The following is a 576,716-nucleotide window of genomic DNA, read 5'->3' as shown; positions in this document are numbered from 1 at the left end:
TATTGTTGACTGGTCTTCGACTTTTCCACGCCCACGTGGTGTAGAAAGATTAGTTGAGTGTTATCTTTCTTAAATCTTATTTGGTTGTTCGTAATTGTAGAGCAAGAAGACCGATCCAGACCGTAGCACAGAACAGTCCAGAATTCCATCCGTTCCTGTTACCCGTTGGACATCATAAACCCTCGTTGAGGTAAAGTTCAGATTTAATTAGTCCTTCTTTATTATCTTCATTAACTCCTACACGTTGTGCTAGTCCTTGTTCTATAATTGAGGCTCTTTTCTAAGACAACCAACATTATTTAGGGTTTTTATGTTCATCATTTGAAACACCTTCCATGCATCTGTATCTCTGCTGACATCGATGGGCTCCAGGGACATCACATTGAGCTGCTGTACACCGTCGTAGCCACCTATAGCTATACACCGTAGCTCAGCCGGAGGAACTTCCGAGTAATTTCAAGACTTAGAGTAAGACTGTTTAGATTTAGTTTGATATTTGTAATCTACCCAGGATTTTGTACTTAGTTTAAGTAAGGGGGATTATGACGTCATACTTTTAGTTTTATTGACTTAAATTTCATTTCACTTTACATCTATTTTCATTTACCTTCAATTACATTTCATTCATTTCTTTTCTTTATATAATAACTTTTTATATATCCTATTTAACTTTTTAATATTTCAATATATTGCTTTAATATTTTAAGTAGTATTATTTACAGTCTAGTCTCATAGTTAAGTTAGAGTCACTTAAGTACAAGTAATTATAGTATATTTGAAGTTCATGGTAGTTACACTCAACAGTTCGAGGTTAGTGTTGAAGTCTACTTAATAGTAACATCTTTTATGCCGAGTTCATAGAGTATAATCTCGTGGCGCCCTTTTATTAATATCTTTGAACCCCGACCACCCAGCTGTTAAAATTAAAAAGCTAGTGGCCTCTATGTAACTCATTCTGCTTTAAGTAAACTTTGTGTTTTATTGAACTTCAAATTAGAAAGGGCGTGGCAATGAAGTGTAATCGTGGCGGCGTAAAATACATACTGATAATTTCTGATTTCTGCCGTTGAAGCGCTGCGTTAAAAGTAAAAAATAATAAGTAAAAAAGCATAAGTAAAAAATCTAATCGTGTTATTTTATTTTAAAAAAACGGTGTGTTAATGCAAAACAAGCAAGGGTGTATTTTGAACAAAACACAACATACCAAAAAAAAATATAAAAAGAACTAGTTCTTACTTTCAGGCTTCAAGAAACTTCCAGCATTTATTATTATATATACATATGAATATGTTATATATAAATATATTTTTATATTGCACGTTCAGTTTAAGCAATGCTTTGAACTTTGTCTTTGATGCAAAAAATTAGAATCATTATCATTATCAAAGGGTCCAGTAATTCTATACTAAATCTTTATGAAGCAATTCAGTTTTTGTATCTCTTCTCAAATAACCCATTTAATCCTACGGCTATTATGTAAATTTCTTTGGCACACTAGTGCTGAGTTAATTAATTCAAGCTATTAAATGGTCCAGCGGCTGATAAGGCTTATTCAAAATTTCTTTCTTCGCCCTTTATGGAGATATTTTATCTTTTCTATTTCACTATACAAAGTTTATATGATAAAATGAAATAAAATTGCATGTAGAAATAGTAGGAGAAGGCCGATTCTGTATCAGAGGAGGAAGTGGTAATAATTTAAATCAATTAAAACAAACGCAAAAAGCGTTGATGCACAAGAAAAACAGCTATAAACAAGAAAAGAAAAGCTAAAAAACAGAAATAAGCGCAAAACATAGTCTAAAAATAAAATTAATATCAAAGATTTTTTTTTGTTTTTGGCGGTTTTTCCTTTATTGGTTATTTTTGTTATTTCTTTCTTGTTTATTAGTGGTTTTTACTCGTTTAATGTTTTACGTAATTGATAATAAGAATGATAAAGAAACAGTAGTGCTTCTGATCTAGCAGTTCCTCTTAAATCTGCGTTATTTTTAAAAATTAGCTATGATTCTTTATTTTTTTATTACATAAACCGCATAAAGTATAGCCTTCTTAAGAACACGCTCCGGGAACGTGATTCCGGCCTGTTAATTTGTTACTAAAATAAAAATTCTGTTTTTCGTTGAAAACTAAAATGATGGGCAATTATTTCTTCCCAAAAAATGTATCTAAATATTTAAAAATTTACCCACTTCACTCCGTGAGTACATAAATCTGGCAGTTGGGGAACTAGACCTCAAACAAGCTATTAATCGCTTCATCATTTATTTTGAGCATTCACTAACTTTATGAGTGTTCTAATAATAGAACTAGAATTTTACCGAGGTGTATTCATACACACACAGGGCCGGCTCATACACAATTACCGCCCGGGTACAACTCAAAATTCTTGAGTTCTTCACAGATGTTAATCCTTACTACCCGCTTAATTATATAACTTACTACCCGCTTTTATTGAGGCACAACTAGAGATGGGTATTATGATTCTTTCTAGTGAATAATGAATCAACTCATCGGTATATTGCGATGCGTTTATTTGAACAAACTACAAACACATTCCTTGTATATCCATGATGTTTGTTTAAGGCTTTTTGCTCGAGTCTATTGATGCCTTGCTACATAAATATGCATTCTCCATAATTCTGAGGACGGGATTAAATTATAGTTTATTTTATTACTAATATACACAAAATATACACAAAGCTATTATTTACAGCAACACTAGAAGAAATCTTACGTCAACTCGACTGGACCAACAAAGGATTAAGTATAGATGGAGAATAACTTAACCAACTAAGATTCACTGATGACATTGTCCTAATTGCCAATAGTCCTGAACAAGAAGAACAAATTAACCAACTAAATACAGCCAGCAATAAATTATGTGTTAAAATGAATTCAGAAAAAACTAAAGTAACGTACAACGAACTGGTAGACAGAGAAGACATTCTAGTAAATAAGACAACACTGGAAACAGTAGAAAAAAATATATATTAAAGGCAACTAGTACACTGCTCGGGATCTCTACTACCAGAAATTAGCAGAAGAATTAAGTTAGCATGGAGTACTTACAGAAGAAACTCGATCATACTCAAATCTAGAATGCCACTTTATCTAAAAAAGACAACATTCGACCAATGTCCATGACCTATGCATGCGAAAACTAAACACTTAAAACGGACATTATAAGGTAACTAACTGCAGGTCGCACAACGCTCAATAACGAAATATGCTGGGAATAACCAAGAGGGACCGCCAAAGAATAGAGTGGATACGACAAAAGACCCAGGTATTAGATGTAATCCACAGAATAAAATTCCTTAAGTGGCATGATATTATGAAATTAACACAGATAACTTGGTACCGCATAGCCAACAATAGACAACAATTAGCCCAATTATAAAGAGAATATCTAAATATGCGAAGGAGGCTACACCATAATTGTAAATGGTGGAATAAGCTAAAAATGATGATGATGATGATGATGATGATGATGATATACCTAAAATTGGTATAATAGATCATAAAATTTTATTACCAAGATAATAATTACTTATCTATATTTATATCATTGTCATTATCTACAGGATGAGTTTCCTACGATGTTCTCTATCTCCTGAGAGAACATCCTATACGATGTTCTCTCTATCTCAGAAACTACTGGAGATAGAGAGTCGGTTAAATGGGGAAAGAATTGCAGTTTTGTGGGGTCATAAATGTGCGCCTTTCAGATTTTTGAAAAATTTCATGGCTTACTAGATATTTCGAAAAAAACAAATTTTGGCTATTTTAAAAATTGCCCATAATTCCATTATAATCTATTTTAGACAAAAAGTTTTCAGATAAAAGTTGTAGATAATCACATCCCTAATGAGATTGTGTTCTCCGACTTTTTCTAAAACCTGTTATTTTTGACATATGACACAAACATATGTTTTATTAAATGGAAACCACAGTTGGCCATGACCTCATAAAAAGCGCCATTTTTTAAGCTTTTCAGCGATATAAGCTATAATATGTTTCTTTCGCAAAATTACTGAGTTATAGCCAATTCTTATCTTTCTTGACTAATTTCACTTAGTTAGCCATGGAAACAAGTTCAATCGTCGTTGCTCTCAGAAATATGAAATTGTCACATCCAATCTTTGTAAATTAAAATAAAAAAAAATTGTAAATAAGAGTTTTTCAAATGAATAAAAGCGTGTAGGATTATTGGTTCAACTTTTCTTGGCCATACAGTTTCGAAGATACGTTGGCCGTTGACCGGTGAACTTACTTACGTTTTTTAGAGAACGGTTTTGAAGACATGTTAGAAAAAGTTAAATTTTACTATCAGCGCATTAATAGAGGGTTCAAACACTTTCATCATGACCAAACCCCCCCACAATGAAAGAAATGTTAAAAATTATTTATATCATAATTATGTAGACTCAGGGATAGAAAGAGGTGGACCAATTGCATGGGTCTCCTCGGTTACTTGACCTATCCATTTTAGATTTTTTTTATGCGGTATGGGTAACAACAAGGTTTACAAAAGAACTTATGAATTGAGAGAAGCACTCGAAGAGGCGAAACAGAAGAAGTTTAATTAGGTCGACCGGTCGTTCTGAGAGAATAGCTAGAAATTCAGTTTTAAAAAGATGCATTTATGTACTCAAAACAATTGCGGATTTTTTGAAAATTTTCTAAAATAACTTACAGTGATATTATTTTTTTAAGTTTTAGTTTGTGTAATGCAAATTGTAAAGAGCCGTTTAATAATATATTTTGTCTTTTTATAAGTTATAAATCACAACAAAATTAGAACACTATTGAAAACCGTTCTCTAAAAAACGTAAGTAACTTTCACCGGTCAACGTATCCTCGAAACTATTATGGTAGTATGGCCAAGAAAATTTGAACCAATAATAATCCTACACGCTTTTCTTCATTTGAAAAATTTTTATTTACAATTTTTGTTTATTTTAATTTACAAAGATCGGATGTGACAATTTCACATTTCTGAGAGCAACGACGATTCAACTTGTTTCCATGGCTAAGTGAAATTAATCAAGAAAGATAAGAATTGGTTATAACTCAGTAATTTTGTGAAAGAAACATATTATAGCTATTTTTTTTTCGAAATATCTAGTAAGCCATAAACTTTTCCAAAAATCTGAAAAGCGCATTTTTATGACCCCACAAAACTGCAATTCTTTCCCCATTTAATCGACTCTCTATCTCCAGTAGTTTCCGAGATGCCCATAGAGAACATCGTAGGAAACTCACCCTGTATATTACCAACGATTGGGTACCTAAGCTCATAGTATATAAGTCTAATATTCATTTTTAAATGAACCGTGTTGTAAGCAATGAATCAATTTTCACGATTTTTTGAATGAACGAGTCGCATTGTGTTTCAATTCAATCCTTACAGCTCTATTCTACGACTCGTTCATTCACATTTTATGGATTCTTGCTGGCCACTATTCAATTGAACGAAATGTATTGTAAGCAATAAATCAATACTCACGACTCTTTGAACGAATGAGCCGTAGAAATGAACGAGTCATTGTGATCCGATTCAATTCTTACGACTCTTTTTTTTTTACTCTTTCGTTCAAATTTGATGGACCCGTGTGTAGATTGGGAATTGTATTGCTGGATTGGAGATGGGAAACAATTGGGGATGTATTGCTGGCTGCATTTTGAGTATATTTTAACAGTTTATTAAATTTAGCGTTTACTCCTGGTTTATTCACAATCCGAATCTCTGTGTTCTGAAGAATAATGCAACACCGTGATGGCCACGATTCAATTGAACGAATCGTATTCTAAGCCTTGAATCGAATCTCACGACTCATTCAAATGAACTACTCGTTCAATCTTTGCCCACCTCTGCTTCGAACCCGCCGCACCAGGGGCAAGCCGGCCCTGCACACATACATACGGACATTATACAATCACATGGTGCAACGGTGTAAATCGAACCGACCGTTGAAATTATGTTGTAAATTGATTATGTTTTATTCTCTTTCTGGATATTTATATCGATCTGCACTTTGAAACGTCACGTCACGTCAAATCGACGTATCGAACGAAACGTATTGTTTTAATATACTTTTTAATTACTTTTCGTTTTCGATTAAATTTAGATTCGAGCGCTTTTCAGCAATTTCGGAATAAATAGCTAAATGGTGGCGATAACGTAAATATTTACATTTCAGGCACTACAATGTCATAAACTGAATTCTAAAACCCGGTCTACACATAACGTTTTATCTGTTGGATAAGATGGATTAAAAACTAGCATATACCATAGACTATTGTCATGTACGAGTAGTAGAGAGAGATGGGACACTGATACAAAACAAATCCGTCATTTAGAGCCATCTGGTGATCCGGAAGACACTAATGAAGAGTTTTGGCATAACATAATTTTAGCGTCCCGTTACTTATTAACGCTAAAATATTAAGCTTATTAAATAAAATGGTAACGTTATTTCAGTGCAAAATTATTTCTTGTAAAATACAAAATAATTAATATGGACTTTTTACTGCATTTTATGTTTTATTAGATCATTAGAAGTGGCATATAGGCTTGGTGCATTTCAGTTGATTTCAACGAATTCCGACCGCAGTACTTCAACGGTAAAAATCAAAAAATATCAGTACCTATTTCACTCCGCCACCCGTCATGTTGATCGCATTAAAATAATATTGAAATTGTAATTTTGTCATAATATTTAAGTATTTTATTTTTTTGCTAGTACAACAACACTCAGGAGGTTTGTGTAATGTAGCGCTGTTTCGGGTAGTTAAAAATAAGTGAAAAAGAATTCCAACTAGGCGTTGTGTTGTGTTGTGACTATTTCAAATGTTAATAAAATTGCCAAAAAAATGTTAACGCGTAAAGGAGAGCGTAATTAGGGCGTTGTTGGGTGATAACATTGCTCCCAACACCAACCATGTTGTTTGGTTACATATGAAAAGTTTTTTCAACGGGAATAATAAATTATAATACAAGTTAGTATTTGTAAGTACTAGTTGTTTACGATGTTCTCCGATGGTGGCAGCACCGGCGGAAAATGCACCAAGCCTGTAGATAATTTTCTTTCAGTTTACATTTTCTTTACTTTATTTATTAACTCTAAAAGATTGAAATAGTTTTAATTAGGAAATTATTTAAAACCGCGTAACAAATAAGCCCTAAATAGGACTGCAGAACACTCGAAATTATTTACGAGAACTTTATAATTTCAAGAGGTATTTCGTCGTTACATTTTAGCTTTCGGTGAGAGAGAAGCTCCTCTATCAATGAAGGAGTTACGGGTCGATGGCATAAGTAATTTAATTTCCAGAGATAGTCTAATAAATAGCGGAGCCTCGGGGATGAACTAAGTCAAAATAGGAACTCCTCGAGGTATATAAACGAGAAGATTAGTCTAATATACTGACGAGACATCTGTTTATTGAAGAGGGCTCCTTTCCTGGAATTATTAAAACACATTTCAGTAATTTTAACCAGAAACATTTTTCATTAACGAATATGTGTTTTAATATAACTTCTACGTACAGAAAAAGAATGATTTTCTTCAAAAGTATTGATTCGAATTTGATATTGATATTTTGATAAAAAATTCTTTACCATACAAGGCGTAAATGACCAAATGTGAGAAAAATTGGAAATATAACTTTCCAGCTTTTTTAATATAAAATTTTAGTAAGTTGCTTACACAGGTTGAATCAAAATCGCTGTAAACCTATGAATCTATTCTTGGATTTATTTGCTGTTTTTTGGAAAAGAAATCGAAAGCCAAATGTAATTTACAGGAATACCTCGTTTTATGCGGGGATTACATTTATAGAAAATGCCGCGTAAATAGAAGCCTCGTATATTGAAGCAAAAAAATATTTTATTACATAAACTACATATATATTTTTAAATTTGACATCAAACCACAGTATAAGTGTAAAAAAAGGTGTTGTAAAAAGTTTATATGATGGGCAAAAACAATATGTTAAGGCAATAATTCACTACACAAAGATATAAACCACTACAAAAAGGCATTAATAAAAAAAGAATATCCACTATATGTAATTGACAAAACAATTAAACGAAACATAAACCCCAAACCATAGGCGAATATACACAATGTTAACAATACACAATATACAGGGTGGTCCGAACTGTATTTCGGAAACTTCGGCAGCATATTGTGCAGATAAAAATAAATGAAAAAGTTTGTATAAATGTATGTCCTAAATTGGGGGGCTTAGTTTCGGAGATACAGGGTGTATCTCGTTTCATTTTTATTTCGATTTTTTCCAAATAATTTCTGAAGTAACGTTAATATATGGATAAAAATTGGTGCCAGGGAGTTTTTTGATATGAGAAATTTGATTTTGATGTCAATTTGACTCTTATTTGTGGGGGGCGCCACCTACATGTGTTTTAACTGTTTTAAAGAGTAATAACTTTTCGTCCGTACCTGTATAAAACTGATGGATGAAAAAATATACATTTCCGTGATTTTTAACGTAAAAAATGATTCTTGGTAAAAATCGCTACGAGTAACCGTTCTCAAGATATTTAGAATGGAAATAGTCAATACATGTCATTATTAACAAACAATAAACATGTTGAATAAATAGTTCTTCTTCCTTCTTCATTCTAGGCGAATCGCCGGTTTGGTTTCGTCGTCTCTACCGGTTAGACTGACAAGTTGTCGCTCCATCGCTTTCGTGGACGTCCTAAGCTTCTGCGACCTAGCGGTGATTTGTCGCGTGCAACTCTCACTATCCTTCTGTTGTCCATTCTGTTGATATGCTCGTTCCATTCTTCCTTTCTGCTGAGTACCCACTCATTTACATTTTCCACCTTGCACGCTCTTCTTATGCTTTCATTTCTCTTCCTGTCCAGAAGCGTCTTTCCAGCTATTCTGCGTAGTACTCTCATTTCGGTTGTTTCTAGTAGTTGTTTAGTTTTCGCTGTATCAGGTCGAGTTTCTGCATTGTATGTCATTATTGGTTGTACCGTTGCCTTGTAAATTCTCGCTTTAGTCTCCACCTCAATGTTTTTATTTCGCCATATTGTATCATTCAGGCATCCTGCTATTCTTGTTGCCTTCGTTGTCCGTTCTCGCACCTCCGCTTCTACATCAACATATCCTGAGATTTCTATGCCTAGATACTTAAATTTCATCTCTTGCTGAATAACATTGCCCTCGACTTCCAGTTTGCATCTTAGTGGTACTTTTGATGTCGTCATGCATTTAGTTTTCTGGGTCGATATTATCATATTAAGTGATTTGGCAGTGCAATTAAATCGATGTAATAAGCGCTGTAGATCGTTCTCATTTTCAGCTACCAATACGGCGTCATCGGCATAGCATAGAATAGTAATTTCCTGGTCGCCCATACTGCATCCCTTCAGTAAACGTACATTTCCTATTATTTCGTCCATAATGATGTTGAAAAGAAGAGGGCTCAAGGAGTCACCTTGTCGGATACCACAGCCTACATTTATTGGTTCGGTCAGGACCCCGTTAATTTTAGCTTGAATTTGGTTCGCTTCATATATGTTTTCAATGGTTTTAACGAGGTTGTGTGGGATTTGTTTATTGTAAAGAAGGTGTACAACGTCTCTGAGCTGCACACGGTCGAACGCTTTTTCTAATTCATTCAAAATCATTAGATATGTTTCTGAGCATCTGAAATGGAATTATAAGGATATCGTTATGGTATCGTAGTTGTATTTTTTTATAACGAAAAAACGTCAGTAATCGCGGTAATTTAAAAATTTAACTTTTTAACACATAACACGCCATAACTCAAGAAACACTTTAGAAAGTTTTTTTTATTTTGAAGATCGGATCTTTTACAATATGTTTAAATAAGACAAAAGTTACTTCAGAAACTATTTGGAAAAAATCGAAATAAAATTGAAACTTCTACACTATCTCCGAGACTAAGCACTTTAGGACATACATTTATACGAACTCCTTTATTTATTTTTATGTGCAGAATATGCTGCCGAAGTTTCCGGAATACAGTTCGGACCACCCTGTATAATTGACAAAACAATTAAATACAATATATACAGCTTACAATTCCATACAAACGAGGCGTTTCAGAAAAAATAAGAAGGATAGGAAAACAATATAACATACGAATGTATCCTTCAATACACTTAGGTCCATTTTAACACACACTAAACCAATGAATACAGGACAACAAACAAAAAAATGTAGTATACGAAACACCATGTGATAAATTTTATATTGATGAAACATATAGACCATTTGTGTTCGCATTAAAGAACATAAAATAATACAGCGTTAAACGAATGATTGTTGTATTACTAAAGTCCTAAATAATGACGGAACACATTGACATGTAACACCATTTGTCTGCGAATTAAAATAACAGACTCAACTGTCACTGTCATGTATCCTCCAGTTACACAGAGTGGAGGATAGATACGTGACAGTATCTTCCAGTTAATTGAAGTTATAAATGACGACAGAGGACTACTGCGTTTTTTTACGAATTAAGTGTGCACAGTACATGTTCATAATTTAATTTGTATTAAACGATTTGAGAAATATAAATAATTCAAAATATAAAAAATGTATTTTTCCTATTGACATTCGTTTTTAATAGTTCAATTTCGTTCATAAAAAAGTCTGGCGCACAACAAACATTTTTGTTTGATAAAAATGTCGAAAAATACAGTAACAATGTTTCAAGCGGGATTACTTCATTATTCGGTTGAATTTAACATTTTTTTAAAGAGGCTCCAAGGGCTTTGTGAATTATAGCGTTATTAATCAACTTAATGTTTTAAATCAAAACCCTCTGTGCTGCATCGAAAATATGAGCGTTTGAAATAAATTTTCGAGTTTTTAACGACTTTTATTTGTATTACAATATTCAGTATAAAAGCAAAATAAAATTCGTCCAACGAATAATTTCGATTTTTGCTTGCAAAATATCTTAGCTTGACGTTTAATTTTGTAATATTGTACTTATTTTACTTCTTTAAAAAACCCTTATATACTCGTCAAAAAATCGAATTTGATTTGAAATTTTAATAAACTGTTTAAAAGCTATTACGAAGAAAGTAACAAACAACTACTAGAATAACCCTCAACTCAAATTATAAATTATAAGTATTGTATCCAACATAATATGCGGTTGCCATTGTTCTAATAAAAGACTTTTATTTACTATCCACAGTCTGTTTATTTATTTACAGAACTTTTTTTATCTTGGAGATAAAAAACTTTTGGCCATAACAATTCCATTTACTTCGAAGTTTAAAAGGGAAAATCGCCTTCTTAACCTTGAGGAAACTTTCTATTACGCTTTTAGTATTAAGGTAGTTCTATCAAAGTTTCTGATGCCCTATATGTTTTTTTCTCAAGCTCATATGAATACAGTTTATATATTACAAGGTAAAAATTGAATTTTTGAAATCAAATTTTATAAAAGTTATTCTAAGATAATATTGGATTTCACAGATAATAACAAACAATACCGAATGATCGGAAAAAACGGCGCCACCTTGGTCTGAAATTCATTCAACATATAATTTTATATACAGACAACTTTCATTACCGAGACAACTCGACGCCGTTTTTTTGAATGATGTTATTTTATTTGCCACTGAAACTCTTTAAGATCTGTTGCTTTTTAGAAAAAAATGTGCAGGCAACAAACTCTTAAAAATAAAAAGTATAATCTTTTAAATTAAAAAGTTTCTTGGTTGAAAAATTAGGGAGAAAAAGTTTTACTCGCAAAGAAAGATGTCTAACTAACTAAAATTTCTTAGCGTTTTAAAATATAAATTCATTTCTCTCATTGTCAGAAATAACCGGTAAATGGGGAAAACAAAATATAATTAAAAAAAATGATAACTAATTTCAATAATAACTTTATCTCTCAACTCAAAGTGACATTTTATTTATACAAAAAAATAATTACTCGAAATTACTCTAAAATTATTTACTTTTATATTGGAACTGGATTTAGAGTTATTTCTTTATCATCATTAGAGAATGTTTGGGCGGATATTTTTAGTTAAACCGATGTTTTTTAATTTAGTATATCAGACACCTTTCATCCAAATAATTTTTCTTAGTAATTTATGTAAAATTGATTTTATCATCGACAATAATTTCACATGGATCGACTGGCTCATTAAAAATATATATTTTTGAAATTTTAAAAACTATCTTTAAAAATTATCCTAAACACTCCAAGTCCCAATAAAGCATATTATGAAAGATTCAGTATATATGAGACGATATGTACACAGAATAGAGTGGATATGACAAAAGACCCAGGTAATAGATTTCATCCACAGAATCAAATCCCTTAAGTGTCAATGGACAGGGCACATGGCAAGAAGAACGGACAACAGATGGACCACAAAAATTAACTTGTTTAACTTCTAGCCGTCCGACCGGAAAAGCAAGCGCTAAATACACGAACGTAGACGAAGAAATTCGCGCACGATTCTGAATTCGATAAGTCATTATCTTCGAGGAATCGTCGGATAGTTTAGATGAGTTTTTTTAAATACATTTGTTACCATAGTCCCAAAGACTTTAATACTCGACTCCAAAGACATAAACTCCACCAAATAATCAACCTTACGCAATCAACCCCACCAAATAACCATCTTAACCAACGCAACTAACTCCACCAAATAATCAATCTAACCCCACCAAAAAAAGTGAAACCAACGCAATCCGTATTTTGGTTGCTATTTAATATTTACAGCTTTTTTTTAAATAAAAACAGTTTATGGTCCGGCGTGAGATTTGAACCACGGACCTCTCGTTCACGAAGCAATGGCCTCAGCCACGGAGACACAGCTACTCTTGCAACATAAACTATAGCCAGGCGTTACTTTCTGCTGCAAGCATTATTCGTGACACGGCAACACTGCAGTTCCATTCGGCTATTGAAGGTTGCTCCTCCGGTCGGACGACTAGACCATAGCTTAAGTAAAAAACAGCTCGGACAGTGTAGCGTGCCGCTTTGATCTTTTTACGCTTGGATTTGCGATTCGAAAGAGGGAGAACACTAGAGCGGCGAGCTCTCTCGCCACAACCAATAGCCGCGTAAGCGGCAGTCAGCCCAGAGATGTATTAAAAAAAAATTTACACGTGACGTAAAAAATTATTCGACTGGTGCTAGAACATAATTTAGATACTCGTTTTTTAAATTGTTGACTTGAAATAAATATCCATTCTCAAAGAAAAACATTTAAAAAACAAATTAATTAATTTATTTCTAGAAATAACAGCAAAATGAAATAGGTACATTGATTACTTATAGTTATTTACGAATGTTTCCAAATTAGGATCTTTCGGTTTTTGTTTGCTACATTTAAGTTCTTATTAATATTCTTTAAGGTATTAATAAATTAACTTTTGCGTATAATTTTAACAAAAAATACATTATAGGAAAATTTTGACAAGGATGGTTGAATTTAATTGTCTGAAATAATTTAACGAATTTACATAATATATTTTCATTTAAGGAAAGTTCTTCAAAATTGTTCTGATAAATTTTATAAAAAAAACTTTTTTAAAAACCAGTTTTTATTTAAATACACTAAAAAGAATAAAATAAACTTTTCCTTTAAAACTTTTATTATGAACTTATAACGTCATTACACAATTTTAATATTAATATATAAAAGCTTGCCGCGAGATTTGAGTGTACAGTTGAACTCATAAAAATCTGGTACGACAACTTTATCTTGTAATTCCTGGTCTAGTGGTCTATCATAACACAAACTTTGAAAATGAGACAGGGTAGACACAGGTTTTAGTTAATTTACTTGTTTATCGATGTAGAGAAATCTCGCGACAAGCTTTTATATAATATTAAAATTGTGTAATGGCGTTATAAGTTCATAATAAAAGTTTTAAAGAAAAAGTTTATTTTATTCTTTTTAGTGTATTTAAATTTAAATAAAAGCTTGTTTTTAAAAAAGTTTTTTTTGTAAAATTTATTTTCTACTTTTTAGTTATGCTGGTTTCTCAGTGCCACACATTTAAACTCAATTTTTTTCTTAAATAACTTTCTATGGGCACCCTAATAATATGTATATCGATTTTCATTAAAAAAGGAGAACTTAAAAAAAACGACAGCTGTCAAATTTGACAGTTCAAATATGAGACAAATAAAATGAAAACCGACTATGGGGTAGGGGGCATCCAATATATCGATTTTTATCAAAATCGGTTGACTTTGAAATTTTGACATGTCATTAAACTGTCATTTTTTCAAGATGGCCGTCCATATATTTTTTTCATATGTATATACCCACAATATACCTATATATATAATTTTAGCCCGATCCATGCATAAATAGAATTTTAAAAAATCAAAAACCCCAAAAATGCCGCCATTTTGACAGCTGTCAAAAATTCGGGTCATGCCTTGCAAAAAATGTATTGTCATCGGGTCTGAACCTACATGCCAAATTTCAATCTCCTACAATAAAAGGAAGTGGTTCTAATTTAGCTTACAAGATTTGCCCCGCAAAAACATACATACATAGATAGTTACATACAAAGCTTATAAAAATAGCCTCCAATGAGGACACTAAATAAAAAAATGGTCACTTGGCATTAGCAAGCCTCCAAAATAAGTGGTCTTTATCGTTTTGAAAAGCTCTAAAGTGTGAATACTTTTGAATTGAACATTAATTTTGAATTGAATTGAAAATTAAACAGACTATATTTTGAATTATTTCCATAATTATTTGTGTAATCAGCAGCCGCACATCCCGGAAAACCTTTTCCCATTCCAATAATAAAAATAAAATTGAAATAAAAGCACAAATACCTATGGTTAAATATAAGAAAAAATCGAATTAAGATCTTCCTTAATACGGCCCTACTCGTCACCGGTGGAGGTTATGCATCGACTGAATAAGGCTGACTGTCGCTCGCTTAATTCAGTTAAGCATCGTCGGAGTGGGGCGTTTTAAATTCGAGCGTGGGAAAAATTGGCGAGTGTCCAAGCTATATTATTCTGTAAGCTGTGACTAGACTAAAGACAAAAATTACCACATGGTACCCACGAGGAATTAAGAGAACTAGAAGAAGACCGAACCTGGGACCATGATATTAGGAAATTAGCAGGGATAACTTGGGCCCACATAGCCAAAAATAGACACCAATGGATCCAGCTACAAAGAGTGGTATCAAAAACATGTGAGGGAGGCTACACCATAAGTGGAAATGGTTGAATAAGCTGAAAATGATGATGATGATGTTGCACACAGACGTGTACATTTCTTAATTTATAAAATATAATTATAATAATTATTTATAATATAATAATTCAAAAAAAACTTGAACTTCGTTTGGAAAATTTACAATAACTGACGCACGTGTAAGACAAGAAAAGTTCAAATTATCGTAGTATCCCGCTAACTTTACTACTGTTGTATCGTTGAATATTTGTAGACAAGAAGTACTTCTGTTAAGTTGAAGGTTTTTTTTGATAACTATTTCAAAAACTTATGTTTGCGATAATGTTTTCTAGCTATAATAATTGTATACTAAAGGTTAGCAAAGGTTAGTCTTGGGTCGAGATTTCCGTATGTAGGAAGAGTACAATGCGTTTATAACGTACTGAACAAAGAGAGAACAGTAAACACGTTGCCAAACGCTTGAAATAAACCGAGAAACTGTACACATTGCTAAGAGACGTAAAAGGGGATATAGCAGATTTGTCGCAGTTGACCGGTCGACCCAATCAGTACCTCTGTCAGTACCTTCAAGTTCTAGGGAAAGGTGTAGACCATGTGTTCAGCTTCACGATTTAATTACGTCTCGTGATATTTTATTTGTTTATTTATTAATGAGTCGTTGTAATTTTCCCTATAGCTTAAAAAAATTTAAGTGCAAGTTAGAAACACTTGCATTTTTGGTAAAAATAAGTGGAATTGAGTTAGTGTTCGACGGTGATTGCGCTATTAGAACTCTGAAGTCAAAAATCAATATCTCGAAATCCATTAGAAATAATTGATTGCAGTTTTTTCAAAAACTTTCTTAATATTTCTGCTATATTTTCTTCACAGACAATATGTGAAGATCTTTATAAATAAAAAAGTTACACGATTGCTGAAAATTGCTATGCACTAAAAGTAAATGGATGGGTTATTTAAAATTTTTGAATGGAAAAGAGCAACCTTGTCAATTTTTTCTTATTTAAACATATTGTAAAAGATCCGATCTTCAAAATAAAAAAAGTTTCTAAAGTGATTCTTAAGTTATGGCATGTTATGTGTTAAAAAGTTAAGTTTTTAAATTATCGCGATTACTGACGTTTTTTCGTTATAAAAAAAAATTCAACTACGATACCATAACGATATCCTTATAATTCCATTTCAGATGCTCAGAAACATATCTAATGATTTTATCTAGTTATATTTTCGAAAAAAAAGTCTTTTAAAAATAAGCGGTTTGTGATCGTTTCTTACTTTGTGATCGATTTTACTTTACTTGATGGGGAAAGGCATACCGGCAAAGCCGCAACAGCACACCGTCACATTTCTCTCACTCCGACTTAATAAGATCCCTATGCGATTTACTTCCACACATGTAAGTACCGGCCAAAAGTAACAGTTGCCAGCACGCTATACTCGTATAATATTATTTATATTTAGTATACCTGACTGGTATTCTAATATTATATTGAGCAGCAAAGTTCTCTTTTTATTTTAATCTATATCTTTTCCAGTATCTTCTAAAATAATATTAAAATATAAACTTAGTAATCAGGATACGGGAAGGGAAATTCACCATACATTATTTTATACCATGGAAAGGTAACACCAATGCACTATTTTTAAATAAAGGCTATTTTCTTTTTTTTCTCCAAAAAAAGTTGTTTATGGCCCTCTATACTTTCCAATAAAAGCCTACTAAATCGATTCATTCATGTCACATATTTACCCGGACACACAGACAAATAAAGTTTAAAAACTGTTTCGTTTTTTGTAACACTCTACTAAACACATGGGTTTAATAAAGACCTATGATATTTTATTTAGAAATTATTTTATTAGAAAAATCAATCAAATATAACAAACCAGCGTATATGTATTTTATTGATTTAGAAAAAGCGTTCAACCGTGTGCAGCTCAGAGACGTTGTACACCTTTTTTACAATAAACAAATCCCACACAACCTCGTTAAAACCATTGAAAACATATATGAAGCGAACCAAATCCAAGCCAAAAGTAATGGGGTTCTGACCGAACCACTAAATGTAGGCCGTGGTATCCGACAAGGTGATTCCCTGAGCCCTCTTCTTTTCAACATCATTATGGACGAAATAATATGAAATTTACGTTTAATGAAGAGATACAATATGGGCGACCAGGAAATTACTAATCTGAGCTATGCCGACGACATCGTATTGGTAGCTGAAAATGAGGACGATCTACAGCGTATATTACATCGATTTAACTGCTCTGCCAAATCACTTAATATGACAATATCGACTCAGAAAACGAAATGCATGACGACATCAAAAGTACCACTAAGATGCAAACTGGAAGTCGAGGGCAATGTTATCCAGCAAGAAATGAAGTTTAAGTATCTAGGCATAGAAATCTCAGGATATGGTGATGTAGAGGCAGAGGTGTGAAAACGGACAACGAAGGCAACCAGAATAGCAGGATGCCTGAATGACACAATATGGCGAAATAAAAACATTGCGGTGGAAACTAAAGCAAGAATTTACAAGCCAACTGTACGACCAATAATGACATACACTGCAGAAACTCGACCCGATACAGCGAAAACTAAACAACTACTAGAGACAACCGAAATGAGAGTACTACGCAGAATAGCTGGAAAGACGCTTCTGGACAGGGAGAGAAATGAAAGCATAAGAAGAGCATGCAAGGTGGAAAATGTAAATGAGTTGGTACTCAGCAGAAAGAAAGAATTGAACGAGCATATCAGCAGAATAGACAACAGAAGGATAATGAGAGTTGCACGCGACAAATCACCGCTAGGTCGCAGAAGCTTAGGACGTCCACAAAAACGATGGAGCGACAACTTGTCAGTCTGACCGGTACAGATGACGAAACACGAAACCAAACAGGCGATTCGCCTAGTATAAAGAAGGAAGAAGAAGATATTTTATTTATACGAACAGATGACTTCAAATATTAAAGTTATAGTTTTTTTTATCGTCCACATAAAACTAATATTATAACTGAATAAAATTTAAAGACCAATTCTTTATTCCCTGTCTATAAAATACGACTACGTTTATTATATTCAACTTTATATCATTGGGCGCCAACGCGGCATAATACCCTATGATCGAGAAAAAACGGCGTCAACGATGGCTATGAAATGAAGATCGCTGTCATTTTATATGTAAATTTATATGGGAAATGTCATCGATCGTCATTTCCCAGCCAACTGGACGCCACTTTTTTTCGATCATACGGTATAAACACTTCTTTAGTATTTTTTTATAACTTGAAATAACCTAAAAAAGATGTGGACATTAAAGTAATGGAATAATTTTTTCTGGAGGTATCATTTAGGTATATAGATCATCATTAAAAAGGTATAAACGATGTTAGACTTTAGTTCTGATAGTTTAGATGTCGTATAAAATTTATTCAGTATATAGTCAAAAAGCTAATGAAATCTCTTTTTTGCGTAGATTAAAAAAAATTAATTCACAAGTGATGAAATCGCGAGTGAATTAATTTCGTGAGACGATAATGCAATTTTATCGTCGCGTCGTGTATAAAACAATATTTTTTCCATAGCGAGTTACGTTTTAAAAAATATTCAGAAATTATTATTTCAAGGAATTTATTACGAGTAGAAAAAATATTGTGCTGGGTTGGCGTTGGTTTCTATGTAATTTGACAAATAAATAAAGCTGTCGCTTTAGTTGTCAGTTTTGAGTCAATATTTTTTTAACTCTCTTTCGTGTTGATTGCTGATTGTATTGGAGCCAGAAATGGCTCAAAACGAAATAAGTAAATTACCAACAGATATTCAGGCTGAGGCGACAAACGCCATATCCAAACTACTTCCATTTAAATCCCGAATAACTTATGAAAAGGAATACAAAAATTTTCAAAAATGGAAGCAATTAAAAAACGTGCGAGAAGAAATAAAGTTTTTACCCTATCCTCGCTGTTGAAGTATCATTTAATCTACCCTTGCGGTTAAAGTACTATTTTTGATAAATATAAGGCAATTTTAACAGTTGATATGGAAAAAATATACTAAGTTCCAAACGAAGGCTAGCTTGTAAGTCGCATTTTACTTGTAAAATATGTTTGCCTTTTGTTTTACAATCGATAGAAATACTTAATAATGTCTGCAACAAAATATAAATTTAGAGTTAATCTATCAATTATTCAGAAATGCTCTAGCATGACGTGGATTAAACTACATGTATGTTATTACCTCAAATGTGTTGTAATAATTTTAGATGTTCATTCTAAAACTATATGAAACTAATAGGTTTCAAATAATAGTCTACTAATTTCTAAGAAATAATTTCTAAAGAATAAATTATAAGAAATAAAAATATATTTACGTATATAAATATACGGATGTCCCAATATTTGGTGGACATAGTACTACTACGTATTTTTGGAATTAAAATAAGTTTATTGGACACATATTGACTCTACAGAAAAGTGCTTGGTTTGTCTGCAAAGAAGGCATGAAACTTGAAACATGAAAAAAAAATGAACATATTTTTTCAGATATTTTAAAACCGTTATTCCGATTTGAATAAGATTTTTGGTGTCTATTATTTACTAAGTGTTTAACATTTGACTTTCACAAAAATCAAAAAAGTACGGGAAGGGCATCCTTATATAAATTTCAGTATAAATATTTTCCAACTCCACCAACGACAGATTTTCTTTTCATAAAATGGTCCTTCTAGTATTTACAACATTTTTTGTCTCTTATAAAAAAAAACAACAATCGTATAGTTTCAAAAAAAAAAAATTGGGGAGTTTATTTTTCCAAAGCAGACCTCTACAAAATATACAGATATTATATATATATTCCGTGAACATAGAACGAATACGAATTTTTTTAATCAAAATAACTTATTTGCACATAATTTATCTTTATACAACAGTACGTCGTTTTTGTTAGAGAACATCAATCAAAAATAAACTGAAAACAAAAAAATGCTTAATGTTTCGGGAAGTCTATCTCTTTCCGTTGCTGGAAGCAAAAAAAAATCCCAAGAAAATTGAAAAAAAAATATTGAAAAATGACTCCAAAAAATCATATATGGGTTTTTCGCCACTGCAAGAAAATCTACAAAATAAAATAGTTATTTTATGTAAACGCTTCTGCGTTAATCCCAAACGGAAACTACTTGTCAGAAGATAGGTTTAAAGATATACAAATTTGCCTAACGAACAAAAAAATGCTTAACGTTTCGGAAAATTTATCTCTTATGGTCGTCGGAAGCAAAAAAATACAAAGAATAAAGAAAAAAACTATTTAAAATATTTAAATTGAACTATTCGAGAACACTTTAGTTTTGTAAAACAGATACGTCTACAAAAACCGTTGACGTTCTGTTAAAATGACATTATATCAAGGTAAACTTCAAAATTAACAAGTACTACCTGATAACAATAATAAAATTACTTAATAAGGTAAAACCATCAAGCCCAAACTTTCTGTATGATTATTTTTAATTTTTACGTATGTTATGTTTATTTATGTTATGTTCTTTAAAATCAAAAAAACGATTACCATACATTACTAACATCTACAGATGCATGAGCAATACATTTATTTGTATTAGATTGTATTAAATATTATTATTATTTTCCGACGACGGAAAGAGATAAACTTTCCGAAACGTTAAGCAGTTTTTTGTTCGTTAGGCAAATTTGTATATCTTTAAACCTAACTTATGACAAGTAGGTAGTTTCCGTTTGGGATTAACGCAGAAGTGTTTACATAAAATAACTATTTTATTTTGTAGATTTTCTTGCAGTGGCGAAAAACCCATAGAGGATTTTTTTGGAGAGATGAATCCGCCACATTGGTATAGACATTATTTAAAAATTACTTTTTTATTTTTTTTTTGTCGTGACAGAAGTACGTATCCGGCTATCCCAATCGATTTAAGTTATTCCTGTTAATTTCCTAATATCATGGTCTCATCTCAGTAGTTTGGTCTTCTTCTTTTCTCGTGGTACCATGTTAATTTTTGTGGTTCATCTGTTGTCCGTCCTTCTTGCCAGATGTCCTGCCCATTGCCACTTGAGGGATTGGATTCTGTGGATGACATGTTTGTCGTATCCACTCTATAATTTTACGGTCTTTCTTGGTTACTCCCAGCATATTCTATTCTATTAAGCATTGTGCGACCTGCAGTTTCCTTTTAATGCCCGTTTTAGGTGTCCAAGTTTCGCATGCATAGGTCATGACTGGTAGTACAGATTCGTCGAATATTTTCTTCTTTAGATAAAGAGGAATTCTAGACTTGAATAATTAATAATTACTGAAGTATATTTAATTAATTCATATAATATGTTCCAATACTTGGACCTGCATCACATGAATTAATAGCATTAATGAAACTAAATCCCAGATTGCAATGATTCTTCAAAATAGCTCAATTTAAATATAGTGTAAGAAATTACATCGGAGCGCCCGTTGTGAACTGAGTTGATCAGTATTATCGAATATTTCCATATCGCGAACGGATGTACAAAAATAACATTTCGGTAATGTCGAATGTACACGCGTGCAACAGCGATCGTCGGCCATGCTGTTTGTTTGTTTATCTTCGGTCATGTTCGTATGTTAACGGTCCGTCGTAAATTCACTGATTGAAATGTCGAACGAACGGAATCCAGCCGTTTCGGCAGTGCATACCTACGGCCGAATGCAATGAAAACTGGAACATGGCGTGACCTTAAAATCAGCTCCAGACAGGTTTATTTTCTTCGTGGTCCGTGACATACACAAACGCGCGTATAATTGGTTCACGGCACGTATTACGTAATTACAAAAATTAATCATGAATTAATCTCAGAAAGTCACATCTGTCGCTGAAGCTGACTATATTATATCTTACAACGTGAGAACGCAAGATAAATATACAGGGTGAGTCTTAAATAGTGCAAATATTTTCAGGGGTGGTATATTTCGACCCCAGAAACATGTCTATGAGTTTTTTTTTCGGTTATTTTGGACTAATATATTTCTTTTATCGAGATCTACCAGCCCTGAAAATATTTGCACTTATTTAAGACTCACCCTGTATATTGGAGAGTCAGAGCTCCAAGCTCACAGAAATCTTAACGTCTTCTTTTATTTAAATCACTTTAATGTCTTCAGTCATATATTTTATTTTTAGTCATTTTTCAAAAGCTGACTTAAGGCTTAAAATTTAAGTCTTCTTCAAAATGATTTGTTATTTAACTCACGATAAAGAGAAAATATGTTTCTTTTATCGAGATCTACCATCCCTTAAAATATTTGCACTTATTTCTGGGACACCCTGTATAACAAAAAATTATATTAATATTACAAAATAGGTACTTAAATTGAATTTTGGTTGTCTTTATTCGACGGTAATTATTTTGATTTAAGTCGTTTTACCGACTTAACTTGCACATCATCATTATTTAAATCAAAAAAATAAACGTCACATTGAAAATTATTAGAAAATATGAACAACTTGCTACAAATGCTTGCATCACCAAAATTATCAAAAAAGATTCATTATGGATATGTGTTGTACAAAAGAGCGGAATGTATACAATGCTCAAAAAAATCTGCATTGATTATAAAGTTTAGGTCTCGTGTAGCACTTCTGAAACACTGATGACACACATCACAAGTACATGTGAGAGGTCGCCAAGGCTCTATATAGACCAAAGGTACTAAAAAGGATCTACACATAGGCTCATTTTGTAGATACCAAATAATATAGTGCCCAGTGCCCAAGTAAAATGACAAGTTAGGGGACTCAAGTCATTTCTTTATAATTTAGAAAAAATAATCATAAATTAACTCAAAGTCACATAACTAGATCTTGGCTTCAGCTAGCAAACTGTCCTAGCCTCTTCGACCTGTCCAGATATCTTTTCCAGACTAATCTTTACAAAATGACATTATAGTTTTGATAAAGGTAGTGTCTAAAAAGAAGTGTCTTAAAGAAATGTACCCAACTAGAAGATGTATTTTGCAATAATTAATAATAATTGCGATATATACCGATCTGGTCATCGTAACTGCGTGATCCGGATTTTAACGTGTAAGGTTAAGTCAGTGATGTAGATGAAAAATCAAATGTAATAAAAAGAGATAAAAGTTGGGTTCATACTTTTCTTCTATGCGGTATTGCCGGATTTTGCATCAAAATTTCAAACCGCACAAGTAGACGTTTACGAAAATGTTGCATCTAGAGTTGGAACTTTACAGTTCACAATTAGTTATTTATTTTCCTACAGCTGCAATAGATTATATTTAGCTTAGATATAATATCTTCATTTTACTAGTATACATTAAAGTTTTTAAAATCATTTATATTTTTTTCTACGCACATAAAAACAGGAAACACTGTATGCGGCTTTTTATAACAAAATAAATTAAAATACAAACCGCGCAGATGTCCAGGATAGTATAATATACACTTAGGCTCATTATTTACATGAGATCTAAGAATATAGATAGTCCAGCAAATGGCATGTTTAAAAGTGCTTTAAGTCATAGCACTTTAGATTAAAAACATATTTAATTTGTTAGCTTGTCTTTGAACTGATGGATTTTCCAGTAAGTGAAGATTCCCAATTACGAATTTCCTCCTTGGTATATCATCTAGTAATGCTAATGGCAGATTCAGATTTGGAGAAAAATATATTGGCGCTCTTATTTAAAGTGTGATTCAATGTATTGTGAGTGACTAGTAATTTACAATTGTGGTATACAAGTCAATATTATATTTTATTTTGATTGTCCAGGTTTTTTAGGAACTTGGATTGATTGGCTGCCTCTTTGGAGACTTAGTATTAAGATTTTGGCTTATTAGATTCTTCATATAGATGAAGGCCAATAGGAAAATGAAATAGCATGTAATTGTTTTCTCAGCTAGCTAATAAGACAAAAGAATATGTAGTCAAAACAAATTATAATTGTCTAATGTGATATAGATAAACATATAGATTGAATAACAAAAGTCACTGAAGACTTAATAATAAATTTATAAATTGAAGGTAATATCATCCTACCATCTATTTATTTCTAATGGAAACTGTTTACTACTATTCATATATCAAAATTCGTATTCCGGGATGCTTCAATAAAACATCAAACGTTCGACGAGCTGCAACAACAACGAAACTATTAGGCTTTGCTGTGTCGCCATCATCAGCAAACGAGGCGTTTTCCCGAAAGCGGCTTTTCCAATTCGCAAGTCGTTCCGTCTAAGCGAACTCATTAGTTCTGGCCGTGGAAAATAAATCCCCAATCCCGGCTGATTAAGATCGTGCCCCCGTGTCGGTTCTCGTTGCAATCGCTGCTGGTTGAACGAAACGAGACACTTGGTACGGTCTATTCCATACTTATTTTACAACGCATGTTTGGTTTTAATCCTGGTATTAAGAACAAAAGGATGTTAGTGCATTAGAATGTCAGTACATTAAAGTTTAGCGTAAGATTAGTGGAATTATTATAGTTGTTGAGAATCAAGTAATTCTATCAATCATTATTTAGTGAAAATTAACAGTGATAAATGAGGGGTTCAGAAGAGAAAGATAATAATGAAGTTAAAATTTTTTAAGGTTACTTAATTAAAATTAAACAAGCTGGAGAAGAAAATTTGACACAGTGCTTTATTATATTTTAAATTGTATAATTGCAAACTTAAGTAACCCAAAATACAACTGCGTGATCATTTTTAAGAATGTGTGTTTATACTTTTTTTGGACTTGAACCGTTTTATCTCTGAAAATATTTGAAATTTTAGATATAAATTGGTTCATCGGTACATTCTTCTTTGTCATTAATTTGTTGACTTCACATTGTCTATTAATAGTGTTTTCTTTGATTTTTATAAAACTTATATACCGGGATACAGGGAAGAAAATCTTTCATGTGTTGCCTTTTAGAGTGTGTTACGTTACGTCTATATGAAATGATAAAATGTTTCTTCCTCTTGTTTTATTCAGATCAACATGTCAGATATATAAGTATTTGTAAGAGAAGCAGCATAACTTATTGATGTAGTAATAGTGACAATAACGATAAATCAAACTATAGTTTCAGAATCAATAGAATCAGACCTTTCAGATGGCTGATAATTTGATTCACTTAGTGCAAATGGTTCAGACATTTTGTAAAAAAAAACATTTTTGAGCTTTAGCACGTGTGTTGGTTTGGTTAAATCTCGATAAGATCCAGTTCACTTCTGAAAGGAATCAACAGAATATTCAGAAACCAAACAGAAACAGGCTATAGCTGCTTATTGCGTGAAGGATGAGTTGATTCATTTCTCTACCGAAAAAAAAACAATATTTTATAAACGTATAAAGACGATTGTTTTAAAATAGTAGGGAATTGGACTTGATCCATTTTAATTCTGACCACTCCAAATACAAATTATTTTCTTTGATAACCTATTAAAGATTCTAATAAAACTGCTATTTAAATTTTCCTGGATATAAAAGGCTGCCCTCGGTTGGAAACACTGCGACCTAAAAGGCCTATTGTGTTTACCCCCTTTCTATGTCTGCACCCAGGTCTTTGCGCAGGTTTGTGCAGGTCCTTGATCGGATGGGAGCTGGGAGCATAGTTCCTTCGGTTCTAGCCTTGATTTTCCAAATGCAAAGTGTCGCTTGCGATCCAGAACCTCGCAGTGACATATTATGTGCTCCGCTGTTTCAGGATCTTTATCGCAGAGTCTGCTGCAAAGATTTCCTTGTTGTCTGTTTCTCCTGTGGGCTGTTTGATTTTCCCTGATACAGATTTTTATGGCAAGACACTGCCACTCATTGTCTTATTTTTTATAACTACCCCAGGTTTTCATTTAATACCGTGAGAATTGAATATGAGAAAATCTATCTATAAAATCTGTTAGTTGTCTTTTTAACTAATATATTAAGCACTGCATTCAGATTAAAATAGAGCTTAACTCATTAGTCTAAACTGAAAATCAAACCAGGAAGGGCATGTCTCATAGATACGTTATAGAGACCGAAATTTTTAATTCCAATTTTATCAAAATTGCAAAATAAAACACTAATTTACCACAATACACCAAAACACTTTTATTCTTGCACTGAACGCGCCTTTCGCTAACTTAGTTAGCATCATCAGCAGGTGATTAAAACTGTATTGATGATTAAAACTGTACTATTAGAAATACTAATAATAAAATTAATACCTATAATTTGATATATATTGAAAAAATACCACCACACGCACTATTCAATAAAAAATAGCTAGTTTAAATTTCTTAGTTCATAGATTAGTTAGTTTTCCACTTACCAATGAGATATATGAAATAGAAAGAAATTACATTAGGAATGTAGCTGAATGTAATGAATATTCTCCTTCATTAGTTGATAAAATAATTAGAAAACGTAGGTATAAGTTTGCGATTTCTGCAAATTCGACTTTTCAAGTGGAGAAAGATACGTCAGTTTTTTTTTCAATACCGTTTGATAGAGAGTTATCTCGTGGTTTAAAATAATTTTTAAGAATGTCATTTATAAACTTGTGTAAATTCTAATAGTAAATTAAAACAATCATTAGGTAATCCTAAAGATAAAACACCTCCACTGGAAAGGTCGGGTATTTATTATTTTATATTAATCAGAAATATGTTTGGTAAACTAGAAGATCCTATCAATATTGACTAGATTTAAAGGACATATGGCTCAGTTAAGATATGGTAGACCGGATAAATCTTGCGTTGTTCAACATATTTTTGATAATGAACATTGTATTGATATTAATAATTTAAAATTAATTACACAAATTTTAAATTACAGGCAATTAGATGCATATGAGAGAGTCAAAATTAATAAATGTAAAAGATAGTATGAACAAAACAATGATCCAATTCCTTGTACTCTGTTCCTATTGCTCTAGTTTCGGTAATTGAGTTTTAATCATCTGCTGATGATGCTAATATGGTTAGCGAAATGCGCGTCCAGTGCAAAAATAAAAGTGTTTTGGTGTATTGTCGTGAATTAGTGTTTTATTTTGCTGTTGTTACACACCAAAGGTTACAACCCCTCAACTGTAATATATGAAAATTATCATAAAAGATTCTTTAAAAAATATTTATATTAATCGTTGACCTTATGATAATATCTAGCCTTTAATTTGAGTTTCGAGAAAATTAATTAATAATTGAATAACAGGGATATATTATAACTAAACTTACAAAATAAGAATAAATAAGAAAATAGGAGAAACAATTAGAGTATTAAGCCTACCAAGAAAAAATGTTTGTTAAAAGTATTGTTATACTATGAAGTTATCATGGAACATAATAAAAATAAAATAAAAGTAAAAGGATTACATGTGAATACATCATTTTTAACTAATAATTATTGCTAGGTGTATAAATATCGACACAAAAATAGAAAATTGATACATCGATCCAAATTTATTGGAAGTTTATATATTCTTTATTGCTTCCCAAGATTTACAACACTGCTATCACCGAAAAGACCCCAGTATTACAGTTAGAAGTTTGTTAATACAATCCTAACTGCGATTTACTTCCTGTGGGAATTCTAAGCACCATGTAATAAATATTTATGGAGCTTTTTCGGTTTCTTCTTATAAAAAATATTCTCTCGAGAATAAAAGTTATGTTTTAAGTTAAGGCTTATTTTTGACACTGAACTGAAAAATGTTTCGACAAATCTGTGATAAAAAGTTGAAAAAACATCTGCTACTTTTATAGTGTCCTGTACAGGGTGTCCCATTTTGCATGTTCAACCTGTGTTCACCTGTGTTCAACCTGTGTTCAAACCACATTGTCAAACAGGTCGTTTGTAATTATCTTAAATAACATTATATTTTTATTTGAATTTGCTGTATGTTGGATTAATAGTAAGTAATAGTAATAGTAATAGCAGTAATATTTAATAATAAATTAGATAGAATAAGTAATTTATTAATTTAATTTTTATATTAATTTTATTAATTATGATTAATAAAATTGCGTACTATATCTCATGAAGGTAACCGAAATCGACAAAATACCAAAATACAACTTTTAATTGGCATTAAACTCATTGACACATGACAATTGGCACATTGTCAAAGGGAAAATGCTGTAAACAAAGTTTTCATAACTCTCTTCTTTTTTTTTGCAGTTTGGGACACCCCCGTATTTCTGTTATTGTAAAAGGTATCGAGAGTGTGAAAACTGTTTCTTGTAGAATTTTTTACGTAGAATAAAGTGGCCTAGTGAGTTATTCTACGAAAAGAATATTTTTGAAAATATGCACTAAAGTTTTGCATCATATGATCCAGCTTGCCCTATGAGCTTCTTGAAAATATATAATACTCAATAATACTCTATATAGGATATAGGATCCTATATCTCCTACGCGAAGCAAAGGGCTTCAGTGAAAGCTCTCCATCGGGTTCTGTTTTTGGCAGTTGTTTTTGCTTCCTTCTATGTTGACCCTACTTGTTGAAGCTCATCCAGTATGGAACGTCTCCATGTTTGAGCAGGTCGTCCTTGCTTTCTTTTTCCTTAAGGATTCCACTCCAACGCTGATCTCGCTATATTACTATCAGGTTTCCGCAAAGTGTGACCTATCCAACCCCATTTTCTTTTGCGGATTTCAATGCCTACTTCTTGTTGGTTTGTAAGATGAAGCAGGTCGGTGTTACGTATAGTGTCTAGCCAAAAGATTTTAAGTATTTTCCGCAAGCAGCGATCGATAAACACCTGTGGACGGTTGATGGATATTTTTGTCGCTCTCCATGTCTCGCAGCCATAAAATAAAACTGGTATGACGTTGGAATTGAATATTCTTAATTGTGTTTGTATGGAGAGTTGACGGGAGGTCCAAACTGATTTTAGTTGGCCAAAGGCTCGCTGCGCCTTCCTGATCCTGCTGACAATATCCGCGTCTGCGCCACCGTTTGCTGTTACAATACTTCCCAGGTAAGTAAACTCTGTTACATTCTCGACATGTTTGATTCCTACATTGAATGGAGTGTTGTTGTTTGTGTTAATGCGCATTGACTTTGTTTTGTCGATGTTTATGCTTAATCCTACTTTGTCTGCTTCTGTTTTTAGACGTCTGAGCATCACTTCCATGTTTTTGAAGGATTGCGTTGTGAGACAGATATCATCAGCATAATCAAGATCCGTCAGATGCTATGTCAGAGTCCATTGTACTCCCCTAATGTTTGCTGTGGCTTTAGTCAAAACGCTGTCGAGCACGATATTAAATAAAAGCGGCGATAATGTGCAACCCTGCTTTACTCCTGTCCCTAAGTTAAAACTGTCGCTGGTTCTACCGTTGTGCAGCATATTGCATTCTGTGTTTCTGTAGAGTTCCTTGATTATATTAATTAGTTTTTCCGGAACACCTTTTTCTTTTAGAGTTATCCATACCATCGTATGGGGGATACTGTCAAAAGCTTTGACGAAATCTATGAATAATAAGAATAAAGGTGACCTAAATTCTATTGACTGCTCTATGATAATGCGCAATGTGTTAATATGGTCAATGCACGAGTGGTTCGATCGGAAACCAGCTTGGTTCTCTCTCAGAGTAGGCTCTATATAAGAGTTTAACCTTAAATGAACTATAGAGGATATTATCTTGTGAATGGTGTTTAACAAAACAATACCTCTCCAGTTGTCACAGTTAGTGGTATCTCCTTTTTTACTCCTATAATATTCTATATTATATAATATATAGATACTCTAATAATATATTAATTTTCACTATTTGATAAATATAAATACTACTTCATATGCTTATAGAAACGACCAATTAAGATATAAACAACCAGTTAAGGTAACCTATTTAAGGTTTCAAGAATTTTTCCATCTTTTATTATTGTTTTCTAGATTTGTTTTTTTTTTGGGTGTTTTGGTCGATTAAACTGTTTGGCCATGGTGCGTGTTATGAATTATTAATGCCAAATTTGCCTACGTTTGAATTTATCAATAACTAAGGCTTTACTGTAAGAGACACCCTTTAAGTAATTGAGTTTTCCAGTCAATTTGTTGAGGTTTACTCTATTATACGGTGCTTTTATTTTAACTCTAAACATAGGGCTTAGTATAGTGCAATGCTATTCTGCTATGTTGATTTTTAAAGTGCAACACTCATGTATTGGATTTGTTTGAAATTGTATTGATATTTATTCATTTTAGGTGAAAAAACTGGTATTGCCTGTCAATGGATGATAAAAGTTTAGTTATGGCATTGACAACAAGGTGTGATTACAAATTACAATAATTAACCCCTATGTTCACAGTTAGAATAAAAGCAGTGTAGAAAATTATTGAGTTATACAGGGTGGTCCGAACTGTATTCCGAAAACTTCTGCAGCATATTCTGCACCTAAAAATATATAAAAAAAATCGTATAAGTTTATGTCCTAAAATACTTCGTTTCGGAGATACAGGGTGTAGAATTTTTTTAGATTTTCATTTCGATTTTTTCCTAATAATTTCTGAACTAAATGCTGTATTTAGATGAAAATTAGTATCTGGGTTTTTTTTAACATGAGAAATTTGATTTCGATGTATATGACTCCTACTCGCAGGGGGCGCCACCAACATATTTTTAACTGATTTGAAGAATAATAACTTTGTGTACGTATCTGTATAAAACTACTGAGTAACAAATTATAAATATCCGTATTTTTTTACGTAAAAACTATCTCTTGGTAAAAATCGCTGCGAGCCACCGTTTTCAAGATATTTGGAATGGAAATAGTCAATACATTATTGAGAAAAAATACACATATGCGTTGACTAGATAGTTTTTCGATTGAAATGATAAATTTGGGAACTTTTTATTATAAACGGTAATTAAAAATGAATTTCTCTAGAAAAAATAGGATTCAAAACAGTTTCTGTTAAATCTTTGACGCAAAAATATTTGAAATTTATTATTTCAGACTAATAACTATCCAGTTAATATGTTTAATTTTTGTCATTGATGGCATGTATTGATTATTAAGAATCCAAATATTTCGAGAACGGTTGCTGAACGCAATGATTTTTATCAAGAGATATTTTTTACGTAGAAAAAGGCACAAATGTATATTTTTTCACTCAGCAGTGTAATACAGAAACGGACAAAAAGTTATTACTACTCAAAGCAGTTAAAAAAGATGTAGGTGGCGCCCCTTAATAGGAGTCATATTGACATCGAAATCAAATTTTTCATATTAAAGCTCGCTTTACTAATTTTCATCCAAATACCAAATTTAGTTCAAAAATTATTAGGAAAAAATCAAAATAAAAATGAAACTTCTACACACTGTATCTCCGAAACGAAGCATTTTAGGACATAAGTTTATACGAACTTTTCTACTTATTTTTATGTGCAGAATTTGCTGCCGAAGTTTTCAGAATACAGTTCGGACCACCGTGTATTCTCAGTTAATAGTTGGTTATTTTTTTTTAATAATTTTACTCCTTAAATACATTTTTTTTTTGGCAGGTAGCGAGTTAAACTATGACTACACGAAAAAGAAAAAATTCCGTTTGTGAAACAATGATGGCATACATTTTAAGGAACAAGGTCACATTAGCTGCATTGGAAGCATAATATGGAAGTGAAGCCTGGGTTATCACATAACAACAAAAACTAATAACATCGAAGGAAAGACCGAATAAGAACTGAACTAAAAAACAAAATACAACCAATAGAAGACAAAGTAAAGATATACAAAAGCAAATGAAAGGAACACGTTGAAAGAATAACAGATAATAAAACTTCACAAAAATACTACGATTTCAACCTCCAGGAAGGGGAGATATTAGAACCCAACAAATATACATTTTTTCGGTATTCTATTTTGGTTATTCCTATTTTAGTATTTTAGTTTAGTACGTTATAAAAGTTTAAAAATATTAACAAAAAGTCAGCAATTTTTGCTATGCAGAAATATGCAGAAATACAACTATTAGTTTTAATATAATAAAAAAAATCACGATGCTAAATAGCCATTGATTCTGATGCAGCTTCAACCTAAAATTAATCTTCTTCTTAATAAAAATTATAGGACGTAACGTAAGTAAGTATCCAGATGTACCTCAATTTTAATAATTACTGTAGCTACTTTCTATCATATCCGCCTTGAATAATTTCCGAATCAAAGCTTATCTAGATACTACCAACTAGTTTTATTTCAATAAAAATCTTTACCCAGACGTATTTCACTTTTTTCCTAAATATTACTTCCTTTCAGACCATTTTCTGATTTCATTTCATCCACAATAACTGGAAAATTAATTCCCAGCCTATCTGGAACTATTTTATCGTATTTTCATCTCGCCGGAGGAAGTCTTTGCGAGCTTTTCTGGGAATTCAGCCGACGGCCTTTCAGAAAACCTCTCGCCCGATTTATAAACAGCTTAGGCTTTAAAATTGTACCATTTTGCTCGAAAACTGACCCAGTTTTGTTATGTGGAGAGGGTAAAAAACAGTAAACTAGGTTGCGAGGTTTATATCAGCGACATTGTTGCTGCCCGTTGTACGTCGAAGTTAAAACCAGGTTTAAATGTCGCGTTTAATTTAGGAATTAAAATAGTTACATTTTGATGAAAATTATTTATAAAAAACGTATAACAAAAACTTTTCAGTAAATTCAGTATCATTCAGGATAATCGGGTTCTCACTTGTAGTAGTAGTCTCACAGTATTTTTTATTGAATCAGTTGGACTGTATCATCATCATCAGCATCATCATCATCATTTTCAGCTTATTCAACCATTTCCAATTATGGTGTAGCCTCATCATATTTAGATACTCTCTTCGTAGTTGGGCTATTATTGTCTATTGATGGCTATGCGGACCCACGTTATCCCTGCTAAGTTCCTAACATTATGGTCGCATCTCAGGTTTGGTCTCCTTCTAGGTCTCTTAATTTCTTGTGGGTACCATGCTGTAATTTTTGAGTTCCATCTTGTGTTACCGGTTCTTCTTGCCAGGTGTCCTATCCATTGCCATTAGAGGGATTTGACTCTGTGGATGACATCTATTACCTGGGTCTTTTGTCGTATCTACTCTACACACATGGCCAAAATTATTGCATATATCGTTTAAAAATACATATACGGAAAGGAATTTAAAGAATCTTTTTTATACACAGCTTTGATAATCTGTAATAAACATTTTTTTGTTAAAATGGATATGGTAAATAATGTTTATCGTTCGACATTTTTTTAGTTTACATTTCGATTTGTGGTCTCTTGGGTATTAGAAGAAATTTGACCATTGTTTTGACCTTAAAATGCCTAGAAACATTATTTCACAGTTTAATGGAGTCACAATAGTAACACTGTCTCAACAAGGCAAGTTGCAATAGCTGAAATTGTAGGAGTTAACCAAAGCGATGTTTCACGAATATCAAAATAATTCAAGGAGACAAACGAGGTTACAGACCGGCCTTGAAGAGGTAGAAAGAGAGTTATTACAGCTGTGCAAGACCGTCATATATTTTTTAAACGGGATTTAGTTTAAGTTTTTAATACGCCACACATCTCGATTTAGAGCGTCATCAACTTCTAGGTTACGAGCTTCCATTGCTTCCGTAACCGTTCCGTTCCAGGATTTTCTAGATCTACCTCTCTTTCTTCTGCCCTGGGGAGGCCATTGAAAAACTTTTTTTGGCCACCTGTTCTCCGGCATACGCAGAACATGTCCAAACCATTTTAAGCTAGATTTTTCGATTCGATCTAGTACTGTTTCCCCCGATGCATTCATCACACACCTGACCTCGATATTTGTATTTTTTTCCATCCTAGATATACCTACACTTCTTCTAAGGTAGTCCATTTCAACAACTTGGATTTTGCGCTTCGCATCTGCACTCAGAGTCCTTAGCTCTGAACCATAGCAAAGAACTGACTCCACCAATGTTCTCCCTCGTTGTTGATAGTAGTACCCAGGTATTTAAATTTGTCTACTTGTTGAATCTGGACGATATCATTAATGAAGACTTCAAAACAAGCATTGGAATTGACAGCTAAATATTCCGTCTTCTTTAGACTAACCTGAGAACCCATTTGTTGTATTCTTGATAAAGCCTCTTAGTCATGAACTCTAGATCGTATGAGTCCTGCACAATCGCGACCTGATCGTCAGCAAAGCTCAGGGTAAATAGTGTGTTGTCCCCAATAGATATTCCCATACCTTGACATTTCGCCTTCCATTCCCTAAGGGCTACTTCGACGTAAGCGTTGAAGATCAGAGGAGATAAGTTGCATCTCTGTCGCAACCCTTTTGTGGTGTTAATTGGATTAGATAGCCTGTGTCCTATCTTAACGTACGATTCATTTTCTTTATATAGCTCTTTTATTATATTAAGCAAGGGTCTATCTACTTCTAAGATATTCAAAACTTCCCATATCTTGCGGCGGGGAATAGAGTCGTACGCTTTCTCCAAATCAATAAACGCAAGATGGACTTCTTGACTGCTATCTTTTTTTCTATCACCTGCTGCAGGACAAAAAGATTATCTGTGCAAGATTTCCCCGGTGTGAATCCACTTTGGTCTTCCGAGATTTTGTCACCACTACTGTCTCGAGTCTAGCTTGTAGCACCTTTCGAAAAAGTCTGATGACCGAACTGTTAATGCTTAGGCCTCTATAACAAGCGGGGTCGTTAGGATTTCAATGCCGTCAAATATCCCTAGTTGCACGACACAGTCCCCTGCTTTCTAGCACTGCTATTAAAAATGAGTTAGTTCGCCTTGAAGGAGTAAATGTTTCAAGAAAGACTCCATGACAGAGGATTACATTTAAGGAGGCCTCTACGTGTCTCGAAGCTTAATTTACAGCACAAAATTACGTGACTAAAATGGGCTGAGGAAGAGAGGAACTGGACCTAATTGGAATTTCGTCATGTTTAGTGATGAAACAAGAATAGGCCTAGTGTCAGACTCGCGACGAACTTTGGTCTGGAGAGCATCCGGAAGACGAGCACGCTTGAATGCAGCTCAACCCTGTGTCCCGTTTCAAGGGGGAAGCATTATGGTATGGGCAGGTACAATGCACGGAGCTGGAACTCCTCTTGTTTTTATTGATGGCACAATGACAGGTGCTTCATATCTTAGAGACGTTTTAGAGCCTATTGTGCGTCCATTTCGAGGAGTAGTGGGGGATGAATTTGTTTACATGGACGATAATGCTCCTCCCCATCGAACTTTAGCGGTTCGCGAATTTTGTGAGGAAGAGGGTATAAGAAAACTGTGGTGGCCACCGATGTCTCCAGATATGAATGTGATCGAGCATGCTTGGGAAATGCTAAAACGCCATATTGCCAAAAGAAATTACCCCCCCCCCGTACCTTAAATGAATTGACAATTGCTGCGCGCGAAACATGGGAAGCCATTCCTCAACATCTTCTGGACAACTTAATTGAGAGCATGTCACGTCGTCTCACAGCTTGCATTGAGGCTCGAGGAGGCCATACAGACTATTAGTTGTAAGAAATAATTAAAATTGTTTTCAATATTTTCTGTTTAAAATTAAATTTGTTTTTGTTGATTTTCATTCATTATGAAATAAAATTATAATAACAGCCTAGTTGCACTTAACTTTTAATTTTATATTAGTTAGTCGTGTAGTAAGTCAATATGTCCAAAAATATAAAAAGAATCATATTAGGTCCAAAATAAAATAAAAATATCGGTATATGTAATAATTTTGGCCATATGTTTATTCTTTTACGGCCTCTCTTGGTGATTGTATAAGAAACCTATTATTGGTAAGAGGGTATTTTTTTCTGAAAAAAAACTCGATATTTCGGCACTGAAAAAGAAATCTACAACAATGCTTCTCAACATCGTATTCATGAATAGATTTTTTTGGGTTAAAGCTCCAAAAAAGTACATATTTTTTAGAACAATATGGTATAATATTATCGGGACGACATTTGCTGAATACAAAAATAGAAACATAAAAAATCTTGTGTAAACTGTAAAAGACCACATATAATGTAGGACACATCGTGGTTTCTCGAACAAATACCGTCAATGTCGTGTGCAACTGGAGAACAAAGCCCTTTAACCCCAGCTTACGTAAGCGCCGAATTTCTACAATTTATGCGATAAGGAATAACACACTTTCAGGGGCTAAATAAAATATTTTGAAAGTATTTTATTTACAAATTTACTTGTATAAGAGTTTTGATTTATTAAGGATTTATTGGGAAATATAATAATAGTGAGATCCTAATAGGAATGTTCAAAGATTGTGAGGATATGTGCCTTTTATTCCCTTATTGGAGGATATTCAGTATAATGTTACAACTATTACAGCTGGCCCGGCAAGCTTTGTATTGTCAGTATTTAAAATCATTTTTGACTTTATTTAAAATCGTTTTCTTTTTAATATGAATATTCAACGTATTTAACCAAAATAATTACTGCTATTTAGATTATTTTATTCTTTAAGAATTAACATTTCTGATATAGGACAAAATTCTGCATTCACCTGGATCGTGCCATGAAATTAAGAGATACAGTCACGCAATATCTAATCAGATTTCCTTTTATGGTAAATTGGCACGTCAATTTTGAATAGTAATGAAGAAGCTGTAGTGGAAAACTAAAAGAAATACATTTAGTATTATAATAACTTCTTTTACCTAGTGTCTTTGTCAGAAGAGTTTGTTCGCAATAAATATTTTATGGTAGGTACCTAGCATAATAATTTTATGATCTAAGAATGCTGATTTTATTATTCATAAATTATTATTGTTAAATGCTTTAAGTTGATGAATAAACTGTTGGATGGAACTACCGTTATTTTTGTAATAGAATTTATAGAAGTAACGACGTTTCGGATAGTTATAAAAAAAATAAAGAAGCTAAAGATCGGTTCTAATCTACGAGTCTGATTGATTCAGTGTTGCTGAAAGAATAATGAAGGCACTATCAATGAAATTGATCAGTATATTGATACTTTCAGTAAAAATGAAAGTAGATTTTTCAGGTTTTGCGGAGATATTAAAGATATATATAGAAAAGGTGACCTCGATGAAAATCGGTTATCGAATGGGACACAACAGAGTTAGCATGGTGTGTTTGGTTTGGTTGATGATGCAGCTATTATCGTGGAGACAGAGAACGATATGCAGAGACAGCTTCATAAATTCTATCAAGTAACCCGAGAATTAAATACAATTATCCCTACAGAAAAAAAAACTAAATGCTTAACTTTCTCTAAAGGGCCGGTAAGATGCAAACTGGTTCAGATTCAAAAGATCACAGTTCAGATACCTCGGAATAGATATGTCGCACTACCATGATCCAGAGAAAGATCTGAGAAGCCAGGTAAACAGAGCAAAGACCATGTCAGGGTGTCTGAGGCAAATAGTGTGGACAAACCCTTTCATGCGAACAGAGAGCAAAATTTAAATGTATAAGACCTGCATCAGAGCAATAATGACATATGGCATAGAAATCCGAGAGGAAACAAACAAGACCAAAAGCATGGTAAGAGTCGCTAAAATGAAAAACTTAAGAACCCTAATGGGGAAGACTAGAAGAGACAGAATTAGAAACACAAATATCCGACAACAATGTGGAATACAGGACGTAGTGAGATGGGGTAGGCAAAGAAAGACAATCGTTCGCACACGTAAGACGCATGGAAGGAAATAAGCTACCACAAGAGAGCCGGGAAGACTTCCAATAAGATGGAAAGACAGTTGGCAGTCCATCTCCCAAGAACTCCTACAGAGGCAACCTTAAAATTAACAGATCGACTAGATCTCAAAGTAGTAAAAGAAGAAGAAGAGGAGATATTGACAGAAATAGCTTCCAAAACTAATTATTTCAATATAATTTGTCAAACTATATAGCATCCCATTTATTTCTGCGTATTATTCACTGTCTGGTCCACCAACTATGACATTTTTTCATAAATATACTCTGTCCTCTCAGCAAAACATTTTGATTTCGTCTTTGTTGATATGGACCTTAATTGTTAGTAATAGGTCTTGCTAGCTTTAAAACCTCTCTTGACATTATTCTGTCTCCTGATATGACAAATTTTCTTGTACATATAATAAGGATAAATAAATAAATATTTCTTAACGGACATGCCAATTTAAAAAAATAAATAAATACTAATGACCTCAAAATAAAACACTAGTTTACTACAATACCCCAAAACATTTTAATTTTAACACCGAAAGAACTTTTCGCCAACCATTCTAGCATCATTAGAAAATAATTACAATTAAACTACGCTGTTTTAATCAACTGCTGATGATTCTAACGCATGATTAACGGGACGCGATATATTTTTTCTCATTCTATCTCTTAGTTTAAACTGAGCTTCAAAGTAGTTTATAAAATATAAAGCTTTTAATCAACAATCATATTTACAGATGTAGAAGAAAGCTTACGGTAAATAAGACACTGAGACTTAAGAGAAAATGTTAACGTGAGTCTTAAACAAGTGCAAATATTTTTACGAGTAGTATTGTCGACTTTCAACCTCAGAAACACGATTATAAGGTTTTTTCGCGAAAAAATTGAAAATTGGGAATTTTGGAAATTTTTTTTTAGTTTTTTAGTTAAAAAACATAATTTCTTTATAATATGGCAACACAAGTAGTAGATTAAATTAATAAGAAAGAAAATACAGAAAAAAATTCTGTGGTTGACAAAAATTAATTTAAGCAATTTTGGGGGACTTTCATAGTAAAATAACTCGGTTATTTTGGACTTATTCGAAAAACTGTAAAAAGAAAATATGTTTCTTTTATCGAGATCAACCAGCCCTGAAAATAATTGCACTTATTTAAGACTTACACTGTATAATGGTCTAAAACAAAAAGGTAATCTCCCAGATTATTTGTAAAATTCTAGTAAAATATATAATTTGTTTGGATATTTCATTTTCTTCTTAAAATTTAATTAGGAAAATTTCATATAAAATAAAGGATATAAAAAGGCATGGCTGTTGTACTGTATTTTGGTTTAGGGTCTACCCGAAATCTGTTTTCAATTTTATGCTTGGCATGATTCAATTTATTTAAGAGAACACAACGGCTCTGGCTAATTGAATGCCTTGTTTGTACAAATCATTGTTTGTTTACAGACATATGTCCATATGTAGATATCCCAGCACAAACACCCCGCAAAGCCGTTACACAATGTAAAGCCTCCCTATGTCTAGCAAACAAATACCATAAATGTTCCATGTAACGGCAGAAGCAAAGCCGAATGGAACAAAGCCTTCAGAACCGACGCCGGTTCCAGAAAACATCTTTTTACGAAATTTCTGTAATTTATAATTCAAGTGGCCATGAATAAATAGTATCTCGGTATAAAGGCTGGGCTGGACTGAGTCTTACAACAAACAGGATTAATTTATTATTTCGAATGAGAGTTTTTGTCGAGAAACTTGAAAGAACTTAAAATTACCTTTCATTCTTTTTCTTAATATTTTAAATGATTTATTTTAACTTTGACTGTTTTCGTAGTTATTTTTTATACAAGACGATAGAATGGTATTTTATCGTCGTGTATAAAACAATATTTTTTTCCATGGCGAGTTACGTTTAAAAAATATTCAGAAATTATTATTTCAAGGACTTTATTACGAGTGGAAAAAATTGGCGCCGGCCGCACGTATAGCCGCCCATACTAAAATATGTTAATATCTCGAAAATTGCGACTCTGACTGATTTTGATGTTATTACAAATTTTGTTGCAAATATTATTCCTAATCTTAATTCGAAAACCGCATTTTGCTAGCTACTGTAATTTTGGAGTTACGATTTTTTTTAATTTTTCACCCCCTCCCATACCCCCTTACCAACCCCCCACCCCCACCAAAAACTAATGGCCAGATTCTCGGGTGCCACAGTATTTTTGTGCCAAATTTGGTTAAAATCGGTTCAGTTACAGACGGCAGACGGACAGTCAGACAGACAGACACCATGAAAATATTTTGTATTTAGGTCATTTATGACGCAAATAACTCATTTTGAGTGAAATTAAAAAAACTTTTTTTTGTCGATCCTAATAGCCTACCATACCTATTGGTATGGTCGGCTAAAAATAATAGAAGTAATTTGACAAATAAATAAAGCTGTCTCTTTAGTTGTCAGTTTTGAGTCAAACTTTTTTAATTCTCTTTCGTGTCGATTGCTGATTGAATTGGAGCCAGAAATGGCTCAAAACGAAATAAGTAAATTACCAACAGATATTCAGGCTGAGGCGACAAACGCCATATCCAAACTACTTCCGTTTAAATCCTGAATAACTTATGAAAAGGAATACAAACATTTTCAAAAATGGAAGCAATTAAAAAACGTGCTAGAAAAAATAAAGTTTTTAGCTTATCCTCGCTGTTAAAGTATCATTTAGTCTATCTCTGCGGTTAAAGTACTATTTTATCTACTATTTTTGATAGATATAAGGCAATTTTAACAGTTGCTATGGAAAAATTATTAATGACATCAACTTAAAATTCCCCAGAGTAGATGAACGTATGATATTTAGGATGACCATAATTTTTTTGGAAAACAAATGTACAAAAAAGAAAATGCTAAAATGTGTAAAAAATAACATAGGTCCAAATAACAGAAAACAGAAATTGCATTCATCATTTCTTAAACGTAACTTTTAAAAAATAACATTTACCAAAATTCAGACTAATCTAATGTTAAAATCGTACAACTAACTTTCGAATAAAGCATTTAAAAGATAACTTTTTACTGTTTAAGAGAACTTTTGGTGTTACAATAGCGAAATAAAACAACTAATTCACCACAAAACACTTTATTTTTAACACTGGTCAACGTTAAATGTTTAAATAATAGTTTAGTTTTAATCATCTGCTGATGATGGTTAGCGAAACGCACGTCATGTGTTAAATATAAAGTGTTTTGATGTATTCTGGTGAATTAGTGTTTTATTTTACTATAATATAGTACATTAGGTATAATTACTCATCTTTTAAACCACTCGAAAGTTCATGGCGGATATCTGTCGAGTTGTTGTTCCACTCATTTCTTAAAAAATGTATGATTAATACTAATATTTACATTAGTATGTAAGATTAAAAACAATAGGGACAAGTACTGCTCTACCAAAATAAGTTACGTTAGGTCACCCTAATGATATTAATAATAAGTTATTTAAATACAGTTTAGTTTAGCAACCTATTTTTTTTTAAATTGCATGAAAATAATAGCTACTTTTAAATTTCTTGTCTAAAGATTCATATACATTTTAAACCACCTTTTCAAACTTTTCTTATACACTTTCACAATTTTCCTCATTGGATAATTTAAAATTAACAAAAAATAAGTTAACTCATTGATAGTAAAGGCGGCATCCCACGGCGTGTGTATCGGCGATCCTGGCTCATAGCTTGAGTTCGTCTAGGCTCGCCTAGGCTTGGCTCGTTAATCTGGGCTTGGCAAGTGGATGCGATCCCACGATGCGTGAAAGGTCGTGAAGAAGGCTCGTGTTGGTTTGGCAAATTTAGTTTTTAGTCGTGCCAGTGGTGTTGCAACATGAACGAAAAATCGACGAACACAAAATGCAGCTTGTGTTGCAGCCGCTTATTACATCATGTTGGGTAATTTTTTGAACCAACAAGAACGGCAAAAAAAAGTGTTGGTGGAGAGTGTCTTTGTATTAAAGCCGCAATATGTAAGTACTTTTATAGGTTGCCCCTTTAAATTCAATACAATTTGATATAGCATACTGGGGGAGGGGGTGAAAACTAGTCCTATTTATTTTTTTGTATCTGTCATTCTTCTGTATATAAAAAAGTGAAGAATTTTTAGAATTTTACGTATGAAAAATTTAAACAGTTCTTATTAACTTGTAGTTTTACAAATTACCTATTTGGTTGGTATGTTTTTAAAAGTTAAACGGTTTTATTGAAAATAAAGATAATATGGATGTAGATTATACTAAATCACTTTATATTGATATTATAGCGATTGACTTATTTATTGTCTATGTATCTTTAAGTCAAGACGACACTGATACTGAACCGCACCTCCGTACTCGTTTCGAGGATCGTTGGATCGGGTTGAACACAACACGAGCCGAGCTCGAAGAGGCTCGCCTTCCTTTGAGTATCGTCAAGTTTACCGACAGAAAGCGGGTATGTCCAAGCCGCGCCAAAAATGACGAGCTGCCCCATAGCTGCCCGGTCCCACGACTCGTGTATCGGCGAGTCTTGCTCGTGGCTTGCCGATACACGCGCCGTGGGATGCCGCCTTAATATATTCAACTTAAAGCCTTATGTCTAAACCCAACAAATAATTGAAAATAAATAAATGTTTTGGATTGTTGGCAGTATCGAATTAAAAATTTACATTTAATTTATAGCACTTTATTATTGATGCTACTCCGAACGAACTCTACTTTCAATCTGATTACTCTTTCCCTCTAGAGAAAAGTCCAATTTAAAAAATCACAACCCAGCGAAAAGTGTTTTAAATACATTTTTTTATTCATTGAGATATCTAAAATAAAAACATACTAAAAATTAACTGAACAAGGATAATTATGACTAAAATGTGTAAATTTAATTTTAGCAAACTTTCTATATAATAATATACAAATACATTGTAGTATTTTTGTGTGAGCAGTTTTTATGTTATGGAGTGTTTTATTCTGGTTTAGTTCAATAACACTTAAATTGGACAACTGGAATTTAAATTTTGTGCTGAAGATTCAAGTGGTAGCTCTGCTGTAAAAAACACAAATGTCACAATAGGTTGCGGTATTTATTTATTTAGTTCCTGGCATTGTCATTCGTTTTGACAGTTTAGTTTTGTATTACGAGTTTTTGTTTTAAATAAATATTGTTGTGGATACCTTAAGCTTAAAAATGTTTACTAGCAGACCTTTCAGTCGAACATTGTTCTTTTTAGAACCTCTTTAAATGCAAAGAATACAAGCTAGCTTAATAGCCGTAAAAAACTTATCGCAAGCGGTAGTGCTGTTAAGAAAGTGCGAAGAGAAACTTAAGTGCTGTTAAGAAGGTGAGTTTTATTGATGTGAAAAATAACTGTTTATATATTTATAATTAATTTATTTTTGTTTTTTTAAATATTTTGATTAAAAGAAAATATATAAAAGTGGGCAACGCTGTTTCGGTCAAGCTCAATCACGTGACCACAAGTTTATTTGGTATGAACTGTATGTCTGTTTTGTTGTATCTAGCCAGGAAATGGAGTTTCTCTAATAAAATAGAACAATTTCGACCACCCTGTACAGACAAATATTTTTATTAAAACTTTAAATTTATTTGTGTGTACTTATATATTTAACTTCATTTTTCCATTTACTACATACTTCCTCCATAAAAATTCGTAACAGATAAAATCAAGCACTAAATATGCCAAATTCCACGTCTGCCCTTCTTGGAAACTCCCAGACAAATTTCCTAGAAAGCCTTAAATATGACTGGCTGCATTTCCTATTTCATGCCAGCCAGTTTACCTCCGACTGCTCAGTCCGAGTGCCCTACCGAACTTTATATGATTTATAGAGGTTGTCGTACAAGGCTTCGATGGCCTTAATACGTTTTACGGGAATTAATGGAGAAATTCCGTATTTGACTCACCTCATTCGGATAACCGCTTTACGGATTAAATAGTAAGTTCCGCGCTACCAGGTTGTCTTTGCAAAGGATTGTTTGTGATCTTGCTTAAGTTATTACTAGTAATTTAAGAATATGATCGTTTCAGAGATGACAATTTTCAATGGTATTAACTAAATTACTGGATAATTTATTAATTAAGAAATAGAGGTAATAGAAATATCGTTGAGTGTAGCAACTAAATTACTTGATTTTTTTTATATAGGTAATTAATTTCTTCAAAAAATATTTCTGGATTTTTTGCCACTAGAAGAAAATTTAAAAAATAAAATAGTTATTTTTTGTAAACACCGCTGCGTTGATCCAACAGATACCAATTTGTCAGCGGTATTTTACTCATAAAACAAATAAATTTGCCTAACGGACAAAAAATAGTTAACATTTCAGAAGGCACCTATCCCTCCTCCCGTCTTCGAGAACACTGTTTTAGCAGATACGTCCAAATTTATTTAAATCAAAGAAGTGACAGTTATAAATGACTAACCTCTCATCCCTGAGTAATATAATTTTTTGTCCTTTAGCGAAATTTTGTCTTATTACTAAAATATTGACAAAGGGGTAACAGGGAGGCGCAATATCCCAAAAGCTGTTTACCGCAACACTAGAAGAAATCTTCCGTCAACTTGACTGGACCAACAAAGGATAAGGAATAGATGGAGAATGTTTTAATCATATCAGACTCGCCGATGCTGATGGCATAGTCCTAATTGCCAATAGTCCTGAAGAACTACAAGCAGGATTTAACGAACTAAATACAGCCACCCATAATGTAGGTCCCAAAATGAATTTAGCAAAAACTAAAGTAATGTACAACGAACTGGTAGACAGAAATGACATCCTAATAAATAACACAACATTGGAAATAGTAGAAGAATATTTGGGACAACTAATACACAGCTCGGATATTTACTACCTGAAATCAACAGAAGAATTAAGTTAGCATGGAGTACTTATGGAAGAAACTCAATCATATTCAAATCTAGAATGCCACTTTAACTAAAGAAGAAAACATTCGACCAATGTGTACTATCAGTTATGACCTATATGCATGAAAACCTGGACACTTAAAACGGACATTATAAGGAAACTGCAGGTCGCACAACACTTCATGGAACTAAATATACTGGGAATAACCAAGACAAACCGTAAAAGAATAAAGTGGATACGACAAAAGACCCAGGTAGTAGATGTCATCCACAGAATCAAATCCCTCAAGTGGCAATGAGCAGGACACCTGGCAAGATAGACGGACAACAGATGGACGACAAAAATTAGAGCATGGTACCCACGATGAATTTCAAATGACCTAGAAAAGAGAAGAGATCTAGAAGAAGATCAAACCTGAGATAGGACTATGATATTTAGAAATTAACAGTGAAAACTTGGGCCCGCAAGCCAACAATAGACAACAATGAGACCAACTACAAAGAGAGTATCTAAATATGTGAGGGAAGCTACATTATAATTGGAAATTGTTGAATAAGCTAAAAAAAATAATGATGATGATGATGAGTTGTGAGAAATACAAAAACTATAAAATAACAAAATAGATATTGTTAATATTAATACTCAAAATTATGATGCTGATAGAAGTTGAAAAATACAGATAGTCCGAAGTTCTAAAACATTACCTAACTTCATTTAGCACTACGTTTTAAGCAGTATGTTTTGCTAAAAAGATTGATTTATTTACATATATCCTTCGCCTTCGAAATGTATATTTACCGCCGTATATTAAGAATATCATGGGTCCAAAGAGTTTCAAATGTGGAGGTTCTTAATCGAATGAGAAAACAGAAAGAACTCATGCTTACCATCAAAGAAAGAAAAACACGCTACATAGGCCACATAATGAGGGGTAATGAACTTCTCAGATTAATAATTGAAGGCAAAGTCCAGGGCAAAAGATCTATCGGCAAACGCCAGAATTCCTGGCTAAAGGACATTCGTAGATGGTTTGGTTGCTCATCAATCGACATATTTCGTATGGCTGTATCTAGAATGACGTTAGCTATTTGGATCGCCAACCTTCGAAAGGAGACGGCGTCGTAAGAAGAACTTACATATACTTAGTTTCATTATCACGCACATCAAACACAGGTTATTAAAGTATTTGTTCTTAAAAATATATTAAATACGCTCATTTTGTCTCCAGCAATTATTGAACTTATTATAAAACCGCAAAATATGTTTATCAACGAATATCACCGAATATGCCTGAATACTGAATATATCACCCCAATGAGTCGTATATATAATTTATGAATATGTATAACTCATGTAAAATATAAATATTTACTATAAAAAAAATAATGTTAACTTACCTGTGCTTTATTTGAAGCCCTTCTTCATTCCATTTTGAAACAAAATTTTTGAAACACAAATTTTAAGTTACTATGAATATTTCTTCAGAAATTAAGATAAAAGTTTGATCTATATAAATTCTTAGAATGCTAATAGATCTTTTAGTATTATGATATAGCGTGATATTAATGTAAAATTTTAAGTGTATTTTAGTAAAATAGTATGTTATATTGTATAGAAAAAGGATATGGATTTGAAATGAGCGCCAAGCACCAACTCCTCGGTCTGGTGGTCTGGGACAGGTAACGCAATGCGATGGGGGCAATTCCAGGGTAAGGCAAGTTTGGATCCACGTCGATCCCTGGTTCCTCCGAGTCCGCCGAGCCCGATCCTGAAGCTTCCGATCCACCGGAAGCGGAAGCTGAACCGGATCCAGATTCGGACTCTGTAAAAGAAGAAACATCTTTTTAGTATAATATTAATAAAATAAAACTATAAAGCGATAAACAATGACTGAAATAATTGGCAATATATTGCTAGAAATACTAAAACCAATTATCGATCGAACAATTTCAACAACAATTATGTCAATTCATTGGCGTCAGTTCTTTTTACTTTTCTTTTTCTTCTAGCAAATTTTGACTTTCTGGTTTGTCAATTTGACAATTTTCCAGTGTAAAAAATTAGTAGTATTTTTCACTACAATTGTGAAAAGGAATACTTACACAACCATGGCTTATTTTTATCTCGGCTATATCTCGGCTTTATCTCGGTTATTTTTATCTCGGCTATATAAAGATAAGGAGATGGCGCTGCCGTAGCAAAGTTCTACATTTGAAAAAAGCGCCAAAATTTTTTAGAACTGTTCTGTTGTTCAGAACTACTGTGTCATTTGGTGAAGCCTTATTTTCCCTTTTAGATGCCTACTTTTTCCAAACCAAGTCCCATAAGAGATAACTCTCCTTACCTTCTCTGGTTTGTCAATTTTCTATAATCCTTGCATACAAAAAAAGTTTTGAATTTTATTAAACATTGAAAACGTATAGTTGGACGATTTCAAAATACCGTTACAAGAAACCAATAAATGAAGTTGGAATAATGTGATAAACTCATATAAAGGTACATTTTGTCTTTTAAAGTATTAAAAATATATAAAATTGTTATTAATAATTTCAAATGTTGTATATTGAACGCCTACAACAAACGTTTTTTTTTTAATTAAACTAGTGTATGATACCTTAATATTCGATTCACTTTCAAAATTTAATAAAAGCAGGCAACCTAACTTACACATTTATATTTATTTTAAGGTACTTATTAAACAATTAAATTAGAGCACCTAAAGGTGCTCGGTAACGTAGAGGTACAGGCTCTCGTCTACCAATCTCACGGTAGTGGGTTCAAATCCCACACTGGATATTTCATCAGCCGACTATTTTTATTAAAATAAAAATAGTTTGGGTACCTAGGTCAACTCAGTCTTAAATGAATACTTGGGATTCACAATCCTGAGGTAATAATAGGCGGTTGAAGCGTAGTGCTAGACACATTACTTTCCTTGTAATGACTAAGTATGGCAAGCTGTACCTTGCTACTCCCAAGGCGTTCAACGGTATATATGGGAGCTATTATTATTATTATTATTATTAGAACACCTTCACCTTAAATTTATTTGGTTCCCATCGTGTTTTGATTAGTCTTAAAATTATGGAAAACTAATTTAAATGTCATTAACAAAATAAACATATTTATTTTTGGTTTGTTTAACACTAGCGTTAAGAGTTGATAGATTAATGCCAAGCTAATAAGCAAATTCAAATATTTTACTCAATTTTTATATTACCTTGTATAATAGTTTTATTAAAATATGAATGAATGTATAACTAATCAACTAATACACAGCTCGGTATCTCTACTATCAGAAATCAACAGAAGAATTAAGTTAGCATGGAGTACTTAATCATAATGCATGGAGGAAACTCAATCATATTCAAATCTGAAGTGACACTCTATCTAAAGAAGAAAACATTCGACCAATGTGTACTACCAGTCACGACCTATGCATGCGAAACCTGGATATTTAAAACTAACATCATAAGAAAACTGCAGCTCGCAAGAGAAACCGTAAAAGAAAAGAGTGGATACGACAAAAAACCCAGGTAATAGATGTCATCCACAGAGTAAAATCCCTCAAATGGCACTAGGCAGGACACCTGGCAAGAAGAACGGACAACAGATGTGCCACAAAAATTTCAGTATGGTAACCACGAGCATTTAAGAGACCTAGAGGAAAACTTAACCTGAGATGGGACCATGATATTAGGAAATTAGCAAGGATAACTTAGGTCCGCATAACCCACAATGAGCCCAACTAGAAAGAGAATATGTGAGGGAGGCTACACCATAATTGAAAATGGTTGAATAAGCTGAAAATGATGATGATAACAATAACTAATAAAACGAATAATATTAGTTTTATATGATTAATATCAAATTCTCTTAAATATACATTGAAAATGTTTCTATTATCATTTGTGGAGTCATAAGCATGATATGGTTTCAAAAATTTTTGTAATTTTTTAATTTTTAAACGTTTGTAGAAAAATGGTGTTTAGTAAAAAACAAATATTTGTTACTTTATAATCAAACTTTTATATATAACTTTGTAATTTTTTAAAACTAGTTTTTGTAAAGCTTAAAATGTAGACTAGATACCTATTTTAAATATTTTAAGAAACGACAGATCTACCTAATTTAAAATCTTAGCTGTTTCCTAGCACCAGGTTTTGCAAAGCGAAAGCTTTACAGATTCTACGTAAATAATGCTAATTAAAGGAAACTTAAACAAAGTTCAACGGGTGCCTAGATAAATAAACAAGCTTCTTTAGTGCATTTCACGTGCAGGAATTTTTTCCGCTTTAAATGTTTTTCTCTGGAAATGTATGGTTAGAATAAAAAAATACGTTTTTTGAGACAATTCATATTTGCTTTTCAAATATAACATTTTATATCAGAATATTTAGTATTTTATTCATATACATTAATATAAATATCAGTAATATGTTCAGTTTTAAATGGTTATTCAATTAAATTAGTTTCTAAATTTCTTTAGATATGTTATGGAAAAAAAGAATGAAAAATGTATATTTATGTGCGACTAAAAAATCAAAGGTACATACTCGTAGATGTTATGGACGAAGGTGTAAAACCAGCGTTTCGTAATAATGAGTCAATATTGTATATGTAAGTATACCTACTTAAGTTGGACATGGTTGTTACTGACAAGGAATTAACGTAAAAATTCAAAGTATTTTAACAATATTGATAAGCTGCAAACTGCCGATTTAACGACTTGTTATTCTGTGCCTACCGGCTAGCATTTCAAGAGTGTAGCCGCTATCCGTAAGAGACTATCCCGTAGACATGAAGTTGAACCAATAAGTTTAAATTGCTTTCGCTTCAACCTTTTCTTTTAGGTTTTTTTTAATTTTTACACTTATTTGATTGGTTTGAATATCTTGTTTTTAAAACTGAATATCAAAGTTAAGGTTCAAAAAGTTGGAAATGGTTAACAGAGACATTGAGGAAATGTTAACTGTTATATGGTTGTTCTGCTCATAGTAGATATATATCAATATTGACCTTAATTGACAATATATGACCATATGACGATATTATCAGAAAAAAATTGATTACTTACGTTATCAACCGGATGTCATCGTAAATCCCCTGTATAGATTATTGTCCGTAACATACACATTTACATGCATTCTTTATTTTTTCCGAAATTTCTTTACTGATTTTATGTATATTTTTGCATTGTTTGCATGCATAAATTTTTTAATAGATTTTTCATCGTTTTAAACAATCTTTAACAACATTTTATCTCCAAATGAGCAATTTCGGACCTATTTTTGAAACTAAAATAACTACTTTATAATTACACTGTCATTATCAGATAAAATAAAGTGACTTTCCTTAAATTACACAGAGATAGAAAGAAGTTCAAAAAATAATAATACAAATACCAGATGATTGCGAGAAACTTCAGACTAAAAAAAATGTCTACATCACTATCGAAAAACCACATACTAGACGCATATACGCATAAAATCGACGAATCAGCACATATTGAGTAGGATGCTTTAGAGTCTTCGTTAGCGCAGTCATTTTGAAAAGTATTGGTAATATGCAGTCATTGTCTTTGAAATTATTTATTAAACGGTAATTTTTAAACCAAGGAAACTGAATGTTTAAGTAACTTTGTCTTCATCTAAAAGCTACAGGTTTGTTTTCGTAGATTTTAACTCAATTTTAGCTGATAAAGAACAGATGTTTCTGTTTCTAAGTATTTTACAAGCAATATTCTTAGAAGAATTAACTCCAGTGTTTATAACATTTCTGGTTTTCATTCCTTGATGGGTTTTATTGCATTCCAAATATTTACCTTTTGTTAGATAATAGACTGCATAGTATTAAAAAATTGGATCTCCCGTTTTTATTGTGAAACATTCCACAGCAACTTTTCAAAGACTACTATTTATTATTGATTCTAAAAATCGATGGTAGTCAATCAAGCAACAGTTTTATAAATAGTTTGAACATTCCGAAGTTTGTTGAAAAATTCTTTTCTTCTACTCAATGTTACTATCTGTGGCAGTATTACGGTGTTGGGATATATTGTGACAAATGGAAAATAACTAGTTTACTCTATAACAAACAGCACATTAAAATTTTATGTGACTAGTAAAAGGGTAATTAAATCTGGAAGATTATATGAAAACATCAGTAGCGGTTTAATAGTAGTTTAGTATCAACACTAGTTACTATCTAGTTACAAACATTATATCGGTTATGGTATTGAGTTTTACTTGCACTTAAATGTCAATGGTATCAGGTTATTAATATTTCATACTATTTTGACAAATGTCTTCTCAAACTTTATTGCCCATTATATTGATCACACGGACTCATTTTGAATGTTTTAATATACATTGATTTTTTCATCAATTTTAGGTGATATTTGACATTGGCGTCATTTTTTGCTTTCAAATCCATTTAAAATGAAATAATAAAATTTAACCTGTAGGGCTGAGGTCTCTAGTAGTTGTCATCATCATTCTTTTCAGCTTATTCAACCATTTCCAATTATGTTGTGGCTTTCCTCACATACTCTCTTTGTAGTTGGGCCCATTATTATCTATTGTTGGCTATGCGGGCTTAAGTTATCCCTGCTAATAGTGCTAATTTCCTAATATGGTCCAATCTCAGGTTTGGTTTTCTTCTAGGTCTCTTAATTCCTCGTGGGTACTATGTTGTAATTTTTGTTATCCATCTGTTGTCTGTCCTTCTTGCCAGGTGTCCCGCCCTTGCCACTTGAGGGATTCGACTCTGTGGATGGCATCTATTACCTGGGTTTTTTGTTGTATCTACTCTATTCTTTCACGGTCTCTCTTGGTTATTCCCAGCACATTTTGTTCCATTGAGCGTTGTGCGATCTGCAATTTCCTTATGATGTCCGTTTTAAGTGTCCAGATTTCGTATGCATTAGTCATCACTGGTAGTAGATACACATTGGTCGAATGTCCTCTTCTTTTGATAAAGTTGCATTCTAGAGTTGAATATGATTGTGTTTCTTCCAGAAATACTCCATGCTAACTTAATTCTTCTGTTGATTTCTGGTAGTAGAGATCCCGAGCTGTGTATTAGTTGTCCCAAATATATGTTTTCTTCTACTATTTGCAGTGTTAAGTTATTTATTCATCACTAGTTCGTTGTACATTACTTTAGTTTTTGCTAAGATCATTTTGAGATCCACTTTATTGTAGGCTGTATTTAGTTTATTAATTTGTGCTTGTACCTCTTAAGGCAAGCCCGCAATATAGACGAGTGGAGCTTGTCGGGTAGAGGGTAAATATACCTTGTACGCAGTAGTGGACCGAAAATTATTAAAACAATAACCAATCTAATCAAGTTCAGTTGCAAATTGTAGCTGCCGTGAGTGTCTTTAGTATCATGCCCCTTTCAAAATTTGCCAGAAGGCTTCTGCTCTGTGACAATTCTTATGTGAACTTTGTAAATATGGAAAATAAGAAGATGTGGGTGCATGAGTATAACTTGTATAGAGACCATGATGGAGAATTTTTGCGAGTTTAAAAGAAAATGCGAAATTACCCTAACAATTTTTTTAATTATGCACGTATGAGTGTAAAATCGTTTGATTTTCTACTTAATAAAGTTCAAGACAAATTAGAAAGGACGTCTACAAACATCAGAGAAGCAATTTCTGCAGAACAACGCTTGTGCATTACAATTTTTCTTCCATTTTTAGACCAAAACTCCTTTACGCCTGGCTGAAAATATCGAACACGACTGATCCTCAAGTGGGTCGCTTGGCGAGTTGCTTTGTGGCTTAAGTTGGTGGGGGATTGCACTGCGGCTTACACGGACATACCTCGAGGGTTACTTTGAGGGTCGATACCCACTACCCTCCAGGTAACTTGCTTGCACTGCGGCCTCAGCTTTAGGACTATGCTATCAGCGAATCTTAGATGGTTGAGATATTCTCCATCTATTTTTAATCCTTTGTTGGCCCAGTCCAGTCGACGGAAGATTTCTTCTAGTGTTACTGTAAACAGTTTTGGGGATATCGCGTCTCCTTGTCCTACTCCTTTGCCAATTGGGAACTATAGGGTTGTTTTATATATCATTACTCGATATCGATTGGCGAGAGTTTCTATATAAGGCCTGGCAATACCTTGTTTTCCTAGGGCTTCTATTATTAGGCCTTAGGATATATCGAGTCGAAAACCTTCTCAAAGTGTATAAAGGCTTCCTTGACTAGTGGAAGTTCGTATTCTCTTTTTCGGCTGATAATTTCTCTTAGTGTCTCTCTAAAGCCGATTATAAAGGCTGATTGTTCTCGTGGTTGTGCAGCGTCTAGCGTGTTTTGTATTCTTTTTTAGGGTTCCGTGTCCAAAGGGTAAAAACGGGAACCCTTTTACTAAGACTTCTCTGTCCGTCCGCCCGTCTGTCACAAAGGTCTATCTTATGAACCGTTATAGCTAGACAGTTGAAATTTTTACAGATAATGTATCTATGTTGCCGCTATAAGAACAAATACTAAAAACAGAATTAAATAAATGTTTATAAATAAAAAAGTACTTTCACTAAACATTATCTTTTAATTAAGAATTTTACATAAAATCTTTCAAGTCCTCGGTGGCCGCGTGGTTAAAGTGTTAGGAGTTTACGCTGCTATGACGTTGGAGCCGTAGTAAGGCAGGTTCGAATCCTAGTCAAGGTGACTTTTTTTAATCGTTTTTTTTTTTAATTTTTACATATTTATTTTTACTTTTTACATATTTATTAATACAATTTTTAGTAATGTGTTTCTTCATTTTTTTTAAATTACTTATACGCGCATTCAAAATTTTAGCTAAATCGGAAAAAGAGTTTATCATAATATAGTGTCTAATGTTGTATAGATAATGAATGGTACGGAACCCTTCGTGCGCGAGTCCGACTCGCACTTGACCAATTTTTTTATTATTTTTGTGAATATCTTGTATGTTACTGGTAGTATTATTGGCTTATTGATCTATTCTTTCTGATGAATATAATACAACGAATAATTACGTTTAATGAAAGTTTTAACTACAAAGATACAAATCGTGCACATTTATTTTTGAATTTTTTTTCTGTCTTTATCAATTATTATTAGGCATTGAAAGATAATTTGGGCCGCCACTGACATACCTTAATAACATTCACAGGCGAGACAAACTATAACCGGCTTTAGCCTTCGGAACTTTCGGGGGGTTATGAATTTTATAGTAAACCCATTATGAAGGAGTAGCGGCTTGTTAGAAAGTTTGACAAAACTAAAGTTAAACACAATAGCGCGGAGAAAGGGAAGATTTGGTATTGTTTTTAGAGATAAAGTACACTCGATGGGATACAGAGCAAATATACACAAAACTTGTTATTGTTTAATGATCTATTAGTATGAAACTTTAGTACTTTAAAATACTTTATAAAATATTTCATTCTTTTATAATTAAAAGTTTGATGAAATTTAGAATTTTGTACTTGTAAAGTTTAATACTTAAAAGTGTATTGAAATAATAATTTATTGAGTAGTATTTATATAATAAAAGATGAAGAATGAAAAGAAAATGAGAATTAATTAGTAATTAATTTTAATGGTAAATTAATTATTAATTTAGTCAACATATGTAATTTGTGTCAGTGATGACAGGTATTGATAATTTCGATTCCAAATATCTCGAGAACCATTACTCGTAGCGATATTTACCACAGACCTTTTTTAGGTAAAAAATGTCGTAAATGTATATTTTTTACTCGGTAGATTTATACAGGTACGGATGAAAAGTTATTACACTTCATACCAGTTAAACATATATAGGTGGCGCCTTCTACAAATAGATCATACTGACATCAAAATCAAATTTCTTCTGCCAAAAAACGTCCAGACACCAATTTTCATCCAAATATTGATGTTACTTCGGAAATTATTTGGAAGAAATGGAAATAAAAATAAAACTTCTACACCCTGTATCTCCGATTTTCGGAGACCTGTATCTCTCGTATCCTCACCCTGTATCTCTCGATGTCTTATTTTAGTACATACATTTATACGAACTTCTTTACTTATTTTTATCTGCAGAATATGCTGCCGTTTCCCGAATACAGTTCGGTCTACCCTGTGTAGACCAGTAATGTCCAGCGGAGGAATAATATGAAAATGGCAGTATCTACTGTTAGTTTTTCGTTTCTGTCCACTTTCATTCAAAAGTAAATTGATTCTGACCAATTTCTGAATGATGTCTCTAAAGGAGACTTTAGAGAATATGAGAATATTCTATCATCGAATATATAACTTACAAATACACGAAAATAGTATTACTGCTTCAGCACCATACAGGGTTGTTCACTACATACGACACGGAGTATTGTAGCTGAACGATGAAATTTTTACAAATTGTAAGTTTTGGGTTCGATGAAGGACTATTAGAGGTACAATTTAAAAATAATTTTACAAGATACAGAGTGTCCCAAATAAATAAAAAATATCAAAGTTGTATTTTTTAAATGGAACACCCTGTATATTATTACATTTTTAGTTTCTACGATTAAAACAAAGTTAAATTTGATTAAGGTTTATTACACTTAAACCTTACCGTTTTTGAAATATTTTCAATTTTGTGAAATTGCAGTAAAAATTTTAAGGCGTCATTTCTCCAAGGGTATCAATGTTTTTAATACTAAATACTTACTGAAGTTTATCTATTGATCAGTTATTGTGTTGCAATAATAAAAATAATACTACCTTATACAGAGTGTCTAAAAATTTATTTTAAATAATTATTAGCTTTCAACGGCAATAACTTCTTTAATTTAAATGAAACACCCTGTATATTTTATGAGAATCAGATGCACAAGTTAATTGTCTATCAAATTGTATTATGCTATTTTTTACCTATCTCTTTAACTTTCCATAGAAAATGAATTTTCTTGTAATTTAAAACTTATTTATCAATATACCCATGGAATACTGACATTTTAGATTATTTTTAAAGAGTACAGATACTAATATTGTCGATATAATTCGTTTATTTCATTAAAAAATAAAAAAAACTGATTAAATATTTGTTAAAGAGGACCAATTAATATGATTCCAGTATTCAAACTACATTAACTGCCTGTTTACGTTGATTAATATTAATTGCCTCAAATACTAAAAAACTGAGTTTTGTATGTGTATTAGACAGTGTGGTAAAAAGTAACACCTTAAAAATGATATTTTATTATTTAATAAATGCTTATTTATAACAACAGAGACGTTCATTTTCATAACTTATTATTATATTGATTTATGATTCAAATCCACATTTATTTAGAATAATTTTTTAACGAGCACAATTAAGTATGTAATTAATTAGTATTTGGGTGGAAATAATGGTGTTATATTTAATTAATGGTATACGCTTTTATAAATATTTAAATAGTTTTCTTTTTGCCTACAAATGGGCTAGTAATATTACCGTTTTGCTAAAAACAATAATATTACTAGCCCGTACATTTTGTACATTTGTTGTTTTAAAGACAATCTAAAATGTCAATATTCCATGGGTATATTCATAAATGAGGTCTAAATTATAAGAAAATGCATTTTCTACGAAAACTTGAAGGAATAGGTAAAAATGGTATAATACAATTTGATAAACAATTAAATTGTGCATCTGATTCTCCTAAAAGATACAGGGCGTTCCATTTAAATTAAAGAATTTATTAGCGTTTAGAGCTAGAAATTATTTAAAATAATTTTTTAGACACTCTGTATGAGGTAGTATTATTTTTATTATTGCAACACAATAACTGATCAATAAATAAACTTCAGTAAATATTTAGTATTAAAAACTTTGATACCCTTGGAGAAATGAAGCCTTAAAATGTTTACTGCAATTTCACAAAATTAAAAAAAATTCAAAAACGGTAAGGTTTAAGTGTAATAAACCTTAATCAAATTTACCTTTATTTTAATCGTAGAAACTTATATACAGGCTGTTCCATTTAAAAAAATAAAACTTTGATATTTTTTATTTATTTGGGACACTCTGTATCTTGTAAAAATATTTTTAAATTGTAGCTCTAATAGTTCTTCAACGAACCCAAAACTTATAATTTGTGAAAATATAATCGTTTAGCTACAATACTCCGTGTCGTATGTGGTGAACAACCCTGTATATTAAGAGCTGTCAAAGGTTAGTTTTGGGTCGAGATTTCCGTATGTAAGAAGAGTACAAAGCGTTTATAACGTACTGAACAAAGAGAGAACAGTAAAAATGTTGCCAAACATATGAAATAAACCGAGAAACTGTGCACATTGCTAAGGGACGTGGAAGGGGATATAGCTGATTCGTCGCGGTCAACCGGTCGATCCAATCGGTACCTATGATCAGTTCTTAAAATTCTGGAAGGAAAGTGTGTACATCATGCATTCAGCTTCACGATTTATTTTTTTATTTATTAACGAGTCGTAATTTTTCCTATAGCTTGTAAATTTTTAAGTGCAAGTTAAAAACACTTGCACTTTTGGCAAAAATAAGTCAAATTGACTTGGTGCTCGACAGTGGTCGCGCTATTATATTTGTATTGAGAAAATTACAATCAATTGTTTCTAATGGATATCTCGAAATCCATTAGAAACAATTGATTGTAATTTTCTCAAAAACTTTCTTAATACTTCCGCTATATTTTCTTCGCAGACAGTATGTGAAAATCTCTATAAATAAAAAAGTTACGCACTAAAAGTAAATGGATGGTTTTTTAAAATTTTTGAATGGAAAAAAAACAAGCCTATCGATTTTTTCTTATTTAAACATCTTGTAAAAGATCCTAAACTTCAAAATAAAGAAAAGATTTCAATATCTAAAGTGGTTCTTGAGTTATCGCGTGCTATGTATTATAAAGTTGAGTTTTTAAATTATCGCGATTACTGACGTTTTCTCGTTATAAAAAATGAACACCCTAACGATATCCTTATAATTCCATTTCAGATGCTCAGAAACATATCTAATGATTTTATCAACTTATATTAACGAAAAAAAATTTTTTTATAAAATTCAGCGGTTTGCGATCGTGATTTTACTTTACTTAATAGGGAAAGGCGTACCGGAGAAATGTGGCAACGCCGCAACAACACTCCGTCGCATTTATCTCACTCCCACTTAATAAGATCTCTATGCGATTTACTTCCACATATGTAAATACCGACCCAAAAGTAAGAGTTGCCAGCACGGTATTAGATTTGCTCATAATATAGTAATATTTATAAAAATATATTAAATTTAGATATAAATTCTTACAAAGAACGTTCAACTTTATCCTATCTATATCTAAAATTTGTATAAATTTTGCTTAATCAATACAACGTGTGTTGGTGGACAAGAACTAGCATGCACAAATCTCACGTTACTATTTCAGCAGGCCATAAATCCATGCAACGAGATTTAACAGCGTCGAATTCTGTTTTCAATCAGCTAATTCGTTGTTCTTGCAGTTTTTATGTTTAATTACAAAAGGCTTACACTCTAATCCTTTTAAAATATGCAATAGCAAAGAATGTATGTTGAAGTGTGTTGTGTAGGAATTAACAGGTTTAGAAACATTTGAATTTTATTTTATTTTTAGTGATTGATCAGACTGATATTATATAGAAAAATAAAACAATATAATTTAAGGTAATGAAAGTTACTAATGAAAATGTAATGTAGAAAGAAGTAATAAAAATTACAATAGCTAAAAAAATTAAATACATAAATGGAGACTATGTTACGAATTTTTAATTTCTAAAAGGAAAAAAAAAATATTATTGTTTAGATGTCCCCGTTCACCTTTTTCTGGATAAAGGTTGATTTTAACTATACCTTCCATATCAGCTCCCTTCCGTTTACATAAAATATTATATCATGTAAATGAATAGGACAATGCACACTATCCGTTCCGTTTCCCTTCCGTTCCATATCCTTTCCTTCTATACATTTTTTTGCGGATAGACTGAAGCGTATCGAAAGCAGCGTTGTCAAGTTCTTACATTTGTACCAGCTCTGTTAAAATTTTGACATATTGGCTGATATTTATTTATTCTTTCACTTCTTAATTAAATCTATTACCTTTTTCAAAAGATACAAATTTTTAAAATAAAATTCTCGTAATGATATAAATCGTACAATAAAAAGTATGGAACTGATACGGAACGGAAGCTTACGTATAGCGTCAATACAATAAAAAATACGGAACGGATATAAAATGGATGGAATGGAAACGGAAGGTATAGTGAGAATCAACCTTTATTAGTCATTAGTGAAACGTAAATAAAATGTAAAAACTATTGTTTTCCGTGGTCCAGTACACTAAATTTAGAGATGAACAGAAACACGTTGACGACGCAAGTGTCTATGAATGATTTAGGAGACTTAAAAAGCAATAAAGTCCAAAGTAGTTCGTACTAAGTACTAAAACTTTATAGCCGTCTTTAAATCTGAGGTTATTTTCATTATTGTTCAAAGTGTGCATTTATTTTAGTCATTATGATTTTATTTGTTCTACGTAATAGCTTACATCAAACCGTACGTTACAGGCCTATGTTGTTCTAATTCCATTATCATTTAATATAAATGTTTAGATGTTGCGGTATATCTCTCTCAATTGTTATGGATTGGTGAAGGGTAAGACAATATCAATTCTAAACTAAACTTTATTAAAGACATTAAATTAAAGAAAATGTGTACAAATTGTCGAAAATATGTGCCTTTGATTTTCTTTGTTTTCTAAACTTACAGTTTTTACAGTTGGGGGTTGGAACCTATGGTGTTACAACAGCAAAATAAATACACTAATTCACCAAAATACACCAAAACACTTTACTTTTGCACTAGTCGCCCGTTTCGCTACGCATCTGCTACCATCCTTGACAAAGGATTCTTTTTTCGCTTTGTGTAGGGACCATTATCGATTAAGTTGTTAACCTAATCGTAATACTCTTTTTAATATAATATAATAACATTATTTCCCTTGTCTGCTTTTAGGAAGAAACAGCCTTTGTTACCAACTATAAACAATCAAACCAACTCTTAACAACCTTGGGCTCTTTAGATTTTAATGATTTACGTTATTTACATATTGTTGATAAAAAAGCATTGTATAGATATTATTAACTTAAAAATAATTAAACAAGTCTCAAATTACAGGCAATTAGATGCATATGAGAGAGTCAAAATTAATAAATGCAAAGATCGTATGAACAGAAGACAATGGTCCAATTACTAATTCCAGGTCTCTGCTCCTATTGCTCTAGTTTCGATAATTAACTGTTAAGCTCGGTGGGTTTTGACTGGCTTGGCTAGCTTTTCCACACCTAGTCGGTACCAACCGAGCGCCTCTATAAAGGCTCAATTTGTAGATATTATTTTAGTTTTAATCATCTGCTGATGATGACATGGTTAGCTAAACGCGCGTACAGTGCAAAATTTGTTACAATTTTTACTTTTTCCTCGTCTGATTTAATGATTTTACCTTTTTTAACTTTTCTTTCTAATTATCAGTTATTGATTCTTTAATTTTTTTGATTAATAATATTATTACATCAAACCGTAATTCTGATCTAAGATTTATTCTGTATTGTAAATTATTCTCCTGACTCGACATATTTTTTTCTATATGTGGGTAGAAGTTTTCAAGAGATACAGTATATGTAAATAAATTTGAAACAGAGATTAGGTATATTTTTCCTCTCTTGTTTTTGCTTATACATATATTACCATTAACGAAAATATAACCTTTACAATATTAATTTTTAAGAATGGCATTTTCGTGTTTTGAAACATTACACCGCACATTGTTTATGATAACAAAGAAGCTACTCGCGATATGGCTGGCTCATTATAGAAAAAGCAGCAAAAAAAGCTATTATCTCCCACGCAAGACCTGAAGAATTCAACTATATAATTTTAGTCTTCTCTCTAAATGTATTCTTCGAAAAAATTAATGTATGCGGGATTACAAGATCCACTATTATGGTAATTATTTGTTCCTAAAAAGTTTCGTATAAAAGTAAAAAAAGTATTTTTGTTGAGTATATTTTTAAAGAAAATTAAGAAAATGTTTTAAGACTTATAATAATAGTCTACATCGTTATACAGGGTGGTCCGTACTGTAGTCCGGAAACTTCGGCAGCATATTCTGCAGATAAAAATAAGTAAAAAAGTTTGTATAAATGCATGTCCTAAAATGCTTAGTTTCGGAGAAGTTTCATTTTTATTTCGATTTTTTTCAATTAATTTCTAAAGTAATGCCAATATTTGGATGAAAATTGGTGTCTGGACGTTTTTTAAAATGAGAAATTAATATATATATATATATATATATTATAATAATATTTTATTAATGAGGTTTTATATTACAGTTATCGGAGACAACTCCATCCCAAGAAATTGTTGTGGTGAAGAAACTTAATAGATAAGATATTATTAGAAGTTATATGTACAGTTAAGAAGTAAGCTAATTAAACGTCATTATTCAAGTTTTTCAAGTAAGTTTTAGTTTTATTCCTAAAAATAAGCAAAATAAGTAAAATAAGTTACGGTGAAATTTTAAACCGTAACAGAGTGTTCACCCCTTTTTCTAGCTAGATTCTCTCGCTCTTCATAACCTTCTTTCGGTGGACTTGCACCCATAATAGGAGGACTTTATTTTCTTTGTCTAATTTGTTTAGTTCATCTATGCATTCTTTGATCAACTTCGAATTGATGGTTACTGAGTTGATTGCTTTTAGGGTTGCTTGACTATCGAATAAGATGGTTATTTCTTATTTCTAATAAATTTGCTAAATTTCTGCTTGGGGAGCAAAATCGTTCTAGTCCATTTAGTGAAGTGTTCTCTCCTTTTCTAGCTACAATCGTTTGCTTTTTCATTACCTTTTATCCCTTGGTGGGCTGGCACTCAGAGTAGGAGGACTTTATTTTCTTTGCGTAATTCTATCAGCAGATAATAAAAACTCCTAGTTTATAAGAATAAGTAATATTTTGTTCTGGAAATTTAATTAGCCCTTTATGGTTTTAACTCACACTCACAATTTCTTTATTTTGTTGTAAGACATACATTTTCAAGATTCGATTATTTAAGACACGTTATTCGATAAAAAAGAACTCTTTGGAAAAGGAAGGAAAAACGTACAATAATTCACTATCGTGTTTTCGTCGTTGGATATCGGAAATGGACTCGATTGAAACTGATTTCGCAAAAAATCTAATTTATCCCTATATCCTTGCCGGTGACAGACGAAAGCCGGACCCGATTTTATTATTTTCACCCCAATGAAATATTAATTATAACGACAGAAAATAGACGTGAAAGAAAGAATTCACATCTGGACGTTTAATACTGATTTAGATAGGTTATCGACAGAAAAAAGAAATAAATCATATTTTTTGGACAGTTGACAGTAACTGATTAGACATCGAATTATCATTGTCTAATCTTTGTCGCAATGTAATCTTATATGAAAATACAATTTCTTTTTATGACTAGAAGGTTTGGAAAACATTTAAAAATCCTTTACAACAAAATCTTAGAAACATCGGAAATACCTACGGAATGGCACAAAAGTATAACTATCCCTATATTCAAGAAAGGACAGAAGACGAACCCAGACAACTACAGAGGCATAACACTGCTGAACACAAGCATGAAACTCTTTACGGGTATTTTGAAGGAGACACTTGAAACACAAATAACAAACAAGGAAGAACAACAAGGCTTCAGACGAAACAGATCCACGACCGATGCCATATTCATTATCAAACAACTAAAAGAAAAGTCAATTGAATTTAATACACCAGCATACGTCTGCTTCATCGATCTCACCAAGGCATTTGATAGGGTGCGCCTTTACGACATCGTCAATATACTAATGGCGAGAGAGGCGCCAGACACCATTGTAAGAGCGATCCACAACCTAAACATGAACAACAGGACTAGAGTAAAGGCAGGAGACACTTATACGGAAGAGATACCGACACCAGGAGGCATCAGACAAGGTGACAGCCTTAGCCCATTTCTGTTCAATCTCTTAATGGACAGAATTATAGAGGAAGTATCATCACTAAATATAGGATACCGAATGGGACAGAAAAGAATCAGCATGGTATGCTACGCCGATGACGCAGCCATTTTCGCGGAAACGGAGGACGACCTGCAGAAACAGCTTCACAGATTCTACCAGGTCAGTCAAGCGATGAATATGACCATATCTACAGAAAAAACGAAAAGCATAACCTTTGCTAAAGAACCCGTGAGATGTAAGTTGGTAGTTCAGGACAAAATCATCGAGCAAGTCTCACAATTCAAATACCTGGGTATGGATCTGTCGAGCCACCATGATCCAGCGAAGGACTTAAGAAGCCAGATCAACAAAGCGACTGCCATGTCGGGCTGCTTAAGGCAAACAATATGGACGAACGAATACATGAGATGGGATAGCAAGGTAAAGATATACAAGACTTGTATCAGACCAATCATGACATACGGAATAGAAACCAGAGAGGAAACCAACAAAACGAAGAGCATGCTACGAGTAGCCGAGATGAAAACGCTCAGGACAATAATGGGAAAAACAAGAAGAGACCGAATTAAGAACACCGACATCAGGGAACAATGTGAGGTGCAAGACATAGTAAGGTGGGGCAGACAAAGAAAAAGAGGTTGGTACGCCCACGTGAGAAGAATGGATGAGAGAAGACTGCCACGAATTGCATTAGAAGGGAAACGAACAGGGAAAAGAGAACCTGGAAGACCACCTAAGAGATGGAAGGACAGCTGGCAGTCCACCTCCCAAGAACTGTTACAGAGGACCCATCAAAATTAACAGATCGCGAGATCTTAAAAATGAATAAGAAGAAGAAGAAGACTAGAAGGTCTTTACACATGAAAGTCCATTTGAAAGAAAAAAAAATAATCAAGTTTTTTGCATTTTTATTCTTCATTTTAAGTTTGTCATGTCATTTGTGGGGATAACCTTAGTAAAAAAAGACTTAAAAATTAAAATCTCTGTTTTATGCAAATGCAGCTAGGTGTACAATCCAGAGAGACCAATTTCACAAGATAACATTTTTTGAAACACCAAATTTGCCTTAACAGAAAAAATACTCTCAGATTTATCCCAAACCCTACCGTCGAAACAAAAAAAAAACGTATTTAGTTAAAATATTAATATCAGTTATTCTGAAACAATTTTTAACGGGTACGTCAGATTAATAACTAGCGAATAAAATATCTAATAAGGTTAAGCTTTTAAAATATCCACTTTATTATATATTATACGGGGCGAATCATAAATAAGTGCAAATATGCAGGGCTGGTAGATCTCGATAAAAGAAACATATTTTCTCTGTACAGTTTTTCAAATAAATCGTTAATAATCGAGTTATTTTACTTTGAAAATTACCAAAAAAAAATATTTTTTACTAAAATTTTGAGAACCACTGGATCTTTTCTGGATTTTCTTTCTTATAAAATTAATCTACTATCTATGTTGCCATATTATCAAGAAATTATGTGTGTATGGAAGAAATTTTCTGTGAAAAATTAAGGTAAACAAGGTACTCGAAAGAATGTAATAGTGCTTGTGTTTCATTTTTGTAATGTAATAAAGTCGTAGCAAAAGTTAAGCGTACCAGAAAAAAAGAAATTAAGGAACCTAGTTATAATGAACTTATTAAACGTTTTGATATACTCGAAGTAGCGGGTTTGAAAAGACGAATAACTCCCGTTCAAGGAAATTCCTGCATACTTTATTTTGTCCACGATGAAGAACTTTATTAAAAAAAAACCTTGTACCAATAAGTAATTTTATGTGCATGGATGTTTTTTTTTTAATTATTTTGTACGCTTTAAAACGTTTACTATGTTTTCCCTTTTAATAATAGATTATATCGTTATTTTCTATAATTTTTAATAAATATACTAAAGTAGTAAATTTTAATTTTAAGATATGTGGATTAGCTTGAATATTGAGGTGATCCAATATTCTTAAAAGTTTTATTTGTTCTAATTTTCACCAACATTCTTCCTCACCACACTCGCCCTGTACAATGGAATAACTTTTACTGGTAATCTGTAGTAAACGTTACTTTCACTAGTGAATGTTAGAAATTACTAGCAAAAAAGTCGACAAATCTCCTTAAAATGCCACATTCATTAGCCCAATGCGTAAATGCTAGCATTTCCTACTGAATGTTAACAATCACTGAATTTCCGACTTTCACTGTAACATATATATAATAAGTAGTAAAAAGGTACTTGACTTGTGACCATTATAACTAACAAAATATTTTCTATTATTCAAAAATGATACTAAAAAACATACCAGATTACTATGAAAACCAAAACCTACAATGATGCTAACATGTTTAACAAATCGCGCGGATAGTGTTTAAAACTAAGTTGTTTTGGAAAATTGTGATGAACTAATATTTTATTTTGCAGCTACTATTTTTTATTTATATATATAAAAAAATGATAAGTATTGATTATATACATACGAAATAGATATTAAAGCACTTAAGTGTATTGAATCACTCTGCTTGGTAAATTTATTTTTATTATTATGGCAAAATCTTGTTTCAGTTTTAAGCTTTCTCCAATATTTGCGATGAATGAATTGTAAACCGAAGATAGAAAGGCAATATTGATATTGGAAATGGGAATGTCTTTACTGTATTATCCAGAAGAATAACAATATAAAAATATCAACATCAGAATGGACATAAAATATTAATATTTTAAGGAATTAAAGTATAGTTTCTTATAGTATTCACATAATGCAATATGTACTATTCATAAATAAAACACAAAATCAAACTAAGAGTGTGAAGTAAGGAACTAATCAATGTGTGTAAATACATTTTTAGTTGTAGTCTTGTTACTAAAAAACTAAAAAATCTTCTTAAAGCTAAAAAGGTATCTCTTACGTCTCAGAGATATACGTATATCTTCTATATAAATATTTAATTTTATCAAAGGTGCCTTAAGTTATTTATGTTCCTTCATAAAACCTCATCTATTTGAAAGCAAAACAACTCTCAATTTTCATAAAAACATAAAAGCGAATCCATTTTTATCATATATTTCATTCCGAAAAAAAACTATGATTTTTTACCGAGTTTCGGAAAATAAATATGTTTTTTGCTTACTTTGTTTTCCATAATAACAAAATGGCCAATTCATATTTTCCATTTTGTTTTTATCGCAAACAAAAAAAGATCATATTCATTTTCGAATGGCCGTAAAGAAAAATTAGAATATATTTTGTTTTTGTCGAGCGGAGTTTATCCGTTATTTCAGCTTGAATTTATGCGTACGATATTGCTGGAATATAAATTTTAATAGGCGAAAGTTGTATGAAAATTTCATATAATTGTAGGTGGACGTTTTTATTTAACATGTAGTTTAATAACTCTTAATTAACACGTTAGGTTAATCTCAGCAAATAATTCTATGTTATAATTAAATAATTTATATATGTAATTCACAGCAACTTCACCTGGTCAATTTGAAAAAGTTTCATTAACATTCAGAATAGCAAATATCACTTGTTACTACCAATCTTATTGTAATGTTAATACTATTTTTAGTTAATGATAAATCAAAGTAACTTGATTTTTAATTTGCCAACTTTTATAAAATTACAGATGTATATAATCTGTAATAAATTCTTCTTTAATTTCTTTCGTTTTGATCTTCCTCAGATGCATTACATACTACTAAGGACGGGCAAAGGTTAGTCTTGGGTCGAGATTTCGGTATGTAAGAAGAGTACAATGCGTTTATAATGTACTGAACAAAGAGAGGACAGTTAACATGTTGCCAAAGGTATGAAATAAACCGAGAAACTGTGCACATCGCTAAGAGACGTGGAAGGGGATAAGCAGATTTGTCGCAGTTGACCGGTCGACCCAATCAATACCTCTGTCAGTACTTAAAGTTCTAGGAAAAGGTCATGCGTTCAGCTTCACGATTTAATTACGTCTCGTGATACTTAATTTGTTTATTTATTAACGAGTCGTTGTAATTTTCCCTATAGCTTGAATTTTTTTAAGTGCAAGCTAGAAACACTTGCATTTTTGGTAAAAATAAGTGGAATTGAGTGGGTGTTCGATAGTGGTCGCGCTATTGGAACTCTGAATTCAAAAAATTATATCTCGAAATCTATTAGAAATAATAGATTGTAGTTTTTTCAAGAACTTTGTTAATATTTCCGCTGTATTTTCTTTGTAGGCAGTATGTGAAAATCTTTATCAATAAAAAAATTACACGATTGCTGAAAATTGCTATGCTCTAAAAGTAAATAGATGGACTGTTTACAATTTTTGAATGGAAAAAACAACTTATCGAATTTTTCTTATGTAAACATATTGTAAAATATCCGATCTTGAAAATAAAAAAAGTTTCAATATCTAAAGTGGTTCTTGAGTTATGGCCTGTTATGTGTTAAAGAGTTTTTAAATTTTCGCGATTACTGACGTTTTCTCGTTATAAAAAAAATGACACCCTAACGATATCCTTATAATTTCATTTCAGATGCTCAGAAACATGTCTAATGATTTTATCTAGTTATCTCTTGATAAAAAGGTCTTTTAAAAATAAGCGGTTTGGGATCGTGATTTTACTTTACTTGATAGGGAAAGGCGTATCGGCAACGCCGCAACAGCACACCGTCGCGCGTCGCGTCAGTCGGTCGCATTTCTCTCACTCCAACTTAATAAGATCCCTATGCGATTTACTTCCACACATGTAAATACCGACCCAAAAGTAACAGTTGTCAGCACGGTATACTAATTCATTATAATAAAATTAACTAATATAAATATTGTAATTATATTCCTCCAGATTAAATGAAAAGTTTTGTTCTTACTCTACATATTATAAACGCGTGTTCAAATATTAATCTTGTGGAATATATATCAGCTTCCAATACTGAGATTGAAGTTATCGGTGGAAGTGATTCTTTGATGGCTTCCCGGAGGGCGTCGGCGGTATTGTTGTTTTCTAGACCCCGTACGTTCAATCTGGTCATGTTGTTTTGCTTTTTACAGCGTGGATGTTTGGGTTTTAACTGGATTTTCATTTTTGAAATTAAAAGTCAAAGTCAAAAATTGAACAAGACAACAGGAAACAACAAAAATAAATCCCCACGCCCTTCTCCGCAATTTCACGAGTAGTTTTCAGGCGCTTTTAAAAACAAACCGAAATAGGTCAAGACAACTGCAAATAAACCGAAATGAGACAAAGTTGGGCGACCTTGGCATGTTTCAATCTATTCTCTGCATAGTGTAGAGCGTGTTTTAGTAAATATTACTCTCACTAGCGACTGCTATCAGTTACTAGTAAAAAGCGACAAATTTCTAAAATACGACACTCACTGGTCAAATACAAAATAGATTTCTGGCTGTCACAGTAAGATACTTAATTTTTAAGAAAAATATGCTAAACGAAAAATAAAATAGTTGAATTTTATAACAAGTTAGAAGTATTAAAGCTACGGGGATTTGAGAATAGTATCACAGATCTATAACTAATAAGTAAAACAATTAGAAAATAATATTTTCTAATTGTTTTAGTTGAAAATTTTAGTAGTAATTTTCAGTTGAAAATAATTTCTAATTTTATACTCTTCACATCATTGTAAATTATACATTAACGAACATAGTTCCAAAAGCAAATTATAATAAGATTAGAAGGAAAATTGTTGAATAAGTGCCATTATCCTAAATTAACAGCATTAAAGCCACGAGGATATCGCAGACAAATTGGCTTTATTCTGGGCACGTTCTCGGTGCCATCTCACGGTGCAATGAAACTGGTCATGTTCCTATAAAGGCACTCAAGAAAACATAGAACAGGACTTGTAGCACGTTAGAACTAATACCTGTTGCGAAGGTCTTACGTGATTTGGGAAATATTAAATTAAAAATGTGGATAAAAGCAGCTGTAACATTAGAATTCTAAATCGAAAAATAGATATTGTAAGGACATTTCTAAACAAAAGGAAAATTGTTAAACGTATAAAACATTTCATGAAAATAGATGAGTTGGAAATACAGGGTGAGTCTTAAATAAGTGCAAATATTTTTAGGAGTAGTATATTTCGATCCCAGAAACACGACTACGAGTTTTTTTTCGCGAAAAAAAAATTGGATTTTTTTTAGTTTTTACTTAAAAAGCATAATTTGCTGATAATATGGCAACATAGGTAGTAGATTAAATTTACAAGAAAGAAAATCCAGAAAAGTGGTTCTCAAAATTTTAGCAAACATTTTTTTGGAAATTTTCAAAGTAAAATAACTCGGTTATTTTGGATTTATTTGAAAAACTGTGAAGAGAAAATATGTTTCTTTTATCGAGATCTACCAGCCCTGAAAATATTTGCACTTATTTAACTCACCCTGTATATACTTTTTTGGAAATAAATACTAGTTCAGAAATAACTATTCTTTTGTTTATTGGCAGTGTTTAAGGATACAAAATTTTAGGTGTTCATATCTGAAATGTATGACTTTATTTTTAAGCCTCATCGTAGAACGAACTTCATAATAAATAGTGATGGGCGGTTGGTAAATATCCAACGGGTATATAAATAAAATCTGGGATATATCCATTGAAGAATATTGTAGATACTTATATTCTTGGTATATACTGGTATATTACTGGTATTATCCGGGGTATTTACTATGTGGTCGTCTGGATATCCCCTTATAAATTTAATAAATTCACCTAAATTGCTTCGTCGACATTGTGTTGTCGTGTTTTTTATAAAAATTATTACCTATTGTGTACTCTTCTGTGCATTCATTTACTAACTAGTGGTTTTCTGACTATTTATTCTTAGATTTTTCTTTAATGTTAAATTTTACAACAGTTTTTTTTTAAATTAATACCTTATATTGACAAACTAAGTATACTTAGGTACGTACCGGGTATAATAGTATATACCCAAATTCAATATACCCTCTATTTACCTAATATACATTTTGGGTATATAGCGGGTAAAAGATCTTGGGTATTTCCCCAAATCATTGATAGTAAATGATTAAACATATTAATTGTTTAAATAAAGTACCAATTCCTAAAAACAGGCTATGTAAGCATACCGAAGAAAAGCTGACACTTACTTCTAGACCATGTTTATTTCTGCTTCTTTTTTAAGTTTAATGGATCCTCGAAGACTTGGAGTGTTTAAAAAACAAGAATGAAATGCATTATTTTTTTTAACTTTAGATTTTTCTTTCAACCCATTCATGTGTGCATCTTTATTTTAAAATAAAAGATATAATAAGAAAAATAACAAAACAATAATATAATAAAAAGAAAATGATCTGAATCAAATTTAATATTCTAAATAGTTTATGCATGCCTTTCGATTTAAGCGATTTAAGCCTTTTTTTAATTTGCCTTTTAATTTTTTTTTTTCATATAATTTTTAACGCTAGAAAACATATATTACGTGTTTTTATGTGTCATAAGGTGTCTACGATTTCACTAACTTGATACCATACGATCGAAAAAAACGGCGTCAAAACAGCTGGGGAATGACAATCGATAATAATTTTGGGGAAGTCAAGCTGTAGTCGTCATTTACTAAATATTGAAATAAAAATTAACACTAATTACAAAAAAATTAAAAAGGATAGAACGTTTACAGATACACAAATCTATTTTCAAAAAAAATATATTTTCTCGAATTTTAATTATTTAAAAATCATTTTTACTCAATATAAAAATAATTTACAATCGATCATACGGTATTTTGACAACTCTATTTGTTAGTGCTGTCCAAATTTCTTGACTTATTTATTGTCATTAATTTTTTTATACGCCATATCACAAAACTAAAATGTTAGGTTTAAAATGCACTTCCCCTAGGAGATGCAGGACCTTGCCGTTGGTGGGGAAGCTCCTGGTCAGGTGCTGGGGGAATCCCCCCTAGCACTTGGCTTGGTCTAAGAAGCATCTCACTCATCGTCTTGTCCCTGACTGTAGTGTCGTGGCCAGGGAATTGCACCAAGACATATAACGATACCGGGCGGGGCTAAGGACAGCCTCAACCTTGGGGCATCGGGAGGCACCCCATTCTATTTTACCCCTTACTTCTACATGCGAGGCTCTGTAGAAGTGGACCGACAGTCCCTAGCGACTTATGGGAACACTATGAGATCTGGTAATAATAGTAATAAAAACATCACCGGTGAAGCTGTGGGGAAACCCCCTAGCGACACTGGGAACAGTAACAATGAAAGTTTCAAGGGGCCAAACCCAAAGAGAACTACAGGAGAGGTGGCTGACACTTGCGTGAGACCATCCTCCGCAAGTGGCATACAAGTTACCATCTTCTCCAAGGGTCGGGAGCCTACCTCCTACCTCTAAACCCAACAGACGACACAAGCTACCGTTTCGTCTACCCGGCCTGGGTCGTAGCTCCTCGACTGTGAAGGACACGGGTCTCCGTAGGAAGTCCTGGGACTGTATGATGAGTTATAACTCAAGAAAGGGGGACACAATAGATCTCTAAGGTCACAGAGATTAACCCCCCTCCCACTTATTCTATTCTAGGTTTAAAATTAGTGTTTTTAGTAAAAAATCACTGAATCAACAATCTGGAGATCAACTGATAACAAATTACTAAGAAAGCAGTCGCGAGTGACGTCTATTTTCCGAGATATATATCCTATGTCACCAGCCTTGCCAAGGTAAATTCTCATCTTGTCTGGCGTATTTATTATGTTTGCGTTATCACAAGACAAGTTCAAATCTTGTTTACCCCGGCAGGATTAAACGGCACAGGAACGGAATATTTATCAAGAATAAAACCAAATGTGGCTTGGTTTAAGATTAACTCTCATTTGGAACGAAAATTTAGAGTCACGTTTACATTATTAGCTACATATTAATGCCCATTCAAGATACGTGTTATAAAACATGACTGCGAAAATAGGCCAAAATTTTATTTTATAGCTATATTTTTGTTAAATGTTCTTTTTCATCACTTGGTATTCATTGCCAGAAAGTGTATTGTACAATTTATGAGTTCATTTTAAATGTTTGAATGGATATACAATACATATGGTACAAACAATTATTTCTAAAAAAGACCAACAATATACAAAGTATCCAAAAAATCATGTCTTTAAAATTTAATAGTAAATTTCATTTCACCAAAGTTAAGAGCAAAAATTATTATTATTGCATATTATATATTTATTTTTATGTTACTCTTTTATTTTATATACAGGATGTACCAGTTCAAACAAAACAAGACAATTTAAAAAGGCATTTCTGGTGTGAAAAGGACAAAATGGTGAAACACGTCAACTTTATTTTCGAAGGGGAAATAAGATGCGACTATTTTTGAAGCCTCTAATTCAAAACCCACGTGGGGGTGACATCCACTCTTAAAATCTTAAATGTAATACGGGGTCGAGTAGCATATCATTTGAAAGGTTATTAAAGCCTCTTTTCAGCGCCATCTCATTTTTGTAGTTTTTTGGAATCGGGCTGAAAAATAAACTTTTCATAAATTGATTATGCTTTGATATTTAATTGTACAGGAATCGAAATGGTTAATGATATTAGAACAAATCAAGAAAATAAAAATATGACGTGTCTTAGCTTACTAGGCTTTAGTAAAGCATTTGATACTCTAGACCATTCATTGCTCCTAGCAAAATTAAAGTATTTTGGATTTTCAGACGGCTCTTTAGAATTGATTGAAAACCTTTTAAAAGATAGATCACATTGTGTTGTCATGAAGCGGGGAAGTTTAAAACAAAAATCTAGTTATATTCCTATGATTTCTGGGGTTCCTCAGGGATCTATTCTGGGGCCAATTTTATTTTCGTTATATGTAACTGATATGGATAAGGAATGACAGTTTTCTGAATTACAGCAATATGCAGATGATTCTCAAATTTATTGCAGAATAGATACTAATAATTTGGCACAATTTCAGTTAAATTTTAACGACGATCTTAATAAAATTAATAAATATGCTCTGGATCATAATCTAAAATTAAATGTCGGTAAATCTTGTGTTATAGTGTTTGGTAGTGATATAAACAAAATTACAAATAAGGCTGGTAACATGAATATCCATATAGATAATGTTGCGATACCCATTGTTACAGAGACTAAAAATCTTGGAGTTTATTTTGATGCGAAACTTTCATTTCAGGCACATATAACTACTAAATTAAAGGCTGCTTATATACGGTTGAAGAATTGTTCGTCTCTTAAGAAATATATACCATCAAAGACTAAGTATCAATTATGTGACACACTTATTTTATCTTTATTTGATTATGGCGATGTTGTTTATGGTACATCCATAAACGCTCGATTCTCTAGAAAAATCCAAATACTTCAAAACTCGTGTCTACGGTTTTCTTTTAACATTCCTTTTAGAGATCATATAACGCCACATCTTAAAAATTTATCTCTTTTATCCATGACTAACAGACGACAATTTCATTTAATGACATTCATTTATCGAATTTTAACTACAGAGCAGCCTCCCTATTTGTTCTCATTGTTTCACTACGTTGACCATGATCGTTCGACTAGACAAGTGCATTATTTTAAAATTCCTCAACACCGAACAGCTAACTTCCAAAAATCTTTCAGTTTCATAGCGCCACATTTGTGGAATAATATTTCTAATAACTTTAAATTTCAATCCTTTACAGATTATAAAAAACAAATTAAAAATCATTTACTAAATTCGTAAATATTATAATTTCTTCGACTGATTTGTGAGATCTTGTTCTTCTGATATGCCCGTCAGTGGTTGCTGTTCCGGTTTTGACACTTTTTCATTATGCCTCTCTGCTTATCTCCGCTCATCCCTGATAAAATTATATTTTCACTTTTTTTATATAATTTTAATTTTTTTAATTTTGTTTATTTCTATAATTTAATTTATTTCTATTTTGTATTTGGGGTCGCACCACTCTGGCACTTTGTGCCATTGTATCGGTTTTTTAATCGCGGTGCGATCCCTTTAGACACACATTTATTAATACTAATATTATTCTGTAAAACTTAATGGGGTCTAATAAAGAAATTTGAATTTGAATTTGAATATTTATTAGAAAGCCTTGCAGTTATATAGAACAATAGATGATGTTGAACAATTGCATTGTATCCCGCAGAAAATCCTGAAAAACTTGTTCTAAAAAAAGTCTCAATTCCTGAAGCACATAATAGGCATATTTTAGTTCGTATTTAATCTGTTACTCAAAACGATCTATACAAGAATATAATAGTCATTATTGTGGTAGTCCAAATACAATCGTATAAAAGCAAAACAAGATTTTTATTTTTAACTTTAAAAGATGATATTGCATTGTATACAGATAAGTTGCAAAACCAAACCTGGTATTAAGATATTAAACAAACAAAGCACCATTATATAATTATGTATAATACGTATATCAAAATGAAATTAGGAAGATCTAACGTAATATAGAACAAACTGGTATACAGAAAATACTTTCTAATAAATAACACAACACTGGAAATAGTATACAGTAAACAGATATATATTTCGAGCAACTAATACACCGTTCAAGATCTTTACTACCAGAAATCAACAGAAGAATTAAGTTAGCATGAAGTACATATATGGAATAGATGGAACTCAATCATGTTCAAATCTAGAACGTCACTTTATCTAAGGAAGAAAACATTCAATTAAAGTATACTACAAGTCATGACCTAAGCATGCGAAACTTGGACACTTAAAACAGACACTGTAAGTAAACTGCAGGTCGCACAACACTGTATGAAACAAAATATGCTGGGAATAACAAAGAAAGGTCGTAAAAGAATAGAGTGGATAAGACAAAAGACCCAGATAATAGAGGTCATCCACAGAATCAAATTAGTCAAGTAGCAATAGTCAGGACACCTGGCAAGAAGGACGGACAACAAATGGACCACAAAAATTACACCATGGTACCCTCAAAAAATTAAGAGACCTAGAAGAAGACCAAACGTAAATTGAGACCAATTTATTAGAAAATCAGCAAGAATAACTTTGACCAGCATAGCCAAAAATAGACAACAGTGGGCCCAGTGACAAAGAGATTATCTTAATATCTGAAGGAGGGTATACCATAATTGGAAATTGTTGAATAATGTTGAACTTATGATAATGATAATGTATTATATTGAATACTATAATTCAATATACTTAACTTTATGTATTTAACCCAAAATAGTTCAATAATCGTCTTACAGTATCATACTTTATAAAGATATAGTGTAGGCAACCTCTCGGATGTATTTGTGAATATTGTCATCAGTTTTTCACATATACACTGGACCAAATACTACCAAATCGCACTTCTAGTGAGGTTATGATAAGCAAATATAGTTATTGTGATTTTGGTATTGCTTTTCATAAAGTGGTGTCTTAATTTTTTCGTATTACTTAGAAAAATACATATATAACGTACCGACTAATGTTTAAACAGTTAGATACATCTGCCAATGCGTTAAGGCCGACTGAGTTAAAAAATGTCTTTAATTAATTGATCTAAGTATGCAAACTGCTAAAAATAAATCATCTTGTAATCTCTGTGAAACAACTGACAGTTTTATTAGAGAATTTAATTAATAATTTTTAAAAAAATTGTATGTAAAGAAAAAATATAAAGAAAAATCATATGTTTGAAATATTTCCATTCATATATTTCAAATCTCATTAATTTCTTTACATATTTTCCAATTTCCTCGAGTCATCGGTTATTAGCATAATTTCGGTGGATACGATTCTATTATCTTCATTTCTATTTATGCTACACGTGTTTTATCGTTGTGAAAGGCGCCGCGAATCCGGCGCTCGGAAAGAACTGATAAAAACTGGCAGAAAGCCACATTAGGTATAAGCCCCTTCGACTTAACGAGACCGTCATTATAATCCCGATACAGGGAGAAAATCTGGAACCGTCGAAAATCAAATCGAACATCATTACGAGGAAGATCTTGTATCTATAATGAATACAATATCGCTAAGCCCATTTGATAAAAGTAATTAAGAATTATATTTTCTTGGATATTTGAATATTGCGAAGTAATTTTCATGGTTCTTGAATTAAATTTCAATGAAACAGTAATTTATTAATAAAATTTATTGAAATTTAATATAATACGCTTAAAGAAAATATTAAAGCCATATAGTAAACAACTATACTCTCCCAGTTATCACATCTTATGTTATCTATGTTTTCTATTATCCTCGCCTTGATAAAATAAGCGCCAATAAATTACAGAAAATTTAAAACTCTTTTTGGTGGCAAAAATGGTTTTTGCCCACTTTTATTTATCGTTTATTTGCTCAGAACCAGTCACAGTATTTAATAATCAAGTTAATATCGCGAAGTTTAATAGTACAAAGACCTATCAGATTTTTAAACAAATTCACAATGCCAAAGCTTTAAGACAATGCTGTGGAATTATATAAAACATTACCTGACAAATTTAAAAATCTGTCCTTCAGATAAAATATATAACGATATTTCCTAACCTCGAACACATAATGAATCTGTAGAGTAATCTATGCATACAGGGATTGTTATCTTTGTTTTCATTTTCAACATCATGTTGGATGATTATTTATTTAAGTTATTTTTGATTATTGTATATTGTAAATATACAGTATATCCCGAATTGTCTTTACAAGTGGAAAAACTTTTTTATTATTGACATTTTGAGAAAAATGCATTCTTGACAAAGAGCTATATTGAGGGTTCAGTCTTCTAGTTGCTTTACTTTTTAAAAAAGATAGATACCCTAGAGATCGAATTGGCTACCTATTAAAACTTAATCTAAATTATATCTAATCTTCTCTCTAGCTAATTTGGAATAACAACACATATTAATTATGGTAATAAGTAGTCTACTGATTTAAAGTATTTAATGTTAAAAAACTATTGTGAAATGATAGTTACTGGATATAAGTTATTAGGAGAATTTTGCGATGTCAACAACTAAGATATTATAACTTAATTTTCAATCCAATTCATTTCAATTCTATGAACAAGTCTCAATTACAAGTCAACAAAGAGTAAGTTGTTCCTTCAGATATTTTTATACATATATAAAAAATAGGTAATTTAAACATTTAATCTAATTAATATATATATGAACAAAGGAACTACGTAACACCAAAACTAAAACACGAATTATTTTTTGTACAAACTTAATTAAGAATGTTCTTATCTTGGAGTCGACCCCAACGAGCAGACCCCTAAAAGATATATGGACAATAAAGATTAATGGCTGCACTGTTCAGCAGAAAAAAATAAATTTTCATTATCTGCCCCAAGCTTAACCTATATTCGTGTATATTTTAATACTGTTGTACCTGAGAGAAGTATAGATATAAAGAAAATAATTTTTGTTTTTGCCGAAAATAGAAATTATTTTACATTTAATATATATTTTTACTAGGTATGTAACTATAAGAGATATTGTGGATAAAAAAGAACGTATATTTAAAACGCCATTTAAATTCGGTATTCTGGCTTTTACTTCATCTACACTGTTGATATAAAACTTTCTTAATTAAAAGTTTATTCATTGTTAGCATGAACTCGTTTATAAACTCTAAAATCGACGTATCAAATCGAACTGCAATGTTTGATTGCAATATTTAAAAATATATACATTTGGGTGGTATGTTAATTTTGATAACATTCAACTTGTCAAATAATTTTGAATCATTGATATTGCAATATAGAAATAGTATTACAATTTTCAATTATTTTTCACATACCGATATTTTAAATTAAAAAGCGCTTTCAAAAATATTAGTACATAAAATATATTCCATTGGCCACTACCCTTAAAAACTAGCAAATTTTAATAAGAGCATAGAGTGAAATATAGGAAATTTGACTCTGCTCTGAAAAACACATCAATTTTTGACAACCCAAAATTATCATAAGAAATTTTCATTTCAACTTTACTTTAAATATCTACAAAATATAAATCTTGTCTACGTTACCCAGTCTAATTCCCCTTGAGTATACATTATACTATTGTAATAAAAGATTATTATCTCCAGTACATTATTCGCATCAAATATGAGTTGTGTTTCATTGTAAATAATAGGATTATACATAACTTTAGAGGTATACACTGGTAAGGCGGAACCCCTTTTGTAAGTTAAGCAGCTTAATCGGTAAGAATATAGTTCATGTAATGCTTTTACTACAGTATCTTAAATAATTAGTTACTCTTGTCGACGGATGGATTACGACTTATTCTCGCCTACGCAGCTATTTTGATGTGGAAATCATAATATAAAGACACTATACAGTGTTAACTACTTTATTGCATATTGACTGCCATAACAGCTACTTTTACGTTATTTTTCTTGTTTCTTATTATTCCACTAAAATAGGTAACTCTTGTTCGTTCTAACTTGTTCGTTAGAAATTGGCCTAAAAATGTCATTCCTTTTATATAATGACCAAATAAAATCTAAATTTAAGATATTTCTTTAATTACTTAATAAAAAAACTATGTTTATTCAGTTAATATTGTTTACGGTACTCTTGACTCATCTCAATATCAATACCTTCTATATTAGTGTATTATGCTTTAATAATAGCGAAATTATGCGTTAATGGTAGCCAGTGGTAGACAACGATTAGTTATGAAATAATATACATATCTTATTGGGCTGCCATTGTTTCTAAATTTTAAAATTAGAGACCATGACAATCCGAGCTGACTTTTTATTAACATGGATTTATTTATTTCTTTGATTACATTTTAAAAGGAATTTGTAATTCTATACGAATTTGTTTTGTGATTTGTAATTTGTTGATGGCATTTTTCTAATCGTGCAATGGATTTATAAAATACAGGTCTTGAGTAAGTGCAAATATTTTTTGGGGTAGTAAATTTTGACCCCAGAAACACGATTATGAGGTTTTTTTGCAAAAAAAAATTGAAATTTTTTGAAAAGATTTTGAATTTCTTTTTAGTTTTTAGTTAAAAAACATAATTTGTTGATAATATGGCAACATAAGTAGTAGTTTAAATTTACAAGAAAGAAAATCCAAAAAAATTTTCAAAATTTTATCAAAAATTCACCTTTTTTGGCAAGCAAAATACTCGGTTATTTTGGATTTATATGAATAACGGCAAAGAGAAAATATGTTTCTTGAATCGAGATCTACCAGTCCTGAAAACATTTGGACTTATTTAAGACTAACCCTGTATATATTAATCGACTTAATATGTAATAAAATATAAATTAAATATTATAAGTACCAAATTAATAAAATTTTGCATAATTTCTAAACATATGAGGCACGTTTCTTTTTAATATAAAGTGGAAGAAATTTTGACAACATTGTAACCCTATTAAATATAATTGAAGTCTTCACGTTCTTATAACAATTATATATATATATATATATATATATATATATATATATATATATATATATATATATATATATATATATATATATAGATATAGAGAGAGAGAGAGAGAGAGAGAGAGAGAGTTTTATTTTATTGGTATATATATATTCGTTTCTCATTTATTCGTATTGCGTTCTATATATTTTTATAATACTACAGTAGTGATTAACAGATTTACGTTAGACTTTCCTTGCCTAGTTATAAAAATTGAATAAAGTTGTATATTAAATAGTTTAGACATTTAAGGCTGGCTGCAGCGACGTCCCGTAATCCTGCTGTTAAAACATAACAATTGGTTTTCATATATAAAAACCAGCTGTTATATTTTAACAGCAGGATTACAGGACGTCGTTGCAGCCATCCTAAGTAGTAACGTTGTGTTTATAGCAAAACTTTTTACAGAACTTTAGATATCTTAATCTGCAGCAGACACTAAGAAGCAACTAGGCTGAAACTTAGTCTAAGTAGGAACAGGAATAGCAACCCAACCTAACCTAACCAACCCAACCCCATCATCCTTCAGACAGAACTATATGCTATCGAAAGGTGCGTACAATTTATCTTAGATAGGAAGTACCAGAAATAAGAAATACAGGAAATTGAAGAGCAGCAATCAATCTAGCTAGAAAAGGAGCAAACACGCTCTATTACTGGACCCCAGAACCGTTCTACTTCCCAAGTAAAAACCAACTTAAAGCGGAAATGATGAATCTGGAAAATGAGGAAATACCAGATCACCTCATCAGCGAGCGCGCCGAGGCGACAACCATTTGTGTCATAAATTTTGGTACCTCTGTTACTTCTTTAAAACCGTCACAGATACTTGTTTTTGTCAAAGTTCTGAGACTGTATGATGGGTTATAACTCAAGAAAGGGGGACACTATAGATCTGTGAAGTCGGGGTGATGAATTTTCCCCCTCCTATATAATCTACAAATTTAGTCTGAATGCATACAACATGTGTACTTGAGATTAACAATTATAATAGGCGTAGGTTGATGCGTGGTGCTTATCACACCACCTTCCTAAATTACCAATGGCATTATTAGAGCCAGCTCTATACATATAGCTACCCCCAAGTCATGTAAACGCTGTATAAAGGGAACCGATATTAATTAAACTGCTATTGAACTATATATTGCAATTTTGTACTAAATTACTTACCATCGAGATCAGACAATGTTGACTCGCCGCTGTCAAAAGGGTCCACATCCCGACTAAGCGCGATCGCTGCCGAACTACGCCGATGTATGACACTGTCCGAACCGGTGCGACAGTGTGTGTAGCCCGCTCCGTTATTATAGTACATCGCAGTGGGCGGTGCACTCAGGGGACGTTCATGTTTACCGGGCCTTCATTATTTAAACACGCCGTGGACGAAGATGCGTCGGCAAGGTTGCCACATCGTCGTTCGTTGCAACTACGAACGGACGGTGAAAGGCGCCGTGACGTCACGATGGAAGGGGGACGTCTGTTGGCATCGCGATATCTATTGCACAATGCACAGGATGCTGTTCGTTGGAAAGTACGTCTGGAACAGAAAGAAAGATTTAGTTTAGAGATAGGAAAAATAGAGTTAGATTTAATTTGATCTAGTTGTACGGAAATAATTTTAAAATATAACTATGAAAACTTATCTGTACAAGATTAACGATTGTTATTGTCATTTAGTATAAAATAATTTTAAAATTAAATTAATTTTAAGACGATACCCAAAATATTATATTTTCAGTTATGTGACTAATTCAATGAGCAAAGCCAATAGCATACTACAAGGCTACATCTTGCATGTACTTGTGATGTGTTGCATCAGTGTTTCACAAGTACACGGAACCTATAGTTTATCGCCAAATCCAAACGGCATATTTGAGAGGCTCTACAAGGCAAATATACTCAAAGTGGTTTGCCATTGCCTTTCTTGAATTGGCGGCTCGCAGGTCGCTCTATTTATATAAATAAATATTTTTATTAAATAAATAAAGCCACGGTTGACCACAAAAAAATAATAAATATTAAGTTTTGTCTCATTGACTATAATTAATCTATAATTTGCTGATCAGAGAGCTGCAAATTGGAGCATAGTTCCAAAAATAATATAAAAATATATTTTAGATTTTAATAAATCTCTCATTTGTAACAATTACAACTTTCATAAATTGTACAATATAGTAAAATACATACATTTTCTTAGTCCAAAATAGCACTAGTCAAGATTTCAAGATAATATTCAAACCAATACTGAAAGAGAAAAATTAAATTCTCAGGAATAATATAAAAACAATTCTATATACAGGGTGGTCCGAACTGTATTCCGGAAACTTCGGCAGCATATACTGCAGATAAATATAAGTAAAAAAGTTCGTATAATGTATGTCCTAAAATGCTTAGTTTCGGAGATACAGGGTGTAGAAGTTTCATTTTTTTTCTATTTTTTCCAAATATTTTCTGAAGTAACGTCAATATTTGGATGAAAATTGGTGTCTGGGAGTTTTTTGTTATGAAAAATTTGATTTTGATGTCAATACGACTCCTACGGTGGGGATGCTACCTACATGTATGGTAACTGTTTTAAAGAGTAATAATTTTTCGTCCGTACCAGTATAAAAGCATTGAGTGAAAAAATATACATTTCCGTGTCTTTGTACGTAAAAAAATATCTCTTGCTAAAAATCGCTACGAGTAACCGCTCTCAAGATATTTAGAATGGAAATACTCAATATATGTCATTATTGACAAAAAATAAACACGTTGAGTAGATAATTATTTGACAGAAATAATAAATTCGGGAAATTTTTATTTTTTTAAATTAATCATAAATTTTTCTACGAAGAAATGATGATAAAACAGTTACTGCACAGAAAGAAGTGTTGGCACAAAAACACTTCAAATTTCTGATTTCAGTCTGATAACTATTTAGTCAACATTCATGACAGGTATTGATATTTTGGATACCAAATATGTCGAAAACCATTACTCTTAGCGATCTTTACCGTTTAGTTTTTTATTTATTTTTTAGTTTACTTATTTACGTAAAAAACGTCGTAAATGTATATTTTTTACTCGATAGTTTTATACCGGTACGGACGAAAAGTTATTACTCTTCAAACCAGTTAAAAATATGCAGATCCCCCCTCCCCTACAAATAGGAGTCACATTGACATCAGAATCAAATTTTTCATGTCAAAAAACTCCCAGACAGAAACCAATTTTCATCCAAATATTGTTATAAGTTACTTCATAAATTATTTGGAAAAAATCGAAATAAAAATGAAACTTCTTGACCCTGTATCTGCGAAACCAAGCATTTTAGGAAATACACGTATACGAACTTTTTTACGGATTTTTATCTGCAGAATATGCCGCCGAAGTTTTCGGAACACAGTTCGGACCACCCTGTATATATATAACTTATAATACAATCTTTTACTAGTCTAAATAACTTATTTAAAAATTACTTTTACCTTTTACATTTTATAAAATATATATTTTTTTTTTTATTTCGAATACTTTTTTAATATGTATACTTTACATTTTTTAAACACAATATTTTAATTAATATAATAAAGTAGTCTATGAAGGAAATTCCTGCTGCATTCCTAATCTCGTATATTTTAGTAAAAAACCAACTTTTACCGTAATCAACACACTTTCTTATTAAAATTTTCTGTTGCCAATAAAGTTCAGTTTATTAAACTTTGTGTTTTTGCACCGAGGGTACGTCACAATAAATCCAATTAAGATTATCGGCGCCACTTAAAAGCCAGGAAGCACTCGGATTTGTTGGCGACCTGCTGTTAGCGTATTATTAAAAATTAACCACTATTAATAAAGCAACGATTCAATTTGCCATGAATATTTAAACTTCTAGCTTTGAAAAATTAAACATGATGTTTATATATCTCAAATCAGGAAATTGAGTATCTATATATACAGGGTTGTTCACCACATACGACACGGAGTATTGTAGCTAAACGATGAGATTCTTACAAATTTTAAGTCTTGGGTTCGATGAAGGACTATTAGAGGTACAATTTAAAAATAATTTTACAAGATACAGAGTGTCCCAAATAAGTAAAAAATATCAAAGTTGTATTTTTTTAAATGGAACGCCTTGTATATTATTGCATTTTTAGTTTCTACGATTAAAATAAAGGTAAAGATTACAATAACGATTAAAATAAAGGTTTATTATACTTAAACCTTACCGTTTATGAAATATTTTCAATTTTGTGAAATTGCAGTAAAAATTTTAAGGCTTCATTCCTCCAAGGGTACCAAAGTTTTTAATACTAAATATTTACTGAAGTTTATTTATTGATCAGTTATTGTGTTGCAATAATAAAAATAATACTACCTTATACAGAGTGTCTAAAAATTTATTTTAAATAATTATTAGCTTCAAACGGCAATAACTTGTTTAATTTAAATGGAACATCCTGTATATTTTACGAGAATCAGATGCACAATTTTATTGTCTATCAAATTATATTATACCATTTCATTAAGTTTCCGTAGAAAATGCATTTTCTTGTAATTTAGAATTTATTTATCAATATACCCATGGAATATTGACATTTTAGATTATTTTTAAAGATGTACCAAATTTTTAAAGAGTACAGATAATAATATTGTGGATATAATTCGTTTATTTCATTCATTCGTTTAAATATTTGTTAAAAAGAAACAATTAAAACAAAAAAAACAATTAATAAGATTCCATTATTCAAACTACATTAACTGACTGCATTGATTAATAATAATTGTTCCAAATACTAAAAAAACCGAATTTTGTATGGGTATTAGACAGTGTGATAAAAAGTAACACCTTAAAAAGGATATTTCATTTTTTAGTAAATGCTTATTTATAACAATAGAGACTTTAATTTTGATAACTTATTATTATATTGATTTCTGACTCAAATCCACATTAATTTAGAATAATTTATTAACGAATACAATTAAGTATGTAATTAATTAGTATATGGGCGGAAATAATGGTGCTATATTTAATTTATGGTATACTCTTTTATAAAGATTTAAATAGTTTTCTTTTTGCATACAACATTATTGTTTTTAGCAAAACGATAATGTTACTAGAATGTCAATATATGATGTCAATATTCCATGGGTGTCAATAATAAAATGTCAATATTCCATGGATGTATGTATGTATGGTATATTGATGAATGAGGTCTAAATTATAAGAAAATGCATTTACTACGAAAACTTGATGGGATAGGTAAAAATGGTATAATACAATTTGATAGACAATTAAATTGTGCATCTGATTCTCCTAAAATATACAGGGCGTTCCATTTAAATTAAACAAGTTATTGGCGTTTAAAGCTATAAATTATTTAAAATAAATTTTTAGACACTCTGTATAAGGTAGTATTATTTTTATTATTGCAACACAATAACTGATCAATAAATAAACTTCAGTAAATATTTAGTATTAAAAACTTTGGTACCCTTGGAGGAATGAAGCCTTAAAATTTTTACTGCAATTTCACAAAATTGAAAATATTTCATAAACGGTAAGGTTTAAGTATAATAAACCTTTATTTTAATCGTTATTGTAATCTTTACCTTTATTTTAATCGTAGAAACTAAAAATGCAATAATATACAGGGTGTTCCATTTAAAAAAATACAACTTTGATATTTTTTACTTATTTGGGACACTCTGTATCTTGGAAATTATTTTTAAATTGTACCTCTAATAGTCCTTCATCGAACCCAAAACTTGAAATTTGTAAACATATAATCGTTTAGCTACAATACTCCGTGTCGTATGTGGTGAACAACCCTGTATATATTTTTTTAAATATTGTTTAACATTTTAAACAATATTTCAAACTTTTATGTTCTTTCAGGCATTATTGTTCTATTTTTTAGTTAAAATATGACCCAGAGGATTTTGCTACAACTATAAAGTATCGAGAATGATAAAAAGCTTAAATTTTCCATGCCCTTATAATTATTTCTAATTAAAAAGTGCATAATTAAAATATAAATTATTATTGCTATTGAAAATTAATAAACAGCATTTGCGGATATTCGCAATATTACATTACATATCGGGTTTTCAAAAGTAATTTTTTATCAAAGCCTAATTATTTTGGTCTGGTGTTTTACCATCGAAAGAGTCATATGTAGTAGTGGGAACTATCGAATGAATACTATCGAAACATTCGATAGTTGCAATTCATTCGAATAATTCGATTGTTAGTAAGAAAACATTCGTTGAAAACTATTCGAATAAAAATTATCGAATAGATCCGTCATCTGCCTTGAAATATTGTATTCTAGTAATTCGGCAGCAAAAACCATTTATTTATAAAATTCATTCATTTATGAAATTCATTTATTCGTCAGGATCGATTATAATAAAATATTAACTGAATTTTAGTTGTCGCCCGGCGACGTAGGTTTCTTTCCGAGAAACCCGACAGCGGTCGGTGGCAATGCTATGAAAGAAGCCGGCATCTTTGATTTTTTGCGGAGTCAGATATAGATAAGGACACATTATTTTTTTTATTGAAAGGGCGCTGTTGCCATATTTTGGTATTAGTTGATATTAGCAAAGAATATTATTGTTTGGCTTTAGTTAGTTAGTGATAGTATGTCTATATATTCTGCATTCTTTTTATTAATATTCTGTTGTTACACTGCAATAATACTTGTTATTTTGGATGTAGGAAAATGATTTTTAATGTTTTTAAGCAAAGACTGGTTTAATAAATAATAATAACAGTAATCATTTGTTATACCTATTAACAACAAAATTTAAAATCATTTAATATAAATATTTTTTTAAGTAGTAGCAAAATATAAACAACAAATTAGATGTCAAAATTATTTATATTAGATCCTATTTAAAAATAATATAGTCTCTAAATTTTTTGTGTGTGGCAACGTTGGTTTATTAAATAATAATAATTACACAACTAATTTGTTATATTAACAACAAATTTTAAAATCATGAAATATAAACATTTATTAATTTTCTAAGCATGCAGTGTAATGGAAGGAAAATATAAATAAAAAAATTAGAAATCAAAATTATTTATATTAGGTGCTTTATATTACTATTTAAAAAATTATATTTACTTTTACTGGCATTTACTTTAAAAAATAAATGAAATATTTCTTCGCAAAAAACTACATGTAAGAGCATGCATAAACAAAATACAAACATCGTTCAACTTTTTTTTTAAATTGGCACGTGTAAAACTTTCATTTTAATTTTCTCACCCCATAGTTTGAGTTCGATAACCACATTTACTTAACCACATTACTTAAATATGATTATTAAGTTTAACTAATTCATATTATTAAAACATCTAAAATACAAATATGTATTTTTAAAATTAATTGTAAGTTCATCTCATCTCTTAAAAATTGCTACTTCTCAAAATTTCCCATTAAAAAATAGACCATATACCATATAAAATTAAATAATTGAAAGATCGGACTACGGAAAACCACACAAATTTTCGGAAAAATTTTGACCACCTGCACATGCACTCAATCGTCAATAAATAAAATTAAAAAATAACTAATATTTTAGTATTTTAATTATTTTAATAAACGCAAAAATAGCACAGTATTTATACGGCGAAGTTATAAAAATTTGGAAGAACTAATAATGCACTGACGCATACGAAAATCAAACGAATACTAAATTTCATTTATCAAAAGCATTCGATAGTCGTGGCTCAACGGTAACCATTTAGTCGCACGGCGAGGTTGTCACATATGCTTTAGTATACAAATGAATGAATTATTTTATTCGAATAAAACCATTCGATAGTTGAAATCATTCATTCATTAACCATTCGATAGTCTAATTCATTCGATAGTTCCCATCGCTAGTCATATGTAATAAAAGCGCGAATATTTGCAAAACCGCTAAAAATTTTAACATACTTTAAATACAAAAAATGTTCATTTTTTACTTCTCCGTCTAACAAAGATATAATATATTCTATTTAAAATAAAAAACGAAGAAAAATAATTTTACGTTTTAGAAAGTTTGGCTTAGAATTTTGACCACCCTGTGTGGTTTAAGATTACGATATTTAGAGCAAAGTAAATACAGACCAATTATAGTAAATACTTAGTATAGTTTTGATTTAAAGGCATCTCTGGTATTTTTAATAATTTAAAAAAAGCTGAAAAAATATTTTTTTTATTTATTAATACCTATATCAGTTATACAGGGTGTTCCAGAAATAAGTGCAAGTATTTTAAGGGGTGGTAGATCTCAACAAAAGAAACATATTTTCACTTTATCGTTTTTCAAATAAGTCCAAAATAACGGAGTTATTTTACTTTGAAAAATCACCCAAAAAAAGATTTTTGCTAAAATTTTGAGAATCACAGGATCTTTTTTGGATTTTCTTTCTTGTAAATTTAATCTACTACCTATGTTGCCATATTATCAAGAAATTGTTTTTTTTTAAATAAAAACTAAAAAAAAATTCATAAAATTCCGAATTTTCATTTTTTTTTGCGAATAAACCCTCATAGGCGTGTCTCTGGGGTTGAACTATACTACCAGTTAAAATACTTGCACTTATTTCTGGGACACCCTGTATATTAATAAATTATATCATATATTATTATATAAGTTATTAATATATACTCTCAAACATATTTCCCAATATATTAGGATTATGTAAAGCGATCAGAAAGGAAGCCAAAAATGGAATAATATACAAGGTTAGTAATTAGTTCCCTTTAGGTAAATTGAAAAATGATCCCGATCCACTCACACTTTTTTGAGCCACCCTGTAGAAGTTAAAATATTTTCCTGAAATACATCCTAATACATACTCTAGGTTTACATTTTTACAAAATTCCTAAGTTTTTTTTATTATAGGAGATACAAATGCCCGACGCATTTTTGCCGGACCCTGTATATTCATTATTATTTACTCATAGCGACTTCAAAAGCCACGGTGATTTATTTAAAATCTAAATAATCCGTCAAGGTATTGAATATAAGTTTAAATATCTTAAATTTACTAATGGTTCCTTTTTTATTGTTAGTTATATGATCCGTATTTATAAATTTTATTTTATAATGATGTAGAAATTGCTGGCTGAGCAATCCGTAATTAGCTCTTTACCACAGCAACGCTCCACTAAATAATCTGAGTTTTCAATTACCAACCTATTAATATTTAATGCTTGCTAATACCAGGACATAGCTAGATACATAGGACAAAAATCTATCTACTTATGATTTAATATAAATTTTTGATGTCCAATTTTGGTTTCCATACATACAGAATTTTTTGCCTGTAATGTTAGCATTTAATCTTTAATGCGGCGATTTGTTTTGTTTATTCTATAATGTAGTTCATTATTTTAATGGTACACTATCCTAAAACCAGTTATTTATCACTGATTAGTTTTTTATCTTTAAGAATAACCACGAATACCGGTTATATAGCAGTTTAAGGAACAGCACTTAAAGGACATAAAGGGCCATTACTACCTCTTTCCCGTTCAAAATATTCTAATAAAAAATTCCGATGAGTTTTTACGGCTATTAAGCTATCATGTACACTTCGCACTAAAAGAGGTTTTAAAAAGAACAATGTTCGACTGCAAGGTCTGCTAATAAACATTTTGAAGATTAAAGTATCACAACACTATTGATTTAAACCAAAAACTCGCAATACAAAACTAAAGTGTTAAAATGAATGACAATGTCAGGAAATAAATAAATAAATGCGGCAACTTGACATTTTTTATAGCAGGGCTACCACCTGAATCCCCAGCGCGAAATTTAAATTCCAGTTAGTCAGCACGGCGCCGAATATGTCCATAGTTGGCATCAATGAATTTAAAAATTGCGCCCTCGATTACGCAACTGAAATTTTAATTGATATGAAATATACACCTTGTGGTTGATTAACGTGATTCTGAAAATTGATTGATATTGATTTTGATCGATATGTATATTGTAAATTTAATTTACCGTCTATATAAAAATTTAGTAGAGAAATAATAGAGCTAAAAATTTATACAAAAATTCAAGTATTTTTTCAAAAAGCAATTACTTCACAAATTTCATTGCACTTTTTCATTTGCACCCTGTAAGATGGACATAACTTCCGATTTAGTTGCTTAACCCAATGATTTCTTACTTACTGAACCATTAACGTTACCGTTTATAAAGTTTATAAACCATATTTTTCAAAGATAATGGAGGTTATGATTTGAAAGATGGTTTTATCAAAAAGAATTTTTAAAGTTTCAATCTCGATTCATGTTCGACATATGGCCAATTTGCCGCAAACAGAATTACGTACCTACATTTATCTTTGTCCGTAAAGCCAGTTTGAAAGAAACCGATTTCTAAAATAATCCATTTTGAAATGGGGACATTTTGTGAAAGATTAAATCAATTGTTAGAGATTTTTCTACAGAATCCTGAAAGCATGTAATCGAACTTACATTACTACCATTTTTTTCTGACCTGAATTAGATACTGATCTATATTTTTATTTTAGAATGGACTTTTTGTTAACCAATTTGTATTTTTAATAGAACCTCCTACCTCTTATATAACTTTTTAGGCTTGATGAATTTTACAAATAATTCTAAACATATTTTGTATACTAAGGGCTTGCAAAGGTTAATCTTGGGTCTAGATTTCTGTATGTAAGAAGAGTACAATGGCGTTTATACTGTACTGAACAAAAACAGAACAGTAAACACGTTGCCAAACGCATGAAATAAACCGAAAAACTATGCACATTGCTAAAAGACGTGGAAGGGCATATAGCAGATTTGTTGCAGTCGACCGATTGACCCAATCAGTACCTGTGTCAGTACTTAAAGTTCTAGGGAAAGGTGTACATCACGCGTTCAGCTTCACGATTTTATTACGTCCCGTACTTTATTTGTTTATTTATTAACGAGTAGTTGTAAGTTTCCCTATAGCTTGAAAAGTTTTAAGTGCAACTTAGAAAAACTTGCATTTTTGGTATAAATAAGTGGAATTGAGTTGGTGTTCGACAGTTGTCGCGCTATTAGAACTCTGAATTCAAAAATCGATATCTCGATATCTATTAGAAATAATTGATTGTAGTTTTTTTCAAAAACTTTCTTAATATTTCTGCTATATTTTCTTCGCAGACAGTATGTGAAAATCTTTATAAATAAAAAAGTTACACGATTGCTGAAAATTGCTGTGCACTAAACCTTATCGAATTTTCCATCAACCTTATCGAATCTTAATTAAACATATTGTAAAAGGTCCGATCTTCAAAATAAAAAAAAGTTTCATTATCTAAAGTGGTTCTTAAGTTATGGCGTGTTATGTGTTAAAAAGTTGAGTTTTTAAATTATTGCGATTATTAACGTTCTCTCGTTATAAAAAAAATAACACCCACGATATCCTTGTAATTGCATTTCAGATGCTCAGAAACATATTATATAATGATTATATCTAGTTATCTTTTCGAAAAAAATGGTTTTTAAAAATAAGCGGTCTGCGAACGTGATTTTACTTTACTTGATAGGGAAAGGCGCACCGGCAACGCCGCAACAGCACACCGTCGCATTTCTCTCACTCCGACTTAATAGGATCCCTATGCGATTTACTTCCACACATGTGAATATTGACCCAAAAGTAACAGTTGCCAGCACGGTATAATACATTCTATAACCTAATAATTTAACTAGTAAAAGTATATGATAAATTTTTCAGGATTTATTATTTTTTTACATTTGTGTTACCTCTCTTTTAGGTTAACTGGCCTCTACTCTACTCGCGAAGTGAGCCAAAGTAGGTGAAAGTCAAATAGTGAAAAAGGTTAATTTGTGTTTCCTCGTCTAAAGCTAGACTCTGACGACTTGTGTACTTAGCAAGTATTTTTTATCGGCAAAGGGTCCAGCGATAGTGCGGTGTAGCTCCTATAATAAATCACTTAGAAATTCTGTATAGATGCCCGACGCGCTCTGTATACCAATTACAAATGTTTGTCAAGTACAGAAGACGTCTGAGCGCGCCATAATGAAAATACACCCAGACGAGACAAAGTTAGATGGGAAAACACAAAATAACGAAAGAAGAAAAAGCTATTCAAAAACAGAAAAAAATCATGAATTTTTAAAAATATAAGAATAAAAGAATATATGTATTTGGAACAACTACTACACAGCTCGGGCTCTCTCTCTCCACTACCAGAAATCAACAGAAGCATTAAGTTAGCATGGAGTATTTATGGAAGAAATTTAATCATATTCAAATCTAGAATGCCACTCTATCTACAGAAGAAAACATTCGATCAATGTGTATTACCAGATACTGGTAGAACCCTGGACACTTAAAAGGGACATCATAAAGAAACTGCAGGTCGCACAACGTTCAATGGAACGAAATATGTTGGGAATAACCAAGGGAGACCGTAAAAGAATAGAGTGGATATGACAAAAGACCCAAGTAATAGATGTCATCCACAGAGTCAAATCCTTTAAATGACAATGGGCTGGACACCTGGCAAGAAGAACGGACAATGGATGAACCACAAGAATTACAGCATGGTTACCCACGAGGAATTAAGAGGCCTAGAGGAAAAACCGAACCTGAGATGGGACCATGATATTAGGAAATTAGCAGGGATAACTTGGGCCCGCATAGCAACTGATAGACAACAATGGGCTTAACTACAAAGAGACTTTGTGTGGGAGACTACACTATAATTGGATATGGTTGAATAAGCTGTAAATGGTGATGATGATGATAAGAATAATAACATTTTCAAAATAAACACAAATTTTACGCCAAATAAAAATATATTTCTTCTGAAAAATATTGTATTATAAACTCGATGTATGATTTAGATTTATGTTTATTATGAATGTAATACTTACTTCAGTCTGTACATAAAAGATATATTTGAAAATGGAAGTAAAAACCTTTACAGCACACTTGCGTTTTCCGACACTACATAAAATTCGCCTCAAAACGTATTACTGAAAGGATCAACAACGATAAAATAAAAACAATGTTTGAGCAAGACAAATGATGCGTTCGTTCATAAAAAGAATATAAATTCGTTTTATATACACTTTTATGATATTCCTATTGAAATAAAATACACAAATGGCTTTATTCATCTGTTCATTTATTCATTTTTGATGAACGTAAATATAATATAAATAAAATATATATTATATTAACTAGCCATATTAACAAAATTTATTTAAAATGTAAATAGCATAGAGGATTAAATATTTATATACCTTTTTATTATTTCCAGGTTATTTGGTCTTTTTAGGCAATAACTGAAGTACAAATAATTTTGATGATATTATTTACATTTATATACAAATTTGGATATAAAAACGCAAAGAAAAATTATTTTTTCAATAATTGATACTACCACAAACACTTAAAAATACAGGGTCCGGCAATAGTGCGTCGGAAATCTGTAGCTCCTAGAATAAAAAGCTTAAGAATCTTGTTTAAGTGCAAATCTAAAGTATACTTTAGATTACATCCAGGATCCAGGAAAATATTTTAACTTCTATAGGGTGGCTCAAAAAAGTGTGAGTGGATCGGGATGATTTTTTTTGTATATTATTGCATTTTTGGCTTCTTTTCAGATCACTTTACATAATCCTAAGATATGAGTAAATATATTTCGGGAGTTTCAGAGATATTAATAAATAAATAAAAAATATATATTTTTCAGCCTTTCTTAAAAAAATTATTAAAAATACAAGAACTGTCCTGAAATCAAAACTATATTATATATTTACTTTAGATGGTCTGGACTTACTTTGCTATAAATATGGTAATCGTATATCATACAGGACGTTCAAAATTTTACGTCAAACCTTCTAAAATATAACATAATTTTTCTTCGTTTTTTTTTAAATGGAACATCCTGTATATTATTTTTTCAATAGATGGAGCATTAAAAAATGAAAAAATGAACATTTCTTGTATTTAGAGTATTTCAAAATTTTTAACGGTATCGCAGATATTCGCGGTTTTATATTTCATATGAAACACTTTTGAGTCACCCTATAGAAGTTGAAATATTTTCCTGAAATACATCCTTGTACATATTTTAGGTTTACAATTAAACAAAATTTCCAAGTCTTTTTTTCTAGAAGATACAGATGCCCGACGCACTATTGCCGGACCCTGTATAACAAATTTATCTTAACATGAAAATATAATTTTGTATCGTTTGTTTTTAAATTTTATTTTTCTAAGTCCCTGTATATTTTTAAAAATTAATCTACAGCTGAGAAATCAAAATATGAACAACTTTTTCTTTAACTCTATCACAGTTTTAATACGAGTTATGCTAAGAACCTAGTGGAGCGACGAGGATAGCGACGATCGTGCAGCGCGACCTCGCGTCGAGCAAGCCTCGAGGTGCTGGAACATAGTAGAGCGGCGAGGAATAGCGAGGTACTCGCAACTTTATTATTTTCATTTGCTAATTGATTATTTAAAATTTTAACAATGACCAAGATTCTGGACAGTAGTGTCGCAAACATTTGGTTTATTCGAAACCAACAAACCAAAAGATGTAGTGTACATGAAATTTGTACACTACAACATAAAATTTTCAAAACCCGGAGAGATAACTTATCTAAAATATACCGGCTATGGTGATTACTATCTTTTTCTCCAATCACAACTCTCTTTCAAACACCAAATCTATTAATTTTTGGAATCCATTATCCACTCCAAGTAACTTACATACTTAGATTTCATAGATAATATGTATATTTTTGTAAGATAACTTCAGTTGTAACCTCGAACGCATTTAAAGATTATCAAAATTCCAGTTTTTTCAATTTTTAAACTTCCCTTTGTAAGCTTTTCCCTTTTTTATAAAATCATTCGTAAAACCATAAGGAACAACACACAAAAAATGCATATTCATCGCTCGAATGGTGAATTATAGCCCTATGAAAAAAAGAGAGCTCAGCGAGTTTTATTTTCATAAAAAGATAGATGACGAACAATTTTTTTCTCGTAGTAGGTATGTTAAAAATGTTCCCCAACATAAATTTATTAAAATAAAATTGCATTATTTAGACCAGAACATTGTTAGAGCGAGTTAAAAATCACACAAATGATCCTTTTATTGACGTTCCAATAAATATGTTACCACTAATTGAATTTTGTGGCTACTTCTCCGCTCAATCGGTGCTAAATGCCACGCAACAAACAGAGACGAGTGTCACCGGTACATTAATTATCTGATGCAGATGCTGTGTTGCTCTGGAAACACTGTAACTGTGGGTTATAGAGTTGAATGGAATGTAATCGGGCTCTTAGTATATAGAAATAGGATAATCCTTTACAGCATAAATTGGTTTTAGATTGAAAACATAATTTGTAAAACATTATCATGGCTATGAATAAAGTATTTAATTTTTATATATTTTATTACTTTTTTTCTCTCCGTTTATTGAAGTCTTTTCTGCAAAAGCTCTAAAAGTTTAACTATTCCAGAAGAAAAATTGCAAAAAAGTATTAGCAAACTGCAACCGCTATTCTAGATGATGTAATTTTCTAGAAGCTTTTGATATATGCTCATCTTGAGTCATCTTGTATGCATAACTTCAATTAATATGATTCGCATTTCTCTGTTATTGCACACAGATATATTGAATATTTGAAATGCCTATTTGTTCAGTCTTGTTTTTGCTATTTTGATAGTTGGATTTGTTTTTCTTATTTCAATTATTGATGATGGGCAAAAAATTGTATACCGTATTAAAAATACTCAGGTGCCCGATGGCGTAGAGGTACAGCTCTCATCTACCTATCTCAAGGTTGTGGGTTCGAATCCTACAACCAGCATTTGATCAGCCAACTATTTTTATTAATATAAAAATAGTTTGGGTACCTAGGTCGACCCATCCTTAAATGAGTACTTGGGATTTACAATCCTGAGGTAATAATAGACGGTTGAAGCGTAGTGCTAGCCACATTACCTTCCTTGTATACCGAACGGCTCTAGCATGGCAAGCTGTACCTTGCTACACCCAAGGCGTTAAACGCTATATACCGGAACTGTTATTATAGTAAAAATATACATTTATTATCAATAAGCAAAATTTTAATAAAAATAAATTACAGTAGGTCTTGTGACGCTCTATGGCATTATTTTTATATTTTTGCTTATACCACACTTCTAACAATCTGAAATATTAATAATAATTGAATTACTTAATAATATTAAGCTGTACTCGAAATGCTATAAAATAAAATGTATCTGTATATGTGATTTTCAAACTCTAAAATTTATTTTTATATTTCCAACTACTAACATTTTTAAACTTTTAAGAGTGTAATTATAACATTTTTGGAAAACCATGAAGAAAAATAATTTTTAGTACTTTACAGCAAAGAAATCTAACAAAAAGACAAACATATTTTATTATTCAAAAGAATGCTAAATCGTTTTTTCTTGAAATCTCTTTTCTCCAAATTCTGATTTAACTTTAGGTTTTCACTTTACAGCAAAAACCTGAAGGTATTTTTTGGTGTAGTCCTTTTAACTTACACTGAGTCTGAGTAAGCCTTTTCGATTTAATTTTTAAAGTAAGTGGTTAGAACTGGTTTAAATAAGGTTGTTTTTACATTTGCAAATTTAATTTTCTAATAGGATGGGTATTAATAGGTACTCTTTCGATTAAAACAGCACGTTTATTATAAATACGATCGAAAAAAATCGACATCAAAAAGAGCTGGGGAATTTTGGCGAGGTCAAACCTTAAAAGGGTCCTACACGTAAATATATCTGGGTGATTTGAACTGTACAGTCCTTCCATTGAGTCCAAATCCTAAATCGTTGGGGTTGTGATAAAGATTTCATCGAAGAGATGAGATCTGCGATCTGTCAACATGATGAATATGTTTAACTGGCCAAATTACAGCTTTGGCGAGAGCTGTTCTAGACTATAGACGGACAAAATTATCTTTTATAAAATCTGAACGTGTAGTGTGAAAAGATCGCCCTCCATTTGGCCTTAAGACGCAAATCAAATCGTTGCGTGTAGGGTCCCTTTTAAGAAGGTTGTAATTTATTTTCATATTGAGTAAAAGTGATTTTTACATGATGTAAATTAAACAAAAGTCCAGAAAAAATAATAATTGATGTGTCTGAAAACGTTCTTTCATCAAAATCTTCAATTTTTTTAATTTTTGTATAATTAGCATTAATTTTGTGCAAGTTTTATGTATTTTTTTTTAATAATTGACGTCTAGAGAGTGACCTCGCCAAAATTATCATCGATTGCCATTCCCCAGCCGTCATTGACGCCGTTTTTTTCGATCATACGGTATATTTATTAGTTATAACATATCAAATGAATAAAATTGTGATATGCCAAGCCTTATGAGTATATAGAAGATAATTTTTACTTTCATTAATGCAATCATCACTGAACAGGCAGCCAGCATCAAACTACCAGATTGAATATAAGACTCAATACAAGACTTTCTGTAAGACCAACATCACTATCTTCTGTATTCTCTTTCATATACAAGGTATTTCAAAAAACATGTGCCATCTCTCATGGAGGGATTCCTCATGTAAAAATAAGATTTATTTTTCATATCAACATAGCTCCCATTCTGCTGTTTCGTAGCTACAGGGTGTTAAAGTCTTAATATTTTTTCGATTTATTATAATTTTCTTCCAAGTACTTTTAGCGTTTCGAATTAAATTTTGAGGGTAAAAGTTACTATAAATGCGACATATTTTAATGTTAAAAAAGTGTCGACATATTCACCAAGGACATGCGCATAGGTTATCACTGGAATTTTTTTCTAAAAAAAGCATGTACGCCACTGCTTTTTTTCTTGTTAGCGACATAGTGTAAGCAGTTTAATGCCCATTAAAAGTTGTCTCTTGATATTTTGTCGATTTCGGCCTCCTTCTTCTTCCGATTCTTTTTATTTTATTTTATTATTTTTATATTATTATATATTAGATCGATATTAAGACTCTAACACCCTGTAGCTACGACACAAAGCAGAATCGGACGTATGTTGATATGAAAAATAAATCTTATTTGTATGTGAGGAATCTCCCCACGAGAGATGGCACATGTTTTTTGAAACACCCTGTAGGTCTTGTCATCGCTGGTCATCGACAGTTAAACCACTTGCAATATAATTCCACTAACCTGGCGATAACCCTATTGTTATATTTTAATTATTATAATTAATACTCTTCTTATCTTAAAACAAAATCTAGATAGAACTAGAACCTTTACAACTATTCACAAATAGTATAAATAACTTTTTCTGGATTATTTTTTTCCATTTTATATCATCTTACAATAAAATTATAATTTTTCAGGAAGTTTTTAATGATTTATAAAATTTTTAAATACAATTAAATGCTAAAACTCGAATCCCATATGGCGTAGAGCTTAGGTATAGCATTTTTAAATTAATCTGTTTCCGTTATCTATTTTACATTTTACCTTTTCAAATGTCAACACACAAAATCCTAATTCCTTTTGTTTGTCCGTTATTCAAATTGTAACAAAAGCAGTACACTACTAATCCGCTTTCATATATACATTTGTAAGACACTTCTTCATATTTTCTTGCATTGTATCTTTTTTTTAACGTTTAGACTTGTATTTCCACGGAAGCGACTAGGATTAATGGTTTCAGATAAAAGTTTGTACTTTCGTTATACCGGGAAGTTTTAGCTCACGAACCAAGTTGTCAAACGTAGAATCGTTGAAAATAGAGCGAGCTACCAGATAATAAAGTGCTGTTTATAGTGGCGTTTAACTTTTTGACTCGTAGAGACACGATACATTTTTGCGAAAAGGTAAAATTTACGACTTTTTGATTTTTCATTAAAAGGAAAACATAAATTAAGGACTCTCCGTGTTTTACAGTGCCTATATAAAGTTGAAGTACATGATGATAACGAAGAAACTTATAACAACTTAAGTAAGGGTCGATAGTATCAATTTTTATTAGGGCAAGTTAAGGGCAAATATTTTTTAGGATAGTATTTTTTTTACCCTAGAAATACGTCTATGAGGTTCTTTTCGCAATTTTTTTTTAATTTAGAATTTTTCTAATTTTTTTTGGAATTTGTTTTAGTTCTTAGTTAAAAAACATAATATGGTAATCGCAAATCAATTTCCGATGCACGTGATCAACTTTTTGTGACAAGCGATGGCGACAGCGCTGCCAGATTGTGATGGATTTATGAGATGAATCTTAATTTAATATTGACAAATAATATATTTATTTTATCATGTTTCAAAGAGTTTTACGTTTTATTTTTAATTTAATAACTAATATTTTAATAATTAATTGATTTATTTGTTTTATAACTTAACTTACTTATTAAATATTGGCAAAAACTAGTCCATTATGAAGATTATTCTAAGCCTTATTATGGGTTATTTATTTATTTATTTATTGATGTATATCTTACACGCCATAAGTGGTACCATACCATACCATACCGCCATTACTCGCTGACGAGTATTTGACACGCATCAGAAGATGGTCACGCAAGGCGGTTTCTTTCATGAGCTTTTCTGTGACTGAAAAGCCCGATACGTGATGTTATCTGTCTACCGTACTCCAGACATTCAAAAATCTCATTTCTTTGTTGCCTCTTTACTTGTTGGTTGTCGCTCTTAACTGACTTTACAATTCTTCTCCATTCCGTTCTATTGTGAGCTGCCTCTTCCCACTCATTCTGCTTGTTAATTCCCTTTAAGTTTTCGTGGAAAATATCCTTGAACCTTTTGAGTTGTCCACCCGGCCTCCTCTTGCCTTCTACAAGCTCACCGTAAAGCAGAGATTTTGGTATGCGGTTTTCTTGCATTCTGCATACGTGACCAGCCCATCTTAAGCGGTATAATAACAGCCATAAGTGGTAATAACAAGTAAGAGGGTGCTATTAATGCACAAACTAATAATCACAGAATTTAATAAAAACTAACTTTGAAAGTGGTATAATGTGCTTCTCAATCCAACTTACTTCTCTGACTGCAGTCAAGGGTAATAAAACACCTTTATTGTCAGGTTCTCGTTCTAATTGTTTATCAGGGAAGCTACAAACTCTTTGCTTCGACTGTTTAAATGCTTCGGTATATTTTCAACAAACAATTGCAAGAAATGCAATAAAAAATCTCGAAAAATCAGTTCTTAAAAGAACTGTTTCTGCTTAAAAGTGCATTTAAAAAAAAGGCTACGAAAATATGTAAAAAACGAGAATTGCTCTCAAAGATTCAACAACAATATTACACAAAATAATGACTGGCATTAGGATAATTGTTAAACGATAAAGGACAACATTGCTGAACGCGGCGCACAGTGGCGTGAAACTGATAATATAACGAAAAAACCCTATATTTCCTAAACCGTTAATCCAATCGCATTGGGACGGATTTTATTCGATTCAGCTTAATAAAATACATCAAATAACATGGTTTATTAAATTTATTTAAAAGTAAACTGAGCACCAATTGAAACGTAAAGTGAAAATTTTTGCATCGAGTTGAACTTCTTGTATTTTCTAAACTATTTAAGGCATTTTAAATTGCTAGCCAGATTCTGAAACGCTTTTTTATCGACTGTCGAACCGTTCTTTGCAGTTTATTTAGTTATTGGCCAATACATATAATACAGGGTAAAACAAAAATGCGTGCATTTTTTACAAAATTTTAAGTGACCTCCATTTTGTGGGGGGATGGAGGATTTCCATTATTTGTGGGTATTTTAAAAGAGCTGTTTTATACCTCGGAACGTTTTTGAGTTTTTTTGGGGTATCACTCTCCATTGCGATGTTTTCCTTTTTTTATGATTTTCGGTAAGGTTTTAATTCTAATAAATTTATCTCATTATGAAATTAATATATTGTAATTTTGAGTATTAAGCGTATTAACTAATGATTATACTAAGTGATTATACTGTATCGTTAATGAAAAAGTGTTAAATGCTTCTTTTGTTATGCCAAGATACATAATAAAACCTGTCCATATAATTTAAATATACCAGCTAGATAAATTTTTAACGACCTGTATAACTGTAACACTTTTTAGTTTTATAAAATTATTTGTTTGCTTTATTTATTTATACATTAAAATGCATAATGCTTAAAAATACGATATCTTCATTCCACAATGAGATAAAATTAATAGTATTAAAACTCTACCGACAATCATAAGAATATCGAAAACATCGCAATGGAGGGCGATAAAAAACTCATAAACGTCCCGAGGTATAAAACACCTCCTTCAAACTACCCACAAAAAATGGATCTCCTCCATCCCTCCACAAAATGAGGCTCACTTAAAATTTTGTTAAAAATGCGCGCATTTTTGTTTTACCCTGTATTATGGGTCCTGACCAATAATTGAAAAAAAAAACAGCAAAGAACGGTTCGATAGTCTAAAACCGGTTTTCGGCATCCACAAAAATGAAGAATGTAGGTAGTTTTCATTTTTTTTCCACACTGTTTATCTTCTATTTTAAATTTTTAACAAACGTGGCCGAATGTGGCGATAAAATTTATAGAATCACTACTTTAACAGTTGCTTTTTTTAGTCAAATTACTCCGAAACCAAAGCTTGGTAAAGCTTTTTTTCTAGTCTGATTAAAGTAAAGTAATTTTATTAGAAATAGATTCAAACTAAACTGCATCAAAGGCACGGTATATTTTGGCAAAATTATTTTTACTTTTAATGCCCATGGATAAACGAAACAGTTCCTGGGTAATACCGATTTTTAGGAATTAAAAGAAGGGCTGTAAAATATTACTTGTTCTCGCTTTATTTTTGCGCGTTTCGTATATTAAGAAAATTGTCAAGAAAGAAAAAAGTAATATTATTATATTGTCTTTGAACTAACTCGATGTAAGATGGGATAATTTAAACCCGATTTAACACCCTCTTTTTTGTTTTTTTTTCCATTGCCGAAACCACTGTGCGGCGCAATGTGACCAACATAGCGATAATAAAATTCGGTTTAAGCTAATTTTTGAAGCTCTAATCTACTTAAAATATATTTTACAAGCATTTGCTCTATAAAGTAAAATAATGAGCTGCTCGGTATCTTAAATTATACAACAAATTTAAACATTTTTCTAAAATTTCATTTAGTGAGATTTATAGACTTTAATGTCAATGTCGATATGATTGGTGACGTCCATCGGAAAATGTTTTGTGATTACAATATCTTGATAATATGGCAACATGGAGGGTAGATTAAATTTACAAGAAGGAAAATCCAGAAATGGTCCAGTGGTTCTCAAAATTTAAGTATTTTTTTTCTTTATAATTTTTAAAATAAAAATTCGGTCGACTTATTTTAAAAACAGTAAAATATGTTTCTTTTATCGAGATATACCAGCTCTGAAAATATTTGCGCTTATTTAAGACTCCCCCCTGTACATAATACTATTTAAAGCAGATATGGTTGCATCTTAAATTTGGTTTTAGAAACAATATACACAGAAACCTGCAGAAATTGAGAACTCACCAAACATTACTTTGATTAAACATAATTGTAAACGATAAATAAGACTGTGCAAAATTATATTTATATACTCGCAGTTTTTATAATCATCACATTTTTCTATACTGAAAAAATTTAACATATTATATTTTGGATATACATATAGAATATCTAGTAGTAAAATATAGAAAATAGATATAACCGTAAAATGTTTCATACAATATTTGGTAATTCCGAAAATATGTTATCAAAAGTATATTAGCCCGAATCAACCCCATAAAATATTGTTTTTGTAATATTTTCGTTAAACAAAATGTTAGGATGTTGTACTTTCATTTTAAAAATGAAATATTACACCGTTTTGCATTTAACGGCATTACATTTTCTGCAATGAGGAAATTACTTTGCTAAATAGACATTTAAAAACGGTTTGTAAAGTTTAATTAGCACGCAACAGCACAATATCTTTATAATTTATTTGTAATACGAACCCTGTATAATAAAAAAAATAGATATTCTTCTAGATAAGCAGAGTGAGTTTTAAACAAGTGCAAATATTTTTAGGACGGGTAGAACTTGATAAAAGAATCATATACCGGGTGTTTGATCGTCGTTGGGAACATAGGAAGTCCCATGCAAAATTTGAACAGTCCAGATATTGGCTCCCCTATGGATTTTATAGCGAAGTCGTAAATAGACTTTTTAAAGGTCTACATTTGGTAAACACACACGCCAAATTTGAACAATTTTGGACAAGCCGATTTTAGGTAATTTGAGAAAAACTTAATCGATTTTTAAATTAAAACTGAATAGGTAACAATGAAACACCAGTCAAAAACCGACATTCCTTAAGTTGTCAGCGTCATTTTCAAACGTAACTTCATTTTAATAAAATTTTAATATTCAGTACTAGTAATAATTTATTGTTATACACATAAAGAAAAAGTGAACATGATAAAATACGCGGGAAATAGATTAGACAGTGTATCTGACATGTTTCGGTTAATTTTCCTTCAAATTTTATTAAAATTACTTTTGACAATGACAAAATCATAGTTTGTAAACCTAGGTATGTCAGTTTTTGACTGGTGTTTGATTGTTACCTGTTCGGTTTTAATATAAAAATCGATTAAGTTTTTCTCAAATTACCTAAAATTGACTTGTCCAAAATTGTTCAAATTTGGCATGTGTGTTTACCAAATGTAGACCTTTAAAAAGTCTATTTACGACTTCGCTATAAAATCCATACGGGAGCCAATATCTGGACAGTTCAAATTTTGCATGGGATTTCCTATGTTCCCAAAGACGATGCAACACCCGGTATGTTCTCATTACGGTTTTTCAAATAAGTCCAAAAGAACCGAGTTATTGTACTTTGACAATTTCTTTTTTCAAAAAGACCAAATTTTCCATTTTTTTTCGCAAAAAACTCATAATCGCGTTTCTGGGCTCGAAGTATAATACCCCTAAAAATATTTGCACTTATTTAAGACTTTCCCTGTATACTTGTTCGGTTGGAAATAGAGAGAGGAATCCCAATTTAATACAAAATCACCTCAAGGATATTATTGAAAATCTTGTTCCGTATACTTGTTTCCCACTAACTTATAGAAGAGTAAAAAACGGATTCTTATAAACTATTTACTTATTAATCACAAATATTATTAATTAATATAAATATTAATCTGATATTTAATCTAGATCATATATTGGAAATTATTTATACATCAGCGGAAAAAAAATATTATTTTGATTTAGTATACAGGGTGCTACAAATTCGAGGTACGAGAATTGGTATCCTGGAAACCGTAAGAGATACGAAGATGGTTAAATTGGAGTAAAGTTGCGGGATGTTCACCAAGATGACATCAAAAAAGTTTTAATAATTTCAAGGATTGCTAAGTTTTTTGGAAAAATCGGATTTTTTTGAAAATCAATTTTATTTTTTCCTGACGTTACTTTTTAGAAAATCAAAAAACTGATTGCACATACTCATGGCTACTTTAATAGAGCTATCTGATAGTATTTTTAGATTTTGAAATTAGCTGATAATTTGTGAGATACAAAGGCCAACTTAATTTTTTTAAATACGGACCTGCATTTTTTATTGGAGGTTTTGAAAGAACTCGGTCTCCTGAGTACAATTATATGCCACACTTGATACTTTTTTTTTTGCTTTAGGTACCTTAACAATAACAAAACTATTTAATTATTATTTAAAATAATTTCAAGTCCGACTCTGGTTTTTTTAATTATTTAATCTGATTATATTCATCGCAACAATATGGATCAGCGCTAATCGCTAATTAACATTGAATCGAGCCAACTGAAAGATTCAAATAAATAATATCCAGGTCAGCAATTTAAAAATATTATTTTTAACTTTTTTTATTGTGGATTTGAAATCTCTGTGTACCAATATGCATAATATTATTCGTAGTTATTATAAATAAATCAACTTCTACAAACTAGTTTCTAATGCTCTACATGTTCGAAAGAGTTACCACCGTCCCTAATGCACAAATTGTATTTTTTGTTCAATCTTATTTATAGCTCTTTGAACATTTCTTCTTCTTATACTTCCGAATAGTATAGAGTACAGAATGCCTCTTTATTGTAAATGTTGAAATGTATTGTCACTTGTTGTATTTCACTTTTAAAAATGACGTCAAGTAATGCCCAATAATTTTATATTACTTTTTATTATTTGATTGCATTTGGTTTTCCGTATTCAATGTTTTACACCACGTCATTGTTAAGTTAGAAAGCTTATCAATATTGTAACGATGAATAGATTAAATATTAAAAAAACAGAGCCGGACTTGAAATTAGTTTAATTAAATTGTGTTCAAATGTTCGAAACAAAAAAAAATATTAAGTGTGGCATATCTACTCAGAAGACCGAGTTCTTTCAAAATCTGAAATAAAAAATGCAGGTCCGTATTTAAAAAAATTAAGTTGGCCTCTGTATCTCACAAATTATCAGCTAATTGGAAAATCTAAAAATACTATCAGATAGCCCTAATAAAGTGACTATGAGAATGTGCAATTAATTTTTTGATTTTCTAAAAAGTACCGACAGGAAAAAATAAAATTAATTTTCCAAAAAATCCCTTTTTACCAAAAAACTCAGCAATCCTTGAGATTTTTAAAACTTTTTTGATAGCATTTTGGTGAACATCCCAAGGCGCAATTTTGCCCCTATTTAACCATCTTCGTATCTCTTACGGTTTCCGAGATACCAATGCTCGTACCTTGAATTTGTAGCACCCTGTATAATTAATATTATAATAGATTAAACAAATAGAATTAATATACCATCGATATTGAGATATTACTTATCTTAATTTAGTTATTATATAATTGAATATTAATAAATTGATATCAATCTTTTTTGACAGTTTTTAAGTTAAATCGGTACCCGGTATATTTTTTGATCGATTTATGCTTAATTGCAAATTAGAATAAGATTATTGTTTTTACGTGACGCCACTGATGATTAATTGCGACCCGGAAGGGGAGAAAATATAAAAAAATGATTTTAAAAATTGTACAAGTTTATTAAGCCCCTATTGTTGTGCTTTATTGAAACCATAGAAACAGAGCTTTTATTATTTATTTTTCTTTAGAAAAAAGAAATAAAAAAAATAAATGTGTAAAAATTATAAACAGTAAAAAATTGTAATCAAGTTGATTGAGACTGATACTTTTCTTATAACCTTACTGTTTTTTCTTCAATAACCATGTTTTATTCGTCTTTAATTTTGTAATTCTTATTTTAATTCCTTTTTTCTTCCTACAATTTTTATATTTTTGTTATTTCAAATTACTATGAGCTTTCAATTTTAATGTATTTTCGGTTGTTTATAAATTAATTTTCGCTATATATTTATTAATTTTATCTGTTATTTATATATTAATTTTATATTATAAAGATTTATATATTGTGTTCTAGTGGACCGATTTTAATGATTTTTAAGCAATTTGTAGCTAAATTATTTGACTTTTTAGTACCTCTTTCTAAATGAAAAATGAAAGTTGCCATCTGTAAATTATACTAGGGAAAACAAAATGTTGATATTATGGTGAAAGTTTGAAACACCCTGTGGAGTACATTAACAAAACAAGGAATTTAAAAATTACTGTATCATCTAGGTGTACCTTTTCTCGATAGTTTATTTTTTGATTCATCTCAATAGCTTTATTTTTTTTTAGATATTCGGTTTTGAAGAAGACACTAATATTTTTTCGTAATTTTTACATTCAAACCATGCCTTTGCTTTTGGTTCTAGTCAACAGGCCTATAAAATAGTATTTATGGTTTATATAATGCCACTATCCTTGAAAAATCATATTATTATTGTCTGTTGGGTACAGACATCAAAATACATCAAAACCACCTTAAAATACATCAAAATTTTAAGGTGTCCGTTTTTCGTGCCAGTGAGTGTAGTTCTTATAATGAAATACGACTTTCTAAATTTTAATAGCAAAAAAATCCAGAATTATTTCAAAAACCATTAAAGAGCACTAAAGGAGAAAATAAGAATAAAGAAGTACCAAAAGAAAGGAGTTCTCACTTGTCCGTTTCAAAAGTAATAAAAAAATACAGACGTTTGAAATTACTTTTGCCAGAGAGTATTATTTTATTGAAAGGGGCAAAAAATGAGGGTGGTTTTTAATAAAGCAGCAATACATTATGAAAATTTTATTTAAAAATTTAACGAAGGGTTGCGAGAGAAACAGGCTCCGTAGGAAAAAAGATGGAATTCCGGAGAAGCCATTTTTTCCAGTCATTTCGGAGAGGACAATAAAAAAAGCCGTTAAAGATTTTTCTTGGTCAGTTTTATTATGCAAGAGAGACTAACAAAACCATCAAATTTTAATTTATAGATTGCCGCCTTGCAATAAAATCTTATATCCTGCTTGAATTTTTAAATTACAGTCCAAAAAATATTTATTTCTAGTTTTATTTTTTTTTTATTCCGAAAAAAACCAGCGACTGATCGACAGCAAATCACCGAAACGAAGATTGCCCGAATGGGAAAATTGCCCGAAAAGATAATTCCCCTAAGAACATTTTACAGAAACAGAAAGTTGACCGAGAAAAGCAAATGGCCATTTTCATTGTCATCCCTGCCAATTTCTACAGGGTGTTTCAAAAAATATGTGCCATCTCTCGTGGGCAGATTCCTCACGTAAAATTAAGATTTATTTTTCATATCAACAAACGTCAGATTCTCGATTGTTTCGTAGCTACAGGGGGTTAAAGTTTTCAATTTTTTTTTCAATTTATTATAATTTTCTTCCAAGTGCTTTTAGCGATTGAAATGAAATGAGAGTAAAATTTATTATAAGTTTAATGCTAAAAAAGTGTCGACAAATATACCAGGGATATTCATACGGGCTATCCCTGGAAATTTTTTCTAAAAAAATACAAGTGCGCCACTGAGTTTTTCTTCTATTGTTAGAAAAATTATGTAGACCGTTTAATGCTGATTAAAAATTGTCTCTTAATATTTGTCGATTTTTGGTCTTCTTGATGTGATAAACACTCACCCTCAAAATTTCATTCGAATGAAATGTCTAAAATGTGACTAAACGCACTTTAAAGAAAATTATAATATTATAATATAAAATTATAATAAATAATTGAAAAAAAATGACGACTTTAACCTTCTATAGCTACGAAACCAAACAGAATCGGACCTATGTTGATATGAAAAATAAATCTTTATTTTTACGTGAAGAATATAATAATATATTATGCTTATCATCATCTGAGTATAAATAAGGAAAAAGGAAATAAGAAACTGATATTCCGCAGTTATTTGTATCCCAAAGACAAAAGTTGGTTAGGTTTGGTTGCAGTTTTTATTAAAAGGATCGTGTTTAAATACCCTGTATTAGAACAATTTTTTGCCAAAAATCGACATTTCGGGGAAATTTCAGTTTTGCTAATTATAATTCGAGGATATTTCTATTCGGGCAACCATCTTTTCGGGTAAGTTTCATTTTGGTCAAAGATTTTCAGGAAATTCTCCTTCAGTCAATTGTTTTCCGGCAATTTTTATAGATCCATTCTAACAGATACATATTTATAGTCTCACAAGAAGCATATCAATTTAGAATAATTATTTATACAGGGTGAGTCTTAAATAAGTGCAAATATTTTTAGGGGTAGTATATTTCGACCTGAGAAAACACGACTATGAGTTTTTTGGCGAAAAAAATTTTTATAAAATTTTTGGAATTTTTTGAAAAAAAATTTGGATTTTTTTTTAGTTAAAAAATATAATTTGTTGATAATATGGCAACATAAGTTGTAAAAAAGATCCAGTGGCTCTCAAAATTTTAGCAAAAAATCATTTTTTGGGGAATTTTCAAAGTAAAATAACTCGGTTATTTTGAACTTATTTGAAAAACGGCAAAAAGAAAATATATGTCTTTTATCGAGATGTACCAACTCTGAAAATATTTGCACTTATTTAAGACTCACCCTGTATAGTCGAAAACACAAAAAATCCAGCGATTCTCAAAATTTAAGCAAAAATATGCATTTTTATTTTTTCAAAGTAAAATAACTCTGCTATTTTTGACTTATATAAGAAAACGACAAACATAATATACATACATACATTGAGATCTGCGAGTCCTGAAATTATTTGCACTTATTTAAGATGCACCCTGTATATTATTGCCAATATGAATATTTATTTATAACTTTCTGCTATTTTTAAGTAAATATATTTTCACGTCATTTATAAGAATAATTTTATTAACAATTGTTCAAAAATAATTAAAATTACATATATTTCCTTGTAATTAATTTTAATAAGTTTTTACAATTTTAATTATTTTATTGCTCTTTTTCTTCATATTTATGGCATTATTAAAACTTTCATTTAAACATTCGTCTCAATTTTACGACCAGAATGAAAACTTTGTAATGTCATTTTCTCACCAATTCCCTAGGTTTATTATAAAAATTCTCCGACACTTTCGCCACTATTTCTTTAATCGTTAAACAGTTAAGAACAAAACTTTGCTGAGTTATTGAATATGTCTCCAAAGTAATCGCAAAGTTTGAAAATAATATCTCACGGCAAGAGAATTTAAACTCTACTTAGAGCGTTCGGAGAGAAATGATGTCGTTTATATCAGGGACAGTTTGTATTAGTCGGTTCAGTTTGGACACTCTTCGTAATCCCAGTATTATGCTTGGTTCAAGTGTGAACTAACCACCTCCGGTCACTTAATAATACTAAGTGAATTTGGTAGAAAGTTTTATCGTTTTAAAATATCATCATTTTAAATACCAAATTCCTTCAAATATCATAAGAATTAAAACTACGTTATTTTTCATTAAGTAATCAACTATGTAATAGTTATTTTTTATACAAGACGATAAGATGGTATTTTATTGTCAACCGAAAAGATTAATTCACGAGCGATGAAATCGCGAGTGAATTAATTTCGAGAGACGATAATGCAATTTTATCGTCGTGTATAAAACAATATTTTTTCCATTAAAAAATATTCAGAAATTATAATTTCAAGGAATTTATTACGAGTAGAAAAAATATTGTGCTGGGTTGGCGTTGGTTTCTATGTAATTTGACAAATAAATAAAGCTGTCTCTTTAGTTGTCAGTTTTGAGTCAATATTTTTCAATTCTCTTTCGTGTCGATTGCTGATTGAATTGGAGCCAGAAATGGCTAAAAACGAAATAAGTAAATTACCAACAGATATTCAGGCTGAGACGATAAACGCCATATCCAAACTACTTCCATTAAATCCCGAATAACTTAAGAAAAGGAATACAAAAATTTTCAAAAATGGAAGCAATTAAAAGATGTACGAGAAGAAATAAAATTTTTAACCTATCCTTGCTGTTAAAGTATCATTTAATCTACACTTGCGGTTAAAGTACTATTTTATTTCCTATTTTTGATAGATATAAGGCAATTTTAACAGTTCCTATGGAAAAAAGTTTATTTTTAATCAATTATTATTATGGCTCTTTCTTAACAACAATTAACACCAAAAGATAAAATCTTTAATATTTTTAATAATGAATATATTGTTTTTTTTTAATTTAAATACTTTGTTTTTCAACTTTAGAATAGCTGAAATCAGGGCTACCTCCGTTTAGCTGAAATCACTTATAATAACGAAAGATTTGTTTATTTAGTACTTGGAAGCCTTTCCAAATTGAAAGTCACGAAATTTCTTCTGCGGAAATGCATAATTTTCATTTTATAATAGCTGACACCAGTTACATGAAAACAGGTTTCTGTTTTTCATTCTAGAAAGTTTTCTAAACATAGACACGCAAAACAACTTATTGCGGAAGTGTACCATTTTCATTTATTGATAAAATATTGTAAAATATAGCAAGATTTGAAAAGTACTCGGCAATTGAAATTCGTAAACAGACATGTTTTAGATTACAGCGTTTAATTGCTTTGGTTATGTTAGTTTTGGTTTGTTGGTTCATTTTTGTTTATTCTCGTTTTTTCTTGGCACGGTATTGATGTCTAAATTATAGTACCTATTAGGTTAAGTTCATACCTAAACAATAAAAGAGTTTAAAATTTAAAGTAGGAACACTTTTCATGTACGTGATTTCAGTTATTCTAAAGTCGGAAAAAGAATATGCTGCACTTCCGCAGAGAAATTTTTATGATTTTCTGTTTGGGGAGGCTTTTATATACTTGATGTTTTTTTGTTTTTCTAATAAGTTATTTCAAGTAAAAAAAAAAGTTTACCCATTTCAAGGTACAATTTTTTTGTCAAAGTATAACAAAACGTTTAAATAAAATAAATAATTCTACGTTGGTGCCAAAAATATGTTTATACTGACTTACTATTAAAATTAGAAAAATTTGACACCAAGGAAACACTAAATTTGTGACAGCCCTACATATTTTAATAAATAAAATAAAAAGAGTGTCGTACTTAGCCTGGAATAAATCGATTCCATTAAATAAATACAGATGTTATATCCCATTGTCTATACAACATAATATAGTCAAGGAGTCATTTGCTATGGCGATCTAGTAAGTCGGAGAGAGAAAAATGCGTAATATTATTATTACATAACCAATTATTACGACGCTAGATTTCATGCACTTCGAAAAATACTTATTACTCTTGAATAATGCTTTAAAACAGAATATTACAACAAGAAAGAAAAAATATTGTATGTCTTAGTTCGCACAAGTTAAATATAATATAAGGGAAATTAAAATAACTTTGGTTGCACATCATAATACGACCACCAGCAAACTCCATAAGACGACGCATGGTGTCATTGATGACGTGCAACGAAAGTTGCTTTAATTTTCCTTTAAGAAAAAACATTACTTTACCTTTAATAATACTCCTTTGTCACAATAACAAAACTCACAAACAAAAATCACATCGATGCGTCTTATCCGGTCTTCTAAAAACTATTACTTAACATCTATCGTCTCGGCTAGGAGTCAGATTTCCCTCTCTCTAATTTGCGAATAAATATTTTAAAAATCAATAATTATTTATGTATACACGGTGTCTTAAAACTGAATGTCTTGGATCTAAAAAAATATGTTTACTTCTAAATAGTTGGGTCACCTCAATATACAGGGTGGTCCGAACTGTATTCCGGAAACTTTGGCAGCATATTCTGCAGATAAAAATAAATAAAAAAACTTCGTATAAATGTATGTTCTAAAATGCTTGGTTTCGGAGATACAGGGTGTAGAAGTTTCATTTTTATTTCGATTTTTTCCAAATAATTTCTGCAGTAACGTCAATATTTGGATGAAAATTGGTGTCTGAGAGTTTTTTGACATGAGAAATTTGATACAAATTTATTATTTCAATGAAATGACTATCTACTCAACGTTGTTATTGTTCGTCAATAATGACATGTTATGATACTTTAAACTTAAAAATGTTTACTAGCAGACCTTTAAGTCGAACATTGCTCTTTTTCGAACCTCTTTTCGTGCGAAGTATACAAGATAGCTTAATAGCCGTAAAAAACGCATCGCAACTTTATTAGAATATTTTGAAGGGGAAAGCGGTAGTAATGGCACTTTATATCCCTTAAGTGCTGTTAAGGAGGTGAGTTTTGTTGGTGTAAATAATAACTGTTTATATATTTATAATTAATTTATTTTTGTTTCCTAAAATATTTTGATTAAAAAAAAATATGCAAAAGTGGGCAGCGCTGTACCGGTCAAGCTTAATCACGTGACTAAAATAATTAACATATATTATGAAGAAAAATGCGTATCGTGAACATAAAATTATGAATAATAATATAACATTCAAGGATAGACCAGCCAGATAATGTTCTGCCAGTGAAAACACGTAGAAAAATTTCAGTATGGTCTGAAGGATAAGAGAGAAGAACTGGATTAATAGTATAAGTTTATCCTAATCGGGATGTGAAACTTAAAAATATATAAATATTCTCAGTATCGTCACTGAAAAAACTTAAACTTATTTTATTCAAAAAGCTATTTGCAAATTAATTTTCTCATACTGTACGATCATCCCGACTAATGAATACCTAATGAGAAGATTCAAACGTCATCAAAAAAATCAAAACTCATTATAATTTATAATGCTCAAGTTTTGAGTCAATACTACACATCTAGAGGTTAATAACCCTCCCTTTTAATAGATTGCTTCGATTATATAAGAAAAACTTCCCAAATGGAATAAGAAAATACGAGAAAACAACAAAGAAAACATCATTCGTTCGATATCTGCCGACGCAAGCAGAAAAAATCCGGAAAGGGCAAACAAAAAAAGAAAACTTTTTGTCAATTTTAACAACGTTTGAATTAGAAATTAAAACGTCCGTCACTAAACAGGAAAAACCTTTTTTGGATAAAGGGGAAAGCGCTCGTCTCGAATTAAATTCAGTTTCTCAAGACCGTCTTTTGTTTATCCAGCTGGAAATCGTCGATTTTCTGTCTCGGATTTCGGATACATGGCGAGTTTTATAATTGGTTTGTCTGCAATGTCATCGTTGACAAAGAATGTTGAAACTTGTTGTGAAGACAACTTCTAAAGACGTCTGGCACGAAGAGGATTTATTTTGCTATACCTGTTGATGCATTGGGCTGTAAACTGTAACTTCTAAGGTTTCTGTCAAATTCTGAAAAGTTTCTTTGGATTGATATACCATAAAAGAATGTTATTCACTAATTAAATCACAATTCCTTGTAATTTGTAACCTTATGTTAAAGTTGTGTCTGTCATGTTAATTCGCAAGCCAATTGTATTGAGATGAACCACCTATTTAAAAATAAACATATTTCTTTAAATTCAAAACATCAGGCAACGAATAGAGACGATAGGTGGTAAATAATAGCTTTTAAACTACCATTCGAGACGCATTGGTGCTATTTTTTGGTTGTAAATTTTTTTTCTTGTAACACAGAAGATTATTAAATTTAAAGTAAACGTTTCCTCATTATTTAACTAATGTTAACTAAAGAATATATTTATTTTGTTTTTGTGTTGTAATATTCTGTGCTCAAGCTTTTCCTTATTGATTTGATCTGACAAAGGTATTATATAGCATGTGTATGCATTTAATAGATTCCATTTATGCTGTGAATAATTTCTAGTTTAAAATTAAATTTAAATGCAATCGTTTACTGTACAGGGTGTTCCACTGAGAATAGCTGTCGGCTGTATCTCGGAAAGAATTAGCCGTAGGGGCTTTGGAAAAAAATATTTATAACTAAAGAGGCTATGAGAAATTGCTGGAAATTATTTTCAAGTTTGTAAAACGACCGCTAGGGGGCGCAACTGCAACAAAAAAGAAGAAAATGGAGTTTCTACACAATTTTGCCTAGATAAGGTGTACTATAAGTAAGAGCTTCATAATCTTCAGTAAATTTTGAATATTTTTTGTTGGAGCCATTTTCCTCTATCTGCTAAAATAAAGTGGTGGGGGAAGGTTAGATCTGTTTTTATTTAAATATGAATAACTCTGGACTGGATGATCGGAATCCAACAAGCGAGGGCTCGTTTAAAAGAGCGTTTCTTACTCTATATTGTACCATATAAACAATAACAATAAGCTTTTGAACGTAGACGCTAGGGGGCATTGTCTTACAATTTAACAAACATTGCACCTTTTTTCCAAAATATTAAATATAATAGTATATGTAATTTTAGCTGATAGTAAAGAGTAGTAAAAGCTTAAAAAGTCAGCAAAAACCGCATCCTGATATCTTCTTTCAAACCGAAGAGATTAGCAAAATTATAATAAATACCAAAAAATAAGCCCTTAATTACCTTATTTTTACAACACGGTATCAGTAGCCCTCTTGATTATGCCCATTTTAACAAAAAAATAAGATAGAAACAGTTAGTTTATTTTAATATCGATGAAATATCAGAATACCATAATACCAGATCTAATAATTAAGACATTAGTAACAGTGAACAAGTAAATGATGATTCAGGGAAGTCATGGTAGGCTTTGGAAAAAAGTTGCTTTTCGCGTAATAGTATAAACGTCAAATTTTTATTACAACATTTTGATAGTCTTATCAGCGTTTTTTATCTTTTGATTGCTTTTTCAAAATGCCAACAACTTCAACTATTTCAAATAATAAAGGCATTTTGAAATAGCAATTAAAAGATAAAAAACGCTGATAAGACTATCAAAATGTTGATCTAATAACAATCTGACGTTTATACTATTACGTCAAAAGCAACTTTTTTCCAAAGCCTACCATGACTTCACTGAATCATCGTTTCTTGTTCACTTAATTATTAGATATTAATACCTCGGGTATATGGTATTCTGGTATTTCGTTGATTATAAAATAAACTAACTGTTTCTATCTTATTTTTTTGTTAGAATGGGCATAAGAGGGCTACTGATACCGTGTTGTCAAAATAAGGCCATTAAGGGCTAAATTTTTGGTATTTATTATAATTTTGCTACTATCTTCGGTTTGAAAAAAGATATCAAGATGCGGTTTTCGCAGAGTTTTTAAGATTTTACTACTCTTTACTATCAGCTAAAATTACATATACTATTGCATTTAATTTTTTTGAGAAAACGCGCAATGTTTGTTAAATTGTAAGACAACGCCTCCTAGCGTCTAGGTTCAAAAGCTTATTATTATTGTTTATATGGTACAATATAGAGTAAGAAACGCTCTTTTAAACGAGCCGTCGCTTGTTGGATTCCGATCATCCAGTCCAGAGTTATTAATATTTAAATAAAAAAACAGATCTAACCTTCCCCACCACTTTATTTTGGTAGATAGGGGAAATGGCTCTAACAAAAATATTCAAAATTTACTGAAGATTATGAAGCTATTACTTATATTACACCTTATCTAGGCAAAATTGTGTAAAAACTCCATTTTCATATTTTTTGTTGCAGTTGCGCCCCCTAGCGGTTGTTCTACAAACTTGAAAATAATTTCCAGCAATTTCTCATAGCCCCTTTAGTTATAAATATTTTTTTCCGTAAACCCTACGGCTAATACTTTCCGAAATACAGCCGAGAGCTATTCTTAGTGGGACACCCGGTACATTCGTGCCGATGGTTTTTGGTGCCGTATTACTTTTTGAGACACAACTTATGACAACAGTATGACTTTTTGACAGTATAATAGTGTGGCAATAAGGGCCTTGCTTCTAAGAACATCTTAGAAAAGAAGTGAGCAGTCAAAACCAATAAATGCTATAGCTCATAGTCTAAAAATATTGGCATCAACCATATCAACTCTAGCTGATTGGCCTCCTGAATTCCAGAGACCTCAGTACCTGCAGGTGGGGACCTGCTAACTAGCAAAACCTCTTCAGTTATGAATGTATTAAACCTCAAACCTTGATATTATGAAGACAGTATTTATATTATTATTATTTCTCTTTAATTAAAGTTCAGAACAGCATAGTTGGATTCTCTGGAATAGTGATCAGGTTTTTCTCTGTCGTGCTCTTTTACTTGTGAATTCCAGGCAGAGTATAGCACTCCTTTCATTTCATTTAATAAAATAAGTAGGGCTATTTACAAATTTAGCGTTTGATTTACATAACCTATTCTCCCCAAAATTTCCTAAAATATTGCTTCTCTCAGGCGCATGCGAGGTAATCACAATAAAAATATTTTTAATACAACGTAGGTTCATTTATTTCATTTAAATAGTTTTTTATACAGTTGGTTAAACTATTACCTCTTCAACTTTGTTAAACAAACAAGGGTTGTTATACTACAATATATTTATTGTTACCTTTTGGATATCGCCTGTCGAAATTTTCCCTGTTTCATTGGACAGATCATTCTACCCATAGAAACTTAATTTTGTATTTTGTTTTTCTTTTTGTATTTTTTAATACATTTTAATTTTCTTCAATACCCGATTTATTAGTCAATTACTCTCTTATTCTTTATTTGCAATATTAGATTTATTTTATATATTTACACATAATCAAACAAAACAAACATAATCTGGTACATCCCCATTTTATCTCTTTTAACCACGGTCGGCTTTGACTAATTTGAATGCAAAACAGAGCTGAACTTTTTACTCTCTGACTTCCATGAAAAAAGCAAAATTTATGCTTGTAATAGGCTTATGCGCTAAAGTTAACCCTTTCAAAAACAAGAAAAACCGTGGCAAAGAGTACATAAAAAATCCCCTGTTCGCGTCATCGGTGGCACTTCAAAGGCCCTAACCATACGATTGAGTGATACCAGCTCGCTGTGCATACTGTCGGGGCCAGTTAGTAACTGTTGAGCTTTTTGCCCTTTGCTTCAACCGTTCATTTATTATTTTTTGTTTGAAAAAATCGGCTGCAAGGGATAGATCAGGTCAAAAAATAAGATGATTAATATTAATGAATAATTTTGATGGACTGTTACATGAGACAATAATGAACTAGAACAGTGTCTATTAGTAATTAATTCTGACGCAAAACTAGGAAACATTTCGGGTTATTACATGCATTTTTCTTTTTAAATTTTCTTTCTTCAATCGTCAATATGTGCATATGCTTTTATGCCAACGCAAAGGCTTTCAGCTTTATGTCCCTGTTTGAATTTAAGCGATCGTTTCATTTTTGCCAAGGAAATGGTGGAGAATTTCTCGTAAGAATTTTTGCACATTGTTACTTTGATTTGAACACCTGAGTTTGTAAAAGCAAAAAGCTACATCTCGGAAAGAGTCGGTGTTAGAAATAGTTGGCTAAAAAAGATACTCTATAAAAGAAGAATGCAAGAAAATTTCTGACAAATAGTTTAGATATCAGATACAAATAAGTAATTGCAAAAATACAAGAGACTATTTTCGACTACTAATTAAATGCTACTAAAAATACTATATTACCACCTATGTACTTATTTATTTATGATTAAAGTATTTTTTTATTTAGTTCATAAATTTAGTAGTTCTAAAATGTCTTTAATAAAAATACAAAATGTCTATACCTATGTGGCGGATTCATCTCTCCAAAAAATCCTATATGGGTATTTCGCCACTGCAAGAAAATCTACAAAACAAAATAGTTATTTTTTGTAAACACTTCTGCGTTAACCCAAACGGAAACTACTTGTCAGAAGTTAGGTTTACAGATATACAAATTTGCCTAACGAACACAAAAAAGCTTAACGTTTCGGAAAGTTTATCTCTTTCCATCGTCGGAAGCAAAAAAAATACAAAAAATAAAGAAAAAAACTATTTAAAATATTTAAATTCAACTATTCAAGAACACTTTAGTTTTTAAAACAGATGCGTCTACAAAAACCGTTGACGTTCTGTTAAAAAACTTCAAAATTAACAATTACTACCTGATAACAATTATTACTTAATAAGGTAAAACCAAAAAGCCCCAAACTTTCTGTATGATTATTTTTAATTTTTACAATGAATACAGAACAACAAACAAAAAATGTAATATACAAAATACCATGTGAATGCGAAAAATTTTACATATTGGTGGAACATCTGGACCCTTAAATGTTCGAATTAAAGAACATAAAGATTATTTAAGAAAGGGAGATTTTCACAAATCTAAGATTTGTCAGCATTCATGGGACACAGGGCACAGAATAAATTTTAATAACGCCAAAATTATAATGAAAGAAACGATAGCCTCTAAAAGAAAAATAAAAGAGGCTTTTTTAATACAATCTAATTAAAATAAATGTATTGCTCATGCATCTGTAGATGTTAGTAATGTATGGCAATCGCTTCTTTCATTTTAAAGAACATAACACAAATAAACATAAAATACGTAAAAAATAAAAATAATCATACAGAAAGTTTGGGGCTTTTTGGTTTTACCTTATTAAGTAATTGTTATCAGGTAGTAATTGTTAATTTTGAAGTTTAACTTGATATAATGTCATTTTAACAGAACGTCAACGGTTTTTGTAGACGTATCTGTTTTGAAAAACTAAAGTGCTCTCGAATAGTCGAATTTAAATATTTTAAATAGTTTTCTTCTTTATTCTTTGTATTTGTCTTCATTCAAATTTGTATACTGTAAACCTAACTTCTGACAAGTAGTTTCCGTTTGGGTTAACGCAGAAGTGTTTACAAAAAATAACTCTATTTTATTTTGTAGATTTTCTTACAGTGGCGACATACCTATATAGGATTTTTTTAATAAAAATGTAGTACCTAAAGGTGCGTTCACACCGGTTGCGCCGTTCTGCGCCGCGCCGCCCAAAACATTTTTTAAACATATACTTTTGAAGTGTTTTTTTAGCGCGCAGAGAAATATATGTTAAAAAAATTATTTGCGCGGCGCGGCGCAGAGGGGCGCAGGCGGTGTAAACGTACCTTAACACAAAAATGATGATCGACATGATCGACTGTAAATATCAAAATGTACAAACTATAAACACAAATCACTGAACTTTCCAACAAATCAGAAATATCTGAATTAATAATGATTTAAAGATAACTTGACGGATCACCAACATTTTGTCAACTAGACCAAACTTGAGTTTTAGTTGTAGTTTGAGGTAGTTTTAAGATTTAGCTTAGGTCTATCACTTAATAAACAAATAAAATAAAATACAATAAACAAACATATTTAGAACAGTAAAGAACAAATCTACATACGCTATAGAAAATAATTAACGTAAGACAAATGGAGTGCCGAACCGAACATTCTTCGGTCCCCACCATACATGTTACTGGGTCGATGAATGCTGACTTCCTGTTTGAGGGAGATCCCAGTCACGCCAGGAAAATAACACGATCCTTAACGAGGGGATGTCTAAAACCAGCCTTTCCTACCGCAATTTTCTCGTAGGCATTTCGAACCCCTAGACCCGCCGATCCTTGAAGACTTCCTTTTGTTTTATGTAGTGTGTTGCAAATACGAGAATCTTAAATATGTATGGTTATGTACATGTTCGTATGTAAAGTTATAGATATTTTATTTATAATTACAATTTATTTAGATATTTTTATTGTAACTTTGTGTGACTGAAAATGTTACATTATATTTTTTATATTTGCAAAGAAGTTGTTAAATAAAAAGAAATTCGGATAATTCTGTTTCATGACAGCGTCGCTCATTAGGATAACTAAGGATTTCACTACCCAAGCACGTTTAAAAAAGAAAGAAAATAAATCTCTGAAAAAGTCAGGTTAACAGGTTATATTTTCTATTTTCTTAATTTAAAAAGTCATACGGTATATCGTCAATTAAGAAACACAAAGATCATAGGTATTAAAAATATATATTTTTTTACAAATTGCATAGATTGGTCAGCAAAGTACCAAAATTAGGTACAATAAAAAGATGTAGTTGAATAGATACCTGAGATTATGGAATATTAATTAACAAATATCTCCCCCGTCACAATTAAAAAGAAAAAAATCAAATTAACAATTAATTAACTTAAAAAAAATAAATGTGGATATCGCTTCTTTGATTTTAAGGAACATATAAATTAAATAAACATAAGTATAAATTAAAAACAATTAAAAAATAATCATATCGTCGGCTTTATGACGAAAAGGCGTATCTCGATTTTTGGCGATTTTGAGATATCAACGTCATGACATGCCCAATGGGTCATATTTTAACATAGCGAATTTGCGCATCTCAATATTGTACCTTTTTCATTTTATATTCGTTTAAAAATTTGCCCCATCTCAAATACTACAATGTTGAAATAGGGCTCTTTGTTATATCAATTGTTATACCAATTGTTATACTACAAGAAAGATGGAATTTGAGATAGGTCGTTTTGTTTTAAGTTGTGAATATGTATGCGAGAGAAAATCACACCATTCTACCTTATTATTTTCTGATGGTTGCTTGGGACAAAATAAAACTTCTATCATGGCAGCAGCCATCTTTTACAGTCTGATTTTGAGTCTGTTTTTTTGCCAAAAACCATTGTTAGAATGAGCTAGACTCTGCACATAGCTGTATCGGGTAGGCAAAAGATTGCCCGAGAATAAATGGCCGAAGAAAAATTGATCGAAAGCAAAACAACGAAACGAAAATTGCCCTAATGGAAAATTTCCCGAAATTATAATTTCCCTAAGAACATTTTAGCGAACCAAAAACTTGCCCGAAAAATACAATAATTTTTATCTCATTATCATTGTCAGGCCATTGGCATTGTCATCCCTGTCATTTTTTAGAAAATTTTATTTATTGTGCCTATCATCATCCTGTATAAACACATAGAATGGAAGTCGAATTTGTTATCATTGAACAGGGAAAACAGAAACTGTTAGTCCACAGTTATTTGTATCAAAAAGGCACGAATGAAGAAACATGTTTTGTTTTTGTTTAGTTTGGTTTTTATTAAATGGGCCGTGAGTTTAAATGCCTTGTATTAATGCCCTCAATTAACTGAATAATTACTAAAAATATATTAGTTAAGAAAATGTATTTTTGTATAAAAAAACAATATTATTAAAATATTAGTATTTTAATAAAGCACGCTTTTAGATGTTTCAAAAAACTTTTAATAAGAGTAACTTTAACTCTACATATATGTTTCGGCTTGTTAGGCCTTTTTCAAGAGTTTTTTAAGAATTAATCGTCTAACTACACTGTAACTATATATATATTTGCTATGGGGGTGGGTTCAGAGAGTTTACAATAGGGGTAATAAAAAATGTGTTTAGAAATCCTTGTTGGTCGTTAACATTATTTTCGTTTTTAACAGATTTTGCAAATACGAGAATCTTAAATATGTATGGTTATGTACATGTTCGTATGTAAAGTTATAGATATTTTATTTATAATTACAATTTATTTAGATATTTTTATTGTAACTTTGTGTGACTGAAAATGTTACATTATATTTTTTATATTTGCAAAGAAGTTGTTAAATAAAAAGAAATTCGGAATAGACTTTCATGTTCTTTAATCCTTATATCTAAATTTCTACCTGTTTGGCCTATGTACACGGCATCACAGTATTGCAATCCACCCTATATACACCCGACTTATTTTTGACATTAGTTTTGTCTTTATTATTTAATAAAATTTGACCTAAATTTCTTTTATTTACGTTAATAGTTTTACATCCTATTTTATTGAGATTATTTGATATTTTGTTAGTTAAATTAGGAATGTAGTTTAAAGGTTGATAATTGTTATTGTCTTTAGAATTAGCGGATTAAAAATTTTTCATTAATATTTTGTTTTGTTTTTTCTTTAGCATATTATCAATAAGGGAACACTTATATCCATTGTTGATGGCGATCTGTTTAATAATATTTAACTCTTTTTTAAAATTCTCTGGGCTCAGTGGAAACATTACTAATCTATGAATTAAACTATGAAAGGGTGACATTTTGATTTGCCAGGATTGGTGTGATTGACTATGTATTACAGTGTCTGTGGTAGTGGGTTTCCTGTAAATATCAAATTGTAATCTATTAGACTGTTTTATAATTGTAACATCAAGAAAATTGATGGTATTAATACCTTTTTCAATAGTAAATTGTATTCTCGGGTTAATTGAATTTAATAATGTTAAAAAACTGTTTAAATTTCTCTCGGTGCCTGACCAAATACAAAAAATGTCATCTACATATCTTGCCCAATAATTTATTTTTGATATTAAACTACTCTTGTTTTTAAATAGCTTCTTTTCAAAATATGCCATAAATATTTCTGCGAATAACGTTGAAATTGGGGAACCCATCGGTAACCCATCTTTCTGTTTAAATATTTCATTGTTATACTGAAAATAGTTTTGTTCTAAACAAGTTTCAATTATTGTTATTAAATCTGATTTTACTATTATATTAAGATTAGATTTATCAATTAGTTCATAAATAATAGAGGACAATTCATGGGTTAAGATAGAAGTGAACAGGCTTTTGACATCGAAAGAAACGAGTGTTGCATTATGTGGAACTTCAATATTTTTCAAATTATCTAGCAACTCAAAAGAATTCTTTATGGCAAATTTTGATTGAAAATTGATCATGGAAGGAAGTGTTTTAGCTAGTATTTGACATAATTTATAAGAGGGAGCATTTATGTACGAGACGACTGGTCTAACTGGATTATTGTCTATTAAAATAAGCTAGGTAAGTGTATTTTAATTGATTATTGTCTTTGCTTCTGGAATGAAAATTGTCTTTGTTTTCAGTTGATCTAATCCAACGCGAATAAAAGTATTTAAAAATATTTGTTCCTGATTTTTTGGTGATTTTCAGATTTTTTCTGTATGTATTTATTGTATTTTCTTGTATGTATTCCATAATGTGAATATTGTATTTTTTTTTCCTTATTAAGAACACTTTACCATCATTTTTAAATTTATTTTAAATGAGCGTATGTATACTATTCGTTCGGAAACAAATTTATTATTATTATAGCAAAAAGGCCTATCTCTATTAAACAACTAAAAAGAAATTATTTATTAGAATTTATGCACACTTTATCTTCAGAACGTTTCCTCAATGTCTCCGTTTAAGTGTTAATACAAAAACACTATTAAAAAATTAAAGACTTTACATTTATTGGCTAAATAAAGTAAGTGATTTTTTTTTAAATTGCTCTCCTGAAAAGTAGCAAAAATGGAGATACGCCTTTTTGTCATAAAGCCGATGATATACAGAAAGTTTGAGACTTTTTGGTTTTACCTTATTTTGAGAATACCAAGTATCAAACACATGTTTAACTGTAATTGAATATAATAAACGGTGTCCAATTAATAAGGCACACAGTAATATTTTTTGTGTATCTTTAACATGATAGTTTTGGCAACATCAGCTATCTTTGAATCAGTTATCTTTGAAAAACCCAGTTTGGTGACATCGTCTGTTTTAAAAAATGTCTATATCTATATGGCGGATTCATCCCTCCAAAAAATCCTACATGGGTACTTTGCCGCTGCAAGAAAATCCACAAAATAAAATAATTATTTTTTGCAAACACTGCTGCCCCAAAAGTGGAATGCTTACAACGTATACTCTAAACTAAAAACCACTCAACTTAACCTTGTCCGGAGCGATTTTCTGAACGTGCGATATGTGTATATAGATAGATGTTTGCTTATATTACATCTACGTTTGTTTATTTCTTTTCACCTTTGAGATTATATTAGGCTACCTACCGAATATATATTGCGATCATAAAACGTGTTAAGCATATGTAAAATCGTTCCTGTCGATTCGGCAAACAATTTCCTCCGTGGCTGTATACAGGGAGGACCTAACCGAACGTACCTTAACAAGTTTCAAAAAACAAGCCATATCTCGCCGGGAGATTCCTCACGTAAAAATAAGATTTATTTTTCAAATCAACATCGATCCAATTCTGTTTTGTTTCGTAGCTACAGGGTGTTAAAAATTTAATATTTTTTCGATTTGTTATAATTTTCTTCCAAATACGTTTAGCGTTTCGAATGAAATTTTGAAGGTAAAAGGTACTATGAATGCGACATATTTTAAAGCTAAAAAAGCGTAGACATATTCACCAGGGACGTGCATATGGGTTATCACTGGAATATTTTGTTCTAAAAAAGCATGTACGCCACTGACTTTTTTTCTCTCGTTAGCAAAATAGTGTCAGCAGTTTAATGCCGATTAAAAGTTGTCTCTTGATATTTTGTCAATTTCGGCCTCTTTAATGAGATAAACGCAATTTTATTAATTTGCCTTGATCCAAGTCGAATAGCAACTTTAACCTTTAAAACATTTTAATATCATTAACTTGCGAAAGTTTTAAATAAGTACACATTGACTCCTCATCAAAAAATATGACAAAAAGTTTCTATAAACATGGGTATGGAAATTCATACTTTTAGAGTTACAGGATGGTAAAACTTTTTAAAATTAGTTTTTTTTATTATCTTAAATACTATTATTTTTTATTTGAAATTACTGTAGGTTGGACTAATAGTAATAATAACTAATAGTACTAATATTTAATAATAAATTAGGTAAAATATATAATTTATTAATTTAATTTTTATTTTAATTTTATTCATTTTGATTAATAAAATTGCGTTGATCTCGCCGAATTCGACAAATATCAGAAGATAACTTTTAATTGCCATTAAACGGCCAACACAATTTTGATATCAAATGAAAAAAGTCAGTGGTGCACAAGTTTTCTTTTGAAAAATATTCCAGTCATAACCCATATGCACGTCCCTGATAAATTTATCGACACATTTTTAGCATTAAAATATGTAGTACTTATGGTAACTTATACCCTCAAAATTTCTTTCGAATCACTAAAAGTACTTGAAAGAAAATTGTAATAAATCGAAAGATTATTAAGACTTTAACACCCTGTAGCTACGAAACAAAGCAGAATCGGACCTATGTTGATATGAAAAATAAATCTTATTTTTACGTCAGAAATCTCTCCACGAGAGATGGCACATGTTTTTTGGAACACCCTGTATAAATATTAGAGTAATAAAAAATATTTACGAGTTTCCATTTTATCTCTGATTAATAATTTTATCTGTATCTATACAGAGTCACCGTTTAAAAAGAAGCAGTCTCTTAAAAAATGTCTACTATAAGGAAGATCTCAAATACATATGGGGTATTTGTATATTTGATACATTTTTAACAATGATGAGACTATTGAGACTATCAAAATGTTGATCGAATAATACTTTGACGTTTAAACTATTACTTCAAAATTATTTTTTTTCCAATAGATATATCATCTACGGACTTTTAAAAAAATAAATTGGATCAAATTAGGTTATGTTAAAATGGGACCACCCTGTATATTAAATTTCTCCGCCCGATCTATTTTCGCTCACCGCCCGTATTTAAACGAAATTGAGTTGAATCAGACGGCGGCAATTATTAAGTGTATGACGAACTACGATTGGTAAATATTTAACAGGAATTCGGGTATATAAATCTGGAATAATTGGTGGAAGTTTTGTCTTAATACTACAAACGAAGATTATTGAGAGATTTGGGTATAGAATTGTTCTAATTTGTTATTGTACAGTGGAACTAGAGAAGGATTCTGGACCCATAAATAAACATTTTTCCACAAACAAGCTGTGTTGTTTTTCGTTGTCAACGCGTTTGCGTTGAAGTTCTTCTCAATATCGTTAAACTTTTTAGCAATTATGGTGTACTCACTTGCATACAAAGTGGAAATAATCGAACTTTATTTTAAAAATAATAAATGTATCGGGTTGCGCAGATATTCAATGAATGATGTTTATGGCAAAATTGTTCGCTAGTTAGTAGCAAAATTTCGCGAAACTGGTTCCGTTATGAATAAAAAGAGGCAAAGGGAAAATCCTGTAGTAAATGAAGCTATGGAGGTATTCATATTGAGCCAAGTTGACGTGGATAGTACGCTGAGTACAATTAGCCAATGAGACCGGCGTGAATCGTACAAGTGTCCAAAGGAAAAAAACACAAGTTCCACCCTTACAAAATTCAGTTGGTACAAGAACTCAACGAAGACGATTTTGATTGTCGCTTGCAATTTTGTGAAACTTTGAATGAACGAGTGGCGAATGATAATAATTTCCTATTTAATGTGTGTTTTTCGGACGAGTGTACTTTCTTTTTGAACGGTGTAGTTAATCGGCACAACTGTCGGTACTGGGCCGAGGACAACCCCAGGGTTTTTCACGAGGTGCACACACAAAACCCTCAGAAATTGAACGTGTGGGCTGGTATTTTTGGAAATTCTATTGTGGATCAGTTTAACGGTATTGAGAAGAACTTACAAGTACGTACAAGTCACAGAACAGCTATCTAGCAACTACCGCACCTGATCGTTCAACATTGTGGCAAGTGAAAAAATGCGTTACCATCTAGAAATAATAAGAAAAAACAGCAAATTGGTCGACGAATTTATCCTTGTCATTTATTCTGATAAATGTTTAAATAAACTTTTTAAATTTCAATCCTTCATATTTTCTCAATGACTCGACCGATTTTCAAAAACGAAGCGGGAAAATATAGAAAATAGAAAGCTCTTTTCATTGCGGTGTCACTTGATCCCTCTACCCATTTGAAAAAAGTTGGGAGATGACAGCCCCGCTTAGAGGGTTGAAGATTTTGGGGAATCATTTTTGGGGCAAAAGTTGTCCCCCTCACAAACAAAATTGACGTGTTTTTGGATATTTTGAAAAAAGGAATACTCTGGCCGTTATGCCTTGCGGAACGTTTTCGATGGGCCACCCTGTATAACAATTTTTACATAATTCGATAAAAGAATTTTATAAAAAAAGCAATATATTTTAAGGTAAGTTTTCCATATAAAAATAAAATAATCGTACTAAACATAAATTAATTACGCAACCACAATAAAGTTTAAAATTGCTAAATGCCTTAAAAATAGAAATAAACGATTCTTTAAAACTAAACGATAAATTGGGTAGCTCCATAAAAGATTGCAAGCTGCATCTCTGCTAACAGTTTCAATCTACTGGTGCCGCTGAAAAATTAATGCATAAAAGTAAGTTTCTATGTTTTCGCTCATGATCGGAAAATTTTATAAAAGAAAATGCGCTTTTAAGGTGAAAATAAAATTGAAAAATAAATTTTAAAATTTACAGTGTACGTTTTCGTCTGCGGTATAATTAATGGACAATTACCTAGAGCGTGTTCAATATTTTCGCCGTATTATTTTGCGCGAAATTGAGAATAAATTTAAAACAGATAAAAATAGAAAAATACAGATTTATGGGTGCCTGCTATTAAATCATTGAATTTCAACGTAAACAATTCTCTCATTCGATTTAATGTTAACAATGCTATTTTTCATTCAAAATTATACTGTGTATATATTAATAGTTAAAGGGTATATTTAGTACTTAAAGGGTATATTTAGTACACTAGTACACTACGCAAATTGGATTTTATATTGGATATAACCTACTGTTTTTTTACGAATAAAAATCATAATACAGTATACAGGGTGGTCCGAACTGTATTCCGGAAACTTCGGCATCATATTTTGCAAATAAATATAAGTAAAAAAGTTCGTATAAATGTATGTCCTAAAATGCTTAGTTTCGGAGATACAGGGTGTAGAAGTTTCATTTTTATTTCAATTTTTTTCAAATAATTTCTAAACTAACATGACTTTGACATGACATGACATGAGATATTTGATGTCAATATGACTCCTATTTGTAGAGAGCGCCACCAATATGTGTTTTAACTGTGTTGAAGAGTAATAACTTTTTGTCCGCACCTGTATAAAACTACCGAGTAAAAATATACAGAGAAGACCAGGCTACTAGTAACATAGCAAGTTGCCGGACGAATTTACGTTTACCCGATTTGCGTTCGTACTCAAGATTCACTGCCGGCTAGTCGGCTGGTCAGGCAGTACGCAGTGGCAGTTGTGCTTGGACGGGTCGGTCGTGACAGACTAGGAATACGACGCGAGGAATGTCGAGTATTTATTATTTTCATTTTAAGTGTTTACCTTCACTTAAGGTAACATTTAAAATAAAAATACTTAAATATTTATTATTTGAGTGTGTTTACAAGCTAACTAACTAAAAATAAATAAATTCTCTAAACCTAAAATTCATTTCCAAAATTAAAAAATACATCAATAAAATAAAAGAAAAACTAAAATATTACTCTAAATAAAAAAAAGTTATAACAAGTGTTCAAAAAGACCATCTTCTTGTTAGACAGAAGCCTAGTTGGTCGTAAAATCCCCGTCTGACATTGGCTAACATATTAGGGCTAATAGTTTGGAAAGCCTCTCGTGTTTTTACTTGAAGCTCATCCAGATTATTAGCCCTATTATGACCATACACTTTGGATTTTACATAACCCCACAAAAAGAAATCATTGGGAGAAAGATCTGGTGATCTAGCGGGCCACAAAATAGTTCCATATCCACTAATTAAACGGTTTGACTAAAACGGTAAAGACCTATTTTGGAAATACCATTTTACAATTTGAATTTTCTCACGAACTTCGTAAACATCCATTATTTTACTTAAAAAATAAATTTTACACGAGAACTGTCGCGACAATTCGTTTTGGCTATTAAAACACAAATAAATACAAATTCTGAAACATTCTTATCACATATCTACCTATTTTTATTTTATCGCATTTTTTCGCCTGCTTTTTATCCGGCGGACGGGTATACGCTAATTCGTCCGGTTCTGCCTATGTTACTACTACGGTGGTCCGGTCTGTATACATTTTCGTAACTTTTAACGTAAAAAATTTCCCTTGGTAAAAATCGCTACGAGCAACCGTTCTCAAGATATTTAGAATGAAAATAGTCAATACATGTCATTATTGACAAAAAATAAACACGTTGAGTAGATAGTTATTTGACTGAAATAATAAATTTGAGAAACTGTTACTTTTTTTAAATTAATCATAAATTTTTCTGCGAAAAAATGACGATAAAACAGTTTGCGTTGAACATTTGGCAGAAAAACATTTCAAATTTATGATTACAGTCTCATAACTATTTAGTCAATATGTTTAATTTATATCCATGATGACCAGTTAAAAAATAAGGAAGGTAAAAATAAGTATGAGTCATATTGACATCAAAATCAAATTTCTCATGTCAAAAAAATCCCAGACACCAATTTTCATCCAAATATTGATGTTAGTTCAGAAATTATTTGGAAAAAATCGAAATAAAAATGAAACTGCTACATCCTGTCCAAAACTAAGCATTTTAGGACATACATTTATACGAACTTCTTCACAATATGCTGTCAAAGTTTACGGAATACAGTTCGGCCCACCCTGTATATAAAAAATATATTTTTCAACCTTCCTTTAAAAAATTATTACTAATACAAGTACTGTCCTGAAATCTAAGCTATACGTGGTCTTACTTTAGATGATCTATACTTATCTCGCTTAAATATCGTAATCTTAAATCATACAGGGTGTCCAAAATTCTAGGCCAAACTTTCTAAAATATAAAATAATTTTACTTCGTTTTTTTTTAAACGAACACCCTGTATATTATTTCTTTATTAAATGGAGAGTTAAATAATGAACATTTCTTGTATTCAAAATATTTCCAAATTTTTAATAGTTTCGTAGATACACCCAGTATTTTTTCATATGGCTCTTTAAACGGTAAACTGCGGGACAAAAATTACTGGGTGGCTTAAACTAAGATGAAAATTATTGTGGTCTAGTAATAATCTATTCTAATTATGGTCTAGTAATAGCAGGTATAATAATAGATACTTAGTTTTAAGAAAATAAAACTTTTTTAATTATTAAATAATGTTGTCCAAATGCAATTAACTGTTTAATAAAACTTCTAACTTTCTTAGTAAAAAATTTTTATAGAGAAAAGAATTTTCCAAATCACTTAGAACATTAATAATTTTGAATGTGTTAGTTTGCATAAATTTACATTTTGTACTTCTGTACTCCATTTGCATCTGACATTTTAAAGGCGTTTCAAAGTCAGTTTCTTCTCGAATAAAATTTCCATGTCTTTAGTCATTCCATAACCTTATATACATAGTAAATTTGATAGATGTATCTATTAAGATCTATTATATTTTATATTCATAATTATAGTTAATATTAAAAAGTTAATTTTGTTCAGTTCAATTCTGAAGTTCATTCTATTATACAGAGTTGTTCACCACATACAACACGGAGTATTATAGCTAAACGATTAGATTTTTACACATTTTAAGTTTTGGGTTCGTTGAAGGACTATTAGAGCTACAATTTATAAATAATTTTACAAGATACAGAGTGTCCCAAATAAGTAAAAAATGCTATAGTTGTATTTTTTTAAATGGAACACCCTGTATATTATTACATTTTTAGATTCTACGATTGAAATAAAGGTAAATTTTATTAAGGTTTATCACACTTAAACCTTACCGTTTTTGAAATATTTTCAATTTTGTGAAATTGCAGTAAAAATTTTAAGGCTTCATTTCTCCAAGGGTATTAAAGTTTTTAATACTAAATATTTACTGAAGTTTATTTATTGACCAGTTATTGTGTTGCAATAATAAAAATTATACTACCTTATACAGAGTGTCTAAAATTTTATTTTAAATAGTTACTAGCTTTAAACGGCAATAACTTGTTTAATTTAAATAGAACGCCCTATATATTTTAGGAGAATCAGATGCATAATTTAATTGTCTATCAAATTGTATTATACCACTTTTTACCTATCCCTTCAAGTTTTCGCAGAAAATGCATTTTCTTATAATTTAGATCTCATTTATCAATATACCCATGGAATATTGACATTTTAGATTGTTTTTAAAGCAACAAATGTACAAAATGTACAGGCTAGTAATATTATTGTTTTTAACAAAATGATAATATTGCTAGCCCATTTGTATGCAAAAAGAAAACTATTTAAGTCTTCATAAAAGAGTATACCATTAATTAAATATACCACCATTATTTCCGCCCAAATACTAATTAATTACATACTTAATTATGTTCGTGAATAAATTATTCAAAATAAATGTGGATTTGAATCAGAAATCAATATAATAATAACTTATAAAAATGAAAGTCTTTGTTGTTACAAATAAGCATTTGTCAAAAAATGAAATATCATTCTTAAGGTGTTACTTTTTTACCACACTGTCTAATACACATATAAAAATTCAGTTTTTAGTTTTTGGAGCAATTATTATTAATCAACGCAAACAGTCAATTAATGTAGTTTGCATACTGGAATCATATTAATTGGTCCTTTTTAACAAATATTTAAACAGTTTTATTATTTTTTAATGAAATACACAAACTATATCGACAATATTAGTATCTGTACTCTTTAAAAATTTGGTACATCTTTAAAAATAATCTAAAATGTCAGTCTTCCATGGATATATTGATAAATGAATTTAAAATTACAAGAAAATGCATTTTCTACGGAAACTTGAAGCTATAGGTAAAAAATGGTATAATACAATTTGATAGACAATTAAATTGTGCATCTGATTCTCATAAAATATACAGGGTGTTTCATTTAAATTAAACAAGTTATTGCCGTTTAAAGCTAGTAATTATTTAAAATAAAATTTTGGACACTCTGTATAAGGTAGTATAATTTTTAATATTGCAACACAATAACTGATCAATAAATAAACTTCAGTAAATATTTAGTATTAAAAACTTTGATACCCTTGGAGAAATGAAGCCTTAAAATTTTGACTACAATTTCACAAAATTGAAAATATTTCAAAAACGGTAAGGTTTAAGTGTAATAAACCTTTATCAAATTTACCTTTATTTTAATCGTAGAAACTAAAAATGTAATAATATACAGGATGTTCCATTTAAAAAAATACAACTTTGATATTTTTTATTTATTTGGAACACTCTGTATCTTGTAAAAATATTTTTAAATTGTAGATCTAATAGTCCTTCAACGAACCCAAAACTTACAATTTGTAAAAATCTAATCGTTTAGCTACAATACTCCATGTGGTGAACAACCCTGTATAAAGTCAGTGGGTAAAATATCATTTTTACCACTTTAGCCACCAACTGGTCGAACAAGAGCATTCTAGTTAATATAACTAATGTATTTTTTATGTAGAAAATTTAAAACACGAGATGTATTTCACTGGACTGTTTTAAATTGAAATAAGTACAGCAAAAATACCATAGAGAATACACGCTAAATTATGTGAAGTATATAATGTAATTATATTATTTTCACATTCTTAACATATTATCCATCGGCACACAATAAAAACTGCTTTCAATCAAATATATGAGCTGCGTACTTTTCTAAAAAACTTAATTTTTCAACTGACACACAACGTATATCTCAATTTTATTCTTAGGGTTGCTTTGCACTAATAAAGAAAGAGGTTTAAATTTTTAAATCCAAACTGCGGTCCTCGGCCATATCGTTGTCAATTGCCTACTGACTTGGCGAGTGTCTAAATCGACTCTCTTGCCATCGGTCTCTAGTTTCTAGAAACGGAGCTTCGATGTGAAAATAAATAATTATTATCATTAAATTTAAATAAATAAATTCTGTAATTGATATTAATTAAAATATATCATCCTGATACATTTTGAATTCAATTAAATAATCTTGATATATATGTACTTTGTACAGATAATAAGAGCTGGTAAGGTGTTAACACTTACACGAAATAATCTATAATATGTATAAAGACAAACAATTGAAGATTACGATAAATAAATAAAATTTAAAAATATATGAGAATAAATTTTAAATATTTTCTAACAGTAGGTAGAATCGACAATTTGTAAATAAAATCTGAATTATTTGCCACATATAAAAAATAGGTAATCATTTTGTTGTTGGAACAAGGTTTATCAAATTTTCATTCACTCAACAAATTCAATTGTGTTCGAACATTTTACAATTATTATTCCAATTTGTATCAATAAAAATTCTAAACTAAATAAAGTGGACAAATATTTGTATTTTTTATATTTATAATTGTTTTTTAATTAAATTGAGTCCTATTTTCTACTAATTTGAAAATTAATTTACGAAAAACAAGACATTTAATTAAGAATATTACATGTATATTTTTAAGTATATATTTTTAAGCATATATTTATTTAACAATAGTAAAGATACAGCTCGCTTTCACAAACTTTTACAAATTACTAATTGCGTATTTTGTTTCCTTTAAAACGGCAGAATTTAGGTTAAAAATAACAGATGTACTTGAAAATTATAATCGATGTACAGTTGTATATTATTTTATTGGCATTATACATGTTTAAATAAGAATTATATTGATTTGTAACAGAACTTCTCTGTAGTGAAAATAGAAATTCCTTCCACTCAATTTGTATAGTAATCAAGTTAACCCAATTGCACATGATTATTTAGTTAACCGTTTCTATCAACAAAGCTATTTTATTCAAGACGAATGCAGTATTTATCTGCTATAGAAGAGAATATCACAAATACGATTGAATTAAATTGAGAAATACATCAGTTAGTGAATGAAAAATTAGTGAACAATGCTTCATAGAAAGGTAAATTTAAATAATGTTTCTATTATTTGATTGTTTGATACAAAAATGTTAAATGTCTCTATTTCCTAATATATCTGCTACAATGATGATATACGAGTTTACTTTTTGTAAATAGTAAAAAAAAGATTGCCACATATACTAACTTACACCAGCACATGTGCAATGTTTTATTACTATCTATGTATTATTAATTTATAAATTAAATCTTAAATATCTGTTCAGCAGGTATCACTTATTACATTATAACTCTGGCGTAATTTCAATCTTTCTCGCTGAAAACCTTTGGGGAAAGAAGCCTTGGAAAAAAGCAAAGGAAAAAAGATGGATATATTTGGGAGAATTCTATGGAGATAGATATATTTGTTCTATCAGCTAATCCTCTACATATTCACCATTATGCCTTCTTCTCTGAAGGTTTTCCATTGTTCTCGATCGTCCACCATATTAAAGATATCCAGTTAGGTTTTCCTCTGTAATATGCATTATTAGGTCTCTGTACCTGGTAGAAAATATTCTCCTAGTTTTTTTTCAGTCCATCTTCTAAAATGATTCGTTCCAAACCATTTCTACTCACTGCGTGAGCAAAGAATTTTACAATTTACCTGCTATTGTGAGTGGCCTTTTCTATATTTTTAGTTGTTCAAAGATAGAAGGGTTGGTTCTTCTTGCGGCCATAAAACTCTGCCGCTGAACGCCAGCTGAACATCTCAAAGTCGTCGATTTCCTCTTTACCGGATTGTTTCATGATAGAGAAAATTTCGTTTTAGTTCCTATGCTGTTTTTGTTTTACTATTCTTGTCATCAACAGATATCGATCAGGGCTTAAACAACTTGCTCGAGAGAATTAAGTAGTACCTTTGATCACAAGAAATTTACCCCTCAAAAACTATGCCCTGTAAATGTCTATAAATTTAAACAGCATTTGTCAACTCAAAAAAAGAATTTAAGAAACTCACCCAGCGATGGGTCCATCAGTTTATTCTGGACAAAGGTTTCCTATGAAGAGGCGTTATTTCCCTCTCCTGTGTTACCTGTTAAGCGGAGGCCTGATAGGAACCATCGATTTATAATATGCAATCCAAGCATTTTTTGACTATTAGATAGGACACAATGAGGATGGCATCTCTCCAAAGGGGATTTATACGATAGGTACAGGGTGGGTCGAATTCGACGCTTTTAAATGGAAACACCATTTTCTATAGGAGATAGACAAAAACTAATATCGGTGTCTGGAGCTCAATTTTCATCAAAAACATGATGGTAAATTGGGTGAAAACCGCATATCGATATCTATTACCGTTTCGGAGTTACGGGGTGTTTTTCAAAAATATGCATTTTAACAAATCGCTGTAACTTTTTTGCTATGAAAAATTTTGTATTTTTATGAAAACATTTCCAAAGCACCTTTTTACGTAGAATTTAATGGATTAAGTATATTTTTTTTAAAATTAATAATTTAAGAATTATCAACAGAAAATTTGATTTTTTATACGGGACACCCTGTATATTTTTAATTTATTGAAAATAATTTAAAATTACCTTTCCAAAAATATAACACACTTCATATTTTGCTCGATTGCTCTTCGAGATATAGAGTATATAAAAAATTGCCCGCTTTAAATAAGTAGACTTTGAACGGCACCGGCTGTAATGCAAAAAACTTCTAGCTGTGAGCATCAATTAAAACGAAAATAATATTTGCTCTGAGAGATGCAGAATTGTATAACAATTTAAAATATATTTAACCGACATCAACACATTTAAACTATATCTAATAACAATAAAAATAAATAGCAAACCAAGACATGAGATTTTGTACTACAGGTGTTGGTTACAGGTGTTGGTTAACATGTCGACCGTCTTCTGTTATGGACGGACGGGGCAGTTTTTGAACATTTCTCGCGGAATTCATTAACTCAGTGGGGGTGAAGATACCCTCTCATAACTGCTAAGTATTTCTAATTCTTGTCTAGAGAAGAATATGGAACCTTTATTCTTCCGCAAATATATCCATAGGATTAGATCCATGGGCACTAAGTCATGCGGCCTCGACGGCCAACGGCTGGGATCTTGGTTAGCTATTTAATTATTCTTGAGATTGGCTGCAAAAATTTGCTGATAACTTCAGCGTTCAGAGGCGGTACGTCATCTTGCCGGAAAAATATGTTTTCGAGTTCCATTAAGGGCATATCATCAATAAGGGGTTCAAAGCCTACTAGTTAAAAGTGGCGAACTTTTAAAAATTCTGTATTTCGAAGGGGATTATAACAAAATGTCAAGTGTGCTATATTTTTGGAAAGGTAATTTTAAATTATTTTCAGTTAGTTAAAAATATAGAGGGTGTCCCAAATAAAAAATCAATTTTTCTGTTGATAACTCGGCTTAGCTGTAAAATGAATAGGGGAGCAAATATTTGGACAGTTCAAAATTTGCATGGGATTTCCTATGTTTCCAACGACGATGTATTGTAGTAAATTAGAGCTATTTTGCTAGAACATTGCTTAAATATTATTTAACATTTAAAAACTGTAATCTAACTGTAATTTACTTTCCAGACATCTATCTTAAAACTCAATTTAATGCGCCACATAGATACGTAACAAAAACGAGAAAAGAGGGTCTGCGTCTGGGCCGTTAGTCTACTTAATTTATTTACGTGGGCCAATCCGAATTGAAATATTGGTTCGGCGCGGCCTATTCAAAATTCAGCACACGCGTAGGAACGCACGCCCGTACACGCTGAAAGCAAAACTCCAAAATTTATGGATAAATCGTCTCGGCGATAAAACTCACCGTGTCATTTTCAGAAACAGAACGTGGTTAGCGACAAGGCGCTTTTTGTGTTATTTTTTAATAAGGAGGGATACGAAAGATACATAGTGTTATGATAAGGATGCTGAACTAAATAAGTTCCTATTTTTCGAGATTTATGACTAATGTATTTTGAGTATAGAAAATATAATATATTTCGCATCAGTATATAAAGTAAGGAATAAGTATTTCAGGAACTTCACATAAATCATCATCAATATTATCATATGCATCTGTATTTTCATCTCTCTCTCTTTCACATATTTAGTCTTCATTTACGACATTTTTCGTGATTTTTGCTTTGCAATGTCGTAGTTCTATCTTAAATTAAAGCGTTTCCTTGTGTTTTTTCGTCTCTCAAAGTACTACCACAGATTATACAGATTATAAACTTATCGTCAAAAGCATTGTTTTTCGCGGTTCCAATTTTCGGAGTCGCGCACTAGTTAGGTTACTAGTTTGCGCACATAGTACGCCCACTTATGGCCTCTAAAATTGTGCACAGCGCCTGACCGGCCCAGTTATTACGCTGTTTAAACGCGAGTTTATTTTTGCGCACAAGAAAATTTACTCGTTTGCTCATCGTCATAAAAAAGAATTTTCGTACCACGAATTAGGGACAAGATTTTTATCTGTATACATATAGTATACCTGATCTGCGGTACTACTGTGTAATTGTATTGATCCATATTTCCTCAGTACATTTTGCTAGGCTAACCGGCAATTTTCCACCTAAATGTTTAGTTTTTGTCATTATCACTTCTGTTACCTGGTAAAATGAACTTAGCGAAAACTAAAGTAATGTACAGGGTGAGTCAACGATAGAGTAAGTCCATTATCTCATTTGTTTCGGGGTTTACAAAAAAATATTAAATATAAAAGTTATAGAGATGGTTAAGATACACATTTTAAAATTATTATACAGTATACAGGGTGCTTCAAAAAAGTGTGGCGAATATAACATATGTTTTTTTAAACGTAACACCCTATTTTTTATTTTTCTTTTAGATTCTGCGTAAAATTCCATACCTTTTTTATGTATAATGTTATATACCTAAAATTAATAGTTTTTGGTACATTTAAACTTGTAAACAAATGTTAGATTGCAGTGGGTTAAAAAATTGTCAATAATGGCATTGATTCTGAAGTTGCACAACTAAAATTTAGTAGGAGTCTTTTATAGAGATATAGAAAAAGACCTATGTAAAGATATTTTAGTTAGATGTTACAGGGTGTTCAAAATATATTTAGGAATTTCAACTACTTTAAATTAAGGAATTTCGATTTTTTTAAATGGTACACCCTATATATTATCATTTTTTCTGATAGATTTTACCAAACTCTTCAACTTTTATTAAGAATGTCATATACCTATTTTTATTAGTTTGTGATTTATTCCATTTTTTTCTATTTTTACCCATATTTTTAATACAATTGCGCTATAACATCATGGTTGCCATGACAAAAAGTAATAATTATCACAATTTCATGTCTGTTAAGCAAGTTAAGAACAAAATTTGAAAATTAGTTTAATTTGTTGTAATAAGTATAAATGGTAGAGATAATAGTTACAGATTTTCTTGAAATGAATTAGTCAATGTGATTGATATACACGGACAAGCTTAGAAAACCACATTTTTTGGTTCAGTACTATATATTATATAGTACTTTGCTAACTACTATAAGGATAGATGTATGTATATTATCTAGAAAACATTTTCAGTGTGTAATGGGACGGTTTCGCGGCAGTAGTAATATTGGCTTTTTGAAATGAATTATAAACCAAAATTACTATGAGAAAAAACTTTACTGTATGTCGAAGAAAATTCATATATCAGTAGTCTTCAACAATTAGGTAATCTAGTATTATCCTAATCTATGGCTATTCGCCCCGACGAAAAATCCCAAGTGTCATCTTTCATAATATAGAAATACACCAAGAAATTCACTACTGCGATTTAGTTTATTTGAGTAAAGTTAATTAATTTTAACTAATACCAGCAATTGTAACTAATTATGAAGCTACTTTTTAAAGGTAAGTAATAAATAGTTTTGTTTTGTCATGGTAACTATGATTTTATAGGGTAATTGTATTAAAAATATGGGTAAAAATAGAAAAAATGGGAATAAATCGCAAACTATTAAAAATAGGGATATGACATCCTTAATAAAAGTTGAAGAGTGTTGTCAAATCTACCAGAAAAAATAATAATATATAGGGTGTCCCATTTAAGAAATTTGAGATTTTTTAATTTTAAATAGTTGAAATTCATAAATATATTTTGAACACCCTGTATCATTCAACTAAAATATCTTTACACATATCTTTTTTTTCATCTCTATAAAACTCTCCTACCAAATTTTGGTACTCCAATTTCAGAAACAATGGCACCACTGACAATTTTTTACCACACTGCAATTTAACATTTGTTTAAATAAATTTAAATATTACAAAAACTATTAATTTTAGGTATATAACATTATATATAAAAAAATTATGGAATTTTACGCAGAATCTAAAAATAAAATAAAAAATAGGGTGTTGCATTTAAAAAAACATATGTTATAGCCGCCACACTTTTTTGGAGCACCTTGTATACTCTATAATAATTTTAAAATGTGTATCTTAACCATCCCTATAACTTTCATATTAAACATTTTTTTGTAAACCTTGAAACAAATGAGATAATAGACTTTACTCTATCGTTGACTCACCCTGTACAACAAATTAGTGGACAGAAAAGACATTCTAATAAATAACACAGCACTGGAAATAGTAGAAGAATACAAATATTTGGGACAACTAACACACAGCTCGGGATCTCTACTACCAAAAATCAACAGAAAAATTAAGTTGGCATGAAGTACTTATGAAAGAAACTCAATCAAATTCAAATCTAAAATGCCACTGTATCTAAAGAAGAAAATATTCGACCAATGTGTACTACATGACCCATGCATGCGGACCTGGACACTTAAAACGGACATCACAAGGAATCATAATATTAGGAAATTAGCAGGGATAACTTGGGCCCGCATAGCCAACAATAGATAACAATGGGCCCAACTACACCATAGTTAGAATTGGTTAAATAAGCTTAAAATCATGATGATGATGACTATTCTCATAATAATTGAGTATTCTTTTTACATGGACCTCATTTTCTTTAGGTTCATCGTTAGTTAACTCTTTTTACTGGCATTAAATACTTGATTTATTTCATTAATTCGTTTTTATTTTTTAAAAGTATTAAAGTTAATAATAGCATACAGGGAATGCCTTTGTTTCAAGATATTTTACTTTAGGCTTTGTAATAATTTTGTAAAGAAAAATTTGACATACTTACACATAAACAGAAAGTAAAATTACAGTTATTCTCAAAACAATGCCGCTATAGACGATATTTGTATCTGCCGTGTGTTCATATATATTTTCCTCTATCTGGAATAAAGCAATACGTTTATTATCGACTTTTAAATGATATGAAACGCGCATTCGCACGTCATGTGTTGTTATAAACTTGAAACAATTCGATAACGGGAAATTAATTTAACGCTTAACAGCTCTTGTTATGCATATTTACTAATTAGGAGTTATTGAAATAATAGCTGATTTTGCTATTCAATATGAATTGAAATACATTAAAATGATCGATCCATATTTATACTACAAAATAGACCACAAATTAAAATTTGTTTAGTTACCAAATATCATCATCATTTTCAGGTTATTCAACCATTTCCAATTATGCCTTCTTGGACATTGCAGGGGAGTTTGACAATATACCTCACAAGGTGGCCAAGCGATCTCTTAAAACAAGAGGGGTGGTAGCAGTACGATAATTCGCTGGTTTTGGGAAATACTCCCAACACGAACAGCAGAGGCTGAGATAGGTACCAAAACTGTAGTTGTTAAAACAACGCAAGGAACTCCGCAAGGTGGAGTGACCTCGCCCCTACTGTGGAGCTTGGTAGTGGATGAACTACTGGAAGAATTAACTCTAGCGGGAATACACTGCATAGGGTATGCAGATGACATAGTCATCATTGCACGGGGGAAACATGAAGGCACCCTGTGTGATATTATCCAAAGAGGACTCCGCATCGCTGAGAAATGGTGCAGGACTGTCGGGCTGAGTATTAACTCAGATAAAACCGCAGTAGTACCATTCACCAGAAAGCGAAGTTTGAAAAACTTGAAAAGAATCCATCTAGATGGAAAGGAAATACTGCCATCACAGGAAGTGAAATATCTGGGAATAACCCTGGATAGTAAACTTCTCTGGAACAGGTATATTAAGAACATTACCAGCAAAGCCACAAAGGCTCTCATGATATGCAGAAGACTGGCGGGAAATAGGTGGGGCTGCGCCCCTAACATTTTGCGCTAGATGTATACCATGATAGTAAGACCAATGATTACTTATGGAGCAGTTGCTTGGTATACAAAACTAGAGCAACGTACAGCAAGGCAAAACCTGTGCAAAGTACAGAGACTGGCATGTATCTGCATCATAGGTGCCAAGAGAACGTGTCCAACAGCAGCAATGGAGGTCATTCTAGACCTAACGCCACTGCATATTGTCGTCGGTAGTTATGCCAATGCGACAATGATTCGAATGGTCATTGACGGAAACATTTTTTGAACATTGAACTCATCATACACACTCCTTTGACAAAAGCCAGTATCTTTTCTAGTAAGATCGTTTGCTTTTTCATTGCCTTCTATCCCTTGGTGAGCGGGCACCCAGATTAGGAGGATTTTAAAATGTGTAATTATAATTACTTCATCATTTTCAGCTTATTCAACCATTGCCAATTATGATGTAGTCTCCCTTACATATTTAGATACTCTCTTTTTAGTTGTTAGTTTACTCCCCATTGTTGTCTAAATATCTGCGGGCGCAAGTTATCTTTGCTAATTTCCTGATATCATGTTCCCATCTCAGGTTTGGTCTTCCTCTAAGTCTCTTAGTTCCTAGTGGTTATCATGCTTTAATTTTTGTGCTCCATCTGTTGTCCGTCCTTCTTGCCAGGTGTCCTGCCTATTGCCACTTCAGTTATTTGATTTTGTGAATGATATCTATTCAATAGTATCCACTCTATCCTTTTACGGTCTGTCTTGATTTTTAGTTCCATTAAGCGTTGTGCGACCTGCGGTTTCCTTATAATGTCCGTTTTAAGTGTCCAGGTTTCGCATGCATAGGTCATGGCTGGTGGTATCACATCCTGTATCACATTGGTCTAATGTTTTTTTCTTTAGATAAATTAATTAATATATTTGACTTTTTATGTAAATCACTAGAAATAGTTAATAGTATGTTGTTAAATAGGAAACAATATTTGAAATTAGAGCTTAATTCGATTGTTGTTAAAATATTTCAGTAAAAGCTTCAGTTGACATCGCTAAAAAGAATCACACAAAAATGTTTATATAAGAATATTCAAATTGTAATTCTGTATGTTCAAAACTAAAGTTTCTAATTATTATTACGCTTATATACGTAATAAAACAACGTTCTAGGTAATTGGATTAACTTAATACTTCTCTTCGGCAATTAATTATATTTTTGGTTTTTGTTGAATCGTTAGCATCTATAGATCTGCCATCAAAAATATTTAAAATTCAGGACACACTCAGGCAGTTAAATGGTCTGGAATTTATGGACAAACCGGCGTCCAGGCAATAAAACTTACTGTATTTTTTTGAATAGCATAAGGGTAAAATGGTAAAAAGTAACATCGATCTACAAACTAAATATTAGATAATCTAATATTCTAATGTTGGTAGTCCAACTAACGGTTAAACAACGAAAAACTAAAATTCTTAAAAATATTTCTGTGTCATAAAAAAATTACGTAAGCAAAAGCAAGAAATAAAATATTCAGTTTTGCATTTCAACACTTACTTAGTGCATTTTGTTAAATATAGGTGCTCCTTTCTAATGCTATAAAGGAATTACCAACTTTTAATATCCCCATTTATGGAATGAACAAACCCGATTTCTATTATTTATCGCAAAGAGTAAAACAGTTTTATTACTCTCTAGTCCTTTTTATGACCAAAGGCGAAATGTTGAAAAATAAAGAAAATTACGACAGAAAAATTATTTCGAATTGTATATGTATAGAGATTGAAAAAGGATGATTTGATAAAAAATCTCTTGCAATTTAATAATATTTAATATTCTGGTAAAACAAGTTTAAATATTCCAGATCAAAAAGAAACACTTTAATAAAGATACTTTTGAAATATTTGCTTATATAATAAGACTTCTGTCGTGAGATTCATTTCATATTTTTCTTTTTAATAACAATATTCTTCCCCTCATGGCATCATCTCAATTTTTCTTATTTCTAAGTATATGTAACAATAAATTGCTTTCTCCGCTGCCTGATTTCATATGCAAGCTGTATAAACTCGGACTTCATTGTCTTTATTAAGATTTCTTGGCATATGTTGTTTCAAATGGTTTGAAATAATTTCAGTCTCGCAAAATATGTATATTGTTGTTGTATACTTATGTTTATTAATTTTTGGAGAACATAGAGATTGGTATTTTTAGACCAAAATGAGAAGTTTTGAAGTGAAACTTCTTTACGCGCACTGGGAGTAAAAATTCAAGGCCGTGGCACGACACGCGACACAACAGACGAGAGGACAGATATGTTTTTTGAGAGACAAATTTGATATGTCAATAGATTGTACAAAGGCCAACATGACCGTGTACGACACGTGTCACTGTGACAGTTAGTTTTGACGTAAGAAATGTCAAAAGTTGATGTCGTCCGCTCGCGACAAAATTTGATTGGTAGGCAATGTGAGCGACGGTGTACAGGGTGGGTCAATTTCGACGCTTCTAAATGGAAACACCCTTTTTTATAGGAGACAGACGAAAACTAATATCGGTGTCTGCAGCTCAATTTTCATCAATAACATGATGGTTAAAAACGCACATCAATATCTGTTACCGTTTCGAAGTTACGGGGTGTTTTTCAAAAATGTTAATTTTTAACAAATCGCTGTAACTTTTTTACTACGGAAAATTTTGTATTTCTATGAAAACATTTCCAAAGCACCTTTTTACGTAGAATATAATGGTTTAAGTATATATATTTTTTTAAATTAATAATTTAAGAGTTATCAACAGAAAAAAATATTTTTTATTTGGGACACCCTGTATATTTTTAATTAACTGAAAAAAAATTATAATTACCTTTCTATAGCACACTTGATATTTTGTTATAATCCCCTTCGAAATACAGAAAAAGTTCGTCACTTTTAACTAGTTTAGGCTTTGGACCCCTTATTGATGATATGCCCCTAATGGAACTCGAAATCATATTTTTCCAGCAAGACGGCACCGCCTCAGAACGCTGAAGTTATCAGCAAATTTTTGTAGCCAATTTCAAGAATAATTGAATAGCCAACCAAGATCCCAGCCGTTGGCCCTCGAGGCCGCCGGACTTAGTGCCTATGGATCTAATCCTATGGATATATTTGCGGAAGAATAAAGGTTCTTATTTTCAAATTGCCCGTATAGTCTAGACACGAATTAGAAATACTTAGCAGTTATGAGAAGGTATCTTTCACCCCCACTGAGTTGTTTTCACCCCCACTGAGTCTATCCATAATAGAAGACGGTCGATATGTCGAACACCTAGCAAAATCTCATGTCTTGGTTTGCTATTTATTTTTATTGTTATTAGATATAGTTTAAATGTGTTGATGTTGGTTAAATGTATTTTAAAATGTTATAAAATTCTGCATCTCTCATAGCAAATATTATTTTCGTTTTAATTGATGCTCACAGCTAGAATTTTTTTGCATAACAGCCGGCGCCGTTCAAAGCCTACTTCTTTAAAGCGGGCGAATTTTTATATACTCTATATCTCGAAGAGGAATCGAGCAAAATATCAAGTGTGTTATATTTTTTGAAAGTCATATTTTTGTCCCATATAAAAAATCAAATTTTCTGCTGATAATTCTTAAATTATTAATTTTTAAAAAATTATCCTTAAACCATAATTCTACGTAAAAATGTGCTTTGGAAATGTTTTCATAAAAATACAAAATTTTCCATGGCAAAAAAGTTACAGCGATTTGTTAAAAATGCAGAATGTCATTTTCTATCGAATAAAGTAAAAAAATGCCGAGGGTGCCATTTAAAAATTAAAAGTTGTAGTCATTTCCGGTGAAACAGGAAGTGACAAAAAACAATTGAATACGTCAATCAATCTTAATTTATGTCTTATACTAACATACCAAATCTCGTTTTTTTATCTGAAAAAATAAAAAAGTTATAGAGGTGACCCACTTCTGAGACGCACCCGGTATAGTTAATGTCATTGCCAAGCCAACTTGGCGCAATTTTTTGATCATACGGTACAGTAGGATGTAATTGTTAACATTCACTGATTTACGACTTTTACTGTAACATATATGCAACAATTACATTTTTTATCAAAAAAGAGGAGATCCTTAAAAACAGCTTCCACATTAGAAATTAGAAACGTTAATGGAATTGCTCGTTGTAATCCAAATTTTAATTAATAATTATAATTTTATTTTATGCTTTTCATACAAGCCTCTTGCCGCTATTTTATTATTTTCGAACTGCGCGCTAAACAAAAAACGAACCATTTTCATGAGCCTCCGTTTCACATAGCAACAGAAATTTCCATTATAATAATCATCCCGTCTAGAGTAGAATGGGCGATAATGAACAGGAAAGGATTCGAAAAATTAACAAAAAAAACAATTATTTGCCTGTTAGGTTCGTTACTCTACTTAAAACGTAACGAGCTCTCTGCTCTGTAAATATCTCAAAAACTACTCTTTATTAATTCTAATGTTTCGCTCTAACAAGTAGGCAAAGAAAAGTATGATTAATTTAAATAAAATTGGCTATATTTACTTTCGATAAAGAGAAAAATTGTTCTAAAGTAATAATCAAAATATTTAAATTTCACCCAAGACTGATTTTCTGGCGTTTTCTTATACAGGTTGAGTCTTAAATAAATGCAAATATTTTCAGGGCTGGTAGATCTCGATAAAAGAAACACATTTTCTCTTTACCGTTTTTTCAATAAGTCCTAAGTCCAATAAGTTGCTTAAATTTTGTGAACAACTGGATCTTTTCCGGATTTTCTTTCTTGAAAATTTAATACACTACCTATGTTACCATATTATTATGAAATTATGTTTTTTAACTAAAAAAAATTTCCACATTTTTTTTCAAAATATTCCCAATTTTCATTATTTTTCCCGAAAATAACTCATAATCGAGTTTCTGAGATCGAAATATAATACCCTTAAAAATATTTGCACTTATTTAAGACTTGCCCTTATACGGGTGAGTCTGCATAAGTAGAACTGCATAACTAGAATAAACAAGGCTAGAATAACATTTGGAATGCTCAACAATATTTGGAGATCTAGACAGTATTCTCTTACTCACTTACTAAACTTAAAATATTCATATCAAGTATCAAGTCAATATTACTGTATGGTGCAGAGACCTGGAAAATTACATCGCCATTAATTAACAAACTACATATTTTCATAAACCACTCTCTGGGAAAAATTGTTGGAATATTCTGACCAAATACTAGCAGAAATGAGAATTTATGGAGTTTGACCAACCAGATGCAGATGTATAACGAAATCAAACTTAGAAAATGGAGGTAGACTGGTTACACTTTAAGGCGGGGCGACAACAACATCGCTGGCAGAGCTATTGAGTGGAATCCACAAAGCAGTAGAAGAACTGGTCGTCCAAGGCATACATGTCAAAAGACAGTTAAAAAGGAGATCGAAGCAGTAAACCGATCATGGCGAGATGTCAAATCAATTGCCAACAACCGAACCTACTGGAGAGCGTTTATTGAAGTCCTATACTCCACGTAGGAGTAAAGGACAAAATGAACGAATGAATGTAATAATGCGATTTAACTTTTCAACGAATGAATGTAATAATGCGATTTAATAATAACATTCTTATTAAAGGCATCAGCCATTATTAAAGGCCAAGGTCCATTAGCCTTCTTAGCCACGTATACAAATTATTTACTAAAATACTCACCAAGCGTTTGACAAATAAAATAGAGTTTTTTCTTTCGAGCGAACAAGCAGGTTTCCGATCAGGTTGTAGAATGTAGAATGTTTAGTTAATCACCGCGACCTTATAGATCCCCTTTATTTATTATTCCCCTTTCTTGAGTTATAACGAGTTATAACTCATCATACAGTCTCAGGGCTTTAAGAAAAGCCAGTATCTGAGACGGCTCCACAGAGGCCAGCTCTCCATCCTCGACATCAGACGTACCAAGGTACATGGCACAAATGGTCGTCGTCTCGGCGCACTCAGTGATAAGGTGTTCTGGTGTTTCCCCATTTTCCCCACAAAATGTGCATTCGCCGTTGTTTCTCAGTTTCAGCCTACTGACGTGTTCGTTGAGGAGACAGTGTCCTGTTAGAAACCCCGTGACAATCCGAAGATTGTTTTTACTTAAATCAAGGAAAACCTTTGATTTTTCTCGGTCATAAGTTCTAAGGAACTTTTTCGAGTGTCTTGGACCGTTGGAGGACACCCATTCCAAGTTACGGATGGAGTCTTCCAGATTCTTCAGTTCCGCTTTCAGTTGGTTCCCGTTTGGAAAACAGAACGGTTCTGGTCCAGTTAGTGGAGTGTTCGCTCCTTTTCTAGCTAGATCATTTGCTTTTTCATTGCCTTCTATCCCTTGGTGAGCAGGCACCCAGAGTAGGAGGACTTTATTTTCCTTGCCTAATTTGTTGAGCTTCTCTAGGCATTCTTTGACCAACTTCGAATTGATGGTTACTGAGTTGATCGCGTTAAGTGCTGCTTGACTATCGGATAGGATGGCAATTTCCTGTTTTCGATGGTTCCTATCTAAGATAAATTTTACGCATCTTTCGATAGCGCAAATTTCTGCCTGAAGGATACTGGGGTAGGTGCCTATTAGTAGGTGCCCCACGGAACAAATGACCATCTTCTGACAGTCAAGGTCCTTATCGAGAAATGCATTGAGTATAATAGACCACTAATGCTTGTCTTCGTGGATTTTGAGAAGGCCTTCGATTCGGTAGACCAGTGGAAGCTTCTAGAGACACTAAGTGAGAGTCGTATCGATCATCGATACTCCTCAATCATAAGACATATATATGATAATGCCACGGCAAACGTCAGAATATAGACAAGTCGATGCACAAACAAATTCAATATCGATCGAGGGGTAAGACAAGGCTACACAGTGTCCCCTAAACTATTCGTTGCTGTGCTAGAAAGTATGTTAAAAATGATAAACTGGGGATTCAACAGGAATTAACATCGATGGAAAATTCATAAATTATCCCTGTTTTGCAGATGACATTATTTTAATAACAGACAACATACAGGAGGCACAGAATATGCTGGATATATGCTGAATGATCCTTCGGAAAAAGTCGGTTTGAAAATTAACTTGTCAAAGACACAATACATGACAAACCTAGTATTAAGTGGAAATTTAAACATTAATAACATACCTTTGGAACAAGTGCATATATATAAATACTTAGGGCATGAGATCGGTATTAATAGATAGAAGAATAGGTTTATCGTGGGCGGCATTCGGCAAACTAAGGCAAATACTGAGATCTGATATTCCCATATGTTTAAGAAGAAAGATCTTTAACCAGTGTGTCTTGCCTGTCCTCACGTATGAGCAAACAAGAACATACATAGAATACAGGTCATGCAATGGAAAATGGAAAGGTCCATGTTGGGAGTTACACTCAGAGATAAAATACCCAATCATACAATACGAAATCGAACAGGAGTAAGAGAAGCGGTTATATCTGTCTTATTATCTGTCTGAACGGTTATATCTGTCTTACATCTTAAATGGAATTGGGCAGGACATGTGGCTAGGATGACAGATAGACGGTGGACAAAGAGACTTGTGGAATGGAGATCGAGACACGGGGCCTATAGAAGCAGAGGATGACCTCCTAGTCGATGGACAGATGACATTAAGAAGGTGGCTGGAAACTGGATTCAAGTTGCACAAAATAGAAGGAAATGGCTAGAGTTAAGGGAGGCTTTTGTTCAACAGTGGACCGTATAAGCTAAATGATGATAATGATGATGATTCTTATTAAAGTAATTTAATTTTTTAATTTATTTTAAGAAACTCTATGATGAAATATATTTCATCATGGCTACGTATTCATTATAGTTACTTACTGTTTTCAAAGGTTTAAAAAAAACATTATTTTTGAAAAATTCTGAGAGCTACCGGATTTTTTTCTAATTTACATCCCTTTTAGTGTTGTAACCATAGAGTAAAGTTGTAACCATGGTAATATCAGATATTAAGACTCACCCTGTATCCAAATCTGTCAAGTACAAATGATATTTTGTTTCATATTTATCCATTGTTTAAAATATAAAGCTTTTGAACAAATATATACATTGCTACGACAAACTTGTGACTAACGTTACCTAACTTTTTAATTCTCACTTTTACACTTCATCACGTCGACATTCATGAAATATGTATATACAATTCTATCGCTTCTTCAAGAACGTATTTTAACTTATTTAAAAGGCCCACTTATCCACGCAAAAAAAGCGAAAACATGTCCCAAAGCTTCTTTAAAATTTCTGCAACATCTGCCAACAAGGGCCTAACTTTGTAATCACTTAATTGGATTTTTTTCCATATTTTCCGAGGCAGTTTCCTCTGAATATATCCAATTAAAAGTAAGTCAACCGTCACGGATTTCGAAAAAGTTGGATTATGATGCTTTCATTTCTGAGACGATGAAAAAAACTCTCAGCTTTTATCAAACGGTGCCTTAGGTGGGTTTAATTTTTCTTTGATTTTTTCTCGAAAGTTTTTTATATGTTTTTTATATTCTCGTTTTATAAGTCTCGTTATTTTGACGATTTGGTTGCTTGTTATAATTCATTATAATATAAATCGTATTTTCCAGAGGTCATGTTTTCGAGAAATATAAAGAAATCAATGTTCAACCTAGAGGAGAAGAGATTTTTGTTTTGTTCGCTGTTTCTTTTTTATTAATTATAATTTAAATATGTTGATTGAAATTGCTCTGACATTTCGATCTCTAACGAAAAAAAGAATTTCAATAGTAGTAGAAATTGAAAGATTCTATTTAATTTTAAATTTCTTAAATACAATTACGTGCTTCGTTTGTCCGCTAGAGGGACACAAAAAAAAATTAACACATTTTTCAAATATTTTACGAACCGTTATTCCGATTTGAATGAGATTTTGGATGTCTATGTTTTGCTAAGTGCTTTAACATTTGGCGTTCACAAAAATCAAGAAAAAAGAAGGGAAGGGTGAAAACTACCCCCAGCCCTACATATAAGTAAAGGAAGTATAAATATTTTCCAAACTCTATCGACAACAGACTTTCTTTTCGTAAAATGGCCCCTCTTGTATTTACTACATTTTTGTCTCTTGTAAAAAACGCCACATCGCATAGTTTTTGTAAAAAAAAATTGGAAGAATTTATTTTTCCAAAGCACACCTACAAAATATACTCTCTTCGGTCCTTCACCCTACGTGAGAATATGGTGACATTATGTGTTGATTCCCCTCAATTCCTCGGACCAAGTTGTTCGACACTGCGCCATATGTGAGGCTTCGGGGAGGTTGTGGCCCACTAGGGTTTTCCCAAGTAGCATTTTCACGACTTGCGACCACATGTTTACTAAACACAACGTTGGATTAGATACAAAAAATAGTTAGCTCCCTACCATGGGTATTAAAATAAATTTAAACGTTTTTATAACGTTGTGCCGACGTTGGACTAGTGCTACAGCAAAGTAGAAGCTTCTGCGACGTCGAATAAACGTTGTCTTGTAACCTTTTTTGCTTAAGTGATCTTTAGGTGATTCGGACAACGTAGTTACAACGTTGGACAATATAGAGTTGTCTGACGTCAGTTTCAGGACCTATTCCAACGTTATGCAAACGTCGTCTGTTTTACTAATTCCAACGTTGTTTAGATTTCCTTATTCTTACATTGGTAGGACGTCGAGTCACTACCTTTTTGCAACTGTATTGAACCATAACCTTAAATCTTAAATTTTCACTTCATTGTTCTGTTCAGTCAGACAGTTCAGTGCTGTTTTTGTTTTTATAAAAAAAAACTTAATTAAAATGGAACATAAGAAAGGTACATATAAAACTAAATTTAAATATACATCGACATATATTACCGATAGTTTATCCACTCCCTCGTTTATTTAGATTATAGAGGGCGGCACAAGCTAGACTCTAGGATGACTCACTACCTGTTAAGGCCGAACTGCGACTTTATTAGTCCAGTATGCGACTACTCGAACTACTCCATCTTAACCTCCAAAACAACAAAGTGAAAACCGCCATGTTGTTAAATAAGAAAATGTTTCGTTCCTAAAATAGCAATTCCTGCTTTTTGAATACATTAACTTCAAATATTTGACCCTAAAAAACACGCGGAAACAATTTTTTCGACTGCGAATAAATTATTCTCATTTTACTAAAAAAAAAATTGAAGAAAATTTTTAAAACTTCTTTAATTTTAAGGCCCATTAGTATTTTTCAAAGTAGAAACAATACATTTGTCAATAAAGTTGTTTGCGTTTAACTTTTTTGCCTTGGGTAACGAGTTACAGAGTCGGTTAAAGTGTTTCAATAATTATTATCTTCAAACATCCTCCACACTTAAATACTTTTGTTTTGTTTTCCTTCACTGCCATCTGACATATGTCTCTAACTAAATCATAAAAATAATATTTTTACTATAATTATCCCAATTTAGGATAAAACGCGACTTAGACGCCATATTAGTTTTGTATTTCTGTGAATTAAAATTTTAAACAACGTTGCAGTTTGTACTAAATTAGGCTTCTAGCCAACGTCGGTATCCAACGTCGTTTCGACCCAAAATGATTCTCCAAACTAGTGCAGACTAGGGTTGGCACGAGGTTGTGCCGACGTTGCGCCCCGACGTTTGGTCGCGTGACACAACGTTGTCCCGACGTCCAAATGCTGCTTGGGTTGACTTGGTCTACCCACATCTTAGGTGACCTTCCACGTGATCGTCTTCCCTCTACCTTCCCCTCCACCATCAGTCTCTCAATTGATGTACCACTCCTAGCAATATGGCCAAAATATCGGAGGATTGACTGATTTAATTTGGTAACCAGACATGTCTCAATTTTTAGTTCCTCAATAATGGAAATGTTTGTTCGATGAGCAGTCCATTGTATTCGCAGCAGCCGTCGATATACCTACATCTCCAAGGCGTTTATTCTTATCATTTTCCTTTAGTGTCCATATTTCAAAGCCATGTATAGCTATGGGGAAAATGAGTTCGCAATGCGTAGTTTAGTTTTTCGTGTGTTTGCTGAAGTCTTCCATATCTTAGTAAGCTTTGTTGTTGCATTTCTCGCCATTGCTACTGATTTGAGCCTTGCATCCTCCAGAGTTTTCAAATTCATTACAGGACATTCTTATAAAATTATGGAAGGATGATCTTAGTTCTACATAAGATTTTACATACAAGTCGATCGTCGCCAAGAAAAGAAAGCATAATGGCACTGTTTGTCTGGTAGAAACTGTAGGAAATATTTTCAAAACAAAGATATGCTTACCCATCTTGGCGTCGCGTCCTGCTGGACAGAACATTAACACTGCGAAAAAAACACGCAAAAAAGCAGAAGCATGAAATTCGGAGGAAGCTGACCAATAGCAAATGGGAAGTCAAACCTATCGTGACCAGAACTTCTGTTCAAGCTCTATGTTTCAAAACTGCTGAATATGCCTGCCCATTGTAGTGTAGATCTGCCCATGTAAAAACGGTGAACATTAGTCTGAATGAAACATACAAAAGAGTGACAGGTTGTATGAAACCCACCCCCTTAGAAAACCTTTACAAGGCCGCAGGTTTTACAAGCCCAGATTTACACAGAAAAGCTCATGAACATACTGAGAAGGTAAAACAAACCTTTGATGTTCATCACTCGATTTTGGCCAAGAGTGCGGTCCAAGTAGACTTAAATCAAGACGCCGCGCCGCGTCGTTTCCAAAGCCACGCCCTGGATGAATGAACCTCCCTCCCACTATCCACTTAGCGAGTTGGTTGTTGCGACATTTTCTAATAAGTTAATTTTTCGCGTTGTTACTGTTCTTCTTGCTGGTATGAGGGGTTCGGATATTAATAGTTACCTCTTTAATAGACCATATCCATATATTATTTTTTCCTTTTCTTGGGTATGAGGTTTTATAATAAATTGAAAGTTGGAAAATTTTTATGCGACGTTTCGCTCCAACATAGTGGATTTTTTCAGGCACAAGTGGTATCTCATTTGACTGGAAGGTTCATCAATATCTAATAAAGAACACATTTTTTGAAATACAAATAATTTTGTGTTCTTGTCCTTATGATCAAGCCAAGTATTAACCAGATCGGCATTGCTTATCAATTTTACTCCATCTGAAAAGTATTATAAAATAAAGTTCGTCGCAAGCAGACGCAGGTGAACTATACAAAAATTAAAAGTGTATGAATATGACAACACAAATATTCAATAAATACGATATGTTTTGATATGTTTTTTTAAATGCCTTTTTGAAGTTTGAAAACGTAAAATTTTTATACCCATTTAAGAATCATCTTAAAAAATAAATAAAAACTAAACAATTACGAACTTGTTTAGAAATAAATTTAAAGTACATTCCTTGTTTAACAATATCCATAGTGGCTTTCAATTAAGTACGTACCGTTTAACTCCATAATATACAGAACTACTATGAATGTTATTCTTTTCACTGATAAGATAATGATCGCAAAGTTTATTTTTAGTGAAAATATTTGCTAACAAAAAACGCTGTTTATGAAAAATAATATACAGGATGGTTGAACATTGCTATAAGTATATAATTACATATTCAGATATTAATAAATTTTAACTTTTTTTTCGATTTTTGTCCATGGGACGAAGCACTGTGTGCCTGTCCCCACAGATGTATCCTCGACGACCTATGGCAGGCTAAACGAGCAGCATTAGACGTAGCCCATCACTGGGCTCACAAACTATAATCCGGATACGAAAATAAAAAGTAAAGTAAGTTCAAAACAAAAAACGCGGTTGCGTTCAATCAAGTTCGGTTTCCGATGGTCAATCGCCGACATTCTATGTTGGAACAGAAGTGGTAGAGATAAAAGTAGTTAAAATAAATTACCATATCATTGATTTTTTGTAATTCCACGAGGAAAATTTACTTGAACTCATTTGCATTTAAAATTCAATTCAATTTGCAGTTCGGTAGAGAGCCCTTTGTAGTATCTGTCCGATATTTCAATCTCAAAAATCCCAAGAAAATAGAGCGCAAAATAGGATTGAAGGATTAATTTCAGATGCCATTTACACGCCTCTTAAAGCTAAAGAACGAGAAGGCATTTGTGGAAATAGAAAATGGGGATCTATCTCTTTGTGTTCTCGAATATATTTATTTTGAAATAGTCTATACAGGAAATTTATTATGAAATAATAATGAAGAACCTTTCGCACAGCCAAAAATGAAAGATTTCAAAATAGGACAATTATACTATATACAGTGCTTTTATCTTAACTGTGTTTTAGGTGTTAATCATTGAAATTTGTAATCACACCCTGTTGTCAAACATCAAAATATTTCTTATGTTTGGACTAAATTTTCTCGAAAATAAAGGCATAATTTAAAATTCCGTTAGAATACGGAAATAGATTGAACTCTTGTGATTACAGTGATATATAATTTATATGGTTTTGTAACAAATTGCTCGCTATTTTATGGCAAATGCTGAAGCTCTGCAAACCCTAATCAATCCTTAATCAGAGCACGTGTGTTTGGAATTTTGGGTATGGCTTAACACGACGGGATCAGGCTAAGCCTTAGGCAGATTTCTGAAATATAATATATATTTCCTTCGGCCACAAACCCGCTTTACCCGACCCTTGCGAGCGACTCAAAAGTACAGTGTAATAGATTCAAGGTTTTAATGTATATCAACTATTTGAATTTTCAATTTTAACTATATATTTTGTGATTTGTATAAATGTATTTTTTTCAAACCAAAAAAAATCAACAGAGATTTTTATGACAAGTAAATTGAAATTGAATTTTGTTATAGGCCGAACATTGGCGAAGGCTATAATGTTAGCTGAAACATTTTTTAAAAACAAATAAAAATTTTAAACCGAATGAAAAATGCAAGAAAAGCGTTTTCCCGAACATAAATCTCAAGAAAATCAAACTTTTTTTAGAATATTTAGAAACATGGTTCAAGAACTTAAATTTTCCAAGAATAATAATAACTATATGTAATATAATAAATACGAAATTTGTGATACCAAAAGACATTTCATTTTAAAAGTCAATTTTAGAACAGAATAGTAAATTAAAAAACGGTAGATATACACAATTTATATTAATTAAAAAAAATCTTATTCACTTTATTTTTAGCGTGTTCCAGGAGAGCCTGGGTTTAATTAAGAACGAATTTTATTTTAAATTAAACGAGACGTAAATGGAACAATTAACAAAATTTCCAATGAACAAAGTTTGGAAATTAAATATCGTGATATAATATTCAGGGATGTATTATTTAAATTTCAGAATACAACTAAGGATATTGTATCAGTACGAATAAAAAAAAAGTACCTGCATTGAAATAAACACTGGCAAGCAAACACATTTCTGGATTTTCCAGGTTCTTCTAAAGTAGTCTTTCTATGACTGGTCAACTCAAGAAATATAACAAATATGGTATAACAAATTTTGTAAAGAATGTCCGTACCTCTATGGTAGATTCGTCTCTCCAAAAAAGTCCTATGGGTATTTTGCCACTGTTAGAAAATCTACAAAATAAAATAGTTATTTTTTGTAAACACTGCTGCGATAATCCAACCGAGGCTAACTGTCAGCAGTGTCAGCACTAATAAACAAATTTGCCTAACGGACAAAAAATGTTCAATATTTCGGAAAGTATATCTCTTTCCGTCGTCGGAAGCAAAAAAATACAAAGAACAAAGAAAAAAGCTATTTAACATATCTAAATGTAGCTATTTGAGAACACTTTAGTTTTTTTTTTAAACAGATACGTCTACAAAAACCGTTGATGTTCTGTAAAAATGACGTTATATCAATTTAAACTATGATTTAAACATCAAAATTAACAATTACTACCTGACAACAATTACTTATTAAGGTAAAATCAAAAAACTACAAACTTTCTGTATGATTATTTTTAATTTGTTTTAATCTTTTACTTATGTTATGTTCTTTAAAAAAGAAGCAATTGCCATACATTAGTGATGTGTTGGTATTTGATTAACGCGATTTTGGAGCGGTATTTTTTTGTAACGTCGTGTCGCGCTCCACAACGAATCAGGAACCTGTTACTGAAGAACGACGATCATAATAACGACAAAATTATAAATTATTTATAATTTGCAAATAAATTATTTATAATCGCACTTGAAGTTAGCTCGAACCGTAGTAACCGCATAGCGATGTGTTTAGCTCCAGCCGTTGCGATTTCGTCGGTCGCCAACGGTAGTATCTGGAACTGGTCCGTAGCGCTGCGCGATCTCGATCGGGACGTGTTCGCTCCAGCGGTGGCGTTCCTAGAGTTGTAGTTCCCTGTCGCGAACAGAAGTAACTGCTGTAACTGGGCATCTACGCTCGACCTCGGCGACGACCTACTTCGCTCCAGCCGTCGCGCTCCTAGAGTTTTAGTTTTTAGTTCCCTGTCGCGAACAGAAGTAACTGTTGTAACTGATTATCGACGCTCGACCTCGGCGGCTATGTACTTCGTTCCAGTAGTCGTTGGAGCGCCTCTAAGGTTTTGGTTTTGCCTGTCGCGATTTGGTCGGTTACTATTAGCGTTGGTGCTCCCGTCTCTACGTTACTTTCGAAATAGAAAATAGAAATAGAAATAGAAATTTTGGTATGTACTAGGCATGGTATAAAATAGTGTTGTTTGAAAGATGAAACGCAAAAGCAAATAAAATAAAATAAAAATATTTTATTTACTTTTATACATTTATATAAGTTTTATTGTTTAATGTATTTTTAAGGTTAGGTTAGACCAATAAACAATTTTTTTTGACAGTGGTTTGGACTTTGTTCTTGATTTTAACATTAAATATATTATACAGGGTTGTTCACCACATACGACACGGAGTATTGTAGCTAAACGATGAGATTTTTACAAATTGTAAGTTTGGGGTTCGTTGAAGGACTATTAGAGCTACAATTTAAAAATATTTTTACAAGATACAGAGTGTCCCAAATAAATAAAAAATATCAAAGTTGTATTTTTTTAAATGGAACACCCTGTATATTATTACATTTTAGTTTCTACGATTAAAATAAAGGTAAATTTGATTAAGGTTTATTATACTTAAACCTTACCGTTTTTGAAATATTTTCAATTTTGTGAAATTGCAGTAAAAATTTTAAAGCTTCATTTCTCCAAGGGTATCAATGTTTTTAATACTAAATATTTAATCAAGTATATTTATTGATCAGTTATTGTGTTGCAATAATAAAAATAATACTACCTTATACAGAGTGTCTAAAAATTTATTTTAAATAATTATTAGCTTCAAACGGCAATAAGTTCTTTAATTTAAATAGAATGCCCTGTATATTTTAAGAGAATCAGATGCACAATTAAATTGTCTATCAAATTGTATTATACCATTTTTTACCTATCCCTTCAAGTTTTCGTAGAAAATGCATTTTCTTATAATTTAGACCTATTATATATGTATATAATATATATATTATATATATATATATATATATATATCCATGGAATATTGACATTTTAGATTGTTTTTAAAGCAACAAATGTACAAAATGTACAGACTAGTAATATTATCGTTTTTAGCAAAACGATAATATTACTAGCCCATTTGTATGCAAAAAGAAAACTATTTAAATCTTTATAAAAGAGTATACCATTAATTAAATATAACACCATTATTTCCGCCCATATACTAATTAATTACATACTTAATTGTGTTCGTTAATAAATTATTATAAATAAATGTGGATTTGAGTCAGAAATCAATATAATAATAACTTATCAAATTAAAGTCTCTGTTGTTATAAATAAGCATTTATTAAAAAATGAAATATCATTTTTAAGGTGTTACTTTTTATCACACTGTCTAATGCCCATACAAAATCCAGTTTTTTAGTATTTGGAGCAATTATTATTAATCAACGCAAACAGTCAGTTAATGTAGTTTGAATACTGGAATCACAGCTGGAATCATATTAATTGATCCTCTTTAACAAATATTTAAACAGTTTTTTTTATTTTTTAATGAAATAAACGAATTATATCGACAATATTAGTATCTGTACTCTTTAAAAATTTGGTACATCTTTAAAAATAATCTGAAATGTCAATAGTCCATGGGTATATTGATAAATAAGTTCTAAATTACAAGAAAATGCATTTTCTACGGAAACTTAAAGAGATAGGTAAAAAATGGTATAATATAATTTGATAGACAATTAAATTGTGCATCTGATTATCGTAAAATATACAGGGTGTACCATTTAAATTAAACAAGTTATTGCCGTTTGAAGCTAATAATTATTTAAAATAAATTTTTAGACACTTTGTATAAGGTAGTATTATTTTTATTATTGCAACACAATAACTGATCAGTAAATAAACTTCAGTAAATATTTAGTATTAAAAACTTTGATACCCTTGGAGAAATGAAGCCTTAACATTTTTACTGCAATTTCACAAAATTGAAAATATTTCAAAAACGGTAAGCTTTAAGTATAATAAACCTTAATTAAATTTACCTTTATTTTAATCGTAGAAACTAAAAATGTAATAATATACAGGGTGTTCCATTTAAAAAAATACAACTTTGATATTTTTTACTTATTTGGGACACTCTGTATCTTGTAAAATTATTTTTAAATTGTACCTCTAATAGTCCTTCATCGAACCCAAAACTTACAATTTGAAAAAATCTCATCGTTTAGCCACAATACTCCGTGTCGTATGTGGTGAACAACCCTGTATTGCAATACACATAAATATGAGCCGTTCATTTTATTTAAACGAAAATTGATAGAGAAAAAAAAATAAAAAGGAGTGTCATCGTTTTTCTAAAAATGAGATAGATTGGCTGTACATAATTATAAACTCGATATTTGAAAAATGAGTGGCGGATAAAAGTTACATTTTTAGCGAGGACCGCAACACTTTGGAAGTCGGAACCTCGGTTACAAAATCGCGGTATTTTGTCGCGGTATTTTTCTGGAAACGGTTGCTATTGTAACGCGACTCACGTGAAACCGGTATTCCCATCACGACCATACATTACTAACATCGGTGCATGAGCAATATATTTATTTTTATTAGATTATATTAAACAAACCTTTTTTGTTTTTCTTTTAGAGGCTATCGCTTCTTTCATTATAATTTTTGCATTGTTAAAATCTATTCTATGCCCTGATGATGAATGCTGACAAATCTTAAATTTGTGAAAGTCGCCCTTTCTTAAATACTCTTTATATTCTTCAATTCGAACATTTAAGGGTCTAGATGTTTTACCAATATAAATTTTATCGTTGTATTTTGTAATTACATTTATTGTTTGTTGTCCAGTGTTTATTGGTTTAGTGTGTTAAAATTTAAAATGGATCTAAGTGTATTTTGTGTTTTGAAAGATGTTCGTATATGCTATATTGTTTTCCTATCCTTCTTATTTTTTCCGAAACGCCTCGTATGTATGGAATTGTAAGTTGTATATATTGTGTGTATTCTGTCTATGATTTGGGGTTTGTAATTCTTATAATGTTTTGTCAATAAAAGATGGGGATAATCGTTTTTATTAATGTATCTTTTATGAATAATAAATCTCTGTTTAGTGAATTGTCGTCTAAACATAAAATATGTTTTTTTTTTCATCCCCCTTCAACACAGAGCTCCCCAGGGTGGACGCACCTCGACTGGCAAATACCCCCCGTATATATGTGTATGTATTTTATTTAATTTTTTCTTGGCTTTTGGTCAGGTAAACAATGAGAAAAACGGTTTTTTTATATTAAAAATTTCATTGACGTTTCGACCTGGTAGGGTCTTTATTAAAATTTATTACTTGAACGTAGATTTCGGCCGTTTTGTTTTAGTTTTTATTTTAATTTTTATTGTTTTCTTTTTAAAAATTAATTTAGAAAAAATTAAATAAAATATATATTGAGAGGTCAAAGAAAAGAATAAAAAAAAACATATGTATATATAAGTATAGTATATATATGTAAATACTCCCTGAGTCAGAAATACCTCGTGACACCCTGCAGTGGAAAAAGCACCAGGACTTATACTGTACTCTCACACAGACAAAAAATTGTAGTGATAACAATACTTAGATGTTATAGAAACATTTTGCAAGCGAAAAAGTTATTGAGCTTTAGTACTATGATTTTGCATATATTTACTTCTCGAAATTAAGCACAAGTTTATCACTTTGTTCCAGCTTATGCGCTTACATTTGTTATTCGGTGTACACAGTATTCCTAATTATATAGTTTTCTGCTACGTGTTTAAAGTTATATTTACTTTCTCGATAACCGTAAAGTTTCAAACTTTATATCGTTAGCTTTCTACGACCTCTCTCCGCTAAGGAAAATAATCAAGAAAATTAAGTTTAATGTAACTGAAAATAATAATGCCATTAAACCTGTTTATACACATATTTAGACTAAGCGGTATTTAAAGTCGGATGTAGTTTTCCTCCTTGTAGATATACCTTTGTTATTACTATCGTTTCGCATAAAAATATTTTTATCTCCTGGAGTAATGGCCGTAACAATATAGACATATTATACAGTGTATGGTTTATATGGGTCAAAGTTCTAAAGTACCGGCAATAGAAAGATATTACTTATTTTAAGAGCTCATAGAAAAGCATGGAATATGGCTGCTTTATTTATGACAGGACTATATTACTTACTTACTTACTTATATTACTGCTATTACTCGCTGACGAGTATTTGACAGGCATCAGAAGATGGTTACGCAAGGCGTTTTCTTTCATGAGATTTTCTGTGACTGAAAAGCCAGGTATATCCTTTTTTTAGGCTCCAGGTATATCCTTTTTAAAAAGTCTAGCAACTTGGAGATATGAATTGCGGCCCTTCCATATAACTCTCAGTCAATAACCTATTACAGAGAACAGCACATTTCTACACATATATACTGCCATTATTATCTGAAGTGTATTTGGCACGCATCAGAAGATGGTAACGCAACCAAACCAAGCCCGATACTTGACGTTATCTCTCTTCCGCACTCCGGACATTCGAAAATCTCATTGCTTTGTTGCTTCTTTATTTTTTGGTTGTCGCTGTTAACTGAGTTTACAATTCTTCTCCATGGCATAACAGGATTAGACAACCAGAGATGTTACTACTTATTTCAAATACAAGTATTTGAAATACGTATTTCCACCTTATATTTGAAATACTTTTTTTAATCTCATCTTGTATTTAGATACAATTTTTTTATTATCTTAGTATTTTATAAATGCTTAGTTTGCCAAAATTCTTCTTCTTCTTCTTTTACTTATTGGAGATCTAATCGATCTGTTAATGTTAAGGTTGCCTTTGTAGGAATTCTTGGGAGATGGACTGTGAGCCAAAATACTTCTACTAATTATTTCCTATACCAGGTGCGTCTCAAAAGTGGCTTACCCCTATAACTTTTAATCTCATTGCTTTGTTGCTTCTTTATTTTTTGGTTGTCGCTGTTAACTGAGTTTACAATTCTTCTCCATTGCGTAACAGGACCAGACAACCAGAAATGTTACTACTTATTTCAAATACAAGTATTTGAAATACGTATTTCCACCTTATATTTGAAATACTTTTTTTAATCTCATCTTGTATTTAGATACAATTTTTTTATTATCTTAGTATTTTATAAATGCTTAGTTTGCCAAAATTCTTCTTCTTCTTCTTTTACTTATTTGAGATCTAATCGATCTGTTAATTTTAAGGTTGCCTTTGTAGGAATTCTTGGGAGATGGACTGTGAGCCAAAGTACTTCTACTAATTATTTCCTATACCAGGTGCGTCTCAAAAGTGGCTTACCCCTATAACTTTTAATCTCATTGCTTTGTTGCTTCTTTATTTTTTGGTTGTCGCTGTTAACTGAGTTTACAATTCTTCTCCATTGCGTAACAGGACCAGACAACCAGAGATGTTACTACTTATTTCAAATACAAGTATTTGAAATACGTATTTCCACCTTATATTTGAAATACTTTTTTTAATCTCATCTTGTATTTAGATACAATTTTTTTATTATCTTAGTATTTTATAAATGCTTAGTTTGCCAAAATTCTTCTTCTTCTTTTACTTATTTGAGATCTAATCGATCTGTTAATTTTAAGGTTGCCTTTGTAGGAATTCTTGGGAGATGGACTGTGAGCCAAAATACTTGTACTAATTATTTCCTATACCAGGTGCGTCTCAAAAGTGGCTCACCCCCTATAATTTTTTTATTTTTTCAGATAAAAAAACGAGATTTTGTATGTTGGTATATGACATAAATTAGGATTGATAGACATTCAATTGTTTTCTGTCATTTCCTGTTATTTATTTTATGTGTTATAACTACACGAAGTAGAAATATATAGCCATAAATATAAAAGTTTAACACAGTAGATACACGTTATATACATTTTTTAAAGTTACGATGTTTCGGGAAAGAGTTATGCAATATATCTTTGTTCGTGCAAAAGTTAGAGGAAATATTAAAATACTTTTTAAATCGCTTTGGAAGCCGGCTTAAACTATTTTAAAGTTTTTCTGAGAGATAAACGTTAGTTAGAACTAACTACACTAATAACTCCGAACATCAATCAAACACTTATTAAGAAAATATCTAACTTAAAAGCCTTTGTTGCAGAGGAAGTATATTATACTGAAAGTAACATAAATAATGTCTGGTAATTTAAAAATTTTCACTCTAGAAATTTAAAACCAAGAGCGGACTTTATATTATAAGAATTTCTGTTATATTGAAAGCAGAATGTTAAATCAACCAAACCAAACCAATCTCCGCCTTAATATAACTACACACATGGCCAAAATTATTGCATATATCGTTTAAAAATATACGGAAAGGAATTTAAAGAATCTTTTTTTACATAGCTTTGATAATCTGTAATAAACATTTTTTTGTTAAAATGGATATGGTAAACAATGCTTATCGTTCAGACACAATATTATTACAAACTCTTGCACATTTCGATTTGTGGTCTCTTGGGTTTCAGAAGAAATTTGACCATTGGTTTGGCCTTAAAATGCCTAGAAACATTATTTCACAGTTTAATAGAGGCAAAATAGTAACACTGCCTTAATAGGACTACCGGCAAGTTGCAATAGCTGAAATTGTAGGAGTTAACCAAAGCGATGTTTCGAGAATATTAAAAAAATCAGGGAGACAAACGAGGTTACAGACCGGCCTGGAAGAGGTAGAAAGGGAGTCACTACTGCTGTGCAAGACCGTCAAATATCCCTAATTGCCCGACGCAATCCCCTGCTTTCTAGTACTGCTATTAAAAATGATTTAGCTCGCCTTGAAGGAGTAAATGTTTCAAGAAAGACCATAGCAAGAAGACTCCATGACAGAGGATTACATTTAAGGAGGCCTCTACGTGTTCCGAAGCTTAACTTACAGCACAAAATTACGCGACTACAATCGGCTGAGAAGATGAGAGTAAATGGACCTAATTGGAATTTCGTCATGTTTAGTGATGAAACAAGAATAGGCCTAGTGTCAGACGCGCGACGAACTCTGGTCTGGAGAGCATCTGGAAGACGAGCACGCTTGAATGCAGCTCAACCCCGTATCCCGTTTCAAGGGGGAAGCATTATGGTATGGGCAGGTATAATGCACGGAGCTCGAACTCCTCTTGTTTTTATTGATGGCACAATGACAGGTGCCTCATATCTAAGAGACGTTTTAGGGCCTATTGTGCGTCCATTTCGAGGGGCAATGGGGGATGAATTTGTTTACATGGACGATAATGTTCCTTCCCATCGCACTTTAGCGGTTCGCGAATTTTGTGAGGAAGAGGGTACAAGAAAACTGTGGTGGCCACCGATATCTCTAGATATGAATGTGATCGAGCATACTTGGGACATGCTAAAACGTCATATTTCCAAAAGAAATGATCCCCCCGTACCTTAAATGAATTGAAAATTGCTGCGCGCAAAACATGGGAAGCCATTCCTCAACATCTTCTGGAGAACTTAATTGAGAGCATGCCACGTCGTCTCACAGCTTGCATTGAGGCTCGAGGAGGCAATACAGACTATTAGTTGTAAGATACAATTTAAAAAAAAATCAATATTTTCTGTTTAAAATGAAATTTGGTTTTGTTGATTTTCACTCATTATGAAATAAAATTATAATAACAGCCTAGTTGGACTTAGATTTTTAATTTTAGATTAATTAATCGTGTAGTAAGCCAATATGTCTGAACATATAAAAAGAACCATATTAGGTCCAAAATAAAATAAAAATATCGTTATATGCAATAATTTTGGCCATGTGTATATATATTTTTATTAAAATAAATAAAGCTACAGTACCGGTTAAAGATAGAACCCAGTACCACTGGGTTCTACACAACCCCTGAAGCGTCGACCAACCAAAAACTTCGTTATGGAACTCAAAATTAAATTTCCAAAAAGGAAAAAGTTTTCAAAAATAAACAAATTGAAAATCTGTTTAAAAAAATCTACGTACCTATTTTACCATCCGTCAAAATATCCAGGAGATATATCATAAATTGAACAACTAAATAAATATACTCATTTAATATGCCTAAGTGAAATTAGACTACTTATTGTGAATGAAAACAGAGTTATATACAGAATAATATTTTTTCATAGGTAATTAAATTGAATTTTATATTGTCCGGGTTTATTTAAAGCTCTTTTACAAATAACCAGCAGCAAGTACGTGCGAATATTTAAACAAGATTATTTCGTAATAATAACAAACTTAGCGACATAAAATTAGATTTTACTAGTTTTCTTAATACGTCCGCCCATTAATTAATGTTTTATAAAAGAACATAAAACACATTTTAATTAAAAAATGTGTTATGAGTAAATCATCTACATAAATGATTTAAATGTGCTAAAATACAGAATATGAAAAGAACAAAAATATGTAATTATCCTAATTAGATGTATATCATTATCAAAGTTCACCATTTTAGATTTGGTGTTTTTTAATTTCCAACTGTCTGATGATCAAATTTTTTTTTCAAACTAGATGGTTTATAATTATAATAATGTTATTTACTGGTTGTGGGCGGGGAAAGTTAATCACAACGACCTTATAGATCTATTGTGTCCCCATTTCTTGAGTTATAACTCATCGTACAGTCTCAGGGCTTTGAGAAAATCCAGTATATGAGACGGTTTCACAGAGGTTAGCTCTCCATCTCCGATATAAGTCGTACCAACGTTTGTCGCACGAATGGTTGTCGTCTCGGCGCACTCAGCGATGAGGTGTTCTGGTGTTTTCCCATTCTCCCCACAGAATCTGCATTTGCTGTTCTCTCTTAGCTTCAATCTACTCAGGTGTTATTGAGACAGTGTCCTGTTAAAAACCCCGTGACAATCCGAGAATTGTTCTTGCTTAAATCATGGAAAATCTTTGATTTTTCTCGGTTGTAAGTTCTGGAAAATTTCTTCGACTGTCTTAGGACCATTGGAAGATTCCCATTCCAGGTTACGGATGAAGTATTCCAGGTTCTTGAGTTCTGCTTTAAGTTGGTTTCCACTTGGGAAGCAGAACGGTTCTGGTCAAGTTAGTGGAGTGTTTGCTCCTTTTCTAGTTAGATCATTTGCTTTTCCATTATCGTCTATTTACTGGTCAAGGTGTCAGCCCAACGAGTCAGGAAAGATTTCGACAGATTATATCCAAAAAATGAGAGAAAATACAGTTTATCTGTAAGTTAAAATGAGAAAATAACAACTGTCACTGTTATGCATTCTTTAGTTGGATATACTTTAGTCTAGTTTGTGTAGTCCATCCAACAAATTCTTCAATGTAGATACTTATTGAATATAAGGTGATATAAGAATAATAATGTTTTATATAATGTATGATCGAAAAGAAACGGCGTCCAGTTGGCTGGGAAATGACGATCGGTGATATTTCCCATATAAATTTACATAGAAAATGACAGCGATCTTCATCTCATAGCCATCGCTGACGCCGATTTTTTTCGGTCATACGGTATTATCGGATTTGTTAGCGTATTTTGTTTTATAAAAATAAAGTACATACTAAGGAGACTATTTATTTAATTCCCAGACTTTGTGATTTAGAACGGGTTAGTGTAGCGAACACATTGAAACAGTATTTTTCGAAAGATTCTTTTTTTAAAATACACTCACCGGCAAAAAAACCGGCCACCTAAAACTAGTCCCACTTTCAAAGTTGAATTTCTCGGGAACCACTCATTAGATTTTGATGATTTTTTTTTTAAATTGAAAATTAATTCCTTCTTAACGGATGCTACGTCAGAATGTTTTATTCCGAATTTATTTTCAGCATATACAGGGCACAACAATAAGACGAAGTTTATTGCCCGAACTTTGTAACACCCTGCAGGGTGCAGCAGCTGTAGTAACTATTGCTAAATCAAATCACATTGTAGCCTCATCTTTTGTGAGCATTTTGTTTTTTTAATCACGACGTTATCTCTGTTTGTATTAGAGATACGCTGTTTTAAAACGAACGTCTGGGAAAAATGTTTCGCTGGCAAAACCGCGATTCGTCGATGAAAAGGACTTTAGTCCATTGCTCAATATCCGAATTCACATGTAAACGCGCAAACTGAAGATGCTCGACGATGTCTTGGAAGTAGCTGGGGTTCTGTGGCAGGCCTCCTTGCAGACAAGCTGTTTTCGTTTAGTCTTCGTCGGATTGTTCTCTCACTAACTTGAGTTCTACGCACGGCTTGTAGCAGATGTTGATTCTGAAACGCTGCAATTCTACGATTTCGTAAAGTATGCAGGACAATAAAGCGGTCGTCAATTGCATTTTTCTTCCGTTTTCTTCCAGAACCCACTCGCCTGGCGAAAATTCCCGTTTCCATATACCGATTCCAGTCATCCTGGACTGTTTTTCGTGGTATACCCAGGCTATCGAACACATAACGTTGACTTCGGCCATCCTCAATTACAGCCACAATACGAGCAACATCCATTACAAATAATGGCATTTAAAAAAAAAAACATAAAACTTTCTGCCTGCGAAGCATTTTTCCGAGACGTTCATTTTAAAGCAGCGTATCTCCTCCAATACAAACAGAGATAATGTCGTGATTAACAAAACAAAATGCTCACGAAAAATGAGCCTATAATGTGATTTGATTTAGCAATAGCTACTACAGCTGCTGCACCCTACAGGGTGTTACAAAGTTCGGGCAAAAAACTTCGTCTTATTGTTGTGTATCATCAAAATCTAATGAGTGGTTCGCGAGAAATCCAACTTTGAAATTGGGATTAGTTTTTAGTGGCCGTTTTTTTTGTCGGTGAGTTATTATTGTAAGGAAATATTACGTACTAAAGAGTTTTACTTTTATATTTCTAAAATGTTTACGGCATATTTTAAATAATTCAGATACAACTGTCCTGGAAGATACATTATACAATATACCTAATTTTCTGCAGCCTGAATGAAAGGCAATTTAAAGTTTTTGTTGGGGTGATATTAATTTCACCTCATATTTAAGTTTCTGGTTGTATTTATTTATTTTATTTATAACTTAATATTTTTAGAGTTTTTAAATTTCCTGTTTGGAAATAGTTTATACAGTAAATAGAATAACTATAATATTTCTGGATTATAAAGTAAACTTATGGTTTTCAACGCTAGTTTTTTTACCACATTATTTACATTATGTTTTACAAAAAAAACTGAGTAGTATGAGATTTTTTACAGATTCAAAAACTGGAAGAAGCTGGTATCGCACAGAAACAAAAAATTGTGCTTTGATAATTCTTAGTAGTTTTATATAGGTACCCCTCGAGGTACCCTAATTAAGAGGTATCTCACGGAAGTAGAAAGTTGTTGCAGTTGTTCTGCAAGGTCTACCTCTCACAGGAATAAAGGTCCAGCAGTTATTCTTGCTACGAACTATAAATTGGCGTTTATCAATTATTTACTACAGATGCTGTATAACCTGCAACGAAAAACTTGTTCTGAAGAAGCCTAGTAGTTTAATATGCATCTAATGCTTCTAGTATGTTTAATATGCCTCTATCTAGGAGTAGTTCTGTTGCACTTTTTCTTGCTAACACTCCCGTATTCTCTGAGAATGCTTAGTATATGCATTTGCATCTCAGAGGAATAGTGTTACTGCAGTTTTTCCTGTAAATTCGTATTTTTGATTACTCATAGCAGGAGCGGATGGAATCATCTGATTTGATTTGGGATTTTTAGAAAGAGCTAGTGTAGCGACCAACAATGTTCGAGATTGCTGTATTGGTGAGACGAGTAGTATTTTCAGAGATATTTTTAAATATGATATTTAGGAGGATATTACGGCACTAACAAACTTTGCTTTTATATTTCTAAAATATTTACGGCATATTTTAAATAATTCAGATACAACTGTCATGGAAGGTAAATTAATCAATATTTTCTACGGCGTGAATGAATGGCAATTTGAAGTTGTTGTAATTAATATCACCTCATTTTTAATTCCTGGATGCATTAATTTATTAAATTTTTAATTTATTATTTTTAGAGTTTGTAAATTTTTTGTTTAGAAGAATAAATGCGTTTTATGTGAAAAGTAGATTATTATAGTAATATAACATTTCCGGATTATAAAGTACTCAATAATATGAAATTCATCTCATGATTAAGAATGCAAAATAAAAAGCAAATTGTACAGTAAAGTTTTGCTATTAAAGATTTTTTTTTCTTTAGATTTTTTAAATGCAATATTTTCATTTTGCTTAATGTTTTTTACATTAGTTTATAACAGTTTTGACATTTTTTAAATTACATTCTACAAAAAAATCAGTAATGGGAGATTTTTTATATTTTAAATAATACATAGTAGGGTACATTCTATATACTCTTTTCAGATACTATAAAGTACTCACCAAGGACTCGTATCGGTACTGCCAAAATTTCGAAAAAAAATCCCAAAAACTAAACAAAACGCTCACTAAAAAAGAACAGAATCCCTTTCGATAGCACTGCGAGATGAAAACGGCGAGCGAAAACGGCCGAAAACTTTGCTGATCGGAAGTTGACGATAATTTTCCCGATTTTCCCGCCTCGACGTTCAACTGTTCAGCCGATGACTGAAGATGCAACAGCGTCTAGCGTGCGGCGGGGGCGCGCGCAGGAGCCTACCGACGGACGGCACGGGCCCATCTCTCGCAGGAGTACAGCTCCTGCAGTTTTTCCTGCTACAGACCGTAAATCCGCGTTTTTCAATTATTCACACGCAAACCTGTATTATAGGTAAAAGAGAAGATCTCTGTTCTGGTAATGCTTCGTAGTTTAATATACATTTACCTCTGAAAGGAGTACAGATCCTGCAGTTGTTCCTGCTAAAACTAGCGTTCCCTCTGAAAATGCTTGCAATATTGCTTAATATATAAATCTACTATGTAGTGGAGTGCTTTAAGCCCTTATGGGATACATACCTCGGAATTAATTTACTCTGAACGAATTTTTATAAAACTTTTTGCATTGTATTCCTAATAAGATATATTACAAAGTTTACCCATGTAAATTCGTTGCTTTCACTTTGGTATTTAAATAAACACACATATATAAATGCATACATACAAGATGGCGCCGTGTTTCTAAAAAGCTCTGTATCAGAATTCCTATTTGAGATTTTCACTCCAAACCTCTTACAAAATACGTGTTTAATGGTAGTTCACATTTCAAAAATATTTATATATATATAAATATATATATATATATATATATATATATATATATATATATATATATATATATATATATATATATATATATATATATATATATATACAGGGTGAGTCAAATATATTTTTACACTTAAGTTTTAGTTTTTCAAATGAAATGCTTTATATTCGTTTATTTCAGTGAATTTGCTATAAAATTCCGGTTTCAAAAATACCTTAATACCATAGATTATACTGAGTGGTTTTTGAATTCTGACCACGTCCATGAGGACGTCATTCTAGATGTCCAGGAACCTTCGTATGAGAACTTTTAATCGAGACGATCGACTAATTGTAAGTTTATCGCTAAGAAACTGCCGTTTGCCCGCTTCTCAAATTTATAATGAATTGCACCTAAGAAACGTACATATTAACTAACGGACTATAAGAAGAAGACTAAACGAAGCAAATCTTATGTCAAGAAGGCCTGCTTCGGGGCCAGAACTTACTAAATGGTCTTAATGTAAAAATGGTCTTAACATGGTCTTAATGTAAAAATTACGAAAAAATGTTAGCGTATTTTTCAGAAGCGAATATCTCCAATAAAAATAAAGCTAATGAGATGAACCAAAAGACAAACTATCGAGAAAGGATGTATCTAGATGATAACATTATTTCTAAATTTCTTGCTGTTTTAACATATTCCACAGGGTGCTTCAAACTTTCACCAAAATATCAAGATTTCGTTTTCCCTCGTATAATTAACAGATGGGGAGTTTCATTTTTAATTTAGAAAGAGATACTAAAAAGTCAAATAATTTGGCTACATACTCGGCCCACTAGAACAAAATATATTAAACTTTAAATTACATCAAAGTTTTAAGGTGTCCATTTTTCGTGCAGGTGAATGTATTTCAAAAATTATTTATTTTAGTCATATACTTTTCTAATGAAACTCGCCTTTATTTTTTTACTAGAATCCGAAAATCAATTAATATATAGGGTGTTCCATTACAAAAAACACAACTTTGATGTGTAACTTTTTTTGGGGACACCCACTAGAACTTTATATATAATTTTAGAAAATGCTTTAAATTGACTTACATAACCTCACAAAATTTCACTTCAATACAAACTTTTGTTCCCCTTGCAAAAACCGCGTCGTATATGACGCGCCACCCTGTATAATTCGACTACAATCAAAATTTCAATGATTAGAATACAAGCAGAATAGGTATAGCTTATGCATTAGATTCATTTATTTCAATAAATTTAATTAGAAAAAAAAAATTAAAAAATCAAAAATTTAAGAAGGAAAAAACTAAGAATTTACTAAAATTACTAAAATAAAAAATTAAAAGCAACGAAAAGAAATGGGTAACCATTTCAATATTTTATCTATAAAACACAATACAGTAGGTTTCACATTAATACATCCATAGTAATTGAATTCCGAGGTAAAAGTCTCTGGGCATTCCACTGTAGGGATTCTTTGTGGACAACCCGGGCTTCCGACCATTTTATGTTGTTGTTCTTGGGCCACAACAACTAAACTCTTACTTAAAACTTACGAATTTGGTTTTGTTTTTCTAATTTTAATTGTCTAAATCCCTGCATAATAAATACTAGTTGAATGGATTTATATCAAACCATACTGGGTGCTAATAAAAGTATCGTTTACAGATTTCTCCTAAGAACAATAAAAGAACATTGCTAAATATCTACTATATATAATACATATAATAAATGCGTGTTCAAGTATTAATTATGTGGAATATACAGGGTGTCCCAGGCTGAGCGTGCATTAGAAGTTTCTAGAAAAGTACAATATCTAGATCGGGGGTTTTTTGCACATTATTGTTTCTCAACGAGATTTATCGGTTAAAAATATTTTCAATTTGGCGGCACTTCCGGAAATATCGGAAGTTGACAGCAACTTTCTTATTTTAAATGGGTATCCCTATTTTTTATTACATAGTTAAACACTCTATACCTAATATTAACTGTTTTTGATAAAAAAAATATTTAAAATTTTTGGAGGAAAAAAAACAGGCCTGTCAAAAAATCGGTATAGCCTAAACGACAAATTTAGTGATTACCACAGCCATTGTGGCATAAAGTGAAAACATGGCGCGGAATGTCATACAATATTGGTCGTAGCTGTCATGGAATTGAGCGATTAAAAAATGATCATAAATATTTTTTTTCAAATGGAAAACCCCTTTTTTATTACACCAGTGAAAAGGTTTTTTAATTCGTTACTTTTTGATTATACATATTCCTATACCTAAAATAAATCGTTTTTGAGTTATTTAAGATTTAGTTTTAAAGGGTATATTTTTTTGTTCTTTAACCAGTAGCTTATGACTTTAAACGTCACGCCATGTAAAAACTATATCTGGCCATGTCATATTGCCATTAGCTATCACTAAAATGCGAGATATCTTTTTATAAATACACTTTATAAAGTTTTACCAGCAGTATTTATAATACGAAATTCAAATAATTCGTTTTTTGACAGAAGGAAATAAATTGTCTGATGGTTTGACACTTGAATGTCAATGGAAGCTAGATAAAATCAAGAAAAAAATACGCTTTAAAACTAAATCTTAAATAACTTAAAAACGATATATTTTAGGTATAGGAACATGTATAATCAAAAAGTAATGAATTGAAAAACATTTTCACTAATGAAATAAAAAAAGTGGGTTTCTATTTTATATATTATATATCTTTTTCTAAAAAATGATTTATGATAATTTTTGAATCGCTCAATTCCATGACAGCTACGGCTAATATTATAAGACATTCGAACAATTTAAATTTTGAAATAGATAGCTACATGTCTTCTCTTTACGCCACGGTGACTGTGGTAATAATTAAATTTGTCGTTTAGGCTATACCGATTTTTTTGACAGGCAGTTTTTTTCCTCCAAAAATTTTAAATATTTTTTTTCTCAAAAACGGTTAATGTTATTTATAAAGTGGTTGATATCAAAATTCATAAAATTTTCCAGAGAATTTAACTGTGTAATAAAAAATAGGGGTACCTATTTAAAATAAGAAAGTTGCTGTCAACTTCCGGTATTTCCGGAAGTGCCGCCATATTGAAAATATTTTCAATCGATAGATCTCGTTGAGAAACATTAATATGCAAAAAATCTCCGATCTAGATATTGTAGTTCTCTAGAAACTTCTAATGCACGGTCAGCCTGTGACACCCTGTATATCAATATAACATAAAACGAGATGTAATTAACGAAATATCATCGTAACAAAAGCTATTTTAGAAACGTCTACTTTCGTCTACTAAGGTTAACTTATTTCACTGAGATTTATGAAAAAAAATCCTTTGCCTCGGATACAGATACCGCCACGTTTTGAAAATAGCTCAAAACAAAACTAAATTGAACGAGGCAACAAAAAACGCCAAAAAAATTCCCTCACGCCCTCCTCACGAGTAGTTTTCAGACGCTTTTAAGAATCGAAAGTAAGTCGAAGCAAACCGAAGTGGGTCAAGACAACTGGAGATAAATCGAAATGCGTCAACCTTTGGCGACGAAATGCGACCTTGACATGTTTCGAAGAGTTTTTCGCATAGTGTAGGTGCTGTTTAAGACACTCGAAAAAGTTCCTCAGAACTTACGACCGCGAAAAATCAAAGATTTTTCTTGATTTAAGTAAGAACAATCTTCGGGTTGTGACGGGGTTTCTAACAGGACACTGTCTCCTCAACGAACACCTCCGTAGATTGAAACTGAGAGACAACGGCGAATGCAGATTTATGGGGAAAATGGGGAAACACCACAACACCTTATCACTGAGTGCGCCGAGACGACGACCGTTCGTGCCATGAACTTTGGTACGGCTGATATCGAGGACGGAGAGCTGGCCTGTGTGGAGGTGTCAGATACTAGGTTCTCGCAACGCCCTGAGACTTTATCATGATGTATAACTCATTATAACTCAAGAAAGGAGCACACAATAAATCTGTTTGGTCGCGGTGATTAACCCCCTTCCAAAACATTCTACATTCACGTCAAATACGGATTAAATATCGAAATTGATTTTAAATATACTTCTGTGATAAAATAATTACAAAATAAAAAAAAACCACACAAAACAAAACTTTTAACCGACTGGTTTTCCAATTCGGATTTTCCAGCGCAATAGCTTTTGTTTTACCTTTGTAAACCTTGGCTGGAATTTTCCATTTATTTTTCGGCCGGTCTTGTTACGGCTTAGTTATTATTTGTATAACTAATAATACGCTAGTTCTACTAACAAGAGCACGTATAATAAAATATACAGTAAACCGTCGGCGAAGAGCTCCATTATAGAAAATAATGATGTTGTACATTATTGAAAATCAAATTTACTACATATAAATGAGCAAAAAATTGCTCTGCTTAGTTACTAGTTTTTAATTGCAACATTATGTATTAAAAAAATATTAATACTTTTTTTGAAACTTGAAGACCCAAAATATCATGAAAAATTCACCACAATACACTTAAACACCAACCAACTATTAGAGAAATAAATGACTCATGGACATTATTATTATTTTTTGTTTTTAGTTATTCTTTGTATTTATTAAGATAGACTCGTAGAAGACAAATAGAAGAAAGAAAATCAAATCTGGTAATAGATTGTAGATTAATGGGAGACGGTTTTACAGAGGTTACTTCTCCATCTCCAATATCAGTCCCACCAAAGTTAATAGCACGAATGGTTGTCGTCTCAGATCACTCAGTGATGAGGTGTTTTAGTGTTTCCCCATTTTCTCCACAGTATCTGCATTCTGTGGCGAAAATAGGTGTCATTGTTTCTTAGCTTCAGTCTACTGAGATGTTCATTCAGAAGACAGTGTATTGTCAACAAAAACCTGTGACAATCCGAAGATTTTTCTTGCTTAAATAAAGGAAAATCTTTGATGTTTCTCGGTCCTAAGTCCTGAGAATAGTCTGATAAAAGCCAAGAGAGTGATGAGCGATATCTTGATTTTTAAATCACACTGTTAACTGACATCGTAATTTTTAGGGTTCCGTACCCAAAGGGTAAAAACGGGAACCCTGTTAGTAAGACTTCGCTGTCCGTCCGTCCGTCCGTCCATCTGTCACAAAGTGACATATGGTATGAACCGTTATAGCTAGACAGTTGAAATTTTTACAGATAATGTACCTATGTTGCCGCTATAAGAACAAATACTAAAAACAGAATTAAATAAATGTTTATAAATAAAAAGTACTTTCAATAAACATTATCTTTTAAGTAAGAATTTTACATAGAATCTTTCAAGTCCTCGGTCGCCGCTTGGTTTAAAGCGTTAGGACTTTACGCTGCTATGACGTTGGAGCCGTAGTAGGGCAGGTTAGAATCCTAGTCAAGTCGACTTTTTTTAATCGTTTTTTTTATTTTTACATATTTATTTTTACTTTTTACATATTTATTATTGATTAATACAATTTTTAGTAATGTGTTTCTTCATTTTTTTTAAATTACTTATACGCGCATTCAAAATTTTAGCTAAATCGGAAAAAAGTTTATAATATTATAGTATAGATAATGAATAGTACGGAACCCTTCGTGCGCGAGTCCGACTCGCACTTGACCAATTTTTTAATATCAGTTATTTAAAACAGTGACCTGATCATGGGGGATATTGTGACAACTGATACAGTTACCTCTAATATCAATGATTTAAAAAGTGTGATGTGAATATGACTTTCTGTCTGCTATTCCGGGAGTCTCAATATTATTTTCATTTGACGACTCAAAAACCTTCCACAATTTACTTAATTTTGTTCATTTTAAAAATAGGTGAACACTTTGAAGTATTCAAAACAATAAGACTTTGCCATATGTTAAGCCAAGCACATCTGGATCAACCATCATCACATTATTTAGAACAATACAGAAATATGAGTAAAAGAATGTAATTGGAAAAAGAGAATGTCTCTTCTTAAATAGCCTGCTGCCTATGTAAACTTCAATTCGCATATATTCAGCTACAACTGCATAGAAATAGTCAATGGTATATCTCTTCTTATAGTTCCGAGAACAATAAATACAATTTAAATAAGTACCTAGGGTCTGCAAAGGTCAAAAAGGAGGTCTGCAAAAAGTTTATTAAAACCTGCTTGTCTCTTGTTGAAATGTTGAATAATTAGATTGATAAATAACAGTAATATAGGTGCCCGGTGGCGTAGAGGTACAGGCTCTCGTCTACCAATCTCAAGGTGTGGGTTCGATTCCCACACCCAGCATTTCATCAGCCGACTATTTTTATTAAAATAAAAATAGTTTGGGTACCTAGGTCGACTCAGCCTTAAATGAGTACTTGGGATTCACAATCCTGAGGTAATAATAGGCGGTTACAGCGTAGTGCTAGCCACATTACCTTCCTTGTATACCGAACGGCTCTAGTATAGCAAGTTGTACCTTGCTACTCCCAAGGCGTTAAACGCTATATACGGGAGCTATTATTATTATTATAAATAATTATTGTTATATGGGGGAAAAATCTGCAAACCAGAGACCGTAAATGGTACTGTCGGGGTGGTTGAGGTACCTTACCGACTAAAAAACCTCCACAAACCGCTTTGAGTATCTCCCCAAGGAACTACCTTTCGGCATTACTTCTGGGGGAGGCAGTTTTATTGTGATGTTGCAGGTAATTGAGCACTTCAGTCAAAGTTGGACACTAGCGAGTGTGGTAAGTACAAAGCAGTACTAGAGCAGTATGGTAAGTACACTCAAATTATTCTTCTTTTTTTTTACTTTCCAAACCTTTTGGCTTCGTTTTCCTTTGCAGATATCAGCGCCTCCATATATTCCCGGACTGCTTTCCAGTTCTCATTTGACTTAAGCATCGTTGGAACCAAGTTAGTGTAAGTTAGTTTCTCTGTATTTAGACTCTCCATTAATTTATTTCTTTCATAGGTCCACCTTTTGCATTCCAGGATTGTGTGCTCTGCTGTGTCGTTATCGTGGTCACCGTAGATGCATTTTGGACTATCGGTAAGTTTCATTTTATATAAGTAATTCTTGAAGCATCCGTGTCCTGATAAACATTGTGTCATAGCGTAGGTAACTTCTCCATGGCTCCGGTCTATCCAGTTTCTTATATGTGGTATAAGTTGTCTTGTCCACTGCGCTTTCCCGTCTACATTGTGTTTCCATCTGTCGCTCCATGTGTTCAGTATTTTTTCCCGGTTATACTCTCGCGATCTATCCGGACACGCCTTTCTCTGCATCCTCTCTTGTATTAGAAGATCTATCGGTATCATGCAACTAATTACTTCTGCCGCATCTGCTGATATAGTGCGGTACCCTCGACATATTCGCAGCGCCAATCGCCTTTGAACTGCCCTTAACCTTTCCCTATTCTTCTTCACTTCAACGGCCCTTCCCCAGACCTCGGAAGCATACAGAATGGTAGACGTCTGCACGGCGGCCAACATTCTGCGCTTGGTTTCCCCCATAATGGACCAGTTCGGCATAAGTTTTGATAGCAGTATACATTGCCTCTCTGCCTTCGCTGCAACCGTGCGTATGTGCTGAGTAAAGTTACCTCCAGCCTGAAACGTTACTCCCAGGTATTTTACTGTGCTTTTAAGCACAATAACTTTGTCCTTCACTAAAATGCCTCGGCCTGACAATTTGCGGCCTCCTACGAGTGCAACACATTCTGTTTTTTTGAGAGGCAATATCCAATCCCACCTCCTCAATCCAGGAACATACCTGGGACGTTGCCTGTTCTAAACGCTATATACGGGAGCTATTATTATTATAAATAACAGTAATAGATCCAGCTGTTATCTAGAAATAACAGTTTTGCACTTTTATAGTGATTCGAGAATAGAGTATATAGCTAGAAAGTTAATAACAAAGGGATATAATAGCAGACTAACAGAGATTAGAGTAGAAAACTTGGGAGTAAATGATACACAAAGTAGCATCAGTTTTCCGGAAATATCATGATACATATTATTTCAATTCAATTGTCTCGATTTTCATCATTCACGAATTTGAGCGCTGCATTTTGCTTAAAGAAGAATATCTCCCTGGCATCAATTTGCAATTATATCCAATTTGAAGTGTCTTCTTAACTAGGTTCGTTCCCACAGCATAAGAAAACTGTCCAAAATAGTTAACCGAATTAGTAATATATGTTTTTCGTTTACGACATATCTATGACTTGGTGTGATCAACTACATTTAACAAGTTTCTGACCGGTTTGGATGCTTGTGAGAACAAACGACACCAGGACTCCAGGATTGATTATTTATTTTCCCTTTAAATTTGCATCAACTTGATATTCCATTAAGTTATGAATAGTAATTCCATTTTTTACTCATCGTGTCATTCAAAGTTTGGCTGATATTGGCATCTCCAAGTAATTTAGCGGATATCTAAAATCGACTTAATGCATTTTACTAAAACTTTCCTTCGACTTCAAAGCCCAGTCGAGTTACCTATTTTTTCTAATTTTCACTAACAAATAGGCTTTACGATAAATATTTATTGCACAAACAGCAATAGATAATGCGGCATTTAGTGCGCATATCCGTGGTATTTACGTGTTTCCGTACTAATTGATCTATATTTAAATGGAAACGTAGATTCTTTCGAAATACTATCTACGCCATACATCAAAGTACTGTCGATTGTACATTTTAAATAGTTCAATTACGTGCAAATTTCGACTATTTGCAATGAGGATAGTCACGATGCAGGTATGTGTACATTTCCGTAATGAAATAGCACTACAAAACCAAAAAGAAAATTAATTGATTACCATTATACCATTATACCATATGAACGGGGAAAAAGCGGCGTCAAAAGCGCCTGAGGCATGACAATCTATGATAATTTTGTCGAGGCCAAACCCTAGATATCATTCACGATAGTGCAATTTTATCGTCGTGTATAAAAAAATATTTTTTCCATAGCGAGTTACGTTTTAAAAAATATTCAGAAATTATTATTTCAAGGAATTTATTACGAGTAGAAAAAATATTGTGCTGGGTTGACATTGGTTTCTATGTATTTTGACAAATAAATAAAGCTGTCTCTTTAGTTGTCAGTTTTGATTAATATTTTTTAATTCTCTTCGTGTCCATTGCTGATTGAATTGAAGCCAGAAATGGCTCAAAACGAAATAAGTAATTTACCAACAGATATTCAGACTGAGGCGACAAACTCCATATCCAAACTACTTCCATTAAAATCCCGAATAACTTATGAAAAGGAATAAAAAATTTTCAAAAATGGAAGCAATTAAAAAACGTGCGAGAAGAAATAAAGTTTTTAACCTATCCTCGCTGTTAAAGTATCATTTAATCTACCCTGATCTACCCTTGCGGTTAAAGTACTATTTTATATACTATTTTTGATAGATATAAGCTTTGGATATAAGGCAATTTTAACAGTTGCTATGGAAAAAAATGTTTTTAAGTCTGTGTTGTCGTTAATAGTCAGTTTATTAACATACCGGGTGTTGCATCGTCGGACGGGACATAGGAAATCCCAGGTAAATTTTAATGGGGTCAACTATTAGCTTCCCTAATTATTTTAGAGAATAATTCTATTTAGATTTATTGAAGAGCACTAAAACCCACATTCAAAAGAATAACTTTAGCTAAATCGGAAAAAAGTTTATAATAATATAGTGTCTAATGTTGTATAGATAATGAATAGTACGGAATCCTTCGTGCGCGAGTCCGACTCTCACTTGACCAATTTTTTAATATCAGTTATTTAAAACAGTGACCTGATCATGGGGGATATTGTGACAACTGATACAGTTACCTCTAATATCAATGATTTAAAAAGTGTGATGTGAATATGACTTTCTGTCTGCTATTCCGGGAGTCTCAATATTATTTTCATTTGACGACTCAAAAACCTTCCACAATTCACTTAATTTTGTTCATTTTAAAAATAAAACTAAGATATTTTTGATTAGCTCGTTTACGAGTTATCGCCCGGTGTCTTTTTAAATATTTCTACTTTCTTATGGCCCTGTGTTTACTTTTGAGCACCAGTCAAGGTAAAAGATAACTGTCAAATGAAGTTGTCATTTCAGAAATTTACCTATTTAGTGCTTTTTTATTATTGAAAATTCATTCCTACATCGGAAATCTTAAAGATTTATAAATACAAATTAATATGAATTAAAGTAAAATAAAGTAATCAATTACAAACTTAAAACTATTGTCTAAATATTCCCGAACAGCCAGGGTACTATGTGCCGGGCAGATATCCATTTGGTACCAAACTTCCTGATTTTCCCTAGCGGCGTCATGTAAAGCAGGTAAAATATGATTTTCGAGTAGTTCCAAATAATATTCTGCATTTAAAATTCGCGTAAGAAATAATGGCCCGATAATATTGTCTCCGAATATCCCTGCCCAAACATTTACTTTCTGTGGATATTGCGTCCTTATTTCGACAAACCTGTGTTGGTTTTCTTTGTTCCAATATCGATAATTTTGAACATTGGGTTCATTATTTAAGGTAAACGTGCATTCGTCAGTGAAACATGTTTTTTAAAAATTCCCTATCCGTTTTTGCTCTTTCCGTCATATCAAAACAAAACGCCTGCCGCCGTATTTCGTCACCATTTCGTAGCTCTTGGTGCTTTTCATATTTGAAGGAATAGTATTTATGTCGTTTCAAAATTCGAAACGCTGTAGTGTGATCTATTCCTATTTCATCCTCAAATTTCCTTGTGCTGATCTTTCCATCGTTCTCTTCCACGCACAATAAAACTTCCAAGTCGGTATCATTTCTTGCATCTTCTCTTTGTTCCTGCCTTGCTTCACATCTGCAGTTATTTATTAGGGTACCTTTGGTCTCAAATCTCTGGCTATTCCTTGCGATTGTAGATTTTCCAGGTATCGGTCTATTCGGATACAGAGCAGCAAACATGTCCAACACCTTTTGATAACTATTTCCTTGATAATACCATTTAATCATCAATACTTTTTCTTCGGTAGTGTAATTCATGGCTAATATTTTCGATGTAGGTATGTGTTTTTAATATTTTTTTTATTTTTTTTTTATATATGTTTATAATAATAATAATAAAGCACTGAATTTGTGCACTGAATAGATAAATTTCTGAAATGACAACTTCATTTGACAGATATCTTTTACCTTGACTGGTGCTCATAAGTACAATCAGGGCCATAAGAAAGGAGAAATATTTAAAAAGAATTCGGGCGATAACTCGTAAACGGGCTAATCAAAAATATTTAAAGTTATTATTTTGAATGTGGGTTTTAGTGCTCTTTAATAAACCTAAATAGAATTATTCTCTAAAATAATTAGGGAAGCCATAATTACAAAAAATAAATAATGTAGTTATTTAAAATAACTTAAAATATATGTTTAAGTAGAATAGCAAAATATTTAAAATATGTAGGTATTTTGAAAGTCTGCTTTTTTTATTAATTTCCGGCTAAAGGAAAATATTTAAGTTCGTGTTAAAGTAGGGAAATCTTTGAATACATTAAATTTAAAATTCAGAAACCTAACTAAATTTTTCCAAAGCGTATTCCATAAATTCCATAATTTATCAGTTTAAGACCCTTCCGAGGAAAACATTTATAAAGGAAAATTTTCGTGCAATTCAAGGGATATTGCACGAAAAAAAAATGTATAATCACGAATTAAAACGGTTTCGTACACGTGGCTTAATATTATTAAGCCAGAGGAGAAAAACGTAGGTGTAACATTTTATTATCATAAATTAAAAACCGACTGTTAAGTAAAGTTGAAATGTCAAAAGTTACAACGACTAATTTTTTGTTTTTAAGTTTGACAATTAATATAATTAGAAGTTTCTAACTCAGTCTTATAAGCTGTATTAATAAGCAGTCTTTTATAACTTTATTAAGGCCATTTGCTCGTGAATTTAATTACTTTGTCTGGCATATTTATGAAGCAATTGGGAAAGTATCTTCGGTTTTTGAATAATATTATTTTATTGGTATTCAGGGCACAGGTCGATCTAGGGGGGCATTGATTAAAATTTGTGTAGAAGTGATCTCTCTCAGCAATTTAATAACTAAATAATAAAACAGCCTCTTCAATACAATATAGCTGAACTCCTAGACAGAATTGCATCCAATTGTAAAAGCGACTCATTGGGGCACCAGCCTGAAGAGGATATTCTCTCTCATATAAATACAACAACACAAAAGAACTAAATAGCCAAACATTATAACATTAAAACTTTTCAAATCTGAAACGACTCTGAGAAGTGTCGTAACAAAAACAAGAACCAACTACAACCAAACCAAAACATCGAAACAAGCGAACTAGTTTATATTAGTATACCAGGTACCATGTGAATGCGGTGAGTCGTATATTGGAGAGACAAAACGTCCTCTAAATGCACCTATATGATTTAACAAACACAAAAAAGCATGTACAAAAAAATGAAAGTCAGGTATTGCAGACCATGCGTGGGCCAAACTGCACAATAAAAGGTGGTCAGGAGCTCGGGTTGTCCACAAGAAACACCTCACTGGAAAAAAACATAAATTTAAAGAAACCTTTTTTAAATCAAATAACTATAACATCTTTCTAGTAATAACATAGCAAACCCAGTATGCAAATTTCCACAATTTCACAGCTACTTGACTTACCCTAAACCAATGCTGACATCCTCAACGGACAACCTCACACTTAAATGCATCCAACTCTTTTATGAGTGAGGGGATTGCTCTGATATACAGGGTGTTTCAAAAAACATGTGCCATCTCTCGTGGGGAGATTCCTTCTCATGTAGTATAATATGATTTATTTTTCATATCAACATAGGTCCGATTCTGCTTCGTTACAAGTCTTATTTTTTTTCGATTTATTCTAATTTTCTTCCAAATGCTTTTAGCAATTCGAATCAAATTTTGAGTAAAAGTGCGACATATTTTAATGCTAAAAAAGTGTCAATATATTCACCAGGGACGTGCATATGGGTTATCACTGGAATATTTTTCTAAAAAAAGACTGACTTTCTAATGTTGGCAAAATTGCTTAGATCGTTTAATGCCGATTAAAAGTTGTATCTTAATGTTTTGTTGATTTCGATCTTCTTCTTAATCCATATGTACTGATTAAAATGCCATTTAAAAATGCAGAAAGCTGAATTATCAAATGGTAATCCCCAAAAAAAATCTTAAGAATTATTATTTATAATTTTCACAATTTATGTTTCAGGTAATACATTCTTCCTTCTCAGAAATTCTTCTTTTTTAATTCAATACGAGTATTTCCTCTTAAACAAGATGAGGCATCAGTTTTTGTTTTCAGCACTTCTGTTTTTAAGGATAAATTTGGTCATAATACATGGTTAGTTATTAGAAATAAGAAAGCCACAATTTCCTTTAAAATCCTGAACTAAAATAATGGTATAATACACACACCGGAAAAATCTAGGGATATCATTTTATTAAAGTTAAAAATAAATGTTTTGAATAAACAACCACATATTTGTAGGCCGATCCTTTCTACTTCGATTGAAACGCAGTAGTCACACTAGTTATTTCTAAATTTGGGATATTTGCAGAAGTGTTTGTGAATTTTTTGTCAAATGTATAAAAAGCACCTAGCATCAATTGTTCGAATTTAACCTGTACTGGCTATATTTTTATGATAACTGGTCAGAATTCATTCAAATAACTCTGTTTAGTATTAAACGACATTATGGAGCGTAGACATTTTAACAGAGACGAAATGCTAAGGGCCAGGGTATGCTCGAAGCTGGAATGCGCCAAATCGACGTAGCTAGAGCATTAAATACAACGCAAAGTGTAATATCGCGATTAAGTGCACGCTACCGTAAAAGTGGTGATGTTGCTGAAAGGCACACAGGAAGACATCACATTACTACCCCTCAGCAAGATCATTTTTTACAATTAAATTCTCGACGCTGACTGACTCTTACAACACCAGAGCTTAGTTTAATTCTCCAGGAAACACATAATGTAACCGTTAGTCCTGACACTGTTCGCAATAGATTAGGAGAGGTCAACTTAAGAAGCAGACGCCCCTGGAGAGCTCAACCCTTAACGAGAGGAAATCGAGAGGTACGATATTTGTGGGCTCAAGATCATGTTCAGTGGTCGAATGAACAATGGGCCAATGTTCTCTTCACGGATGAGTCACGCTTTAGAATTCATCCGGATTCGAGAAGGCTTAGGGTATGGAGAGAACCGGGAAATCTTATTCGGTTGGATCATGTTCAGGAAGTGCACCCTTATCAAGGTGGAACAGTTATGGTCTGGGGAGGAGTCCAGTTAGGCCGAAAAACCGATCTCGTTTTTCTTGAAAGGTTTCTAACAGGAATCACATATCGTGATTTAGTTCTTGAGCCTGTCGTGTTACCATATGCCAATGATTTTGGGAGAAACTTCATTCTCATGCATGACAATGCACGGCCTCATACAGCCAGAGTGGTAAGTGAGTTTATCAATGCTCATCAATTAAACATCTTACCCTGGCCGGCACAATCTCCTGACCTCAACCCCATCGAGCACGTATGGGACGCGATCCAAAGAAGAATTTTGAGAATGGGTATGCCTCGTAAAACTCGTAGGGATTTGGTTCGGGCCGTGAATGCAGCGTGGCAGGCTGCACCTCAAGAAGAGATCGACAGCCTGATCAGGAGCATGGAGAGACGATGTAGGGCTGTAATGAACAGTAGAGGAGGCCATACCCTTTATTAAGTAAAAATGATTTTATCTTTTTTTTTAATTCACAGTTTAGAATAAAAAAAATGTGTGTATTTTTTTGAGTTCAATAAAAATCAATTAATTGTTTTAATTATATCAGAAATGCAAATAATAAAATTACTAACGATGGCTGGATAAAATTTTAATATCCCTAGACTGTTCTGGTGTGTGCATATTATATTTCATTTTTTGAACAAATTCTCAATTTACAGTAATACTTTTTTTAAATTTAATTTGCAATACCTGTCAGAAAAAATAAAAATTATACCCTATGAAAAAAAAAATTTATGGTATAAACCACACACTATTTAGTAACCAGCTTGTCGACTTTAATAATTTGCATGAAAATATGAGTATTTACTGAGTTATTCAAACATAACATTAATAATTAATCTAACCTTCATTGCAACAAACCACCGAGAATGAATAATACTCTAAGTGGCATGTGTAGGAGAATAGACAGCAGGTGAAACGCGGTACTGAATAAGCTCTTTTATAGGTAAAGGAAATGTAAGTAATAGGACAATAAAAATAAATACACCCATAATGTTCGATAAGCTTTATATGAAGCAACTAATGATAATTGTTGGGATAACAGTTGCAGCTAGAACCTTTGGTAATAAAACTATGAATTCAAACACTAGTTCACCACACTACACCAAAACCATTTACTTTTAACACTGACAGTATCAAAAATAGTGTTTTTGCTGTCTTGTCATGAACTAGTGTTTTATTTTGCATAGGTTCCTCTTTACCACAATACACTACTTAAGCTTATTTAAAATGTTTAATTAAAATTTAAAATATACTAAATACCACTAAAATATTATTTAGGCTTAATAATTGCCTAATTTTAACCTTGGTTCTTGTTGCTCATCTTATTCATTAGAGCAAAATAAGAATAAGAGGCCTTTAGAATCTAAAAAGTTAAATTTAGTTGGAGTTATTTTGTTGTACAATTTGGTTTTTAACATACCGCAACAAACGTTGTAAGAGACAACTCAAAGAAGTTTGCGGCATAGAATCTCATCGGTTTTTGAGACCTCAAAATAATTAGTACCAACATTTTTTTAAAGGAGGTACTGCCGTTTAGCCAATCGCTGGTGTACGCTGCTGTTGATATGTTTTCGCTCTAAAATTTAAGACATTAGAAGAATTTATTGATGCCTTAATTATAACAACAATTATAACACAAAATTTGAGATATATGCATGTGATATGAAGAAATCCTTGACAATCAAAATTAAACCTAAGTTCGCCACATATATACAGCGTGTACCAGAAATAAGTGCAGATATTTTAACTTGTAGTATATTTCGTTGATTTGTTTTTTTTTGTTTTTAGTTAAAAACATAATTTCTTGATAATATGACAACATAGGTAGTAGATTAAATTTACAAGAAAGAAAACCCGGAAAAGATACGTGGTTCTCAAAATTTAAGCAAAAAATCATTTTTTTTTGGAAATTTTCAAAGTAAAATAACTCGGTTATTTTGGACGTATTTCAAAAACGATAAAGAGACAATATGTTTCTTTTATCGAGATCTACTACCTCTTAAAATATCCTGTACTTATTTCTGTATATAATTTATACAGGGTGATTCCTGTAAGTAGGTCATGCTTTCGGGGAATAATAGAGGACGTCTCCAAATATTAATTTTAATATAGCACACTATGGGTCGGAAATGCCTCTTACGCAAGATACAGGGTATTAAAGTTTTTGAAAAATTAAGGATATTCTTTAATAGTTTTTTAACAGTTGAAGGTATCGTTATAAAATTTAATTATAGAAGTCTACCTAACTGAGACACTTTAAATGTAAAAAGAAGAGGTTTTAGTTTTAACCAGTGGCGTAGATGTGATACGCATTAGGTAATTTTTGCAAAAAATCTATAATCTATAGGTACTAATATATAAAATCCTTAAGTGACTGACATACTGATTAATCACGATCCTGCTCAAACCACTCAACGTAAGAAGCTCAATTTTCGCATACAGGTTGATTCTAGGGTGTAGAGGTTCGATAAGAAGGGATTTTTCGAAATTCCAGTTCCAAGAGGGTGAAACCACCCCTTAAATATTACAATATTTTTTATTTAAAAAACGGTCAAGTTTCCGACAAAACGCTTAAACACGTATATTTTATTTTGTTTTTTTACATATTTTAAGATTTTTTAAAAATGTATACAGGGTGTTTTGAAAAATCTGGTCATTGATTAATCACGATCCTGCTTAAAGCGCTTGACGTAAAATGCTGATTTTTGGAAAACAGATTGATTAGGGTGTAGAGGTTCGATAAGAAGGGATTTTTCGAAACTCGAATTCTGAGGGGGTGAAACTATCCGTCAAATATTAAAATATTTTTTATTTAAAAACCTGTAAGTTTTTCGGAAAAACTCTTAAACACGTATATTTTATTTTGTTGTTTTACATATTTTAAGATTTCTTATAAATTTATACAGGGTGTTTCATAAAATATGACCATTGAGTAATCACGATTCTGCTTAAACTGCTTGACGTTTAAAGCTGATTTTTGGCAAACGGATTGACTGTGGGGTGTAGAGGTTCGATAAGGAGGGGTTTCTCGAATTTCAAATTCCAAGAGGGCGAAAACGCCCCTCAAATATTACAATATTTGTTATTTAAAAAACGGTTAGTCTTTCGGGAAAACGCTTGGACAAGCATAATTTATTTGGTTTTTTTACATATTTTGAATTTTTTTAAAAAATCATACAGGGTGTTCCAAAAAGTTGGGTAATTTCTTAACCACGATTCTGCTTAAACTGCTTGACGTAAAAGCTTATTTTTGGCAAACGGATTTTTCGAAAGTCAAATTCCAACGAGATGAAACTACCCCTCAAATATTACCAAGTTATATAATAATATCGCCATATTGTTTTTTCTCATGCTGACATAAATGTGAGAAAATTTTATCCAGTTTGTATGATAATGGAAATTCTTGCTTTGCTTTATCATCACCATTACAAATGATTAATTCGACGCGAACGAAGTCGCAGGTACACGCTAGTCTATAATAATATCTTTAATTTTTCAAAAACTTTAACACCCTGTATCTTGCGTAAGAGGCATTTCCGACCCATAGTGAGCTATATCAAAATTAATATTTCGACGTCTCCCATCATTCCCCGAAAGTATGACCAACTTCCAGGAATCACCCTGGATATGTCGCAGACGTATCCAATAATCCAGCTTTTTGCAAAAAGACTAGGCTTATTATAAAACGCCGTCATTTTAAACAAAAAAAAAGATTTTTTTACAAATAGCCTATACCGGGTGCGTCTCAAAAGTAGCTCACCACTATAACTTTTTTATTTTTTCAGATAAAAAAACGAAACTTGGTATCTTAGTATACGACATAAATTAGGATTGATTAACGTATTCAATTCTTTGCTGTCACTTCCTGTTTCATCGGAAATGACTACTATTATAACTAAAATGATAACGAAATAACGAAATGATACTAAACTTTTGATTTTTAAATGACAGCGATCTTCATTTCAAGGCATCGCTGACGCCTTTTTTCAATTATATTGTAATTCCGGATAATATACAGGGCTGAAAATATTTTCCTCGTACCTACTTACCTTTTTAGTTAATTTTGTAGAAAATAAACATGGGGTTAACAATAGAATGGCTTGAGCCATAGCATAGACTGATAAATCAACAAATTCAAGACTCATTTCAGTCTAAAAAATTGTAACAAATGTTAGTTATAAATAAATATACGTAAAATAAAATATATAAGGGAAATTGGAACATTTTCCGTTGCATGTCATCAATGACACCATGCGTCGTCTTATGGAGTTTGCTGGTGGTCGTATTATGATGTGCAACGGAAGTTATTTTAATTTCCCTTTATACGTATCCGACTATAACTTAATATGATATACAGGGACTTAAATAACTGCTTATTACGCCTTCAGAAACACTTCTATTAGTTTCTTTTTTGTGAAAAAAAAATCAATTTTTCAAATAAAAATTGAAAAAAAAACTGAGAAAAAAATCCAGTGGTTCTGAAAATTTAATCAAAAAATAATTTTTACTTTCAAAGTAAAATAACTCGGTTATTTTGGACTTATTTTATTTATTTGATTGTTGAGATAGTAAAAAAATATGTTTCTTTTATCGAGATCTACCAGCCCTAAAAATATCTACACTCATTTAAGTCTCACCCGCTTATTTTTTTTAATTGTATTTATATCAAGAAAAAAAATTACCACAGTCAATAGAAACAGAGCCATACAAAATGTTGTCGTGCAACTGATAAGTTGGAAAAAATACATCATGCCATAAATGTTTTCACTTACATCCAAAAATCTTCAAAAATAAGCAATGAATACATATTGTACAAAATAATTCACAATAATTCCACATACTTTAGAATTAATAAATGATTCCGAACATACTGCGATAACAGTCTTTTATTTTGATAGTCCTTGGAAAAATCGGCCTTAATATTTTTTAATCTGTAACATAGTAAATCGCATTGTAACCCCATGAAGGTTAGAGATTGGATCACCAAAACTTCGCCATAAATAAAGCTAATAGCAATAAGCGATATGCTTATACTTTGATGGACGTAAGCCAACACATATACCCACATGACGGTTACATCCGTGGGATACCACGCATCATATGGTAATCCATTCGGTTTTTCATGAAAAAAAGGCGTTATAATGGATATGGACACTGAGTAATACGAAAAATACGTTAAACAGTTTTTAACCTGTATAAATTCCCTAAAAATATTCGTTAGATAACAAATATTATAGCCCAGTCAAATTAGAAAAATCGGTGGAAAAAAAGTTTTGAAAATGGTTTTAAATGATTTCTCTAGACTTGGGCTGATATGTGTCAAAAGTCCCCGAAGATAGACGATGAGTGGGAAGGATTTAAATGTCAATGTTTTCACTTTTTCAGTAAATATGACACCTACGGAAAAATACCCTATATAGAAAATTGAAGCTCAGAAAATTCTCTACAAAATTGGTTAAATGCATTTTTTTTCATAGGTCTAACCTTTTAAGAGTTACAGGGTGGACAAAATTAATACTATTTCTCATAATATTGTATTTTCGCATTTATAATCCAGTTAAAGTCTAAATTTAATATTAATAATGGTAATATTAAGGGATCCTTATGTTATCTTTCAGATCTTCATTGCATCGTGACTTTTTGTCTTCCGTTGGAAAGCACTAGTGCACACAGAACTGAACAATATCTGCAAGTTAAAGATTAATGCATGCCTGCTTTACGGTAAAAAAAAGTATAACACAGCATGTAGCTCAGCTGCAAATATTGTAGAAAGTATACGAAAACCAAGAATCATGGTTTATGGTCGATGATAGCTCAGAATTGAATATTTCTATCCCCGCCTGCAGATTTTTCTAATGTTAAAGTAGCACGAAGCATTTGAGGTCTGGCTCCCTGAAATTGTATATTGCGATGATATTCTATATCATTTCTTCCTGTGGGTACAGTTGAATATTTACGTATCTGCACTACCCAATCCATTTCGCCAATATAGTATCAGTTTTCCTAGCAGAATTTCAAAGAGTCTTAAAACCGCATATGAAAGTGTGATTTCAGAATCTTTATTATATTCAACCTACAATAATTGAATATAATAATGTCCACACATGTAATATGAGTCTCCATACTTTAAAATTATTACACATCATCCGTTTTAGACAAGTAATTTGTATTCAATAAAAAAAGTGATTTTAATTTACTATTTATAATAATGCATATATAGTTTACTTTTTTTAATTTAATAGGTCTTTCAAATTCTTTTTTAATTTTGTACAATATCGTATAATATATTAAAAAATTTAAATTACAAAAAATCTACGTTATTAAAGATAAAGTTCATCATAAGACTTTCGAATTAAAGAATTTTATGAAGGTATTTCTATTTCCGACACAAAAATTAATTCAGAAACATAATAATTCACTATTATTTTATAAATGTATTATTATTTATTTTGTTTCTTTAATATATTATGTACATAATGCCGGTTTTGATTCTTTTAATTACATAAAAATATAAAGCAAAATAAATGAACAGAAAACATTATCCTTGTTAATAAATAACTTGTGCAGTGAAGGAGTGATTTATTTGAACGCATCACGTCTAAAATTTATAAAATCACAGTATATACTAAAGGTCATACTTAATACTTAAAAAATCATGATACCGTCCTTCTTCAACGCTATTTGAACGAAAAACGTGCAATGAAAAGAAATGTTTGTACGGATTTGGAATAATGCCATTTAATTTAGTATCCAAATTTATGAAGGGTATACGAGCCCTAACAAAATTTGTTCAAAATTTTTATTTTCATTAACTGAATTATTTACATTTAAGAAATACATTAAAAATATATTAAAATCTAACATTTCTAATGAGTATTTAAATAGTTTAGTTTCAATGAACATTAAAATAAACTGTAGGCCAATAAATAAACAAAAAGATTGCACAATATCATGACAACTAAATGTTCGGACACTTTAAAAAATAACTGTTCTAATATGGCGTTACATCGGCATGAACTTTTGCAACCACTACAAGCCTATTTGGCATTGTTTTTATTAATGATTTACATACACCAGAGTAAAAATTTTGCCATAATTCACTTAATATCATCGTCAAATGGGCAACGGTTTCTTGGGAATCCTGGCACAATTTTTGTTTTGTTTATATGCCACATGTCTCGATAACATTAAGGTCCGGACTGTGCGAAGGCCATTAGGGGATCTTGTCATGTTCATGTCCCTAAATAATTTTTTAGTAGTTTCAGCTGTATGGCATGCCCCGCCATCCTGTTGAAATATAAAATTATTGTCCTGATCTTTACCAGAACAATTGGTTACAAGGACCTTTGTCCTTCCCACTTGACACATGAATATTTTTCAAAATTTTTTGATTTTTTGACGTATCAATTATGCCTTCTACCACCTCATACTTTTCTGGGCCTATTTTGGACATACTTCTTCAAATCATAATGCCTTTAGGAAATTTCATCGTCCTTTTGAGGTAATCTTTATCAAATAGACACTCTAGCGGTGTTAATTATATCGATGGCTCATGTGCACATGTAATTCGTGCACTTGCCATTTGCGACTGGAATTATTAGCGTCGGATTGGGAAATAATTAAATATTTTACCTTAATGTCATTTTTGTAGTATGTGACATCAGGAAGTTCCAATCCGACGCTGATAATTCTAATCGCAAATTGCAAGTTCAAGGATTACATCTGCACGCATGCATGATCTTTATGAAAGATGGACAGTGGAATTTCCTAAAGACATTATGCTTTTAGAGTTTATGTCCGCAGTCAGTGGGTCTAGGAAGGTATGAGGTGGTAGAAAGGCACAACTAATGTGTCAAAATATCAAGAAATTTTGAAAAACAGTTTTGTGCCAAGTGGGAGAGACCTTTACCAGGATATGAATTTTATATTTCAACAGGATGGCGGGGCATGCCATATGGCTAAAACTACTAAAAAATGGTTTAGGGACATGAACATCAAGGTCCCCTCATGGCCTTCGCACAGTCCGGACCTTAATGTTATCGAGACATGTGGCATAAAACAAAATAAAAATTGTGCCAGGATCCCCAAGAAACCGTTGCCCATTTGACGATGATATTAAGTGAATTATGGCAAAATTTTTACGCTGGATTATGTCAATCATTAATAAAAACAATGCCAAACAGACATGCAGTGGTTGCAAAAGTCCATGCCGATGTAACGCCATATTAGAACAGTTATTTTTTAAAGTGTCCGAGCATTTAGTTGTCACGATATTGTGCAATATTTTTGTTTATTTATTGGCCTACAGTTTATTTTAATGTTTATAGAAACTAAACTATTTAAATACTCATTAGAAATGTTAGATTTTAATATATTTTTAATGTATTTCTTAAATGTAATAATTCAGTTAATGAAAATAAAGGTTTTTAATAAATTTTTGTTTGTCCGAACATTTAGTTGTTAGGGCTCGTAGTTCGGAAACCATAAGTCTGGGAACAAAAATGTATAGTCATTTTTATAGAGAATTTTGTCAGATTTATTTTTATATATAGAGCGTTTTTTAGTAGATGTCATAGTTTTTCGAGATATAAGCAACAAAGTGAAAAAAATGACATTTAACTCCTCCCCACTCCTCGAGCTCATCGTCTATCTTCGGGGACTTTTGACATATATCAGCCCAACTCTAGAGGAATCGTCTAAAACATTTTTAAAACTGTGGGAATTTTTTCCACCAATGGGCCTTTTTTTAACTAATTTGACTGGGGTATTACTAAAAAATTTCTTACTTTAAACATATTTTCACAATGCCCATTTCATCGTCATTTTTAGGTTGAAACATTTCTTGATCATACTGTTTCAGCATAGATATAAAATAATCTTTCTTATAGAGTAAAAAGTACCTTTTGATGTTGCCCATAAGACAGGTCATGATAACATAGCCCAAAGTAGCAATGTTTTTTAAACTATCACCATGCAATATTAGTTCCATCAACAAAAGAGCAGTGAATGGACCCATTAGAATATATTGCACAAAGAACGCATAAAAATTATACCAGGACGGAATTTTTTCGGTATGTGGGTTATCTAAAATCCACACACCTACAATTTTTATCATTCTATGATGACTTTTATAGAATTTCTTGTAATCAAACATATTCATACTGATACTTTAGTGACTCTGGAGGTTTGTCTTCTTTAGTTACTGACTATATTCCCTTATAACTTCCTCAAAGAGACTTATAAAGTATTTTATTCTACGCCTCACTAAAGATTTATTAATTTTAAAATGTACCAAAGAAAATTAATAGGTTTCAATTTTGTCTGAGTTTAAGGTCTGTGGAAATTACAGCTCTCAATAATGTTGGGACAAATATAGAAGTAAATAATTAAAAACTTGATTGAAGCAATTAGTAAAAGGAAATATGGGATTTTAATTAAAAATAAAACACCGAATTTCAAGTATTATATTTTGCAACATTTAAAACAATGTCATTAATAATAATTACTTTAAATTACTAAAGTATCTCCTTAAATTCTAAAAAAAGACATACCTAAAACAATATTATAATGTATTTATTACAATTCATCACAATTCTGTCTCACTATTCATTTCGAAGCAAAATTATACCATAATTATTATTACTTTTGAATAATAATGTGCAACAAATTATGGCAATCATTTTAGATATCTGCTATCCACGATTCATCATTCTCAAAATACCCAAACCATACTTACAAATCTATGTTAGTTTCGAAATATTTTAGAATAAAGCTTTGTGAAAAACCTCTCATAACAATAAGAAATAGAAAGCTTGAGATTAGATAAAGCTTTAACATTTTTATTCTCCTATTCTAGAACAGAAAAAATAGTAGGGAATTGGTTTTTATTCTTTTATATAAATCAAAATTTCAGTATACCACCAATTTCTAAAGATTATTAAGGAAAGCCAATCATTCTATTTAGTATAATTTTTATTGCAATGTTATGAATATCCATAATTTGCTCGGATAGGATAAGCATATAATAATTATATGCGTATCATAGCTAAACAAGTTATGCATATTCTTAACATTAAAATTTGTATTTTTTTCAATGCTCGTTGCCATTATAACATTATTGTATATTTTAATATACAGAATTGGCAAAAAGTATTTGGTCAGTATGTCTAGGAGTGAATAGCTATAAAGGTTTTGTCATCAGAGGAAAATGTGATGGTGCTTATTACATAACTAAATAATGAGGTACTCTATTTAATTAAAGGAAATAATTTTAAAAGATTTTTTTTTCTCTTACTTTACTCGTCTTACATACGAAAATAGGAACCCAAAGCCGATCGTTGCCAACCACGTATAAAATTAATTTTCAGTTGTAAAGTTACTCAATTAACAAACCGACTATTTTTATAATTATCCCACATGGTGATTTCTGCCAAGTTTACAATTCTTGGTTCTTCGTTTAGTGCACTGTAACCTAACACAGAGACATAAAACGTGATCTCTTTCTTTATATCATAAATAAAGTATCCAAAGAGCTTTAAAAAGCATTAGTGTTTAGCTACATTGATCTGAAGATTATATCACTTATTAAATAACAATTCAAAAATTATAGAACCGATAGGTTAGGGCATTAAGATTTTAGGTTAAGGCATTAAGATTTTAGGTTCTAAAAATGTTGTCACCCATAATTTACCCCATCTCAAAAAAATCAAATAACTCCCAACTGATCAAAATTAAGAATTTATAACCAGCCTACCTATTCTACTCTAATCTCAGTATATTCAATTTTGTAACTGCTAGGCATGTGAATTTTATAACGGGTCGTCAGAAAAAAATGCTTGTTTCCATACGTATAACAGTAATGTTTCGAAAATTTTGAAATTAAATTGAATAAAATAGCATATTCTAAAACTAATTTTCAACTTTAAGATTCGGTATTCCAATATTTTAATAGAATGAAACCACTTCCTCAATCTTCTTTTAACAACATTAGTCTAAACAGGTACAAATTTGAGTTTACACCAATCCCCTTCCATTTGTTTTAATTAATATTGTTTGTAGAAACTGTTCCAAACCAGTTGAGGAACTGTTCGCTTGTGCAAAGGAAAAAACGCCACCTAACCTATAAATTATATTTTAACTTTTTAGTAACAGAACTTCTCTTTCGGATATTTATATCATAGTAATTTATTACTGTAGACTGAGACACCATTTTAATTTACCTTACAACCGGGAATATGTCAATCACTGGATCAAACAAATATTTTTAATTTCGGGTTTTGTTTAGTGTTAGGAACAACACGCATATATTTCATCTAGACAGGCAGAATTAATGAATAGATTTATTACCAAAAAACGATCATTACATCATCTAACTAACAAAATGAGATATAAGCAACTAAAGCCTTTTAGCATTAATCAAGTATTTAAGGCGTCTTTTGAGACTAGAAACAAAATAACAAAAATATATTATGAGAGACTCTACCGCGTTAGGACCTCTAAACGCTTTACTCGCTTTCTGTGCGTCCATGGACTCATTCCCAAGGCAACCCCAAGACAACACCGCAAGAAATTGACTGAACCTCACAAGAACAACGATGATTATGGAAGAGCTAGCGAAAGTAAACACACCATGACCAGAATATAAAAATTAGATGGAAGGTTGTCAGCGAAGCCCAATGCTTTGAATACAGGAGTATAGTCTGTCCAAGAGGATACATGATAGTGACTTGTATCATTTTAATGCACACATAAATTGTATTATTATATCCTGCCATTTTTTGGGTGTTATCTGCCGAAATATTCCCTAACACACTTTAATAATGCCTATTTAGAGCCAGTATGTGCCACTTTTTTTCAAAAAATTTGATGAATAAAAATATACTCAAATGTTAGATAAAAATGCTGAACTCTGCTTTCTAAAAAGCTGATCTTTATTAAAGAAAAAGATGGAAAACTGATGGAAATGACGCAATTTAGCTGATTCTGTTACATTGTCAAATCATTAATTCAAATTCCAAAGTGGTTAATAATTGGGCTGCGTGCAGGTATTGATGGTAGATGCAGCACACACGTAAAATTTAGATCCTTACAGCTTGATTCAGAACCTCCAAATCAGTGGAATAAATGAGCGTAAAAGCTTGTTCCTCTAATTTCAATGAAAGCATTCATAACGTCAAAATTAGTGGTAGTCATTTTCAATTAGTAGAAAAAATTAACAAACTTTTAACTTTTCTAGTACTTATACTTTTCAAAATTTGCGAGGAATGTCATTTGGCCTTTGATTATCCTCCGTCTTAAAAAATAATTGTGGTTTGAAATCAAAAGTTTAGTTTTATAAGCTAAATATTTAGGCTTTCTGTATGGATACAACTGACTACCGCAAGCTGTTCTTAGGATATTCTATTAAATTTAATTGTGTTTTTTAGACATTGTAAATGATCGTAAACTAAAAAGTATAAAGTGTAACTGAAATCACTAATTTAGTAATTTAGAGGTTCTGAATGAAGCTTAATAGTTTTGCATTAAACTATATTCTTGTAGACATGGACGTCCTAATCTCATTTGAAAATAGGTACATATTGAAAAAAGGACGACTATTGTTATCCTCAATACCTAAACGCAGGTCTATATACGCGCTTTAAATTAATCCTAAACCAATTCAGTACCCGATCTATAATCACCGGCAAACAGAACCTAACCTAACCTCGTGTTTATTTTTTATCACCCTCTGTAACACTGCCATCGTCGAGCGTCGATGCCAGTTCGTTAGGATCAGTTACGGGTAAATTACAGGCAAAGTTACGGCAAACGTAAGCGGCTGCTTTGCCGTGAACCGGTCTGAGTCTTTGGAAGGTTTCGATGCGTTGGTATAGTAGGCCCGCCCTGCCACCCGGACCGTCCGCCACTGCGAGGATGCGACCGGGCATGAAGCGCGAACGCACCACGTCTAACAAGGCCTGGGTGTCGTTATCCTCGGTCGGGCCGGCGATAAAAACCTGCAAAAGAAGGAATATGCTAAACATAAGATGTGAATAAAAAAAGTACATATCTAATATCTTGTGATTAAGCTTGATTTTTTTTGTAATTATTGTGAGTTAAGCGGCGGTGATAACTTTAGCACGTCGGACAGGATAATGAAAAATAGTCTGAAAATGTTTACAAAAACTATAGTATCTAGCGAACGAGAATGCCTGCCATTGATGCCATCGCCTACCATTGATGCCAACTCGTGAGAAATTTCCCGATTCGTGGTAAACTTCGAGATAAAAAGGAAAATGGAAACTTTAACCTAAAACACCATATTCGTGGGAAATGTTAAATTCATGTATTATTCTTAAAAAAATAGTCTTTTATAATGATAAACGATACCTTACTTTGAAAACCCCCTAAGTTCAATTTTTTACAAAAGTTATGAGCTATTTAGATAAACCTCATAGTCTTTATCTACATAATCGTCATGTCAGATAACATCGAATTATTGTGATTATTGGGTTATCTGTGGACAATTTTTTCCACAATTAACAGGAATAGAGGGGTCTTGTGCAGAACAGGTCCCCACGAAATCGTGGTTTTTTTAATTTTTAATGTGGATCCCATAGTTAATGGAATGGTTTAAAAGAAAAAAAATTGTTGGATGAACCACTTTTTCTACGAAAAAAAATAATTGAAAATTCCAAATTTTCACTACATTTCAATGCGAAAACTCCCTATTATAACCTTCATAAAGACAGTAAAATACAAGGTTATGCACAGTGTTGCCATACTCACCCTGTGTAAAATCGACGAAAACGTTCTACTTTATATTCATTTTTTTTACATTTATACGCACTTTAAGAACACGAAAAATTAAAAATATAATAAACGAGGCAAAACAAAAACACTATAAAAATAAATTGACAATAAAATCATTACACAGTATTTAGCACAATTGTTTAAAAATATATTTTTCCCGGATTTGTTCAGTAAGATTCCGAAATGGATGTGATCTGCGTACTTCCAAACACTCCCCACCAACCTAACCTAACCAATGCATTAACACCCCCAAATAACCAGGCTAACCAATGCATTAACACCCTCCAAATAACCAGACTAACCAATGCATTACCACCCTCCAAATAACCAGAATATCTAACCTAACCTAACCTAACCAATGCATTAACACCCCCAAATAACCAGGCTAACCAATGCATTAACACCCTCCAAATCACCAGGCTAACCAATGCATTAACACCCTCCAAATAATCAGGCTAACCAATGCATTACCACCCTCCAAATAACCAGCCTATCAACCTAACCTAACCAATGCATTAACACCCCCAAATAACCAGGCTAACCAATGCATTAACACCCTCCAAATAACCATGCTAACCAATGCATTACCACCCTCCAAATAACCAGGCTAACCAATGCATTAACACCCCCAAATAACCAGGCTAACCAATGCATTAACACCCTCCAAATAACCAGGCTAACCAATGCATTACCACCCTCCAAATAACCAGGCTAACCATTGCATTAACACCCTCCAAATAACCAGGCTAACCAATGCATTACCACCTTCCAAATAACCAGGCTAACCTAATTGAGCCTAATGACAAAACTTCATTGATTACGCGTCGAAAAACAGTATATATTAAAAAAACTTATATTTTCGTAGAACCTGAAAAATCCGCAAATTTTATTTCAGAAATTGCTTTAAAATAATCCACACTAACGAATAAGCTACTAGACAGTTCAATTTTTGTTGCACTAAAGTGATAACTTACCGTTTTAAGTCCCTCCACAACAACTTTATTTCAGAAGAAAATCATATAAAGTAATTTTATTGACAACGTCGCAAATTCTATGCGAAGGCCATAGATGACATACCGATGATCGATTAACTGTCAATCGAAAAAGTCATAAAATTGCTAGCTTGAGCTGATGTAAATAAATATATTTTCTTAATTTTATGCTTACAAAGAAGATTCGTTACATTTTTGTGCTTAAATTAGATCATTCCACGTCTATATAAGGTAATAAAGTACTAATATGTGATGTTTTTACTGAATCCGTGTAGAAAATTTAACATATTTACTGTCCGTCGCCTGTACCTAAAATACGTTTTTTTGCCGCTTTTTAAAGATAAAACACATTCATCCAACAATTTTTATGCTTAAAAATATTCAGTTTAAGATAATCTTGCAAAAAAATCCCAAAAAAGTGTTAAATGCGTGGGGACCTATTGTGCACCAGAGCCGGAATAGAGCTCATCTGAAAAAGTTTTTTTGTTTCTCCTGTGAAAACAGGTTGTGGGTACATACGAAGTTTTCAAGTTAAGGTATTGTAAAGCATGATCGCAACTAAATACATCTAAATCTCTCACTCGGTAAAAATAAAACTTACATCGGCATCGCCTACACACAAAGCAGAAAGTAGACCACCTAGGAATTATATTTTTAAATATTCTGTCAACGAGATCCGTTACAGTGACAGTTGTGTCTCTTATTTTAATTAACAGGTAAATTGTATTTTCTGTAATTTTTTGGATGTTTCCCTGGCTCTTCCAATTCATTCGTTTCGTCGGATCAGCCGCAGTTACTGGGTAGTGGGTTTGAGTTAGTTAGGCAGGGACGTATTTGTGGTGGTTCTGTTGGACGTATTTGTGGTGAAATCTTTCGATAATGTGATTTTTGTGATTTGATAATGTTAATGTGTGGTTAAATAAATTATTTTTCGTGAAGGCAGTATAATGTCTAGTTCCCCGATGAAAGCATAAATGAACAGAAACGAAAGCTCCCCCCTCCGAATATTGTCCCTTGACACTACACTTTCTTGATAACATACAGAAAGATTTGATACATAGTGAAGAAAGCTGTAATGATGTGGAAGCTTTCAATAGAAATGTTAATAGTAATGATAATATAGTACTAAATATAAATATTAGGAGCATAGATGCTAATTTTGAAAGCCTAGAAATTTTTGCCAAACCAAACCAAACCTTTTTATATTTGTTGTACTGAATCTTGGAACATTGTAAATAATAATTTTTATAATTTGGCAGGCTATAGAATGTATTACAATGAAAGTAAGTTAAATAGGGCTGACGGTGTTGTTATCTATATAAAAAGTGATATCATAGAGGAAACTGAAATTATCGAGGTTAATAAATTAAATATAATAAACACTTCTATCAAAATGAATAATGGTAACAACATTGAAATATCGGCTTTATATAGATCTCATAGTATAACCAAAGCTGAATTTATTTATAATTTAAAATCATATTTAAATGAAGTTAAAAAATATAGAAATCACTTTGTGGTTGGTGATTTCAACATTGATTTGCTAAATGTGATATTTACTCGCAAGAATTTTTAAATAATTTTCTTGAAATGGGGTTTGTACCAGGTTTCCAGAACACCACTAGACCATCGAATACAGAAAATATTAGTGGGACTTGCATTGATAATATTTTTTATAAAATTGATAACTTAAATGTAAAAACTTATACAATTAAAAATACTATAACGGATCATTATACTCTACTTGTTAAAATAAAAAAGAATAAACTATTTCAAGAAATAAAACAAACTAAAAATTTTAATATAAACTACAACATATTATTGAACAATGCATGTTACACTAACTGGAATGAAGTGTACAATATGAATGATCCAGATGTTGCTATTAATTTTCTAATCTCGAGCATTAAAAATTGTATTAGTAATTCAATGATTGTGAACAATAAGAAAACGAGACATAGAAAGAACTGGATTACTAATGATATTATACAATTATGTAATAAGAAAGATAAACTGTACCATGAGTGGATTAAAGATAGAAGCAATGATGAATTAAAATTAAAGTACAAACAATTTACGAATAGGCTAAGTATAATTATTAAACATGCTAAAATAAATTTTGATAAGAATCAAATTAGAAACAACGCTAATAACACAAGAAAACTGTGGGATTTTGTAAATGCTAAAATATCAAAGAAAACCAAAAAAGAAACAAAGATTGACTATTTAATAAACGAGAACAACCAAAAACTTACTGACAACTTACAGATAGTAAATACAATTAATAATTATTTTAGCTCAGTTGGAAGAAAATTGAGTAATAAAATAGTAAAGCCACTGGATCAGTCATTGAGAATGCCAAAATTAAATAAGAAAACTATATTCATAGAACCTACCAGTCCTATAGAGATTTATAATATAATTACTAAATTTGAATTCAAAAATGGTGGAGTCGATATGATCAATACTAAAGTATTAAAAACCATTGCTGATTTTATAGTAGAGCCACTAAGTTACATATTCAACTTATGCATCGAGAAATCGACTTGGCCGGTAGCACTTAAATTAGCTGATATAGTTCCCATACATAAAAGTTCAAGTAAATCTATGGTATCTAACTACAGACCTATCTCTTTAATCTCGAATATTGCAAAAATTTTTGAAAAAATTGTTCATTCAAGAATTTATAAATTTATTATAAATTGTAATATTTTATCTAAAAAACAATTTGGTTTTATTAAAAGAATAGGAACTGCAGACGCTTTAAATCATATAACTAACATCATTTATAACAAATTAGACAAAAGCAAACCAGTATTAATAACTTTTTTAGATCTGGCAAAAGCCTTTGACACGGTAGATCATGGTATATTATTGGATAAGCTTTCATGTATGGGAATTAGAGGCAAGGCCAATGAACTAATGAAAAGTTATCTTGAGCATAGAAAGCAGAGAGTTAAAATTAATGATTATATAAGCGAGAATAAAGATGTAACTATTGGAGTGCCTCAAGGAACTATCCTTGGGCCATTGATGTTTATTTTATATGTAAATGATTTATTAATTGGCATACAGGATGGTTGTATAATATCGTATGCAGATGATACTGCAATCATTGCTACTGAGGACACTTGGGAGCAAAGTATTAAAAAAATGAATGAACTACTAGATAAGGTTGCAAATTGGCTTGCACTTAATAAACTGTCTTTAAATATTGATAAGACTGTTTTCATGACTTTTGGAAATTACTCAGATAGTGTTCCTAAATTAGTTGAAATAAAAATTAAAGACATATATGTAAAAAGAGTTGATTGTTGTAAATATTTGGGTATTATTTTTGACTCTAATGTAAAATGGGATAAACAAATTGAATATCTGATTAGCAAGACTAAATATTTAATTTTTGTTTTCTATAAACTAAGAAAATACATGGATGTTGAAATGCTTAGAACAATTTATTATGCCTTCTTTCAAAGTGTTATTAGTTATGGTATTATAGCATGGGGTGGTGCTTATGATAACTATTTTACGCTATTAAATACATTACAGAGAAGAATACTGAAAGTAATCAACAACAACTCTTTTGTAATAGACAAAAATCCATTAAGTATTGAACAAATTTATAACTTAGAAGCAATAACTTTTCACTATGAGATCTTAAAAAACAAATATATAAACTCCAAAAGTATTACAAGAAACAAAAACATAATTATACCAAAAAATAGCAAAAGAATAAGTGATAAAGACAGTTACATTAAAGCGATAAAAATTTTCAATCTCTTACCAACTGAATTGAAAAATTTAACAGTGGAAAAGAAAAATTTGAAGAGAACTATCAGGTTTTGGCTAAAGCGGAATACTGATCGCCTGTAGCTTAAGTTATAAGTAATTGATCTTTATTTTTGTTTGTATTTATATTTATTTTTGTTTCATACTTCTTAGTTTTTTAGTTTTTTAGTTTTTAGTTGTTAATTTTTTAAGTTAAACCGGTCCGCGTACAGAGCTCTGTCTCTCTGCGGTTTATCATGTATTTCTACATTGTAAATTAACTGGTATTAATAAATAAATAATAAATAAATAAACTATAAAAATGATTTTGAGTAATTCGTGGGAATTTTAAGACAAAAATTAAAATTTTGACTCTGTCTTATTTCGGAAATTCTAGTTTGGATAGTTGGCAACACTGGGGCCTGCACACACTGCCACAAAATGCTCTGGACCTCAAGGTTAAACAAAATAAACGCAAGTAAGTTCCTCACTGCGTAAGCATACATGTCAAAAGATACGTTTACGTATACGTCTTTGGTCGTGTTTTAACTGTCTAATATTTCATCAAATCTCAATTATCAATTATTCCAAATGAATTCAATTTACTATTTACTCAAACAAACCAGGAAAATTAAAGAGAGGATACGTCTAAAATTTATGTCGAGAAAAGCAGTTGTGCGCATGACACAACCATTCGACAGAAATGAGCGTAATTTTTCTTCACTCAGCCCAAAAGCCAGCTGCCAAGACTGGGCAGTATAAGCTGCGGCATTTGGAACGTGACAGTCACAAAGCGCTCTCAGAAGATGAGGTCTGTGGAACGCACTTACTGTGAGCATTTCTTAAAAATATACCATTCTGGCAAGCGAAACTTTGGGTCGGCGTTTGCATGTATAGGAGTAAATCGCTATGGCAATCTAGTAAGTCAGAGAGAACAAAAATGCGAAGTATTTATTATATAACCACTTAACTCGATGCTAGATTTCATGCGCTTGGGAAAATACTTAGTTATCGGCACCCAAGGTCAGAAATGACGACCCTAGTACCTACCGTATGATCGAATAAAAACGGCGTCAGCGATGGCTATGAAATGAAGATCGCTGTCATTTTATATGTAAAATTATATGGGAAATGTCATCGATTGTCATTCCATAGCCATCGCTGACGCCGTTTATATTCGATCATACGGTATAATTTTACATTATGAAAAAAAAAATACTACGATCTATGTAAAGTACACTATATGCTAAGTAAAGTATACTACCTTTATTTTTTAGAATAATATGTATTTCATGAATCAATTAAAAACAATCGGAGATGACAGGTCATTCACATTATTATGTTAGTCCACATTCGTTCGCTCGAAAGACGATGCAAGGAATGATGAATGCAAGGTTAGAAACTTGTCGCACCCGGTACTTCTATAGCTGTAATAAAATATATATTTCCTTCTCTAATAGGCTTAGTGCATTTCAACCGATTTTTAAAAATTCCGACAGCAGCGCTCACTATGGCAGAAATCAGAACTGTCAGGCTATTTATTTCACGCGGTCCCGGTTATCGTTCATGTTGATCGCATTGAAATAATATTGAAATCATGGCTATGTCGTAATATTTAAGCTTTTTTTTGTACTAGTGCAGTTTTTGAAACTACATATAAACTTTTCAGGTACGAAGTTTGTGTGATTTAATACTGTTTCGGGTAGTAAAAGCTTTGTGTTGTGACAATTTCATATAATAAAACTGCCGAAAAATGTCAACACAATTTTCTATCATAAAATAATTTAATGTAATATTATATGATTAAACAAAGAACGGGATTCTCCGGTGGAGGAAGCACCAACCGAGAATGCACCAAGCCTGTATAATACTTTGATTTAAAGACAAAGCAGAGAATGCTTTGTCTGAGAATGCACCAAGCCTGTATAAACCTTTGATTTAAAGACAAATCAAAATAAAACACTAAATCACCACAATACACCAAAACACTAACTTTTACTTTTACACTGTACGCGCCATTCGCTAACCATATTAGCATCATCAGCAGATGATTATAAACTAGGTACATCATCTGCTGATGATGCTAACATGGTTAGCGAAACGCGCGTCCAGTGTAAAAATAAAAGTGTTTTGGTGTATTGTGGTGATTTAGTGTTTTATTTTGCTGTGTAACACCAAAGGTTCCAACCCCCCACTGTAATAATTTAAAGACAAAGTTATAAATGAAGTTATATACAAACAGATACATAATAAAATAGCAAAAATTTAGAAAAATTCAATACAACTCACCCAAAATATTTTTTCTAGTCATTACATGCATGATTTCTTAAACAACTAGAAAAGAGAAGATTTTTAAAAATTATAAAGTGAAACAATATACTGTTTTGATACCAAGTACTATTTTAAAATTCATTCAAGAAAATTCAATTGAAACCAATTCAACTGAAAATTTCAATGCAATTTACAACACAACATTTACAACAAGATCTGTTAATGTACTGAAAAAATTATCATAATTCACTCTTCGATAAGTACTGTTATAATTGACATCGATACCAAACCAAACCAAACATTAAGGTACAGACAGACTGAGAGCGTCGAGCGTCACGTCTGCGTCGCGTCGAAATGGAATCAATTTGCTCAACTTAAATTAGACCGTTCAAGCAGAAAGGTGTTACGCAAGCGTCCGCTGAGCGTGGGGCCTCGAGTTCACTCTGAATTGGTTTTCGGCGAGATTTGTAGCGTTCGGTGGCTCGAAGTCACCAAAGTCCAGGCAAAACCTGCACTGCAACACGCAAAATTGTCACAATATAGAAATATAAACGTGCGTAATCGGCTATTTAAAGAAATTATATCTATATTCAATATTTTTGAAATTTATAATATCTTATATTAGTTAGGTTCTCCAACTTTTTTGTAAATTATTTAAATGTTACACTCTCGTGTGTAACTCTCATTAGAGCCATTTTATAAACTAAAAATGTAAAAACAGCCTCACAAGACGCTGGACTAACGCCTCCAGCCTGAACACATCGAGGCGACGCGAACGCGACACAAACGCGACGCGACGCTCTCAGCCTGTACGTATCTTTAGTTTTACAGAAGCGACAGTGTGTCGGCTCAGTCAAACTCAGTTATATTTTACTCTGAAAAAATGTCTAGAGAAAAGGACAGAGAACAGTGTGTCGGCTCAGTCAAACTCAGTTATATTTTACTCTGAAAAAATGTCTAGAGAAAAGGACAGAGAACACCATAAATGAGTATGAGACCAGAATCGAAAGAGACCTTTAAATACACTGCCAAAAAATAATAGTTTATATATTTGTAATTGTACAGTGCCGAAATTTAGTAAAATCAAATAAAAAAACAGTTTAAAATTATACCTGGGAAAGGCATTTAAGTCTCTGTCCTTTCTTTAACGTTTTGATATGAAATACACATAAAAATGTAAATAAAAAGAGGAAGGAATGGCATTTCCCCTAACCTACCATTTCAATTATGTTGGCATAAATCTCGATTTCTACACAAAATAAAAATTCTCAATAAAAAGACAAATACTTATGAAAACCTTTACTAATTGAAAAAGCAGTGTAAAAACTAGTTTTTAACATTATTTTCTTACATGCATCCCTGATATTAACCATCAACTAATCAAAATTTGACGACCGGAGTTATTAAATTTAGATCATAAAGTAGGACAAATAAACTAGCTTAAAATTTGGTTCACAAAAAGCTGTTATTTTAGTATAGTTAGGTAATTCTGTACTCTGATTATATCTACCTGGGTTGGATAATTCTGATACAGCATTAAAGCAGAGCACATTTCTGGCAGGGCCACAGGAATAGACTTCAAACGTTCTGAAAAACAAGTCAACGTTTTTCCAGCTTTGTCTCTTAAGTCCTCGCGTTTCAAATAATTCGCCAATCGAATCAAATTATGCACAGCCATCGAATTACCACATGGTTCCGCCCCATCCTGATCTGTTAAATAAATTATACAAAATATTAAAACATTTAATAAATATTATTAAATCATGTTCCTACCTTCTTTGCCTCTGATCAAAATGCTACCATCACCAGCTGGACTATTAAAATATCCAAAATTCTTCTCATCCCAAAACAAGGCATCCTGTTGTTCTTGTAAAGTTTCAGCCCATTGTAACCAATCAGCATCCAGAGATGCTTCATACAGATCTAATAAACCTCTGATCAAGAAGGCATAATCATCCAAGAAGCCTTGAACAGGTATTGCACTAAAAGTAGCAAAATTCTCATTAAAAATATATACAAGGTGTACCAAAAAAAGTTTGCAACAAATGAGATTTCTTATTATTTAGTTATCGAAAAAATGTTTTTTTAAGGAGAATCTTTTTGCTTCAAAACTCAAAAACATTTTGATATTTATTCTGAATAACTTGTTTCTTTGATTTTTTTGAAATTTGTCACCTGACTCCACTTTTAGCATATTGAAAGAGGATTTTGCTAATTTATAAAGATATGCGACTGGTCACTTCATCTGCGTGGTCTGTCTTTTAATGCATGCGACAGAGATAAATATAAATGACCGGTTGACAGACAGAGACAAAATAAAAAGCGGCATAGTGTTGCCGGTTTTTACGTTTGTAGGAAAATATGTGTAGAAAAAAAACTATTTTAAAAACTTTCATATATACTACTGAGATGAAGATGATATATCTAAGCTAATATATAATCTATTACAGCTGTAGTAAAATGAGTAACTAATTGTGAAAAATAAAGTTCCAACTCTAGATGCAATTTTTCGTAAACGCCTTCTTGTGCGGTTGGAAATTTTGATGCAAAATTCGACAATACCGCATGCAAGAAATGTATCACCCAGCTTTTATCTCTTTTTAATAAATAAATAAATGCCTTTATTGTCAAAAATTTTTACAATTTGTAGACAAAGGTAAAGTAAACAAACAAGTAAACAAACAAGGTACACAAAAAAAAACAAACAAAAGCTAATACAAAACATTATACAAATAATATTGTCTGTCTTATTGTTTAAAATAAACATTTATAAATGTTTACAATGTCAAAGAATAAAAAAAATTAAAACAATATTCAAAAATATTTAGTTAGTTTATAGTAAATATCAATGAACTCTATACAGCAATAGCAAACATTAGACCAGTGTTTACAAGATCAAATTCGATTATCAAAATATAATTCATTTACGACGTAGAAAGCCTTGTATAAGAGTTCAATGCTTTGCAAAATGAAAAAAATGATGTTATGGATTTGATTTCAAATGGCAGGTGATTGTGCATTTTTTTCGAGTTGTATAATATTGAACTTTTAACTAACTCTGAGCGTGGGGTAGATAGATAAAGATCTTGCTCCGCGTTCTTGAGTGGATAAGTGTGAGATGGCCTTTCTTGAGAAACTGATACATGCTTACGTATTAGGCAAACGGATTCAAATATAAATAAGGAAGAGTTAATATTTTTAATTTTTTAAAAAAGTACTGGCAATTAGTTCTGCTATTTAGTCCCAGTGAAAATCGAATAGCTCTCTTCTGGAGCTTGAAAATGCGGTCAAATTGAGTCGCACAACACGTACCCCAGAATGGAAGGGCATACCTGAGGTGCGACTCAAAAAGTGCATAATAAACAGTTCTAGCCACTGACAAGTTAAGCTCCTTAGAAACAGATCTTAATGCAAAACAGGCAGAGCTCAATTTTTTCGACAAAGCTTCGAATACATTTGAATTTCCATTAAGCTGTCTACATCACTGTCTTACACGTTAAAATCCAAACCATGCAGTTTCGATGATCAGATCGGTATAAAAAATATTTTTAGCTTTTTCTTGTTAGGTGTCTTGAAGTAATTCCGCATAAACTTTTTTTAATAACTCAATAATAAAATAAAATCCCATTTGTTGCAAACTTGTTGGCGCACCCTTTATATTAACCACTTACGTTTGAACAACATCTTCATTTTCTCCTTTATAACAACATCTTAACAAAATCTTATTATCATGATCATATAAAAACTTTTTGATAAAGTTAGCAGCTTGAATGGCACGATTTATATACGCTTCGTTCTTCAAAACAAAACCAGCCTTCGCAAAACCAGATATCATCAACCCATTCCAAGAAGTGACTATCTTGGTATCGGTATCAGGTTTGGGCCTTTTTTGACGTTCCTCATATAGAATTTTATGAGATTTGGCAAGAATATCCTTTAGAACTTCGACGGTTATGTTAAACTTTTGTGCTGTCGATTCATAGGAACCAAAGCAGCTGAGAACATTTTTCTTTGTTAACTCGCCATGCGGATCTTGTGAAGATTTGACGTTGCCTTCCGGTTTGACGCTGTAATGATGAATAATGACGTCGGAATGTTTAACGCCGTTGGTTTCCTGATCTAGTAGATTGACGATATCGTCATATTCCCAAACACAAAAAGCTCCTTCTTGTTTATGTGCGGCCCCTATTAAATATTTGTTAATCAGCAAATGTTTCCATTTAGTTTATTTTTTTAATTATATTGACTGAGTATCTTGCATACCATGTGATTCTCTAAGAGCTCGAACTCACTGACGACCAGGTCGCAACGAGCCGTCGCGTCGGCTGGCCGGATGTAGGTATTGCCACAGATTACACAGATTATAATCTTTGTTTTTTCTTTATTGTTTTTCGGTGTTCCAATTTTCGGAATCGGGCACTAGTTAGGTGACTAGTTTGCGCACATAGCACGCCCACTTATGGCCTCTAAAATTGTGCACAGCGCCTGACCGGCATAGTTATTAGAGAGATATCGGAAAACCGAATAGCGGCATCCAGTATTTACGCGTACCTTATCATGGTTACGAGTCAATTTTTAACGCAACACCCGCTAATAACGTTACCGCCTGACGTAATTTGCGGATCAATTACACCAAGCGCTCTTTCTAAATAACCTCTGATAACGTTTAAAAATTACTTAAATGGGCATGTGCGGAGTATTTGACAACCGGAGCCGGCCGGCGAGATCTTTTATTTTAGGTTATGTTTGAATTGTTTTGAATTATCGCTTTAGTTTTGTTAGGTAATTTGATATTTAAGTAGCTGGGATTAGTTTTAATTAAATAAATATGGCCCAAAATATGGATTCCACCTCTTCCAATACTAAAGAACCTATAAAGAGTCTTAGGTTTACAGCAGATGACGACTTAGCCCTTCTAAGAGAATCTGTTGCTTGTTGCCCTAAACCCACTGGCAGACGTTGAACAATAAAACACTGGAAATAAGCACTTTAGCCTTTTAGTTTTAAAATACCTAGTAAACTAAACAATTTCAAAGTTTTAAATTCAAAGTTAGGTTAAGTTTAAATAGCGGACGCGACGCGATCAGAATTCTTTCCGATCCGATAACTATAAATGAAGAGAGTTAATACCACCTCACATAAAGGAAATAACACCTGGCCTTATTAACGTCCATGCACGCTATTCGGTTTAGCGATATCTCTCTATTACGCTGTTTATTGTTATTTTACGGGAGTTTATTTTTGCGCACAGGAAATTTGACTCGTTTGCACATCGTCATAAAAAACAACTTTCGTACCACGAATTAGGGACAAGATTTTTATCTGTATACTTATAGGATACCTAATCTGTGGTATTGCGTTTATAGCTGCGGCCAGATGAACGACCAGTTTCAACAGAGTTGTCTGATCTAACGATTTACGTTTTACCAATTAGAAAATATTGTGTCAGAAAGAATTAAGTTTCAAAAATGTTAAAATATCCGAGTTCACTAAAAACCGAAGTTGCTATTCATGAGCTTATTAAATGTTCTAATATTAAATAATGCATTTAAAATATTCTTGGATTTTTCGTTAATAAATACTGGTGTGGTAAATGGAGTAAGTAAAATCTCTAACCCCGACTACACGATAACGTCGTTATTTCCATGTTTTTCAAATCCGCGATGCCTACTATTCCATCAGTCGTTTCATAACAGAATATTTTACATCCTACGTCTATGTAATTTAAAATGTGTAGAGTGAGACATGTAACTCGTGAGATTTTCAGCATTATATCAATAAAGGACAAAAACAGTATTGTTCCTAAAGGTGCGTCCAAGCATTTTAGCCCGAACGAACCAAGCGCGCACGAACAAGCAGAACTAATAGGCCGAACAAAAAGCATTGTGTACGCGCGACCGACAAAAAGGGAGATATTCTGTTTCTTTTTTCTACTGATGGCTCTTATCGACTTTGGAAGTAAACATATTAGGGCCATCGTAAAAAAAGGTCGTCAGACACTGGCTCTAAATATAAGCAGGTAGAAAGTTTAGCTTCCAGTTTTTTCAATGTATACAATATAAATTCCTCTTTTTTATTGTTACTGAGAATCTACAATAGTAAATATTCAATCTTCTATTTTTATGAATGTTTAAGTTACTTTTACTCTTTAGTTATTTTTTTTTAAATAATGTACCTAGTAGAAATATAGTATAATGGACCCTGTTTGAAAAACGTTAAATTAAATATAATATTTAAAATACAGTTGTCCTCCTTGTACAGGGTGGGTCAAATTCGACGCTTTTAAATGGAAACACCCTTTTCTATAGGAGATAGAGAAAAACTAATATCGGTGTCTGGAGCTCAATTTTAGTCAAAAACATGATGGTGAAAACCGCATATCGATATCTGTTACCGTTCCGGAGTTACGGGGTGTTTTTCAAAAATATGCATTTTTAACAAATCGCTGTAACTTTTTTGCTATGGAAAATTTTGTATTTTTGTGAAAACATTTCCGAGGCACCTTTTTACGTAGAATTTAATGGTTTAAGTATAATTTTTTTAAAAGTAATAATTTAAGAATTATCAACAGAAAATTTGATTTTTTATATGGGACACCCTGTATATTTTTAATTTATTGAAAAGAATTTAAAATTACCTTTCCAAAAATATAACACACTCGATATTTTGTTCGATTCCTCTTAGAGATATAGAGTATATAAAAATTCGCCCGCTTTAAATAAGTAGGCTTTGAACGGCACCGGCTGTAATGCAAAAAAATTCTAGCTGTGAGCATCAATTAAAACGAAAATAATATTTGCTATGAGAGATGCACAATTTTATAACAAAATAAAATATATTTAACCAACATGAATACGTTTAAACTATATCTAATAACAATAAAAATAAATAGCAAACCAAGACATGAGATTTTGCTACAAATGTTCGACATATCAACCGTCTTCTGTTATGAACAGACGGGGCAGTTTTTGAACATTTCTCGCGGAATTCATTAACTCAGTAGGGGTGAAAGATACCCTCTCATAACTCCAAAGTATTTCTAATTCTTGTCTAGATTATACGGAAGAATAAGGAACCTTTATTCATCCGCAAATATATCCATAGGATTAGATCCATGGGCACTAAGTCAGGCGGCCTCGACGGCCAACGGCTGGGATCTTGGTTAGCTACTCAATTATTCTTGAAATTAGCTGCAAAAATTTGCTGATAACTTAAGCGTTCAGAGGCGTTGCGTCGCCTTCCTAGAAAAATGTGTTTTCGAGTTCCATTAAAGGCATGTCAACACTAAGGGGTCCAAAGCCTACTAGTTAAAAGTGGCGAACTTTTAAAAATTCTGTATTTCGAAGGAAATTATAACAAAATATCAGGTGTGCTATATTTTTGGAAAGGTAATTTTAAATTCTTTTCAGTTAATTAAAAATATAGAGGGTGTCCCAAATAAAAAATCAATTTTTCTGTTGATAACTCTTAAATTATTAATTTTAAATAAATTATACTTAAACCCCTAAATTCTAAGTAAAAAGGTGCTTTGGAAATGTTTTCATAGAAATACAAAATTTTCTATAGCAAAAAAGTTACAGCGGTTTGTTAAAAATGCTCATTTTTGAAAAGCATCCCGTAACTCCGAAACGGTAACAGATATTGATGTGCGGTTTTCACCATCATATTTTTGATGAAAATTGAGCTCCAGACACCGATATTAGTTTTTGTCTATCTCCTATAGAAAAGGGTGTTTCCATTTAAAAGCGTCGAATTTGACCCACCCTGTACATGACTACAATACAACTAAAAAAACTAATTTAATAAAAAAAACAAGTGGTTGTAGAAAAACTTTAAACATGATTTTTTTATTTTTTATTAAAATATTTTGAATTTTTAGTAGAATCGACCCTTATAAAAAAAAAGGACTAGATTTAAGTCTCCCTTTGATCCAGTCTGTATACTATTTCTTTGGATTTTCTGCACGTGTGCAAAAACTACACTAAAACGCTATATCTTATAGAAAATAAAATATTGTGCATTGAATTTGAGGGATTTCATCTGAAAAATTATTAATTTGGAAGAAAACCGGCAACAAGTGGCAGAAAATAATATTTTAGTGCAGTCTACTGGTCGCAACGACCAACGGACGGCCAGGACGTTAGTATGCGCTGTATCATTTGATTTAATGGTTTTAGAGGTACCGACCTGGTGGTCAGTGTGTTCCAGCTCTAACTTGCAATAAATGCGGTACTTAAATAAAAAATTGTTCAGAAATATGGTCAAACATGTTGGTTAGTATAATAATTTGCGCCCTTTTTTGATGTAAGAAAACGTGCAGCATGTCCCAAATTTAAGATATGACATCACCAAGACTTTTTCTAAATGAAACCCCATTTTATTCTTAAAGGATACATCAAAAGTTATATAAGTGTATAATATCAAATTTTAATTCCTATGAAAACTGAGTCAACTGTTAAGCTGTTGAAGGAACTAATAAGACAGCAGCGAAGGTTAAAAAGAATGTTGAAACTAAATTTATTTAAAATTACCTTCGTGTGGATAAGAATCAGCGTCTTGAGCTCCATAAAATCCTCCCAAAGGGTGACTCAGATCTCTTGAAACATAAGTCAAAATATCATTAGCAACATCAGCATAAAACTGGTCCTTAGTGACAACATAAGCGTCACAATAAGACACCGCCAATTGAGCTTGATCATACAGCATTTTTTCAAAATGAGGAACATGCCATCTATCATCAACTGAATATCTAGCAAAACCTAAACAAAAAAATAAAAAGGATGTTGACAATCATATAGTGTACTGAGCATTTTTTTAATCATGAAGTAATTCTCTAAAAACTCCTGACTTACCAGTATTAACATGATCATGGATTCCTCCATAAGCCATTTTTTTCAAAGTGTGCAGGCACATTTCCAAACACTGAAAACCCCGTTCAGAATCCTTCTCACTGGCATAAATGTGAAACAGAAAGTTAAAATTTGATGGCTGTGGAAATTTTGGAGCAACTGAAAATCCTCCAAAGTCAGCCTCATAAGCCCTGGATAACTGAAGGGCACATTTCTTCCAGCAATCTTCGTGTGGCACGTCTACTGGCTCAGATGATGTTGAAGCTTTGTCTGAAGACTTTGTAGCTTTTTGCAACACATCAAGACAATGTTTTCCTGGCAACAAAACAACACATTTAGACCATTTAAGATTAATACATACAGAAAATTATACCTGATTTCATCAATGTATTCCTGTTTGTTTTCCACTGATTTGACATGGTGAGCAGGACAGTTTTAAATCCTGGTCGGCCATACTTTGTATCTTCTGGAGGGAAATATGTTCCACCAACTATTGGCTCCAAGTCAGGTGTTAAAAAAACTGACATGGGCCATCCACCACCACCAACTGTGGCCTGAATAAATGACATATACAATTTATCAACATCTGGTCGCTCTTCCCTATCAACTTTTATGTTAACAAAATGTTCATTCATTATTTCTGCTACAGAATTATTCTCAAAAGATTCTTTTTCCATTACATGGCACCTAAAAGAGATTTTATAAAATACCTAATGCAAAATCAGATATTCTTCAATGATTACCAGTGACATGTGGAATATCCTACAGACAAAAATATGGGCTTGTTTTCTGCTTTAGCTTTATCAAAGGCTTCTTCTCCCCATGGATACCAATCGACTGGATTTGTTGCATGTTGTAAGAGGTAAGGACTTTTTTCATCAGCTAATCGATTCAATTTTTGATGCGTAGCAGAACTAGCTTCGGCCATATTTCGAATATTATTAATATTTAATGACTTGGTTGCTAATATACTAAAAACGAATTTATATTTAATTAATAATGTACTTATTACAAGTAATTCATTTAAAAAATCATTTAACATTACAATTTTACATAGGATCATATTTAAATATTTATAAATTTTTATTCATTCCGAAGTTGCATAAAAACTACTTAATTAATTTTAATAAATTCATTGGGGAAATCAACGAGACGTGACATTTCGGACGTAAACATACCGTTGTAAACAGATCAACTTATTTTGAAAATAACGCATACCTCAATCCTACATTCCTTGGAGATGTACCGTAAAAATTATTACAGGTTTTAAAACATATAGGATCACATTTAAAACTTCCAGCTTTGCGAAAAACACTGTACCAAGTATTCAAGTTCTGAGCGATCCTTGGCAAAATCATTATCGATATGTGCACACCGAAAAACACACCATTTCCCAGATGCGACGTTTATATAACTACACTTCACTGTATTTAAATTTAGAAAAAAAGTGAAAGCATTAGAATTTAGTTTTTAGATAATATACCGAGCAGAGAAAACTATTTTTTTGACATGAGCATGTTTACAAAATACAAAACTACAGATGATGATCACGTGATCACGTATTACTGGTTACATAAATATGCGAAAAATCATGGAAAAATAGAGTGGATATCTGTCCGCAAATAGAGGAATTAAAAATAAAATTTAAAAATACGCCGGTCGTCTTCCGTCTTCTATTTTTTTGTATCACTATTTTGACCTCTGTTTTGACTATTTAATTAATGAAAAATGAACAAGACTATTTAACCAACGAACAGATTAACACAAAACGTTTTCAACTGTACTTTTGTTTCTACAATTCTTTAGTCACGTAAACAAACTTTAACAGTCAATATCACTGAAGTGTTTTTTATTTGTTCTACAATAATAATTAAAAACATTCATTATTAAACCTAGTTATTAAACGTTTTTATGTCAATTGTATGTAAACTGATAGTTATTAAATTCAAAATAAAAGCCTTTGTTTATATAGTATAGATTATTATTACTATTTAGATATAAATAAAATAGTACATAAGATAATTTACAAAAACGTATTTTCTGACGTCAATGTTTCGTTAATTCTATTTGATTGAAGTTATAAGAAGCCTTGTCTATATTAAACTTTATATTAAGAAGTAATCTATGAGCGTATCGATTTGATTATAAATATTAAATAGGTATTTGTATATATTTTACACTAACGCACATCGCACATCCCAAAGTAGATATTTTTAAAATGTATTTCTAATAGTTACCTAACAACTTCCCATACGATATTTTCATAAGAATCAGAGATAACGAAAGAATTAAATTTAGGAAATAAATAATTTAATAGAGTATTTTACATGAAAATCATGTAATATAGACACTACGGAAAAGCGGCAACATCGGATTATTCTGTCAGAGCCGTCAGAGCGCCCAGAGCGCCATCTACAAAAGTTTTCTTTTTAAATCCCGTCCTGTAAAATTTCTTTTTGCAATTGAGAATTTGACACAGGAGGTTGGGTAAGTACAAAATTAAATTTAAATTTAATTTTAAAAGTAAAATAATTCATTTCTTCCAAAAATATTTACTGCACAACACAAATACTTTAAATAAATAACATAATTTTTAATAAAAGTTATGAGATATGTTAAGATTACTTAGATTTTTGAAGATTATTTTTTTGAGGTTATATGCCTTGTACTCTGGGCAAGGCGCTTTGCTTAATCATTGCAAGAGCTCCTAATCGTTCAAGGCAATATTATTACCATGTTTAATCCCAGAAAGTAACTCCTATTACTTATCTGATTCATGGCAAGGTAACAATTCTCGCAAAAATGTTACTTGCTCACGTGAAGTGTATGAAAAATACTTATTTTACATTTGTTTGCAGAGGAACCTTAATTTGCCATCATGGTGAACGGCAGAATTCCGTCGGTATGTTCAAAAACATACGTAACCCCTCGTCGTCCTTACGAGAAGGCTCGTTTGGATCAAGAATTAAAAATCATTGGAGCTTTTGGTCTTCGTAACAAACGTGAAGTATGGCGTGTGAAATACACTTTGGCTAAGATTCGTAAAGCTGCACGTGAACTGCTAACTTTGGAAGAGAAAGATCCACAGAGATTGTTTCAAGGTATGTAATTTAATTTGATATAAAATACATTATGCCCTGACGCCACGCTCCAATAATGCTTATGTGCTTATTAGGAGTGCCAGTTTTTACTTTTGTAAGGGCAAATAATAACCCGCTAGGAAACAGATAAGAATCTTTACCATGGTTTTATCTGTGCCGAAAGTTGAGGTAACAGTTATAATTTGGATAACTTTTGATTGAATAAAAAGACCAGGGAAGGAGTAATAAACAAAATAAGCTTTATTATTTTTACTGCTTTTATTTAATATATTATTGTTTATTTTAGGTAATGCACTTCTGCGTCGTTTAGTCCGTGTAGGAGTATTGGACGAAAACAGAATGAAACTTGATTACGTGCTGGGTTTGAAAATTGAAGATTTCTTGGAGAGGCGTCTTCAAACACAGGTGTTCAAACTTGGTCTAGCTAAATCTATTCACCACGCTCGCGTTTTAATCCGCCAAGGCCACATCAGGTAAACTATACGAAGATTGACTTATAACTTGACAGAAATAAATTCATAAAGGCCACTTAGTTGAAAAACTAATGTCTTGAAATAACACGCTCAGTGGGAAACTGAATCAGTAAGTGTCAGTAGGTTTATTAGTTAATTAATTTCAAAGTTATTGGCAGTGCCGAGTCTTAGAGTCACTAGCTAGGATTATATTGATGCTTGAGTTAGTGCTAAAGAAACTCGAATAGGAATGATACCAGCTTATGCCCCAAACTTGCACTTATTGCTTGTTTGGGTACCTTGTGAGGCGACAATGACTTTTAAAACTTATTAGGCTTAGTTAAAGGTGTCTTAAATACATTTTCTAAGATTAGGTTTTGAAATTACAGGGTCCGTAAACAAGTAGTGAATATTCCTTCATTTGCTGTAAGGTTGGACTCCCAGAAACATATTGACTTCTCACTCAAGTCGCCCTTCGGTGGTGGCAGACCTGGACGCGTTAAGAGGAAGAACCTCCGTAAAGGTTAGTAATATAATTTCAGAAGTTTTTTTCTGTATTTTTATCTATTCAATGATTTTGATTTTCAATATTTGTATTGAAAGTTTCCATATGAAAATTGTTTTTGTTTTTGAATGAACATTAATGTTGAATTTTAATTTCTTTAATAAGTTTTTTCGCAAATTAAATATAGTACAGATTTAATTTTATGAATACTATTTATTTACAAAAAAGATAATATTCTTATTTAATATATTAAAAATATGTTACTATAAATTTGAGTGTTTTACTAATTTTTAATTATTTTTCTAGGTACTACTAGTGGCGCTGCTGAAGAGGAAGAAGATTAAACTGTTAATTTATTTATGAAATAAATAAAGAGAAAATATATTAATTCTTTTATTTGTCTTTCTGTTTTTATGTAATTCATATATTAGTACATTTAAAAATCCAAGATATTTGATACCGTATAGTCGAAAAAAACGGCGTCAGCGATGGCTATGAAATGAAAATCGCTGTCATTTTTTATGTATATTTATAAGGGAAATGTCATCGATCGTCATTTCCCAGCCAACTGAACGCCGTTTTTTATCATACGGTATTTAAGCGCATTTTAACATGTCGAAAAAAAACGGCATCCAGTTGGCTTGGAAGTAAAGATCGATAACATTTCTCATATAAAATGATAGCGATCTTCATTTAATAGCTGTCACTGACGCGCCGCTTTTCGATAATATTGTACAGTATGGTCGAAAAAAAGGCGTCAGCGATGGCTATGAAATGAAGATCGTTTTAATTTACATAGGAAATATCGATCGTCATTTCCCAGCTAACTGAACGCCGGTTTTTTGTTAATAGCCAAAATTCGAATAAACCAATTTTCGCTCAAAAAATAAAATTAACAGCCACCAATTTGTCACAAATATCTACCGTATGATTGAATAAAAAGGGCGTCACTGATAGCTATGAAATGACGATTGATGACATTTCCCATATAATTTTACATAATATAAAATGACAGCGATCTTCATTTCATAGCCATCGCTAAAGCCGTTTTTATTCGATCATACGGTAGAATTTTTATATCTAAAAGAGTAACGGGTAACCCCCAATCAGTGCCTTCTATTAAAAGATCAGCCTGGGGGCGAGATTTATGACGTCACGCTAGTTAGATATAACGGATTAATAAATATGTTGTAGAATACATGGAAAACATAATTATTCCTCGGATTTTTGGTTTGTATTTTAAAAATGATATAGTTTAAATGAAATATACATAATATACAGTTAATAACTACAACATATATACCTATTTATAGTAATAAATACTTTGGCAAATAAACTATGAACCATACAAATGCAGCAAATGTTTTACAATGTACAAATAATGTATAGGTAATGGGTAAAATGTAAATATATTTTAAATTTTGGGGTTTGAAAATCGATCTAGTTTAACAAAAAACATTTAATATCTACTAATAGTGATGTATTATTATTTGCATTCACAAAATTTATATGTATATTTTGCAAGTATCAATGTTCGAAAAATTATATTTACAAATAATACAATATTATCTAAAAAGGCGTCAGCGATGGCTATGAAATGAAGATCGCTGGCATTTTATATGTTAAATTATTCTAAAATTTTTGATTTTCTTGGGATTTTTAGGTTCGGGAAAAACGCTGATTAAGTTTTCATTTGGGTTTTCATTATTTTTATTTGGTATTAAAAAAACGTTTCGGCTAACTATAGCCTTCACAGTGTTGTGTCATATGAGAAAAATAGTGTCGAATATAATCCAAAAAATTACATATACAATATAATTCACACCTCATAATGTTTACTGCAATTAATAAACTAATATAAACTTATCAAAAGATGACCACATATTTTTTAAAATTATTATTCTTAACACTAAAATTATCTACATTGACTATGGAGTACGCAGTAAACATTATGTGCGTGGTGTGAATATTTTATATGCAATTTTTGGATTATATTCGACACTATTTTTTCATATGACACAACACTGATGGAGGCTATAATGTTAGCCGAACCGTTTTTTTTTAAACCAAATAAAAATAATGAAAACCAAATGAAAAATCAATCAGCGTTTTTTCCTGAACCTAAATTCCAAGAAAATCAAAAAATTTAGAATATTTAGAATCAAGGTTCAAGAATATCAAATTTTCCAAGATTGTAAAATTCTAGTTAATTATTTTATGTGTACAGTTATTTAGGGAATGTCATCGATGTTCATTTCCAAGCCAACTAGACGCCGATTTTTTCGATGATACGGTATAATTCTTACGTAAAATGTAAATAACATTAGACCAATTAAAACAAAGAAATATGAATTTCTTAGTATTTTTAGTAACACCTTTATTCTTAAAACTTAATTTTGTATTATGCAAATATACCAATTTTATTGTTATTTTATTCATATTGTATTCAGCCATCACTTAAATATTTGATATTAATTTGGTATTATAAATAATCAATACTATTCATTAAAAATTACTGAACAAATATATGTTATGCTTAACATACATTACTTATATATTATCAAACAAAAACACATTCTTCTCTTAAACTGTATCAGTCTTGTCTTTACAAAAATCTTTTTTAAAATTTGAACTCAAAATAATAATCTTTTTCATGATCTCTAATACACATATTCTTTATTTTTCCCTAGATCATAATACCTACTTACGTGTTTGAATCTATCGAAGCTGAACCAGCAACACTTGGAGTGGAGATTCCACAATATGAATAAAATAAACATAATTGTCCAGTTTTCATTAATACCATCATGGGAGAATATTATTTTTAAATTTATTAAAGATATTTTCAATAAAATTCTCTTGATTTATAACTCGTACTCACTTTTCTTGCTCTTCCGGACACTTTAGGCTGCCTAGTATAATAACTATCCTTTCCACCAGGAACACAACAAAGATGAGGCATAGCACCAAAAACACACTCCACTTAAGCTTTATTGATGAATTGTTAGAGTCTTAAAAAACACACACAAAAATCACGATAAGTAAAAAATGTATGGGCACTTTTAGGTTAAATCACTTACACAACGTGTAATTTTTAAAATTTCTATTTTTTATGCGAAACCGAGAGTGACCATATATCTGGTAGTAGTTTATGTCACTTCAACACCAAAATAATTAGTTTTTTGCACTACAATAATAAATAATACAAAAAATCAAAGAGTTAAAACCAAAAATCAACCGACAAAATATGAAACGGAATCTAACCCAATATCTAAGTATGTACAGCTGATGAAGTAAACAAAAGTCCGCCCGCAGGCTGATCTTTTAATAGAAGGCACTGCCCCAATGTTCTTTATGAAATTACTTACTCTATGGTTCCTTTACCACCTCGAGAAACTTCTTAGAATATTATTTTGAAATATCTAAAATAATACCTAATTAACTAAACTGATGGGGAAATTAAATCATTTATCATTCTTTTAGTTGCCTATTTGTATATATTTTTTTAAATAAAAACAGTATTTTCACAAAAAAAAATGTTCTTTGTATATATCGTTCATCAGAAAGAAGAAATAAAAACTGAAACTCCTTTCCTGAAAAAACATTTTCACACTTTTTCAGGAATATGTAACATAAAAACGAGATATACAATATACATTTGTAATTTTCGAACTATTTATTAAAATCTCCCATAAACTCTCTGCAAAATACCTAAAATATACATATTTTTAGGTATTTTAACAGAAAAATCTCAAAAGTGACTTTTTTGAAAAAAAAAACCTCTTCTTCCGGATGAACGATATATGCAACCAAACATTTTCTACTAGGGGATGAAAATTGATTTTTACCCCCGAACAAGGAAAAGGCTAATTTTCATCGCACTCACATTCAACCCGCAAAATGTTCGTTCACCCCAACGTTCACCCCTATTTTCTACCGAAAATTACCCTCGTGTTTCTGTCGGATGTTTTCGGGAAAATCATGTGCGCCTTTTGGAAAATGTGGAAATTCTGACAGATTGACAGGAAAGCGCTGTGCGGGTAACCGTGTTTTTGTTGTTTTTGCGAGTTTATGTTTTCTTTTTCGTGTTTTCCTTATTCCTTATTTTCGAATTTGTTCGTGTTTGTTTGTGTTGCGCGTTAATTTCCCTACCGCAAAGGTACAGGAAAGTTTGTTTTGGTTTAGTGTCGTTAAAAAAACAGGTAGGACACTCGTATTTTAGTTTAATATTATAAATCATTATAATAATACGAATGAGAGCGTTAAGTTTTATAATGTTAATAAGTCTCGAGGAAAAGAAAATTAAAAATGTATTTTCAAATAACTACAATGTTTGAGCTCTTTAATTTTTAATTTCATTTGGTGTATATTTGGTTGCCTGGAGTTAAAACTGCATTTCGCGTAGAGGCCTTTCGATTACCGGGGTTAGTTAAAATGTAATCTAAAATTCCACATGCCATCGCATTTTTTTTAATGGGCGTTAATGCGATTGCCCAGTTCGGAGTTATTAACATTTAAATAAAAACAGATCCGCCCTTCCTTCTCCGCTTCATTTTTCTAAATATTATGACGCCTTTATTTCTTGTGCACTTTATCGAAGTAAAATTTCGTAAAAAATATTTTTTTTTATTTGCCATAGCAGTTGCGCCCTTCAGACGCCATTCTACAAACTTAAAAATAATTTCCAGCTATTTCTCATGGCCTCTTTAGTTATCATTTTTTTTTGGCAAACTCGATGGCTAATACCTATGGCTAATACTTTCCAAGATACAGTCGAGAGCTATTCTTAAGGTGCGTCCAGGCCTGAAGAGATGAGGGCGAAACGAGAGACCTAAGAGCGAGACGAGAGAGAGGCAAGAGCGAGACAAGAGCGAGACATCTTCTCTCCATTTTTTGAGGCAATAGCTTGTAAACACATTTTAATATAACAAACGATGGCCAAATAATAACAAACAGTAAATAATGTATCTTTAACATTCTGGTTCGTCGTATTATATTCATCGTTGGTTTTTCCCCTTTTGGTTAAATAGAAAAGTTATAGGGAAGGTTAAGAAGCACATTTAAAAATTACTGTAGAGTGTACAGGGTATTTCAAAAAAGTTTGCGTATATAACATATATATTTGTAATGAGAATGCCCTATTTTTTTATTTTATTATTAGATTCTAAGTATACAATGGTCAATGGGGTAACTTTTTTGCATATGATATTATATATTGTCGAGGTGTATGTAGCGATATCTGTAGTTGACGACATTTGTTGAGACGCCATCTCTTAGCCTTAAGTAGAAAAGCGAATTCTAATCAGGCGGCAGAATTTACTAGTAGGGGACAGAATGTTATCGATAATTTTAGAACGTTCCAGAAACAGTCGCTAAGAGAGCGCTCGGCAGTTGGACAAGTGAAGTTTGAATAATACGGTTAGATCGCGAATGTTGACAATTTGGCGAAGGATTTTATAAATAGTTAATTGTGTGTTGTAATCAGTATAAATTGTGTGTTGTAATCAGTATAAATTGTGTGTATATAGTGAGAAAATATATTCGTTAAGTATTTTATCGTGAGTTTAAATTAGCAAAACCACGGAATCCGTAACAATATTTAAAATTAATAAATTTTGTAATAATTCAATTTGTTTAAAGAAATGTTAGATTTCGGTACAGTAAAAATTAACAGTGAGGCAAAATTTGTAAATTCTATCAGGAAAAATTATAGAAAATACGGTGTACCATTTAAAAAATTTGATATTATTTAATTTTAAATAGTCGAAATTGATAAATCAGAGCTAATATCTTGCAGTCGAGCGAACCTACCAAAAACACGTCCAGACTGTGCCGCGAGCTTTCTTTGATCGCAAAACCGGTAGAGAACGGATAGCAACGAGGCTCCGTGAGTTATTGTCTCGCGAGGTCTATCAATTTTGGAATGTCTCGCGCTCGTCTCGTGAGGTACGGACGCACCTTTACTGGAACACCCGTACAATAATGGTAATTTTACCATACCTTTGACTATAGACCCAATGCTTCCAGTTGTAAAAGAAAACCATTGTGGTATTTTCTAATTTCCATTTATTTATTGTTTCAGCCGTCCGAATGCAATGCTTTCGCATAGCGCATGGCCTCATCGCCTGTCCCCGTCCACCAGTCACTTCTTGACACGAACGACTACCACCTTAGCGCACGCGCAATCGGAAGAATCGGGTATCGAACCGGGTCATATAGCGACAATCACCGGATCCTTCGTGTCGTTTGGAGGACAGGAGGTACTCGATCACTACGACACCGATCATACCGATTTGGGAAGCGAGGTAGATGAGGGAGAATCAAAAAGGGAATTACTGAGGGATGTAAGTATAAAGTATTTTTTCATCTCTTCTTCTTAGGTCGCCGTCTTACTTCGGAGGTTGGCGATCCAACTGGCTATGATGGTGCGTGAAACCGCACCTCTGAAAATTTCAATCAACGTTCTTCCGAACCAACGACGCAGATCCTTCAGCCAGGAGTTTTGCCTTCTTCCCACTGGTCTCCTGCTCTCAATTTTGCCTTCGATGATCAGTCTGAGCACCTCGTATCGATCACCCCTCATGATGTGACCGACGTACTCTAACTTCCGTTCGTTCACTGTTGATAGGAGCTCCTTATCTTTGCCCATCCGCCTGCCCGAGTACCTCCTCATTTGTCACTCTATCCTATCCATCCAGGATATACGCAGCATTTGGCCTGTTTGATCTTCGCCAAAATTTCAGTTTTGGGGTCGCAAGCGTCGTTAACGAGGCCCCCTAGATACTTTATCTTTATGGACAATACTTGTTCTACCACCTTGTTGTTAATTCTGAGGACAGTCTTTCCCGGTGTTTTGGAAAATACAAGTTTAGGGCAACATTTCCATTAGAACACCGAAGTTAAGCGACGTAAGGCGATACTAGTGGATGGACGGATGACCTGTTCGAAACTCTGTATTATGCTGTTGTCCAAAAATAGGCAAAAGTGTAAAATCTATTGACACACACTGCTCATTGACGCCGGTTCGAGGCCAGATGAGATCGGATATCTCATGAGTAAGAGTCGATTTAGACACTTGCCAAGTCGGTAGGCCATTGACCATGATATGGCCGAGGACCGCGGTTCGGATTCCGCGTAAACAAAGTAGGTCCCGTCCAGATTAGCCCTGACAGCAAAAAGGACACGTTAACTGAAATCTTTACTTTACTTTACTTTACAACAAGTTTAGTGTTGTTAACAATGATGTGTAATTCATTGCTGTTTTTTCATCTCTTGTTAATAATTTCTCTGTTGTTCGCTTATCCTTATACATAAACCCTTCTTCGATTGCTTCTCCTTAAATACCATATTCAGATTGCTGCGTCTATGATATTGTCCTGCTATCGTTTGTTATTCGATACAAGGAGCCATTGTGACTCTTTTTATTATCTGAGTGGTAGACACTAAATATAAATGGAGAGCAGTCCAAAAGATACCATATACAGCATCCACCCCCTCCTAGTATATACCTATTTCTTTTTTTTTGTTTTAACAAAAATTTTCACATCAGCTTCAATCCTAGCATTTATTATATTATCCATTTTTTCCAAGTCAAGCAGAGTACGTACCACACTGATTTATATTCACAAATGAAGTGCCAACCTTACGTCCAATGTTGGAACAAACGTTCACCCCATCTTGTACGAGACACACTTGCCAATTGCAATGTTGTCGAATGTAGAATGTTTAGAAGGGGCGTTGATCACCGCGACCTTACAGATCTATTGCGTTCTCCTTTCTTGAGTTATAACGAGTTATAACTTATCGTACGGTCTCAGGGCTTTAACAAAAGCCAGTATCTGAGACGGCTTTACAGAGGCCAGATCTCCATCCTCGACATCAGCCGTACCAAAGTTCATGGTACGAACGGTCTTCGTTTCAGCGCACTCAGTGATAAGGTGTTTGGGTGTTTCCCCATTTTCCCTACAGAATCTGCATTCGCCGTTGTTTCTCAGCTTCAACATACTGAGGTGTTTGTTGAGGAGACAGTGTCCTATTAGAACCCCGTAACAATCCGAAGATTGTTTTTACTTAAATCAAGGAAAATTTTTAATTTTTCTCGATCGTAAAAGCTGTGACCGATTCGGTCGTAAGTTCTAACCGATTCCAGGTTACGGATGGAGTCTTCCAGGTTTTTCAGTTCCGCTTTCAGTTGGTTCTCGCTTGGAAAACAGAACGGTTCTGGTCGAGTTAGTGGAGTGTTCGCTCCTTTTCTAGCTAGATCATTTGCTTCTTCATTGCCTTCTATCCCTTGGTGAGCAGACACCCAGAGTAGGAGGACTTTATTTTCTTTGCCTAATTTGTTGAGCTTCTCAATATTATTGAAAACTGTGCCTAAAGTCGGTTACAACGTTGGAACCAAAGCTTAAGTTGGCTTAAGTCAGGGAGAGAAAAAGGCGACTATGTTTATTACATAATTGCATGATGCGACCCTTTTGTTCACGAGTTTAGAAAAATTCTTGCTCTTTTCTCTTTGATCCTTTTATTGTAGTGGACAAATTCACTGTACTCTTATATTATAGAAGGAAATCGGGGACCCAAAGTCGATCGTTGCCAACCGTGTATGTGTTACGGTTATGGTCCGATATTCGGTTAATATCGACATTACCCGATTAATCTCGAGAATAACACAAAACAAAAAACAAACAAAACCAAACCCAAACATTACCCTGTTAATGTCGACATTAACCGGACATCGGACTTTAACCGTAACATATGCACCAGCTTGCCACTGCTACCAATCGCATCCGCCATTTCGTCAATACTTTCTGTCAGAATGAAAATTCATTTCTCATATCCATTATACGTTATTAGGACACCCCCATGATGTGTTACTTATTACTTACATACTTACTTAATTAAATTTTAAACAAAATAAAGCACATTTTTTTAGAACCTATAAATAGTTTAATCAATTTAATAAACTTCTCTTCTCCTTTTAGCAATGGAGACAGTTTTTTGATAAGGTAAGTCATAAAGGCTATTTACTTTGTAATAATGTCTTAATAATTTTTCCTGTGGTTTTAAGTTTGATCCGGAAGGCTTTGGTGAGATACCATGGCCGGATTTTATCAACGTTATGGAACAGCCAGAGTTCAGAGAACGAGTCAATACCGGGAAACGTCAAATTTTTCTAGAAAAATCAAACACTGCCACTACGCCTGCCATTACCTTTCAAGACTTCGTCAATGTGGTAAGTGTAATGTGTAAGAATTATATCGATTATTATTAAATTATTATTATAAAATTACTAATTATCGAAATTAGAAATTAAATGATTTTCGTACTAAGCTCATAACAAACGGTGGGACAATTTGTATAACACCACAGACTACCTTATAAGTCTGTCTGGTAATAACACCTCATATGATAGGCTCAGAGCGTTCCTAGTATTTGTTTGCTTAGAAATAGAGAATAGAGTTCGCAGGATAAAGGTACTAAATACTATATGATCGAATAAAACGCCGTCAAATACAGCTGGGAATGACAATCGAAGATAATTTTGACGAGATGAAGCCCTAGACGTCATTTATTTGGCATATACTCTTTTTTTAATGGCGCTTACTGCCAGTTGGCCTTAAGAAGGTTGTAATTTGTTTTTATATTTAGTAAAAATATTTTTGAATGGTGTAGTTTAAAATTCCAGAAAAACATTTTTATATGGAAATAAATTTGTGTGTCTGGAAACGTTCTATACTTTCTTAATTTTTCTGTAATTAGTGTTAATTTTTGACAAGTTTGATGCCAATTTTTAGTAAATGACGTCTATAGATTGACCACCCTAAAATTATCATCGATTGTCATTCCCCAACCATCTTTAACGCCGTTTTTATTTGATCATACAAATATGATGAATAATTTTGGAAAAATTAAACTTATTGTTTTAAAAATTTATTTCTAGAATGGTCTAATATCTAAAAACACTTTCTATATGGGATGATATTTATTATGAAATAAAATTACAACTTTATTTATCTACTCTACATGTACAACTTTGGTGTAAACATACATTACTTGAATTACCACGTATATTTACGAGTTTTTCCTAAATGAGCGCTACTTTTTGTCCGCATATTTTATAAAAAAAATCTAGGTCAAAATCTGTAAAAAACCTAACCTAACAAAACCTCGTAATTAGTGGAAGAAATTAGTGGTTTCGATTAGCGTAGAAGTTTGTTCCTTTAATTTCAGTGTAAGCATTCAGAACGTCAAAATTAGTGGTAGACATTTTCAATTAGTAGAAAAAGTTATCAAACTTTTAACTTTTCCACTAATTATACTTCAAAATTTGCGAGAAATGTCATTTTGGCCTTTGATTATTTTATTCCGTCAAGAGAAATTGTGGTTAGAAATCAGTTGATTGTTTTCTTTGAATAAGAAGACTAAGGAAGGAGCATAATGCTATCCATGTATTCATGCATGGTGGGCGGAAAAAAGACTCTAGGGTGGGGATCCTTGACAGTTCTGTTTGACGATTCATTTGACACATTTGAATTTGATTTGAAATTTTGTGGATTTGTCAGTCTTTGCGGAACTTATTTTATGTTATTTATTATTTATTCTACTACTGATAGTTGAATAAAGGTAGTAAATCTAGATGGAAATTCTGGCAGAACTTAAATTAACAGTGACACTATCGCGATTATTATCGAAAAAGACTCTAAAATAGTTGGTTGTGTAGCGTGCGGTAGATCTCGGCAAAAATCGAGTGAAATAATGGAACAATTTTTCGCTAGTAAGTGACTGTATAATATACATACGAGTAGTAAACCGATCATTTATGAAATTCACTTAAATTTCCTAATTATATATTTCTTCTTGCATTTTTGCTTTTATTTACTACTTGTCAAAGATTAGATGTCAAAGAATTTAGATACGTCAATTTGACTTACCTGCTTCAGTAGCGTATCGGATGTTTATGGTTATAAATAGTTATTATAACTTATCTATTTTTATTAGAATTTTATATTTTTATAACAATTTGAATAACTACCAACATTTATTCACAACGTATAATAAAAAAAAAATATTGAGTCTACCCCACGTCTACCCTACATCATAGTTTTACATTTTTTAAATAAAATTAGAACGGCACTGATAAACCGGAATTTAAGTCGGCCATATTTGAGGCCCATCGCGGTAGACCTAAGATTTTTGATATGCTCCTTCTTCTTATTCAAAGATTGTTTTATACGCTAAATATTAGGTTTTTTCTATGGATACAACTCTTAATAGAAGATTATTTTCTTTTATCTATGGATACAACTGACTGACACAAGCTGTTGCTGGGATATTCTATTAATTTTAATTCTGTTTTTTAAACATTGTGAATGATCGTAAACCAAAAAGTATAAAGTGTAATTGAAACCACTAATTTATTCCACTAATTGCGAGGTTCTGAATGAGCCGCACAGGTGTCACCTTGTATTATTTGTCACTTTTCTACTTAACATTTCCTACACGTAACAATGGTAATAGAGAAAATAAATAATTTATAGATCGCCAGCAATCCACAATTCAAACCGCTTCTACCCTTGTTCTCCCGACTTCTCGGCAATCCTACAAACACTCACCCTCAAACATTGTAGGGTGAGATTCAATGGCGTGTATCGCAAAGGCCACCGATTTCTGAACACGCACGGTTTTTCGATGAATCGCTATAATAAAATAATAAAAGGGCGGTTCTTTTCTATAAAAGACCTCTTACCGTTTCTCTGATGAATTAAAGCTATTAGTATAATGGTCGTTTGCGTTCTATAGCCTTTTTAAACCTTGCAAACAATTATATGTGTATGGGTAGGGACAGACGAAGTTTTATTGAAGTTTAAGTGAAAAGAATAAGGATAAAAACAATGAGGTTTTGGTTGTGCAGAAGAGGTTATTTCAGCTTGTTTGTACTTTTGAATAAAAATATTAATTGATATAATCTAATACTATTTATGTGTGTAAATATCCATTTCCAATGATGTTAGTTTGTAAGGTCGTATTGTGCAAAGAATATTATTTTTTATTTTGTTAATCAACTCATCGTTAAGTTTGTTTTTTATACAATTTTCAAAGTTTAATGCTTTTTTATATACTTTAGAATCTGTCCTGATGATGGGAATAAATTTCTCGAAAGCTTGACAAATTGAAAACTAGTTTTATTAGCCCATTTGGTGATTATAGACTGCATCCTCACTCAAATTAGTAGCTTTTTTAATATCGCTACATTTTTTGATGAAGTTGCCCATTCATTTTATTTTCGCATATTTTCCAGAAAGTTGTAAAAATAAACTCGAAAAATTATAGTCAATTTGTAAATTGAAAATCCCCATTATTATCTATTAAAACCCCACAATTGCTATAGGTATATCTTTCGAGGATAATTCGGACATGACAGCAAAACGCGCGTCCCGATTTATAAATGAAGTTTTATCGAGTGTATTGTTGTTAATTTGTACATTATTTACATTATTTATTAAACCAATTTTTTCTTTTAAGTAGAGTTGGGATTTTGACCGTCAAAATCTTTTGTGGTCAATTGTCCAGTCAATTGACTGGTCAATTGACAAAGCAGCAGTCAAATTCTTTCGTGATTCTAAAAAAATAAAAGTAGGAGAAATTACATTTATACGTATATTAGTGATTAAAAAACAGTAAACAAAAACTAAAGAATACAACAAAACGAAACATTACATTAAATGATAATTAAATTTAAAAGTTTTATATAAAATTTAATATTAATTTAAATGTAAAGCATGGTCCACACGCGGCAACTTATCGTACGATTTGTTTGCATTTGCATTACATTAAATGATACAAAAAGACAGTAACCGAACAAGACTAATAATTTTTAAACAAATATGAAGCCATTTTGAGGTAGCGAAAAAAAATGCATAATAGCGCAATAAAAAATACTAATGAGTGGTGGTAGCACAGGCTAATCTAGACAACGGAATCTCATCTTCATCATAGTCATCATTGAACTCATTGAGTCAACATTAAAACAGCAACTAACAATTCTTTCGCGTCGCGAGTGCTTTAGGCAAGTCAGTCCCTGTTATTCGGTTTACGGCAATTAAAAGATTTTGACCTGACCTGGTCAAAATCTTTCCGGTCAAAATCTGGCAAAATCTCGGTCAATTGACCGCGGTCAATTGACCAAGCACAACTCTACTTTTAAGTACACATTGCCTCAGTATTCGTCACCCCTTAAATGCAATTGTACCAGTTATCGTCATTATCGTGTCGGAGTAATCCTCATATTTAAATGAAATATTGTATTTATAGTAAACAGGAAATTAATATGAACAATTGATATTTTCAAGACTTTTTTACTCCAGTACATTTTTCGTGCACCCACCTCTTAAATTTCATGCACTGGATCATGCACTGGAATATTCTTGAAGGTTTGTTTTCTGATTGTTTGTTAAAGTTGTCTGTGCTATCGAAATTTTATTTTGCTTTACAGTTTCGTTTTAAGTTAAATATTAGTTTTTCTTCTGAATTTCCACATTCGATGGTTTGAGAGGCATGAAATTTATCTATTATCCATATACCGTATGATCGACAAAAAACGCCGTCCAGTTGGCTGGGATATGACGATCGATGACATTTCCCATATAAATTTACATATATAAAATGACACCGATCTACATTTCAGAGTCATCGATGCCGCCGTTTTTTCTCGATCATACGGTATTATCAATTAAGATGTTTTCCTCTGGTAGGCTTAAAACGGATTGTGGTCACATATTCATCGCAATAGGGTCTATACAATAAAACCATTATTAACAGCTTCAATCATTTTAAGCATGTTATCTGCGGAGTATTTAAGTTTTCTTACCATATTATCTAATAATACCAGAAATCGTTACCCCCATGTCCCGGTATGCGTCACCTCTAATTAGTATATATTTTCTTTAAAATCCCGAAACAAAATGGTATAACGGAGACTGGTACCCATATTGTTAATGTTTAAAATAACACCATTAAAGATAAGGTCTAAACATACTAGCAAAATTAGTTTTATAATTTTTACTTCCATGCACCAGTAACTGTCATATGTGCCGATTATTAGGACGCCACCACTTTTAATAGACCTAGTAATCTGAAGACGAAAATAAACTAAACATATTCTTTAAATCTTGTATAATCGCCTAAAGACAGCAAGTTAATATCAATACAGGTTATTTAATATAAAACATGCATAATTAAACTTAATTTTTTACACTTCTGATCTATCTTAAAGTTTGGATGTCTTAACATACAGGTTAAGGAACTTGCACAGAATCAATCGTCCTAATCACGTACCAAAAAGTAACGCAGAAACGAATTATGAGAGCTATTATAAAATGCACATGTTGCGAAATCGATCAAATAATACGAAATCTATTAAATACATTTTGATTTATTATTGTGCTCTATAAAAGTATTCCTTATTCCTTAATATTTGACAAAAACTGTGATGTGACATAGAAAGTAACGAACACTGGTATAGTGTCGATTACTGGTACATTTACCTTAATACTGTAGCGTTTTTTTATAAACATTACCACTGCGAACGGCAGCTTTTCATCGGAGAGCAGTCGTGGATAAGGTATTTTACTGGAAAGAACTAATTAATAACAATAAACAAAAAAATACAGATATTGGGCGCCAGGCATGCACAGAGAAAGAAAACACAGTTGTATATTACTTAAAACTAATGACTATATTTATTCAAGATGGACTGTGATGGTAAATAGCATTGTACAATTTTAATAATTATTAAAGTGGTTGTATGTCAACGAAAGTGGTGTTAAGAATTGTACTAAATATCTATGAAAACAACTATGATAAAATACAAGACATGTAAAGTTTAAGAGAATATATGAAATGTAGCATTACTTTAATTAATTTGATATATTTTATATGATGTTAGTGCAATAATAATATCTATAAAAAAGTAATACTATTACAAGGCGTAATGTAATGAAACCTAAGATCTAAATCATATTGTAACTACTAAATCGACATAAATGTTCTTATTAATCTAACCACTAAATATAGTCTGTACGATATTATTTAAAATGTACGTTATTAAGTTAAGACTGAAAATCGACTGAAAATCTGAACCTAAATCTACACTTAGCTGTTCTTGAGGCAATCCTGTTTCGAAGAGTAGCAGCGTGAGGTAGGCGCATGTCTCTGTACTGTCTGTCGGCGATCCTGTTGGCCAAAACAACAAAAGGGGCCAGAATGAGGACACCATGAATCAATACAACTGTAGCTACTGACTAGGCTTAGAAATGGGAGCGAAGCAGCATGGGGCTTACGCTGTATCCATACTGTGGCAATATGGGGACACTACCCGTACCTTGGAACACTACTAGGACCTTGGATACATACCTTTGATATAATAAATATTCTTAAATCAAACATCTGAAGAGTATATACATAATATTTAATTCCCATACATGATTTACAATAATTGCAAGGAGACTGTACATAATCATTAATTATTACGTAATTTATTGAAACGTATATCCATTTAATCTTTATACAGCTCCATAATAATATACTTAGCTTACCTCACAATTAGTAAGACCGTGAATTATTTAATGCAAATGAGATTATTCCATACAAAGTAAACAAACAGTGCAATTGATATTCAACGAGGTACATTAAAAGTGTATTGACATCTAATATAATAATTCGGTAAACAGAATTCGAATATCTATTATATTCATGTCATGCCTAATATTTAACGTTTTGTTATTGAGGTTAATATAGACATTGCCATAATCAAGGTACCTACCACCTACCACTCATTCTATATAAGAAAATTAAGGATACATTAACTTAGAAGTTGAATGATCTTGTGTTTTACAAATATGTACATGCTCTGGCTTCCTGTTGAATTGTTTCATGTTAATACTATACAGTGAATTATATTATAGATACATTTTTTGTGTGTATAAAGGGGGGTGCCTCGACGGCTTTGTTCTATTCTTCTATAAAAGAATCATATACAAGATCAAACAACTTTAAGGGACATTGTTCAAGTTTAAAATATTTGTTAGTAATAAATTCTTTAAAACAGGGAATTCCCACAGTAGTGCTGTAGAAATAGTGTATTTTAGTGATGTATTCTTGTCAGCTGTTGAAGAAGGTACAAAAATGTAAATCTAGTAAAAATATGACACAATGACACATAATATTATATGAAATAAATTTTTAAAACATTTGTTTTTAAATTTTATAATATAAGAATATCTATATTTGATATCAATTAAACTTTTAATTACCTTAACCCTGGGCACCATTTATTTTGCCGCCCCCTTCAACTAATAAAAATTCAAGTAAAATATGTTATACCTAATATTGTCAACAAAGGGCAATATTTTTTTAACGTTTTTCTACGTTTTAAAAGGAGTTTTCATTAAAAAATCCCGTCACTCATCAGCCTGCCGCCCTAGGCAGTTACCTATCTTGCCTAATATGTATATAAATATTAAATATAAAAGGGATAAAGCGGCCCTAGCTATTGAGATGAACCAAAAAACCAACTATCGAGGAAGAATGTACCTATATGATAAATTGACTTTAAAATTCATTGCTGTCTTAACATATTGCACAGGGTGTTTCAAACTTTCACCAAAATACCGATTATTATTTTTAATTATCTAATTAATAATTTTTATTTAAAACATATCTAGGCCAAAGTCATTAAAGTAAATGTTCTCTAGTGATGGGATCACTAGATCAGGGAGAACCACAAATGGTACAATGTGTATCCGACACACAAGCCGAAGCTACATCGGAAATCTTCGAGCCACACACGGTACACAGTTCTAGGTTCGTGCGCAGTATAATTCTGTTTAGTGATGGGTCATTTTAATCGTTGTTGCAGACCGAATCGATCGATTTATAATTTGTAATACGATAGAATAAGAACTTTTTTTAAATAATATCAAATATTTTTTTTTACTTTTTAGTATATATGTTTTAAAGTGGGATAATAATTATATTCGATTATTTTTAAATGAAAAATTGAAACTTGAAAAAAATAAGGTAAAACGTAAAATGAATAGGTTCATATATTTCAACATTTTTCAAAATTTGAGCTACTTGAGAAAAAAGAGTGCAAAACTATGGGCTGTCCAACGGGGGGATCCCTGACTGTTTGATTTGATTTGGTGTTTGTCATTTTAACTCATAAACAAATTTCATTATTTATCATTTTTTGGATTTCCTATGTCGAAATCTTCCCTTAGTCGCTGAAGGGACTAGGTATATTAGGCATCCTTTATGAATGGATTTTACAAAGTTCTACTCTCAATCCTTCGGAAATAGGCTACAAAAATGAACAGGGGTGATAAAGTTTATTGTGGATATTGTTTTGTAGAATATGATGCGTAAAACTTGGTATTAATGTAGATAGTTTTCGATATGATTTAATCAAACACGTTTTTTGTTGTTTTTCAAAATTACGCCATTTATGGGGTAAAATAATGAGGCAAAATGTATAAGTAAATTAACGTATATTATAAATAAAGTATATTATATATGAAAAAAATCACTCAAAACTTAGATTAAATGTTCTTTGTTAGAATTATTCAACCATGTATATCTTCTGCTTTTTTTTTTCAAAATTCAACCCTTTGGCATTTAGTAAAAGAATAAAATACTATATAGATTATTTTGAATTTTCCTTAACGATCTTCTGTAAAATTTTTAACTGTTGTGAATGTAAAATCTAATGTCTTGTGGCAAGATAGTGAATGGATAAATCAATGGATTAATCATTGGATATTTATATGAAAACTGGTAATAGTCATATGAATAATCATTTTAAAGATGCAGGCTAAAAAAAGGTCATAATATGCTCTGTTTACACTTTATGACTATTTCTTCATGGAGAATTATTTATATATTCCGTCACCATTTTGTCAATTTGCATGCGGCATGGCAAGTCGTTTATAAATTAATATTTGAAATATTAAAAACAAACTTAGGATATATTGAATGCTAATAATTAATATTCTTATTCTTGTAGGTATATACAGGGTGGCGCCTCTCATACTTCAATAACTTATGGTCATGTTTTATTTTGATTTAAAGTAGATTGATTATTTTAACTACACATTGCTATTCCGGGTAAATTCTAATTTAGTTGGATTTTATTGAAATTTAAAAATTTTTTGTTCATTTTTAGGAAATGTTGAATATGTCATAAACCTTTTTTAACCTCAATTTTAGTTATATGCTTATCTCATAAAATTCACATTTATTTTTTTTTCATAGAATCCGAAAATCAATTAATATATTATAGAATATAAAAATCTATATAGATTTGGTATTCTTCTTATTTATCTTTAATAAATTATTATTAAAAATCATGTTTTTTGTCAAGGATTACAATACACATTTAGACTGTTTAAAAAAAATCAATTACTATTTTTTCTCTTAATCGAAAATGTTGAAAATGACGAAAAAAATACCGTGAAAGTTTGAACTCTTAATATTAATATTAAGAGATGCAGCATCGAAAATTTCCATTTTCCATTTGATTAACATGGGATTTTTTCCCAACTTTGGAAGTTTTTAACTCTTTAACGAGTTTTCATACTGGGTCGAAACATATTCTTGTAGATAATTCAACTCTCTATAAAATCATTGGAAATTTTTATAGGACATTTTTTGTGGAGTCTCATTCTCTAAAATTTTTGATATTTGGTACATATTTTACAAAAAACTTTTCTTGTCTTAGTGGATAATAGTGGTTTTTCGTATTCTTCTTATAGGTTGTCTTCATTATTATTATAAGCGAAAACACCATAGCGATGGCCAAATATTAGGAAACACTCTATTTTAAATATTTCGTTAATAGTTCATTTAAAATAACTAAGTTAAAATTCATTATGTGATTCAGTGAATAATATTTTCGAGTTATTTTGTTTGATTTATAAGAAATAATTTTTAAAGTCTTTGTGTGAGACCTAATTGATTTGTAGCGCTGGATGTTTACGTTGTGTAATCCGATCCGGTAGATGAAAAATATATTAATGGATATTCATTTCTCCCGAGATAACACTTTTTTAAACGGTTACTTTTTCGAATTAGAAATTAAAATACTTATTATGCGCTATTCCTCAATCTTTAAGAAGAAATATTTTATCTAATATTAAGCGGTTATTATCAGCAATTTGCTTTACTAATTTTATTATTTTATTATCAGGATTTGCAACTAAATTTCCGTTCCAAAAATATCATAATGTCGTATACTATACCGAGTGGTTTTTGAAATATCCCTCTTAAAAATCTAAATTCCAAGAATTTTATTTTTTTTTAATAGAAAGTACTGTAATAGTGTCCTCTTCAAAATTCGGTCTACCATCAATTACAATCTTATTTGATATATACAGGGCGAGTCCAAACTTAATGTTGTATTTTTCACCACTATTTTAAATGCATCACCCTGTATTTTGTATCATAATCGAACAAGGTTTTCTTTCATCTTTTTGTTTTATTATAAGCACTTCCTATACCTAAAATTGATATTTAATGAGAAAATTGTACTAATAAAATATTTAACTAAAATCTTATTTTCCGATGAAGCTACCGTTAAAAGTAATGGATTAGTAAATAGACATAATAGTCAATATTATGTGACAGATAGCCCACATTGATTTATATAGCAACACAATTTTCTCATTAACTATCAATTTTAGATATAGGAAGTGCTTAATAAAACAAAAATATTAAACAAAACCTTGTTCAATTATGATACAAAATACGCGGTGTTCCATTTAAAATAGTGGAGATACAAAATATTTAGTTTTAACTCGCCCTGTACAGATCAAACAAGATTGCAAGCTTTGGTCAACTGAATTTTGAAAAAGACACTATTATACGGTACTTACTGTTAAAAAAAATAAAATTCTTTGAATTTGGAATTTTAAGAGATCTTTAAATAAGCAGAGTAAATTTATGAAAACGGTTATAAACGGATAAACCACTCGGTACAGAATATTACATTTGATATTTTTGGAACAGAAATTTAGTGGTAAATCTACTGAGCTAAAAAATATAGGGTCAACTTTCGTTTAGCTAAAATCAGTTATTAGAAGAAAAAAAATAAATTTTTGACTTTAAAAAGCTACCATCACGGAAAACACAAATTTTCCTACGGAAATTCGTAATTTCCAAATTTCGCACTTTAGAATAACTGAAATCTGCTATAAAAAATACATTTTGCGTTTAATTTTTAATATTTTTCTGAACATATAAACACAAAAAATTTCCTGCGGCAAAAAGCTGTTTTCATTTACTAAGGAAATTTATTAGACTTCAGAATAGCTGAAATCAATTATATAAAAAATAAATATATTTTTGCCTTTTAGAAGCATTCACGAATTGAGGAAAATAAAAATTTTCCTGCGGAAATAAACTCTATCCATTTTCTGAGGAAATTTAATATACTTTAGAATAGCTGAAATCAGTTATATAAAAAATAAATATATTTTTGCCTTTTAGAAGCGTTTACAAACTCCCGAAAATAAAAAATTTCCTGCGGAAATGCTTGATTTTCATTTTCCATTTGTTCCTTATTATATTATCCGCTCTTGTAAAGTATAAGTACCCACGAATTTAGCAAATTTTTGACAGAAAGTTCTACGCTTATAGAACAGTTTAAAAAAAATCCTTGGATGAAGCACTTTTGATCGAAAAAAAAACATTTAAAAGTGTTTAAAATGCTAACCAATCTAATAATAAATCTAATAATATTTTTACAAAATCACAGTTAATTATTATTATATAAAAACCACAGAACTTAACACCCTCCACAAAGAAAAGCTAACCAAAGTAACCCAAATCCTAACCAATCTAATAATATTTTTGCAAAATCACAGTTAATTATTAAAATATAAAAACCACAGCTTAACACCCTCCAAAAATTTTAAAAAAACCGTAACTCCTACATTACAGTAGCTAGCGAAACGCGGTTTTCAAATTAAGATTAGGAATAATATTTGCAACAAAATTTGTAATAACATCAAAATGAATCAAAGTCGCAGTTTTCGAGATATTAACATATTTTAGTATGGGCGGCTATACGTGCCTCCCGGTGCCAATTTTTTTATGTAAAATAAAAATAAAAAAATTCCGCAGACACTTTTTTGTGTTTTTATGTTTAGAAAAATGTCTAAAACACACCCCGAAGACTAGTTTTGATGTAAGAGATTTCGGCTATACTAAAGTCCGAAAAATGAAAGTGACGCATTTCCGTAGGAAAATTTTGTATATTTGTACTCCTAACGCCTTCTAGAACGCATATATAAAGTCAGTTTTTATATAACAGATTTCAGCTAAACGAAAGTTGAGCTAAAATATATAGTATTCCATTTAAAAATATAAAACTTTGGTTTGAAAATATGTTGAATCACCCTGTATGTTGACAAAATTATTTTCAAAATGTGCGTTGATTGAAAAAAACGGCATGCAGTTGGCTTGGAAATGACGATCGATAACATTCCCCATATAATTTTACAAAATAACAGCGATTTTCATTTCCATTACTGACGTCGTTTTTTTTTCGACCGTATGGTATCTAGGATTGTATATGACTTGGCCTATCTTAATTTTGGTTCGGTTTGGTTGTTGAACTTTTATATTTAATTTCTGCCGGGTGCGAAGTGCGAAAGTTTACGCAGATTGTTTGGGCTCAAGCTTCTAAATGCTGCGATTGCTCAAGTTTCTAAATGGTGCAATTGCTCCACCTAAATGCTGCCCCGCTCCATCTAAATGCTACACAGCTACAACCGCTCCTGACCTTTTATCTGTGCGCCTGACGTTGTCCGGCTTTTGTCCGACCATCCGACGCGACGGAGGGGGAACCCGTCTCTGTCATTGTCACTTGCCACCCTTGCCACCTTCTTGTCAGCCCAGCAAGCCGCAGGAATTTTCATTTCTTTGATTTATTAAAACAATTGTTATTTCTTATATAAACGTTAATAAAACTATTAAAAAATACAGTCCACTATATAACCAGCCCAACACAGATATTTAGTCATAAATATTTTAAATGGTTTTTTTCTTTATTCTTTGTATGTTTTTTGCTTCCGACGACGGAAAGAGATAAACTTTCCGAAACGTTAAGCATTTTTTTGTTTGTTAGGCAAATTTGTATAACTGTTTAAAAAAAAATTCATGGTTATATATTTTTTTTACTTGATCTTTTTTCATTTATTTGTTTCTGGGTTGTAAAAAAATAACAAAAATACTTATATACCGGGTGAGCCTTAAATAACTGCAACTATTTTTAGAGGTAGTCTATTTCGACCCCAGAAACAGATCTATAAAGGATTTTTCGAGAAAAAATTATTTGAAAAGTTGGAATTTTTTTTTCAATAAAAAAGAATTGTCGAATGTCTCTTAAATAATGTAAGATATTTATTTAATTAAAATTGGTGATTTATTTTATCTTTTATATAAAATAAAATTGAAAAACTGATCAGGCACATTAGTTAAAAAATGGCCAAAATACATTTCATTCTGCATTCTGCTTTTATTAGTCAAATTTTTATCCATATAAACGCCCATTCCTAATACACCATAGATTGGAGATCGGTCTGAGTCGGATAGGATCGTTTTTCGCTCGGGTGAATGTCGCTTGCACTGTGTGTCAACTTGACTGTGTGCCAAAAAAAGCCATCTCCTAGATCACTACTCGATTATTGAAATAACCGACATCGCTCGATTATGCACGAGCGATGCAAGTGACGAGTACCAAGCGACGAACGCAAGCGATCCTAGAATGAAATAAATTGAAATCCGATTTTAATGTGACATACTCGATAAAAAGCCGAGCGAATTTTCTACATACATTGCAGGTAGCAAATTTATACGACGCCGTATATATATTTACCCGTTATCTGAGAGACAAAATTTTACGATCTACATCGACAATGCTTTGGAATAAACTAAATCCAGCGATCAAGCGAATCGCTCGCCGCTTGCTACTTGCCAAACCACAACCAACTAATGTTCTCCCTTGGGTTTACATGAAATTGGATGACTGAAATTATATTTTACTTGATTTTTTCAAAATTTATATAAACCCAAATCGGTCTAAATTTTCTTTTTTAGTCTTGACATTACAAAGTCATTTCCAACGATATCTCCCCTCCTCCCTACACACAGTGTAATCATCTACGTTAAATTACCCTTTATAATTAAGCAAATTACGCGCCAGACTAAAACGAAAGAAGAATACCACCGCGTAGTACTTCATCGGCTGCACGCACCGGTCGCATATAAACGCTTCCACACGGGGAAAACAACGGACGGAATGGCGAAAGGCAGCTGGTACTACCGGCCGGCGCTGGCCGTTTCGTTTGTATGCGTGCATACGTTTGCGGATATACAGGAGTTAATTGCACATCGGTGGTAGAAAGACATGCCGTTCTCTAATTATCGCCGATTGTGATTGTGTACCTACCTATGTCGTACAGTAAGAAGGTATGAGTTTAGAGCTTTTGATTAAGAGTGTGCGCTTTTTCAATGTAAGCATTTGTTAAAAACAACATAGAAAATAGAAATATGTACCTATACACGTTGATAGACTAACATGTAGAATGAATGAAGGGGGGTTAATCACCATGACCTTAAAGATCTATTGTGTCCCCCTTTATTGAGTTATAACTTATCATACAGTTAGTATAACTCATCAAACATGGGGATCTTCCTGTTGTAGGGGGACAGGGTATTTCTCATCCTTCTCTGACAACCACTGTTCATCCTTCAAGGAGTGAACATCGACCCCCTACGAGGGTATACACCCTTCCACGGTTGAGGTTTAGCCCTCTGTGCCCTTCACAGTCGAGGACGGCGTCCAGTTGGCTTGGAAATGACGATCGGTGACATTTGCCATATAATTCTACATATAAAATGACAGCGATTTTCATCTCATAGCCATCGCTAACGCCGTTTTTTTTTTCGATCATATTGTGTAATTTTAAAGTATTAAGAGTTGATAAAGAATCGCATTATAATAGGCGATGTCAAAATCAGGCCAGAAAGCGAGGATAAAAATAGGGTATTACCTCCGAATTCTTGACACCCGCACCGATTGACGTGAAATTTTAACAGTGAATAGAGAAAGAGATAATGAGTTGGTCATTTTATTTTTATCATATCTAACTCCGCGAGTTTTTCAGCTACAAACTTTTTAAAAAAAAAAATATTTAAAAGGTATATTCAAAAACGGTCATATTCATTTTCTTCGAAAAATATGTTCTTTCGCCATTATTTTACTGTAAAATGTTGTAATTTAGTTTTCGAAAAATAAAAAATCACATTTACAGAGTGATAACTTGGCTATTATTATACCTTATTTTTGCTTTATATGAGTTTTGCGATAAGACGCAAGATTTTCGAGTTATTTATAAAAAATGGCAGTTTTCAGATGAAAAATCAAAATTTTCAATACTAAATAACCAGGAAAATATTAATTTTCTGAAAATATGTTATCAGACATTTTTTGCTTAGAATTCATCCCTTTATTGATTTTTGCAATTAAAATGGGTGATTTATTTTTCACCCCCAATAAGGGGTAGCACTTACTCCCTGCACCCCCAGGGTGAAAGCACACATCGCTACTATGTAACTTTTTGTTTCTTACATATACAGGGTGTCCGGAAATTAATGCAACAAAATTTGGTCATAGATTCTTGGAAAAAAAAGGTGACCCGTATTTTTTATTTTTGGCGAGTGGCCCCCCTTTTCGGATTTACAGCCCCCTGAATTTCGCCGCTAAAAAGTTTTTTTTTTATTATCTCAGGGCCCTGTTGGACGAAAATTACTAAATTTGGTACACGTTGTTTTACCATAAAATGACATTTTTTGATGCTATTAACTTTTTTTATTTTCAGTGGCGTCCCTACGGTATTTAAACTAAATATTATTGAAGAAAAAAATGGTACGCAACTGTTTTTTTCTGAAATAAAAATTATTTTTAAAATCAACATTAAATTTGGAACAAATTTGATCTCTTGACTTTTTTTTGGTACGACGCACCGTTTTTGCGAAAAAAAATTAACACCATTTTCATACATGACTAAATCGCTAAAATTGTATGGTAAATTTCAATGGCAAAATTTTTAAAACGGAAAACTTTAAAGAAAATTTATTTCTTTAAAAAAATATTCTTCTATTAATCTTGTTTTTATTACCTAAATGCGAACTAAACTGTCCAAAAACCTAAATTGCCGTTTTTTAAATTTTGCTATGAAAATTTACATTAAAATTTTAGTGATTTGGTCATGTATGAAAATGGTTTATATTTTTTTACGCGAAATACGGGCGTCGCGTCATACCAAAAAAAAGTCAAGAGATCAAATTTGTTCCAAATTTAATGTAGATTTAAAAAATAATTTTTATTTTAGAAAAAACCAGTGGCGTACCATTTTTTTCTTCAATAACATTTAGTTTAAATACCGTAGGGACGCCACTGATGAAAATAAAAAAAGTTAATAGCATCAAAAAATGTCATTTTATGGTAAAACAACGTGTACCAAATTTAGTGATTTTCGTCCAACAGGGTCCTGAGATATTAAAAAAAAAAATTAGGTGCGAAATTCAGGGGGATGTAAATCCGAAAAGGGGGGCCTCTCGCCAAAAATAAAAAATACGGGTCACCTATTTTTTTTCAGGAATCTATGACCAAATTTTGTTGCATTAATTTCCGGATACCCTGTATATCTTTCACTATTAAAATTTCACGTCAATCGGTGCAGGTGTTCAGAATTCAGACCCTAAAAGCCTCGCTTACTGGTCTAAATTGTTTGACACTGATCGTACATAATATACAATGTGTCCCAGAAATAAGTGTAAGTATTCTAAATGGTAGTAGTCTAAGTAAGCTTATGAGGTTTTTTTCGCAAAAAAAAAATTTTGAGAAAATTTTTGCATTTTTTTTTAGTTTTTAGTTAAAAAACATAATTTCTTGATAATATGACAATATAGGTAGTAGATTAAATTTACAAGAAAGAAAATCCAGAAAAAATCCAGTGGTTCTCAAAATTTGAGCAAAAAATCATTATTTTTTGGAAAATTTCAAAGTAAAATAACTCCGTTATTTTGAACTTATTTGAAAAACGATAAAGAGAAAATATGTTTCTTTTATCGAGATCTACCACTCTTGAAAATACTTGCACTTATTTCTGGAACACTCTGTATATCTGCATTCTTCATACTTTTAGGAATCCTAGCTAAACCAAAATCCTAAAATCAAAATATCATTAAGAAAAACTATACATTATCCGCGTTTTAGTTGATTAAATTTCATTAGTTGTTTCTTTCTTTTTTCATTTTTGACTTCAATGACCAGGATGATCCGGGAGCAAATACACTCATTGAAACGTCGAGTTTTTTGCTAAACTAAAAAACGCTAAATGTAATCCTTGTTGTTTTCATTGCTTTCAAAAAGAAAAACGATACATAGAATTCGTTGTTATATTCGATTCATCGACGCGAAAACACAATGGCGTGACTTTTTCGGTGCGTACCTGCGTTTCGAGTGCTTCTTGTTGCGCTTCTTCGTTCCCGTCCTCGTAGTTGGCGACGGCCGTTTGACAGTTCGAAGGCCGAATTTCGAATGCACACGCTGCATTAAAAGAGACGATTTGGATGCAGGATGAATATTGTTTTTTTCCGGATCCTTTCGGTAGGTCTCGGATTTCAAGGAGATTCGTGGATGGAGATACGGATTTACAGGACCGTATTGCAAGCAAAGATTTAAATAATAAATGAGAGGCAAAATCTAATACGATATGCCTGTTTTTAATAGAACTTATAGGACTACGATATATTACTACTATTATAAATATTGCAATTGTCTCACAAAAAAAGCAAAAAATATTTTCCTTGAATAAGAAGTTCATCATTTGTAGTAATAATATAAACACACTTGACAAGAATGACGGCAAAGTTGAGAACACGTAACAATATACTTCAAAAATTATGTGGCATCCTGTGGCATCCTGTTAGCAGAATACTGTGCTCCAGTGTGGCTTAATAGCAAACACACCCGTATGGTCGATACTCAATTAAACCAAACTGTGCGCACTATATCAGGCACAATTCGACCAACACCTACAATATGGCTGCCCACTCTAAGCAACATAGCTCCTCCCAATTTGCGCCGAGAACATGCCTTGGTCAGAGAGTTTAATAAAATAATGAATAACCTTCAGCTGCAGGTCCATGATGACGTACCACACATCCAGGGAAATCGACTACGATCAAGACACTCTCCATTGAAGACGGCACATGAGCTGCACCAAAATAATTTTGATATAAATGAGCGATGGAAAGAGAAATGGGAAAATGAGGCAGCTCCAATATACCATGGTCTACCGTACGTTATTAATGAACCTGCAGGATTCGACCTTCCTCGTCGAACATGGACAACTCTTAACCGCATCAGAACTAACTGCGGAAGATGTGCCGACTCTCTAAATAGGTGGGGAAAAGTCCCTTCAGCCGCATGCGACTGTGGAGCTGACAGGCAGACTGCATATGTATAACTCAGAGGATTTTCTTATGGCTACTCAGGAGGCAATTGATTATACAGGGTTGTTCACCATATACGACACGGAGTATTGAAGCTAAACGATTAGATTTTTACAAATTGTAAGTTTTGGGTTCGTTGGAGGACTATTAGAGCTACAATTTAAAAAAAAATTACAAGATACTTAACTTCTTTAACAAATATTTAAACAGTTTTTTTTTTTATTTTTTAATGAAATAAACGAACTATATCGACAATATTAGTATCTGTACTCTTTAAAAATAATCTAAAATGTCAGTATTCCATTGGTATATTAATAAATGAGTTCCAAATTACAAGAAAATGCATTTTCTACGGAAACTTGAAGAGATAGGTAAAAAATGGTATAATACAATTTGATAGACAATTAAATTGTACATCTGATTTTCATAAAATATACAGGGTGTTCTATTTAAATTAAACAAGTTATTGCCGTTTAAAGCTAGTAATTATTTAAAATAAATTTTTAGACACTCTGTATAAGGTAGTAAAGTTTTTATTATTGCAACACAATAACTGATCAATAAATAAACTTCAGTAAATATTTAGTATTAAAAACTTTGATACCCTCGGAGAAATGAAGCCTTAAAATTTATACTGCGATTTCACAAAATTGAAAATATTTCAAAAACGGCAAGGTTTAAGTGTAAAAAACCTTAATCAAATTTACCTTTATTTTAATCGTAGAAACTGAAAATGTAATAATACATAGGGTGTTCCATTTAAAAAAATACAACTTTGATATTTTTTATTTACTTGGGACACTCTGTATCTTGTAAAAATATTTTTAAATTGTAGCTCTAATAGTCCTTCAACGAACCCAAAACTTAGAATTTGTAAAAACCTAGTCGTTTAGCTACAATACTCCGTGTCGTATGTGGTGAACAACCCTGTATACAATGACTGGATATCTGTTTATGAGACGAATTAGCCTATTTTTTTATATTTATATGTGTATGTTTTTTTCTTTGATTATGCATTTTTTTTATATATCTATTTTTTTTGTTGTTTATGCAGTTTTTTTTATATACATTTTTTTTGTTGTGAATACCATTCAGTGTCCTATAACTTAAGATACTGTGATGTAAGCCATACGCTAAATAAATAAGTGATAATATAAGATTAACAGAAATATGAAAACGCGCGGACAAAATACTTACCTACAGTTCATACCAAATAAACTTTTAGTCACGTGATTAATCTTGACCGGCCGGCAGAGCGTTGTCCTCTTTTATATATTTTATTATTATTTACATCAACAAAACTCACCTACTTAAGGGACATAAAGGGCCATTACTAACGCTTTCTCGTCGAAAGTATTATAATAAAGTTGCGATGTTTTTTTACGGCTATTAAGCTATCTTGTACACTTCGCACTAAAAGATGCTCTAAAAAAAACAATGTCCGACTGCAAGGTTATGTAACATTTTTAAGCTATGTAAACATTTTTAAGCTTAAAGTATAACAACACTAATTATTTAAACAAAAAACACTTAATACAAAACTAAAGTGTCACAACGAATGACAATGTCAGGAAACAAATAAATAAATGCGGCAACTTGACATTTTTTAAAGTAGAGTTCCAGCTGAATCCCCAGCGCGAAATTTAAATCTATTACTTTCTTAAATTCATCAGTTTGATTTATAATCTTAGTTCCTAAAAAAATGGACTTTGAATGGAGAGAAGTGAACTTTTTTTAGGTTCAGTTCAATTCTTTTTACCTTAACGCTATTCTTCATAATATTCCAATATATTTCAAATGATTTACATTACTATAAGTTATGTGGATGGGCTTTTTACCAAGTCACCCAGAATTATTTGAGATTTTTAACAAGCTGTCATTTCAGTTGGAGGTTGGAGACAAGAACGGTAAACTAATAGGATTGCTCATCCTCATAAGACGTACGTTCGCCTCTTCCCGCGCTTCAGCTGACCTTTGTGACGTCATTGTAGTCCTTGTCATGATAGTGTGTATTATTAGTTGCCTATGGTAAACTTATAAAAATAACAGCTGAGAAATTTTGAGTTAATTATTTTGTCAATTTTAAATGTGAAAAAGGTGTTTTTAAAGTTTTTAGAGCTATAGAGTGTATAAATACGTTCATTTTGTGTTGTGGATTGTGACAAAGTGCTTACTAAGTGCCTACGATATTGTTTATTAATTATTTTAAAGCAAAATATGGAAGTACTCTAAAAAGAATGCCTGAAACAGTTGATGCTGGGAACTGCTGTTCTTAAAAATGCATTATCCGAGTATTTAATACGATTTATACAGTTAATTTTCTATACTGCATACATATAAGGTGTTTAAATAAATAAACTAAATAGTTAACGTTTTGCATCCGGCAACCAATAATGCACGTGTGTGGTGTGTGTAATTATTGGTTGCCGGATAAGGATTAATAACCATGACAAGGATTACAATGACGTCACAAAGCGAGGAGTTTTCGCATGCACCTGGCTGACACTTTTGGCTGAATGAGCAGTCCTATTAGGTTAACTGTTCTTGGGTTGGAGGTTTTATATATTGCTCTACAATATATTAAGGGCTTTAGAAAAGGCACTTTAGAGATATAGAAGTGTTAAACACACGAAAAGCAAAATACAAGAATTGTTTTCGAAATGGTCTTAAAGATATTGCTATCAGAAACAGTGTTCATTATGAGTAGTATAATAACTATTTATCTTAAAGAACGATATATTAAATTTTCTCCGGTATATATATGAGGTACTATGTGTTATATTTGAATACTGCCCTGTTCGTTTCTTTTTCAACCATGTACTATTGGCACCACGCGCACGTTTTGTTTGACTATGATAAGTGAAACGAAGAAGTTATAAAAATTTGAAGTGAAGAGTATTTATTGGTGTTTTAATGTTCCTTATACATAATGATCATTTTAAGCAGGCAATATTTATTGTTCCAGACGTCAGTAGAGTTTAAAAAATATAGACATACTTATCATTGAGGCGCATAATTTTATTTGGAGTTGCTGCATTATTTTTGAATTCAAAATATATTTATGAGGAATAGAATTGAAAAGAGAAGAGATGATATGTCAGGGAAGTATATATAAAAGGAGAAATAATAATTATTGGTATAGCTCGATAAAAAGTGATAACCGCAGATAGGTACTTCTTTCATCAGAGTACGGTGCATTCAAGTTCTATTAACGACAACATGACAACTTGGAGATGGAGAAGAAAAAGAAAATTATAGCAAACGTGAGCCTAAAGCCCAAATTTCCTGGCTATATCCAGAGTCCAGAGTCGCTCCGGTTTGTGGGCTTTGCATACTATAATTGTTTATATGTAAAAGTGTAAAGGAATTTAAATTGATTTTTGAATTTAATTTGATCTACCACACTGGATAGTTACCATCACTCCTACTGTTACATGTTCCTACTGTACAGCATTGGTAAATGCGACCACGCCAGAGAAAGACCCTTTACATTTGACCTTATAGACTCTTGATAGTCCAATAAAATCGCCATTCTAAGGCTACAAATTACAGAATCTTAATAAAAATAGAAACCACATCTACTAAAAGTTATTGTCTTAAATTATTGCACCTTAATGACACTTTTGTAGTTCGTGCAATCCAAAGTTACCACCCGACGCTGATAATTTCATTGCAGAGCTATAAGTTCATGGATTACACGTGCAAACGAGTCAGCTTAAAGTGAGCTTAATACATCAAACGTCGCTAGAGTGTTGTGGGAAATAACAGGAGCGGGTGGACCTCCCGTCAACTATCTCTACAGAAACTAAACAAAGAATATTCTATTCTAACGTCAAACCAGTACTACTGTATATGGCTGTAAGACATACATGGAGAGTAATAAAAATATCTACCAACCGCCCAAAGGAGTTTATCAATCGCTGTTTGAGAAAAATATTATACATTATCGAACTGCTTCATCTTACAAATCAACAAGAAGTAGCATTGTAATTCGTAAAGGAAAATAAGGATGAATAGATCACACTTTGTGCGGAAACCTGATGGTAACATAAGGCAAAAGAAAACAAGGATTACCGGTTCAAACATGGAGACGTTCCATACTGGAAGAGCTCCAAAAAAAAAAATAAAAGAGGGTCAACCTGGAACGAAGCAAAAATAATAGCCAGAAATAGGGTCCTGTTCCTCCTTGTTCCACGCAGAAGAAACATGATCCTATATAAAACAATACTACGAAAATTTGAAGTAAAAGTACAAGGATTCGTTACATTTTCTATAAAATGGAAATATAACGAAACTCGTAATTCGTAACGTTAGAATTATAATCATTGTTTGATTCTACCTTCACCGTAAACCTACCTTTATCCACTTCCGACTCTAATTTGCTCTACGCACATAAGCGCGCGATACGGCCGTGGAACAAAGTAGTAGGAAACCGCCACAGCGGCTTTGTTCTGTTACATTGCGCCAATTAAGGTGCCGGAGACGAAGGAGCAAGATTCCCGACACCAGGTGCCGGTGCACGTGCGACGACAGGTGGAAAACGCCGCCGTCTTCATCGAGCGAGTAGCAGTAGAACTGCGAAGAGAAATCTCGCCTTTGTCTAGAACCGTATTCCGGCACCGCCGAAGATTATTGCAATGCGTTAGGAAAATTGCAAAAATGTGATCTGTAGTAGCTTCGACGAGTTTCATATAATAGGTCCAAATTCCCAGCACCTAGAATACGCAACATAAAGAATTACAATAAAAAAAATAAAACGAAGCTATGAATATAGAGAGAACTAGAGGCGGATTAAAAGGAGAGGAGTGATAACGGTCCACTTAGAGCTTATTACCAGAGTGTCCTACATAGATTAAATGATTGAGGTGTGTTCATCGATTAGATGATTGCTTGTTCCACTGCAACGTTTTCAGATCTATTGTGATCCTTGGTTACATTCTCCAGCCCTATCAATTTTAAAAAGTCCAACAACTTCTCTTCTCTAAACCCTCCATATCGAATTTTGTGTCAATGGCCTATCATATCATTATCTAGTAAAGCCGGTCCCACACGATGTTTCCAACCTTCCAACGTTGGACACATGAACATTTGCCACATCCTGTAACACACTTGTGAATTGCAATATTGTCGAAGCCTATGAGAAATGATGTAGGACCGGCTTAAAAAGAATCACACATTTTCCAGGCTGTCGCTCATAAAATGTGTTCTGTCGTTTCTTCTCCAGATTGATAATATCTGTATATGGCTTGGTTCGTTCATCCTATCAGCTTTAGATGCCTATTAAGCTTGCTACAAATCCAATACAGCTTTGACTATCTTTTTGTCCTTGCTTATGAAGTTTGCCGTGAATTTTGGCGAATGTTCTACAATGAAATTTCGCCTTTCTCTTCCATGGTGAATTTCTCCAACAATTTTAGATATTTGTTAGCTACCCAGCGTTTTAGTTACGTTAGTTACCCATTTACCATTCTTGTGACTTTTGTAACTCCGCAGAAGGGTTCTGGATCAATGAATGGCATTGGTGAGTCTTGTTTGGCCATGTTATCTGAGTGTCTTACATATCCTGAGAAGCCTTTTTATTCAAACTTAAAAAAAACTCAGTTTGGACTTGGAGGCTTCATTTGTGTATGCAAATAATAGACTCGCACTCCCCATATAAACAGAACTGCTACAATAAGTCAAAAAAATTAGAAATATCCAGTGGCGGACACAGAGGGGGCGCCCATGGGGCCCGCCCCCCCTAAAATCCATAAATTGGGTTAAATATTAGGCTTTTGGGTTAAAAATGGCGCCCTAAAAAGCATATTCTACATTATTTTTTATTTGGGCCCCTGGAAATATCTGTGTAATAAGTCAAAAAAATTAGAAATATCTGTACTGTGGCAAAGAGTACAAAGAAGTAATCAACAGAAACTGGAGAAAGTTAGGCTTGCTATTGTTTTGTGTAGTATTTAATTTTATCAGAATGTCGCCTTACATCAATAGTACATGGAGAATTACAACCAAAAATCTCTGAACTTTGTTTAGTCGTTGTGCTAATCATTCCTTAGATCTATATTGACCTCATGTATTATCATATGTGATGCCTCTAGTGTTACTTGTTTTGGAACTGCAGTACTGCATACTTGTAGAAAAATGAACAGGAGAAAGTTTAAAACTCATAATTTAGTTTTAAACTTAAGGTGGTAAAATAAGGCACGGAAACAATTAAGAGAAATTTGTAAGATTTGCAGGATTTATCCAAAACAAATCTTAATACTGGCTTAGTAGCCGTGATTTTGTCTTTGAATAGATGCATGATTATTCCACTGCAACCTTTTCAGTTGTATTGTAGTCATTTGATCTCTAGATTATTATTTTCTTATCGTTTGCACGGTCTAATAACTTGTAGACCGAACATTCCATATGACAATGGCTTATTATATGACAATGGATTATCATAAGCCCAATATATAGTGTCTTATTAAGCCACTTTTCGCTAGTGACAGAAATTGATCTGCTGTTTGCTGTTTCATCTTTTAACTAAATCTGCACAAGGCATAAGATCTTTAATCCCTTTAGCTTTAAATGCCTTGCAATGTGGTGTTATTAGACCAACTATTAGAGATTTTACATTTTCCTGTCTTATGCTTATCAAATCTGCCATAAATTTCTGGATGTTCTGCAATGAACAGTTTTGCCTACTGTTTCGCCTACTGTTTCCATCATTTTAGGTATTCGATGGCCACTGTTTTATGTTGTTAACCCATTTTGTGTTTCTGCAACCTTTGTATATCGTTGGTCTATAAGCTAAATGCATTAAGGTTTTATCCACAAGAGAAGAGCAAAACAGTTTTTGCCCGAGGCAAAAACTTTTTTAGGTAAAATAGTTTTGATCTTTTTGTGGCCAGGCTTAGTCCAAAGAGGATTATTTTTTTAATCCATTATTACTGAACAAATATAACGCTATTGTGGACTTAATATAATTTAAAAATTAAACTAATATTTCTTAGGAAACTTAGGATTTTTCTAGAATATATATCTATATCCTGGAAGAAATCTAGTCAAATAATGTAATTAAATCAAAAATTTAGTAATTGGACTTAGTTTAGTCGTTGTGCTAATCATTCCTTAGATCTATATAGACCTCATGTATTATCATATGTGATGCCTCTAGTGTTACTTGTTTTGGAACTGCAGTACTGCATACTTGTAGAAAAATGAACAGGAGAAAGTTTGAAACTCCTAATTTGGTTTTAAACTTAAGGTGGTAAAATAAGGCACGGAAACAATTAAGAGAACTTTGGAAGATATGCAGGATTTTAGAAGATATGCACGTTTTACTTTAGAACCTTTGACGTTAAAACTGCATAATTAAACAATTTTTCAACGCAATATAAATTATAGATTGGTATTTACTAAATACCATATATATCTATCTATCTAAAGAAGAAAACATTCGACCAGTATGTACTCCCAGTCATGACCTATGCATGTGAAACCTGGACTTTAAAAACGGACTTCATAGGAAAACTACAGGTCACACAACGTTCAATAGAACGAAATATGCTGGAAATAACCAAGAGAGACCGTAAAAGAATAGAGTGGATACAACAGAAGACCCAGGTAATAGATGTCATCCACAGAGTCAAATCCCTCAAATGGCAATGGACAGGACACCTGGCAAGAAGAATGGATAACAGATGAACCACAAAAATTACAGCATGGTAGCCACAAGGAATTAAGAGACCTAGAAGAAGACCGAACCTGAGATGGGGCCATGATATTAGGAAATTAGCAGGGATAACTTGGGCCCGATTAGCTAACAATAGACAACAATAGGCCCAACTACAAAGAGAGTATGTAAGGGAGGCTATTATAGTATACCATAATTCGAAATGGTTGAATAAGCTAAAAATGATGGTGATGATGATGATAATGCAATTGAAAAAAATAGCGTCAGATATGGCAAAAATTATTGATCGCCAATTTCAAGCTAACTGGAGGCTGTTTCCTTTTTATCTTACGTTTTTTTAAAATCATATTTTATTCCCTAAAAGACATAAATGAATAAATGATAATCAAATAAAACCCCCATCAGTTAAACCCGAACTACAGCACAAGAAAAAAAACCCTAAAATAATGCTCCCGTCATAACCTGAACTGGTCGTCATCGTCTGGCACGTACAGGTGTCGGCACGTCATCATCATCATAGTCCTCCGGTCTCAAGCGAATAGGGGGGTTGAACCAGCACACGAAAATAAAAAAGAGTTAACGATCTGAATAATTAATCATCACGTTGGCGTTGCATAACAATGTCCGCGATGTCCGTCCGGTCGTGTTTTTTGGGTGCGGACAGGGCCCATATTTTAATGTGGGACAGCAGGACGACTAGTGCGGTGACATATTAGGCGTCGACAGGAATTCGTGTATAGAGTGACATTCAAATTGTGTCTAGTAATTATACAGCATTACACGTTAAAATTTATTGTTTTCTTTTATTATTCATATTATTTTGCTATTTTCTAGGTTTCAGTGTATTATTTTTTTTGTATTTTTGTTAAGAAGTACAATGTTAAGAACATTTTTGGTATTTCCAATATTTATGTGCAAATGCACGCAAGACGTTATTCTAAATTTTTGCTTTATTACAAATCAAATCAAAGACTGATAGATGAGATCAATTAAATAAATGGTAAATTTTTAGTTACTACAATTGCGCTTAATAATTGACAAATTAATAACAATCAATAGATTATATAAACTATACCGGGCTAGTATATATAAAAAGTAAAGAGTTATAGGGTAGTAGGGTAGTATATTTTTGTTATTTTTAGCCCTATTTTCATGATTTCTTTAGCAAACTCTATATAATTATATCAACTTTAATTCGCAAACTAAGTTTTTTATAAACTTTAGTATTTGGCATATTGTACAGGGTGGGTCAAATTCGACGCTTTTAAATGGAAACACCCTTTTCTATAGGAGATAGACGAAAACTAATATCGGTGTCTGGAGCTCAATTTTCATCAAAAACATGGTGGTGAAAACCGCACATCAATATCTGTTACCGTTTCGGAGTTACGAGGTGTTTTTCAAAAATGTGCGTTTTTAATAAATCGCTGTAACTTTTTTGCTATGGAAAATTTTGTATTTCTATGAAAACATTTCCAAAGCATCTTTTTACGTAGAATTTAATGGTTTAAGTATAATTTTTTTAGAATTAATAATTTAAGAGTTATGAACAGAAAAATTGATTTTTCATTTGGGACACCCTCTATATTTTTCATTAACTGAAAAGAATTTAAAATTACCTTTCCAAAAATATAGCACACTTGATATTTTGTTATAATGCCCTTCGAAATACAGAATTATTAAAAGTTCGCCACTTTTAACTAGTAGGCTTTGGACCCCTTATTGATGATATGTCCTTAATGGAACTCGAAAATATATTTTCCAGCAAGACGACGCATTGCCTCTGAACGCTGAAGTTGTCAGCAAATTTTTGCAGCCAATTTCAAGAATAATTCAATAGCTAACCAAGATCCCAGCCGTTGGCCGTCGAGGCCGCCTGACTTAGTGCTCCTGGATCTAATCCTATGGATATATTTGCGGAAGAATAAAGGTTCCTTATTCTTCCGTATAATCGAGACAAGAATTAGAAATACTTAGTAGTTATGAGAGGGTATCTTTCACCCCCACTGAGTTAATGAGATCCGAGAGAAATTTTCAAAAACTGCCCCGTCTGTCCATAACAGAAGACGGCCGATATGTCGAACACCTGTAGCAAAATCTCATGTCTTGGTTTGCTATTTATTTTTATTGTTATTAGATATAGTTTAAATGTGTTGATGTTGGTGAAATATATTTTAAATTGTTATAAAATTCTGCATCTCTCATAGCAAATATTATTTTCGTTTTAATTGATGCTCACAGCTAGACTTTTTTTGCATTACAGCCGGTGCCGTTCAAAACCTACTTATTTAAAGCGGGCGAGTTTTTATATACTCTATATCTCAAAGAGGAATCGAGCAAAATATCAAGTGTGTTATATTTTTGGAAAGGTAATTTTAAATTCTTTTCAATAAATTAAAAATATACAGGGTGTCTCATATAAAAAATCAAATTTTTTGTTGATAATTCTTAAATTATTAATTTTAAAAAACTTATACTTAAACCATTAAATTCTACGTAAAAAGGTGCTTTGGAAATGTTTTCATAAAAATACTAAATTTTCCATAACAAAAAAGTTACAGCGATTTGTTAAAAATGCATATTTTTTAAAAACACCCCGTAACTTCGAAACGGTAACAGATATCGATATGCGGTTTTCACCATCATGTTTTTGACAAAAATTGAGCTCCAGACACCGATATTAGTTTTTGTCTATCTCCTATAGAAAAGGGTGTTTCCATTTAAAAGCGTCGAATTTGACCCACCCTGTACAGGGTTAATTGAGGTTTTTTTATCCTAACTTTAAAACAAAACAAAATTAATTAAAAAATTAAAACAGCCTGTGCAATAATTTCGTGTGTAAATTTTCCTAAAATATAATTTTGCGATCAGAACCATCACTCATGAGCATTTTGATTTGGATATTATATACTAAATTAGAAAAAAAAAACGTTAAAGACTAACGATACAGTCCTGGTTTTAATAAACATTTATAACGATAACAGAACTAACGATATTAAAGAAAACTATTAAACAGCGTCTACACTATGCGAGAAACTCTTAGAAATATGTCAAGGTCGCATTTCGATTTATTTCCAGTTGTCTTGACTCACTTCGGTTTGCCTTAGGTTACCCTGGTAAACCTAGTGGAACATGAGAGAGAAGTTGGGAGATGAAAATGGCATCAGATTTATACACCTGTTATCTCCTTAGCTCCAAACTAGTCCATCAAATTAATTCCTATTATGTGCAGATGACGAAAAGAGGGGGTAATATAACTACTCAACAGTTCTAAAACAAGTTAGTTTAAATACAACATATCAGAATGAATGGATTTAAAGGATAATGAGAATATAAATACAATAAGATAAAAAAATAGTTTGGTTAGAATGGGTGATCGCTGTGTGGAGAAGGTCATCGATTGATTTAAGTAATGGTTTTGGATTAATTTCATGGGTTCTTAGCTGGTACTCTTTCATGTACCTCAGACTCGCAGATATTGAACTGGCAAAGAAAATAATATACAGGGTGGTCCGAACTGTATTCCGGAAACTTCAGCAGCATATTCTGCAGATAAAAATAAGTAAAAAGGTTCGTATAAATGTGTGTTCTAAAAAGCTTTGTTTCGGAGATACAGGGTGTAGAAGTTTCATTTTTATTTCGATTTTTTCCAAATAATTTCTGAAGTAACGTCAATATTTGGATGAAAATTCGTGTCCGGAAGTTTTTTGACATGAGAAATTTGATTTTGATGTCAATATGACTTCTACTTGTAGAGGGCTCCACCTACCTGTGCTTTAATTGATTTGAAGAGTAATAACTTTTCGTCCGTATCTGTAAAATAAACTACTGAGTGAAAAAATATTCTTTTCTGGGACTTTTTACGTTAAAAATGTCTCTTGGTAAAAATCGCTAGGAGTAATGGTTCTCGAGATATTTGGATTCGAAATTATCAACACCTGTCATCATTGACATAAATTAAACATGTTGATTAAATAGTTATTAGACTGAAATCATAAATTTGAAATGTTTTTTGTGCCAAAAGTGCAACAAAAACTGTTTTATCATCATTTTTTCGAAGGAAAATTTATGGTTAATTTAAAAAATAAAAAGTTCCCAAATGAATGACATGTATTGTAACGTAAGGTTCTGAAGACTGTCAATAAAACAAATTGCTGCAGGAAATACTAGCTTTTTTTATTTTCCACGCTGATGGTTGTAGGGGTGGTTTATAAAAGTTCTAACAAAATTCTAAAATAAACTATAATTAATAGGGAACCCAGTTAAGGGTTGTAAATCAATTTCTTACCTAACACCAGGTTTATACGTCAAAATAATAAGAATCTAATATATTTGATAATAAATTCAAAACCAAAGGCTGTTAGCACTTGTAGCGTTATAAGTAAAATGGCGATCACCCGAATTCCATTATTGCAAAAAGGGAAATTTATAAATTGAAACTACCAGGGCCATCTATATATTAGTTTATAAGAAACCTAATGTTAAGATCCAGAAACCTGTTTTACTATTATATTAAATTAATGCATTATATCTAATATTTCCCGCATATTTTATTAATTATGCTACATCTGCCTCCCTGCGAACTGGAAGTCGTTGTTAACAACACTGCAAGCTCGCATAAAGCTTATTCGATGAAAGTTAGGGCGGTAGAAAATGATATGCCTTCAAATGAGAAATGTGAAAAGTACCTCGTTCCACATTTTTGTCATCCATAAGAACATACGTATCAAAACTTACTTTTTTTTTATCCTAAATGGACCCTCAAATAGCAATAAAAACTTTTTAGTTTCCGCGCTTAACGCTGAAGAAATCGTATTGGCTCTTAACAAGACCAAATCGTTGATATTGAATGTAGGATATGGTCGATGAGGGTGATTTATCTTCCTTCTAGCAGCTCGACTTATAAGAGTTTCTTTGGCTAATAAAAGTCTTTGATTTTTATCAGACACTTTACCCACATTAGGAGTATGTACCAAAGTAGCTGGCAAATAATTTGGAGTCGTAATATTTCGATGAAGCTCGTTGGGAGAAAACCCTGTTGATTCGTGTACTACGGAGTTCATTAGTTCCGAAAAATTTTGTATTTCATACGCCCAGCGCGTATGATGTCCCGCACAGTAGACACGACAAAGACGGCCGAGTTCTCTCATAACTCTCTCGGATGCATTTGCTTGCGGATGACGAACAGAACTAAAAATAACTTTGATGCCTAGGGCTTCAAGAGTTTCCCCGCCACCGTTTAGCGGTAAACTGCGACCCGTGATCTGATAAGATTCGTCAGGGCGCCCGTTCTTGGGAAAATAGTCTAGAATCAATTTATTAAGAACTGCACGACAAGTAGCCTTTTTAAGTGAATAAAGAGCAACGTATTTCGTAAATACATCCAACACTACGAGAATATACGATACACCTCCACGACTTTTAGGTAATGGCCCATACAAATCTAACGCGACGAGATCTCCCTTTCCTTCAGGAATGACAGGATTAAGCGGTGGTTTTGGCATGATGGACGATTTTGATTTTTGACAAGAGTCGCAACAACGTAGTACCTGCTTTATAGTAGAATGCATGTTTGGCCACCAAACCTCGTGTCTCAGTGCCGACCAAGTCTTGTACACTCCATAATGACCCAACATGCTATGAAAAGCTTCAACAAATTCCCGCTGTAAATGTTTAGGGACACATACTAAGCATGGTTCGTCCGCTGCTTGACGCTTATATAACGTATCTTCATGGATCAGAAAACGTTTCTGCAATTCCGAATCTACTTCTAACTGTGAAATAATATCCGCTAATTTTTTATCCTCGCGTTGCAGCTTAGAAAAAGACTTTAGTTTGCGCTGAAAATCAAGAGGTAACTTGATAGTAGATAATATTTTAAAACATCTCGAGTCAGATGACTCCGGGATAGTAAAGGCATCGCGAGACAACGCGTCGGCAATTATATTATTCTTTCCTGGAAGAAACTCGACGGAAAAATCATATTCTTGCAGCGCAAGTGCCCATCTAGAAATTCGTGGCGATAGAAGACGACAAGATTTTATATAAGTCAGAACTCTATTGTCGGTATGTATCGTAAAGTGACGACCTAAAAGATAAATGCGCCATCGAGTAAGAGCAAAAATACAGGCTAGTACTTCTTTTTCATTACTATGATAACGAGTCTCTCTCGGCAATAATAAACGACTAGCCCACGCAACCGTGCGTTGTTGATTTTCAACAATTTGAAAAAGATGCGCGCCCAGTCCGTATTCGCTAGCATCAACACTAACATGCCAGTCGGATGATAAGTTTGGGTGATACAGAATTGTAGCTTGAGATAATTCATGCTTTATTTTGTTAAACGCTTGTTCTTGTTCGTCTTTCCACTCCCATTTTATCTTTTTTCTTAAAAGTCTCGACAAAGGTTCACAAAAACCCGAAAAAGATTGGCAAAACGATCTATCAAAATTGCACATCCCTAAAAATCTCTGTAACTGCTTAATATTTTTAGGACGCGGATAGCTGGTTATTGCCTCTATTCGCGTTGGATCCGGTTTAATTCCTTCGCTATTTAAAATATATCCCAGAAAGGGTAATTCCGTACAAAAAAATGCACATTTTTTAAGCTTCAGCGTTAATCCTACTTCATTTAACCGGTCAAAAACAAGTTTTAAATGGCTAATATGTTCATTAAATGAATTAGATATTATCAAAATGTCATCAATATAGGCAATTAAAAATGAATCGAACTCCGGTCCAAATACTCGACTAATCATACGCACAAACGAAGATGACGCAGTAGAGAGACCGAAGGGAAGAACGCGAAAAACGTAGGTTTTAGAGTCAATCATAAAACCGGTATATTTCCTTGACTCCGGTGCGAGTGGTATTTGCCAGTAGCCGTTCGTCGCATCTAAACGCGAAAAATATTTACGATTCGTAGTTCCATCAAAATTAAGTGTATTCAAAATTTGCTCTATCGGTCGCGGCGCCTCATGATCCCTCTCCATTTGACTATTCAAGCGTCGCGCATCTAGACACAGTCGTATCGTACCATCTCTTTTTATTACTGCAGCTACGGGGGAGATATACGAAGTAGCGGCCCGTTCGATAATACCGAGACGCTCCATTTCTTTAACCGTTTCATTTACCGACACTCTATATGCAACTGGTATAGGGTATGGTTTAATAAAAAAGGGATTTTTATCAATCATTCGAATTTCATGTACGTAATTTTTTACACAACCTGGCACATTAGAAAAAACAAACTTATTTTTGTCTAATAAATTTTGAAAAATTTCTTGCTCAGTTTGACTTAAAATAAAATGCTTGATAGTGTTATTTGAATCAGTATCTTTTTCCACCGAAAGAGTAGCACAAGCTAATACTTCATATTTGGGTATACACCTTAAGTTAATTTTTTCATACCCCTCGTATTCATGAAAATATTTTTTCTCAGGCAGTTTAACAATGTTACCATTCAACATACAAGCTAAAAAATTATTCTTTAAATCAATTGTAACTTGATATATTCTTAAGAAATCTATACCTAAAATAATAGGATATATGAGATCGTTAACCAGAAAAAATTCTTGTTTAAACAGATTGCCATTACAAGAAAATATTATAAGAGATTGTAATTGAATTTTTTTCTGTTTACTTTTAAATGCTCCTGTTATTCTTACACCTGTGCATGGAAAACATGGTATATCTGCTTTTAAATTCTCGGGAAAACGATTCCATACATCTTCCGAAATAGCTGAGATTTCACTACCTGTATCAACGAGAGCAGGAAAGGAAAATCCATATAAACTTAATTCTAAAATAGGCGAACGATTTGATACACTGAGATGATCGAAATTACAATTTCCATCGTCCAACAAATCATCCACCGGATAATTTTCTAAATGAATGGCTCTACTTTTGCTATCTACAGGCGAGCCAGATTGCGATAGCATATTTAGTTTTCCGGATTTTCTCCGTCTAAGATTGTATCAGGTGTTTGAATATTTGATACATTTTTTGTCGCGTTTTTATATGTATAATTCGTATGATTTACTATTTTTTTATTATACGGGGTCTGACTATTTGTCGATGAACTTTCATCAGGAGAAAATCTGCAAAATTTTTTAGTTGCACCAAAATAATATTCTGCTTGGCGCAAGCGTTCCAATACACCTTGAAAAGTTGTAGTTCCTACCAAGGTGCAAGATACACTAGGAGGAAAGTGTCGAGCAATTATCTGAATAAGTTGTCTTTCGGTGTACGGGGGCTCCAAATGTTTTGCCATAGCTACATATTTATTAAAATGATCTGTAAAACTTAAGCCGCTATTTTCTCTATATACATTAGAGTCTAACTTTATGCGAACTTCCAGCTGTTGACTGTGATTCCAAAATTGTGATAAAAAATGATGTTTAAAATCATTAAAATTTACAAATGTTGATAGAAATGCATCTGCCCAAGTTCTAGCATTATTTTTAAAATATAAATGACCCATTCCATTCAAAATAAATTGATCTACTGGAATTCCTTCGCATCTATAAATAGATTCAATTTGTTTTAAAAAATCAACCGGATGTAAATTACTTCTATCATCAAATATAGGAAAATCAGACTTTGGTTTTACAATATTGCTATTTTGAAAATTATTATTACTGTTATTTAAATTTAACTGTTGGACTACATTTGTTATTATGTGGCTTAAATCTTCGGCTCTACAAAACATAGTTCGTTGTTCAGGAGCTGCCATATTGACTAAAGGTGGGGGCGGATAGTTTGTGGTGCCTCCCTGACAAATTCCCCATGCTGGTACACCGCTAAGCGGTGCCGAAAACGAAAAAGTTGGATGTATCCTACCTTGATGTAAAGATGGAGTTGTAGGTACGGGATTGGGAGTTGCTCTCTCCCTGCTGTCCTCCGATTGTCTCGGTGGAGCTGTATTCTGCTGGTTTTGGAACCGTCTTTGCAACCGGGTTGAGAATGCCGGTCCACTTCCTGCAGGAGTGTCCTGTTCCATTTCCACGTTCGTTTTTCTGGATGTAAAACCAGGATGTTGTGACCAGTCCCGCTAGTTGGGCGCCAAGATGTAACGTAAGGTTCTGAAGACTGTCAATAAAACAAATTGCTGCAGGAAATACTAGCTTTTTTTATTTTCCACGCTGATGGTTGTAGGGGTGGTTTATAAAAGTTCTAACAAAATTCTAAAATAAACTATAATTAATAGGGAACCCAGTTAAGGGTTGTAAATCAATTTCTTACCTAACACCAGGTTTATACGTCAAAATAATAAGAATCTAATATATTTGATAATAAATTCAAAACCAAAGGCTGTTAGCACTTGTAGCGTTATAAGTAAAATGGCGATCACCCGAATTCCATTATTGCAAAAAAGCGAAATTTATAAATTGAAACTACCAGGGCCATCTATATATTAGTTTATAAGAAACCTAATGTTAAGATCCAGAAACCTGTTTTACTATTATATTAAATTAATGCATTATATCTAATATTTCCCGCATATTTTATTAATTATGCTACAGTATTGACTATTTCCATTCTAAATATCTTGTGAACGGTTGCTCGTAGCAATTTTTAACAAGAGACGTTTTTTACGTAAAAAATCACGGAAAAGAATATTTTTTATTTTAGTAATTTTATACAGGTACGCACAAAAAGTTATTATTCTTCAAGACAGTTAAAACACATGTAGGTGGCGCCCTCTACAAGTAGGAGTCATATTGACATCAAAATCAAATTTATCATGTCAAAAAACTCCCAGGCACCAATTTTCATCCAAATATTGACGTTACTTCAGAAATTACTTAGAAAAAATCGAAATAAAAATGAAACTTCTACACCCTGTATCTCTGAAAGTAAGCGTTTTAGGACATACATTTATACCAACTTTTTTACTTATTTTTATCTGCAGAATATGCTGCCGAAGTTTCCGGAATACAGTTTGGACCACCCTGTATATTATTCATAAATCTACTAAGTATGTAATTTGTGTAATTTATGTGTAATTTCTGAATAAAAAAAGAAATTTTACCATATATTATTGTAGTATGTTCTTTAAATATACTACAGAAGTGCATTCTCTTTGATACCGGAATTACATTAAGCGAACAAAAAAATTGAAATGTATTCTATTCTCTTCTTCTACTCATTGTTAGTTATACGTGTGAGATAAAATTAAATAAACTATTAATTATCGGGATCGATCTGTGACATTCGATCATACATTATAATATCGTACATTATAAATTCTAGTCCAGTATAGGTTCTTAATAATATATTAATATTTTTTCTCCGTTCGCGGACGGTTCTATGGGACCGCGACGACATAATAGTAAGAACGATAAATATTAATAAAGATACGAATGACAATGACATTATGCAACCGCATAGGACGACGCGCGACGTGTAGAATACAATTTACGAAGGAACCAGAGATATTTTCTCATCGATGAATTGTAATATTAACTGAAGAGACGTTTGAACAGTCCCATTCAAAAAAATTGGCGCCGTGAGGCACGTATAGCCACCCATACTAAAATATGTTAATAAAAAGTTGGTAGGCAGTTCTTTTAGTTTCAAAGTAAAGGAAATTTTCCAATTTTGGTCCGCGGTTATTTCCCCTATCCGCCACCTGGGGTCGCGTCCGATGGGAGTTTGGAGTTCTCCACACGGATTTTCTCAAAAACCGACTACGGAAACACGGAATATCTCAAAAACTACGACTTTGACTGATTTTGATGTTATTACAAATTTTGTTGCAAATATTATTCCTAATATTAAATTGAAAACCGCGTTTCGCTAGCTATTCTAATTTTGGAGTTACGATTTTTTTTAAATTTTAACCCCCTCCCATACCCCCTTACCAACCCCCCACCCCCACCAAAAACTAATGGCCAGATTCTCGGGTGCCACAGTATTTTTGTGCCAAATTTGGTTAAAATCGGTTTAGCGGTTTTTGAGTTATCGTGTTACAGACGGACAGACGGACAGACAGAGAGACACCATGAAAATATTTTGTATTTAGGTCATTTATGATAGTGTCAACTTTTTTTGCCGATCTTACGGCTAAAAATATCGCGTTGACGAATATATTTCTAAATTTATTTGGAACCATCAATTGCATTTTTGCTAGATTTAGAAATTGGCAATTGGTATATTCCAAAGCTGTGTCTGCAGTCTTTACCTACAAAGGTATGGAGAAACCTCGGGACAAACAGTATACCGGGTGCGTCTCAAAAGTGGTTCACCCAGTGGTATGTTAGTGTTATGTTATATAAAATGCCAATGTTTATCTGCTTCATCCCTACAGAAGTAACGACTTACTCTAGAAAGTTACTTTTTTTTACTAAAAGATAGCTAATTGGCTCTTCTAAAAACTGTCGTCGCCGGATTTTTTGTTTTTCATTCAATAAAAAAAAATAAAAAGTATTTTTTCCTGATGTCGTGGCGGATGCGCCAGGCTTCAACTAGTATGACATAAATTACCGCATAAATAACCGCATGTTACAATTTCAAATAAACCATATGGGTAAATGCCAAAAGTTGATATGTGATGTCATTCTATTCAGAGTGTCATTTTCTATCGAATAAAGTAGAAAAAAATACCGACGGTGTCATATGTTGCGATTGTTTTTTTTTTGTGAAATGAATGTTTTTATACTGACGTAATTTCTCCAACATTATTAGTACCTACTACATATTTTTTTCTCTACATTCCAAACTAATTATCTGCTGAATGTTTGAAAAGAATTTCAATATTATTAGTTCCATATTAATAACTTTCGTTTTAGTTTTAATTAAAACATGTTCTTTTAGCCATTTCAATATATGTAGATACTTTTTTTATGAAAATTTATTTGTGAATATATACGCGTATGTGGCATGCCACTTTACAGTTCAATTTTAACAAGATCATGTTTATCTTGGCCGGTATGCCAACGATCCGATGCAGAATTTATTAACCTGTCAAATTAGTACATTTTTCGTTTATTATTATTAAGCAGTTGTAACGGACCGTGTTACATGTCAGTGCATTCAAATGCATTTTATTTATTGGAATGCCCATGCGCGGTTGAAACTGTAACAACAGGTGCAGCTTAGGAATGCAGAACGGTCAGGCCGATGTGTCTTTCGCGTTCGTTCTGATAAGGTGGTATTTTTATCGTGCCTGAGCAAAATTGCACTTCGTAGTAAATTCTGTGGCAAATTGAAATTCATTAGTGTTGAAGCTTCCGATGATATTTAAAGTATAAGGGAAAAAATAAATTGTTTAAGATGGTTTAGTCGTTAGAGAGCACTAATTGTTTGGAATGCCTGCATGAATACTGTAGATTTATTGAAAAATAGTATTATAGTGTTTATTACCTTAAAAAATATGACGCTTTTACAAATATCAACGTAAAAACTTGTGGATTTACCAGAAGGAAAAGAAAATCCAAAAAATTACATTAATGAATTAACATAATTTGATAAAAATTTTTTGACCGTTAATTTGATTGAGCATCAGTCATCATCATCATCATCTTCAGCTTATTCAACCATTTCCAGTTCTGGTGTAGCCTCCCTAACATATTTAGATACTCTCTTTGTAGTTGGGCCCATTGTTGCCTAGTGTTGGCTATGTGGGCCCAAGTTATCCTTGCTAGTTTCCTAATATCATGGTCCCATCTCAAGTTTGGCCTTCCTCTAGATCTTTTGATTTTTCGTAGGTACCATGCTGTAATTTTTGTGGCCTATCTGTTGTCTGTTTCTCTTGTCAGGTGTCCAGCATCATAACCACTCTATTCTTTTACGGTCAGTCTTGGTTATTCCCAGCATCCATCGTTCCATTAAGTGTTGTGCGACCTGCAGTTTCGTTATAATGTTCGTTTTAAGTGTCCTGGTTTCGCATGCATACCATACCATACCATACCATACTGCCATTACTCGCTGATTAGTATTCGACACGTACCAGAAGATGGGCACGCAAGGTGTTTTCTTTCATTAGCTTTTCTGTGACTGAAAAGCCCGATACGTGATGTTATTTGCCTACCGCATTCCGGACATTCAAAAATCTCATTGCTTTGTTGCCTCTTTGCTTTTTGGTTGTCGCTGTTAACTGAGTTTACAATTCTTCTCCATTGAGTTCTATTGTGAACTGCTTCTGCTTCTTCCCGCTAATTCTGCATGTTAATCCCCTTTAAGTTTTCGTGGAAAATGTTCTTGTACCTTTTGAGTTGTCCACCCGGCCTCCTCTTACCGTCTACAAGCTCACCGTAAAGCAGAGATTTCGGTATGATATTTTTTTTGTATTCTGCATACGTGACCAGCCCATCTTAAGCGGGATTTTGTAACCATGGCTTCAATACTCTGGCAGTTAGCTTTTTCAAGGACCGATACGATTGAGACATGATGGATCCACCGGATTCTTAAGAGTTGTCTAAGGTGTCTCTGTTACAATTTGTTTAATGCGTTTATCTGTCGGCGGTACGGCACCCAGATTTCACTCCCATATAACATGGTAGGGATTATAATTGTTCGGTACACTGCAAGTTTCGTTTTTGTACTCAAGTCATGATTGTAGAAACCCCTGTCTTTTAATTTCCAGAATGCTCTTGAGGCGCTGCTAATCCTGTACTGAATTTGAGTCGATATTGACCTTTTCCGAAATCAAACTGTCGAAGTAATTCCGCTATATATTCCAATAGTTCTCCGATTTTTATAGCATTGTTATGATCTTCCGGGGGAGTGCACATGATTTTGATTTTGTTTATGTTTAGCTTAATGCCCAAAGCCTCGTATACCCAGGTATATTTGTTCAACATTTCTTGTAATTGTTGTAAAGTGTTTGCAACTAGAGCGCAGTCATCAGCGTATTGAAGTTCTGTGATGAATTTTGTAAGTGTTTTTGCCCTGAGTTTTTTTATGTTGAACCGACCGCCGTCGTATCTGTATCTAATGCCCAATCCTCTCTCCTGCAGTTTGCTGTCTACTATAATGGAAAGCGCTGCCATGAATATGTTGAATAGGAGAGCCGCTAAGACACATCCCTGCCTAACTCCTATATTTGTTAGGAAGGGATCGCTCAGTGATCCATGATGATGCCACTCTTTACTGGTTGTTGTTATGGAGGCTTTACACACTGTAAGGAATTTGTTGGGTACTCCGAACTTTTTCATAATTGCCTAAAGTGCATCTTTGTTCACAGAGTCGAAAGCTTTTGTTAGATCAATGAATACAACATAAAGTTTCGCATGGATAAGTCATGACTGGTAGTACACATTGGTAGAATGTTTTCTTCTTTAGATAGAGAGCCATTCTAGATTTGAATATGATTGAGTTTCTTCCATTAGTACTCCATGCTAACTTAATTCTTCTGTTAGCTTCTGGTAGTAGAGATCTTGGTAGTAGAGATCTGTGTATTAGTTGCCCCAAATATATATATATATATATATATATATATATATATATATATATATATATATATATATATATATATATATATATATATATATATATATATATATATATATATATATATATATATATATATATATATATATATATATATATATATATATATATATATATATATATATATATATATATATATATATATATATATATATATATATATATATATATATATATATATATATATATATATATATATATATATATATATATATATATATATATATATATATATATATATATATATATATATATTTAATCTTCTATTATTTCTAGTGTTGTGCTATTTACTAGAATGTCTTTTCTGTCCACCAGTTCGTTGTATATTACTTTAGTTTTTGATAAATTCATTTTGAGACATACTTTATTGCTGGCTGTATTTTGTAATTTAATTTGTGTCTGTAGTTCTTCAGGACTATTGGCAATAAGGAGTACGTCATCAGCGAATCTTAGATGGTTAAGATATTCCCCATCTATACTTATTCCTTGAGCATCAGTACCAATTACTAATTCTAGAATCCTCTAACGATGTATTGCAAACTATTTCAACCATTATGTATCGCTCCATATTTACTGCAGTTAAATGCAACCTTTATGTATTATTATATAAGTCTAAAATTAACCGCAAAGTAATATAAATGCAATAAAGACCTGAATGAAAACGACATATTATGCAAGCGCATATTATAACTACCTACATGATGGTATTTCGTTTTACAATGGCTCAAGAATATTTTCCTATCGTGGTCCATCGAAATAAATAAATTAAAATATTGATTGGAACAACGCGGGAACTAAAACAATGATCTTGTAATTTAATTTATTTAATTTGTATGCGTGGTGGTCCCCCTTATCTTCCTATGGAGTTATGGGATGATAAGACTGTCAAAGTTATTGACAATATTTTCAGGATTTTATCGTCGAAACAGTTCCGAGTTCTTACGCATTAGCATTGAAGGACCGATAAAAATTAAGTAGGAATGGTATAGGTGATTATTTAATATTGATGAGGTCAATGTAGATTTGTTATTTCCAGAAAGGAGAACGATGTGGTTTAATTAAATAATGAAGAGGATAATTCCATTAATTTAGAACATGAGTTATGGCTTAATTCCTGATTGTCAATTAAAATTAAAAAAATTAAATTAGGATATAGAGAAATAATGAGTAATGAGTTCTTGATCTTTTTTCAACTAAATGTTAGCAAATTGTATACATCGAAAACGTTCCGCAAGGCATAACGGCCAGGGTATTTTTTTTTTCAAAAAATCCAAAAACACATTTTGTTTGTGCCCCAAAAATGATTGCAAAATCTTCAACCCTCTAAGCGGGGGTGCCCATCCCCCATTTTTTTTCAAATGGGAAGGGGGGTCAAGTGGTACCGCAATGAAAAGGGCTTTCTATTCTCTATACTTTCCCGCTTTGTTTTTGAAGAAAATGCAGTGTCTATTGAGTCTACGACTTGATTTTTTAATTTTTAGATATTTTTCTCAGAGCGGATTTGTATTATCCTTTGTTGTATGTTTATTTTATTTATTTATATATTTTTAACTAATTCTCTCATAGCTGAATTTTATTTATCAGACTTTTATGAATCAGGAGCAAAGTTATATTTTCGAGCAATGTGACTCATACTGATTGCTTCAGACGAAGGCAAACCTTACGGTAGACAAATCCCCGCTCACGGTAAGTACGTGAAAGCTCGTCATCTTTCGCTTGAGGCATCCGCCGCTACATTCATTCATATTCACCGTCCAAAATCATAATTTAAATTTTTTCGCGTCCTCCAACTCTTCTTCGAAGTCGTGATATACAGTGTTACCCAAATTAAATGGGCATCGATAGCTAGCTTCCTGTTGTTAGGGATACCTGCATAATCAATTAAGCGCGGCATTTATTTTTTTGTCAAAGTCTTTGTCAATTGTTTAAGTCAAATTACGTCAAATTATGTCAAAAAATCACAAAGAATTACATTCACAAAATTCCAAAATACTTATTATATATGTTACAGTGAAAGTCGGAAATTCAGTGATTGTTAACATTCACTAGGAAATGCTCGCAATTACGCATTGAACCAGTGAAGTGGTATTTTAAAGAGATTTCTCTACTTTTCCTAGTAATTTCTAACATTCATTATAGTGAAAGTAACGTTTACTAAAGGTTGCCAATAAAAGTTATTCTATTGTATAGGACGAGTGTGTTAAGGAAGAATGTTGGTGGAAGTTAGAACAAATAAAATTTTTAAGAATATTGGACCACCTCAATATTCAAGCTAATCCACATATCTCAAAATTACAATTTACTTCTTTAGTATATTTATTAAAAATTATAGAAAATAACCACATAACCTTCTAAATATTAAGAGGAAAAACATAGTAAACATTAAAGCGTACTTCATCGTGGACAAAATGATTTTTTTTCAAAGGGAGTTATTCGTTTTTTCAAATCCGCTACTTCAAGCATGTCAAAACATTTAATAAGTTCATAGCCATTAGGTTCCTTAATATCTTATTTTCTTGCACGCTAAACATTTGCTATGGCTTCATTACATTGCAAAAATGAAAAACAAGCACTATTATATTCTTGCGAGTGTCTAGTTTACCTTAACTTTTCACCGCAAATTTCTTCCGTAGGGCAAATACCGCACAGCACTTTTTACAACGATAACAAAACAATTATATATAACCACAAAAATCAAGGCGAATTTACGCCAGATGTCTGTCAAGGTTGCCAACATTCAGCCCAATTTAATGTTATCTTTATATTGCCTATTATTAAACTTATCCTTATTTATCCTTATATTTTACAACCGCGCTAACTGAATCTTTCAAACTCATTACTATCGTCCTAGCACTCACTAGTAAACTAGCACTCACTATTGCTAGCACTCACTAGTAAAAGTTGGTTTCAAAAATAGCTGTTGAACTTTTACTGGCAGAGGCGCAACTAGGGGGGGGGGCAGGGGGGGCTTAGCCCACCAAGATGACCAGTGCGTGTCATATAAAATTGGTTTTAACCTCACATGCATCTTATCTTATAGTGATATAAGCCCCCCCAAAAGACTTGAGCCCCCCTAAAAGTATATATCTAGTTGCGCCCCGGTTTACTGGCATAGTCTTAGCAAATCAGTGAATGTGAGCTTTTACTAGTAATTGTTAACAACCACTGATTTCCAACTTTTACTGAATCAATGGAAAGAAGCTGCGCACAATAGAACGCAATGGAGAAGAATTGTAAACTCAGTTAACAACGACAACCAAAAAGTAAAGAGTAAAGAGGCAATGAGGTTTTTGAATGTCCGGAATGCTGAAGAGAGATACATCACGTATCGGGCTTTTCAGTCACAGAAAAGTTCATAAAAGAAGACGTATTGCGTAACCATCTTCTGATACGTTTCAAATACTCGTCAGCGAGTAATGGCAGTAAGTAAGTAAGACCTACTACTGCTTTAACTGTCTTTTTGCCTTTGCTTTTATCAGGTCTGCCGTAAATTTTCCTTCTGCCGCGAATGTTCTACAATTAAATGTTTTGTCCATCTCATTCCTGGTGATTTTCTCCACCATCCTAGAGATTTGTTGGCCATCTACTGTGTTATGGACATTTTTCTTATTGCTTTTGCAGTGCCGCTGAAGGGATCTGGACTTATGCATAGCATTGATGTTTAGTTATAACATCTTTCTTTTTTTTTATGTTGCACACACAGACTAATCTGTTTCATTTAAATGTAACTACACAATTCAGCGGTACAATGCAAATATAATAAATAGAATGAGATACTTACTAGAAAGTCTTTAGGCAATAAACTTTTCATTAGGCAATTATTTTTAGATACTACTAGTAGTTAGCTACCTTAAATAATTTGATATCTTTGACAGAACTAGGGTTACCACAAATGGTAGATACTTTAGTTTCAGAAACACTGTATATCGGTGAAGATTCCATCAAAAGAGAAACATCAATATTCGATCCACGCACTCGTCGACGATCAATTAACATTCCTGACATCGGCGGGAGATACCCGCAACTGACCGTTTCGGTGACCGCTTTTATGGCCATCCGAGCCGTCAGAGTTAAATGGTTTGTTTATATGTAGTGAAATTATATATACGGTATAGAGATACGAACTTGGAAAAACTAACAAAGTTGATAAGTTGCGAGTTATGGCCTTGTGTGTGTTCATAATCAGTGTAATGTCAAACAGGACAATTGTTATTAGTTTCCATCCAATGTCATTAGTTTTCATCTTTTAGTCACCAAAGGAGCAAAAAAATGATGTTTATGTAAAAAAAAACAACGCTTTATTGTACAAAAACCCAAAACAGCTTCATCGACAAAGCAAAACAAAAAAAGCACAAAAACAAATATACAAATAATACAAAAAATTTCATACAATACAAATCAATTCAAAAAAAAAAATTACGTCATAAAATTACAAATAAAACATATATGGACATTGCAGAACACAGGCGTATCTAGAAAATTTTACAAAAGGAAAACTGTAAATGGATAAAATCATGTTATAATAACATAAAATCAAGAGTTATAAAATATTAAATACTAGACCTTTAACCAGTGTGTGAGATGATCAAAATATTAAAATTAAAATTCTAAATTGTTCATGATTAAACATCAACAAAAAGTCGTTTACCGCATATAGAGCTCTCTCCAGTAAGTATGATTTCAGAGCTTTGCGAAATGCGGGAAAGAATGAAAGTGACTTGATATTCGAAGGCAAATGATTGTACATTTTCTTGGCATTGTACAGTATTGAGCCCTTAACTAGTTCTGAGCTCGGGGTTGGCAGATAAATATCGTGCTCCGCATTCCTAAGTGGATAGTTGTGAAAAGGCTTTTCCGGAATAGAGAATATGTGCTTGCGGATTAAGCAAACGGATTCAAAAATGAATAAGGAAGGAAGAGTCAGTATTTTGAAATTTTTAAAGAAATTCTGGCAGTGAGTTCTACTGTTTAGTCCCAATAAGTATCAAACTGCTCTCTTTTGAAGTTTGAAAATGCGATCAAATTTTGTCGCGCAGCAAGTACCCCAGAATGGAAGGGCATAACGAAGATGCGACTCAAAAAGGGCATAATAGACCATTCTAGAGGTTGATGAGTTAAGTTCCTTAGACACTGATCTTAGCGCAAAACAGGCAGAGCTTAGTTTTCTTTGATAAGGCTTCGATGTGCAAGTCCCATTTTAAAGAGTTGTCCACAACAAGTCCTAAGAATCTCACAGAGTCCACGACGTCAATAGTGGTGTTATTAAGTACAAAAGGTTGTATAGTACTTTTATATGACAAAACTTTAGTTTTTGAAAGGTTGAGGCATAGGAGATTAGAATCGCACCAGATTTAATGGTGCGTAAGTCACTGGATATAGTATCATATAGTGCCGTAACATCTGGGCCGCTCCAAGTGAAACTAGTATCGTCCGCAAAGAGGCAGATTTTACCGCTAATGTCTAGATTTGCAATGTCGTTGATGAACACCAGAAATAAAATAGGGCCAAGTACTGAACCCTGAGGGACACCACATTCTATAGGCTTACAAGAAGACATAGACGTATCAATTCTCACAAGCTGCCTTCTGTTGCCAAGATACGACTTAAGCCATTCGAGCGGCACTCCCCTGAATCCATAGTTTTGCAATTTGTTAATTAAGATATTATGATTTACACAGTCGAAAGCCTTAGAGAAATCACAGAAAATTGTAGCTGTAGAGTGATGGTTATTCAGGCTAGAGTATACATTATTAAAAAGGTCGAACATAGCATCATTTGTGCAACTGTTACTTAGAAATCCAAATTGATGGGTAGAAAGTACTTTATATTTAAGGAGAAAAGATAGAAGCCTTTTTTTAACCAATCTTTCAATGATCTTAGATAATGTGGGCAGGAGAGCAATTGGGCGATAATATAAAGACTTACATTTAATAAATAAAGTGTAAAAACAATATTGAAACAATCCAAAAAATATAAGACAGAAGACGCTATTTTTTGGTCTCAGGTTCAGACTTCTTCTAGGTCTCTTAATTCCTCGTGGGTGCCATGCTATAATTTTTGTGGTCCATCTGTTGTTCGATCTTCTTGCCAGGTGTCCTGCCCATTGCCATTTGAGGGATTTGGCATCTATTACCTGGGCCTTTTGTCGTATCCACTGTATTCTTTTACGGTCTCTCTTGGTTATTCCCAGCATATTTCGTTCTATTAAGCGTTGTGCGACCTGCAGTTTCCTTATGATGTCCGTTTTAAGTGTCCAGATTACGCATGCATAGGTCATGACTGGTAGTACACATTTATTCATTTCTTTTCATTCAACTTATATTTGACAGCGCGCGGTGGTGAGTTTTGTGCGGTAGTTGAAAGTTTTCGTATCTTTTGAACAACTTTCTAATAATTATTAGTGTTTATTGCAAAGAAAACTATTTAAAGTAGTTTTTAACCATCTACGATGGTTCGCCAGTGCATCGTTTGTAAAAAGGTGGACTATTCTAACCCGGAATTGATATTTCGACGGTAAGTGTCATTACGTTTTTTTTCACCTTTAGCCATGCTTACAGTAACATTTCTAGATACTTTTAGTTAAAAGTAGATTATTACAAAAATACGTATATTTTCTTATTTGTTGGCGCTTTCGATTGTGAAATTAGAGTTACCCTCAGTTAGATATCAGGCAAAACTAGTTATAATGGAAATTTGGTCTGAGGCAATCCCAATCAATTATTGATAAAATTCATCAATTTTTGATAAAGAAAAACATCATGCCACCGTCCCGCCACTGATAGAGGCAAATGATGGAAAGATAAACGAAACTCAACCGTGTTGTAATATTTATGTACCCATCTCTTTTTGTATCAAACCATGTATGATTCTAAAAAATTGAGATTTACGAATGGAGTGTTCTGTCTACCCATTTAAATGTCTTTGATTAAGATATTCTCCATCTATTTTTAATCCTTTGTTGGTTCAGAAGTTACTTATTTGTTCAAAATTATTGTTTTAATTTGTTACAAATAATGTTCTTCTGACTATTGCAATTTTTTTTAAAGAAAATGCTGGTGCAATATAATATATTGAAAAATAAAACTTTTGTTAGACAAATATTCTAATATGTTTTTTACTTTTTCGTCATACTATATTGTTATATTATTATAACATAAGCAAAATCAGAATGGAAAAGATGCATATAACGTCCGCCGGACGTTAAGTTTCTAAGGTAATCGTAACGTCTGTCACCTGCAACAATGACTATTTATTGTCAGTTGGACTTTTCAAAAATTGGGAAAATAGACCATAGCGAGATGTCGCGAGAAATTCCGTTGGAAATACAGGAGGAAGCGGCTGCGGCTACTCAAAATTTACTTCCGACTATAACCAGAGAGAGATATCAGCGGAATATGACAATTTTTTGAAGTGGCGGCAGGATAGAAGTATAAACAGCGTAAATGAAGCGGTATTGCTGGCTTATGCTAAAAGAATGTCTGAAATGTATTCTCCTACATCACTGTGGACAAAGATATCCATGCTGAAGTTTGCGTTGAGAGTATATGAAAACATCGACATATCAAGGTAAAAAGCCATTATATTCTTCGATATTTAATCATACTCATCTAAATTATATTTGTTCATAGATTTGGTAAACTGTTCATGTTTCTGAGGCGCAAAAACGAAGGTTATTCACCAAAAAGCCAAAGTTCTGTCGGAGAATGACATAAATAATTTTCTACTGGATGCCGATGATTACACCTGGTTACTCGAAAAAATTGTATTGGTGCTTGGTATTCTTGGAGCTTGTAGGCGCAGCGAGCTTTGGTCACTCACAGTTGATGATTTCGAAGATTCGGAGAAAAATATTCTTGTCTCATTAAGAAATACTAAAAATAAGAAAGATAGGAAATTTCTTATTCCAAAAACGGGCCTTCCGTTTGATGCCTATGGTTTATACAAAAATACATCAACCTGCGTCCTCGTAACTTTGACAATCCAAAATTTTTCATTGGTTACAAGAAAGGCAAGTGTGTTAAGCAAATCGTCGGTATACATACCATCGGGAGCGTACCGCAGAAAATTGCAAAATTTTTGAACTTGGAGAATCCAGAACGTTATACAGGGCATTCATTTCGTAGATCATCAGCAACCATGCTCGCCGAAAATGGTGGTGATTTACTATCGCTAAAGGAGCTAGGAGGATGGGAGTCTTCAACAGTGGCAGAAACTTACATAGAAAAATCAGTTTCCAAAAGAATGAAAATAACAAATCAACTTTTTCATGATAGCTCCAAAAATAATGTGTCTTTAGTGGATACAAATATTTGCCATTCTTCAGTAGCATCATCTTCTTCTATAAAATCTGTAAATCCCTGGGAAGGATTACAGATTTCTAAGAACAACAAGTGCACTTTTAATTTCCATGTTCATTATCATGAAAAATGAATTTTAGTATAAGACATTATGTATTTTTTATCCTTACTTGTGTTATTGTTCAATAAAATTTGTTATTAAATAGTAGTGTTTATTGCTCTAAAAAATCTGCAGTATGACGAAAAATCTAGAACGCAACACGGCCGATAACAAATAACGGCCTTGGCTGCTTATGATCCTCGGCTATCGCCTCGGATCACAAACTTCAGCCCGGCCGTTATTTGTTGTTTATCGGCCTTATTACGTTAATAACTATAAAGCTATATTTGCATGAAATTACTACACTTGGTCATGCATTTGATCAACACTATTGTAAATGGACTTTTACGTACTCTTTACATCCGAAAGTATATTATTCATCCTAAGTCCTTACATAAAGTTCCTTCCCAGCTTATAAATGTTTATCTTATTCTTGCAAAAGCAAAAATACACTATTACTATTGAATTGTATCGATGTATTCGTTTAGAACAAGTTTCTAAATCGACCAGAGCAAACATTCCCCTTAACATGTCAATAACAGGTACAAATCTAAGAATCGCGTAAATACACGGTTCCCAAGCCTATTAAAAAATCCATCCTGAATAAACCTCAAATCTATTTACTAACGAGATACAAAAAGCGTTATTGACCGATTTTCTTATTCTATAGCAACGGGCCGAGCTAATACTTCAATGCTCGCTCTAAATATTTTAAATAACAGCTTTATGTAGGGATGGCCGTTACCTCTTAATGTCATTTGGAATTTTCCGGACGACCGCATCCGAAAAATCGCCCGGACCAAAATCCGTACTGTCCCGCGTCCTTTCTCTGCCGGCAAGTGTAACGGTCAGTGACGGCTGATTTTAAAAGAGCACTATGTACACTTCAAATCATGAAAAAAGACGATTTTATTATATTTAATATTCCGATGAACTAAGGAATAAACATGTGACACTAATAATAGTTCGATCCCAGGAGAAAAAATAGTTTTTGTTTAAATCAGAGACATCAGAGACATTAAAAATTGATTCTCACTATACACTTAAAAAATTAATTTGTGTTACAACGTGTTTGTAAAATCGCTGTGTGGCTAATTTTACGGCCTGTATGTCTTATCTTATAATATATCTTTATATTCACCAATATTTTTTGTGAATGTATTTAAAAAATGTGTATCTCAGAGTAAATTTAACTTATTCATTGTAAATTTATCTTTTAAAATCACCATCTTCTTGTATTATTATTATTATTGTAGAGTAACAACAAATTAAATAATTTTATTATAGTGAATTTAAAATTACTTTTGTAAATTCACAAAGCGTTAGTAAATATTAATAAATTTAATAAAATACGTGGTTATAATTATAATATTTATTATAAAGGTTAATAAAAAGTCACAAAACAGAAGTGATGTATGTAAGATACTCATTGCCATCTCTTCTTGTTTAGAAGAACATTACTGGAATTCTGAGCCCAACCAAAATAGTAACAAAATTGCCATTAGATACAAAATAAAAAACAAGCAAGAAGAAAATATCTAATCAAAACAGTCGACTTACCAAATAAGCGACTATGGATAGAGTCCTCTACTTCGGTCCTCTATTAAATTTGTCCTCCGAAACACAGTCTGAAAGAATAAATTACAAGGATAATATTTAGATATATGTTGGATATAGAGAGATAATGGAACAATTATGTTCCTTCTTGTTCTTCTTTCTCAGCCTTGTTCCATCCAGTGTTGGATATTGGCCTCTTCTAGGTTTTTCCATGCTTCGCGATCTCTAGCCAATCTTATCCATTCTCTTCCCGCCACTGTTCTTATGTCATCGATCTATCTCTTTTTTGGTCGGCCCACACTTTTTGTTGTTCCCCTAGGTCTCCATAGATGACTTTTTGAGGCCATCGGTCTGGATCCTGCTTTGCCACATGTCCGATCCATTGCCACTTCAGACTTTTTTTCCTTCTTACATAATAAATATTAAAACAACACTTAGTGTTGTTTTAATGTAAAAGTTGTTTCAGTGTAAAAGTAAAAGTGTTTTGGTGTATTGTGGTGATTTAGTGTTTTATTTTGGAATAATAATTTATTATTAATAAACTGTTTTACAAAAACACCTCGCCGCTATCACCTTGGCCCAGAGAAAACAATAAACAAAAGATGTTATCGTGGGGACTATAATGAAAAGAAGAAAAAATTTATTGGGCAAGTCTACAGTAAGATTAGTCATGAGACATGACTAAAACATTACTACCCGTAGACACTCAGTGTTTCTGCCTTCCGGCTTCGTCAATACGGGAGGAATCAGCAACGATGAACTAGCGATTCTGAAAAAAGAAGAAGAAGATTCACTTAGACATTATCTGGAAATATCTACTAATTTGCTTATACTGCAGAAATATAACCCGCAAAATAATAATAAGCTTTATTAAATGCTTGACATTACTGGTCAATCGAGGGTCAATCTATACATATCAAAAAATGTCTATAATTCTGTGGCGGATTCATCTCTCCAAAAAAGTTCTAGGGGTATTTCGCCACTGTAAGAAAATCTACAAAATAAAATAGTTATTAGTATATATATTTATTAGTATATATATATATATATATATATATATATATATATATATATATATATATATATATATATATATATATATATATATATATATATATATATATATATATATATATATATATATATATATATATATATATATATGTACATATCAGTTTCCCACAGAAAATTGCACAGTTTGAGAAATGGGTGGTCATTAATTCTTCAACTTCAATATTATCTACATCTAATAAGGTTAGTTTTTTGAGTTTTCTATTCTTTTAAAATTAATATTCGATCGAATTTGGGAGACTACGAAGGTAATGAACAAAACAGATACTCTTATTGTTTTTCACTGTGAATAAAACATGGCATAAAAATGTTTCTCTGTTAGTTTGATTAAGATATTGAGCCAGTGAGCCAGATTATGGTTTTAACTAGAACGTCGAAAATATTCTTCGTCTAACATATTTAAATATTTGTGCCACAAGTCCTCTAAATAAAAATATTACTGACTTACTTGTATTTCTCAATTAACGGTTCTATAAGTATGTTTTTTGATACTATTTGGTCGAAATATCATTGTACCATCAGAAGTTTCAATCCATATTCTCATATTACGGAGCTAAGTGTGCTACCTGTGGTGCTACCCTTGGTGATCCCGTAGAATATAACTTTGCGAAATTATTGTCCATTCATGATTATTTCTACACTGAAAAAAGTGTCTCTCAGTCGAAATGAATATGACTTTGACCCAAAAGATTGGCGCTTTTCAGTAGGGCCAAGAACGACGTTTCTTAGCCCAAAGCATTAACTATCTTTTCATAAGCTTTAAAAAATTACCTTAGAGAACAGAAGAATCTATCTGTCCAAAGTATTTCACTCTTGACCCAAAATGCATATGCAAAGAAGTTCTTGCTACAAAAACAATAGTCTCTTTGATTCATGCAAAAATTCTTGATTGAAAAGGGACATTTCTTGATTAAAGAGACACTTTTCTTAAACAAATAGCGAATACTATTGTCCCTACTAAAATTTATTTTGATCTAAAAGAAGTCTATACATCATATACAGGCATATTACGAGGTATAATATTTTCTGATAAATTTAGGTTTTCCTGGTCTGTAGTAAGTAAAGTGATATTTTCCTCGATAGTAGTTATTTCTGCTTCTTCACTCCTTGGTATTCTTTGGGGTGGTTCATCACTCTACAAATTACAAAAAAATGTTACATCACGATTAATCAAAGTAAAGCAAATAAATTATTAAAATTATAAGCTTTGGTCACATTTTGAATTTTTTAATACGACGACTTGAAATTCTAAAATTTTTGTAATTATTTGCTTATTTATTATTCTTATTCTATCTATAGTCACGCATGCATTATCTAAACAGGTGCATTAGGTAAATGTCTCTTACCTTCAAATATAGCAAATAAATGCTCTAATTTCCATGTTTTTCAGAAATTCCTTTAAAGAATCCATATATCCTAAAATTTGTCCATAAAAAATGATAAATGCATGATAATAACGATCACTAATTTTTTATACGATATGCGCTTAAAAAGCAAATTATGCAAAATTCCAAGTGGAAAATTCCAAGCAACAAAACCCGTACGTACTATGATGTGCGACCTATGAAATGCGACATGTCGACTGATCGAACTGCCGACTGATTGTATATACCGTCCTTCAACGTCTTTGCGTGTCGTTATTATTTTTCATCAAAATAGTATTTAGCTATTGGAAAAATGGCCATGTTTCTTGAATGAAGTACTTCCTAGCGTATTTTTCTTATTATCTTAAAACAAAGTAACTTGCACTTGGTTGAATGAAAATATATTTAAGAGAAATTTTCGAATTTTTCAAGAGAACCAGTTTTCTTGAGTTAAGAGAGTTTTACACTCTTGGTATGTTAGTGCCATCTCATGTTTGATAAAATATAGTTAGAGAATCAGAGATTTCAGTTCAGATTGCGATATTATTGAGTCAAAAGTGTGTTATTTGATTGTTTTCCCTGAAAAGTCATCGTAAACAGAGATGACGAGGTCTGTGTAATCATTGCATATTCTCTTTACTGATTAAGAACAGTGAATTTGTCATCACCATAGGATAATGTTGTATTTTTTTACTACCGTTTTATTATACGCACGTGTTGACATAATTATTTGATGCATGTCATACAATAGATCATGCTCTGATTTTGAAGATATTCTAAAAAATAGTAAGCTATGTCTTTGTATTATTTTTTTCATTGTATATATATATTAATTTTTATAAGTAGAAATGTAAAGTTTTAGTTAGATCAACATATGAACTGTCAAAAAATACACAGACTATCGAAATAATAAAACAAATTATTTATAGTTCAAATAATGGAAGACTCATTGCATTATGTTGGATATTGTAAAAAATTAAGAAATAAACAAATGAGGGTGATAAATCCATTCAATAATTATCTCCATTTTGAAGTAATACGTTTTCTTGTCGATCGTCAGCACTGTCATTAAATAGAGAAAAACTTCGTTTATCTCTTTTTGATCCGGCGATGAAGCTAATAAATGGTTTGAAGATAATAAATGAAAATTTTGCTCATTTTAACACAGTTAAATATTAGCATATTAAGATATTCTGAATAGAAATATTCTTAACGCCATACGCAGACTGTAAGTGAATTTAAAACTCTGTTGTAACGCTGTAATCTGGAGGAAATCTGTCTGTATTCTATATGTGTGATAATATTTTTTTGGCTATTGGAAATATAATTCATATTTCCTCTCTTCCATAACGAAAAAAACTTGACTCCGCGCCACTGGCAACTCCGTGCCTCCATCAATAACGACCCCCGAGGGGAGATTAGCGTCTTAAGAAGGCTTCCAGGTCGCTTTGTTGGTCACGCAGAGGGGGCGGTTTTGCTATTGGGGTGCCGTGCCGCCGGCCGTCGTTTTGTTGTGCCGATTTGGCCGGGACTAGGATGAGGTTAATCGGGTTTTGTGGTGGGCCGGCCCTAACGTAAAGTAAGTATGCTTGAAACGTACGTACTGTTCGTTAAGGCGTGGGTCACTTTTTGGGGATTATACGGTACGGTTCGTTAAATGTTTGCGGATCTTGAAGGGTAAATAAACAATCTCGTTTGGGAATTAAGTACCATATATTATGTCGTTTTGAGAGATACACTGAAGAATCATTTTATATTTTATAGTATTTCAATGAATATATTTTATGTATGTAACTACTAATATTATTTCTCTATTTTCGTTATATAGGGTGAGTCTTAAATAAGTGGAAATATTTTCAGGGGTGGTATATTTCGACCCCAGGAACACGTCTCTGAGATTTTTTTCGCAAAAAAAAAAGATGTTGAAAATCGTGCATTTTCTTTTAAATTTCCCTGCCTGTTCACCGCAAATTATATATACCGGTATAATTTTTTAATCTCTGATATTACCATAGTTACGGCTTTACTCCATGGTTACGGCACTAAAAGGGATGCAAATACAGAAAAAATCCGGTGGCTCTCAACTTTTTTCAAAAAAAATCATTTTTTTTTTAAATTTTGAAACTTAAATAACTCGGTTATTTTGGACTTATCTGAAAAATGGTAAAGAGGAAATATATTTCTTTTATCGAGATCTACCAGCCCTGAAAATATTTGCACTTATTTAAGACTCACGACTCACCCTGTATATATGTTAGAGTGATTGCCGGAATTTTTTAGTTAAGAAAAATAATTTCTTGATAATATGGCAACAAACGTAGTAGATTAAATTTACAAGAAAGAAAAGCCAGAGAAGATCCAATAGTTCTCAAAATTTAAGCAAAAAATCATTTTTTCTTTACATTTCCACAGTAAAATAAGTCGGTTATTTTGGATTTATTTGAAAAACGGTAAAAGAGAAAATATGTTTCTTTTATCGAGACCTACCAGCCCTGAAAATATTTGCACTTATAGATTCACCCTGTATACGATACACGGCATTTTATATAAGATTACACACTACAAGATTCTCGTAAACTGGAAAATATACAAAGAAGAGAGAAGTTGAGTCTTGCTGAACCCTACAGTGTCGTGTTTTGACGTCTAAACAAATCCAAAAAATATTTAGTAAAAACCGAATTTTTCCCAAAAAATCTTTTTTAACTCCATTTGAAAAGAATATTATGATAAAAATTTTACATCCCTATGCTATTTTTCCTGCTTTACATTTTGATGTTATTATATTTACTCTTTAGAGATCCTTTTGTATCTCTTCGTACTTCCTAACCTATTCCAAACCAAACCAAACCTAACCTATTGTAAGTGATATTCGATTTATATTTTCTGCTTTGACATTGGAGATTTTCTCTTTATTTATATTTTCTCATATCACACTTAAATATCAATGTATTTTGAAGAACTTTGAAGCCATTAATAATTGGATTCACTATTCAATATGGGAAAATCACCTGGAACAGACATAGAATAAGACATTATTACTTTTCCAATATTCATTTTTTAAAGATTAAGTTCCTCATATAATTTTATTATACTTACAGAAAATTCCCCTTTATACTTGCAAAAGTAATTAAAAAATTACCTTATCGATCCAGACATATCTAAATTGTAACTAAAACAAATGTGTTAACTCACAGTTCAGATTATATCAGAATAAACTAGAAAACACCTGCACCAACTTACCGTTACGACAAAATATACCTTTTCTAATTTCATAGCGAAACATAATCTTTTCAGTGACAATTTCTATCCACACTTTGTCCATATCTTATAAATAAAAAGGTCGTAACAATTTGTCAGGGTTTCCGCCACTACTGCCGCGAACGCCAGCTTTTATTGCAAAAGAATTACTGACCAGACGTTTTTTATCACAATCTCACCATCTAAATTAGCGGGCGCTAGATAGTCTTCTGGGTTTATGATTCGGGTCGGTCTCGAACCAAATGCAGGACAGAACTCCAGATTTTTTTAAATTAGAGTTTAAAAATCTAAACTATAAAGGGTGATTGTTAAATAAGTGCAAATATTTTTAGGAGTAGTATATTTCGATCCCAGAAACAAGATTATGAGTGTTTTTTCGCCAAAAAAAAATTGGAATTTTTTGAAAAAAAGTTGGAATTTTTTGAAAAAAAAATGGAGTTTTTGAAAAAAATTTGGAAATTTTTTTTAGTTTTTAGTTAAAAAACATAATTTCTTGATAATATGAAAACATAGGTATGAGATTAAATTTACACGAAAGAAAATCCAGAAAAGATCCAGTGGTTCTCAAAATTTTAGCAAAAAATTTTTTTTTTGGAAATTTTCAAAGTAAAATAACTCCGTTATTTTGGAGCTATTTGAAAAAACGATCAAGAGAAAATATGTTTCTTTTATATCTACCACTCCTTAACATATTTGCACTTATTTCTTGGACGCCCTGTATATAAAAAAACAGTTATTTTTAAAAATGTTTTTAAAATGTAGATTACTATTATTGGTAAAATGTAGATTACTTTTTGGTAACATAATACTGATATTTTACCACACGTTGGTTTTTTTGTATTTTTTACATAGCATTTTTGATTTTTTTAATGTTACAATTTTTCCACTTTATTCCGGTTTACGTAAACAATATTTACAGAAAAACACTAAATTACACTAACAAAATCCCAGTAATAACTCTGAAAAAAAACGCTTTAAATTCATTTTAAATTTTTTTCAACGAGGGCATGTGCCCGGTGGCGTAGAGGTACAGCTCTCGTCTACCAATTCAAAGGTTGTGGGTTCGAATCTCACAGCCGGCATTTCATCAGGCGACTATTTTTAATAAAAATAAAAATTAAAAATAGTTTGGGTGCCTAGGTCGACTCAGCCTTAAATGAGTACTTGGGATTCACAGTCCTAAGGTAATAATAGGCGGTTGAAGCGTAGTGCTAGCCACATTACCTTCCTTGTATACCGAACGGCTCTAGCATGGCAAGCTGTACCTTGCCTACTCCCAAGGCGTTAAACGCTATATACGGGAGCTATTATTATTATTATTATTATTCAACGAGGGCAGTTTTAACTTTGGAGGATTCTTCAATTTTTGAATATTCTGGCTTTGACAAGCGAAAATGCTATCTGTACTTGTTTGTGATTGCCATTAGCAAGCGTTGACAGTGCCCTACAACAGATGCGATCAAAAACAATTATTTTTTGAATGTTTATATATCATCCCTCTAATGTTTTGAACTCACATAGAAATACATATTTTGTACTATTTAACCATGCCAATTTATCGTTTTTTTTTATTTAAACAGTGTGAATCTTAATAAGTGCAAATATTTTCGGGGCTGGTAGATTTCTATAACAGAAAGATATTTTCTCTTTACCGCTTTTCAAACCGTCCATCAAAAAAAAAAGTCCAAAATAACCAAAATATTTAACTTTGAAAATTTAGAAAAAAAAATTTTTCGCTTAAATTTTGAGAACCGCTGGATCTTTTCTGTTTTTTTTTGCAAATTTAATCTACTACCTATATTGCCATATTATGAAGATACTTATTATGTTTTTTAACTAAAAATTAAAAAAAAAATCCAAAAAATTCCAAATTTGGAAAAAAATGTGCGAAAAAAACCTCATAGATGTGTTTCTGGGGTCGAAATAAACTACCCCTAAAAATATTTGCACTTATTTATAACTCACCCTGTATAGGTAATTCAATAAAAACAATATATTAATTAATTAATATTAAATAATTGTCCTAAAATCTTTGGCACTATTGAAAATACCATAATTAAGGCACATTTTAATGCTATAAACCGAAAACTACGAGATCAGACATATTCCATTCTGAATTTGTACTTTTCTGTTGATTTGAGTTTTTGCAATAATCGGATGATATCTATAATCATAACACACAGATCATCTTTATCTGAAAAAAATATTAAGTTTGAAATAAAAAAGAGATTACTCTGAGCTAATACAATCCTGGAGATCGGGGTGCTAGATTTAGGGACCGCAGTACCACTACGTCTGGTCAGGGGCGCCGATGTCACGATAACAAGTGACAAACGCGCTGCACCCACCGCTTTTATGTTATGAATACAAATATGGCTTTCCCATAGACCCCTGTTTGTGACCTTTCGGACGACTAGACTAGCGCCATGTTGGTCAATCAACCGAATCATAACAAGTAACAAAATATTTAGAACTACCATTTTTTAACAGTGTTTTATTATCTGTAATTAAAAAAAAAACAGTCGTGCAATAATGGGTCTACGATAGAAAAAAGTAATTTACTAGCCTTCTAATTTTATTGAGCTAGTTTATATTTTAACATACGATACCAGTAGGTGTATCATCATATAAGAATTGACGTCATATTATCGATTTCTATATTGACATTTAGAACTATCTCGTCTTTTTCTGTTATTCACCGCTAAAATTATATCATTATTAGACGTTAGATAATCCGGAATATATAATCTAAATTCCAATACCGCCCACCAATCGACCAATAATAAACATTAACAATTTAATAACGCATAAAGAATCATTCGGGAGACCGCGCTGCCTCCAGGCTGCGATTATTTTAATCATTTTTTCGTTATTAATTTTCTATTCGTACCTTTTTCACGTTGTCTTCTTCTTTTTCTGGTTCGAAACGTTATCGAAACTCAACGAAGATCGATTATGATATTCTGCAATTTGGTCTATGCGAAATATGATATTTGTACAGGGTGGTACAGATTGTACATGCCTGAAGTAATATCGTAACAAGTTTTATTTTGCATGTGATAAGTTAAGGTACTTCATAAGCTTCTATAAAATTGATCTAATTGATTGGTTGATGGAGTACAGGTTGAATTAAGAGAAATATGACCATTATCGTTGCTCATATAGATACTCTTTACATTCATATAAGATGGCTCATATACGAGACACAGTTATCAACTATTTTGATTTAAATATGGATATGAATTTTTTCTATAATTTTCCTGTTCAATGCCCCTTATAACTACAAAAGATATTGCAATAATCTTAGCAGTACGTTTCATTTTTTTTTGGGGGAATGAAATCGGCATTATTGTGTGTATTTTGAAGCAACACTATTTAGTAACCATTGTCAAAGCTATTTCGGCGTCGTATAATATAGATTACCTTAGTTATAGATATTATTATAATTAGATAGTATTATATACATTTTATATGGGGATATATGTTGACCGGTGAACATTATTTACGTTTTTTAGAGAACGGTTTTCAAGACTTGCTAGAAACGTTAAATTTAGATACTGCGCATCAATAGAGTGGTTCCAATATGACTTTCATTATGAAACCCCTCACAATGAAAGAAATGTTAAAAATAATTTATATCATAATTATGCAAACTCAGGGATAGGAAGAGGTGGACCAATTGCATGGACCTCCTCGATCACCTGACCTATCCATTTTCGATTTTTTATGCAGTATAGTTAACAACAAGGTTTACAAAAGAACTTATGAATTAAGAGAGGCACTCGAAGACTTAAGTTGACCGGTCGTTCTGTGAGAATAGCTAGTAATTCAGTTTTGAAAAGATGCATTTATGTACTCAAAACAATGGCGGATTTTTTGAACATTTTCTAAAATAACTTAAAGTGTATGTAGTGATATTATTTTTTTAAGTTTTAGTTTCTGTACGGAAATTATAAAGAAACGTTTAATAATATAATTTCTCTTTTTAGAAGTTATAAATTATAACAGAATAAGAGAATGCTATGACTAAGTGAAATTAGTCAAGAAAGATAAAAATTGGCTATAACTCAGTAATTTTTGGAAAAAAAAACATGTTATAGCTTAAAAAATGGCGCTTTTTATGAAGTAATGGCCAACTATGGTTTCCAATTAAAAAAAGCATATGTTTGTGCGATATGTCAAAAATGACAGGCTTTAGAAAAAATCGTAGAACACAAACTCGCCAGGGATGTGATTATCTACAACTTTTATCTGAAAACTTTTTATCTAAAATGGATTATAATGGAATTGGGACAATTTTTAAAATAGCCAAAATTTGTTTTTTTTTCGAAATATTTAGTAAGCCATGAACTTTTTCAAAAATCTGAAAGGTGCATATTTATGACCCCACAAAACTGCAATTCTTTCCTCATTTAATCTCCAGTAGTTTCCGAGATACCCATAGAGAACATCGTAGGAAACTCACGCTGCACACTATTCTTGTAGAAATGATTTGACGTTATTATACCTTTTGTATAAATAAAATCTCCAAGTCCTCTTTTGATTTTTAAGTCTACTTACTCTTAATTATTCAAGAATGAAGGTACGTTAAAGTCATATAAGAGACGTCGACTGACATTTAAGATCAAATAAAACTCAAAACATTTTCAATTAGAAGCATTTTTTCGTCTCTTGTCTACCCGGTATAAAAACCGATCAGACTCCTTCTCGTTTAACATTCTTTGGCAGCCAGATAAGGATCGCTATTCTAGATGAAATTTCCAAATAATTTATAATTTGGGCTCGGGCATTCCGACAAGTCCATTAAAAGAAGCTGATTCTCTTGTTTGCTGTCGAAAATCAGGTACTTTGTCAAGGGTGTGAAAGTAGTACACGGTTTTTCTGAAAGCTATCGATTTGTATCTGTTCGGGTCCGTATCAGTACCGATATAATATAATCAAAAGTTGATAAGGCCCAACGATAAGTCGTAGATTGAAGGGAATGTTAATTTGGATAATTATTTAGGGAGGCTAATAGTTCTGTCTAGACATTATTGATTCTTCATGAAAAATTAGATCAATTTAAAGAGTATTTTTGTAACAGCGAAATAATTAATAATTTTGTCTACAGGGTTGTTCACCACACACGACGCGGAGTTTAAAGAGGACCAATTAATATGATCCCAGTATTCAAACTACATTAATTGACTGTTTACGTTGATTAATAATAATTGCTCGAAATACTAAAAAACTGAATTTTGTGTGTGTATTAGACAGTGTGGTAAAAAGTAACACCTTATAAATTTTATTTAATTTTTTAACGAATGCTTATTTATAAAAACAGAGACGTTTATTTTCATAACTTATTATTATATTGATTTCTGAGCCAAATCCATATTTATTTAGAATACTTTAATAACTAAAACAATTTAAAAGTATGTAATTAACTAATTTTTGATCGGAAATAATGGTGGTTTATTTAATTGTTATACTTTTTTTCAAATATTTAAATAGTTTTTTTTGTACTACCCATCTTGTACCAATGGGCTTGCAATATTTACCACCTGTACATTTTGTACATATATATGTTGCTTTAAAAAATCTGAAATGTTCTGAAATATGTATATAAATCTGTATATACCATGGGTATAGTGATAAATGAGATCTAAATTATAAGAAAATGCATCTTCTATGAAAACTTGAAGAGATGGGAAAATATGGTATAATACACTTTGATCGACAATTAAATTGTGCATACGATTTACGTAAAATATACAGGGTGTTCCATTTAAATTAAACAAGTTATTGCCGTTAAAAGCTGGTAATTACTTAATATAAATTTTTGGATACTTCTCAAGGTTTAAGTGTAATAAACCTTGAGTCAATCAAATTTACCTTTATTTCAATCGTAGAAACTAAAAATAGAATAATATACAGGGTGTTCTGTTTAAAAAAATACAACTATACTATTTTTTACTTATTTGGGACACTCTGTATCTTGTAAAAGTATTTTAAAATTGTAGCTCTAGTAGTTCTTCAACGAACCCAAAACTTACAACCCTGTATACTTATATATCGAAGTTATATTTTTTTAAATGGAACACCCTGTATATTATTACATTTTTAGTTTCTACGATCAAAATAAAGGTAAATTTGATTAAGGTTTACCGCATTTTAATCTTACCGTTTTTGAAATACCGTATGATCAAAAAAAAACAGCGTCCAGTTGGCTTGGAACTGACGATCGCTGACATTTCCTATACAATTTTACATATAAAATGACAGCGATTTTCATTTCATAGCCATCGCTGACGCCGTTTTTATTCGATCATACGGTATTTGTTTTTGTCAAAATACAGTAATAATTTTAATGCTTTATTTATCTAGGCGTTTTTAAGTTTTTAAAACCAAATATTGTACTGAAGTATTTCTATTTACTAAATTTTGTGTTGCAATAATAAAAATTATACTACCTTATACAAAGTGTCTAAAAATTTATTTTAAATAATAACTAGCTTTAAACGGCAATAACTTCTTTAATTTAAATAGAACACCCTGTATATTTTAGAATAATCAGATGCACAATTTAATTGTCTATCAAATTGTATTATATCATTTTTTACCTATGTTTTTAGAAATGAATTTTCTTATAATTTAGACCTCAATTATCAATATACCCATGAGATATTGATATTTTAGATTATTTTTAAAGATGTAACAAATTTTTAAAGTGTACAGATAGTAATATTGTCGATATAGTTCGTTTATGTCATTAAAAAATTAAAAAATTGTTTAAATATTTGTACAGGTTGGATCATTTTGGTTGTTTCTATAGGGTATCTAGGAAACTGTAAGAAATATTCAAATTTTGATACTGCAGTCTCGGGTTCTTTTTTTGAAAAATTCACAATGCCGCAAACGGATCGTGGCTATCTTGATCGGTTTCGAAGCTACAGAGGGATTCTCAAATTTAATGAATTTTCTTATAATTTAGACCTCAATTATCAATATACCCATGAGATATTGATATTTTAGATTATTTTTAAAGATGTAACAAATTTTTAAAGTGTACTGATAGTAATATTGTCGATATAGTTCGTTTATGTCATTAAAAAATTGTTTAAATATTTGTACAGGTTGGATCATTTTGGTTGTTTCTATAGGGTATCTAGGAAACTGTAAGAAATATTCAAATTTTGATACTGCAGTCTCGGGTTCTTTTTTTGAAAAATTCACAATGCCGCAAACGGATCGTGGCTATCTTGATCGGTTTCGAAGCTACAGGGGGATTCTCAAATTTTGTACTTTTTGAAAGCGTTTGATAGTTTGTTTATTTCAGCAATTACGCAAAAATGAATTATACATTCTAAAGGCACTTTTCTGTGTAGAATGCAGTGGCGTAGTCAGAGTTTTTTCGAAAAAAATATTTTTTTAGATATTAACTAGACTTCTGTTTTTTTTTTAAATAGAACCCCCTGTATATTTTTAAATTTCCTGATTCAGCTTGTCATGGGCTTCTCGAAAATATATAACACTCTATATTTATTTTCACTACTATGATTATATTCAACTTTATATCATATTTAATCTACAATAGTTAAACATTAAAGTATCTGTCCCAAAAACTCTAAACAGACTTTGTCGATAACACTGTATATGAGATTCGAGACGGGGTAAAACGTTCTGGAATGAAAAACGTCGATAACGTTGAACACATGTTATATGGGGCAGTTCGATACAATTGATAGGCCTGTTGCGACCGGTGTATCGAAAATGCATTATAAAGCAAATGGACTACGTGGCCAAACCGGTGGAAAAATGGGCCACAGTCACTTCATCTTTAGTGGGAAGATTTGGTTTTTATTGCAAGACAGGGGATAGTCCAAAATTGGTTGAAGTAGGTACTGCTGGAATACTAAATTTTACATAAATTGATTTTTTGTTTCAACAAGAGTTTCTAGTAAAATTACGTTACCTACATAATATTATAAATAATATATAATACTAATATATATATAAAATAATAAAAATTATTTTTTTTGTTATTTGTCGACTTTCAAATAAACAAATCTGACATTTCGTTATACGACCTACCGGCTTCCCTGCTGTTAAGTAACTTACTTAAGGAAGGCATAATGTGCCTTGTTATTCTCTTCAATTCATACCTAAGACTCTTCCACTATCCATTTCAGTGAAAACTATTTTTTTAAGTAACTAGAAGAAGTTTCATCTAACAGACTGATTAGTTTCCACTGGCAGGGAATTATTCGAAAAAGTCATTCTCCCCCCCCCCCCTAAATAAACAAACATAGTATAGCATACTGATGTATTCATTCTGAAAAACGGGGTTTAAATAAAACACTATCATTGGTTTCATCTTTACTCAAGTATCAAAATAATTTGTATTAAAATAGACAAAGTGCTGTTATAAAATACCTTTCAACTTACACATATTTTCGAACATACCGTGTAGGTTTCCGCCTTTGGCAAGACGACATATGCGGCTGGATAGCGGTACATCTACTTTTTGCTCTATTTGTAAAAGGTATAGGGTTGGTGCCCCAACACAATGAACTTGACATATTCTTTCATCCTTCTGTGGACAGGCGCTCGGTTAAAACCAACAAGCGTCTTTGGCTTATCCCCGTCATTGTTCGACCGGGTTTATACACATCGGATAAATACTAATGGATAACTGTAAACACTTTTGTGGTTGTTTATTATTATTGTATCCGGATTGGGATACTTTATTTATTCAGATACTATAATTATATAGTTTTCTATAAAATTCTACCAATCCGATTCATTTTTAATAAAGAATAATTTGTATGATAAACTTAGAAGAAATTGTTATAAAACAAGACAAAATATTTTATATTACTGGGTCATGAATCATACACATTAAAGTTGTCAGTGACGTAATTTTTGTACTCCTTTGTGATGAGCAAATGCAAGATCAAGACTTCCTTGCTATTTATCTTCCAATCTATAAGTAGTCTTAGCTTGGTTTTGCAAGGTCCAGTCTTGGTCTCGGTCTTTTTTCATATAGGAGACCGTAATCGATAAAATATCAAGGCTATTTTTAATCGGCACTAAACGGCCTATACAATTTTGCTAAGAAGAGCAAAAAAAGTTAGTGGCGCAGAAAGTGGTTTTAGAAAAATTTTAATGTGATAGCCCATATGCACGTCCCTGGTCGACACTTTTTTAGCATTAAAATATGTCGCACTTACAGTAATTTATACCCTCAAATTTTTATTCGAAAATTATAAGTCGAAAAAAAATAAAGACTTTAACCCTCTGCTGCTATGAAACAAAGTATAATCGGACCTACATTCATTGGCACGAAAAACGGGGGAAAAAAAAATAAAAACTTCAAATTTTCATGTATTTTAAAGTTTTATTTCAGTGAAATAACTATCTACTCAACATGTTAATTTTTCGTCAATAATGACATGTATTGACTATTTCCATTCTAAATATCTAAAGAACGGTTGCTTGTAGCGATTTTTACAAAGAGATATTTTTTTACGTAGAAAGTGTTGGAAATGTATATTTTTTCGCTCGGTAGTTTTATACAAGTACGGACAAAAAGTTATTACGCATCAAAACAGTTAAAACACATGTAGGTGGCGCCCTCTACTAGTAGGAGTCATGTTGACATCAAAATCAAATTTCTCATGTCAAAAAACACCCAGATACCAATTTTCATCCAAATATTGACGTTACTTCAGAAATTATTTAGAAAAAATCGAAATAAAAATGAAACTTCTACACCCTGTATCTCTGAAACTAAGCATTTTAGGAGATACATTTATACAAACTTCTTTACTGTTACTATTTTTATCTGCAGAATATGCTGCCGAAGTTTCCGGAATACAGTTCGGACCACCCTGTATATGTTGATATAAAAATAAATCTTAGTTTTACTTGAGGAATCTCCCCATGAGAGATGGCACATGTTTTTTGTAACACCCTTTATAAAAACCTGGCAGTGTTACTAGTATCTTTGTAAATATACATCTAACATTTTTATACAAAGTATGGTTTTAAAAATAATGGTTGGTTTAAACAACCATTTTTTTCTTATCTTATTAGATCATTTTACGATTATCTTACGAGAATAATGAACTTCTGTTACAAACTCCACCCCTCCCTAAAAAGTACCTCCTGCAGCACTATTAGTTTTTATATTGATAATTCTTATCTAAAAAACAAACCGTCTCAAACAATAGGGCATGTGTCGTCGGAAGCCCAAGCAAAACACAGTATTAACAAGAAGCATTGTATCTCTAAAACCATCCCTCGCAGAGCAATTTGATATCGTATTAAGGGTGGTACCAGCGTCCATCCGGAGGGTGTAAAATGGGGCACGCGATAGATCCGCCGGCAGATGTCAGACGAACCATTGCACCGGTAAGAATCAACTTTTTTTTGATAACGTAGACACCTGGTGATGGATTCAGTTCAGTTTGATGGCTTGGTACCTGGCCTAAAGGTATGGTGTAAAATTAATGGGAGTTTGGACGTACGTAATAAAATTCGACGGCTGTTAAGCATATTTTGATATTACAATTTACAAAAAGATTGTTATAGGTACTATACGATCGAGAAAAAAACAGCGCCCTACTCAATGTATGCGGAGTTGAGAGATAGAAAGAATAAGAAGAAGAGCTTCAAAGTTGCTTTTGCTGATGCAACAAACACAAAAATCCTCCCTTGTATATAGGTAATGCACGGGAAATTGGACTGGCCAGCAACCCCCCCAGTACAAGTGCCCTCGCTACGCCTTGTTTAATTGTATCATCATCATCATCATCATCATTTTCAGCTTATTCAACCATTTCCAATTATGGTGTAGCCTCCTTCACATATTTAGATACTCTCTTTGTAGTTGGGCCCATTGGTTGTCTATGCTTGGCTATGCGGGGCCAAGTTATCCCTGCTAATTTCCTTATATCATGGCCCATCTCAAGTTTGGTCTTCCTCTAGGTCTCTTGATTCCTCGTGGGTACTAGTGGGTAATTTTGGTGGTCCGTCTGTTGCCTGTCCTCTTTGCCAGGTGTCCTGGCCATTGCCACTTGAGGGATTTTATTTTGTGGATGACATCTATTACCTGGGTCTTTTGTCGTATCCATTCTATTCTTTTACGGTCTCTGTTAGTTATTCCCATCATATTTCGTTCCATTGAGCATTGTGCGACCTGCAGTTTCCTTACAATCTCCGTTTTAAGTGTCCAGGTTTCGCAATCATAAGTCATGACTAGTAGTCCAAATTGGTCGAATGTTCTCTTCTTTAGATAATGTGGCATTATAGATTTGAATATAATTAAGTTTCTTTCATAAGTACTCTCCTCTAACTTAATTCTTCTATTAATTTATGGTAGTAGAGATCCCGAGCTGTGTATTAGTTGTCCAAAATGCTACTATTTTTCTACTATTTCAAGTGTTGTGTTATTTACTAGAATGTCTTTCCTTTTCACTAGTTCGTTGTACCGTGCTTTCATTTTAATTTGTCCCTCTTTTAAAAGGCTGTAAAATATTTATTTTTTTAGTGAGTAAAAAATAAATTGTAGTGTTTTTCGTTAAGTTTTATGGCGTTGAGTCAAAAATTGTATAAACTGTCAAATGTCAAAATTATTGACATAACTTACTTTTTTTTAAATGGTACACCCTATATATCATTAAATATTTAAAAAGACTTTTTTTCTGATTACGAAAATATGCCACACTTGCTCTTTATTTTCATGAGTTTAGCGCAAATTCGTATAAATATAATTAAAATTATAATTTTTTTCACATACCCGCGTATATTATTTTGTTTGCAAGAATTTTCATGGTTTTTATAGTTATAGTTCTATTATGATATAGAAAATTTTCTGGTTTGTAAACTCAGAACATTTTAGTAAATTACTCAAATCCAGGTGCAACAAATTGATTGAAAAATTAGATAAATCCAATTTACAAATAGCAAACAATTTAAATAAATGAAAATTATTTATTGCACTTATAAATGCTGTTCCACGTAACCTCCTCCAGTTGCAATGCACTTAATATATACTTTTTTTGTGCGTTCTTTAATTTAAACTTTTTAATAATTTTGACATTTGGCAGTTTATGCAATTCTTGACTCAACGGCATAAAACTTAACGAAAAACACCACAATTTCTTTTTTCACTCGACGTTTTAACTCAAAAAATAAATATTTTACAGCCTTTTAAAAGTGAGAAAATTAAAATGAAAGTACTGTACATTACTTTAGTTTTTGCTAAATTCATTTTAAGGCCCACTTTATTGCTGGCTGTATTTAGTTCCTTAATTTGTGTTTGTAGTTCTTCAGGACTATTGGCAATTAGGACTACGTCATCAGCGAATCTTAGATGGTTAAGTTATTCTCCATTTATTTTTAACTCTTTGTTGGTCCAGTCTAGTTAACGGAAGATCTCTTCTAGTGTGCTGCAAACAGCTTCGGAGATACCTGGGGATATAATATGTTGTAATAAATGACCTAAAAAATTGATTTCTTTTATATTTTTAAGCGACTAGTGACGAATCATTTACTTTATCACTAGCTGCGAAAAGATATTTCGTAAATGGTTTCGAATTGCAACATCTTTCAAAACGTCAAAAGATTATGAAAAGTGTCACAGTCATTTCTCATCAGTGTAATTTAAATAAATCGCTTGGGCACCTACCCTAGCATCCTTCAGGCAGAAATCTACGCTATAAAAGATGCGTACAACTCATCTTAGATAGGAACAGAGAAATAGTAATCATATCCGATAGTGAAGCAGCACTAAAAGCAATCAACTCAGTAACCAACTCAGTAAACTCGAACTTGGCAAAAGAATGCCTAGAAAAGCTGAAAAAATTACGCAAAGAAGGTCCTCCTGCTCTGGGTGTCCGCTCGCCAAGGGATATAAGGGAATGAAAAAGTAAACGATCTAGCTAAAAAAGGAGCGAACACTCCACTAACTGGACCAGAACGGTTTTGCTTTGCAAGGGAAAACCAACTTAAAGCGGAACTGAAGAACCTGGAAGACTCCATCTGTAACCTGGAATGGGAATCCTTTAACGGTCTAAGACATTCGAAAAAGTTCCTCAGAACAGATTTTCCTTGATTTAAGTAAGAACAATCTTCGGATTGTCACGGTATTTCTAACAGGACACTGTCTCCTCAACGAACACCTCAGTAAATTGAAGCTGAGAAACAACGGGGCGAATGCGGATTCTGTGGGGAAAATGGGAAACATCAGAACACCTTTTGTGTCGAGTGAGCCGAGACGACAACTGTTCGTGCCATTAACTTTGCTACGGCTGATGTCGAAGATGGAGAGCTGGTCTTTGTGGAGCCGTCTCTGATACTGGCTATTGTCAAAGCCGGTATGATGAGTTATAACTCCTTATAACTCAAGAAAGGGGAACACACAATAGATCTGGAAGGTCGCGGTGATTAACCCCTCTCCTAAACATTCTACATTCTACAAACAAATCGCTTTTGCGAATTTCGCTTGGGTGTGGATTTAGCTTCTTTTACAATATTTTCTTTATTTTTCAATACATTATGAAATAAGAACAATATAAATCCTGTAGTTGGATTTAAGTAAGTTGTTAAACTACTTCACATTTATTCTCTTATTTTTCCATTGTTCTTCCGAGCAGCTGGACCGGCAAGAACAACCCCGACCGTCGTCAACGCTCTAATTGTTGTTTTGTAACGAGAGCACGGATCTGGTGTTGTTTACGGAGTCGTTTGGCCGGCCGTAGCTAACGGTTAGTATAGTATTAACTAGTTGTAATTTCATAATCCGGTGGCGGGACGGACTTATCATGCCGTGTCGAGGTTGTAAGGAAACGCGAGACCGCTAATTAAGGATAATATAATCGTTCTCTCTTGGGTAGATGCATTATTCTAAAGATATTAAATATCTGTAGAACGACGGTTATCAATACGTATAATAAAATATATAATATGTTCTGATGTTTCTCTATATTCCCCACAGAATCTGCATTCGCCGTTGTTTCGTAGCTTCAATCTACTGACGTGTTTATTGAGGAGATAGAGTCCTGTTTTAAGCCCCGTGACAATCCGCAGATTGTTTTTACTTACAGTATTAAACTATTACTTACTTTTAAACAGTGAAATGCATTTTTGCATTCGTTTGAATCAATTATGAAAGTAGTTATTCCACTGGTATGTTCATACCATCAAAACAGCGTTTTTTCTGACTCCATTTGTTGGGTACTTTTACCGCGTAGTTCAGTGTTAATTTTTGGAAAAGTAAAAAAGTCGTTAGAACTTAGGCCGCGACTGTATGGAGGATGGTTCAAAAATTCGATGTTTTCTTGCTTTAAAAACTCAATTGTTTATCGAGCTGCATGGGAAATAACATTGTTTTGTTGTTTTGATTTTGAAAAGTCTCCTTGGTGCGTCTAATCTCAACATATAAAAAACTTTATAATTTTTTTCTTCTATTCAGCTATTTTAGGTCTAATATAAATATACTATTGGATGATTCGTCATTGAGGGTTGGTTTTTCGAAACTCAGCAATTGCTTCCGGCAGACAAATCGTATATACGTACCAATCAGCAGTAACAGTTCTTTGATCTTGCAGAGGAATTGATGCTACATAACCCGCTTTTAAGATAAATCTCGCCACCATCTTTTTGGAAACATTTTGAGAATGGATAACTTTCGTCGGTTTTGGTTCATCTCGGAACACCCAAATAGTCGATTGACATATATTTTCGGGTTCATAAGAGATATTTTTTGAGTTTCCTGCAAAGAGAAACTAATTTTTTACAGATAATTTTTCATGTAATTTTTTTTACATTTTTTATGTCTTTGAAATGTCCAATAATGCTTCAATTTTACGATATGTGGCATATCGATCTTCTTGGATCAGCTTGTTTTTGGTGGTGGGCCTGTTCTTGGATCGTCGCTAAGATTAATCTGTCCACAGTGGCGGATACAGAGGGAGGGCCACTAAAATCTATAAATTGGGTTAAATCTTAGGCTTTTGAGTTAAAAATGGCGCCCTAAAAAGCATATTCTACATTACTTTTTATTTTTGGCCCCCCCTAAAATCAATTCCTGTATCCGCCCCTGTCTGTCCACGTTTAAATTCTCCATATAGAAATATATAAAACAGAAACCAACTCGGCAAGACATTCTTGTTGAGACAACATTCATTTTTCGACTGACTCGTTTTCGAAGATGGCAGTTAATTTTGAAATTTGATTGTATAGTCTGTGAAACGAATAACTTTGAATTTGACAGTTCCCGCGGGCTTTTCTAGTGTTAATTTTATTAGTTTAGCAACTTGCGGCCATATTGACGCAATGCCGTCTCTAATAGAACAGCCTCGGAGCGAGATTTATGACGTCACGCTAGTTAAATACTAGGGATTAATAAATATGTTGTAGAATACATGGAAAACATAATTCCTCGTATTTTTGGTTTGTATTTTAAAAATGATATAGTTTACATGAAATATACATAATATACAGTTAATAAATACAATATATTAACCTATTTATAGTAATAAATACTTTCGCAAATAAACTATGAACCATACAAATGCAGCAAATGTTTTACAATATACAAATAATGAGTAGGTACATAAGATAATGGGTAAAATATAAAATATATTTTAAATTTTGGAGTTTGAAAATCGATCTAATTTAACAAACAACACATTCAATGTCTACTACTTACTATGACTGAAATCGTACTCCATAGTCAATGTAGATAGTTTTAGTGTTAAGAATAATAATTTAAAAAAATACGTGGTCATCTTTTGACAAGTTTATATTAGTTTATTAATTGCAGTAAACATTATGTGGTGTGTGGTGATTTTATATGTAATTTTTTTGGATTATATTCGACATTATTTTTTTCATATGACAACACTGATAAAGGCTATGATGTTTTTTTTAAACCACTTTCTTTTAAACCAAAAAAAAAATAATGAAAAAACAAATAAAAACTTAATCAACGTTTTTCCCGAACCTAAATCCCATGAAAATCAAAAATTTTAGAATAATTTTACAGATAAAATGACAGCTTTATCTATGATCTTTATTTCATAGCCATCGCTGACGCCTTTTTTCTATGATATTGTATTATTTGCAAATATAATATGTCGAACATTGATACTTGCAAAATATACATATACATTTTGTGAATGCAAATAATAATACATCACTATTAGTAGATATTGAATGTTTTTTTGTTAAATTAGATCGATTTCCAAACCCCAAAATTTAAAATATATTTTACATTTTACCCATTTATTATTTGTATATTGTAAAACATTTGCTGCATTTGTATGGTTCATAGTTAATTTGCCAAGGTATTTATTACTATAAATAGGTATATATATATTGTATTAATTAACTGTATATTATGTATATTTTATGTAAACTGTATCATTTTTAAAATACAAACCAAAATACGAGGAATTATTATGTTTTCCATGTATTCTACAACATATTTATTAATCCTTAGTATCTCACTAGCGTGACGTCATAAATCTCGCTCCGAGGCTGTTCTATTAGAGACGGCATTGGTCTGATATTTAGAAATGTCAAAAGCTGATGACATTTTACTTTTGACAATTGTGTTGATTTTTGCAAGAAGAGGAAGAACTGCCGCTTGTTTTATTATTTTCCTTTTCTATTTCACGAAAGTAAAAAGAGTTACCTATCTGATTCGTTCAGGCACTCAATTTAAAGAATATCAGTAACTTTTTTGATAGAGGGATTTTACATTTGCCCTGTTGGTAAAAAATAACGGTCAAAATTCAAAGTTATTCATTTTATAGACTATACTATATGTTTCTATATGCAAAATAATTAAAGACAACCCTCGTAATAAAGGAATAAAGGTCCAAATGTCTGTACATGGAACATATTTTAAAACATTAATACGTATAGTCAATTATTACTGATATAAAGATAGAAAATAAACGATTAAATGAATAATTTGAACGTCACAGCATATCTGAACAACTAATTAATGGATTTTGATGCGGTTTTCAACGTTTGAAAGTTTATTTTAGCGGTCAGGATATAGTCTATAATTTATTTGACCAAATTCATAGGGGTTGAAAAATGGTGACAAATTTATCGGAATCATTATTTTCTCGATCGAATTTACTTAAATCGTACTGTTATATACAATTATTAATGAACCAGTATGGTAGCAATAAATTTATTACAAAATTCTCACTTTAATCTTATTTTCTTCTTTAATTATTTCATTAGTAGGGTCCTTTACCTATCGGACACGCGCCGTTGTGTTTACTACCTGCTGAAATTTACCGAACTCTATTTATCGTACCATAAAATGAGTTTTGATAAGCAAAGTAAATTAAGAGGCAGGTGGTTTTTATCTCATTGTAGGGCACGGGCCCAAGACGGAACATCTGCCTCCTATTTAAAAAAGCAATCGGGTTACTTCATTTATTATTTCGGAACTCCCCGGAAGTTCCAAATGTATTTTGCTGTTTGTTGTGTATATTTTTAAATAAAAAAAATATTGAACAGGAGCATATCAAGAAATTTATTGTTGGTTAGAACGAATTTTCTCAATTGCGCATAGGGCGTTTTGTTATTGTGTTCTATATAAATAGAAATGGGTAAATAAAAATGTTTCTAAATTGACACTATTTGTAGCTAGAAAGTGTTTCATTTTTCAAACTTTTTAAATAAGTCATTTATATACATAAAAATTAACTAATTTTTTACATATTTTAAAATATTAGTCTACTATAGATTTTATTTTTTGTTACTGTTGAAATAAACACTTGTTTATTAATGGAAAGAAACTAAATTTACAAGTATTTATTGATATGTTTGGGTATACAATGGACGTCTGTATATATAAGTGCAAAGCATGCACTCTTAATACTTTAACATAACTATACTAAATATTTAAAGTTTTAAATATTTAACACTGGCTAACTACTACCTAAACTAACTTATCTATAGAAGAAAATATTCGACCAATGTGTACTACCAATGATGACTTATGTATGCGAAACCTGGACACGTAAAACGGACATCATAGGGAAACTGCAGGTCACACAACGCTCAATGGAACGAAACATGTTGGGAATCACCAAGAGAGACAGTATAAGAATAGAGTGGATACGAAAAAAAAAACAGGTAATACGTGTGTCATCCATAGAGTCAAATCCCTCAAATGGCAATTGGCAGGACACCTGGCAAGAAGGACGGACAACAGATGGACCACAAAAATTACAGAATGGTACGCACGAGGAATTAAGAGACCTAGAAGAAGACCGAACCTGAGATGGGACCATGATATTAGAAAATTATCTGGGATAACTTGGGCCCGCATAACTAAAAATAGACAACAATTGGCCGAACTGCAAAGAGGGTATCAAAATATGCGAGGGAGGATACACCATAATTGTAAATGGTTTATAGTTATACAGTTTTCTTGGCAGTCGCTGGCAGTCATTGGCAGTCTTACGGCAGTCTCCTATAATAATTACATGGCAGTCATAGGCAGTCTTCTTCGCAGTCATTGGCAGTCGCTTGGCAGTAAAATAATATTTTGGCAGTACATGTACATTTTTCACCCAAGTGAGACACCCCTCGGTTATACTTGTTATTTTTAATTTCCAAAAACAACATAATATATTGAAAATAATGAAACTCATGTTTTATTTTTATTGGCCATCCGGAGTGAAGTTCAATTATACATTTTTGAATTTAATATTACACTGATAAAAAATATTTTCCAAGTGTATTGTCCTAAGACCGACTTTCATATAAACTTGCGTGCATAGAAATCGGCCCACTGTAAACTTTTGACTTTAACTGTGTCTTTTAGAATCTATTTATGAGACCAAGAAAAAAATATGAGCTGTTTCAAAGACAATTTAACATGCTTTAATATGAATATAAATTTATCCAAAGTATTTATTGTTTATATGCGTAGCAACGGGTAAACAAATGAAAGGCATTTGTGTTGTGGAGACAATAAGAATAGAAAACTTATCAAATATTGCAATACTACTTTACTGTTAATTTGTAATCGAAATTGGCACATTGTTCTTTCATTTTTTGATTTGTTGTGTTTCATTGTTTGATTAGTGTTTCAATTTAATGCATACATCAGGGAAAAAAGCTGCCAAAGTCATCGCTGTAATCGAAAATGGACTTAAACAGAGAGCTGTAGCTTGGCAACTGCATATGACACGCGGAGCGGTTCGATGAGTGTGTGAACGATATGAGGAGACTCGATCCTTTCGTAGGCGACCTGGAACTGGTAGAAACAGATATACAACGGATCGTGATGGCCGCTTTATTGTGCCAACAATATTAAGAAATCGGCATATTAATGCTATTCAGGTGCAACAACAGCTCCGTGAAACACGAGAAGTGACTGTTAGTCAGAGGACAGTAAGACGAAGATTGAAGGAAAGTAACATGACCCCCAAAACACCCGCAATTGGTCCAAAACTTACCCCAGCTCATCGTCACACACGCCTGCCTTTTGCACGGAACATCTGAATTGGACACTAGAATAATGGGAATGTGTTTTATTCTCAGATGAGACCAGGATCTGCCTCTATGGTAGCGACCGAAGAAGAAAAGTGTTCCAGAGGCCAGGTGAGCGATTCGCAGAATGCTGCATTGAAGAGCGGATTGCTTATGGAGGTGGTTTCTGCATGATCTGGGATACAATTTCTATGACTGCGCGAACCGACCCAGTTTTTATCCGTTGGGACGACCGTCGGCACGGGAGAGGAGGTTTAAGTGGTGCTAGGTATATTGAGGAGATTTTAGCAGTTCATGTGGTACCTTACGTTGACTACATTGGAAGCGAATTTACTTTTATGCATGACAATGCGAGAGCACACACATCAAGAATCGTACACGATTACATTTCAGAAGTCGGTTTTCGGGTTATGGAATGGCCAGCATGCAGTCCAGCCTTAAACACGATAGAACATTTATGGGATGAGCTAAAACGAAGGATTCGTGCTAGACAAAGAGCCCCAACCTCTATCCCAGACCTCATTGTTGCAGTATAAGAAGAGTGGCTTAACACACCGCAAGCAACAATATCAAACTTGATTGAATCTATGCCAAACTGTATGAGAGATGTTGTAAGAGCAAGAGGGGGTCATACCCATTATTGAAAATTGATTTTAGTTAATTGTCAATAAATAAATAAATAAATAATGGCATACATCTTAGTAATAAAAAACGATAATTTGTTTCATGCATTAATTTAATAATTTTAATCCAATGAAACCGAAATACAAATTAATATCTCTAAACTCTTTTCAAAGAATATAAAATTGTCTTTCAAATAGTATATATTTTTTCTTAATCTGACAAATATATTCTAAAAAATATATAGTTAACTTCAAAAGTTTTCCTTGGGCCGATTTCTATGCACGCAAGTGTATTACGATGCTCTGATATTTTGGTTCAAGCAATTCATTTCTCTAACAGAAAAAGAAACTTAATTGTTTAAATTCAAATGGAGGATCAAGATTTTTGTTTATAGAGTTACATTCTCAGACTTTTGAAATTCAAGAGGAAATTTCTACCCGGGCGCTTTTGAAGAGATATAGGAAATTAGATTATAAGAAAAAAGTGAAGCAAAACAAGATAAAACGTTGAAGATATGGCAACATCTTTCCTGTAATGTCCCCCATGCAAATCGGTGTATTTGTCTGGCACCACCTGTCCCCAAGGATGGTTCTTGTTCTCTCGTTGAAATCGGAGCTGGAGCGCCTGTGGCACGTGGTACTGCCGGCAATAGGGCTGCCGCCATATGTCCCCGAAACAAAACAAACACGGTTTGTTCCGGACCACTTAGAGGGTTGTGTACTGAGGATTAGAATAAATAAACACTTTAAAGGCCTACCTACACACGGTAAAATGAAATTGCGTAATAAATTCAAAACAAGGTAGCAGCTTGTCACGGTTAATCAACAAGTGGTGAATTGTTTACTGGAATAATATTCTGAATTATGGACCATGGAACAACAATTAATCAACGTAAAATAGAAAACAACGAATCACAAATTAAATAATCTGCAGTATTTCAGTCCACACATTGTTACTCTAAAGATATTACATTATTATGATTTCCATTGATGCCGTTGAAAAATGACAGCAATAAATTAAACAATTTATTTAACAAATTATTTATTTATTTTTACATCGATATAAAAATATTTTTAGCAATGCTCCTTTTGTGGACCACACTTGAATTCTTTATTACTACTAATTACATATGAAGACTACAGGGGAAAAGCGATCTAAGTCACATTTTCTTACTTTTGAGATAAATGATTTTGAAACTTTAAAGACTAAAGGAAAAGAAATAATAAAATGTAGCGAATCGTAAGAAGTTTTTATCAATAGTTATATGTATAGACATTAACTGATTAACAGATAAAACAAAGAAAACTAATTTGTAGCAAATTTGTTAGATAAAATAAAACTCGTATTCGCTTGGTTCAATGGAAAAGTGATCCAAGTCCATATGAAATAATTCTGTATGTGGAGGATTCTCCGAGGATTACTCGTGCTGGAACAAAGAGAAAAATATGGTTTTATTCTCATTTTTATTATTAATATTGTTATTGTGGTTACTCCGAGGATTAGTCGTGCTGGAATAAAGAGAAAAATATGTTTTTATTCTCATTTTTATTATTAATATTGTTATTATATTTTTTTATTTATTTCTTATTTTTATTATTATCTTTTATTAATATTATTAGTATTAGATTATTTTTTGCTTAGGAATGGCGATTTGTTTCTGATAAAATGAAACTACACTATTGGATATGGACTATTTATATTGGACCCTTATGGTTCCACTAGAACCATTTCCAGAATTTAATTTCTTTGAATTTAAAACTAGTGACACAATAGACATAATCAGACTTCTTTTCTTAGGCATAAATAAACGCAATATAGTTTAATTGATATTACTCACCATGTCTGCATCATTTAGATGAGCATTGTTTGACGCACAAGGCAAATTTGTGTAGTAGTCTTGCAGAGATTCATCTCTACGAACTTTTTCAAAAATTGTAACTGCTCATACTTCAGTTTGGGCAAAGGAATTAGGTCAGCATAAAGTTGTTGTGGTGCTGAATATACCTATAGATATTTTTATTCGTTTTGTATGCGTTGATATGTTTACAAACATGAAATATGGACTTGGATCGGTCTTCCGTGAATTCACGTGGACTTACATCGCTTTTCCAAAGTATTAATATTTTGATCGCTGACTTTAGTAGATTTAGATCATTATTTCAGTGTTACATTATTCTTATTTTGGAACGGACACTTGATGGGCATAAGATGGCAGTGTTATCTCAATTTCCATTTTTTTGGACTTCATATAAATATTATTATCTATACTAATAATAAAATCCTTAAGTGACTGACTTACTGATTAATCACGATCCTGCTCAAACCACTCAACGTAAGAAGCTCAATTTTGACATACAGGTTGATTCTAGGGTGTAGATGTTCGATAAGAAGGGATTTTTCGAAATTCCAGTTTCAAATATTCCAATATTTTTTTATTTAAAAAACGGTCAAGTTTCAGAAAAAAAACGCTTAAACACATATTTTTTTTGTTTTTTTTACATATTTTAAGATTTTTTAAAAATGTCTACAGGGTGTTTCGAAAAATCTGGTCATTGATTAACTTGGAAGATCCTGCTTAAAGCGCTTGACTTAAAAAGCTGATTTTTGGAAAACGGATTGACTTTAGGGTGTAGAGGTTTGATAAGAAGGGATTTTTCGAAACTCTAATTCTAAAGGGGTGAAACAGGGGGTGAAACCACCCCTCAAATATTAGAATATTTTATATTTAAAAACCGGTGAGTTTTTCGGAAAACTCGTAAACACGTATATTTTATTTTGTTGTTTTACATATTTTAAGATTTTTTAAAAATTCATACAGGGTGTTTCATAAAATATGACCATTGAGTAATCACGATTCTGCTTAAACTGCTTGGCTTTTAAAGCTTTTAAATTTTTGGTAAACAGATTGACTATGGAGTGTAGAGGTTGGATAAGGAGGGGTTTCTCGAATCTCAAATTCCAAGACGGTGAAAACGCCCCTCAAATATTACAATATTTGGTATTTAAAAAACGGTTACTGTTTCGGGAAAACGCTTGGACACGCATAATTTATTTTATTTTTTTATATATTTCGAATTTTTTTAAAAAATCATACAGGGTGTTCCAAAAAGTTGGGCAATTGATTAACCACGATTCTGCTTTAACTGCTTGACGTAAAAAGCTTATTTTTGGCAAACGGATTTTTCGAAAGTCAACTTCCAATGAGATAAAACTACCCGTCAAATATTACCACCACGTTATATAATAATATCGCCATATTGTTTTTTCTCATGCTGATATAAATGTGAGAAAATTTTAACCAGTTTGTATGTTAATGAAAGTTCTTGCTTTGTTTTATCATCACCATTACAAATGATTAATTCGACGCGAACGAAGTCGTGGGTACACGCTAGTTGTATATATAAATTAGAGGGCATCTGGTAATTGAAGAAAAAAGAAAGAGTACATGAACACTATCATTTATATTATATATATTTCCTAAAACAAATCTACATATTTCCATAAGATATTTTCCTAAACATATTTATTATAGTATTATAATTATCGGGGTAGTTCAATACTCTCATTTCGAGTGTATTGGTACAGGTTGATCGTTCACCTGTTGTTCACCGTCTGTGAACAGAGCCATTACAACATGCACTGATTCCGTTACAGCCGCCGCCGCACGCCGTCGACTTGCAAGTTGGCGGCACTGGAGCGAAAACAATTGAAGGATGCTAGCTAGTTTTCTCCGCGGTCTGCCACCAACAAATTACTTGTTACCTGTTACGTGTAAGTAGTTAGTTGTTATTTTAATCACAAGGAACAATAAGTACCGAGTGGGATTAAACTTTGGTTTCTCCATGGAGTCTCCCGAAGCAATTCTTAGGTATATATACAAAATAAAATCTAATGCTGCAGGTTGTGATGATCTCACTCTACACATGTTGAAACTCAGTTTGCCTGCGACCTTGTATCCTCTTACTCATATTATTAATTGTTGCCTGGAAACAGGGTATTTCCCCAAATGCTGGAAGGAGTCTATTGTTTGCCCAATACCGAAAGTGAAATACCCTGGTAGTGTTACCGATCTGCGGCCCATAAGTTTGTTGCCTGTCATGTCCAAGGTACTGGAGAGAGCAGTGTATGCTCAGATTAACAACTTTCTTTTAAGAAATAAACTTTATCCAGTTCATCAATCAGGATTTCGTGAAATGCATAGTACAACTACAGCCATGTTGAACTTGACAGATAACATTTTCAGGGCTCTTGATAGGGGTATGGCTGTTCTGTCCGTTTCTTTGGATTACTCCAAGGCGTTCGACGTATTGGACCATGATCTTCTGTGTGCTAAGTTGCATTATTTGGGTTTTGACGAGCTGTCTCAAACTTTCCTTGGAGAGTATCTTGCTGATAGAACGCAGAGAGTAAGGTTAAATGGTGGTTTGTCATCCGCCGGCAGAATAATATCGGGTGTCCCACAGGGCTCCATTCTAGGACCACTACTATTTCTGATATATACCTTCGACATTTTTTGATAGTGTCTCTAATTCCCACGTACAATCATACGCCGATGACACGCAGCTTCTCCATTATTTTGATCCAGTAAATTCTGATACGGCTTCTCTTCTATTGAACCTAGATTTGGAGTCTATTTTAAAATATTCTACTGAACACAATTTGAAAATAAATGCCAATAAAACTGAAGTTCTTTTGTTTTGTTCAGAGAAGAAAAGAGCAACTTTACAGCGAAGCATAACACTAAGATTAGCTAATGAAAATCTACGCTACTCAGCTTCCGCTAGGAACTTGGGACTATATATTGACACGCATCTTAGGTTTAAAGAACATATAAAGAAACTTTTGCAAACAACTTACACGAGAGTCAAAATATTATATTCCAATAGATACATTTTAAACTTTAAGATGCGAAAAAAAAACTGTGTGAATCCCTGGTACTGTCTGTTTTCAACTATGCTAATATTGTTTTTATCCATGTTTGGATCTGGTTTCTAAAAACAGATTACAGTATGTACAAAACGTTTGCTGTTGCTTCATTTTTGGTCTGAGGAAGTACGATCATATCTCTGCTCGTATTAATGAGTTAAAGTGGCTTAAGATTTCAAACACTGTCAGGCTGCATTTCGTCATGTTTCTGTTTAAAGTTCGTAGCACATCCACCCCTATATATCTGAGTGAAAAACTTATTCCTCGTAATGTCATGCATAATTGTAATATAAGACACCATAATCAACTGACCATGCCTCAACATAGATCCGCCCTTTTTCAAAGAAGTTTTACCTATATGGCCGTCACTAGTTACAATTCCCTTGATAATGATTTTAAACAATGTAATTTTGGCCAATTGCGAAAAAAATATAAAATGTTTCTTTTATCTTCACAGGAATGATAATGGTTTTGTATTTTTTGTTTATTTTTAAAATTATTTATTATGCCATGTGTATAAGAATTAACTGTGTATATTTTTTAATTTGTTAGTTTATAGAACATATTTTTTGTCTTTTTTGTCTTTTAAACGTATTTTTCAACAAATATCTTCTGGCAGCTATGGGTGGTTAAATGTAAGAATAACTTTTTTTGTTAAATTTCGCCACCCTTGTTGCATGATGTGTAATAATATATGTAATGTTACACATCTTTTTTTTCTTCAATAAAGACGATTATTATTATTATTATTATTATTAATAACTATTATTCTCTTGAACAGATTGTTTTTGAGAAAATTAAGTAACTAAATAGTTACCTTTAGGGTACACGGATAAAAATTTTCTCTTGAATTTCAAAAGTCTGGGAATCTAACTCTAAAAACAAAAATATTGATCCTCCATTTGAAAATGTTTGTTTAATTAAAGTAAGTTTGTTTTTCTGTTAGAGAAATAAATTGCTTGATCTTTCAACCTGAGAGATTTGGACTGAATTCAAGGACTGTACAATTGAAATGTCTCAGAAATTGTTACTAGGATAACCATTTGAAGACTAGGATAATAAGCAACAGATTTTTTTGTATTCAAAAGAGTGGCCACTTATTTATGGAAAGAGCTAAACGAGTATGAAAGATACGAAGCTAAAAAGGACCTTCCACGTAACGATATCAGAGAGATTTTCAAAAAGAAAATGAACGTGTAGTGGCGGCTTCGATAAAGATCTCACCGAAGATATGAAATTTCAACATGCTGAATATTTTTAACTAAACAGACCACAGATTTGGAGGGAACAGTACTAGACTATAGGCTGGAGAAATTATATTTTATAAAATCTGAATATGTAGTGTGAAAAGATTGCTATCGATTTGATCTTCAGGTCTGAAGTGTGCAGCGATTTGGGACGCAGACCACATCGTTACGTGTTACACACACACATCGTTACGTGTTACACAGTTACCACATCGTTACGTGTAGGGCCGCTTTAACATACAAATCAAATCGAAAACAATCTTTATTAAAAACTCCGGAGTAGAACAACCCATATGCTCGTTCAATAAAGTTGAAGAGGTAATATTTTAGCCAACTATATAACAAAACAATTTAAATGAAATAAAGGAACCTACGTTGCGTTAAAAATATGTTTTATTGTGATTACTTCGAATGCGCTCGACAGAAGCAATATTTTTGGAAATTTGAGGAGGATAGGTTATGTCAATCAAACGTTAAATTTGTAAATAGCTCTACTTATTTTATTAAATGAAATGAAAGGAGTGCGGTATAGGTACTCTGCCTGGAAGTCACTAGTAAAAGAGCACGGCAGAAAAAACCTTGATCACTATTCCAAAGAATCTAATTAATGCTGTTCTGAACTTTAATAAAAGAGGAATAATAATAATACAAATACTGTCTTCCTACCAAAGTTTGAGATTTAACACACATAACATTCATAACTGAAGTATTGTTATTAGTTAGGAGGTCCCCACCTGCAGGTACAGAGGTCCCTGGATTCGGTAGGCTACTCAGCTAGAGTCGATATGGTTGGTGCCAATATCTTTGGACTGTGAGTTATACCATTCTTTGGTTTTGACTGCTCACTTGTTTGCTAAGATATTCGCCCAGGCACGGTTGGAAATTATTAGTACACGCAACAAGGCACTTATTGCCAGACTAAGTCATACTGAACTTATTAATAAATAAATGCACATGTTACATATTATCTTTGTCAGATCAAATAAATAAGGAAAACCTTTAGAACAGAATATTACAACAGAAAATCAAAATATATGCTTTAGTTGACACTAGTTAATTAATGAGAAAACATCTACTTTACCTTTAATAACATTCTTTGTCACCAACAAAACACCAATGCGTCTCGAACGGTAGTCTAAAAGCTATTAGTTAACATCTATTATCGCTCATCGCTCTTATTTCACTGATTTCCCTCTCCCTAGTTTGCGAATAATATTTTAAATATCAATAATTTTATTTAGGTATACAGAGTGTCTTAAAAATGAATGTTATGAATTTAAAAAATATGTTTATTTTTAAATAGGCTGTTCATCTCAACTCTTTTATAAGTTATTAGCAGACATTACAGGAAAGATGGCAACACAGCAAAGAGATTGACCTGACAGGAGCGCTCCGGACACACCGGAAACGGGTCCTCGCGACGGGAAATACGCGATTGAATTTCAGCACACGCCGCATCGATAGACAAAAAACGAGGAACGAGGCGAGGGGAGAGGAAACCGAAGAGTATAGAATACGGCGCGAGCTTCTGAATTCATAAAAGTTCCGTAGGGGCATTGTTTTTCCTCGGAGCAATACCGATATAGTAGGTGGAACGGAAACGGGGAAGAGTATAATGGCACGACTTCATCTCTTTTTGCTTCATTCTCTTTTTTTCTTAATCGAAGTATTTTCATAGATGGAGTTATTGCAGAAACGAATACGTTAATCTAAGATATGTTGTAAAAAACAATATTACAGTCGTATATCTTAAACGGATATGTGGATTTTAAAAATATTGTTCTTACGATGTTTAGTGAATATGTAGATGTAAATTGTTTGGGAGGGGGGAAGTTAATCACCGCAACCTTGTTTTTGCGTTTCTTGAGTTATAACTCATCATACAGTCTCAGGGCTTTGACAAAAGCCTTAGTGTCTGAGGCAGTTTTACAGAGGCTGGTTCTTCATCTCCGAATTCCGTGCAACTAAAGTTTACGGTACGAAGGGATATCATCTTGGCGCACTCAATGACGAGGTGTTTCCCCATTTTCCCCACAAAATCTACATTCGCCGTTGTTTCCTAGCTTTAATCGGTTAAGGTGTTCATTGAGGAGACAGTGACCTGTTAAAAACCCTGTGACAATCCGAAAAAGTGAAGATTGTTTTGTTATTTTCTTATTTCAAATTGGATTTGTCTATTAGTTTCTCATACAGGTGTCAGTCAAAGATTATTATTGGGATTTAGAGAGTAATATAAATACTTACATTTAGGAAAATGCAACTAACCAAACCACTAAACTGACCAAACCAAAACAGACAAAGAGTGTTGAGCATGGAGAAAAAACAGTTGGTTCATGAAAGAACAAACTGTGTATAATATTTATTATCTTTTATTTCCACCAGCCATATTTAATCAAGATACAGTTAGAAGAATAGAAATACTTGACACCCAAATGTGCGGTAAGAAATGGCAGTAATGACTATTTTTTTAAATGATGAAACTGATAATACAATAAAAATGTTAGATTATATTAGGTTTCTAGAGGGGGCCATCGGCCTGAGCCACTGCGACTTCTAAAAGTCTAAATTACTAAAAAATGGCCCAGGCTTGGTTGACCAACACTGATTCAAAGCTGGGTCGCCGTAGCATGGCCAGAACTGAGATTCCCAGTGTTGGGCCAAAGCTGGGTGAATTAAGAGATGGGCAAGACTCGATTTCCTAATATTGGGCCAAGTCTAAATCACCAAAAAATAATCCAGGCTTGGTTAACCAATTCTGGTTCAAAGCTGGAGTTTATGCCGTAGCATGGCCAGAGCTGAGATTCCCAGTGTTGGACTAAAGTTGGGGGATCTAGAGATGGCTAAGACTTGATTTCCCAGCCCTGGCCCAAGATAGGGCGAACATAGGATTAGCCAAGCCTGAATTACCCAGCTTTGGATCAACCTTGGTGCGCCGAAGTCTGGCTTTGGAAATTTAGATATATTGTGGTCCTCTTCTGATCCTTAGGATACATTCTCCAATCCCATCCTTTTCACAAAGTCTAGCAACTTGGAGACTGAACCCTCCATGTAGCTTATTGGCAATGGCCTATCATTGCCTAGTACCGAGAACCGCACATTTGCCAGGTTGTCGCAAATGTGTTGGCAAAACTTACACATGGCTTCGTCCGTTAGTCCCATGAGCCAAATATTGATGTAGCAAAAGATCATCTAACGTCTACGCTTTAACAAGCATAGAAATATATAAGAGTTGAAACATATAGCACTCGGAAGCCCGGGTTTTCAACAAGTAAGGTCATTGAAGAAAGTAATATCATCAAGCAAACAATAGTCACATCTTAAGCAATCTGTAATATAGAAATTTCCACAATATGACAACCACCTATAAGACGTACTAATGCTGGAGTCTTCAAAGCTCACATTGCACTCAACTCCGTCACAGGTGAATACCCGGTTCTATATTAAGCTTAGATTTAGATTGGATTCAGATTAGTTTATACTTTATACTTGATAACGGTCAGTGACACATCTGACCGAATCGTTGTATAAAATTTTAAAACTAGAGACAATATCAGTCCAAGAAAATATTTTATTTCATAATTCGCGCGTCATTGTCCACCAATTTCGAACGATGTAGAGGTATAGTCTGACAAAATAGTGTCAATAATTATTCCTAGAATAATAATAATGTAAATAAAATTTATAATAAAATTGGAAAAAAGAAATGACACTAAATAGATTATGTAATCTAATTTTGATTTCTAGTATACTTTTTATATATTCCACCATCCGTTATTATTAAAAAATTGCTAGAAAAATAACAATATTTTGAACGATACAGTCAGGTGTCACTATTAAATCTAAATCACCAAAAAAAATACATTGTTGCCACCCAACAAACAAATTATGTCGGCATCGCACTTTTTTGCCTGCTTTAACGATGATAGGAAATAAATAATCACAAATCGGTGCGGGATAATTACAGAAGGTGGCTATTTTTCTTTTCAAGAGGTAGCTTCAACGCAGCCGTTAAATATTAGGGAGATACAGCTATCTTTTTTGCCAGAACATTCAGAAAAACGTTATTGTTTTGAGCATTCTTTAATTTTAGCGCAATACAGATACCGGTATCTTATACTAATTATCAAAGAGTAGGTACATATACGTACTACTAAATATTACATAAAGGTCCAAACAAAAACTCAAAAACTGATAATGGAAATTACAAATATTTTAATTTCACATTTTCTTCTGCCTATTTTCACTATTGTTAATATAACCCCATAACAATATTAGGTGAGGTAAATATTGTATTGACGTTATATAAATAAAATTGTCAGAATCTATAAATAATAGCTCCCGTATATAGCGTTTAATGCCTTGGGAGTAGCAAGGTACAACTTGCTATACTAGAGCCGTTCGGTATACAAGGAAGGTAATGTGGCTAGCACTACGCTTCAACCGCCTATTATTACCTCAGGATTGTGAATCCCAAGTACTCATTTAAGGCTGAGCTTTCTATTTTTAATAAAAAATAGTCGGCTGGTGAAATGCCGGGTGTGGGAATCGAACCCACACCTTGAGATTGGTAGACGAGAGCCTGTACCTCTACGCCACCGGGCACCTTCAGAATCTAATTGTCAGAATCTAAGTTTTTTAATTCAATCTATTTCTAAAAAACTGCAGACCCGATAACAATACAAAGTTTTTAAAGCAACTCGCCTATTTAGGGAGTCCGGCAAATTACAAAAAATAAAAAATTCCGGGAGTCACAAAATACAGTACCAGCTCGTAAATCGTACTTATTCGTTATCTTAAATAAATTTAAGCTTTACCATTATTAGGCATTTGCATAAAAGTGTGTATTTTGGGTGATATTCGACAAAATTTGCAGGCAATTGAGGAAACAGAAAATGTACAGATTGCAGAAATAAATTGAAAATAATATTTATATTAAGACAACATTATATGTCACTTTTTCAAACATATCCTTCAAATCCTTCAATTTAATAGCGGTTAGTAAGAAGTCTCACTTCAAATATACGCACATAGTGCACACACTGTTTTTTTATTAAAACTTTACGGTGTGTTTTTTTGCCGTTAATACAGCTACTCCCTAACTGTATTTCGGCACCTTATGCGCATAAAAAAGTGATTAGTTAGAACTGAGGAGGGTGGGCTGTAGAAAAGCGGCGATCAACGCGTCAAATTTTAAGGATTATGAGCTGTTTAGGTGCCCGTCGGTCCCATAGATGTGGGTAATGAGGTCTTTGTTGTGAGGCGCTGCCTGACAACCCATATATCTTGGCCAGGTTCTTGGGTATATATTTATGTTTATTGTATACTAAAAGATATAGCTCGCTAATTGTGAAAAATTGTATGCACAAAATGTTCGCTAATAAAATTTAAATTTATGACATCTGAATGTCTCGCTGGTTAGCTGAAATGCGGACAATTTTGACTATTATTTTAAAAATATTTAATACTTAACATTATACAGGGTGAGTCTTAAATAAGTGCAAATATTTTTAGGGGTAGTACACCGGGTGCGCGCGTCTCAATAGTGGCTCACCCCTATAACTTTTTTTTTCAGATAAAAAAACGAGATTTGGTATGTTAGTATATGACATAAATTAGGATTGATTGACGTATTCAATTGTTTTTGGTCACTTCCTGTTTTACCGGAAATGACTACAACTTTTGATTTTTAAACGGCTCCCTCGGTATTTTTTTACTTTATTCGATAGAAAATTACATTCTGAATAGAATGACATATCATATGTCAATTTTTGAAATTTTCACTTAATAAAAAATCGTATTTTAAATTTCAATCTAGAGTGCCATGACTATGTTAAAATCACTAATGTTTAATCAAGGAACCTTGGAAAAATTTATTTGATAGTCTAATGATTTTAGCGTCTTGTCCTGACCGGTTAAAAGATGTCCAAATCGTATTTTTTATCATATCTCAATTTTTTCAAATGGAACGAGGGTGGCTCATTAGAATATTTGAAAAAAGCATTTTTTTACGAATAATTTGATACCACACACTTGGTATTTGAGTCAACTTTTCGTCATGAACCGCATGTTATAATTTCAAATAAACCATATGCGCAAATGTCAAAAGTTGACATACGATATGTCATTCTATATAGAATATTATTTTCTATCGAATAAAGTAAAAAAATACCGAGGGTGCAATTTAAAAATCAAAAGTTGTGTCATTTCCGGTAAAACAGGAAGTGACCGAAAACAATTGAATACGTCAATCAATCCTGATTTATGTCATATACATTTTTAACAAATCTCGTTTTGTTATCTGAAAAAATAAAAAAGTTATAGGGGTGAGCCACTTTTGAAACGCACCCGGTATATCGACCCCAGACACATGTCTATGAGGTTTTTTTCGAGAATAAAAATTTTTGAAAATTTGGATTTTTTAGTTAAAAAACACAATTTCTTGATAATATGACAACACAGGTAGTAGATTAAATTTACAAGAAAGAATACCCAGAAAAGATCCCTTACAACATAAGACTCACCCTGTATAATAGGCTTATTTATTATTTTATTAAAAACAAAATCAATGCATTTTGCTTATCTATAACTACACCAATCCAAGAACAGAGGAATGTATATCATATTGTGACTGTTTAATTTTGGGGCATTTTATATACAATTTCTCTTTTCTAATTTTTACCCAAAGCAGTGCTATCAAAATGTGAAATTGCCAGCTGCTGGCCTGCAAAACTAAATGTGCACTATGTTAGAACATTTTAATTTATCAGGAATGCTTGGAAATTTATCTTCAATTAATGACACCCTGAACAATTTCGTATAATAACCTATAAAAATTCCATTTGGTCGCATATGGCGCACACTAGCGTACAATTTTTTTCCTTTTTCATTAATAAAAACTCGCCAACGGAAGTTGTCCATTCAGTACAGTCGGCCAGCATCCGGCCTGCACCTCTTTTGTTTTTTCCGTCGATTGTTATTCATCGTCGGTGTCACCTACGCGCACTGCGATTCATGGAAACATAGAGAGCTGTTGTATGTATGTGTGTGTTTTATCGGAATTAAAAGATTGTTCCTCAATTAATGTCATTGTCATGAAATTAAGTCTAATCAAAACTCATTTCATCCAATTGTATGTTTGTATTTAAGCGGTTCAAACTTACAACTCAAAATGAAATTATTTTTTTTCTTGACCAAAACACACCAAATCACTTTTACTTTTGCACTAGACACGCATTTCGCTAATCGTGTTAGCATCATCAGCAGATGATTAAAATTATTGAGTTTTAATAATCTGCTAATGTTGCTAACATGGTTAGCGAAACGACGTCCAGTGCAAAATTAAAAGTGTTTGGTGTATTGTGGTGAATTAGTGTTTTATTTTGCTGTTGTAACACCAAACGTTCCAACTCCCAACTGTAATTTCCTAGTGACTTTCACTGTAACTTTAACATACTTTTGATCTTTAGACAAGAATAAAATCTTCTCTTACTACAAAAGGTTCAAATTAACTTGTATTTTTAGACAATCAAATTAGAATAAACATCATTGTAAAAGTTATATACAGTCGGTCCGAACTGTATTCTGTATTCGGTCCGAACTGTTCCTCAATACTACAGAATTTTAATTATTTTTTTTAATTTGCTTCTACTGATTCTACGTCAAAAACAAACTTAATTTTAATATAAGAGCCGTATTAAATCCTAGGCAGGCTTTTAATTAAGTTTTTACAGTAAACAGCAAATAGTTTTATACTAAAATATTCTGCTGTTATTTGATACCGTTTTAATAAATTGAAAATTACCTGCAAATATTATTTATTTATTGGTTTTTTCGTGTTCATTAAAATTTAAATAAATTAATCATGATTAGTAAACAAGAGTTGGAAAATATGAAATAAACTCATTCCTGTGAGATCGAGCTACAAAGCTTCCTGCATGGGTTCCTGCATCATATTAGAAGAGTTCTTCAAGCCGTTGCGATTTTTTTTTTTTCGATAAAAAGGGGCCGTCCTATGCCGGAAACACTGCGACCTGTGAGGCTTATTGTGTTTATTTCCTTTCTATATCTGCACCCATTCTCCTATACCTGTACCCTGTACTAACTTATGCAGGTCCTTGATAGGATGGGAGTATAGTTTCTCCGGTTCTAGCCTAGCTTCCCCAAATAAAAAATGTCGCTTGCGATCCACAGCCTCGCAGAGGCATATTATGTGCTCCCTTGTTTCAGGATTTTTATCGCGTCGAGTCTGCAGCAAATGCTTTCTTGATACAGGTTGAGCTTGTTAAGACAAGTGACCTGTCAAGAGGCCTGTTGTAATCCGCACTTTATTCCTGCTAAGCATTAGCAGTTCTATTGTGGTTTTAGAGCTAGGTCCTTGGATAAAGGCCTTGTTGTGCCTGTGCCCCTGTCTGTTTCTCCAGTGGACATTCTGCTTTTCCCTGATCCAGAGTTTTAGTGTACTACGAGCCATACATTTGGGTATTCCCAGAACTGGCTCTGGACCAAGATAGGATGCCGATGATTCAGGTCTAAAAAGCCGTTGCGTTGGTACCCAAACATTTTTTGACTGAAAATATTGAAATAATTTTTCTGAACAGAAATTGTTTCGTTTTCATTTCTGAGGTTCTCTATGAACAACTCTTGCCTCTAACAATTGACTATGGTGTTGATGTTACTTTATATAGTCTACGAGCATGATTGTGTGTTATAACCGTTTGGTACATGATACATAACTTCTCTCTTCTATTTTTTTTTCTATCTTAACTTATTATTTATTAAAGTTGAAGGCAATTTTTGGCATTATTACACCAACATTTTTTTTGGAATGATCCTGTAGGCAAGGAAACTTCAGGAAAGAGAATTCATCTTCATATACCTCGAAATATAGTATTCTGGATACACGTTCTTCATAGAGAGTGATATTAATTTTTTGATTATTGTTTGTATGTATTTTTTTCTGAGTGATAATACCTATCTGAAACGCGTAATCTATACTAATATATTAAAATCCTTAAGTGACTGACTTACTGATTAATCACGATCCTGCACAAACCACTCAACGTAAGAAGCTCAATTTTGGCATACAGTTTGATTCTAGTGTGTAGAGGTCCGATAAGAAGGGATTTTTCAAAATTCCATTTCCAAGGGGCGAAACTACCTTTCAACTATTACAATAATTTTTATTTAAAAAAGTTTCCGAAAAAATGCTTAACACGTATATTTTATTTTGTTTTTTACATATTTTAAGATTTTTTAAAAATGTATACAGGGTGTTTCGAAAAATTTGGTCATTGATTAATCACGATCCTGCTTAAAGCGCTTGACGTAAAAAGCTGATTTTTGGAAAACGGATTGACTTTAGGGTGTAGAGGTTCGATAAGAAGATTTTCGAAACTCGAATTCTAAGAGGGTGAAACCACCTCTCAAATATTAGAATATTTTTTATTTGAAAACCGGTGAGTTTTTCGGAAAAACTCTTAACTCAAACCAAACCAAACACGTATATTTTATTTTGTTGTTTTACATATTTAGTTTTTTTAAATATTTATACAGGATGTTTCATAAAATATCACCACTGAGTAATCACGATTTTGCTTAAACTCCTTGACGTTTAAAGCTGATTTTTGGCAAACGGATTGATTGTGGGGTGTAAAGATTCGATAAGGAGGGGTTTCTCGATTGGTTTTTTCTCATGCTGACATAAATGTGAGAAAATTTTATCCAGTTTGTATGTTAATGGAAATTCTTGCTTTGCTTTATCGTCACCATTACAAATGATTAATTCGACGTGAACGATGTCGCGGATACACGCTAGTCATTATATAAATTATACAATAAGAACAAGGCAGTTGATACTACCTAATTATGATAAATTTGAACATTGAACATAAGAAATCATAAGGATAATTTCAAATAGCACAAAGGTCTATGGAGGTCTATAGGTTATTTTTTATGCATGTTTATGACGGTTTTTAAAAATCTGACCAACTAGCCATTCAGGTATCCTGTTTTGGACCAGAGCCAATACTGGAAATACCTAAATATAACCTGTAGAGCAATAAAACTCTAGTTCAGGAAAAAGCAGACTGTCCACTGGAGAACAGACAGTGGCACAGGCACAGCAAGGCAGCAGCAATAAAGTCCGGATTACAACAGGTTTCTTGTCCGGATGTATCCAGTGAGCAATCTCAACCTCTATAAATTACTGTCCTCTACTATGAAGTTGTGCAGATCTGAACTGTCCAAGAACGCGATACTCTCCCTCCATTCAATTGAGTCATAAAGTTCAGAACTATTCCGCGCCGAGATCCCCTTTCCCCTCGAGCACCTTCCTATAAATTAGTGCTCGGAGTTCCCAGCTATTTAAGTGAGGTTAAGAATAATGATTGGGTGACCACATTTTCCGATTTCCCGATTTAAAAATTATGGAGATACAATAGAGAAACTAATATCCACTTTATCCATCTTAAAACATCCTTTGGGATTAACTTTTTCAATTTTGACAATATTTTCAACTTGACAATTGACATGTTTAGGCACCAGTATATTGCGCACAGCTCCTTTCAGAACCGTTCTCGAGTAGCACAGGCTTACAGATCTGGAATTTGAAATTCGACAGTAAATAAAGAGCTGAAGACTCTGCGATAGAGATACTGAAAGCTGATGCAGGGCACAGTGATAAGAGATTTGATTCAAGCGTAGAAAAAGGACCAACATCACAATAAGTCTTATAGGCCACAGTGTTTCTGGCATAACACGGCTTTTTAATAATTATGATGAAAAAAGGGATTTTTTTTATCTTTCAGTTTGATTTCCATTATAGAACGTTCCATATCAGAAACTTGCTATCAATAAAGCGTATTTTATTTTACTATATGGAGACGTAAAGCAACAGATCTCTATTAAACTGTTTTCATTCATCCGCCCGCAAAGAGGTTCTATGATCGCCCGCACCGAAAGTACCTGTAGGTGGCGTAGTCGTACCGACGCGCGTACTATATGGTGCGCTGTGTCGTAACGCCGGCCCAGTTAGTGAAAGTAATACGCGAACAATACGTTTGTGGCATTGCAGGATGTCATTTGTCAGGTTCAGCAGCCGAGTCGCCTTCTTGATTAATATTGTACAGTACCGACCGACGAGGTGGATGTGGTAGAGAAAGACCTATTTTGATATGCGTTGTGTGGAGGGCGTTGAATAATGTCTAGTTAGTCATGTAACGTGTGATTTGGTAGTCAATGGAACAGCTCCGTCACGTTGGAACCCGGTTTAGAGTAAACTTTTCGTTTTTAGGGTTCCGTACCCAAAGGGTAAAAACGGGAACCCTATTACTAAGACTTCGCTGTCTGTCCGTCCGCTTGTCACAAAGGTCTATCTTATGAACCATTATAGCTATAGACAGTTGAAATTTTTACAGATAATGTATCTATGTTGCCGCTATAAGAACAAATACCAAAAACAGAATTAAATAAATGTTTATAAATAAAAAAAGTACTTTTACTAAACATTATCTTTTAATTCTATGTAAGAATGTTACATAGAATCTTTCAAGTTCTCGGTGGCCGCGTGGTTAAAGCGTTTGGACTTGACGCTGCTATGACGTTGGAGCCGTATAGTAAGGCAAGTTCGAATCCTAGTCAAGGCGACTTTTTTTTACTCGTTTTTTTTAAATTTTTACATATTTTTACTTTTTACATATTTATTATTGGTTAATACAATTTTTAGTAATGTGTTTTTTCATTTTTTTTTAAAATTACTTATACGCGCATTCAAAATTTCAGCTAAATCGGAAAAAAGTTTAAAATAATATAGTGTCTAATGTTGTATAGATAATGAATGGTACGGAACCCTTCGTGCGCGAGTCCGACTCGCACTTGACCAATTTTTTTTGGCTTATTATCAACTACAAACGATGCACGTGATTGTAGTATATTCATTTTTTTTTGTAGTACTAATAATTATCCATAAAAAGTAAACAATTGAGCGCAATGTAATAAAGAGAAAGTTTTTGTTTAAGGAAAGTAATTCATGTGATGATTGGAACAAAATAGCAAAAAGCTTCAGTAAATATGTTTTAGATAAGTCCACCTTGGGTGATAACTTCCAATGATGAGCATATGTAAGAACAAAACCATTTATGAAAAATGATATAAAAAAAAACGTGAAAAATAATGCAACAATGCAAGAGTTTTGCATGCTGGGGCAGATCTAATGCTAGGATTGGTCTAGTTCTTTTTTTGTGCAAGACCAAGACCGAAAAACCAAGACCAGTTCGCTCATTACTACTTATGCCTGATATTCTAATTAAAATTTATTTTGAAATATTATTATTTTCCAATGCACTGATTTTACATTATCGGGCTTACAAAATTGCAATTAAATTACAGTATCAAATTCTGCACTTCAAAATTCTCATCGTTAAATGTAAATAATTTTATGTTGAATGAATTATGTTGAAAATGACATAATTTTCATTCTAGAGGTTTTTGACATCTACCTAAATAATGTAAGTATCTGTAGGTGGTCGCTACCATATATACATCTAGGTAGACTATTATTAATAACTAATGATAAAAAAGAGTTATATATTATCGCATTAGTCATTAGCCATCGCCAAATAAAATGCAAATGTGTTATTTAAGTACCCTACGTTATTAATCAAGTTCTATACAAGGTAAAATGTTAATCATCTTGATACATTTTAATTTAAATAGATTTCTAACAACTAGACATAACTAGATTTCTAGGATATTTAGTTTTATTCCAAGAAATAGAGCATATCGTAACTCTTCAATCGGCAATCCGAAAATTTCCATGTAATTAAAGAATTTATTTTCAACTTAATTTTTATATTGGTTTACTCCAAGACTTCGAGGTAATAACTATTTAACAAAAGAGTACATTAACAGTTGTTTGTCATTTTAGTTTGGAGTGAATATATTTTCTGTCATTTTTAAAATTTCTAGAAACATTGGACACACACTTTGGACATCTTTCAAGAAACATGTTGTAATCCGCATTTTGTCCCTAGTTATTTTTTTATTTCCAAAAAACAATACAAAATTATGTAAAAAATTACTCAGTAAAAAAATAATAAATGAAAATACATAAAAACTAAAGTAATATACAGTGTGCTACAAATTAGGAGTACAATCATTGGTATCTCGGTAACCGTAATAGATACGAACATGGTTAAATTGGGGCAAAGTTGCCCTTTGGGATGTTCACCAAATTGCTATCAAAAAAGTTTTAAAAATTGCAAGGATTGCTGATTTTTTGAAATTGAAAGTCAATTTCATTTTTTTTGTCGTTACTTTTTAGAAAATCAAAAAACTAATTGCACATTCTCATAGCCACTTTATTAGGGCTATCTGATAGTATTTTTAGATTTTCAAATTAGCTGATAATTTGTGAGATACAGAAGTAGAGGGAGATGGGGGTTTCTGCACCTGCAGGAGGCGGAGGAGCGCCTGTCGCCTGTCACCTGTCGCCTGTCACCTATCACCTGTCACCTGTCACCTGTCACCTGTCACCTGTCACCTGTCACCTGTCACCTCTCACCCGTGACCTCTCACCTGTCACCTGTCACCTGTCTTCTCTCACCTGTCACCTGTCACCTGTCATCTGTCACCGGTTACCGGTCACCGATCACCGATCACCTGTCACCTGTCACCTGTCACCTGTCACCTGTCACCTGTCACCTGTCACCTGTCACCTATTATCTGTCACAGGTCACCTGTAACCTGTCAAACGTCAAACGTCAAACCTATCAAACGTCATCTGTCAAGCGTCAATCCTGTCACCTGTCAAATGTCATCCGTCAAACGTCAAACCTGTCACATGTCAAACGTCAAACCTGTCACCTGTCAAATGTCAAACGTCAAACCTGGCAAACGTCACCTGTCAAACGTTAAACATGTCACCTGTCACACGTCAAACCTGTCACCTGTCATCTGGCAAACCTGCCACTTTTTATATATACAGGGTGAATGAAAAAACAAATAGAAATTTTAATAGTTATTTAAAGTATGCAATACATTTACTTTTTGATATTTTGGTACAGGTACTAAATACTATTATCTCAGATGATACAAACGTCATAATTATATACAAAAATAGACATATATATGTCTCTACTTACTTACTGTCCTCTACTTACAAAGACCAACTTAATTTTTTTAATTGGAAATCTATTAATGATCTTTAATTCAATAGTCTGGTGAGTTACAGGTTAAGTGAATATGACACTCTGAGAAATTCCAAGAGTGAGTATGCTTAAGACTACTTATAGTGTTAACATCTCTTAACTCTGGTTTTTGACTCTGACAATCTGACTGACTAACCTCACAACTCATTAATCGTCTAACCTATTAACTCTCAAACTGTCTGCGCTCTCTTCAGCAAACTCTTTTACATTCCTCTTCTTGTCGCAATCATCGGCGGTTACGTCAACAAAAATCTACAGTATATTTCTACCGCCGATACCTGCGACGAACTTCGCCTTGAATTTCTCACGTTACATCGACCTGATTTTAATTGTTTAATTAATAATGTTTATTAAGAGACATGTCTATGTCGACGTTACGCGAACCATTCACTTGATTTTACATAGAATTGGCTTACTGAAACACCGTTTTTTTTTTCGAAATTGATATAACCCAAGTTGGCTTGGATTTAAGTCTTGACAATACATACATACATACTGCCATTACTCGCTGATGAGTATTCGACACGCATCAAAGATGGTCACGCAAGGCGTTTTCCGTCATGAGTTTTTCTGTGACTGAAAAGCCCGATACGTGATGTTATCTGCCTACCGTACTCCAGACATTCAAAAATCTCATTGCTTTGTTGCCTCTTTACTTTCTGGTTGACGCTGTTTACTGAGTTTACAATTCTTCTGCATTGAGTTTTATTCTGAACTGCTTCTTCCCACTCATTCTGCATGTTAATCCCCTTTAGGTTTTCGTGGAAAATGTCCTTGTACCTTTTGAGTTGTCCACCGTAAAGCAGAGATTTTGGTATGCGGTTTTCTTGCATTCTGCATACGTGACCAGTCCATCTTAAACGGGATTTTGTAACCATGAATTCAATACTCTCGCAGTTAGCTTTTTCGAGGACCGATACCTTTGAGACATGATGGAACCACCGAATTCTTAAGAGTTGTCTAAGGTGCCTCTGTTTAATGCAAAGTCTTGGCAATATTCGTGTTACAACAGAAATCGCATTCTTGCGTATAAATTTGTCATTTTCAATGCATCACTGTTGTAAACGATAATCAGCGTCATGTCGCAACTGTAGTTTACCAAGCATACACCTTTTACGATTTGAGGCTCCAGATTAGGATAACCGAAACATTTTCAATGCTAACAGTCAATTGAGAGACATGGGTTAATTATTTTTTCGAGTGATATATTTCGATACCTACCTTTCCCACTGACGACCACCTCACCTACTTTTGCGAAAAAGAGACCACCAGGGGAGCGCGGGGCACCGGCCAATGACAGGGTGCCCGGGTCGTTTAGCGCCGAGCCGGGCCCTAATTTCCTAAGACCGATTTGTATACTTAGTGTTTTTTTAAAAGTCAACAGTCGGCACAGGTAGAAATTAAAGTGTAATTAGTTCCCGTAGGGCCGGCTTAGATCAACACGTTCGCGCTGATTATAGGGGCTTATTGAGTGGGCCCCTGTTGCCGCCGACAACGGCAACGGCAGTGATCACGATTTCGAGGTGGAATATCCGTGGAATTGTAGTTTGGAACGGGAGAGGCAAAAAATGAAGAAGAATCGTTAAGAAAATAACGGAGGAGGCGAAAACAGTTGAATCATGGTTTGTTTGTTATTGTGAAGGTCGAATAAACAAACGGATGGTTAAGGTTAAGGAATATTGGTTCATCGTGTATGTACTTGAAAAGATAAATAGTCACGTATAAAAGTCCAGATTTTTTTGTTATTATTTAAAATTTAGATAAAATTTGACTTTGGCATTAGTTCCTCTTCTGTGTGTTATTAAGTGGATATCTATATAAAGAACTTAATTAGGCGTAAATTTGATGGAGAATCAACAGTCAATAATTAAAACAAGGTCGTGGCAGATGATCCACCACTTGTGACCATCAACTGAAGGAAGCTCTAGAAACTACCATCAAGGCCAAGCAGTAAAAGACGTGGCAACACCGTGAGGGCCGCGCTGCAGCTGGAAGACTGTGGCCAGTGGTAGATAGCAAAAAGACAAAACAACTTCTAGAGAATAAAAAAGAACCTAGTACCCATAATTGTAGGTATCATCACAGGAAACTGCTCCATGGGGGTAACCTCGGGGGTCGTTCCAACCTGGGGTCGTTCCAACGACGACTACTGCAGAGAATGCGGAAAGGAAGAAGAAACCATATAGCATTTACTGCCCGGCATTGGAATGTCGACGCTTTAAAGGGGCAAGGTTTTTAGAGGGACTAGAGGAAGCATCAGAAGCCAACATCAGCGACATTGGGAACTTTGCAAAGAGCTGGAAGTTTGGTACAATAATACAGGGGTACCGCAATGGGTCCAAGGCCTCCGAGTGAGGGATCAAACAGTATCCCAAACCTCACCAACCGAACCTAACCTAAATGCATAGTGTTGTTCAGCTGAACATCGAGCAAGTTGGTGTGGCAGCTGTTCAATCAGACCGAAGCACAGTACTCGGCTGTGGAGAAGACCAGCGCGATGGATGATGTGCGCAAGGTCTCTGCTGAAGTTGCACATTTATCAGAGGTAAATCTCTTAGATAAACGAAGTAGAAGACTTGGAGTGATAAATAAGAGCATGGATAGCAAGACGCCAACCAGACGCCAACCAACAATTCAAACCAAACCAAACCAAAATCTATTAGGGAGAAAAAGAAGAAGATAAAATAAAGCTATAAAATACAAATGTTACAGTTAAATTTATACTGTTTTACTATTAATGTATTACAAGAATATGTTTTGAACAAAATCAAGTAATATCATTAAAAAACATCGAAAATAATTCCGTTTCGAGGGAACTCTTTTAACGATCGACTTTTACGTACGTGTTTATTATTGTCTGGGCCGTTATTATAAACTCGGCGCAGCGGTACCGGCGAAGAATCGTCGCCGGCCGTCCCCAGACCCGAACGATATCACGGCGAAAAAAATTTAAAGTGCCAATTAACAATTTTATTATCCCAAATTTTACTCCAAATTAAAAGCTTTATCAGCGTTGTAAATTAATTTGTTCGTCGTCGTTTATCTGGAAGGTGGATCGAAGGCGGAATGTGCTCGGAAAATAAAATTTCGGCTCCGTTCGAGCTTTCGTTCGGTACACTACTTAATTTAGGGGCGATTATCGTGTGCCTGCGGAAGAATACCGAGAATGATCATCGGAGATCGGGACCGGCCTTATCTCCTTCTTCGTTATTTATATATTTATTTAGTTCGTTATTATCGACGTCGTTTTTTTGGAAAAGTTGAAGTTTTTTAAATTAAAGCCAAATTATTATTATTTTTGCCGAAAATAAAATAAAGAAAAATCCTTCTCTATTCCTAGGATGTTTATAATTTGTCGACTAATTTTACGTGAGATATCTATCAGTATCACAGTAGATTAGATTAGATTTTTCGAGGTGGCTATCGACCTGTTCCATTGTGACCTATTCAGATCTATTGTGGTACTCTTCTGATCCTTAGGTTACACCTTAAGAGAGCAAAGATAATAAAGTCCTCCTACTTTGGGTAAAGAAAAAGTAAACGATCTAGCTTGAAAAGGAGCGAACACTCCACTATCTGGACTAGAACCGTCCTGCTTTCCACGCGGAAACCAGCTTAAAGTGGAACTGAAGAACCTGGACGACTCCATCCGTAACCTGGAATGGGAATCCTCCAACGGTCTAAGACACTCGAAAAAATTCCTCAGAACTTACGTCACGGGGTTTCTAACAGGGCACTGTCTCCTCAACGAACAATTCAGTAGATTGAAGCTGAGAAACAGCGGCGAATGCAGACTCTGTGGGGAAAATGGGGAAACATCAGAACACCTTATCACTGAGTGCGCCGAGACGACAACTGCTTGTACCATGAACTTTGGTACGGCTGATGTCGAAGATGGAGAGCTGGCCTCTGTGGAGCCGTTTCAGATACTGACTTTTGTCAAAACATTGGGATAGTATGATGAGTTATAACCCGCTATAACTTATGAAAGGGGAACACACAATAGATCAGTAAGGTCGCGGTGATTAAGCCTCCTGCTAAACATATCCTTTTCAAAGAGTCTAGCAACTTGAAGGATGATTTCTCTATATAGCTCTTTGTCAGTGGCCTACCATTGCCTAGTACCAAGAATCGCCCATTTGCCAGGATGTAGCATCGATATAAAATGTGTTTTGCCGTTTCTTCCTCAGATTGACGAAGCCTTCAAATGACTTCGTGCGTCAATTCCATCAGCTTTAGATACGTATTCAGCTGAATAAGTATTGTAAGCTACAATGCCGTATGAATCTGCAAGAATTCGGAAGAAATGGAAACGTATACGCATTTCTTGTCCACGCGCCACTTCAACCAACCAATCAAACCTGTTGCATTATTCAGATCTATGTTAAGCAGGCGCCAAACGTTTATCACTTATCTCGTACCTATGTGAAAATAAATTTATTTTTTGAATTGAAACTTCTTTACACGCGATGGGAGTAAAAATTGAAGGGCGTGACACACTAGATGCGTCAGGAAAAGAAGTAACGATCGGAAGTTAAGACGGAGCGTCGTAACTCGGGCCCTATGTGAGCTAGGGGGTTGAAACTCGGAGTGTAGATGGGAGTCTATCTTTTCATGATATCTTTTTCATAATCTTTTTTTCATGATAGGAGCCCTATCTTTTCATGATATCTCGATGACGTTTATGCACAATGTCCGAAAAAATTGTCCGACTTAAGGTTGATTCTCACTATATCTTCCATATCAGCTCCCTTCCGTTTACATAAAATATTATATCATGTAAATGAATAGGACAATGCACACTATCCGTTCCGTTTCCCTTCCGTTCCATATCCTTTCCTTCCATACATTTTTTTGGCGGATGGACTGAAGCATATCGGAAACAGCGTTGTCAAGTTCTTCCATTTGTACCAGCTCTGTTAAAATTTTGCTGATATTATTTAATCTTTCACCTCTTAATTAAATCTATTAAATTTTTCAAAAGATTACTTTCATTAAAGAAAACTTTCGTAAATTGTACAATAGAAAGTATGGAACAGATACGGAACGTAAGCTTACGTATAGCGTCAATACAATTAATAATACGGAACGGATATGGAATGGATATGGAATGGAAACAGAAGGTATAGTGAGAATCAACCAACCTTAAATAGGTCTTTAGAGCGACGTAATTCAAGCCCTATAAGGAGCTGAATCTCGGAATGTAGTCTCTTTACGGAATGTCTCTCTCGGAATGCCTTTTTATGATTTTTTTGTGAGGGGGTGGTAAAAAAACCTTTTATAGGCGAGTAGTGTTCGTTCCCATCACCATCTCCAAAGAGACGATCATAGAGACGAACTCCAAACAGTGTGGGAGTCGAAATGTTACCCACTAAAAAAGTTCACCTCCGAGGAGTCAGCTCCTCCTCTCCCCTTACCCGGAACCGCGGCATGGCATTACTGTGGGTTCGTATGTTGTTCGTATTATGAAAATGACCAAAACTAGCGAAATATGGGGAGGGGCATTTATGAAAGAAATAATAATAGAGAGAGGAAAAGATGAAAAGGCAAAAAATGTGGAAGTATCCTAAAAATAAATAGGAAAGAATATAGATAAAAAAAATAACATAGATAAGATATAAACCCCAAGATCACGTACGAACCCGAAGTAATGCCTTTTCATGATATTTTGACTACGTTTCGTGCGCTACAAAACCCAATCATCAATGAATCAAATCAAAAATTCGTCCGATTTAAATATAATTTGGTATGTCGATAGATTGGAACAAAGCCAATTTGACCTTGTACGATACGTGTCACTGTGACAGTTAGTTTTGATCTAAGAAACATCAAAAGTTGATGTCGTCCGATTGCGACCAAATTAGGTGGGTATGCTATGTGAGCAACGGTGCAAACAGTTCCACATGGCAATGTTTGAGAAGATCTTCATCAAAGTGGGACTAACGATTTGATAATTGAAGAAAATTGGGGTCGCTTTTTCTATAATTGGGGACGGGCTAAAGAATGACGCCCTCGACGTTTCGAACCGATGTCTCTAAATAGACGAAATCATCAGGATTTTTCTTAATTGTGGGTTGATTGGAACCAAAGTCGGCACGTGGATAGAGGTACTCGAATGGACTCCTCCGACGGACAGACGAAGGGACAGACAGACAAAAGTAAGAAGAAGTTTCACTTCAAATATGCGCACATAGTGCACACACATTTTTTTTAAATATATAAATGTTTCATATATTTTCTCACAACACAAATATTAGTTGTTAAAGCTTATGATATACATTTAGTGTCAATTATATAGTGCGTTAGTCCATAATTTATATGATTTATTTCATATTTGGTACGACTTCAAAACGCTACAAATTATAGTTAATTGAACCGTATTAAATATTTAGTGCCGATAAATCAATTTTAAACCTGCCGTTAAAATTAATTAAAGATTAACAAACTGTAGTTAAAAGTGGCGCTGGCCGACTAGCGGCACTAAATCTGTAACTTTCGCTGGCGCCAATCTATGGCGCGATCCTCCATCGACGTCGACCAGGTACGTTTTCAATCACGACAAACGGATTCGAGAATCGTTAGTGTTAGTTTTAAGATAATATCTCTTCTGTGGTCGGGCCGAAATAAAAACAAACGTATACGCGCCGCACCGTTCCTCTATACGGAGACGGGCTGCGACCTAAATCACAATTTATCCTGCGGATCGTCTTTTTGTCAGCGAGGTCTCGGGCGCAGCCACCGCGATGATAGAGGCCTGAGATAAGAATTTATGACGTCACAAGAGTAGGTCTACTGGGTCTAGATTACAGATTGTATGAGAGGGAAGAAGTTTGGTGTGGTTTGGTTTGGTTAGGTCTGTATTCTTGCTACTCCCGTCATATTTGGTGCCCGATATAGTTGATTTAATTCTCCAATTGTTCTTCTGGTCCATATGTTGTCATTTTCTTTCGTCCAAAAATTTTCCTCGGTATTTTTCTCTCCTAAATTTCTAGCCTCGAATTTTCCCTTGCATTGAACGTCCATGTTTCACATGCATACGGCACTATTGGTCGTATCACTGTTTGGTACATTCTGATTTTTAAGCTTCTAGAGATATTCTTACTCTTGCGCTGACATATCTATTTCCTGCCATTATTCTTGCCACAATTTCATGAGTTACATTTGGTTTCATTATAAATACGGTTCCTAGATATGTGAATGTATCTACTTCCTCAAACTTGTATCGTTTCCCTCTCTCATAATCTATTTGTAGGCATCTTCCCTTCTAAAATCCCTATCTGACTCCATAAACTAAGTTTTGCTCTCATTAAACACTAAGCCTACTTTTTGCGCTTGATTTTCCAGTCTTTTGGTCACCGGTATCAGCTCCTTCCAGTCTCTTGCTAATATAACTAAATCATCTGCAATGGCTAGGCATTAGTGTCTTTTTGTATACAGATGGCTCCCTCTCTGTTGATTCTCGCATCTTTTATAATCCTTTTTAATACTACACTAAACAATACTCCGCCTGTCTTAATCCGTCTATGGTTATAAATTTTTCCGTTGTTTCCTTGTTTACTTTGACTTCTTTTATTGTCTTTTGTAGTGTCAGTTATATCATCTTGGTCAGTTTCTTGCTAACCCCTAATTCTGTTAAAGCTCTAAACACCTCGGTTTTTCTAACTTTGTTATATGCCTCCTGGAAGTCGATAAATAGGAGCCATGTCTGTTTTCCGTATTTGTAACTCTTGATTTGTATTTCTCTAAGGGTTAATATTTAGTCAACGGTACTTCTTCCTTTCCTAAATCAACATTGGTACTCTCCAATTTTTTCATCAACCTCATCCACTAATATTTCTTTTATATATGTTGCCAATACTTTATCTACTACTTCTTCTAGGTATAGGGTAGATTATTGCTTCTAATTGCCAAGTTTACTATTTAAAAATCAAAAATTTCCGCTGAAACAGGAAGTAACCTAAACTATCTGAATACGTCAATCAATACTGATTTATGTACTCAGTATCAATCAATTCGAAATTGGTCAAAGAATGCATAGAGAAGCTGAATAAATTAGCCAAAGAAAACAAAGTCCTCCTACACTGGGTGCCTGCTCACCAAGGGATAGAAGGCAATGAAAAAGCAAATAATCTAGCTAGGAAAGGAGCGAACACTCCACTAACTGGACCAGAACCGTTCTGCTTTCCAAGTGGTAACCAACTCAAGGCGGAACTCAAGAACTTGGAAGATTCCATCCGCAACCTGGAATGGAAATCTTGCAATGGTCTAGGACACTCGAAGAAGTTTCTGAGGGCTTATGATCAAGAAAAATCACAGATCTTCCTGGGTCTGAGTAAGAACAATCTTCGGATTGTCACGGGGTTTTAACAGGACACTGTCTCCTCAATGAACACCTCAGTAGATTGAAACTAAGAAGAAACGGCGAATGCAGATTCTGTGGGGAAGATGGTGAAACACCAGTACACCTCATCACTGAGTGCGCCGAGACGACAACCATTCGTGCCATGAATTTTGGTACGACTGATATTGGAGATGGAGAACTACCCTCTATAAAACCGTCCCAGATACTGGCTTTTGTCAAAGCCCTGGGACTGTATGATGAGTTATGATTCAAGAAAGGGGGACACAATGGATCTGTAAGGTCGAAGTGATTAACCCCCCTCCCACTCATTCTAAATTCTAAAATTCTACTGATTTATGTCATATACTAAACATAACAAACCTGTTTTTTTTATCTGAAAAAATAAAAAAAATTGTAGAGGTGAACCACTTTTCAAAAACACCCGTTATATAAATATGCGATCTACTTATCCGACGGCAATGATGCGTCTTGTCAAAACATTTAGGCCTCTCCATCTTCACGTAGGTCACGTCTCTAGGTCCTTTTCTCTCTTTATTCGCGGCACATGTGGAGGAGTATATTTAGTACCGCGGCCACACCCCAACTCTTATAAGTCACAATGCGAAGCGCCGACTAAAAAATGGGAGAAGTAATAATGTAATAAATATGCGCAGACAACAGACGCGAAGATTCTTTTTTGTCGCTTTTTGTTTTTGTTTTGGGGTGGGCCAAACAAGGTCAGTTCAGGTCTTTGTTTGGTTAGATGTTCTGCACAACGGCTTTAAAAACTTTGACAACTTATTAAGATTGGAAACTGAAATTTGATTAAAAATTTTTGAATGAGTTATTGAAGTAATCTTGCAAAATATATACTTTCCAGAGACTTTTCCTAAACTCTTGCCTGTCCGCTAGGACTTATATGAATCTAGAATAAAAATATGCACTATCCAAGAAGGTGTGAAAGCTAAAATGTATTTTATTTTAATCTTCCTTGAAGAGAATTTTCTAGTTTTGAGAGTCGCATCGTTTTACGAGCTTCCACTAGCCATAGCCTTTATAGACTTTGAGAAGTCTTTCGACTCAATATATTCTAAGGCAATAAGGAAAGCCCTAGCGAAACAAGGTATTGACATGCCTTATATAGAAACTCCCGCCAATATATACAAAGAAGCCAAAGCAAGAGTAATGATATATTACAAAATTCCAGAGCTCCCAACTGGTAAAGGAGAACGACAGGGAAACGAGATATCACCAAAGCTGTTTACAGCAACACTGGATAAATCTTCCGTCAACTGGACTGGAAAATAGATATAGATAGATGGAGATAGATGGAGAGATCTCCATAGATGGAGAATATGTTAACCATCTAAGATTCGCTGATGACATAGTCCTAATTGCCAATTGCAATGATGATCTAAAAAATAAAATAAAAGGAATAAATACAGCTAGAAATAAAGTAGGCCTCAAAATGAATTTAGCAAAAACTGAAGTAATGTACAAGGAACTAGTAGACGGAAAAGACATTCTAACACTGGAAATAGTAAAAGAATATATATATTTAGGACAACCAATACACAACCTCTACTACAAGATATCAACCATAGACTTAAAATAAAATATAGACTACACTATTTACATCTCAACGCGGACAAACAACCTTTTTTGTACACATGTTTACTTCTGGGTACAGTCGACCGAGCCTTCCTCATCCAGCCTATGTTGTCACGTCTTTAATATTATCAATATTTTTTTTCTTGTTATACACATATATTGAGATATTAATACTACAGTTTAATAAAGTAGGTTTTAATATTCCATAGATGTATTAAATAGTCCTTATACTACTAAATTATAAGTCGGTTACTGTTTAATAAGGATAAGTTCTTTACAATATGACAACACCGATTAGAGGCGAGGGAGCCTATTCATTCATTTATTACCCTGTAGTACGTGTCGCACGTGTGCGGTAAAGCTTTGTTGCCGCTATCTCCCCGTCTGTATTAACGCATTTTCTTAGCTTGTAGTCCTTAAGTGTTTATTTTATTGACTTTTTCTGTTCAAAAACTATAAAATATGGTTCGCCAGTGCCAAATTTGCAAGAAATTTGACTTAAATAATCCATTTAAGTCTTGAAACGACTTTTGACCGGTAGGCAACTCTCAATTTACCCATTGGCAGTCAGTGGCGTTGTTGTAGAAAGGCGCTTATTTAGATAATATTTTAGTAAAATGTAAAATCTGATTTTTTTCTTTTACATTACATTATTTACTTACTTACATTGTAACAAAATCATAATTATAACCCTGTTAATAATTAATAATGTTTTTATTAAAAATATATTCCGGTTTATTCTAAAATTATCTTCAGAATCTAAAATAACATACAAGAATTTTAAAATGATATTACATTATGAAACAATATTTTTTAATATACCGGGTCGTCTCAAAAGTGGCTCAACCCTATAACTTTTTTATTTTTTCAGATAAAAAAACAGATTTGTATGTTAGTAGGTATATGACATAAATTAGGATTTATTGACGTATTCAATTGTTTTTGGTCTCTTCCTGTTTCACCGAAATTATTACATCTTTTGATTTTTAAAGGCACCCTCGGTATATTGCTACTTTATTCGATAAAAAATGACACTCTGAATAGAATGACATATCATATGTCAACTTTTGACATTGTCGCTTAAAAACATATCCTATTTTAAATTTCAATCCAGCTTTTTCAATCCACTAAGTTTTAATTAAGGAGCCTTGGAAAAATAGTTTTGATCGTCTAATAGGTTTCGTGTCTTGTCTAGGCCGGTTAAAAGATGTACAAATCGTATTTTTAATCATACATATGTCAATTTTTTCAAATGGAACAAGGGTGACTCATTAGCATATTTGGAAAAAGCATTATTTTATGAATATATTGATACCACACACTTGGTATTTCGAGTCAAATTGTCGTTATGAACCGCGTGTTACAATTACAATTAAACCATATGCGAAAATGTCAAAAGTTGACATATGATATGTCATTCTATTCAGAGTGTCATTTTCTATCGAATAAAGTAGAAATATACCGAGGGCGCCGTTTAAAAATTAAAAGTTATAGTCATTTCCGGTGAAACAGGAAGTGACCCAAAACAATTGAATGCGTCAATCAATCCTAATTTATTTCATATACTGACATACTAAATCTTGTTTTTTTATTTGAAAATATAAAAAAATTATGGGGATGAGCCACTTTTGAGACGCACCCGGTATAATAAAGACAGTACCGAGTTAAATAAATGTAGTTTTTATTTTATCCACTTCCTATCACCTTCCTTGCTTTAATGGAACAGATTTATGTTTTCCCTAATTTACATAATAAGACATCATTTAACCAGAAAAAAAATTACAACAATCATATTTTTTTTTCTCTCCCTGTCGCCGATTCTATTATATCTGTGGAATAGATCCTGATTTGATTAATATTAGGGGTTGTAAATGTTTGACTAAAATTAATAATTTATTATTAATTTCAAAAATTACCTAATTTCGATTATAAAATTTCTTCTATAACGTGTATTTTATTATTTTTATCCTTTTTGGACTCTAAATGGTTTTTTTCTAAACTTTTATTTAAAAAACCTGTCCTAAATCTTAATAAAATATAAAAAAGTTTAAATACGATATATTTTTAATTTAATTATAGCTTCATTAAAATAAAAAAATTACCCGGCTATGATACGGAGAGTTCAGGTGTACTTGAGAAACGAAAGACAGTGTTGTGTTTCTCGGCAGAGTCGTCAGGGAACGACCGTTATGACAGAGACAACCTATCTATCGCTCGTGTCGCACTCGTTATAACCTAAAACAATAACACAACAATAACAAGACAGTGTCTGACCGCATGTTCCAGCTATTTATGAATGAGATGCTCAGTCTATATTTTATTTTAAGTCTATGATATCAACAGAATAATTAATTTATCATGGAGTACTTATGGAAGAAAATCAATCATATTAAAATATAGAATGCTACTTTATCTAAAAAAGAAAACTTTCGACCAATATGTACTACCAGTCATGACCTATGCATGAGAAACCTGGACACTTAAAACGGACATTATAAGGAAACTGCAGGTCGCACAACGCTCAATGGAACGAAATATGCTGGGAATATAACCGTAAAAGTATAGAGTCGATACGACAAAAGACCCAGTGGACGGATTTTCGAATTCATTCGAATGCGATGCATGTATGCGAAATACGACGAAATTCGCATGAAAATTTACATACCTTATTTTCGATTGACTTTCGAACGGTTCGTACACGATTTAGTTCGTATACGTTTACTCGAGTGGGTATCCACCTGTAGAATGTCACATTTCGCATGCGATTTTACTTGATTCTGCGCGTTGTTTCTAATTTTGAAGTTCTTTTTGTTGTTTGTACGTTGTAAAAACTCTGTTTGTTTTCCTTTTACTTAACCTTTCACTAGTTTAGTTTGCAAATAATTTGTGGATTCGATTATGGCAGTGGATTGTCCTACTTGTTTTTATTGAAAGTAAAGTTTTTGAAATGGCGGGATTGGATTATTTAATTGAAAGGAATGTTATTGATGCCCTCGAAGAAGCGGAGATTAGTGGCAGATAGAAGAGATAGAGAGTTTCATCCCTTTCTTAATCCGCTGGAAGAATATTTGGATACTCAATTTCGAAAATTATATCGTCTCACGAAGCCAGTTACGTTGGAGTTGATAGACCTTTTACAGCACCATCTGACAAGCCCATCGAGAGTATTAGCAATAAGCATCATTTTTTTAATTTACTGTCCTTAGCCGTTTGAAATTTAAGTGCGGAAAATATAATTTAACAAGATCTACACAAACTCAATAAATAACCAACCACAAAATACAAAAATTATTCGTTATTAAACAACAAAAGTAGGTTATGGTATATAAATTTAAATACTAAATGTCAAAAATTCTTCTTCGTTTTATATCGATCGAAATGGCCATTAATAAATATGAGTCGTCAAAAATACGCATTTTGGTTCGTGCACGACTTTTTTCATTCGAATTAGACCGCATGCGAAAAAAATTCACATGGTTTCGAAAATCTGAGCCCAGGTAATAGATGTCATCCACAGAATCAAATCCCTCAAGTGGTTATGGGCAGGACACCTTGGATGAAGAACGGAAAACAGATGGACCAAAAAATTACAACATGGTACCCACGAGGAAATAAGGGACCTAGGAGAAGACCAAACCTGAGATGGGACCATAATATTAGGAAATTAGCAGGGATAACTTGGGCCCGCATAGCCAACAATAGACAACAATGGGCCCAACTACAAAGAGCGTATCTAAATATGTGAGGGAGGCTACACCATAATTGGAAATGGTTGAATAAGCTGAAAATGAAGATGATGATTATGATATTGCTGTTTTGTTTCTAGCCACCGCAGTCTTGTCGTAGTAGAATCTCTAAGAGCTTTCTTTCGTCTGACCCTTGTAAGTTAACTTCTCAAGTTCAAATTCAAATTCTCCAGTTTATGTTCTAATTACTGTTATAAGTTGAGGACATCATGATTAAAAGATGTATAATCTGCTATAGTTGATGGAAAAACTTGTTCTACAGCTAAAGGTAAAGGAAATCCAAAATAAATCTGAAATATTAGTAATAATCGTTTGTTTTGTGAGTATATTCTCAGTAAAATGAATCATGAAAAAATATAGAAGTCATGTTCTAATAATGCAAATAATAACAGCGAACGAATTAAAATTCAATACTGAAAAACATTTGTAAGAATTATTCTGCAGTTCATGTATGCAGAACACCGAATCTAAATACAATTATTTTTTACTATTCTTTTCCCATATACACGGCATTATTTCCCATCTTAACAACTTCCAATTGTCAGATTTTTTTACCTAGAAGATACAGTATTGTCCGGCATTGGATAACATAACTGTTTTTCTGTTAATTACATCATCTGCGTCTACTCCACGGTTGAGAACGTGCGAATGAATAGCACTTCCGACGGCCGGAAAAAGAAACAGAAAAAAATGCATGTCAGTTACATAATTGGTGGCGAGTCACGTGATGGCATTCTAAAAAAATATGTAATTTCAAGAAACATGGACAATGGACATTCAGTTGAAAAACTGTGTAGTTGCATGTTAACATAAAAATATCTTGTTTTGATAATTCATAGTTTCTTTGCAATGCCTTTCTTTTTAGTCCCATATAGTTCACGCATTATTATTCATTTTTTTTTCTTTTGCTTTTTGCTTTTTTGAGGAAACCAAAACCAAATTTTAAAAACTTTTTATCAAATTGTCATCTTATTGTCTTGAGAAAAATTGCTTTCCTTTCCTGTTGTATATACATACAAATATTTTAAGTTAAATAAAAGCTTCTTAAATAGTATGTACAGTACAATCAATTTTCGCAATTACATCAATGAAATTGTACTTTTACACTTTACTTGTTGTGTTATGTCCGTCCGTCTATTGTTCCTTCAGACAAAGAACATAAACGTTAAATAGTTGATTCTTTCCGACGTAACCCGTTAACCACTTAACATTCTACGGTGGTACGGCCATTTTATTCTATTTTCCATAAGCAATGATGAATAAACCATGAAGACAGCGACTCGTCGCCGGACGAAAGAATCGAGATATGTTAGAGCGCTTGGGGCTGATTGGAGGGGTTAGATAGGGGTATGATAGCAAAAGGCCAATTTGTGTCATTCGTAAATATTAAAAATAAAACTAATAAGCTACTGTTCTTAGTTTTATTTTTGGTATTTACATCATAGGCTCATATTTACACAATCAGCCTCCAAAAAAAGTATCTGTTTTTTAAAACTTATTTGGTTTAGAGTCGACAACCTCATGAAAATGTACAACTGTATATAGAGAACAATCAGATCAAGGAAGTGAACAGGTTCAAGTATCTGGGAACCACGCTGAACGACAAGTTGGATAACGACGAAGAGGCTAAAATACGCGTGGCAATGGCTCGAAACAGCTTTGTTAAGTTCCAAATCTACCTTCTAAGAGAGGAAGTACACCTAAGTCTACGACGTATATGGTCAATATGGCTTCGCAATATCCGTGAATGGTGTAGCATTGTGTATGCCATGATATTTAGAAGAGCTGAGGAGGTCACACTTTATATCGTGCCCAGAGAAGATCGCGCCTAGTGGACATATGAATGCCAACACGCTACTGAAGCAGACGGTACCAGAAGAAGAAGAAGGGTTTAGAGGAGAAGAAGAAGAGGAAAACGTTTCCATTTTATGACGGACATCCTAAATAAGAACTATACATTATATCCAGTTAGTTTTGTATAGTGTTTCAGTATCCGTAGTTTTCATTTTCAGGTAAAGTTTTGTTGTGCTTTTGAAAACATGGTATGCACTTAGCTAATTCATCAATTTTGTTTCGGGTGTCCACCTCAATTTCGAAAAAATCATTTATTTCCTTTCTACTAGTACTGCCACTACTGCCACTATTCTGGACTGGTTAGGTTAGGCAACCAACTACGCTTTTTTAGTCTGAGTCTTGGTATTGGTTTTGCAAGGTCCAGTCTTGGTCCTGGTCTTGCTGCAAGATTCTTGCAAGTCTTGCACTTTTTTAATAGCTTTTTACTGGAAGCACTTTCTACACAGAAAATATTTAAATACTTTTTTTTAGTACTCATCACTAAACTTTCTGAAGTGAAGTTTTATAAATCAGATTAAAAAGCATCTTTTACAGATAAATAACTAGGTGGCTATCTTTTTTGTTATTTTTTTTGTCTTTTTTCGTAGTATATTATTATAGGAAGATAATACCCTGAAACTTTTTATTTTTATTGTAATCTTATAATTATATTTTTTTATTGCTCGGGTAAACTAACAGCTCAGCCTTTGGCTCAGCTGAATTTCGCTGAGTTAAAAATAAAGGCGTTTTTATTATTTTATTATTTAGATTCTCTGAAGACGAAAATAATTTGTCATAGAAATCAACGAAAAATCTTTTTACTTAAATCCTTGAAATGAAGGTTTAAGATTTACCACGCGTTATTCTCTGTCTTCTTAAAATGTGACTAAACTCCGAACTTATCCCTAATTGATTTATACGGTCCAGAGAGCGACACGTCTGCCGATAACGCAAAGATTAAAAGTCACCACCGGTAAATCTTCGTCCGAAAATATTTTCGCCCTTATAAAGTTAACAAACCGCCCACCGTAATGACATTTTTCAGATTCTTTGCCGTCCCGGTGACAGCCAATAAATAACCAGAAAGAATCGGTAGTTCTTTCTTTCGTTATGCCTGTTGTGTACACCGAGTTTTGCCATAGAGATTTGTCGCCTTACTTTATTTACGGTACGACAATTTTACGTTAAGGTAATGATACATGACATGTCAGGTAACAGTGTTTAGCAATAAAAAAAGTACTTTGGTTACTTGCGACACTTGCGTTCTATGGAACGCGAAATACCGTATGATCGAATAAAAACGGCGTCAGCGATGGCTATGAAATGGAGATCGCTGTCATTTTATATGTAAATTTATATAGGAAATGCCATCGATCGTCATTTCCAAGCCAACTGGACGCCGTTTTTATTCGATCATACGGTATTATTCCATATATCCAGATGGTCTCACAAGTTGCTGGACCCTATAATTTTTTCGTTTTTCCAGATAAACTATCGAGATTTGGTATGTTAGTATATGACATAAATTAGGATTGATTGACGTATTTAATTGTTTTCAGTCACTTCCTGTTTCGCAGGAAATGACTACAACTTTTAATTTTTGAAAATGACTCTCTGATTAGAATGGCAATTTCGAATATGATTTATTTGAAATTGCAACATGCGTTTACCATGTGTATGGTACCAAATTATTCGTAAAAAAATATTTTTTCCAAATATGCTATTGGGCCACCCTGGAACGAGGGTGAAAAAATTGAGATATCATTAAAAACACGATTTAGGCATCTTTTAACCGACCAGGACAAGATACTAAAAACATTAGACGATCAAATCTATTTTTCCAAGGCTCCTTGATTAAAAATTAGTGTTTTTAGCACTCTAGATTGAAATTTAAAATACATTTTGTTTTAAACAAAAATGTCAAAAGTTGACATATGATTGAATGTGTGTGTCATTTTCTATCGAATAAAGTAAAAGAATACCGATGGTGCCGTTTCAAAATCAAAGTTGTAGTCATTTCCGGTGAAATAGAAAGTGGCGGAAAAGAATTGAATACGTCAATCAATCCTAATTCATGTCATATACTAACATACCAAATATCGTTTTTCTATCTGAAGAAATAAAAGTTATCGGGGTGAGCCGCTCAAACAAAACAAAACAAACAACGCTTTATTGTGCAAAAAGCCAAAACAGCTTCATCGACAAAGCACTCACAAACAACAAAATCACAAAAAAATACAAACAACAAAAAATACACAATACAAATAATACAATTCAAAAAAATTTAAGTCTTTAAAATTACAAAAAGAATATACATGGACAATTTTAGAACAGTACGCAGTAAATAGATATAATTTTAAAGTTATAGAATATTAAATACTTGACCTTTGACCAGTGTGTGAGATGATCAAAATTTTAAAATTCAAAATTGTTCATAATCAAACATCAACAAAAAAGTCGTTTACCGCATATAGGGCTCTCTCCAGTAGGTATGATTTTAGAGCCTTGCGAAATGCGGGAAAGAATGAAAGCGATTTGATATTCAAAGGCAGATGATTGTACATTTTTTTGGCATTGTACAGTATTGAACCCTTAACTAGTTCTGAGCTCGGGGTTGGCAGATAAAGATCGTGCTCTGCATTCCTAAGTGGATAGTTATGAGATGGCCTTTCGGGAATAGCAGATATGTGCTTGCGGATTAAGCAAACGGATTCAAAAATGAATAAAGAAGGAAGAGTCAGTATTTTCAAATTTTTAAAGAAATTCTGGCAGTGAGTTCTACTGTTCAGTCCCAATAAATATCGAACTGCTCTCTTTTGAAGTATGAAAACACGATCAAATTTTGTTGCGCAGCAAGTACCCCAGAATGGAAGGGCATAACGAAGATGTGACTCAAAAAGGGCATAATAGGCTATTCTAGAGGTTGAGAAGTTAAGTTCCTTAGAAACTGATCTTAGCGCAAAACAGGCAGCGCTTAGTTTCTTTGATAGAGCTTCAATGTGAGAGTCCCATTTTAACGAGTTGTCTACAAGAAGTCCTAAGAATTTCACAGAGTCCACGACGTCAATAGTAGTGTTATTAAGTACAAAAGGTTGGGTATAGTACTTTTATATGACAAAACTTTAGTTTTTGATAGGTTGAGACATAGGAGATTAGAATCGCACCAAGACTTAATGGTGCGTAAGTCATTGGATATAGTATCATATAGCGCCGCAACATCTGGGCCGCTCCAAGTGAAACTAGTATCGTCCGCAAAGAGGCAGATTTTACCGCTAATGTCCAGATTTGCAATGTCGTTGATAAACACCAGAAACAAAATAGGACCAAGTACTGAACCCTGAGGGACACCACATTCTATAGGCTTACAAGAAGACATAGACGTATCAATCCTCACAAGCTACCTTCTGTTGCCAAGATATGACTTAAGCCATTCGAGCGGCACTCCCCTGAAATCATAGTATTGCAATTTGTTAATTAATATATTATGATTTACACAATCGAAAGCCTTAGAGAAATCACAGAAAATTGTAGCTGTAGAGTGATGGTTATTCAGGCTAGAGTATACATTATTAAAAAGGTCGAACATAGCATCATTTGTGCAACTGTTACTTAGAAATCCAAATTGATGGGTAGTAAGTATTTTATATTTAAGGAGAAAAGATAGAAACCTTTTTTTAACCAATCTTTCAATGATCTTAGATAATGTGGGCAGGAGTGCAATTGGGCGATAGTTCGAAGCTTCATCTTTATCACCTCCTTTATACAGAGGAATAATTATTGCTGTCTTAAGACAGTTTGGAAAAACTCCTTTTTGGAATGACTCCTTAGCTGCACACACACTGGAAAAGTCAATATTCAACTCCCGGTGCCACTTTTGAGACGCACCCGGTATTTAGTTAAATGTTTTGAATGAATTAATAGTTTTTTTACGAAAAGTTAAATTTTGTTGTTGACAAATTGGTTTGCGTGTTGCAAACTATGAACAATTCTTCCATATATTGAGGTAAGGAAACATTCGACCAATGTTTACTAACAGTCATATTAATCTCATCATTGATCTTTATCAATGTTATTGATGAAGATGATTACAGAGATCAACTGCAATACACCAACTCAACAGATTTTTAATCTCTAAATGTACGATTCGCTAACCATAACCATGTTAATACATCAAAAGATGATTAGAACTACATCATATGTAATATTTTAACAAGCTTTGTGCGAACCCACACGGACATTTAAAATGGACATTTTATATAGCTATTCCGATAAAACTAATGTATTATTTATCAATGTTATTGATGAAGAAGATTACAGAGTACAGAGATCAACTACAATACACTGACTAAAACACATTTTTAATCTCTAAATGTACATTTTGCTAACCATGTTAGCAACATCTAAAAGATGATTTGAAAAAAATCACATGTAATATGCTGCCAAGCTTTTTGGGACTCCATGATGCCAACTCGTAGGAAATATCTCGATTTGTCGGATCGGGAAATTTTGAGATCCAAAGAGAAAGGGGAAATTTTAGTAAGTAACTAATTACACATTTTCGGTTGGTATTAGACATTATTCTTGTACCCCCTCATGTAGTGAATTTTAAAGAAGTGTAGATATTTCTTAGGATGGTGGGGATAGTATATTTCGATCGCAGAAACACGCCTATGAGTTTTTTGTGCTAAACAAATTTAAAAAGTATATTCCGAAATTTGTTTCGAACATTTTTAAATATAAAAAAACAGATAGTATGTTTTTTTAACTGTAATTTTTAAATTTTCAGTTAAAAATCATAATATCTGTATTGTGTTGACGACACAATATTGGCTTTGAGAAATCAATTTTTAGAAAAAAAAACAGGAAATTTTGGTGAATCGTCGTGGGAAATTTTATTTCAGAAAGTTGGCGATACTGGTGCGACTTGATGATAATGAAATAATATGAGGTATTGCGATTATTTAAATTCATTTTCCATTTTAACTCCAAAGGTTCTACAATAAATCGAATCGTGTTACTATTATTTTAGCGCAAACTGATCATTTCTCAAGTCTGCCTATACATATTTCCAAAAAGATTACTTGCAGATGTTACACCGCGCTGTAGCCCCCTAATCCTCCAAGCCCCTCAATCGTCAACTGTCGAAATTCGCCGACAAAGTATTGTCCGGACATTAAGACACCTATTTCTCAGGGCGATCGGACAGATTTTTCGGATTTGCGGAGACCGGTCCGAGGGAAATGTCACTGTGTGTGGTTCGCACCGGTGGGCATACGTACAGTAGATGCCGCTTCCAAACAATGAGGTAGGACCTACGGAATAAGATATTTGCCGTTTTGTGTATGGGTGTGTTTTTGTTTGGGTTTCTTTAATATCGAACTTCTGGGTCGGCCAATAAACGGAATTGAATTAAATGGTATCTATAGTAGTTTTTGTATTTTGATTCCCTATTCGAAATTTGTTATAAACGTTTCGTTAATCCAAAGTCAGTTATTTGCTAGTTTGCAAAATCTTAGTTACAACATTTAGCACAATGATTTCATGAATTATATGATAAAATACTGGGTGCGTCTCAAAAGTGGCTTACATCTATAACATTTTTATTTTTTTCTGATAAAAAAACAAGATTTGGTATGTTAGTACATAACATAAATTAGGATTGATTAACATATTCAATTGTTTTTAATCACTTCCTGTTACACCGGAAATGATTACATTTGATTTTTAAATAGCACGCTCTGTATATTTCTACTTTATTCGATAGAGAATGACAGTAGAAATCGAATAAAGTAAAAATATACCAAGGGTGCCATTTAAAAATCAAAAGTGACTACATTTCCGGTGAAACAGGAAGTGACCAAAAACAATTGAATACGTCAATGAATCCTAATTTATGTCTTATACTAACATACCAAATCTCGTATTTTTATCTGAAAAAATAAAAAAGCGGTGAGCCACTTTTGAGACACACCCGGTATATATACTTTATTGATGCTTGCATATTTATACTAGTAGTCATTTCCGGTGAAACAGGAAGTGACCAAAAACAATTGAATACGTCAATCAATCCTAATTTATGTCTTATACTAACATACCAAATCTCGTATTTTTATCTGAAAAAATAAAAAAGGGGTGAGCCACTTTTGAGACACACCCGGTATATATATACTTTATTGATGCTTGCATATTTATACTGCCTACCTTCATATCAGATATATTATCTAATACTTGAAGTATTCGAAATTTTTTTATCGAAAATATAGTGTTTTTTGAAAATGATAAATAAATTGATTGGCAGTCATTTTTATTTTTTATGTGCTTAGGAGTAAATCTAGATATTCTGGAAAATATACAAAAAAATCAACAATAACTGATTCAATGTACCAGTTACGAGCGTCTTAATATTATCACCAATTTACGACGTTATAATCGGACAAAGCTATTCATTAATTATATAATTGATATTAACAGTTTGGTCTTTCTTATTATTCCAACTAATGCTCCCCTTCCATATACCTAAATCATCCTATGGCTTCAATAAAAACTACTTAAAAATGAAATCCGTAATTGGGAAAAGGACCAAATGAAGTGCTAATTGAAACCTTGACAAAACCAGTATCTGCAATGGTTTTATAGAGGTTAGAATTAGAATTAGAATTAGAATGAGTGGGAGGGGGGTTAATCACTTCGACCTTACAGATCCATTGTGTCCCCCTTTCTTGAATCATAACTCATCATACAGTCCCAGGGCTTTGACAAAAGCCAGTATCTGGGACGGTTTTATAGAGGGTAGTTCTCCATCTCCAATATCAGTCGTACCAAAATTCATGGCACGAATGGTTGTCGTCTCGGCGCACTCAGTGATGAGGTGTACTGGTGTTTCACCATCTTCCCCACAGAATCTGCATTCGCCGTTTCTTCTTAGTTTCAATCTACTGAGGTGTTCATTGAGGAGACAGTGTCCTGTTAAAACCCCGTGACAATCCGAAGATTGTTCTTACTCAGACCCAGGAAGATCTGTGATTTTTCTTGATCATAAGCCCTCAGAAACTTCTTCGAGTGTCCTAGACCATTGCAAGATTTCCATTCCAAGTTGCGGATGGAATCTTCCAAGTTCTTGAGTTCCGCCTTGAGTTGGTTACCACTTGGAAAGCAGAACGGTTCTGGTCCAGTTAGTGGAGTGTTCGCTCCTTTCCTAGCTAGATTATTTGCTTTTTCATTGCCTTCTATCCCTTGGTGAGCAGGCACCCAGTGTAGGAGGACTTTGTTTTCTTTGGCTAATTTATTCAGCTTCTCTATGCATTCTTTGACCAATTTCGAATTGATTGATACTGAGTTGATCGCCTTTAATGCTGCTTGACTATCAGATAAGATGGCTATTTCTTGTTTCCGATAGTTCCTATCTAAGATAAGTTGTACGCATCTCTCGATAGCGTAGATTTCTGCCTGTAGGATACTAGGTAAGTGCCCATTGGTTCGGAGTAATTAGCTCTCGGCCCAAACACTCCGATCCCTGTTCCCGTATTGGTTTTGGAAGCATCAGTATACCAAGTTATGGTATGGTCTTTTTAACTGCTGGGCAAGCGTTTCGCTCTTCCAATCCTTCTTATTGCTCAATACTACATTGACATGTTTGTCAAAGTTGTACGTTCTTGGCATATCGTCCATTGGGAGTTGCAGAAGTGGTATTTCCTTTTGAGGGTGTTCCAAGCCCCTGATCTGACAATTCTCCCAGTACTAATTCCGTTAGTGACCATTCTAATCATTGTCGCATTGGCATATCTACCAATGACAATGTGCAGTGGTGTTAGATCTAGAATGACCTCCATTGCTGCTGTTGGACAGGTTCTCATGGCTCTTGTGATGCACACACATGCTAGTCTCTGGACTTTGCATAGGTTTAGCCTTGCCGTCCGTTGCTCTAGTTTTGTGTACCAGGCAACTGCTCCATAAGTAATCATGGGTCTTACTATCATGGTATATATCCAGCGCAAAATGTTAGGGGAGCAGCCCCATCTATTTCCGGCCAGTCTTCTGCATATCATGAGAGCCTTTATGGCTTTGCTGGTAGTGTTCTTAATATGCCTGTTCCACAGGAGTTTACTGTCCAGGGTTATTCCCAGGTATTTAACTTCCTGGGTTGGCAGTATTTCCTTTCCATCTAGTTGGATTCTTTTCAAGTTTTTCAGACTTCGCCTTCTGGTGAATGGCACTATCGCGGTTTTGTCTGAGTTGATACTCAGCCCGACAGTCCTACACCATCTCTCAGTGATACGGAGTTCAATAAAAACTACTTAAAAATGAAATCCGTAATTGGGAAAAGGACCAAATGAAGTGCTAATTGAAACCTTGACAAAACCAGTATCTGCAATGGTTTTATAGAGGTTAGTTCTCCATCTCCGATAACAGTCGTATACCAAAGTGTATGACACGAATGGGTGTCGTCTCGGCGCACTCAGTGATGAGGTGTTCTGGTGTTTACTAATATTTCCCACAGAATCTGCATTCGCCGTTGTTTCTTAGCTTCAATCTACTGAAGTGTTCATTGAGGAGATAATGTTCTATTAAAAATCCCGTGACAATCCAAAGATGGTTCTTACGGAGAAATTTCTTTGAGTATCATAGACCACTGTAGGTGATCCATTCCACGGTAGAGATGGAGTCTTTCAGGTTCTTGAGTTCCGCTTGAAGTTGGTTTCCACTTGGGAAGCAGAACGGTGCTGGTACAGTTATTGGAGTGTTTGCTGCTTTTCTAGCTAGAACGTTTGTTTTTCATTGTCTTCTATCCTTTGGTGGTCTGAAACCCAGAGTAGGAAAACTTTATTTTCTTTGTTTAATTTGTTCAGCTTCTCTAATCATTCTTTGACCAACTTCGAATTGATGGTTACTGAGATGATCACTCTTAAGGCTGCTTGACTTTCGGATAAGATGGTTATTTTTTGTTTCCGATAGTTCCTATCTAAGATAAGACGTACGCATCTTTTTATAGCGTAGATTCTGCCTCTGGAGTATGCTGGGGTATATGCATCAGTATATCACGTTTCGGTATGGTTTTTTAACTGCTGAGTAAACGTTTCTCTCTTCCAATTCTTTTTGTTGCTCAATACTACAGTGCGGTGTTTCTCAAACTTTTACATTCTTGGTATTTCATCAAATGTCGAATTCTCCTTTTGAGGTTGTTCCATGCTCCTGAACTGATAATTCTCCCAGTACTGTTTCCGTCAATGACCATTCTAATCAGTCATAGGCATGTCTACCAATGACAATGTGCATTTGATCCAACGCACAGTGTTGCGAAAATGGTAATTTTGGGGCAAAAATCCTAGGGCTTTCAAATCAGTCTTTTTAATTCTTTTTGGCTATATATATATAAAATTAATACCGAGGTCGGCATAAGTCAGGCAACCATTCATCAGGTTATAAATAAAAGATGATTAAAAACATAAGGACACAGATTTTAAGTGCGTATTTAAAAATATTTCATAAAATCGTTTGTCCTACTTGCTTTGTTTTCTAGATACAGGGTGTATTGCGTTATCCCTAAAGCTACGATAGGTTTAACTTTTTGGTAAATTTAGGGTGATAAACTTATACAATTTCTGTTAACTATTTTTAATACACTTCACTAACAGCAAACATAGCAAAATAAAACTTATATAAATGCTATTAAAGAAACAATCTGTTACTAAAGCGACAGCGAAAAATGTTCAACACTTAATGCTTTATCGAATAATTTTTTTATAGAAATATAAACAAATTTTTGTGACCTGAAGGCATTTCTGGTAATGATTTGCTTTTTTTTAATAAGTACAGATACTTTACTGCTAAAATACATATTTTCTAAATTCGACTCTAACTTTTTTCGTATTTTTGTCCATGGGTTGGCAGTGGTATAATAGAAAAAAAAAACAAATTTGCTTAACCGAAAAAAATGCTATATCGCGGTTTTGTCTGATTAGTTTAAAACCGCCTTAACGTATTAATCGCATCAAAATTTGACATATTTATCAACAAACTAAGGATCCCGCAGGGCCTAACGTCCGCAAAAGCGATCGGAGACGTCGCAGCCGAAACAATAAAATCGAAGAAAAGAGAATTTCGAGCCGTTTCCAAACAAATTACGGGCGGCACCGCGCGACTAGCTCGCCACCGCGGGGTGCTGCGGCGCCCATAAATTACCTGAACGGGCGGTGCGGCGTCCTATTTGGGAGGCGAAAGAAAAATATAGTGAGTCAGGACCGATAAATATACGAGCCGCTTGATATTTATATTCGGGTATTAGCCGCGGCACGTATACACGCCAGACAAAGTTTACAGGTAACAAGCTCGAGAAGGAAAACACTGTAGAAACATTTACCGATGCCTTCTTTTAGCCACTCAGAAATACACTAGATTGGATTAGATTTTTAAGATTATTAGCCTATTCTACTGCGACCATTACAGGTCTATTGTGGTCCTAATCTGATCTCTAGATACATTCTCCCGTCGAATCCATTTTAAAAAGCCTAAATAAATTTGAACCGGGAGATTGAACTCTCTATACAGGGTGAGTTTTGCAGAATGTAGAATCTTTAGGATAGGGGTTAATCACCGCGACCTTGAGGATCTATTGTGTGTTCCCCTTTCTTGAGTTATAACAGGTTAAAACTTATCATACAGTCTCAGGGCTTTAATAAAAGCCAGTATCTGAGAAATCGAGAATAATTGAGAATTATCTCGTAAATTCTGAGGAACTTTTTCGAGTGTCTTAGACCGTTAGAGGGCTTCCGTTACGGATGGGGTCTTCCAGGTCCTTCAGTTCCGCTTTTAGTTGGTTTCCGCTTGGAAAGTAGAACGGTTCTGATCCAGTTAGTAGAGTGTTCGCTCTTTTTTTAGTTAGATCATTTGCTTTTTCATTGCCTTGTATTCTTTGGTGAGCGGGCATCCAAAGTAGGAGCACTTTATTTCCTTTACCTAATTTGTTCAGCTTCTCTTTTTGAATTGATGGTTACTGAGTTGATCGCATTGAGTGCTGCTTGACTATCGGATAAGACGACTATTTCCTATTTTCGATAGTTCCTATATAGCGTGCTTGTTACTATGTGCACGCTTTATTTTTATCTATTTTTATTTACCGAAGGCCGATAGAATACTACTATACAGGGTGCTACAAATTCGAGGTACGAGCATTCGTATCTCGGAAACCGTAATAGATACCAAGATGGTTAAATTGGAGTAAAGTTGCGCCTTGGGCTGTTCAGCAAGATGCCATTAAAAAAGTTTTAAAAATTTCAAGGATTGCTGAGTTTTTTGGAAAAAACGGATTTTTTTGAAAACTAATTTTATTTTTTCCTGTCGTTACTTTTTAGAAAATCAAAAAACTAATTACACATTCTCATAGCCACTTTATTAGGGCTATCTGGTAGTATTTTTAGATTTTCAAATTAGCTGATGATTTGTGAGATACAGAGGCCAACTTAATTTTTTTAAATACGGATCTGCATTTTTTATTTCAGATTTTGAAAGAACTCAGTCTCCTGAGTACAATGATATGCCACACTTTATACTTTTTTTTGTTTTGGGTACCTTAACAGCAACAAAACGGTTTAATTATTATTTAAAAAAATTTCAAGTCCGACTCTGTATTTTAAATTATTTAATCTGATTATATTCATCGCAACAACATTGATCAGTGCGAATTAACATTGAATAATCAAAATAAATTAAAATAATCAATCGACAGATTTAAATAAATAATATCCAGAACAGCGATTTAAAGATATTATTTTTAACTTTTCTTATTGTGAATTTAAAATTCTCAGTGTACGATCTAATAATTTGCATAATATTAATCGTAGTTATTATGAATAAATTAACTTCTACAAACTAGTTTCTAATGCTCTACATAGTTTACATGTTCGAAAGGTATACCACCCTCCCTTTTGCACAAGTTTATTTTTCGTTCAATTTTATTTATAGCTTTTGAATAGATCTCCTTCTTATACTTTCCAATGCATTTTGTACTCTTTATTGTAACTGCCGAGATGTGTTGATTTCGCGTATTTGTAAAATTTGGACCTGTCGAATTACTTGACGTCATCAGACGGTCCAGGAACCTCGCTGGCCGTTATACTGCTCTACCATTTCCAATCCATCTTCTGGGGAAATGATTTGATTGTTATCTGTTATATTATATGTTATATTACATTTTATTTATATTATTTTTTATTATTTTATTGCATTTTATTTTCTGTATTCAACCCATGTTACTCTTTAAGTTTGAAAGCTTATCAATGTTGTAACGATGAATATACTAAATATAAAAAACAGAGCCGTACTTGAAATTAGTTTAAAATAAATTGGTCCAAATTTCCAAAACAAAAAAAATATTATGTGTGGCATATCATTGTACTCAGGAGAGCGAGTTCTTTCAAAATCTAAAATAAAAAATGGAGGTCTGTATTTAAAAAAATTAAGTTGGCCTCTGTATCTCACAAATTATCAGTTGATTTGAAAATCTAAAAATACTATCAGATAGCCCTAATAAAGTGGCTATGAGAATGTGCAATTAGTTTTTTGATTTTCTAAAAAGTAACGATACGAAAAAATAAAATTGATTTTTAAAAATAACCGTTTTTTTCAAAAAAGTCAGCAATCCTTGAAATTTTTAAAACTTTTTTGATGGCATCTTAGTGAACACCCCAAAGCGCAACTTTGCCCCAATTTAACCGTGTTCGTATCTATTACGGTTACCGAGTTACCAAGTACCTCGAATTTGTAGCACCCTGTATTCTATCGGCTTTTGGTAAAATTATTGTAGTTGATGCTAGAAGTGAGGCTCCAACATCAGAGAACGCCTTGTCTGATAAGTTTAGAGGACCAAATACAAATAATCTTTTTAAGTTCAGACAAAAAATTAGGACAAATTGTGATTTTTTTGTGAAAAACAATTTTAGTGCTCTTAATCTTAACTGATATTTTATTGAATTTTTAGATAAGATATATTTTTTTCGTAATTAAGGATTACTTACCTTTGTTTTATAATAAGTATACCGGGTAGTTCCCAAAAGTGGCTCACCTCTATAACATTATTTCAGATAAAAAATCGAGATTTGGAGTGTTAGTATATGACATAAATTAGTACTGATATTCGTATTCATTTAGTTTTGGCCACTTCCTGTTTCACCGGAAATTACTACAACATTTCATTTTTAAATAGCACCCTCGGTATTTATGTACTTCATTCGATAGAAAATAACATTCTGAATAGATTGACATGTCATATGTCAACTTTTGAAATATGCGCTTAAAACAAAATTGTATTTTAAATTTCAATCTAAAGTGCTATAGCTGTGTTAAAAACACTAATTTTTAATCAAGGAGCCTTGGAAACATAGATCTGATCGTCTAATATTTTTAATGTCCTGTCCTCAAAGGCTGCTTAAAAGATGCCCAAATTGTATTTTTAATCATGTCTCAATTTTTTTCAAATGGATCGAGGGTGGCTTATTAGCATATTTGGAAAAAGTATTTTTTACGAATAATTTGGTACAACAAACGAAAATATCAAAAGTTATAGACATATGATGTGCCATTCTATTCAGAGTGTCATTTTCTATATACTTTCTATATTACTACGAATAAAGTAACAAAATACCGAGGGTGCCATTTAATAATCAAAAGTTGTAGTAATTTCCGGTGAAACAGGAAGTGACCAAAAACAATTAAATACGTCAATCAATCCTAATTTATGTCATATCCTAAAATACCAAATCTCGATTTTTTATCTTAAAAAATAAAGAATTATAGGGGTGAGCCACTTTTGAGACGCACCCGGTATAAAGAGATTGTCCACTCAAATTGTGTTTTTTAAAGTCTTTCAGTTGCGATTACCATTACAAATTGAAATAAAAAGAACGGTATAATTTTAGCTATTATTATTTATTTACTGGAATTCATTTTACATAAACAAAGTGAATGCAGAAAGAACAATAAAAAAGTGCAGTCCTAAAAATATTTGTTGAACTTTATTTAAACATTTACTCATAGTCACTGTGTGCTTTAATCCAGTCCAAGTATTTGGGAATGTACAAGTAAGTGTTAGGTACTATAGGACACTCTTCTGTAGGCGACAAAACTGATTTCGGTGCATAAGCTATTCCTACTACTTTGCCGTTGACAGTTAATCCAGTACCTTGATCTCCATTGCAAACGGCAACAGGTCCGCTGGTACAAATCACTTTCTCGTCAATTTTATATGATGGATAAGTTTCTTGACAGACGGAGTTGGATACGACAGTCACGTTGCCTCCATGTGGTAGCTAAAACAAAATATTATATTTCAAAAAACTAGTCAATAAGTTATTGCTTATGTGCCAAAAAATAAAATGGAATTGAATCAACGTTATTATATACAAAGAAATCCATTATCTTAAAGAAGTGAAAAAGAGGTGATAAAGAGGTGATAAAATCTGCATCATGAGTTTTGTTTAGGTCAAATATAATTCAAAAATTAAAAATTCAAATGTCAATAATACAAAAGTTTTTCCTCTTGCAAAGACAATATGGGGATATCCTGCATATTCAATTTTTAACAATAAAATGTAACTTTTCCTAAAAAAATATTAATTTATTCAAAACAAACTAAATACAGTTCATACCAAATAAACTGTTAGACACGTGATTAAGCTTGACCGGCACAGCGTTGCCCACTTTTATATTTATTATTTTCTTTTAATCAAAATATTTTAAGGAATAAAAATAAATTAATTATGAATATACAGGGTGCTACAAATTCGAGGTACGAGCATTGGTATCTCGGAAACCGTAATAGATACGAAGATGGTTAAATTGGGGCAAAGTTGCGTCTTGGGATGTTCACCAAGATGCTTTCAAAAAAGTTTTTAAAATTTCAAAGATTGCTGAGTTTTTTGGAAAAAACAATTTTTTTTGAAAATCAATTTTATTTTTTCCTGTAGTTACTTTTTAGAAAATCAAAAAACTAATTACATATTCTCATAGCCACTTTATTAGGGCTATCTGACAGTATTTTTAGATTTTCAAATTAGCTGAGAATTTGTGAGATACTTAGGCCGACATAATGTTTTTTAAATACGGACCTGCATTTTTTATTTCAGTTTTTGAAAGAACTCTGTCTTTTGAGTATAATGATATGCCACACTTTATACTTTTTTTTGTTTTGGGTATCTTAACAACAACAAAACTATTTAATTATTATTTAAAATATTTTCAAATCCGACCCTGGTTTCTTAAAATATTTAATCTGATTATATTCATTGCAATAATATTGATCAGCGCTAATTAACATTAAGTAAAGAAAATCAAGCTATTTGAAGAAAGATTCAAACTAATAATATCCAGCTCAGCAATTTAAAGATATTATTTTTAACTTTTTTTATTGTAAATTTGAAATTCTCAGTATACGATCTAACAATATGCATAATATTAATCGTAGTTATTATAAATAAATCACATTCTACAAACTAGTTTCTAATGCTCTACATGTTCGAAAGGGTTACCACCTTGCCTATTGCGCAAATTTATTATTCTTTCAATTTTATTTATAGCTTTTTGAACATATCTTCTTCTTATACTTCCGAATGCATTTTGTACTCTTTATTGTAAATGTTGAAAAATATTGATTCCACTTTTACAAATGACGTCAAGTAATGCAATTATTTTTTTTATTGAATTTGATTTTTCGTATTCAATGTTTTACCCCACGTCATAGTTAAGTTTGAAGGCTTATCAATATTGTAACGATGAATAATTTAAATATTTAAAAAACACAGCCGGACTTGAGATTAGTTTAAATAAATTTTGTGTTCAAATGTCCGAAACAAAAAAAAGTATAAAGTGTGGCATATTATTGTACTCAGGAGACCGAGTTCTTTCAAAATCAGAAATAAAAAATGCAGATCTGTATTTAAAAAATTGAGTCGGCCTCTGTATCTCACAAATTATCAGCTAATTTGAAAATCTAAAAATACTATCAGATAGCCCTAATAAAGTGGCTATGAGAATGTGCAATTAGTTTTTTTTATTTTCTAAAAACTAACGACAGGAAAAAATTAAATTGATTTTCAAAAAAATCCGTTTTTTCCAAAAAACTCAGCAATCCTTGAAACTTTTTTGATGGCATTTTGGTGAACATCCCAAGGCGGCAACTTTGCCCCAATTTAACTATCTTCGTATCTATTACGGTTACCGAGATACTAATGCTCGTACCTCGAATTTGTAGCACCCTGTATAAACACTTATTATTTACACCAACAAAACTCACCTTTTTAACAGAATTAAGGGACATAAAGGGCCATTACTACCGCTTTCCCTTTTAAAATATTCTAATAAAGTTGCGATGAGTTTTTTACAGCTATTAAGCTATCTTGTACCACTTCGCACTAAAAGAGGTTCTAAAAAGAACAAGGTTCGACTGCAAGGTCTGCTAGTAAACATTTTCAAGCTTAAAGTATCACAACCCTATTTATTTAAACCAAAAACTCGTAATACAAAACTAAAGTGTCAAAACAAAAGACAATGTCAGGAAATAAATAAATAAATGCAGAAACCTGACATTTTTTTACAGCAGGGCTACCACCTGAATCTCCAGCGCCAAATTTAAATTCCAGTTAGTCAGCGCGGCGCTGAATTTGTCCATGGTAGGCAACAATGAATTTAAAAATCGCGCCCTCGATTACGTAACTTAAAGTTTAATTGATATGAAATAAACAGGGTGTCCCAGGCTGAGCGTGCATTAGAAGTTTCTAGAGAACTACAACATCTAGCTCGGAGATTTTTTGCACATCATAGTTTCACAACGAGATCTATCGAATGAAAATATTTTCGATATGGCGGCACTTCCGGAAATACGGGAAGTTGACAGCAACTTTCTTATTTTAAATGGATACCCCCATTTTTTATTAAATACTTAAATTCTGTGCAAAATTTTATGAATTTTGATATTAAACACTTTATGTCTAACATTGACCGTTTTTGAGAAAAAAACATTTAAAATTTTTGAACTAACAAAACTGCCTGTCAAAAATATATGTATACCCTAAACGGCAAATTGAGTAATTACCACAGCCACTGTGCCATAAAGAGAAAACATGTGGCTATCTATTTCAAAAATTAAATTGTTTGAATGTCATATTATAATAACAGCCGCAGCTGTCATAGAATTGAGCGATTAAAAAATTATAATAAATCATTTTTTTCAAATGGAAACCCACTTTTTTATTTCACTAATCAAAAGGCTTTTCAATTCGTTACTTTTTGACTATACATGTTCCTATACCTAAAACAAATCGTTTTTAAGTTATTTAAGATTTAGTTTTAAAGCGTATATTTTTCTTGATGTTAACCAGTAGCCTATGACTTTAAATGTCAAGTGATGTAAAACAATAGATCTGGCAATGTCATATTGTGACGCTTTGTTCAAAAAGCAGCATCCTTTCCGAGCCATCCTTGCGCTGTTTTTTTTTTTCAATCATATGGAATATTATTAATAATACCAACATTAGATCACTAAAGAGCGAAATTACGAGATATATTTTTATAAATACACTTTTTAAACTCTTAAGGCAGGCAGTATTTATAATATGGGCAATTCAAATAATTGATTTTCTGACAGAAGGAAATAAATTGTCTGACCGTTTGACACTTAATGTCAAAGGAAGCTAGATTAAATCAAAAAAAAAATATACGTTTTCAAATTAAATCTTAAATAACTTGAAAACGATTTATTTTAGGTATAGGAACATGTGTAGTTAAAAAGTAACAAATTGAAAAACCTTTTCATTGGTGAAAAAAAGGGGGTTTCCATTTGAAAAAAAAATATTTATGATAATTTTTTAATCGCCCAATTCCATGACAGTTACCGCCATTATTATATGACATTTGAACAATTTAATTTTTGAAATAGATAGCCACGTGTCTTTTCTTTATGTCGCAGTGGCTGTGGTAATCACTAAATTTGACTTCTAGGCTATAGAAATTTTCTTGACAAGTAGTTTTTTTCGTCCAAAAATTTTATATATCTTTTTTCTCAAAAACCGTTAATGTTAGGTATAGAGTGTTAACATCAATATTCATAGAATTTTACAGAGAATTTAAATATGTAATAAAAAATGGGGGCACCCATTTAAAATAAGAAAGTTGCTGTCAACTTCCGGTATTTCCGGAAGTGCCGCCATATTGAAAATATTTTTATTCGATAGGTCTCGTTGTAAAACAATGATGTGCAAAAAATCTCCGATCAAGATATTGTGGTTCTTTAGAAACTGCTAATGCACGCTCAGCCTGGGACACCCTGTATATGAGTATCAGATTAGAGAAGTATTATGCTGGTAAACGGGTTCCTATTACTTATTTTTGTTTCTATCACGAGAAATGGGTTAACTATTGGTTAAAAAACACGATTGTTTATCTAGATATGGCTGAAAATTGGTATATTTGTGTAAAATTCCGAGAGAAACAACTTTTTCAAATAAAGTTTTTCAATATTCGGCCCATTTAAATCTGACAGATATCGAAGAGCAACAGGATACAGTTTCTGTTGTAATTTTCAAGCCTTCTGAAGGCAAATTTTGACTTCAGAAACAACCTTGCAGATATGTCTCCGAAAGTCATATCAATAAAAAGAAACTTAAACCAATATGGTAACACCGTTGTCGGCAGTTTCATTTCCACAGTCATATAGTTTACAGAAATTATGCTTACACCGTGGTTTTCTTCTCTGACGGGGAAGCTCCATCCAGCAATATAACCAACTTCTCCCAATAATGCCTCTTCCTCAGTAGCTAGTTCAGCAATCTGAACTTCGTCGGTAATGTTGACTGGATGAGGAAGTTCAATAATAGCGATGTCATTTTCGTAAGTGGTTGCGTTGTATCCTTCATGTTCGTAGACTTTGTTGATGGGAATGATACCGTAGCTTTGGACAAAATCTTCAAGCATGTACCAGTTGTAGACACCGGCGTATACTCCTAGCGAATGGATCCTATTAAAATTAGAAAAGTGGTACTAAAATAGCTATTTATATAACAAGTTGCGAAATGAATATGTTTTAAGCACGGGACGCAAAATTGCCCAACGAGGCGAAAGCCGAGTTGGACAATGCGTCTAGTGCTTAGAACACTCTTTTCGCAACTAATTTCATACAAGATTTTTTGAGAAAGCAGATAATTTGAGATTTTCATGCTATTATTATTATTTATTTTTAAACATTTTTAAAATGTTCGGGTAATCTTATCTCGTAAATAAAGTTTAATGACAAAGTTCTGTCAGGTTCAAACGTCGCCGTATTTCCTACAAAGTTTTGTGAAAAAATGAGTGATAATGACGAGTCTTTGGATATTTAACAAGCTGCTGAAACTGCGCTATCCACGTTAGTGCACGAGAAGTCGATAAACTTATACGAGACCACCTACAACAACTTTGAAACCTGGGTCAAAGAAAAACATGTGTGAACATGAATTTCACAGAAAAGGTATTTCTTTCCTGAAGTTATCCTATTTCCTGAAGTTATCCACTACCTTAAAGCCGTCAACTCTGTGGAGTAAATATTCGATGCTCCGCACCATGATTTGCCTGAACAGAAACGTATACAGGGTGGTCCGAACTGTATTCCGGAAACTTCGGCAGCGTATTCTCCAGATAAAAATAAGTAAAAAAGTTTATATAAATATATGTCCTAAAATGATTAGTTTCGGAGATACACAGTGTAGAACTTCCATTTTTATTTCGATTTTATCCAAATCATTTCTGAAGTAACGTCAATAATTGGATGAAAATTGGTGTCTGGGAGTTTTTTGACATGAGAAATTTGATTTTGATGTCAATATGACTCCTATTTGTAGGGGGCGCCACCTACATGTGCATTAACTGGTTTGAAGAGTAATAACCTTTCGTCCGTACCTGTATAAAATTACTGAGTAAAAAAATATAAATTTCCGTGACTTTTTACGTAAAAAATGTCTCTTGGTAAAAGTCGCTATGAACAACCGTTTTCAAGATATTTAGAATTGAAATAGTCAATTCATGCCATTATTGACAAATAATTATCATGTTGGGTAGATAGTTAATTCACTGAAAATAATAAATTTGGGAAATTTCTATTTTTTTTAAATTGATCATAAATTTTTCTGCAAAAAATTATGATAAAACAGTTTCTGTTGAACTTTTTGCACAAAATGATTTCAAATTTTTGATTTCAGTCTAATAACTACTTAATCAACATGATGTCAATGATGACAGGTTTTGATAATTTCGATTCCAAATATCTCGAAAACCATTACTCGCAGCGATTTTTACCAAGAGACCTTTTTCACGTAAAAAACGTCGTTAATGTATATTTTTTTACTCAGTAGTTTTATACAGGTACGAACGAAAAATTATTTATCTTCAAAACAGTTAAATCACATGTAGGTGGCGCCCCCTACAAATGGGAGTCATATTGACATCAACATCAAATTTCTCATGCCAAAAAACTCCCAGACACCAATTTTCATCCAATTATTGACGTTATTTCAGAAATAATTTGGATAAAACCGAAATAAAAATGGAAGTTCTACACCCTGTTTCTCCAAAACTAAGCATTTTAGGACATATATTTATACGAACTTTTTTACTTATTTTTATCTGCAGAATATGCTGCCAAAGTTTCCGGAATACAGTTCGGACCACCCTGTATATTAGCAAATTCACAAACCTTATTGCATTTTAAAAAAGAAAAGCTTCATAAAAAAAGGTTGAAAAAGGTTCTTGTACCATTGCGTCATTGTATTTAATAATACCTAAATGTTTCAGTAGGCCCTAAGATTTAATGTGCGTCTTATACCCAGTTTAAGATAATTGAAAAGGAAACTATGTACTTAGATTTTTTCAGTTTTTTACCATACCAGATCAGATTACTTAATCTGATATATTATAGGAATGAACACACTGGCTTAATACCTTAATGTCGATTTACATAAATTTCTATAGTATTATTTTGGAGAATTACTTACTTTACATATTGATTGGTCGTATGTAAGCACTGAGCTGCAGTCAAAACGTAATTTCTTGAGATCAATACTCCAACACATTGTATATAATCATACAAATCAATTGCAGGATACACTATTACATTCCATGGGGTCGAATGGGCTTCTTGGATAGTACCATTGGACACTGCCAACGCTGCACTACAAACCGAGAGAATTACTAAAGCGAGGCTTAGGCACTTCATCTTTTTTAACTTTAAAGTTAAAATGTTGTATCTAAATTTATATATTGCTATATTTATATCAAAAAATTGAAGTACCTACACGATTCATAACGTCGTTATCTTTAATGTCAATTATCTTCTTCAAGTATTTGAAATGATATTAAAGAAATAAAGAGGAAAATACGCCTTTACAAGTATAGACAAAATTTTAATAAATAAATGTTATTTTAATGAGAGTAAGAACAAAATAGCTTAAATAACTTATGGTTTTTCTAGATCTAATGATAAGTTTCTAGTTGTCGCTTTGCTGATAATAGATGTAATCTTGAACATTAAATGTATATTATTAAATATATATAACGATAAATATTCAGGAGACTGTCTATTTGAAAAGCAGTTTTGAATTCTACTGGAATGTGTCTATTGGAATTTTATTAATTACATGTTGTTTAATACAAACATTTATATTATAATATACTTTAATGTAAAAAGACGTCTATACAGATTAGAGGTGTGTAGTTCGTGAAAGAGGTAGTTCCAATGAACTATTCCGATCCCGGAACGAAAGGAACTAGTTTCCGGTTTCTTAAAAGACTAGTTCCTCAGGACCTATTCCGAGAACCGAGATATAATAATATTGGACGGCGACGGATCGGCCAGCGCCATCGTAGCCCGATGCTAGGCGGAATTGGGGATGCCAGCCATATTTTATCGGTCCCGAACCGAAAGGACCGAAAGGAACAAGGGAAACTAAGAACTAAATAAAATACTAGTTCACTGACTAGTAGACCGATGCTAGGTAGGAGTGGAGGTGCCAGCCATATGTTACCAGTCCAGAACTGAAAGGAACTAGAGGAACTAATTAAAAGACTAGTTTACGGGAATCTATTCGGTCCGCAGTGCCGAAATATAATACAAGGCGATGTAATTACCACAGAAAATTGTCGTGGATACTCTTTTTAATTTTTAGTTTGTGCTTTGAATATTTTAGGGGAATGTTTCACTTTAGGTCCCCTCAAGTTATGATATAGCTTATAAAACGAAGTAGATATTCTGACTTTTTAGATTAGAAAATAAAATTCTCGAAGTGAGGAAAATGCAATTTTTTGTAAAATAAGAGAGACAACTTTAACTTCATATTTATCACTTAGCTTCACCTACATGTGTCAGTATTAAGTTATTAATTATTTGCTTCAATTGATTTGTGACATAGTTTTTTAAACTCTGATTTGAGTTTTTTTGTTTTGATCTGCAATAAAACTTATGTACATATTTTTAATAATACACAATTACACGACTCGTAATATTTCGTACTTTATAAAAGTTATACAGATCATACTATGAATAGTTCTGACTTACAACGAAACCCATAAGAAAGCAACGACGATGTCAATGTTAGTCGGAAACTAATATGAACTAAGGACCTAGTTCAAGGAACTAAGTCTCTAGTTCTCTGAAGGAACTCTGGAGGAACTAGTTTCTTCCCAGGAACTAGAATTCCCACCTCTAAATACAGATAGGTGTTTAAGGTCCTGTTCCCAGAAGAATCTCTGACTAGTCAGCGCGTTTCTTATTGGTTGAAATACGTAGAAACCTGACTAACAATCAGGTTTCTACGCATTTTAACCAATGAGAAACGTGCTCACTAGTCAGGGATTCTTCTGTGAACAGACCTTAAGTTATCATCTATAGTTATTTCTAACTTTTTTCGATCATACTTTGTTATGCTAAAAAACTTAATTTATCTAGAGTGCCATTGAGTTAATTATAAAAATACTTATCGGTATAAATAAATAATTGAATGTTTAAGCATGTTATGATAGAATTATGCTGTAATGTTAAGTATCCCTACGTTATTTTTTTGTGAATAGTTAGTTTCATTTAAAATAGTTCAGTTGAGATTTATGCCTAGTCTAGTATATTTTGATCCTATAGATTACATACTATCTTAAATTTGCGGGATTCTGGTAAGTATATTATTAGAAGCTTCTGTTTAACTTGCAACGTATGTAAGTTTGGTTAGGTTGTCCATTCAAAATTCTGCAAGCCATCTGTGATATAACCTTTGACGTGCTTCTTGGTGATTTTGGTGTCTGATGACAGGAGGAAGTATACCTCTTGAAACGTTAGACTTTTGTGTGTTAAGCAAATTTGTTGTGCGAATAATAGCCACTAGCAAACCATTTTCCGTTTGGATTTTACGTAGTGGTGTTTACAATATATAGTATATTGTTTTATTAGGAGTAAAAATGACTTTGTGGCAAGGCTGTACGTTTAACATACAGCCGAAGCACAAAAAGTCATTTTTACTCCGAATAGAATATGCTATTTTTTTCAAACGCCACAAATTAGATTTTAAACAATTTCAAACGTTCCAAATAATATAAAAAAATTTAAAATTCATATCTTGTAAAAGATTATATATCGAGAAACTATGATTACGCTCGTTGAATTTGACACTTTATGTCAGTTTAATAATATATTTTCGAACTTTTATGCTTGAGCGTAAAAGTGATTTCCTTTTATGCCTACGCGTTAAAATTACTTTTTTATATTGTCAATCACGTCGCAAAAACTAATACTTTTGAGAGAAATATCCAGGAATTTTTCAGAAAATAAACTCGCTACAAAGTTATAGCCATTATTTAGCATTATCAATATTTTTTCAACCATCCACAATCCCTCCTATTGAGTAAATTTAATTTTTATTGAAAAGCTATGAAATGGTAAGAAATGTTTTTTAAAAACATTTAAAATTGTTTTTAATTTAAATTTATTTTCTAATACCATTCCAAGCATTTCCCGCAGAGACACTCTGTATTTCCTATCTACGTAAAGCATCTAAACCGCTCAATTCCATAATGAAAATATGCAATAAATAAGTAAAATTCTTTGTTAAATATATAACTAACCAAACCACTATTAGAACTGGCTTTATTAAACCATCAGATACATAATGAATAGTTCTGGATTCTTGTACACTTTGCGAAAATATTATTATGTATATCTTTACGATCTAGGTTAATTGCAAACGGCATTTAACATTCCACAATTGTGAGTAATATGGCCCTGTCTGATATCCGAGACAACATTCTTGTGTAAAGGTCGAATTTTCTCACTGCTACCTGTCGTTTTTTGCTTGAGGATCGTGATCAAAACACTTGAAAATAAAGTATAATTAAGGAGGATTATAAAGTAAACAATAAACCTTTATTTTTTATTGGTCTGGAGTACCAGAGAGTAAATTATATACTATATATTTTTTTAAAATCTTACCATTAGTATTCACTTTTTTGATTTATTGAAATAATATTAACTAAACTTTATTGTAAGATATTTTAATTTTTTATTGTTTGTTAATTGGTGATATTTTTACAAAATTGAAAGAAGTTATATATTTCGAATATCTCACTGAAATTATTACGTTTTAATTGGATCATAACATTTTCTGCCTCCCATTTCCCACTCCCACTCCAGGTTACGGATGAAGTCTTCTAGGTTCTTCAGTTCCGCTTTTAGTTGATTTCCGCTTGGAAAACAGAACGATTCTGGTTGAGATAATTGAGTGTTTGCTCCGTTTCTAGCTAGAACGATTGCTTTTTCATTACCAGATGAAAAAGCAATTGACCTTCCAAGCGGAAACCAACTAATAGCGGAATTGAAGAACCTGGGAGACTCCATCCGTAACCTGGAATGGGAGTCCACCAACAGTCTAAGACACTCGAAAAAGTTCCTCAGAACTTACGAACGAGTAAAATCAAAGATTTTCCTTGATTTAAGTGAAAACAATCTTCGGATTGTCACGGGGTTTCTAACAGGAAACTTCTATGGTCTCTTCAACGAACACCTCAGTATCCAATCAGTATGCTGAAGCTGAGAAAGACGGCGAATGCAGATTCTGTGGGGAAAATGGGGAAATACTAGAGAAACTTATCACTGAGTGCAACGAGACGACGACCGTTCGTGTCATGAACTTTGGTACGGCTGATGTCGAGAAAGGAGAGTTGGCCTTTGTGCTGAGATTGTATGATGAGATACAACTCTTTAGAACCCAATAAAGGGGAACACACAATAGATCTGTAAGATCGCGGTGATTAAAATCCCTCCTAAACATTCTACATTCATTGCCTTCTATCTTTTGGTGGGCTAGTACCCAGAGTAGGGGGACTTTATTATCTATGCCTATTTTTTTCAGCTTCTCTATTCATTCTTTGATCAACTTTGAATTGATGGTTAATCAGTTGATCGGTTTTAATGCTACTTGAATATCAGTTAAGCTGGCTATTTCTTGTTTCCGATAGTTCTTCTAAATTTAAGATGAGTTGTACGCATCTTTCAATAGCGTAGATTTCTGTCTGAAGAATGCTGGGGTAGTTAGGTACCCCTAGATTCGAAGTATTTAGTTTTTGGCCTAAATACTCTTATCCCTGTACCTGCTTTGGGTTTGGAAGCATCAGGATACGTACATGGTATGGGCTTTTACCTCCTGAGCAAACGTTTTTCTCTTCCAATCTTTTTTATTGCTCATTGCTCAAAGTTCTACATTCTTGATATGTCATCCACTGGGAATTGATGGAATGAATTTTTCATTCTGAATGTGTTCTAAGTATTTTTGACGCATGAGTAAATATGTAATATTAAGAGCAAGCTAGGTATCAAGTTATAAAAAGTTATGTATGAATAAATATTTGATGAAAGAGATTACAAAAAAGTGAAAAAAGTATTGTAATAATATATTTTTTCTACAAACGTCAAAAAGTGACAAGGTTCGCGAATTGATAGCAATGTGCGAAGTGACACTTTTTTTCATTTTCCTACCTTACCATGACACGGTGCGCGAAGTAATGCGCGAAATGCCTACTTCACACATTGCATGTAAATTATATGGGATTTTGGAATTTTGATTTTTGGAAAATGAAGAACTATATCATAACTAATTATTTATTTCGAAATATTCAAGAATAAACAAATAACAAATATCAAACTTAACACTAATGCATATTCTAGTTATTATTTACAATATTAACGTTAGTACAACCAGTACACGAACCAATATTTAATCCCAAACTAGATATTGTCTATTTTGTCTGATTTCGCTAGGTCTGTAAATTAAAAAGTCGGTCTGATTTTGCTAGGGGGGTTTTGGGACTTGAGACACTAACCAGTTTTGATGGAGAGGTACTTGATACCTGTATTTGACACTGTAAAATTTTATTTGATATTTGAATTTTATTGTTGATAGATAATAATAATTTTTTGGAATATCCCGATTTTAATGGTTGTAGAAAAAATGTTGTTTGCAACTCGTGCGCGAACTACTTTGGTGATCTCGACTAATTTTTCAACTCGGCTACGCCTCGTTAAGAAATTCAAGTATCGATCACCAAAGTATCATTTCGCGATACAAAAATAACTATTAAATTATTACTTATTTTACGATATGATATATAATTCAATAAATTGAATATGATTGATCAATATTTATGAAAAACTTTTATTTTTTTTTTAATTTTCCTTAGAAATTTCATAATTTAAATTCAAGATATATTTTCATTGTTTCCATCTCTACTATATGTACCTACTACTCTTTTAAGTATTGGTATTCTCATCGTACTACATAAACATTTTATTTCGACCCAATCTGACCACGATGGACCTTTTGAATTAATTAAACGGTGTGAAAATGCACATTGGCTCAATCACTAACAATGCTCTCATTAATATGTTGCCGCTACTTATGACCGCATTCGCTGATGAGTTATGAATACGAATAACATAACAAGACCGCGATGATATCGGCTATGGGAACCCAGAGGTGGAAGACATTCGCGGCGTAATATCGCCGATAAATAACGCTAATGTGATCGATATGGAATCTGGGAAATGTCGATTGACTTCTGATTAGGTAAACTAGTTGATGATTGCGGTAAACTGCGAAGACGACTTTGTGTGTGAGTGTGTATCTATTTAAACGGGTTTTCCAACGATCGCATCGGTTGATTAATTTGTTTTGTATTAAAGTGCTTTTATTACGTAGCCTCTGTCATCGTTACTTTCGTATTGGTTTATGGATGAGATAGATAATGGCATTAATGTAAACTACATTACTTGCACGTTGTTCTAGATAATGTCTAATTCCAGATTTTATGCATAATTTAGAAAAGCTATTTTATATTTTAGAAAGTTTGGCGTATTTACTGTAGTTGGTCTGTACAGGGTGGGTCAAATTGGACGCTTTTAAAGGGAAACACCCTTTTCTATAGGAGATAGACGAAAACTAATATCGATGTCTGGAGCTCAATTTTTATCAAAAACATGATGGTGAAAACCGTACATCGATATCTGTTACCGTTTATGAGTTACGGGGTGTTTTTCAAAAATATGCATTTTTAACAAATCGCTGTAACTTTTTTTCTATGGAAAATTTTGTATTTTTGTGAAAACATTTCCAAAGCACCTTCTTACGTAGAATTTAATGATTTTATATTGGGGACACCCTGTATATTTTTAATTCAGTGAAAAGAACATAAAATTACCTTTCCAAAAATATAGCGCACTTGATATTTTGTTATAGTCCTCTTCGAAATACATAATTTTTATAAGTTCGCTACTTTTAACTAGTAGGTTTTGAACCCCATGTTGATGATCTGCCCCTAATGGAACTCGAAAACATATTTTTCCAGCAAAACGCCTCAGAACGCTGAGGGGTTATCAGCGTAAGCAGAAGCAGAAGCAGTAACAGCAGAAGTTATCAGCAAATTTTTGCAGCCAATTTCGAGAATAATTGAATAGCTAACCAAGATCCCAGCCGTTGGCTGTCGAGGCCGCCGGACTTAGTGCCTGTTATCATTAGTTGATTTTTTATCTTTGCAGAAGAATAAAGGTTCTTATTTAAAATTGCCCGTATAATCTAAACGAGAATTAGAAGTACTTAGCGGTTAGGCGAGGGTATCTTTGACCCTGACTGAGTTAACGAATTCCTGTTATTCCATAACAGAAAACGGTCGACATGTCGAACACCTATAGCAAAATCTCATGTCTTGGTTTGCTATTAATTTTTATTTTTATTAGATATAGTTCAAATATGTTGATGTTGTTAAATATAGTTTAAATTGTTACAAAATTCTGCATCTCTCATTGTAAATATTATTTTCGCTTTAATTGCTGCTCACAGCCAGAATTTTTTTGCATTACAGCCGGCGTCGTTCAAAGCCTATATACTTATGTGTATACAAAGTGGGCGAATTTTTAAAAACTCTATATCTCGAAGAGGAATCGAGCAAAATATGAAGTATGCCATATTTTTGGAAAGGTAATTTTAAATTATTTTCAATTAATTAAAAATATACATGGTGTCCCATATAAAAAATCAAATTTTGTGTTTCTCTTTGTTGTTTTAATGGACCAACCTATATATTATTCGTTTATTAGATGGAAAATTAAAAAATTAAATTTTTTTGCATTTAAAGTATTTCAAAATTTTTAACGGTTTTGTGAACATTCGTAATATTATTTTATATATTATGGGGTTTTCAATAGTATTTTTTTATCAAAGTCATCTAATGATTTTTTTATGATATTTTACCGTTGAAAGAGCCATATGAAATAAAAATGCGAACATTTGTCAAACTAATTAAATGGAACACCGTGTATATTATTCCTTTGTTAGATGGAAAATTACAAATTATTTTTTTTGTATTTAAAGTATTTTAAAATGTATAACGGTTTTATATATTTAATATTATATTACATACTATAGGGTTTTCAATAGTAATTTTTTATTAAAGTCATCTAATGATTTTTGTATATTATTTTAGTTGAAAGAGCCATAAATATGTAATGAAAACGCGAATAGTTGCGAAACCGCTAAGAATTTGAAAATACTTTAAATACCAACAATGCTCATTTTTTAATAATTCTTCATCTAACAAGGATATAATATACAGGGCGTATCATTTAAAAAAAAAACGAAGAAAAATTATTTTATATTTCAGAAGTTTGGCTTTGATTTGGAATTTTGAACACCCTGTATGGTTTAAGATTACAATATTTATAGATAAGTAAGTACAGACCAACTATAGTAAATATCTAGTATTGTTTTAATTTGAGGATATTTCTTGTATTTTTAATAAATATTTGAAAAAGGGTTGAAAAAAAAATATCTTTTTTATTTATTAATATTTGGGAAACTGTCAAAACATATTTAATAATATAGTGGATTATGTAAAGTGATCAGAAAGGAAGCCAAAAATGCAATAATATACAGGGTATCCCATTTAATAAATCATCCCGATCCACTCACACTTTTTTGAGCCACCTTAGTAGAAGTAGAAGTTACAATATTTTTCTGAAATACTAAGGCAGTTAAAAAAATTCCTAAGGTTTTTATTATAGCAGTTACAGATTTGCCCGTAAAGTCTAAAAATCTTACAATCTTTAAAAAAGGTCTAATAATACAGGGGCGGATACAGGAATTTATTTTAGGGGGGCCCAAATAAAAAGTAATGTAGTATATGCTTTTCAGTCTGCCATTTTTAACCCAAAAGCCTAATATTTACCCCAACTTATAGATTTTAGGGGGCACCCGGGCCCCATGGGCCCCCCCTCTGTATCCGCCACTGGTCTAATATGATTTTTAATTTAATCAGCTCGTTTGAAAATTATTGAAGGTTAAACTTCAACTTCAAATCTTTTCTTCTTCTTCGGACGTTAGGACCAGATCCTGTGTTTTCTTCAATGATTTCCTAAGATCAGTTGGGACGATGAAGACCAGCTTTTATACCATCTTATAGGTGGTCGTCCCGGCCGGCCGACGAGGCGTGTTTGGTTTGGTTTCTCCTTAACTTCAAATCGTATAAGATAATTTCTACAATTTTTTATATTTTATCACGAAATAATGGCTCAAAAACATAAAATATCCTATTTTTCGTGAAATTCATCAAGTGTTCTTTGGTAAAACCGTCGATTGAAATAATTGGTGATATATTTTATCATATAATTATTTCTTCGTGAATTTATTCAATCAACGCAGCGGTAAAATATTTAAATTTTTTACCAAATACAAATATTCGTAAGAAAAACAGATTTTTTCTATATTTAATCTTAAGTGGCACTCGAAATTTTTTTTCGCCTGGGTAATGACATAAAAAATGAATAATTTCTTAAAAAACCCTAAGCTAATAATATTTTATTTGCTTAATTGTCTTATTTACACTTGATTGATAATAAAAGATAATTATCATATTATCATTAATCTTTGATTGATAATTAAAGAATAAAAGATCGTTCAATTTCCTATAAGAATGTGTATTGATGTTTATAACTTGCTCATTTTTGAACGCAATAAAATTCAGAAAAATTTCCCCTCTTTTATTTAAATGGCAAATAGAAAACCAGGATGAGACAGACGCCTCTTAATATTAATATTAAGAGTCCATCTCACTAGTTCGAAAAAGTAGCAAAATAAGCGTTCGGAATTTAACGTTTTATGTCAAACTGGATAGGTACTTTTACATAAATGAAGAAGGAAATTAAAGATAAAGGAATATACTATATCCGTATTGTAACACATTTTTAGACAATTTCTTTATTTTTAAGTTTTTGATGGTCAAACATCAACAAAATATTTCTTATGTTTGGACTAAATGTTCTCGAAAATAAAGACATCATTTAAAATTCCGTTACAATACGGAAATAGATTGAAGTTTTGTGATTACATTCATATAATTGATATGGTTTTGTAACAAATAATTGCTCGCTATTTTATGGCAAATGCTGACGCTCTGCAAACCTTAATCAAGCCTTAATCAAAGCACGTGTGTTTGGAATTTTTGGTGTGGCTTTACACGACAGGATCGGGCTAAGCTTTAGGCAGATTTCTGAAATATAATATACAGGGTGGTCCGAACCATAGACTTAAAATAAAATATAGACTACACTATTTACATCTCAACGCGGACAAACAACCTTTTTTGTACACATGTTTACTTCTGGGTACAGTCGACCGAGCCTTCCTCATCCAGCCTATGTTGTCACGTCTTTAATATTATCAATATTTTTTTTCTTGTTATACACATATATTGAGATATTAATACCAAGTTTAATAAAGTAGGTTTTAATTTCCATATATGTAATAAATAGTCTTTATACTCACTAAATTTATAAGTCGATACTGGTTTAATAAGATAAGTTCTTTACAATAGACAACACCGATTAGAGGCGAGGGAGCCTATTCATTCATTTATTACCTTGTAGTACGTGTCGCACGTGTGCGGTAAAGCTTTGTTGCCGCTATCTCCCCGGCTGTATTAACGCATTCTCTTAGCTTGTAGTCCTTAAGTGTTTATTTTATTGACTTTTTCTGTTCAGGAACTATAAAATATGGTTCGCCAGTGCCAAATTTGCAAGAAATTTGACTTAAATAATCCATTTAAGTCTTGAAACGACTTTGGACCGGTAGGCAACTCTCAATTTACCCATTGGCAGTCAGTGGCGTTGTTGTAGAAAGGCGCTTATTTAGATAATATTTTAGTAAAATGTAAAATCTGAATTTTTTCTTTTACATTACATTATTTACTTACTTACATTGTAACAAAATCATAATTATAACCCTGTTAAAATTAATAATGTTTTTATTAAAAATATATTCCGGTTTATTCTAAAATTATCTTCAGAATCTAAAATAACGTACAAGAATTTTAAAAATGATATTACATTATGAAACAATATTTTAATATACTGGTCGTCTCCGTATATCAACCTCTATAACTTTTTATTTTTCAGATAAAAACAGGATTTGTATGTTAGTAGGTATAATACATAAATTAGGATTTATTGACGTATGCAATTGTTTTTGGTCTCTCTGTTTCAACTGAAATGATTACATCTTTGATTTTAAAGGCAACTCTTGGTATATTGCTACTATTTGATAAAAATGACACCTGAATAGAATAACATAAGTAATAATAATAATAATAATAATATCGTCTTTATTGAAGAAAGAAAGATGTGTAACATTACATATATTATTACACATCATGCAACAAGGGTGGCGAAATTTAACAAAAAAAGTTATTCTTACATTTAACCACCCATAGCCGCCATAAGGTATTTATTGAAAAATATGTTCAAAAGACAAAAAAGACAAAAAAATATGTTCTATAAACTAACAAATTAAAAAATATGCATAGTTAATTCTTATACACATGGCATAATAAATAATTTTAAAAAATAAACAAAAAATACAAAACCATCATCATTCCTGTGAAGACAAAAGAAACATTTTATATTTTTTTCGCAATTGACCAAAGTTACATTGTTTGAAATCATTATCAAGGGAATTGTAACTAGTGACGGCCATATAGGTAAAACTTCTTTGAAAAAGGGCGGATCTATGTTGAGGCATGGTCAGTTGATTATGGTGTCTTATATTACAATTATGCATGACATTACGAGGAATAAGTTTTTCACTCAGATATATAGGGGTGGATGTGCTAAGAACTTGAAACAGAAACATGACGAAATGCAGCCTGACAGTGTTTGAAATCTTAAGCCACTTTAATTCATTAATACGAGCAGAGATATGATCGTACTTCCTCAGACCAAAAATGAAGCGACAGCAAACGTTTTGTACATACTGTAATCTGTTTTTAGAAACCAGATCCAAACATGGATAAAAAACAATATTAGCATAGTTGAAAACAGACAGTACCAGGGATTCACACAGTTTTTTTCGCATCTTAAAGTTTAAAATGTATCTATTGGAATATAATATTTTGACTCTCGTGTAAGTTGTTTGCAAAAGTTTCTTTATATGTTCTTTAAACCTAAGATGCGTGTCAATATATAGTCCCAAGTTCCTAGCGGAAGCTGAGTAGCGTAGATTTTCATTAGCTAATCTTAGTGTTATGCTTCGCTGTAAAGTTGCTCTTTTCTTCTCTGAACAAAACAAAAGAACTTCAGTTTTATTGGCATTTATTTTCAAATTGTGTTCAGTAGAATATTTTAAAATAGACTCCAAATCTAGGTTCAATAGAAGAGAAGCCGTATCAGAATTTACTGGATCAAAATAATGGAGAAGCTGCGTGTCATCGGCGTATGATTGTACGTGGGAATTAGAGACACTATCAAAAATGTCGAAGGTATATATCAGAAATAGTAGTGGTCCTAGAATGGAGCCCTGTGGGACACCCGATATTATTCTGCCGGCGGATGACAAACCACCATTTAACCTTACTCTCTGCGTTCTATCAGCAAGATACTCTCCAAGGAAAGTTTGAGACAGCTCGTCAAAACCCAAATAATGCAACTTAGCACACAGAAGATCATGGTCCAATACGTCGAACGCCTTGGAGTAATCCAAAGAAACGGACAGAACAGCCATACCCCTATCAAGAGCCCTGAAAATGTTATCTGTCAAGTTCAACATGGCTGTAGTTGTACTATGCATTTCACGAAATCCTGATTGATGAACTGGATAAAGTTTATTTCTTAAAAGAAAGTTGTTAATCTGAGCATACACTGCTCTCTCCAGTACCTTGGACATGACAGGCAACAAACTTATGGGCCGCAGATCGGTAACACTACCAGGGTATTTCACTTTCGGTATTGGGCAAACAATAGACTCCTTCCAGCATTTGGGGAAATACCCTGTTTCCAGGCAACAATTAATAATATGAGTAAGAGGATACAAGGTCGCAGGCAAACTGAGTTTCAACATGTGTAGAGTGAGATCATCACAACCTGCAGCATTAGATTTTATTTTGTATATATACCTAAGAATTGCTTCGGGAGACTCCATGGAGAAACCAAAATTTAATCCCACTCGGTACTTATTGTTCCTATAGAATGTGGTTTTATTAATACAAGTATTAGTTTTGTTAAATACGCTCAAGAAATATGTGTTCACATCTTCTGGACTATGCAATGAAGTAGAAAGATCATTAAAATTGCTTGACCCAGAGGAAACGCCCATATCTCTTAGACCCTTCCAAAGGATCCGTGCATCCCCTCGGCGCTCTAAATATTCCAAGTAACCAGACTTTTCCCTACGAACTGACCTCAGAGTGAGGTTTCTAAGATTTCTGTAATTTTCCAAGTTCTCTGGTGTGTTGTTTTTCTTATAGTTCAAAAGAGCTTTATCACGTTCGCCCATTAATAGTTTTAAAGCTGGAGTTAGCCAAGGCGCGGGCGGCTTAGTTACACGAACTGTTCTTAAAGGAACATGCAGTTCGAATAAGGATTTTAATTGAAAAGTGAGAAAATCGACTTTTTCATCGATATCTGTCATATAGTAAATGCTGTGCCATGGTACATTATGCAAATCACTATAGAATAAGACCTCATGAAATTGCTTGTAGTCTCGAAATGTAACAAATTTTAGAGGATTTTCTTGTATAGGTAACTTCATATTACAATATGTTAGTCTATGATCGCTTATATGCTGAGCATCAAGGGTACCACCAGACGCCACAATACTAGAGTCACTGACAAAAATCGGGTCGAGCAGGGAAGATCGACTATTGGAAACTCTAGTAGGTTCATCTATAACTTGAACAAAACCAAATGTATCAAAGAAATCCGATATTGGGTTTGATATATTATTGGAACACAAAAGATCAATGTTTAAATCACCCAAAACTGTAATATAGGTACATGAAGACAACATGTCTGGTAGAAATTTATCTAGAGCTTGAACACAATTCAAAACATTCATCTTAGTTCTGTAAATGACGCCTAATCCAAGACATATCCTATGGTTAATTTTAATCTTTAACCAGATATTCTCAAACCCATCCACCTGATCCTGTAAGTAAAGTCTTTCACACTTGTATACATTTTTTACATATATCCCAACACCTCCACCTCTACCAGTCAAGCGATCGCAGCGATGGAACGTGTAACCCGGAACAACACAAGAGTCAGACGCAATATGAGCACCTAGCCATGTCTCTGTTGTTGCTACAACATCAAAATTATGTTGTGTCACAATATCTGAAAAGTAATGAAATCCTGCGAAAAGAGATCTTACATTCAAATGACCAAGCCTAAACATAATTTATCTTTGATTTAAGAAGGCCCACTTTGGATTTATAAAAATTACAAATACGATCACTGGCCGAATGATCCATATCCCAATTTGTTTTGTATTTTTCATTGTGGAATTTACAGTTAGGGCAACATTTATTTATATCTGTAGTACAATTCTTACTGATATGATCACCTGCACAAAATTGACAAACAGGTTTATTTCGACAGTTTTTACTTAAGTGGCCGAATCTACAACAATTGAAACAACGGACTATATTAAAATGTTCACATACTTGGCACTTTATCCATCCAATATAAACATATCCTTTGTTCATTAGCGAACAGTAAACAGATGGAGACACATTTAATATAACATTAAGAGAAAATTTCAATGTAAAGGTCTTAACCACTTTTAAGGTGTTGTTTTCATCTCTTCAAGTTTATTATCAAATTAATGATTTTATAAAACTATCGATAAGCATATCGGACGCAATTGCCGGTAACAACTACCATCACTATTTAAGTATTGAACTTATCAAAGATGAAACACGCTTGTTTATCAAACAAAACAACTTTAGAAAAGTGTGTCAGTGGTTGAATGGATTGATTTTATAGATTCTAAATTACTTGTTTCCCGATATTAGAATATACATTTCTGAAAAAAGTAACGTATTTTTTAGGGAAGCAGATTTTGTGTGAAGTAATTGAGCTACTAAGTAAAATTTGTGTCCAAGGGATTCTAGATCAACTATATTGTAAAAATAAAATATGTGAACTATCTACAAAAAATTAACAATACTTTAGGTAGACTTATTTGTTGCAAGACTGTTACAAAAATAGTAGATTGTTCTTATAAGGAGCAAAATGATACATTTTCATGACTGTATTGCCTGACATTACAGGCGAGGTACAAAAGTCATTTTTACCTGAATGGAACACTTCTTTTTAGACGTCACACACTTTTTAATCGATTTTAAACCTTGCAAATAATATACCGGTGCGTCTTGAAGTGGTCTACCCCATAATCCTTTCTTATTTCTTCAGATAAAACGAGATTTGTGGCTGTTGGTATACGACATAAATAATTAGGATTGATTGACGTATTCATTAATTGTTTTGGTCACTTCCTCGGTTTCACCGGAAATGAGACTCCCCAACCTTTGATTTTTAAATGACACCCTCGGTATTTTTTACTTTATCTTGATAGAAAAATGACTCCGAATCGAATGACATATCATATGTCAACTTTTGGCATTTTGGCATATGGTTTATTTGAAATTGTAACATGCGGTTCATAACGACAATTTGACTCAGAATACCAAAATTGTGTGGTATCCTTTGAATAAGAAGACTAAGGAAGGAGCATATCAAAAATCTTAGGTACACCGCGATGGGCCTCAAATATGGCCGACTTAAATCTGGTTTATCATGTCAGTTCTAATTCTTTTATTTAAAATGTAAATTCCATGATATAGGTAGATGGGTAGGACCAATAATTTGTTGTTTTATTTTACGTTGTGAATAAATGCTGGTAGTTATTAAAATTGTTATAAAAATATAAAATTCTAATAAAAATAGATAAGTTATAATAATTATTTATTAACACAAACATCCGATACACTACTGAACCAGGTAAGTCAAATTGACATATCTAAATTCATTCACATCTAATCTTTGACAAGTAGTAAATAAAAGCAAAAATGCAAGAAAAAATATATAATTATTAGTTAATTTAAGTGAATTTCATAAATGATCGGTTTACTACACGTATGTATATTATATAGTCACTTACTAGCGAAAAGTTGTTCCATTATTTCACTCGATTTTTGACCAAGATCTACCGCACGCTACACAACCAACTATTTTACAGTCTTTTTCGATAAATCGCAATAGTGTCACTGTTAATTTAAGTTCTGCCACAATTTCCATCCAGATTTACTACCTTTATACAACTATCAGTAATAGAATAAATAATGAATAACATAAAATAAGCTCCGTAAAGACTGACAAATCAACAAAATTTCAAATCAAATTCAAATGTGTCAAATGAATCGTCAAACAGAACTGTCAAGGATCCCCACCCTAGAGTGCTTTTTCCGCCCACCATGCATGAATACATGGATAGCATTATGCTCCTTCCTTAGTCTTCTTATTCAAAGGTGGTATAAAATTATTCGTAAAAAAATCCTTTTTCCAAATATGCTAATGAGCCACCCTCGTTCCATTTGAAAAAATTGAGATATGATTAAAAATAGGATTTGGGTATCTTTTAACCGGCCAGGACAAGACACTAAAAACATTAGACGATCAAATCTACTTTTCCAAGGCTCCGTGATTAAAAATTAGTGTTTTTAACACAGCCATGGTACTCTATATTGAAATTTAAAATAGACTTTGTTTTTGAGTGACTATGTCAAAAATTGACATATGATATGTCATTCGATTCAGAATGTCATTTTCTATCGAATAAAGTAAAAAAATACCGAGGGTGCCATTTAAAAATCAAAAGTTGTAGTCATTTCCGGTGAAACCGGAAGTGACCGAAAACAATTGAAGGCGTCAATCAATCCCAATTATTTCATGTCATATACTAACATACCAAATCTCGTTGTTTTATCTGAAAAAAATAAAAAAGTTATAGGTGTGAGCCACTTTTGAGACGCACCCGGTATAAAGGTTTAAAATAATACCTTGTAAGTAATTATACAGGGTGTTTCAGAAAACATGTACCATCTCTCGTGGGGAAGTATCTCGCATAAAAATAAGATTTATTTTTCATATCAATATAGGTCCGATTCTGCTTTGTTTCGTAGTTACAGGGTGCTAAAATCTTAAAAAATTTTTCGTATATCTTTTATTTTTTATATCTATATAGTTTAGTCCCGATGCACTTTTGCAGGATCATGCATACTTATGTACTATCATCATATTATATAAACAAGGCTCATCATTGCCATTCGTAGACCGAAAGCCTTTTGCGGCGTTGCACAAGCAATCACAAGAATATCTACAAAACAGTGAGTAATCAAGAAATTTTCCGAGTAATGGGGAAATTTACCAGGGTATAGACAAGCGAAAAAGTTCGTAGTAGAACATTCGCTAAAATTTATTTGAGACCTGATCAGCAAAGACGGAAATATTGTCAAATGTGTAGTGAGTCACGGGGCATTGTAAGCTTAATAGGCATCTAATGCTGATGAGATTGACGGACGAAGCAGATTTTGACAATCTGTAGAAGAAACGACAGAATATATTTTATGACAGCTTGGCAAATGTACGGTTCTTTGTATTAGGGAATGATCAGCCCTTGACAAATATCTACATGGAGGGTTCAGTCTCCAAGTTATCAGACTTTATAAAGATTATACTGGACTGGAAAATATAGCTTATAGAAATCAGGAGACAACAAGATATTTGAAGAGGACGCAGTGGAACAAAGTAAAAAAGCTAAAAGACAAAATTTGAATTCGCTTATTCTTACTAAAACAAAATATATTAAAATTATATTCCATCACCAGTCGTAAGATCTCAAACGCTATCGTTTTCTATTTGTTTCGATATTAACATACGACTTATCTTCTCGCAGAGAATCGACCATAAGATCATTCCGCGTACTTTTCCAGACCAGCTGAGCAAAGCGAACGCTCCACATATCATCTTAATTAGTTTCTAAGCGCCAGCTAACATATTTGCGCACACGGAACCGATGCAGAAACGTGGGAACTCCCTATTTGAATTGCAGAACGTGTAGTCGCACGCTGGAATATTGTCGGGCTACGGGAGAATAAGGGATTTGCTTATAACAACTACACGGAACGTATGCATACGTACGTATGTAGGACTTGTACATAGAATCGAGGTACGTGTTTGTGAAGTAACGATGGGGAGGCGAACATACATTCTAAATTACATGGCCTAAATATTTTTTTTTTCAATTCAAGTATTAATTTTTGCGACGTGATTAACAATATAAAAAAGTCATTTTAACGCCTAGGCAGAAAAGTAAAGCACTTTTACGCCTAAGCACAAAAGTACGAATATAGGTATATTATTAATCTGACATGAAGTGTCAAATTCCACGGGGGTAACTATATTTTCTCGATATATAATTACATACAAGGTATGACTTTTAAACCTTTTTATATTATTATTTGAAATGCTTGAAATTGTTTAAAAAATTATTTGTGACGTTTGAAAAAAAAATTGCATGATGCCTCGGCTGTATGTTAAACGTACAGTGTGTCCCATTTTGGTTGAAATCATACGGTATCTCCGTTAATAGTGAAGATAGAAGGGTGCGGTTTGCACAAACCTATCTCACTTTTTTGTCAAACGGAAGATGCCGTAAACAAAATTTTAATAGCCCTCTTCGTTTCTGAGCTACAGGGTCTTTTTGAAAATTTTGCAATTTGGGACACCCTCTGTATCTCTGTTATTGTTAAATCCATCGAGAAGGTGAAAACTGTTTATTGTAGAACTTTTTACGTAGAATATAGTGGCGTAGTCTGTCAGTCTACGAAAAGTATATTTTTAAAGATATGGACTAAAGTTATGTTTTCCTAAGTGGAACACCCTGTATATTTATAAATTATATGATCTGACTTACCATAAGCTTCTCAAAAATATATATGACTGTATATTTATTTTCACCATGTACTGCAATATTTAAAAGTTTTTATTAAAATATCATATTTATTAGTAGGCCATGATTGAAAAATGATGAATCTAAGGAATTATTAAAAGTATACTGCTATCTGTCTCTTGTTTTATTTTGGAAGCCACTAATAAATTCTTTATATATTAGGGAAACTTAACTCTCTACCGCTATTTGTAAATATTGGATGCTACAGCACAGGAAATTTTAGATATTTCTTTAGCTAATTTACGTGAAATATACTTTCAGCAATATGAGGTTCCAGCTCACAACTTTGAAAATATTAGAATTTTGCTAAATTATTATTTCTCAAGTGAATGAATTAATCCCAATATATGGAACCAATGAACCCATATGATTTCCCCACTGATTCCCGGATTTGTTCGTTCTCGATTTCTGATTTTGGGTTTTTTTGAAATATGAAGGCATATATCCTGGCAACTACAACAATGTCGAACACCTGAAAAATGCTTTAATAATGCAAGCTTTTAGATATGTGCAAACGCATCCCGTTATAATAAATTTCGTTATAAGAAAAAGAAAAATATATTCGCAGATTCAGTGATAACAGTAACACAAAAGTTTAATATATTAATCCCAAATGAAATTTGAATATGTGTAGATTATTTTAGTAAATACCTACCATTTTATTTTTTTTTGTTATTTATCACGGCCTACTAATAAGAAAATGATATATTTTAAATATTGCAGTAAATACTGAAAATAAATATAGAGTGATATATATTTTTGAGAAGCTCATAGTAAGACAGATCATATTATTTATAAATATACAGGGTGTTACCATTTGAAAAAACCTAACTTTAGTTCATACTTTCAAAAATATTTTTTTCGTAGAAAACCAGTCTACGCCACTGTATTCTACGTAAAAAGTTCTACAATAAACAGTTTTCACCTTCTCGATGGATTTAACAATAACAGAGATACAGAGGGTGTCCCAAATTGCAAAATTTTCAAAAAGACCCTGTAGCTCAGAAACGAAGAAGGCTATGAAAATTTTGTTTGCAGCATCTTCCGTTTGACAAAAAAGTGGGACAGGTTTGTGCAAACCGCATCCTCCTATCTTTACTAATAACGGAGATACCGTATGATTTCAACCAAAATGGGACACCCTGTACAGCCTCGGTGCAAAAAGTGTCATTTTTACTCCTAATAAAACAATATACTATTTTTTTCGAACGTCACAAAAGTATTAATTTTTGCGATGTGACTGATATAAAAAAGTAATTTTAATGCCTAGGCGTAAAAGTGAAGCACATAAAAGCGAAGTTAATGCTTTGAAGCACAAAAGTACGAAAATATATTATTTATATTTATTTATTTCAACGACTGTAACCATACTTTTTCGATATACAGGGTGTTTCAAAAAACATGTGCCATCTCTCGTGGGGAGACTCCTCACGTAAAAATAAGATTTATTTTTCATATATCAACATAGATCCGATTCTGCTTTGTTTCGTAGCTACAGAGTGTTAAAGTCTTAATAATATTTCGATTTATTATAAGTTTCTTACAAGTACTTTTAGTGATTCGAATGAAATTTTGAGGCTAACAGTTACTATAAGTGCTACATATTTTATTGCTGAAAAACTGTCGATAAATACATCAGGGATGTGCGTATGGGTTAACGCTGGAATATTTTTCAAAAAAAAACATGTGCGCCACTGACTTTTTTTCTTTTGATATCAAAATTATGTATGCCGTTTAATGCCAATTAAAAGTTATCTCTTCATATTTTGTCGAATTCAGCCTCCTTGATGAAATAAACGGAATTTTATAAATCAGAATTAATAAAATTAAACTAAAAATTAAATTAATAAATTATATAATTTACCTAATTTATTATTAAATATTATTACTATTAGTTATTACTACTATTAGTCAAACCTACAGCAATTTCAAATAAAAAAATAATGGTATTTAAGATATTTACAAAAAAAACTAATTTTAAACATCCATAAAGTGTTAACATCCTGTAACTCTAAAACTATGCATTTCCATACCCATGTTTATAGGAACTTTTTTCGTATTTTTTGATGAGGAATCAACGAGTCCTTATTTAAAACATTCGCAAGTTAATGATATTAAATTTGAGCAATAAGATTGCTATTAGGCTTGGATCAAGCCAAATTAATAAAATTGCATTTATCTCATCAAGAAGCCCGAAATCGACAAAATATCAAGAGACAACTTTTAATCGGTACAGATAAATGAAATGTTAGATCAAAAAATTATTCGTCCCTCAATTTCTCCCTGGTCATCCCCTGTTTAGGTTGTCCCGAAAAACTCGATGCTTCAGGTAAACCTAAGTGGCGTATAGTCATCGATTATAGGAAACTAAACGAACTTTCTGCAGACGAAAAATATCCTCTTCCAAATATTTCTGACCTCTTGGACCAACTTGGTAATTGTCAGTATTTCACTACCCTGGATTTGGCTTCAGGTTTTCACCAAATCGAAATAAACCCCAAAGACATCCAAAAAACAGCTTTTACAGTCGAAAATGGTCATTACGAATTCGTTCGCATGCCATTCGGTTTAAAAATGCCCTTTTCGACATTCCAAAGGGTAATTAATAATATTCTCCTTGGTATCCAGAATGAGCGCTGTTTAGTTTACATGGATGATATTATTGTATATTCTGCAATCATTCTTCTTTACGTGCCGTCTCTTTCGTGGAGGTTGGCGATCACATTGGCAAAATCTTCACGATTCTCGGCTTTCCTTCTAAGTTCTTCAAAAGTTAGGTGAGTCCAGTTTCTGATGTTTCTCAACCAAGATAGTTTCTTCCTGCCGAGACCTCTCTTTCCTTCAATCTTACCCTTAACTATCAATTGTAAGACGTGGTATTTTTCATTTCTCAATATATGCCCTAAGTATGATGTTTTTCTTATTTTTAGAGAAGAGATATCGGCTTTCCCAGACTAATCATCCATATCCATAAAATAGTTGGCTCACACTAATAAGACCTCATTTCGGCCCCTAAAACGTCCTTGCTCTATTCAACTATCGACTTACGTGTTGAAAAGTTGATTAGGCAGGTTGTTGAACTCCATGTCGCCTCTAGCATGTCGTTTTTTTCAAAGATGGGTTCCATATAAACGCGGCCCAGAAAGTAATTTTCAAAATACTAAAAAATAGCAGGTTTAGTCGTGACTCGATAAGTTTAAGAAAAAACTAAAGTCAATAATCACCACACAGGCTAATAAAACTACTTTTTCAAATTTGTAAGTTTGACTGAGTCAATTAGCAAAAACAACATCCTCTGCACAAAAAGGCCTTAAAACTAGCATCATATGACATTGGAATACAAAGAAATTTCCTTTATAAAATATTAATATACATATCCAACGACATTACTTTTTTACTCAGTCACTATTTAATCAAACAGTGACTCAGTCAAAACAACAATGTAGAAATTGTCTTAGTAAATTTTATTTTTTTTTGTTTTAAAAAAAAGTAATGTCGTTGGATATGTATTTTAATATTATATAAAGGAAATTTCTTTGTATTCCAATGTCATATGATGCTAGTTTTAAGGCCTTTTTGTGCAGAGGATGTTGTTTTTGCCAATTGACTTAGTCAAACTTACAAATTTGAAAAAGTAGTTTTATTAGCCTGTGTGGTGATTATTGACTGCATCCTCACTAAAATTTTGAGTTTTTTTTACATATAGTTTTCGCTAGGACTTTTTGATATAAGCGGCAACGTCGCAATGCTGAAAGTATTTTAGATCGATAGAACACGTAGGAAAATCTATGACGACAAAATTTCAGAAAAATCCTGCATCCCGTTTTCCATAAACGTCTAACCTGGCACCGACCGTGAATCAGCCTGTATACTTAATAATAAATAAATCAGTTTATTATAGTAAACACCACCGAAATATGGACTTGCATAACACCACAGTTTATTTGGGTTAAATATCACCTTATAGCAAAGTTTACAGCTTATAGTTTGGGCAAATGGGTTAAATCAGCTAAAATTGTTGAAATTAATATAAGCAGCGACCTTTATTGTTCAATTAAAACAATGATGTTTTCTAATTTGATGCATTGAGTTTTAACATAACATCTCCGATAACATTACTTTTTTAATTTTTAGTAATCAAAATTTAATTATATTCCTGCTTGTAGTAGGTAAAATAAGTAGGTGCCTACATAGCAATACGCCCGTACTATGCAACTATGCACAATTCGGTATATAGCTAAATTGTTTCTTATCACAAATCTTTTCCTTGCATTTTTTGTTTATCATAATCTCAACAAGAAACGGACTCGGTGTGTATTGAGTTTGCGAATTTTATTATAAACAATTAATTTTTTCTATGTAATGTGTGATAATATACTGTTTATATCAAAAGTCTGGAACTCATCGAATATCTGACGAATTGCTCATATAATTTTTTAAAAAATTGGTTAGATTAAGTTCGAAATTACGGCGGATCCATTAGATATATTGACGTTGCCAGGTCTACAGTTTTTGAGAATCTGATAGCAACTTTTGTTTTTGTTATGAAACGCTCTGGGTTTTATTCGATATTTGGATTCTGAGAAAAACTCTACTTTTTATTAAACATACTTTAATTTAAACTTCATAATTTTCGAAGTATTCGCAAACATTAACATTTAAACAATAAATGGTGTTTTTTTTTATCTAACAGACCGACCGACGGATAGTGACAGATTTTGGGCCACGATTTGAGGCAGTATGCTTTTTAGGGGATAATATTATACATACATACATTCTTGTGTTAATAATGCATGAATCAAAGAGTTATCATTTGTTCTTCATATTAACAAACGATCCTTCATTTTTTCGAAAATTATGTATTTAATACGATTATAATCCGACCAGGAATTTTGATTTTTAATGAAATTCAAAATCAAAATTCCTGGAAACAACATTGGCAACCTGTTTAAAAACGCGAAATATTCCCTTATTCAAACATAAGTTCACATAAATGGTATGCCTATGGTTTGTCAGGATTTTTTAGTTTGAATTTCATTACAAAACACAGGATAGCCAGATAAAGTCTATCAAAGACATATTTTTCGAACAACAATGACGAATCAGTTTTAATATGAAGAACACAATCATGATAACACTTTGATTCATACATTACTAACAAGGCTGTACGTATCAGGGGCGGATACAGGAATTTATTTTAGGGGGGTCCCATATAAAAATGAATACACGGCAAAAGCCTAATATTTAACCCAATTTATAGTTTAGAAGGTTAGTTTTTATTTTTTAGATAGTTTTTATTTTTTAGAAGGGGCCTTGGCGCCATGGGCCCCCACTCTGTATCCGCCACTGATACGTATAATACTATCCTCTAAAAGGCATATCCGGCCTGCATGCCTATAATCGTGTCCCAAAATCTGACACCATTCCTCGGTCTATAAGTGAGAGCCACTGTGTCACTGAAAACATTAAATATATCCGAAAAAAATATATTATTATTTTATAAATCTTATTATCAATTTACAACAAGTAGGCTTTGGAGCATCACAAAACAAAAACAAAACGTTGCAAAGTTTCAATTGCAAATTGCAAAACGTTGCAAAACCTTGCAAAACGTTGTATTAGGGTTGTTTTTGTTAAAATATATTTTTCAAAAAAAAAACTTTTAAATTTATGAACGATTTTAAAAGAAATGTAGTAATATCTTATTTTTTTTATACATGTCATTAGCTTAGGTGGTCTTTATACTTTTATGTCGCGCAAAAAAAAATATGTCCCAAACTGCCATCACCCTGTGTGGTATTGTTCTGGTGGATACACAGTCCCACAGTCCGGCAATAGTGCGTCAGGAATCTATAGCTCCTAGAATATAAAAACTTGGGGAATTTGTTTAAATGCATACCTAAAGTATGTACGAGGATGTATTTCAAGAAAATATTTTAACTTCTATAGGGTGGCTCAAAAAAGTGTGAGTGGACCGGGATGATTTTTTTAAAGGAACACTCTGTATTATTGCATTTTTGGCTTCCTTTCTGATTACTTTACATAATCCTAAGATAAGATGTAAATATATTTGGATAGTTTTAGAGATATTAATAAATAAATAAAAAAATATATATTTTTCAATAAGTTACAACGTAAGTTGATAAAATATTGTATTTCCAAAATAATTACAAATAAAATTAAGGTACAGCTGTTATCATATTTTTAAGCAATTGCCTCAAAAGTCTTAAAAAACGATTTTTAAGAAAAAACTAGTTTTATAAAAAGTTGATTACTTTCTTACTTTTGGGACACCCTGTATAATAAAAATTTTCTCATTTTTGATGCTTCTAGGCTCATACGTTTTTGGACACTAGTTAAGGTGTGCCTTTAACCTGAATCTGCGAAAATATGTTTTTACATAAGTGCGTTAATATTGTAACACCCTGTATAAACCATTTCCTATGGGCTAATAATTGTTAATTTTTTCATATTTTGAATTGATTTTGTGATTTTAACACTAATTCATAATAAATAATACTAAATAATATCTATGAGCAAAATAATTTTTCCATAAAATAGGGTCCGCTGGCCCTCTGTGCGCCGCTGAAAAACTGTAGACTTGGTAACGTCGGCGTCGCTGTCGCGGATATTACTCACACAATCCGTCGTCATTTCGAACTTGAATCAATTTTTTTAAAAATTGGATGGGTAATTCGTCAGATATTCAATGCGTTCCAGACTTTTGTTATACTCTGTATAATTGGTTAGTTTGTGTTTGGATTTGTTGCTCATTCACATTTTCATCTTTAACAGAAATAAATAATGTACAGGTAAATTTAATAAGTTTGACTAGCGAATTTATGTGTTTTTATGGAAGCCGATATATTCCTACTTCAACTTTATGATAGAAAGTATATACATTTTTACACCCTGTAATGTTTTTTAGAACACGTACAGAGAACTTAATGTCATACTAATTTATCACTAACTCAAACAAAATAATAATAATTAATTAATTGTTGTTCCAGAAATATATAGAAATTGCCATCAGTTTTCGTCACAGAAGAGCAATAACATTAGGTCCCATAGACAAATCAAAATTATTATTTTTTGACATAGACTAAGACATTACGTTGCCTCTAAATGTTTTAAAGTAAATAGACAACGATTACAGGGTAAAGAAAAATATAAATTTTCTATCAAAAAAAAAGATTTTTAAAAATTTCAAAAAAATCTTTTTGCTGAGATGGTAGTTTTCCTAAACCTGTTATAAATTTCAGCCCTATCACTGCAATAGAAGAAGCTTTAAGATGGGACTGAAACTTTGGCACGTAAAATCTTATGACCCGCGATAAAAAAACGCACTGCACCTATACTCTATTATTATACATATACGAGTAGGAAAAAAGCTCCATTACTTCACTAAGTAGGTACTTACCTTTTTTTTCACTTGTTTTATTAAAGATAACCCTTGTTTGTAATTCTTGTATCACTAATTGAAACACACTTTCATTTTCCAATACACAGGTTTTTCGGTTTATTTTAACATACGCAACACTTCTTACTTTTATTTTTGGTTGTTTTATTTAACACGTACCTATCGTCGGAAACGAACAAAATAAAATGAAATATTCATGAAATATAACACACACCCTATTAGCTTCACGGCTTATACAATCGAATAAATCACATAATATTTCTCTCACATACACACTTGACTTAAAACTCAAAAAGTACCCACCAATATCTTAAACCTAACAGATTTTAATTAATTTTCAACACTTTTAAAACTTCGAATCGTATTTTAACATTATGGATCATTTTATTTACGACCTCTACCTCATTTCGGCCTTCGAATGTCCTTGCTCTATTACATTTTCCTAACGCCGGCTAAACTATCGACGTGTTGACAGGCAGGTTATCGAACCCATGTTGGCTCGAGCATGTCGTTTTTTCGAAGATGGGTCCCATATAAACGCGGCCAGAAGTATTTTCAATACTAAAAAATTACCCGGCTATGATACGGAGAGCTCAGGTGTACTTGAGAAACGAAAGACAGTGTTGTGTTTCTCGGCAGAGTCGTCAGGGAACGACCGTTACGACAGAGACAACCTATCTATCGCTCGTGTCGTACTCGTTATAACCTAAAACAATAACACAACAATAACAAGACAGTGTCTGACCGCATGTTCCAGCTATTCATGAATGAGATGCTCAGTCTATATTTTATTTTAAGTCTATGGTCCGAACTGTATTCCGAAAACTTCGGTAGCATATTGTGCCGATAAAAATAAATAAAAAAGTTCCTATAAATGTATGTCCTAAAATACTTAGTTTCGGAGATACAGGGTGTAGAAGTTTCATTTTTATTTCGATTTTTTCTAAATAATTTCTGAAGTAACGTCAATATTTGGATGAAAATTGGTGAGTTTTGTGACACGAGAAATTTGATTTTGATGTCAAAATGACTCCTATTTGTAGGGGGCGCCACCTACATGCGTTTTGACTGTTTTGAAGAGTAATAACTTTTCGACGGTACCTGTATAAAACTGCTGACTAAAAAAATATACATTTCTATGTAATTTCGAATTTCGAATTTCTACGTAAAAAATGTCTCTTGGTAAAAATCGCTATGAGCAACCGTTCTCAAGATATTTAAAATGGAAATAGTCAATACATGTCATTATTGACAAAAAATAAGCACACGCGTTGAATAGAGTTATTTGACTGAAATAATAAATTTTTATTTTTTTAAATTAATCATACATTTTTCTGCGAAAAAATGATGATTAAACAGTTTCTATTGAACTTTTGGCACAAAAAGATTGCAAATTTAAGATTTCAGTCTAATAACTATTTGTGGTCAACATGTTTAATTCGTAAATTATGACAGGTATTAATAATTTCAATTTCAAATATCTCGAGAAACATTACTCGTAGCGATTTTTACCAAGAGACCTTTTTTATGTAAAAAAAGTTGTAAATGTATATTTTTTTACTCAGTAATTTTATACAGGTATGGATGAAAAGTTATTACTCTTCAAACCAGTTAAAGCATATGTAGGTGTCACCCTCTTGAAGTAGGAGTCATATTGACATGAAAATCAAGTTTCTCATATCCGAAATTCCCAGACAAAACTTTTCATATAAATATTGACGTTACTTCTTAAATTATTTGGAAAAAATCGAATTAAAAATGAAACTTCTACACCCTGTATCTCCGAATCTAAGCATTTTAGGACATACTTACATATATACGAACTTTTTTACTTATTTTAATCAGTAGAATATGCTGCCGAAGTTTCCGGAATACAGTTCGGACCACCCTGTATATTTCCATCTGCCACACACCCATTTTACCCGACTGCTACAGCGTAATAGACTCTTAAGAGCTCAAACTTTACCAGAATTTCTTTTTCGTCAATGTGAACGATATTTTCACGGTAACTAAAAAAAAGACGACCTTTAGGTCGATGTATATTATTTGTCTGAGGTATTAACCTAGCTCCTAATACTATTTCCATTTATTTATCTATAATCCTTTTTTTGACAATAAAATTGTTATTCATAGAATACCCTTTTATTTCTCGGAATCGAAACGACCGATCTCTCGTCTGGGTCGCTGGGAGGGTCCTTTCGGGGTCCCCAAACCACCCGAAAGTTCGACGACACCCACTTTGAAAAACACCAAATCGAACCAATACACCAAAGAGCGACCCGCCGACCGGCCATATTATAATAAAGTTTTAAGGAATGCATCTCTTCTCACAACACAAAGCTGTTGTCGTCGTGGTTGTCTTCGCCGGCTCGTTGTCGTTATGGTTTTTTGCTTTTGGGCTTGGTCCTAACTTCAAGAACACACACACACACGTATGTAGATATAGTGGCCCGGCCGCCCACGACACCCTATCGTTCTTTGAAACGGACAGTTTTAGCAGAGACCTTTATTTACTGATAATCGATCTTATTAATTTGATCATCGGTTATTGATAGATGTGACGTATGTAGACGTGCAGTTATTAATAATGTTTTGGTTTAAACTTTATGTACTTCAGTCCGTTGAATTTCAGTACCTAGTTTCTCACATCCCTAAACTGTATACCTATATACACTGAAAACTTACAATGGCTATAATTTTTAAACCAAAAAAGATATAAAAATAATTAAAAATACTGTTTCTATAATATCGAGGGGAATACATATGACGTATTTTTTGAATCACCCCGACCTACCCCTTAGGCAACACCCCTATTCACTTGAAAATCTTAAATGGCAACACCCCACTTGTGGCGCTTTTTGGAAAGTCCATGAAAAATGCTAAACGATGATCATAAAGTTTTTAGGGTGAAATTGAAAAACTACCAATTACACGAAAAATTACGTGGATATTAATGAAAAATGTGATTTTTTTAGAATAAGTTACAAATTGGGACCCAGCTAAATGAGGCAAATGAGATATTTTTCAAATCACACCGACCAACCCCTAGGTGCCACCCCCTCACTTCTAATCTCATCAATGCTATTTTGAAACCATTGCCATTTTGAAGCTAAAAATAAAAAATGTAGATAAATAAAAAGGCAACACAAAGATGATTTACTAATCGTTCAGCCTAATTTTGCGATACCGCAAATTCTTCCTTATCATCTATTTTTTTACTTTCAACAAACAGGAATCTTAAAACGGCATATCTTTGAGTTTTTGCACTGTCTTCTATCGATTTTCAGTCGTTTGCAAATTTGGTGGTATTTTAAACCTTTATTTAATTCGCTTATTAGAAAGAAAAATGGTTTATACTGTGAAAGAAAGAATTCAAATAGTTTTTCTTTATGGTGCTGAATTTGAGAACGGCCCGTGCTTTCAATAAGTGAAATCTCGACAAAAACGTAAGTCACGTTTATGTTAGAGATTTGATTCTAAAGTCTCAAGAAACTGGATCGGTCAAAAATAAAAAAAGGACAAAGCACAGAGTACTGAATGAAGAAATGCAGATGGAAGTTATTGGTCAGGTATCGGTCAATCCAGAAGCATCAACACGCCACTTGGCATCACTCACAGGTATACCTCGAACATCTGTTAGAGGAAATGACTTATATATGAATATATTATATTTAATATTGAAAATGCACACATTCCATCCCTACAAAATGAATTCTGCAGGAACTTGGCGACGACGATCCACATAGAAGAACTCAGTTCTGTGAACTAATGACGGAGGAAATTCGAAGGGAACCTTCAATCACTAAAAATATTTGTTTTAGTGATGAGTGCTCATTTTTTTTAAACGGAAATGTGAATAAGCAGAACTGCAGATACTGAAGCGATGAAAATCCGCATATTGTTGTTGAAAGACATACCCAACATTCACAAAAGCTCAATGTTTGGTGCGGAATACTAGGCGATAAAATTATAGGTCCATTTTTCATCGACGGAAATTTGACTGGTGATGCTTATGTGGAAATGCTGAACAATTTGATAGAACCAGTAAATGAGGCTGAAAATCAAAGAGATTTGGAAGGAAATTTAACTCTTAATGAAGACCTCATACACTTTCAGCAATATGAAGCCCCTTCGCATTATTCTATTGTCACAAGGCGGTGGTTGGATAGATATTATCCAAGGCAATGGATTGGCAGAAGGAGTCCAATCAAGTGGCCGCCAAGGTCACCTGATCTCACTCCTTTAGACTTTTTCTTGTGGGGTTACACTAAATCCATAGTCTACAAGACAAAACCAGGTTCGTTGCAAGAATTGCGGCAGAGGATAACTGAAGCATGTCGAAATATTCCGAGAGAGACTTTCCAAAAAGTGAAAAGAATTTGAAAATCGTTTGTATTTTCGTATCGCACAAAACGGCTGTCATTTTGACCAATTGTTAAAATTTTAGTTAAAGTTATCATTTTAAATCTCTTTCAAATTGTCACACCTACATTTCTTATTACTACTTACCAGTAATTAAGTTCAAGTCTGTATGACCTATGAACTGTGGTATAGTAAGTGTCACAAGTGAGGTATCGCTATCTTGAGATTAGAAGTGAGGGGGTGGCACCTAGGGGTGGGTCGGGGTGGTTTGAAAAATACCATACATTTGCCTCATTTAACTTGGTCCCAATTTGTAACTTATACTGAAAAAATCACTTTTTTCATTAATGTCCACCTAATTTTTCGTGTAAGGACTAGTTTTTCAATTTCACCCTAAAAACTTTATGATCATCGTTTAGCATTTTTCATGGGCTTTCCTAAAAGGCGCCACAAGCTGTATGCTTTAGTTAACACTACTTAAATAATGAGGAATCGTTTACCTTTAATAACATTCTTTGTCACAAAACTTACGAAGCAAAATAACATCAATGCGTCTCGAATGGTAGTCTCAAAGATATTACTTAACAAATATTATCTCTGGTCGCCGCCTGATTTCCCTCTTCCTAGTTTGCAAATAATATTTTAAAAATTAATAATTTTATTTATGTATACACAGTCTCTTAAAACTGAATGTTTCGAATTTCAAGAAATATGTTTATTTTTAAATAGGCGGTTCATCTCACTTGAAACGATTAAAGCTAAACTAGTTTTAATCATCTGGTGAAGATCGTTAGCAAAACGCGCGTCCAGTCTAAAGGTACCTATACCTACTCGTACGTTTTGGTGTATCGTGGTTAATTGTTGTGTTGTATTTTGCTGGCTCTAACATTAAAGCTTCCCACCTCCCCAACTGTTTATCTATACATATACTTTCTATATAACTCAAAACACAAGTTTACTAGTTTACGTTAATATATTCCAACCATTTACCCTAAAACTCTTCGTTGGTCATTGGGGCCTCGACTCACGCGGAGTGAGCCGTGAGAACCGCGTCTTGGCGCAGCGCCACCGCCAAGACAACTTGCGAGGCGCAGGGGGAGAAGCTATCGATATTTTGTGCTGATCAAACAAATACCTGAGCGAGAGGAGATCATTGGGACAGTTTTATTGGGATAAATAAAACCATTAAGTCGAGCGCAGCGACGACAAACGACTGCACGACGGTCGGTCGGTATGCGAAGAGAGGTGACGAGAGAACAGAAAGAGGACTGGGATCCTGATTGTAAAATGAAGCTGTTTACAGAAGCGGGCAGTCGAGATATTTTCGATATTACTACTTTATTCGATTCCTGATTTTCTGATGGTCTCTGTTAATTAATTTTTATTTAATCGAGGATTTGTTTTACGGATGGTTTCTTGTGATGCCAATTCAAGATTTAGGTATGCATGCATGGGTACGCATATTAGGTATATGCAGGAAGGAAACCGATATGTCCATAAGGCATTCTAATCTAGATTAATTAGTTTCTTACGTTTATTAATCTTTTTGGTTTGTATACAGGGTGTCAAAACATAGTGTATCTAACTGTGGTGGGTGATTCTACAGTTAAAAATAAAACTATTTTCTAAAAAAAAAATTTCTATGAACATATGCCCTAAAATGCTTGCTGAAGAAGTTACAGCCCTCGAAATCATATCGATTTTAGTATTAGTGAAATGATAAATTGTAAAGAAATTTTAAATAAATTAATCTCCTGATTTGGCTAATGCTAAAATCGATGCATCGAAACCTTTAAACGCAAATATCTTGAAAATCGTTCACTGTTTCGAACTAAACAAAAAGCATCTTTTTTACATAAAAAAGTCCTATCTTTAATTTTCATTTATTGAAATTACTGTATCTATAAGGATAAAAGAAGTACCACCAGTAGTACTCTACCCTGATGGAAAGTACCTTTTCAGGGCTGCTACGGAATTTTACATTATCGCCATTCGCCATTAAAATGTGTGTAAGGGTACCAAAAGGTTTCAAAAAAAATGGTTGACCAATGTTTTAAATAATAATTTTCCTAAAATTCTATTCTCGTAATACAAATAAAAGATTCTGGGCCTTTAAAGTGTCCAATGGTTCAAGCTCGGGTCAAGTAACTGAAAAAGCTTTAAATAATCCATTATTTTTGATGTCACTATAATTTCTATACAATAGTTAATTACCGATATAATGCTTAAGTTATCTTATCATCACGAGATGCCACGAGAAACAAATGCAATTGATTAATTGATTAATTTAATTTTTTACCAATTAAAACAAAAAATTCTCAGTTAGCAACTTCTTCAAAATCAATTTATTTTCTATTAGTCCTATTATTTCTTTTTAAAGGAATTATGAACTTCAACGCATTTTTTTTTATAAAATTATATAATGTATGTTTTTCTTTTCAGGTGAGTATTTCTACAAATACTATAAGAGAACGGTACAAGCAGAGACGTTAAGAAAACCAGAAAGTCATATACAGGTAGGATTTACATTATAATAGATGGTAAGAGATTTGCGTTTACGTATCAAAGTCTGGCAACACGACACCGTTTTTCACAGCATCGAACAAAAACTGGAAGCTGCACTTAACACCATGGCTGGTTACTATGACCAAAACTCATTAAAGCCCAACCCTTCCAAGACGCAGGTTTCTGCCTTCCACCTACGCAATAGAGAGGCTACGATAAAATTCAATGTTCTGTGGAGAGGTAGTTCACTGGAACACACAGAAACACCTAAATATCTCGGTGTGATATTAGACAGGACCTTAACATATAGGCACCACTGCCAGAAAACTCGACAAAAGGTCAACGCGAGAAATAATATTTTAAGAAGGTTAACCGGAAGCAAGTGGGGTGCAAATCCTTCGGTCTTAAGAACGACGGCACAGGCTATGTTTTTCAACGCTTGCGAATACGCTTGCCCTGTATGGAGTAGATCGAGCCATGTGAAACAAGTTCTCTCCTCAACTTTATATAGCCTCCAGTTTTGCAGCCCCTCCACAGCGCCGCAAAGCCACCGAATATACTGAAATGTTTAAACAGATGTTCGATGATCGCCATCCACTTTATGGAGAGTTCCAGGGACCGAGTCAGAGACTCCGGTCACGTAAAAACTTCTTAAAAGCTGTTACACAAGATCCACCATCTGATTACCCTCTTAAGGAGAAAGATCCTACCGGCCGAAATTTTGATTGGGCCACCTAGATGTCCTTGAACCGAATTAGAACAGGAGTAGTGCCGGTTAAGACCAACAAAGCCAAACGGGGGCTATCAACGTCGAGGACACAGACTGTGAATGTGGCGAAACCCAAAACACGGGGCATCTGTTGTCCTGCAGAAGTTGCCCTCATACCTGTAGCCTAGAAGATTTATGGAACGCCGAAGAAAATGCTATAGACGTTGCTCGGTATTGGGCTAAAGAATTTTAAATTACACTTATATGTGTACATATTTATTGTCCGGATACGAAAAAGTAAGTAAAAAAATAAGTAAGTCTGGCAACATCCATATTATTTGTTCTAATCTGAAAAATATAAAGAAAAATTGGAATATTGGACCCTACTGTCTACAATCTTGAGTCTGGGAATCATATTCCTGCATTTTTAGACATTTCCAACAATTTGTTAATTGCACAATCAATATGTATACCGATAAAAAACACGTATTTGTATAAATGACAGTAAAGTTTCCAAATGATATGTTTTTTATATGATTGTTTACTTTATACCTATACATTTTTTAATTTATTATCTAATTTTAGATAAAAATTATTTCATACTGAAATTAATTCCGAGTAAGTTCAAGTAGGGTAAAAACCAATAATTTTAAATTTTTACTCCTTAATTAATAATAATAATGATACAGTTAAATATAGATAACATTAAACTATTTTCAAAATAAATTCTGATTATATTATAAATTCATAAATTCCGTTAACACTTCTTGTTTGTACAACAGACAAATGTTTCACTTTATTTGATTTAATACCACTAACTACAGTAATAATACTTATACTAACAGAATAGTTAAGCTGCGATAAATTTGATTCTTTTACGAATGATTTTATGTTAATTTGTAAATCAGAATATCAAGGGAAATCTCGGTATATTAATCCGTATTATTAAAAGAGTAATGATCTTACTTACAGTATGAGCTATTTCCACCTGCTGAATATTTATGATAACTGATACCTTTTCATAAGCGGCGGTTAAAATGAACATCTAAATTTAAATTTAGTTGAATGTACAATGTACACTAAATTTTGTTTCCCTGACACTATTAATATGTAATACCAATTAATGTATATTCGAGGTAACGTAGAACTCGTAGGAGTATTAATCTAGGGAATATACGGCTTAAAATTGCAGATTGGGATATATTCTTTGATGTAGAGTCACTAAATTTTCATCATAGTAATAATAAGGAAATAGAAGATTAGCATATAAATTCAAGTTAATGACACATCTAAAATTACTACAGTACGTATTCCAATAGTCCAAATTACTAAAGTACGTATTCAATAGTCCATGTCGAAAATGCACATAGATTGACTGCAAAGCGTTTACTACTACTACTGCCATTACTCGCTAACGAGTATTTGATACGTATCAGAAAATGGTTACCCAAGGCGTTTTCTTTCATGAGCTTTTCGGTGACTGAAAAGCCCGATACGTGATGTTATCGCTCTTCCGCACTCCTGATTCAAAAATCTTTATTACTTTGTTGCTACTTTATCTTTATTACTTTGTTGCCTCTTTACTTTTTGGATGTCTTTATTAATTGAGTTTACAATTCTTCTCCATTGCGTTCTATTGTGTGCTGCTTCCTCCCACTGATGCATGCTCATCCCCTTTAAGTTTTCATGGAAAATATCCTTGTACCTTTTGAACTGCCCACCTGGTTTCCTCTTACCGTCTTCAAGCTCACCGTAAAGAATATATTTTGGTAGGCGGTTTTCTTGCATCCTGCATACGTGACCAGTCAATCTCAAGCGGGATTTAGTAATCATGACTTCAGCGCTGTCGCAATTTACGTGACTATAATAATTATAAGAATAAAATTAGGTCACTAATAACAACTGCAAAGAAAAATTACATAAAAAGAGAATTTAACAAAAACAAAGAGACATCTTCTTCTCTATGGAAGTGTATAAATAAAATATGTGGTAAAACACAAAAAAATAAAGATATAAATACAATTAAAACCGAAGAAGGTCAACGTATATTACTGATCAAATTAAGATGCTAATGCGTTAGAATTATCATTATTGTACTGTCGCTGAAAAACTAGCGGTTAAAATATCTTCAACAAATAATACCTGTGTTATAAACCGTCTGGAAAACAGTCTGTATTTACGTCAAACTTGCGAAGACGAAATAATTAAAATAATAAAAAAATCTGAAAAATAAAAAAGCTCCTGGTTATTACAATATTTAAGCTCGGATATTTTATTAAAATAATTTCAAAAAAAAAAAAAAAAAAAAAAAAAGTTTTGATAAATTATTGTATCGAAAGTGGTTGTTTTCCGGACTATCTTAAAGTAGGTGTAATTAAACCATTATATAAAGGGGGTGATAAGGAGCATATAGGCAATTATAGACCGATATCTATATTAATCAGTTTTTTTCTAAAATTTCATGAAACAGTTATAAAAAAACGCTGCTAAAATTATCAAAATGTTTAATAAAATTTAACATTTTTAATATCAAAAAAATCAATTTGGTTCTTTAGAAGGCAAATCAACACAGGATGCCGTTCATGCATTACATCATCAATCTATGATGCTCTAGACTCGGGACATCGAAGCCTCTGTATATTCGTAGATCTCGCTTAAGCATTTGATACGGTAAATCACAAAATACTTTTAGACAAATTAGAGAGATATGGAATACGAGGAAACAGCCTTAGTATTTTAAAAAGGTTACCTTAAGAAAACATATCACAATATGTTTTAATTTGGGAAGATATTAATAGTAAGCCAGGAACGATTGAGCATGGTACACAAGGCACTGTGTTGGGTCCGTTATTATTGTTATTTATATTAATGATCACTATAACATAATTAATACAAAGCAGAAATTTTTAGCTGCGCAGACGATACAGCGATATTTTATAAATCTACTCTTGTCGGAATTTGGAAAGATAAGCAGAGGAAGACTTTCAGACAATTATACCTTTATCAAAAAACAAATTAAATTAAACTAATGCAAACCAAATATATATCCTTCTCTATTTATTAAACATAAATGAACAGATTGGGACAGATTACAAATAACCAATAATAATATGTAATACCGGAATGTGATTTTTATAAAATATATTAGGGGTTACAATCGACAAACATTTTAAATGGAATATTCCTTTTATAATGTAACTACAAAATTGCGAGGATTGTTGCCGAAATTTTAATTATTTTTGAAAAGTTTTGGACGTCAAACAGCTTAGAATCCTGTACTCATCCCTTGTACAATCTCATTTGACATATGGAATTCTAGGGTGGGGGGGTGCGGCTGAATGTCATTTAAAGAGCTTGTATTCTGTTCAAAAATGGTTCATAACAATTATTTACAATAAAAAGAAAACTTTCTCTTCAAACTTTCTCTTTAAGCAGGCGCATCTACTGGATATACGTCAGCTATACTGTCTAGATGTTTTATAAAAATTCTTTATCAGGCGGAAATATCTATTGAACATGTTGACCATGAATATGTAACTAGACATAAGGCGTTTTATCCTAGTTTATGCTCTAAAACTGTTGGACAAAGATCTTCAAAGTTTTTTGCACCTCGGTTATATAACATCTTACCAACCTTCCTAAAGGATGTTAAAGGTTACTCTGGTTTTAAAAAAGGGGTATGCAAAGATGTTGATCGAGTGAGTAGAGATATATTTAACTGACCTAGTTACTTAAAATATACAAAATAAATTTTTTCATAAGTGCCAATGAACATTATATATTGTCATAATTAAATTGTATTCCTTTCACATACAAGTAATTACATATTATTTTTTTTTTTTTTTTTTTTTTTTTTTTTTTTTTTTTTGATTCTTAAAATTTAAATATAGTCTTAGTTAAATTGTACCTAGATATTGTGTATTAGATATAGTAGCATATTATGTTGTATTGTACTGTACTATTTTATATCTGTTTTAATTTCAAGAAAAATGTTTAATAAACGTTATTATTATTATTATTATTATTATAATTAGATTTTTCAAGGACTGATACGTTTGAGGCATGGTGGTACCATTTGATTCTTAACAGTTGTCTAAGGTGTCTCTGTTGCAACTTCTTTAATGCATTCATGTGTCGGCGAATGGCACCATGTTTCGCTTCCATATATGGTGGGGATTATTATTGCCCGGTACACTGCAAGTTTTGTTTTTGTGCTCCAGTCATGATTGTAGAAAATTCTTTCTTTTAATTTCGAGAATGTTCTTGAGGCTCTGCTAATTCTGTGCTGAATTTCAGAGTCGATATTGGTCTTTTTCGAAATCAAACTACCGAGGTAATTGAATTCCGCTACATATTCCAATAGTTCTTCTCCGATTTTTATAGCAGCATTATTTTATGATTTTCTGGGCGAGTGCACATGATTTTAATTTTATCGATGTTCAGCTTAAGGCCCAAAGCCTCGTATGCCAGGTATATGTGTTCAGAATTTGTTGTAAGCACACATAATCAACTACAGATAATAGCGACAGAATTAAGATACAAAAATAATAGTATACAGGGTTGTTCACCACATACGACACGGAGTATTGTAGCTAAACGATTAGATTTTTACAAATTGTAAGTTTTGGGTTAGTTGAAGGACTATTAGATCTACAATTTAAAAATATTTTTACAAGATACAGGGTACCCCAAATAAGTAAAAATTATTATAGTTGTGTTTTTTAAATGAAACACCCTGTATATTATTCTATTTTTAGATTCTGCGATTGAAATAAAGGTAAATTTCATTAGCGTTTATCACACTTAAACCTTAACGTTTTTGAAATATTTTCAATTTTATGAAATTGCAGTAAAAATTTTAAGGCTTCGTTTCTCCAAGGGTATCGAAGTTGTTTATACTAAATATCTACTGAAGTTCATTTATTGATCAGATATTGTTTTGCAATAACAACAATACTTCTACCTTATACAGAGTAGTCAAAAATTCTAAAAAGTCCAAATACTAAAAAGCTGAATTTTGTGTATTAGACACTGTGGTAAAAAGTAACACCTTATAAATTTTATTTCATTTTTTGACAAAAGCTTACTTATAACAACAGAGACGTTCATTTTCATAAATTATAATTGTATTGATTTCTGAGTCAAATTCACATTTATTTAGAATAATTTATTAATTAAAACAATTAAATATGCAATTAATATTTTTTGGGGCGGAAATAATGGCGGTATATTATTTAATTAAAATAGTTTTCTTTTTGTAAACAAATGGGCTAGCAATATTATTATTTTTATCACCTGTACATTTTGTACATATTTATGTTGCTTTAAAAAAATCTAAAATGTCAATATTCCATGGGTATAGTGATAAAAATGAGGTCTAAATTATAAGAAAAAGCATTTTCTACGAAAACTTGAAGAGATAGGTAAAAAATGGTATAATACAATTTGATAGACAATTAAAATGTGCATCTGATTCATGTAAAATAACAGGGTTACCCATTTAAATTAAACAAGTTATTGCCGTTTGAAGCTAGTAATTATTTAATATAAATTTTTGGACACTCTGTATAAGGTAGTATAATTTTTATTATTGCCACACACTACCTGATCAATAAATAATCTTCAGTAAATATTTAGTATTAAAATCTTTAATACCTTTGAAGTAATGGAGCCTTAAATTTTTTACTGCAATTTTACAAAATTGAAAATATTTTAAAAACGGTAAGGTTTAAGTGTGACAGACCTTAATCAAATTTACCTTTATTTCAACCGTAGAATCTAAAAATAGAATAATATGCAATGTTTCATTTAAAAAAATACAACTATAATATTTTTTACATATTTGGGACAGTCTGTATCTTGTAATATTATTTTAAATTATACCTCTAATAGTCCTTCAACGAACCCAAAACTTGTTAAAATAATTTGTAAAAATCTAATCGTTTAGCTACAATACTCCGTGTCGTATGTGGTGAACAACCCTGTATATTTAATACAAATAAAATCGGTTGAAGAACTACAATTTAATTTTGAAAAAGTGGTACTGAAAAATAAATAATCTGAAACACTTATACAGGGTGTTTCAAAACAAATGCGAAAAACTTCAGGGGGTGATTCCTTAATCAAAATAAAGGGTTGTTTGCTTCATAAACGTTGGGTCAAAAGTCAACCATTAGGGAGATATCGCGGTACAAAGATGGCGGAAAAATAATGTTCTTATTTTTTATCTTGAAATCGAAAAGAGATAGTCTAATGAAATTTTATGGAAGCATTACTGTTATGAAAACACACTTTCTGGTAATTTTTTCACTTTTTTAAAATGAGTGGAAGGGGTTGAAATAAACTACCCCTATCATTCTTGTTAACGAAATTTAAAGAAAAATCTTATCAAACACATGCAAAAAAATTAATTTGGATAGTTTAGTTTGTTTAGAAACTTTTTTACTTCTTGTATTTTTTTTATAAAACTCACCGATTTGAAATTAAAAAATAAAATGTAAAGCATTACATGTCAGGACTAAAAATATTTTTAGATTAAGAATCTAGTGATAATAATGATAATAATATTAATCTAGATAATAACGTATTGCAGTAGGGTAATGTCAAATAAAACAATATTAGAAACATCCTAAAAAGTGACAGCGGCCGACTAAGAGATAAAAAAGTTTCTAAATAAACTAAACTATCAAAATTAATTTTTTTTGCATGTGTTTGATAAGATTTTTCTTTAAATTTCATTAACAGGAATAATAGGGGTAGTTTATTTCAACCCCTTCCACTCATTTTAAAAAAAGTGAAAAAACTACCAGAAAGTGTGTTTTCATAACAGTAATGCTTCCGTAAAATTTCATCAGTCTATCTCTTTTCGTTTTCAAGATAAAAAATAAAAACATTATTTTTCCGCCATCTTTGTACCGCGATATCTCCCTAATGGTTGACTTTTAACCCAACGTTTATAAAGCAAACTACCCTTTATTTTGAACAAGGAATCACCCCCTGAAGTTTTTCGCATTTGTTTTGAAACACCCTGTATAACAATTTTATAATAAATTTCAGCTCATTTAGATTTTAGTTGAATAATGTAAAAAAATTGTTAACCTAATAAGGGTAAGTTCACATGAATATTTAGCAACAAACTTGGAAACAACATAACTTTGATTATTTTCTTAATTCAACTAAAGTTCACACGAATCGCATGCAATATAAAAATAAATTATATATAACGATTTCCCTGCTTGCACAACATAAAAAACACAAGTCCAGCGAAGTGTATATAGATCGCGGTAGACCAAAACGTCCCGGCCTAATCTTTTCATAGGTTATTTACTTGGGTACAATGGCGGGTCGAAATTATAAAGCGTCCGAGTTATGAGGATTTAATTGGAAGCCACCGGGCCGGCAACCGTCTCTACAAATTTCAGAATCATTCCTTTCTTATTCTGCCCTAATCACTTAGGAAGCTACTTCGTATGGTGCGTCGCAAAGATAGATATAGCGGAGGCTATTTGCACCATCGGTCAAGGTAAAGATTCCACTTTTGTTACAGCTCTTACATATCAAGCTTCTTACTTGAGAATTTTCTGCAGTCAGTTCTGTGGTAATGGATACATTACTCAGAAATTGACTTGATGGAAGCATTGTATGGATTTCTCATTAAATCATTATTCTAAAAATAATGTAATTTGTTATTTTAAGCTCTTTCAAAATTAAAAAAAAACTGCTAATTATATTCATGCTTTTGACCGAAAATATTTATTTATAACAGTGGCTTCTTCATAACTCACCATTATTCCTTAAATTATAAACGGGTTACTATGGCAATAATAAGCTTGTCAAAAACTTTTGATTTGACCATGATATTCTATCTCGTAAGCTCGATAGTTATGGCAAAGGATATGGTATGCCTTAAAAATGATTCACTCACATTTAAAATTTTGTACACAAGTTAGTTAACGAGATGCTTATGAAATGTTGCTTCTAAAAGATTGAATGTAGTCAAGGAAGTTCCTAAGGGCTCTATATTAGGACCATTATTGTATATTCTCTGTACACTAATAATTATATATCTTCTAGACTTTAATTACTTTTGAAATAATGGTTTATTTGTTTATAATAAAAAACACAATGTACCTATATTATTTGATATTCGTATAAATCGTATAAATTGTTCATTTATATCATAATAATTGAAATAATGGAGAAAAATATAGTTTCTTTACAGTTTAAATGTTATCTTATGCATTTAAGCGTATTTTAAGAAACTATATTTTACGTACCTATCTATTCTAATAAATAACTACGGATAAGATATAAAAAAATAAAAAGCAACTTCCGAAGATCCGTCTTTTTTATTCATGGTTGATGTAAATGACAAAATATGTAAATGATACGAGCACTAATTTTTCGCAATCGAATCCAGTTCCATTTTGTTGGTGTTAAACTCTTAATACTTCTCTTAAAATTTTGTCGATTATCTTGGTTACTTCTTCAGATGTTGTTACGCTGTCCATTTTTATTGCAATACAATATATCCAATGGAATTTCAATACGGTCGATTTAGAAATTGAAAATTTTTGATTTAGTTCATTTGATGAATATTTTGTGTTTTTGAAACATTTGACGTTGAAGGTATTGAACGTATTTGACAACAACAAACAATTACGTTTGTCCGACAGGTGTTAATATTTTTGGCATTTTCCTAACGGTGCATTTTACATTTTCAAAATTCTGTCAGTAAAAAATTAACGTGCCTAAATTTAGTGCATTTAAGTGTACAGGGTGGCTCGAATTCGACGCTCATCATTGGGATTTCGGAAACCGTAAGAGATACAGGATCGGTCAAATGGAGACAAAGTTGCGCAATTTGATGCTCAATAAAATGCCGTATTGCATTTTGAAAAATTCAGAATACTTCCGAATATATTCGATACTCCAATCCAAAAATCATACTTCTTCAGCTAATGATAAACTGCTGATGGTCATATGCCATCGAGTTCAAGAGAACCCAGTCCAGGACAATTTTCTCGTTATTATTCGGTTTTAATATATTCTTTTGGTGATAATAATGTTATTTAATAATGCATTCATACCCTCCAATCCTAGAATCATACTTCCTCAGCTAATGGTAAACTGCCGATGAACATATGCCATCCAGTTCAAGAGGACCCAGTCCTGAACAGTTTTCTCGTTATATTCGATTTTAATATATTCTTTTGGTGATAATAATGATATCTAATAATGAATTTATACCCTCCAATCGAAGAATCATACTTCTTCATCTAATGGTAAACTGCCGATGAACATATGCTATCCAGTTCAAGAGGATCCAGTCCAGGACAATTTTCTCGTTATAATTCGATTTTAATATATTCTTTTGGTGATAATAATGTTATTTAATAATGAATTTATACCCTCCAATCCAAGAATCATACTTCTTCGGCTAATGGTAAACTGCTGATGGACATATGCCATCCAGTTCAAGAGAACCCAGTCCAGGACAATTTTCTCATTATAATTCGGTTTTAATATATTCTTTTGGTCATAATAATGTTATTTAATAATGAATTTATACCCTCCAATCCAAGAATCATACTTCTTCAGCTAATGGTAAACTGCTGATGGACATATGCCATCCAGTTCAAGAGGACCCAGTCCTGAACAGTTTTCTCGTTATAATTCGGTTTTAATATATTCTTTTGGTGATAATAATGATATTTAATAATGAATTTATACCCTCCAATCCAAGAATCATACTTCTTCAGCTAATGGTAAACTGCCGATGAACATATGCCATCCAGTTCAAAAGGATCCAGTCCTGGACAATTTTCTCGTTATAATTCGATTTTAATATATTCGTTTGGTGATAATAATGTTATTTAATAATGAATTTATACCCTCCAATCCAAGAATCATACTTCTTCAGCTAATGGTAAACTGCTGATGGACATATGCCATCCAGTTCAAGAGGACCCAGTCCAGGACAATTTTCTCGTTAAAATTCGATTTTAATATATTCTTTTGGTGATAATAATGTTATTTAATAAAGAATGTATACCCTCCAATCCAAGAATCATACTTCTTCAGCTAATGGTAAACTGCCGATGGACATATGCCATCCAGTTCAAGAGGGCCCAGTCCAGGACAGTTTTCTCGTTATAATTCGGTTTTAATATATTCTTTAGTTGGTAGTAATGTTATATAATAATGAATTTATGCCCTCCAATCCAAGAATCATACTTCTTCATCTAATGGTAAACTGCCTATGAACATATGCCATCCAGTTCAAGAGGATCCAGTCCAGAAAAATTTTCTCGTTATAATTCGATTTTAATATATTCTTTTAGTGGTAATAATGTTATCTTATAATGAATTTATACCCTCCAATCCAAGCATCATACTTCTTCGGCTAATGGTAAACTGCTGATGGACATATGCCATCCAGTTCAAGAGGAACCAGTTCTGGACAATTTTCTCGATATAATTCGGTTTTAATATATTCTTTTGGTGATAATAATGTTATTTAATAATGAATTTATACCCTCCAATCCAAGAATCATACTTCTTCAGCTAATGGTAAACTGCTGATGGACATATGCCATCCAGTTCAAGAGGACCCAGTCCAGGACAATTTTCTCGATATAATTTGATTTTAATATATTCTTTTAGTGGTAATAATGTTATCTAATAATGAATTTATACCCTCAAATCCACGCATCATACTTCTTCGGCTAATGGTAAACTGCTGATGGACATATGCCATCCAGTTCAAGAGGACCCAGTCCTATACAGTTTTCTGGATATAATTCGGTTTTAATATATTCTTTTGGTGATAATAATGTTATTTAATAATGAATTTATACCCTCCAATCCAAGAATCATACTTCTTCAGCTAATGGTAAACTGCTGAAGAACATATGCTATCCAGTTCAAGAGGACAAAGTCCAGGACAATTTCCTCGATATAATTCGGTTTTAATATATTCTTTTGGTGATAATAATGTTATTAATAATGAATTTATACCCTCCAATCCAAGAATCATACTTCTTCAGCTAATGGTAAACTGCCGATGGACATATGCCATCCAGTTCAAGAGGGCCCTGTCCAGGACAGTTTTCTCGTTATAAGTCGATTTTATTATATTCTTTTGGTGGTAATAATCTTATTTAATAATGAATTTATACCTCCAATCCAAGAATCATACTTCTTCGACTAATGGTAAACTGCTGATGGACAAATGCCATCCAGTTCAAGGGGACCCAGTCCAGGATAATTTTCTATTCGGATTTAATATATTCTTTTGGTGATAACAATGGTTATTTAATAATGAATTTATACCCTCTAATCCTAGAATCATACTTCTTCAGCTAATGGTAAACTGCTGATGGACATATGCCATCCAGTTCAAGAGGACCCAGTCCAGGACAATTTTCTCGATATAATTCGGTTTTAATATATTCTTTTGGTGGTAATAATGTTATTTAATAATAAATATATACCCTCCAATCCAAGAATCGTACTTCTTCAGCTAATGGTAAACTGCCGATGGACATATGCCATCCAGTTCAAGAGGGCCCTGTCCAGGACAGTTTTCTCGTAATAATACGGTTTTAATATATTCTTTGGTGGTAATAATGTTATTTAATAATCAATTTATACCCTCCAATCCAAGAATCATACTTCTTCGCCTAATGGTAAACTGCTGATGGACAAATGCCATCCAGTTCAAGAGGACTCAGTACTGGACAATTTCCTCCTTATAATTCGGTTTTAATATATTCTTTTGGTGATAATAATGTTATTTAATAATGAATTTATACCCTCCAATCCAAGGATCGTACTTCTTCGGCTAATGGTAAACTGCCGATGGACATATGTCATCCAGTTCAAGAGGGCCCTGTCCAGGACAGTTTTCTCATAATAATTCGGTTTTAATATATTCATTTGATGATAATAATGTTATTTAATAATGAATTTATACCCTCCGATGACAAGAATCATACTTCTTCGACTAATGGTAAACTGCTGATGGACATATGCCATCCAGTTCAAGAGGACCCAGTCCAGGACAATTTTCTCGTTATAATTCGGTTTTAATATATTATTTTGGTGATAATAATGTTATTTAACAATGAATTTATACCCTCCAATTCAAGAATCATACTTCTTCAGCTAATGGTAAACTGCTGATGGACATATGACATCCAGTTCAAGAGGACCCAGTCCAGGACAATTTTCTCGATATAATTCGGTTTTAATATATTCTTTGGTGGTAATAATGTTATTTAATAATGAATTTATACCCTCTAATCCTAGAATCATACATCTTCAGCTAATGGTAAACTGCTGATGGACATATGCCATCCAGTTCAAGAGGACCCAGTCCAGGACAATTTTCTTGTTAAAATTCGATTTTAATATATTCTTTAGGTGGTAATAATGTTATTTAATAATGAATTTATACCCTCCGATCCAAGAATCATACCTCTTCGACTAATGGTAAACTGCCGATGGACATATGTCATCCAGTTCAAGAGGGCCCTGTCCAGGACAGTTTTCTCATAATAATTCGGTTTTAATATATTCATTTGGTGGTAATAATGTTATTTAATAATGAATTTATACCCTCCGATCCAAGAATCATACTTCTTCGACTAATGGTAAACTGCTGATGGACATATGCCATCCAGTTCAAGAGGACCCAGTCCAGGACAATTTTCTCGTTATAATTCGGTTTTAATATATTATTTTGGTGATAATAATGTTATTTAACAATGAATTTATACCCTCCAATTCAAGAATCATACTTCTTCAGCTAATGGTAAACTGCTGAGGGACATATGACATCCAGTTCAAGAGGACCCAGTCCAGGACAATTTTCTCGATATAATTCGGTTTTAATATATTCTTTTGGTGATAATAATGTTATTTAATAATGAATTTATACCCTCCAATCCAAGAATCATACTTCTTCAGCTAATGGTAAACTGCTGAAGAACATATGCTATCCAGTTCAAGAGGACAAAGTCCAGGACAATTTCCTCGATATAATTCGGTTTTAATATATTCTTTTGGTGATAATAATGTTATTAATAATGAATTTATACCCTCCAATCCAAGAATCATACTTCTTCAGCTAATGGTAAACTGCCGATGGACATATGCCATCCAGTTCAAGAGGGCCCTGTCCAGGACAGTTTTCTCGTTATAAGTCGATTTTATTATATTCTTTTGGTGGTAATAATCTTATTTAATAATGAATTTATACCCTCCAATCCAAGAATCATACTTCTTCGACTAATGGTAAACTGCTGATGGACAAATGCCATCCAGTTCAAGGGGACCCAGTCCAGGATAATTTTCTATTCGGATTTAATATATTCTTTTGGTGATAACAATGGTTATTTAATAATGAATTTATACCCTCTAATCCTAGAATCATACTTCTTCAGCTAATGGTAAACTGCTGATGGACATATGCCATCCAGTTCAAGAGGACCCAGTCCAGGACAATTTTCTCGATATAATTCGGTTTTAATATATTCTTTTGGTGGTAATAATGTTATTTAATAATAAATATATACCCTCCAATCCAAGAATCGTACTTCTTCAGCTAATGGTAAACTGCCGATGGACATATGCCATCCAGTTCAAGAGGGCCCTGTCCAGGACAGTTTTCTCGTAATAATACGGTTTTAATATATTCTTTTGGTGGTAATAATGTTATTTAATAATCAATTTATACCCTCCAATCCAAGAATCATACTTCTTCGCCTAATGGTAAACTGCTGATGGACAAATGCCATCCAGTTCAAGAGGACTCAGTACTGGACAATTTCCTCCTTATAATTCGGTTTTAATATATTCTTTTGGTGATAATAATGTTATTTAATAATGAATTTATACCCTCCAATCCAAGGATCGTACTTCTTCGGCTAATGGTAAACTGCCGATGGACATATGTCATCCAGTTCAAGAGGGCCCTGTCCAGGACAGTTTTCTCATAATAATTCGGTTTTAATATATTCATTTGATGATAATAATGTTATTTAATAATGAATTTATACCCTCCGATGACAAGAATCATACTTCTTTCGACTAATGGTAAACTGCTGATGGACATATGCCATCCAGTTCAAGAGGACCCAGTCCAGGACAATTTTCTCGTTATAATTCGGTTTTAATATATTATTTTGGTGATAATAATGTTATTTAACAATGAATTTATACCCTCCAATTCAAGAATCATACTTCTTCAGCTAATGGTAAACTGCTGATGGACATATGACATCCAGTTCAAGAGGACCCAGTCCAGGACAATTTTCTCGATATAATTCGGTTTTAATATATTCTTTTGGTGGTAATAATGTTATTTAATAATGAATTTATACCCTCTAATCCTAGAATCATACATCTTCAGCTAATGGTAAACTGCTGATGGACATATGCCATCCAGTTCAAGAGGACCCAGTCCAGGACAATTTTCTTGTTAAAATTCGATTTTAATATATTCTTTAGGTGGTAATAATGTTATTTAATAATGAATTTATACCCTCCGATCCAAGAATCATACCTCTTCGACTAATGGTAAACTGCCGATGGACATATGTCATCCAGTTCAAGAGGGCCCTGTCCAGGACAGTTTTCTCATAATAATTCGGTTTTAATATATTCATTTGGTGGTAATAATGTTATTTAATAATGAATTTATACCCTCCGATCCAAGAATCATACTTCTTCGACTAATGGTAAACTGCTGATGGACATATGCCATCCAGTTCAAGAGGACCCAGTCCAGGACAATTTTCTCGTTATAATTCGGTTTTAATATATTATTTTGGTGATAATAATGTTATTTAACAATGAATTTATACCCTCTAATCCTAGAATCATACATCTTCAGCTAATGGTAAACTGCTGATGGACATATGCCGTCCAGTTCAAGAGGACCCAGTCCAGGACAATTTTCTCGTTAAAATTCGATTTTAATATATTCTTTAGGTGGTAATAATGTTATTTAATAATGAATTTATACCCTCCGATCCAAGAATCATACTTTTTCGACTAATGGTAAACTGCCGATGGACATATGTCATCCAGTTCAAGAGGGCCCTGTCCAGGACAGTTTTCTCATAATAATTCGGTTTTAATATATTCTTTTGGTGATAATAATGTTATTAATAATGAATTTATACCCTCCAATCCAAGAATCATACTTCTTCAGCTAATGGTAAACTGCCGATGGACATATGCCATCCAGTTCAAGAGGGCCCTGTCCAGGACAGTTTTCTCGTTATAAGTCGATTTTATTATATTCTTTTGGTGGTAATAATCTTATTTAATAATGAATTTATACCCTCCAATCCAAGAATCATACTTCTTCGACTAATGGTAAACTGCTGATGGACAAATGCCATCCAGTTCAAGGGGACCCAGTCCAGGATAATTTTCTATTCGGATTTAATATATTCTTTTGGTGATAACAATGGTTATTTAATAATGAATTTATACCCTCTAATCCTAGAATCATACTTCTTCAGCTAATGGTAAACTGCTGATGGACATATGCCATCCAGTTCAAGAGGACCCAGTCCAGGACAATTTTCTCGATATAATTCGGTTTTAATATATTCTTTTTTTGGTGGTAATAATGTTATTTAATAATAAATATATACCCTCCAATCCAAGAATCGTACTTCTTCAGCTAATGGTAAACTGCCGATGGACATATGCCATCCAGTTCAAGAGGGCCCTGTCCAGGACAGTTTTCTCGTAATAATACGGTTTTAATATATTCTTTTGGTGGTAATAATGTTATTTAATAATCAATTTATACCCTCCAATCCAAGAATCATACTTCTTCGCCTAATGGTAAACTGCTGATGGACAAATGCCATCCAGTTCAAGAGGACTCAGTACTGGACAATTTCCTCCTTATAATTCGGTTTTAATATATTCTTTTGGTGATAATAATGTTATTTAATAATGAATTTATACCCTCCAATCCAAGGATCGTACTTCTTCGGCTAATGGTAAACTGCCGATGGACATATGTCATCCAGTTCAAGAGGGCCCTGTCCAGGACAGTTTTCTCATAATAATTCGGTTTTAATATATTCATTTGATGATAATAATGTTATTTAATAATGAATTTATACCCTCCGATGACAAGAATCATACTTCTTCGACTAATGGTAAACTGCTGATGGACATATGCCATCCAGTTCAAGAGGACCCAGTCCAGGACAATTTTCTCGTTATAATTCGGTTTTAATATATTATTTTGGTGATAATAATGTTATTTAACAATGAATTTATACCCTCCAATTCAAGAATCATACTTCTTCAGCTAATGGTAAACTGCTGATGGACATATGACATCCAGTTCAAGAGGACCCAGTCCAGGACAATTTTCTCGATATAATTCGGTTTTAATATATTCTTTTGGTGGTAATAATGTTATTTAATAATGAATTTATACCCTCTAATCCTAGAATCATACATCTTCAGCTAATGGTAAACTGCTGATGGACATATGCCATCCAGTTCAAGAGGACCCAGTCCAGGACAATTTTCTTGTTAAAATTCGATTTTAATATATTCTTTAGGTGGTAATAATGTTATTTAATAATGAATTTATACCCTCCGATCCAAGAATCATACCTCTTCGACTAATGGTAAACTGCCGATGGACATATGTCATCCAGTTCAAGAGGGCCCTGTCCAGGACAGTTTTCTCATAATAATTCGGTTTTAATATATTCATTTGGTGGTAATAATGTTATTTAATAATGAATTTATACCCTCCGATCCAAGAATCATACTTCTTCGACTAATGGTAAACTGCTGATGGACATATGCCATCCAGTTCAAGAGGACCCAGTCCAGGACAATTTTCTCGTTATAATTCGGTTTTAATATATTATTTTGGTGATAATAATGTTATTTAACAATGAATTTATACCCTCCAATTCAAGAATCATACTTCTTCAGCTAATGGTAAACTGCTGAGGGACATATGACATCCAGTTCAAGAGGACCCAGTCCAGGACAATTTTTCTCGATATAATTCGGTTTTAATATATTCTTTTGGTGGTAATAATGTTATTTAATAATGAATTTATACCCTCTAATCCTAGAATCATACATCTTCAGCTAATGGTAAACTGCTGATGGACATATGCCATCCAGTTCAAGAGGACCCAGTCCAGGACAATTTTCTCGTTAAAATTCGATTTTAATATATTCTTTAGGTGGTAATAATGTTATTTAATAATGAATTTATACCCTCCGATCCAAGAATCATACTTTTTCGACTAATGGTAAACTGCCGATGGACATATGTCATCCAGTTCAAGAGGGCCCTGTCCAGGACAGTTTTCTCATAATAATTCGGTTTTAATATATTCATTTGGTGGTAATAATGTTATTTAATAATGAATTTATACCCTTCGATCTAAGAATCATACTTCTTCGACTAATGGTAAACTGCTGATGGACATATGCCATCCAGTTCAAGAGGACCCAGTCCAGGACAATTTTCTCGTTATAATTCGGTTTTAATATATTATTTTGGTGATAATAATGTTATTTAACAATGAATTTATACCCTCCAATTCAAGAATCATACTTCTTCAGCTAATGGTAAACTGCTGATGGACATATGACATCCAGTTCAAGAGGACCCAGTCCAGGACAATTTTCTCGATATAATTCGGTTTTAAGATATTCTTTTGGTGATTTGATTTGGTTTGATTTGATAGACGGAGTTTTTTAGTCCTTAGTTGCATGATAATTTTTTTGCTAAAGCTGTGCCCTCACTCTTAAAACACTGAACCGCTGCCCTGATATCAATAATAAAGGCAATAGTCAGAATATAATAGAATGAATTGATCATTTCAACAGATATATACAATAGGTATGTCATACGAATAAACAAAATTATTCACATGGAACTGATGAAAAATTGTTAATTAGCTCAAGCCTTCTCCGTGCTGCTTTCGATAGCTCTCCAAGAGTCATCGTCTGATCGACACCGCTCCGTCAACAACGGACAAATTGATTAGGGGTCCGCTTTGCGGCCGTTTGTGTACGAAAAGGCACTGATCTGTTTGCGATCCGTGTTTGGACAAGGGCCCTGAGAAAGGAGAGACCTCTCCGGCTCGTCGTCCGTCGGCGTTAAAACACGTTTCTAGTTTTACTATTAAGTAAACAGTCGAGGAATCCCTGAGAAACTGCTGCCGTCGAGGCCGTGTTTGCTTTCGGAGGTTCGATTCCCATAATGCGGTTTCTTGTGTGTGTGTGTGTGTGTGTCGATAGTGGGGGCGGTAATATGTCGCACAGAGATGTACTCGTCAGTCTATTATTCATAGTATATTGATATATGTTCTGAATTTGCTTTTTATATGCTACTAGCTGATCCGGTTAACTTTGTAACCACTAACAGTAAACTGACGGAATGTAAGATTTTTTTTGTTAATCTTGTGATACGGATGACAGATAGGCGAATAAACTGGAATTAACCAATTAATTTGAGAGTTGTTGTCAGTTCTCTATATTTTTGTTTACATTTCGATTCAACTATTTTCTTTATGTTTCAATAAATCTTTCTACATTTGAATATGCTTTTTTCCAACTATTTTCCGTTGAATATCTAACCTATAATGTCTAGTATGTTCATTGGTGGACAGCAGTGGACATCAATTATTATAAATAAGCTAAAAGCGTGCATGCGCAACCCTGCTGTGCCCGAGTTCTGCAACTTAGAAAACTCTTTTAGATGTCAAAAAAAGTTTTAGATGTTTAGTTTGATGTAAATTTTTATTTAGCATATGATGTAAATTTTTATTTAGCTCGCACTTGACTACCGATTTGAGTATTCTGATTTGATGCGCTTAACGTCATTACCGATTGTGCTAAGCGATTCGAAAACGGCTACTTTAAAGGATAGTTTTGCTTGTCAAATTAACAGATAAATAGATACAACTCTGTCAGTAAACATAGAAAAAAGGTGATTTTGTGCGTTCTCTTGCACGTTAGTGAAAAATACTTCTATATAAATTTCTCAATAAGTAGGTAATTGATAATTTAAGACTTGGCAGCTATAAATATTGTTCAAAACATCGAAAGTGCTGGGAAGCGTCTTCAACATTTCCTTAATAATAAGAATAATGACATATCCATAGAAAAATAGGTTGACATAACTCAACAATAGGTTATGAAATTTACGTAACATTAATATATTTCATCGTTTTATCCACATTTGACTATTACATATCTGAGAAATTGCGATGCTACAAATATGTGCTCAACGCATATCCAGAAAACGATTTGCACGGAAAGGAGAATACCAAAATATACTGCTTGGCGTCCTCGACCCGAATTCTGTAACCTGGAAAACGCTAAGCGCTTTTGGACGCTCAGCGTATGTGATGTTGATTTTCGCTTACGCTTCCTCAAAACGGGCGATACGGGCGATGCGAGCGACAAGTGTTTTTTCAAACACCGTTTTCTTCTGAAATCGTCCTCCGTCGGCAATGCAGGACACCTTCATATAAGCATAGATAACAAAGCTAATTCATAAGTTTTATAAAAAATTATTAATTATTATTCGCAAGAAAACGTTTTTTATCGCCCGCTTTTGTCGCCCACGTAGGACGAAGCGTTAGCGCGCATTTAACACCGTTTGGAGTATTCTTATGTGACGCGCTTAGCACCTTTACTGATTGCGCTAAGCGATTCGAAAACGGCTACCTTAGAAAGTCGTTTGGCTTGTCGAACTGTCAGTAAAAATAGTGATTTTATGCGTTCTCTTGCTCTTGCTTTCTTCTATAAATTCCTCATTAAATAATTGATATTTTAGGACTTGGCAGCTATAAATATTTTTTAAAACATCGAAAATGCTTAGAAGCGTCTTCAACATTTCCCTCGTATAATAAGAATAATGACGTAACATTGACATTTTTCATCGTTTTATCATGGTTTTCTCCACATTTGACTATTAGCAAATTGTTAGATACCTGAAAAATTGCGACGCTGCCAATATGTGCTCAACGCGTATCCAGAAAACGATTCGCACGGCAACGAGAATACCAAAATCGACTGCGTGGCGTTTCGCTAATCGAATACTTTCGCTTGGCGTTTTGAAAGCTTAACATTTTTATGTCGAAGTTCCAGAATTCGGGCTCTGCTGATCGGTTACTTTCGCTTGCCACTTTGAAGGCGTAAATCTCATTTTAACCGAACGTCAACGGTTTTTATAGACATATCTGTTGAAAAAACTAAAGTGTTTTCGAATAGTGGTATTTAGATATTTTAAATAGTTTTTCTCTTTGTTCTTTGTCTTTTTTTGCTTCCGACGATGACAGAAAGAGATATACTTCCCAAAACGTTAAGCGTTTTTTTTTGTCCGTTAGGTAAATTTGTTTATTAGTAAATCACTGCCGAAAAGTGAGTCTCCGTTGGATTAACGTAGCAGTTTTTACAAAAATAGCTTCTTTAGTTTGTAGATTTTCTTACAGTGGCAAAATACCCATAAAATACTTTTTTGAAGAAACATAGATACGATGTAACCCGAAGTATAATGCCATATGGCGGTTCCGGACAGGGAAAGACAACACGAGGAGTTTTTTAGTGATGGGACGTAATCCTGCATGAGTCTCACACTGCCTGGATTAGTCAAAGAACCAGACCAACAACATATCTATTCATGGCTTGCTCAAAAAGGAATTTTCTCCCCAATAAAAGAAGCATGAAGCAAGCTCTTATCGTGCCTGGTTAATGCCAACAAAATGGACATTGTCACAAAATAAAGTTAAAAGTAACATACCATCTACCAGGGATATAGGATTGTGTGTCTTCTGGGATAGATGTATAAAAAAGGTTTAGTATGGCTCATGCGCTAGACTCCCTTTCGCATTGTTCTCTCGCCAGAACCCTTAAAATAGTACCAAAAATATTTACCCAACAACGGACAATCAGATAAAAAACCAAGATAGCCTGCTGACACACCTCCACCACCCACCAAATCGATGATGACGTACAAAATATAATTCGGTACGACGAAGAACAGAGCGAGTCGCTCGAAACGGTCCCGCTTAATACGTGTGAACGGTCTGTTTATACAAAGAAGACAATTTAGAGGGATATAATTGCGGAGCGGCAAGACACCGCGCCGCCTCCTTTGTTGGAGTTTGGGTGGCCGAGGTACCGCCGTACCACCGCCGCCTCCTCCTCTTTTCTTCCATCTTTTGAGAGGAGGCCGCGTGAAATTGGGCATTAATTATACGTGAATTCGTTTCGTAGCTTGTTCCGCACGATAAAGTCCAAATACAACGGGTGCCTTTATTTGATGGTTTTTAATTTGACTCGAATATGTCTTTACTATTTTAGAAACGGACGGATTTTTCGCCAAAGGTAACATAGGTTTAACATGTAAGGTTTTAAAAGACAGAGTACTGTTGAATTTTTTCATTCCTAATCCAATATAAAACAGTTTTATCGTTTAGATCGACAACACTATAGCATTTGGTTATATTTTTTATTAAAAAACTAAGCTTAGTAGAATTTCATTTTGCGATCTAATGGTAGACAGGAGCTTTGTGGACTCTGGATGTCTTCGAGTAGCAAGAAGTTCATTAATAAATTGAGCAAATACATGGATCAATTTATTTTAATACCAAAATCCATTCCCACTTTCAGTTAGTTTATCTAACTAATCAGGTATCGGCTAACTATTATTTCCGTAAGGCAATACAAGTTAGCCCTGCACTAACTTATGCAGGTCCTTGATAGGATGGGAGCATAGTTCCTCCGGTTCTAGCCTAGCTTTCGCAAATAAAAAGTGTCGCTTGCGATCCAGAGCCTCGCAGTGACATATTATGTGCTTTGCTGTTTCAGGATCTTTATCGCAGAGTCTGCAGCAAAGACTTCCTTGATACAGGTTGAGCTTGTTCAGGTAACACTTGACAGCCATATGTCCTGTCAAGAGGCCTGTTCTAATCCCGCAATTTATTCCTGCAAAGCATTAGCAGTTCTTTTGCGGTTTTAGAACTAGGTCCATGGATAAAAGCCTTGCTGTGCCTGTGCCCCTGTCTGTTTCTCCAGTGGACATTCTGCTTTTCCTTGATCCAGAGTTTTAGTGCACTACGGGCCATACATTTGGGTATTCCCAGTACTGGCTCTGAACCAAGATAAGATGCCGATGATCCTTGCCTAGCTAGCTCATCGGCTTTAATTCTGTTCCGTCGAGCCAAAGCTTCCAGTTCACCTAGGCATTCCCAGACGAGTCTTGACGATACCTTTAGGCTCATAAGCGCCCCAAGTGCCGCCTGACTGTCTAAGCATATATTGATGGGCTTATCTGAATAAGCTCTTCTATTGATTATTGATCACATTACCTTCTTCATCAGCAGATGATTAAAGTTCAACTGTTTTTCTACAAATTGAGATTTTATATAGACATACTGTTGGTACTAACCAAGCGTGACAATATATCCAATTGAGATTAACAAAACCAATCGAACTTAGCAATTAATTACCTAGACTAGAGTAATAGAAACAGTGAAATTGAAGGAATGGGACCGTTATCTCTGTTCATATTATCTTTGCATTTATTTTGACGCTTTTAAATGCTTTTAACTGCCTGTAATTTGAAACATGATTAATTTTCAATTAATAACATCTATACTATGATCTATATCAAAAATATGTTGAGCAACACAATATTTAACTGCTCTACCAAATGTTCTTTAGATCTAGTTTTTGTTTTTATTGGGTTTCTATTTCTTCCCCAACCCCCAACTGTAATCTTCTGAGTATAACGAAAAATTTTAGCTGTACTTTACTACTCTCAAGTTGGGTGCAACATCTAATTACCTGTGGGGGTTTTAATTTTAACATTTCTCTTCCACCAATGATAATCGTAAAATAGCATCGGTATCGGCGCCAATTAAAGCCGAGACGATTTAACCGCAGCGCCCCGTCGTAATTTTAGCAACGGGTCGCCGCATTCAAATTTCCCAGAACCAAAAGGAAACAAACCGATGCCGAAATTACAATTCGCGGCGATCGAAGAAACGGAGCGCCCGCCACCTAATCTGCGCAGCGCCCGCGAAATGTTATAATTTGACCCAATTAAATCGAAAAGGAAGAAGGGATATAAGAAGCGAAAGGAGAAGAAGATGAAGAAGAAGAACAAGCGGCGGCGGTAGGAAAAAGTTCTGCGTAATTAAACGGAATGCCGGGGATGCCTGTTCGGTCCGGACTTAATATCGTGTTATCCGCACTCGTTTTCTTATTATTTGGAGAGTAATTACAGGCCGAATGTGAGCGAGCCGATCGCGGCGATTACCTTTTTAACTGAAAACGAAAACGGCGCCGGCGACCCCGTCTCCAGTGGCGTTTCCTTTTGCAAACAATCAGACACTATGAAAAATTGCATCAAAACTACTTAAAATTTTACTTACTTGGATAGTTATAATCTCAACTAAAGGAGACATAGAGCAAGATATGATAAACAGAATAAACAAGGCCAGAGTAACATTTGGAATACTCAACAATATTTGGAGATCCAGACAGTACTCTCAACTTACCATACAAACTTAAAATTTTAATTGCAAATGTCAGTATTGCTGTATGGGAAAATTACACCGCCAACAAATTCCAAAAAGTGTTCATAAACCACTGTCTGATGCGAAAAACTGTAGGAATATTTTGGCCAGACGCTATCCGAAATGAGAATCTATGGGACTGAACCAACCAGAGACAGATTGAGATAATGAGATCAAAATGGAAATCACAACGCAGTAGAAGAACTGGTCATCCAAGATACACGTGACAAAGAACAATCATTAAGAGAATCGAAACACTAAACCAATCATGGTGCGATGTTAAATCAAACAAGCGCAACCGCTGCAAAGCATTTATTGAAGCTCTATGCTTCACGCAGGAGTAAATGACAAAATGATGAAGGATGGTATGCATTAATTAGGAAAAATTTTACACAGTTTTTGAGATAATACTGTTGCATCCTATTTATCCAAATCCGTGCATAGGTATGTGCTGTCGTGAGCCTAGCCAGTGGAAGACTCTAGAAATCGCACATTCGCGCATAGAGGAAATTCAAGTCGGCTGCGTGGCGTATTGCGTATTTTGTAACTATCTATCACATATACAGGGTGTTTCAAAAAACATGTGCCATCTCTCTTGAGGAGATTCCTCACGTAAAAATAAGATATATTTTTTATATCAGCATAGGCCCTGTTCAGCTTTGTTTCGTAGCTACAGGGTGCTACCGAGGGTGCTACATGTGCGCGCTGACTTTTTTCTTTTGATAACGAAATTCTGTAGGCCGTTTAATGCCAATTAAAAGTTATCTCTTGATATTTTGTCGAATTCGACCTCCTTGATGAGATAAACTCAGTTTTATGAGTTATATCACAATTAATAAAATTAAAATTGAAATTAAATTAATAAAATTATTTATATATTTTACCTAATGTATTATTAAATATTATTACTATTAGTTATTATTACTATTAGTTATTATCACTATTAATTCAACTTACATCAGCAATTTCAAATAAAAAATGAGGCTATTTAAAATAATCACAAAAAACATAATTTAAAAAAGTTTTAACATCCTGTAACTCTAAAACTATGCATTTCCGTACCCATGTTTATATAGGAACGTTTTTTCATAATTTTTGATAAGGAATCAATGAGTGATTATTCAAAACTTACGCAAGTTAATGATATTAAATTTTTTTAAAGGTTGCTTTTAGACTTGTATCAAGGCAAATTAATAAAATTGCATTTATCTCATCAAAGAGGCCGAAATGGTCAAAATTCAAGAGACAAATCAAGAGACAACTTTTAATCGGCATTAAACTGCTTACACTATTTCGCTAACAAGAGGAAAAAGTCAGTGGCTTTGTTAGGAAAATATTCCAATGATAACTCATACGCACGTCCCTGGTGAATTTATCGACATTTTTAGCTTTAAATTATGTCGCATTTATAGTAACTTTTATCCTCAAAATTTCATTCAAAACGGTAAAAGTACTTGGAAAAAAATTAAAATAAATCATAAAAATATTAACACCCTGTACCTACGAAACAAAGCAGAATCGGACCTATGTTGATATGAAAAATAAATCTTATTTTTACACACCCTGTATAACCCATTTAATTTTACACACACCCTGTATAACCCATTTAATTTTATTATCTTGATATGTGAAGTAATACTTCATGTCTTTTATTTCACTTCACTAGTGCATTTGTGGCCCAACGTGGGGTCATACATAACCTGTTTAATTTTACTATTTTAATAAATAGATGTATGCATGACATAATACTGACAAATTAACAAATAGAACGTAATTAGCTATTACGAACTTGGAAATGAAACTTATGGTTCTTGAAATACTTACTTATTCTCATTATACAGATAATTAATTTTTAAACAAATTAGGTTTGAAACTTCGTTATATTGCGCAATTGACAGCTGACGCTTATAGATTATTTGTAATAATTATGTCCACTGCACGACTTACTAAACATTATAGAATAAAAATTCAATGGAAAATAGTGTGAAAATAGCATAATATTCAAATCCAGAATGATACTTAAATATACATATAGAGAATACTTTTGTCAAAACAAATAGTCTCAATAATTCCAGATAACTAACGTCAGTCAGACATCCGTACTAAAAGACTGACAAAAAATCTCTCACTTCACTTCAATATTAAGCGGTACGAAATTAATCGGGTCAGCTAGTTATTTAATTACACAAAATACGGTACTAGTTTTTGCATTAGTAGGTACTAAACATGAAGAAGAAACGGCGAATGCAGATTCTGTGGGGAAGATGGGGAAACACCAGTACACCTCATCACTGAGTGCGCCGAGACGACAACCATTCGTGCCATGAATTTTGGTACGACTGATATTGGAAATGGAGAACTACCCTCTATAAAACCGTCCCAGATACTGGCTTTTGTCAAAGCCCTGGGACTGTATGATGAGTTATGACTCAAGAAAGGGGGACACAATGGATCTGTAAGGTCGCAGTGATTAACCCCCCTCCCACTCATTCTAAATTCTTAATTCTAAAAAAACATGATGTTTCTCAATAAATTTCAATTTTACCATATTACCGTACGCCACTGCAAATTAGTGATCGCACGCGTTCAGCTTGCGGGCCAATTTGCCGAAAAAGAATTTTAAAAGCAAAATTGAGGCATTGCTCTTTCCGTTGCACTCGAGACTAATTTGCATAGAGCAGCTGTTCCATCGTACACAAGGTACTGTTTAACTCCATGCGAATATTCGGCGGGGTGCACGCATTCTTTTCTTTGTTGTTGTCGATTATAATTTATGATATTTTTTATAGGTTTTCAATATTTCTGATAAAATTTACGTTTTTTAATGTGTATATTGTATATACAAAGTTTCAACCACTTTTTTCCATTTTCCACTCTTTTTCAATGCTTATGCTCCCAAATGTAATGATTATGACACTTTGAAATGTTGTTTGGTCTATCTGATTACATACAGGGTAGCGCACCTCATTCGCCTCAGTTGATTATACAAAAACGGAAAGATGTAGAAACGATTTTTTATGAGTATATGTAGAGAGGCAATATGTATAATTTAAAATTATTTTCAAATGTACAGGGTGTGTCAGAACTAAGATCCACACAAAAGTTATATTTTTTCTTACGGAACACCCCGTATTTTATTTAATTTTTGGATTCTTGGGCATAAAATAAGGCATTTATTATAAGGGTTTATTATATTTAAATGCTTTGGTTTTTGAGATATTTAAAGATATTTAAATATGCATGCTATAATAAAAAAATTTGTCAACACCCTGTATATTATTTTTTAGAGTTAATTCTTGTGCTGACTTTGAAGCCAGAGAAATAAACTGTACTAAAAAATTTGATTGCTTCCTTAAATGTATACAGGTGTATCAAAAATTACTGGTCTATTTTAAATCTTTATTTTACATAAAAACTTCGTTATTTTAAATACAACAGCACTATGTATTTTTTTAAATAAGTCGAAGAAGATTTAAATGCTCTTTCAAACTATAAGGGTTTTCTATACCTATCTGGCTTAGATTTTGAATAAAAAGCGATTTTTCAATAAAATGATAATCAGCTGGTGTCGCCCATGGCAATTTGCTAGTGACAGTTAGTAGCTATTTTCAAAATCGACATTACTTGATGGAATTTATTTAAATTTATAACAGTTTACTTTTATTTAATTTATCTATAATAAGTATTTATTATTTTATCAAGAGAAATAAAGAAGTAGTTCTTTCATTTATATTACGATGACTTGTGGATATATTGGACTTCCTATAAAACAACCAATTAAGGTAAATTCATTTTCTTCACTTCCAACTACAGGTTTATGCCTAATAGGTTTTTCACATACCACACTATCAGTATATACCACATTATCATAAAAGTAGTACCAATTGTTGTTATACCAATCTTTTTTTTTATCTAAAAAAATATATAAAAAGTTATAGTAAAGTAAATATTTCAGTTACCGTCTCCTTTTTTCTGCCAGGGCTAATCTGGACGGGGCCTACTTTGTTTACGCGGAATCCGAACTGCGGTCCTCGGCCATATCATCACATATCATGGCCAATGGTCTACCGACTTGGCAAGTATCTAAATCGACTCTTACTCACGAGATATCCGATCTCATCCGGTCTCGAACCGGCGTGAATAAGCAGTGTGTGTCAATAGATTTTACACTTTTCCCTTTTTTTGGACAACAGCACGATACAGAGTTTCGAACCGGTCACCCGTCCATCCACTAGTATCGCTTTACGTCGCTTAACTTCGGTGTTGTAATGGGAACCGGTGTTTCGACGTAGCTGGGCCGCTGCCCAAAAAAAAAGTTATAGTGGTGAGGCACTTTTGAGACGCACGCGGTATATCAGTTTGTTTTATAGTTATGAAAGGTATTGAATAGTGATATAAAAATTCAAATGCGCGAATTAAGAAGAAACCAAAAATTAAGAAGTTAGGCTCTGCAATTCTAAATCAGATTGGATATTATATTAACCAACTTCTTTACCACAGCTATTGTAACAAAGAGCCAGGATAAATACTTGACAACAGTAAACACCAGCCTCACAAATTGAAAATGGTTAAACAAAACTTGTACGTGATCCTAATGCCGTCTTTTGGCAAATGTATTGTCGTTTTACTGACGCCAGTAAATAACACCATTACCTGACTCCAAATTTATTACATTATGCAAATAAACTGTTAATGTTCTTTTGGGTTTTTCCCATCAATTTAGGCACCTGTAAAGTTTATTATTCGGGGGTTGGTCAGAGCTGTTAAGCCCCTTTACTTATTGGCATTATGTCTAGTCGGATTCCGAAGTTTCTAAGGAAAATAAAATTTGATTTACAACCATACTGCAAAAAGAATAGTTCTACTATGGTTTCTGTAAACTGTTTCTGTTATCATTTGTTTTTAAATCGTATATGTTTTAAATCCATTTTTCTACAATTTATTGGTTCATTTTCTTATTTTTATTAAATTTAGGATTAATTAATTTTAAATTTGACATGAAATAAAGCATAATACATTTTTCAACTTTATAATCTTGGTGCATTCCAGTTGATTTCAACAACAGTATTAGTTCATCTGAAACTGAATCTCAGAGGAGAGAACTAATTTGAGAACCAACAACTGTAAGTATAAAACAAGAGCTCCAAGTATAAAACAAGAGCTAAAAGAGTGGGCGTTAAAATACGCTATACCTCATGTAGCTCTGAGTAATATAGAAACACTAATAATAGAAAATGCACAATAAGTAGAAAATAACTTTAAAGGACAAGGCGGAACGTCATAGTGGCACCAATGGAATGTATAATCGCCACCGCCGCGATCGGTGTAGCATAACGCTCCAATTAAGTGACAATTTGGTGGCGCAGGGAACTTTCTTGGAAAAAATCACTTTATGGTTTCAAAGAATCGTTGACCATATACTTCCAAAAAAGTTATTGTTTCTATAAAGTCGCCTTTGGATAGCTACAATTGTCACTTTATCAATCCGAAGATTTTAAAGGTCCAAACGGGTCGGGTTTACCTAATATGTTATTGTTCCCGGTACTTTGGGGAAGCATATGGAACTATAAAGTATTTTTCGGATTAAACGGCCATATTTTTTTCAATAATTTTTAGACAAACAGCCAAATGGCTCAAACATTATACGTTTTTAAGCTAAATATACCTAGATTAAAGCTTTTTTCCTTAGTTATTTTGTTGTTTCTGACGGTGGACTAATATTTTAAAGTTTGACCCCGGTTTCAAGCAAATTATTATTATTTTTTAATTAGAAACAAGAGTTTCTATTGCAAATAATATAATAATTTGAAATATTTTGAGAGGCGCTCGAAAATTTTGTTATATAAACCCACTATTTTTTTCAGTAAAGTTGATTGCGTTTTGGAATTTACCTAAAAAAGGCGTTAAAATCGCACGGTAAATAACAAATAACGAATAGATAATAATGGCTTCCATAATTATTTTCCATCATGACATTTATTTTTATGAAATGTGAAATTGCATGAAGAGGTCGCTGCGAATAAAGTTCAACAGTTTAATGAAAGTTCCACATGTCGGTGGATAACACTTGGCTGCCACAAACCCGCGACTAGGCAGCTTCGTAATGGATCAGTCGCATTCAACAGTAGGCTACTTTATAGTAACACATCATAGTAACTCTTTTAGTGGCAAAAACTACCCAAGACACTACCCAAATCACTACTCAAAATATTTTCCCATTTTGGTCGCAGTTACTTAGCAGCTACGAATATACGACGTAGCCGTCGATGGTCACCGCCCACTTAGTAGTGGCTTTGATAGTAGCAGTTACGTATCTGTCACTATAAATGCTAGTTGGGTGTTGAAATTCATTATTATTTTTTGAAGTCTTTTCCATCTTATTGCTGCAGTTCCAGAGATTGTTTTACCTTTGTGGAATAGGCAACTATAAAGTTTGTATCGTCATGTGACAAATCTTTGACCATTTACCGTTGGTGATCTAGGTTACTAGGATCTGTAGAGATGTCACTCTCCAAGGAATTATGACTGAACTCCTCTCTGCTGAATGCATAAATGATGATGGCACCAGAAACGATCATGAATAAAAAATCAAGACAAGAAAAAATCGAATATTTAAATAAAATGACTTTAATATAAAGGCATAGACTATTTCTTAATTTGTGATTAACTAACCCCATTTATTTCTCCAAATGAACGCGGCAACCTCGTTGAGTGTGACCTACAAACAACGGGGAGCATTCCTGTTAATTCGGCAAATATTTGTAGAGGCTTCAGCTCTTTTAGTTGATTAATTAGTACACTTTGCCCGAACAAATACCGGTGAGAATCCGTCGTTAGCGCGGAGTATATAATTAAACATAAAATAGAGCTCATGACTTCGTAATTTTATTTGTACACTCGGACCATGAGAACGAACATTAAAACCTCAGATTTATGGGTCGAAGTGGGAAAATTCAATGCAACAATAAAATGCCTCTTTATATTTTCGAGATTTTCCAATAGTTCTTCCATTGTCGATGGTTCGTGGGAGAGTTTTTTTATGAGCTTTACGACTTAATTTTATAAATATTAATTGTGCCATTAAATGTCTATCGTAAATTTATAAATTATCTCTTAGTTGTACAATAAGTTATAACATTCTTGAAACGGGTATTTGGCAATAAATTACAAAACTATTAACACATTCACAAATATAAAAATTAACACATTTATTGTACATTTATTATAGCATTGAATAATAGCAACATAATTTATCGTTAGTTCGTAGTGTCGTGGTTATAAACACTCCAAAGTTTCATAATTGAGGGGCTTAGAATAAAAGGGATACAAGTGACTTTTTCCTAGGAACAGATTTAGATACAATTTATTTGAATAAGATGAAATTAAGTAAATTCTACAGGGGCACTAAGTAGAGTAGAGTGTAGTATTTACTCAATCTCCATTTATATTAAATAAATTGGTGTCTAAAGTATTTAAATCTGTACTTAAGTCCATTTAAAACAAAAAATCACTTATACCCCTTTTATTCTAAGTCCCTCAATTTATATGTTACTACTAAAATGGATCACAAACCAACTAAAAGTTGGAAGTAATAAAACAAATTGATCAAAAAATAAACAAAATGATCTCTAAGCTAAAAACTATAGATAAAATTATAGACCAGAATATCAATTGATAATTATTAGAATAAAAAGAAAAGATGATTGTCCATGGATAAATCAAAATATAAAAGAAATAAGAAAAAGAAATAAACTTCATAAGAACCACAGAAAACACCCAAATAACCAACTTCTAAAAATTAGATATATCGAACAAAAAATAGTACAATAAGTATAGGTTAATAAATATAAATAAATAAGGCTATGTAGTAAAGTACATTAGCCATTTTAAAAAGTACGAAAAAACAATATTTCATAAGAAAATCTAGTGAAAAAAAATTTGTGAATGCGTTAATAAGCAAATAGATCCCAATAAAAATGTCAGTAATATTAAAGAAATTACCAAAGAAGATGGAGTAAATAGCACTGATCGAGAAATTATAGCGAATGAGTTAAATAACTATTTTACTACAGTAGGACAAAGATTAGCCGAAGAACAAATATTAAAAAGTAAAAAATACAAAGCGCAACTACTAAGAAAACATATGACAAATGCTCGATTAAACAAATGAAAGAAGAGGAAATAGAACAAATTAATGAACAAAACGAAAGGATCTTTTTTTGATAAAATATCAAATAATATACTCACACACACACACACATAGATAACAAGAAAACTTTAATACCAATACTTCTAAAACTGACAAATGATACAACAGTTTATGTTGAACTTTCGGCACAAAAACATTTCAAATTTATGATTTCAGTCTAATAACTATTTAGTCAACATGTTTAATTTATGTCAATGATGACAGGTATTGATAATTTCGATTCCAAATATCTCAAAATCCATTACTCGTAACGATTTTTACCAAGAAACCTTTTTTAGGTAAAAAACGTCGTAAATGTATATTTTTTTTACTCAGTAGTTTTATACAGGTACGTACGAAAAGTTATTATAAACTAAAACTGAATCGAGCTTTAGTTTATAATCATCTGCTGATGATGCTAACATGGTTAGCGAAACACGCGTCCAGTGTAAAAGAAAAATTGTTTTGGTGTATTGTGGAGATTTAGTGTTTTATTTTGCTGTGTAACACCAAAGGTTCCAACCCTCAACTGTAAATTTACAAGTAAACTTAATTAATGTTTTGAAGAAATTTGAAATGTGATGCTTCAACAAATCACTAACAATAAATGAAAATAAAACTAATAAAGCAGAAAAAATGAGATGTTAACTTAAAATACTTTTTACTTTTCCCGTTGAAAAATGCACCATGTTTCAAAGTAAATTATTTTTTTTCCCTTTATTACTCGTCGTAACTCTACCGGCTACTTTTCTAACTCCAGATTATTTATATAGTCCATTTATTACCATAAAAATAATAGCTACATAAACTCGCCTACCCTATAAATTCTATTTAATAAGGCATATACCGCAATAAGTTTATGGATATGGCCGGTGGGATCCCAACCGTGCCTGGCGTGCACCGTAAAATTTTTCAATTTTAAGACAGAAATTAACAGACGTATTTCGGTTGGTTTAGTATCGAGGAAATCGTCGAATAATTGTCAGCAGTACGTGTGGTATGTCGAGAAATAATAAATTCGATGAGATATTGAGGTATCTGGAATTAGATGTCTTTATGCCTAATTAATTAACATATTGGAAATTAATAAATACAGTTTATTCTAAACTCCCATGGTTTTCTTTTAAGAGCTGTTTTATGATATTTAACTTACTATACAGGAAAGATAGTTAACCAACGAAGAAAGTTCAACTTAAATGTGTATTTTCTTAAGAATTTTTAAATGATCAATGTTAAAAACATGCTTTCTGTTAGTTTCACGTTTCAACAAAGAGTTCACGTTCTTCAAGACCAGCTCTTCTGAGAATGTCTTCGTTTCTCACACGGTCGACTCTCGAATAAGCGTCCGAATTTTTGTTTCAGAGGATTTTCGACAAATATGTCATTTCAATTTTAGACGCACGATCTCTAAAGAGACATAGGACCTCATATGACATAGGACCAGGCTTTCCAGATCGCAAAATGTTCTGTGAAGAAAAAGAAGTGAAGAAGAAGAAAAGCTGATGCTTCATGTCCTAAAGTCCATTGGAAAGCTGACCCGTTGGTAATAAAATTGCACCTCCAGTCAGGGGTGGATGGGGAAGTGGAAACTGGCCAGGGAATAACAGGCAACCGGCCCGAATCCACAAATACAAAATGACCATAATGAAGAGTTTATTAATATACAAGGTGTCCCAGAAATAAGTGCAAGTATTTTAACTGGTAGTATATTTCGGTCTCAGAAACACGCTTATCAGTTTTTTTTTGAGAAAATTTGGAATTTTTTGAAAAATTTTTTGGAAGTGTTTTTAGTTTTAGTTAAAAAACACGATTTCTTGATAATCTAGCAACATATGTAGGTAGTAGATTAAATTTGCATGAAAGAAATTCCAGAAAAGATCCAGTGGTTCTCAAAAAAAGCATTTTTTATTTAAATTTTCAAAGTAAAATAACTCGGTTATTTTGGACTTACTTGAAAAACGGTAAAGAGAAAAAATCTTTCTTTTGACCAAATCTTCCTCCTCTTAAAATACTTGCATTTATTTCTGGGACACCCTGGGTAAGGGTCAAATCACCCCAAGTAAGGGCGATTTTCGCTCGGGCGAAAAAATCTCTTTTGCCTCCGATTTTTTAAAAATATTGAAATTGTCTTGATCAAAATTTTTATAAAGATCAATATCGGGTCGGACATCTGAATTTTTACTAGAAAATAGCTCAGTTTCACAGGGTTCTACTGTTTTATTTCCATTATCGATAACGATAATTTGATCTTCAATATGCTACGATTTTGAATCACGATATTGAGAAACTTTAAGACTGCCTGATTCATTCAGTTCACTTGGCCCAATCCTCTGCGAAATACATTATTTTTAGCTTTTCAAGTATATATTTTCTTACAGATTGTAGAAAGAAATTCTCTCTTTTCTGGTACAGCAGCAGACTCGTCATGTATACATGTTTTAATTTTGGTATAATTCTCATCACGTAACTTTGCCTCGTTTCTACATTTGGCATCTTGTATGATAATGCCATGACTCAAACGAAAAAAAACTAGGCAATACCTACGCAGTAGATATAAATGTGTTCTGAGGTAGATGCTATGTTACGATCCGTAATAAGAATATTTGGATTTTGGAAACATTAATATTTTATTATTTAATCTAGTTAGAACCTCATTTAACTCTTCTCTGCTATCTCTAATTTTTTGTAAAATTATTCTAGCAACATTTAAACAACAACTTAGACTTAACTTTTAGTTCTCAGACTTGGCTTTTAGTCCGTCTCCAATTCAAATCAAGCATAGAGATAGCCATCTTCATATTTTCTCTGTCAACCGCAGAGTTCGTGTCAAATTTGCCTCATAGGAGCTCGAAAAGTATTGCACCGAGGCCCCCAGTTGTCAAGCTACACTACCGTATTCCTAATTCCTAGTATACACTTAGGTCGAGACTATTTAGATGATATTCACTCTTTTCTGCTGTACACCCGCTGGAGTCTTTATTAGTTATTAATAAAATAATAGTGGTAAAACAGAATGAGTCTTAAATAAGTGCAAATATATTCAGTGGTCGTATATTTCGACCCCAGGAACACGTTTATGAAGTTTTTTTTGCAAAAAAAAAGATGTTCAAAATCGTGTTTTTTCTTTTAAATTTTCCTGTATATTTTAGAAAAAAATTTAGAACCTCCTGTTCACCGCAAATTTTCCCACGGTATAGTTTCTTAATCTTTAATATTACGGCACAAAAAGAGATGTAAATACAGAAAAATTTCGGTGGCAAGCTTTTTTAAAAATAAATCAGATTTTTTTTAAATTTCAAACTTTAATAACTCGGTTATTTTGGAATTATTTGAAACACGGTAAAAAGAATATATTATGTTTCTTTTATTCATATCTACCAGCTCTGAAAATATTTACACAAAGCAGCACAAATAAGGTGCACTTATAGATTCACCTTGTATAATAAAACATTTCAAATGGAACAACAAACTACAGAATGTTTATTAAAATTATAAGTGTCTCAGAGAAAGACATCTCTAACAATAGTTATTTTACAAATTGGTGTTTATGTTTACTGTCGATTATATTGATGCAAATTGATTAGTTAGTTAGGCAGTCACTAAGAATCTTACGTAACTTTAGTTAGAAGATTAACCATTTATTTTATTGCTAAATCAATCTTTTTTGAGCTCTGATCGGGACCGGCCGCGGCCCACCGGCCCATCTTCCCACCGGCCCACCGGGAATTTTCCCGTTTTCACATATGGCCCATCCACCCCTGCCTCCAGTACCAGTTTGTGTTTTGGAGCCATCAGTTTAAATGACAACTTTTTCGTTGCACTGGTCTAGTATATCTAGTAATTCGATCGTTTTTTGTGGTGATTCGTGTAGTTCAATCGCAGCGATTTTAAAATGGCAATCGCAACCTGCAATTGGGTCTCATAGAAAACTGCGAAAGCGATTTCTTCTATTTGTGAGTTTCAATTTAGGCAACTAGTACTATTACAATAGCTGCGATTTGCGACTTTGTTGCGATTTGCGATTTTATAGCGACTTGCGATTTTGCTACGATTGTGATTTTGTAAACTGGGACCGTGATTTCTATCTGCAAATTTGAATTTTTAGGACTAACGGTTTGCGATATTGTTGCTATAATGTAATTTTGTGGTCTATTGAAGCATTTTATAGTAAACTGCGATTGAATTTACTCTCTGATGTTATTTATTTATAGGGATGAGATATATATAGATTTATAGAGAAGGTATTATTTTTCTAGGGCCACGATCATAATATACCGGGTGTTTCTCAAGAGTGGTTTACTTCTATAACTTTTTTATTTTTTCTGATAAAAAAAACGAGATTTGGTATGTTAGTATAAGACATACATTAGGATTGATTTACGTATTCAATTGTTTTTAGTCACATCCTGTTTCACCGGAAATCACTACAACTTTTGATTTTTAAATGACACCCCCGGTATTTTTTTACTTTATTCGATAGAAAATGACACTCTGAATATAATGGCTTATTAAGTATATGGAACTTTCGACATTTTCGCTTAAAAAAATCGTATTTTAAATTTCAATCTAGAATGTCATGGCTGAGTTAAACACTAATTTTAATCAAGATGTCTTGGAAAAATAGATTTGATCGTCAGTAGTTTTTCGCATTTTGTCCTGACCAGTTAAAAGATGCCCAAATCGTATTTTTAATCATATCTCAATTTTTTCAAATGGATCCAGGATGGCTCATTGGCATATTTAGAAAAAGCATTTTTCACAAATAATTCAAGTAAATATTAAAATCGCCATCGCAGGTTACAGTCGCTGAGATTCAAAAATCGCAATAGCAGTTTCAATTGCGATTGGAGAATCGTAGTTTTGCTTATCTCTAGTTGGTATATTTACTTGTGTCTAGCCCTAGTAGGCAACTATTAAGCCCGACCAATCACGTTAGAGTTTTTGACAAACACAAATGAATTAACACCCTTCAAATAACCACGCTAACCAACCTGATTGGTCAAGCTTAAAAGTTGACGGCTAGGGCTAGACACTTCTGTATATTTCAGGCGATGTGTCTTGGCGTTTGAGTTTATTCAGGTATAATATTAAGGCACATTCTCACGACTCGTGTACTTGACAAACATTTGTAATTGGTATACAGGGTATACACGGTGCGTCGGGCATCTATACAGAATTTCTAAGCTATTTATTATAGGAGCAACGCCGCACTCCTGCCAGATACTGTAGGCCAATAAAAAATACTTGTCAAGTATACGAGTCGTGAAAATGCGCCTTTACTTCAGTTTCAGGTATTAGCCATGTAGGATTTTGATAAGGGATTTCATTGATTATTTATCATAGGCAGATGTTCTTCCATATAACGGGATAACATTGTTTCTCTCACTATATAGGTAGGATTTGCCAATGCCGAAGTGAGGTAGGACTGCGCTAACTTCCTCCTTCTGTAGTTAATGGGCTCGATTACCGCTTCGGCACATAGACTAGTTACGAGGCTTGTGTAAAAAGCTCCAAGAGCTTGCCTTAAACATGTATTTTATACGCGGTCCAGAAGCTGTAAAGTTGATTTGCAAGCAGCAGAGTATACCACCGAGCCATAATTTATCTTTGAACGTACCAAGGTTTTATAGTGCTGGGTAAGCATTTCTGTGCTTGCCCCCCATGTGGTATAAGAGAGGTGCATAATAAGATTTAGAACTTTCTTGCACCGTAACATTAATCTTATTTACCACACTTATGCGGATTAGTGTTACGTGTAATATTTTCTTTGTTATTTTTTTTCTCAAATTCTTCGATCACTCAGTTGTTGCTATACTCAGAGATATTTTGATATTTAAAATTTTTCTGTTAGTGGATATATTTTCATTTTATTTTACAGGTATGTAGTAATAAAAAATGTCAAGTATAGGGTTAAAGCACGTAGAAGTCATCATCCCTTTTTCCACCTTTTATAGTCTCGAATACGACCCCGCATAAACGAACAATTCCTTTTCGAAAAATATCCGGCATTTCGTCAAAAAGTGTGACACGTCTGGGACACGTACTACGTACGTTCCTTTCACAATTTCCATCGAAAAATTCTTCTTAATCTCGCATTGGTATTCCGAGCTCGGCCGTAGGTATTCGGTCGGTAGGCTAGACGTAGAGAATTCTTACGTTATTGTCAGCGGTAAATCAAAAGATAATAAGGATGTTTTCTTTAAATTTGGCACGTTTTACCGGTCACAAAAGGACGCCGTCGAACGGTGGTAGTTCGTCTTCAACAGTGGCGGATCGTAAAATTTTTCATATATATTAAACTTGCTTTTCGTATAAAAAATTATGAGTATAATGAATAACTATAACACTCACCATTTTTCCACATGTTTTTTGAGTTCTATTTTCTGATATTTCCTTATTTTGTTTATTTTTTCTTTCATAGGTTTTGTCATCTACTAAATTATTTTTTTATTATAGTATAATGAATAACTATAACACTCACTATTTTGCCACATGTTTTTTGGGTTTTATTTTCTGATATTTCCTTATTTTGATTTTTTTCTTTCATAGGTTTTGTCATCTGCTAAATTATTTTTTTATTTGGAGGTTGTGGATCCAACATCCTTCATGAGCATGGTTTACCCATAACATTTTTATCTAATAATTTTAAGTAAAAACATGCAGAAGAGAGGGAACATAATGACCAACTGATTATTAAACGACAGAAAAAAATAGCTACATTGTTTCAGGACCATTTCTTTCATCTGCATATGTTTGCTATTGATTTTGCCTTAATCTAAGTAGGTATGTAGCTATGATTTTTATTCCCTGCCTCGATACTTTTTTTAAATTATTTTTTTATTACATACTTTCAGTGTCTGTCATATTTAGCCGTCACTGGTCTTTAGGTCTTTTCGGAACGATTTCAGTATAAAAGAATCGAATTTTAGTTGGCGGCCACAGGATCAGAATACAAATGATGCCCTCGCTCGCTTTTCAAATTTAAACTGAAATTACTATTTTTCGTGCTCCATCCCTGTCTATATATTTTATTTCGACTTAACGAATTTATGGATTGTTAGCTGAACGAATTAAGTCTTTAGCTATTTAATCCGATTAGAATCGTCCGCTATAGGTTAATTCTATGTGAGTTAAGCATCAATTTGAATTTATAATTTATAATTACTGAGTTATATAGTATTAATTGAATTTAGTCCTATAGGATTCAATTAATATGGTCAAACAAAATATCGTGTGAGTCTTAACTAAGTGCAAATATTTTCAGGACTGGTATATCTAAATAAAAAAAAACATATTGTCTCTTGACAGTTTTTCAAATAAATCTAAAATAACCAAGATATTTTACTTTGAAAATTTAACAGAATATGTTTTGCTAAAATTTTCAGAACCACTGGATATTTTCTGGATTTCTTATAAATTTAATCTACTACTATCTATGTTGCCATTTTATCAACAAATTATATTTTTTAACTAAAAACTAAAAAAAAAATCCAAAATTTTTTTTTCGCGAAAATAACCTCATATTCGTGTTTCTGGGAATAAACAAATTCGAAATTCGAAATATACTACCACTAAAAATATTTGCACTTATTTGACTCACCCTGTATAATAATTAATTGTTCTAATTTATTGCTAAATATCTTGCTATTTATTGCATTTAATCAAAATTAACTTTTTTAATTTCTAAATTTCAATAGCCAAATAGGTACTCAGGATTTTATTAAAAAAAATAATTTGCCACAATATATAAAAACTTAAATTTTCTAGTTTAATATTTGATAAATTATTATAAGTAAAATAATGAGTCCTTTTATTTCCATCCATCAATTTTGAATTTTGTATGTTAATATGTTAAATTTTAAAATTTAATTACTTGTTGTAACGATACATCACTCCCTAGAACTTAATAATTTACTTATTAAATAAAAGATAAATAAGTTAATAAGAAAATACTCTAATTATTCAGTTACCTAAGCTAAATAAAGTATAAGTACTAAAATAGTATCTCTAATTGCCTATTTTCGTTAAAATCTAATATTAAATTTTTGTTATTACTATACTATACAATGTTCTTATTATGCGTTGTGTTACGTATGTTCCTACAATACAATTAGAAGTACTTTTTGAATAATATAGGATTTAGAATATGTATTTATTTGTTATACAGGGTGCGTCTCAAAAGTGGCTCACCCCTATAACTTTTTTATTTTTTTAGATAAAAAAACGAGATTTGGTATGTTGATATATGACATAAGTTAGGATTGATTCGATTGAACGTATTCAATTGTTTTTGGTCACTTCCTGTTTCACCGGAAATTACTTCAACTTTTGATTTTTAAATGGCACTTTCGGTATATTTCTACTTTATTCGATACAAAAAATGACACTCTGAATAGAATGACATATCACATTTCAACGACATTTTTGCTTAGAAAGAAATCGCATTTTAAATTTCAATCGACAACAACACTAATTTTTAATCAAGGCGCCTTGGATAAATAGATTTGATCAAATCGATGATTAAAAGACGCTCAAATCGTATTTTTAATCACATCTTATTTTTTTCAAATGGAACAAGGGTGGTTCATTGGCATATTTGGAGAAAGCATTTTTTTACCATTAATTTAGTACCACATAGTTGGTATTTCGAGTCAAATTGTCGTTATGAACCGTATATTACAATTATTTCATATAGACCATAGGCGAAAACGTCAAAAGTTGACATATGATAGGTCATTCAATTCAGAGTGTCTTTTACTATCGAATAAAGTAGAACTATACCGAGGGTGCCATTTAAAAATCAAAAGTTGTTGCATTTCCGGTGAAACAGGAAGTGACCTAAAACAATTGAATACGTCAATCAATCTTAATTTATGTCATATTATTACATACCAAATCTCGTTATTTTATCTGAAAAAAATAAAAAAGGTATAGGAGTGAGCCACTTTTGAGACGCATCCGGTATTGGACATTATTTTTACTTTTGTTTTCAGTTACAATTCGAAGTATTTTGTGATAATAAATTTTGATCTGATTTGATAAAAGTAGTTTTTTTATTTAATTTTGTTTTCACTCGTGTTGGTAAAGAAAAAATCAGTATACACCGGTAAACCGGTAATTCCATATTTTAAATTACCGATTACCCGTAATTTACAAAGTCGTTAAATTGGCATTCCCTAATTATGACAGTAGAAGGGAAAACACCTATTAGTTAAATTTAGTGTTCAACAATGGGATTCATAAAAGGAATCGTTATTGAATAGACGTTAATTTAGAAATACAAATGAACATTTACACTGTGTAATAAAAATGCATACATATTTGTTTGAAATACAATTAAAATCCTGGAAATGTTGCATTGTCCAAAATAGAAAGCGTGAAATTGTTATTACAACACGGAATTCCTCGAGGGTGTCGGCTAAGAATTTTTTTCTCGCTCGCACGTCGAAAAGGTGGCTGTTTCTCACGGTACATTCCCAAGCGTGCTCGTGCTCTCGACTCGTTCCGAAGGATTAACAAAATTAATTGACACAAACCAATATGCCTACCTGACAAATCCGATAAAAAAGGTTCTCGCACAAAATGGTGCCGCCGCGCCGCCAGGTTTTTCGGACGCATCATCGGACAAAGTAAACTGAAAGATAAAAAGGTCGGACGGCTTATTTATTGATGATCGGCCTCCGACTGCTCTAAAGTCGGTTTTAAATGGCTCCTTTATAGATATACACAGTTTTCTTTTTTTGTAGTTTTCGATGGTTAAGGTGTAACCATGAGCCTTGTTTAGGGCTTGCTAAGTAGATTGAAACAGGTAAACAAAATAGGAATAGCTTGATCGTGTCATAGAATAAATAAGCTCCGTTTACAATTCTATTTGGGGGGGGGGGGAGATTTTCTTGGAGTCCGCCGACGCAAATATGTATATTCTGTCTTATCTAAATTCACTTCCAATCCCCATTTGCTGTATACTTCGATTAGCTTTCTGGTCATATATTCGAGATCGTCGGAGTCTTGCGCTAGTATTACTTGGTCGTCTGCAAAGCTAATTAAAATTAGATTAAAAACTTAATTAAAATCAGAGGGAGTTGCCGTTTACCGGGATACCCATAGAGCTACATATACGTTTCCATTGTAGCAGCGTTCCAAGGAAATCTCTCCCTTGAAAACGATCAAAATATTAACTTTCTGGATAAAGCCATTAGGGACAAAAACGCTCACGGAAGAAGGGCAATCTCTATGTTAAATGGGCATCTTGTGGGATAGTAACATCTCTTAATCCAACAAACGTCAAATATACAGCAAAATGGTTAAAAACACTGTTTGCTATGGCAGCTAAAAGATAAGGCCGTGTGTACCCTGGGAGCGACAAAAATGTATTTCTGGGGACGGGCCGCAGGTAAATCAAAAAGAGAAAGATGTACGAACAGAATTCGAAAAACAATTATTATGGGAGTCAATCGAACAATAGCTGATGACATAAGAACGAAACAATTAATATGATATGGCCAAGTACAAAGAATGTCAGAGGAGAGGATTCCAAAATAGATCCTCAACTGGACACCAGAGGGACAACGAAAAGGGAGTAGACCACGCAAGAGCTGGAGAGAAGGAATAGACAAGGAGCTAAAAGAACGAGAGCTCGAAGACGACCTCTGGCTAGATAGAGCGCAATGGCGACTGGGCATCGGAAGACGTCGAAGAAAACCGATTGATATATAAATACTATCCATGTCAATTCTATTGTTTCTGTTAATACTTAACTGGAAATTTTAAGAATATTTTTTTTCGATTAATGAAATTTCTTTAGATTTACTCCTTTTAAGATATTTAACAATCTGAAAAAAAAATCAAGAATTTGCATCTTTATAAATATAATTACTAGATAAAAATATTGCAGATCATAAATATGGTACGCAGACGACACCCCCATTTTCGTAGAAATCACGGAAGACTTGCAAACGCTGCTAGACAGAGTATATGAAGCTAGTTACTAACCAAGCAGAAATGGATGTTTGCGGATAAAATACAAATTAACCGAATCCCGATAAAAATCAGCAGACTCAATATTGATCATGTTCCACATTTTAGATATTTAGGAAGCTGGCTAAGTAGTAAAATACATGTGACGAAGAGGTAAAGGTAAGAATTGAAATGGCACGTGGGACATTCAAAAAATGGAATACCACGCTCACTAATAGAAACCTGTCACTGCAAACCCGATTACGAACACTGCGTTGTTTCATATGGTCTACTCTTCTTTACGGATGCAAGACATGGGCGCTAAAAGTCGAACATATGTAAATAAGATAGGAGCTTTTGGAATGTGGTGCTACCGGAGAATCCTTAAGATTTCTTGGATCGAACATACAAGCAACGAAGATGTTCTTGGACAGCTCAATAAAGATCGGGAACTCTTAACCATCACCAAAGCCAGAAAGTTTAGCTATTTCGGACACATAATGCCAGGCACCACATACTATGTTCCTCGTTTGATCATTCAGGGAAAAGTCGAACGTAAAAGATGGATAGGTCGAAAGAAACTGTCATGGCTGAGAAATATACGGAACCGGTCTGGGGATGGAGAGTTTCACGCAGCTAAAGATAGAGACCTATTCAACGAAATTGTCATGGACTGCATGGCACCGCAAGAAGAAGAAGAAGAATGAAAAGAAGTCCTGCGGAGAGCTGGTGTCACACTCCAACTGCTTAACAGTAAAGACTTAAAGTAATTCTTCTTCTTCTTCTTCTTCTTCTTCTTCTTCTTCTTCTTCTTCTTCTTCTCTTAAGTCCTGTGTTTTCTTCAATGGTTCCCTAATAACAGTTGGGATGATGAAGACCAGCTTTTAGATTCTGACTGGCCGTCGAAAGGCGCGTGGTCATCGTGAAACAAGAAGAAGAAGAAGAAGAAGACCAGCTTTCATACCATCTTATAGATGGTCGTCCCGGTGGTCGAGGCGTGTTGGGTCTTTTCTCTTAAGCAATTTTCGCGAACCGGTCGTTTGGCATCCTGTCCACATGGTCCACTCTCTTCTCCTGTTTCTTGCCCATCTTACTACATCCTGTACTTCACATATTTCCCTTATATCCTCACTTCTTTTCCGGTATATATCCTGTAATTGATCTTAGTGTTCGCATTTCTGTTGTTCTTAGGAGGCGTTTTGTTGTTGTGTTCTCTTTTCTAGCCTCTATCGCATATAACTGGTCTCACGCAAGACTTAGAAATTTTAACTTTCAATAAACTAATTTAATAAACTAATTTTAATTTCTCCAAATTATATCCTATATAATTAAGTATCCTGATATTAGTGATTCCTTTGTTGTTTGGTTTGGTTTTTACTCCCTCTTTGAAATTCCTTTGTGCTTGTTATATTTGCCCCTAGATATTTAATTGACATCACTTATTCTACACTCTGATAATAGATTGCCAGTTTGCATCTTCTACGCTCTCTAGATATTGTAAGGGATTTTTTTTTCGCGGATATTTTCATGTTAAATAGTTTTGCCTTTTGTTGGAACTTATATAGAAGCTTTTGTAAGTTATCTTCGTCTTTAGATATGAGTACTGCATCATCAGCATAGCATATTATTTTTATTTCTTTATCTCCCAGTCCATATTCTCTCCCAGCTTGCTTTACTTCATTTATGATTTCGTCCATTACGATGTTGAACAGGGTTGGGCTTAAGCTATCTCCTTGTCTGATTCCGGTTGTCACAGCTATTTTTCTGCTTAGTTTATTGGCCGCTCTTACATATGTTGTTAAGGTAATGCAAAATGTCATATTCTGGGCACATTTTGAGAGGAACTCGCTAGGCCATTCGGAAACATGTCCTGCGGGGCAAAACTGAGGATCGAAGAGAGCCAGGAAGAAAACGGCACTTGTGGCTCTGGAGCATCAGGGATTTGAGCGAGATACCGGACGCAGTGATCATATTCCATCGGGCAAGAAGAAAAAGGTCATGTTTTGTGAGAAAATGCAAAGAAAAACAACGCCATCTGAAGATGGTGACAAGAGTCAAAATAACACTTTGTTGAAACGAGGTGCAATAATAGATTTGACATCCGTAATCAGGATGGTTACCAAACACATCCTAAAAGTTATCGACCGAGAAACTCGAGCCACGCATTATATATTCGGCAGTGAGCGCGGAAAAAAGGCGATTTAACGACGTAATGAGCCGAAATTGAAGCGACTGGCGATTTTTTTTCTCGTGACGAGGCGGTAGGTCAGCTCGGGCACGAATATTGTTGGCCGGGATCGGCAGGTGGCGAGCAGGTTCGCGGTGGCGGCGGAGAACCACCAAGAAGACGCTTGGCTTTTAGATCGAGCAGCTCGAAAGAGGTTTTTGCCTCGGACTTTTATCGGACCCGAGATAATGTATCGCGCTAGCGGGAGTTACGCCGCAGTTAATACTATTTGTTGTTTTTATAACTTTACTGTAGTTTAATATGTGAATAATGAAATTTATTCTGCTCGTTGCTATATTGCTTCACTCACCGAAACGAAAAACGGATACCTTAAAATTTTCATGCATTTTAAAGTTTTATATTTTGTGTTCTAATGGACCAATTTTGATGATTCTGAGCAATTTGCAGCTAAATTATTTGACTTTTTAGTATCTTTTTCTAAATTAAAAATGAAAGTTACCATCTGTCAATTATGTTGTATGTGTAAAATGTTGATATTTTGGTTAAAGTTAAAGCAAGGAATTTAAAAATCATTTTTTCATCTAGATGTATCTTTTCTCGATAGTTCATTTTTTGGTTCATCTCAATAGTGTTATTTTTTTAGACATTTGCTTTTGAAGAAAGCACTAACATTTTTTAATATTTTTTACATTATTATATCTCTCTCTTTTTTTTTGTTCTAGTCAACAGACCTATAAAATAGTGTTGTGTGATTTATGTTAGGTATGTAGTTCGCGATTGGAATTATCAGTGTCGGGTTGGGACGAACTACAAAAATGTGCAATTTTCAAAGACATTACATTTTAGTAGACGGGGTTTTAATTTTTTAATAATACCAGGTCCTTTAATTTGCAGCTTTAGATTTTACAGCTTTAGCCTTTTTTGGACGTGGTCGTGTGATTTTTTTGGTTGAGCCTCCTAAAGTATTGAACCACGCCGTGCCACTGATTATACATAGTTTATGTACTATGTGTCATTTCTATGAAGCTTTTTGGGTACCTATACAAGGGTGTCCCAGAAATAAGTGCAAGTATTTTAAGGGGTGGTAGATCTTGATAAAAGAAACATATTTTCCCTTTATCGTTTTTCAAATAAATCCAAAATAACGGAGATATTTTACTTTGAAAATTTCCAAAAAAATATATTTTTTGCTAACATTTTGAGAACCACTGGATTTTTTCTGAATTTTCTTTCTTGTAAATTTAATATAATACCTATGTTACTATATTATCAAGAAATTACGTTTTTTAACTAAAAAATTTACAAAATTTTTCAAAAAAATTCGAATTTAAAAAAAAATTCGCGAAAAAAACTCATAGACCAAATAACGAACATTTAAAAATAAAAATATTGTCCAATCAATTAGGATTTGAATAATAAAATGGAAAGGTAGAGAAAAGAAGAAAGAAATCAACAAGATTTAGAGTCATTGGCTTGGGTGGCACGCTATATGTGTGAATAATATAAAATAAATATGAACATTTTTGTTAAAACCCCACATTATCTCTAATAATTGAGATATCAGATTGAAGAAAGAAAGAAAATGTCTGGAAAATCAGGCAGCTATTTAATTTTACAAAATGTTTCAACTAGAATTATCAACTAATTAGATGCTTACTCCGTAGAGTGTCTCAAAAAGTACTGAAAATTACTTCTTTCCATCCCGGTGAATGATATAGAAACGAATAGTTTAAAGATGGCAATAAGTCAGATTTATTCGGGAAGAATCAAGCTACAATTCGTAAATAAATCGAAATCGAGCCGAGAGTTCCACAGAAAATTGTCAGTTTCTGTAAGTTTACCTGTGTATGTACTTGTATTTACTTTGTTAGCTTATTCGAAGCTTTTTAGCAACTTATACTTAATAATAAGTAATAATCTTTAACCTAAAAAAGAAAACATTTAACCAATGTGTACTACCAGTCATGATCTATGCATGCAAAACCTGGACACTTAAAACGGACATCATAAGGAAACTGCAGGTCGCACAACGCTCAATGTAATGAAATACGCTGGGAATAACCAAGAGAGACCGTAGGAGAATAGAGTTGATACGACAAAAAACCTAGATAATAGATATCATCCACAGAGTCAAATGTCTCAAGTGACAATAGGCAGGACACCTGGCAAGAAGAACAGACAACAGATGGACCACAAAAATTTCAGCATAATACTCACGAGGAATTAAGAGACCTAGAAGAAGACCGAACCAGAAATGAGACCATGATATTAGGAATTTAGCAGGGATAACTTGGGCTCGCATAGCCATCAATAGACAACAATGGGCCTAACTAAAAAGAGAGTATATAAATATATGAGGGAGGCTACACCATAACTGGAAATGGTTACATAAGCTGAAATTGATGATGATTATGATGAATCTTTAACCGAATTTAAAAAGTAATTAACTAAATCTTCCAGTTTTACGACCAAGGTAAATAATCTCCTACCAACGTTATCGTTATTATCGTGGCGCATAGCTGCCAACCAAGACTAACAACCGTTCACCGATAACCACCGCCTAAATCTCCAGAGATCGTTTGGTTGGCAAAGAGCGGCGCGATGAGAATACCCGCGTCTTCCGATAACCATCGGCGGCGGGTCATCGGATTGCGTTTCTCGAAATCGGCGATCTTTCGCGCGATTGCCTAATATAGCAAATAGACTCTCGACCGCCACATTCCACGCCGTCTTCTCAGCTTTAAATCGAGAAGGTTCTCGCAAGATAAACAAATTCGATTTTCGAATGAAGAAGTAATATACAGGGTGGGCCACTGAAAACTTACAATGGATATAATTTTTAAACCAAAAAAGATATCAAAAATTAAAAAATACCGTTTCTATAATATCGAGGGGGAATACATATGACGTACTTTTTGAACCACCCCGATCTACCCCTTAGGCGGCACTCCTACTCACTTGAAAATCTTAAATGGCAACAACCCACTTGTGGCGCTTTTTTGGAAAGCCCATGAAAAATGCTAAACGATGATCATAAAGTATTTAGGGTGAAATTGAAAAACTACCCCTTACACGAAAAATTAGGTGGACGTTAATGAAACAGGTGATTTTTTCAGCATAAGTTACAAATTGGGACCCAGCTAAATGAGACAGATGAGGTATTTTTCAAACCACCCCATCCTACCCCTAGGTGCCACCCCCTCACTTCTAATCTCAAGATAGCGAAGAACTTGTGACATTTCTTTCGAAAGCTAATTGAAATTGCTAAACGATGGTCATACAGACTTCAACTTAATTACTAGTAACTAGTGATAAGAAATGTAGGTGTGACAATTTGAAAGAAATTTAAAATGATAATTTATTTTAACAATTGCTCAAAATGACAGCCGTTTTGTTCCATACAAAAATACAAACGATTTTCAAATTCTTCTCTCACATTTTGGAAAGTCTCTCTCGGAATATTTCGACATGCTTCAGTTCTCCTCTGCCGCAATTCTTGCAACAAACCTGGTTTTGTCTTGTAGACTATGGATTTAGTGTAACCCCACAAGAAAAAGTTTAAAGGAGTGAGATCAGGTGACCTTGGCGGACACTCGATTGGACCCCTTCTGCCAATCCATTGCTTTGGATAATATTTATCCAACCACTGCCTTGTGACAATAGAATAATGCGGAGGGGCTCCATCTTGCTGAAAGTGTATGAGGTCTTCATTAAGAGTTATAATAAATTTCTTTGTACCAGTTTTTTTTCTCGCAATGGTACATGGATACAAAAATAATTTATTCTATTAATTTTGACACGTTTTGACATTTTTTTTTATTTTTAGCTCCATTTTTTTCGTTCTTTTTTATGACAGTCGTTCAGCATTTTTGATTCGCATTTCGTTCAGCGCTTTCCAGAGGGGTGTCACAAGTGAGGTAGCGCTATCTTGAGGTTAGAAGTGAGGGGTGGCACCTAGGGGTGGGTAGGGGTGGTTTGAAAAATACCTCATTTAGCTGGGTCCCAATTTGTAACTTATGCTGAAAAAATCACTTTTTTCATTAATGTCCACCTAATTTTTCGTGTAAGGGGTAGTTTTTCAATTTCACCCTAAAAACTTTATGATCATTGTTTAGCATTTTTCATGGGCTTTTCAAAAAGGCGCCACAAGTGGGGTGTTGCCATTTAAGATTTTCAAGTGAGTAGGGGTGCCGCCTTAGGGGTAGGTCGGGGTGGTTCAAAAAATACGTCATATGTATTCCCCCTCGATATTATAGAAACGGTATTTTTATTTTTTTGATATCTTTTTTGGTTTAAAAATTATAGCCATTGTAAGTTTTCAGTGGCCCACCCTGTATAAACTTTACATTCTATTAATATTATGTTGGAAAAATCCAAAGAATTGTGTTATTACTTCTTTTATTCAGACCTGTTATAAATAATTTAACGGATGAACACATTTTTGATGAAGAATATCATAGGACATTAAAATTTTGGTAAAACTATTTAAGCGTAAGCGCGCAGGACATTATTCAGATATATATTCACTTTCGGACACTTTACTATTAGAGGCTATTAGCCAATATTTTTGAAAATTTCGAAAAACTTGTCTGTCTACATAAAAACTAGACCCAGTACACTTTTATAGATTTCCATGATTATCATGGGAAGCTTGCTTGCGCTAGACTGGAGTAAAATGGGATTGTAGATTTTAGAATGAATGGGAGGGGAAAATTAATAACCGCGATCTTATAGATTTATTGTGTTCTTGAGTTATAACTCATCAGACAGTTCCAGAGCTTGGACAAAAACAAGTATCTGAAACGGTTTTACAGAGGTTAGTTCTACATCTCCGGTATCAATCGTACCAAAGTTGAATAGCACGAATGGTTGTCATCACAGATCATTCAGTGATGAGGTTTTCTGGTGTTTCTCCATCTTTCCAGAACTTCACAGAATCTGCATTCGCCGATGCTTCTTAGCTTCGATCTACTAAGATGTTCATTGAGGAGACAGAGTTTTCTTCTTCTTGTAATAGGACAAGGTCCTGTCAATTCTGTCAATTATTGTCCTCTTGTGATGATGATATCCAGCTGTCATGCCAACGCTTTGGGGGCCTACCAACTGGGCATCTTGTCTCTGGCTTTTGTGTTTTGGCCCACTTGACAATTCGATCTGGACCCATCCTGTCTCTGTGATGAGTGTCCTGTAAAAAATCCCGTGGCAATCCAAAGATTGTTCTTACTTAATGAACGGAAATCTTTGATTTTTCTCGGTCGTAAGTCCTAACTTTTTCGAGTGTCTTAGACCGTTGTAGGATTTCCATTCCAGGTTACGGATGGAGTCTTCCAGGTTTTTGAGTTCCGCTTTGAGATAGTTTCCACTTCACGATTCTGTTCCAGTTAAGTGAGTGTTCGCCTCTTTTCTAGCTAGATCGTTTACTTTCTCATTATTTTCTATCCCTGGCACCCAGAGTAGGAGGAATTTATTTTCTTTGTCTAATTTGTTCAGCTTCTCTAGGTATTCTTTGACCAACTTCGAACTGATGGATACTGAGTTGATCGCTTTTAACGCTGCTTGACTACGATAAGATGGCTATTTCTTGTTTCCGATAGTTCCTATCTAAGATAAGTTGTATGCATCTTTCGATAGCGTAGGGAGCTGGAGTAGGTCTGGAGTATTTAGTTTTCGGCCCAAATACTCTTGTTCCTGCTTTCAAGTCAAACTAGTTAAACAGTAATCAATGACCAAAAATTTTTTTTTCGTATAATAAAAAAAAATTTTCGTAATAAAACTTCAAATAAAATAAAGCATCAAAAAATTGTACCTAGGTATTGGCAATTTGTGTCACTACCAGCTTTTTTGTTTACAATTCCGATCTCACCACAACCCCCCCCCCCTCGTTTGCCGATAATATATCTCTTTCCCCTGACTATTCCTCTCCCGTACAACACCTCGCCCCCATCCCATTCCACCTGACTTATGATTATTGGCGCCTAATCTCGAGATCTCGATCGCCGCGCGGCCACTACCACCGTCACCGCGCGACGGTCAACGTTTTTATCTCGAATTAATCCTTCGGTCGCATTTCTCAGTGTCACGCGGGGCCACGGCGCGACACTTGCCGACGACCCCTCGGACAAAAGCGTCCAATTTGGATTTGAATAATAAAATGGAAAGGCCAAGAAAAGGAGAAAACAATCGACGAGATTTGGAGTTATCGGCCTGGGTGGCGCACGGTATCGCTCGTGTGAATATTTCGATCGTTTATTTTAAATCCACAGACGGGGGAGGCTATTAATCTTGTGTCTATTAATATAACCATCTTCTTAGTTTCACAATCAAATAGCCCGGTTGCTTTGTTCTGTTTATGTTACTTTTCTGTAGATTGTTAAAACACAATATCACTCTTTATATTTTCAACAGATGGTTAGAAATCTTAGATATTATAAACTGCGCGGATAAAGTAAATTTCCTTCATTTTTGTTGAAAACATATAACAAACATTCCAGTGTGTCTTCCTTTCTTAAGTTATAACTCATCATACAGTCTAAGGGCTTTTACAAAAGCCAGTATCTGGGACGGATTTACAGAAGTTAGTTCTCCATCTCCGATATCAGGCGTACCAAGGATTGTGGCACGAATGCTTGTCGTCTCGACGCACTCTGATGAGGTGTTCTGGAGTTTCCCCATCTTCCCACAGAATCTGCCATTCGCTTCTAAGGTTACTGAGGTGTTCATTAAATAGACAGTGTCCTGTTAAAAATGCCGTGACAATCCGAATTACTTAAATCTAGGAAAATCTTTGATTTTTGTCGGTCGTAAGATTTGAAAAGTTTCTTCGAGTGTCTTTCGAGAGACCGTTGAAGGATTCCCATTCCAGGTTATGGATGGAGTCTTTTAGGGAAGCAGAACGGTTATGGTCCAGTTAGTGGAGTGTTCGCTCCTTTTCTAGCTAGATCGTGTTCTTTTTCATTGCCTTCGATCCATTGGTGAGCTGGCCAGAGCAAGAGGACTTCATTTTATTTGCCTAATTTGTACCGCTTCTGTAGGGATTCTTTGACCAACTTCGCATTGATAGTTACTGAGTTGATCGCTCTTAAAGCTGCTTGACTATCGGATAAGATGGCTACTTCTTGTTTTGGATAGTTCCAATCTAAGATAAGTTGTACGCATCTTTCGATAGCGTAGATTTCTGTTTGAAGGATGCTGGGACAGTGCCTACTGGTTCGGAATATTTAGTTTTCGGCCCAAATATTCCAATCCATGTTGAAACTAAAAGAATTTCGGACTTCCATTGTCTTTATTTACTTTTGATTAACACAACGTTTCAGCCAGAAGGATCACTAACCATTATCAAGTGTAAACTTCTGTGTACTAAAATTGTAGCTCCTATCCTTGTTCCTGCTTTAGTTTTAAAAGCATCAACCATGCAATTATTGCAACTAAGCAATACCATGTTATGGTATAGTCTCTTAACTACCGAAAAAATATTTCTCTATTCCAATTCTTTTTCTTGCTCAATACTACAGAGAAGTATTTCTCAAAGTTGTACAATCTTGGTTTGTCATCCACTGGGATTTGGAGGGGTGGAATTTTCCTTTTGAGAGTGTTCCAAGCTTCTGAGATAACAATTCTTCCGTCAAGTTTCCGTCAATGACCATTCTAATCCACCAACTCCTTTTTTCTCCTTTCTTTTGTTTAACGATTAAATACCACATTGTCATTCTTTTTATATCACTTTTTGTGATATAAAAAGTAGTGCAGCGAACACAGACACATAGTAGGCATATTAGCTAGTCACGAAAATATATATTATAATATATTCTGGTTTCTATAATTTTCAATATATTTTATAGCAATTAAATGTATTTAGATATTTAAAACCATTAGCAACAGTTCTTTGTATAATACAGAATTTAAAATAAGAAAAAGTCGTTGCGCGTGAGTTTAACCAGCTACCACGGGCACTGGCTCTTGTGTAGCGCCCCTCAATTATCATTCCTTCCTCCAATTAGCCACGCGATTCCACGTCGGACAACAGGCAGGACAGTGGGTCATCATTGTCACGATTTATCTCTCCTTGAAAGTGTTTTGCTCTAAATAAGCTGCTTGTAAACAAATACTAGTTAACACTGATGTGATGTTATTTATAGAAGCTTGGTATAGTATTTTACTTGGTCTAAATTTCGAAATGTCTTTTATGATCATTACTCGTAACTTAGTAGAAGATAATTATAATATTTTAATATAGCTACAAAGCTCTTGTTTCTCATGACTCATATTATGGTCACCATCATCATCATTTTCAACTTATTCAACCATTTCCAATTATGGTGTACCTCCCTTACATATTCTCTTTGTTGAGCCCATTGTTGTCTATTGTTTCCTATGCGTGCCTAAATTATCCCTGATAATTTCCTAATATCATGGGTTAGATCTTCTTTTAGGTCTTTTAAATATTCGTGGGTATCATCCTGCAATTTTTGTGGTCCATCTGTTGTCCGTTCTTCTGGTCAGTTGACCTGCCCATTGCCATTGAGGGATTTGATCCTGTGGATAACATCCATTACCTGGATCTTTTGTCGTATCCACTCTATATTTTTACGCTCTCTCTTGGTTATTGTCAGCATATTTCGTTCCATTGGGCGTTGTGCTACCTGCAGTTTCCTTATGATGTTTTGTCTTATGACGTTTTAAGTGTCCAGATTTCGCACACATAGGTCATGACTGGTAGTATAGTAATGTTGGTCGAATATTTTCTTCTTTAGATAGAGTAGCATTCTAGATTTGATTATGATTGAGTTTCTTCCATATGTACTTCACGCTAACTTAATTCTTCTGTTGATTTCTGGTAGTAGAGATTTACCTATCATATTATAATAATTCATATTATAATTTACTCTTAATATTTGTGTCTACTTATAAGGGATTTCCAGAACTAAAAAGACTCATAAAAACCTAATGTTTACAGGAAAACAAAGGGTCAGAAAATTGTTAGTCTCAATGTCAAAAAGAAACTCAGGGAAATGGAAAACAGATAATATATTGGGAAAAAGTCAAGTTCTTGGTGTTTCAACTTTATTAGACAGTGAAGCGGCAGTGAATACTATCGAATTAGACATTTTCATCCACTTTAATCTTGAAATGATTAAATACCCTGAAACACTTACTCCTGAATCACGATAAACTGAGTCTATTCTAGTTAAGGAGATACAGTGAGATGACTGAGATGTGAGATTGAAACTAATGATAAAATTGCTTAACTGCATAAAGGCGAGGCACCAAACTTTATCTCCATCAAATTTATTTTAAGTGGAATATAAACGGATTGCTGAACTAAAATGGACCTTTTCATAAAAACTGTCACAGCGGATTGTGAAATCAAAATCCAGGATGGTATCTTCTGCAAATCCAAGACACTTCATAAAGATGTGTGGTAAAAAAATGTAGATATATACAATAAATATTTCCTTAAATTTTCAAGTCCAAAAAAATGAAAAAAAAATTATGTATTTCAAGGATGTTACAATTTTCTAGGCGCAAATAACTAAAATCCATTATTGTGTGGAAGAAATAATAAAGCAGGCAGTTGACATCTTCACAGACAGCCAATTAGCGACATTTTAGTAGTACTAAAAGCACTTGGTTCCACAGTAGTCAATTCTAGGCTAGTGTGGGCTTATGTGCGTGCTCTTAATACCTCGGGTAAACGTACATTAGCCTGTTATGATACTTGGGCACGAGGATCACAAAAGTAACGAAAAGGCAGCTTAATAAGGCTCATTAGTGCCATTCATAGACTCAGAACGCTTCTAGGGCGCTGCAAAAGTTGTCACAAGAATGGCCACAAAACAATGAATAGTCAACAAATTTCTAGGATTGTGGAGAAATTCACCAGAACAGAAATAGTCAAAAAAAATCATAGTAGAACATTCGCCAAAATTTAAAGAAAAGGAAAAGCAGAAAGACTGTCAAAGATGTAGTGGATCACCTAATACGGCATTTGTAAGCTTAATAGGCATCTAAATCTGACGGGATTGATGGACGAAGTCGTGTGCTAATCTGAATAAAAAACGATAGAAGTCATGCCATGTCAATGCGACAGCCTGGCAAATGTGCAGTAAAGATACTAACTTTCTGAAAAGGATAGGATTGGAGAATGTAACCTAGAGATCAGAAAGGGACCACAATAGATTTGAAAATGTTGTAGTGGGACAGACTGATCGCTAGCAAAAGTGAACAACCTCAAAAAATCTAATCTAATACCTTTAGACGGTTTTATTGGTAGATTTTTATTGATTCTTTGGACAGTAAAAGAGTACAAATCAAGGATAATTGTTGCATAACCAATTCCCCTTTATGCGTCTCTTTATGCGGAATTGTGACCGTTTTCTACGCAGTTCGAAACGGCTGGCGTGCAGCGGCAGGTCGTACTCTCCGATTGTCCGTAATCGATCCCGCAAAGTAAAAGCCCTTTGCGATGTTGGAACAAAATGTTTTAAACGCCCTATTTAATGGCAAATAACAGGTCTGGAAGCTATGCGCGATAATAGCGGGCACAGCCAAGTGCGTCGCCTCGGGCGGTGGAAATTGCGGTGCGTGGAAAGGAGAAGCCTCATGATATACATATAATCACGCCGCTTGGAAATATTCAGATTTTCAGATTAAATCTTTTCATTGATTTTAATATTAATTTTTTAACCAGAGCAAAAAATAAAAAATGATTAACCATAACTAGAACGTTTATTTTTTTATACTGCATATAAGTAAAAAATTGTGTGTGCACTATGCGCATATTTGAAGTGAAACAATTAACAGCTATTAAATTGAAGGATTTCAAGGATATATATTTTTAATCAGTGCTTTTTATAAACTTTAAAAAAAATAGAGTTAGTATAAAACGGTATACTATTCTAGCTTTATAATTTTATAATATTTTTTTTAATTTTTATTAAAAAACGATAAGTCTATCACTCGCCTGGATAGCCTGGCACCTGTGGCCATTAATCCAAAATACTACTACATCTATATCTCTGACTACTACTAACTGCTACTAACCAATAATTCGTTTTGTGTGGTCTGTTTTTGTTTAAATGTTTTGTTCATTATTCATGTTGAGGATTTATTTTTAAATTAATGTTAATCGTTAGGCAAACTCATAGAATATGTATTTCTTTTGCATAATCAAATTTGTTACTGTAAATTTTACATAACCAAATTGTCACTCTAAATCGCTGGCTTTTTTACACAGATGTCACTTATCTTGTCATTATTCAATTTCGAATTCTCAGAATGTTGTTAACAAAAGTTTCATCTAAAAATAAAATTAAATCAATCACAATTGTTTATCTCCATCATTTACCGGATTAATAATACGGAAATTACAGTTCAATTACAAACAATTTTTTATTTATAGTGATTTACAGTAATTTTATTAAATTATACGAATATTCTCGTTGATTATTGGTTTGAAATAAATATGACAGTGTCCTCCAATGAAAATGCGAGTTACTAACTCTAGATTCTAATTTTGAGCTGACAAATGAGCTGGATGCTTTACCTAGACCGTTATACAGAAGCTACAAAAAATCAATGAATATATGCATGAAATCAAGGTTGGTACAGTATCAAGTTTATTATAGTCATTTTCTTAGCCGCGTATGGAACAGATCGTTACCCTGTGTTGCCGGAAGCTTATTCGGGGTAGATCATCGGGGTAGATTGTTACGAGATGAGATAGCGGGGTTAAATTGTTTTTCCAAGGGGTAAATCTACCCCGAATGAGGTAGCTGTGGCAATGCATGTATAATATATTATTATGTATATACCTAACTATAATATTTCCTCTCGCCATTCAAGGCCGTGTGTCACTTCGTCGGCCTGCTTCATCTTACAAATCAACAAAAAATATAGACATTGAAATTAGCAAACGAAAATGGGGATGGATAGGTTACATTTTTGCTGAAACTTAATGGTAACATACCCAAAGCGGCATTAAAATGGAAACCACAAGATAAAAGAAAACAAGGCCGATCAATTCAAACATGGGGACGTTCCATATTAGACAAGCTCCAAGGAATAGGATCAACATGGAACGAAGCAAAAATAACAGCCAGGAAATGTGCCAGATGGAGAGTTTTTACTGAAGCCCTTTGCTCCGCATAGAAGATATATATTTTATGTCAATTAAACTTTTAGATACGTAATCAAGGGCGCGATTTTTAAATTCATTGGTGCCAACCATGGACATATTCGGCGCCGTTTTGAATAACTGGAATTTAAATTTCGCGCTGGGGATTCAGGTGGTTTGGTTTGGTTCCTGACATTATCATTCGTTTTGAAACTTTGGTTTTATATTACGAGTTTTTGGTTTAAATAAATAGTGTTGTGATACTTTAAGCTTGAAAATGTTTACTAGCAGACCTAGTAGTCGAACATTGTTCTTTTTAGAACCTCTTTTAGTGCGAAGTATACAAGACAGCTTAATAGCCGTAAAAAACTCATCGCAACTTTATTAGAATATTTTGAACGGAAAAGCGGTAGTAATGGCCCTCTATGTCCCTTGTTGTTAAGAAGGTGAGTTTTGTTGATGTAAATAATAACTGTTTATATATTTATAATTAATTTATTTTTGTTTCCTAAAATATTTTGATTAAAAGAAAGTACCGGGTGCGTCTCAAAAGTGGCTCACCCCTATAACTTTTTTATTCTTTGAGATAAAAAATCGAGATTTGGTTTATTAATATATGACATAAATTAGGACTGATTGACGTATTCAGTTGTTTTTGGCCATTTCCTGTTTCACCGGAAATGACTACAACTTTTGATTTTTACATGGCACCCTCGGTGTTTTGTTGGTTTATTGGATAGAAAATGAGACTCTGAATAGAATGGCATGTCATATGTCGACTTTTGACATTTTCAAATACTATGGATTAATTGAAATTGCAATATGCAATTCATAACGACAATTTAACTCGAAATACCAAGTGTGTGGTACCAAATTGTGCGTAAAAAAATGATTTTTCCAAATATGGTAATGAGGCACCCTCGTTCCATTTGAAAAAATTGAGATATGATTAAAAATACGATTTAAGCATCTTTTAACCGGCCAGGACAAGGCACGAATAATATTAGACGATCAAATCTATTTTTCCAAGACGCCTTGATTAAAAGTGAAATTAGAGTTTTTAGCACAGCCATGGCACTCTAGATTGAAATTTAAAATTCAAATTTGCTTTAAGCAAAAACGTCAAAAGTTGACACATGCTATGTCATTCTATTTAGAATGTCATTTTCTATCGAATAAAGAAAAAAAATACCGAGGGTGCCATTTAAAAATCAAAAATTGTAGTCATTTCCGGTGAAACAGGAAGTGACAGAAAACAATTGAATACCTCGATCAATCCTAATTTATGTCATATACCAACATACCAAATCTCATTTTTTTATCCGAAAAAATAAAAAAGTTATAGGGGTGAGCCACTTTTGAGACGCACCTGGTATATATAAGTGGGTAACGCTGTGCCGGTCACGTGACTAAAAGTTTATTTGGTACGAGACGCACCTGGTATATAAAAGTGGGTAACGCTGTGCCGGTCACGTGACTAAAAGTTTATTTGGTATGAACTGTAGGATCTTATATCTTTGTAATAATTTTTAATTAAAAACGTATAAAAATTGATATAATGAGCCCGGAATATTAAAAATAAGTTTCTAAAGAGTCGTTTACTCAATGACAGCTAATGTCGAGTGAAAGTTCTAAAATAAGAAACGAAAACATAATAGAGTTAAACCGCATTATCGATCGCGCGCAGATATCCGAGAAACCATCAGAATTAATTGGCCTCGAGGCGGTCAAAATAAATATACATTCATTAGCCGGGGTCGGGTTGAAATGAAGGAAGAACGTTCAAAATTAAATTGTCAGTAATTATTCTTAACTCGAACGGTGTACCTGTTGATGGACGGACGGGCCGACAGCACCGCAAGAACGAGTTAAGACATTAATTTCAAATTTCGAGAGATAGTTAATTTAGATTTACTTAAGGTGGCGACAGTGTAGGTGGTCCGGCATAGTGATGGGTCGGTCAGGATCATCGATATTTTTATTTGACAATGTCGATACTGACTGTGGCTGTATAACTATAATCTCTCTGTACCCAAGTAGCATTTTTAGACACAAAATCGAAACAAAATAATTGCGAAGCAGTTTTGTCACATTTTTGATACATATGTTTCATAACATAAATCGCTTTTTGTTTCGAAACATTTTGCCAAAATATGCATAGTTTCGCTAAGCTATGACAATAAAGATCTTAGTGTCACAATTTTTTCGAAACTTTTAAGAAACAGATGTGGCTCACATTTACAGATTTCGTAGCCGTTTTGTGCCTGAAAAGTTTCCATAATTTATTTATTTTGATATTCAGTCAAATATGAGAACATGACTTTATTATTTGGATTTTGTTCTGCAGTTTTTGCATTTAAGCATTCTTCAAGTTCTTATAGTACTATAATTAAAAAACAGCAGGAAGGACATATGGTGAGTACAAATACAGATATTTTTCTTATGCAATTTTATAATTATTTACAGAGATGATTTGTTTTAGGAATAAATGTAATAACAGCCACTACCTATATACCCAACAGGAGACCGAAGAAAAATGTCACCAGTACTCGTTTTTTTTCCTTTTTTCGACAATGGAATATATGTTTTTATGTTTTAATAGTGTTATAATAATTAAATAAAAATGTTTTAATTATTGGTATATTATTCGCTTGCGTATAGTCGATTGACGCTGATATCGCAGATGGAGAACTAACCTCTGTAAAACCGTCTGTGATACTGGCTTTCATCAAAGCCTTAAGACAGTATGATGGGGGGTAGGTTTAGTATAACTCAAGAAAGGGGGACAGAATAGATCTATAAGGTCGCTGTGATTAACTTAGACCCTGTGGAGTAGTTTTACAAAATGTATGAAATTTAGACATCCCTTTATCATCAAGATGCATCTTTCCTTGATATTTTGTTCTTTGGTTCATCTCAATAGCTTATTTTTGTTACAGATATTCGCTTTTGTAGAAAACAGTAATGATTAACTTCTGGACTTAACTTTTGGTCTAAATAACCAAGCAGATTGTTAAAAGTCGTTCTGTTTTCGACTAATATTAGTCGATACTTATCACTAATATTATTCATAATATTAGTCGATACGTATCAGATGAAACTCCATCCCTAACTTTTTGTGGAGATAAGTAATTTGTCTGAGTTGATGGTAGCGTCATGATTTGGAAAACATTTCTTTATGGAAGTGCACAATGGGAATACTGTGGCACATTATTCTATTTAAATTGGAATTGATGGATATGTCTGAAGATGCTAATCCTTTCAGACGTATACACATACTAGAATGTTATTTGTTTTCTCTGATCAAATAACGATGTGAAATCGAAATGTGCATACTTAATGTAGTTTACTTACCCGGTGTTTACAGGATGATGGTTTATATAAATCAGACTCGTTTTTTAGGCATATTATGTTTATTTCGAGATGTTTATTTTTAGTGCATATATTACGCATTGTCTGAAATTTCACTTTTTATTCTTCTTAACAATAGATTTTATATTATACCATATACGGTCGATAAAGAAATGGCGTCTAAGACGGCTGGGGAATGACAATCGATGACAATTTTGGCATTGTCAAGCTCTAGACGTCATTTGGTTTGGTTTGTACTCTTTTTTATATTTACTTGGCTCTTCTTTAATTTAATGGCGTGTACTGCCAGTTGATCTTAAGAAGGTTGTAATTTATTTTTATATTGAGTAAAAATGATTTTTTAATGATGTATTTTAAAATTCGAGTAAAATTTTTTTTTTTCAAACGTCACAAAATTATTAATTTTTGCGACGTGATTGACAATATAAAAACACAATTTTAAAGGCTAGGCGTAAAAGTAACCTAGGCGTCAAACGTATCATTTTTATTCCTTATAAAACAATATCCCAAGTAGCATTTTTAGACACAAAATTGAAACAAAATCTCTGCTAAGAAACTATATTATATGTTACAGCTAAAATGAATACTTGGCTAGTTTTCAAACTAGCCAGCTACTTTGCAAACAAACAGCACAACCAACACCACAAACTGAGAGCTAACCAACAAAATAATGCTTGTTGCAAGGTAGCCGGCTAGTCTGAAAACTAGCCAATTATCCATTTTAGCAGTAACATATAATATTTTGATCAGAAGTTTTGATTGGCGCTGTTGACAGGTGACTAGTTCGAAATTTCTGCACAGATAGCGCTAAATCGAAAGATTTTGGAAAGGTTTCCGTTTATTGTCGATTCATTTTCAGAACACGAATTTCTCTCTTTTTAGACACAAGACACAAATATGATATAATGTAGATGATTTGTGTCCGACTCCATGTTAATTTTAGAAAATAATGAATTAAAATTCCGCCATGATGGCTATAGTGTTTTTATCGGCTGTTGAGCTTTTAAACTCATAAGAGCGCGTTCTGCTTACGTTAATTTGTATATTTTTATTTTCAGAAGCATGATATAGAAATAAAAATAAAAATATATATTTGAAACAAAAATATTTTGTAGCAACAAATAATGATATAGAAGGGGCACTAAAAATATGAAGGTGTATTATTAAATTAAACGATGAATTTGCTTTTGCCAGACATTTTTTGTTCGAGAATACCTAAAAACAAAGATTTTAAGACAAAAAAATTATAGCGGAGGTCGACATTGTTGATGGTTGCTATCATTTTGAAATCCACACACAGACATAGACTATTTTAGTTTGGTATTTTATTTCTTCACATTTAGAAACAGTGCCTGCTGAAAACGGGAACATCTTGGACACAAACTGCAGAAAACGTTTCGAAACATTTCCTCTAAAAGTTTTGTTTCCGCATCGAAACATTTCAGGAAACGACTAGTGCAACCACATTGGAAACACATGTAATAAAGCCATATTAAATATAGAGGTTTCAAAAATGTTTCTTATTTGTGGCACACTGTTTCCATATTGTGTCAAGAAAGAGACACGATTATTAGAAACATTACCTAAAATGTCTCCAAAAATGCTACTTGGAGCTATTTTTGGCGTGCGTGGTATGGAGTAAGGCATTAGTTGGTTTCTGCTTTAACTTATAAAGACAGACTCATATTTTAAGCAAAATAAAGCTAACGATCCTAGTTAATTGAGTTAATTCTTATAAATTACTAGTTTTTTAGAAAATAAATCAATATGACTTTGGTAGTGATCTGGTTTACAAACACAACTGAGGTTATTAGATGACAGTAAAAGAGCAATCTCCACTAATTTGCAAACAACAACCCGAAAGTAAAATCTGATAAAGAGAATTATCCTTTTTAAATTCCTTAGACGCAATCTTGGTTTGCTTAATAAATCGACCGGTGTACGGCGTTTTTTGGTTCCCACTATCAAGTGTCCACCATATAATTTATTTAAACCAGTCCGTGGTCCGTCGGCCGCTTTGAACCGTCAGCTTAAGCGCCATCTTTAACGATGTCATGTGCGACCTACGTCAACCCGAGGAGCGAGGCTGCGTACGACACGGCTGCGCGTCACCTCCTATGACCGAGAATTAGTCAATGTCACCTCTAATAAATGACCGAAAAACAATAAGTGTCAACAGCGCGCCCAAACCGACTCGTAAACTCGGGCCATAACTGATTATCGGGACGAAAATAATTACATTGCTGGCTGCAGGTACGGAGTCAGTGACGCGAGATAAGATTGAGCGCCGGCCGCGGAGGAGACAGAAGACGAAACGTTTGGAGACTAATCAGTGGCGGCGAAAAATATATAAAAAAATAAGATATTTTAAGAAGGGCTCAAAAAACAATTTTGTTTTTTAACCTGCGAACCTAACGGGTGAAAACGAAACATTGTACCGGGTGTCCCACTAAGAAGAGCTCGCGGCTGTATCTCGGAAAGTATTAGCCGTAGGGCCTACGGAAAAAAATATTTATAACTAAAGAGACTATGAGAAATTGCTGGAAATTATTTTCAAGTTTGTAGAACAACCCCTAGGGGGCGCAACTGCAACAAAAAATAAGAAAATGGAGTTTTTACACAATTTTACCTAGATAAGGTGTACAATAAGTAATAACTTCATAAACCTCAGTAAATTTTGAACATATCTATTAAAATAAAGTGGTGGGGGGAGGTTAGATCTGTTTTTATTTAAATTTTAATAACTCCGGACTGGATGATCGGAATCCAACAACCGAGGGCTCGTTTAAAAGAGCATTTCTTACTCTATATTGTACCATATAAACAATAATAATAAGCTTTTGAACGTAGACGCTAGGGGACGTTGTCTTACAATTTAACAAACATTATGCGTTTTTTCAAAAAAATAAATGCGATAGTATATGTAATTTTAGCTGATAGTAAAGAGCAATAAAAGCTTAACAAGTCAGCAAAAACCGCATCTTGATATCTTTTTTCAACCCAAAGTTATTAGCAAAATTATAATAAATACGAAAATATAAGTACTTAATTACCTTATTTTGCTAACACGGTATTACTAGCCCTCTTGATTTTGAACATTCTGACCAAAAATAAGATAGAAATGATTAGATTATTCTAAAATCGACAATATACCAGAATGCCATATATGTATTAATATCTAATAATTAATATATCAATGACAGTTAATAAGAAACGACGCATCAGTAAAGTCATGGTAGGCTTTGGAAAAAAGTTGCTATTGATGTAAGAGTATAAACGCCAAGGTGTTATTAGATCAACATTTTGATAGTCTTAGTAGCGTTTTTTCTCTGTTGAAGAAAGGCATTTTTAGAAAACCAATTAAAAGATTAACCAAACCAAACCAAATCAAAATGTTGATATAATAATATTTTGATGTTTAAACTATCCGTTTAAAAGCAACTTTTTTTCAAAGCCTACCATGAATTCACTGAGGTGTCGTTTCTTATCTACAGTCATTGGTATCTTAATTATTAGATATTAATACACCTAGTATTATGGTTTTCTGGTTTATTGTCGATATTTTTAAAATCATCATTTCTATACTATTTTTTATTAGAATGTTCATAATCAAGAGGGCTAGTGATACCGTGTTAGAAAAATAAGGTAAGGGCTGGTAAAATAAGGGCTTGTATTTTGGTATTTATTATAATTTTGCTCTAATATCTTTGGTTTAAAAAAAGATATCAAGATGCGGTTTTCGCTGACTTACTTTTTACTATCAGCTAAAATTACATATACCATCGCATTTATTTTTTTTGAAAAAAACGCGCAATGTTTGTTAAATTGTAAGACAACGCCCCCTAGCGTCTACGTTCAAAAGCTATTATTATTGTTTATATGGTACAATATAGAGTAACAAACGCTCTTTTTAACAAACGCTCTTTGAGCCCTCGCTTGTTGGATTCCGATCATCCAGTCCGGAGTTATTAATATTTAAATAAAAACAGATTTAACCTCCCCCGCCACTTTATTTTAGCAGATAGAGGAAAATGGTTCTAATAAAAAAGATCCAAAATTTACTGAAGATGATGAAGCTATTATTTATAGTATATCGTATTTACGCAAAATTTCTTAAAAATTCCATTTTGTTATTTTCCATAGCAGTTACGCTCTCTAGCGGCCGTCCTACAAACTTGAGAATAATTTCCAGCAATTTCATGGTCTCGTTAGCTATAAATATTTTTTTCCGCAAGCTCTGCGACTAATACTTTCCGAGATACAGCCGAGAGCTATTCTTAGTGGGACACCCTGTACAGGTGGCTATTTTAATGTTTGACTATTATTTTTGTTTTGTTTTATTGTTTCTTTATATCTTCTACAATTTAGAGTTAGTCATAATCAAACAGCTTTAAAATTAAACAGTTTATCAACCGCTACTAGACATAAACCTCCCTCAATAGTCTCTATCTCTCTATATTCTGTCTTAAGTTCTGATAAATTTCGAGTGTCTTAGACATTGTTCTCTGGTAACTCTCTAAGCCATACAATGACTAAAGAACACAAGGACATGTAACGCTCATATACGGTCTGCAGCAGAATTTGTGATGTTTGGGATTAGGTTAGATGCAATTTTTTGGAAATAACGAATCAGTCATCAGCTGGTCATCAGCGACAATTTTAGCAATTTTTAATAGTTTGTGTGTAGTGAACTTTGTATAAACTTTATTACAATGGTGATCAGTTATTCAGCTTTCAAGTGTAAAAGCTGCAGTGATAAAAAAGAGCCAGGAGTTACGTTTCATAGGTAAATAAACAACCCACTCCACCTTTTTAGCGATTTTTTATTGAATTCGGTAATTATTTTGATATGTGCTATTCGTCGATTCTAGTTTTGTACCTTTTGTTAACATTTTAATACGTTTTTTTCGTAATTAATTAGTATGATACCACCGCATACACCATAGGCGTAGTCAAAACATTTATCAAAAATATATATATCTCGTCAAGCAGCTATGTTATGAAAAATATGTACCACGGCACTGTTTGGAAGTATGGTAAACATTTGGCCTCGGGTGTTATTAGTCCTTGTATTCTTTATTCTCTTCTTAGGCTTGGATAGAGATATTATTATTATTATTATAAGGAACACATACTGGAATCACACAGGATGTGTCAAGGCACGGAGGGCCAAACTCTAACTAAAAAAGATAAAGGAAATACAAGATACGTAGACAAACAAAAAGGTTAGACAAAGATGCATTACCATTATTGTTTAACGTATATGCCGAATATATAATCTAAAAATCTCTTGCCCAGGAGGGGCTATAATACATGGAAAAATTATAAACAATATACCGTAGTATTAGCACAATCCGAAGAGCAGCTGCAAACCCTAATGGACAAACCGACAGAAGAAAGTATCAGGACGAGTTTAGAGATTAACACAGTCAAGACAAAAACTATGATTTTCAACAGGCACCCGCAAGACAATGAAAACACCGACATAATGATAAACGGCGTCCAGCTCGAAACCACACTGAAAAAAAGGATCTCTCAGTCGAAATGAATATGACTTTAACCCAAAAGATTGGCGCTTTTAAATAGGGCCAAGAACGACGTTTCTTTGCCCAAAGCATTAACTATCTTTTCATAAGCTTTAAAAAATTACTTTAGGGAATAGAAGAATCTATCTGTCCAAAGTATTTCACTCTTGACCCAAAATGAATATGCAAAGAAGTTCTTGCTACAAGAACAATAGTCTCTTTGATTCATGCAAAAATTCTTGATTGAAAAGGGACATTTCTTGATTAAAGAGACACTTTTCTTAAACCAATAGCGAATACTATTGACTCAACTAAAATTTATTTTGATCTAAGAGAAGTCTATACATCATATACAGGCATATTACGAGGTATATTATTTTCTGATAAATTTAGGTTTTCCTGGTCTGTAGTAAGTAAAGTGATATTATTTTCCTTGATATAATATATTATTTCTGCTTCTTCACTCCTTGGTATTTTTTGGGGTGGTTCTACAAATTAATTACTACAAATTACAAAAAAATGTTACATCACGATTAATCAAAGTAAAGCAAATAAATTATTAAAATTATAAAGTTTGGTCTTGAAATCAGGCAAACATTTTTTCAGAAACTCCTTTAAAGAATCCATATATCCTAAAATTTGTCCATAAAAAATGACAAATGCATGTTAATAACGATCACTAATTTGTTATACGATATGCGTTTAAAAAGCACATTGTGCAAAATTCCAAGTGGAAAATTCCAAGCAACAAAACCCGTGCGTACTATGATGTACGACTGATCGGACTGCCGACTGATTGTATATACCGTCCTTTGTCATCGTCTTTGCGTCTTGTTATTATTTTTTATCAAAAGAGTATTTAGCTATTGGAAAAATGGCCATGTTTCTTGAGTGAAGTACTTCCTATATTTTTCTTATTATCTTAAAACAAAGTAACTTGCACTTGGTTGAATGAAAATAGATCCAAGAGAAATTTTCGAATTTGTCAAGAGAACCAGTTTTCTTGACTTAAGAGAGTTTTTCTTCAGGCAAAATATTTTCTTTTACGCTAAAATAAATTCTCTTGCCACTAATTTTTTTTTTCAAGAACGATGACGACTTTAGTTCAAGTCTATCATTTTTATCAGTGCACGCAGATATATATTTACTTGGGCTGGGAATTAAACAGCTATAGCTAGACCACTCTAAGGAAATTAGATGAAGAATTGAAATAGCTAAGGCTGGTTTTCTCAACATGCGGAAGTTCTTATGCCATTTGAAAATAGCTATACCAACGAGGCTAAGAACATTAAAATGTTATATATTGCCCCTGCTTCAATATGGATGTGAAACATGGACGCTAAAACAAAAAGACATCAAGCACCTTAATGCTTTTGAAATGCGATGGATGTATGTCGCAAAATTCCAAACACATGTGCTATGATTAAGGCTTGATTAAGGTTTGCAGCGCTTTAGCATTTTCCATAAAATAGCGGACAATTTATTACAAAACCATATAAATTATACAGGGTGTCCCAGATTACCGCGACTAACTTTAACTGGTAGTATAGTTCAACCCAGAAACACGTCTATGAGATCGAATTTAAAATGTAAAAGTATTTTGGAAAAATTTTTGAAAATTTGTTTAGTTTTTAGTTAAAAACATAATTTCTTGATAATATGGCAACATAGGTATTAGATTAAATTTACAAGAAAGAAAATCCAGAAAAAAATCCAGTGGTTCTCAAAATTTTAGCAAAAAATCAGTTTTTTTGGAAATTTTCAAAGTAAAATAACTCCATTATTTTGGACTTATTTGAAAAACGATAAAGAGAAAATATGTTTCTTTTATCGAGATCTACCACCCCTTAAAATACTTGCACTTATTTCGGGGACACCCTGTATATCACTGTAATCATAAAGTTTTAATCTATTTCCGTATTGTAACGGAATTTTAAATTATGTTTTTATTTTCGAGAAAATTTAGTTCAAACATAAGGAATATATTGGATGCTGGATGCTGAGGATAAGTTGGATGCTGAGGATAAGTTGGATGCTGAGGATAAGTTGGACCTCCAGAACAACAAACTGTGAAGTTTTAAACAAAATGAAAACTCGTGCACACCTAACAAGCACAATTAAAATCAAAAAGACTTCCTACCTTGGACACATAATGCGGCACTCAGGATATGAAGAAATACAACTGATAATAGAAGGAAAAATCGATGGAAAACGTAGCATAGGGAGGAAAAAGAAGTCATCAAGCTCTGGACAGAGAGTTGGTATATGCCATATTAATTGCCAACCTCAACAGAGAATGCACCTAGGAGGAGGAGGATTTTTTAGTCATTGATGCCCTATTCTTACAATTATGAAGAAAAAGAAACGATCTCCACCACTGGTCCCTCGTTCGTTTCTCACCGATTCCTCCGCTTCTTCGGGCAGCGCCGAACGGAACACATTCCGAAACGTATCAAACTATCTCTTAAACGTCTTAATTCCCCGACACCGAATATAAAACAACGCTGCGCTTATCGTCCCCCATATATCGGCCGCTCTCGTGAGCCGGTCGCCCGAGAAAAACGATTATTTTTTAAACTGTGTGACATCTTTAATCTAATTACGGGGCCGGACGGGCCCACACCGACCGTCGTCGACGGTCCGGTCCGGTGCGGGGCGGGGAGGGGACCGTTCCACGGCAGGGTGGCCCCGTTTTGCATATTTTAATTGTGGTTTTTGGCTCGTTCTTTATTTGGTTGGTTTGGTGTTCGTTTGTTTGTGTTGTTTGATCGGATGTTTCTCGAGGTTTTTTTTTGGTGATCGATTACATACATGATCTATCTGAGCTAATTATGTTATTTTTTCTCTTAAAACACTCATTATATTACTTTTGAGCAAATCGGTGTGAGAAGTTATGAAGCTATACAATGTTGGTTCGGGAGAGTTGAATATCCGGGAAAATTCACGGAAAAAAAAATGTTGTGAATATGAACCAAATACAAGTCGTAACAATATTTACCATTTTTTTGTAGCTAAAAAGTTGCAGAAGCAGTTAATATAGTTTTGTAGAAGGTTTCAATACGGAAGTATTTAGGGTGTTAAACTGCATATCAAGTAGGTAATACATAATTCCCTCAAAGACTGTAGTAAAATATAATATATGCATGTTGGCAATATTTCCGCTCCATTGTAGTAAAAATGACATTTTCGATCTTAACCAAAACTACAAATTGTAGTGAAATCTAAATTGCTTATCGGCAATTTTTAAATACTTTTGTATTAATAATTACGACAATACGCTCTTAACCAATACCACATACTCAAGAAAAAATTTTTGCATTTAGAAATTGATGCATCGCGGACGACTCCAAATAATAGCCTTCTAACCTCAGTTTTCTTACACTGACCACAGTCTCACTTATGAATCTTATATTTCCGAAATTCGGCAACTATTTTGTCATACTCCACCTTTACGAAATCGGAGCATCCCCTATGGACCCAAGCACAACATGTATAGCGCACTCAATTGATTTGCCTTTACAGCACGATCACAAATTCCACACATATACAGGTCCGCTATATTTTCTCTCTCTGCTAATGAAGACTTTATAAAATTTTCACAACCTGCTCGACAACGGTTTCAATTACTACGCCAACCATAAGCAAATTTTACTACTTTCCGACTTACCATTTTCCATCTTTACTACTTTTTACTACTTACTACAACATTTCCATTTAGTTTTGCAATGATTGTTGCAAGAGTTTGTTTACAAATATATAAGACTCGTTGCTACAACAAAACCTGCATTTCTGTTTAAACTAATTAACAGCATATATCAGTTGATAATACATTTACCGTGCTACAATTTTGTAACAAAATTTTCTGCTCGATTTTTTTCCGCGTGTTGAGTTATTGAATGTTATATTGCACCCAACAACCAATGTATGTAATTACGCCCTCCTTTACGTGATAACATTTTTTCGGCAATTTTATTAACATTTGAAATTGTCAGAGTTCACAACACACAGCTCACACACTTAATTTTTACTACCCGAAACAGCATTATACCTGAGTGTTTTATAGTTTCAATAACTGCACTAATAAAAACTAAAATTCTTAAATATTATGACAAAGCCACGATTTTAATATTATGTCAATGCGATCAACAATGGAACTGCGCGAAATTATAGAACCGAAAACTTCTGATTTCTGCCGTATCAAGCGCTGCGGTCGGAATTTTAAAATCAACTGAAATGCATCAAGCCTATAAATGGTAGCTTATAAAATAACACTTTTGTGTCAATAATCTGAATTCGTTTTAAATGAAGTTATGAAGAAGTTACTTTTTAAATATGTCACATCTTTAATCTAACTACAGGAACGAAGTGTCTAGCCCTTAGCATGGTGGTCCCATAGTCCCATTTACCGCAATGCATATTTTAATTGTGATGTTTGGCTTAATAGTTTCTTCATTTCGTATGCTTGTTGTTTAGTTGTATCTTTATTTAGGTGGTCCTTTTTTGAGATGGATTACACGATATTTTTTATTCGTGACTAATATATAAAATTATCTATTTTCAAGCCAACCAGAACCATCACCTTTAATTCGTCATCATTCATCATTAATAGTACAGCTTTTGTTGTTGCTCTAAAGCCTTTATTGGGGTTAACTCAGTGTCGTTTTTTTGTGAAGGATATCGTATGAACTATAGGTACTTATGCTACGCATGATGACCAACACAATTATACAACCAGAAACAGAATGAATATAAAGCTGTGCATCTGCGGCTGGGAAGATCTAGGAACTCCAGCCTTCATTATGCTCCGGCATGCTTAATAAATTATCTTTAAACGCATATAAAAAATTTAGCAAGACCTCAATTTAAAACTATACAATTAAAGGTTATCTTCTTGATATGGCCTGTTTTAGTGTTACTGATTTTTAAAAAGCAGTGAAGGGTTATAGGTCAAAATAATTTAGGTATATTGTGTATTTGTATTTCATATTTTTTTTTGTATTTCCTATAGTTTTATTTATTTCATAGTTTTTTTTGTACTTTTAATTATACAATGTTTTTATTGTTGTGCACATTTTGTAATATTGCATTTTATAAGCTCTAACTTTGTGTAAGGACTTAATGGACTTGTACCTATTTTAACATCATCATCATCATTTTCCGCTTATTCAACCATTTCCAATTACGGTGTAGCCCCCCTTCCATACTATCTTTGTAGTTGGTCCCATAGTCCCATTGTTGTATATTGTTGGCTATGTGGGCCCAAACTATTACTGTTAATTTCTTAATATCATGGTCCCATTTCAGGTTCGGTCTACTTCTAGCTCTCGTAATTCCTCGTGGATAACATGCTGTAATTTTTCTGATCCATCTGTTATCCGTTCTTCTTGCCAGGTGTTCTGCCCATTGCCATTTGAGGGATTTGACTCTGTGGATGACATTTATTACCTGGGTCTTTTGCCGTGTTCACTCTATTCTTTTATGGTCTCTCTTGATTATTCTCAGCATATTTTGTGCGACTTGCAGTTTCCTTATGATGTCCGTTTTAAGTGTCCAGCTTTCGCATGCATAGGTCATGACTGGTAGCAGGGCCTATTTTACCATAAGGCCCGGGCCTTGGGCCCGGTGGTCTGGGGGGCCCGTTAAATGTTGTAAAATATTCATAATTTCTTGAATTTTTGAATTTTATTGGAAAAGAGGGCCCGACCATATGAAAAATAGGCCCTGACTGGTAGTACACAATGGTCGAATAATTTCTTCTTTAGACAGATTTATTAGATAGATCAATCTGTAAGAAACTTATAAAGGATATCTCTTCTAACTCTTTCTAAAGATGGCATTAGCTCGAAACATATTATTTGATACTGTTATTGACAGATAGATTCTTAATAGCACTATCTTGAAGTCTAATCAGTAAGGTTGGTAGAAAATTTTGGTTTGCAAAATTAAATACCTATACTTACCTGTACGGGGAATTACAGGGAACCACAGATTCTATTAAATATTTTGGTCATATTGGTGAATAACTACTATTTTTTAATTGCATATTTAAAAATTTATTAAGTACATAATTTACTGATAAATAATAAAATGTCCTATAGAAAACTATGTAACAAGACAAAAACACAGCTAGTTATGTCAATATAGACCGAACCACCATGTATAGTAAAAGACTAAAGAAAGCAGTTTACATAGTTAACTGACCTAGGTAATCTAATTACTGTAAACTCCCAGCTTTTTTTATCAACAATTAACTATTTTTCTACTCAATACAACAAAAAGAAAATCAATAACAAATACAAAACTTAACTCACGTGCACTCTGACAGTGACAAGATGCCTTATATCCCAGAGAGCAAATCAAAAATTTACTCCGCCCATGCAACCCCTACCCGTCGCATCCCCGCCATTCTATTGGCCCGAGCGCAGACGGTTTATCGAGCGAGAGCGGCAAACTTCTTGCTCAGTACGGCGAGCCGTCGGCTTTTAGCGTGGACGAAGGGTTGCCGCTTCTGCTAAATCGTGTTACGAGACTAGCCGCTATCGACGTGGTGGGGATCTGCAGAAGATATACGGTAAAGAAATTTACTGAAACAGTTCAGTAAGGCAGTTCTTGTGATAGAGCGAGTTGAGTTACTGTGTTGTGCGAATACCCGGCTTTAGTCGTGAGTGAATAACTCGAAATAAAAAAGAAAAATATATGAGAAACACTGTTATTTGTGTGTTGAAAGACAGATATTTGAGGTTTTTATTTGGTTAGTGTTGGTTGCTGATTGAGTATTTGTCGATCAATAATCCGGATTAAAATGGGTGAGTTATTTTGATACTATTAGAAACAATTATTAGCATAAGAGATGATTGAGCGGTGACAACATGTAACAATTCAATATCGTGTATTAACAGTTGAACTGTAGCAAGGGCGTATTGATTTTATGTAACTTGAACTAGAATTTCATGAAGTGGGTTTGTCCAACACGTTATCATCGATATATTTAGATTTTTTTTATTTTTAATTTAAATAAAAGATATACAGTTATGGTTTTATAAAATTACTACGATATGTCTCCAAAATATTCCTGTAAAAAACAAAAAGAAACTCGGGGCATCCCCTACCTAAATTATTAATATTCAAATACCTGAATAGGAAACCATAGGCGTATGAATGGGAAAAATCTAATGGGACATTAAATATCTACTCTCATTAATTTACAAATTTAAATACTTAGTACCCGGCGTAATATAGATAGGTATATTATACACACCTTATATTGCGACATAGGTATACGTCACATTTTGGTATTTTCCAATATAAAAATCCTTCATAGATCCTTTACGTGACCCATTCGTCATCTGTTACATACTAGAAATTCCAATTGCATATTAAAAACTGACCTATACATTCACAATCGTGAGAATTAATATTTCTACATGGAATAATTTTATTCACATGAATACGGAATCTATTTTTATATAATTTTGTCCTTCAGTTATTTCATTTTAAATTGAAAAAAAATAATCTAGGGTTGACCATCAACCATCGACCTTTTCTAGATGTTACATTATTATATCAATCATATAAAATATATGCCTAAACAGGATATGACAGTTGCCCAAGAAGCGTGACTAATCTTTAAGTGCATTGATTTATTTATAGCGGCTTTTTATTATTCTGTTTAATTTTAGTTTATTCTCAGACCATTAAGTATTTTCCACTTTCTTTTAAATTTTGTGTTTTTCCATATCCCTATATTGCAAGGAATAAAGGTACTAGATAAGATCTATCAGCTGATGTTTGTTAAAATGAAAGTATTTTTTGTTTATATGTAATAAGCAGTCATTTATTTGATTGACAGGTATGTGTCAGCAACAGCAACTCAATCTAGGCTGAGAACGAGTTTAGTATTTTTCATTGTTTCTTTTTCTGTACCTACAATAACACACTAAAACAAAGAGGTTCCCATACTCATAGTGCAGTTTCTTTGACGTAAATACTATTGTAATTAAATGGAATTGCAAAATATGTGTATATACCGCAGAAATGTGTGTCATTATTCAAATTAGTATCATACTATTTTATACATTATACTTGATATTACAAGGATTTCTGTAAAGATTTAGTAAAAAAAAATAAATTTTAATTTATTATTTTAGCCTCTCTTTTAGTTTAATATCATACGACCGAAAAAAACGGCGTCATAGACGGCTGGGAATTACAGTCGATGGTAATTTTAGCGAGGTCAAGCCCTAGACGTCATTTACTTGGCCCGTACTCTTCTTTATTTCGTAATGGCTTTTTCTGCCAGTTGGCCTTAAGAAGGTTGTAATTTATTTTTATATTGAGTAAAAATGATTTTTAAATGGTGCAAGTTTAAAATTCCAAAAAAAAATATTTTTTTGGAATTTTTCTTTTTTTATCTTTAATCTTTTTACAATTACCTACTGTCAATTTTTGACAGGTTTTATGTCAGTTTTTAATGAATGACGTCTAGACATTAATCTCACTAAAATTATCATCTTTTACCCCTTCCCAAGCTGTCTTTCACACCGTTTTTTTTATCATATGCAAAAAATGTTTTATTTGTTTATATTCAGTTTTCACGTCAATTGATATTAATGTCGGGTTTATACAACGCAATCGTAATCATAATCACAATTTTAGTCGTAGATATAAGCACAATCACAATTTTATCAATATGCGTTTGCAGTTGCAGTGAACCTACAACCTAATTTTCGTATTTTTTTATTTCATAACTAGTTGAAACATGGCGCATCCGCCACGATATTAGGAAAAAAAATCTTTTAATTTTTTTTTAATTAAATGAAAAACAAAAAATCTGGCGACGACAGTTTTTAGAAGAGCCAATTAGAGCCAATAACTTTCTAGAGCAAAAGTCGTTACTTCAGTAGAGACGACACAGATAAACATTAGCATTTTATATAGGTACGAGTATGTAGATCATTTTAGAAGTGTATTTTTGTTGAAATTTTATGACTCAGGTTTTTCTAACACGAAAATTGTAATTGAAAGAACATGAAAATAAAGAAAAAATAATGTACCTTATCCCTAAAAATTAAGGCCGCGCATGCGATCTTTGACGTATACCTAATAACAATCATAAAAATTAAAATTTATGACCTGCAAGGTTATTAACTTATGCTTGTGATTATGACTAAAATGTGATTATGATTACGTTTATGTTGTATAAACCTGCCATAAAATACTTCCATAATAATCGTAAAAAAAGAAAAATACTCGGAAAAATATGTAAATCAACGAAAAAGTAATGATTACAGTTGAGTGTTGGAACCTTTGGTGTAACAACAGCAAAATAAAACGCTATTTCACCACAATACCCCATACTTTTGCACTGGAGGCGCGTTTCGCTCACCATAGCATCATCAGCAGATGATTAAAACTTAAAAAAAAACTCTGTTTTAATCTAATTTTTCATCTGCAGATGATACTAAAATAGTTAGCGAAATGCGCGTCCAGTGTAAAAGTAAAGTGTTTTGGTGTATTGTGGTGAATTACTGTTTTATTTTGCTGAAAAAGTATTGGGCAGAAAACATTCTTGATAATTAATTTATAGGTACCTTTTTCTGCACTAATTTTTTTTCAGTTTTTAATAAATGACCTATTGGTATACATAATACATAAATTTATCATCAAATATATATGTATATAAATAGTTATTTTTTATACAAGACGATAAAATGGTATTTTATCGTCGACCGAAAAGAATTAATTTCGGGAGACGATAATGCAGTTTTATCGTCGTGTATAAAACAATATTTTTTTTTCATAGCGAGTTACATTTTAAAAAATATTCAGAAATTATTATTTCAAGAAATTTATTACGAGTACAAAAAATATTGTGATCGGTTGGCGTTGGTTCCTATGTAATTTGACAAATAAATAAAGTTGTCTCTTTAGTTGTCAGTTTTGAGTCAATATTTTTTAATTATCTTGCGTGTCGATTGCTGATTGAATTGGAGCCAGAAATGGCTCAAAATGAAGTAAGTAAATTACCAACAGATATTCAGGCCGAGGCGACAAAGGCTATATCCAAACTACTTCCATTTAAATCCCGAATAACTTATGAAAAGGAATACAACAATTTTCAAAAATGGAAGCAATTAAAAAACGTGCCAGAAGAAATACAGTTTTTAACCTATTCTCGCTGTTAAAGTATCATTTAATCTACCCTTGCGGTTAAAGTACTATTTTATCTACTATTTTTGATAAATATAAGGCAATTTTAACAGTTGCTATGAAAAAAAAAATTGTGTGTTTTCTTGTTTCTTGGGGATGATTTATAGTGCAGTAGGTAATACCTCAATTTTATAGTTTTCCCTTTATTATTGTATAATTTCCGTAGTATTTATCGGTCTCTTTTTAGCTGTCTGTCTGTGTAGAGCGCCCATTATAATAATAATGATCATGTTTGATTAAAAATTGGTTCGCCTGATCGCGTCTGTCAATATTTCACACGGAAATAATGGACCGCGACCGATTCGACAAATGGGAATTTAAGAAATCGGTGCTCTGCGGTATCGAAACCGCAAAGGACCGAAAAAAAATTAGGACCGATCATTGTTCGACGGCTCGTTTTCCCATAGATCTCTCTCGGACCGGGCGACGCTATAGTTACAGGGGTCCACGAAAGTATCTAGGTACTATACACAGTAAAAAATTGAGTGTTAAAATTTACACTCAAATTACACTCAAAGGTGGTTCCTATTTGTCCACACTGGTGAGTGTAATTATTATTGTTCCTAAGTATGGTGAAATATTGGTGTGATTTAACCTTTTAGGTGGGGTTAAACTAATCCAATTTAATATCTTTTTTACCCGAGCTAAAATTAAAAAGCCAGAGAAGAGAGTGTATTTTACCAATTGTGAGTGCGTTTTTGACTACGGATAAAATCTTTTAAAACCATTTTTAAATGTAAAAATCACCAAGCGTAATGGTAAATAATCAATTTTTAAGTGTAAAAATGGTTTTAACTGAGTGTTAAATATACATAGTTTGGGTGTTAAAATAATTTATCAGTATGGTAAAATACATTTATTACAGTGTAAATTTGATTTCAGTTCGTGTACTTACCTATATTTAAAATTTAAGGTGGGAAAACATAAAAGAAGAAAAAAATTAAAAATACAAAACGTTTTTATTATATAATATAATAAATAATACAAAAAATATACCTTAATTTAGGTAGATACATTAGGTAACAACGAAACAAAAAAATATTCCTTACACAAAAAACACAAAATAAATAAAAAATGTCTATACCTATGTGGCGGATTCATCTCTCCAAAAAAATGTTTTATGGGTATTTCGCCACTGCACTGCAAGAAAATCTACAAAATAAAATAGTTATTTTTTGTAAACACTTCTGCGTTAAACCTAAACGGACACTACTTGTCAGAAGTTATGTTTACTCTTATACAAATTTATAAATAAAATTTTCAATTTTTTTTAAATAGTTTTTTTCTTTTTCCTTTGTATTTTTTTTGCTTCCGACGACAAAAAAACGTTAAAGCATTTTTTTTTTGTTAGGCAAATTTGTTTAATTGTAAACATAACTTCTGACAAGCAGTGTCCGTTTAGGTTTAACGCAGAAGTGTTTACAAAAAATAACTATTTTATTTCGTAGATTTTCTTGCAGTGCAGTGGCGAAATACCCATAAAGGATTTTATTGGCCAAAATAAAATATATAATATACCTTATTTATTTGTAGGTAACAACGAAACAAAAAATATTCCTTACTCTAGGAAAATAAAAAAATATATGTATACCTTATTTTAGGTAGGTATAGTTACGTTTGGTGGCAACGAAACAAAAAATATTCCTTACTCTAGGGAGCTATTTATAAGTAAACGCAAAATAAAAAATAATATATATGTACCTTATTTGAGGTATGAAATTGTCGCCTCGTATATTTGTATGATATTTGCAGCCTTATTTTCAAACTTCGCCACAAAGTTATTGGCATTAGCAGGATATAGCAAGCTGACATCTTGTTCAATCTAAAATTATAAAAAAATCGGTTTTAAAGTTCACTAAATTAAAATGACGTGACATACAAGTCCTAGCGTGTCCAAAAATCTGGGATAATCGACAAATGAAAAGTCATTAATTTTTCTACATATAAAAAGGTTTTTAATTTTTTCCATGATTTCCTTTTTCTGTGTCTTGCAACAAGCATTTTGAAAAAATTCTATGTCTGCTACTTCTTGTTCTCTCAATGTTCTGGTTTTTTTAAGGTTGGTTCATCTGATGGGTCATCACTATTATATGTAACGGGTGGTGGTAACTTTCGTTTGGAGCTTGGCACCATATTGGATCTTGCTACGGTTCGGAGCCTCCAAGCCACTTGAGGTTCTTAAGCTGTCATTATAAAATATCTCCTAAAAATTTAAAACAATTTTAAGGCGCTAAATTAAAATCCAGGAAAGAAATAATTATATTATAAATATGTAGGTATCGAGTCTCGCATTTCTATAAATCCGCCATTAAAATTTACAAAGCAACAAACTACTAAGCATAATCTTAGATATTTACTTACCTAACTCGACTATTTCAGACTCACATTATCTGATGTTTCATCAATTTTGGCGTATTTAGTTTTGTTGTTTAACTGAATTTTATGCATCAGTTTGCCAAAATCATGGGCACTATAACACACAACGATCAACCCGTACAACCACCAACTTGAAATAGGCAAATAGGCGTGCAGGAACGCGAAAGCAGTGGGGATATGCCGCGCGTCACCCAATATGATGGTTTTTTTAACACTCCCGAGTGTTAAAACTGCGTTTTGCCTGTCTTTATAACACGGTATGGGTGTTTTTAAGACGTATGTAAGGCAAACAACATTTCTTGGAAGGTAACATTTACACTGATTATATGATTCTTACCAAATATAAGTGAAGTTTACACTCCACACACTAATTTCGCTTTTTTTTTTGGTAGATTTGATTTTCAAAGTTTGCGTGTTATTATTTCTGTTTAATTTTATTAACGCGAGTGTAAATATTAACACTCTGATAATTTACCACACTAAATATCTTTTCTACCACCAGGTCATTTTTTACTGTGTAGGAATAAAAAATAATCCAAACGATTCCAAATAAAATGTAGAATGTATAGGAGGGGAGTTTCACCGCGACCTTACAGATTTAGTGTGTGTTCCTCTTTCTTGAGTTATAACGAGTTATAACTCATCATACAGTCTCAGGGCTTTAACAAAAGCCAGTATCTGAGACCGCTCCACAGAGGCCAGCTCTTTATTCGCGACATCAGCCGTACCAAAGTTCATGGCACGAACGGTGGTCGTCTCGGCGCACTCAGTGATAAGGTGTTCTGGTGTTTCCCCATTTTCCCCACAGAATCTGCATGGGCCGTTGTTTCTCAGCTTCAGCCTACTGAGGTGTTCGTTGAGGAGGCAGTGTCCTGCTAGAAACCCCGTGACAATCCGAAGATTGTTTTTACTCAAATCAAGGAAAATCTTTGATTGCATTCTCGGTGGTAAGTTCTGAGGAACTTTTTGGAGTGTCTTAGACCGTTAGTGTCTAAGACCGGAGGACATCCATTCCAGGTTACGGATGGAGTCTTCCAGATTCTTCAGTTCTGCTTTCGGTTGCTTCCAAATAATAATAATATACAATTATAGTCTACAGGGTGGTCTGAATTCGGCAGCATATTTTGCAGATAAAAATAAGTAAAAAAAGTTCGTGTAAATTTATGTCCAAAAATTCTTCGTTTCGAAGATACAGGGTGTAGAAGTTTCATTTTTATATCGATTTTTTCCAAATAATTTCTTAACCAACCTGGAAATTTGGACGGAACTTTGTGTAGATGTTTTTTGACATGATAAATTTGATTTCGATGGCAATATAATTCCTACTTGTAGAAGGCACCGCCTACATTTTTTTTAACTGTTTTGAAGAGTAATAACTTTTCGTCCGTATCTGTCTGAGACTACTGATGAGTAAAAAAATATACATTTCCGTCGTTTTTATTAATGACACACTATTGACAAAATTTAAACATTTTTTTGTCATGTCATTCTTATTATTTTTTTTTGTAGTAATAGCAATGGTAGGTGGCATTTTTTAATATTATACTCGGTATTATATTATGATATATTAAATAAGACATTACTCAACACACACACACACACATAATAAAAATTGTTAAAACTGTAACAAAGCCAGACGATTTTTCAAGAACTATGAATTTCAAACTTTTTTTGGCATTATATTGTACTCGTATAACGATTATTATAATGTTCCTAAATTACGGTATGGCTAGACGAATTTATAATTCAGTAAGCATTAGAACACCCTTTTCCTTTAGGATTAACTTTCTAATTCTCAATTGTGCCTTACGATTAAGGGACAGAGACCTTGCTGAATTACCATATTTTTTTCTCACAACATCTCAACAACCCCATTGCATAAGCGTTGTAAAGTTAAACGTGTTAACAAGGTATTATAGCCACAACCCCACTGTTACAGTTATTAAATTGAATAATACAATAAAAACTACCCTATAACTAGCACTAACTTTGTAATCTTCTTATAGGAACTCATGCTTGTAGTCACTATCATAAATATAATTTTGAACTATTTCATCGATAGATATATATCACCTCTTTTTTTTCGAAATATGTTCAACATCAGTATATTTTTTATTATGTTTTTTATCGAGTACCTAGTTTTTTTATTTGATTTATTCAAATCTGATGAAATGTTTAAAAAGAAATGTCAACAAATAATCATATTTTTTATTACTCGATTTGAATAATAGAACCCCAACGTACAATTAAATATACATTGAAAAATATTAACCGCATTTTGAAATCAAATAAAGATTATATTTATATGATGATGTAGATTTCAGACGGACTGTCATACGGAAAATGTAATGGTTACAGGGTTTTTTTATGTGTTTTATTTCAATTTTCAAGCCACACCCGATTAAGCAGTATTTTTCTTAACAAATAACAGTGAATAGGTGCAGCGGATATTAAAGAAAAAATGTCTGGGAAAGCACCAATGCCGTTGTCGTCATTTTCTTTTGTTATATCTAATCTCTCACACATACCTGATAAAACCGAAATTGTTCAGATTAGACCCGAAATTATACAGGGCGAGCAATAAATATGATTTTTCAATACCTCGAACTGCGCATACGTATATGCAGCGTCGCTACGTCTTTCCAGTGTTTGTCTTTGGCTCTGAGAGTTGGATACTAATCAGTCATTGGCAAACCGCATTGAAGCTTTTGGGATGTACTTATACACAGAAAAAACAATAAGGAATTTTCAACAATAGTCTTATTATTGAGAGCAAACCTATTCATACAAACATAGTGCAGTTAATAGAAATATTATTATCATTATATGTAGATATATAGTTAAAACTGACAACATTTTATTATTCGATTTAGAACAAAACATGTTCAGTAAATAAAAATATTCATTTATGGTAAACTGATCCCTCTAATTAAATGCAACTAACAGTTAAAGCTATAATGAAGTGGGATGAATCTAATGGTTGCTGGTATTGTGTATGCAGGACGCCTTCTAAAATATATTTTACTTATTCTTTTTGGTGGGTTTTTTGTGTTGTTTTAATGATTGAAATGGAAAATACATATCTTTTGGATAGAAGATTTGCACTACTTAGAGGTCGAATATGAGTGGGAAAACACTGAAAAAAGAAAAAACTCGAACTAGCTACAATTATTGTAGTCGAAACTGTGATAGTTTTTATGGTTGTTTAGTGCCTAATAGGTGGCCTGGGTCAAACTTTAGTTTAATAAGAAGAAAGAAGAAAATATAAGGTCTTTTATTATTATATCAAATGTAACACTTTATTTAAACAACTAGCTTGTACCAGCGACTTCGTTCGCGTCGAATTAATTATTTGCAATGGTGATGATAAAGCAAAGCAAGAATTTCCATTAACATACAAACTGGACAAAATTTTCTCACATTTATGTCAGCATGAGAAAAAACAATATGGCGATATTATTATATAACTTGGTAATATTTGAGGGGTAGTTTCATCTCGTTGGAATTTGATTTTCGAAAAATCCGTTTGCCAAAAATAAGCTTTTTACGCAGAAGCAGTTTAAGCAGAATCGTGGTTAAGAAATTACCGAACTTTTTGGAACACCCTGTATGATTTTTTAAAAAAATTCAAAATATGTAAAAAAAAACAAATAAATTATGCTTGTCCAAGCGTTTTCCCGAAAGACTAACCGTTTCTTAAATAACAAATATTGTAATATTTGGGGGGCGTTTTCACCCTTTTGGAATTTGAGATTCGATAAACCCCTCCTTATCGAACCTCTACACCCCACAGTCAATCCGTTTGCAAAAAATCAGCTTTAAACGTCAACCAGTTTAAGCAGAATCGTGATTACTCAATGGTCATATTTTATGAAACACCCTGTATAAATTTATAAAAAATCTTAAAATATGTATACAACAAAATAAAATATACGTGTTTAAGAGTTTTTCCGAAAACTCACCGGTTTTTAAATAAAAAATATTTTAATATTTGAGGGATACTTTCATCCCCTTAGAACTCGAGTTTCGAAAAATCCCTTCTTATTGAACATCTACACCCTAAAGTCACTCTGTTTTCCAAAAAAACGGCTTTTTACGTCAAGCGCTTTAAGCAGGATCGTGATTAATCAATGACCAGATTTATCGAAAGACCCTGTATACATTTTTAAAAAATCTTAAAATATGTAAAAAAACAAAATCAAATATACGTGTTTAAGTGTTTTTTCGGAAACTTGACCGTTTTTTAAATAAAAAATATTGTAATATTTGAGGGGTGGTTTCACCCTCTTGGAACTGGAATTTCGAAAAATCTCTTCTTATCGAACCTCTACACAGTCTACACCCTAGAATCAACCTGTATGCCAAAATTGGGCTTCTTACGTTGAGTGGTTTGAGCAGGATCGTGATTAATCAGTATGTAAGTCACTTAAGGATTTTATATATTAGTATAGATAATAAAAATATATGAAATGAAATATAGTGATATATTAAATTAAACATGGAAGTAAAGTCCTTTCAACAACAATAAAAGCTTAATTTCAAGACATAGTCAAATTGCTTCAAATAAGGTTAAGTTCATTCAATATCATATAATATTTGCAACAAAAAAACACTTCAATTGAAATCCAATTAATGTTATCGTTAAATGATGTATTGGAAACCAATGAATTCTTGTAGTTGAGAAAGTGATAGTGTATATTCCGAAAGCAATATCATGATACATTTTTTTTTGAGGGGGGAAAATCTTCGAAAAAGACCTGCCTGATGTCTGACGGCAGGTAGTGTGGGATTTTTACCCACTAAAAACCTCTTCTAGTTTAGTTTTGCCAGTTTCGTGAGGAACTACCGGTAGGTATTACTTCCCATTCTCTGGCTATTGTCTTAGCTGCGTTGCCAGTTGTCCAGTCACCATATCGGAGATAAGCTTCCAGGGGTCTTCGCTGGCCAGCATGAGCCTGAGGAGGTTATCAGGGGTAATCTTTTCTTTTATTTGCACTTCTGTGGTAGTGCGTAATTCCTGCCATCGGAAGTACTGGAAAATCCCCACAGTAGTTGCATTCCGGTGTATCTTCCAGCTTGAATCTATAGAAGTAGGCCTGAAAACAACCATGTCCAGTGAGTAGAGCGAGGTGGTAGTATAACCTCACCATGTTTTCTATCGATCGTTTAGTTCACTGAGCCACTAGCAACCTATTTTGCCAACTGTTCAGCGTCTTTTGTCTGAGACGCTGAACAATATCATGATACAGGAATGGAGAAAGTAGTGTATCGTTGGCCTAATGATATTATCTTTGTAGATACGGTACGGAGTTTTCTCTGTATATATGCTTTTAAACGAGTCCACGGATATTTTAATGACGAATGAACCCATCCGAAATTCTTGCACTTTATTAGGATACATCCTGTATAGATAGGAGAGACGGTCTCGGGTCGCTTATGGGTTCCGAAAAGTCGATGGCTTGGCGTGGCGTTTTGTTTGATGAGCCGGCGAACGAACGAACCAACCTGTCGATACAAAGGTGTGTAGTGTGTAGTATGCGAGAGAGAGCGAGAATGCCGCGGTCATGGGAATCGCAGACGCAACTATTTTTAGGGCCCCTCGGATCTCCGATCGTCTGCACAGTCTGCGGTCGCACACTTCAACTTTTACAGATCCGGAATTCGCATCAAAATGAACGATTTTCTTGTTATTTTTGAGTATTCTAAATAGGACGATTAAATATTTAAATTGATATACAATTTCTGTTTGTACTTGATCCGTATTGTAACTTCTTTAACGCCTTTTAATACAGAATTTTTATCAATAACATTTCTCATTCTTGCATTGAGTCTTTGTGATGTAATTTTCTGGATTTGTTTTTATTATTTCACAGTTTTTACTTGGTCAACCCATATTTATTCTACTTCAACAAATTTACTTGTTGTTTCTGCTTGGATCTTCTACCTGTCTGTGTCTAGTACTATTTTTTCCTTTAACTAGAATAGTTTTTACAATTACACCATCACTTCCTCAATTTTGTGAGACTTTTATATAGCATCATCTGTATCTCTTCCACAATAACTTCTATGACGTGATCTTCTTCGGGTATCAGGTATAGGTATTCCTCATCCACTATTTGTGTTAGGTTAGGTTAGCCTTGTATAGATCCATTCCATTTTAACACGCACTAAACCAATGAAAACTGAACAACAAACAAAAAACGTAATATACAAAATACCATGTGAATGTGATAAATTTTACATTGGTCAAACATCTAGACCCTTAAATGTTCGAATTAAAGAACATAAAGATTATTTAAGAAAGGGTGACTTTCACAAATCTAATGGTGCGTTTAGACTGTTGAAAAAAACAAGAGTTGCAGGGGCAGTGATTAGAATTAAACACGAGAAAATAGAGTAAAACTTAAATTTATTTTAAACTAGTGAAAAGATACAGTTCCTCTTATAAATGCTAGACAACAACTAACTACTTTCTAACACACGCATCTGGCGAAACCCTTAAAGCCATTGCCAAGAGACACGCAAAACGCGATATACTTAATACCATGTGAATGTGATAAATTTTACATTGGTCAAATTAAGATAAGGTAAATGTTCGAGTTAAAGGAACATAAAAGATTATTTAAAAAGTAAAAATATGACTTTCTTTAAATCTGAATGGTGCGTTTAGACTTGAGCACGCACGCACTGATTCTCCGCGAATGCTCAAGGGTAAACGGCTGTGCGCGCACGCTCACTCTGAATCTGTATGTGCGCGAGCAGCCGCGAACGTGAGCCGTCTGGTGTCGGTTTTTGGTCCGTGCTCAAAGGGATTTTATATGTGCGCGAACGCTCAATTTGGACAGGCAATTTGTTTTGTCTGCGTTCGTGCGTGCGTGTGTGACTTTTTTTCGTTTTCTTTATTAAAATTATGGAGTGGATCAATGAATCTTCGTTATTATTAATTGAAAAATATGAAAAGTTGCCTATATTATGGGATGTTAAACATTCTTTGTATTATTAAAAAATCAAAAAAAAATATATCGCATGGCAAAACCTTGTAAATAAAATTAATATTGAATATGTCGATATTAATGAAATTGCTATTCTAAAATTTGTATATCTTTTGTTCGTAATTTTTTGTATTATTAAATTTTGTAAATATTCAAAGTCGGGCCTGGTCATTCTTGTAAAGTTTTTGAACTGATCATAGCCCTCCTCAGACACTAAGTTGTTGCAGTATATTATATCGATTTCTAAAAATTTGGGTTTGCCACCAGCGACGATGTTTTCGATTTTTCTACTTTTTAATAATTAAGCTGTGCATAACAATGACTTTCGCTAACACAACTCTGCTGTTCGCGCACAAATGGATCACTTCATTCGTCGAAAAATAAGTTTTTAATTTGAACGGAGCCGAGAGCGCGAACGAATGCCGTGCGCGCACGCTCAGCTGGTGCGTGCTCAAGTCTAAACGCACCATAAGATTTGTCAGCATTCGTGGGACATAGGGCACAGAATTGATTTTAACAACGCCAAAATTATAATGAATGAAACGATAGCCTCTAAAAGAAAAAAAAAGCGATTTTTTAATACTATCTAATAAAAAACAGAATGTCAGTGGTTTTTGTAGTCGTATCTGTTTTAAAGAAATTAAGGTTTGACTAAAGTGTTTTGGAATAGTTGCATTTAGATATTTTAAATAGTTTTTTTCTTTGTTCTTTGTATTTTTTTGCTTCCGACGATGGAAAGAAATATACTTTCCGAAACGTTAAGAATTTTTTTTGTCCGTTAGGCAAATTTGTTTATTAGTAGACCACTGCTGACAATTAGTCTCCGTTGAATTAACGCAGCAGTGTTTACAGAAAATAACTATTTTATTTTGTAGATTTTCTTGCACTGGCGTAATATCCATATGACTTTTTTGGAGAAACCTTCCTAAGTAAACCAAGTTGAGTTTTTTGCATTTTTTCCAAATTATCTTTTAATTTCCTGAAAACCTCTTCAGGATTTTATTCTATTATAGAAATACGGACAATACAGTAGATATCTATCGTTCGAATTGCGAGTTGTTTTTCAGTTCACATAAAATATAAAAATGTACTTAAAGGTACTCTCGTACTTTTCCAAGTTTTTCGAGTAACATGTACCCATTTCTTCTCTTTCCATGTGAACCTTATTAGAGTATTAAAATACTCTGAATCAGGAAAGAAGACGATTGCATAATCATATTATTTTGTAGTAAAGACAATCGATTTACCATTTCAAATGTGTTAGAAAGAGTCATTCAATAACATGACCTAACTTCATTATGTCATCAGTCGTAACCTCGTGACCTTATCACTGACGTACGTACGTTTATATTTCGTATAATTTATGATATTATGCAATCGTCTTCTTTCCTGATTCAGAGTATAGATCAAGTAGGTAATAAATAGATCAGATTATTTTAAAATCCATTTAGACATTATGAAATGAAGTGAACCATCAACACAAATAGATAGTAAATTTGTATTTGTTGTAAAATACTAAAGAGCGAAAGGATTTTTTGTTTTGTTTCCCAATCGTTCATTCATCTTTCTTCGCACGTTCTCTCGCACCGAGACAGAGAGACTACACTCTTCGCAACCCAGATTCCGCCGCAACTCTCATCATCATCAGGCCTTCCGAAATCCGGCTCGTATCACTTTCCCTTGCGACAACGACGCTCGTCGGTATCGAGGTCGATTCGTCTGTCTGTCTGTGCCAACGCCGGTGGTACCGCCACCGCTGCCGCCGACAAGTTCCTGCAAGTCTGTCGCGTTTCGCGGAAACGGTTGCCCCATCATCAGTACCAGAACGACGACGGACGTCATCTCGGTCGAGGGGTCTGGGGTCTTCCCCGATGTGCGTCGTTAGTATCGCGATTTGAAAGGTTCGCTTACGCATTGGTGTACCACCAGACGTGGCTTTGTTGTCGCGGCCTTGTTTGCGAAACAAGTCGAAACAGATTTTTAGGTGCAGGTGTCAATTCCGGATGTTGTGTACGGAGAATAGATACCAAACTAATCGATACGACGCTTTTTTTAATAGGATATTAGATATTTATTATTTGGAGGAAATGTTTATCATAAGTAAAGAAAATTACAGAATTGTGACGACTAGAAATGTACTAGCTACTGTTTTTAACGGTTTTGGAAGATGGTACTCCATTAACGATTGACGATGATAATATAGTTTACAATTATATTGACGTTAATGCAGAAATTAGCACACTTGTAAGGGTTATTTACGTCTCTACATACTATTTTATTTTACATCTGTTTATTTTTGTTAATAGCATAATATCAAAGATTATTGCTTTACGTATAGTAACTTTTAATTGATCTCTATTATTTTGGTCCAAAGTAGGTAAAGAATGAAAAGTAATAAAGATGTTTTGTTAGACAGTTTTAGCGCTTAGAAGTTGTGCCTAGTATGCATGCAACTTAGTAATTAGTATTGTTAAAAAATGTCTATAACTATGTGGCGGATTCATCTATCCAAAAAAGTCCTATGGGTATTTCGCCACTGGAAGTTAATCTACAAATAAAATAGTTATTTTTTGTAAACCTAATTAAAGTTATCAAATTATCAAGTTAAACTTCAAAATTAACAATTACTACCTGATAACAATTACTTAATAAGGTAAAACCAAAAACCTTCAATCTTTCTGTATGATTATATTTAATTTGTTTTTAATTTTTACGTATGTATGTTATGTTTATTTATGTTGTGTTCTTTAAAATCAAAGAAGCGATTGCCATACATTGTTAACATCTACAGATGCATGAGCAATACATTTATTTTTATTAGATTGTATTAAAAAAGCCTCATTTATTTTTTCTTTTAGAGGCTATCGCCCCTTTCATTATAATTTTTGCGTTGTTGAAATCTAATTAATTGATAATCGTACTATTTTATCTAAATATTAGTAGAAATTCGGAAAATTAGCAATGAATGGCAATGTGAAATTTGTGTTGTTCAATGGGTCTCTTCAAATAGAACCTGAAAAATGAAAATTGTATCGGGAAAATTGGGGTTTTCCCATATATTTTCAGAAGTAATAGGATTTTTTAGATTTCGTAACATGACTGTGTAGGATTCTTTAAGATTTTTCTCTAATTTAATCATTTTTGTGTCTCTACTGGTTTGAGAGATTCCTCAATGGCACACCGTGTATAGTATATCAGATTATTTGTACTACTTAGTGTACAAATCAGTAATAAATCCTGAAAAAAATTGATACCTGACTAGGCCTGTTATTTAGATTTATACAGATATCCTAGATTACTCCATAACTTCTTTCGAAATCAGATTTCCAGTACTTATCTAGTCCATTTTATCAGTTTTTTAAAAATAAGTAAATTCCCTTAATACCACTGACTTTTAAGTGACTCGACCAAAGCATTCAGCATTAAGTTCAAGTTTTATGTTGAATGACAATGTTTCTACCCATAAATACAATAGTATCCGAAACCATGCATAAGCGGATTAAAAAGTACTTAGTTGTTTAAAAACATATATTTTATCCAAACAGTAGGAAATAAAACATTGTACGTCATTCTTCTGCGATTAACTTACAATATTCCGTTTCGTTCCGTTCTAAAACATCTTATAACGTAAATATCTATTAGCAACTTGTCTCCGCGGACTCTTAATCCAATCTTTTTTAAGAACAAACCATTTGCATTGTTTTATAGTTCTTCGAACTTTTGCCATACCATCACCGTCGCCATCCGCATGGGCGTTTTCCCGTTCATTTCTTCTTTTCCTCTTCTGATCTTCAATTCAATTAGCGGACCATTTTTTACAGTCGGACTTTTATGACGTTTGTGACAAACATGGCAACGCGCGGCCATATATAGAGGCCCAAAAATGCCGGCGCCTCTCGATAAAACGGCGCGCCGCGTGTAATGAAATGACATTAACCTCTACCGGGGCGCAAATAAAAGCGGAGACAAGGCTTGGCGCGGCGTTGCCAGTATCGACATTATTTCCCAACATTGCAGAGCAATAATTTTACATGGGTTTATTTTTTAGAGATTGTTATTATTATATTAAATAATATATATATATATATATATATATATATATATATATATATATATATATATATATATATATATATATATATGATACCAAGGGATAGAAGGCAATGAAAAAGCAAATAATCTAGCTAGGAAAGGAGCGAACACTCCACTAACTGGACCAGAACCGTTCTGCTTTCCAAGTGGTAACCAACTCAAGGCGGAACTCAGGAACTTGGAAGATTCCATCCGCAACCTGGAATGGAAATCTTGCAATGGTCTAAGACACTCGAAGAAGTTTCTGAGGGCTTATGATCAAGAAAAATCACAGATCTTCCTGGGTCTGAGTAAGAACAATCTTCGGATTGTCACGGGGTTTTTAACAGGACACTGTCTCCTCAATGGACACCTCAGTAGATTGAAACTAAGAAGAAACGGCGAATGCAGATTCTGTGGGAAAGATGGGGAAACACCAGTACACCTCATCACTGAGTGCGCCGAGACGACAACCATTCGTGCCATGAATTTTGGTACGACTGATATTGGAGATGGAGAACTACCCTCTATAAAACCGTCCCAGATACTGGCTTTTGTCAAAGCCCTGGGACTGTATGATGAGTTATGATTCAAGAAAGGGGGACACAATGGATCTGTAAGGTCGAAGTGATTAACCCCCCTCCCACTCATTCTAAATTCATTCTAATATATATGATCTCGAAAGTAATTTGACTTCTAGTGGTATTACTAGTGATAATTTTCTACACCACACCGCGCACCGACTCAATTATCATATTGTACTTCCAAACAGAATTTCATCTTAAACCAAGATGTAGTACCGCGTAAACGTGGCAACAGCGGTCCGAACTCGTGGGAACTTGGCCGTCGTACGCGAAGCGCGTGGGTTCGGAGCGCGAGTCCCACGCGCGTCGGGTACCACCTCGCAGTACCGCGAGCGGGCGACCGGCTGACAAAAATCCAGGAGTACGCGCCGCAGATGGTACGGAGAGCGGCGAGGAATGCCTGTTGCGGCGGTTTACGCGGATGAATCATCTCGGCGACGAGATAACTTTGCACCGTAAGCAGATAATCGTCGAAATAGTCGTAGATAGCTGAGTGGGGCGCTTATCCGGATCATCATCGAGCTTGTTAAGTAGGAGAATTGTCTTTGATGTTTCGGTACTGTATACAGACACGTAAATCATGAAGGATTTAGGTGCTGAATTTCGTGAAGAATTGCCGAAAGTGTGATGATATTTCTTTTTCTTAACCAATAATTGAAACTAGTACATATTCTGTTCTTTTGATTATAATATCAAATTAGTTTGTTTGAAAGTAGTAGACAATGATGTGACTTTTGAAATAAAATATCTTCTTGAACTGACATATTGTTTTTAATTTTGAAATTTGGATATAGCAAAATATACGGAGCTAAAAGACTAGAATGATATCATCAAGTCATTAATAGATATTTACGATACAAGTGAGTTAACAGCATCATTAATATACGCGTATGAAAGTTGCAGTTGGTGTAACCACACAAGTATCTTAATGAAGTTAACTTGCGTGTATTGTACAATATTTTATCTACGTCAAACTATAAAAACACACAATGAATTTTAAAAAATTATTGTACTTAACTATATACCTATCCTAAAAATCAATTACCTTAATACCGTCAGTAATCGCAATAATTTAAAAACTCAATTTTTTGAATTATTGCGATTCTCAAAACACATAACAGGCCGTAACTCAAGAACCACTTTAAATATTGAAACTTTTTTTTATTTTCAAGATCGGATATTTTACAATATGTTTACATAAGAAAAATTCGAAAAGGTTGTTTTTTCCATTCAAAAATTGTAAACAATCCATGCATTTACATTTACAGCATAGCAATTTTCAGCAATCGTGTAATATTTTTATTGATAAAGGTTGTAGCAAAATAAAAACACTAAATCACCAGGTTTTCACATACTGTCTACAAAGAAAATACAGCAGAAATATTAACAAAGTTCTTGAAAAAACTACAATCTATTATTTCTAATAGATTTCGAGATATCGATTTTTGAATTCAGAGTTCTAATAGCGCGACCACTATCGAACACCCACTCAATTCCACTTATTTTTACCAAAAATGCAAGTGTTTCTAGCTTGCACTTAAAAAAATTCAAGCTATAGGGAAAATTATAACGACTCGTTAATAAATAAACAAATTAAGTACCTATCACGAGACGTAATTAAATCGTGAAGCTGAACGCATGACGTACACCTTTCTCTAGAATTTTAAGTACTGACAAAGGTATTGATTGGGTCGACCAGTTAACTGCGACAAATCTACTATATCCCCTTCCACGTCTCTTAGCGATGTACACAGTTTCTCGGTTTATTTCATACGTTTGGCAACGTGTTTACTGCCCTCTCTTTGTTCAGTACACAACCAAACCAAACCTTTGCCAGCCCTTAGTAGTATAGCTCGCTACTGGCCTATAAAACAGAGCACCGAAAAAATGACGTTAACAGCAGAAATGGATTTCTGGAGAAGAGCCGCTGGAAAATCAAGAAGAGATCTTGTCAAGAACGAAAGAATACGGGAAATAATGGGAGCTAAATCTACGATTTTTGATGTTGAGAAGCAAACAGTTGATATGCTACGGACATGTACAAAGGATATCAGATGACAGACTCCCAAAACAACTGCTAAAATGCATGCCTCAAGGGAGAAGCAGAGGAAGACCGAGAACAAGCTGGTGAAAAGGAATTAGGAAAGAAATGAAACAAAGGCACACAGCTTGCTGATAACATGTGGCAAGATAGAGAAAAATGACGGTTAGGAGTCGGAAAACGTCGTAGAACATCGTAAATCGAATGTATATATATTTTATATAAAAAAATATAAACTACAGAGCTGATTTTTTCAGCTTTCAACATAATTTCTGTTTCGAAACCTGGAAACAGAAATTATGTCGAAACCAGAAACCGTAAACCTCGTTACATTATGTCTCGAATCGTTGGCTGTTTGCTATGCTTCCCAATCGCATTAGCTGGTCAAATTTTGATTTTCATCGGGGGATTAATTAGTTTTTTGGAACAATGGGACTAAGGAAAATCGGTTATACACGCTGGCGACGTCGATTTTCGAGAATTTGTGTCGTTTCGATCGAGGTGAATTACCTGATTTGAAGTGAAATTGACGATGATTTGGGTATTTTTCGGTTTGAAGCCTTTTAGTGTTTTAGATCCGGTACTAAAGTTTTCTGTCTTCATTTTGTTATTAACATTTAAACAATTAAAGTTTTACAAATGAAGAAGATGTGTTAGTATCATGATTGTAATGATACGTATCGATAAATTTAGTACCTTCAATACCTCTATTTTATTTTTGGAAACTAAATGGCTTTTGAAAAAAAACTAGTACACATAATTGTAGGTGTCATTACTGGAAACTGCCCGTGGGGCCAGTGAGATGGAAGACTACTGCAGAGAATGCGGAGAGGAAGAAGAAACCATAGAGCATCTGCTATGCCACTGTCCGGCACTGGAATACCGACGCCTTAAAACTTTAGGGCAAGGTTTTTAGAGGAAGCAGCAGAAGCCAACATCAGCGACATCGGGAACTTTACAAAAAGCTGGAAGTGCTTTAAGGCAAAGAAAGAATGAGAGGTAGGTTTGGTACAATAATACAGGGGTATCGCAATGGGCTATATATAATATTAAAATCTTCAAATATGAATATCTATATCGTTTTTTTGGTGCAAAATTCGGAAACAAACAAAAGATATCAACTGAGAGCATATTATGGCATTTACCACAAAGCTTCTAATCGTTGAAAGGTGGCGTACCTAATATTGTTGATGTACCATCAAGGCTCGCAAGACATAATAACCTGAATCATCACAACACATCTTCCATTAAAGTAAATTCACTATAATAAAATGTTTTAATTTGTTGTTACTCTAAGTAATATAACAAGAACTTGGCGATTTTAAAAGATAAATTTACAATGAATATGTAAATTTACTATGAGATATATATTTTTTAAATAAATTCACAAGGAATATTGGTGAATATAAAGATATATTATGACATATTTTAAAACCATCTAAATCTGGACACAACGCTGAGGATTACAGGCCCATTGCACTCATGAGTGTTTGCTACAAATTGCTGGAGAGACTTCTGTATAATAGACTAGCACCAACTATCTTAGAACAGATTCCTATAGAACAGGCCGGTTTCAGACCAAACCGAAGTTGCAGCGACCAAGTTCTAGCGCTGACAACTCATATAGAGAGGGGATTTCAAGAGAAGAAGAAGTCTGTGGCTGTGTTCATCGATCTAACATCGGCGTACGATACGGTATGGCGAAAGGGAATGGTCCTAAAATTCATAAGGGTGATAAGGGTAAGCTAATTGCACAACTACTAAATAGCATGCTGTCTAGCCGGAAGTTCCAAGTTCACCTAAATGGAATATAGCTATATAATTTAAATGACGGATTACCACAAGGATCAGTACTGGCCCCGCTCCTTTTCAATTTATACATTTCTGACCTACCGGAAACGAGAGCATGAAAGTTTATTTATGCCGATGACATAGCCCTAGTGACCCAATCGAATGATTTTAACAGCTCGGAGGCAGTGCTCACTAGTGATTTGCAAATGCTAGAAACGTTTCTACATACATGGAGGCTCAAGATCAACGTAAATAAAACAGAATCTACTACGTTCCATCTAAGCAATAAATATGCGAACTACAGGCCGCAGATTGAATTCAGAAATCATGTACTGCAATACAACCATCTCCCAAAATATCTTGGGCGTGACATTGGATCGCTCCCTAACATATAAACAACATCTAACTAAAATGGCCTTCAAGTTGAAAGCTAGAAACAACGTACTTCACAAACTATCTGGAACAAGTTGGGGAGCAAACGCACCAGTCCTAAAAACTACAGCGCTTTCACTCGTATACTCGGTCGCTGAGTACTGCTGTCCTGTGTGGGCCAATAGTGCTCACACAAATATTATTGACACCCAGCTCAACGAAGCTATGAGGCACACATACTATATCAGGCACAGTGAAGTCCACACCGACACAATGGTTGCCTGTTCTGTCAAATATTGAGCCCCCGGAAATACGTCGCCAAGCAGCACTAAAAAAAGAATGGGGAAAATGTTCTGCAGATCCTGACTTACCATTACACCAGGATTGCCTAGATAACCAAAGGCAAAGGCTAAAGTCTAGAAGACCTTCTTGGAAACTGGACGAAAGACTAATCTATGAAGATTTTCTACCTCAAACAGCCTGGCAGAATGAATGGTATACGTCAAACCCCGACTCGGCAAATTTAATAACCGATCCGTCACACAAGCCCCCGGGTTTCAACCTCCCCAGAAGAACATGGACGACCCTTAACCGTATACGTACTGGTCACGGAAGATGCCAGTATATGAAGAACAAGTGGGGAATATCAGAGGATACTAGCTGTGATTGCGGGCACCAACAACAAACAACATTTCATATTGTCACAGAATGCCCCGTGCAAAAATTTCCGGGAACAATGTCTGACATACATGAAGCTTCCGAGGAGGCAGTTGACTGGATGAAGGCGCTAGACATCCACCTTTAATCCACCACAGTCGCTTATTCAAATTTTATTTCGTAATTTTTATATGTACATATATTTTTTATTTTTACATTGTATTGTTCTTGTTTGGACTTCATGTTTGATGACAACACGTGTGTGTGTGGTTGTATGTATATTTTATTATTGTTTATATTGTGAATAGTATCCTTTGCTGCCATACGAAATATATAACACATTTACATACATGCAACAAATTAGCCATACAGCGATTTTACAAACTAGCGCTAAAACTAAAGAACGGATGGTAAATTTACTACAATAATCTGTGGCAAGAAATAACGAAATAACCCTCAATATTGTTATAAAATTCACAAATTAATTTTTTCAGTGCACCGCAACAAGAGGTGAAAGCTCACTTTTTAAACATATTTTTCTAAATGATCTTCAAATTAAATGCCAAACTTTGATTAAAATAAGAATTTTAGAAAAATTAGAATGGCAAGGACCAATATAACCATATTTATAACATTTTTTTTTGGGATATCTAGTAAAATCTGAGCCGGATCTCACACCTCCGATCGATCGGAACCGTACTTGAGACCCACAGCAAAGATCACCATCGGGTTTTTTTCCTCCTTCTAAATTAAAATCAGTATTTGTATTTAGCGAGCCTCGAACCGTGACATCGCCATCCTGGCCGCGGCGGCCCCTTTGCCATAGACCGTTTCCAGCGTGGTAGTACAGTACGTACCACCGGAGAAAGAGACGCGGTGGTACTACTTTTGTCGTCGCAGATACCGCCGCTGAGATTCTCACAGCCACGCTTGGATTGAGGCATTCGTAATTTCCTTATTCTTCACGCTCAAAGTGGCCGACCGTTGTTGGTCGAATGTGTACGAATTGTACCGTCCGATAAAGGAAAAGAGTTTTAAGAGTACGCTCGTGACTTAGATAAGTCTGTATAGGTACTCTTTGTAAAGATTATCTAAGCAATATAGTTATGATTTCATGGTTCTGACACAAGCAAAATGCAAGTTTAAAAATTATCATTTCAATTCTTTAAACATTCTAAAGTTTTGTGAGACATTCATCTCTTTTCTAAACAAGCAATCTTCCTTAAGTATAGGGCGGAAAATGCATATTACCCAAGTAACATTTTAAGTTCCTTTAGGTTATATATTCTCAAGGTTAGTTATATAAAGGTTTAATAAATGTCTCATTGGTATCTTACAGTGTTTTGATTGATATTAGGGTAGCGTTGGTTACTTATCACTAATAGTAACCTTAAAATGTTGTTTATCACTTTCCTTATAAAACTAGAGGTTCTTATTACTAAAGGTTTCATAGTAAGGTTTTATAAAGGCGTTTACATCTATTTTATATAACTTCTGGTATTAGGTGTTAGAAAGGTACGCAAGATATACACTATACATATAATTAAAGGTGTTATTAAGAACCATTATGTAACCAATAACACTACAAGTTATATAATTGTTCCCTCAAATCGTTTTTTTGCACCTTTCAAATGGTTGCATGCTTTATATAACCTGTAGTTGCCGAATATCAAACCTAATGACATAACCTCAAATTTTTAATACAATCAAAACAAATAATATATTAGCAAGCAAAGCAATTCGGTATTATAATAAATAATAAAAAAAAATAAACTGGACAAAACACAAAAATACATCTACGTTCAAAAGAAAGGTTCTTCAGAGTTTAAAAAAAAATAGGAATAATCCAAACCTCATTCAAACTACGTCTACCAATATTGAAAGCCAACATGCAAATTTACCATCCACAAGCAGAGATCAGGATCAACCTGATATATTTCCAACAGAAAGTTGCCAAAACGATCAGGTGCCGGAAGATGCCTGGTTAAGGCATTAAAGAATACATAACATAAGAGAATGAGCTTTGTGCTTTAACATTACATATTCTGCACTTAAAGAGCTTTTTTCTATAGTCAATTCATTCATAACTGTTCTACCAAAGTACCAAAGGACCCTAGCACTCTTTTGAAAACACCTACCACTTTAAATATAGATTAAATTGAACCAAAACAGTATTATTTCAATTTTATGAAGTTATGTTTTGTTTTCTGCACATTTTCTGTCAAATTGCTGTAATGTCAAACTTCGTTCGCAGGGAGTCGCTACAGTTTTGCAAGGGTAGGGGGTTGTTTTTTGAATAACTTTTTTGAGGTTTTTTTTTGCAACGTGGGTTCATTTTTTGAAAACTACATACTTTTTCCTACAAAAAGGTACTCTTGTTGCATATCGCCCAGAGTGATGGTTTTCGAGAAAATTGAAGGCAAAGAGTTTGCTCTGATGGGTTGCTAACTCAACATAAACTTATGAAAGTTATGGCGGTTCAAAAGTAACCAAGTAGTTATTTAATAATTAATTGGAAAATCAAAATTTCATGATTTTTAAAACATCTTATTGCTTTAAAAACGATATAAACCAATTACCAAAATTCCTTATTAAAATAATGCATTCCTTAATTCATTCATAGTAAATGTTTAAAGTGACCACCATTCATTTCAATGCACAAATCTGCTCTTCTCCAAGATCTGCGTACCCTGTGGAATATCCTTGGTGTTGTCCGAATTTGATTGGAACAGTCAATAATGCGTTGCCGTAGTTGCTCTTCAGTATTAATTGGCACTGAGTAAACGAAAGCTTTCAAAGTGGCCCCAGAAGTAGAAATCTAGTGGATTATTTCGTTTTTTAAAGCAATAAGATGTTTTAAAAATCATGTAATTTTGATTTTTCAATTAATTATTTGATATCTACTTGGTTACTTTTGAACCGCCATAACTTTCATAAGTTTATGTTGATTAACCAGTTAGCAGCCCATCAGAGCAAACTCTTTGCCTTCAATTTTCTCGAAAACCATCGCTCTGGGCGATGTGCAAGAAGAGTACCTTTTTTTGTAGGAAAAAGTATGTAGTTTTCAAAAAATGAACCAGCGTTGCAAAAAAAATAACCTGTAAGAAGTTATTCACGAAACAACACCCTATCCTTGCAAAAACTACCCTTTCCGCTTTTCCAAATAATTTTTCAGTATTAATTTTTAGGAGTACTATCACCCCCTGAATTTTTACACCATTTCAATGACACCCTGTATTTTATTCTTGTTTTATTTGATGGATCTTTAAGACACTTGATGGTTTTCCAATCTACATATAGCTTCGTCTGTCAATCCCATAAGCTTTAGATGCTTTAGATGCTTATTTGCCATGCTTACAATGCCCTTTTAGTAGACCTACAGACCTACTACAGCTTTGACTGCATGTTTTTCTGTCTTTGATCAGGTCTACCGTGAATCGTGAATTTTGGCGAATGTTCTAATAATTACCTGATGGTAGTTTTAATCTAATCAGTAAGTCTGCAGTATGTTGCTTTAACATATTTGTTTTTGCAATCTTATTATTTGAGTTTCTTAAATACGGTACTTCCCATGTTCCATGGAGTTAAAAGCATTATGTTTTGATTTGAAGATTACTTCAAGTTTGGATGTAACTTCGTACAGATCTTGTTAAGTTGGCAGTTTTTAGAAAAGCTAAACCTCTTAATTGCTTCACTTAAACTTTATTTGCCTTACAATGCATTTGTCAATACCAATCCAAATTAAATTAATTTTGAAAGAAGAAAATTTAATATCAAATCATTTCTATCATAGATTGACTAGTTCCAATGCACTACAATTTTTTTATTATTGTATTTGGAATTATTATATATCACGACATCGGTCGTAGCTTTCAGCCTCTGTGAACGTTACGATTTTGAAATTTTCTTGCGCTGTCGTTCTCATGCATGCATACCTACCGACGAACGTCGACTACGTCGTATATATACCGGGTGGTCTTTTGCGCCCGGCCAGCCCGCTCGACAAAGGAAAAAATCGTGATTTATTTGCCTTGTACTCTGTTTCGTAATTTTCGTCATAATTCATCGCTTTACGGCTACTTCACGCGAATTTTTGTATCGAGTTTCTGATCGAGCAACACACGACAGCATGACTTTCTGAAACGTTCAGGTAAATTTTGTAATTCGCTGTTTAAAATTCTCTTATTTTACGAAATGGGAATAATCGTGATGTTCACGTAATCTCAAAATTATTTGTTTTGAATTCTTTATCTACCAGTTATGCATCCTTTTTGCTCCTGGGATGATCTTATGTGCTAGAGTCTCTATATTGAACTTTATTTCTTTATAGTTCACACGTTTTAAATACACAGCACTCCAAGTATCTCCCCATTCTGTGTTTGTAGACTCTCGAATGTCACTAGCAGTAAAACTACTTGTTAAAAAGTAGTGCATTTTCCTTCATAACGAATTTATTACTACAGGAATTTGGGTATATTGTCACTGAAACAGCTTGTTATACATTTGTGCGTTTTAACTCTAGAACATTTAAAAAAAATAAAACTGTTTGTGTTAGTAGAGAAGTAGCAGAAACTTTTTTGTAACTTTACAATTACTTTTGTAAATTCACAAAGCGTTAGTAATTATTAATGAATTTAATAAAACACGTATTTATAATCATAATAATTATTATAAAGGTTAATAAAAAGTCACAAAACAGAACTTATACATTTGAGATACTCATTGCCATCTCTTGTCTAGAAGAACCTTATTGGAATTCTGCCCCTACCCAAAATAGGAACTAAATTGCCATTAGATAATAATATAATAATAATAATAGCTCCCGTATATAGCGTTTGACGCCTTGGTTTGGTTTGGTGTGGCTAGCACTACGCTTCAACCGCCTATTATTATCTCAGGATTGTGGATCCCAAGTACTCATTTAACGCTGAGTCGACCTAGGTACCCAAACTATTTTTATTTTAATAAAAATAGTCGGCTGATGAAATGCCGGGTGTGGGATTCGAACCCACTACCTTGAGATTGGTAGACGAGAGCTTGTACCTCTACGCCACCGGGCACCTATTAGATACAGAATAAAAAAACAACATACTAGAAAAAGGTATCTAATCAAAAGAGTCAACTTACCAACTTAGAGACTATGCATTAGGGTTCAGAACCAGGAATCCCGGTACCGAAAGAACCGGCATATTCCCGGTTCTTTTGAGAGATCAAAGAACCGGGACTCGAAATTATTAATTCCAGGTTCTTTCGGTGCTTTCGGGACTCGGAAATAATCATTAAAAGCATATTTTTTGTTACATGCGAAAGATTTTTGATACTTTCTAGTGATCGAAATCAAACACTTCTAAATAAGTGATGTGTTCTAATAGTGATGCTATCTCTTACTGTTCTTACTTCTGAAGTTATTTTGAAGTTTCTATAATGTTTATTAGCAATTATTGAAATTTAATTATGTTAATTTATTATTTAGTATAATCTTGCTGACTGTATTATATTTTTTTGTGTTATGTTTTATAGGCATTTGTATCTTTAATTGAAAATGTTTTTTTTCTAATTTAGTTAAGTTGGTTTCGAGGTTGGTTGATATTTTTCGATGTAAATTTTAAGCTAGCTATGTTTTCTTCTGCTAGCTTTTTTTTGCTTGTGTTCATTATTTGTGTTCATGTTTACTTTGTTTTTTTTTACTTGTCACTACTTTGTCGTGACTTAATAATTTGATATAATTTTCATTTGAAACTCAATTTTTTATCGGTTTTACTTTTGAGAACAATCCCTTGCTTGCTAAATGACTAATTCCACAATCGTCGAACGAAAATATTTTAATACGGTTCTGGAAACTCTAATTAATACTACCAATTAGGGTTCAGATCTTTTTGGCCATCACAGAACCGGGCCTCGGTTACAATCATTAAAACATTATTTTTTGTTAGTTTTTTTGAAGTTCCTATAATATTTATTATGTTATGTTTTAATAGAAATTTGCATTTATAATTTAATATTTTAGGGCTTTTATCTCAAATTCAGTTAAGTTGATTTATGTTGTTTAATGTGAAATTTAAGTTAACCATACTCTTCTTTAATTGTGTTCATGTTTGTGTCCATGTTAATTTTTTCATGACTGATTACTTAACAATTTGATATTATTTTCATTAAAAATTTCAATTTTTTATCCATTTTACTTTGAAAAACCATCCTGGCTTTCTGATTACCGAAAAAAACGGGAAACCCCGGTTCCTAAGAGGCGCGATATCGAAATTCTCGGTTCCGAAAAACAGCCCTGGTTCCAGAAACCCTAATGGTTATATAGATGCTTGCCATTCTAATTTTCCTAAAATTATTATCTTAATCAGAGTTTGGCATTTAATTTGAAGATTATTTAAAAAAATATGTTTAAAGTGCGCATTCACCTCTTGTGTCAGTGTAGTTTCATCTTCGTGACTACTAAATTAAACGTGGGTTATCCACTTAACTCCTCCGAAAATTCACTTCATGTCTATCTAATTAACGTAAAACTCGATATACAAATCGACTTGTTTATTTTCTTATCCCGATTTCCTCAGTCGATTGATTTAGCTGCGAACGAGTGCGTAGGAAAAATCTATATTAGCTCGATACGATTGTTTGGACAATAAATCGGACGCGTGTGTTTTGATACGCCCGTAATGCGAGGTATTTCACTTCGGAGCACTTCATTTCGAGGTTAAGGATTGTATGGGAACACTGTTGCCATACTGCGTCTTTAATACTTGCATTTAAGAGTATATTACGCTGTACTTTCGGGTCGCTCTCAGGGGTCGGGTAAAGCGGGTGTGTGGCCGAAGGAAATATATATTATTGATTTCAGAAATCGGCCTAAGGCTTAGCCCAATCCTGTCGTGTTAAGCCACACTCAAAATTCCAAAACACGTGCTTTGATTAAGGCTTGAATAAGGTTTGCAGAGCTTCAGCATTTGCCATAAAATAGAGAACAATTTGTTACAAAACCATATAAATTATATATCACTGTAATCAATACTTCACAAACTTCAATCTATTTCCGTATTCTAACGGAATTTTAAATTATGTCTTTATTTTCGAGAAAATTTAGTTCAAACATAAGGAATATTTTGTTGAGTTTGACTATAAAAGTCTTAAAAATAAAGAAGTTGTCTAAAAATGTTCATATCATTCTGATAATTATTATTGTAAAAAATCTCGAAAATCTTCAAAATGCAAAATACATTTTTTCTTTTAATAGTACTTCACTTTGAAAAGAGGTGAGATATCAGAATCAGAAAGAGTTGATACTCTCAATTTAAAAGTGTTCATAAGGAACCTAAAATGTTTTGCAGTTGAAATTAAGTAAAATCTATTGAAGTAATAAAAACACAGTTATCATAATTTATCGAATTATAATAGACATTTCTTTATTTATTCCAAAATAAGTGTTGATCTCCTCTCTCAAAAACAGGAACATTAGAAATACCTTAAAACTACAAAAATATTATTTATATTTCTAATATTGCTTAAAGTGTCGAGAGAATATGTTCTTCAGCTTATCAGGAACAGGTTATTCCTCATAGTAGTAACCAATAAATCGAAGCTTGCTGGTTCTAATGGAAGTTTTTCTTGGGATTGTTACTATTTGATCACCAAACCAAACCAATAAATTGGACCATTTCTGCTTCATCAGAAGAAGCTATGTTATTCTTCAGTTTATCATACTTCCCTCTTGAAGGAGTATTATAATTCAGAGATATTTGACTTTAACATATGCTCTGAAATATACAAACAGAGTCATGAATCATTATTTTACTATGTCCGACTTGTTCTTACAATAATAATAATTACAAATTAATAAATTAATATAAAAATGAAATGGGACCACCAACTTGTTCAGACTTGTATTAACTCTAAAATTAAATATCATTTAATTTATTTAGTCTAGATATGTAAAGACAATGCAAGTTATATAAAATTTTTACTGAATATCATGTGTCTTTAACTTTCAAATAAACATATTTTAGTTAAGACATGGTTTATTTATAAAGACGTTATTACAGTTTTTAGTTATATGTTACTAATTGTGTTATTTTTTTCAGGTAAGACATTTCAAGCAGATATAAGAAACACGCACAATGCAAACTTCAAGAGTTGTAAGTTTAGAGTAGATACTTTATGCTATATCTATGTTGTCTGTCCAACTATGTAGAAATACACAGCTGAATATTAATTGTAAAATGACACGAAATATGTACATAACATTTACTATTTCTTTTATGTTAACTTGTATTCCTTCTTCTGTGCAAGAAGCTTCAATATATTTTTCTTCTTTGTAGGCCTTTTATGCCTACAAATTCCTTTTTATGATACATTTCATCAACATAATCAGTTATGATTGATTTATGACTCTAATGCTTTTTTCCTTCTTCCTCTTTTTTTTTCTTCCTCTTAAATGTTTTCTTATTCTTTCCTTCTTTGAAGAGGAATAGATAACCCATAAAAATAACACCAACACCACTGTTAGACAATAATAGTAATAATTTTCTTCACGAATTAAAAAAATCAATTTCTGATACTGCCATTCTCCTATCTACCCCATTTACTATCCTCAAATCATCTGCAAAGGGATTAACTTGGCAACGTGGCCAATCAACGCACAAATTGAATCGGAAAGAGGCGAGACAGTGTGCGAAGTGAGAGATAGCTACGCGTGAGTCAAATAGTTATTATTAGATTGCGGCGTCTAGAGACCCCCAACGGGTCGCAGGTTCGACCGCTGGCCTGGCACCTCTCTCGCAAATCAGCTGATTTTAGATCTTTATTTATACGTGTACGAGTCGCGTCCTCAGTTGTCGTCAACTGGGGGTTTGTTCACTTTTGGGGCCCATTCTTGTTTCATCAAGACGTGCAATTAAAGTAAAGTGTTTATTTTTTTGGCTGATGAGAACATGGAATGGCGTATGCAAAGAAACTAGTCAGAACGTGTTTAATCAAACGAGGATAAAATATTAATAGGTTCAACATTTACAGTGTGTGTGGAAATATTTCTATCTCAAATAAATTTAGACGACAACCCATTTATGACCAATTTGAAACTTTTGAAAGTAATCACTTATATATTTAATATATCCAATTTTGTCTTAAATTCGTTTTCTGTAAATTGCTTTTTTGATTCAAGTAATTGTTTTGCAAAATTAAAAAAAATGTTTTTAAAATTGGTGCATGAAACTTATTTTGAATATCCTATGCTCAAAAATATTAGAAATGCTTATATAATGACTGAACATATAGAAACTAATCAATGGAACGAAATATACTGGGAATAACCAAGAGAGACCGTAAAATATCAGGACGTATGCATGCAAAACCTGGACACTTAAAATGGACATTATAAGGAAACTGCAGGACGCACAGTGGAACGAAATATGCTGGGAAAAGAACAAAAAAGACCGCAAAAGAATAGAGTGGATGCGACAAAAGACCCAGGTATTAGATGTCATCCACAGAATCAAATCTATCAACTGGCAATGGGCAGGACACCACAAGGACGGACAATAGATGGACCACAAAAATTATAGCATGGTACCCTACCCGGGGAATTAAGAGACCTAGAACAAGACCAAACCTGAGATGGAACCATGATATTAGGAAATTAGCAGGGATAACTTGGGCCCACATTGTCAGCAATAGACAACAATGAGCTCAACTACAAGGAGAGTATCTAAATATGTTAGGAAGGCTACACCATAATTGGAAATGATTGAATAAGCTGCAAATGATGATGATAATGAATTATCCTAAACATATGCCTTAACAAAATCCCAAATATAATCGCCGAATTTGCTGAGCTACTTATCTGAACTCCAATCCATTGGATACATGTCATGGCTATGAAGCTATAATAATAAATGTATAGAATTTATAACCAGATACATAAGCCCAAGATCTCATGTACCTACGTATATATTTTAAACTCGTCTACAATATACCTAATAGACAAGCGCTGAAAGATACATTTTCCTGGAACGAGTGTGTTTTCCCTTGCGTACTTAATTTACTTCGCAGCCTGTTCGAACCAGATGAAATTAATTTGCGAACAGCCAATTACCTTGAAGCCGGCGTTATCTTAAATAAAATCAATAATTAGACTTCACGCCCTGGCATTAAAATATCTCGAAGCAAACGCTAAAGAACGAACTTTCTTAAGTGTATTTGTCGAAACGATAACCTCGTATGTGGTGCGTTTCGTTTAAGGTTTGACCTATAAACACTTTATTATATGGTAAACAGTGAGGTCGGTAGACTTTTAGATTCTTTTGTTTATCAATTTAATTGTTTATAATGCAGTAAAATTAAAATGGGACATGGGCAATAAAAAATATAGAACAAAGTACTTATATATGCATTAAAGAACTTCCTTATATTTATCAGCGTATGAATTTAAAGACACTTCTAATAATATAATTTAAGGGTTTCCTTGAGACTTAATATTTAATATAAAACGTATGTCAAAACAAATAAAATTGTGATAAAAATAACTTAATATTGAAATGACAAAAAATATCCAATGTAAAAATAGGAAAAGGAAATCTTAAATGTAAATTGAAGATCACAGTTGGGTGAGATATTAGGACCTTGAGGATTAAGTTAAAATACTAGTTAAATTGATGATTAATATCAATATTAGTTTAGAAGATCCAATGACGATGATTAAAGACAACTTTAATATAATTGATTTTGAAATAAAGAAAGTAAGTTGTTGTGAATTTGTGATAACCTTTTAGGATAAATCAATAAGATTTTGTGCTAATAAAAGATTGCATTATTTCTTTCTAATCAGTTTATTTTCTATCATCATTTTCAACTTATTAAACCATTTCAAATTATGGTATAGCCTCCCTCGCATATTTAGATACTCTCTTTGTAGTTGGGCCCATTGTATTGTTGTCTATTGTTGGCTATGCGGGTCCAAGTTATCCCTGCTAATTTCCTAATATCATGGTCCCATCTTAGGTACCTCTCTTCTTCTAGGTCTCTTAATTCCTCGTGGGTACCATTCCGTAATTTTTGTGGTCCATCTCTTTTCCGTTCTTCTTTGCCAGATATACTGCCCATTGCCATTTGAGATATTTGACTCTGTGGATGACATCTTTTACCTGGGTCTTTTATCGTATCTACTCTATTCCAGCAGGTCATCACTGGTAGTACATATTGGTCGAATGTTTGCTTCTTTAGATAAAGTGACATTCTAGATTTGAATGTGATTTCTGGTATTAGAAATCTCGAGCTGTGTATTAGTTGTCCCAAATAATATTGTCAGTCCAGTTGACGGAATATTGCTTCTAGTGTTGCTGTAAACAGCTTTGGAGATATCGCGTCTCCCTGTTGTACTCTTTTGCCAGTTGTAAATTCTATGGTTGTTTCAAATATCATTATATATACTCTTGCTTTGGCTTCTTTGTATATATTGGCGAGAGTTTCTCAATACTTTGTTTCGCTAAGGCTTTTGTTATTATCTTAGGACATATTGAGTTGAAAGCCTCAATCTCATCATCTTTTATTATCTTTGACAGACTTTTCAACCTCTCTGACAGTTATGCTTATCATTTTAATTCACAGGTAATTTGTACTTTATGTCATTTGTTGCATGTTGTCTGTCCAAATCTTCTCTGTCTCGTTTGATAGACTTGATAGAAAATAATGTAATAAGACTTTATTTATAATCTCTTGAATTTTTTTCTCTCGTCCATTCGTACTTTGAAATTCAAATTCTCTACGAACCTAATCTGAATTTGGTGGATAATACGTAACTCCTTGCGCTTGTACACGGCCGTACTTTCACGATTCGAGCAATTATTTCGAGTCGTCGTTCCAGAACGTAGTTTTTTAAAAGCGCCGCGCTCCACTATGCGTTTCCTGCCGCTTAGAAATGCACCACTTTAAGAAATTTCTTTTAATTACTCGACCAGATGCTATCTCGTTAGTAATTGCACGCATCCGAGTGTGTTCCGTAGAAAATTACACGTAAATCGCCCATTTTTTACGGTTTTCTTCGTCTGCTTCGGCCAGGTGTAAGAATAACATTCATTCATTCCTATTCATCCGATTTATTATTATTCTTAACCGTAAATTTAATCATGCCGGGTAGTCGCGTAGAAGTTTACTTTGAAATATTGGAGTTGCAGAAAGAAATAAGGTACATTATTGAAATAAAAGGAAATAGAAGATGTTTATGAAATAGATGATACAAAATCCAAAAAGAACTGTATATTAATAGGAGCATAATTGGTGACGGAAAATAATGCTGTTCCCCATAATTCACCAAAACACTATAGATCATTTAGTAGATACTAGAGTCAAAGAGTTCTTGCATAAGTCTACTTACATATTTCATAAATACTCAACCTTTACGAAAAACATTGTTATTCGTATATGTGTGTCTCAAAAGTGTCTCATATGTGCGTCTCAAAAGTGGCTCACCCTTATAACTTTTTTATTTTTTCAGATAAAAAATCGCGATTTGGTATGTTAGTATATTATGTAAATTAGGATTGATTGACGTATTCAATTGTTTTCGGTCACTTCCTGTTTCACGGGAAACGACTACGACTTTTGATTTTTAAATGACACTATATTTTGTCATTTTTAATACACACTGTATTTTGTCATTTTATTCGATAGAAAATGACACTCTGAATAGAATGACATATCATATGTCAACTTTTGACATTTTCGAATATGGTTTATTTGAAATTGCAACATGTAATTCATAACGACAATTTGACTCGAAATACCAAGTGTGTGGTGACAAATTATTTGTAAAAAATGCCTTTTCCAAATATGCTAATGAGCCACCCTCGTTTCATTTGAAAAAATTGAGATATGATTACAAATACGCTTTGGGCATCTTTTAATCGGCCAGGATAAGACACTAAAAACATTAGACCATCAAGTCTATTTTTTCAAGGCTCCTTGATTAAAAATTGGTCTTTTTAACACAGCCATGGCACTCTAGATGGAAATTTAGAATACAATTTTGTTTTAGGCGAAAATGTCAAAAGTTGACATATGATATGTCATTCTATTCACAGTGTCGTTTTCTATTGAATAAAGTAAAAAAAAATACGTGCCATTTAAAAATCAAAAGTTGTAGTCATTTCCGGTGAAACAGGAAGTGACCGAAAAGAATTGAATACGTCAGTCAAACCTAATTTATGTCTTATACTAAAATACCAAACTCTGGTTAACTCTCTATATTGAGATATAGTTTGATGTATACTTTTCCATATGGAAAGTAGAGAAGTATAGTTTTCAGAAATCGTAATATTATCTATTTTTTAAAACTATACCATCAATAATTAATGAAGGGACATAACCGTAACATTAGCTATATTTCTAATGTAGTTTCAGAGATTTTAGACATAGCTATAATATTTTTTACAATTATACTTCCATTGATGAAGGTTTTCTGTACTGTAGTAATGGGTTTTGCAGTATTTTGTTTGCTACTGATTTTTTAATTATATGGCCTCTATTCTCATTGTTAAGACATTCGTAGCAATTTTTTTTTATTGCATTTTTTTGTAATGACAGTTTGAAGTAACTGAGAAAAATATGAGGTACTGATTTTCACTTTATAATAAATACATGATTTTCAGTATAATTAAATTAAACTATACTGTAGAGTAGTATAAGATAGGGTAAAAAACATTTCTTCCACATGGACTAGCTTGTTATTATGATGTTCTAGGATATTTAACTAATCTAAATTGTTTGAATATAAAATAGTATTCTAATCCTCTAGTAACGCCTATGCACGTAGCCTTAAAACGTACTGAAATTACTATCGACTAACTAACTGTTTACCTTAATAATTTGTTAACAAGGATGGTCGTTCTAAATTCAAAACACCCGTCATGGTGGCGCTATCTTAACTAATCGCATCCGCTGTAAAAGCAAATGAAAAATAGCACTTACATCATTGGCTTAGTACCGAATCAGTTTTTACTAATAATAGTGGTCAATTACTTTAACTGGAAATGTTTAACTAAAAAATGAATCATTGAGAGAAAAATCACTATTTAGTTCAATTGAAGTATATAATTTGATTCAGTGAATAGTTGTTTTTCATTAAAATGTGATTGTAACTGTATTTCAGATCTATTCTTCCTATATTTATAAACGTATGTGTATGATAGTAGATTTGATCTTCGATTAATTGACTTATCTATAAATTTAATCGATTTATCCATGTTCTCGTCAGGGTTAATCTTATAAGTGGGATTTAACAGGATCTTTATTTGCTGGTAGAGGCATTTTCAGGGTATAATCTATCAAGCTATCTTTCTTTTTTTTTAAATATCCGGAAAACCATTACTCGTAGCGATTTTTACCAAGAAACATTTTTTACGTAAAAACGCCGTAAATGTATAGTTTTACGCAGTAGTTTTATACAGGTACGGACGAAAAGATATTAATCTTCAAACCTGTAAAAAATATCTAGGTGGTTCCCTCTACAAGTAGGAGACATATTGACATCTAAATCATATTTCTCGTCAAAAAACTCCGATATACCAATTTTAATCCAAATATTGACGTAACTTCAAAAATTATTTGGAAAAAATCGAAACAAAAATGAAACTTCTACAACTTGTATCTCCGAGTGTTTCTCCGAAACTAAGCCATTTTAGGACATACATTTATACGAACTTTCTTACTTATTTTTATCTGCAGAATATGCTGCCGAAATTTCCAAAATACATTTCGGACCACCCTATATTCTATATGATTTAAGTAACCGCAAACTACTACTTCAGTAGACTATAACTTCAAAGACCAAAGGCCAAAATAGTTAAATCCATAATACTTTATCAGATCTATAGCAAAATTTCAAAAAATATATTAAAATTTATTTTGCAACCATACCTACACAAAACGTAACGACTTTGATATATTAAACTATCATGTAGCTTAATATCTTAATTTTCCATCACGAATCAAAATTAGTATTGCCTAACGAGATTTACATATAATTTTTCGTTCCAATCGCGATCACGCTGCACCAAATCAATTCACCGATTTCCAATCTCGACCTAGACATCGATTCGAATCGCCAAAATAATTCGATTCTGGTCCAGTAAGCGAGAAGGGACCGATATAGAAAACAAATTCACCGTAATATCGGCTGCGCGCGGATCCTTTAATATCGTAGCGAGCATTAAAGATTCAGATAGCGAGAACGAGAATAGAAAAAAAGCGAAAATTACGGTATTGCTTTGTAGAATTCGTATTTAAACGGCAAATCACTTCACAGCGCGTTTGTCTCCGCGCTCCGTTCAGTTCTCGAACCTAATTCCCACGTAACAATTTCGTATTGAATTGTTGGTACAGAGGAGCTACGACCGTACGCTCTTGAAAAAGGTCGTCATAAGGTCTTTATTCTCATAAACGACCTGAAACCTATTTGAATTTATTATTAGTAATAAAGTTATGTCGTACTACTACGATTCAGAGCAGGATCAGGGAACGAATTCTATCACTTAGAAAACGTTAAGCGTTTTTAGGCGTTCAGGGTATATGATGTTAATTTTCGCTTAGCGCATAATAAGATGGGGTAGACAAAGAAAAGGATAATGGTTAGCACACGTAAAACGCATGGAAGAAATGAGGCTACCACGTATAGCTGTGGATGGGAAACCGGTGGGTAAGAGATAGATTCATTTGAAAAAAAACGGTAAAGAGAAAATATTATGTTTCCTTTTTCGAAATTTACCAGCCCTGAAAATATTTGCACTTGTTTAAGACTCAACCTGTATAGAAATGACGGAACTACCCTAATGCAAGGTAAACCAACGCAATGCAAGTGCCATAATGAAATGCAAATGCAAATATTGTTAAGAATAAATAATGAACTATAAAGGGGGCCCGCGAAATCTGGGGCCCTCCTTCGCGGGCCCCCCTAATAGCTATATATATAGAATATGGTCAGACCGACCCTGCGTCGATCCGTTCTGTAAATACGGGGTATCCGTAAACGATAAGGGGAAAAACTAAATTCTCTATATACGAGCAATTCATAAATAACGAGCAATAACATAAAAAATTAGGATAACATCCCGTCAATAAAAATTCGACAAATTTGCAAGTGGCCAATGTAATATCATTTGACTAGATTTCTTCCAGAATATAGAGCTTTATATTCTGGAAGGATTCTACCATATCTTCTAAGAGTTATAAGTTTAATTTTTAAATTATTTTCGTATTCATTAAGTCCAAAATGGTGCTACTTTAGTTCTTTAAAAATGCATTAAAAATTTATTCGATTTTGGACTTTTTTTTTTGCTTCTAGACCGACGATATTATAAATATATGGTTTGGTTTGGTAACAAATAATATTCTTATCTTTTTACCATATTAACGCATGGCTATACTTCCTACATGTGTACATATTTTTTGTACCGTTTTTTGCTCTCCTGTAAAATTAGGAATAATGGAGTTAGCAGTTCATCACATTTCACCGACGATATGTTTCTTTTATCGAGATTTACCAGCCCTGAAAATATTTGCACTTATTTTAGACTCATCCTGTATAGACTTAATTAAATAAGTTATGTTAAGAAATTTCAGATAATTTATGTTTCAAAAAAATTTAACAAACAAAAACAATAATAGATTCAAGGTTGTACGGCCGTAGTACCCTAATTGATTGGTTACTACTATATTAGCGACCCGTGAAGCTAGCGTAAAGAAAATAGCAGTGCGGAGTATTGCTAAAGTATAAGTCCGGTTATAAGATATTTATTAACATAATACCCGTACTTTCTACACAGCCAGATAAACACACACAAACGGTGAATTCGAATTGGTATATAGCCGTAATAGGTAGGGGATAGGCGGCGAGTATCCGTAGGTCTTAATTCCAGTTTAATTTTAAAGATGGTCAGCGACATATGCAGCTTTACCGTTAGTTGTTGACACTGTTTCATGACATTGTTTGAACCGTATTCGAGTTTATGTAATTGCGGGAAAACAAATAACTCTATTTTTATGGTTTGAATTGTGTTTGTTGTTTATCGTTTAAATGTAGATGTATTTTCATGTGAAAACTAAAATTATTAGTGTCTTTTGTTTAACTGGACTAGGTTACTATTAATTCTAATATTTCTTTGATACAATTTACCTTTGATAATCTATCATCACCGTTTTCATCATATACTGCTTTATTCTACAGTTAGTTACTCTGTAACATATTCTTCTTTCATTTGCGTTCATGTGTTTTTTTTGTTGTGCTATTTTAGTAATTTGGTTCCACTTTGTTTTCTAATGCCGAAGACATTCAGTAAATTCATCGTTCGTTCCATCGTATTTGTCCAACAAAGAAAGCCTGAACCAAGTTAACGAATTTAACATTGATACCCCAACAGAACTTAAAAGAAGCTGCAGAAATAGCAAAAGCAAGAGAAATGATAAAAGAAGGTGAAGGAAGGAAATGGAAGATGGAAATAAAATTACATAATATCACACTTTCAAAAATCAACAACAAATACCTCAACTCAAACATAATAAGTAATGTTGACATATGAAGATGATTTTTGCCAGTTGAGTTAGTTATTTTATGTAAAACTACATATCAAAATAATAGAACCACAGAGGATAATGTATAATAAAATGTAATTAAATACCAATCTATTATCATCCTATTCTACCGGGAGGTATTAGCACCTAAATGTGAAATAACATTTATTATTAGAGCATTCTACGAAATGAAAGTCAAGTTCGTACGAGAACCTTTTTTCTGCGGAAATCAATCGCGTGTATAGCTGAAACCTTTCCGCTATATTAAAATCAACTGTTAAAATATTCGTATTGCAATCGATAATTTCAAAGCGGGAATGGCGCCCCGTGGGGGGCCAGTTAGCCACAGACGGATTAAATAATATAAAATAATGTAGTTCTGAACTAATATCGCCGTAATAGAGAGAGGAAAAAAAAGGAACAAGAAGGAACGAGAACGACCGTGGGTAATAAATTCCTTAGTTAGAATATGCCATATTTTACATAAAAGCTAGGAAAAGGCCAGTGGTATGTGCATAGCTTGGGTTCACTTTTTATTTATTTCTTTTTTGTAGGTTGTAAGGTTATATTATTTACTTGACTTATATATTTGGATATGACAGATAAGTTACCAACTACCTACATATAACTTCAATTTTACGAACTTTTTCCTTCAGTATAACTACCATACAAAAAGAAATAATATAGCTTATAATGTTCTGTATGTAGTTATGTTAGTATAAGAAAACCAAAGACAATAATGATTAGATATATTTAGATTGACTTTATGATGTTACTCAAGAACGAATTTTAGATAGCACAAATTGGCTTCAGGATTATTTTCTCTCTTCAGTTAATAAATATAAAACGAGCCATAGGTTAGTTTAGGTTAGGTTGCTGGGATTTGGGATCCTTTTTGGTCCCTTCTTGGGCCCATTGCACCCTGTATTATTGTATACCAAACCTTCCTCTCATTGTTTCTGTTTAAAGCACTTCCGGCTCTTTGCAAAGTTTCCGATGTCGCTGATGTTGGCTTTTGCTGCTTCCTCTAGTTCCTCCAAAAAACCGTACCCTAAAGTTTTGTGGTTAACCCAACCCAACACAGCAACTGCTCCATAATTTCTTCTTCCTTTCCGCATTCTTTGCAGTAGTCGTCGTTGGAAGTCATCTAACGAAGTTTAGCCTTAATAGTTCAATTAAACGAGTCTCAAAATGCTTAGACTGATTTAGATTACTCTACAAGAAGATTGGACAAAAGTACATTCTTCTGGTTTTGACAAGTGTAAAAGGAGTGTTTTAATCAAGATAATACATGAAATACTATATGATACTATATTTAATAATATAATAATACTATATTTCATGTAAGTGTGCTTCATCTTATATTGGCGAAACCATAAAAGACTCGTATTGTTGACAATACGAATAAAGAAGTACCACAGATCAACATGCGCTACCACGAAATCATGTATTGCAGAATATCCATAGAACTATTAGTTACATAACCATTTTGGTATGAAACTTCTGTATGCTATAGATATATGAGCATATAGAATTTGGATATCAAAATTAGTAGTTAGCAGAAGTGGTTTAGGAGGAAATTCAAGTAGGTTTACTTGTACAACAATCATTCAACAGTATAGATATCAAGAACATGTGGAAGCTCTTGAATGCCTACTTGAATCAGTTGACGATGTAGCGATTTCATTACTCATTTCATTTAAGATTCTGTAGTAAGACCAACTAGTATTTAAGGTGCAGTTTTAGTAATGTTGAAGATCAAAAACAATGCTTGTCCATGAAAATATCTTATTTCCTCAGTAAATTTTATGACTAATGCATAACATGATAATAATAATGTTAGAGAGCTGATGATTAAATCTCTATGAAGATGATCAAAATTCCTCAAGTACTTCCAAAATAAATTTTTATACCAGGTTACTTATGTTTTAAATCCTTAACTTCGAAGATATTCTGAGAAGATGAATAAGATAAGCACCGATATAAAGGATATATGTGTGCATAAATTTTGGCCGGTGGTTTTCTAAACCCGAACGAGAAAAAAAAACAGAACATTTCGAATATAATTATGCGGGATGAATGTTTGTATGGGCGAAAAATGTGCCGTTTGCCAGGTATTGTGTCTGCGTGTATGTGTGTTGATGGAGGCGGTATCGTTTGGGTCAACGTTTGGCGCCTTCCCAGTGGCGCGGAGAAATCAGAATTATTTTAATCAAATAAATAACAACCATTTTTAATGTATTTTCTGTTAATATATTACGAGTAAATTGCGGTCTTACCATGACAAGACTTCATATTCAATCATTTCATATATTGTTATAACATTTAATGAAACAGAAGCTTCCCATGAATATTTATAAATACAGAATCATTTATTAACAAAATAATTCAAATTCAGTGTAAATTCTACATGTCAAATACATAACATTTTAGGGACAGTCTTCAGATTTACAGATTCCTTTAATCTACTTATTACTTTAATCTAATCTAGGGTAGTTTATGATTTAATTATCTCTTTATTAATCATTGCAAGCTTGTGAATTTAAAGACTGTTATTGACTGTGTTTTATGTTTTCATCATTGTTAGTTTACTAAAACTCTAAGACACACTGACGCACTGGTTAAAGACTTTTCTTTTTAAACAGTGTGTCTTGCATGTCCTCACGCATGGAGCTGAAACACTTACTTTGACAAAAAAGAACATACATACAGGTCATGCAACGGAAAATGGAAATGTCCATATTGGGAATTACACTTAGAGATAAAATATACCCAATCATACCATACCATCGAACAGGAGTAAGAGATGCGGTGATATCTGTCTTACATCTTTAATGGAATTGGGCAGGACATGTAGCTAGGATAACAGATGGACGGTGGACAAAGAGACTTGTGGAATGGAGACCAAGACACGAGGTCTATAGAAGCAGAGGACGGTCTCCTAAAAGAAGGACAGATGATATTAAGAGAGTGGCTGGAAACTGGATTCAAGTGGCACAAAATAGAAAGAAATGGCTAGAGTTAAGGGAGGCTTTTGTTCAGCAGTCGACGGAATAAGCTAAATGATGATGATGATGATGAGTTTACTAAAGTTATGAAAATATATCCGAAATCAATGTAGAACAATTATTGTAATTGAAATAAACATAGTAAATACAATTATTTCATACAGCATCGAAAAACACATCTTTACCTACTCGATTTCAATTCGAAAAATAACGTTTTCATTAAAATGCAGGATTTATGAGAGGAGGGTTAATCACCGCGACATTACAGATCTATTATGTCCCCTTTCTTGAGTTATAGCTCATCATACATTCTCAGGTATTTGACAAAAGCCAGTATTTGAGACGGTTTTACAGAGGTTAATCCCCTCTTTCCGATATCAGTTGTACGTAAGGTTTATAGCACGAATGGTTGTTTTCTCGGCGCACTCAATGATGAGGTGTACTGGTTAGTTTCCCTATTTCCCAACAGAATCTGTATTCACCGTTGTTTCTTAGCTTCAATCTACTGAGGTGTTGATTAAGGAGACAGTGTCCTGTTAAAAACCCTGTGACAATCCGAACATTGTCCTTACTTAAGTCAAGGAAAATCTTTATTTTTTCTCGGTCGTAAGTTGTGAGCATTTTCTTCGAACGAACGTTTTACAGTAATAAGTGCGGTAAATTGTTTTTTACTTGACTATGTAATACCGTCCTTATATTTTTTTGTATCAACTGCCATATAGCCTTGTTAGTTTTCTCCATAACTTCAATTTTCAGTACTTATCGGGTCCATTTTATATCTTTTAAAATAAGTAAATTTCTTTAATACAGTTGCATTGTGTGGATGCCCAAAGCAAATTTGCAACCAAATTCATACTTTATGTAAGTACCTCGGTCAGTACTGACAATATTTTTACCAGTAAATACAATAGTATCCAAAACGTCCATAAGCGGATTAAAAAATAGTCAATTATTTGGAGGCACAGGTTTTATCCAAAGAGTATGAAATAACATATTTTACGTCATTCGTCCGCAATTAACTTTTACAGTATACTTTTCAAAATTCCTGGAATAAACATTACAGTCATACTGTAAAAGTTTATCTACCGGACTTATAACGCAAATATCTGCTGGGAATAAAAGTTCCATACACATTTACTTTTTTTCGTAATCGATATATATTTACTAATATATTTAAATCGTTTCAATAAATTATTACATGAATTTAAATTGTAATAAACCAGGATATCGATAACAGCTTACACGGCAACCGGTAAGCCACAGCCTTCGAGAAAGTTACAAAATGAGAAATATGTCGCAAAGTAAAATGTCCTTCACCTTTATTTTTACCGTACAACGAACCATTGCCAACTGATTTTTTATATGGGAAATTGCTCTCTATTACTACTCGCTAATGAGCTGAAAATTATATAATAACTTTAGCCTTATTTCAGTTCGACCATTGGTAAATGATTACAGAAATAGATAGTTATTGGGGCCAATTTAATTATGTTAATTACGAAAATAAATTAAATGCGAGCTTAGTAGGTTTTTAATATCAGAATTTCTGTTTATTGAAAGGTTTCTTCAACCTATAGCTTCATTGAGAACCTCGCAATTAGTGGAATAAATTAGTGATTTCCATTAGTGTAGAATTTTGTTCCTTTAATTCCAATGTAATCATTCAGAACGTTAAAATTAGTGGTAGTCTTTTTCAATTAGTAGGAAAAGTTAACAAACTTTTGACTTTTCCACATTATACTTCAAAATTTGCGGGGAATGTCATTTTGGCTTTTGATTACTATCCGTCATGAGAAATTCTGGTTAAAAATCAAAAGTTGATTGTTTTATAAGCTAAACATTAGGCTCTTTCTATGGATACAACTGACTACCGCAAGCTGTTGCTAGGATATTCTATTAATTTTAATTGTGTTTTTTAGACATTGCGAATGATCGTAAATTAAAAAGTATAAAGTGTATTTGAAACCACTCATTTATTCCACTAAGGGCGAGGTTCTGAATGGAGCTTATGAATTTAACATTTTCAAAATAGATTTTACATTCTGTGTAAATTACTTACAATTGTTATAATATCCCAATTCTTTCTCCTCTCTCTCTAAAATTAGGAATAATGGAGTTAGCAGTTTTTAACTTCACTTAACTCTATATCTTGAGGTATTCTCTTCCAAACCTATTGTTGATTGTAGATTTTATGGGAAGGGGGGAAGTTAATCACCGTGACCTTATAAATCTATTGTGTATCCCTTTCTTGAGTTCACTCATTATACAGGCTCAGGGCTTTGACAAAAGCCAGTATCTTAGACGGTTTTACAGAAGTTAGTTCTCCATCTCCGATATCAGTCGCACCATAGTTTATAGCACGAATAGTTGTTGTCTCGGCACACTCAGTGATCAGGTGTTCTGGTCTTTTCAGATTTTTCCTAAAGAATCTGCATAGCTTCTTTCTACTGAGATGTTTTTTGAGTGTCCTGTTAAAAACACCGTAAAAATCCGAAGATTGTTCTTACTTAAATCAAGGAAAATGTTTGACTTTTCTCGGTCCTCAGTTCTGAGAAATTTCTTGAGAGTATCTTGGTCTCGTCCATTAAAGGATTCGGATTCCAGGTTCTGCTACGAAAAGTTTTTTTCCACTTGGAAAGATGAATGAAAGATTATTCTTAACATCACTAGTCTCACCGGAAAACAGAGTGCAGACGGAAAAGGTTTCACCAATCTGAATAGGCATCTAAAGCTGATGAGACTGACGGATGAAGCTATTATGTGTAGGTTCTGCCAATCTAAAAAAGAAACGACAGACTACATTTTATGTCGGTGCGACAGCCTGGCAAATGTGCGGTTCTCGGTAATAGGTAATGATAGGCCATTGCCAGGGAGCTACATGGAGGGTTCAGTTTCCAAGTTGCTAAACTTTGTGAAAAGGATAGGACAGAAGAGGACCACAATAGAGATATATATACCTGAGAAGGTCGCAGTGGATCAGGCCGAGAGCCACCTCTAGGAATCTAATCTAATCTAATCAGCAAATATCAGCAAGTTACCACTACTATTATATTGGGACTGTCACGCATGAAATTGTATGAAATATAGGTCAATTAATTGAAGATCATAACAGGTACCAAATTAATTGACCCAAACTTCTGATCAAACCTCGCGACGGCGATGACGCATAGCGGGATCCGGCCCTGACCCGCATCTCTCGACAATTTAATTGCCGCCGTCAATATTTTGACAGCAGCCGAATCAAAAGCGACACGGTCATTATCTCCGATGCCGCCCGTCAACCTAACCTCTCTCTAATTGCCAGTTATTTGCCACGACAATGAGCGCTGCCAGTCCGCATCAATTCGGTCATAAAGTCTTCATCGTCCTCGTTTAGACCTTCATTTGTTATCCGTTATTAATCGTGGCCGGTTATTTACTCCCGCGCCGCTAGCCTTCGCCGCGTTGCCAACTTGGTCGATATTTCCTTCCACCTCAGTTTATTATCTTTACTTCTTATCTTCTAAATCTCTTTAAAAATCTCTTTTAGCTTCTCCTATTTATTTACATATGGGTTTATTATATTATATGGAGGATATTTTCATTTTCACTATCAGGTTTCTAACTTCCCCACCTTATCTCTTCATTTATCCTCTTCCAAAGCTTTTTAGAATGTTTTTGTTCTGTGAATTCACTCTCTACAAACTTTTATGTGTCCCCCCCCCCTAGACTACCTTATGTGGACTCACTAGACCACTTTCATTTTAGCCTGATGATTCTAATTAAATTTTTTGAGGAGATTCAGTATTTATCCATTTTCTGCTCCATTCCATTTTAGCTCTTGTGCCCTTGAATCACTATAATATTTTTTGCAATGGTTTCAGTCTTGATGATCTCATATATTATTTAATATCGATATTTTTGACATTTTAGTTGCAGATGTAGGTATAACTCGTGGTTTTTAGATAATGAACTCTCCAAGTTCCGTTACATGTACGAATTAGGTAAATGAAAGAAAAAACTGGTTTTATTTGAATGAACTTTTATTTATAAATTTCCGTAAATATTATTTAAATTTTATGTGTCTGGCCTTTTAATGTGTTTCGCGTAACATGACTAATATTATAGGAAACCCATTAAAGCATATGGTCATAAAGTTAATAGGAAATACATTTTCCAATATTTTGTTATGGTACTCAGCAAACTATTCTTATTTAAAATGGAGGATGTCAAAAGTTAACACTCAAATATCAAAAAATACTAAAGAAAACTCACTAAAGTATCTGTTTCATCTTATTTATTTAGGTAACTTTGTTCTTTGTACATTCTATCCTTATCTAATATTTAGAAATTGAAAGAACAAACCTTAAGATGTATTAGAAATGGCAATAGACACGGAATTGAACAAAAAGTGTTTCAAGCTGATCGACTGAATCAGATTACAAGTTGCTGATATACACGTAGTCCATGTCGTCTGAGGTGGAACCCTGTATTCTCAGAGCAACCGACACACTTGCCACTCAGCCCAAAGCCAGCCATAGTTATACAATATTACATATTCGTGGAAAAAAAGGAGCACGATACAACGAAAAATATATCCTATTTAAGAAATTTAAGAAAACGTTTTGGATGTAGCAGTGCCGAATTTTTTTTTTTTTGAACTACTGCAACTACTTCCTGTATTCAGCCTATTGTGTTTGTCCCTTTCTAAGTCTGCAACCACTCTACTAACCCTGTATCTTGCAATAACTTGTACAGGTCCTTGATAGGGTGGGAGCATAGTTCCTCCGGTTCTAGTCTTGCTTTCCCAAATAGAAAGTGTAACTGGCTATCCAGAACGTCGCGGTAAAGACTTTTTTGATATAGGCTGAGCTTTCAGTTTAAGAGATAGCACTTGTACAGGTAGCAAAGGGATCTGTTATAATCCACACTTTATTCCTGCTAAGCATTAGTAGTTCTTTAGAGTTAGGTCCTTGGATAAAGGCCTTGCTATGCCTCTCTATGTCTCTTGCTATGACCTTGTTTGTTCCTCCAGTGGACATTCTGCTTTTGAGTGATCTAGAGTTTTACTGCAATTGGGTCATATATTTGGGTATCCCCAGTACTGATTCTGGACTGATCCATGCTTTGCTAGTTTATCGGATTCGTTGCTTTGAATACTGATAAGGCCGGGGACCCAGCATAATTTAATTCTATTCCTTTCTGCCAGAGCTCCCAGTTCATCCAGACAAGTCTCGACTATACCTTTGGACTCATAAGCGCCTTAAGTGCCGCATGACCTCTGAACTGCCGAATTATTAGCATTCGAGTTGTTATTAGATTCGACAAAAATGGAAATGGCCCATTCCGAAGAATAAGCGGCAAAGCATTGGCAATGCGGCAAGTATAGAGCGTGCATTCGGTAATGGTCCCGGTACGGAGGTCCGGCATCATCTTCTGGCGTCGGGCGTCGTCGGCATCTTATTTGCGTTGTTAAAAAATGACCGGCCGACTTATAGAAATAAATCACCTCGGCGGCGGCGGCGGTCGAGGCGGTCTATCACTAAAAACCATGAATAATAATTGTGAGCATGTGAACGGGTACCACCAAGGGGACACCGCGGGCCGTCTGTACCGGGCTACGTCGGAAAGTTGCTTACCGATCGGATTTGCATAATATTTTAATTAGGAATGGGAAATGTTATGGATGATTACAGAAACGCGATGATTACGCAATATACTTCTATTTCCAATTGTAATTAGAGTTCATAGTCGATGTTATAGCAAAAAGCAAAATAAAGATTTGGTGACGCGAGAGGAAAAGTGGTAAGGACAACCTACGTAGAAAAAATCGTCCGATTTAATTGAAACTGGGTATGTCGATAGACTGGACCAAGGCCAACTTGACCGTGTACGACACGTGTCACGGTGTCAGTTAGTTTTGACGTAAGAAACGTCAAAATTTGATGTCGTCCGATCGCAACCAAGTTTGGTGGGTAGGCTATGTGAGCGACGGTGCACGCGGTCCCACCATGCAAAGTTGGATACGACGTTGACGATATTGAAGAAAAATGTGAGTCGATTTCGGCATAATTGGAGACAATTTTTCTTAAAAAACGTTATACTATCACAATAAAGGTAGAGACTTCAAATCTGTTACAGAAGACAATGTTGGACCTGCATTGGAAAACGGAAATTTAAAGTGGCTGTGTTATTCAAAATTATAATATTGTTATCAGCCAACCAAACATTGAAGGGTCATTTTCTTTTATCCAATGCAGGTGCCACAGTCTCATGAATGATGACCAACAAATTTCTTACAGTGTGAAAAAGCCTCCATAACAAGTCAAAAGTGTCACATCGTGCATCACTGAGCGATCCTTTCCTAACAAATACAGGAGTTAATCAGGGATGTCTTAGCGTCTCTTCTACTCAACATATTCATGGCAGCGCTCTCCATTATAGTGGACAGCAAACTGCAGGAAAGAGGATTGGGCATTAGATACAGATACGACAGCGGTCTGTTTAACATAAAAAGACTCAGGGCAAAAACACGTACACAATTCATCACGGAACTTCAATTCGCTGACTACTGCGCTCTTACAGCAATTAGAAGAAATGTAGAACACATATCGGGGCATAGGAGGGTTTGGCCTTTAGCTTAATATTGATAAAACTAAAATCAAGTGCACTTCCTCGGAAGATCATAACAATGCTATAAAGATCGGAGAAGAACTATTGGAATATGTAGCGGAATTCAAGTAACTCGGCAGTTTTATTTAGGAAAAGGCCAATATAGACTCTGAAATTCAGCACAGGATTAGCAGCGCCTCAAGAGAATTCTGGAAATTAAAAGACAGGGTTTTCTACAATCATGACTTCAGCACAAAAACGAAACTTGCAGTGTACCGAGCAATAATAATCCCGACCATGTTATATGGAAGCGAAATCGTACCGTACCGCCGACACACAAACGCATTAAAAAAGTTGCAACGGAGACACCTTAGACAACTCTTGAGAATCAAATGGTTTCACCATGTCTCAAACGTATCGGTCCTTTTTGTATCTAATTGATAACAGCGAGTGGTATAACTATCAGAACCGTCGCGTCGTTGTTGTGTAAGTTAGTATGAAAGTAACACATAATAATTCTATTTCAAAAGAAACATAGTCTACCACTTTTAAACAAGGTTTGGTTGTACCTATTAGTGATATTTTCCTAATATTTCAGTGAAACCTATTACAAAACGCATATATATTACTTATTACCCGTATTCATTAACCAACATTCTATCGGTTTCAGCCCCGTAAAACGAGCTTATATGTGTTTCGGTCAATTTCCAGAAAGGAAAGTCCGAAATCACTTTTCAATTGGCCGGTTGCTTTTGACGAGTGGTGGAGCTTTGAGGTCCCGCCGAAATTTGCATACATTTAAATCTCGACCGGGGCCCGACAGCCTTAAAAAAATAATCCCATTAAGTTTTGGACGCTTTATTTTTACCGACGACTTAGCGCCCTGTAATAAAAAAAGATCAAGCGTGAGATGAGTCGAACAGGATCGGGCTCGGCCCGATGATATGGACCGTTAAATAGTTGAAGGTTTCGGTGGTTTAGGGCAGCTGAAAGTATTACTAATATATTGTCTTTATACAGCAAGATATTAGATAGGAGAATGAAAATAAACATTATTATTACTTTTTAAAAGAAACTACACATTATTTGGTATCTTTAAACAAATAGAGGGATAATGGTATCTGCTGCTAGTGATGAGCAGATGCAAGACGAAGACCAATAATCCTTTGGTCTTGGTTTTGCAGTCTAATAAGTAGACTTGGTCTTAGTCTTTCTGGGTACAGTCTTGGTCTTCGTTTTGCTGCAAGATTCTTGAACTTCTTTATAGATTTTTACTATATTTCATATCAGTTAAACTTTTAGTTACGTAATCAAGAGCGCGACTTTTATTTTCATTGTTGCCAATCATTGACATAATCGGCTGACGAACTGAAATTTAAATTTCGCCCTGGGAATTTAGGTGGTAGCTGTGCTGTAAAAAATGTCAAGTTGCTGCATTTATTTATTTATGTCCTGACATTGTCATTGGTTTTTACACTTTAGTTTTGTTTTACGAGTTTTTGGTTTAAATAAATAATGTTATACTTTAAGCTTAAAAATGTTTACTAGTAGACCTTACAGTCGAACATTGTTCTTTTTAGATCCTCTTTTAGTGCAAAGTGGTACAAGATAGCTTAATAGCCGTAAAAAATTCATCGCAACTTTATTAGAATATTTTGAACGGGAAAGCGGTAGTAATGGCTTTATGTCCCTTAAGTGCCGTTAAGTAGCTGAGTTTTGTTGATGTAAATAATAACTGTTTATATATTTAAAATTAATTTATTTTTGTTTCCTAAAATATTTTGATTAAAAGAATATATTTTTTAAAAGTGGGCAACGCTGTGCCGGTCAAGCTTAATCACGTGACTAAAAGTTAATTTGATATGAACTGCCGATGTACGTTCTACATAGAAAATATTTAAATATATAGTATATTAAGCAATTTAATGCATATGAAACTTCAAAGGAAGAAACAATAAGCATTGATTCCATTAACATTTTATGGAGAAATAAGGCAAACATTATTTAACGCATTAAATTAAAACAATTATTGGTTTATACTTTCCCATAGTTTTTCTTAATAATTCTATACTTGATTGCTTTAGGTTAGGTTAAGTCGTTGGTGTTTGGGATCAAGTTTGATCCTTCACTCGGAGGCCTTAGGCCCCATTGCGATACTCCTGTGTACCAAACCTTCCTCTCATTCTTTCTTTGCACTAAAACAGTTCCAGCTCTTTGCAAAGTTCCCGATGTCGCTGATGTTTGCTTCTGCTCTAGTTCCTTCCAAGAAACTTGTCCTAAAGTTTTAAAGCGTTGGTATTCCAGTGCCGGACAGTGGCACAGCAGGTGCTCTATGGGCTCTTCTTCCTCACCGCATTCTCTGCAGTAATCGTTGGAAATCGTCCATCTCACGAGGTTTACCTCCGTGGGGCATTTTCCTGTGATGACACCTACAATTATACGTACTAGGGTTTTTTTGTGCTCTATAGTAGTTGTTTTGTCTTTTTGCTATCTACCACTGGTTCATTGCTTTACTAAAACTAAAAGAAAATCTGATGTATCTACTTCTTTATTGGATTGTTTGTATACCCTTTAATCATCATTTATACCTGGCGAACCTACAGTATGAAATTAAATTTCGTCGATTATTCATCAGTCTCAACTAAATCTTTTGAAGTTATATTAACTAGTTTTTAGTAGTTTTGGTTAGAACAAACATAACAAATTTCAGTATTGTATGGCTATCATGCAATATTAAAAATACATCTGTGGTTAATACTTGTTCAACAGTAAAATGCCAAACACCTAATCTGCAACATTAGAAAAGAGAATTCCGATTCAATTATTGTTTATCTAGAGATGAAAAGAGAATACATTAATTCTCTTTTCATTTCTAGATTATTATTTATTGAATAATTTAAATTATCCAACAAATTATAACTGGGGTTACGTGTATTTAAAAGTAAATAAAGGTTAGTCGCGTATAAATCTTGTTCATCTTGTCGGCCCTCGATGCCGACCTGATCGACATGGCGGTTAACAATTTTATAATGCGATGTTATATATTCGAAGCGGGTTTTTCGGAGGATATAGCGGGGCACCTGCCACTTTTCTCCATGATTAAACTTAAGTGATACGTCTGAGGCTGTTAACAATAAAACAACCATCTGGCTAGCAGTTCAGCACGCGCTTCTAACTACTTGCCTAAGCGCGGCGCTGCAGCGTTTGCCTGCTACTAATTTTGCCAAAAAAATAAACAAGAGGAATGTGTTGGTGTTTTTTTCTTAGATTAAACTAATCGGTTTTGTTTTGGCAAATTTAATATTTACTATGTATGTGTGTATACATAACATACCTACTAGTAGTATTAAAGGATTATGGTAAAGTTTATTTATCTATTTTATGAGAACTACTTTTACCTGCGTGTATTTAAAATATTTATTTTCTTAAATTCCATTCTAATGTTATGTGAAAATATACATTGGGTTAATGTAATCATAAATAATTCCATCGTTTATAAGAATAAATTAATAAATCTTTAAACATTTTAGAGTGGGTGAAGTTGTAGAATGTATTAACATGTGTGATATAAACCAATTATTATTAAAACGTTTATTGTAAGATTATTTTTTAAGTATAACTGATTGAAAATGGTTGAATAAACTGAGAATGCTGATGATGATGATGATATACAGGGTGATCCGAACTGTATTCTGGAAACTTCAGAAGCATATTCTGCAGATATAAATAAGTATAAAAGTTCGTATAAAGGTATGCCCTAAAATGCTTAATTTCGGAGATACAGGGTGTAGAAGTTTCATTTTTATTTCGATTTTTTCCAAATAATTTCTGAAGTAACGGCAATGTTTTGATGAAAATTAGTGTCTGGGAGTTTTTCGACATGAGAAATTTGATTTTGATGTCCATAATATGACTATATTCATATTTTCATTTGGTTTGAAACTTTTCGTCCGTACGTGTATAAAACTACTGAAAAATATACATTTACGACTTTTTTTACGTAAAAAAGGTCTCTTGGTGAAAATCGCTAAGAATAATGGTTCTCGAGATATTTGGAATCGAATTTATCAATACCTGTCATCATTGACATAAATTAAACATGTTAACTAAATAGTTATATTAGGCTGAAATCATAAATTTGAAATGTTTTTGTGCCAAAAGTTCGACAGAAACTGTTTTATTATCATTTTTTCGAAGCAAAATTTATGATCAATTTAAAAAAAATAAAGAGTTCCTAAATTTATCATTTCAGTCATGTCTACTGAACATGTTCATTTTTTGTCAATAATGACATGTATCGCCATTTTTACCAAGAGACATTTTGTATGTAAAAAAGTCACGGATTCAGTCACTATTTTTTCATTCAGTAGTTTTATACATGTATGGGCGAAAAATTATTACTTTTCATATCTCATATGTTATGAGTCATATTGACATCAAAATCAAATTTCTTATGTCAAAAAACTCCCGGACACCAATTTTCATCCAAATATTGTTGCTACTTCAGAAATTATTTGGAAAAATCGAAATAAAAATGAAACTTCTACACCCTGTATCTCCAAAACTAAGCATTTTCGGACATACAAAAAAAAACAAAAAATACGCGTAAATAAATGGTTTTAAAATTATTGAAGACCGATGGAATGTTAACATTCCTTCCAGAGATAAAGATACAAAATTTCGCACGGGTCTCCTCTGGCAACTGACCAATTGATGGACGGTCGGGGTTGGTTAAAAACGGCCTGCCCTACACGAAAATAAATAAAGAAAATACACTACGCGGCCGATATTTAATTAATCGGGAGTGTTCATTTACATGAGTTTAATTTAGTTAGCGAGGGGGCGTGGAACGCAATCTCTTCCGATCGGCATTCCGATCTAATCGAGATGAGTTATGCGTGGACCGGCCCTTAAAATAGATTACGCGGGTTATTGTATACCGGGCTTAAGTCAAAAGTTTTCGCTGAAGTTCTGTTGCATTTTCTCCTTAAGAGCCCATTCCACTAGTCCGAAAAAGTAGTAAAATAAGCGTTCGGTATTTGAGTCCCACTATTGATGTTAGGTATTTCTGATATAAATTCTGTTTTATTTACGATGTGTTTATTTTTTCAGATGACTGGAAAACGATCAAGAAGCTTTAAATGCGCCGTTCACCACAGAGATCGAGAGGTATCGTCAGAGAACGATTTTCATTTGCTCTTGGTCGAACCCCCACTTTTTCGGAGGTAAATATGAATTATTTTTGATTGATGATTACAAATTATAAATTAGTAATGCTTTCTCTATTAAAGATGTTCTGAAATATTTAGCCACGAAAATCTAAATAATTACATTGTCTAAGCAAAGACACTTATTAAACACTGCCTTGTAGAATATAGAATGAGTAAGAGGGGGGGTTAATCACTGCGACCATAACTGACAACAGTTCTTCCTCCGAGGGTACACACCCTTCCACGGTTGGAGTTTGACCCTCCGTGCCGCCCTTAACAGTCGAGGAGCTTGCCTCCGGCTGAGGAACCCGTGAGGTGGAGGCTGGCGGATCTGTCTCCATTTTCTCCACCTCTTTAACTTGATAACTTTAACTAATACCGGTACTGTCCCGTATCTATAATAGAGGATATGTCCCTCTTTCTCTATTGCCGCCTTGGATTTGAGGTCAATTCCTGTTGTGAGGACCATGACCCTCCTCCCTCGAGTTGATGACTCACCAGCTCAATGTCCTTACATTGTTCTGACCCTGGATAAGGCTCAGCAGGTAGGTGGTGTTTTCCCCGTTGCTCCTCGGCAGAAAGACCGTGATGGCCGCCCCTTTAGGGATGTTTTCTCCCTTCACTGCAACCAGTTCCGACCCTTGCCAATTTTTAAGCTTAGGCGCGATTTCCAACCAATTCGCCGATTCTTGAGATACACAATCTATGAGGATCATGCCCACCCGAAAGTGTATTCCCGCAAAACGGCAGCTGACCCACATTTTGTATATCCTTGTGTTGCGATCCGATCGCCACTACTTCGTCCAGTATAGCCTCTTCTAGAGATATTTGCTGGTCGGTGGTCAGAGCAACCTCTGGGAAATCCTTTGGCAGCACCGCCATTTTCACTTGTCCAGCAATAGCGGCAAAGCTGGTGATTCGTCCCTGCTTGCCTCCCGGTGTTGGACGGCTTTCCATCCTGGCTTTTTTCTCTCCCTGCCGGAGAAGAGGTGAGAGACTCGTTCCCTCTCTTGCCCTTTGATGGAGATGAGTCAGGTTGTTTCTTGGTTTCTTTACTCTCCCCTTTTTGGAAGAGTGTTTTTGTTGCTTCTGCTGGAGCAACAAAATCCTTCGTGGAGCAGTCGGAGGTATCTCCGTGCTTCTGCTCCGCTAAGACCTACTCTCAGAGGATCGTCTAGCCCGCCTGGTTGACCCAGGCCTGGTAGACACTGCCTTTGAAAAATCATGTTATTATTGTGTGTTGGGCAGTTACTCTAGCAGATATGGTTTTAAGTCAAAAAGTTAATCTCTACCATGATCAATCAAAGCAACAATAGCCGATAGTTCAAAACTTAAAACCATCTCTATTAGAGTAAATGTTAATAAGCAATAATAATAAGACTTTTCAGTGACAGTGGCGTTACAGAAACAAAAAAAACTATTTTATAAGTTTGTTGATGAGGACCCAAAATAAATGCTAAAATTGCTGTAAAACGTTACTGTCTTATTTAAAAACGTCATTGTCTACATTCAACAAAAATAAAGCTATTGAGATGAATCAAATGACAAACTAAATCAAATTTTCTGCTAACTTAAATGTCATCAACCATTAACCGCTCTAATATATTGTTAAAAAGCAAATGTTGAGGGACTCTTTTTGAATTTATTTATAGAACTCTCCAAAAATAGGTGATCGACAAAAGTCAGGATAAACATCGTTCAACAGAAGTTTTCTAATTAATGCGCTGTTAAAAATAATGATATCGAATTAGGTCACCTTGTTTTTGGTAAAGTGTGGCTGGCACGGAACTCCTTCAAGCCTAAAATGCCTAAAACGTAGAGTTGATCGATACAGCTGAATGTGGATATTTCTAAGTAGATAATGGGTTTAGAAGTTCTAAGAATAGTTATCCATTTTCGGTAAATTACAAACCTAAAATTGGGATATTTTAAAGGTAAATAAACTATTAAGGAAATGTTTAAAACCCTTTTTTTCTTATATTAAAAATAAAAAAAAAAAAAAAAAAAAAATGATTTGTTTTTAAAAAATTTAGTTGTAATAATGCCTTAATTTCGAAGATATTTAATCATTTTGGAATTGCTAAGTGGGCGTCGTCGGCATCTTATTTGCGTTGTTAAAAAATGACCGGCCGACTTATAGAAATAAATCACCTCGGCGGCGGCGGCGGTCGAGGCGGTCTATCACTAAAAACCATGAATAATAATTGTGAGCATGTGAACGGGTACCACCAAGGGGACACCGCGGGCCGTCAGTACCGGGCTACGTCGGAAAGTTGCTTACCGATCGGATTTGCATAATATTTTAATTAGGAATGGGAAATGTTATAGATGATTACAGTTAGGCATCGCAATATACTTCTATTTCCAATTGTAATTAGAGTTCATAGTCGATGTTATAGCAAAAAGCAAAATAAAGATTTGGTGACGCGAGAGGAAAAGTGGTAAGTACAACCTACGGCTTAGAAAAAATCGTCCGATTTAATTGAAACTTGGTATGTCAATAGATTGGACCAAGGCCAACTTGACCGTGTACGACACGTGTCACTGTGACAGTTAGTTTTGACGTAAGAAACGTCAAAATTTGATGTCGTCCGATCGCAACCAAGTTTGGTGGGTAGGCTATGTGAGCGACGGTGCACGCGGTCCCACTATACAATGTTGGATACGACGTTTCGTTTACATCTTCATCAGGGTGGGTTTAAGGTTTTGGTATTGAAGAAAAATGTGAGTCGATTTTGGCATAATTGGAGACGGGCTGCGGCGAACCTATGCCTCTAAATGGACGAAATAATCAGAATTTCTCTCTTAAAGAACATTATACTATCACAATAAAGGTAGATCTGTGACAGAAGACAATGTTGGACCTGCATTGGAAAACAGGGAAATTTAAAGTGGCTGTGTTATTCAAAATTATAATATCGTTATCAGCCAACCAGACATTGAAGGGTCATTTACTTTTATCCAATGCAGGTGCCACAGTCTCATGAATGATGACCAACAAATTTCTTACAGTGTGTAAAAACCTCCATAACAACAAGTCAAAAGTGTCACATCGTGCATCACTGAGCGATCCTTTCCTAACAAATACAGGAGTTAATCGGGGATGTCTTAGCGTCTCTTCTACTCAACATATTCATGGCAGCGCTCTCGATTATAGTGGACAGCGAACTGCAGGAAAGAGTATTGGGCATTAGATACAGATACGACAGCGGTCTGTTTAACATAAAAAGACTCAGGTCAAAAACACGTACACAATTCATCACAGAACTTCAATACACTGATGACTGCGCTCTTACAGCAATTAGAAGAAATGTTGAACACATATCTGGGCATAGGAGGGTTTGGCTTTTAGCTTAATATCGATAAAACTAAAATCAAGTGCACTTCCCCGGAAGATCACAACAATGCTATAAAGATCGGAGAACTATTGGAATATGTAGCGGAATTCAATTAACTCGGCAGTTTGATTTCGGAAAAGGCCAATATCGACTCTGAAATTCAGCACAGCATTAGCAGCGCCTCAAGAGCATTCTGGAAATTAAAGACAGGGTTTTCTACAATCATGACTTCAGTACAAAAACGAAACTTGCAGTGTACCGAGCAATAATAATCCCCACCATGTTATATGGAAGCGAAATCGTGCCGTAACGCCGACACATGAACGCATTAAAAAAGTTGCAACGGAGACACCTTATAGACAACTCTTAAGAATCAAATGGTTCCACCATGTCTCAAACGTGTCGGTCCTTTTTGTGTCTAATTGATAACAGCGAGTGGTATAACTATCAGAACCGTCGCGTTGTTGTTGTGTAAGTTAGTATGAAAGTAACACATAATAATTCTATTTCAAAAGAAACATAGTCTACCACTTTTAAACAAGGTCTGGTTGTACCTATTAGTGATATTTTCCTAATATTTCAGTGAAATCTATTACAAAACGCATATCTATTACTTATTACCCGTATTCATTTACCAACATTCTGAATTAACGTTAAGCGACTGCAACTATCGGTTTCAGCCCCGTAAAACGAGCTTATATGTGTTTCGGTCAATTTCCAGAAAGGAAAGTCCGAAATCACTTTTCAATTGGCCGGTTGCTTTTGACGAGTGGTGGAGCTTTGAGGTCCCGCCGAAATTTGCATACATTTAAATCTCGACCGGGGCCCGACAGCCTTAAAAAAATAATCCCATTAAGTTTTGGACGCTTTATTTTTACCGACGACTTAGCGCCCTGTAATAAAAAAAGATCAAGCGTGAGATGAGTCGGGCAGGATCGGGCTCAGCCCGATAATATGGACCGTTAAATAGTTGAAGGTTTCGGTGGTTTAGGGCAGCTGAAAGTATTACCAATATATTGTCTTTATACAGCAAGATATTAGATAGGAAAATGAAAATAAATATTATTACTACTTTTTAAAAGAAATAACACATTATTTGGCATCTTTAAACAAATACAGGGATAATGGTATCTGCTGCTAGTGATGAGCAGATGCAAGACGAAGACCAATAATCCTTTGGTCTTGGTTTTGCAGTCTAATAAGTAGACTTGGTCTTAGTCTTTCTGGGTGCAGTCTTGGTCTTCGTTTTGCTGCAAGATTCTTGAACTTCTTTAATAGATTTTTACTATATTTCATATCAGTTAAACTTTTAGTTACGTAATCAAGGGCGCGACTTTTATTTTCATTGTTGCCAATCATTGACATAATCGGCTGACGAATTGAAATTTAAATTTCGCCCTGGGAATTTAGGTGGTAGCTGTGCTGCAAAAAATGTCAAGTTGCTGCATTTATTTATTTATTTCCTGACATTGTCATTCGTTTTTACACTTTAGTTTTGCTTTACGAGTTTTTGGTTTAAATAAATAATGTTATACTTTAAGCTTAAAAATGTTTACTAGCAGACCTTACAGTCGAACATTGTTCTTTTTAGAACCTCTTTTAGTGCAAAGTGGTACAAGATAGCTTAATAGCCGTAAAAAAAATCATCGCAACTTTATTAGAATATTTCGAACGGGAAAGCGGTAGTAATGGCCCTTTATGTCCCGTAAGTGCCGTTAAAAAGCTGCGTTTTGTTGATGTAAATAATAACTGTTTATATATTTGAAGACGACAGGGGAAAAACGATCTAAGTCACATTTTCTTACTTTTGAGATAAATGATTTTGAAACTTTAAAGACTAAAGGAAAAGAAATAATAAAATTTAGCGAATCGTAAGAAGTTTTTATCAATAGTTAAATGTATAGACATTAACTGATTAACAGACAAAACAATTATAATTTGTAGCAAATTTGTTAGATAAAATAAAACTCGTATTCGCTTGGTTCAATGGAAAAGTGATCCAAGTCCATATGGAATAATTCTGTATGTGGTTACTCCGAGGATTACTCGTGCTGGAATAAAAAGAAAAATATGTCTTTATTCTCATTTTTATTATTAATATTGTTATTATATTCTCCTAATATTTTTTTATTTATTTCTTATTTTTATTATTATTTTTTTATTAATATTATTAGCATTAGATTATTTTTTACTTAGGAATGGCGATTTGTTTCTGATAAAATGAAACTACACTACAGACAGTTCCGTTATGGTTCCACTAGAACCCCCATTTCTAGAATTTAATTTCTTTGAATTTAAAACTAGTGAGACAATAGACATAATCAGACTTCTTTTCTTAGGCAGAAATAAAAGCAATATAGTTAAACTGATATTACTCACTATATCTGCATCGTTTAGATGAGCATTGTTTGACGCACAAGGCAAATTTGTTTAGTAGTCTTGCAGAGATTCATCTACGAACTTTTTCAAAGATTGTAACTGCTCATACTTGAGTTTGGGCAAAGGAATTAGGTCAGCATAAAGTTGTTGTGGTACTGAATATATAGCTATTTTTATTCACATTCTATGCATTGATATGTTTACAAACATGAAATATGGACTTGGATCGGTCTTCCGTGAATTCACGTGGACTTAGATCGCTTTTCCAAAGTATTAATATTTTAATCGCTGATTTTAATGGACTTAGATGATTATTTCAATGTTACATTATTCCTATTTTGGAACGGACGCTTGATGGGCAGTGTTATCTCAATTTCCATTTTTTTGGACTTAGTCCGTTTTTCCCGTGTAGTCTTCATTTATAATTAATTTATTTTTGTTTTCTAAAATATTTTGATTAAAAGAATATATTATATAAAAGTGGGCAACGCTGAGCCGGTCAAGCTTAATCACGTGACTAAAAGTTAATTTGATATGAACTGTAGATGTACGTTCTACATAGAAAATATTTAAATATATAGTATTTTAAGCAATTTAATGCATAAGAAACTTCAAAGGAAGAAACAATAAGCATTGATTCCATTAATATCTTATGTAGAAATAAGGCAAACACTATTTAACGCATTAAATTAAAACAATTATTGGTTTATACTTTCCCATAGTTTTTCTTAATAATTCTATGTTTGATTGATTTAGGTTAGGTTAAGTCGTTGGTGTTTGGGATCAAGTTTGATCCTTCACTCGGAGGCCTTAGGCCCCATTGCGACACTCCTGTGTACTAAACCTTCCTCTCATTCTTTCTTTGCACTAAAACAGTTCCAGCTCTTTGCAAAGTTCCCGATGTCGCTGATGTTGGCTTCTACTGATTCTTCTAGTCCTTCCAAAAAACTTGCCCTAAAGTTTTAAAGCGTTGGTATTCCAGTGTCGGACAGTGGCACAGCAGGTGCTCTATGGTTTCTTCTTCCTCTCCGCATTCTCTGCAGTAGTCGTTGGAAATCTTCCATCTCACGAGGTTTACCTCCGTGGGACAATTTCCTGTGACACCTAAAATATGCGTACTAGGGTTTTTTGTGCTCTAGTAGTTGTTTTGTCTTTTTGCTGGTTCATTGGTTCATTGCTTTACTAAAACTAAAAGAAAAACTGATGTATCTACTTCTTTATTGAATTGTTTATATACCCTTCATTAAAATATTGGTATAATATAATAATAACAAATGACAAATAAATAAAATTTACAAGTATTTGAATCAGATCATATGTACCTGGCGAACCTATAGTATGAAATTAAATTTCGTCGATTATTCAGTCTCAACTAAATCTTTTGAAGTTATATTAACTAGTTTTTAGTAGTTTTGGTTAGAACAAACATAACAAATTTCAGTATTGTATGGCTATCATGCAATATTAAAAATACATCTGTGGTTAATACTTGTTCAACAGTAAAATGCCAAACACCTAATCTGCAACATTAGAAAAGAGAATTCCGATTCAATTATTGTTTATCTAGAGATGAAAAGAGAATACATTCATTCTCTTTTTCATTTCTAGATTATTATTTATTGAATAATTTAAATTATCCAACAAATTATAACTGGGGTTACGTGTATTTAAAAGTAAATAAAGGTTAGTCGCGTATAAATCTTGTTCATCTTGTCGGCCCTCGATGCCGACCTGATCGACATGGCGGTTAACAATTTTATAATGCGATGTTATATATTCGAAGCGGGTTTTTCGGAGGATATAGCGGGGCACCTGCCACTTTTCTCCATGATTAAACTTAAGTGATACGTCTGAGGCTGTTAACAATAAAACAACCATCTGGCTAGCAGCTCAGCACGCGCTTCTAACTACTTGCCTAAGCGCGGCGCTGCAGCGTTGGCCTGCTACTAATTTTGCCAAAAAAATAAACAAAAGGAATGTGTTGGTGTTTTTTTCTTAGATTAAACTAATCGGTTTTGTTTTGGCAAATTTAATATTAACTATGTATGTGTGTATACATAACATACCTACTAGTAGTATTAAAGGATTACGGTAAAGTTTATTTATCTATTTTGTGAGAACTACTTTTACCTGCGTGTATTTAAAATATTTATTTTCTTAAATTCCATTCTAATGTTATGTGAAAATATACATTGGGTTAATGTAATCATAAATAATTCCATCGTTTATAAGAATAAATTAATAAATCTTTAAACATTTTAGAGTGGGTGAAGTTGTAGAATGTATTAACATGTGTGATATAAACCAATTATTATTAAAACGTTTATTGTAAGATTATTTTTTAAGTATAACTGATTGAAAATGGTTGAATAAACTGAGAATGATGATGATGATGATGACAGGGTGGTCCGAACTGTATTCTGGAAACTTCAGAAGCATATTCTGCAGATATAAATAAGTAAAAAAGTTCGTATAAAGGTATGCCCTAAAATGCTTAATTTCGGAGATACAGGGTGTAAAAGTTTCATTTTTATTTCGATTTTTTCCAAATAATTTCTGAAGTAACGTCAATGTTTTGATGAAAATTAGTGTCTGGGAGTTTTTCGACATGAGAAATTTGATTTTGATGTCCATAATATGACTATATACATATTTTTAACTGGTTTGAAACTTTTCGTCCGTACGTGTATAAAACTACTGAAAAATATACATTTACGACTTTTTTTACGTAAAAAAGGTCTCTTGGTGAAAATCGCTAAGAATAATGGTTCTCGAGATATTTGGAATCGAATTTATCAATACCTGTCATCATTGACATAAATTAAACATGTTGACTAAATAGTTATTAGGCTGAAATCATAAATTTGAAATGTTTTTGTGCCAAAAGTTCGACAGAAACTGTTTTATCATCATTTTTTCGAAGCAAAATTTATGATCAATTTAAAAAAATCAACAGTTCCTAAATTTATCATTTCAGTCATGTCTACTGAACATGTTCATTTTTTGTCAATAATGACATGTATCGCCATTTTTACCAAGAGACATTTTGTATGTAAAAAAGTCACGGATTCAGTCACTATTTTTTCATTCAGTAGTTTTATACATGTATGGGCGAAAAATTATTACTTTTCATATCTCATATGTTATGAGTCATATTGACATCAAAATCAAATTTCTTATGTCAAAAAACTCCCGGACACCAATTTTCATCCAAATATTGTTGCTACTTCAGAAATTATTTGGAAAAAATCGAAATAAAAATGAAACTTCTACACCCTGTATCTCCAAAACTAAGCATTTTCGGACATACAAAAAAAAACAAAAAATACGCGTAAATAAATGGTTTTAAAATTATTGAAAACCGATGGAATGTTAACATTGCTTCCAGAGATAAAGATACAAAAATTTCGCACGGGTCTCCTCTGGCAACTGACCAATTGATGGACGGTCGGGGTTGGTTAAAAAACGGCCTGCCCTACACGAAAATAAATAAAGAAAATACACTACGCGGCCGATATTTAATTAATCGGGAGTGTTCATTTACATGAGTTTAATTTAGTTAGCGAGGGGGCGTGGAACGCAATCTCTTCGGCATTCCGATCTAATCGAGATGAGTTATGCGTGGACCGGCCCTTAAAATAGATTACGCGGGTTATTGTATACCGGGCTTAAGGCAAAAGTTTGTGCTGCAGTTATTTTTGTCTGATATTATATATTTTCTGTTTAATTATTTTATATGGTTTTAACCTTGTCACTATTGATGTTAGGTGTTTCTGACATGAATGCTGTTTTATTTATGGATGTATTTTTTTTCAGATGACTGGAAAACGATCAAGAAGCTTTAAATGCGCCGTTCACCACAGAGATCGAGAGGTATCGTCAGAGAACGATTTTCATTTGCTCTTGGTCGAACCCCCACTTTTTCGGAGGTAAATATGAATTATTTTTGAATGAACGATTACAAATTATAAATTAGTAATGTTTTTTTTAAGTTTATTTCTTCCATTTTTTGCAACACATAATTACCTTAAGTCTAAGTAAAGACATCATTACAGAAACATGACAGAAATAAGTGCAAATATTTTAAGGGGTCGTAGATCTGGCCAAAAGAAACATATTTTCTCTTTACCATTTTAAAAATAAATTGATAGTAACCAAGTTATTTAACTTTAAACATTTTAAAAAATAGTGGCAACATTTTGAGAGCCGCCGACAGCAATCGATAATCAGCAATATAAAAATACCAAGCAATTACCAGAATCAGCTTGTTCGACGCCCAGTGTTGACACATCGACTAGAATGATTTAAAAACGACTTGGAAAATTCAGATTAAAAGAAAAAAACTTAACTAACATTATAAAACGGGACTCCGATGATAGCAGATCGATGTAATTTGGTTACAGCGTCCTTTTATCACTTTACCTAAACCGCAACTCTACACTTAACCACACTTCATTTCACTCCGATTCTTGACAGCACTACACTTACACGTGTATTTGGTACAAAATACATTCATATGTCATCTGAATTATTTAGGATTATTTTTTGAGATTATCTCTTGTTGATTATTATAATGATTATCTTTTTTTTTTAGTATAAACACCAAAATAATTGATATTTGTATTTGAATAATAAAAGTATTTTAACAGGCTTATCTCACATTTGCCTATTTTTTAATTTTGTTAGAGGTTTACTGTTTTGAGTAAAATCTCAAATGAATTGGATAACCGAAAAATGCCATGAGCTAATCTGTTTAACTCTAGATCAAACCACCAGGTCTGTTCTCAGAAGAATCCCTGACTAGTGAGCACGTTTTTCATTGGTTAAAATGCGTAGAAACCTGATTGTTAGTCTGGTTTCTACACATTTCAACCAATAAGAAACGCGCTGACTGGTCAGGGATTCTTCTGAGAACAGACCTACCATCAAACGTTGACTATTTACATATCTAATAGAGGCCGTTGATTCTGAACTGTTGAAAAGCTGCTATAATTGTGTATTATTTAGTTTCATTATTTCAATTTACTGAACTGTATAAAAGGTATTTAAAATATAGTAGACGTTGCACTATGATTAATAGTAATCTAAAATGATTAAAAAATCTACAGTGAATAAAATTAACTCAGTTTAATTAATTAAGTATTTTTTTTGGAACATTAAATACTCCTCCACAACAATAAAGATAATACTACTTAATATTCTTATAGATTCAGATTAGAAGCAACTAGGTTTTTCTGTACTTTAGATTGCAATAATTGAAGACTAAAAATTATTAAATGAAAACACCTATTTTTATTCATATCAGTTACTTTGATCTTATTACAAAATAAAATGGAATTACATTGCCGCTTTGCAGCAAAAACTCTGTTGATATTTTCCATTCGTGTAATCGTTGTAATAAAATGGAAGTCTATCATTAATTATTCTTATAATAGTGAATAAAACATGACAAAGAACATTTTAATTTTAAAATATGAAAACTTGAAAAGATTTTTGTAGTCAAAGCCATATAAAACAAAATTATTTTTAGTCCAATTTTCTGCTAACTAAAATGAAGTAAATATGAAGATACTTCCTCCAACTCAGCATTATATTATTTCAATTCTAACTATTGCAAAAAAGACCCCAATTATCATCAACCATTAACCGCTCTAATCTTGTTAAAAAGCAAATGTTGAGGGACTCTTTTTGAATTTATTTATAGAACTCTCCAAAAATAGGTGATCGACAAAAGCCAGGATAAACATCGTTCAACAGAAGTTTTCTAATTAATGCGCTGTTAAAAATAATGATATCGAATTAGGTCACCTTGTTTTTGGTAACGTGTAGCTGGCACGGAACTCCTTCAAGCCTAAAATGCCTAAAACGTAAGGTTGATCGATACAGCAAAATAAAAACACTAAATCACCACAATACACCAAAACACTTTTACTTTTACACTGGACGCGCGTTTCGCTAACCATGTTAGCATCATCAGCAGATGATTATAAACTAGTTATTTGAGTTTATAATCATCTGCTGATGATGCTAACATGGTTAGCGAAACGCGCGTCCAGTGTAAAAGTAAAAGTGTTTTGGTGTATTGTGGTGATTTAGTGTTTTTATTTTGCTGTGTAACACCAAAGGTTCCAACCCTCAACTGTAATATTGATCGATACAGCTGAATGTGGAACTGAACGTTATGGACTTTGATATACGAAGAAAGAATATTTCGAAGTAGATAATGGGTTTAGAAGTTCTAAGAATAGTTACCCATTTTCGGTAAATTACAAACCTAAAATTGGGATATTTTAAAGGTAATAAACTATTAAGGAAATGTTTAAAACCCTTTTTTTCTTATATTAACTTAATTATTAGGTGCACTAGTTCAGAATGGAGTTGTTTCAAAAAATTTAGTTGTAATAATGCCTTAATTTCGAAGATATTTAATCATTTTGGAATTGCTAAGTCTTAATGCAAGCTATCAAGATTACTTTACCTTATTATTATTATTATCTTCAATATTACTGACTTATGTACTAGAGAGATGAAACATCAATATGACAAGTTGTCCTAAAATGTTGTCTGCTATTCGAATAAATTTAATTTACTTTTTTGATATTTTCAGTCGGTCATTTAAAATCTTCTATTCATTTAATATGTCTATGATTGGGAGACACAAATAAAACAGACCTGGTAAAAAAACGTGACAACTCAATTGACCATATAATATGCAGTTCATTTATTTTCTAATAGTTTGTAAAAACGTGGAGTACTTCTCAGTTAGATTTAGTTTTCAAATATTAACCTTGCCATTATTATTTTTTCCACAAAAGTTGATTTAATTATATTTCAATCATCTCTCCTATCAAAAATCAAGGTAAAACTGCAATTAAATGAATTCATTACCGCAATGTAATCAAATAATTAAATTTTATTTTGTTTTTATCTATAAAAAGACCTTCGTATCGTATACATTTAGAGTTCTCTGCTGTATTAATAGTTTTGTGATTAAGAGATATTTAAACTTAATGAATGCCGATGAATATCTGCTTGATTCATACGGTCAAGTGGGCTATTTTAGATAACGAGGTGCTATTCTCGTTGTTTTCAGCGGTTTATTTTTAGAAATAGTGAAAGTAATTTTGACATTTATATATTTTTACTTTTTGCTATCTGTTTTATACCTACAGGTACAATAATTATAATTTAGTAATACATTTTAAGTAAACTTAAGGAATTATTATTAACGTACTTCACTGAACCAAAAGTCGACATAAATATAATGAAAAAGTTCATTAATATAATTAATTAAATCATTAATTTTGAGCCGATGAACGACTCTATTAACTTTAAGTTCATTAAATCAATGAACAGTATTCATTAATTTGAAGAACACATTCCGTACAATGAACAGATTTCATTAATATAATGTACCTAAATCCTTATATTAATGAACCGTATCATTAATACAATGAAATAATTTCATAACATATTTAGTTATACATTTAAAAGTCGACACTATTAGTAACTCTTGTTACATCGTATAATCGATGATGAAGATCGCTGTCATTGATGTTGATATGAAATGTCATTGATAGTCATTTCCCAGCCAACTGCCTGAAATAATTCTACTATAAATAGATTTCCATTTGAAGCCCTTAGCTACAAAGGTAACAAAATTATTAATAGTGCCTACTTACTTACGAGCACAGTAAATTTTTCCATTAGGGATTATTAATAAAAAATAAGTGCAATAAACTAATAATAATTTATTAAACTCGATATAGCATATACAAATTAAAAATTAAAAAAATCGAATCCACGAAGAGAATAGTAATGTTATTATTAATTTTAGGGTAAATTATAATAAGAAAATTAATTTACCAGTCGATATCCTGAGGGATTTCTATAAAAAACCATTTCTTCATTATATTAGCTGTATCCTTAGACTTGATAACGTCTAGACGAATTTGCAACAGGCTTTCCAAATCGCATCAAGTGGGTCCGATGTTAAATTGTCGAATTTGAGGGCTTGAAGGCAGGTCTCAACATCTTCCGGTTCTAAAAGACGTATATCAAAATAATTAAAATGCCAAATATTAAAAGGACATTCGATTTACCATAATCAGTTCCATGCCTCGACTTGTTACTATGTTTTTCTTCTTTTTGTTTTTTATCTTCTGAAACATATTTGGAAACCGCTGTTTTAATGAATACCCACACCAGAGATCTCAAACAGCGGAATTTGATTTGACAACACAACAAATTAACTACAATACGATAGGACTTTTATTTAAAATATTTATAATATTGAAGAGAACACTTACCGCTCTAATGAAACTAAAGCCTCACTGAATAACTCAACCACACAAACGTTTTTAAAATGCCAAAGTAACCGATCAACATGGCGGACATTTAAGCCCTAATGTTTTATTCATGATATTAATAACCGCGTACATTAATATAATGTAGTGTGTTCGTTGTATTAATAACATTGTTCATTGTCACAATGTACAACTCATTAATCAATGATTTAGTACATTAATATAATGAATATGTGTTTATTAAAGTTTCAGCACTAAAATAAAGAACGCGTTTGGTTTGGTTTGGTTTAGGACAATGAACGCGTTCATTATATTAATGAAAATCTTACATTAATTTAATAACCAGATTTTCATTATATTGATGAAATTAGATTCATAGTATTAATAAATCGGACATCGATTTATGATTAACAAATCATTATATTAATGAAAATAACCATTGTCCCAATAAAACAACAGTTAATAATCAATGTTATTATATAATAATAATTAATTATGTAACAAAAATGCCATGTTTAATTGCAAGTGATAATAACACTGCTTTGAAAAATGTTTATTTATATAGAAAGTTTTGATTTGGAACGATATTGACATTATAAGAGTCTGTTTCTGTCAGATACTATTCTACACTTAATATTTTTACGGTCTCCTAAAAAGTTCCAAGAAGTTTATTTTTGGAGGCTGGAGACGACGTTGATGTGTCTGTCCCAGATTATTTTAGACAGAAAGTTGAAGACGAAATTTCTTCGTGTTTATTCAGTTAAAAAAAGTCCGATTGTGTTTGGCACTTTTATTTGTTTATAAATAAAATTGTATGGATCTCTTATAGTACAACAGAAGTAAACATAATATTTGTTGAGTAATATTATATTAATATCTTTATTTTTATATAAAAATAATTTCGTGATACTTAACTATTAAAGCAAAAACAACTTTTTAATTTAATGGTGCATTTTCACATAACTCTATTGTATGTGACTCCCCTTTCTTGTATCTTGTTGTTCTTTTAACTTCATTGTATACATTTATTGTCTGTTAATCTATATAAGTTAAAAAATAAAGAACAGAATTAAATATGTAGATTAGATTATTTTTATCTGGCTATCAGGTTCCACAGCGATCTTTTCAGATCTAGTGCGGTCCTTTTTTGATCCCTAGGTTACTATTCTTCAGTTCTATCTTTTTCAAAGTCTAACAGTTTGGAGACTGAACCCTCCATATAGCTTTTTATCAATGGTCTATCATTGCCCAATACCAAGAACTTCACATTTGCCAGGCTGTCGATCCCATTAACATTAGATGCCTATTTAGCTTGCAATGCCCTGTTACTAGACTACAGTTTTGTTTATCAGGTTCTAAAGATCTGTTTGCCCCCTAAAACTAAATCAGGATACAACACTGATATAATACGCGCGGTAGACTTGATAAGACACAAAATTTATTTAAACTGTTGTAGATCTCTAATAACAGAACAATGCAAAGCCAATAGGCATTTAGAGCTAAAGAGTTTAAAGACGAATTCACGAGCCACGAGCAGATTCTGTCAGTCAGAAGAAATAACAATGGAACATATTCCATGTTAGCGCTATAGACTGGCAAATTGCCGCTCTTTGTAGTAGATGCTAAAAGTCATTGAGAAAGAGTTAGAAGGAAGCTTCAGTCACCTTTATGAAATGGATAACATCATCATCGTCATTATTTTCAGCTTATTCAACCATTTCCAATTATGTAGCCTGTCTATTGTTGGCTATGCGGGCCCCAGTTATCCCAGCTAATTTCCTAATATCATGGTCAAGTTTGGTCTTCTTTTAGGTCTCTTAATTCCTCGTGGATGTAATTTTTGTGGTTCATTTGTTGTCCGTCCTTCTTGCCAGGTGTTCTGCCTATTGCTACTTGAGGGATTTGATTCTATGGATGACATTTATTACCCGGGTCTTTTGTCGTATTCACTCTATTCTTTTACTGCCTTTCTTGGTTATTCCCAGCATATTTGGTTCCGTGGAGCGTTTTGCGACCTGCAGTTTCCTTATAATGTCCGTTTTAAGTATCCAGGATTCGTATGCATAGATCATGACTGGTAGGTATAGTACTACCAGTTATGAAGCGGATGTACGACTGGAGAATAATAATCTAGAGATCATAGAATCATAATAAATCTGATCCAGATAAATAACATAAAGTCCTACAATAAATAGTCTTTATTTATATACATTTTGTCATCAATACAACAATCTTGTGGCCTAACACATAATTAATGATTTCAAATAACTTAACGGCAGCGAACGACGAGAACCACAGACGAAAGAAACACATCTAATCCCTTAATATCCGACACGTTTATTTTAGAATAGACTGGATGAAAGGTTTCGTCTGACGAGGCGGCCGCGGCCGGCGCATACCGTTTTCGGGCTCTCGTTGCTTGTTTGATTTCTTTATGTTTGCGTTACGTCTAATTTACTGCACCTCTTTGAAGATCGTGACGCGATTAATGAAGCGCTAGAAGACGGGTGGTCCAGCGGCGCGTCTACCCAATTGTTTCGCCAAGAAATATCTCGCTTTGATTAGTTGGATCTTCAGTTGAATTGGTAAATAAAGAAGCTGAAGTAGGAGAAGGCGAAAAATATCAAGGAATGATTGTCAATAATGAAAATACAGAGACACTAATATAAAAAGAGTGAAGAAAACTGGAATAAGAAAAGAGATTAGTTTAAACTCTTCGAAGTGGCTATCGGCCTGATCCACTGTGACCTTTTCAGGTCTATTGTGGTCCTCTTCTGATCCTTAGGTTACATTCTCCAGTCCTATCCTTTTCAAAAAATCTAGCAACTTGGAGACTGAACCCTCTATAAAGCTCTCTGTTATCATTAACAGAGAGCCGCACATTTTCAAGGACAGGGAGATGTTTTCTGCTTACAAAGCCTTGTTAGTAAACACACTACAGCTTTAACTGTGTTTTTGTCTTTGCTTATCAAATCTGCCGTAATAAGCAAAGGTAACATAAATTATTCATCTCCACTTCATCTTTGATCAATGCTTGAAGAAGCTGAAGTTGGAGAAGGTGAAAGGTGAGAAGGACAACGTCGATATCAAGGAATGATTGTCAATAATGAATACACAGAGGCACTAATATAAAAGAAAGAATAAAACTTGAATATTAAGAAGATTAATTTAAACACTTCGAGGTGGCTATCGGCCTGATCCACTGTGACCTTTTCAGATCTACTGAGGTCCTCTTCTGATCCTTAGGTTACATTGGTTACATTCTCCAGTCCTATCCTTTTCAAAAAATCTAGCAACTTGGAGACTGAACCCTCTATAAAGCTCTCTGTTAATGACCTGTCATTGTCTATTACAGAGAGCCGCACATTTTCCAGAACAACGAGATGTTTTCTGCTTACAAAGCCCTGTTAGGAGACCCACTACAGTATTGACTGTATTTTTGGAGTGCCGTGTATTTTTTGACTGCCGTGATAAGCAAAGGAAACGTAAATTATTCATTTCCACTTCAACTTTGATCAATGCTTTGTTGAGACTTTTTAAGCTTGATGGAAATTACGACCATTTGCAATTTTCTTCTTATATGTTAGAAATACATATTAGGCAATGTCTTGAAATAGTACAGAACTAATCAAAGAGGTAGTTTAAAACCTATAAAACAGTTTTCTGCAAATGAAGCTTAAAGCTCTTAAATTCTAATAAGACTGCCAGTTAAATCATAAAGACTATCGTAGACTACATGGAGTTCAGGAAGGAATAATTATAATAGGTTTGTGTCATTTGGGGTTTAATTTGTTGTAGGCTCTCGGGGATTTCTTATATTTACTTTTTTTTTCTTCAGAATAATAGATGATTTCAAGAAGTTCACCTGATCTCTTAGCTTCAGTTAGACTCCATCTTCAGTGTAGAAATATTAGAAAACCTACACTGCTTGTCTGCGATGACTTTAACTCTAGCCACTTTCAGCATATGGAGGATAAAAGAATATTTTCGTTAGTTAGTAGCTATCCATATCAAAATTATTTCGATATATCCCTGGCTATAAAGCTAAATTGATGTCTGATATTAGTACTATATAAAAAAATGTGTGTGTTTATTTTTGAACAATGTATCAAATAATGATTTCTTTATTATATGTACATTGTTATCATAATAATTTAATACATATTTATGGAGAAAAAACTTAAAAATTTATCGTATATTCAGTGTCAATGGATTTCAAAGAAAAAAATATACATATTCAAAATTGATACTCGTTTTCTTGAACACACTTCTATAGATACACACCTATAGATCCCAAAATACCCGGTGATATACGGCGTTTCGCTAGACGGGACAACAAACGAGATAGAGATGAAAAAATACATCTATTTCCTTAATATCCGTTGCGTCTATTTTAGAATAGGCTGAACGATGGCTTTTCGTATAACGACATCGTACCATTTTCGTGCTTTCATTCTGTGTGTAACTTCTTATGTTACGTATAATTCACTGCAGCTCTTTGAAGATAGAGACAGGATTAATGAAGCATTGGAAGATGAGTGGACCAATGTCGGAATTTTATTTAAGTATTTTTGTCGGATATTTCGGTTTGCGCCATTACATAATATTTTACTTTTTATTATTTTAACCTTATTTTAAAATCGTTGGACTAGTTAAAAGTCACTTTCTTGTAGAAAGCTCGAGCTTCCAACTTCTTTAAGTTGTCTTACTTAGACCACTCATGGTCTGCAGTACCACCTCATGATGTCTGTTTTCTATCTTCGTCGTCGTATTAATTTAGAGAAGATTAATTAGACTCATTATAATTGAATAAAATTTGAAGATTATTGATCCATTACTTCCGTTCCCGTAAACATTAACTATAACTGCTCAAGATTGCTGATGAATGCAGTAAGAACATGGAGTTTAGTATCAACACCAAAATTTCGTGAATTCTTAACATTGGATGTTGGCAATCATGTTGTTTCATATAATCCTATTGACAGCCGCCCTGAATAAATGTATGATCGTCATTCCCGTTCACTGTCTAATATTTTTCAGCCATGATGTTCGTCGGCGTCCTCTTCTACTATTTATTTTACCCTGCAGTATTAGTTGGATAAGGTGGTATTTATCATTACGCATCACATGCCCAAGTTATGCCATTTTTTGTCACTTTCACATTATGTATAATTTCTAGTACCTTTTGTATTTGTAGGATTACGGTGTTGTGACATGGTAAGTGTATGAAAACCTGAGCATGCGGCGATAGCACCACATTTCAAAAGCTTCCAAGCGTTTAGATGAAGCATCTGTGAAGGTCCAAACTTCCACTCCATATAGGAGCGTGGAGAATACCTACCACCTTAGAACCTGTGTTCTTATAGCAATATTCAGGTGCATATTGCATAGGATCTTTCTAAGGCGGTTAAAAACGGTTCTGGCTTTTTCTATGCGGCATCTGATCTCTCGTGAGTGATGCCATTCCTTGTTCAGGCTGCAGTCCAAATACGTGATTGTATTTGCTATTTCCAAAGTTTCGTTATTGGTCCTAAACGGGTGTTACTGCGCCTCGTCATTTTTACTACAACTATTAGAATTTGCGAGTTAGAAGAAACGAGTAGCTTCTTCTTCTTCTTCTTCGAGTGCCATGTCCTCAACGAACGTTGGCTATCATATTGTCTATTATAATTTTGTTGGCAGCAGCCCTAAAGAGTGCTGCACTTGATTTTTGGAACCAATCCCGCAAATTTCGAAGCCACGATGTGCGTCTACGACCAAGTCCTCTCTTACCCTCTATTTTACCTTGCATAATCAAATGGAGGACGTTGTATCGTTCAGGGTGTCGAATAACGTGCGCAAAATATTCTAACTTCCGGATCTTGATGTTTTTATTTATTTCGGGTTGTTTGGACAAGCGACTCAAAACTTCCTCATTACGAACCTTGTCAACCCAACTTATCCGCAACAATCTCCTATACACCCACATTTCTTTCAAACGAGTAGCTATTAAATATTTATTAAATATTTAGGAACATGACTGTGTGAAAACTGGGAATCTGATACAGAAATCAGATGTAGAATTTAAGACACCCTCAGTGCCTCCATGAAAATCAAAAAGTGTTTACCACTACGGATTTTGATATGGTATGTGCAGGCATGTACACAGGCATGTGCATTGTGAACTAGATTGAGGCATTCGAGTTATGACGCATCTATAGGCGTGTAAAAAATCATCTCTTGTGAATGATCAATAAAGACTGCGCTCTGCTGGACCTTTGCTGGATACAATCAAACGCCGAAAAGCAGCATATCCTAGGTCAGGTGATATGTAACGAGAGATACCTAGACAGATACCATGCAATTCAGTTTAGTTTGTTTGATTACAATTGATAATTGAGGGAAAGAGAAGAGACGACATGAACAGGATGTCGTGGCTTCCCATTGTCAGACAGTGGACGGGACTGAGGACAATGAAAGAACTAATCCAAACAATACGGAATAAGGAAGAATGGACGAATGTGATCCTGAACGCCCATTAGTGGATTTGCAGCAGCAGAAGAAGAAACTCTAACTTTTTTCAAATGGTTCTGTTTTTGAATGCTATTTTCCTTGGTTTCATTAAGACGGAGATGTATTTTTGCCCCCAAACGGACGCCTCTGATCGAATCTAAATATACAAGCGCGCTCATCTCATGGCGTTTGGAAAACGGACAGGAAACCCGGAGTGCATCAGTCAAGGGAACGGAAACAATCGAAAAACGAAATAAACGAAGAGTCCGAAAGATCGCCGATCGTCCGAAAATAGAGTCGTCGCGACATTCGGCTCGCCTCATTTCGTACACCAACACCGACAGAGAACGCGTCTCCGACCTGTTTTTTTTTTCATATTTTGACTGCATTTTTTTCGTTTGGCTCGAAATATGTAATGTGGAATTTGTCAGAATTCTTTAATATCTGAAGATGAATATTTCTCACATTTGAATGATTAAGTTCAATTATTGGTTGGTTCATTGATTTAGTTCAATATTCGAATAATTATGCAAAATTCAGTTATAACTCATCATGTAATTTCAGGGCTTTGACAAAAGCCAGTGTCTGGGACTGTCTTATAGAGGTTAGTTCTCCATCTCCGATATAAATCGTGTTGTCGTCTTGGCACTCTCGGTGATGAGGTGTTCTGGTTCTGTTTCCCATTTTCACCACAGAATCCGTTGGATCTTCTATAATGAAGGCACTGGATTTTTGAATTAGATGAATTTTGCAGTAAGTAGACGATATCTAAGTGTCTTTTATCCTATATTCAAGTGAATGAAAGGTTCAAAAGTTAGGCAACACAATCTAGAGATATTTTATATCTGTTAATAGGAAAAGTTTCGTTCCCACAATTTGCCTCCAAAAATTTTGTTAAAAAATAAAATATTAAATATTCAGCAACGACATTATTGACTCCTCAAAAGTAAAAAGTATACCTACTTTTGTGTCGGCATCTTATTTTTCATAGACTCCTTGTTTATCATACATTTTATTCTCTCGTCGCTTTGACCTGTTTTTTGTAAAAAACTCTCTCTAAAATATATAATTTTATTGGGATTGTCCAATAACTTCAATATTTTTATGAGGTCTAAGTTCCTTTGATGGGTTTCTACTTTTAAGTCGCAGAAATGTTGAATCACAAATTTGTAGTTCAGTTTGCAATGTTGTAGTTTCCATATTTTTGTTCAGGTGATATCTAAGTAGATAGTATCCAGTGAGATGGCTTTTCAGATGCTTTACTTTAAGGCATTTATATTCGGACTGAGTATTTTCTCGAATATTTTATTCAATTATTTATTGATATTATAGATAGTATATTCACTAATTATCTATGATAATTAAGTAGTAATTTTAGGCTATTTAATATATAATCGATTTGAAATATGTAGCAATAATTTTTGTGACTTTTATCTCTAGCCTACAATTTGTATATGACAAATTTAATTTATGCTGTGAATTTTAAAGTGGTACGCAGAAATTTATAATGCTATTTAACTGCACACTTAAACTTTTTATATCAAATTTAATATGATTTAGCAGGTAATTTGTCCAATAGGTTGTAACGTTCAAACTTATTTCCATTAATTTTACATTAATCACGGGCAAAATTATGTTAGAAAGTAATCGTTAAATTTTAAGTTGAATAATTGAAAATAAGTAATAAAATTATTCTGGGTAAAAAAATCATGTTATAAATACTAATGTAGGTAGAATCAATTTATTTATTTATTAGATTTATTAAAGGTTCCTGTATATTTTTGTAAATTGGCAGATGTTTTTATTGCTTTTCGAATTCTTTTGATTTTATGTAATGTAATGTTTTGTGTTATTGAGCGAGCTATATTGATTCCATCATAACAACTTGTCAATAACTGTTAGTCCTTGTTTTGTGAGTACCCAAAGCAAGCTAATTTAGTTTACTAACTTTCATTAGTGTCATTATCTTTTCCTTTTGATCCTACTAACTATAATTTTATTGCTTAGAGGAACCACTGAATATTTATTATGGATTTTTATTTATGTTCGGGTATATTAATATATTTACTAATGTATTCTTGATTGTTTCAGGATGGTCCAAATAGTAGCAGATGAGTTCCTCACGGACGAGAGAGACAGAAAGTACTACGCCGACAACTATACATGTTGTCCCCCGCCACTATTTATTATTATTATTACACTAGTCGAAGTAAGTACCATAGAAAATTTTTTGTCATAATTTATCCACAGCTTATTCCAATACCCAGCGATCTTATCCAATTTCACGTTTGCCGTATACTACAATCTGCCATATACTACATACTGCCATCTACCGTTTTTATTCGTCTATATATGCGAGTAGTCAGAACACGCGTATCTAGGATTGCGGATTTCAATGTAAAAGAGCATATCTAAGTTGACCGGCTGGTACTGAATAGGCTGTGATTTGATTGTTTATTGTTGTAAAACTATTTTTTTAATCTATTCAATCAAACTTATAAAAGTGATATTATTAGTGAACTAGTGATCTACGCGAGTTTACTATATTCTTAAATACAAATACAATAAGTCAATTCACAAGATATATTAGAATATTTTCAAACCAAACTTCAACAAATAAACACTGATACTACATAAAATCTCTTAATTACACAGGATGTTCTCAGATCCCCTCTGCAAGAGGAAAAACTTTTATTATTAACATTTTGAGAAAAAATGCATTCTTTATAAAAAAAAATTATTGTTCTAAAACGGTTAATTCCGTTTATAGTTTTCCAAATTTCTATATCATTTTAGAGAAAAATAGATAAAATTTGAAAATGCCATTTTCTTTGATAGAGTGTTATTAATTTTGATTAAACATTGAACTAAATAAATTTTGTGCTTTATTAACATTTTTAAACAGCAAAAACTACAACGGTAATAAAAATGAATAATAACTACCAATCGAAGAGTGAAAATGAATTGATATTACCACAGAAACACGCTTTGACTTTTAGGACTTTTATTTTAGAACACTGATAAAAAAAGATAGACTTGAACTAAAGTCGTCATCGTTCTTGAAAAAAAAATTTAGTGGCAAGAGAATTTATTTTAGGGTAAAAGAAAATATTTTGCCTGAAGAAAAACTCTCTTCTGGTTCTCTTCAAAAATTCGAAAATTTCTCTTGAATCTATTTTCATTCAACCAAGTGCAAGTTACGTTGTTTTAAGATAATAAGAAAACTACGCTAGGAAGTACTTCATTCAAGAAACATGGCCATTTTTCCAATAGCTAAATACTCTTTTGATGAAAAATAACGACACGCAAAGACAGTCCGATCAGTCGTACGTCGCATTTCATAGGTCGCACATCATAGTACGCACGCGTTTTGTTGCTTGGAATTTTCCACTTGAAATTTTGCATAATTTGTTTTTTAAACGCATATCGTATAACAAATTAGTGATCGTTATTAACATGCATTTGTCATTTTTTATGGACAAATTTTAGGATATATGGATTCTTTAAAGGAGTTTCTGAAAAAAATGGAAAATAGAGCATTTATTTGCTATATTTGAAGGTAAGAGACATTTACCTAATGCACCTGTTTAGATAATGCATGCGTGACTATAGATAGAATAAGAATAATAAATAAGCAAATAATTACAAAAATTTTAGAATTTCAAGTCGTCGTATTAAAAAATTCAAAATGTGACCAAAGCTTATAATTTTAATAATTTATTTGCTTTACTTTGATTAATCGTGATGTGACATTTTTTTGTAATTTGTAGAGTGATGAACCACCCCAAAAAATACCAAGGTGTGAAGAAGCAGAAATAACTACTATCGAGGAAAATAATATCACTTTACTTACTACAGACCAGGAAAACCTAAATTTATCAGAAAATAATATACCTCGTAATATGCCTGTATATGATATATAGACTTCTCTTAGATCAAAATAAATTTTAGTTGAGTCAATAGTATTCGGTTTAAGAAAAGTCTCTCTTTAATCAAGAAATGCCCCTTTTCAATCAAGAATTTTTGCATGAATCAAAGAGACTATTGTTCTTGTAGCAAGAACTTCTTTGCATATTCATTTTGGGTCAAGAATTAAATACTTTGGACAGATAGATTCTTCTATTCTCTAAAGTAATTTTTTAAAGCTTATGAAAATATAGTTAATGCTTTGGGCAAAGAAACGTCGTTCTTGGCCCTATTGAAAAGCGCCAATCTTTTGGGTCAAAGTCATATTCATTTCGACTGAGAGATCCTTTTTTTCAGTGAACAAGCAAAACATTTTTATAAAGTATTTTTTTTTTCAAAATGTTAGTAATAAAAAATATTTTCCTCTTGTAAAGACAATCCAGATTCCAGGAACATATTGTATAAAATATGACCTGGCAAACGTTAAAAGTTTTCGAACAACCTCGTATCTGAATAATTACCTTGCCAATGACGGCAGAAATAATAAGGCAAACATTTTTTCTCGTCGGAGATCTCACCTCGTACATTTACAATTAACAATATTCAATCTGTCAGGGGTGTTTTCCTCATTACAGTTCCAATCTGCTATTAACTCGTCTGTCTCGTAATTATTTACGAGCTTAATATATAAAAGAGAGAAAAAATGCGGCTGCGAATATGGGAACCCACCAAGTAATTGCTAATCTGAGATAGAAAAAGAGAGATAGCGAGAGAGTGTGTGAGAGAGGGCAGTGCTGCCAATAACCGTCGCTAAATACTTGTTAATTTTGCGAAAGCAGATAATTAAGTTTATTTATTATTAAATCGGCGGACAATCACCGTCAGTCGCGTCGGTATGAGAGCTGGGTCAGTGCATATAGTAACTGTTTTGACAACTAACTATACAAGGTGTCCCAGGCTGAGCGTGCATTAGAAGTTTCTAGGAAACTAAAACATCTAGCTCGGAGATTTTTTACACATCATAGTTTCACAACGAGATCTATCGATTAAAAATATTTTGAACATGGCGGCACTTCCGGAAATACCGGAAGTTGACAGTAACTTTCTTATTTTAAATGGGTGCCCCCATTTTTATTATGTACTTAAATTCTCTGTAAAATTTTATGAATTTTGATGTTAAACACTCTATATCTAACATTAACCGTTTTTGAGAAAAAAAATATATTTAAAATTTTTGAACGAAGAAAACTGCCTGTCAAAAATATGTGTATAGCCTAAACGTCAAATTTAGTGATTACCACAGCCACTGTGCCATAAAAAGAGAACATGTGGTTATCTATTTCAAAAATTAAATTGTTCGAATGTCATATAATAATGGCCGCAGCTGCCATAGAATTGAGCGATTAAAAAATTATCATAAATCATTTTTTTCAAATGGAAACCCACTTTTATAATTTCACTAGTGAAAAGGCTTTTCAATTCTTTACTTTCTAACTATACATGTTCCTATACCTAAAATAAATCGTTTTTGAGTTATTTAAGATTTAGTTTTAAAGCGTATATTTTTCTTGATTTTAACCAGTAGCCAATGACTTTAAACGTCAAGTGATGTAAAACAATAGATCTGGCCATACCTTATTGTGACGCTTTGTTCAAAAAGCAGCATCATTTTCAAGCCAACTTTGCGCTGTTTTTTTCGATCATACGGAATATTATTAATAATATCAACTATCAAATATCACTGAAAAGCGAAAATATGAGATATATATTATATATACAGGCAGTATTTATACTATAGGAAATTCAAATAATCGTTGACAGATGGAAACAAATTGTCTCACCGTTTGGCACTTAATGTCAAAGGAAGCTAGATTAAATCAAGAAAAATATACGTTTTCAAACTCAATCTTAAATAACTTAAAAACGATTTATTTTAGGTATAGGAACATGTATAGTTAAAAAGTAACGAATTTAAAAACCGTTTCATTAGTAACACTGCCCATTAGTGAAATAAAAAAACTGGGTTTCCATTTGAAAAAAATGATTTATGATAATTTTTTAATCACTCAATTGCATGACACCTACCTCCATTATTATATGACATTTGAACAACTTAATTTTTGAAATAGATAGCCACATGTCTTCTCTTTATGTCACAGTGGCTGTGGTAATCACTAAGTCTGACTTTTAGGCTATACAAATTTTTTTGACAGGTAGTTTTTTTCGTCCAAAAAATTTAAATAATTTTTTTATCAAAAACGGTTAATGTTAGATATAGAGTGTTTAGCATCAATATTCATAGAATTTTATAGATAATTTAAGTATGTAATAAAAAATAAGTGTACCCATTTAAAATAAGAAAGTTGCTGCCAACTTTCGGTATTTCCGGAAGTGCCGCCATATTCAAAATATTTTTAATCGATAGATCTCGTCATAAAACAATGATGTGCAAAAAATCTCCGATCTTGTGGTTCTCTAGAAACTTCTAATGCACGCTCAGCCTGGGACACCCTGTATATCGTAAAAGCACGATGTGCTGTTACATGAAAGTTCCTGTTCGATTTTGCAATTATATTGTTTTAGTTTACGACAGTCTAGGTTCATGAATTATGAGTTTATGAGAAAATTATTAGAGAAACTTGTTCGCGTACCAGATGAGCATAGTATATACAGTTCATACCAAATAAACTTTCAGTCGCGTGATTAAGCTTGACCGGCACAGCGTTGACCAATTTTTTATATTTTCTTTTAATCAAAATATTTTAGGAAATAAACAGTTATTATTTACATCAACAAAACTCACCTTCATAACAGCACTAAAGGGACATTACACATAAAGGGCCATTACTACCGGTTTCCCGTTCAAAATATTCTAATAAAGTTGCGATGAGTTTTTTTACGACTATTAAGGTATGTTCTACACTGCGCACTAAAAGAGGTTCTAAAAAGAACAATATTCGATTGCAAGGTCTGCTAGTAAACATTTTTAAGCTTCAAGTATTACAACACTATTTACTTAAACCAAAAACTCGTAATACAAAACTAAAATGTCAAAACGAATAACAATGTCAGGAAATAAATAAATAATGCGGCAACTTTACATTTTTTACAGCAGGGCTACCATCTGAATCCTCCGCGCGAAGTTTAAATTCCAGTTAGTCAGCGCGGCGCCGAATATGTCTATGGTTGGCAACAATGAATTTAAAAATTGCCCCCTCGATTACGTAACTAAAAGTTTAATTTATATCAAATATAGATTGATAGATAGACAAACATTCATGATTTCACCAAAAATCAGTCAATATTCAAAGCTGGCTTAGTTAATTTGGAATGAATTGGAACATACAATATATCCAATTACTGGGCAAATGAAAAATCCAAATTTTGGCTAATCTGAGGGTTTCGTGTGCGAATGAAAGACCCCCTCCTTACTAGGGGTGTTAGTTATAACGTTATAACGTCTGCCCTTTGTGTCTGCCTTAAAATAGAAACAGTCATTTCGTGTACAAATGGAAGATTCAAACATATTTCGTGTAAAATTTCATCATTAAAATTGAGATGTGTATAAACTTTTTTTTATTGCGCTCAGACGATTTTTATGAGTATTTTAGTGGCGTATGTGTATAACAAGATAGGTTTTTCATTCCATATTATAATTATAATTTCCATTAATATTACATTCCATTTCAACAAATCTGGAACGAATTCGTTGGTGGTTTTTGAAAAAATTACAAAAATATAAAAAAAATGAAAATTAGAGACAACTAATACACAGTTTTTGTGGCCCGCCGTAGCGCAAGCAGTAGTGTGTCGATCTGCGGTGCGAGAGATGGGATGGTATTGGGTTCGATCCTCAGCCAGTACGGTCGCTTTATTTATTTAAATAAAAATATTGATTTATCTAAATGGAGCGACCAGCGAGCCGCCAACTCAAGGAAGGCAATGGCAAACCACCTTGAGTATATTTGCCTTGTACAACCTCTCAAATAGTGCCGTTCGAATTCCGCGATAAACTGTAGGTCCCGTGTACTTGTGAAACACTAATGACACACATCACAAGTACATGCGAGAGGTAACCGACGTTCTGTATAGAGTATGGCACTGTAAGAAGAGAATACACAGTTCGGGATCTCTACTACCAGAAATCAACCGAAGAATTAAAGTTAACATGTAGAACTTATGGAAGAAATTCAATCATATTCAAATCTCGAATGCCACTCGATCTAAAGAAAAAAACATTCGACCAATGTGTACTACCACTCATAACATATGCATTCGAAACCTGGACTTTTAAAACGGACATCATAAGGAAACTGCAGGTCGCACAATGATCAGTGGAACGAAATACGCTGGAAATTCGCGAGAATACGCCTGACTTGAGCGCCATCTTACAAAGAAAGGATGAACTACAATGTGAACGATTGGCTATGTTGCGAGAATACGCCTGACTCGAGCGCCATCTTAAAAAGAAAGGATGAACTACAATGTGAGTGATCATTTGTTCACTGCCATTTGAACAGCTGATGGTCGAAAAGCGCCATCTCTTGGTAGCGTATTCTCGCGAATAACCAAGAAAGACGGTAAAAGAATAGAGTGGATATGACAAAAAATCCAGGTACCTAATAGATGTCATCCACAGAATCAAATCCCTCAAGTGGCAATGGGCAGGACACCTGGCAAGAAGGATGGACAACAGATTGACCACAAAAATTACAGCATGGTACCCATGAGGAATTAAGACACATAAAGGAAGACCAAACATGAGATGGTACCATGATATTAGGAAATTAGCAGGGATAACTTGAGCGCGCATAGCCAACAATAGACAACAATGGGCCTAACTACAAAGAGAGTATCTAATGTATGTGTAATATGTGAGGAAAAATATACCATAATTGGAAATGGTTGAATAAGCTGAGAATGATGATGATGAGCTAGAAAAAATCTTTCATAGCCACTGGTCTTCAAAATTCTTTCAACATAAAATAACTAAGCCAATTGAATCATTGTAATAATTAATGATATACTATTATTTTAATAAGTCAATTATTTACATGAGTTTTCCCAATAACTAAAGCAACCAAAAAATATAACTTATGATAGTAACATTATAATAATTAATCACGTACTAATATTTTAATAAGCCATTTAATTACAGATTTTTCCCAACCACTGACGAATCCAAAAACATAATTTAGCCAGGATCTTGCGTCTGGTAACGAACCAACCGAACGACAGTATTCCCCGACGGCTAGGTTAATTTGTCACGATAAATCGCAATATTGATCCAAAAGAACAGCGTCCCTCGACGTCGTGGCGGCCTTAGTCATAATATTACAAAACCGATATATCGATCCAATCTACAAATTGCGTACTAAAACTTTAGATTTATATAGAAAATAGGAATACTGTTTAATTTTATTTCAACTCGTACGTTAACGACATATTTATGATATTTACAGTTTCTTTCAATTTCTAAATAGGTATTTTATGCATTTCCAGTTTTGCAGCTATTGAATAAACATATACCACAAAAAAGTTTTTTAAAGCTACAGTAGTTGAAACCTAAATTCTTATTACCATAGTTAATAGGTATTCCAGTATTTTGACACTCCGTATATGAAATCATACAAGATTTTTATTGGGACGACCTGAAAATCTCTGGGATTATGTTTGGTTCACATATATTTTCTCCCCGTGGTGCCAGAATACGAGTATGCCAGTATGCTATCCACCACAATTACAATCTTTACTGTACATTCTCCATTGGTATAGTGGTCTTTTATTACTGCAGTTTTGCCAGTAAAGAATTCTGTTCAAATCTTCCATCATGTGACATACCACACAGCAAATTCTGCTTCTCATTTTGGTATAATTGGTCAATCTTTAACCAATTCTTCCAGGTGTCCTGTCCATTGGCATTTTAGGGATTTGATTCTGTGGCATCCATTACCTGGGTGTTTTGTCGTATCCACTCTATTCTTTTAGGTCTTTCTTGGTTATTCCCAGCATATTTCGTTCCATTGAGCATTGTGCGACCTGCATTTTCCTTATAATTTCCGTTTTTAGTGTCCAGGTTTTGCATGCATAGGTCATGACTGGTAGTACACATAGGTCGAATGATTTCTTCTTTAGATAAAGTGGCATTCTAGATTTGAATATGATTGAGTTTTTTCCATAAGTTAATTCTTTTGTTGATTTCTGGTAGTAGAGATTCCGAGCTGTGTATTAGTTGTCCTAAATAATATATTCTTCTACTGTTTCCAGTGTTGTGTTTTTTATTAGAATGTATTAGAATTATAATATATTAATATTTATACACAGGCTAATAAAACTACTTTTCAAATTTGTCAAGCTTTTGAGAATTTTATTCCCATCATCAGGAGAGTTTTTCTGAGTCAATTAGCAAAAACAACATCCTCTGCACAAAAAGGCAGTTGTCAGTTCATTGTGGTACTTTATTACAAGCTCCTATCAATGCTTGATCAAACAGTCACTGTGTGATCGAGCTCGAAACAACAATGTAGAAATTAGTCTTAGTAAATTTAAAAAAAATTGTTTTTTGTTTAAAGAAAAGTAATGTCGTTGGATATATATTTTAATATTTTATAAAGGAAATATCCTTGTATTTCAATGTCAAATGATGCTAGTGTTAAGGCCTTTTTGTGCAGAGGATGTTGTTTTTGCTAATTGACTCAGTCAAACTGTCCTGATGATGGGAATAAAATTCTCGAAAGCTTGACGAATTTGAAACAGTAGTTTTATTAGCCTATGTGGTGATTATTGACTCCATCCTCACTTAAATTTTGAGTCTTTTCTTAACTTAGCCAGTCACGACTAAACCTGCTATTTTTAGTATTTATATATATATATTTTTTTTTGAGAAAAATATCCTAATTTTGGCTCGAATTTTATTAAAAAGTTCTTCCACGTTCACCTCGCACGTGTTAGAAGGCGCCATACGCGACAAGACACTCGCCAAAATAAACCAAAATCGACACGGTCCCGATGACTCTACCGAAATCGTTCTGTTGTGCCTGCTCCGCCATCGGGAAATCCAATATGTTTTGGTCGGCAGCTGACGGTCTCTCTTTCGTATATAGTCCACCCCCTTCCTCTTCCCCTTCGGCAGTTCCACCCTTATTTCGCATCAAATAAGGGCAAATGTGTCGAAAATCCCGACGCGATCAATTTTAGCAGAAAACGACTGGACTGGCCGACGCCAACGTCTGGGTCGAGCCCTAACGACCCGCGACAGGGGCCACGGTTTGCAAATAAGCACAGTTGCCAAGCAAATCAAGTTCTCTTTGTATCTGTGACTTTTTCTTTATGAGATTTTTCTTTGTCTTTAAGTCACTCGGTAGGTACTTAAAGTTTGCCAGTAGGCCAGTCGGCAAGTGCATCGATGGCGGGAGCAAATCCGGACAAGCTGGAATAAGTTTAATTTTGTTTAGTTTGGTGTCGAGAAGCACGTATTAAATTTGCACTCCCCGTAAAGCCCGGATTTGGCCGCCATCTTGGAACAATTGGCTAAAATTCGGTTTATTTTTCATTATTTGTCAATAACTCGATTTCTATCAACTTTAGTGCAAAATATGTAGAGACCAAAACTAAAGAAGAGGAAAAACTCTATAAAAAACGTTGTATGGTTTTTTTTCGTGCAACTACCCAAAGTATCGAATTTTACGAAAACAAAATTAAAGTTTGATATAATGTACGTGTTCAATATATCCGGGATTAACTGTATTTGTTTCCACACCACCTTGAGCGGCATCCCCGATACATAAAGCCTAAAAACTTGTTTGCTACTGGTTGGCAGTAGCCTGCTGTCGCGGTCATAATGGAAGAACGCAATTTGCATTATGACCGCAATAACGGACTAAATTTTTATTGTTGCGCGACTGGTGGAAAATCAAGTTTAACCGCCTTGTCTTTCAGGGAGCTGCCTTGAGGTAAAGTAGGTACCCGGCGCGTTTTTTCTTTGAGTGGTCTCCCAATTTCCAATAGGCCTAATCCACATGTCGTCAACTTAGGTTTCTTTTGAGGTGGAAGGTTCATCAGAGTTCCTTCGTTTTTTTATGTTACTGACTATTCAATATAATCTTCCTGAATGTCCTCGACATCTGTATCATATTCCGGATCTGGTTAATAAGGTGCAGAATATTCTTTTCGTTGATCTTTATCGAGAGGAAAATTGTCCTCGTACTCATCTTCGTCTAATTTTGCCGCCTCCAAACTATTCGAACATGATTTGCCCTGACAAAGTGCACACATTACCGAGCAAAGCAAATCTGCTTTGGGGCAACTACAAGATGTATTACAACCTTTGGCACATTTACATGAAATCAGATTTAATAATTCTTGGGGAGCTGCATCTTGGGAAGTAGCAATGGGCATCAACCCATTCTTTGAATTTTTCCATCCCCAATCCAGAGGTGATTTTTCATTCCCATACCATAGCTGTACCTGACTGTATGTATGGAAGGAGTGCAAGCGAGCTGCGTCTTTGGTCGGTGGTAATGATACTAGGTGTGGTAAGCTTTTGGTAACAGATTTTACGAAACACTGGTATCTGTACTTATCTAATGAGTCGCATTTTTTGGATCCATATAGATGGAGAAGAAATCGTTCTCCAGCTTTTTCTATATCTTCTGGGGATGCGTTTGGGTCTTTCAATACTAAACATATATTGGTATATTTTTTTAATAAAATGTTAATATATATGACTGAATTGGGATTGGTAATCATAAATAAATCATATATTTATTACCATCACAGTTTTTGAGCTTTTTAACTTGTCGTTTATAAAAATCTTGCAACACCGTTTATTCTGCCTGAACTAATGCAGTTTATTGATTCAGTCTGTATGAAGCAAGCCTAAGAAAATCGAAATACCAATCCTTTTTCGATTTAAAAATTTCATTTTACTACTTTTTTCTTGAAGAAAGCCTTGTTAGGATTAGAGATCAAAGTAAAAAATACTGACCAATTTACAATAACTCGAGAAGTAAGTGTTCTCCTCACCACATAAATAATTAAGTACTACGAATATTTTCTTTACGTGCTTTCTGCAAAACATGTCGGTAATGGTATGTTAGCAGATGTTAATGATTACAACGGAACACATTTTATTTTATTTTTACTACGATACTTCAGTATGTGCAATTTACATAATATCTAATATGTATTTTAATGTTAACGCTTTAGTACAGACGCATTTTTATCTTATAACGGAATGCTGTTGTTTCCTCTGGTTTCTAAAACTGTATTTTGCTCCATTCTATTTGACCATTTTATTGTGTATTATTTTCAACATAAATAATTCAACGCATAATTGTTGAAAATATGTTATTACTAAATAAAAGCACTAATATATTATTAATTTTATTCTAGCATAAATTTTTGGTGATGCATATCTTATATTTTGTGCCCTCGAGGTTTTTTTTTTATCTGGTTAGTGCTATTTTTTATTCCTGGTTGTTTTTGAATGTTTTAGTTCCATCCGAGATTAGAACATTTTCTTGGCATTTTACCCCTCTCAGTCTGTGTAATTTTGGTGATCTATCTTTTCTATCTCCTTCTAACTTGCTAACCGACCCATTGTCATTTGAGGGAATTGATTCCGTAGATAACTTCTGTCACTTGAATCTTCAAATCTAATTACTCTATCCTCTTGTAATCCTCCTTTTTTATTCCATGCATTCATCGCGCATATATCTTTGAGATACCTGGAGTTTTCTTCCAAATTTCAAAGTCATATGACTTAGTAGTCAACTGATCGAGGGTTCTTTCCTTTGGAAGGAAGCATTGCCATTCTAGACTTTGAGATGATGAAATACTATCCATGGGGATTGGAAGTAAACTTAGATAAGGCGGAATATATGTGTGTCGGCGGATTTCAAGAAAATCTCCCCCTTGAGAACGGTCAAAATATTAACGGCTGCATAAATTATAAAAATACTTGGGAGCCAATATTTCAAGGGATGGCACTCTTGATAAAGCCATTAGGGACAGAAACGCTAAGGGAAGAAAGGCAATCTTTATGCTAAACGGCGTCTTGTCAGATAGTAACATCTCTAAATCCAACAAATGTCATATATACAGCACAATAGTTAAAAGCATCGTTTGTTATGGCAGCTAAAAGATAAGACCGTGCGCACCCTGGAAGCGACAGAAATGGATTTCTGGAGATGGGCCGCAGGTAAATCCAGAAGAGAAAGGTGTACGAACAACAGAATACGAGAAACTATGGATGTCAATCGAACAATAGCTGATGACATAAGAACGAAACAACTAATATGGCATGGCCACGTACAAAGTATGTCAGAGGAGAGGCTTTCAAAACAGATCCTCAACTGAACACCAGCGGGACGACGAAAAAGGGGTAGACCACGCAAGAGCTGGAGAGAAGGAATAGACAAGGAGCTAAAAGAACGGGAGCTCGAAGACGACCTCTGGCTAGATAGGGAGCAATGGAGACTGGGTATCGGAAGACGTCGAAGAACGTTTTAAAACCGATTGATATATAAATACTATCCATGCCAATTGTATTTTTCTGTTAATGGTTACATGGAAATGTTAAGAATAATTTTTTTCGGATAATGAAATTTGTTTAGATTTACTCCTTTAAGATATTTAACAATCTGAAAAAAAAATCAAGAAGGATTTGCATCTTTATAAATATCATTACTAGAAAAATACCATATAATTTCGTCATATGGGGTGTTATCATGCTCAATCTTAATATTTTCATGACGCTATCAACGTGTTTTCCTACATAAACCGTTGAATCAACGAACCCTGTGGCCTCAGGTGAGCCGTCGACCGAAAATAGACAGACTTACAGAAACTTATTTCGTATAAACACAGGTTTTTTTTACTTACCGATTTTAAAACCGATAGAAAAAGAAACATTTCGACGGATGCTCCGAAAATAAACTAGAACGCCGGCATCGGCAGCTGTTGCGGCTGCAGGTCGCATTAAGGGCTCTTCAGTGCGTTTTAATGTACAAAATCGATTAAAATGGAATAGTATAATCTTTGAATGCTATAAGATCTGTTGGAAATATTGCTCGATACTATATTCACCAATTTGTGTTAAAATAGTTTCATAGAAATGTTCTGGTAGTTTAATGATTATAGGTTGGTCTTCGCTGGAGATAACCTGTATATTATTGCAGTATATTCTAGATTTAACAGAAATTAAAAGCAAAACATCATCGATGATTGCTTAGAAGTATTTTTAAATTTTGGAGTCACTTGGAATAAAAAAGAATTTCTTTCGCATTCAATAATTAATGATAATGTCTAAAGATTTATAAATTTTGTGTTCCTTTACAAAGAAATAGCACTAGAAAGGTCATTAATAATAAGTAATTTAGTAATAATCTGAATAATTAGTATGAGGGAATCTTTATAGATGCCTTGTTAGGAAAAAAACATTATGTGATGAGTTGAACAACCAAATTAAATCAACATAAACTGCTATTTTCCAATTTGTAACAAAATTATTGAACCTAACTGAAAAGGATCATTTAGTACTTGATTTTTTCTTAGTTCTCACAGAAACTTATGACTTAGGACTGTGTTAATCCGGAGTTATGATTAGTACAACTAGAAAAGTAATGAGTCAGAGGAAAGGTTCTGGATTTGTTTGACTGAACAGATATGCAGAATATTACGAAATTTAAAAAAGCATTTTCAGGACCAATCACAAATAAACTCAGAATTTTACAAGGTAGTATAGCGGATGGTGGTATAGCAGTATCACCAGTTTAGGTCCAATAACGAAACCTTGGAAACAGCAGATACAATCATGTATTTTTGATCTGCACCCTGAACAAGGAATGGGATCACTCACGAGAGATCAGATGCCGCATAGAAAAAGCCAGAACCGTTTTTAGCCGTCTTAAAAAGATCTTATGCAATATATACTACCTGTGTATTGCTATAAGAACACAGGTCCTGAGGTGCTACGTATTCTCCACGCTCCTATATGGAGTGGAAGTTTGGACCTCGACAGATGCTACATCTAAACGCTTGGAAGCCTTTGAAATGTGGTGCTATCGCCGCATGCTCAGGATTTCATATACTTACCATGTCACAAACAACACCGTGATCGAAAGCATGCAAAAGGAACTAGAAATTATACACAGTGTGAAGGTGATAAAAATGGCACACCTTAGGCATGTGATGCATAATGATAAATACGAACTTATCCAACTAATACTGCAGGGCAAAATAGATAGTAGAAGAGGTCAGGGGCGCCGACGAACATCATGACTGAAAAATATTAGACAGTGGACGGGAATGAGGGCCGTACATTTATTTAGGGCGGCTGTCAATAGGATTATATGGATCAACATGATTGCCAATATCCATAGAGGATATGCACTGAAAGAAGAAGAAGTATAGCGGGTTAACACTATAGAGGAAATAAATAATTTTACTTGCTTGGGTGGTATAATCACACCTAATCCAGGCATAGAGCAATATCATAAACCAGAATAAACAAAATCAGAATAATATTCTGAAAACTCAATAATATTTGGAGACCTAGACACTACTCTCAACATATCAAACTTAAAATTTGCAGTTCCAATGTCAAGTCTGTACGGTGCAGAGACCTGGAAAATTACACCACCATTAATTAACAAACTTCAAGTATTCATGGACTGCTGTCTGCGAAAAATTGTAAGAATACTCTGATCAAACACATCAGAAATGAGGATTTATAGAGCTTAACCAACTGGAGGCAGGTGTATAATGAGAGCAAACTGAGAAAATGGAGATGGATTGGTCATAATATATTAAGGCAAAGCGGCAACAATATCGCTGGCAGAGCTATTGAGTGGAACCCACAAGGCAGTAGGAGTAGTGGTCGTCCAAGATACACGTGACAAAGAACAATTAAATAGGAGATCGAAACAGTAAACCGATCATGGCGAGATGTTAAATCATCCGAACCCGCTGGAGAACATTTATAGGACATTTAATGGGACATTTAAAGGACAAAATGATGATTTATTTATTATTAAAAAAAAAGTACTAAATTTATTACAAAAAATCAAAAGGACCAACCCTAGCGAAAGTGCTCCCGGTTCAAGGTAGGAAGTAATCAATCGGGCCGAACCGTGTTTCTGCATTTCGGGAAACACATGGTCGTCCCTTTCGGCGTGCCGTCTTGCGCGAGGGGCACGTGCTGTCGAGGCTGTTAAACCCCAGAAAAGGAGGTTTTCGGGCCCCAATCTTAATAGAGCCCGACATATGGCGGGGCGGGCATTAATTATGTCTAATTAACGGCAGATAGCGTCGCTTTTGTCGGGGGATTTGCTTTCGAAAATTTCGGAAGGTGAGTGAAATGCGGCAGTTGGGCCGGATTTTATGTCGTCGTTGTCATGCGGTTAGCGTAAAATATGCGTGTGTAGTTGTTATACGGGTTTGTATTTAGGGATTGGAGTTATTTTGAGATTTAACGGCTTTTTCGATGTATTTTGGAAGTTATGCCACTTAATTTCAAAAATGGAAATGCTGGCACTCGATTTTAAAAAACTGCATCTATTTTTAAATTAAAACTGAACAGTTAACAATGCAAAATCAGGCAAATGTACCCCTTAAAAGTTTTCCGAAAAGAATATAAAAATTAAAATAAAAAAAATTATATTTTAGGTCGCCCTCGCGTTTTACTACATAGATTGTGTTCAAAACATATGTCAAGACATGTGTATGTTTCTCTTCAAAGGTACTGCCTTCGTACAAAATAGAAAGCAAGTATTTTTTATCTATTGACATTTTCTCTAAAAAAATCATTTTTGAAACTTTTGGCACTTCTTGGCCGCCAGTGTTGGAATGACTCTTCAGATAAAAGGTTTACACATAATAAAAACGTCTTTCGAAAATAAATATGAATAAATTCTGTATTTGACAAGTTACAAAATTCAGTCTTACGAAAGAAAAATAATGTTTAGGAAACATTTAAAAGAAATCCCTTTTTCTATTTTACACGGGACGTAAATATATTATGAACTTACTCCAAAATACTTAAAAACACCAACTTAGTCTAAAAGATCGCTGCCTAAACAAAGTGCAAGTCCTGAACAAAGTGCGAGGGCGGCAAAGGTTTCACCCTTAACATCAAATATTCCGATAAGCAGTGAATGAAGCGATCAGAAGATGCGGTAGAATAAATCTAATGAAAGATGAAATCACGGGTGGAATTGGCACGTTAAGCAAGTTCAACATAGAGGGATCGAGACTTTTGTTTAGAAAGTAATAAGTAAGTTTTTGTAATGAAATGTAATGTAATTAATGAAAGAGTGATACCATTTAAATCAGGTTGTATGCAATCCAATATATCGATTTTCTTATTTAAAAATAACACTATTTCACACCATTATTAGGCGTGTCTATATGGTACAGCAACGGCGTAATGACCAGCTTATGGAATATAAATATTTTAAAACGCCCCATTATAGCGCGTAAGTGTGGATTTATAACATTAATTTAATGTTTTAATTTATGCGGTTGTAACTGTAGTGTGGCACGGTACGGTACGGTAGAGTAATTACGGTGTGAAAAAAATGGTACTAAAGTTCTGTAGAAGGTCACGGTTGGAATTTCGTTTTTGCTCGAAGGAGGTTCTTCAAATCACATATGTTTCCTTAATAACTGTTGAGTAGGTGTAGACACCCGATAGTTCCAAAAAAATAGTTAAAAACAAAATAGAAATAACTATTGTTTGTATTCAATTCAACTAATTTAAGTACAAGTGATTGTAAACATTACCGACCAATATAGACTCCAGAAACTTTATAAAGCTTTGAGCTTTACAAACACAAATAGTAATTATTTGAGGAATTCACGATACCGATAAGAAAATAAACATACGCCTACTACACACTCCTATGAACACTTTCATACTTTCCGATATGCAAATTGTTCGGTATTTTATGGCTAATAAAGTTAGGTTTATTGGTATTATCTGTCAATCGATACCGCTGTACATAAGCTTTGGTTAAAATATCACTGTGATTTTTTTTTCTGAAAGTGATTATTCGAACGGCTTTATCAGAAGTACAATAAAGTCAATGTCGATAGTAAGTATAAAACAAAAGGTCCCTTTCAATTTGGTGAGTAGTGTTTACACGCATACCGAGGCAGTACGTATATTTCGGCGTTTGGATTTATACTGGAGTACTTATGAGTTGTTATTGGTTTTGCAAGCTAGGCAGAAGAACATAGCTGTTCTTCTTCTTCTTATTTGAGACTTAGTCGATCTGTTTTAAAGTAGCCTCTGTAGGAGTTCTTGGGAGACTGTCTGCCAACTGTCTTTTCATATTTTTGGAGGTCTTCCCGGCTGTCTCTTACCCGTGGGTTTCCCTTCAAGTGCCATGCGCTATAGCCTGTTATTTTTTCATGCGTTTTACGTGTACAAACCATTGTCTTTATATTTGCCTACTCCACCTCACTACGCCCTGTATTCCACCTTGTTGTCTCTTATTTGTGTTTCTGATTCTGTCTCTTCTAGTCTTCCCCCTTATGGTGCTTAGGTTCTTAATTTCAGCGATTCTTAACATGCTTTTGGTCTTGTTTCTTTCCTCTCGGATTTCTGGGCTATATGTCATTATTGGTCTGATGCAGGTCTTATAAATTTTAATTTTGCTGTCTATTCGCATGGGGAAGGGGTTTGTCCACACTATTTGCCTCAGACATCCTGACATGGCTTTTTGTTTGGCTTCTCAGAGCAAATATAACAATTAATTGATAAAGAAATGTTTATTTTATGTTTCAAACCTTGTCAGCATTCATCATCTCTCTGCTGTTTTTGCCTTCAGGCAATAGTTATCTAGCATGAGTTTAAACAGTACAGTTTTTTTAACAGTGTAGTTTTGAGCAAATGAAAGACCAAGAGCTAGCTGTGGGATCATGAAACATTGAATGTTTCAGGAATGCTCTTTTAATTCTACTACTACATACTTTATTTTTAAGCCACTACTATTTCCTCAATTTAAGAACGCGTGAACGAGCAAAAACATTTACATGAAATTAATTCTTAACAAAATGGCGAGATATTCTGTCTACTTCCTACTCGATCCAGAAATTTATAAAACGTGTCATTATCCTCTTGTTTTTTCTTTAATTTTCTTAGATTCTTCACATACGCGAACATAATCCTTGACCAAACAAAGCGGCAATGATCGTTCATGACATGCAATCCTTGACTTGACGACTCTTCCTCTTCTAGCACTACCAAAGCCCGTATCTTCTTCTCTGTTGCTTTTGACCCTCTTTGGGCGACATTAACAACCTAGCGGCCGTAATTAACGAATTTATTGCCGTCAACTAGTTTAGATTCTCACGTTATTTTCATTTTTACGACGGGTAAAAACGCTTTTAAGAACTAGTCGGACGAGGCGGCTCTACTGGCGATGCCAAAGAGGACGATTAAAAAAAATGTCACCCGGTCAAGACGACGCGCGGGAAAACGTTTTTAATGTCGTGTCGCCGCGTTACTCAGGGCGGACAGAAAAATCTATTGGCGTCGGAAGGTGCGACAATTTCGCTTCTAAGAGCTTTGGAATTAATCGAGCAAAAAGAAGGAATTGCTAAGATATTTCAAATATTTCATCGATGTATTAGATTTCACAAACCATCAATTTTTCAACGAGCTTCGTATCTTATCCTGTATCATCTATAAAGCACTAGATTCTTCGAGATTGTGCTACTTTAGAATTCGAATCGAGCAAATAAAGAAACTCTCGAGATATTTACGATATTCTCAGATTTAAAATAAAACACATGTCTCTTCATATCTTTTCAGCACTAGGATATTGGCACTGAAAAAGCATTTCTACTTTTGGGCTGTGTTCTATTGGCGTGTAGAATTCATTGGTCTTCTATTGGCCATCTTCGTCAATTATTGCTACAGTTTTGTTGAATTTTTGATAAGGTTGAAGACGTCTATTGCCGCCTATTATAACTCAGTAACCGTGTATTTTGAGCCTATTATGACTCAGTAGTAGTTGTGCTAAAAGTTCAACAGAAACTGTTTTATCATCATCTTTTTGCAGAAAAATTTATGATTAATTTAAAAAAATAAAAATTTACCAAATTTATGATTTCAGTCAAATAACAATCTCTACTCAACGTGTTTATTTTTTGTCAATAATGACATGTATTGACTATTTCCATTGTAAATATCTTAAGAATGGTTGCTTGCAGCAATTTTTACCAAGAGACATTTTTTACGTAAAAAGTCACGGAGATGTATATTTTTTCACTCAGTAGTTTTATACAGTTACGGACGAAAAGTTATTACTCTTCAAAACAGTTAAAACACATGTAGGTGGCGCCCCCTACAGATAGAAGTCATATTGGTGTCAAAATCAAACTTCTCATACCAAAAAACTCCCAGACAGCTATTTTCATCTAAATGTTGACGTTACTTCAGAAATTATTTGGAAAAAATCGAAATAAAAATGAAACTTCTACACCCTATACGAACTTTTTTACATATTTTTATTTGCAGAATATGCTGCCGAAGTTTCCGGAATACAGTTCGAACCACCCTGTAGAATATAAGGAACTGACTCTATTAATATATTCAGAATGTGTATAGCGTTTTAATTCATCTTAATCCACGGACAAGAACATTGCAAGAGGCCGGGCTGTGTGAGAAAACCCACGGTTTTCTTCCCCGTTCAGTCTGCCCATTGTTTTCCATCGGCATGTCGTTATTTTTCTTTCACGCTGGAGTAATTTTATAATTAGCGTGCGGGAAGAGTCGACAGAGGTTAAAAAAGAACACAAGCATTATTTGTTATGCAAGACGTTTCCTTGGCGGAGTTCGGCCGGGGCCAGATAAGGCATTTCCACGATAATTTTATATTTAATAACGTATAAATGCATAGCAAGTGGATTCTTTCCATTAGAGCGTTCTATAAAGACAAGGTTCATTCATTAATGAGTGATGGTTCAGGAAAATTCCCATTCCAGGTTAAGATATGGAGTCTTCCAGGTTTTTGAGTTCCGCTTTAACTTAGTTTCCACTTGAGAAGAAACCACTGGTCCAGTTAGTAGTGTTTGCTCCTTTTCTAGCTAGATTGTTTGCTTTTTCATTACCTTCTATACCTTGATGAGCAGCCATCCAGAGTAGGCGGACTTTATTTTCTTTGTTTAATGTGTCAGACTTCTCTAGGCATCCTTTGACCAAGTTCGAATTGATCGTTACTCAGCTGAACGCTCTTAAGGCTGCTTGGCTATCGGATAAACATATTAAACTAGTAAATGGGGATTTTTTCAATTAGATTATCTTATTAAGGTATGCATTGTTTGTTCAGAGGTAAAAAAAGAACCTGTGAACTCAATAGACGGGTTCTTACCTATCAGTCTGGCTAGGTACGTTTCATTTTGCTATGTGAAACATTCAGTTGGTCTAGACCGTCTAGAATGTCCACAAAATTACAAGCTGCTCGAGAAGAATTCTAGAGTCTATAGAGTTACTAAATATTCTTATGTATCAAAAACGACGAAAATGTCATAGATGATGGATCAGGCAGTGGGTATTATGTAAAAAAGCTGCTTGAAACTGTATTGAAGGAATTAGTTTTAGGAGTCAATTCATTTAATATTTTCTCAAAACTTGAAAAACTGAACGAAAAGTTTCAGCTAAAACGAACAAATGTAGAACTATTACTGAGAACGTGTTTTGACATAACATTGAATCAGACTGCTTCAGTGAGACTGGCAGGTGAGAACACTCTAACATCAGGATAATATCTGGTTTTCAGCACACTAGACAACACTGTTTTTTGTAACTCATAATTCATAAAGAAGTTTTATATATATTTATTTATTTTTATTTGAAGATTTTTGGATCAGTTTCAGTCAATAAAGTTAATTATTTTTTTATACGATTCTCTAATGAGTTTTCTTTCTTTGCAGTTGGGATTTTTCATATATTACTCCGTGAGCACGGGAGAACTGAATCCTGCCGGTCCAGTGCCCATAATAGAGTCCATATTTATTTATAGACCAGACAAGAGGTTAGAGATATGGAGGTTTCTGTTCTACATGTTGCTACACGCAGGGTAAGTACTTTTTTACGTGTTTTAGATATAAACAAATAAACTACTCTTAATCCAAGTTGTAAAAAATCGTCAAATCCCTGAAGCTGAATTCATGAATTCTTAATTTGAAGTTTGATGCCCAGTTGAGGTTCAGTTCGGCTGGGAGATCGCAGTAGCTGAAGTTCAACATTTTTGTATTTATAAATCACTAGTTTCAGTTGCTTTTTTTCGATCGTTTTTCTTTCGTTTTAAAAACACTTTGACATTTCTTTGTTTATAAAAACAGAGACGTTCATTTTCATAACTTATTATTATATTGATTTCTGAGCCAAATTCACATTTATTTAGAATACTTTATTAATTAAAACAATTTAAATGTATGTAATTAACTAATTTTTGGTCGGAAATAATGGTGGTAGGTATATTTAATTGGTATATTCTTTCACAAAGATTTAAATAGTTTTTTTTGTATGCCAATGGGCTTGCAAATACATTTTGTACATATATGTTGCTTTAAAAAAATCTGAAATGTCAATATTCCATGGGTATAGTGATAAATGAGGTCTAAATTATAAGAAAATGCATTTTCTACGAAAACTTGAAGAAATGGGTAAAAAATGGTATAATACAATTTGATAGACAATTACATTGTGCATCTGATTCACGTAAAATATATAGGGTGTTCCATTTAAATTAAACAAGTTATTGCCGTTAAAAGCTAGTAATTATTTAATATAAATTTTTGGACACTCTGTATAAGGTGGTAAAATTTTTATTATTGCAACACAATATCTGATGAATAAATAATCTGCAGTAAATATTTAGTATTAAAAACTTTGATACCTTTGGAGAAATGAACCCTTAAAATTTTTACTGCAATTTCATAAAATTGAAAATATTTCAAAAACGGTAAGGTTTATGTGTGATAAACCTTAATCAAATTTACCTTTATTTCAATCGTAGAATCCAAAAATAGAATAATATACATGGTGTTCCATTTAAAAAATACCTACAACTGTATTTTTTACTTATTTGGGACACTCTGTATCTTGTAAAAATATTTTTAAATCGTAGCTCTAATAGTCCTTCAACGAACCCAAAACTTACAATTTGTAAAAATCTAATCGTTTAGCTACAATACTCCGTGTCGTATATGGTGAACAACCCTGTTTATGTATAAATACACATTTACTTATGGCATTCTCCTCTTTATTTTAATGATATGTTATTTAAATATAACAGCAAGTTAAAATGTATCGTGTAAGGATTGCAGTCAACTGTCATTACGCATAATCGTCTCCTTTTTGAGACCGTCCGATTATTATTTAACACTCAATTAGAGATAACGCTGAAAAACCCTAAACGTAAGTGTCTTCTATAAAGTCGAGGAAGTAGACGTTTTACGGCAGGATGGTGCAAATTACGTAAACTAATAAACTAATTAAAAGAAATTGCTCCGTTTCTAACAAATTACAGTGTCAATTAGGATTTCATGTGGCACGCTTTCCTAGAACGCACACGCACACTTTGAAAAAAATTGTAATTACTTTAAAATGGTAAACTGCATATGGACATAGATGGTGTGCCATTTTATTTTTTTATTTAATGACGATGTTTGTGATTTTTTCTAAAAGGGATTGGCGCTTGTTGTTCATGCGTTTCATTTTGCTAGTTGAATACATTCAGTAGGTCTAGACATATTTCACTGATCTCGCAAGCATACAGTTTCTATAAAATTACCAGTTTCTCGAAAAGGATTGGTCCGAGTCAAGTAGAAGGGATTCATATACATTAGGAGCTGAAAAAGTAGAGTAGATAAAATTATTTATTTACAATCACATAGAGGGAAATTAAAACAACTTTGGTTGCACGTCATCAGTGACACCATGCGGCGTCTTATGGAGTTTGCTGGTGGTCGTATTATGATATGCAACCAAAATTATTTTAATTTCTCGACATTACTGACTTTTGAAAATTTGAAAGTTTCAAATTATCTACATTTCTTCGCTCTTCCATTTCCCTCACTCGGTTTTTCTTATTTCTCGCCTCATTTAATTAAGCAAAATATTTTTTGTAATATCTTTATTAAATAGATACTTATCTAACATCAACAAAAATAAACAAGAAGATTAACAATAATAACACTAGTTTACATGGTTTTCATACCCCAGCTGAAAGTTGCTATTTTCTTATTTATTTAGGTGAATTATCCAGAAAAAATATTAGAAAATTCTGTCACATCTGGTTTAAGAAATACATATTTATTTACTTAACTGAAATACATAATTAAAAATGACAAATGTTTGCCTTCTTTTTATAGCTATTTGAATCAGTTTCTCTTATAATGGACCAATAGTCAAACCCTAACATGTTTTCACCCCAAAATCCTTGATGTCGTTCTTCATAAACCTTTAAATCTTGGTGGAAACGTTCCCCTTGTTCGTCACTCATACTTCCTAAGTTGTCAGGGAAAAAACTCGAGTCGATGCGAGTGCAAAAAATGAATCTTTAATGACATGTTTACTCCCATCTGTTGAAAATTTTCCAATAAATCGGTAACAATTTCTTTGTAATTTCCACTTTTTTTATTTCTCAAAAATTCTTCCACAACCATTTGAAATGACTTCCAAGCAGATTTTTCATTGACAGATAAAAGACTTGCAAACTGGGAATCTTTCATAATTTTACGGATTGGTGGGCCAACAAGTATATCCCAATGTCTTCGTAAAACAAAAGTAACAATCATTTTCATGATTACTAGGTTCTCTCCATAGCATTGATGAACCAAATGGAAGGTGTACATTTTGTCCTGATGACCACTGGAGTAAGACGTATCTACAGCTTTCGCAAAACACATGAGGCACTTTTTATCTTGGTTTGCAACAGGAAATCCAAAATAATGAAGATATGCAAATTTTAACGAATCTAACAATAGGTCTTCTCTTCTTTTATAATATATATTTTCCACAAACATAACAAAAACGATCAGAATTTTGTTTACATATTCTACTCGACATTTTAAATCAAGCCGAAACAAGATAATTCATATCGTTTGAAGCGAACGAACACTAAACTGTCCTCACTACGTCAGGCATTCGAAAAAAAAACTTTTGACTGCAGCAAGAAATTGTGACGTGATAGAATATTTCTTCTAACACTTTTAGGTTTTAGGAAGGTAGATGAACATATTTATGTGCATTTATTTCGGGGCATATAAAAAAAGTTAAACTTTGTAAACTAGCGAATTGAAGATTTTATTACATTTATTTGTTGAAGGTAAAAATGCTAGAGACTTATTTGGCTGAAAACCTACATTCCGGCGTTTTAAAGAAGCGACGAGTTTGTGATATTTTAATATGTCAGTCTTTTCCCTTAATTCTAGCATTATCCGTATCATGCTGTACGTAGTCCAAAGAGTAGATGGGTTTTTCTGCCTTGCCATGTCGCTGAAATATGCCATCAAGCAATTCTCCGAAGCAATATTCTTAGCATTTCTTTCGGCACACCATTTTTCGTATACTTTCAATGCTATTTCATATCGCCCCCTACTTTTCTCTGGAAGTAAACTGGCTTCTGCTCTTTTTGTAGCTTCTGTAAGTTCTGGTGGAGTACCAATATTAAAGTAGTCTTCAATATCAGAACTTTCCGACAACATTCTGGCTTTCTATGAAATTCTTTCACTTAGTTGTTTGTTTTGCTGTTGAAGGTTTGCGTCATAATAACGACTGGTACTGGCAAATTTAAGCATATTTATTTTTTTTTCAAAATAAAATACTGTTCCTATTTTTTAATTAATGATGTTGTAAATAAAACAGTATACAAATCTCGGAGGAAAGTTTTCATTATTGTCTTGAGATTTAGTTAATCTCAGTTGATGACCAAAATAATTTTAAAAGTACAATGAAACAAATAAAAACAAATTAATATTTATTTCACATAATCATTGAAATAATGTATAAATAAAGAATATTTTCTTTTTAAAATAAAAAAAAAATAAAATTAGAAAATTAACAAAAATATGTTTTTATTTTAACTTAAAATTAACAGAAAACATTAATTTAAAAGTTATTTTAAAAATACTTTTATACTAATTCAAAACAAACAATTAATTCACATAAGTAGACAGTGGTAAGTTCTCATCTTCATCTTCATAGTCGATGTCATGGATGTCGATGTCTGAAGATGAAGACATGTCAGCTTCAGAAGATGAACTTACATTGAGGTCAGTATCCCTTCCATTTTTGTTTATTATATTTAAATTATATTTAACATAAACAAGTTTACCAGATCTTGTAGTGGTCAACCTGTTTCTTAATAATTTATTATGAACAATTCCCTAAGTTGACAAGTTTCGTTCACAAGTGAGGAGACCGGCATTCTTAGTAATTTTGTTGCAACATTGTGAAGTACCGATTTATTCTGCCAATTGTCCCACCAAGTTGTTGGTGTAATATCTGACGACGTTTTACATACTGATTTGGTACTTTTTACGGCTGTCCATATTATTCGATTATTGAATGCATTTGATGCTGTTCTAAAATTTGATATCTCTCCAAGTATTTCAATTTCAGATTCATTGATACCAAGTTCAAGGAAATAGAGTTCCTCTGGAAATAGATTCTCTCCTTTATATCTAGGATCGAGTAAATATGCTGCATTGTGCGTGTCGGCGTGTCGGTACAGGGCATATCAATTCTTCTTATTACTGATGCAGTTGTTATTTTTTCCGATATTTTTATTGAGATTCTCCGAATCGCTAAGTATCGTATTCCTTGAAGACGGTTATAGGTAAATTGGACATCACAAACGCATAATAATTATATAATACCATATTATTAAATAATGATAGATAACATTCTACAATAATTATAAGACATTTTGACCGAATTTGACTGGTCAGATAAGAAATGGAACGCTAATCTTTAGTTAACTTAAACTAAAGATGACAGTTAATTTCGACATTTGATAAATGTTGACAGGCGTCTACTATGTTTCTATATGCAAAATATAAAAGACAACCATCATATAATCATGACTTTTTTTCATTGTGACCTCTTTTATTACAGGTGGCTCCATCTAGGGTTCAATCTAGTAGTTCAGCTGCTGGTAGGGCTGCCTCTGGAGATGGTCCACGGATCGGGACGAGTGGCCCTCATTTACATGGCGGGAGTGGTAGCTGGGTCCTTGGGAACGTCGGTATTCGATACCAACGTGTACCTAGTGGGAGCATCTGGAGGAGTTTACGCCCTATTGGCAGCGCATTTGGCCAATGTCCTTCTCAACTACAATAATATGCAGTGCGGCATCCTGCGTCTGTTCGGGATATTTGCAATAGGTAGGTTGGTGTATATTACTTGTTACAGTAATTGTATAATATAAACTAATCAAAACGAATGATAGGGATGACATATATCTACATCTGTATTTATTATATTTATAGACAGATCTCCGTATATTTATAGCAGCATATCATCAGAACAATTTTGTTTATTTTCATGCATAAATTGATACAAAAACGAAATTATTTCCCGTCATAAAAAAATAACAATAAAGACGCACTCGAAAACGCATAAATTCTATAAAATCAGTTTCTTATTTAGTGTGATTTTGCCTTCTTGATCGTCAAAATGGTGTTAAATATGGCAAATTTTGATATTTTCGGAAGACCAAACGGTGTTAAAAGGCGTTTAAATAGTGAAGAAATCATCAGAGCCACAACTTTATTGCAGGAGGGTCGGTCGCAACGATACATGTCGCAGATTTTTCATGTTACACAATCGGTCATTTCCAGACTATGGAATTGTCACTGAATTGTCAATATTCTTACGATCGCCAGAGGAACTCGAATTTCAATTCAGGCTATAAGAAACAGGCTGCCTGAAGTTAACATTCGATCAAGGCGAGCAGTTGTTGTGCTGCATTTAACTACTAATCATCGTAGGACACGAAGGATATTTGCTCAACATCTTCACTGGGACGTGGATCAGTGGAGGCACTTCTTTTTTACGGACGAGTCCCGTTTTCGACTGAGTCATAATGATGTCCGGCGGAGAGTTTACAGAAGACCGAATGAACGGTATCTGGACACAACAGTCAGAGAAGCGATTCATTTTGGTGGAGGTTCCGTCATGGTATAGGGAGGTATAACTTTAAATGGGCGTACGTCCACCAGTTGTCCACCAGATCTTCAAACTTTGGGAGAAAATCTTCGAGAGGGGTGGAACGCCTTTCCTCAAGTGATTATTTGGAGCCTCAGTCGGTCTGTGACAAATCGGTATGCAGAAGTGCGTAGAAACCGCGGAGGACACACACATTATTAGGAAAAAAAATATTTCAGTTGAGAATTAAGATAAAAATTGTTTAGTATCGTTTTCGATACATATTATAGTCATTCATAACGTAATAAAAATACAATTTTCAGCAGTTTGACAATTTTTTTCGCCATGTACACCAAGGTACATACACTACATTCAAATTTAATTCCTAAGGAACATATTGCCAACTTTATATGTTGAAATAAATATATTTTCTTTGTTTAAACGAAATTTATCAAAGTGAGCCCTAATTCGTTTTGACTAGTTTATTTTGAAGCAGATCCTTATTTAAAATATCTAAGTATAGTCCGTCCAACGACTCAGGGAATATTACGACAGATTACATAAAAAAATACAGAAATTACAATTTACCAGTAAATTAAAATGAGACATAACTGTCTCATCGCACTAGAAGGTGTTTGTATGCATTACACAGATTTATAATTTTGGCGTCTTTTTTGAATTCTGAAGCGAGTGAGAGCATACTGTACAGGGTGGCGCCTCTCATACGCCGCGGAAGCTCCAAGGAGAACGGTAGTTTATATCGAAATGAAATTTTGGCAGCATATGTAGGTTAACTGAAACCATGTTATAAAAATATATAGAATTATACAGGGTGTCCCCAAAAAAAGTTACACATAGTGTTTTTTCTAATGGAACACCCTATATATTAATTGATTTTCGGATTCTAGGAAAAAAATAAATGTGAGTTTTATTAAAGAAGCATATACCTAAAATCTAAGGATTTTGACATATTTCACATTGTGTGAAAATGAAGAGAAATTTTTAAATTTCGATAATAGCTACCTAAATTTTAGTTCACCTTGTGTAGCCCGATATTTAATTACAGTAACCATTGTACGTTAACCCAAATTGAAATTTGACCCGAAAAGTTATACAGGATGAGACAAAATTAATATGGAAGATTAGTCACTTTTAAAAGCAAGTTTCTCCTTTATTTTAAATGGAACACCCAGTATATTTTTCCGGTGTTCAATTGGGATTTTATATATCTTCACAATATTCTTAAGGTGCCTACCCCTCAGACAAAGACTGTCTTAGATATTTTAATTTTTATGATTTTGCGTCAGTAGATCTTTATTATTTGAAAAAATCTAGGGTGGCTGTGTGGTATAACTTTTGTTAATTTAACAAAAATTAAAGATTGTATAGTAAAATACTCAACAGTAATAAAAAGATAGACATTTAAAACATATTTTAATTATTACAGAATTAATCCCAGGTATAAACCTATAACTATGTGACAAAAATTAGCTAGATGAAATCAAATGCTCAAAATGCTTTCTTTCCCGTTAACTGCATAAAATGATTGTCTTTTCAAAAGGATCTTTTCATTTTAAAAAGCACATGTGGAGTTCTATCTCGAAGAGAAGCTACAATAATTTCTTTCATGTTGTCGACAATAGTTGGTCGAGGTTTGTAAACGCTGTCTTTAACATATCCCCAGGGCCTATTTTACCATAAGGCCGATAAGGCCCGGGCCTTGGGCCCGGTGGTCTGGGGGCCCGTTAAGGGTTGTAAAATATTCATAATTTTAAATGTAAATTTACATAACAGAGAAAAAAAAACAGTTACCTCTGATAAGAAAAATAGAATTAAATAAAATAAGCTTTAGATTGATATATTTTTTTTTGTATTATTTATTTTGTTGAATATAATAATGTTTATTTATTTTTTTAAATTATTAAAAAAGTAAAAATAATTGTTTTATTTTTTTAATCCAAACTAACAAGAGAATTTTTGAATTTATTGGAAAAGAGGGCCCGAATTTTCGCTTGTGCCTTAGGGCCATATGAAAAATAGGCCCTGCATATCCCCATAAAAAAACAGACTAGATAAAATCAGGAGCATTTAAGTATTCTATTAATGGTGAATGCAGTGTGCATTGACCAACTAACAGAATCACATCAATTCTCTCTGATGTAGGATAATTGTGATGATATAAAATAATAACTAGTTGTTAATGTTGGATTAATTCGACAGCTACGTTGAAGTAGTGTCAGAAATATCACAGCCACCTACATTTAATCAAATAATAAAGATCTACTCAGTTACTCAGATCAAATCATGTAAATGAAAATATCCAGGTAGGCAACCTTAATAGTATTTTGAAGAGACACGAATTCTTCATTGAACTTTGGAATAATATACTGGGTGTTCCGTTTAAAATAAAAGAGTAACATATGCTTTTAAAGGTGACCAATGTTCAATATTAATTTTGTCTCACCCTGTATAACTTTTTGGATCAATTTTTAATTTGGTTTAAAGTACAATAGTTAATTTAACTACATATTAGGCTATACCGGGTAAATTCTAATTTGGTAGCTTTTATTGTAATTTAAAATGTTTTCTTTATTTCTAGAAAATGTTAAATATGTCAATAACCTTACATTTTTGTCATATGCTTCTCTTATAAAACTCACCTTTATTTGTCTCCTAGAATCCGAAAATCAATTAATATATAGGGCGTTCCATTAAAAAAAACTTTGATATGTAGCTTTTTTGGGGGACACCCTGTAGAACCCTGTATATTTTTAAAAAGTGCTCTGAATTAACCTACATATGCTCACAAAATTTAATTTCAATACAAAGTGTCGTACTCCTTGGAACCTCCGCTGCGTATGAGAGGCGCCACCCTGTATAAAACTCGCTGTATCTGCTGATGGATATTTTGTCTCCATCTAAAACTCTCAAATATATTCAAAACATACTAATACTAAACTGTGTATTAATAATCTGTAGTACAAATAAATGAGTTTTAATGAAAACGTATGTAATACATTTTTTATTTTGTTTCAGCATCTTGTGATGTGGGATATGCCATTTACTCACGATATGCCGAGGAGGCCAAAGAACAACTACCTGTTTCCTATGTAGCTCATCTAACTGGAGCGCTAGCGGGTTTAACCATAGGACTTTTGGTTCTGAAAAACTTCGAGCAAAAACTCCACGAGCAGCTCCTTTGGTGGATAGCCTTAGGAGTATACGCAGCCTGTACGATTTTCGCAATTTTGTTCAATATCATGAACCCAACAGATGAGTCGATAGAGAATCTAGGCGACGGGGTCAGCAGTCAGTACGTCTACAATCGGTTTGGAGTGTAGATATAGGAAATGTTTGATATTCTTATCAATCTTTTTTTGTAAGATTTTGTATATAAAATCAATCACAGTTTTGTACTGATTTCTCTAGGACTTAACACTAAGCTTAAGTCATAAAAGAGTGATTGCTGTAGTATTTTTCAATTTTTTTTGTTTATCAGTACTTTGGCAAACAAACTGTAGATATAGTTTCGTGTATATACCTACTTTTTATTTATTCTAATTTAAAATTTATACCAAAGACTGAAAGAAATGTAAGTTGTTTAATTTACTTAAAATTGTTTCCGAAATTATTGTCAAAGCATTTTGTTTTAGTTCCTATTTGGTTAAGAAATTTCCAAGTAATTTAGAGAACATAACTAGTTCTTTTTTGCATTTTGAACTGTCTTATTCCATATACATATTCCGTATAGAACATTTGACAGTAATTTCATTTAGTTTAGTAATATGTATTTATGTTTTGTAAAACTTTTGAAAATTTATTTATTTTTTCAAGATGTAGATAATTTATTCTATCATATTAGTCATAAGCTGTATTACTTTACTGACAATATATTTCTGTCTCAATTATTTGGAACACTTTTTTGTTAAATTAAACTTGGTCAGTTATAAATCATAATCTTAATTTTATTTTTTACATAAATGTTATTATTTTCTACAGCTTTTGGCTAATATTGAAATAAAGAGGAAACTGTTATCTTGAACACTTTCCATTATCTTTAAAACCGTTTAAAGAGTTTTGGAAGAAACGGATACTGTTTTTCTTTTACGTTCTTTTTTGTATAACTTGTGAAAATTTTATTTTTAGGTCTATAAAGTTTTTGTTAACTTTGCTTGCTATGTTTTAATTAACAAAGAAATGGGCAAAGTGGTAATTTTCTGAGTGATATTATTTAACTAGTCATAAAAACTAGATGTTTAAGTAAAGCCTACCAAAGAAACGTTCTAGTTGATTTATATTATAGACAGATACTACAAAACACAAATGCCTTTAAAGTGGTAGACATTTTCACATTATACATATATATCACAAAGAAAAGATATATTGTATTTTTTTACACTCAGGTAAAAAGCTTCACCCAGTATAATGTTTATTTTTTTTTATTAGGATTAAAATAATACGAATTTTTGTCGAATTTTTCATCAGTACCTAATGTAAGAAAAGTCTATGAAAATACTGAAATAAAATAGGTATTCTGAAATTAGCTCTGTTGTTTTATTTGTCATTTCTTCCACGACGAGACACAGAAAAAATAAAACTAGTAATTCAATCTGTTATATAAACTATATTTGAAAAAAATGTTTTAAGGAAAAATACAATTTGTATAGTTTTTCTGAAGTCAGTTGAAACAGGTTAGTACTCTTAATTACGGCACTGTCATTGTCAGTGCATTGTAGGCGTCATCTTAACAAACAAATTAAGAGCCCTAGTATTTTCAGTGCATGAAAAAAGATCCACAATTTGAACTTTTATCGGGTTATTATCAACGCTGCTAATTAGAGTTACGCCTCCAGTTCATGACGTCACGAGATTTTTACGTCACAGCAGGCTGGCCTTGTTATTTCGCCAGTGCCGGTCTGGTTCATATCTGACATATAGTCGCAGCTAAAGATAAAAAGGAGGACATGTCGGAGCTTAAATTAAAACCAAAGAATCACGTGCACGCAAAGCGTCACTAATTCAACTCTATCTCCAAAAACAAACTTTCAGCAATCTCAAGTCATTGAGGATCATTGATGATGCGGTGGGTTCGTCTTTAGACACGGGAACTAAACCGAAGAGTAGATAAGAACCATCTATTCTCTAATAGTCTACCTACTCTTTGCTCTTTAACTATACCTTGCGTATTATATGAGATGAGATATAAATGGTAATACACCAAAACACTTTTACTTTTACACTGGACGCGCGTTTCGCTAACCATGTTAGCATCATCAGCAGATGATTATAAACTAAAGGAATTTTTAAGAATGTCAATTATAAACTTGTGTATAGTGCTAATAATAAATTACAACAATTATTAGGTAATCCAAAGGATAAAACACCTCCACTGGAAAGGTAGGGTATTTATGAAATTTCTTGTAAAGATTGTAATCAGAAATATGTTGGGCAAACTAGAAGATCAATATTAACTAGATTAACATTTAGCTCAGATAAGATATGGTAGACCGGATAAATCTTGCGTTGCCGAACATATTGTTGATAAAGAACATTGTATAGATCTTAATAATTTAAAATTAATTAAACAAGTCTCAAATTACAGGCAATTAGATGCATATGAAAGCATCAGAATTAATAAATGTAAAGATAGTATGAACAGAGACAACGGTCCAATTCCTTCAAGTTCTTTGTTCCTACTACTCTAGTGGCGGAAATCTAACTGTTAAGGTCGATTTATAAACTGAAAACGTTGCGGTTCGACGCCCGACGTTACGGTCGGTAAAAAGTTTGTTTATACGCAGGATGTTTTGTTGATTATAAATTTTTCGGTTGTTGTTGCGGTTGACGTTGTACGTCAAAAATTAACCAATTTTTAACTTCGACAGGAACGTTGACCTTGAAACGTTAGTAATAGCCAATAGAAATAATCGCAACCGCAACATCGAACCGCACCGTTTTCAATTTATAAATCGACCTTTACGCTCAGTGGGCTCTGACTCGGTTGGCTAGATTTTGCCACGCCCACTCGGTGCCTACTGAGCGAGTATATAAACGCTCAACTTGTAGATTGTACTTTAGTTTATAATCATCTGCTGATGATGCTAACATGATTAGCGAAACGCATGTCCAGTGTAAAAGTAAAAGTGTTTTGGTGTATTGTGGTAATTTAGTGTTTTATTTTGCTGTGTAACACCAAAGGTTCCAACCCTCAACTGTAATAAATGGTAATATTTGATATTTTACGACCGTTCTGTTTATATTTGGTCTATAAAGCCTTAGAAGAATATTGAAAAATAAAAAACATTTTGTAAGTTACATATTTAAAGAATGCATCCATTTTTCTCAAAGAGACCTGG

The 576,716-nt window shown here is 32.9% G+C and overlaps 7 protein-coding genes and 1 long non-coding RNA gene across 11 annotated transcripts; 3 read left to right on the top strand and 5 right to left on the bottom strand.

Moving 5' to 3' along the window:
• Window positions 1–46,385: 46,385 nt before the first annotated feature.
• LOC115887785 (voltage-dependent T-type calcium channel subunit alpha-1G-like) lies at window positions 46,386–80,780 on the bottom strand. Its single transcript, XM_030907282.1, has 2 exons — window positions 80,419–80,780; window positions 46,386–46,621 (listed from the first exon to the last, which is right to left on the bottom strand). The coding sequence occupies exons 1-2, from the start codon at window positions 80,561–80,563 to the stop codon at window positions 46,386–46,388; spliced, it is 381 nt and encodes a 126-aa protein (XP_030763142.1). The 5' UTR covers window positions 80,564–80,780.
• Window positions 80,781–184,633: 103,853 nt separating this feature from the next.
• LOC115887826 (odorant receptor 67a-like) lies at window positions 184,634–187,490 on the bottom strand. Its single transcript, XM_030907339.1, has 3 exons — window positions 187,411–187,490; window positions 184,782–184,937; window positions 184,634–184,724 (listed from the first exon to the last, which is right to left on the bottom strand). The coding sequence occupies exons 1-3, from the start codon at window positions 187,468–187,470 to the stop codon at window positions 184,659–184,661; spliced, it is 282 nt and encodes a 93-aa protein (XP_030763199.1). The 5' UTR covers window positions 187,471–187,490; the 3' UTR covers window positions 184,634–184,658.
• A 7,810-nt stretch (window positions 187,491–195,300) lies between these two features.
• On the bottom strand, window positions 195,301–214,593 carry LOC115887817 (spermatogenesis-associated protein 20). Of its 4 annotated transcripts, none has more exons than XM_030907331.1 (10): window positions 214,251–214,593; window positions 213,776–214,003; window positions 213,406–213,719; window positions 213,036–213,347; window positions 212,715–212,942; window positions 207,855–208,368; window positions 205,957–206,165; window positions 205,694–205,893; window positions 204,202–204,246; window positions 196,224–196,356 (listed from the first exon to the last, which is right to left on the bottom strand). In XM_030907331.1, the coding sequence occupies exons 1-9, from the start codon at window positions 214,388–214,390 to the stop codon at window positions 204,223–204,225; spliced, it is 2,169 nt and encodes a 722-aa protein (XP_030763191.1). In that variant the 5' UTR covers window positions 214,391–214,593; the 3' UTR covers window positions 196,224–196,356; window positions 204,202–204,222. The 4 variants fall into 4 exon arrangements, with proteins under 4 accessions (XP_030763189.1, XP_030763191.1, XP_030763190.1 ...); XM_030907330.1 differs by lacking the exon at window positions 196,224–196,356 and adding an exon at window positions 203,195–203,339; XM_030907329.1 differs by lacking the exon at window positions 204,202–204,246 and having other exon boundaries at window positions 195,301–196,356.
• A 729-nt stretch (window positions 214,594–215,322) lies between these two features.
• Window positions 215,323–217,486, top strand: LOC115887816 (40S ribosomal protein S9). The gene is made up of 5 exons (XM_030907328.1): window positions 215,323–215,519; window positions 215,891–216,133; window positions 216,420–216,606; window positions 216,975–217,108; window positions 217,397–217,486. Exons 2-5 carry the CDS (start codon window positions 215,911–215,913, stop codon window positions 217,432–217,434), a joined length of 582 nt encoding a protein of 193 aa, XP_030763188.1. The 5' UTR covers window positions 215,323–215,519; window positions 215,891–215,910; the 3' UTR covers window positions 217,435–217,486.
• A 3,629-nt stretch (window positions 217,487–221,115) lies between these two features.
• On the top strand, window positions 221,116–520,793 carry LOC115887784. The gene is made up of 5 exons (XM_030907281.1): window positions 221,116–221,292; window positions 223,173–223,434; window positions 226,072–226,095; window positions 226,158–226,322; window positions 520,677–520,793. Exons 2-5 carry the CDS (start codon window positions 223,186–223,188, stop codon window positions 520,791–520,793), a joined length of 555 nt encoding a protein of 184 aa, XP_030763141.1. The 5' UTR covers window positions 221,116–221,292; window positions 223,173–223,185.
• On the bottom strand, window positions 352,392–359,768 carry LOC115887822 (glandular kallikrein-like). The gene is made up of 3 exons (XM_030907336.1): window positions 359,501–359,768; window positions 357,213–357,492; window positions 352,392–352,792 (listed from the first exon to the last, which is right to left on the bottom strand). The coding sequence occupies exons 1-3, from the start codon at window positions 359,719–359,721 to the stop codon at window positions 352,511–352,513; spliced, it is 783 nt and encodes a 260-aa protein (XP_030763196.1). The 5' UTR covers window positions 359,722–359,768; the 3' UTR covers window positions 352,392–352,510.
• LOC115887823 lies at window positions 470,996–472,407 on the bottom strand. The gene is made up of 3 exons (XR_004051158.1): window positions 471,884–472,407; window positions 471,402–471,725; window positions 470,996–471,344 (listed from the first exon to the last, which is right to left on the bottom strand). It is a non-coding gene; the product is annotated as an uncharacterized LOC115887823 (long non-coding RNA).
• A 9,514-nt stretch (window positions 520,794–530,307) lies between the features above and the next one.
• Window positions 530,308–574,900, top strand: LOC115887821 (protein rhomboid). The gene is made up of 5 exons (XM_030907334.1): window positions 530,308–530,420; window positions 543,381–543,498; window positions 564,138–564,283; window positions 569,329–569,597; window positions 573,397–574,900. The coding sequence occupies exons 1-5, from the start codon at window positions 530,308–530,310 to the stop codon at window positions 573,699–573,701; spliced, it is 951 nt and encodes a 316-aa protein (XP_030763194.1). The 3' UTR covers window positions 573,702–574,900.
• Window positions 574,901–576,716: the final 1,816 nt, after the last annotated feature.

This window comes from Sitophilus oryzae, unplaced genomic scaffold (assembly GCF_002938485.1).
Source record: "Sitophilus oryzae breed Bouriz unplaced genomic scaffold, Soryzae_2.0 scaffold_637_pilon_pilon, whole genome shotgun sequence".
Lineage (NCBI taxonomy): Eukaryota > Metazoa > Arthropoda > Insecta > Coleoptera > Curculionidae > Sitophilus > Sitophilus oryzae.
This window is presented reverse-complemented; position numbering and strand designations above follow the sequence as displayed.

Excerpts from the sequence above, each read along its gene's own strand:
- LOC115887817 (XM_030907329.1), bottom strand. The coding sequence starts at position 214,390 with ATGATTTTGCCAAGGATCGCTCAGAACTTGAATACTTGGTACAGTGTT. Across the intron at positions 214,004-214,250 it reads CCAAGGAATGTAGGATTGAG|TATATTAGCAACCAAGTCAT; the intron begins GTATGCGTTATT and ends ATTCGTTTTTAG. Across the intron at positions 213,348-213,405 it reads GAATACATTGATGAAATCAG|GAAAACATTGTCTTGATGTG; the intron begins GTATAATTTTCT and ends TTTTGTTGCCAG.
- LOC115887821 (XM_030907334.1), top strand. The coding sequence starts at position 530,308 with ATGACTGGAAAACGATCAAGAAGCTTTAAATGCGCCGTTCACCACAGA. Across the intron at positions 543,499-564,137 it reads TTATTATTACACTAGTCGAA|TTGGGATTTTTCATATATTA; the intron begins GTAAGTACCATA and ends CTTTCTTTGCAG. Across the intron at positions 564,284-569,328 it reads TACATGTTGCTACACGCAGG|GTGGCTCCATCTAGGGTTCA; the intron begins GTAAGTACTTTT and ends CTTTTATTACAG.
- LOC115887826 (XM_030907339.1), bottom strand. The coding sequence starts at position 187,470 with ATGGCTCAAGCCATTCTATTGTTAACCCCATGTTTATTTTCTACAAAA. Across the intron at positions 184,938-187,410 it reads CTACAAAATTAACTAAAAAG|AGCGAAAACATATCAACAGC; the intron begins GTAAGTAGGTAC and ends CTTAAATTTTAG. Across the intron at positions 184,725-184,781 it reads CTCTTACAACGTTTGTTGCG|ATTCTAAAGGCCTCTTATTC; the intron begins GTATGTTAAAAA and ends TTAACTTTTTAG.
- LOC115887822 (XM_030907336.1), bottom strand. The coding sequence starts at position 359,721 with ATGAAGTGCCTAAGCCTCGCTTTAGTAATTCTCTCGGTTTGTAGTGCA. Across the intron at positions 357,493-359,500 it reads ACGACCAATCAATATGTAAA|GATCCATTCGCTAGGAGTAT; the intron begins GTAAGTAATTCT and ends TAATTTTAATAG. Across the intron at positions 352,793-357,212 it reads TCAGAGAAGAAAACCACGGT|CTACCACATGGAGGCAACGT; the intron begins GTAAGCATAATT and ends ATTTTGTTTTAG.
- LOC115887784 (XM_030907281.1), top strand. The coding sequence starts at position 223,186 with ATGCTTTCGCATAGCGCATGGCCTCATCGCCTGTCCCCGTCCACCAGT. Across the intron at positions 223,435-226,071 it reads AAAGGGAATTACTGAGGGAT|CAATGGAGACAGTTTTTTGA; the intron begins GTAAGTATAAAG and ends TTCTCCTTTTAG. Across the intron at positions 226,323-520,676 it reads TTCAAGACTTCGTCAATGTG|ATGACTGGAAAACGATCAAG; the intron begins GTAAGTGTAATG and ends TTATTTTTTCAG.
- LOC115887785 (XM_030907282.1), bottom strand. The coding sequence starts at position 80,563 with ATGTACTATAATAACGGAGCGGGCTACACACACTGTCGCACCGGTTCG. Across the intron at positions 46,622-80,418 it reads AACATTGTCTGATCTCGATG|AGTCCGAATCTGGATCCGGT; the intron begins GTAAGTAATTTA and ends CTTCTTTTACAG.
- LOC115887816 (XM_030907328.1), top strand. The coding sequence starts at position 215,911 with ATGGTGAACGGCAGAATTCCGTCGGTATGTTCAAAAACATACGTAACC. Across the intron at positions 216,134-216,419 it reads TCCACAGAGATTGTTTCAAG|GTAATGCACTTCTGCGTCGT; the intron begins GTATGTAATTTA and ends TGTTTATTTTAG. Across the intron at positions 217,109-217,396 it reads GAGGAAGAACCTCCGTAAAG|GTACTACTAGTGGCGCTGCT; the intron begins GTTAGTAATATA and ends TTATTTTTCTAG.